Source organism: Pezoporus flaviventris, unplaced genomic scaffold (genome assembly GCF_033815535.1).
Source record: "Pezoporus flaviventris isolate CSIRO_AGI_PZ_B2104156 unplaced genomic scaffold, CSIRO_AGI_Pfla_v1 ptg000078l, whole genome shotgun sequence".
Lineage (NCBI taxonomy): Eukaryota > Metazoa > Chordata > Aves > Psittaciformes > Psittacidae > Pezoporus > Pezoporus flaviventris.
This window is the reverse complement of record NW_026892626.1, coordinates 16,448,552-16,998,581: the sequence shown is the minus strand read 5'-3', so window position 1 is coordinate 16,998,581 and position 550,030 is coordinate 16,448,552. Positions and strand designations below refer to the sequence as shown.

General features: G+C 54.0%; 22 protein-coding genes and 3 long non-coding RNA genes across 45 annotated transcripts; 11 read left to right on the top strand and 14 right to left on the bottom strand.

The window, feature by feature from the left end:
* Positions 1–3,353: 3,353 nt before the first annotated feature.
* Positions 3,354–9,052, bottom strand: SMCR8 (SMCR8-C9orf72 complex subunit). The gene is made up of 2 exons (XM_061473155.1): positions 6,563–9,052; positions 3,354–4,471 (listed from the first exon to the last, which is right to left on the bottom strand). Exons 1-2 carry the CDS (start codon positions 8,899–8,901, stop codon positions 4,018–4,020), a joined length of 2,793 nt encoding a protein of 930 aa, XP_061329139.1. The 5' UTR covers positions 8,902–9,052; the 3' UTR covers positions 3,354–4,017.
* A 652-nt stretch (positions 9,053–9,704) lies between these two features.
* Positions 9,705–21,104, top strand: TOP3A (DNA topoisomerase III alpha). Its single transcript, XM_061473631.1, has 19 exons — positions 9,705–10,087; positions 11,099–11,158; positions 11,563–11,636; positions 12,201–12,276; positions 13,127–13,235; positions 13,525–13,668; positions 14,175–14,345; positions 14,571–14,671; positions 14,804–14,878; positions 14,997–15,079; positions 15,191–15,398; positions 15,536–15,721; positions 16,127–16,256; positions 16,676–16,789; positions 16,870–17,035; positions 17,455–17,598; positions 17,918–18,040; positions 18,484–19,217; positions 20,187–21,104. The coding sequence occupies exons 1-19, from the start codon at positions 9,767–9,769 to the stop codon at positions 20,363–20,365; spliced, it is 3,198 nt and encodes a 1,065-aa protein (XP_061329615.1). The 5' UTR covers positions 9,705–9,766; the 3' UTR covers positions 20,366–21,104.
* Positions 21,105–22,171: 1,067 nt separating this feature from the next.
* On the bottom strand, positions 22,172–25,988 carry MIEF2 (mitochondrial elongation factor 2). The gene is made up of 3 exons (XM_061473632.1): positions 25,835–25,988; positions 25,221–25,398; positions 22,172–24,530 (listed from the first exon to the last, which is right to left on the bottom strand). Exons 1-3 carry the CDS (start codon positions 25,979–25,981, stop codon positions 23,476–23,478), a joined length of 1,380 nt encoding a protein of 459 aa, XP_061329616.1. The 5' UTR covers positions 25,982–25,988; the 3' UTR covers positions 22,172–23,475.
* A 531-nt stretch (positions 25,989–26,519) lies between these two features.
* On the top strand, positions 26,520–36,359 carry FLII (FLII actin remodeling protein). The gene is made up of 30 exons (XM_061473630.1): positions 26,520–26,665; positions 27,531–27,641; positions 28,407–28,478; positions 28,649–28,729; positions 29,387–29,472; positions 29,592–29,753; positions 29,843–29,946; positions 30,025–30,200; positions 30,284–30,441; positions 30,519–30,603; positions 30,966–31,113; positions 31,209–31,342; positions 31,427–31,639; positions 31,730–31,909; positions 31,982–32,064; positions 32,145–32,219; positions 32,421–32,504; positions 32,574–32,745; positions 32,829–32,933; positions 33,147–33,338; positions 33,435–33,623; positions 33,715–33,854; positions 33,960–34,185; positions 34,278–34,432; positions 34,546–34,606; positions 34,694–34,822; positions 34,925–35,031; positions 35,238–35,343; positions 35,662–35,727; positions 35,845–36,359. The coding sequence occupies exons 1-30, from the start codon at positions 26,603–26,605 to the stop codon at positions 35,977–35,979; spliced, it is 3,798 nt and encodes a 1,265-aa protein (XP_061329614.1). The 5' UTR covers positions 26,520–26,602; the 3' UTR covers positions 35,980–36,359.
* Positions 36,360–37,281: 922 nt separating this feature from the next.
* Positions 37,282–48,506, bottom strand: LLGL1 (LLGL scribble cell polarity complex component 1). The gene is made up of 23 exons (XM_061473377.1): positions 48,387–48,506; positions 46,115–46,212; positions 43,948–44,029; positions 43,724–43,839; positions 43,207–43,365; positions 42,967–43,129; positions 42,737–42,872; positions 41,801–41,855; positions 41,538–41,695; positions 41,227–41,444; positions 41,080–41,147; positions 40,618–40,771; positions 40,120–40,224; positions 39,690–39,982; positions 39,458–39,611; positions 39,221–39,374; positions 38,834–39,117; positions 38,380–38,644; positions 38,164–38,278; positions 37,987–38,081; positions 37,736–37,859; positions 37,557–37,636; positions 37,282–37,428 (listed from the first exon to the last, which is right to left on the bottom strand). Exons 1-22 carry the CDS (start codon positions 48,465–48,467, stop codon positions 37,558–37,560), a joined length of 3,156 nt encoding a protein of 1,051 aa, XP_061329361.1. The 5' UTR covers positions 48,468–48,506; the 3' UTR covers positions 37,282–37,428; position 37,557.
* Positions 48,507–54,225: 5,719 nt separating this feature from the next.
* ALKBH5 (alkB homolog 5, RNA demethylase) lies at positions 54,226–67,112 on the bottom strand. Its single transcript, XM_061474023.1, has 4 exons — positions 66,217–67,112; positions 60,830–60,910; positions 56,558–56,701; positions 54,226–54,754 (listed from the first exon to the last, which is right to left on the bottom strand). Exons 1-4 carry the CDS (start codon positions 66,951–66,953, stop codon positions 54,571–54,573), a joined length of 1,146 nt encoding a protein of 381 aa, XP_061330007.1. The 5' UTR covers positions 66,954–67,112; the 3' UTR covers positions 54,226–54,570.
* A 1,839-nt stretch (positions 67,113–68,951) lies between these two features.
* On the bottom strand, positions 68,952–93,263 carry MYO15A (myosin XVA). The gene is made up of 62 exons (XM_061474271.1): positions 90,322–93,263; positions 88,994–89,076; positions 88,743–88,806; positions 88,549–88,658; positions 88,261–88,335; positions 87,961–88,051; positions 87,844–87,849; positions 87,478–87,581; positions 86,912–86,975; positions 86,724–86,837; positions 86,378–86,539; positions 86,173–86,286; positions 86,013–86,071; positions 85,671–85,794; positions 85,486–85,581; positions 85,275–85,406; positions 84,787–84,912; positions 84,574–84,651; positions 84,053–84,207; positions 83,889–83,934; positions 83,657–83,781; positions 83,001–83,118; positions 82,576–82,908; positions 82,296–82,349; positions 82,080–82,161; positions 81,846–81,976; positions 80,755–81,176; positions 79,775–79,953; positions 79,591–79,663; positions 79,256–79,447; positions 79,039–79,133; positions 78,865–78,956; positions 78,504–78,624; positions 78,318–78,370; positions 78,119–78,182; positions 77,893–78,031; positions 76,988–77,078; positions 76,798–76,894; positions 76,511–76,632; positions 76,337–76,396; positions 76,066–76,141; positions 75,193–75,308; positions 74,989–75,107; positions 74,766–74,907; positions 74,469–74,580; positions 74,264–74,338; positions 73,700–73,905; positions 73,508–73,629; positions 73,363–73,429; positions 73,153–73,225; positions 72,903–72,976; positions 72,746–72,828; positions 72,458–72,588; positions 72,280–72,374; positions 71,824–71,901; positions 71,492–71,588; positions 70,594–70,754; positions 70,368–70,501; positions 70,146–70,279; positions 69,503–69,636; positions 69,136–69,276; positions 68,952–69,053 (listed from the first exon to the last, which is right to left on the bottom strand). Exons 1-62 carry the CDS (start codon positions 93,175–93,177, stop codon positions 68,952–68,954), a joined length of 9,774 nt encoding a protein of 3,257 aa, XP_061330255.1. The 5' UTR covers positions 93,178–93,263.
* Positions 93,264–100,177: 6,914 nt separating this feature from the next.
* Positions 100,178–108,256, bottom strand: DRG2 (developmentally regulated GTP binding protein 2). Its single transcript, XM_061474270.1, has 13 exons — positions 108,099–108,256; positions 106,885–107,045; positions 106,102–106,191; positions 104,972–105,032; positions 103,982–104,072; positions 103,523–103,595; positions 103,283–103,373; positions 102,999–103,096; positions 102,285–102,361; positions 101,801–101,889; positions 101,076–101,134; positions 100,625–100,678; positions 100,178–100,542 (listed from the first exon to the last, which is right to left on the bottom strand). The coding sequence occupies exons 1-13, from the start codon at positions 108,160–108,162 to the stop codon at positions 100,456–100,458; spliced, it is 1,095 nt and encodes a 364-aa protein (XP_061330254.1). The 5' UTR covers positions 108,163–108,256; the 3' UTR covers positions 100,178–100,455.
* A 2,253-nt stretch (positions 108,257–110,509) lies between these two features.
* Positions 110,510–117,916, bottom strand: GID4 (GID complex subunit 4 homolog). Its single transcript, XM_061473149.1, has 6 exons — positions 117,653–117,916; positions 115,316–115,375; positions 114,316–114,423; positions 113,489–113,590; positions 112,385–112,515; positions 110,510–111,264 (listed from the first exon to the last, which is right to left on the bottom strand). Exons 1-6 carry the CDS (start codon positions 117,881–117,883, stop codon positions 111,201–111,203), a joined length of 696 nt encoding a protein of 231 aa, XP_061329133.1. The 5' UTR covers positions 117,884–117,916; the 3' UTR covers positions 110,510–111,200.
* Positions 117,917–118,341: 425 nt separating this feature from the next.
* On the top strand, positions 118,342–124,639 carry ATPAF2 (ATP synthase mitochondrial F1 complex assembly factor 2). The gene is made up of 8 exons (XM_061473466.1): positions 118,342–118,462; positions 120,628–120,672; positions 120,958–121,103; positions 121,857–121,954; positions 122,690–122,770; positions 122,902–123,014; positions 123,299–123,414; positions 124,009–124,639. Exons 1-8 carry the CDS (start codon positions 118,342–118,344, stop codon positions 124,144–124,146), a joined length of 858 nt encoding a protein of 285 aa, XP_061329450.1. The 3' UTR covers positions 124,147–124,639.
* An 846-nt stretch (positions 124,640–125,485) lies between these two features.
* DRC3 (dynein regulatory complex subunit 3) lies at positions 125,486–142,420 on the bottom strand. Its single transcript, XM_061473732.1, has 13 exons — positions 142,292–142,420; positions 140,561–140,734; positions 139,071–139,187; positions 137,516–137,682; positions 136,522–136,668; positions 135,218–135,337; positions 134,237–134,348; positions 132,780–132,955; positions 129,545–129,676; positions 128,299–128,369; positions 127,402–127,525; positions 125,910–126,041; positions 125,486–125,748 (listed from the first exon to the last, which is right to left on the bottom strand). The coding sequence occupies exons 2-13, from the start codon at positions 140,715–140,717 to the stop codon at positions 125,635–125,637; spliced, it is 1,569 nt and encodes a 522-aa protein (XP_061329716.1). The 5' UTR covers positions 140,718–140,734; positions 142,292–142,420; the 3' UTR covers positions 125,486–125,634.
* A 308-nt stretch (positions 142,421–142,728) lies between these two features.
* TOM1L2 (target of myb1 like 2 membrane trafficking protein) lies at positions 142,729–194,580 on the top strand. Of its 3 annotated transcripts, XM_061473724.1 has the most exons (16): positions 142,729–142,843; positions 162,196–162,280; positions 162,997–163,075; positions 164,689–164,838; positions 169,034–169,168; positions 170,135–170,290; positions 171,017–171,133; positions 174,298–174,431; positions 176,826–176,874; positions 177,874–177,997; positions 178,729–178,846; positions 180,763–180,838; positions 183,830–183,895; positions 190,843–190,902; positions 193,423–193,459; positions 193,941–194,580. In XM_061473724.1, the coding sequence occupies exons 1-16, from the start codon at positions 142,792–142,794 to the stop codon at positions 194,087–194,089; spliced, it is 1,587 nt and encodes a 528-aa protein (XP_061329708.1). In that variant the 5' UTR covers positions 142,729–142,791; the 3' UTR covers positions 194,090–194,580. The 3 variants fall into 3 exon arrangements, with proteins under 3 accessions (XP_061329708.1, XP_061329710.1, XP_061329711.1); XM_061473726.1 differs by lacking the exon at positions 183,830–183,895 and having other exon boundaries at positions 142,773–142,843; XM_061473727.1 differs by lacking the exons at positions 183,830–183,895; positions 190,843–190,902 and having other exon boundaries at positions 142,773–142,843.
* Positions 194,581–203,026: 8,446 nt separating this feature from the next.
* On the top strand, positions 203,027–239,317 carry SREBF1 (sterol regulatory element binding transcription factor 1). 2 transcript variants are annotated; one of them, XM_061473731.1, is made up of 20 exons: positions 203,027–203,283; positions 205,646–206,017; positions 206,144–206,304; positions 206,380–206,520; positions 206,599–206,817; positions 206,905–207,019; positions 207,103–207,305; positions 207,573–207,780; positions 208,271–208,455; positions 209,065–209,326; positions 209,962–210,128; positions 210,211–210,379; positions 210,454–210,562; positions 210,638–210,747; positions 210,842–210,974; positions 211,122–211,284; positions 212,402–212,587; positions 212,668–212,779; positions 213,320–213,549; positions 239,305–239,317. In XM_061473731.1, the coding sequence occupies exons 1-19, from the start codon at positions 203,178–203,180 to the stop codon at positions 213,541–213,543; spliced, it is 3,345 nt and encodes a 1,114-aa protein (XP_061329715.1). In that variant the 5' UTR covers positions 203,027–203,177; the 3' UTR covers positions 213,544–213,549; positions 239,305–239,317. The 2 variants fall into 2 exon arrangements, with proteins under 2 accessions (XP_061329715.1, XP_061329714.1); XM_061473730.1 differs by lacking the exon at positions 239,305–239,317 and having other exon boundaries at positions 213,320–213,583.
* RAI1 (retinoic acid induced 1) lies at positions 216,787–286,495 on the bottom strand. 2 transcript variants are annotated; one of them, XM_061473728.1, is made up of 6 exons: positions 286,341–286,495; positions 253,024–253,104; positions 218,845–224,359; positions 217,894–217,987; positions 217,329–217,378; positions 216,787–216,948 (listed from the first exon to the last, which is right to left on the bottom strand). In XM_061473728.1, exons 3-6 carry the CDS (start codon positions 224,341–224,343, stop codon positions 216,934–216,936), a joined length of 5,658 nt encoding a protein of 1,885 aa, XP_061329712.1. In that variant the 5' UTR covers positions 224,344–224,359; positions 253,024–253,104; positions 286,341–286,495; the 3' UTR covers positions 216,787–216,933. The 2 variants fall into 2 exon arrangements, with proteins under 2 accessions (XP_061329712.1, XP_061329713.1); XM_061473729.1 differs by lacking the exon at positions 286,341–286,495 and having other exon boundaries at positions 253,024–253,658.
* Positions 275,445–279,932, bottom strand: LOC133279654 (uncharacterized). The gene is made up of 3 exons (XR_009746941.1): positions 278,479–279,932; positions 277,326–277,463; positions 275,445–276,311 (listed from the first exon to the last, which is right to left on the bottom strand). It is a non-coding gene; the product is annotated as an uncharacterized LOC133279654 (long non-coding RNA).
* A 21,625-nt stretch (positions 286,496–308,120) lies between the features above and the next one.
* On the top strand, positions 308,121–349,321 carry PEMT (phosphatidylethanolamine N-methyltransferase). Of its 5 annotated transcripts, none has more exons than XM_061473380.1 (9): positions 308,121–308,261; positions 312,402–312,509; positions 313,863–314,002; positions 317,111–317,192; positions 331,780–331,895; positions 339,956–340,101; positions 344,230–344,341; positions 348,057–348,131; positions 348,886–349,317. In XM_061473380.1, exons 1-9 carry the CDS (start codon positions 308,187–308,189, stop codon positions 348,938–348,940), a joined length of 909 nt encoding a protein of 302 aa, XP_061329364.1. In that variant the 5' UTR covers positions 308,121–308,186; the 3' UTR covers positions 348,941–349,317. The 5 variants fall into 5 exon arrangements, with proteins under 5 accessions (XP_061329364.1, XP_061329366.1, XP_061329365.1 ...); XM_061473381.1 differs by lacking the exon at positions 308,121–308,261 and adding an exon at positions 310,886–311,085 and having other exon boundaries at positions 348,886–349,318; XM_061473382.1 differs by lacking the exons at positions 313,863–314,002; positions 317,111–317,192 and having other exon boundaries at positions 348,886–349,305.
* Positions 349,322–358,805: 9,484 nt separating this feature from the next.
* On the top strand, positions 358,806–360,131 carry RASD1 (ras related dexamethasone induced 1). Its single transcript, XM_061474226.1, has 2 exons — positions 358,806–359,208; positions 359,445–360,131. Exons 1-2 carry the CDS (start codon positions 358,923–358,925, stop codon positions 359,993–359,995), a joined length of 837 nt encoding a protein of 278 aa, XP_061330210.1. The 5' UTR covers positions 358,806–358,922; the 3' UTR covers positions 359,996–360,131.
* A 2,836-nt stretch (positions 360,132–362,967) lies between these two features.
* Positions 362,968–366,699, bottom strand: MED9 (mediator complex subunit 9). Its single transcript, XM_061473372.1, has 2 exons — positions 366,530–366,699; positions 362,968–363,270 (listed from the first exon to the last, which is right to left on the bottom strand). Exons 1-2 carry the CDS (start codon positions 366,682–366,684, stop codon positions 363,054–363,056), a joined length of 372 nt encoding a protein of 123 aa, XP_061329356.1. The 5' UTR covers positions 366,685–366,699; the 3' UTR covers positions 362,968–363,053.
* An 802-nt stretch (positions 366,700–367,501) lies between these two features.
* Positions 367,502–368,919, top strand: LOC133279658 (uncharacterized). The gene is made up of 2 exons (XR_009746942.1): positions 367,502–367,941; positions 368,708–368,919. It is a non-coding gene; the product is annotated as an uncharacterized LOC133279658 (long non-coding RNA).
* Positions 368,920–386,710: 17,791 nt separating this feature from the next.
* Positions 386,711–394,301, bottom strand: NT5M (5',3'-nucleotidase, mitochondrial). The gene is made up of 5 exons (XM_061473280.1): positions 393,551–394,301; positions 390,494–390,594; positions 390,340–390,400; positions 389,834–389,948; positions 386,711–389,635 (listed from the first exon to the last, which is right to left on the bottom strand). Exons 1-5 carry the CDS (start codon positions 393,812–393,814, stop codon positions 389,478–389,480), a joined length of 699 nt encoding a protein of 232 aa, XP_061329264.1. The 5' UTR covers positions 393,815–394,301; the 3' UTR covers positions 386,711–389,477.
* Positions 394,302–395,743: 1,442 nt separating this feature from the next.
* COPS3 (COP9 signalosome subunit 3) lies at positions 395,744–407,242 on the top strand. Of its 4 annotated transcripts, none has more exons than XM_061473638.1 (12): positions 395,744–395,870; positions 398,147–398,276; positions 399,801–399,913; positions 400,018–400,067; positions 401,038–401,130; positions 401,798–401,977; positions 403,249–403,389; positions 404,440–404,613; positions 405,474–405,560; positions 405,879–405,992; positions 406,579–406,659; positions 406,903–407,242. In XM_061473638.1, exons 1-12 carry the CDS (start codon positions 395,816–395,818, stop codon positions 406,954–406,956), a joined length of 1,272 nt encoding a protein of 423 aa, XP_061329622.1. In that variant the 5' UTR covers positions 395,744–395,815; the 3' UTR covers positions 406,957–407,242. The 4 variants fall into 4 exon arrangements, with proteins under 4 accessions (XP_061329622.1, XP_061329624.1, XP_061329623.1 ...); XM_061473639.1 differs by lacking the exon at positions 395,744–395,870 and adding an exon at positions 397,370–397,978; XM_061473640.1 differs by lacking the exon at positions 398,147–398,276 and having other exon boundaries at positions 395,771–395,870.
* Positions 407,243–411,129: 3,887 nt separating this feature from the next.
* Positions 411,130–422,884, top strand: FLCN (folliculin). 4 transcript variants are annotated; one of them, XM_061473634.1, is made up of 12 exons: positions 411,130–411,278; positions 411,996–412,274; positions 413,043–413,189; positions 413,839–414,060; positions 414,537–414,697; positions 415,931–416,022; positions 416,735–416,925; positions 417,870–417,983; positions 418,343–418,466; positions 418,805–418,936; positions 420,227–420,332; positions 421,426–422,884. In XM_061473634.1, exons 2-12 carry the CDS (start codon positions 412,026–412,028, stop codon positions 421,625–421,627), a joined length of 1,740 nt encoding a protein of 579 aa, XP_061329618.1. In that variant the 5' UTR covers positions 411,130–411,278; positions 411,996–412,025; the 3' UTR covers positions 421,628–422,884. The 4 variants fall into 4 exon arrangements, with proteins under 4 accessions (XP_061329618.1, XP_061329619.1, XP_061329620.1 ...); XM_061473635.1 differs by having other exon boundaries at positions 411,257–411,398; XM_061473636.1 differs by lacking the exon at positions 411,130–411,278 and adding an exon at positions 411,460–411,493.
* A 1,655-nt stretch (positions 422,885–424,539) lies between these two features.
* PLD6 (phospholipase D family member 6) lies at positions 424,540–425,319 on the top strand. The gene is made up of 2 exons (XM_061474015.1): positions 424,540–424,960; positions 425,069–425,319. Exons 1-2 carry the CDS (start codon positions 424,540–424,542, stop codon positions 425,305–425,307), a joined length of 660 nt encoding a protein of 219 aa, XP_061329999.1. The 3' UTR covers positions 425,308–425,319.
* A 7,378-nt stretch (positions 425,320–432,697) lies between these two features.
* On the bottom strand, positions 432,698–505,241 carry MPRIP (myosin phosphatase Rho interacting protein). 7 transcript variants are annotated; one of them, XM_061473577.1, is made up of 26 exons: positions 505,052–505,241; positions 495,157–495,234; positions 493,357–493,422; positions 474,470–474,621; positions 471,755–471,839; positions 467,427–467,637; positions 465,707–466,223; positions 460,122–460,263; positions 459,489–459,605; positions 456,680–456,736; positions 455,816–455,884; positions 455,518–455,607; positions 455,066–455,175; positions 454,091–454,129; positions 450,253–450,838; positions 449,252–449,368; positions 442,613–446,473; positions 439,984–440,131; positions 438,993–439,110; positions 438,423–438,582; positions 438,187–438,306; positions 437,692–437,778; positions 436,809–436,971; positions 436,329–436,414; positions 435,213–435,278; positions 432,747–432,885 (listed from the first exon to the last, which is right to left on the bottom strand). In XM_061473577.1, the coding sequence occupies exons 1-25, from the start codon at positions 505,169–505,171 to the stop codon at positions 435,246–435,248; spliced, it is 7,332 nt and encodes a 2,443-aa protein (XP_061329561.1). In that variant the 5' UTR covers positions 505,172–505,241; the 3' UTR covers positions 432,747–432,885; positions 435,213–435,245. The 7 variants fall into 7 exon arrangements, with proteins under 7 accessions (XP_061329557.1, XP_061329562.1, XP_061329558.1 ...); XM_061473576.1 differs by having other exon boundaries at positions 435,217–435,278; XM_061473573.1 differs by lacking the exon at positions 435,213–435,278 and having other exon boundaries at positions 432,698–432,885.
* LOC133279661 (uncharacterized) lies at positions 461,860–464,315 on the bottom strand. Its single transcript, XR_009746943.1, has 2 exons — positions 462,956–464,315; positions 461,860–462,249 (listed from the first exon to the last, which is right to left on the bottom strand). It is a non-coding gene; the product is annotated as an uncharacterized LOC133279661 (long non-coding RNA).
* Positions 505,242–550,030: the final 44,789 nt, after the last annotated feature.

The following is a 550,030-nucleotide window of genomic DNA, read 5'->3' as shown; positions in this document are numbered from 1 at the left end:
CACCATCCCATCCTATCCCGCGTCTCTGGGATCTTCTGAGTTCTCCGAGCACAAAGTTGAGGTTAGAACCACGTTTTAATGAGCACGCTCAAACGAGGAATGGACCCACAACCTAGGACCAGGAGTAGAAGCTTTAAAAACCACAGGCGATTCCTTTGTTGCGTTTGCTTTTTTCTTTTGTATTTCAAAAATATCTGAACCCAAATAAATAATTTTTCTTTTTTTTTTTTTTTTTTAACCTTAAAAGTACATTTTTCAGACGCCTTCATTTGGTGTCGACATCTTGTTAAACCCCGGGGTTTAACACCCTTACAGCCACGACACTGACACGTGCTGCTTGGATTCCTCCCGCTCGCACTCGCTCCAACTATGGCCACAAGCACTCAGCACGCACAGGCACACGCGCGCACACTGAACTCCACATGCAGGAATAGGATACAGTGCTTTCAAATGAGATGAGAGGATTCAGCACAGCCTCCTCGCAAGCCCTCAGAGGCGGCTCTGAGCCCGGCCCCATCCCTGTGCTGGCACCAAGGCGCCGGTGGGACCGGGTACCCTGTTTCTGCCTTCCAGTTAAAACACATCCCAGGGACCCCTCTGTTATGGGGTACATTGTGCTCCTCAACCATTGTGTTCCTGGGGCACTCTCCCCCTCAGCAGCTTTGACTTCCCCATCACATCTTAATCCAGGAGCCTTTGTAATGCCAGACATCAAGTCTACCACGTGGGCTGTCACCCACCATCAGAATGGGGGCTCCGGACCCCCCATGCTCAACAGAACCCAAACAACTGGCCTGGGCACATGGAACCACCAACTGCCACCCTCAAACACCACTCCCACCCTGTACAATGTGGTGAATATTGCTAGAATATAGGCAGTACTTCCCCTTGTCAAGGCAAGGCAGCTTTTAGGAGCTGCTCAGAAGTAATTGCTACCGGATGGAAGTAAATCCCAGCACTGTTCTCTGAGGAGTGAGTGCTGTGTAGGGTTGAGATTGCCTACTCCTATGGCTGACCCTCCTCGGGATGGGATCTGCAGGCAGCTCTGAGCTAGAGCAGAGCAGGGGAAGAACAGGAGCCTCCCAGGCAGAGGGGATAGAACAGGGGAGCTCCATCAGGCTCAACACCTCCCCTCCCTGACAGCCAGCAGCGAGAGGAGGAAGCCGGAGCTGCCATGCGGGAGATGGGAACATGCTGGCAGCACGCAGGGAAGCAGCGAGGGCCATGCAGAGCTGAGGGAGGGATGGGCAGTATTGCACCGGGAGGAAGCTGCACACACACAGGCCAAGATTCCCTGCGGGAGCTGTCAGTGCGAGGAGTGGAAGTCTGTTTCTATCGGAAACTAGTGAGGTACCACAGTGAAGATGAGGGAAATGTCTTAAAGTGCCAGTACAGGGATCTGCTCTGTACGGGAGCAAGGGTCAGACAGAGAAATTACTGAGTGAAGAGGAACTGAGCTCTCAAACCACCCAAAGCACTCGGACTTCCCCCAATTCCTGCTGCCATTGAGGCACCACGAGCAGCAAGGCTCTGGCTGCACTAAGCTGCCACAGCCCCACGCAATTCCCCCTTTCCCAGAGCCCATGTTGCTGCTGTAAACCAGACTGAGGAGACCAAACACCCCAAGAGGTGTTTCCCCACAGCTCCTGCTTGAGAGCAGAGCTGCAGATAGTGCAGAGCTCCTGTTATGACACAGGTACCCAGGGCATCCTCCCCAACCAGAGATATGGCACGGAGATGAAGCAGGTCAGGCAGGCGGTGGTGCAAGTATTGCTCAACACTGGTCTTGAACATCAGCTTTGATAGAGAGAGCAATGAGTTCTTTATCCATTATGAGTGCAGCTGAACACCAGAGGTCGAGACCACTGTGAGCAAGAGCTCACCCATCAGCCTGGAGGGAGACAGCAGTGAGTCAGCAGGAAAGCAGCTCCCACACTGAGCCCTCCTCCAGAGCCACATTCCAGGAGGGATGCAGGAGCTTTTGACTCCCTCGTGTCACCTGCATTACTCATTCACCAAGATGCCTCTTTCCCTGGGGAATCTCGCCTCAGCTTCGGTGTGGAAGCCGTTTGGGTGCACACAAACGGAGCAGGGGACACCTCAAATCACCTTTTTGATGGACACGGAAGTCTTTCACAGCAGGCCCAGCTCACACACGACACAAGGGCACAATCCAGAAAGGAAGAGGCCTTTAAAAGTGCTTTAAAGGCAGTCAGCCCTGCCACAAGCACTCTGCTCACCTTCAGCCACGCTGCTTCCCCTCTGTGACCTCAACCCGCAATCCCTGACCTTGGAAATCCCTCTGGAGAGTATACCACAACCTCGCTGTGCACCACCAGAAACAACACTGACGTTTAAAACAGCCTTGAATGTAAAGAAGAGAGAGGCAGCAGCGGTGCTGAGCTGCAGACGCTGGTGCCCAAAGAGCCTCCTTGCCTTTAGGACACTGGTTTTGGGGCAATGTGGTTCTCCCAGCAGTATCAGCGGGTCTGAGACACGTCTGTACGCAGAACCTTCCCTGGGCTCGGAAGGGACATCACCTTTACCTCCAGCACTGCCTCACAGCATCACCAGAAACAGAGGTTTAAAGCAAGAGATAAACCCAAAGCAAACAACATCAGCTCATTTTGTACCATCGCAGCTCTTCTCCCCCCATAATCAGTGCTAAAACACAAATAAAACCAAGGCTACCTTCCTAGCAAGGATTTTCTTGCTGAGGAGTACCACAGGGGCTGCTCTGGCCACACAGCACTGGGTAGAGCAGACCACAGCCTGGTATGAGTGGCCAAGGAGCAGCATCTCCTCCGAGACTCCATATGGAAGCGCTGTGCCCCCAGCACTGACAGGAACAATGTGGGGCTCTCACCACGCCAGTGGCACAACCTTAATGGCACAGGCAGCAGCACAGAAGCTTTGAAAGGAAAAGCCCTCAGCATCCAGGCTCAGAGAACAGTCCTGCCCCATCCAGAGCTACCCAGGAGCGCCCTAGGAGACAGGACAAAGGCCAGAAGCAGCATGCGGTGACACTGACCCTGCTGCGCCACACCGCACAGAAGTCAACTCCATGCCAGAAATAAACCCAAGCAAAATAAGCTATTACAGATACCTGGTACATCCGTCCCTGATCTCTCCTGAGCCAGCCAGGCAGTTGCTCTACCAGCCTGCTGCCTCACAGCATCACTTCATTGCACTGTTCCATCCCCCCCATCACAGAAAGCACCTGAAAACGAGGCTCTCCCCAACTCATTTCAGCCCCTTTCTCTCTACTTAAAAGGCCTCCCTCAACCTCATGTGCTCTGATGATTCCCAGCTCTTTCCCACCCTTCTCAGAGGTGCAAACAGGACATGACAAGTTACAAGGCACAGTGCTCTACATTCATGGCAGCAGGTGAAGCCTTCCACGTTCTGGATCTTAACAAGGCTGAGAGAAACTGCAAAACACTTTCTGAAGGGAAGCACATGTGCATCCACTGTGCTCCCACCCACCCAGGGACAACCTGTCCCAGGAAGCACCAGGGAACTTGGATAAACACAGCAAGGATGGGTAACTGCAAGCTGCCACCTTGCCAGGGAGCTTCTGAGCTATGCTCACATGAGACACTAGTGGATTAAAACCTTCACGTCTCCATCCTGGCTCCATGGAAGGGACCAAGAGCATTTAGGGATCTGGCAGAAGCATACAGAGCACTGGTGTTTTGAGGGCTGTGCACTAGTATTGATCCCCGACACAGCCCACCTCTCTCCATGCCCTATTCCCCCTGGGATGCTGCCATGAAAAGTTAACAGTGCCCCTTCTAACATTTACAGAGTGCCCGGTGGTTTAGGTGATGGAACATCTACGTTCTTGGCTATAGGGAACAGAAATCCAGTCCCTGAGACATGGATTTCTGTGGAGCAGAGACGCTCACAAACACGTCAGCTTCTTCACCCCTTCCTGATGGATGAGAGCTACCGCAGACAGCGATGTGAAGCAGGGATGAGCTCTGTCAGACCCCAGTGCAGACAGCCCCCAGGAGGCTAGATCTTGTACAAAAAGCTGGGCACGTAGTCAAAGCGGAGCAGAGGGCTCAGCCCCTGCCCGGGCTCCTGAAGGTACTGCAGCTTCAGCAGCTCTGCCAGGTACTGCACGATCTTGATGTCTTCATTGACCAGGCCCAGTTGAAGCTTCAGAAAGTTCATCCTGCGACTCACGATGGATTCTTCGGGTTCCCTTTCGCTGATGGGAAGGTGCAAATGGTGGCAGAAGGTGAAGAGGAAGGCTTTTGAGCACAGCTGGGTGAGGATGCTTTGGACGTGCATGTAGTAGGTGCTTCCTCGCTTGATCTGCGTGCGGTGATCCGCCAGCCGGGACACCACGGAGCCTTTGTACAGAGGGCAGCGCAGAGTCTTGCTGTCAGCATCCAGGATGCTGATGTAGCGGCTGTAGCGGCTCAGGGCGTGCAGCACGTTCACCCCGGCAGGAGACACCGTCCTGGAACAGCAAAGAGAGAGGTCACGGCTGGAGGGGACCCCGCAGGTAAGCGGCAGGTTGTGTCCGTGCCCCTCTACTGCACTGACTTTCCCTTAGCTCACGACATGGTGCACGAGCCTCCGCGAGGAAACAGAGGCTAGCAGGGAAAAGACCAGCCAAACCATCTCTCCAACTTGCCAGATCCCAAAGGAACCTCAATCCATAGATCCCTACGTGCCCTCATCCACATTGTCCATGTGCTGCTTCATGAACCACCGCATCATGGGGCAGCTTCCTCCCTCGGTGGCAGGAGTGGGAGCAATAGGACACCTCTGGTGAGCGGAAGCAAATCTTCCTTCTGGATGTGACAAGCAGCATCCAAACCCCAAACCTGCCCCCCATCCTTGACAGGAGCTTTACTCCCCCCCCCCCCCCCGCCCCATATCACTGTTATGGGAGGGAGCTGCTCTGAGGTGGTCAAAGCCCTGAGTGCAGCAAAACCTTCCTCCTTTCCAAAGGGAACCATCCTTAAACCAGAACATTCCCTGGCTGAGCCTGGCCATTTCTCATTCAGGTGCCAACCCCCAGCACTGTTCACAACGTGCAATTACCCAACGAGCCCAAATGTATGTTATTTAAATGCAAATGACAAGCCTACACCAGCTCTGCCTTCTGTTCCTCAGTTCTGCGTGGGTAAAGTCGCTCGCGCTTGAGAGACAGCTCCCAGCCTCCAAACAGGAGCCCCAGCTCGTGGTGTCAGGGCTGCTCCTGTGCCCAGGCACTGTCTGGCCTTCGAGACACAGTGTCCTGAACCAGAGGAATGAATCCAGCCTCCCCAAAGCCCTGGTCCAAATGGTTTGCTGAGAGCAAAACATCATTAAATTCAACAGGTCATTAGCATTCCATGAGGAGCCTTGAAATGACTGACACACGTAACAAGCAGTGCTCCAAAATAAGAATGCCTTTAGTTTATAGAAATTGCAATTAACCACAAACACTGAGCAAGGAGGGAACACTTGGGGCTTTAAAAAACCTCACCGACAGACAGGGAAGTTGGGGAGTGCTGGTTCCGGAGCTGTCATCCTGCCTCCCCAGCACAGACATGAGGGGAAACTCCCAGCTTGAGTTCATTTCATCCCCCACAACCCCCAGCAGCTCAATTCTCAGCAGCCCAGAGCCTTCTCTATGGTTTGGTTTTCACACTGCTCAGAAACAGGCTTTCAGGAGGCTCTGGGCAATGGGGCTGCCGCTTTGACTCATGCTGTGACGGCAGTGGCCATTCCCTGTCACGCACCCGCAGCACCAAACACATCCTGGTAACACACACAAAGAAAACCCTTTTCCTAACGAAGGCAGGGATGAAATCTTGAGAGCTGAGCAACTGCTGTTTGTTGATATAAACCACGAAGCCACATTTGAGGTCTGGATGGTGGGGAAGGGGTGATGGTCTTCACCCTGAGCAGAGGTTCACTTTGCATCTGACCTGCAATCCCAACACCACAGCTCCCCGGAGCTATTTTCCTGCACTAAAGCTTGTTATAAATAAGCCTTTGTCCATCTGCACTCCCCAAAGGGCTCCCACACCTCCACCCTAACCCATGACACCCAGCTGCACACCCTCACCAACACTGCCCAAGGTCCGATTTCTGACCTACTGCACCCCATCCCTTCATTAGGGTGCACAAGGAAAAACCCTCCTTGTATCAAAGCATCCACTTAAACCCCTAAATTCCAGCTAGAAATGTCAGGAGTTTCAGCAGGAACAGAGCACACAAGGAACTCCAGGAGCACTCTTAGATCCTCCTGGAAACCAGCAGGACTCATGTTTGTTCTCTGCTTTGCCAGGCTAAGACCTAAACTAGAGGGAAACCTCCTGGCCAAGACACTAGCATGAGCCAAAATGCACACAGATGTTCTAAATATCAATGCTTAAGTGAGGCTGGATGGAAAGAGACAAATCCCCCTTCAAAATACATCCCGCAAGCAGAAATTCATGGCGCTGGCAGCGACCTTTGGGGGCACACGAATTTCCCCCCCTGAAATTCCCACTTAGGAGATGATGTTTGCATTAAACCCACCCAACGTGACACAGCAAACAGAGCCCGGATTTACCTCTGGAGCCCGATCAGCTTCCACTTCTGGAAATCCACGACGTGCAGAGGGGAGGTGACCCAGTGCTTCACAGGCTTGGCATAAAGGCCGCAGGTGGGCACGAAGATGGAGAGCGCCGTCACGAGCTTCTTGACTATGGCTTCCTCCTCCCCCAGCACGATGAGGGTCCTGCCGCTGAGCAGGGAGTAGATGGCAGGGTGGGCAAAGGGGTATTGCCTGATGAACCTCAGTGCGTTCTGCCCAGCCTTCTTCTTGTGCCTGTCAGCCCCCTGGCAGGCAGGGTGAGCTGGAGAGGGGGTCCTGTCGGAGCACGTGGAGGCAGCGCTGCTCATATAGCTCGTGGAGTCCGAGCACTCATCCAGGCTGCTCTTACTGACCTCCCTGCTGCCTGCCATGTAGCGAGAGTCAAGCTCGTAGGGCAGGAGCCCCCCTGAGATGCAATCGTGGGAGGGGAAGCTCCCATGCAGCCCCGGCTCGGATGCCCGGTACGGCTGCGGCGGGATCCGGACCACTCCATCCTCATCGCAGGGCTTGTGGCCCAGGTCAGGCAGAGGCTCCAGGAAGTTGGGGCTCTCCTTCCCGATACAACAAGCAGAATCCACCTGCACCAAGTTCTCCTGCTGTGAAACATCTTCCTGCTCGTCAGCGTCATCCAGGTTCAGCCTGGGGGTGAAGCGGAGGCCTCCCTCTTCATCCCCCACATAGGGCTCCTCGTTAATGGCACTTGGGTAACTCGCTTTGAAATCCTCCGGGATGAGCGACTCGGAAGGACACATGCTGAGGACCTCGATGCTGTCCTCGCTGACGGTCCTCCTGCTGCCCACCTTGCTCCTGGCCACCTGAGGGCTGGGGCTGACGGGCAGGCTGGCCTGACTCTCCGACTTGGGCAAGCCAGAGGCAGACTTCTCCGTTCCCAGCACCTCGATGCTCTCACCGCTGCTGATGCTGCCTTTGAGGTCTGCATCCAGGTAATCCAGGTTCTCCTGGTGCTCAAACGTCACAGACTCGCTCATCTGGGGCTCCTGGGAGTCCTCAGTTTCCTGCTCCATCTTAATGGGCACGCACTCCACGCTGGACTTGTAGGCTCCCAAGCTGATGACCACTGTAGGAGCAGGGAACTCTTCCGCACACTTTCCATCTCTAGCATCGTGACTGTGCCCCTGGCAGCCTCTGTATTGTTTTCCAGGTGGTTTTTCATCCAGACAAGACGTATCCTCAAAGAGGAAGTTAGTTATGGTCTGTTGCTTTAGCAGGGCCCTGCTGATCTGCTCTGTCAGGAGGTAGCACACATCCCCTCTGAAAGTCCTCTCAATCTGGTGCAACTGCTCCAGGGTTTGGGTGAAAAAATACACATCACAGAGCTCCTCCAGCGTCTTCAGCTTCTTGTCAAAGCATTTGGCAGACTTGGCTTTGATAAGCTTGGGGGTATAGGACGGCACATGTGTGTAAAGGGGAGTTTCAGCAGGGTCGGAGGTAGTGGGGTCCCGATCGCAGCCCGCGTTGGCCTGATCCAGCAGCGCACACTCCGGCTCGTAAGGGTGGAAGTCAGATTCCTTCAGCTTCCTGTAGGGATACGACCTGATTTGTTTCAGCAGGTCCTGGTGCTCGATGATGGACTTCTCCACACTGGCCAGCTCGTTGGCTTTCTCAATGGCTTGGGTGGTGTAATACCCTTTGTCGTTGGCTTTCTTCTGCACCTCGGTTTCGTTGTGCAGGACGGTCCTGGTGTAGTCGAGATCTCTCAGCTTCTTTTCCAGTTCATCAGCGAAAGCTTTCCGGTTCCCTGTCTTTAAGCATTCGGAGGCCTTGGAAAACTCAGCAGAGAGTTCCTGGAACTGCTGCATGATTTTGTGCTCATCAGCAGAAATATACGCCATGCAGAAGGGCCTCACGAACCCCCTGGCTTCCAGGTCATAGAGAGTCAAGTGGTGCACGTAGGCAAAGGCTCCCTCCTTCGAGTCCCCAAGCACCACTTTGGAATCCTCCACGAAGTTCAGCTTCGGGTACGCAGAGCCGGGAGGATGCCCCACGAAGGAGGCCTGATAATCCACAGACATGATCCGCAGGGAGAAGTAATTGAGATCGAAAGTCCCCGACACTTTGGCATCCTCGGGGATGGTCAGGAGGGGCTGAGGCCCCACTTGCTCCGAGAACTCGGAGATGAGGATGAAATCCCGGCTGAACTTGGAGTTGGCCACCTTGGCCCAGGGGTTGGCGCCCTGGCCGGCGAAGGGGAACAGCGGCACCGAGTACTCCTCGGGCAGCGGCGGCTCGCTGTACAGCTCATCCTCCAGCTCCTCCTCCCGGGTGAACGCCACCACATCGGGGGCGCTGATCATATTTCCCTTAGGACGGGACCGACATGGAGCAGCGAGGCCCCGTCCGGTCCCCCCCCGCCGCCACCGGGCCCTACGGGAGGCCCCACCGCAGCCCGTGTCCCACCGCTGGGCCCCACCACGTGTCCCGTTGTTGTCCCGCCGCCTCCTCACGCCTCGGCCATGGCCGGGCCCCGCCGGCCCCGCTCCGCCGCCGGCCCTCACGGACGCCGCAGCCCCGCAGCCATCTTGGGATCACATGACGCCGTCACCTCTCACCCCGACAGCAGGAAGCGAAGGAGACACCGCCGCCTCCCCCTTCCCTCTTTACCGTTGTTTTTAAGCCGCCGCCATCCTTTCGCGTTAATTCAACCGGGAGCGGACGGTAAACAGGGGCGGAACGGCGAGCGGAACGGTAAACCGGAGCGGGACGGCAACCGGGAGCGGAGCGGCGAGGAGCATCATGGGAGTTGTAGTCCTTTAGCGCTTTGCGGCAGAGCGAGGGCAACCGCGCCGCGTCCCGCCACTTTTTGCGACAGAGCGCGGAGGTGCGTGAGGAGAGAGCTGGGGGGGCGAGGAACAGAGGGGGCTGCTCCGGTGAGGGGAGACCGGAGGGGTTAGGGGTGTACTGGGGGTGCGCTGGCCCGGTTGCGGTGGGTATGGGGCAGCCGCGGCCTGAGGGAGGCCCGGAGGGCGGGTACGGGGACCCGGTAGCGGGGAGAAGCCGCCTCCAGCAGTGAGGGGCCTGAGGAGAGCCCGGACAGGGTTAGGGATGTGTGGGGCTGCCCTGACCCGCATAGGGCGGGCAGGAGGCGGGGTACGGGGGTCCGCGAGCGGGCAGGACCCGCCGGGAGCTGCTTCTGACAGCGGGGAGAAGCCTCCCCCAGCAATGAGGGTGCCTTTGCCCCCTCCCGGCTGTCAAAGGCGGGGCGGGCCCGTGAATGGCGACTCAGCGCTCGCTGTGCACCCCCGGCAGGGCCTGCAGGATGCCCGCGCCCCGGCCGAGCTCCCGCCGTCCCCGGTGATGACGGCCCGGGCGAGGCTGTTGGCCGGCGGCGGGCTCAGGATGCTGCCCCAGCCCTGGCGCCTCTTCTCCCGCGCTGCGGAGGACGCGGCGCTGCAGAGGATCCGGAAGGTGCTGTGCGTGGCCGAGAAGAACGATGCTGCTCGGGGGATCGCGGAGCTGCTCTCCAACAGCAGGATGCGGCGGGTAGGGATGTGCCACAGCTCAGGCCTCGCACCTGGGGCCGGCTTAGCTGGCATCAGCGTCGCAGCCTGCATCTTGTGTGGTAGCCCCAACAGAGCATGGGCAGCTCCCATCAGCACAGGCAACATCTCACACTGCTTTTGTGTTCTGGCTGCTTCTGACCATACACGAGTACAAGAATAACTTTGCCCAAATGTATTTGGGAGCCTTGGATCCTTTTTCCTGTTGGGGTTCGGCTCCCCAGCTGTGCTTCCTCTGTCTGGACAGCCTTCTCCAGGCTCAGAGCTCCACAGTGCTCCTCCTCCAGTTGCAGTGTGTGTGAAAGGCTTCAGGAACTGAAACCATCTGGCTTGCGTTTCCCAGTCAAAGAGCACCACTTCTGCAGCCTCAGCAAGTGTCAGGGGTTCACTGGAGTGCACACAATAAAGCAAAGATGGTCTGTGCTGCTGCTTTGTTTTGTGACTAGCAGTGTGTGTACTCACTTGGTATTTCCAAGCTGAGAGCTAGAAGGTGCTTCTAGACTAGAATTAGTTCGAATCAAAGGTGTTACTGAGAGCCTGAGTGCTGACACTGCAAATCAAGGAAGATGGCATTCTGCTTGCATAGAAAAAGCAGCAATATGCAATCTAGAAACTTCCATGAGCCTCAGGCAGAACATAATTTTGGGGACCCAGAGCAGGACAGTTGTTTGTCAGGAGTATAACTGACCAGCCCCATTAAATAAGTTTCTTCTTTACTGTTGACACTCTCAATGGGGAGATAACCCTGGTACCCCCTCAGGCATGGTTTACTATACTCTTACATATGGTTTAAAGTGCTCTTAATGTTTAAAAGCATGATTTATGTCTCTCTATAAATGGTATAGGCAATTTCTATTAAGTACAGTACCTGGTTTTCACGTTCCCCATACTTCTCTCTGCTCTGGCATGTATAAACACATGTATAAAGTGAAGCAGAATGAGTTTGGTTTCCTGCAGCAGCCAGAAACTCAGGACCTTTTCCTTTTCCTTCCAGCGAGAAGGGTTATCCAAGTTCAACAAGATCTACGAATACGACTACCAGATGTTTGGCCAGGTAGAGTTTCCCTTCATTCTGCTCCTACAAATGCAAAATACCAATTATTAAAAGCCATTTGTTAGAAGTTACAAAACCATATCCAGTGATGGAGTCATTTTGTCTAAAGGTGAGGAAAAGTCAGATGTTCTTTTTTTGGCTCAAGCACTGACCTGGGTCATCGCTTTACATCTTTCAGTTTGGTTTAATATCAGTCAGAAAGATGTTGCTGTTGAAAACTGAGAGCTTCCTAAAGGAATTGAGGAAAAGGCCATAGATTTGGCTGTCAGTAGAAAGAAGAGCTTTGTATTAGCAGGAGGGAGGTGTCACTGACTGTGTAAATCGAGAACTGAGGGAAGATCTTGGGCCTGGGGGTAGCTTTTAGCAAAGGATGGGCACTGACTACCTTGCTCTGTCTCTTGCAGAACGTTACTATGGTGATGACATCTGTGTCAGGACATTTACTGGCTCATGACTTCAAGATGCCCTTTCGCAAATGGTGAGTACATGGTACCCCTCACAGGAGGGAGCTGTCATCTGCTTTCAACCCGAAGCTAAGCAGAGCAGGAGGGACTCCGACACGGCCGCAGAGCAGGATGATGAGTACCAAATTCGACATAGAATATAATGTTACTTCAAATTACAGTCTTCAGACTGCTAAATCCCCCTGAAGTCTTCATACTGTTAAAATACATTAAGGCAGACCTAAGGAATTAAACTGATTCTGAAACCTGAGAGATGCTTTTGTGTCCTTTGTCCCCAGGATGTGAGGCACTTTCTCTGGTTTCCTCCCCCTTTGTTCTCTGCACTTGAAATAAGAGAAGCTGCTTGTTTAGGGCAGCCTTCCAGATTGGCTGTTTTCCCTTGTTGCTTTTTTGTTTCCATTGCTTTTTAAGTGTAACTCAGACAACATAGAGTTCACATGAAATGCTAAGACGAGGCCCGCAACAAAACATATTAATTCCAGTACTTGAACAGCACTTCGTCACAAGACAGCAGCAGTTAGTGTCTCACAACAGATGCTTTAGTTTTTGTTATGCACGCTCTTTATCCTCTTTCCTAGGCATAGCTGCAACCCTCTAGCTCTTTTTGATGCTGAAATTGAGAAGTATTGCCCTGAAAACTACGTGGATATCAAGGTATGTTGTTTTTAAGAGGTTCCCCTGAAACTCTTTTGAGGTCAGAGGTTCTGCAAACATTGCCTCAGACAGGAGGGCAATTGTACCTTTGTCCTTAACATCCAACTTCCTGTGGTTTAACAAATTCCTCCTGTGTATCATAGCACTATATATATATATATATATATACACATACACGTGCTGTTTGTGACATCAAAAGTCTCCTGCTCATGTACATTATAGAATCATAGAATAGTTTGGGTTGGAAAGGCTTTTAAAATCATCCAGTTCCAGCCCCTCTACCATGGGCAGGGACACCTCACACTAAACCATGCCACCCAAGGCTCTGTCTAACCTGGCTTTGAACACTGCCAGGGATGGAGCATTCACAACCTCCCTGGGCAACCCATTCCAGTGCCTCACCACCCTAACAGGAAAGAATTTCCTCCTTATATCCAGTCTAAACTTCCCCTGTTTAAGTTTGAACCCGTTACCCCTTGTCCTGTCACTACAGTCCCTAATGAATAGAAACATTAGAGCAGTAAAGGAACAGCTGCTTTGCTAAAAGTAGAAATATTTTTTCCAACAAGGTGGAATTGGCAACAGCATCTCGATTTGACCAAAAAAATGCCATTTTCAGCACAATGGTGGCACGATCCGAGCCAAGCCATGCTTTATAACAGAGTCAGATGTAAATAAATGACTCAGCTCTTTTGACAGCTGCCTGATCTCATGAGACACACAATTACAAAACCTTATTTCAACAGTCTCTATGGATGCACGTTGTATTTCATGTTCAGTTTCATTCTAAAGCTAAATGACAAAGCAAGTGGCCTGGTATATCTCAGTGTGTGGTATTTCCTCATCTCAGAGAACCCTGGAACGAGAAATCCAGCAGTGCCAGGCTCTGGTGATCTGGACTGACTGTGACCGAGAAGGAGAGAACATTGGCTTTGAGATCATTCACGTTTGCAAAGCTGGTGCGTAGAGCAGCTTCTTCATCCGAGTTCCATTAAAGTGCTGATGTGACAGGTATTGCTGCTCAGAGAACTTGTAGCAGAGGCAGGTTCTCGATCTTCCTGTGCCCAGGTTAAATGTTGACTGTTAAATATGTAGCTCTGATAGTCCAGAAGCATGGTCAGCTATTGGAACACTGTAGAACAGGTTGACAGCACGCTCATTTGAAGATGGCTGTTTATTAATTGCTCCTTTCCATTGGTGTTGGAGCCACTGTTTGATTTGTTTTTTTTCTCTGTGCTCCTGTGACAGTAAAGCCAAACCTCTGTGTGTTCCGAGCCCGTTTCTCAGAGATCACACTCCATGCTGTCAGAACAGCCTGCGAGAACCTCACCCAACCTGATCAAAAAACAAGTGATGCTGTTGATGTCAGGCAGGAGCTGGACCTCAGGATAGGTATGTAAACATGCCCTGGAGATGAGAGCAGGCTGCCAGGCCCTCTCATACACCTCTACTAACAGGAGGTGACCAACTGTGGTAGGTGGGCAGGGGACAGCTTTGTTAGCAGTGTGTAGTCTCTAAATGCGCTCCCTTAGACTGCTTTACAAACAAGGCTCTTCCTCACTTCTCATCTAACCACATTGAATGCACATTGTTAAAGCCTGGCAAAGGGTGTTTAGAAATCATCTGTTACTGTATCCTCAACACAAGACAAATGCCCTCTGCAGTGTTGTAAATCTGATTATTAGATCAGATACAGCCGCACCACATCTCATGTTTTACTGGAACCATGCTCTTTGAAGGATACGCTAAGTGTATAGCTCATGCAACACTGACAGGCTTCTGCAACTGAATATTAGAGTAAAATTAATACTCAGAGTATTAAAAAGAACCATCTGAAGTGTTGTGGTAATCGGTCAGTGTTGTTGTATTCACTTGCGGGGTCCACTTTCTTTTCACAGGTGCTGCCTTCACCAGATTCCAGACACTGAGGCTGAGGAAGATCTTCCCCGATATCTTAGCAGACCAGCTCATCAGCTATGGTAGCTGCCAGTTCCCAACGCTGGGCTTTGTAGTTGAACGCTTTAAAGCCATCCAGGCCTTCGTTCCTGAAGCTTTCTATAAAATAAAAGGTATGCTTGGGGCAGAGTTGGCCTGGGCTCTGTCTTAGAGGGTTTGATGTGTATAGAAAGGAAGAACATCAGGGAAACAACCAAACAGTGATGCAGAGGTGGTTTCCTCTTCCTTTCCTATGCCTGCTAAGCAGAACAGAAAGGTTTCCCAATAGCGCCTCTATTTCCCTTGCTGTATTTCCATTGTATTACTACTATAACATTCAGATCTGTTGTTCAACACAGTGACACATGATCATGAAGATGGCAACGTGGTCTTCAACTGGAAGAGGAACCGGCTCTTTAATCACACAGCATGCCTGGTCCTTTACCAGATGTGTATGGAGGTAGGAAAGCCTGTCAATAGTTGTATAATCCAGTATCAGCCAAACACTTCCTGCATGGGTCTTGCTGAAGGCATTGAAAGAACAGTTTGAGTACACTCTTAAAGGAGATTTTGTGGATTTCTTTGTGTTTAGGATCCAGTAGCAACTGTTGTCGAGGTTGGGAGCAAGCCCAAGAGCAAATGGAGGCCCCTGCCCCTGGACACTGTGGTACATTTGAACTGTGCTGAAAGGACTTAACCTGAAGGAAGCTCTGAACAGGTATTTTACTCACCACTCTGAATTACGCACCAATGCCTCTGTTTTGTTCTGGTTCCTCCCAATGCAGGAACTTGAGAAGTTGGCTTCCCGCAAACTAAAGATAAATGCAAAGGAAACCATGAGGATATCAGAAAAACTCTATACTCAAGGGTAAGGAAGCCAGATTTGGCTTGGTAAACTCAAGTGTTTCAAAAGTAAAAGGCCTTTAGGCCAAAACCATCTCAGAGCACCTCCGAAAGTGCTGCTTTTTTTCCTCTTAAGGTTCATTAGCTACCCCCGAACCGAGACCAACATTTTCCCCAAGGAACTGAACCTTTCTGCCTTAGTTCAACAGCAAACGCAGGACCCAAACTGGGGAGCATTTGCACAGAGGATTTTGGATCAGGGTGGGCCAACCCCTCGGAGTGGAAACAAATCAGATCAGGCTCACCCTCCCATTCACCCCACCAAATACACTGCTAACCTGCAGGTGAGTTTAACAAAGGCAGAGGTTGATAAATGAAGTCTTGATAAGATGGTTATTAGCACAGTAACCTCACCTGAGATCTCACTTGACACCTTATCAACATAGGAGGACACTGACCCTTTCTTACTGTTTGATATTAGGGCAACGAGCAGAGGCTGTATGAGTTCATTGTGCGCCATTTCTTGGCTTGCTGCTCTCAAGATGCCAAGGGCCAGGAAACCACCGTGGAGATTGACATTGCCTGCGAGCGATTCGTTGCTCAAGGACTCATGATCCTGGCCCGAAATTACCTGGAAGTCTATCCTTATGACAAGTGGAGTGATAAGGTAATGCCCTCGAATAACATAGATGGGAGAAGCTAAAGTACCTGAAGCTTAAAATAGCTTTTCACTGCCAACTTCAGACCCCTCTACAGAACACTCTTTGACAATTACCTGGCCCACTGGCTGTTTCACTCAGAGACATCTCTGCTGCTTTATTGTGCCAGCTTTGGAGAGATTATTTTCCTTCTGACACCACAGCAAAGACCATACAGGGCTGTGGGATGGACTTTACTCACCAAGAGGAGCTGCAATTGGTGTTCCATTGGTGTCTCTGGCAGTTCGTCCTGGGCCTGAGGGTGGATCTCCTCCCGAGCACGGTGCTGCTCTATTACAGCACTGTTAGTGTGACGTTTTGTCTTCAGTGACTGGAGCAGAGGGCAGTTTCAAAGAGATTCTCCTTCCTTTCAGGTTATCCCGCTGTATCAGAAAGGGTCTCGCTTTCAGCCCACTACGGTGGAGATGGTGGATGGGGAAACCAGCCCTCCATTGCTCCTCACAGAAGCGGATCTCATTGCTCTCATGGAGAAGCATGGCATTGGTCAGTATCGGTAGCGTGGCCTCTCTTGCTCTTGGAAGCTTTATTCATAAGCTGCTTCTCAGCATCTCTTTAACAGCAGTTCTGTCCCACCCTCAGAGTAAGAGACTCTCTAAAAGTCCCTTCAGATAAAAATCACTTAAATGTACAGAACAAATGGATAGTTGAAACCTGTGGGCAAAGTCCAGAGATCCTAAGGAGGCTGCAGAGGGCCTCCATTGCCTGGGGAGATGTGTGATTTAGGCTCCAGGCTGTGCCTGCCATCACCTTGCTGGCCTCAGTGCCAGTGGGACACAAGGGCAGTGCTGCTCCTGACCATAACTTGTCTCCTTGTCCCTTTAGCACCTTGCCCTCTGCACTAGGCACAGGGGAAAACACCTCCTGGCACCTGCTTTGCCTGACAACCTGTCTGCTGCTTTCAGGGACTGACGCCACTCACGCCGAGCACATCGAGACGATAAAGACGCGGATGTACGTGGGCCTCACAGACGATCAGCGGTTCCTCCCAGGCCACCTGGGCATGGGGCTGGTGGAAGGTAAGGGCAGTCTCCCTTAGGAACATGGCAGGTTCCTTACAGGCTCCTTCTTTTCGCTTACCACGCGGTACATTCCTCAGGCTACGATTCCATGGGCTACGAGATGTCCAAGCCTGACCTTCGAGCTGAGCTGGAGGCTGATCTGAAACTCATCTGTGAGGGGAAAAAAGACAAGTCTGCGGTGTTGCAGCAGCAGGTCCAAAAGTACAAGCAAGTCTTCATCGAAGCTGTGGCCAGAGCCAACAAGTGGGTCTTTGTCCTCTTCTGGTTGCTGTTTTGGGAGCTGCTGGCTTCTCATCCAGGGCTCAGCTTGGAGTGGGATCCTGTCCCAGCTTCCCTGGAGCTCTGCCTCATGTGTGTAGGCATTTGCATGCATGACTCACACAGCTTGGCATGCTATCATGAGCTGGTGCCAACTGTATGCTCACCTTGGTTTAAACCCTTAAGTTTAAATTCAGAGCTGGGTGAAGAAGATAGCAACATGCACTGACCTCTTGTCAGGTTGTACCTACCCCTAGCCTGTTCCAGAAGCATGATGCTGAACCAGCATCCTGGTGGAGAAGCCAAGAGGGGCTGTGAGGAGGGCAGCAGGCACTAATTCACTTCAGTGCCCGATTGCTCTTTGCAGGAGAGACCCACAGGATGCTCTGCTGATTTCTCTATAGGTTGGACCAGGCCCTGGCTCAGTACTTTGGAGAAGCCACAGGAAGTGCAGAGCAGGAGGAGGTCTATCCAGCAACGCCTCTTTCCGTTCGGAAGTGTCCACAGTGCAACAATGACATGGTGCTGAAGACCAAGAAGAACGGCGGGTTGGTGATCTTCCCTGCTGTAGGAAGTGGCTTTCTGGGCTGGTTTGTGGTGGTGTTCATGTGTTGGTTGGTGTTTTCTGTGCTGGTTCTAGGTGGTGTTCATTTGCCTCCCCTCTGCAGCAAGCATGACAACTTGGGCTGCATTTAGTTCACTCCACCAGCTGCATAAGCTGTGTGGATTCAGCTGAACCTCTCAAATACCTATTTTCCCTTAAGAATAGTTGGTTTGGCAGTTTCTGATGGTGAGAAGACAGGAGAACAGATCTCTGTTTGTCCTCACATTGCCTCTTCCTCATGCACTGCTTTTGTCCCACGGCAGGTTCTACCTCAGCTGCATGGGCTATCCAGCTTGTAAAACTGCAGTCTGGTTTCCTGATTTTGTGCTGGATGTGGCCAGGGATGAGAGCATCTGTGCTGTGTGTAAACCTCATCCAGTTCACAGGTAGGTCAGACCAGTTACCCCACCTTGGGGAAATGCAGCCCCTTGGACACTCCATGTTAGCCATCAGGACCAGAGGCTTCGTGGGCTGAGCAACCATCTTCCATTGCAGTCTTGGAAAGCTGGAGCAGCTTTGGCTTGGGGATAGAAAGAAGTGGGGTTGGGAAAACCCTCTATAGTATATATTCTGTAAATATATGTATGTATATATACATATACACACTACATATTCTGCTATATAGTATAGCAGAATTCAGAAGAAACCCCACAATGTAAAAACTGAAGTCCAAATTGAGGCCTGTTGATGACGTGGTTTAGTGTGAGGTGTCCCTACCCATGGCAGGGGGTTAGAACTTGATCTTAAGTTCCTTTCCAACCCTAATTATTCTGTGATCCTATGATGAGAAGTGTGAACTGAGACACTTCTGGTCTTCCTTTCCTTTCAGACTGAAGTTTAAATTCAAGAGAGGCAGCGTTCCACCCGTGATGCCCCTGGAGTTTGTCGGCTGCATTGGAGGCTGTGATGACATGCTCAAAGAGCTCTTGGACCTCAAGTACTTACACAGATCATCCCAGCCTCCATCATCAGCCAGCCAGGAAACCAACCACTTGCAGGTCAACAACTCCTTTAACAGGGCTAGTGGTGAAAACAGGCACATGAGGGGGACCACAAACCTGGCACCAAGACATCTGCTCTCTGTGAGCTCCATGAGAACGCCCAGACCTGCTCCTTCAGCTGCTCCAGACGATGGGAACAACGCAGTGGTGTGCAACTGTGGGAATGAAGCCCTGCTGCTCACTGTGCGCAAAGAGGGGCCCAACCAAGGCAGGCAGTTCTATAAATGCAGCGCCAGCACCTGCAACTTCTTTCTCTGGGCTGATCAGCAGCCAGAGGACAGAAACAATGCGGTTCCACGGGGCTCTGCGTTTCCCCAGCCCTTTGCAGGAAGGGGCCCAGCAGGATTTCAGCGCCCAGGAGGAGGAGGGAGAGGCCCAGAGCTCTTTGGAAGCAGCAGCTCTGATTCAGGAGGCGGCACAGTGTGCAATTGTGGCCAGCCAGCTGTCACACGCACTGTCCAAAAGGATGGGCCCAACAAAGGGAGGCAGTTCCACACGTGCTCAAAACCCCGGGAGCAGCAGTGTGGCTTCTTCCAGTGGGCAGATGAAAACACAGCTCCAGGTAAGGCCAGGCTCGAGGTGGAACACAAGGGGTAGAGGCTGTTCTCGATGCTGAACTGAACACACTTCTCATGCTACCACAGCTCTTGTAGCAACTCATACATTTAACAGACTTCAGGCTTGTCTTTAAACCATCTGGCAGCAGCATTCTAGCACTGCAGATGTTGCTCGTAACAACCAAGTCTGGCTTACCTTTTCCAGCCATATATCTGCTGAGCTCCAATCAGTTATCTTTAGCATCTCTCTGTCCATGACCTGTTGGATAAAGCCCATCCCTCTTTCCAACACTGTTTGGGAATCTGTCCTCCCAAATTCTGGAGCTCAGCTTTGTGAGAGCTGGTACCAACTTGCTGCAGAGTTGGAGCAGCAGCACCACTTTTGGAGGGGGGAAGCCCCATTCTGTCGTGGCAGGGAAACGGTGCTACTCCCTCTGCCCTACTTTAGGAATACAGAGAAAGGCCAAGTCTTTCTGAAGCTTTGATCAGAGCTGACAAACTGAGTGTGGCTGCTGTGGAGAGATGCTGAAAGCAAATACCCATTAAAAATAATCACAAAATAAGGCTGCAAAAGAAAGAACACTCACACAAAGGGACAGTAAGCAGAGAGATGGGTGGAGATGTCGTCTGAGAGAAGCCTTCCTCCTCCTTCTCAGACATTTGAGCCTAAAGGGATAGAATAAAGCTTTCGAAACTGTTTAAACCCTAAGTTTTCCTCTGGGATGCTCTGTTTCTGCTTTAGCTGTAGGCCAAAGCATGTAACCAGGCAGATCAGTTTCCCTGCTTTGTTCCCACATTCCTCTAATGCTGCAAGACAAATGGGTAACATTTAACTGTTCAGAGCTTAAATAAGCGTAGTTTCAGGTATAATCCAAGTGGCTGAGGTAGTGAAATCCTTGATCTGCCATTTTGAACTTAGCTCCTGTTTCTCACCTGCTTTCAAAGGTACTTACATGCACGTTGTTTCTCTCTAGGGCCTTCTGGAGATGTCTCTGTGAACCATTTTGACAGCAGTGGGTTCTCAAGAGGGTTGGGAAGCAAAGCCAAGAGACCAGGCAGCTTCTTCTCGGGAGCCACTGCCAAGAAACCACGGACCTGCAGCATTTGCCACCAGCCTGGCCACACTAGGAAAACCTGCCCTCAAAACCACTGAGCCTGGGTGAACATCCCTTGAGAGCCTGCAAGGTCCAAGGTTGTGAGGAGCTGCCACAGGAGCAGCTGCTGTGGAAGGAACTGGAGCCTGGAACCAAGCCTGTTGAGTGTTTTGTGGCTGCAGGCTGCTCCTGCCAAGGGGTTCCATGCTCACCCATGCATTATGTGCCTGAGCTAAGAAAGGTGGCTCCCTTACTGGAGTCAGCCTTTGTTTTGAGCTGCTTTTCTGCTGAGCTGCTCGGGAGAGTCTGAACATTTCAAGGAGGCATTTGGAAACTGCATCTGCAGACAAACCAGCACTGGATTGAGTCCACCCACAGCTCCTGCTACACTGGCAGCTGTACCCAGCCTCCCTATACAAGGAAAAGCTGGATTATCATTAGGAGAGGCACCAGGGCCACTTAGCTCTCAGTCCCTGGCTTTCCACAGTGTGGAAATCTATCTTAAGTCCCCTTCTAAGCTGATGTTCCCTGAAGAACATTCCCCCTTCTCTTTGTCACAGCACTGCACCCCTTACCTTGGTTGTCCCCACAGGCAAGAAGGGCCAGGTTCGGAGGAGCTTGCCCTAGAAGGGAAGCTCAGCTGCAGTGCTCAGCAAGAGCCTTCATTTCAAACAGCTCCTGAATATGAAACCAAGTTCTTCCCCAAGCCTCAGCCATGCCTCTGGGGTGCTGCTAGCTAATGGGAGTTATTTTTGTCTAGCTAATAAGTTTCTTATTAAAATTTATTTAATTCTTAAATGGGATGCAGAGATACCCTAACTCTACCTTATTATTCCTTCCTACTTAAAGCAGTTAAGCTATTACTGTGAAAGCACCCACCCAAACCTTGTTCTTTCCACTCATAAGAACAATACAGAAGCTTTCTTAGGAGAAACTCCCTACAGTTATTCAGGAGTGAGCTGCAGAGGGGTAGGGAATGTGGGTTTAGCTCACCAGCTCTGCAGCATTGCTGTACAGGGAAGGACAGATAAGAGCTGAAGGGAGGTCCTGGTTTCCATACTGAACTCCCTTGGGAAGCCAGGCCTCCTCCTTCCTCTCTGTGGGAGCTTCCTCCCACATCAAAGAGAGCAGATCACAAGATTCCTGCATCCTCTTCTGGCAGAGGATAGCACAGAGCATATCCCCAAGGCCCCTGATGCTGCTCCTGGACACGGATGAGCTCCCTGGGGTCAGCACTGAGGGTGACAGGCAGCAGCACATTGAGGGCAGGAGGCTGAAGCACTTACAGAGGGTTGCTCAAAGCAAAGCACAGCAACACACATTCACATTAAGGTCTGCATGAAAGAGAAGAGAGCCTTTTTCTCTGCAGCAGTCCATCACTATTGTGCTTAAAACCTATGGAGTACGAGGAGGAGAACTTGGGTTGCATTCCCCTGTCCTACTCACTCCCACAATTAACAGCTGCAGCCTAAAAATACATTCTTGCCAGCTAAAATACCAGGATCAGGAGGCTTTGTAATGCAATCACTGCTGGTGAGAGCACAGGAGGAGCCTCTGGTAGTAGCAGAAAGTGGTGCAGCACCCAGGCAGTGGGGTGTTGCTGATGGCATCGGCTGTTACTGGCTTTACTGGTCTAGCCCTGGTCAGCGCTCAGGTAAATGGCACAAGCTCCATGTCCAGAGGGCTCATGCTGCAGCCAGGGGTAAACAGGAGGTTGGAAGAAGAGAAAGGCTTTGCAGGATGGGGTCTGAGCATCACCAAGCTCTCCATGCAGTGAGGGATACCCTCCTCTCACCATAGCCAGGGCTCACCTCAGCCCTTGGAACGGGAAAGGAGACAGAACAGAGCTGACACAAGAACCAGCATACACAGGGAAGGTTTATTCTCATCACTAATACCTGGGAAGGGGTTTGGAGGAACAAACTGAAATCATCTCCAGACTAAGAGGAAAAGCTGGTTTATTTTCCTGCCATAAATACAGCCATAAAGAAAACTAAACCACAAGAGCTGCTCCTCCCAAAGCCCACACGATTTCTCCATCTCCACCAGCGTGCAAAAACAGCTCTTCCCATTAAATAGAAGAGGATATTCCTTCACTCTGGGCCTAGAGCCAGAACCAAAGCCTACTACAGCAGCCACGCAAAGGAAGGAAACAGAACACAACACCCAAACAAAACTACACCTCCTTCATAAAAAGCATCAATCAGTTCTCGCAAGTGCTCTGCTCAGAACATCATTCCTGCCCCACAGCATGGGGCTGCGGGGGAACAGGACCTCAAGACAGCAGCAATACACAAGTGAAAAGGTCACTGGACAGACAGGAAGGGAACATTCATTGCTGTGGTTGGGTGCAGAGCAGCAGGTACCTGCAGATGGACATGAGCAGCAGCCCGCCCATTGGGGAGGGGGCAGCAGCCCTGCTGCAGCCTCACTGAGGGAATCAGCAGCTTTCTTCCTGCCACCACCTCTTCCAGCAAAACACCCACTGGGACAAGAGCCACGAAGCCCAACACTGCTGGAAGCACATCTCTTCCTCAGGGCAGAGCCAACACTGGTAGAGGTAGGGCTGAGCTTGCCCTTTTGGCAGCTCAAAGGGCTTCCAAAGCAGCCCCCTTTGCTATAGCTGTACCTTCAAGTGCCCACACAACCACCCAGGTGAGGGCTGTGGGCTTAGTTTGGATTGGTGGTACCCTACAGCCCCAAAAAGCATGGCACAGTAAAACTAAGCTGGGTGCTGGTGCATCCAGCACCCACGATGCTGCACCTTTGGGTATGCAGGACACAGCAGCAGCAAGGAACTGCTCCCCTCCAGCTTGTCTTGGAGCACAAGGGGAGCCTGACCACTATAACAGGCAAAGGGCACAGGGAACCAGAGGCCAAACATGCTGCACATTGGCTCCCAATGCCCAGAGGACAGGACTCACCTGCAGGTACTGGAGGTGTGGGCTGCATTCACCCAGGTTCGGCAGAGCCTCCATAAGAGGCTTCTTACATCAACCCCCACCTCTGCTCAGGCACCTTTTATTCAGGTAGAAAATGCTTTGTTTCCTCATAAAGTGCAAGAACTTTGCCTCTTACTCACTAGTCAACTAGAAGCATCGCCACCCTCTCATGGGAGCAGCACATGGGTGAGGAACACCCTCCATATGGGAGCTCCCAACGCACCAAGTCATTGCTCCTTCAGCAGCAGCTCCGGCTCGGCTATGGCTCTGTAGAGCATGAAGCCCATCTCATCGATTTCCTCTTCCAGCAGCTCGCAGAAGAGGTTGATTTTGTGGTTGAAATAGGAAGGCAGGACCCCTTGCTCCAGGTAACCTACCAGCTCCTCCAGTACCTCCTGGAACCTCTCAGCAAGGCTTTCTTCTGCCCAGTCTGAACTGGTGGCACTGAGGTGAAGGATGGTGTGGGTCAAGGGGCTGCCACTCAGTTTGTGCAGGCTGGGATGGCTCTTGCAGATGCCGTTGAGGATGCGGAGGCAGTGCTGCCGAGCCCCAGCATCAGCAGCATCCAGCTCCTTCACCTTCAACACCTCTGCCTTGTAAAAGCTCTCAAGCCAGAGGTTCTCCACTAATCCTTCAGGAGGAGCAGCCAGAAGAACCTTGCCCTCCGTTTCCACCACTGGGAAGAGGGCGATGCTCAGCTCGACCTGCTCATGTTTGACTTCCAGCTTCAGCTCCTGGGATGCCACAACCGGGTGGATGATGCTCCCCAGCAGGCTGCCTATAGCAGGCCAGTTGATGGAGGCCACCAGCAGCTTGTGGAGGCTCTCATTGAGCACGTTGGAGGAGAAGTACCGACCGACAATGAACCTGTCCCAGGGGCTGCACCCACGAGGGAAATACTCCAGATCAGTCCTCTTGATCATCCAATACTGGGGGTTCCTCACCACGGTGTCCTCCCCTGGGATGAGGCTCCAGAGCGAGGTGTCAAGCACCACGGGCAGCATGATGTGGATGTGATCGGCTGCCAGAGCCCCGAGGCCATCGAGCAGGGCACCGCTGAGGAAGAGGTTTCCGAAGGGCAGCTCCGGGCACTTGCTCCGCAGGAACCTCTGGAGCTGGATGCAGATGTTCCTGGCCAGCTGTGGGGCGAGGGATGCTTCCACCTCCGGTACAGCCAGACGGCTGCTGTAGTGAGAGAGGAGCTTCTCCTGCAGCGTGAGGCAGCGCCGAGGGATGGATTCGACCCCAGGAGGCTCCAGAGGGGCAGAGCAGACCCTGGGCTCTGTGAGCAGGGGACAGGGCAAGGAGAAGTCACGACCCTGAGCAGATACCTGCAACCAACAGCTTCTGCCATAGCCAAGGGGGAGGCACAAATTGGGTGCCCAGCTTCCATCCCACCCCTCTGGGTATGCGGGTGGCTAAGATGCCATCACCAAGTCCTCTGGTGTTAAAAGCCCTTCTCAGCTAAGGCAGAGCCCAAATTAACCCCAAAACCCAGCAGTTTCTAGCCTCACACCCAGGTAGAGATGGACAGAGCAGGCAAGGAGCTCACTGCCACTGTCCCTACAGCCTCAGTCCCACTGAGCCTGCTCCAGCCTGCCCTTATCCTCCAAACAACCCTGCTCCGGGTCTGGTATCTGCTTTCCCACTTGGAACAACGCTTTGAGGCAGAGCAGGACAAGGCAGCCTTTGTCTGCAGCAGCTCCCGATGGCACCTTCCTGTAGGCAGAGCTGACCCAGAAACCAGCACAGCTCCAGCAGAAACAAAGCCCCCACCACGCCGAGACACCCGGGATGGTATCGGAGATGCATTGCCTAAAATGGGGCTGCGGCTCGGGATCCTCCCAGCAGGGCAGGCTCAGCTTTCCGGGCACCCAGCTAAAAATAACACAGAGCTTCCATACCACAGGCACAGCCAGCCCGGAGCACACCAAGGTGATCCCTCCTGACCACGGTACCCCATGAGCCTCACCTGGTGCTGGCGGCCGGGCTGGGGAGAGCAGGGGCTCGCTGAGGTCTTCCCTTCTCTGCTTCTGGGTAGGTTTTGGTGCTGCTTTGATCAAGGCCAGGTCCTGCCAGCTCTCCTCCAGGGTCTTCTGCTCGGCTTTGGGATCGCCCTCATCACGAGGGCTGGTGGCTCGGTCTATGAGCTGCAGGGAAGGAAAGCACACAGGGATGAGTTAGTGGCTTTGTACCACTTCTCCACTGTCACACCCTGAGCTAAGGGGGACACCAGCCCCCTTAGTATATGCACAGGGAGACACAGCCTCATAGGCAAAAATTTAGGGAATTTACTTAGGGAATATTTAGGGAATTAACATAATTTAGGGAACAACAAAGGGGCAGGTTTGCTTCCTAGGTTTCCAAAGATGAATTGAACCCAAGGTGCCTCTCTGAATGGAATACTATATCCCAAATGGGTGCTGCTCCAGGAAAACGGGATGTCCATGTCCCTGCAAGATGGGCTGCTCCATTCCCATGGCATTCCACCATTCTCAAGGGATTATCCAAGGCGTTTTGTAACTGGGGAGCAAGGCACCTCTCCTCCCCATCCCTGAACCCCAACGATGCCCACATCACCCTCACCCTCTTGACGGCCAGCGTGGCGATGGCGAGCACGGCCGCCCCGGTGACACCCAGCACCAGCCTGGCGTTGGCCAACAGCACATCGAGGACACTGCCCAGCCCGTTGTCCTCCTGCCGCTTACTCCGCTGGCGCATGAAGTCACCCATGGCGACCCTACGGAGGGGGAAAAGGAAGCAGCGAGGGATCACCCTCAACAGGGAATTGCCTCCCGGTAGAGGAACCCAGGGAACGGAGAGAGGATTCCATCGGCCCCACGGAGCCCATCCCGCTGCTCACCTTCCCCCGCCGGTCAAAGGCTCCCGCTGCCGGGTGCGGCGGAGGAGCAAGGGTCACCGCGGAAGGGCCGCCCGCTCCTCACCGGGCTCCAGCGCAGCGGCCTCGCGGCGGGGGGAACCAGCACCGCTGGGAAGGGGCCGAGGGGAGCCGGTACCGCGAGGGGAGCCCCCCCGGACGGAGGCCCCCGAGGGCGGGCAGGCAGGGACGGGTCCGCCCGGAGCCCCGACGGGCCCAAGGGCAGGACCGGATCTCACCGGGCTCCCGCGACCCGCGCGTGCCGGCGCGCCCTAAGAGCCCCCCGCTCCCACCCGAGCCAATAGGAGCGCGGCGCGGCCCCGGCTCCGCCCAATCGCGCTCGGAAGCAGAACCTGGCTCCGCCCACAGCCCCTCGCAAACGTCACCGCCGGGGCGGGGCTCGGAGGAGGAGGGGGCGTGGTCAGGCGGGGCGGGGCGCCGCGGGGTCCCTCCGCCCTTCCGCCGCCAGCGCAGCCATGGCGGCCACCGGGGTCCTGCCCTTCGTGCGCGGCGTCGACCTCAGCGGCAACGACTTCAAGGTGCGGGGGGACCGGGGGGGATCGCGGGGACAGCCCCGGCCCAGGCCCCGAGCGAGCACGGGGACCGCAGGGCTCTGTCAGGCCCGGCCCCGCCGGCTCAGATCAGCCCCCCCCAGGCCTGGCTCCCTGGGGAGCCCCGGTTCCCAATCCCATAGGGTTAACCCATCCCAGCTCTCCAGTGCTTAATCCCATAGGATTGAGTGATCCCACCCCGCAGCTTCCCCCCCCCATAGGACTGGGAGCTCTCAGCTCCCAATCCCATAGGTGATCCCAGTTCCCCAGCTCCCAGTCCCATAGGACTGAGCGATCACAGCTCCCCAGATGCCAATCCCATAGGACTGTGTAATCCCACCCCATACTTCCCAATACCATAGGACTGAGTGATCCCACCCTCCAGCTCCCAGTCCCATAGGACCAGTCAATCCCCATTCCCAATCCTATAGGACCACGCAATCCCACCCTCCAGCTCCCAGTCCCATAGGACCAGTCAATCCCCATTCCCACTCCTATACAACTGGGCAATCCCACCCTCCAGCTCCCAATCCCATAGAACCAGTCAATCCCCATTCCCAATACCATAGGATTGAACAATCCCACCCTCCCAGCTCCCAATCCCATAGGACCAGTCAATCCCCATTCCCAGTCCTACAGGACTGGGCAATCCCACCCTCCAGCTCCCAACCCCATAGGACTAGTCAATCCCCATTCCCAATCCTATAGGACAGTGCAATCCCACCCTCCAGCTCCCAGTCACATAGACATGGGCAACCCCAAACCCTCCAACCACATAGGGCCACTGAGCTTCCCAGATCCTCACCCCATGGAACAGCTGCTATTCCCATCCTCATCCTCCTCTTCCTCGCAGGGCGGATACTTCCCGGAGCACGTGAAGGCGATGACGAGCCTGCGCTGGCTGAAGCTGAACCGCACGGGGCTCTGCTACCTGCCTGAGGAGCTCGCTGCCCTCCAGAAGCTGGTGAGCGGCACCTTTCCAGCTGGGAATGGGGCTCCATGGGGCCAGATGGGGCCCTGCGAGGCAGAGCCAGGAGCCTGGTGCCTGCCAGCCTCGTGGCTCATCCGCGGATGCTCTGGTATCTAATAATAGGGCTGAGCAATGGTGTGTGGTTGAAATCGGACGCAGGAGCTGGTAGGAGTAGGGTTGAGACAGGCTTGGGCTCGGTTTCACCTTGTTTTCCTAGGAAACCAGAAGAAAACCCATGCTTGGATTCTCTGCCCTTTAATAGAATGGGAGAGTGAAGGTTTAGTAAAGGGGAAATTAAGGTTTTGAGGCTTGTTTTCGCTCTCCTTTTGCTAGAAGACATAAAGAGCAATAGCGGGCAGCCGCCTGGCTCTGCTTTTTGGGTGGCCCTTGATGGAGTCAGTGGCTGAGGTTTGCTTTGGTGGTGCCCTGCATCATTATGGGCATCATTAAATCAGTGTCAGGCAAACACAACCCTTTAAATGCTGCCAGAGGTCCTTGTCACCCTTTCGGGTGCTGCTGAGCTGGTTTGTGACAGCACCCATAGCCCTGCAGCAGCACTGGGGTGTCTCAGGTCTGCCCCTACGAGCTGTGCATGCATTGGTACCAAGCAGTTTGAGACTGGGAGCATCCCAGCAGCCTTGTGTGGGACAGAGCCAAGCTCATCCCAAGTTCCCCCTCAACGTTCCTGGGATCAAGGAGCATCCTGCATTGGTGTTGGGGACCTGGTTCCTCTCCGTGCTCATTGATGCTTTCCTTCAGGAACACCTCTCCGTGAGCCACAACAGCCTCACCACGCTCCATGGGGAGCTCTCTGGCCTTCCCTGCCTCCGGGTGAGTGCCCCCCTCATTCATCCCACTAGCATCAACGTGTCCCCAGGCACCTCCTGGCCAGCCCCTGGCTCTGGGGGCACACAAGGATCGTGCCCAGCCATGCCGGGAGGGTTCAGCACCCATGGAGCAGGCTGGTGGCTGCAGTGGGTGCCTGTTGTTCCCCTTTCAAGGCCATCGTGGCTCGTGCAAACAGCCTGAAGAACTCAGGGGTCCCTGATGACATCTTCCAGCTGGATGATCTCTCGGTGCTGGTAGGTTTAGAGTCCCCTTGGCCAAAGAAGGAGCCACCTCAGACTCCTGGGTCCCATTCTGGCACCTCAGTGGCCCCTCATGCTCCTCGAGGGGTAAAAGTGCAGGGGGTAAATCAGGCTCCCTTTGAAGTTTGGGTGCCCACACCAAAACTAGATCCCCCACAAGAGCTCCTGTATCCTTTCACCACCAGTGTTGATAACCCTGCAATATAGATAACACTGTGGCATAGATAACCATAAGGCATAGATAACCCTATGACATAGGTAAACCTGTGGCGTGGATAACCCTATGGCGTAGATAACCCTATGGTGTAGGTAACCCTATGGCGTAGGTAACCCTATGGCGTAGGTAACCCTATGGCATAGGTAACCCTATGGCGTAGATAACCCTATGGTGTAGATAACCCTATGGCGTACATAACCCTATGGCATAGATAACCCTATGGTGTACATAACCCTATGGCGTAGATAACCCCATAGCAACGCCTGATGCTGTCTGGGTTCCCCGTGTGCTCATCCAGCTCCTGCACCAACTCAGAGGGCAAGGCCCAGTGTGGTGTAGACAGGAGATGCCCCTGCAGATGCCCTTGCCCCTCAGGTGGTGGTGGCTGGATGTGGTCAGGGGGTGATGCTTCCTTTGCTCTCCCATTGCTCCAGGACCTGAGCTACAACCAGCTCACAGAGTGTCCCCGGGAGCTGGAGAACGCCAAGAACATGCTGGTCCTCAACCTCGGCCACAACAGGTAGGTCCAGGCCATGGCCACCTCCATCCATCGCTCCAAGTCCTGCTCTCTGCCCCTCTTTAAGGGAACCCTAATGCAGGTCCCAAGCCGCCCTAAAGACCCTCATCTCCCCCCCCCAGCATCGAGACCATCCCCAACCAGCTCTTCATCAACCTGACGGACCTGCTCTACCTGGACCTGAGCGACAACAAGCTGGAGAGCCTCCCTCCGCAGATGCGACGCCTGGTGCACCTCCAGACCCTCATCCTCAACAACAACCCCCTCCTGCACGCGCAGCTCCGGTACGTCCCGGTGTTTCCAGGCCGGATCCCGCCGTGCCGGATGCCTGCTCCAAGCCCTGCTCCAAGTCTCTTGGTTCCGTGGTCCGCAGGCAGCTCCCGGCGATGACAGCCCTGCAGACCCTCCACCTTAGGAACACGCAGCGCACACAGAGCAACCTGCCCACCAGCCTCGAGGGCTTGGTCAACCTGGCAGGTAGGAATGGGGCACTCAACCCCATGGGGCCTTCCTTCTCCGTGGGTCCATGGAGTCACCCCCGTTGTCTTCCATCAGACGTGGACCTGTCCTGCAATGACCTCAGCCGTGTCCCCGAGTGCCTCTACACGTTGGGGAGCCTCCGGCGCCTCAACCTCAGCAGCAACCAGATCATGGAGTTATCCCTGTGCATCGACCAATGGACCCAACTGGAGACCCTCAACCTGTCCCGCAACCAGCTCACCTCCCTGCCTGTACGTCCCTGCCTGCACGTGGCATCCCTGCCCACCCGGAGCCGTTGTGTTCTCCCTCATCCCACCATCTCCTCCTTCCCCAGTCGGCCATCTGTAAGCTGACCAAGCTGAAGAAGATGTACCTCAACTCCAACAAGCTGGACTTCGACGGGATCCCCTCGGGCATCGGGAAGCTGGTCAACCTTGAGGAGTTCATGGCAGCCAACAACAACCTGGAGCTCATCCCCGAGAGCCTGTGCAGGTAGGGGACACCGGGGCTGTGTGGTGCCACGGGGTCACTTTACCTTGGTCCCTCCCCATCGTCTCTGTGTCCCATAGGTGCTCCAAGCTGAGGAAGCTGGTGCTGAACAAGAACCGCCTGGTGACGCTGCCGGAGGCCATCCACTTCCTGACGGATGTGGAGGTGAGAGCCCAGCATTCCTCCACCTCAAGCTGGGTCCATCACAGCCCCAGCGTGTCCCTGGGATCTGTAGGGTGGGATGGGATGAGGTGAGGACAGGGGTGTTTGGGACCAATCCGTGCAGTGTGACACACGGTTCAACCCAGGCAGGTGATGGATTTGGGGCTCCCCTCACCTCACTGAAGCCCAGGGTGTCCCCACATCCTCAGCGTCCCCATGAGCCCATAGAGTGGTTTGGGCTGGAAAGGACCCTAAGATCATCCCGTTCCAACCCGTGGGCAGGGACACCTCACCCCGGACCACGTCACCCAAGGAACGGGCTCTGATGCTTCAGAGCAGTGAGCAATCCCATCCCTCTTTGTCAGATCCTGGACGTGCGCGAGAACCCCAACCTGGTGATGCCCCCGAAGCCGCTGGATCAGACCTCGGAGTGGTACAACATCGACTTCTCCCTCCAGAACCAGCTCCGCTTGGCCGGAGCCTCCCCGGCCACCGTCGCAGCCGCTGCAGCAGGTCCGTGCGCGGGGCCATGGGGCCGTGCCCCACACACAAGGCAATGGGTGTAATGGGTGCCCCGTCTGCCTCTCACCCCGTCCCCACGTCCCCAGGGAGCGGCAGCAAGGACCCGCTGGCGCGCAAGATGCGGCTCCGGCGGCGCAAGGACTCTGCCCAGGACGACCAAGCCAAGCAGGTGCTGAAGGGGATGTCGGATGTGGCCCAGGAGAAGAACAAGAAGATCGAGGTAGGGTTTGGGGTAGGAAAAGGGACCCCGAGCATCAGGGACCCGGTTGCCTCCCGTTTAGTGACCTGTCCCCATCCCCTACAGGAGGCTGGGGAGGCGAAGGCGCCCGACCTGAAGACGCGCCGCTGGGATCAGGGCTTGGAGAAGCCGCAGTTGGATTACTCGGAGTTCTTCAGTGAGGATGTGGGGCAGCTGCCCGGCCTCTGCGTGTGGCAGATCGAGAACTTCGTGCCCACGCTGGTGGATGAGGCTTTCCATGGGAAGTTCTATGAGGCTGACTGCTACATCGTGCTCAAGGTACCTGGGGAGGACCAAAGGTCCCTCGCGTCCGCAGCCTGGCTGTCGCGTCTGGTGCCCCATCCCATCTCACACCTTGTCCTTCCCCAGACCTTCCTGGATGAGAACGGCTCCCTCAACTGGGAGATCTACTACTGGATCGGGCAGGAGGCCACGCTGGATAAGAAGGCTTGTTCTGCCATCCATGCTGTCAACCTCCGCAACTACCTGGGGGCCGAGTGCCGCAGCATCCGGGAGGAGATGGGGGATGAGAGTGATGAGTTCCTGCAGGTGAGGCTGACCCCCAGCTCCCCATAGCCCCCACTGCTGCGTCTCCCATCCTCACCCCTTCCCGGTCCCCAGGTCTTTGACAACGACATCTCCTACATTGAGGGGGGCACGGCCAGCGGGTTCTTCACTGTTGAGGACACTCAGTACATCACCAGGTACCACTGGGGCCAGTGGCTGGGGGGGATGTGTGGGGCAGGCAGTGCCCCACATCCCGCCATGGCTGTTTCTCCTCCAGGCTGTACCGTGTCTATGGGAAGAAGAACGTCAAGCTGGAGCCGGTGGCACTGAAAGGGACATCGCTGGACCCTCGGTGAGCGGGTCCCTGTGGAGGGACTTGGTGCTGGGATAACACCCAGAGCATCATAGCTGCAGCTCTGGGGTGGAAATTGGCCATTTCAGCACTTTCCTCCAAGGATGTGGGTCCAAACCCTGCTCCACAGGGACCCCCATGGTGGGAGGATGCTGATGGACCCCACTCTCTCCCAGTTATCCTCATCTCTGCATCCTCCAGGTTCGTCTTCCTCCTGGACCACGGCCTCAACCTCTTCGTGTGGCGCGGGGCCCAGGCCACGCTGAGCAGCACCACCAAGGCCAGGTAGGGCTGGTTATGGGGCTGGGAGTGCAGGAGCCCCCCCAATCCCCATCTCACCCGTTCCCCACACAGGCTCTTTGCTGAGAAGATCAACAAGAACGAGCGGAAGGGCAAGGCGGAGATCACACTGCTCACACAGGGCCAGGAGACCCCCGACTTCTGGGAAGCACTTGGGGGGCAGCCTGAGGAGATCCGGCCCTGTGTCCCCGATGACTTCCAGCCCCACAAGCCCAAGCTGTACAAGGTGAGGAGCTGCTGTCCGTGGGGCTGTTGGTGTCCCCAGGACCCTGCAGCACTCCTCACCCATGTCTCTATCCCTCTCCATAGGTTGGCCTGGGTCTGGGCTACCTGGAGCTGCCCCAGATCAACTACAAGCTCTCAGTGGAGCACAAGAAGAGGCTGAAGGCTGATCTGATGCCGGAGATGCGCCTGGTAGGATGGGTTCTCCCAGTCTGACCAGTGGGACTGGTTTCATGCCCCATCTGCCTCCAGCAGTGCCCCGGGAGGGGCAGGTTCAGCCAGCAGCGCCCGCGTGGGGATGCTCTGCTCTTCCTGGCTGGGTCTGTGGGATCAAGCAGGGTGTTCTCCAGGCAGGGAATCCCATGGAGGCCTCACCCCCCCCCTTATTCCCTGCGGTGCCCTCAGCTCCAGAGCCTGCTGGACACCAAGAGCGTGTACATCCTGGACTGCTGGTCCGACGTCTTCATCTGGATCGGGAGGAAGTCCCCACGGTTGGTGCGGGCGGCGGCGCTGAAGCTGAGCCAAGAGCTGTGCGGGATGCTGCACCGGCCCAAGCACGCCATGGTCACCAGGAACCTGGAGGGCACCGAGTGCCAGGTAGGGCGACAGTGATGGGGTGGGGGGGGGGATGCTCCTGGGATAGGGTGCTGGGTGCCAAAAGGGCGCTGTGGGTGCGTTACCTCCTCTGTTTAGGTGTTCAAGTCCAAGTTCAAGAACTGGGATGATGTCCTGCGCGTGGATTACACCCGCAACGCTGAGTCGGTGCTGCAGGAGGGCGGTCTCGCTGGGAAGGTCCGTAAGGATGCTGAGAAGAAGGATCAGATGAAGGCAGACCTCACGGCGCTCTTCCTGCCCCGACAGCCACCCATGCCCCTGAGCGAGGTAGGGCTGGGGACCATCCCCTGCGTGTCCCGTTCCCCCTCCCCGTTGTGCTGGGCTGATGGAGGGACTGATGGAGCCCATGGGGCCGCAGGCAGAGCAGCTGATGGAGGAATGGAACGAGGACCTGGATGGAATGGAGGGCTTCGTGCTGGAGGGCAAGAAATTCGCTCGTCTGCCCGAGGAGGAGTTTGGCCACTTCCATACCCACGACTGCTACGTCTTCCTCTGCAGGTGACACCCGGCTTGTCCCCATTATGGGGCTGCTGGACCCACATCTCCCTGCCCAGACCCCCGGCCTGCCCCATCCCTCACATCACCACCTATTCCTGCCTTCAGGTACTGGGTACCGGTGGAGTACGAGGAGGAGGAGAAGAAGAAGAAGAAGGGAGAAGGCAAAGGGGAGGAGGATGGGGAGGAGGAAGAGGAGGACAGGCAGCCGGAGGAAGACTTCCAGTGCATCGTCTACTTCTGGCAGGGCCGGGAGGCCTCCAACATGGGCTGGCTCACCTTCACCTTCAGCCTGCAGAAGAAGTTCGAGAGCCTCTTCCCCGGCAAGCTGGAGGTGATGCTGCTACGGGCAGAGGGGTGCAGCTGGGGCTCGGGGCTGTGTTTTGGGGGTGCCCACGTCCCTGCTGACACCCGCCCCTTGTGCAGGTCGTGCGCATGACCCAGCAGCAGGAGAACCCCAAGTTCCTGTCGCACTTCAAGAGGAGGTTCCTCATCCACCGGGGCAAGAGGAAGGACAGGGCCAGCCCGCCCCAGCCCAGCCTCTACCACATCCGCACCAACGGCGGGGCCCTCTGCACCAGGTCAGCCTTGCTGGGGAGGGGGGGGCGCTGCTCCGGGATGGAGCACCCATGGGTGCCGATGGGCACAACGGCCTCAACTCTCGCTCACTGCACCCCATGGGTTCCTTTCCTAGGTGCATCCAGATCAACACAGACGCCGGGCTGCTCAATTCGGAGTTCTGCTTCATCCTCAAGGTATTGCCCACAGAGGAGCATCCTCAGGGATGCTCGGCTGCTTGCCCTCCTCCCTGTTTGGGTATCCCTGACTCTGTGTTCCCCCAGGTGCCCTTTGAGAGCACAGACAACCAGGGCATCGTCTATACCTGGGTGGGAAGGGCAGCTGACCCTGACGAGGCCAAATTGGCCGAGGACATCATGAACCACATGTTTGATGACTCCTACAGCAAGCAGGTGAGCGGTGGGAGTAAAGGGCTTGGTGCCAGCTTTTACCTGGGTGGCAGCAGCCACTGGGGCAGGGGACGGCGATGCTCAACCCTGTGTCTGTCCTTGCAGGTGATCAATGAGGGAGAAGAGCCTGAAAACTTCTTCTGGGTGGGCATCGGGAGCCAGAAGCCTTATGATGAAGATGCTGAATATATGAAGCACTCCCGGCTCTTCAGGTGGGTCCCGGTGCAGGAGGGGCTGCCAAGGGCTCAGTGCTCCCAAAGTAGCCAGGGCATGGCTCCTGTGACAAGGAAACCCCTCTCCCAGCTTTGTCCATCCTCCAGCTGAATCAGAGCTGCTCCATCACATCCCTCCCTTCTGCCTGAGCCGAGTCCTTACGAACTCCTGCCTTTGATGCTCTCCCATCCGGCTCTCCCCGCAGGTGCTCCAACGAGAAGGGATATTTCTCCGTGTCAGAGAAGTGCTCGGATTTCTGCCAGGATGACCTGGCTGACGACGACATCATGCTGCTGGACAACGGGCGCGAGGTGATGTGGGGCTCTTCGGGGCTGGGTCCATGGCTCCATCGGCTGATCCCGGCTCCATGTCCTTGTCACAGTCTTCCAGTACCTCAAGGGGTTCCAGGAAACCTGGAGAGGGGCTTGGGACAAGGGCCTATAGGGACAGGCCAAGGGGAATGGCTTTAACCTGCCAGAGGGGAAACTGAGATGAGCTCTTAGGCAGAAGCTCTTCCCTGTGGATGGGGCTTGGAGCAAGCTGCTCCAGTGGAAGGTGTCCCTGCTTGGAGCTGGATGAGCTTTAAGGTCCCTTCCAACCCAAACCATTCCATGCTTCCTTTCCCACAGGTCTACATGTGGGTGGGCACCCAGACCAGCCAGGTGGAGATCAAGCTGAGCCTCAAGGCGTGCCAGGTAAGGCTTGCTCATGCTGGGGGCAGGGGGGGGAGCATTTGGGCATCTCCATCCCACGGGGCTCTGGTCCAGCCCCAGAGGTGGGTGAGAGACCCCCATGGCTGTGCTGTGCCCCAGGTCTACATCCAGCACATGCGCTCCAAGGACCCCGCGCATCCCCGCAAGCTCCGGCTGGTGCGGAAGGGCAACGAGCCCTGGCCCTTCACCCGCTGCTTCCATGCCTGGAGTGTCTTCCGCAAGCCCCCAGCCTAAGGACCCCTTCTGTCCCGTTCCCCCCTCCCTTCTCCCAGCACCGGGCCCAGCTCAGCCCCCTTCCTGAGGGCTGGATGGGGCAGTGTGGGTCTACGTTACGGATCAGCGCCGAGGGTGGTACCCAGGTTTGGGTGGGAGGATGCTTTGCTTTAGCACTGGCACAGCCCTTTGGTGTCACATCAATAAATGCTGCACTTCTCACCCCATGACTGTGCCCATCTCACTCCCAAGGGGGGTCCTCATCCCACTGATCCCTGTGGTTCAGGGGGTCCTATCACCCCCCCCCCCCCCCCCCCCCCCAGCTCCCTGCAGCCTGGGCAGTTGATATTAAATGCTTTATTTTTCAATATTAAAAACCAGTATTTTTAATAACTAAACAATGCTAAATTCATCTTACCAAAAAAAACAAACAGAAGGATGAGGTGTGGGGGGGGTTCTACCAAGGACGCTACAGCCCCGACAGAGCCTTCCCGGCCCCCCCCCAGCCACACATGTACCGCAAGAGAGCCTTTGGGGGGGGGTCCAAAATGCCCCCACATCCCCTAAAGGAGAGGGGAAGTACCAGGCTGAGCCCTGGAGCCACATAGGGACGGGCGCTATGGACCAGAGCCAGCATCACCGCAGCCCCCTGTGAGGATGAGGCCGGGCTGGGCAGCCCAGGGGGGGATTTGGCACAGTGAGACCCCTGGGTTGGGGCAGGAAGGGGTTGGGGTACCCCCGTATTCCATCCGTATCCCCCCCCTCCCAGCACCAGCATGGACCAGGAGCCGGTGTGTTCCCGCATCGCCGTCCCATCCCAACCCCACCCGTGGCAGGAATTAGTGTCAAAGGAGCAGCAGGCACCGAGCCCAACCTGGAGAATAGCCCTTGGAGAAGCCACTAAGAGAAAAAGGCCACCTGTGACCCCCCCCCCCAGCACCCCAGGCTGCTTAAGCCTTCCAGTGCCCACCTTGGAGCAATGGGGTCCACACTGGGAGCCCCTGGGAACGGGGTGTCCCATGGAGCCTGCTGCAGGCTGAGGATGGGGCTGTAAACTGCAGGGAGCCGGGCATGTAAACACAGACCAGGGGATGGGAGGGCCCTGCCCGGGGGCTCCCGGCCCCCCACTTTCCCAATGGACCAAAACCAGGGGATGAGGGGGGTGTCCACAAGCCCCAGCCCTCCCCGTGAAGCCGGGGAAGCAGCAGCATCCCCCCGGGAAGGGGGCTCTGGAGCCATGGAGCGTGTACAAAAAGGAACGGGATCTCCCCCCCCACCCCGCCCTGGGGAAGAGTCCTGTGCACCACGGAGCCCGGAGGGGACCGGGACCGGGGCCGGGCAGGGGGGAGCGGGTGGGTGTTAGAGAAGAGACGAGTCTACGTTACATGGGGAGGGGGCTCGGGGGGGTCCAGTCGAGTCACACATCCCGGGAATCCGAGCACTGAGATGGGTCAGGGAGGCTGGCGCTGCCTGCGGGGGACACAGCCCTTGAGAAGGGGATGGAGGTGCATCCCCCGGGGGGGTGCTGCCCGCCCCTGCTCCCCCTTTAGGGATCACAGCCCCGTTATGAGGGATGGGGGTCCCAGCCCCACACACACCTCACTTGATGAGGATCCCCGTGGACCGGGCCTCGTCCTCGCTGGCGTTCCTCAGGTTCCTCTCCACTTCCTCTGAGGATCTGGGGGTAAAGCAGGGTGAGAGGCAGCCTGTGGAGCCCCCCCATCAGCACTGGTGGCAGCGCCACGGGCACCGGTTACACCGCTCCCATCCTACTCACGCCAGGAAATCCTTCACTTCCTCCACGGTGATGTCCCCGGTGGTGTCCAGCGGGTTCTCCATGCTGCTGTTGGGGGAATCGATGGAGCTGGGCGAGAAGGCGGCCGGGTGCTCCTCAGGGGACCCTTTGGGGACACGGGGATGGGAGGGTTGGCAGCCAGGACACGGGGTCAGGGCCATAGGGACACGGTGTGCACGGCAGGGAGATGGGGAGGACGTGGTGTGCACGGTGGGGACAGCCTCATCACTCACGGTCACTGTTGGTGGGGGAGCGCGGTCCCTCGGGGCTGCGCGGGACGTGGGTACCGTTGGCTTGCGGCAGCTTCGGCGTTGCCATCGAGCTGTTGCTGGAAGGAAAGGCAGGGAGAAGTTACTGCGGGAGCCGGTGCCATGGGATGAGGGGTACAGGGATGCTGGGATACGTCCTACCTGAGGCACGAGGTGTCCTGGAGCCGGGCGACCTCCAGCCGGCACAGCGGCTCCGTCACGTTCCTGGCGCTCAGCGAGAAGCGCCCGAACTCGGATGGCGAGATCAGGTAGAAACCTGGAGCAGGGAACACCAAAGAGCCTCAGGAACACCCCCGCGGGACGCAGCAGGAGACCACGTCCCACCTGCAACACAGACATCAGCGCTGGCGCCCTCACCCTGCCCGTGCTTGGTGAAGACGCAGGAGGCGATGCCGCTGATGTCCTCCTTGCGGATGCAGCCGTAGTGGACCTGCGGCCGGAGGCTGGGCACGGTGAAGATGTGGATGTCGCCCAGGTTGGTGAGGCAGGCCAGGCAGTTCTCCAGCCGCTCCTCGGAGCTGGCGCTCGCCAGGCTCACCAGGGCCACCTTCCGCACCCGGCACCCTTCGTGGGCCGTCAGCTTGAACTTGGTCTTGGCGCTCACTTTGGGCAGGGTGAACACCTGCAGGGTGAGAGGAGACGGGGACCTGAGCAGCCTCCCATTGCGGAAGCGCTCAGCTAAGGGCAGCGTCACCCCCATAAGGACAAGAACAGGGGTGCCCCAGGACCCGGTCGGTCACCTCCATCCCCATCCCTGGGGACACCCAGACAGGCCACGGGACACGTTATGGGTGCTGGTGCCCGCGCTCACCTTGAACTGCTCCTCAGAGGAGATGAGCATGGAGTGGCTCCCCTGCATGTCAGGGGCCTTGGCCAGGTCCCTCGAGACCTCATAGGGCTCAGGCAGGGGGTTCCCCCTCCCGTCCAGCACCGCGATGGCCACCACGGGCGCACGGTGCATGAGCTGGATCTCCTTCCCCAGCACCGCCTCCACCGCCCGCTCCGAGAACTTCTCCTGCGACGGCACCTCCAGGGCGTAGGCGAACACCGAGCCCGAGTTGGTCCCTGCCCACATCGTGGGGCCATGGTGGGCAGCTGCGGGATGGGAGCAGCATCAGAGCCCCCCTTCCCCATAGCCAGACCCACAGCTCCAGGGAGGAAGTGGGGGGGGGGGTTTCCAAGGCCCGGGGGCCCTCACCGTCTCGGAGGAAGGTGTCAGCGAAGTAAAGGCACCGCACGACCCCGGAGAGGGAGTCATCGGCGGAGCGCGGCTCGATGCGGCGCTGCACCGGCGTCATCTCCACCTCGGGGGGCCCTGCCTGCTCCGCCAGCTGAGCATTGGCCTCTTGGACCTGCCGAGGCGATGCAGGCGTCAGCCCCTGCCCCACGGCGACGCGGAGCAGCCGTGATGGTCCCCGCTCCCCTCCAGACCCACCTTGCTGGAGGGGCTGCCGGTGCTGAGCCTCTTCTTGCCCGACACCCGGCTCTTGCGGATGCGGCGGAACGACTGCCGCAGGGACTTCTTGAGGGACTTCACGCGGGACAGGGGCCCCTCCATGGCCAAGGAGTCGTTGGGGTGCAGCGTACACCTGCGGGCACCCACGCTGCTCAGCACCCAAGTCATCACCCTTAAGGGGGTCCCCAGCACCGTGATGCCCGCCCCATACCTGGCCAGGACGGGGTTGCGCCGGTAATAGTCGAAGAGCCCAAAGCCGTGGCTGGTGCCGAAGGCCACGAGGTTCCACTCGGAGTGGAGGGTGACGGCGGTGACGGCGGCGGGGGGCACGCACTGCACCAGGACGCTGGGCTGGAAGCCGGGGGCGAAGGGCAAGGGGCCGTTCCTTGGGGCCAGCCGGTCGTGGCCCTTCCAAGTGAAGCCCTCGCGGTCCTGCAGCAGGTCCACGGTGGCCACGCTCACGGCGTGCTCCGACTTCTCGTCGCTCAGCTCCATCACCAGCACCTGCAGGGGACGCACGATGAACCCCCTGCCCTATGACGGCCTCCCTGCTGCAAGGCAGGGGCTAAACCCCACGGGTAGAAGCCCTTCATGGAGGGGCTGCAGGGCTTGTGGGGGGGTCAGAGCCCGCTCTGCCCTACCTGCCCCGCTGTCCCAGCCACCACCATCTTGGCCGTGTACTTGCACAGAGCAATCTTCTGCACCCCCAGGCGTGGGTCGTCACTGTAGGGATCAAAGCAGCCCACCTATGGCAGGAAAGGAGGGACTGTGGGGCTGGGCACCTTGATACCGCTATGGGGCAGCCCCCCCGCAGTGCACCCCAATGTCCCCCCCCCCCAACAGCTGCTGGGTACCGGCTGCAGTGCACGGGCTGCTCTGGGCACGATGCCTGCAACACGTCTGTCCCAACGTGTCATCCCCCCCCCCCCCAGCCCCGCACTGGGGCAGACCCACAAGGCAGGGCACGTGGAACAAGCATCCCTTGTTGTCCCCACGGGCAGTCACACAGCAGCTGCGCCCCGAGATGAAGGGACACGTCCCCGGTGCGATGCCGGGATGGCTCCATCCTCTCTATGGGCTTGTGTGCCCCTGCACTGCGGTGCTGGGGGGGGGGCAGAGGAGGGTGCTGGGGTGCTCACCTTGCGGAAGGGCGGCCACTCCTCCTCGCCCGCCTGGTTGAGGCTGTCGTTGTGCTCGCAGTCGGTCTGGAAGATGCTGGCGGTGCCCAGCTTGTAGAGGGGCTTCAGGGAGACCCCAGAAGCATCCCAGAACCGCACCGTGCCGTCCTCGTGCCTGGAAACGGGGTGGGGGGGGCACGGGGAGGCCCCTGTTAGCGCAGGGCCCTGACATCTGCCTGCTAACAAGGGCTGCCTGTGTGCCGGCAGATGGGGGGGTAAGGGGGGGGCAGAGGGTGACACACTCCTGCCCAGCCATCAATGAGCGATGGGGCAGCCGAGTGAGACGGGGCAGCTCAACCCATCCCAATCCCACACTGCAGGAGTGGGGTGAGGATGTCCGCCCCCCCGGCCGCCCCCCTTCTCTCCTCTAAGGGTACATTTGGGGTTTCCCAAGCCCGCCCTCCCCACTGCCAGGCCACTCACCCCGTGAGGAGAAGCCCCCTTTGCGTAGGCTCCTGCGCCAGGTTCTTCCCCCCATCAATGGGCCAAGCCTGGAGGGAGAGATGGGAGGGATGGAGCCCATCAGCCCATCCCGTGGGGCTCGGGCATCCCAGCATCCCCACCACTCACCGCAGAGGAGAGCCGGGGGCTCTGCTGCTCGCCGGCACTGATGATCCTCTCCCAAAGCTTGAGGGGCACGTTGGAGACGTGGCAGGAGCAGGTGATGGCGGAGGAGTGGAGCGGCGCCAGGTACGGGGCAGGGATGGTCGGCCAGCCCGGGGTCTGCAGGTCGATGGCCACCAGCTCTTCCTCCACCAGCACCACGAGGGCACGGGGGTTCTCAAAGCCTGGGGAGGGCACAGACGGTCCCTGCTAATGAAGACCCCCCCCACACACACACCCCTTTATCACCCATTCAAGGCCACCCCATCAGGACCTACCTCCCTCGGGCACCTCGGGGCTGTGCACGGTGAAGAAGTCGATGACACGGGAGGTGAAGTCGAGCGTGGCCAGGGTCTGGCCCTGCAGCACGCTCACACAGTGCCGGTCCCCATAGCTGGCCCGCGGCATCCCCCCGCTGAAGATGATGAAGGGGTTCCTGGGGGGGGGGGGGGATGAAGCAGCACCCATCAGACCCTGCAGGACGTCCTACCCGCATCCCCCGTGCCCATCACCAGGGGCAGGCTGCGCCCTAGGGACGTACCCCGACTCGCAGGTCCGCCAGAGGATTTTGCTGATGGCTTTGCAAGGGAATGGACCTGAAATGAATCATTGAATCCGTGAGCTTGGAGAAAAACTTGCACTAACCCATGGCACTGAGGCCTCGTCTCCACGCTGTGTGAGCACTTGCAGGGACGGTGACTGCAGCCCTGCCCTGGGCAGCCTGTTCCAATGCCTGAGCACCCTCTGGGACAGGAATTGTTCCTCAGCTCCATCTAAACCTGCCCTGGTGCAGCTTGAGGCCGTTTCCTCTTGTCCCATCCCTTGTTCCTTGGGAGCAGAGCCCAGCCCCTCCTGGCTCCATCCTCCTGTCAGGCACTTGTAGGGAGCCATCAGGTCCCCCCTGAGCCTTCTCTTCTCCACACTGAACCCCCCAGGTCCCTCAGCCCTTCCCCATCACCCCTGTGCTCCAGGCCCTGCACCAGCTCCGCTGCCCTTCTCTGGCCCTGCTCCAGCACCTCAATGTCTCTCCTGCAGTGAAGGGACCAGAACTGAGCACAGGATTCGAGGTGCGGCCTCACCAGTGCCCAGCACAGGGGCACAATCCCTGCCCTGGCCCTGCTGCCGCACTGGTGCTGATCCAGGCCAGGATGCTGGGGGCTTCCTGGGCACAAGGTGCCCGTGGTCAGCTGTCATTCACCAACACACCCAGCTCCTTTTCCATGAGCAGCTTCCAACCACTCTGCCCCAAGCCTGCAGCATTGCCTGGGGTTGTTGTGACCAAGTGCAGGACCCGGCACTTTGCCTTGTGGAACCTCATCCCATCGGCCACAACCCATGGATCCAGCCTGTCCAGATCCCTCTGCAGAGCCTCCTGCCCTCCAACAGATAAAGATCCCAGCCCTGAGCTGCAGCAGCAACACCAGGACAGGACCATCAGCCCCCAAGGCCCCCTTAATCTCCCCTATTAACCCCATACCATAGGGGATGGTGGACATGACGGGCTGCTGGCTCTTCTGTCCGGCACCGCTCACGGCCCACACCATGTACCCCCCATCGCTGTGGGAGCTGACCATGCTCTTCCCGCTCTGCTCCCAAGCCAGGCTCTCCAACTGCTGCAGGGGCACACAGAGGATGCTCAGCACCCAGGATGGGGGCACACACACAAGGCCATGCCCCCCCCCCTTAACCCCTTGCCACCTTCAGTACCTGGTTCCCAAGGAAGAGGTGCTGGACCACACGTGTGCTCTGCTCCCAAAGCACCACCAGCCCCCGGCTGTACCCGATGAGGAGCCGGCCGCCGTCGCGCGGATGCTCCTGGATGGACTCCACCGGTCCCAGCGCCTTCCCGCAGCGATACTCATCGGGCACACTGCACGGAGGGGACACAACGGGGGTCAGGGGGTGCTGGGAGCCATGGGGAGGGGGTGCAGGGGGTGCAGGGCTCACCTCTGCAGGACCTCATCCGGGAAGAGGGTTTTGTCCTCCAGCAGCACCAGCGTGGGCAGGGCGAGGAAATACACGGCACCACCCTCGGTACCCAGGCAGGCCACTGCACAGGAGGATGTGGGCAGGACCACTGTCACCCGGGTGATGCCAGGAGAGCACCTATAGAGAGGAATGGGGGGGGAGTTGTGTCAGCCCTATTATAGGGGAGCGGCAGAGAGACCCCAAACCTCCTCTTCCTCAGCGCTGCATCCCCATCAGCCCCGGAAGGACAGGGAGAACCTCGGCACCAAAGCAACCAGAGCCGTTATCAGCCCTGTGCCCTGCCAGCGCCTATAGAAAGCTCAAGGCTGCGTTATCCCATCCCGGCAGGGATCAGAGGAGCATCCAGCAGATAAACCAGCGCCACTGAGGGGACCTTGGGAGCTCCCACGCGCCATTCCCAGCCAGCAGCTCCATGGGGGAGCGACTGGAAACACCCCCCCACACACACACAAGCAAGCACTTGGTGCTATCAGACCCTGGGCGTCCCGGGAGGCCGAAGCTGTGGGTCTCTTCCAGGTGGGAGCATCCATCCTTCTGGCACACCTCCCAGAGGTGCAGCGTGTTGTCATCCAGCAGGGACAGGAGCCAGCCCTGGCGGGGACACATACACACACACACAATGACAATGGGGTGGGATGAGGGACAAGGGGAGCTGCCCCCCCCCCCCCCCGGGACCCCCAAACACACACGCATCCCTACCTGGCCAGGGAGGAAGTGCAGCTGGGTGACAGTGGCTGTCTCCTTGTGCAAGCCCGTCAGCTCCACGCCTGGCGCGCCATATCTGGGGGGGCCGTTAAAGGAACAACGAGGGTAGAGGCCCCCCCCCTTAAATGAACCCACAGACCCCTAAATTACACACACACACAAAGGCCACTGCTCTATCTGCAGTCATCCCAGATGCTGGAGCCAGCTTTGGCACCACCATAGAATCCCAGAATGGGTTGGAAGGGACCTTAAAGCTCATCCAGTCCCAACCCCTGCCACGGGCAGGGACCCCTTCCACTGGAGCAGCTTGCTCCAAGCCCCTGTGTCCAACCTGGCCTTGAACACTGCCAGGGATGGGGCAGCCACAGCTTCTCTGGGCACCCTCACAAGGAAAAACTTCTTTAGATCTAACCTGAATTCCCCCCGTTTAAACTTAAACCCATCACCCCTTCCCCTACGGCTCCAGCCCCTGCTGCATTCTCCTTCTCCGGCATCCAAACCATCCCTGTCTGGGATGCCCCGGAACGCCTCCGACCGGAACGCCGCGGGTCAGGATGCGGCCGGCACGCGGCCGCCGTGGGTGTGCGAGGGCCAGGCCGGCTCCTGCCCTCCACCACTCCCTTGTTCCGGAGCAGAGGCGCCGGCAGCCCCGGCAGCCCCGGCGCAGGGTGGGGATCGGCATGCGCTGGCACGGCCTCACTCACCAGACTGGTCCCGGCTCCTCTGCCGGCGACGCCGCTCAGCAGGAACCGGGGCAGGACCCACACGGTGCTCCCCGGCCTCACCGGCATCCCATAGCAGTGCTTGGTCCCATCCCGGTGCCACCGGTGCGTTGCACTGCTGCGTCTCGGCATGCCGCAGACAGAGGGGCATCGCTTCTTGCTGCCCCCCATTGCCCCCCCACCCCGGCACAAGGAACCAGCCACAGCGGTCCTGCCTGGACCAACAGGCAGGAGCTGTCTGGCAGCATCAAAGGATGTGGGGAGACCACGGTGCACACACACAGGGCTCTGGATGCTGCACGGATGGGGGATGCCATCCTAAATGGTGCCACAGGAGCACCGGTGACACCGGCTCACTGCAAGTGCCCAAGCCCCAGGAGATGCCCCAGGCAGTGGAAACCCCTTGTCTGCAGCCGGATCCACCCATCCCAGCTCGGGGAAGCACCCATGGGTGCCCCCACTAACCAGTAGCACCAGTCAGGCCAGCTCCGGCGCTGCCTCGCCTGGCCCCGGGAGCCTCCAGAAGCATCTTCCCTGCTCATTGCAGGGGGGCTGGATCAGTCGATGACCATTGAAGGTCCTTTCCAACCCAACCCAGTCCACGATCCTGGTGGCAACCAGAGCGGGGCCGGGTGCTCACCGGCAGGAGAACCCCAAAACCACCCCACGGAGGATGCTCCGTGCACCGCAGCGCGTTCGCGGTCCACGGAGGGGCTCAACACCACAGGCAGGGCTGGATCCGGCGCTCCAGAGCCGAGCATCCGAGCGGAGCACCCGGCGACATCGCGGCCGGGCTGGCACCGGCAGCACAAACCCCCCCTTCCCCACGCCATCTTTGTGCTGGGGATGGGGGGGGGCAGTGAAGACGATGCCCCCCCCTCAACGCTGACCCTGCTGCAGGCGCAGCCGTACCCCCCCTCCCCGTGCTCCCGCACTCCCACCCCGCATTCCAGCGGCGCGGGGCCCCCGAGCGCGGCCGCATCCAGCCTGGGCCTGGCTGCCGGCCAGCACCGCTCTGAGGCTCCTGCACGCCGCCGGCAACAAAGCCCAGCCGGGCCCCGCGTCCTCCTCTGTGTGTGTGTGTGTGTTCCCCCCCCAACACCACCCCGGGACTGGGATCAGTGCCCATCGCTGCCCCTCACCCCGGCGCCAGGCCGGCCAGAGGCCCCGCTGCCCCCATGGATGGATGGATGGATGGGAGCCCGATGGGATAACAGCGGGATGCACCCCCCCAGAGCATGGGATGCCAGCCGGGATGCTGAGCGCCGTGGTTCCCACGGTGGTTTGGGCATTGGGAAGTGTGTGTGTGTGTGGGGGGGTCCTACAGTCACCCCCTCGCTGCCGGATGGATGGGCAAGCAGCACGGCCGTGTCTCCGGTGGGATGGGAAGGGCTGGGGGGGGTCCTTACCTCCTGCCCTCCGGGGGGGGGAAAGGATACAGCTTCACAGCTCCAGCCTTGGTGCCGATGGCCATCACACGCAGGACAGGGTCGTAGGCCAAGGCGCTGGGCTGGCTGGGGAAGCCGTGCTCCACTGTCTGCCGGGGGGAACAGGCAGGTCAGAGCCGGGACATCCACCCCAAAGTCCCCCCCTTTCACCCCACGGCCAGAGCTTCACCCCGGGATGGAGGGCCGTGAGGATGCTGCCTCGTCAAGGTGCCACCAACGCGGTCCTTGGGGATGGGGACATCACTGCTCACCCAGTTCCCACCTGACACCCCCAAACCCAGCCAAACCAAGGGCTGGGGTCGATCCGAGCCTGCACCCAGCGGCAAGGGACCCCCACTCTAACCCCATACCCAAGGCGCGGAAGCCCTAGGAGGAAGTGGGATCCAGCTCATCCTCACCACAACATCCCTGGGGGTCCACGGTGCCGGGTGGCAGAACCAGGCAAGCAAGACCCACCGGTGCCAGGGATGTCCCTGCCGGAGCCATGTGCCCACAGGCACCTTCCCAAGGAAGTCCTGGCCATCCATGGCATGCCTGGGCACGCCGGCCGGGAGGCGCCTGGCGATGGGGGGACACAGGGGACACCCTAAGGTGAGGGCATCGGTGGCGGGGGGGAGAAGCAGCCCCGGGGGCAGCTTGGCTGAGCAGCGACGGCGCGATGGGATGATAGGGAGGGCGCCGGAGCCAGCCTGGCCGGATCCTGACCTGATCCCTTTGTCTGGGGCAGCTTTTTGCACCCGCTGGCACAGCCACCGTCACCTCCTGGCTCCCATTCCCCTCCATAGGGACACCTTTAGGAGCGTGGCAACATCCCTGTTCCATCCAGAGGGTCCCAGTGTGGCTTGGGGGGGGGGGGAGTTAGTGGGTGCTTGTGGGTCTATGTGGCAGCGTCACCCCAAATCCCATCGGGATGCGCGCTGCACCGGAGGATGACGGCAGGAGCAGGGATGCTTTAGGCTGGACACCACCACGACAACGACAGCGAAGCCCCACAGCGCTGCCCTCCCTGCAGCTCCATCCCCATGGGGGACCCGCTGGCAGCCCCCCATCCACAGCCCTTCCTCCCAGGCGGCAGCGGGGCTGCATCCGGCAGCCTGTGCCGGCCCCGGCCAAGGCGCGCTCCCGGCCAAATCACAGCAAATCCCAGGATTGCTGGAGCTCGGGAGGAAAAACAACCGCTAATGGGAGGCAGGTGGGCAGCCGGCGGCCCCCGCGCTGGGCTGCATGGAGAGGGGCTGATCCCGGCCCCCCCCGCCATGTCCCGGTGGATGCAGACCCTATGGGGAGGCTGCTTGGGCGGGATGCAGATGTGGGAGCATCCCCACTAAAAGTGGGGGGGGGCTCTGGACAGAGTGAGGTTTGTGTCCCGGCCGGACCTTCACCCATAGCAGTGGGGTTGGGGGGGAATAGGGATGTGTTGGGGTGGTGGGTGCTGCTCTGACCCCCACATCCCCCATCGTGGGGCATCCCAACACATCCCAGCGCCCAGGGTGATCCGGGGGTGCCTCCATCGTCCCCACCAGGACTTCAGGGAAGCGTCCGATGCCAGGATGCTGCCAAAGGATGGATGGACACGGGCTGGGCTCAGCCGGGGGCTGCTGCTACCGATGCGGTCCCAACACCATGGGAGTCCCGGGATGGGGTGCACCCCCCGGCACAACCCATCCACCAAGGGAAGGGACCGGCACCCGAGGGCTTTCAGGGTCCCCCCCCGGGTGTTTGATGCACCCCCCACCCTCCAGCAGGAAACCAAGTGGGGGACCAAGCTCTGGGCCCCGGGTATCCCCCCAGAGACACATCCTTGGGGTGCAAAGGGAGCCCCCGGGACCACCACCACATCCCCTCCCGCTGACACAGGGCTCCAGCCCCCCATACCCCACCCTCGGGCGGGGTGAGGACCTGACCCTCTCCCCCCCCATTGCAGCCGGGGATGCACCCCAAAACACCGCTGCCAATGAGCGAGGAATCCATAGGGAAGGGGCAGGGGTCGGATACGGGGGTCGCATCCTTCTCCGGGTGCGGGAGGGGGACACCGTGAGGCGGGGATGCCCGCTGCACCCCAAGGGAGACGGGCACCCCGCAGCCACGCACCGGGAGGTGCCGGTACCCACCATGGGGGTGCATCCCCCCCGGGATACCCCCATTGCCTGCATCGAAAGGAGGGGGGGGTGCTCCCCGGTTCCCATGGGAGCGGGGTCTGCCCTCCCGCCCGCACCCCGCTCTCCCGGTGCTCCCGTACCCCCCCCCCCATAGCCGCCCTCACCTTACTGAAGGCAAACAAGTCGTGCCGGATGCGGTCCCGGTGCGGGTCGGCACCCTGCCGCCGGAACCGAAACTTCATCATGGTGGAGCACGGTACCGGGAGGGGCGGGCGGGGCCGGGGCCGGTACCGGAGCGGGATACGGGAAGGGGGAGGGGGGGGGGGGGTGTCCCCCGGTAACCGGTTCTAAGGATCGGTCCCCGGTGGTTGTGGTTGATCCCGATCCCGATCCCGATCCCGGGTCCCCCGGTGCGCGCGCGCCGAGCCCCGGGGCAGGCACCGCCGCGGCGGGGCGGGGCGGGGCACAAAAGGGGGGGGGGGGTTTGATGGACAAAGGGTCTCAACCAATCAGCGCGCGCCTTCGCGGCGTGGGCCCGCCTACTGGCGTCACGTATGCGTCGGCGCAGGGGGGTGATGGGAGTTGTAGTTCTTTGGCGGAGGCGCCCTCTATGGGTGCTCTGTGGGGTTGGGATTGGGGGGGTTTGAAGCCAAGTCCCAGTTTTCCCTATAGGAAAACGGGGATGGGAGCGGCTGGGTGTTCCCAAAGGGTTTCTCATGGTCACAGGGCTCCCTGATCCATAGGGAGCCCTGGATTCGGTGCCTCTATAGCTATGGGGTCTTTGGGCAGCAGGATGCTGAGCATGGTCCCGCTCGGCGCGGATGCGCCGAGCGGGACCATGCTCAGCACCCTGCTGCCCCCTGCTACTGGTGTCCATGCCCCATCACCATGACTGTCCCCACAGTGAGGGGAGAACCATGCCCTGCACCCCGCTTTGGGGTGAGTCAACCCGAGGTAGGGCAGGGCTTCCCCCTCCCTGCTGACTAACATCGTTCCTGGGGTGATGCCACATCGGAGTGACACAGCTTTTGGGGTGGAAAATGGCCTGAGGGGGGGTGTTGACCTGATGCCCTTGGTGATGGGCTCATGGATGGGTGGGTCTCCCTCCGCTCACGGCCCCAAGGCTTGAAACCAAGCGGTGGAAAGGACATAGATCAGGGAGGAGCTCAGGAAGAGGATGGGCAGACCCCATCCAACCATGTCATCCCCTTACATCCATCTCCATCTTCCTCTTGCAGGAGGAAGGCACAGGGTAGGGAGGACGAGGGGCTCCATGCAAGGATGAAGTACAGGGGGATGCAGCCCCCAAGCTGGGGATATTTGGGGACCAAGTACTATGGAAGCTGCAGGGGGACAGTGTCCGTATCTGCTTCCCAGCCCCTGAGGTGGGAGAAGGGAGGGAATGGGGAAGGAAGGAAAGGAGAGAAGGAGGAAGAAAGGAGAGGACATAAAGAGGAAGGAAGGAAGGAAGAAAGAAAAAAGGAAGGAGGGAAAGGGAAAAGAAGGAAAGGAGGAATGAAGGGAAGGGGAATGGGAGGAGGGGAAGTGAGAAGGAAGGAAAGGAGGGAAGAGGAAGAAAGGAAGGAAGAAGGAAGAAAAGGAGGGAAGGAAGAAGAAAGAAGGGAAGAAGGAAGGAAGGGGAATGGAAGGGAAGGAGGGAAAGGAGAAGGAAGAAAACAAGGGAAGGGAGAAAGAAGGAAAGGAGGGAAGGAGGAATGGAGGGAAGGGGAATGGAAGGGGAAGGGAAGGAGGGAAGGGAGAAGGAAGGAAAGGAGGAAAGAAGGGGAAGGGAAGGAGGGAGGAAGAAAGAAGACAAGAAGGAAGGAGGGAAGAGAGAAGGAGGGAAGAAGGAAGGAGGAATGGAAGGAAAGAGGGAAAGGAAGGAACAGGGAAGGAAGGCAGCAAGCCCCATCCCCACTTTCTAGGGCAGCACAGGAGGGACGCACTCCATTTGGCCGCCCCATCCCTGGGGGGAGATGGAGACTCCCTTAATTTAGCAGCAGCTCCCACAGCCCCGTTCCTGCTGTCGGGAAGCAGGACACAGCTCCCATCCACCAGCACCACCACAGAGCCCGAGCGATGCTTTCTGCTTTTATTCAATTAATGCAGCAATCTATACAAGGGAAAAAAAAAAACCCAACCAAAACCCCAAAGTAATAACCATGAAAAGGTGGAATTCCAACCCCCACCAGCGAAAAACCGAATCCTTCCCAAGAAACCAACGGGAATCCCAACGATTCCCCCCCCCCCTCCCCTTTGTCAGCCTGTACAGAAAATAATCTCTGCCCCATTTACAGCGTTTCACACAGTACTTCTCGTATCCCCAAACGTCTCAACTGTACAACTTTGATACAAACCCCGGCTTTTTCCTAGGAAAAGCTTCCGGAAAAAAAATATTGCCACTTTTATTTCTCGTTATTTGTAACAAAACAAACAAAAAAAAGGGGGGTGGGGGGGGGATTCAATTCTTTAGGGAAAAAAAAGAGAAAACCCTAAAATTCAAAGTCAGAACGTGAAGTGTGGTGGGAAAAGGAAGCCGAGATGCTTCCCAACTGAGGATTTCTCCTTCCCGCTGGGAAAGGGATCACTTTGGGCTGGTAAAAGACTTTCTGCTGCTGGTGGGGTCCCCCCCCAATGCCCTCCTCAATGCGTTTTGATCCATGGGGTGAGCGCTGGTACCAACAGCTTCAAAAGGCAGAGGTCAGAGCGCTCATCCCAATGGATGCCCGTCTCCATGAGTGATCCCTTGGGATGAGCCAAGCCTGTGGGAATACCAGCTCTCTCCTACCATCTGGATGAGCGTTCAGCAAGTGTGGAACCAGACGTGCCAAGCCGGGCTCTGTCTGCAGCTCCCCTCTTAGAGCCAGCAAACAGCCCTTCCTATGGACACAGGGAGCCCACTCCATGGATGTAAGAGCTTTAGTTCCATCCCTGAGCCTCCAAGAGATACAGCTAACAGTGAGAGACCCCAGCTCTTCCTGCTCTTAGCAGAACTGAGGGGATGGAACCCACCAAAGCAGGATGAATCCCACCAAAGCAGGGACAGACCCCACTTTCTCCCCCCTTCCTTAAGACAGACAGTTCTCCCGGTCTGGGCTGTGGGTGTATGGGATCGTCACACTGAACATAGCCTTATTCCCAGTTTCGGGATGAGCAGGTTACACCAATGACACGCTGTGGGTGGATGGAGAGGAGATGGGACTGCACGATGGGACTGAACAGATACAACAAAGCCAACGGGGTCAGGTCCGTGCATGAGGCTGGGGAGGACTTTTGGCTCTACACCAGAGCTCGCCACACTCCAGACCCACGGCACCAGCCTGACCTGAAGCCCAACACAGCCAATGACAGAGAAGAGGTATGGGTATCACCAGTATTAGAGCTACAGCTTTGCAGGTAGGTTGCAGCTGGGGATCCAAACGCCTGGATCCCTATGGAAATGTGTTTGGAATCAGGGATTCACTCTGCTGTTGTTCAGTGCAAAAGAGTTAAAAAACGATGTTATCTACACATATACATCTGTGTCTATAGAAAATGTCTGTACAAGAGGGGAAGGTGGCCTGCCCACACGCTGGGGACACCCAGGAGATGCTACAGGTCAGGCTGGTTGTGCCCCATTCTCACTCCAAGGTGTCAAGCCCCAACCAACCAGGTTGAAAACACGTGAGAAGAGTGGTGAGGAGCTCCTTTTGTCCCTCCAACCACACCCACCAGCTCAGACCCACTGCGGGGATGTGGGGCAGGGAGGAAGAAAAGAGGGGAAGAGCTTTTGCTCCACAGCAAAACAAGGTGGGAGAGGAAGGATACCTGCACACACACAGACTGGATGAGGTGATGGTACCAGGCTAGAGGATGCAAGTAAGGCTGAGGAGTGAGACCTCAGGATGTCTTGTTCAGCCTTCAGTGGAGACAAAGCCAACACCTCATCCCATGGGATTCCTGCTCTGGAAAGCAGCCCTGGAAAGCCAGGCTGCCTCCAGCTTCGAGCTGACACCAAGGTACAGCATCCCTATTGCAGAGGTAGGTGTAGAACTGGAAGCTGGTGGGGAAGAGCTGGTTGTGCAGAGCCTGGCAGTGAGCACTGCAACCATGGTATCACCCACATCAGACCTGACACCGGGACACATCCAGGATGAAGCCAGGAAGACAACTGGAAACAGGCACTGCAGGCATCCTGCTAGCAGGTCCCCAGCTCACCAGAGACATCTGCACCAGCCATGAGGAGGAGAAGGGATCGCTGCTCCCTGCATGTGGTTCGCTATCAGGGGAATGCCAGGCTTTCCAAAACAGTGGATGTGTAGCCAAGAGCTGGCCTGGATTCTCTGCAGAAAGGTGGGAGGGCGAGGAACACCCCTTTGGATGCTAAATGTGGTCTGGAAATGGGGTTTTAAAGGGTTCAGAAGCAGCAGAAGCACTGACTTTCAGATCTCCGGGCAGACAACACCAGGTTCTGCTCCTCTACCTCCGTATGGAGCCAACAGTGGCTGTCACCAGGAAACCAACCTGCTAACAAGAGACAGGCAGTGAGAGCCCCACCTGTAACGCTCCACACATCAGCTCTGTGCTGCAGGTGACAGCCAGCTCCTTTGTACTAACATGACCAATAGATCCAGCCTGAGCAGCGACCCCAACAACAGGAGAGGGGCAGGAGCTACGGGAGTCAACGGGGAAGGCAAAGGACACCCAAGACCCAGATGTCAGCAAAGGGCACTGCGAGGAGCAGCGCTTGGCGTGGTGGGGTTTGACTGGGAGCCCCTCAAGACAGCAGCAAACCGGGTTTCAAAAGAGATTACATCTTTTTATTGCCGAGCGTGCGGGCCACGAAGTGTGAGAGGGACACGACACGAAGAGAAACTACACCTGGGAGGAGGGCAAAGCAGCGGGGGTTTAAAAAGAAGACTACTCCTTACAACTGCCAACGCTTGGGTTCAAGGAATCAACCGGAGGAAGCCTCTTAAAAGTAGGGTTCTAAAGATGCTCTTGGGCCCCAAAGCTTTGGGAACACACCGAGGCTTTGGTCTGGGCTACCGCAAGCCGGGAGGGAGAGGAGGAAGGCAGCAATCTAACGCTAACGCCATGGGGCCCAACGCCTGGGTCTTCCCTGTAGCAAGCAGAAAACCCCCTGCCCCAGGAATACAGGCAGGGATAAAGCCAGGAGGAGGTGGGCAACCACTGCTGAATGCACTGAACTGAGGCCAAGCTTAGACCCTTGCAGTGTCCCCGCTCCGAGAGCCAGCCTTGGAGGGGACACTCTGCAGCAGAGCTGCCCGAGGCCATGGCAGTGCCTGTTCCTGCTCCATTAGAGCGCATCCCTTGGGATGGGCTGCTGCATCACCTCAACTCTCTCCACCTAAAGGGGCAGGGGGGTGAAAGCCAGTCCCCCAGGCATGGAGAACAGCGCTTCCCAGGGGGTCCCAAGGCAAACGTCCTTCACAAGCACAGCAACTCTCCTATTCCTCTTTGCTATCCCCAGCTCTGGGAAGCAGCATGTACTCAATGTGATCACTCCCTCAGCAGTCCCAGGGCTCCAATATGGACCTGGGGCCAGCCTCACTGAAGCCAGACACGTTTCCTTCTTCCTCAAGCAAAACACACTCCTCATCAGACCAGCACTGAGAAACCAGAGCTCAAGTACATTCCTCTCGGAGAGGGCAGCACAGGGAACTGTGCGAGCCCACGCTGGCTTGGGAAAAGGGACTGGAAAGGAAACCTATGTTAAAACTGGTACTAAAGTGCAACAAAAAAAATGTCCTAAACCCTTTGAAATCAACCGCAGTTAAGAGGGGTCTGCAAAGCTTCAAACTTCCAGTTACTGCAGGGCATCCTTAAACCAAACCCAACAACAACCAGGTCGGAGCAGACCAAGGAGCCCTTTGGTGAAGCACATCCGAGGCCACCGCAGCGAGTTTCAGCTCCTGGGGTCAAACGTTACATTTAGACCATGTGGAAAGGAGGAAAGTTAAAGCAAAGAAAAGAAACACCCCCCCCCCCCCAAAAAAAAAATACAATTCCTGAATCCTGCACAACAAAACGGGGAAACTTTTTTGGTGTTTTCAAAAGCAATCCCACCAGACAGCCTGCCATCACTTTATCTGTTTCCTAAGGGAAGAGATGCCCGTTTGACCCCATGACTCAGGGCACCCTGTGCACTGGACATGTTCCCATCCTGCTGTATGTCTCAGCATTCCTCCATTCATCAAAGCAAATCGCTAGGATCCTTCCTGTTTACTCTTCAGCCTGAAAGGAAAAACCAAAACTGAAGCTAGATGGAAGATAGCCAGAGGGAAGAGAGAGTTTTCACAGACTGGAGGCCAAGTGGCTCCACTACGAGCCTGGAAAGTGCAATCCTCAGTGTCGCCTCATCTTAACTTTCCTGGCTGGGCTTCCATCCTCCTCTTCCTCGTCACAGTCCTCCGTGTACTCGTAAGACCTTCGCCAATAGTTCTCGGAGCTGAAGTTGCTCCTTCTCCTATGTTTTGGTAAGAGGACCGAGCGCCTGTTCTCCTCTTTATCCATTTCTAGAATCCGTGGCCTATGGGAAAAGAGGAAGAAGGGAGCGTGAGCACATCCACGGCGGGATTTCAGCATTCCCTGTGTAGCTCTGCACACTTTGAGCGCCGTGACTGACTGTTTCCACATCACTTTCCCAGTCCTGGGCACCGAGCACAGCAGGAACAGATCACCCCCTTGCACCTCCCACAGGGAAGCTGGGAATTGTGCTTTTGATGGTGCACGGTTTTCCCCTTCCCAAAGCAAGTTTTGGTCCTTACCTCCATCAGGAACACTTCCAAACAGCCCAGTCACCTCTTGCTAAGTGCAGCTTGTGGCTTCAAGAAACATCCCTTGGGAAGAAGGCTCTGTCTCTCCTATAGGAGAACTCGCAGCAGAGAGCTGGGCTCCTTTTTAAGCTGCTGGGGTCCTTGTGGTGCAGGATCAAACCCCAGCTCTGAGCTTCTTTGTCCTCTCAAACATCAGCACAGGGCAACTGTTATTTCTACTTCCTACTACAGCTTTGCTGCCTCTGCTCTTGTCTGCGATTGCTTTGGAGCAGGACAGGGCTGGAGGGCTGCACACACCACTTATCATATCCTAAGTGGCAACTGCTGAGTTCCATAAAGAGATACCACCACATGATATCCATGCTGGTTACCTATGTTACACTTGGGGTTTTGAGGCCAAAGGAAGACAAAACCAGGCTTTTGATACTCATCAATCTGCTGCAGGCATCTATGCACCACACCCTGATCAGGTTATAGAATGGTTTGGGTTGGAAGGGACCTTAAAGTTCACCCAGACCCAACCTCCTGCCACGGGCAGGGACCCCTTCCACTGGAGCAGCTTGCTCCAAGCCCCTGTGTCCAACCTGGCCTTGAACACTGCCAGGGATGGGGCAGCCACAGCTTCCCTGCTCCCAGCAGGCTGCCGAGCAGCTCTGGGAGATGCACAGATTTGTTCTGCATGATCGCTTCTCTAATCACACACCAGCCCACTGCGTGCTCCCAGCTTTCATCCGCAGCCTCCTCTTCTTGCTGCTCCTCCCCGGTCAGGCAGAGTGCAGGTGAATGAACACTGCTCATAAACACACCATCCCCGCCCGCCTCCCTCCGGGACAGGTTGAAACACGGGCTGGGAGCGCAGAGCCAAGCCCCAGGCCCAAACCATGCCTTCCACATGACAGGCAGAGAACACGGCACGGTCCTCAGGAGCATTTGGAATTGGGGAAGAGCAGGATTATCCCTCACGGCTACCGGGACGTTCACACAGAGCAAGGTGGTGTTTGAGGGAAGCTTTGCTGCAGAGCTCAGGCTCCTCAGCAAGGAGCTCTCCTGAAGGTCAGGCTCACACATTCACACAGTCTGGTTATACACGCATGCAGCTCAGGAACCAAAACAGGTCTGAGAAGCTTCCCAAGACGACCTTCACCTTTCCCAGATAGCAAACCCTCCCTTTCTCCCTCCCAAGATTGCTTTCATAATATAGCCTAACGCAGCTGCACAGGTTGCTTGGCAATAGAGGTCAAAAATAATTAGCTGCAGGGAAACTATTGTTTGGAATGACTGCATTATCAGGAGCCAGCCAAATCTATTGCTTCTTCATTATGCCACTCACAGGATAAACAATGTAAGCTGCTTACAGCCAGAGCTTAGCCTCCACAAGCCTAGGAGGAACGTGTGTTCTGATAAAGCACATCTGTACACTACTGAAAGCACCTGGGAGGTGCAAAGCGGGGTGCTTTTAAGTGCATTCGGCAGCCTCTCTTATCTGACACCGGGACAGACACGCACAGCCCTAGAGATAGCATCCGAAACGTTGCTTTTAGGAGAGATGATCCTACCTGTGAGCAGCATCAGGGTCTGCTTTGCGATGGGACCGCTTTGGTTTCAGGATCTGGTCCCGGTTGCTTCCTGAGTTATAACCCGGTGGCAACACAGAGCTACTCAGGGATTTTGTTTCCAGTCGAGGTGCATCTAGTCTTGTTCTGCAAATAGTTAAAGGGAAGAGAATGTGCAAGGAGCTTCTACAGAACCACGAGTGTGCTGCAGCAGGTATTGACCCTAGGTGTGCTGAAACCACCTTCAGTCCCAGCCACGCAGCTCGGGAAGAGGGTCAGGACTATTTACACCCAACAGCAGAACAAGCTGCAGCTTCCTGACACTTGAACCTTCAGCTTTAACCTTTGCTGCCTTGGTTAGAGGGATATATGAGGGGAACACCGATGGTGCCAGGCTCACCAGCATACCGGTTATGGGATAGAGGCACTGGTGCACTTGTGAAATCCTATGAAATCACAGTGACTGGTCGATAACTCACAGCTCCTGTTAAGCCACCTGTGAAATTCATCATCACCTCCATCAGTAATAACTGCTTCCAGGTGGAAACTCCCTCCTACCTGGAGTTCTCATGGGGTCAGGCGTTTCTCAGCTTGACTAAGAGGTGTAAAGAGTTGAAGCACGAGTCAGGAGAAGGCCTGGCCAAGAGAAGCTGCACCCACATCCCTTCCAGCAGCACAGAACACGCTCAAGCTGCACCAGAGAGCAAGCACAGCTCGTCCCAAAGCAGAGCTGCTGCTGGATCACGCACTGCTGTAGCCATGCACAGGGGGAGGGAGGCAGCAGGAATGAGCACTTGGTGTAGTTTATCACAGCTCTATCACCATCTCCAAGCACAGCACAGTTACCAGCTCAACTTTGAAGCTCTGCTAAAACACAGACTGAAGGCTAAGAATGGGCAAAACACACCCGGAGGTGGTGCTGGTGCTCCAGAATGCCACCTCCAGGAGGATGCAAGCAAATCCCAGAAGGAAAAGCACCCTGATCCTTTTGTTGCAGCCTGTCTCCCTCCTTTGGCTGAGAGCTGAATATGTAAGGGGTTTGGGTGATACAAAGAGGAGAATTCCTACTTGCTCTCTAGCGCTAAAGTTCAGCACCTGAGGGAGGTTTCCACAGAAGAAACCCAAGCTAAAATCCCATTAGGAAGTACAGGAGGTTGCCAAACTTCCTCTCTGCTACTGTGAGAGCCTCTTCAGTTAAGCAGGGTGATGCCATGCTGGCAGTTGTGAAACTGAGCAGAGCAACCCTGCTCCATCCAGCATGCCAGAAACAAGGAACACCTCCACAGGCAGCTGCCTGCTCTAGTCCACACCACCATCATCCTGAGCTGTTCCCAGCTCCAGGACTGGACCCAGCCCCGGCAGAACACCAAAGGCACTGTGGATCCTGCCCTGAACAAGTTCTGCGGTTTAAATACCTCTCAAATACAACAACTACAGGCCTGCAATTAAACCAAACCACCAAGTGTACTGCAAGGGCACAGGAACAGCAGCCACGCTCGCCCTGTCCACAGAGCAATGCAGCTACGAGCTGCAGGAGCAAGACACTAAAATGGAGAGCAAATCACCTACCAAAGTCCAAGTTACATAGAATCATTCTGATGTTAACTGCTTACACATGGCAGCATAAGCCCTCCCAGATGACTTTCAAGACCCATCTCAATAGGTTTCATTTCCATCCTACCTCCCATGTTACCTCCTTCAGCATCTCAGGAAGGAGAGCACCGTTCCTCCCCACTCCAGCCTCTTGCTCCAAAAGCTTCCAAACCTTGCTGGTTCCCCACCATCCTGCACTCCAGCACGCAGGAAACACTGTAAATATCATCACTCTACAGCACTCAAGTGTTTATGACCTACTTGGGAACCACACCGCTCCCCAGCAGCCTTCAAAACCCAGCCACTGCTCCAGCTTCCACAGCTTCCTTCTGCCACTGCCAGCGCAAACCATCTCTGGATCCACACACTCCAAGTACAGGCAAGAGCAGATCCAGATGCCTGGGACCCAGCAGGCTCTGATAGCCTAATCAGAGCCAAGTATCCCAGCTTCAGTGAAGCTTATGCTGCTCTATACCCCAACTGACCTGATCCCATTGGATAACTCAGGGTTGATCCTTACCACGAAGATGAGGAAGAGGAGTTTTATGTCCGCTGCTCCCAAGCCTTTCATGCTAGCAGGCTACCAATGGAAGCAGCTGTTTTCCTGCTTGCATAACACACTACTTGAGCCTGCCCAACGTGGCAGGATCCAGGAGCGGGGAATGGTGTTTGCTGCAGGAATACATGCCGCGGGGATGCGAGGGCAGAGGAAGGTCACCGCAGCCCCGCTGCGCGCGCACGCATGCACGAGACGTACCATCACAAGGGAGAAGCAGCAATTAATAAGCTCTATTTAGCAGCCATCAGAGTGCACCCTTTGGCAACCAGGCAACTGCCGTGTAAGCACCAAGGGGCTGCCGAACTCTATGGAGATTACACATCAAGAACTACCAGGGGGGTCCCGTTTTGCTCCTCAAGAGAGAAAAGCCTGGTGCGGTTTCATTCAGCCTCCCATTGCTGTCCGCGTGTGAGCGGGCACACACTTCTGCTCTAAGACTAAGTGAATCAGGGCCCTGAAATGAGGGGAAGACAGAAGGACCCAGGGCTACAGGATGGCTAAGCAAAACCAGCCGATCCGCTCTGCTAGGAGCTAACAGCTTTGTCTCTTCAGCAGCCACGCACCAGGTCGGCTGGGTGCTTCTCTGCAGCTCTACGTGTCCACCCAGATGCACATCGAGGGCATTCAGGCAAGACTGAAACAACTTGACACCCTCAGCTTACAGAGGATGGCAGAAAACCAAGAGGAAGATGCCAGTTTAAACAAGTGTGCCCATCATTTGGGCAGCTTTAGCTGATTTAGCCAAGTCTTTCTGAGGGAACTGCTCCACAGCCTAATACAGAAGCTTCTCTTCTCTATCCCAAAGCCCAACTAGTAGAGTTGAGATGCCTTCCACTGGTGTCTATCAGCACTCACACTGCTTGTCACGGGCTGCAGCAACCAACAACACGAATGCAACAGCCTTTTAGTTCTTATCACAACCCTTAAACCCCATGTGGCAATAACCAGCTATGGAATGGTTTGGCTGTAATCTTTCATCCCACTCTATCACCTGCCACATCTCATCCTGCCTCCCTGGGTCTGGGCTCATTTTGCCTGGTTAATGCCTCAAGGCTGCTGTTTTCCTTGCCTTCCTTTCAGGGGTCTCTCTAACCAGATGTCCAACTCCACTCCACTGGCGTTGGGCCCTATCTTCACAACGGTGCCAAACTTGTTCTGAAACCAACTACGCCATCCAAAAGCTCAGCAAGTCTGAACCTAGACTGCTTGCCTGCTAGCATGGGCAACTGCAGCCCTGCCACCAAAGCCCATGCTTTCAGTTGGACTCACAGCATTCAAATCGTGTGTTTTCACTTGCAGAGATTTCCTGACAGCAGAATTACTGCTAACACCTTCTATGGCACAATCAGCATGGGTCAGTGTGTGTGGCAGTCACATTTTTCCATCTCCTAGGAGAAGGAACTGACGAGAGAGGACATTTCTGGGCACAAAAGAAGGTTAAACTGAGGGAGTTTGGGATAGGGTTGGCTTATTTTTTCCTCCATTTTCTTAGAGGCTTTAGGAACAAGCACTGGTTGATGGTTGATGAAATGCCATCAAGGCAGTGTATCTTCTAAACAGCTTCCAGGGCCTGGCTTCCCACCAGCAACTTGAAGGACAGGCTCTGTAAAGCGATCACTGAATTCACTGCATCCATTTCCCTTCGCAGCCAGTGTTGTCCTCTCCAGGAAACAAAAGCCATGCTACCAAGAAAACTTTATCTGCTTTAAAGCTGATTCCTCATCGTAAGCATCAGCTCCAAAGGACCATGCTGCTAACTCACAGGTGTGGGTATCGTATGATCAGACACCTGAATACATGGCCCCAAACAAGAGTTTGAAACCCTAGCTGTTTGCAGCTAGGCAGGTAACAAAACCCAGGTGTTGGGACACAAACAGGGCTTGCAAACCCAGGCATTACAATGAAGCAGGGCTGCACAGAGCCAAGAAGTGATTAACTCTGCAGTAACAAGTTCCACCTACTTCCACCATAGGTATGGCATCAGTGAGCATGAGAGTGACAGCTAATCAAGATGGAAGATCAAGCCAGCAAATTAACAAGTAAGGCAGTTTTAAAGTGTATCTTTAAAGCACATCACATCGCATCCGAGTTTATCTCGGTGTCCAGAGGGCTTCAACACTTACTTTCGAAGGATGATGACGGCTCTCCTCTCCTTGATGTCCTGTGGTCGAATACAGTGTGTGATTTCATCAGCTGCATAGCCACTGGCAACAAAAACAGAAAGCCACTGTGAGAAAAGGACAGGCAGAAAGCAGCCCCAACACCTCAGTCTGGCCAACCATTCCCTAACTTCCAGCAGGAATTCCTCCTCCACACACCGCTCTCCCTGGCACACAGGAGCAAGACTTAAAAGAAGGAAGAAACTTCAAAAAAAGAAGGTTGTTTGGGGTTTTTTTACTCAATTTCTTAGTGTATATCAGAGGAAACAGCCACCTGCCACAACACTGTGCAATAAGACACGTAGGAAACGAGTTTATGGGAGCACAAATTCAGCTGCTTCAAGGATCAAAACTCAGCACACTGCTCCAAATGCGTGCCCCCAGGGAAACCCACCTTTCGTGGCTGAGATGTGCAGCACACCCAGACACGAATGCATCCTGATTTGTTAGTCAAAGAGGGGGTCAAGGCTCTCACCCCCATCACCTAGACACAGATGCTGCCATCTCAGCACCCTCATCCTCCCTGATGCAGCACAACCTCAGCCACAACACGAACATCACCCCCCGAGCACAGCCCAACCCCAACACAAGGCACATGGGGTAACCTTTACATCCAGACCTGCAAATAGAGCTGGAAACCCCTCAAAATCTCCCTGCCAAGGGGCAAGACAGACCTCGACTGAGGGATCAAGCAGCTACATGGCTACACAGCAGCTGTACTCAGTAGGAGTGTTTTGCTCCTGCGGGAGCACATCTCATCACTCCCATGGATGCTAACAAGAGGTGGGCCTGCCCTCTACCTGCTGCTTGGAGTGTCTGCTCACTGCAGAGCCTTCTAGAGCCCAGGATGGGTTAAAGAGAAGTTTGGTATCTTCAGAGCCTCCTGAAAGAGCTGAGAAGCACAGGAATACCTCTGAAAAGCACAGGAATACCTTTGGAGGGACTTGGGTGAAGGCTGCTGAAGCCACACAAAGGTAGCACAACCCCATGCTGGTTTAACCTGAAGCAGAAGCCACAGAGCCCACCGTCCCCATGAGGCTTTACCATGAAGGGGCTGCTGCACTGGCTCAGCAGCTTCCAGGTTATCCCAGAGCAGATCACACACAAGCCAGGACAGGACCAGGTTTGCTTTATCTGGTTAGATAACCCACCCACTCAGTGCGAAACACACCTTAAGGACAGATTTACTGCTTTGAGAAGGGAGTTAAAAGGCTAAGAGCTGATCTGTTAATACAGGGGTTGATGTCCATTCCCCCACCCCACCCCAGCCTCTGAGGCACCGCAGAGGACAGCAGCATTATGAGAAGGGGTTTATAATGATGCTCTATTATGTTCCAGGAACCTCTGCGTCAAGCTCCAGTGAATTCATTAATATCACCCATGTTAACATTCAACCCAGTGCATCCTCAGTGACACGACAAACATCAGGGAAAAGGTCTATTCCAGCCCTGTGCTTTCCATGAGGAAATGTCAGCAAGGTTTGCACAGGCAAAACCAGGCAGAGAAATGGAAGAAAAAGCTTATTTGGTTCTGTCACACTTACGTGTTCTCACCCTCTGCCTGGCCTTGCTGCATCCTGATGGTGTGCCAAGGGAGAGACATGGGACAAAACACCTGTAATGACATTGAGGGTCTACCCAGACATTTCTCACCCAGAGAAGAAACCCAAAGCATGAAGGAAGAGACAACTTGGCAAGGAAAACCCTAAACCTCTCTTTATGAGAACACCCAAGCATCAAGTCTCCAGCCTAAAGCGTTTTCCCAGAAGAACATGGGGAGGTGCAGGTGCCATCCACACACTCCCGCAGCTCCCACCCCAGCTCCTCACCAACCTGTCACATCTCACACCCCCAGCTCCTGCCCGAGCCTTTTCCAGTCCAGAAGAGCTGCTGCTGAGCCACAACACAACTGATTCACATGGAGATGAAAGCAAGGGGTTCTGTACAAACACCACCTGAAAGGAGGCCCTGGAGCTCCACATCTAATGGGATGTGTTTCCAGGGGCTGAGGACAGGCAGGGGGACCTCACACACTGGCCCATCACAGGGCTGAGCAGCTCAGGGCTTTACTTGTGGTTCAGGGATGCTGCTGCCACAAACCATGGCTGTGGCACCAACCAGCTCAAGCAGAGCTTGAACACATCTATTTATCTCCTCACCACTGGCACACACACAGAACTTCCCCTGCACCAACAGCCTGTCCTGAGGGATCAGACTTTTCTGGGAAAAGCATCTAATCCAGGCAGCTGTGGAGAGATTCCTGTGGCTGGGAAGAAAGCAGGCTCATCCTCAGACTGCAACCAGCTCTGGTTACGCTACCCTGAGACAACAGGAGACACAAACATCACATTGCCATTGCCACTGCTCTTACAACACGGAGCACTCCCCAGCTGCAGAAGAGAAGCCTGTACATCACACAAGCTCTGCAACACACACACACACACACACACACCCCAGCTCAATTCCTTTTATCCAGCCTAAGCATTTGTCAAAGCACATGTTCCCCAGATGAACAGGCAAATTCCTCCATCTCCTCCCCACTGCTTCCATCGATCGATGCTTATCAAATTATAGGTAGAAAAAGAAAACCCACAAACAAGGTCCAGACAGGATTGAAACCCCACTTAACTCTGCCTGAGAGAGCAAGCAGCTCCTGCCACCTCCTTTTAGCCTGGCTGGCAGCGGGACAAACCTGAAGGAGCATCCGCCTCCTGGTGCTGTTAGACAACAGGGGCTGGAGGAGGTTGTCTTCTATAAGCCAAAACCGACAAGGAAGAGGTCATCTTCTCCTTTAAGTCAAGCCTACAAGGGCCAATCTTGTGAAAAGAGAGGGAGAAGTGCTTTGCTGGAAGAGCAAAGGGTTCATTAGCAGGTGGTGGAGTGGCTCAGCCTTTTGCCCTGCTGGCAAAGGTGCTCAGCTCAGGCAGGAGAATCTCGTTTCCACCTTTTAAAGGCAAAGTTCTTGAGATATGAATGCTCTTCAGTGAGTCTGGGGCAGGCTCACTGCTTGCAAACACCACAGGGTGGGCAAACGGAGTCAAAGGAGGGATATGGGGAATGCCCCTCTGCATACTCCCTGCTGGGTAGGTGGAGGGCAGCTTAGAACAGGCAGGAACAGGACAGACATGACCCGGGGACAGCCTGAGGCCAATGTGAGGGCACAGAGAAGAGCTCCAACAGCTTTCTTTAGATCCTCACGGCTTCCACACGGTAACCAAAGCCATGTGCCTGCACTGCTGGCAGCAGCCACTGCCCCAGCAGCACTGGAATCACAGACATTACAAGCATGCCATTTCTATCTGCGCCGTTTCCCTATCTCCAGGGCAACTGCCTTCAGGAACTGTTTACTGAGAGGAGAACAAGCCAAGTTTGGGGAGTTGACTTTAACACGACCAAGGGCTGGATTTGGGATATAGACCCCTGAGAGCCTGCCGAGGGTCTGCACCTCTCCCTAAACTGCCAGGGTTAGAAGGGCAGAGCGGAGTCCAGGAACTCCCATCCAGCCAGGATCATATCATCACAGAACAATCACTTTGGCAGAATCTCTCTTAAGTGAGTGCTAAGTATCTGCTAACTGCAGTACCAAAACTGAAATAATCCCTGTTTTAAAGGCTATTATTTGCTGGAGAGCAGAACTTCTAACGGGGATTAAGCTAGGGAATAAATGGCCTGCGGTGGGGTAGAAAGCAACCCTTCTGTTTGGAAGGAAAACAAGCTCTCTTGGTTTGATTTGTACCATTGCTTCAGTTAATAAACTGATTACAGCACCCAGGTGACCTGGCCAACGACCCAAACACACAGGCCTGGGAGACACCCTCGGCAACCCCTGAGCCCTGAGTCAGCTGCCTCTTCCCGGAAGTTACAGAGGGAAAAGCGAGGATACGGCACCAGAAAACATCAGTTCCTGGTCCTGGAGCAGAGCAAAGCACCTCTCCTGCTCCACTGCAAGTCCTGATCCTGCTTTGGCTGGAAAGCCATGAGTTTTCCTAGTGGCTTTGCCTGCAAAACTCCAGAGTGAGCCTGCACTAACAGCTCTGCCAGCGTGCTTCTGAGCAAGGAAACGCTCTCCCTGTCCTTAGCAAAAGACCTCTGGCTCTGAAAGGAAGGACAAGTATTTACCCCAGGCCTGCCAGGGAATGGCAGCACAAAGGTTCACCTCACCAGCAGGAAAACGAGGGTGGAAACATCCTCAGCGCCACTGCCACTTCCCTCCCTAATCCACACGAGTTACCTAACGCCGGGGGTACCCCATGGGTTAGCTCATGTTTGTGCAGCTTTTCCAAGAGGGAAGCGATGCGAGAGCTCAGCATTTATTATTGATGCCCCCAGTCAGCGGGTGAGGCTGTGTGGATGTGGGGGGAAGAATTCCTTCCCGAACCCTGCGGCGATCACTTTACAAGCCAATGGAAGGGATTGTGTTACTGCTTGGGAGCCCTGAAAACCAGCCTGGACCTTCCCCAACCCCAAACCTAAAACCTCAAATGGGGATACCATTGGTAGCTCTGCCCTGCTGGCAGAGGCCAGGTGATCCCTGCTCCTGGCAGGGAGCGCTCTGACCTTCAGGGACATGAGGGGTTGGTGCTCACGGAGTTAAGCAGCCCCAGTGCTGGGCTTTGAGACGCAACCCCTAAGTCCAGGACACCAGTGGGTCCGTATGCACCAGCTCCACACAATCCTGCCTGTCCCTGTCCTTTTACCTGCCTGCCCAGCACAGTTTCCCAGTGTCAATCCCAGCTTTACCACCGACTGGCTGCATGACCTTGGGCAGGTCATTTCACCTCCACAGCTCTTCCTTTGCTTGCAGGAATGCACAGTTAAAACCCTTCCTTGTGCCCGTGACCCGCAGCGCTTCCAAGCAACCCTTCCCACAGGGCTCTCCCATCTCCCCATTGGCATCAGGCAGGAGAGGGTTCAGTATTCCCAGTTTAGGGACTGGGAGGACGAGGCCATTCACACCTCCTCCTCTCCACCCTTAAGGTCAGGTCGGGAAGGCATGGCCAAGCTAAGAATAGACCCAGGAGCCCCATCCCAACCAGCTGCTCCGCTCTGACCGCTCATGGGCAGAGGATCCATTTTGTGTCTCGATGTGTTATTTTAACCACTGACAGGCAAAGCTCAGCTCCAAAAGTGGCCTCGCTCCCAGCACGACTCCCCTCAAACCTTACGGAGAGGGCACCCTCCATCCCTAAAACCCCTATCCCCTCCAAACCCTTCCGATACCCCTTCCACCAAGACCCCGCATGCTTGCGGGCGGGTGAGATCAAGCCCGAGCCGTGCATCCGCGTGCCTCACGACGAGCGTTACACAACTGAGCCCCCAGCACGTTAACGGGAGGCCTTGAGGGCGGGTTACCTGAGCACCGTGACGCTTCCCCTCTTGACGGGCAGGAAGAGAACGGGCTCCGAGACCCTGATGGGTTTGAACTGGAATTTACACCCGAAGCAAAGCGCCGAGTCGCTGAAGAAGGAGACGGAGACGATGGGCCTCTCAAAGATATGGATGGGGTCCACGTGGGAGACAATGCATCCCCCGGGCTGGTAGTCGTTGATGACGGCACTGTTCACAAAGTCCTCGGGAATCACCCGGTGCTCCACCAGCTTCCTGATGACCAGGTCGTGCACCCACTCGGGGATAGCATCCACCTCTCCCCTCGGATACAGGCGCTCCTGCCCGGGGCCTCGTCTCTGCAGCTGAGACCCATAGGTATAACCCTCCCCGAAGAAATACTTGTTCCGCAGCGGGGCCCGATCCACCGTGTGCTCCTTATAGAGCCCCTTCTCCGCCCGGGACACCACGTCCTCGATGCGAGCTTCGATCTTGGCGCACTCCTCGGCGCTGAAGAGGCGAAGCTGGCGGATGCCGCTCTTCACTTTCCGAGCTTCTTCTTCCTCCTTCTGCTCCTCGTAGTCGCTGGGCTCGGAGCCGGAATCCTCCTGGTGCCGCCGCTTGCGATCGTAAAGGGGGGGGTCGGGGGGTTCCCGTGCGAGACCTCCACCGCCGCCGCCTCCACCGCTCCCTTTGTGGCCGTCCCGGTAGGGCATCATGGACTTGAGCTTCTCCCGCAGGTCCGTGTAGCCGGTGCCGGCCATAGTGCGTCCGCAGCCCCCGCCTCTATCGATCCCGGCGCTGCAGGCGGCGGCGGGCGGCGGCGGGGGACGCGCAGCTGCTATTCATGGCACCCGCCGCCCTGCGGGAAGAGCCCCGGAGGGACGGGGAGGTGAGGACCGGGGGAGGTGAGAAACGGGACCGACCCCCCCCCCCCCCCCCGTTCCCGCCATATCGCGACTTGTTCCACCCCCCCCCATCAACCGCGATACGGGACCCGGCTCCCGCCCTCCCACCGCGACGGGGGGGGAGGGAAGGACGGGAGGCCCGAGCGGACGCCACACTCACGGCTCGGCCCGGGGCTGGCGCGGACAATGCTGCCGGTACCGGCGGCGGCGCTCACGCGGCGGCCGGGCCTGGCACATGCCCAGCGGCGGCGGCGGCCCCGGCGCTGCCCGCTCCCGCGGCGCTGCGCATGGCGGGGAGAGGAGAACGAGGAAGGAGCGGAAAGGGGAAGGGGGGGAGGGAACGACACCGGAGCCGGTGCCGGGCCCGGTGCGGGGGTCGGCGGCCACCGGGGTCTGTCGCGGCCCTTCCCGCGGCGCGCTACGTCACCAGGAGCCAGCCCGACATCCCGGTGCAGGCCCCGCCCCTGCCGCGCACGCGCCCCCTCACGGCGAAGGCCACGCCCCCTAACCGCTCCTCGTGTGCGCGCACGTCACGCACGTCACGCACGTACGCGCAGCGCCGCCGCCATCGCCGCGCGGAGCCACCGGTAACCGGAGGCCACGCCCACCCACCTCGGGATTGGCTGGAGGCGGGGGAGGGGGTGGGGGCAGCGGGGCGCCATCGCCCCCTGGCGGTCCGGAGGAATGGGGGGGGGGGGTGTCAGAGGGGTTCCGGCATCCCGGCAGCTGGGGATGGGCGGGGGGGATGTGGAGGGAATGGGGACGGGGGACGGGGGAGAGTGAGTGAGGGACCGGGAATGGGGAAGTGAGGAATGGGAATGGGGGAGTGAGGAATGGGAATGGGGAAGTGAGGAATGGGAATGGGGAAGTGAGGAATGGGAATGGGAAACTGAGGCACGGGAATGGGGAAGTGAGGCACCGGGAATGGGGAAGTGAGGAATGGGAATGGGGGAGTGAGGAATGGGAATGGGGGAGTGAGGAATGGGAATAGGGAAGTGAGGAATGGGAATGGGGAAGTGAGGAATGGGAATGGGAAACTGAGGCACGGGAATGGGGAAGTGAGGCACCGGGAATGGGGAAGTGAGGAATGGGAATGGGGGAGTGAGGAATGGGAATAGGGAAGTGAGGAATGGGAATGGGGGAGTGAGGAATGGGAATGGGGGAAGTGAGGAATGGGAATGGGAAACTGAGGCACGGGAATGGGGAAGTGAGGCACCGGGAATGGGGAAGTGAGGAATGGGAATGGGGAAGTGAGGAATGGGAATGGGGGAAGTGAGGAATGGGAATGGGCATGGGGGAAGTGAGGAATGGGAATGGGGGAAGTGAGGAATGGGAATGGGGAAGTGAGGAATGGGAATGGGGGAAGTGAGGAATGGGAATGGGCATGGGGGAAGTGAGGAATGGGAATGGGGGAAGTGAGGAATGGGAATGAGGGAAGTGAGGCATTGGAATGGGAAACTGAGGCACGGGAATGGGGAAGTGAGGAATGGGAATGGGGAAGTGAGGCACGGGAATGGGAAACTGAGGCACGGGAATGGGGGAAGTGAGGCACCGGGAATGGGAAACTGAGGCACGGGGGCATCAGCAAGTGCAGCACAAGCCATGGAGACCGAGTCAGGCCGGGCTCATGGATGTGTATAAAACCCTAAGGAGAACAGTGCAGGGGAGACAGGGAACAGCATCCATGGTGGGATTCCATGGCGAGCTCCATGGGGGTCCCATGGTGGTGATCCACAGCTGGTTCCATGTGGGTCCCATGGTGAGTCCATGATGGGATCCACGGTGGGTCCCATGGTGCTGCTCCATGGTGGATCCCATACTGGGTCCATGATGGGCTCCACGGTGGGTCCATGCTCAGAGCAGGGTGATCTCACTGGGCGGCAGCGTCAGCCTCTTCTCCCGTGCTCCCAACAACCTCTCCATGTGCGCAGCCACCACTCGGCACAGCTCCAGGCCCTGCCGGAGGGGTCCACAACCATTGGTGACCCCACTGCCACCATGGGACCCCCACCACGGATGCTCCCCGAGCATCCCCAACCTGCTCCAGCTGCAGCTGGGTGATGCCCTGCGCCAGGAGGTCGCCCAGGGTGATCTCCACGTAGGGGTAGCTGGACCCGGCCGTGGGGCGCTGTGTCCGTGTGGATTGGATCTCCTTCAGTGAGAACTTGGCGATGGGCTCCTGAAGAAGGGGACAAGGGGGTGGGCCGTGTGCCCCAAAAGGACCGAGGACCGGAGGATGCTGGTGATGCAGCCCCGGGCGCGCTGATGGAGCTAAACCCGGACCCTGCTTTGGAGAGGGATATCACCGCCTCCCAGCCTCCCGTCCCGTGGTGCCACAGGCTCTGTCCCTGCTGAGATGGGGACAGGAGCAGGGGGGGTCCCCCCACCCCAAGCCCCCCACCTACGTGGGTCTCCTTGCTGAGGAAGTTGAGGCCGTTCTGGTTGACGGCCAGGATGCAGGGGGAGACGATGGCGTTGTTGCTGCAGCTCTGGATGTAGAAGAAGGACGAGCCGAACATGGGGTAGGCACTCAGCAGCCCTGCGGGGTGGAGGACGGGGTCTCAGTGCCCATCACCACCCCATCCTGCCTGGCTGTGCTGAGGGACCAAAACAACCCCATGCATGGTAGGAGCTGGGTGGGCTCCCAGAGCCTGGCGCTGAACCAGAACCAGGCTTGGACCCAGGAGCAATCAAGGGGCCCTGTTGCAGCCTGATGGGAAAGTGGGTGGCCAAGCAGCCTGCTCTGTCCTGCTGCTGTGGTCCTGCCCTCCATGTGCAGCATCCCACTGGCCATGCAGCACCCCTGCCTCCATGCAGGGCCCATCCCAGGCTCCCCAGCCAGAGTATGACATCCCAGAGGCATCTCATCTTCATCAGCATCACCTCCTGGGCATCCCCATCATCATCATGCCATCACATCCTCAGCAGCACCACAACCCCTGCAGCCTTGCGTCCCCAGCAGGACTGCATCTCCAGCAGCACTGCATCCTCATTAGCATCACATCCCCACTAGCATCACCTCCCTGGCTCCATCCCGCTCCTGCTCACCCAGGAACTGCGCCCTGGCCTGGTGGGCGCTGAGCGCCTGCGCTTGCTGCATGTGCGGGGTCACCATATGGAGCCAGGACTGAGCCTTCAGCAGGCGGAAGAGCTGTGGTGGGACATAATCCTGCACCTCCCGCCTGAGGGGAGCCGGGGGTCAGGCTGGGGGGGGGTCCCGCACCGCATGGGATGCACCCCACAACCCGGACCCTCCATTCCCAGCCATACGCGGTGGGGAGGTGATGGTGGTCCTTGGCTCGGTGCTGGAGGGCGGCCAGCTTGGCCACGTGTGGGAAGTGCTGCTCTCCCGGCCTGGCGGGTGGCAGGACAGTGAACAGCCCCTTGAGGTAGTCAGGGAGGACCTGGAGGGGACAGAGAACAGGGGCACGGCTTGGGGATGGAGCACACTCCATGGTGGGGGGACAGGGACGTGGCCCCGGTGGGGGGGCCTGACCTGGTTGTAGTGCACGGTGACATAGAGCTCGTTGTCAAACTTGAGGGGCTGCCCCCAGACCACGCGGCGGCACCAGAAGGTGTAGCTCGTGTCCCGGCGCTCCGTCTCGGCGGCCACATCCAGCACGTATTCCCGGCGGGTCAGCGGCCGCACGCTCTGCCCTGCACCCGCCACCCCGGGAGATGAGCACCGTGCACAGCATCCTCCATGCACAGCATCCTCCATGCACAGCATCTTCCATGCACAGCTTCCACCATGCACAGTACCTGCCATGCACAGCATCCACCATGCACAGTACCCACCATGCACGGTATCCACCATGTACAGCACCCACCATGCACAGCACCCACCATGCACAGCATCCTCCATGCACAGCATCCTTCATGCACACCATCCTCCATGCACAACATCCTTCATGCACAGCATCCTCCATGCACAACATCCACCATGCACAACATCCTCCATGCACAGCATCCTCCATGCACAGCATCCTTCATGCACAGCGTCCTCCATGTACAGTGTCCTTCATGCACAGCATCCACCATGCACAGCATCCTCCATGCACGGCATCCTCCATGTACAGTGTCCTTCATGCACAGAATCCACCATGCACGGTACCCACCATGCACAGCACCCACCATGCACAGCATCCTCCATGCACAGCGTCCTCCATGCACAGCGTCCTCCATGCACAGCATCCACCATGCCTGGTACCCTTCATGCATAGCATCCACCATGCACAGCATCCTCTCATGCGCAGCATTCTCCATGCATCATACCCACCCTATGTGACATCCACCATGCACGGCCCCCACTATGCACGTTATCCACCCTACACGGTACCCATCATGTGTGGTACCCACCACGCACAGCCATCCTGTCCCCAGCAGCCCCTCACCTCTGTCGGTCACCACGAAGAGGATGTACTCCTCAAAAGCCTCTGGGTGCTGCAGCCCCATCTCACAGCACAGCTCCTCGATCACATCCAGAGCCACCTGCGTATGGGGACAAGGAGGCTGGAATGCTGCCATGTCCCCCTGCCACAGTCAGCAGCTCCCGCATTGAAGCTCATCCCATGCCGCTTCCCAAGGAAGAGGAGAACAAAGTCCCCCAGCTCATGGACAGCCAAGAGGTGAAGCCCTCTCCATATCTACACCCCCAAGACACCCACAAATGGGGGGGTCCCTTCGTATCTGGGGTACACAGAGCCTCTTGCCTGCTCTAACTCACCGAGCACGTCTTGATCTTGAGGTGCCTCTCAATGCCACCAGGCAGGAGAAAGAGCTGGCGCTTGGCGCTGCGTCCAGCCTGCATGGGGGGGACACATTGGGGTGCAGGAGGGGGGACACCTTTGCAAAGCAAGACCCTAAAGGACACCCTGAATCCCCAAACTATCCCAGGGGACCATCCCGTGGGGATCATCCTGTATCTCGCCCGTCTTTCCTGGGTGAGGCATTGTGCCCTTCACCCCACACGCGCAGAGCTGCATCCCTACTGGGATGCTCAAGGTACCCCCAAAGAGAGACCAGAAAGGACTATGCTCCCCACACCAGCAAGGGGCCATCAGCTCCAGGACAGTGCCTGGCGGGGGGGGGATCCCAAGCCATTGGGAGGACCAGGAACCTCTGCGGGTGATCTCAAGCTGGCATCATCCCTGCCCTGCACCCCATATGCACCCATCCTCACCACCATGGCCCTCAGCTCTGTGCTGCTGGGGAAGAGGCTGCGGCCACCGAACTGCAGGGTCTTCCGCAGGTTCAGCTCGCAGGCTTTGGCGATGCCTGGCAGGGACAGGGACCGGGATGAGGAGGGATGGAGCTGAGCCCCGTGCAGCCCGCACCCTGCAGCGTGCACAGCCCCCTACCATGGAACGGCAGGTCCGGGTGCCTGCTAGCATCCTGCAGGAAGGCCAGCAGGAAGGGCCTGAGCACCTCGGAGCACTTGTAGTAAGCAGCGAGGATGTAGAGCAGCCTCCAGCCCTTCTGGCAGCTATCCCTGTGGGAAGGGTAAGGATGCCCATGGAGGCACTGCAAGCTTGGGGTCCCCGCATGTCCGCAGACAAGTGTCCCCAGTGCCAGGCTGTGCTGTCCCAGTAGGGATGGTGGATGGCACGGGAGCAGGGATGATGGATGGCCTGGGAGCAGGGACTCACGGCTTGGAGCTGCTGTTGTTGGTGATCTGCTTCACGACCTGGCAGTAGACCTCATCCCGCAGGACCTCGTGCTCTGCACAGAGCTGGGGGACAGGCACAGCTGCCACAGGGTGCTCAAGGCACCCCCAGCACCCAGCACCCCACACAGGGGCTTTACCTTGAGGATGGTGCAGACGCAGTCCAGCTCCGTCTGCCCTCGCGGGGGGTGGTCGCCCATGAACTTCATCACGGCTGGGGACAGAGCCACGCACTGGTACTGCTCATCCCATCCCTTCCCCAGGGATGTGGTCCCCTGGGTGCGGGCAACATCCTGGACCCCTCCAGGCCCCCCCCATCCTGGTCCTGCTCCCACCCTTCTCCAAGGACAAGGATGGCCATGGGGCAAGGGGCTGGTGCCACTTGCCTACCTTGGAACGCCTCCGTGGCCAGTTTGCTGATGCCACCATCCACGAATTCAATGAGTGACTCCTGGATGGGGGTCTAAAGAGGGAGAGCATCAGCAATGGGGAGCAACCAGAGGGATGGGGTGCGCATCGGGGTGTCATTCACAGAGCCCCCGAGCCCACCGGGGTGACCTGCAGGTGACAGCAAGGCAGGGACACCCCGCTTCCCCTCACCTTGCTGAATGTCAGCATCTCCAGCACATTGGGCACATCCCTTTTGGCCTTCATCCCGCAGGGTTCCCTGGGAGACGGATGAAGGAGCGGATGGGCACGGGTGCCTCGGGTTCAGGGCATCCCCATCGCACCACTGGGCACTCACGTTGCCTCCCCATGCCGTGCCGCACGGAAATACTGCCTGGCAAAAGCCAGCATGGGGCAGGTCCCTGCGCTGTCACCAAGCTTCTCGCTGCTGTCCCCCTCTGCTGTGCTGGCTGGGGATGCCTGTGGAGCAGAGCAATGGGTACCAGGCGCATCCAGCCCCGGGCATCCACAGCCCCGCGCCAGCACCCACCTCGCTCTTGCGGTCCAGCTCCTGTGCCACGGCGGTGGAGGCCACGGCCATAGCCACGGCTGCTGAAGCCACCACCTTGCCCTGCTTGTCCCTGGGCTCCTCTTTCCTCTCCGCTGGCAAATGGACAAAGTCCGGGGCTGCGACGGGCTGGACGTATTCAGCAGGGAAGAGACCCGACCTGCCATGGATGGCACCGAACTTCCACCCTGCAGTGGGCAGATGTGCGGATGGATCCAGGCTGGCAGCTCCAGAAAGCCCCTGTCTGTTCCCTCCTGCCCCTTTGCACCCCAAGGCCTTTCCGAGGGGTCTGGTTGTAGGATTTGGGTGGAAAAACTGATGTTGCTCAGTGTAAAGGAATGGAGAAGGGGCCACAAAGCCCAGTTCTAGCTGGGATGTGGGGCAGCGTGGGAACCGCAGCGGAGCATCTCCCTGCATCAGGTTGGTACCAAAAAGAGCCTGACCCATCCTGCTCAGGGGTGGCAGAGGCAGGATCCTGCCCCATACCCCAGCCCCAGGGCAGTGTATGCACACCAGGGACACGCATGGGGACAGCACAGCACCCACCAAAGTCCTGGGTGCCCATCTTCAGCTCCTCCAGGTACATCACCTTCTTGCGGACCACGCAGCCGTAGTAGTGGTCTGTGGGGACACCCGCGGGGTGTCATCAAGGCATATCCACATCCATCCAGGATCCAGAAGCCATCAGTCCTGCCACCCCTGTGCCCCACATTGAGGGTGTTTTGGCACAGGGTGTGGGGGGACCGCTCACCTCTCTCGGGATGCTTCAGTGGCTGCAGGTGGATGATGTCCCCTTTGTGGAAGCTGAGCTGGCCCTTGTCCTCTGGGCTGTAGCTCCTCACAGCCACCACGTACTGGGAGTCCTGGGCAAAGGGGGGGGGCTGGCACAGCCCGTGCACGCAGGCACACGCATGCACACACATGTACACACGTGTACATCCCATCCCACCCAGCACCCACAGCCCCACCGCGGGGTACCCACCATCACCCCAGGCATGATCCCATTTGCAGGGCATAGCCCAACACACCACCCCCCCCCCCCCCCCACCTTCCTGAGCTCCTTGATGAAGTGGTCAACCATGGCCTTGACCTGGGGGGCTTTGGGGGAGAACAGGATGAGCTTCTCGCTGCGCAGGTTGAGCTCCAGCATGTTCCTGGACGGGGTGGTCACAAACAGCACATCGGCATAGCTGGGGAGGATGAGGGGATGCTGAAACACCCGGCACCCACAGCACCCATCGCACCCGGACCACGGGGGTCCCCGCTCTTACCCGTACGCCCTCAGCACCCTCAGCTGCTCCCCGGGCACGTTGGTGCCCTTCACCATCCGCAGCAGCTTGACGCCAGTGTGGGACACAGCCAGGATCTGCACACCCGTCCCCACGCTGCCCTGTGGGGTGGGACCCTGCCTCAGCGGGGGGGGCACGGGGATGGGGTGCACCCACCACTGACCTGCCCCATGGCTGCACCCTCACCGTGGCGGGGAAGAGGCGAGAGAAATACACATCGCAGCCATCGCGGGCGGCAGCGATGATCTCCCTCTTGACGCTCTCAGTGGCCACGGGGCTGAAGGAATCCAGTTTGTTTTCCGCTGTGGGGAGAAATAGCCACTGGTATTTATCATATACTATATATATACTACAGTCTCATACTATATATATATATAGTATACACCCCAGCATATATATATATAGTATATATATGTGTGTGTGTGTATATATATATATACACCCATGGGAGGATTCAGACACAGGTTCACAGCAAGAGTGGGGATGCTCATCCTCTTCGAAGCCTGGCAGGACCATGATATCCCCCCTGCTGCCTCACTATCCTAATGCAGCAAACCTGGCTGAGACCTGACACAACTCGTGGCTTTGTGGAGCACTAAATCCTAGAATCAGGGAATGGTTTGGGTTGGAAGGGACCTTAAAGCTCATCCAGTTCCAAGCAGGGACACCTTCCACTAGAGCAGCTTGCTCCAAGCCCCCGTGTCCAACCTGGCCTTGAGCACTGCCAGGGATGGGGCAGCCACAGCTTCTCTGGGCACCCTGTGCCAGCGCCTCAGCACCCTCATAGTAAAGAGCTTCTTCCTTATATCCAACAGGAACCTCCCCTGTTTCAATTTGAACCCGTTACCCCTTGTCCTATCACGACAGTCCCTGATGAAGGGTCCCTCTCCAGCATCCCTGTATCACAGGGGTTCACTGTATTTGGAAGCAAAACTACCCCAGCTTTAATGGCTTGGAGGTGCCCAGGAGATGAGGATGGATGGGTGTGAGCCCCCCAGGTTTGGGCCCCCATAAGTGTTCCCCCCCTTCCCAGCCTGGGAGCAGCAGGACACAGGTTACCGAAGAGGGATTTGAGTCGGAGCCTCTCCTCCTGGCTGAGTCGGATGCAGGTGTTGGAGAGCACATCATTGAAGATCTGGGGAGGGGGTGAGGAGCAGTGGGGCTCCGTGCACCCCCAGCCCCATTGCTCTGCCTGCTCCCCTGCCTTGGGGTAACCAACAGGGACCTCCTGCTCCTCCGTGGCCGCTCGGCATGGGGATGGATGCAGTGGGATGGGTGAACCATCACCCCAGTGATATGAGGGGATACCCCAGCTCCCAGGGGACCTCACCTGCCTGAAGATGAGGTCGAGCAGCAATGGGTTGTTGATGCTGTCCTTGGGGTAGAAAACCTGCCAGGAGGGAGACCAGCATCACCATCAGTGCCCCGAACTTAGCAACAAAACCCCTTTATCCCCATAGCACTTCCACACCACCCTGTCCCCATCCCTGTCCCCACCACGCACCTCCTTCCGGATGTATATTTTCCAGGGCACGTTGTGGTAGGTGTAGAAGTCCTCGCTGCAGCTCCGGTGCAGCTGGGTCTGGACCTGCTGCGCCTCGGATGGGAGCTCCCGAGACACAGAGACTGGAAAGGGATGGGAAGTCCTGCACATCCCTGAGGGAACCACCAAGAGCCCCTCTTCACAAGGGGAAATGGGGACCAGGGAGGGTTTAGCTTGACACAGAGGTTATCCCATGAGGATGCTGTAGAGCTGGATCCCCCCCGCCAAGCGCCACTGCCCTGCAGTACCTTGGGACCGGGTGGCCACCGCACGCCCCGTTGGTGGTCGCAGTGGGTACCTGCTGCTGGTGACCGGCTTCACCGTGGCCACCACCTCCTTGGGCCCCTGAGAGGCAGATTCACTGCGGCTGGTGATGGTGACACACACCCACCCCCCCCCCAGCCTGATGTGGGGCACACAGGGTGGCTGCATCCCTACCGCAGCCACTGGAGCTGGGGGTGCTGAGAGCTGCTCCTTCAGGATCTGCATGGCTTCCTCGTGGGGGTCCTGCTTCTTCCCAAAGAGCTTGCTGTGGAGACAGCACTTCACAGTGCCTGCACCCCAGCATCACTTGCATCCCAGCATCACCTGCATCCCAGCATCACCTGCATCCCAGCATCACCGGCACCCCAGCATCACCTGCACCCCAGTATCACCTGCATCCCAGCATCACCGGCACCCCAGCATCAGCTTCATACCAGCATCACCGGCACCCCAGCATCACCTGCACCCCAGGATCACCTGTATCCTAGCATCACCTGCACCCAAGCATCACCTGTACCCAAGCATCACCTGCACCCCAGCATCACCTGTATCCCAGCATCACCTGTATCCCAGCATCACCTGTATCCCAGCATGCCTGTACCCCAGCATCACCTGCACCCCAGCATCACCTGTACCTGGCACCATCTGCACCCTGGTATTAGCTGCATCCTGGATGCATTCTGGCACCACCTGTATTCCCAACATCACCTGTATCCCAGCATTGCCTGCAACCTGGCATTGCCTGTACCCCGGCATCATCCGCACCCCAGCATTAGCTGCATCCAGGCATCATCTCTATCTGGCATCACCCGCACCTCCAGGATCACCTGTACACCAACATCACATGCACCCTGATATTGGGTGCATCCTGGCATCACCCAAACCTTGGGATTAGCTGCATCCTGGTGTCACCTGCACCCCTAGCATCATCTGCACCCCAGCATCACCTGTACCCCAGCATCACCTGTATCCAGGCATCACCTCTACCTGGCATCACCTGCATCCCCAGCATTGCCTGCATCCCAGCACATGCACCCACATGCAGGAGGGGCCGGTGTCTCTCTGGGGCGCAGGGGTACCTGTGGGGCTGGGATCCCCGCGGGGCCGGCTGGCACTGCCGGATGATGTTCCGGATGTCGTGTGTGGGCCGCGGGAAGTGCTCCGAGTTGAGCCGGGAATTCCGCACCAGCTCTCCCGGCCACCGCCGGCCCACAGGGGCTGTGGGGCCAAGTGCATGGCTCAGGGGCTCACTGCTGGGGCTGACACGAGCCCCCACTGACACCACATTGCACTGGGACCCCTTACCTGCTTTCTGCATGTAGGGCCGGGGCTGGGGGTCGCGGGATGGTGTCCCCTCAGCTGCTCTGCCCTGCGAGGGACACCCCACTGTGAGCATCCAGACACACACACACACACCCCCCTGCCCCCAGCCCCACAGAGCTGCCCAGGAGAGCTGTGGGGCAGGGCACTATCCCTCCCAGACCCCCATCTCAGCCCCACTGACCGGTGGCTGGTTGGCACCTGCCCGGTGCTGTGAGGATGGGGCTGGCTCCGTGCCTGTGATGCCAAAAGGGCAGAGCTCAGACAGGATGTCCTGCCCCCCCAAACCGCGGCTATGGGGTGCAGGGATGACCCCACAGCAGGGATCAGGAGGGGAAACCGAGGCAGGGAGCTGGCTGAGGGTGCTCACCTCTTGGCTGCTGTGTCTCTGGAGGCACTGGGGATTTGCTGTGCTCCGCATCACCATCCCCTCCTCCTGCACCACCTCTTCCCTTCATCCTCTGTGTGACAGCAGCCGGCTTCTCAAGCTCCTGGGGGACAATGGGATGGATGATGGATGGATGGATGGATGGACGGACGGACGGACGGATGGATGGATGGATGGATGGATGATGGATGGATGGATGGATGGATGGATGGATGGATGATGGATGGATGGATGGATGGATGGATGGATGGGATGGATGATGGATGGATGGATGGATGGATGGATGGGTGGATGGGTGGAAGTCAAGCCAACTGCACCCCCAAAATGCTAGACTCCCTCTCACCCCATTCCCATAGGAGAGCACAGGGTCGAAGAGGCTGTCCAGGTACCGGTCCAGACCCTTCTGGCTGCGCGGCTCCCCAAATTCCCCATCTCCTGGGGGACAAGGAGGGATGAGCTGTCAGCAGCAGGGCTTCACCAGCATGGTCCCACCATGGGTCGGAGGGTGATGCCCTACCGTGGGGGTGGTACACCTCTGTGGATGGCAGCGTTGGGGCTTTCACAGCTGGAGGAGGGGGTACTTCATCCAAATCCAAGCCATGCCCCAACACCCTGCAGAGGGAGAGGATGCGCTCATTGTGCACCCACTGGGTACCGGATCACCACCAGGACCCCATCCCATGCCTCTGCCGGCACCCATCCAGCGGGGCACCCATCCCTGCCCGGGTACCTACGCCCGGCTGTCCCCGCCGTGGCTCTCAGCTCCATCCCATGCCACCAGGAAGCAGGACTTCTGCTTGGGGAAGCCACGGAGCAGCTCGAGGTCAGAGATGAGGTCCAGGACATAGTCATGACCAGCCAGCTCGGCCCATTGGGCACCCGCCTTCATGGCCACGGACCAGCCCCGCCAGCCCTCCACCAGCCCCCTGCCAACAGCGGGGTGGGGATGGGAGTCCAGCAGTGCCCCGGCTCCGTGGGGACACCCTGGACATCCCAAGTGCAAGAGCCTGGGGTCACCCAAAGTGATGCTGAGCCCCATGGAACGGGTGGGTACCGAGCTGGTGGGTACCTGTGCTTCAGGACATCCCCTGCCAGGTCCTCGCCTGTGGCCCAGGAGTGGACAGGGCAGGAGAACTGGTCACCTGGGGAGGGATGGGATGGGATGGGATGGGAGCAGGACCCACCAGTGCCCCCCTGCCCCAAGCTGGGTCTGACCCTCCCCGCCGCATGCCCCAGCCCCACGCCACCCGCACCATTGAAGCAGTGCAGGTCCAGCGCCATGCTGGCTTGCTGCCGGTTCGCTGTCCACTCCAGCAGTGATGGGGGGTAGGCTCGGGCGGCCGCGGCACCCAGCTGGGACCGGGCCATGGCATGCATCAGCTTGCGCTGGCACACCGGCTTGTAGCCAGCGAAGGCGTAGTCAGAGACGAACCTGGGGGCAAGGGAGGATGCTGCAGGAGGAGGAGGGATGTGGGCAGCATCCATAGGCACATGGGGCAAGCTGGCCCCAGGGACCACAGAGGGACTAAGAGCACCCCCAGAGGGATCTTGGTAGCATCCTGGGCATATATTCCAAGCTGGCCCCCAGGGACCATGGAGGGACCTCAGAGCATCCCCAACGGGACCTGCATGGCATCCCTGGGCACATGCGTTAGGCTGGCCCCAAGGGACCACAAAGGGACCAAGAACATCCCTGGAGGGATCTCAGCAGCATCCTTGGGCATATACTCCAAGGTGGCCAGAGGGATCCTGGAGGGACCTCAGCATGATCCCTGGCCACATGCGCCAGACTGGCCCCAGAGATCATGGAGTGACTTCAGAGCATCCCCAGTGGGACCTGGGCAGCATCCTCAGGCACATGTGTCAGGCTGGCCCCAGAGGACCACAGGACAGACTAAGAGCATTCCTGGAGGGATCTTGGCAGCATAATGTGTGCTAGACCAGCCAGAGGGATCCTAGAGGGACCTGAGCATCGTCACTGGCCACATGTGCCAGGCTGGCCCTAGGGGACCACAGAGGGACTAAGAGCATCCCTGGAGACATCTCAGCAGCATCCTTGGCACATGTGCCAAGTTGGCCTCGAAGACCACGGGTGGACCTCAGAGCATCCCCAGCTTGACCCGGGCAGCATCCTCAGCCACGTGTACAGGGCTATCCCAGGGAACCCCAGCAGCATCCCCAAGGATCCCAGCCAGCCCCAGCACCCACCCCGCTCCCCATCCCCGTATCTCACTTGAGCAGGTACTTGTCGAAGGCGGTGGAGGGGGGGAAGGCGCTGAGGCAGGCGGCCAGCAGCAGCCAGCCCCGTTCCTCGTTGTTGACGTTGGTGTTGCGCCAGACCTGGTTGGCCGCTTGTGCCAGGAGCTCGTCCCGCAGCCCCGGCGCCGACAGCCCCTTCTGCACGATGTAGTTGCCAAAGAGGGTCTCCTGCGAGCCTCCCAGCGCCGGGTCCCCCATGAACCGCAGGATCTGAGTGGGGACAGCGAGGTCCTTCCCTCCACCGCCGGGCAGGGAGCAGGCAGGGGGCCACGGTGACGGACCCTGTGCCATGCCACCTACCAGCTGGAACAGGCTCAGCGCCTCGTGGCACAGCTCCTCATCCAGCCGGGTGAGAGGAGCCATCAGTGGGGCTGTCAGCATCCCGAACGCTGGTTCCTGCGGTGACACCCGCACCCATGGCTACCCCAGCCCTGGGGACAGGCTCAGGCTATGAGGGACCAGCCCCATGGTGCTGAGCATGGGGTTGATGCTGGAGGGGGACTAAGGGGCTGCAAAAGGGCTGGGGTGCAGGATGGGGCCGGCAGCCTCCCAGCACTGGTTTGGGATGGGCTCAGTGGCACCAGGGATGCTGGCACCTTGGTGAGGCTGGGAGCAGGATGCGGCCCCGGCGCTGTCATTTGGGATGCTGGGGACCGGGAAACACACGGCAAAAATAGGAGGCGAGGAGGAGGGAGGAAAAGAGACCAGGGATGGGGCTGGGATCCCGGGAACAAATCGACCTGGTCTCCCGCCCCAGCGTTTCCGGATCTGCCCCGCGTCGGGCGTCCAGGAGGGCTCGGCGGGTGTCTCTGCATAGCCTCAGCGGGGTCCCCCCGGCCTCTGGAGACGACAGGAACCCACGGGGAGGGAGGGAGGCGGCAGCCGGGTCCGGCCCCTCTCGCACCCCGCAGCATCCCCGGGGCCGAAGCCGGGGCAGAGCCCGGTGGGGGCAGAGGGAGGAGGCTCCGGACTCCCCCTCCTCTGGGGACCCTGGACCTGAGCGCTCACGACCGAGGAGTCCCCAAACCATCGGGGCAGGTTCCCGGCCGCCGGCGCCCACCTTACCTGGAAGTGGCCCCGCACGTACTTGGCCATGGGGTACTCGTTGATGTCGAGCGGGAGCGTGAGCTGCGAGTCGGGCTGCAGCGCCGGCGGCGGCACCAGCACCACGCAGCCGGCGTTCACCTCCCGGGCGGCTGCGGCACAGCGGGCAGATGCGGCACCGCCATAGGGATGCACGGTGGTGGGGGGGATAAGGGGGCTGGGAGCGGTGCCGGCCGCCCCACAGGACGCGCTCACCTGCGGCCGCCTCCAGCAGCCCCATCAGTTCGGCCGGGATCTCCAGGTGGGTGACGTCCACCACCTCCCTCCTGGTCAGCTCCTGCAGGCACAGGGCAGGGATGCAGCAGCCCAGCACCCATGGGTGCCTCCGCATGGGGATGGGCGAGCACATGGTAGGGATGAGAGCAGCACGGGTTGCATAGCGTGCTTCCCGCAGTGCTGCACAGCCGTTACCTGCTTCATCCTTTCCTTCTCCGCCTCTGCCCGCCGGCGGGCATCCTCCTTCTTCTGCAAGCAGAGCACCCACACTGAGCCCATGCCATGAGGGAGGCCAAGAGGCAGCCTTTTATCCCCTGGCATCACCAGGCTTCCATGCCAAAGAGCACCATGGCGCATGGAGGAGATGATGGGGATGGGGTCTGTGGATGCCTCCCCAGACCCACCACCGAGCACGCGGCAGGGAGGAAACGGGTGCCCAGGACCCCTCTCACGGATGTGCCATCCCCACCCTCACCTTGAGGTACCGCCGGCGGTTCACATAGATGTGCACCAGCGACCTGAACTTGATGAGCGTGCGCCGCATGCGCCGGTACCGCTGCCTGCCATGGGGAGAGCACCCATCACCCTCCGCCACCCACCAGAGCCCACCCACCACCTCCAGGCACCCCAACCTGGCCAGGTATCCCCTCGCCCGGCTCTGCAGGAGGACGATCTTCCTGCGGAGGGAGCGGAAGCGCCTCTTGATGAAGAAGGTGCGAGCGTAACGCTGGAGCGTGAGCGCGGCCAAGTGATGGGCACGAGCGCGCTTGCTCTCCAGGGCCTGGTACAGCTGCTCCTTCAGGAAGAGCTGGGAAAAGGGGCGATGCTGTGAGCCCCACACCTCGCCTGCCATCCCCAAGGGCATCACCGGAGCTAAACCCCCTGCCCTGGGACAAGCACCTTGCTGACACCGACGTAGTACATGCTGGGGCTGACGGGGCAGAGGCTCCTCAGCATCTCCACGCAGTTGGCGCCGTTGGGAATGACGTTGGACCACATGTCAACGAGGCAGCGGTACCTGGACAAGCAGTGTGACACCGTCACCACACCGGATCCCACCACCAGTGTGGACCCTTCCGGCGTGATGGTCACCATGGCTACAAGGATGCTCGAGAGGGGCTCTTCGTCAGGGATTGCAGCGATAGGACAAGGGGGAATGGGTTTAAACTGAAACAGGGGGAGATCAGATTAGATCCAAGGAAGAAACTCTTTACTGTGAGAGTGATGAGGCACTGGAATGGGTTGCCCAAAGAAGTGGTGAATGCTCCATCCCTGGCAGCGTTCAAGGCCGGGTTGGACACAGGGGCTTGGAGCAACCTGCTCTAGTGGGAGGTGTCCCTGCCCATGGCAAGGGTTGGAGCTGGAGGAGCTTTAAGGTCCCCTCAACCCAAACCATTCTATTCTTTTTTGATTCTATGCCTAGAAAGCTTCTCCTGCTGCTGTGGACCAAAGCAGAGGGGCTCCCAGCTGCTACCAAAGGGTCCCTCCAAACACCCACAAATTCTGTGCTCTACCCTCACCAGGATGCTGGTACCCAGCCCACAGCCTCCAGGCACCTGTCGATGAAGACGAGGAAAGGGATGCGGATGGGGAAGCCCTCCTTGCGGATGCGGATGGTCTCCAGGATCCCCGAGTACCGCAGCTGGCTGCTGACCACGTCAGCCTCAAAGAGCCCTGGCTCCTGGGGAGGAGATGGGGAGAAGCTTTAGTGGCCATTAGGGAAACCCTTGTGTGCCCACCACAGCATTGGCATCACCATGGGTCGGAGAGCCCCAAACAAGCTCTCACCTTCTTATTGTTGGGTTTGAGACAGCGCACGAAGAAGGGGTTGCACCTGCATTGAAGAGACCGCATTGGCCATGGGGAACAGGGGACAAAGCCAGCTTGGCCACCTCGGGCTTGGTCTGTGGTCACCCTGCTCCCACCATCCCGGTGCTCCTGCCTGTCCTGACCTCTCCATCTTTTCCACCAGCTCCAGGAGTGACTGCTGGAACCGGGCGGCCACAGTGGGAGCCTTGTACCGCCGGGTCCTGGTGCTGCTCCTCCTGTGGAGGCTCCTCTGCCGAGCCATCACCTGGGCATGGCCGAAGAAGAGGTTGGCCACCACCTTGGGAAGATGGGAAGGGTTAGGGAGGAGGAAGGTGGATGGATGGAGCAGCAATCCCGGCTCCTCTTCCCAGCCCAACCACTGCCTTCTTGTCCAGCCATATCCCTTATTCAGGGTTTGATTCCCTGCATAGGGATGGGGAAGCACAAGAGCAGCCCCTGTGTCCCCCTTTGTGCCAATGCTTGAGGGGTCAAAGCCCAGAGGACCCCCACGGGAAGAGGGCACAGGAGGCATCTTCTGCTTCTGGTCCCCCTCGGCTTCACCAGCCATGGGGGCACATGCTTGGGGACGTGAAGGGTGGTGTGTACGGAAGGGGGTCATCCATGCCTGCTGTGTCCCCAGGAGCAGGGGCTAGCAGGGCCCTACCTTGGTCCTGCTGCTGATGAACAGGTCCAGCACATCCTGACGGACCTGGTCATAGTTCTTATCCAAAAACTTGTGGACCTGGCAAAGAGCAAAAGCTCACAGGGGCAAGGAGATGCAGGCCAGGATGTGCCCCCATAGATGGACCCCCTGAGCTGCCCCAACCCCATAAACCTCCTCTTTAACCCTCCTTAGGACCATCCCACCAGTCCATACCTGGTAGGTCACCTTCCCTGCATAGTGCTTGATGGTGAACTCGGGCAGTGGCATCTTCGGCTTGGTGTACAGGGGGTTCGTCCCATGGTGGTAGTGACACTTCTGGAGGAACGTGTGGTCGGTGGCCTGGGGATGGATGCAGGGGTGAGACACGGATTGGGTCATGCAGCAGCCCTCGGGACGTAGGCATCAGGATGGGGATGCCAGCATCAGATTGGGAATGCCTGGACCAGATGTCAGCTCTGTCACTGGCCACGGGCATCTGCTCCTCTGTGCCTCAGTTTCCCCATCAGACACCCCACAACCTCATCTAGGGCAGGGTTCTCAGTAATCCCTGCAAAAGCAAGTCCTCTGGGGGAAGTTGCTCCAATGGCACCAACCTAGGACCTCTTGGGGCTTGTTTCCAGCCTGGAAACCCCCATGAACGGAGCATCCGTGGGGAATGGAAATTCCCAACCACAGTGACCACCCGGTGCTGCCATCCTGACCTGGGGGAAGCAGCTCTGGTCATCCAGGATGCGCAGGATTCCATAGGGCTTCTGGGAGATGAGGTCGATGCAGGGCTGGTTGTCACTGAATGGGATCTCCTTCCACTCAATCTGCTCCCGCAGGTACTCCTCCTATGGGGCCAGCACTCGGTCAGCCCCACGGTGATGCTGGGCATGGGGCAGAGCCCTGCACAGCTCACTGGGCCCAAACCTGCTCCTCCTGGAACACAATCTTGTTGAAGAAGAACTGCAGGTACTCGTTGGCGTAGTTGATGCAGAGCTGCTCAAAGCTGTTGAAGTTGAGATCCTGCAAGAAGGAAGCTCCATGGAGCCTGAGATCCTGCAGCACCGGGGCTGGTGGCTGGGTGGGATGGAGCTGGGACGGATCCCGCTCACCTCAAAGCCGTAGATGTCCAGGATGGCGATGGAGAGGGCCTCCTGCCGCGGGTACACCAGCTTGTTGATGCGGTCCGTGAGCCAGCCGAAGAGCAGGGAGTAGAGGGTCTTGGCAATGGCATCCCTGAATGGGGAAGATGAGCTGGAGCTCCAGCGTGGCACGGCACGGCATGGCATACACCACCACCACGGCTGCCAGCACTCATCATAGCCCAGAACATCCCCTAGGGCTGCAGTTTTACTCACCAAGAGCCTAATCCTCGCTGGGTGGCTTGGCCATCCCTTTCCCATCCCAACATTCCACCTCCTGCCCCATCCCTAGGGACCCTCCTTCCCCTTTACCTGGCATCCACGGCGCTTTCAACAGTCAGAGGGGTGAAAATCTTCTCCCGCAGCGTCTCCTGGTTGGGAAGCACAAACCCAAGGGTGCGATGGAGCTTCAGCATCACAAACCGTGGTCCCCAAGGACCCCATCCCCTGCCTGCGTCCCCCCTGCACTCACCGTCACCTTGAAGGTGATGGCTTTCTGCAGGCCCTCGGGGGACACCTGCAGCAGCTCAGCCACGGTCCTGATCTCCGTGGCGCTCACCACCATGGCCACCTCCTGGCAGTCGCTCTATGGGATGCAGTGAGGCGATGGGATGCTGCGATCCCCCCTCTGCCGCATCCCGAATCAAGGAGCGGGGCTCGGCTCTCCCTTTGGGTACCTCGTATTTGTCAAAGTAGACGTTGCCCAAGTGGAGGACGGAGGAGAGGATGCGGAAGATGCTGTTCTGCTCCTCCACGCTGAAGCTCAGCGCTTCCATGGTGTTGAGCAGGCGATGGAAATCCTCCTCATCGTTCTTCCCGGGAATCTCGCAGTTCCCACCCTGGAATTGCCCCATCCATGCCATCAATGGGTGCCATGGTGGGGGGGGCAGCACCTAGCACTGGAGGGGGACATCCTCCCCATCCACATGTTGAATCCAGGAAACCATCAGCACCCCAAAGCCTGGTCAGCCCCCCCCCCTCCCCAAAAGGAAGGTGCCATGGGGCTGTTTGGGGTCTCCCTACCTGGTTCAGGTAGTAGTATGTCTCGGCGCCCTGCAGGCAGTACCGCTGCCGCTGCTGCACGGGCAGCCCTGCCAGCATCTCATAGAAGATGTGGTAATTGCGCTCGCTCTTGGCCTGGGATGCAGAGGATCGGGGTGGGATGGGGTCCATGGGGAGCGCAGGGATGGGGGGCAGAGCCTCACACCCACCTGGAAGACCACACGGGACTTCTCCAGCAGGTACTGCGAGGTTATGGCACCGCAGATCAAACCACTATAGGGGTGAGAGCGGGCACCCGGCTGCAGCCTCAGCATGGGCAGGGGCTCTGTCCCCATCCCAGTGCCCATCCGGATGCTCCCTGTGGCACCAGGGGGTTGGTTCTGGTTCCCAGGTACCCCCAAAGGGGATGGGTGGGCAGAGTAAGGCTCCCTCCTTCCAGCTCCCAAGCTAGGGCTGGAGATGCTGCACCCCAGGGTGACATTGAGCAGGGGGATCAGTGGGAATGAGCGAGGATAGGAATGGGGGACATCATAGGGATGAAGAGTGGTCACAGTGCCAGCCCAGGGCACAGCATCCCTACCCTAAGGACAGCGAACACTGCCTGTCTTGGGGCAACATTACCTTATCCCTACCATTTATCCCCAGGAGCATCCCTGTGTGCATCCTATGCCAGCGCCAAGGGACTGCGGGGCTGGGGGCCTGGTTGGGCACCCCTAGGGACACACGGAGGGGACCCACCAGAGGCGGGATCTGCTCAGCACTCATCATTACTTACTCCTCCAGGAAGATCTCCACAAACTTCCCAAACCTGCTGGAATTATCGTTCCTCACGGTTTTGGCGTTGCCGAAGGACTCCAGCAAGGGGGTCGCCTCCAGGATCTGCGATGGGGAGAGATGGGGGTCAACCCAGGCACCCCAACAGCCCCACTCCAACACCCTTCAGCCCCATGCAGACACCCCAATTCAAGGTGTGCACTGAGACCAGGTTGCAAGAGGATGCAGGAGAGCACAAGAACCCCATGTATTCCCATGGACCACACTCCCACATCCATCCCAGCATCCATCCTGCACCCAGGGTGATGTGGCCACCACAATGCTCAATCCCCTTGAGCCATCCCAGCCCATGAGTCCCTTTCGGTACCTCTATCTGCCGTGGTCCAGGTGGAAGCAAAGGATAAGGAGGGAGAAGTAGAGCCATGAGCAGGGGATGGAGGAGAGGGCAAGGAGGGGGGACAAGGGGATGGGGACAGGGAGGTACCTGTGGGGCAGTGCTGCGCTTCTGGCTGACGGCTGCCAGGTACCGCAGGATCAGTTTGGTGGCTTCAGTCTTTCCTGAGCCACTCTCCCCACTGAAATACAGAGAAGGGGACATGGCCGGGGCCATCACCAACCAAAGAGGGGGTTAAAGGGGTCTGCAGACCCCAAACCCACCCAGCACCCCAATCCCCATAGGGGATGCTGCAAGGATGGGCTGGTGGCATGGTGGCAGCATCCTGCATCCAGCAATTAGGGCAGCAGTGATTAGGGAGAGCCATGCATGGGGATGGCCTTGTCCCACCTGATGACGATACACTGGTTGTGTTTGGCATCCATCACTTTGGAGTAGGCGACGTTCGCGATGGCAAAGAGGTGCCTGGAGTGGGGAGAAGCAGAACTGGGGGGGGGTCTGGTGCCACATTGCCCCAGTACAGGGACCCCAGTGCACCCTGAGCATCCCCATGCACAGACAGCACCCTGACACGAGGGTCCTTGAGGACCTGGGACCACTGGGGGCTGCTGTAGGACCAAGGGGAGGGTAATGATGGGTAGAAGTGCCCCAGGGTGTTTGGGACACCCCAATACTCACGGTGGGTTCTCGCCCAGGGCTCTGCCTTCATACTGCAGGACCTGCTCTGTGCCATAGATGTCATAGAGCCGGTACGGGTTCACCGACACCAGGATGCTGCCGATGTAGGTCTATAGAGAGCCAGGTTTGGGTGCTGACCCCCAAAACACCCCACACCCGGGGCCTCAGGGGATGCTGTGCACCCCTAAGCTTACATAGATGAGCTGGCGCTCAAACCGTGTCCGGATGTTGCTCAGCACCGCAGCCTCCTGGAGGTCCCTGCATGGAGCAGAGGCTGTGTTAGGGGATGGCAGGGGGGCAGGAGGTGTCCGCTGACCCCAAGCTTGTCCCCAGCATCCCCCGGAGGATGGAGCAGAACCTGTGTTGGGATGGGACAGGAGGGGGTGGGATAGGATGGGAGCAGAGGGGGCTTTAAGTGCATGGATGGGGGACAAGGGGCACTCACTCCAGCTGGGTCATGTCCTCCAGCCCGTCCTCCTCCTGTGGCTCCTGGTACCGCATGATGGGCAGACTGCACAGTGACTGCATCTGCATGGAACAACCCAGACCCATCACTACAGGGCTGTGCCAACCCCCTCCAATGTCCTATCTGGCCACCACCACCACCTCAAACCCACCATCTATGACCCCAAAAAGGGGACCCCACAGCCAGTGATGGCAAGGACCCCAAACAAGCATCTCACAGCCCCAAAACAGGTCCCCCAGCAAGAGTGCGGTGCTTTAGGGGATAGCAGCAGCACTGGAAATGGGGACATGAGGCCACCAAAGCATCCTTGGGGGACTGGTCCAGGCAGCACCTCCAGGGGAGATGATGGAAGGAGGCTGTGATGGGGGCCAAGCCGTGGGGCTGGGGGCTGCTCCCCATGCCTGTGCCCCACACAGAGGTGACACGGGGCGGGGGACACCAGGAGCCCACACTGGCTGCCATCCAGGGCAGGCAGGAAAGCAGACACCAGCCGGGTCAGAGCGCAGGGATCAGGTCTCAGCATTTCCATACGCGAGAATCAAGTGTCCCCGATGGGGCCGTGCGGGGGGGGACGACACACACACACACACACAATGGGCAATAACAACCCCCATACACCCTGCTCCCTATGGCAGGACCCCCACCAGCATCATTCACCTCCCACCCTGGGTGCTGCAACCCCCTTGGCTCTAATGACTTCACACACCATGGAGCCAGCAACCACAATACACCACCCATCCCGGTCCCTCCGACTGCCAGCTCATCCCGCAGCTCCATCCCATCACCAGCACCACGTTGTGCTCCCCACATCCCGGTCCCTGGTGCTACCGGCTCATCCCGCAGCTCCATCCCATCACCAGCACCACATTGTGCTCCCCCCATCCTGGTCCCTGGTGCTACCGGCTCATCCCACAGCTCCATCCCATCACCGGCACCACGTTGTGCTCCCCACATCCCGGTCCCTGGCGCTACCGCCTCATCCCATCACCGGCACCACGTTGTTCTCCCCCCATCCCGGTCCCTGGTGCTACCGGCTCATCCCGCAGCTCCATCCCATCACCGGCACCACGTTGTGCTCCCCACATCCCGGTCCCTGGTGCTACCGCCTCATCCCACGGCTCCATCCCATCACCGGCACCACGTTGTTCTCCCCCCATCCCGGTCCCTGGTGCTACCGGCTCATCCCGCAGCTCCATCCCATCACCGGCACCACGTTGTTCTCCCCCCATCCCGGTCCTTGGTGCTACCGGCTCATCCCTCAGCTCCATCCCATCACCGGCACCCCGTTGCGCTCCCGCCGGCGTTACCTTGCTGCGCCAGGGCTGCTTGCTGCCCAGGTACCCGTCCGCCCAGGGGTGCCGGTCCCTCCAGCCGCCCCCCGGCGAGCGCTGGCTCAGGTACCGGGCGATGTCGGCTCCTCGCTGGCTCGCCCACCGCCGGCCGCGCTGGGAGGGCAGCTGGGGGGGGCCCTGCTCTGCCGTCCAGGCGTCGGGCATCTCCCGCACCCGCACGACGTGCTGCGCGGACCAGTGCTGCTTGTACATGCGGGACGCCCGTCGGAAGGAGCCCAACCTCTGTACCTGCGGCGTCACCACCGCGTAGCGCCCCGCGCCCTCCTCCCCGGACAAAGCATCCCCCTCGACGGCCTCCGGGCCGCGGGGGCCATAGCGGGGGGTGGCCGGGGAGCCGGGGGCTCTGCCGCGGGGTGATGGGAAAGAGGCGTGACGCTGCGGTGAGGGGCTCCGGTCCCCGCGAGGCACGGACGGGACAATGGGGCGCCCGGTGTCGGTCCAACCCCGGCGCCCCGGGGGCGGGGGGCTCGGTGATCTACGGGTGCTCCCGTCCCGTCGGGATGAGCGCTGGGGAGAGGAGGGTGAGCGGGAGGAAGGGCGGCGGGCGGGTGGTGGGGATGAGGGGGTTGCAGAAGGGGCCATGCTCCTCACGAGCAGCGATGCCAGGGATTGCCCCATGGAGCGGATTGGGCTGCTCGCTTCGGCAGCGGACGGCCGGGCCGGGGGGGAGCGCGGGGCCATCCCGGCAAGGGGCTGCCCGATGCGCTGGATGAAGGTTTTGGGGGTACCAGGAGCGGGGCTGGGAGGCGGGGGCGCCCCAGCAGCAGCGCCCTGCCAGGGGGGCAGCTCCGCGTCCCAAGAGGGGCCGAGGCGGCGGCTGCCGGGCCGGGAGGTCGATGCCATGAAGGGGGATCTCTGCAGCGGCTTCACAGCCTTGGTGGGGGGCTCGGGGAGCCGGGGCCAGGCCTGGGGGAGCGGCAGCCCGGGGGGGCTGCTCTGCCTCAAGGACCGGGGTCTCCCCGACCCCGCCGCGGGCACCCCCAAACGCCTCCCCCCGGGGCCAGGGGAGCGGGGCGAGGACGGCGGCGGGGCGGGGGGCTCGGGGCCGAACCGACGGATGCTGGCACCGAGGGAAGGGTTGCGCCGCGGGGCCTCGGGGCGCTGCCGGGCCGGGGGCGGCGATGGGGAGCGCCCCGCGGTGGCGAAGGGGTTACGGAGGGACGGGAGCCGGAGCGGCCCCCAGGACCCCCCTGGTGGGGAAGGGTCCCTGGCTGGAGAAGAGGGGTCCCGGCCAGAGCGCCTATAGGAGGGCTGTGGGGAGCGGGGGTCCCGGGGTCCCATTGCAGCCCGCGGAGGGCGGCTGGGGGGCTGCGAGAGGGAGCGCTGCAGGAACTGCCCCAAGGGGCTCCCGAACGCCCGCGCTGCTGCAAAGCGGCGGCCCCGGGGTGCTGCTGGTGCTGGAGGCTCGTACTCATCGTAGTCATCCTCATCACGGGCCGGGGGGAGATGGGGGGACGGCGGGAGGGGCACATCGAGGCGGTCCCTGCCGAAAAGCTTGACCTGAGGCCGGGGGAAGAGCCGGAACTTGCGATTGAGGGAGAGCTTGGAGGAGAGCGTCTCCCGCATGCCCCGCAGCGAGGAGGTGCTGAGGATGGAGAAGGGATACTCCTTGTCCTCCTCCTCCTCTTCATCCCACTCCTCGGGCTCCCCGGCCTCCGCGATCTCCTCCAGGCCCAGGGCATAGGGGTTGCAGGACTGGGCGTGCGGTGCCCACCCCCCCTCGCTGTACTGGATGCGGTGCTCAGGGTACTCGCCCCCAGGGTACCCCCCCGAGAGGGGGTCCCCAAAGTCCTCGTAGGGGTCCCCCCTGTAGCCAAAAGGCCCCACCGTGTCCTCGCCGTACTCCTGGTCGCTGCCATAGGGGTCGTAGAGGGCGAGGGGGGACCCGCCACCAAATGGTCCCTCATCCCCCAGCTCCGCGTAGCCATAGGGGGGTCCCTGGGGGTCTCCCTCCTCCCAACCCCCCCCATAGAAGCCATAATCCTGCTCTGCCTCATAGCCAGGGTAGTCAGAGTAGGGGCTCGGCCCCACGTCCTCGTAGCCGTATGCTGCAGGGTAGGCTGGGGATTGGGCATAGCCTTCCTCCTCCTCAGTGTAGCCACGTTGAGGGCCGTAGGCTCCATCCTCCTCCTCACTGTAGCTACGCCACGGGCCATAGTCTCCCTCCTCCTCAGCGTAGCCGCGCTGAGGACCGTAGGCTCCATCCTCCTCCTTGCTGTAGCCACGCCAGCGGCCATAGGCTCCATCTTTCTTCTTGGCATAGCCCCGGCGGGACCCATACGCTCCATCCTCCTTCTTGCTGTAGCCACGCCGGTGCCTGTAAGCTCCATCCTCCTCCTCAGCCCACCCATAGCGCGGCACCGGCACCTCGGCGGATGCGCGCTGGGAACGCCGCCGGGATGGCCGCCGCGCCATACTGCCGCGCCGCGACACCCTGCCGCTGCCTCCGCCGCCACCGGGGATGCGCTTCATGTTGGCCCGGTGCCGGAGGATCTCGTCTTCCGCAGGGAACGGCAGCTTCTTGGCACCGATCCGGGACAGCCAGGCCGTGTCGGCCGCACGGCTGCCCCCCACCAGCCGCCCGCGCCGGTTCAGCACCTTCTTGGCCAGCCAGCCCGTGGCGGCGGCCGCCTTGCTCAGCACCTGTGCCCGGGGCTTGAATTTCCTCTCCGGGCGCCGGCGGAAGAGGGATGCTCCGTCCTCGGCGTCGGCCGCGCCGCGCCGCAGCAGCAGGAAGGACGGCTTCGCCTGCGGCGCGCTGCCGGATGATGCTTCCTTCCTCTTCTTGCCCACGCGCTTGAAGCGCACCATGAGGTTGGAGGTGGACTTGAGCACCGCTTTGTTCTTCTTCTTCCTCCTCCTGTGGGTGCTGCGCTTGTGCAGCCCCCAGAAGAAGCGCGACGTGTTCTTGAACTGAGCCTTCTTGGGACGGCGCAAACCCAGCTTCTGGAAGCGCAGGAAGAGCTTGGAGGTGCTGCGGAGGCTCCGCTTCGCCCTGGCCTTCGGTGCTGCCGCCGCAGCCGCTGCCTCCTCTTCCTCAGCCGGGCTGGGCTCCACGAGTGCTTTGGTCTCTGCACCCCCTTTGGCTCCTTTCTTCTTCTTGATGTTGGTGGCCGACAGCCCCATCAGCAGCTTGGAGGTGCCCTTCAGGTTCTTCTTGGTGAGCGCCGCATCGCTCTTGCTCTCCTCCTCCTCCGGCTCCAGCTGCACCTTCTTCCCCCGGCCCGGCTTCTTCCCCACCACCCCCTTGAGCACCCCCTTCTTCTCCTTCCCCTTCCCCTTCTTGGGCTCCTCCACAACCTCCTCCTCCGCATCCTTCTCCTTCTCCTCCACCACCACCTCCGTCTCCTCACTCTCCTCCTCCTTCAGCAGCTCCGCATCCGACGTCTCCTCCGACTCGTTGGGCGCCTCCTTCTTGCCTTTCTTCCCATCTTTCCCTTTCCCCCCTTTCCCTTTGGCTTCCGCATCCTTTTTGGGCTCCCCCTTCTTCCCGACCATCCCGACGGTTGCGGATGCTCATGCTCCAACCCCGGCGGGGCGCTGGGAGGCGATGCCCAGCTCCGGCACGAGGCAGCTCCCGTCACCCGGAATTACCTGCACCCGGTGCCGATGAGGCCCATGCCTGTGCGTGGCTCCCTCGGCCGCCGGCAGCCCCCCTCTTGGCATGGTGCTGGAAGGGGGGGGGGGGGGGGGGGGGGGCAGCACCGGTGCAGCCCCCGGTGCGAGCTGCCTCCTGCCTCCCCACGAGCTGGGCTCTGGCTGTAACCCAAGCGCCGCGGCTCATGGTGGTGGCATCAATAATGTAAGGGCTGCGCTGCTCCGGCCACCAGAGCTTTCCAATGCAGCAGGGAAGGGCCCCCCACTGACGGGAGCATCCCCACAATGGGATACTGCAATGTCACCAGCCCCACAACAGACACCTGCCCACCCCGACACTCCTCGGTGCTCCCTGCTCTCTCCACCGGGGAATCCACCTCTTCCCCCACGCAGCACAAAGGAGGATGAAGCCCAAGGATGCTTTTGACCCCATAAAGCCAAAGCCCAGCGCTGAGAAAGAGGAGCCCAGAGCCCGGAGCACGCGGTAGCACCGGCACCATGAGCACGGCCAAAGGGAGCGATGCCGAGGGGAATCCCAACACCAGACATCCCACGCAGCCCCAGTGGGAAGCAGAGAGGGTTCCCCCCACACCGTGCCATGCATGTTACGTGTATGTGTACATGTATGCGCAGGGTGCCACCCGTGTGCACACATAACCAGTGTGTGTGGGGGGGAAGTGCGTGTGCCACACGTGTTTGCTCACAACACGCACCCAGGAGCAGGGGGACCACATCAAATGTTAATGCCCGGGCTGCAGGCTCATCAAAGATTAAGCAGCAGCAGCGATGGGAGCCTGGGGCAGCACCAGCACCGCTCCACGGCCTCACAGGGGTGTGCGGGGAGAGGCAGCAGCAGCAGCGTCCAGCTGTGCCACAGCTGGCGGGGCCAAGAACCAGCTGCTGGACAGAACCCATTGGTTTCCTCCAATGGGCTCTGCCCCACGGCACTGTCTCATCCCCAGCCACAATCTGGCCTCCTCCTGCATTAATTCATGGGCATTCATCCACGCAGGGGCTGCATTCCATACCAGAGCCCCCACAGCTCCACGGGCACAGCGTTCATCCACCATGGGCAGAACAGAGCTGGGGAAGGGGCATTTGTGGCCAGGCGCAGCGGGATGCGGTGTGGGATGGAGGGGGAATCCACAGCCACGAACACCAAACCATGGGGCATCCACACGTGGTGGCTGTTCCCAGAGTGTCTGGGCATGGCCCTGTCCAGCAGCAGAACAAGGGAGGCAGCCTGGGTGCAAATGGCAATGGGGAGCAGGGGAAGGATGCTCGGAGCATCCTCTGACCCCATCATCCCTGAACCGCTCCAGCCACGTGGCTGAGGTAGGGAAAACCACCTCATCCCAGGGACATGGCCCTGGCTGGGTGCAGGAAGGAGGTCAGCCTTTGCTGACCAGGATCCTGCTTTGCCCACCTCAGCTCAGCACAGCAGGACTGTACCTTTGGAGCACTGGCACACACTGCTCCAGGGGCAATGGGGCTCTGGGTCTGTGGTCACCATCCAGCCTGGGTCTGCTTCCAGCTGGAACCCTGTGCCACCGCACCGTGCCATGCCAGCCCATCACTGCTCATCCATGAGAGCCTCCCATGCGAGCTGCTCCACACGAGCATCTCCCATCGCATCCCACATTCCCTTTTTGCATCGCTGTGCATCCACTTCCGAACACCCATGTGCAGCCCTGGCACAGCTCTCTCTGCTCCAGCCATGAGCCACAGGGATGCTGGGAGCACATGGACAGGCCGGATGCTTCCAGTAATGGGGAATGTGGCAGCAGCAGCACAGCCCTGCAAGCCTCCGTGGCACCATGGGGGTCTCTCCTTGCTGCCCTGAGCACCCATCACACACCTGAACTGGCTCATTCCCATCCCCTCCAATTCCTTGCTCCAGATTGAGGATGGGGACCCAGCACATCACATCCCTGCCTGCTGCATGCTGTCTGATGACAAATGCTGCCACAAGGGAGGTGCTACGGGGAGGAGAGAGGCTGGAGCAAATGCCGGGCATGAGGCATCCCTGGCATGCACTCAGGAATGCTGCCTGGCAGCTCCAGAGCCAGGTCACAGCCTTGTGCCATCACCTCAGCCCCAGATCCAAGCACAGGGTCCCACAAGGCTTGGCTATGGCGTGGGGCAGCTTTCCCAGGGCAAAGCAGCCCCGAGACACAAGGAATTTGGGGAAAAGGTGGTAGGAGACATGGAGCAAAGGGCAGCAGGATGCTGCTGGGAGAGGCAAAAGGCGGGATGAGGAGGGATAAGGGCAATGAGCACAGAGAGGAGGGGACACCGCACGCCCTGACCAGGGGATCCGAGCCCTACAGCGCTGCATTCACAGGAGGACCAACATCACACACAAAGGCAGAGCCACGGCAGGACCTGTGATGCCAAGGGATGCATCACCCCATAGGGGACCCGCAGGCACTCACCTGGGGCAGCCTAAGGCGCCCGCATGGCGCTGGTCGTGCTCTTGGCTTCGCTCCCCATCAGGGACCGCGGCTCCGCGGCAGCCGCAGGACCGCGCTTGCTGCAGGCGCTGACACCCAATGCATATTTGATGAGCGCTATTGTTCACATCGCCGCTCATGAGCGGAGGGACCGGAGCCGATCTTTCCCTCTGCAAGGCCGGGAGCAGCAGCTCTGATCCTCCTGTGTTCCCATCCATCTCTTCCTGCTTACCAGTGACAGCCCCAAAACCCCTTCCCTCTGGGATGTAGACCTGCGCCACCTCTGTCATCGAGCCCAGATGCGAACAAATGGCCCCAGAGCAACGTGAGTTTAGGAGAAGGCATCACAGGGATACAGGGATGGACACACACACACACATACCCTTCACATCCTTCTCCATAGTAGGGCTGGAGAAGGGATCTAGACACCATCATCCCAACAGTACCATCGGGATGAGCAGGGCATCTCTGCCTGCTTCACAAAGCATCCCAGTGCCTCAAAGCTCTGACACCAGCTCCCTGCATCACACCAAACTAGAAACCATATACCCAGCAGCGAAAAGAGCCCTTTCTCCTTCTCCAAAAGCAGGGACAGCATCCTGCTGCAGGCTCCCTCCTCCTCCACACAGACACATCCCTGCTGGAATGCGGTGGGTATTTATTATGCTGATTCCTCAGAAAGCGAGGCCTTAACTGCAAATTACAATCAATAGCCCCAATCCCCACGGGGCAGCTCCATCACTGAGCAGGCTGCAACCAGAGGAATTCAAACCTATTTGCCAGCCATAAATCCTCCTCTCGGCAGCCTCCCGATGGCTGCTCGGGGTGACCCTTGTCAGCATCTGAAACAATTAAGCTGTCACAGCGGAGCGTGCCTCTTATCTACAGCCCTGAGCAGCACTTGAGGATGGCAGCAGTGATGGGGCTGAGGCGAGCCCGCCTGCACTAAGTGTCTCTCATTGAATTAAATGAATGGATTTGGAGGCAGAGGCTCTTTTTATTACCTTGCAAAGCGATTCCTGACTAAATTATGCTCTAAAAGGGAGCGTTCAGCCAATCCAAGCTGCTCGATTGCCTGGAACAGGCGCTCGAAACAGAGCACGCCTCGGGCTGGCGCTGATTCCGGGGTAGATGGAGGGTGGCTGATGGGCTGTGTCAGAGCTGATCCGCCCCGCTTCCCACCTGGAGTGATGCCCAGCGGTGATGCACGGCGTGCTCCAGCAACAGGGTAGGATCCATGCAGGGAGCAGGGTATGGCACTGAGGGAAGGGGAGTAAAGAGCAGGAAATGGTTAAGAGCAAATTGCTCTACGGGGCAGATTGCTCTATGGGGTGATGCTCGTAGAGCATCACCCAAGCTCATAAAGCAGGGAAAAGGCAGATGCTGCTCTATGGGGGCAAACTTAAAACAGGGAGATTTAGGTTGGATATAAGGAATAAGTTCTTCCCTGTGAGGGTGCTGAGGCGCTGGCACAGGGTGCCCAGAGAAGCTGCAGCTGCCCCATCCCTGGCAGCCTTCAAGGCCAGGTTGGAGCAAGCTGCTCCAGTGGAAGGTGTCCCTGCCCGTGGCAGGGGTTGGAGCTGGGTGAGCTTTAAGGTCCCTTCCAACCCAAACCATTCTATTCTACTCAACCACCCCACATCCTCCCACCAGAGCCTTTCTCCAAACCCACTCAGCAAGGATGCTCCGAGCATCCCTCAAAGCTAGAGAAGGGTCCAGCCCATCCCATAAACCTCCAGAACAATCCTAATGCTGCAGATTCTCCCCCCCCCCCTTGCCCTTTGGATCTTGCTTTCTGAGGATTCAGAAGCATCATCAGCCAAACCTGCACCCGACTGCAATGTTGGCAGCTTTTAACGTCAGTGCAGACCAATTAGGGAAGCCGTCTGGAAAAGTGAAGGCTGCAATTAAATGCGTCTTCAAATACAGCCATAAACTGGCTTGCAAGGAGCTACTCTCACTAAAAAAAGAAGTTATCTTCTTCTGCCTCCGCTATTTTTACTTCATCCCCATTCCAAATTTAATCACCTACCAGGAGTTCATCTGGAACGGGATAAAACACCCAATTTCCCAAAGGAAAAGTAATTAGACAGAGGGGTTTTAATGGTGGATTAGTCATTCTGACACCCAGACACATGGAGAGGCAGGCACTAACCAACCAAGGACACGTTCCAGCAGGTAATGCTGAGCATTTCAGCCTCACACAAGCACCAGGTATCTTCCCAACTCCACACACTGCCCGGCCTAAGGATGGAGCCCACTGCTGTGCCAGGGCTTAGATTGAAGAGCCAGAAACTCAGGGACACAATGGAACGAAAAGAAGTCTTTGTGTGGGTAACTCTGTGCAACCTCGATGGGAAATGTAAAGGGCAAGTGAATTGGAACAGCATCCCACCCGACTGACACGGAGAAGCTCCTGCTTTCCACAGCCAGCTCAGGGGGGATGCGGCTGATTTGGAGCTCATTCTCCACTTGCTGCCTTCGTGGCCTGGATTTGCTCTTGCATTCCAGCTGTGAACAAAGGCAGGAACAGGGAAGGGAGCTCACAGAGTTCAAAGTCACCTTCTTAAATAGGTATTACACACAATACCTAAGCTATCTCCATCACTCATCGAGTGCCCTCCAGCCTGCCTCACAATCCATTCCCTGCTACAACCTCCTGCAGCAGCATCCAGCACTCCTCAGGTGGCCAAAGGTAAAGCAGAGAGGTAGAAAGCACCCCAAAGCCATCTGCCCACTGCAGGCAGACACCCACAGTTCACATGAAATAGCAACTTTTATTTCCTCAAGTAAAATAATCCTTCCATTTCTGCTCAATCAGTGGGTGAGGGATGGGGAGGAGCTCACAGGAGAGGAAAGGAGCCCTGCTCAGACAAGTTTGCCATCAGACCTGTCCTCGCAGTTAAGGATCCACATCACCCCGAACCCCCTTTTTTCCCCCATGAAAGAAAATAAAAGCTATTGGCAACTCTTGATCCAGAAGGAAAGAGCTGTTCTCTATCAGGCACTCTCAATTGTTTAGCATCAGCATTGAAGGGAAAAAAGCAGGATTAGAAAAAGCCTGGATTTCTGATGGAAAACAGCCAGACAAGCAACAATGGTTACAGGGCTGGGGTGAAACCCATGGCATGGGGTGGTACTTGGAGCTCATAGAACTGTTACTGGAACTGAGGGGCATGACTGAGAAAAGAGGAGATCCCCCGCAGGACTCTTGAGGATCAATGGGCAGGACGAGCAAAGGAGCTCCTCAATGAGCAATAAGTCCCAAGTGATTCCTCACTGCAGACCATGGCTCTTTGATCGCACCCTGCTGCAGTTTGCCCAGGTTAATTCATTAGCAAAGCTCCATTCATCATCTCTCTCAGTACCAGCTGGAGCAGGGGGTCCTACAAACCCTACTGCAGAGCTAAGGAGAGGCACAGAGAGCCACGTTCTCGTGTTAACTCAGGTGGGACCATGATACATTCACCAGGGGTTGTCTCAGATGCAGAGACCAAAGTCTCCAATGGTGAATGCTGCAGAGGCCATGATTCCAGTGGGCAGGGGAGGGAGAACTTGGTTTTTGTTTCAGATCAATGCTTAACTTATGTGAATGGATAAGCAGCAAAGCATCAGCAATGATCCCTCAGCCCTGGCTTCCCTGTCCCAAAGCACAGGGCCAGATCTGTTCTCACAAACCCACTGGTTAAGCCAGCCACATGGATCCATGTGCAAACCCTGTCTCTGCTAGGAGCAGGACACCCCTACCTGTGGGAACTGTGTCCTAGAAGAAGTGGCTCTTGTTTCTAGGAGACAACACTTCACCTGATGGAACCTCCTCTTCCCCATCCCCACCTGCGTGTACAGTAGAGTAGCCTCAGCTTTTGCCTTTCTCCAAGAGAAGGAGCTTCACAGAAGCCCTCTTGGCTGTGGAACACGTCTCCCCTTTCCTTTTTCTTTCTCTTTTTTGTTTATTTCTTGTTTTGCTTGGTTGCTTTTGCTTTTATGTGGTCAGTTCCAATTATAGTGATCAAAGACGAGGCCAGGCACCAACCATGAGTTACTTCTTTACGATCTGAATGACGTCTTCGTGCTCCATCATATGGGTTAAGCCCACTCTTTGAGGGCTGTATTTTGTGCTTGTTCCCTTCAAAGCAAAAAGGGAAGAAGGTTAAGAGGAGACCAGAGACAGCAGAGCACGTGGATGTCATTTGCTGCTAAGCACTTACCCACACCAAGGCATATTTGAACTGGCTGGCTAACGACCTGTGGATCCGATGGCACTGCAAGAGAGACACCATGTGAGGCAGTTCAATGACACTACTTTGCCTTTACAAACAACCTACTCGATACTCAGGAACGAAAAGCAACTCAACTCTATGGCAAAAATGACAACAGTGACTTTAGGAGCCAGTTAATGGCACTTAGAAGAATACAGAAGAGACATACAGGAATCACCAGCCCCCAAACAGCCCCAGTTCCACTGCTCCCATGTGCTTCTTCACTGGACTGCATTCAGTTATCTTTTTCAGCCTTTCCTAGCAGCTAGGAAAGGTAACAAAAGGAGAAGCCCAGGTAACACTGACACATCCTGAGCTTTATGAAGCACAAATCAGAGCAGGCTCCAAGAGGAAGCTGCCTTCTACAGACAAGGACACATAAAAGATGCAGAGAAATTACCACATGCTCCACAGAGGCCCCTTTCCGGAGAATAATGGCATCTGTAAAGTCTGGTCTCTCTGTGGAGAAGCAGGAGAGGGAGGGAACGAAAAGCATTTGATTTCCATCAAGTGTGTTCTAATATGCTGACACAACCTCACCTTGCCTTGTGCTTACTACTCCCAAATTCCTCCTCCTGTTACACTTGCCCAGACAAACAGGCATTGAAAGCATCAAATCTGTTCTGCAGACACCCCAGCACTCACAAGTAATAAGGAAGAAAGCAGTGAGCTTGTACACTTTACTTCCTTGTGTCATCATAGAATGGTTTGGGTTGGAAAGGACCTTAAGATCATCCAGTTCCAACCCCCTGCTATGGAGAGGGATGCCTCACATTAGACCATGTCACCCAAGGCTGTGTCCAGCCTGGCCTTGAACCCTGCCAGGGATGGAGCACTCACCACTTCTTTGGGTACCCTGTACCAGTGCCTGACCACTCTCACAGCAAAGAACTTCTTCCTTATATCCAACCTGACCTTCCCCTGTTTGAGTTCAGCTCTTAGTGCAGAGAGATAGGATCAGGTGGAAGAGAAAGCATCTCCCAAGAGCTGAAAGCTGCCTAGGGAGAGCATAACTGCAGCATTCCCAAGACACACGAGCTCGCTGACAGCCTGGCCCCCAGCAGCAGCCTGTCTGAGCACTGACCCTTTGTGCCTTTCAAACCTGTTCAGCTGATGGCCACTTACGTCCTCGTTTCTTGGTGTAGATGCAGGTAAGTGCCAGGTATTCCCAGAGCTTCTCCAGCAAGTAATCCAGGTTCAGTTTCATGCCACAGCTGCAAAACACCAGGAACATCTCAGTGTTTATTGCTGGTGTGATTTAGAGCTCCAGGAGAACAAGGTGAAGCATCTCACTGAGGGTTAGGGGACAAAGGGGAAAGTCTTTAAAGAGGCCACTAAAGGAAAAAGCCCCAGGTGAAGCAACTAAATAGAGCTTTCAGAAGAGTGAGGAGCTCTGGAGCACCAAAGCCCCAGACAGATATAGCAGCACTTCTAAACCAGCTTAGATTGGCTTAAACTGGCCTGCAGACAGTGTGGAGAAGCCAAGCAGCCTGCCTCTGCAGGGAAAGGAAGCCTGGAAAAAGCCCTTCCTTGGGAAAAGCTGGAGAAAGGGGTATGGAATGAAGCAGCACACCACCTGGGCCAGGACATCAGTGTCACAGGCTCCTACCTGATGACAACACTGTGGGGCCGCCGAGCAAGACGATCCACCTCCTCCATTGATATCTGGTCAATCTTGTTATAAACCTAAGTGAAAGAAGAAACAACACACCCCTTAGGAAGTCAACTCGGCAACACTGCAAGGAAGTAAGGCCTGTACCTGCAGGTATCATGCATGGTAAGGCAGGTACACGCAGGGTATTTGCAGCATCTGAAATGGAAACTCAGCTCCTGCGAGCCAGGGCAGAGGCCAAGGCTCTTCGTAAAGCAAACTGCTAAAATCCAGAAGCTTAAATGTTAAGTTTGGCCCTTTTAAAGTTCATCCTTTGGGATGATTTGCAATGTGTTCTCCAGTACCTTGGGTTTCACTATAGACCCAGTTGCTACGAGAGCCATTACGTGACCTCTGGCACATGGGACCTGCAGCGAAACCCCAAGCACAGAGCTTTGCAGCACAGGAAGGCTCCGTGCCATAGGAACAAACCCCATGGCACCAGGACAGGCAGCTCCTCATGCTGCTCCACAGCAGGCAGCCACAAGAGGGCACAGAGAACACACACAGAGCACAGCCACCCATGGCAAGCTGATGAAAAGCTCCCTGTGGAGCCGTTTTCCACTTCTTAACCCCCAAATCGTTACTGCTTTAGGAACCAGGAAGATCCAGTGTCTGCTTCAGCACAGGCTGGAGGTGATGCTGGGTGCAGGCTGCTCCCGAGATACTCACGTAGAGGCACGGCATGTAGACCCTGTTGCCTACGATCACATCAATGAACTCATCAGGAGAGCAATCCTCCCTGAACAGGACCTCAGCGTTGAAGATTTCTGAGGTGAACATTGTCAAGGCCCAAACCCCAACACATCCACACATCACTGGGAGCCAGCGGCCTGAGCTGGCTTGTCTATGCTGGCTGTCAACCCAGCAAGCACCAAAGGCACTGCAAGGCTGTCCCACTGTGGGTCCCACTCGATGCTGACGGCTTAGGGGTCTCCTGTGTTAGGAAAGGATACTGTATTCATGGAGGATGAGCTGCACCAGCTTCTCAGAGCACTGAGTCAACGTGACAGTTGAGTTGAAGGAGATGCCTCCACCCTTCTTCGGCTGCAGGGAGGCAACAAAGAGGCTTAAGAACAGTGCAAAATTCACAACCCTCCTTCAGTCTGTCCAACACAAGGGGCAGCACACAGGGATCTCAGCCCTGAACAGGCAGCCAGACACATCTGTGCTTGCAGCAGCCCAGGAATCCTCACCTTGAAGTAGATATTTGGTTTGCTTTTGTTCAGACGGATTCCTACAGACTCCAGTTCTTTCTCCAGCAAGGCCCTGCAGGGACACTGCACATTAGTACCTGTGAGAGTGAGCACGGTCAGAGGACATCCATCCCCTCCCTGTTTGACTCTCCCATGCATACAGCCTTTCACTACACCCACAGCTAATACAGGACAGTGTGTGGTGGAAATCAAGGTTGACATCCCCATCTCCAAACAGCCATCCATAGGGAACAATTCAGCTCAGGAGCTCAAGCCAGTTTGCTAGCACACTTCTAACGGAGTACAACCTCCAGCTTGTACTCAATAGCTTTAATACTGGCTCCCCAACATGCTGGGAGCACAACACTTGAGGGAGCTGGTGCGTTCAAACCCCTGGGCGCATGGGAGCCCCTCAACCTGGCCACCCCATAGCTCCGCAGCCCAGCAGCACATACTCACCTCTGTACCTCACCCTTCGTGGCATCCAGCATCATAATAACCACATCTGCTGTCCTGGCCACAGCTATCACCTGCCGGCCTCTGCCCTTCCCTGAGAAGAGAGGAGATGGCCACATCAGCAAGGAAAACCAGCTCCGAGGTCTGTGTCAGAGGAGGGCTGCTGCTTGGAAGTAAGGAAAAAGGTCCTGCAGTGCTGCCCTGGCTGCAGCCAGCTGCTGGAGGGCCCCGAGGGACTCTTATCTGGTCCATCCATGCTGTGTTATGTCCAGCACAAACCCTAACAAATACCCTTTACTGCTGCTCTGCCACAGGATACAGGAATCAGTGTGTGCAGAGCTATTGGAGTACAGCTGCATGGGTGGAAATGACATCTGTGACAGCAGGACACACATCCCCACACACATGCTATGGCAGCAGCTCCAGATACGGGCCTAGGGTCCCGGTGCAGAAGGGTTCAATGTATTTTCTGGTCCAAAAAGACAGAGACCTTATTAACCAGGCCATGCTCCTCCAAGAAGAGTCCAATGGGAGATTATCCTCAGCTCCCTACGGCATCTTCTGACACAGGCAATGTGGGGACAATGACAAAGCCAGCACCCCCTCCCATAATCAGGAGTCATGGGAGGACTGGCAGGTTCTCAGTCAAAAGGGGTTACTGTGTAGCTGTAATTTCCCCCTCCGCCTCTCCAGCATCTTTCTTTAGACTTCCTCTGCACCACAAAACAGATGAGCAAGATAACACTCGCACAGGAAGGTGAGAAGAGCCTGCCTTGCTTTGGCTCCCACCTCCAGAAAAGCAGCTTTCTGCTACATATAGAACCGTACGTGGGCTCTGGGATAAAAATCGTGCTTCACATAAGATCAAGGACTCTTCAAATGTGGAAAACCAACGTGGAAAACCATTGGCCCAGGAAACCTGCTAATGTGTGAGGCACTGCAGGTACGCAGCTGAGGGCAAAGCCCTGCTTGACATGAACACATTGATCCAACCTTGCGCTGCTCCTTCGATGATGCCAGGCAGATCCAGCAGCTGAATGTTGGCTCCTTTGTACTGGAAAGGAAACAGAAGGGTGGGAAGTTGAAAGCCTCGGACAGGGCACCTGAGCTGCCTCAAAAGCCCCAAATACGTGGTGCAAAGCCTGCGAAGAGCGGAGCTGAATGAGGCTGACAGAGCAGGACAGCCCTGCATAGTGCTGACAGCTCTGTTTTGGCAAAGCCACCTCCAGAGTGTTTCCTATGAAGCTGTGTGCAGCACACCAGGTCCTCAGCTCCTAAAGCACGGCAGCACTGCGGCTGGACAAAGCACCAGGGAGAGGGGAGAGACCCCTTCCTCTTGGTCTAATGAGGAAGCACAGGAACAAGCAAGGGCCACCACGTCTCACTGAGACAGCTCAGAGTTAGTCGGATGTGTTGCAGGTCTTACAGCAGCAGGAAGCAATGGGAGGCTTTCATTCATCACCAGATCTGTGGGGGCATCAGCTCCCATGTTGTTACTGCAGCAAAGCCCTCTTAGCAACTGCATGTGGATGTGTCACAATATTAGTGTTTGGGTTCACACCAATACAGTTGCTTTCATTATTTAACTCTGCTTTGCAATGCAGACCCTGCTTTTCTCATTCCTCTTGAACGCTTTTCAGTTTGATGCCCTTTGTCATTTGCTTTGCTGACGGATGCTTAGCCCACCGCTAATAAAACTCCTCAAGGACAGGAGGAGCTGTGTTTTTCCTTCCAAAATTGATCACAGTACAGATTGCCTCTTTTAAAGCTTCATTAAAAACAAATCTGTCAAGGTTTGCAGCCATCTGGTCAATGCTGCCAATAGCGGGTATTAAAAACTCAGCTGAGAACCGTCGCGTTGCTCTGGTCAGTCCAACAGCAGCGGAGGAAGCCCCGCTCAGCCAGCCAACGCTGGGAGGGAAGTGCTAAATCAGCACTGCAGGTTGCACAAGACCTGCGAGCACTCACGACATCCTAGAGGTGAAAGCAGAAGCCAGCAGAGCCCTTTGGCTATCACTGCTTCTTAGCGGCAGCACGAGCGTTAACTGGTGCAAACAGACGCATCAGCGTGGCTGGGGTTCTTGCTGCTACTACTACGTGGAAAGGAGGAGAATCCTACTCACTTCTATGACTCCTGGGATGCACGTCAGGGTTGTGAACTCGTAAGAGGCAGCTTCGCTGGCGGTTGAGGTCATTAAGCTCAAGAACGTGGACTGAAAGGCAGGAGATGAGCATCACTGAAGGGACACCGGTGAAAGCAGAACAAGCAACACCAAAGGGTCCCTCGGCTCTTAGGAGCTGGGTTCTGGCTGCTCGAGGCACAAGGATTAACGTGGTGATGGGACAGACAATGCTTTCCTGAATGATGGTAAATCATCAGGGACTGGAGCAATAGGACAAGGGGAGATGGGTTCAAACTGAAACAGGGGAAGTTTAGGTTGGAGATAAGGAAGAAGCTCTTTACTATGAGGGTGCTGAGGTGCTGGCACAGGATGCCCAGAGAAGCTGTGGCTGCCCCATCCCTGGCAGTGCTCAAGGTCAGGTTGGACACAGGGGCTTGGAGCAACTTGCCCTAGTGGAAGGTGTCCCTCCCTGTGGCAGGGGTTGGGGCTAGATGAGCTTTAAGGTCCTTTCCAACCCAAACCAGTCTGGGATTCTATGATTCCATGATAAATCCCACACTCCCACCTTTTTTCTCTGCAATGCTGTGGCTGGGCAAGACCAAGCTTCAGGCTGTTGCCAGAGGGCACAAGAGGAAGGCTGGTTTTCCCTCCCCCTAACCTTCAGCTCTCAGCATACAACCACCTCCTGTTAACTCCTGGCAGGGAGGTGAGAGACGAAGAGCTGAGGGGTTTCTGCTTCAGACACCGCTATCCCAAGCTGGGAATGCAGAGGCTCTCACTGACCTTACCCACGGAAGGAAAACCGATCAGTGCCACGCGGGCATCTCCGGATTTCATCACATCGAAGCCTTCTCCTTTCGCAGCCGAGGATTTGGATGGCTCCAGCAGCTGAGCTCTGTACTTTGCAAGCTTCGCCTTCAGCAGCCCAAGGTGATACTCGGTGGCTGGAAGAACAGGAACACAACACCCAGTTAACACAAGCGGGTGGTAATTCACTGCCAGACCCCTCCTAACAAACAACGCTGCGGTTCTTGGTCACGGTCTTAAGCGCTGCCACGCACAGGAGCTGCTCTGTAGCATCTGAAACACTGGGCATTGGGAGCTAAGCTTTGGTAACCTGCCCATAAAGTCAGACTCAAGGGGAATAAGCAGCCAAAACGCTCCTTAGTAAAAGAAGGGAGCCAGAGAGAGAGCAGGGGCAGGAATGAACAGTGAAGGGAGCCAGTTAAACGGAGAGAACACAGGGGGAATGGCTGCTCCAGGGCAAAGACCCCCCCCTTACCCCAGCCACATTTAACATTATAAAGATGTAAGATTTCTTTTTTCCCTGCTTTTGTCCACTTTTAAAGACATTTAACTTGGAGCTCCCGTGTGGAAGTTATTTTATGGGCTTATTCTTGGCAAAACCCGACAGATTTAGGTTAGGTATTAGCAGAAAGCTCTTTACTATGAGGGTGCTTAAGCGCTGGCACAGGGTGCCCAGAGAAGCTGTGGCTGCCCCATCCCTGGCAGTGTTCAAGGCCAGGTTGGACACAGGGGCTTGGAGCAAGCTGCTCTAGTGGCAGGTGTCCCCGCTTGGAGCTGGATGAGCTTTAAGGTCCCTTCCCACCCAACCCCAGGCTGTGATTCCAGGGGAACACTTCCCATTCCCACCCGGCCCAGACGAAGAGGAGGCAGAGCCCTTTTGTCACAGAGAAGGCCACAAACACCAGCACTTTACAGCTTCATTCCCTCATTCCCCACAGCAGCGGGGCTCAGGGCACCCACTCCCACAGACCCCAAGGGGAGCTCTGCTCCCCGTTCCCCGGACCCTTTTGCACCAGCATCACTTGGTCTCCTCGCCCCAACCCCGAGCAGAGCCACCGTAATACCGGGGGTCATTAACATGGGGGGGTCATTAACATCGGGGCCTAACGGCGGGGGAACAGCGACTGTGTGTGTGTGGGGGGCAGAACCCCCGTTCCCCCCATGCACCCCCCCTAACCCCGACCCCGCACCTTTGTTCTTCTGCGTGCGGGCGATCTCCTTCTCGATCTCCGAGATCTTCTCGAGGATGCCCATGGCGGGGCCCTCACGCCGCGCTCCGGAACTGCCGCCGGGCCCCGTTCCACGTCCGGGTTGAGGCAGGCCCTGGGCGGGCGGAGCTGTGCTCCCGCCGCGCCGCTCCGGCTGCTCCCCCTGCGCCGCGCGTTGTGGGTTCCGGGTGTTGGTACCCAGCGGGACACGGGTTGGGGAAGGATGGAAGTTAATGGATAGGGATTATAGGGAGAGCGCTAAGGAAGGAGGCAGGATGCAGAGGGAGCTCCCCCACCCCGCCCCGCTCCATTAATGAAGGCCAAACCCTGCGTTTAAAGCAGTCAGCCCCACGCTGGCAGTGCTCAACACCAAGTCAGAGCAAACTGCTTTAGTAGAAGGTGTCCCTGCCCATGGCAAGGGGTTGGAATTAGGTGAGCTTTAAGGTGTTTTCCAACCCAAAGCAGTCTGGGATTCCATAACTGGATTCCTGGAGGAATCCCATGGGGAGAGGAAGGAAGCACAGCTCTCCGCTGGAACGAGAAGTGCTTTGGTTGACAAACACACATGGACACAGAGCCCTTGAATACAGTTCATGTTTAATTTGGATGTTGATCGCTCTGCAAAACACCTCCTGTAACGCCTTATAGAGATATCACAACCTCTCCCCACACCAAACACCCCATCTCTGACCCCCAAAGCCCACACCGGTTCTCTCTCCCCACACCGGGACATACAGAACACCTCTCCTGAGCTCAAACAAGGCAAAAGGAAAACCAAAATGAAGGTTTATGGGGGGGAAGCTCTGAGCACCAACAGCTTCCTCAGCTCTGCAACCTTCTCTGTGCCTACCACACAAGTCAGCATTACCCCAAGTGTTGGCTTCAGGATGGTGGGAAGGAGATGGCACAGAGCGGGATGCTCCTTCCCCACCCTTGGAACATACCAAGCCTCAAAGAAAACCCTTCAGAGGTTTTGGGGTACTTGGACATCTTAAACAACCCCAGGACCCTTCCTAACCCAGCTCCTGTCAACAACCAGCGTTAACTCAACTCAACCACAGCAGAAACCCAAGTGTCGCACCCTGGGAAGCACAAGGAGGTTGGTGTCACCAACCAGCATGGCACAGAGAGCTCTGGAGTGCTGTAAAGAGCCTCTGGAGCTGTGTCCCTGTGCCCAAACAGCACCTAGGAGGAGGCTTCACCCCATGCTTGGTCACAGCAGAGCACCACTGAGGCTTCTGCCTCTAAACCCAGCACCATCCATGAGGAAACCCCTCTCCCCATTGCTAAAGGGATGAGTTTCTTTGAGCAGGATAAAACAGGAACGTGCTTCCCAACTGCTCTGCTCCCAGCCGCTCTCCCTTCATGCCTCGAATCGCTCTCCCACTTCCCCCTACTCTCCAAAGCCACCTGCAACAGCCAAGACAATGCACATGCTTCCCTCATGGCATGGGGGGCTCCTGCCCCACGGAAGGGCCAGGTCCCCCCTTCTCCCAAAAGCAGGTCTCTCCCCACTTGTGCTGGGCTATAGGATTCATCTGCAGCGAACAGCACGCTCAAAGCAGGCGATTCCTGCTTCACTTCCCAAGCCCAGCTCAGCCACTTCCCAAATCACACAAGATCCCAACTTGGAATAAAGGAAACATGCTCTCCAAGACCTGAATACTTTCTCTTTAAGGCTTAAACTAGCAATTGAGCTGCTGCAATAAACTAAAGGAAGCAAGGGCAGCTCAAAAGAAGAAAATCCAAACAACCTTGGTGCTAGGCACAGGGAGGCTTCACTTCCTCAGCACCCCCCCGGCTAACTCCCAACACAAACCTGTTCAGAGGGGTTTATGCTTCAAAACCAGCCAGAAAAGCTCAAACTAAACCCTCATACAAGCCCCACAGGGGTGGGACAGTCACATAAAACATACAACCGAGGCCGAGTGTTAAAATGTCTTTAAGAAACCAAACCACACGCGCATCACACACACACACACTTTGGCACAGGAGCCTTAAGTTACCACTTGAAACATTCCAAGTCAGAGGAGAGCTACTTGGGGATGGGTTTTGTTGGGGTATTTTTTGCCTTTCCTTGGGTTTTTTTAGCCCCATAAAAAGGTATCAAGCAGCGGTGGGGAAGCACAAGGAGCGAGTGCAAATGCTGCCCTGTTCCTATGGTGCTGCTCGGAAGCAGGCGGCTGATTACAGACACGTCTGGAAAACTAACACAAAACATTCCTGGTTTTCAATGTGAAAACTGTAAAATGCCATTGAGTACTTGTGCATTGGGGTCCTTTGGAAAAGGAACCATAAAAATATATATATATTTAATAAAAGTCTCTTTTTTTTTGTCTTTTTTTGTCTTTTACCCTTAACTTAAGTAAAGAGCAAATATACACCTATAAGCAAGAGTTCAGATCCACTTTACTGAGAGCCTGGAAGTCCATACATCAAATTAATTCCCAGTGGCTTATCCAGACACTGGAAGAGCTCCCAGCTCCAAAGGGCTGGCATTCCTGAAAGATCTGCAGCTCTGGCTAACCTCCTCAGCCAGCACAAAGCAAAGACTCATTCCAGCCTTATCTGCCTCAGCCAATGCTCCCCCAACACACTGCAGGCGAGCAGAGCCCCCCCAGGCACACAGGACCCGGCTGTGGGAGCAGCAATCTGGGCAACAAACCTGAGTCCTGGCGATTTCAACCCATCTTGAGGCTGGAAGAATGAAAATAGAAAGCACCCAGCTTGTGTTTTCTTATTACTCAGAGGGCAAACCACTGATTCCAGCTACTGAGGAAACAGCTTCCAAAGGAGAGCCGGGAAGAGCTTCAGTGATAGAGAAACTAACTGTGCAATAAGAAAGTGCATTTAAAGGTAGCTCAAAAACCAGATTAAAGATCAAATCGCCACTCGACAGGAGGGAGAATCAAGCTCCAGCAGCCACGCTCCTTGGGCTGGGTGAGTTTTACATTCAGGCTCTGTCTCGCGAGTCCGAGGGGCAGGAGAGAAGCATTCCCGTGCTCCGACAGGGACACAGTTCTCCTGGCAGGCCATGCTCTCCTGCCCAGTTTGCTTCTGTGTGGTACCAGTTCCGGACAGCTGTCATCGGAATTCATAGATAGGAGCACTGTGCTCAGGAACGTGAGTTAAATTCAATGACTGATACCTGGGAGAGAAGGAAAGAGATGAGCGAAGAGGATTACATAGAGCAACAGAGCTCCCCTAGCACTTGGCAGGCCCCAGGGCACACAGCCTGGTGGGTGGCTTTTCTCTTGCCTTTTAGGTGCCTCAGAGGTGTTCAGGCACCCAACACCCACTTACCCACAGTGCCAAACCCCTCAGCATCATGCCTCGTTTCCATTCCCTGAGCTACCTGCAGGCAGGCTGTGTTTGAGGTGGGCTCTGGACACCTTTTGAAGTTCAACAACTTTCATGTTCCAACAGTGTTTGCTATGACTGCAAATCACACTCAGGTCTTTCAAAGCTCAGCTTGAGGGGATCTGTCTGAAAGCCTCCCAAGTACTTTCCCTCCCTCTGAGAGCTTCAGCCACCCTACAGATTCACTTGCTGTGTGTGTCACATTCAAGGCTGTCAGAGGGAAAAAAGCTCTCCACAGCTCACTGTCAGATCCTTGCCTCTAATAAGACACCAACTGACTTTGACTGTTCCTTTGTCTTATAGCAACACCCCAAGGACCTTGGACTATAACACACTGGCCTGACAAGGCTGCTGCCTGAAGGGAGCAACAGCCAAGCTGTTACATGTGAGGAGGCACTGAGCTCGCTCTCAGAAGCCCCTCTGACATCCTCTGAAGGGGCAAGGCACAGAGAAGCTCAAAGCCTCAATCACTGAGCAAAGCACAAGCTGAGGGAGCACAACTCCACCCATGAGATGAGGCAGCCCCGTGCTCATCTTCCCTCACAAGAGGGCCCTGTGGGCACTTGCACTGGAGACAAGGCTTCTGAAGGGATGCTTTTAGTGATCCATAACTGGTATCTGCCTGCCCGTGTACCAGAGCATTGCTTTGCTGAGCCACAGCACGCCTCCAGACCTTGTACCTCCCCTGCTCCACCTCACCAGCCCAATTATTCCCCACCATGCAGAAAGGGCAGCGCTTTACACCACACAAATGGGCTGCAGGAGCTTGCTCTGGCCAAAAGTATGGTGCACACCCCATCCCTTCCGCCCTGAGGTCCAGCCACCAGGCTAAACCCCCTTCTCAGCCCAGAGAAGCACCACCTGGACACTCCTAGGTTTGAGGAGCAGAAGGGAGGAAGCTTCCTTACCATTCTGAACTCCTATGGTAGTAATAGCCCTCTATAGATGCTGCTGACTTCTGGAAGCAGATGTAATAGAAACCAGCAAAGGAAGCACCGCTGATGTCTTTGATGGTGTGATCTGGGACTAGGAACTGCTCCTGTATACAAAACACAGACTCTGGTTTAAAATGCCAGTCAAATACAACCCCCTGCCTTCAATGTGTCCTCCTAAACTGAGCACTGGCACCCGCTAACATGAAGGCATTCCTGTCTGAGCACTCCCTGCACCCTCAGCAGCCCAACACACACAGACCACCGTGTTCTTTCACCACCTGCCACTGTAGGCATCCTACAGGGGAGCAGACAACTGAGGACAGAAGCTCTTATAACAAGAGGGCATGAGATCAGTTTCAGCTCAAACCAGAAGCCAATTGCAAAGCCAGCAATCAGAGCCAGCTGATGATGAAGAGAAAGCTCTGGGGAGACCTTACAGCCTTCTAGGGGGCTTAGGAGAAAGATGGAGAGACTTTTTTACCAGGGCATCTAGTGATAGGAGAAGGGGTATCAGTTTCAAACTAGAAGAGAGTAGATTCATGTTAGGTATAAGGAAGACTTTCTTTGCTGTGAGGGTGGCAAGACACTGGCACAGGTTGCCCAGAGAGGTGGTAGATACCCTACCCCTGGAAGAATCCAAAGGGAAAAGATGCCCCCCAGTGGGGAAGTGGTACCAGAATGACCTTCAAAAGCCTCTTCCAACACAAACCACTCCACGTTTCTATCATTTCCTCCCCTTGCAGCTGCACAAAGCTCATGCAAAGAGGGAAGAATCAACCCAGGTGAAGAACAGAGAGGTGCAGACTGTCCAGTCTGTGTCACACACACAGGGACTGCAGACACCAATTCTCTCATCACCAAGCAAGATCTTCCTGTTGTGTTTTGAGCCATGACTGCAGCCCTTCAGGATGCAATTAGCTGGCTAGACAGGAGTCATGCTGGAATTTGCAGCTGTGGTGGGTTATGACGTTGGGAGGATGAGACCTTTCATTAAATCATGAGAGCTGCCAAAGCTTCCAGGTACCACAAGCCTCTGCTGCCATTTGTAAGCTCAAGAAGGAGACATGTGAAGTTTACCTTCCATCTCATGAAGACATAGTCCCCATTTTTCAGATCCTCATAGTCAAAGTCATCAGAGTTAAATGTTTTTGCATACTGGTAAAAAGCTTGGAACTTTCCCTGAAACACAGAAGAAACCATTCAGGATGCTTATTCCAGCTCATTGGTGCCAGCTGCTATTTGGGAAGCAAAAGCTATCACAGAACAGGACCTGCTCACCAAAGGGGCTCTTCCCTTGGAGCTGTGCTAAACACACACCCCAGGATGAGCACAGGGGAACACAGAGGATTGACTGCTGGATACCCGCAGCCATATCCAGCCTGGCTGGAGAAGCTCCTACACTTCCAGAGGAAGCTATTTTGACAGAAACATAATAAATATCAAAGTATAGCAAACAACAGCAAAGGTCAAGGTGGGGAGGCAATGAACTGCTTGATCCAGAGCACAGGCACACCCAGCCCTGAGCAGAAGGTTGAGGTGGCCAAGACACAGGTACCAATTGCCCTGCCTGTGCTAGGGAGGCACCTTCTCCACTCCATTTTGTGATAAACCTTCAAATAAGGAGCATGTTCTCCTTGTTGGGAGGTAAAAGGATGGGGGATTGTTGCTGCTCTCTTCCAACCCCAGGGTCAGCAAGCAGAAAGCAAGATGCCCCATCCCCTGTCATGGATCACAGCCACCAGCCTGCTGGTGGAATCTCTACTTGCAAAGATCCCAGTGAGGGAAGGAGGGAGACACCCAAGGAGATGTTTCTAGGCCTGACAGCTCTGGCATGGGCGCACACTGCACCTCATCTCCAGAGCAGCTGAACTGAACCCCCATCTGCTCCCCCCAGGTTTATTTACCCAGTGTTTCCGATCCACATCTTCATCAGCATCCCACTTGCGTGTTAAGAAAGGGTGTTTCTTACTGATTATTTCGCCTTCAAAGAAAGTGGTGAGGGTTGGATATTCCTGGGAGACAAGAGAGATGGATGGGAGGTCAGATTTGTCACCTAGAGCCAGAAACTCACACACACACAGGGGTACAGGCACCAGCAAGAAGCCACATCTCCCAGCAGGAGCTCTGAGCTATCCAAGGCTGAAGCTCTCAGCCCCCCAGTCACTGACTAGGCCTGCCTGCCTCACACCTCCAGGTCTGGTACACACACACACACACACACACACACACAAAGCCTCCATCCTCTTATTCCAGCCCCTCTCTTTTCACTTCCTGAAAGCAGGAGCTGTGTCAGGGCTGGACCGTGTCTCCAAGCAGGACAATCACAGCCAGCTCCCCAGAGGACACCCAGCCCTTGCTGTGTGACTGCTCCAAAGCCCAAGGGCTGGATTAAGCCACCCAGGGGGGAGGAACTCCTCTCCAGCTTTGTCTAAGCACTGAATTAAGAGAGCACAGGCAGGGAACAGCAGACTCAGCTGGGGTGAGCAAGCTCCTTCAAGCATTACCCCTGGGAGACAGCTCTCACTGACTGTCCCACACCATGAGCAAGCTTAGAGGATGGATGGAAAAGGAAATAAGTGAAGATCTGACTGTTCCAATCCTCCTTTCTTTTCTTTCAGCCACACAGCACCACTGGTAGAGTGCCTAAAGTTGCCCCCAGGGTCAGATTTGGTCTGCTCAAACTTATGGGATGCCAGACGAACTTCCCACTCCCAGGACTCCCATCCAGGCCCTTGCTCTACAGGCCAAGCACAGACTGAAGCTGTTAAACTGCTTGGTGGTGAAATCTAGTCCACGCTCAACCCCTCCACTTCCTATTTCTAATGGCAGTTTCCCCCACCCCATTTGGGAACAAGCAAAGCCTTTACATGCATCTTTTCTTGCTGTTTTGCACTTAACACTCACCTCTGTAAGGCCTTTAATCTTCAAGTATCCACAGAGATAGGAGTTTTCCATATCCACATGCTAGAAAAGAGTGCAAGGTCCAACCATAAGCACAGGCAGGAAGGCACCCAATTGATCCAAAGCAGTTTCTGACCCCTGCAGAGCTAATTTCAGTCCAGCTCACTGCCCAGTGCTCACACTGGCAGCCCTTCCCCATGGCTGGGAACCACTTGGAATGATCATCTAGGGGTGCTGAGCTCACCTCTGACATCCCTGATATCCCACTGCCTGCTTCCAGCTCCATCACACTGAGGCAGCAGCATCTGCCCAGGTCTCCAATAGGAAGCAAACCTTCCCCTTCCACCCAGATGAAGCCAACTCAGTTTTCTCCAAGTGAAAGCACCACTGACTTAATCACACCCCTAGCCCCACATCTCCCCATCAACCACCAGCAGTAAACAAGTGTTTGGGTGAGAGAAGAGTAAAAAGCATCTTATTTATTGGAGATAATCCAGGCTACAAGAAAGCACAGCCCTGACTTTGCCCTCTGCTTATTTAACAGGCCTGACCCACACCTCACTAACTCACTTCCCATAGAATCACAGAATGGTTTGGATGGGAAAGGACCTTAAAGCTCATCCAGTTCCAACCCCTGCCTCAGGCAGGGACCCCTACCACTGGAGCAGGTTGCTCCAAGCCCCTGTGTCCAACCTGGCCTTGAACACTGCCAGGGATGGGGCAGCCACAGCTTCTCTGGGCACCCTGTCTCTCCTGGCAGCAGGGTGCACACCAAGGCCTGCTCAGAAGCCAGATGAGTTCCCATGTGCTTTGAAGGAGGCCTTCCTCCCATATCCAACACTTTGATGCCACCCTTCTTTGGGCTCCATCTCACTGGCTAGGATGCTGCATGGGTTCCACAAACCTTTAAAACCAGGGGGTTTTCCAAGCTTTTCCCACCATCTCCAGCTCCATTCTCAGAACAAGCAGCGAGTTACTTAGGGAAGTGCAGGCACTGAGGAGATGAATCTTCCCCACCTGTGCTGTGGAAAGCGCCATTTCCCTGCACTCAGCACAGGGAGAGCAGCAGCAGCCACCTCTCCTCAGCTGACACACATGAAAACAGCAGCATTTTTAGCACAAAGGCACTGCCAGCCCCTGCGTGCAGTGGAGCTGAGCAGCCATAGGATGTCCCCACCGCAGCAAACCCCGCCAGGTACATCGGTGCTGCTGGAGCTGGTTCAAACACTCCCCCATCTGCTAGCCCTGGGGCTCCCCATCGCACAGTCAGGCTTCAGCACTGCCCTCGCTACATGCTTCTGTGCCACCAAAGTGGGAACAAAGCTGTGAGCAGTGTGCTCTGTAGGGAAGCATGTCTCAGATGCCTGTTTGGCCGTGTATTAATGACTCCACACCTCACAGCTCTGCCCAAAGCGAGCCTGCCAGGGCCTGGGACTAAAAATAAAGCACGCAGGGTGACAATGACTGCAGGAGGAACGGCCACAGGAGCCAGGGGACCCATTCTCCAGCACGCTACAGCTGTCTGGTTGCATTCCTGTCACAGACAAACCACCGCACCTTACCTCATGCTCCCTGTGGGAGCCTCTGACACCACAGGGATGGAGGACCCTGGGTCCAGCTCTGCCACAGCCTGGGACTGGGACCTGGCTCCCTGGTCATTCCCAGCCAGGCCTGAAATACAGGCCATCCCGGAGGAAGGGCTTCCGAGGACACCACCCACTCTGAGCTGGGCTCTTACCCTTCTGCCCTCATGGCCAGTTCACAGCCTGAAGGGAACGGGAAGGGAGGAACCTTGCCAGGCCCAAGGGGAATAGGGCACAGAGGTGAGGGGAAAGGCTTGAGCGCAGTGAGCTCTGCTCAGGGTTTGAGGAAGAGGGAGCAAAGTGGTGACCCTGAGGGAACGGAGCCTCTCCTGGGGCCTGAGGGGAACAGGACAGGGTCTTTTCCCCTTATCCCAAAAGGAAAGGGGACCACAGAAAGTAACAAGAGATCCCTGCAGAGCCTCAGCCCTCAGAGCTGTCACTGGGCTTTATAGAACCAGAACACTCACAGGGAGGGCCATGGGCCTCTCCAGGCCCGAGGGGAAGGGTTCCCCCATCGTGGCTGCAGGGCATGGGGGCAGAGACGGGTTTGTGTGTGCGTGTGTGTGTCCCAGCCACAGGCCTCGGAGAGGCTCCGGGGATGGGACACACCACTGCGGCTGCGTTCTGAGGGAGCCGGGGCCGGGCCTGAAGGCATGGAGGCCGGCGGCAGCAGACGGAGCAGGCCTGAGGAGACGGAGGCCCGGTGAAGGAAGGGAAGGGGGGGGGCTAAGACCGCGTCCTCGGTGGTGCCGCTCACCTGCATGACGACCTCCACCTCGTAGGCATTGCCCTTGCTGCGCTGCTGCCCGCGGAACTTGGCGCCGCTGTACAGCAGCGAGGTGGCCACGCCGGGCTGCGCCGTGTTGATGGGGGGCGGCGGCACCAAGCTGCTGGCGGCCGCTCCGGGCGGCGGCGAAGCGGAGGAGGACGACGAGGCCGAGCCCGCCGCTGCCCCGCCAGCGCGGCACCGCTCGCTCCTCACCGGCATCTCGGGGGGGTCCCCGGGCGCCAGCGTGGCCGGAGCCGGTGGGGACCGAGGAGGACGGGGGAAGGGGGGGGGGGGAGAGGCCGGGTCTCGGCTCCGCTCCCCTCACACCGAGGCCGCCACCGCCGCCTCACTGAGGGGCCTCCCGTCAGCGCCTCCTCGCCCTGCCATTGGCTCTCGTGGCCGCCGCGGGGGGGGCGGTGCCGGGCGCTGATTGGCTGCTGGCGGCCGGCACGCGCTTCCTCCCGGCAGGCGCGGCCGCGGGGCGCTGCTGGGAAATGTTGTTTCGTTGCGCTGGCGGCCGGACGGGGCGGCAGAAGGGACAAAACGCGTGCGCGCCGCTGATTGGTTGGCGACGAGGGAGTATGGCGGCGCCCGTGCGGCGGCGCTGAGCGGGCTCGGACCGGACCGGACCGGTGCCCTCCGCCTCCCCTCGCTCCCCACCGCTTCCCCCCGCCGCCATGTGGCTCCGCTGCCGCCGGCTGCTCCGCGCCTGCTGCCCGCTGCCCCGCCCGCCTCCTGCCGCCCCCGGCACCGCCCCGCTGCGGCCGGGCTGGGGCCGGGCCTATGCCCCGCCGGGAGGTGAGGGAGCACATGAGGGGAGGGGGGGGGCCCTGTTCCTATACCCTATATTCCATAGCCCATATCCCGTATTCCGTTTCACATGCCCCATATTCCATACTCCATATCCCATACTTCATACCCCATATCCTGTATTCCAAATGCCGTATCCCATACTTCATACCCCATATCCTGTATTCCATATGCCGTATCCCATACTTCATACCCCATATCCCATACCCCCATATACCTCGTATCCCATACTTCATACCCCATATTCTGTACCCCCCCTGTACCCCATATCTCATACCCCATATCCCATACCCCCCCTATACTCCATATCCCATACCCTGTATCCTGTACCCCCCCATATCCCATACCCCCCTATACCCCATATCCCATACCCCCCTATGCCCCATATGCCATACCCCGTATCCCATACTTCATACCTCTTTTCCCATACCCCATATCCCATACCCCCCCTATACCCCATATCTCCCCTATACCCCATATCCTATACCCTGTATCCCATGCTTCATACCCCATACCCCACCTATACCCTGTATCCCATACTTCATACCCCATATCCTATAGTCCATACCTCTGTATACCCCCTCACATCCCTGGGTGACCTTCAGAGCTGTCATGGGGGGGGGGATCCCCGGCAAGACCAGCCCCGCCGGGCCAGGGAAGGGCCCCATGGGCCAAATGGGACACAGGATCCCTCCTGGAAGTGCAGCCCTGTGGGGTCGGGGCTCCCCCCCTGCCTCTGAGCACCTCAGACAACGTGGTCCTGGTGATGGGCATCCCCCTGCGCCCTTTGCCTGGCGTTCGCAGGTGTTTGGAGCCACATCCTCAATGCACCGCTCTGATACATTGGGTTTGGGGTTTGGGGGGGGTTTGGGGGTGTTTCAGGGACACTCTGGGCCGTGTGTCCCCTGCACAGACCTTGCTGTGTGGGTTTGAGGGCACTAAAATGAGCCTGGTTCTGTTGGAGGTGAGGCTGCAGCCGCTGTGACTCACTGCGGGGTCTCCTCTGGGGTGCATTGATCTGTGCCTTCATCCTGTGGCTCTTCCCGAGGCCCTGAGGCTGAGCAAATCCTCTTCCATTCCCAGCGGGAATGAGCTTTCTTTCGCCTCCAATCACAGAGCTGCAGTCTGGCCTCTTGCTTCGCCCTTCACAGGGCCCGTTTGGTTTGGGGTTTACAGCATGGCAGATTCCTCCTGCCTTGTGTGAGCTGTGAGAGCCTTTGTGATGGCTTTAACCTGGCTCCGAGGTGTTGGATGTGTGCAACAGCACCGGTAGGAAATGAAGCAGCTCTTAAAGCAGAGCTCGCCTTGCTGCTGGGGCAGGATGGAGCTGCATGTATAGGCTGGAGGCTGCTGTCGAAGGGGGTTCCTCCCCGGTGACTCACTGACACAGTGTGGTCCACGTGTCCCCAGCATCATCCAGCTGTGGCACCGTCCTCACAGCATCCTGCCCCTGGACACTGCTGGAGCGTGCAGGTCAAGGCAGGGAACGAGAAGCACTGAGGGTGCGTTTGTTGTCATCAAGGGGTGGGAAGAGGTTGTTGTGCCCTGTCCTGCCTCTGACCCGGCTCTGATGGGTTTCTTGTCTTTGACTGCAGTGGGAGAAGCTGCAGCAGGCTCAGAGCTGGGCTGGGTCAGCCTGGAGAAGAGAAGGCTCCTTAAGGGGAGACCTTAGAGCAGCTCCAGTGCCTGAAGGGGCTCCAGGAAACCTGGAGAGGGGCTTTGGACAAGGGCCTGTAGGGACAGGCCAAGGGGAATGGCTTTAACCTGCCAGAGGGGAGACTGAGATGAGCTCTTAGGCAGAAGCTCTTCCCTGTGAGGGTGCTGAGGCGCTGGCACAGGGTGCCCAGAGAAGCTGTGATTGCCCCATCCCTGGCAGTGTTCAGAGTTCCAAGGGAGCTGAGGCAGAGTGAAGCTGCTCCCATTGACGTGCAGGTTGTGCACAGCAGCGCTGTGCTTCTCACCAGTGTCCTGGCGCTTCCCAGATGAGTGGAGCTCATTGTGGTGCTTGGAAGCTGTGAATGAATGGGCTGGAATTCTGTGGCCAGGCCACCAGCACAGCACTGAGGGCTTTGTCTGTTCTGGGCTGTGGTGGGGAGCAGGGGAAGGGACCAACCTCCCCTTGACTGCCCCTAAAAGGCTCGTTTTGTCCCCAGAAAGGAAGCGGTTTTACCAGAACGTGAGCATCTCTCAAGGAGAAGGTGAGTTCAGCCACTGGGACAGGGCAGAGGGGCTGGTCCCAGCCTGTGTGAGTTTGGTATTGTCACCATCCTGCTGTCCCCTTTCCTCATCCATAGCAAAGCTGTGGGGTGGGAAGCCACTTCCAAGACCCAATATGTCCAAACGATGGTGTTGGTGCTCCCACCACTTGCGCATCCCTGGTACTCTGCTCCCATTAGCTCCAGCTCTGAATCTGTGGGGTTGGCTGTTGTTCCTTAGTGCCTGCTCCTCTTTGATTCCCCAGGATTTCTACTCTGATTCCCCAGGAGGCTTTGAAATCAACCTGGACCACCGAAAGCTGAAGACACCCCAGGCCAAGCTCTTCACTGTGCCCAGTGAGGCCTTGGCCATTGCAGTGGCAACAGAGTGGGACTCCCAGAAAGACACCATCAAGTTCTACACCATGCATCTGGTGAGCATGGCAAGATGGGATACTGGGACCTTGGAAGGACAGAACACAGTGTGCTGGGAGCAGACAGGTCAGGAAAGTCAGGATTAAAGACAGGGAATTGAAATTCCAGGGGTTAAAGATGGGGTTGCCAGGCCACTGCTACCTGGTGAGGGCTTTGCCAGTGTGTGAAGTGAATTCCAGAGCAAGGGTTGAAACACTTTGGGGTGTAAGCCCTGTGCTGGGATGCATGAGATCTTCTCAGAGCATCTTCTGAGAGTGCTTCCTTCGGTATGCTGCCTGTCCCAGCCTTCCTGTGGAGTTGGCATAGGTTGGTCTAGAGCAGGGGTGACCATGTAGACATGAGAGTGGTCTCCAAATGCAGAACACTGAGAGGTCAGGTTGTCCGAATGCCCATAGAAACAGGGATAAGAGGTCAGGAGTTTGGCAGGGCACTGGTTGACACTGGTTGGGTTGACACTGGTTGGGTGACTCTATAGGGTATCACTGGAGGGACTTGAGAAGGGGCTGGACAGTGTTAGCGGGGACTGTGAGGGCAGGAGGAAAGGATGAGCTTCCTTCCCTGGTGCTTGCTGGGCCCATTCCTGTGGCACCTGAAACCAAGGAGGTGATTCCTATTGCACAGGTCTGGCCCTGCGCCCCCCCTTTAGCTGCACCCCTCACTAACTCCTCTGCTGCTTCTTGGCTTTGTACAATAGAAGCTGCTCCTTCCCCAAGCCGTGACTCACAGTGGTTTAAACGGCCTCTATCCCCCAGACCACCCTGTGTAACACAGCGCTGGACAACCCCACACAGAGGAGCAAAATGCAGCTGATCCGAGCAGCCGTGAAGTTCCTGGAGACTGACACTGTCTGGTACGAGATGGGGCACAGGGGTGAGGGTGTCTGGGCACTGTGGGGTTGGGGGAAGAAAGGGAAGATGTCGGTTGTAAATCAGTCACAGCAGGGCTCTGACCTGTCTGGGGTTTGGCCTGAGGGTTTGAATGGGTTTAGGCCAGTTCTATGTCTGCAGACTTAGTGGAAATTCATGCATGTGAATGGGGATCTGGTCCTCTGCTGAACCCTATTTTGGACATCTCTGTGCTGGGCAAGGCTGGGAGCAGCAGGAAATGAAGATTTCCTTGGGGAAAAGAAAACAGCTTTGAAAGGCCTGGGGGAATCTGTGAGCCCAGTCCCTGGTACTCCTGTGTCAGTTCAGGCAAGCTCACATAACTTGTATCAGCAGCCAAAAGCCCTTCATTCCTTAAAGTGGGCCACAGGATCCAGCCTTTCATGCCCAGGCTTCTGTCTCACAGTCCCAGCCTCTGCAATATCCACTGGGAGCTGCATGGCCCCATATAAAGAGTTCCAGTGGGATACATCCCCTGCTCTGACCACTAAACCTCACTGCATCCTGTGCCTGCCTTGGGGCTGCCTGTTGGCTGCTTTGTTTTATAGTAAGGATTATGCTTGCTGGAACAACAAAATGCTCTGAATTTGGGAAAGAGTGGGGGGATTGTTCCCAATCACTGCTGCCACTGCCTTCATTCCCCTTGCTGTGCTCTGGGGGTGAATGAACACCCATTGTGGTTCTGTTCTGCAACGGCCCAGCTATCGTGTGGAGGAGCCACCTGCCTTGGCAGAGCTGCAGAAGAATGAATGGGATCCCATTGTTGCCTGGGCTGAGGAAAGGTAAGAAGAGGCCAAAGATGTTCCTGTCTGCTTTTGGCCTGCCTAGGCCAGGAGCTCTGGTGCTTGTGGCTGTCAGAGCCGCAGGATCCGTGAGCCCTGTGCTTTTTTAAGGAGCTGGGTGATCATTCCAGGTACAACGTGGCAATTGGCTCCTCCACCAGCATCCTGGGGCCAAACATCCCAGCCAGCACCAAGGATACCTTCGTCAGCCATCTGGCATCCTACAACATGTGGGCCCTGCAAGGTGAGAAAGGTTATTTTGCACAGGGAAGCTTTGTGGCACAATAAAAGGAGGCAGCTGCCAAGGCAAAACCTTTGTCACTGCAGTGACAGTGGCCACAACAGCGTTTTGTGTCTGTTGTTAACTGTGGATCTGAGACTGAAGTACCCAGATACAAGGATCAGTAGCCCTGTGACCTCCCTGAGGAGGTTCCACACTGCCTGTCTCGTCAGAGCATGTGAAGATGCTGCTGTAACGCTGCAGAAAACAACCCTGAATCTTGTTTGTTTTGGGTTATTCCCTTCCAGGCATAGAATATATCATCACCCAGCTGAAATCTCTGATCCTGTCCATGGGTGTGATTGACAGGCACATTACAGTAGAGAAAGCCGTGCTTCTCTCTCGCCTGGAGGAAGAATACCAGGTAAATCATGTTACAAAGCAGCCCTATCATTCAAATAGCAATAATCTCAGCGTGACAAATGCATCTCCCACCACAAATAACTGGCAAGGGAAGTGCCTGCTATTGCAGGAGAGGTTCCACCTCACCACTCTCTGCGTTTGAGAGAGCTTGGAGTGTGCTGCTGTAAAGCAACACCATGGGCACAGCAGCCCAGAGAGCTCCTGGGGCTGCCAGGTTCTTTTTGCAGAGCCCAGATGGCTGCTTTGCTCCCTCTCTAATGTGAAGTGCAAAGTCGTGGCTGGCTTCTCTTGCTCTGGGTTATCCAGCCTGGAGGCTTTGGCAGACACCAAGCTAATAACTTGCTTGCTGGAAGCTGGCCTGGCACGAAACTCTCCCTGACCCAAAAGTGGTTGAAATTGATGGGAATCTTTTCATCCTCCCTTTAAGGGGCTTTGCCTCAGACTCCACTACAGATGCAGCACCACTCCTCTGGAGATCTCCCTGCCCTATTAGTGACCAGCACAGCTCCTGGTTCACACCCATGAAAAGGGAGAGCTGCTGAGCAGCTTTATGGATAACCCAGTTCTGAGCTGACTCGTTCCTCCTCTCCTTCAGATCCAGCGGTGGGGCAATGTGGAGTGGGCCCACGACTATGACCTGTGTGAGCTGCGTGCCCGTGCTGCAGCTGGGACTCTCTTTGTCCACCTCTGTTTGGAGAGCTCGACTGTGAAACACAAGCTGCTGCAGGACTGAGGCTGCTGGGCTGAAACAGCAGGAAAATGCCTGGCTCTGAATCTCTGGCATGACCCAAGGGATGGGAATCGTCCTCCTGCCATCACATCTTTCCTGGGATCAGCCTCATGCTGAGGAGCTGTGACTTGGTGGGCAGCTCCTCTCTTGGGCTGCCTGTCATAGTGCAGCACCAGCAGTTTTGAGCCCACAAGGAGGGAAGGTCGAGGTGAGCATCCCCTGCATCCCCAGGCCAGCAGCTCTGTCCAATGCTGGTGTCAGTAACGCATCAGAGGAGCTCCCACGAAGGAAACAGCTTCCTGGGCAGGGCACGGCACAGACATACCCAACATATGCCACATGTCTTCATAGCTGCCAACTCCTGACACACACTTGTTATGGGAATCTGAAAACAGGCTCCATTGCATCTGTTCTTCATCCCTCAGCGTGCCTGTATGTAACACCAGGGTCTCTCTCTTTGATTAAAGGCACCTCCCTGCTAGATCCTGAAAGCCAATACTGCTGAGTAGTTCTTTGTTTTAATGACCAAGCTGTGGTGCTGGAGTTTCTGGGATGGCTGCAGGCATGGAGCAGAGCAGACCCTACCGAACAGATCTGCTCCCTCTGGGTGAGCCTCCCCATGCAACGTGCCCTGTCCTTGCAGAGTGACAGGGAGGCAACTATGCAATCCTGGAGCAAGAGAAGGGGGGGAAGGTGGGCTTCAGAACACTGTGAGCTAAACCTGTGTATGACAGCACCATGGGGCTTTCAGAGAGACCCAGTATCTTCCCCAGAGCACGTATGCAGCCACCCTCTCATTTAACCTTCCCACCTTTCTCCTTGCTGCTCGCCTCCAGCGGTGCCGCCCCGGCCAGCATCATTGCTCAGAAGCTGCTCACAAGTGAGTGCAGCAGCTGCTGTCACGGAGCAAGGAGGGGAATTAATGGCTCCTCGCTTGGCTGTTGCGAGCAGCGGCGTGTGAGCTCCTCTGGAACCATTGATTCCCCTTCCTGCTGCTGGGGGCTGCTCTGTTCACGCTGCACAAAGCCGCTTTGGCGAGAGGCGGGGAAGAGGACGAGGCTCCCAGGCACGCAGAGCCCCTGGCAGCCTTGTGCTTGCTGAGCTGGAAACCTGCTGTTATCTTGGGGGTGGTTTGATGGAGAGCACTCCTCTCCCACGCTGCTGCCACGTGCCTGTGGCTCACAGGTTCCTGCCACTGGGCTTGCAGGTAGCAAAGCTTTCAGGCGTGATGCGCTGCGATGAGCTGGTTCAGACAGCTCACAGCTGACCCATAGGCCCTTGTGATCAGGTCTGAGCTCTGTCTGCACGGCTTCACGCCAACGTGATGGAAGAGGCAGAGCTGTTCCAGAGTCAAGAAGTACCTTTTATTTGCAGTTTATGCTGGGGTGGAAGAAGAAATGTCCCAGGCAGCATCCCTGGCTGTGTGTGTGCTGCTGTTGGGGGCTGTCCTGTGTGCCCCCAGCTAAAGCAACCCCTCAACCCGTGGCAGACCTATTCCGTGGGCTCTGGGATCTTGATGCTATCCAACTCCTCCTGGAGATGCTCAATGAAGAGAATGATCTCTTTGACCCGGTTGCGATTCCTGTCGATCTCGTTTTGGAAAGCCTGCACAGATTGAACCCACAGGCTTGTCAGCATCCCTGGCCAGGCTCCCCAGCACCCACAGGGCTCCAGCAAAGGTTAGGGAGCATCTTTACTACCGGTGTCCCTGCCATTTGGGCCAGACCTACCTGTGTCCCGTCCCCCTGAGCACAAGGGTCTCTTACCTTCTCTGTCACAGAGTTCTGCCACTGGTCGATGTTGCTGAGGATGTCGCTCTCTCGCTTATCAATGCTCCGCAGGCGGGTGCCATGGGATGCGTTGACGGCGTTGACAATGGTGTTTTTGTCCACCAGAAGCTGGAGGTAACGTGACCGGATGAGAGGAGGGGGTCAGGCACGCAGGGAAAGCAGCAGAGCTCACAACTAGCAGCTCAGGGGGTGGAAAATGAGCCCTGTGTCTCAGACAAAGCCCCAGTCATCAGCATGAATGCAGAGCTTTACCCTTCGCAAGGATGCGTGTGGGCCTCGCTAGGGTGTAACGGAGAATTATCCCTACTGTGGGTGGGGAAACTGAGGCAGCATCTTGTGTGCTGGGGCAGGCAGCCCTGCTGCAGCATGTGGCAGGCCCCTGTGTGGGGAAGCAAGGCTGCCTATGCTCCAGCACGGCTGGCCCAGCAGGGGTGGGAAGTGGAAAATCCCACTTGGAAAGGTCTTTCGGACTGGTGGCATTGGCCATAAATCTTCATTTTTGGAGAGTCCCAGTTTCTAATGGAAGCAGTGACTTCCCCCCAGGGCTCTAAATGGAGGGTGGCTTCACTAAGCCATAATGACTCTCCTCCTGCAGCCAAGTGCAGCTGCTGAACAAATGAAGATTGCTTCTCTGTGGAAATGGATGGCAGCGAGGCAAAATGGGTGCACAGCAACGGTGCGGAACTGCAGCCATCTGCACAGGCCATAAAGCAGGGAGCTCCCCCCCCTCCACCCCGGGCTGAGAGCTGAGGGGTCTGGTTTGTGTCTGTCAGCTCTTGATTACCTGGAGTAACAGGAGGATAATCTAGACAGAGGGAAACCACAGTGAATGCAAAACTGGAGGCATTTAGCCACGAACTGAAGGGAGAGTGGAGGCAAAAAGGTCAGCAGCGCTGCTGACTGGAGCACTGCAGAGATCTTTGTGCTCTCTGAAGGGCTCCTTGCTATCACAGCAAGACCGAGGGCTCAGTGGAAGGCCCCGTTTGAAATGTCACAGCCCACCTCCAAAGCACGGGCTGGGGAGCTCTGGGGATGGATTTGAAATCACCAAGGCAAACAGAGCAGTGTTTGGATTCTCCTGGGGGAGCAGGGAGAATCTGAACCAACCCAGCTCTGAGGGCAGCAGAGAGGCTGCCTAAGTGCCTGCTGGGTTGGGGCTGTCTGGAAATCAGCCAGAGCAGTGAGCTGTGCTGGAAGCAGGAGAGAGATTCCCTCAGCACTTCTCTTGGGCTGCTGCCACCAGCTCTGGCAGCACCCAGGGAAACTTGCAGTGCAGTTATCCTTCATCCCAGGCAGCAGAGATGCCCGGCAGCGCTGGGGCTGGGACCACTCAGGAGGAGGTGATGCTCTGCCTTAGGCACGGCTCTAGCAGTACTGAGCCTCCCGGAAACCCTGTCTCTTCAGAGAAGAGGCTGTGGCCTCTTCCTGCCAGCTCCCTAGTGGAGATGAATTGTTTTGGTGCCCTCACCGTTTGAACAGCAGCTGGCAAATCCACGTCGAGCTCATTCTTGAGTGATTTCTCCAGTGTGGTGATGGAGATCTCCAGCAGCTTTTCATGGTGATGGTTTTCCAGGTCCCGGCACTGGTTCATCGTATAGAAGATGGTTAAGGAAAAAGCTGAGCACACCATTCACTTACAGGGATTAAATGAGCTCCTGTAACTAGAGACTGAGTGGACCTCTGCAGGAAAGGGCCTTGCTGCTGCCAGAAGCTGCTGTGATGTCAGGATATGCACTTAGTGCTCTTAATCACACATTAGGTCTCATCCTCGCTGCTATCTATTACACAGAACAGAGAGTGGGCCTAAGTTTGCAAAGGGAATTGAAAGAGGCCTCCCAGGATAGAAGCTAAGCTCTGAATATGATGCAATTATTCGCACCAGGCCAAGAGATCTCTATATTTAGTGTAACCTGTCACTGAAGCACTTTGTTATTCTCATCTCACTTTGTTCCAGAAGACATCAACAACCCCAAAATGGAAGCCATTTAAAGAAACTTCAGCAGGAACTGCAGGTATTTCACTGGCTGCTATAGCAGGAATGTACATAGGAATCAGCCTAACCAGATCCTCCCAGGGCTTTGTCACTCCTGTGGGAAGAAAGGAAGATTCCCAAGGGGGAGAAAGCTGCAGAAATCCTACAGACACAGGAGAACTTCGATCCTTTTGTGCTCTCCAGGGTCTCAACAGAAAGAAGCTGAGCACCTGAAATGACCATTCCCGTGAAGAGACCTTTTCTGTTGATTAAAAGAAACCCCAAACAACCCAAACCCCCCAAGTTCTATAGTGATGGCTCATTTCTGAGCCTATAGGTGAGATATACATACCTCACTGGGAGGTCCAGGCCAACAAACTGTCCAAAGGATATATCCCTTTCACGTTTTCAGTGAATGTTGATGCTACAGCAGCAATGTTTCTCTTAAATTCCTCTAGTATTTCCTTAACAGAGGGGAAAAGAGGAGATATTACCATGTGAACTTGCATAAACATAAAAGCAAGCTGGGGAGCCTGGGAAGAATCTACATCTGATTATCATTTGGACTCACTGCTGTTCCCAGCACAGTCAGAAACTGAACTGCCTCAAGCATTTAAAGTGTTTTGAACGTGTTGCAAGATTTTCCCTCCTCCTTTGGGGCCAGAACATCACAATCAGGTTATGGGAGGGAAGGAGACTGAATGATTCCCATAGCCGGTGTCAAGACAGCTGATCCTTTTTTGCCCTCACTTAAGTAGTGCATGGAGAGTGCAGTATTCCCGTACCCTACAATGCCACAGTCTCCATGAAGAGCCTCTTATTGGAAGCAGAACCAATGCCAAGGCTTAGTGCAGCTTTTGATTTAGTCCTCAGGAATTAAAATTGCTGCCTAGTACCCCTCTCAAAATCGACTGTGAGGTGTCGCACTTAAATGCCTTGATACAACAGCTCAGATACAGCCACCTGAGTTCTGTTCCATCAGTGACTGCAGATACACGAGGACCAATAGCGAAAACACCGAAAGGCACAATCCTGCTGCAGTGAGGAATCCATTTTGAGCTGCTTGCTGTCATGCACATTCACAGCAGTGACCTGCTGCAGCTGCTTGCTCCTGCCTGCTAATTTCGAGACAGATTTCTTCTCTTTCAAAGGAAGATGCACATTAGCAGCCCTGCCCTACTTTTTTGAGGAGAAGTCTGGGGAGGAAAAAGGCAGCTATTATGCAAGCAAATGCAGGAGGCTGAGCAGGAATGTGTGTAATCTTATTCAGAGCAAAGATGAGCTTCAAAGCATTGCACCTCTAGAATCCCAAATGCACACCCCATGCTAGGCAGCCACTTCTGTACACAGACCTATAAAATGACTGAATGACCCTTTCTCTAAAGCCTAGGAAATCAGCTTGGATGAATGTAAAGGACGTGCTGCGCTCTGCTCTGAGAAACAGAAATCTATTGCAATGTATTGATGTCCGGGGCCTAATCTCATCCAGATCAACTCTGAGTAGAAAAGGAGTAGGACGGAGACCTATGCCCCACACTTTGTGCAATGAGCTACTAAACAGAGGGGTGCAGAGACAGAAAAGTGACCCCCCACACACACTGTGGATGTGAGGCCTCTCAGGTATGTGTCTGAGCCTTACCTCCAGCTGGTCAGTTATCAGTATTTCCAAGCCCATGAGTGCTTCAGAGAGCTGAAGGATGTCCTCCCTGTACCGGGCTCGTTTCGACTCAGCAATATCATAACTACTGGCATTATGAATCTCCTCCAGCCTCTAAACACAGAGATACATAAATTACTCGTAGTTTGTGTTCAGCACTCCATTGCAATTTAATTAACTTATTAGGGATGTGAGGAAAGTTCCTGCTGCTGATGAGCTGAAATGAAATGTGATGATTCAGGAAGTCTCCACATTTACATACTGGGTCGTCAACACTGCTGAGGTATGCTGTTGCACTAGGGGCAATGCAGTGGAGTCGGTGAAAACGCTTCCTCATCCTCCAGTCAGCAGAAGACTTTGCTCCTTCAATGCCTCCAACTTTGGTTCCCCTTCTGACACATTGCAAGTCAAAACTAATGAGAGTCTTGACATTGGTGGCCATGAAGGAGAGATTAACAATACCTTCGCAGGAAGAAACGCAGGCCTAAATCCTGATCCCCTTCATGTCAAGGAGAATCTTGATTGACTTCTGTGGGGTCAGGATTGAGTATTCTGAATATGCAATACCTCTCGTGGCCTGCCTTCCTCTTACAGCAAGGATTTATTGCCCTTCAGAAGGAAATACTGATGTCAAGTTTGGATCAGAGACGATGTCTGATTTCTTGGATCAAAACCGTCTCCTCCTCCAATGTGTTATTTCCAAGTCTGTTCCAAGTAAGTTAACAATCAAATGTTAAAACAAGGAAGGAAAACAATATACATGGTTTAGGATGTCCAATCCACTTCTGAGAGTGAACAGAATGGGCTGAAATAGGGAATTTTGCTGAAAACCATTGCCAAGACCTGTATCTGAAAACAAACCAGGTTACCCAAACTCTGCAGTGTTAAAAGCAGGGGGGAGAGCAAGGAATGTTCTTGTCTGATGTAAAGAAGTCAGGAGGCTCCAAAAGCTCTGCAGCCATTCAAGACACACCTCTGGGAGCAGTAACTTCAAAGTTCAAGGCTTTTAATGCTTCTTTGCTCCTTTCGCAACTTCAGAGAGCAGTTATTTTACAGGTTACCCAAGTTTACATGAAAGGATTACAGTGAGACAAACAGCCCCTAAGAAAGGCTCACAGACTCCAGTCTGCTGGGGCCTCTGCAGCCTTTGAACTCCTCTGGCAATCTGAAATGAATGGGGAAATGCTGTTAAAATGCAGCCTTCAGTTCGGATGCCAACTTCTTCAGTATTCAGATGAAAACCATCCCAATGACCACTGGGTCCTGTTCTTGCAGCTCAATTACAGCTGAGCCTGCAGATCATCAGGCAAAGGTGGAGGGCCAAAATGTAGCCTTAGCCATGTTTCTTTGGGTTTGATTTGGGGTTTTTTTGGGGGAGGGGGGTTGGTTGGCTGGTTGGTTTGGGGGGGGTGTGGTTTTGGTTTTTTATGGAAGATTTACTGGGAATTCAAGTGAAAGTTAGCTGAGTATGCATTGCCATAGAATCCTGGAATCCCAGACTGGTTTGTGTTGGAAGGCACCTTAAAGCCCATCCAGTTCCAACCCCTGCCACAGGCAGCGACACCTTCCACTAGAGCAGCTTGCTCCAAGCCCCTGTGTCCAACCTGGCCTTGAACACTGCCAGGGATGGGGCACCCACAGCTTCTTGGGCACCCTGTGCCAGCGCCTCAGCACCCTCACAGGGAAGAGCTTCTGCCTAAGAGCTCATCTCAATCTCCCCTCTGGCAGGTTAAAGCCATTCCCCTTGTCCTGTCCCTACAGGCCCTTGTCCAAAGCCCCTCTCCAGGTTTCCTGGAGCCCCTTTAGGCACTGGAGCTGCTCTCAGGTCTCCCCTTCAGGAGCCTTCTCTTCTCTGGGCTGACCCAGCCCAGCTCTCTCAGCCTGGCTCCAGAGCAGAGCTGCTCCAGCCCTTGTAGCATCTCCATCTTTCCATGTTGCCTTCTGATAAGGCTGCAGACTCATATCCCAAGTAGAGCGCATGGAGCTGGTGTGCCAGCATGAGTCAGCAAGGTTCAAGGACCTGGGAGCAGAGTGACTCAGCAGCAGCGAGAAGGCACCTAAATAGAAGTGACCTGGTTTCCAAAGGGAGCCAGGGCTTGTGACTCTGCCTGGTGTCAGTTGCTCTGCTCAGCTGACAGGGTCACCGGGCTTTAGCATCCCCTCCTCTTATTATTCCTGTGGAAACACAATAATGATCCATCTATTATACATGGTTAGAAAGGGATCCAGCTAGAAGCTGCACCCTTATCAGCCACAGTGGGTGGCTGTAGTTGAGCAGAATGAGAAAAGATAGTTTCTGCTTAAAAAAGGCTGACGAAATACATTACAATAACTTGATCTATTTTGTTAAAGTTCTTTAAACTGTTGTTGACAAAACGAACCAAAGCAGAAAATGACTTGAAAGCAAACAGAATCCCTTGCAATCTCCTTCCTTTTCTTCCCCATTTTTCAATGAAGGAAGAGCTATTGGAGGCCTCACAGCAAAGGAGATTGGCATTAAATCTGATAAACCTCTACAGATTTTAAATCAACTTCATCAACAATGCTTTAGCTAAAAGAAAGGTTGAGCATTTCCATTTTGTTAAAGGCTGGTCACTTTTCTGGATGGCAAATAAAAATCATACTTAGCTATTCTCGTTCTGTAAAGCCTTGAAGGATCTTTACCTTTATGAATGGTAAAATAACCTGGTGGCATGTAAATTGTGTCCTACAGTGAATTTCCAGTATAGATAAAGGTTGTCAGTGATAGCTGGTTGTGGTTTGCCCAAAGGGTTTGAAACTTCAATCCCCAAATTCTTTTTCTACATAAAGTAGTAAACACCTTTTACCATTCTGTTAGTTAATGACATTGTATTGCTAATACAGCATCTTTTCTTGGTATAGATTTATCCTATCAGAAAAACTTAAGGATAGATCAGGGAGTGAGCCCTGGAAGAGGTTGCCCCCTGAGGTTGTGGAGTCTCCATCCTTTACTCAGTAGCTGCATGAACACGGGCAGCCTGCTGTGGTGGCCCTGCTTGAGCAGGGTTGGAGCAGGCGGCTGTTCCATCCATTAGGGATCCAGTACAGATTCCTATTACAGCAGTGTAAATCCAGAATAGTAGAACTAATTTTCATGGAGTTATCCTTGTTTTCAGTCAAATTAAAAGCTGGCACATGATACAGATATAATATAGACAGATCCCGTATGAAACAAACAAAAGTACAGCCACATTACCTTTTTGCTCTGCTTTTCAAACTCTAGGATTCTTTTCCTGCCTTCTTGCTGGTTGGCTGTTAACACTTCATTAAGGTATTCATAGAAATGGGAGACTTCAGCTTCTCGGTTTTCATGCTCCTTCAGCCCATAGTTAAAAAGGCTCTCACAAACTGAGACAAACTCCTCCCTGTACGTGACACCAGAGTCAAGGTATTTTGCTTGTTGAGTGGAGCAACATGCTACGTGCCTTCTACCTCTGCAGATTGAAGCAACAAGAGTTACAAGCTACTGTTTTGTAAACCCCGTGGTTCTTGCAGGGAGAAGGCTGCCAAGTATTGTCTATGGCAGGGCTGGGTCACCCGTTCATGTTTTGTACCGAGGATTTTGCTGCCTTAAGGGTATGGAGAAAGCTGTGGCAACTTGAGGGGGAAAAGGCCTTGAAGAAAAGGAAATGCATAAGCTTCTCTGACTCTTTTCTGACACAGCAGCAGAATGAAGCATACAACACTATCTATCTTCACAAGTGTGAATACAGTGCCAGAGTAGTTAATAAATACAGCTCTGGAGCCTACAGTCAGAGCAGAGAATAAACTCCTGACTTGGTAGCATCACAAAAATAACGTCAATTTTTCTTCTGCTATTATCTTGGCAATGGAATTGTTTTTGGAGTCTCTTGTAGTTAAGCTGTGATGCATTTTTCCCCCCAACAGTGTAATGCAATTTTAAGGAAGGTCAAGTTACTGGCCTTGACAATGCTCTATTAATCTGAATGAGGAAAGAGAAGAGGAAAAGAAGTGTCTGCTTTCTGATCCTCCGTGTAGGAGCAATGATCAGAAAAATGTGTTGGCCTGAAAATTTCATGTTGCCAGCTCTGGCAGGTTATGAGATATGCGACTCATATCATTCTGATTAGTCTGTTCCTATCTCCTACCACTTCCATTTCAACCCGATTTCAGTGGCTGCGCTCTCACAATCTAACTGACAGAGATTTATCTTGCAGCTCATTTTAAACTGTAAGTGGATTCCTGACTTAAAGAAAGTACAAAGCCTTGATTCTTGAAGGGTCAGAAAAGAAGGCGTTGGATTCAAGGGAAGGAAAGGGAATATGGGAATTACAACAGTGAGGATTCGGAATGCTGGAATCCCATGACCTGTTGCTGACAGAAACAAGTGGGTTTACAACTGGGCTGTTTCAAGCTGGGCTGGCCAGCTTGCCAGTCATAGAAACCATTTGTTTTTAGCCCTCATATTTCACAAGGCATCAAGCCTTAAAGCTGTCAGTGGTCTCAGAGTCTTGCAGTGTTTTTTTTTTGATACTATTCAAAAGTTGAACACAGACTGTTTCAGATCTTACATCAATGGAGCTTTTAGCCCTGGACAAAAGCAATGGATGAAGAATCCCTGTGGATGCACCTCCTTCTTAACTCGAGGCATTACATTTTAGCTGTAGGTATTCTAAACCCAGGAAGGATATGCCTGCAGCAGGTCATCCACTCCAGGGAGGCAAGCCAGTTTGGCAGCTTCTGTATCCTCTGCAAACATACTGTCAAACAGGAATGATCCATTCAGGTACTCAACAAAGGCTGTCTTTGAAGAGAATCAGAGCAATATAAGTAAAATGAAGACTGCCAACCTGCTTCCAGTGCTCAGCATGTGTCTCTCCTATAAGCACTTTACCAGCAAAGGAGTGCTGGTGCAGACACAGTTATGCCAACACAATAGATACACCAAGTGAGGAAAGCACCCTGCAACTGGGCTGACAACTATTCTGGTGCCTTTGCTGCTAGAACACTCTAGCCTGAAGATAGAAAACACTGTTTAGTCTTATAGAAGACATTATCACATTCAACCACATATGACAAGGCTATTCCTTAAGATAAGGAATCAATGGACTCTGGGGAGGGATGGAGGGAAGAGCTGAAAATGCCCTCCCTGTAACTAAACCAGCTCCTGTTCTCCAGCCAGTCTGATCTTTTGGAGGTGGGGAATACAGAGCCAGACTGACAGCACCATTCTGCCTGGGCTTGTTTTCAGTCCGTTCACAGGACTATAGTTATCTCTGTAAGCCTGGAATGGTTTAACCATAAAACTAATGAAAAGCATTAACTTAGTCTGAAGGAGAAAAAAAATCACTGCACTATGATGATGCTGAGAGTTCCCTCAGACCTGTAATGTTCTTAATCTCATGTCAGGCTGATAAGATCCTTGGGTATGATTTACTATTTAGCTTTGCAGGGACTGTAAGTTCATTGTTCCCCACGTCATGTGTATTCCAGAGCAGTTCCTGGTTTCATTCTGAAGATGAGATTCAGAGATCACAGAGATTAATCCCAGCCTTAGTTTTAGCACGGTCGATGTTAACCTCTCATTAAATCTTCAAGCAGGTAAAGGAGAAGTCAATATGTGTTGCGCTTCTTTCTCCTGACACAATATACAGCCAGCCAAAGAAAACATACCCTGTGGTACTCCAGCTCCTTCTGCTTTGCCTGTTTGTCCTCCAGCTGAGCCAGGGCCTTGGCCTCCTCCTGTTCCAATAGCTCAATATGATACTGATACTGTAAAACTGCCTCTTCTCGCTGAGAAATGAGAACAAAGAGCAAATTGTTCTCAGATTATCCAGCATTGCTCAAAAAATGTGGGCATCAGCACTTGGACTTTCTGGAACATGCACCTGAGTGACACGTGCATCTCCATTTCTCTGAGGGCTTTGAATTAAACTGCTTACGAAGTTGCTAATCCATTCCTCATCCCTTCTTTTGTTGCCACGTTCCTCTGACTCTGCACTCGGTGCATCTGAGCGGATTCAGTCCCAGGAAACTTTTCTCTCCCCATTCCCTCATCTTTTGGGTTGTTTTTCTCTTTTTTAGCAGGAAGCCCTGTTTTGACTTCCAGGATTTGAGCTCTGATTTGATCAGCTGGAGAGTTTAATACATTTACTAGGGAGGAGAAGGCTCTTTGGAGGAGTGGATGGCAAAGTAGTGGCAGGGGCAAGAACCTCATTAGCTCGAAACTGAAGCTTGACAAATTTAAGTCTGCAGGTCTATGACGTACTGTCTGTGTGAGCAGGGACTGGACTCGGTGACCTGGAAAACCCTTTCTATCCTAGGGTAAAAGTAATAGATGTTCCAAGTACAGGCCCTGCTCTGTGCCAAGCAAATTCACAATTAATCATGTTCTTTGGTTACTTTAAATAAAACCCCAAACAAAACCCCCTTCTTTGTTCCTTTGAGCCCTGGGATCAAAAAGCAGCCCCACAGGTTACCAGTGCAGCTGCACTGTCAGAATCAAGAGTGGGAAGTGCATTTGAACAGTACCTGCTTGCCTGGATACAGAGTCAGTACACTCTGTAATTGCTCACTGAGCAGCAGGACCACCAAGGCTTCTTCCCCCCAGATCCACGTCTCAAGACTGATTTCCTCTGAGATATTTCTGATCTCTAAGAAGGCTTCTGCTTACACTGCAGCCTCTCTGTGGCAACATTAACCAGGCCCCCCTCCCACACACAGCTGCTGATCTCCATAAAATCTGTGAAGACATCATGCCTCTGACACCTCTGCCTCCCTGTCAGATTTGATAGAATTTGGCCTACAGGTTCACAGCTGTTAGGTGGAGGCAGAATCAACACTGCATGTTTCTGGGAGCCTCATTTCTGCAGGGAACCTGCCCCCAGCGCTAGGATATTGCTGGCACACCAACAAAGCAAACGCTCTGTAAGATGCTGTTGCTGGATTTCACAAGCAGGGAATGCAGGAATGCTTACTGTGGAGTCTCTCACGAGCTTGAAATCCAAATACACCAGGTTGGGAATATAAGCAACAACATAGAGCAGGTACCGCTCGTCATCGCAGAGAGGGTTCCCAGCGAGGTTCAGTGTCCGTAAGCGTTTAAACCTCCTGAAATAGACCACCTGTGCCAAGGGGAAAGAGATGATGCTCATCCCAGTGCTGGGAAACACACAGCCTTGAAATTCATTGTTCTTAATACAGTTATAGAATCATAGAACGGTTTGGATTGGAAAGGACCTTAAAGCCCACCCAGTTCCAACCCCTGCCACAGGCAGGGACACCTTCCACTAGAGCAGCTTGCTCCAAGCCCCTGTGTCCAACCTGGCCTTGAACACTGCCAGGGATGGGGCAGCCACAGCTTCTCTGGGCACCCTGTGCCAGCGCCTCAGCATCCTCACAGGGAAGAGCTTCTTCTTAATGTCTAATCTAAATCCACCCTCTGTCAGTTTAATGTTGTGATACATATGGTGCTCCGCTGCCAAACACAGACAACATTGAATTAGGAGTTTCTATTCCTTTCAGGAAAGGAAATACTTAAATTTATATTGTGAATACATAAACGTTGGGTGTAGAGAGAAGGGAGATGGGGTAGATACAAATCATGGGCCTTAGATTGGTCAGCCGACCTTGAAAGAACCCCAAATACATCCTCGTCTCCACTCCCTCCTTTTCTCATCGATAGCTACTTATTCCTTTTCTAGCTTTCATGGGATCCCATAGGAATTCTGCCCTGGCTGATAGCAGTAACAGAAGCAGGGCCCCAGGAGTCAATAATCTAAAAGAGAAATAGCTGTAGTAAGCACTTAGCACCAACAGAGCTTACCAAAACCATAATTTACACTACAGACGCAGTGAAAACCTATGGAGAATTTCCTCCCCTAAGGAGGGGCTCAGACACAGGGGCAAATGTCAGCTTTAGAATATGTGATCCTTCGACAGGGAACATTTACAAATCCAGGGAGCACTCACATCTTCCAGAGTGGTCAGGTTATTCTTTCCTATGGAGAAGATCTGCAGCTCTTGCAATGCGTCCAGGTTCTCGATCTTTGATATCCTGTTATTGTAGAGACTGAGGTCCTGCAGTTTGACAAGGGTATCCAGGCCCTCGATTACTTCAATGTTGTTGAAGGACAAGTCTGAGGACGAGTTGAGAAAGTTCAGTTATTTCTAGCAGAACACCTTGATTCAGACCTTGCATTTAGCCTGGTTCTTGCATTAGGAGTTGATGGGCAGTATTTTCCTCAGGGGTGTTCAGTGTTCCACAGGAAAGCCTGCATTAAACCATCATTTGTTCACATCTCCCCCTTGCAACAAACCATGCACATGTCCTTCCACAGTTGAAGGTATTCCATACTGAGTCCAGCTGAAAGTGATTTGTAGCTTATGGGGAAACCCAAAATACAAGAGAAGAGGTGGGGAAATGCCCTAAAAGGGGGGTATTTCTGTGACAAATCTGACCCTCCCTGCCTTGGTTCTTGCAGGCTCTTGCCTGCCACACCAGTGCCCACTGTCAGGGTCATTCCCATAGGACCAATCACCCTGGAGGCATGCAAAGGCATATGTTCACTTGAGCTATTTCACTCATTGAAATCTCCTCTTATCCTGTCAGAAATCTATTATAACACCTACATTCGTCATAGGGGCAGTATTTCTCCTCAGGCCAGTACTGAGCCATTCAGGAGTCCCAAAACGGTTGATGAGGTGTCTGCATCACCCCAGGCCTTGGAGAGATAAGAGACTTACGCAGCAGCTGCTGAAGCACTGCAGCCTTTGGGCAAACCAACCCATGTAAGTGTGCTTCAGAACACTGTGCTGACATTGTGGTGATCAGCTGTTGATTCACCAGTGTGTTAGTCACTGTGCAGCAGAACAGTGTGAACCACAGAGCCTATTGGACATCTTAAGTTGTCCCTATGAGCTGCAGCCCTGCATGGTGTTCCCAAAGACAGCTGAGGGTATGTTTCTACCACCAGCCAGCACTCTAAGTGATGCATCTGTAGCAGCAAGCTCCCCAGTCTGCCCAGCATCAAAACCTGCACCACTGCGTGATGCCACTCTCAACATCTTGAGTTTGAAAGCAGTCACATGAAACTATGAAGATGGGCACTTCTTGGGACAACAATGATGACAAGCTCTTCAGCATGGAGGGGTAAAGAGAGTGGGTTCTAGGCTTTGAAATGCCTGCATTAGCTTTGAAAACAGCATACAGGCTTCTCAACCACAGAGACGTTTCCATAAATATTCCTGAAAGTCACCTCCAAACCCTGGGAACAATCTGAAAATCTCAGCTTCCTGTTCCTGCCACCCTGCATGTATTAAACCCAGTTCTGAAACATTTGAAGGATTGTTTTGCAGCTCTGATATTCAGGCATTTTGACATTTGACAGTCAAACAAGGAAACACACCGACAGCTGACAGCCTTCCCTGGGAAAGCTCCTATCAGTCGTGTTTGAGAAGGAATGTGACATCCTGGCTTTATCGCACACTGTGTGAAGGCACCCAGCCTCGTCTGCCTGTGTCTTACCGAGCCATACAAGGTGAACCAGACTCTCCAGGCCTTCTATCTTCTCAATGATGTTGTTGTCCAGCTGCAGCTTAGTCAGATTCTCAAACTGCCACAGATTAGCAATCTGCAGGATATCTAAAAACATAGAAAACCACCCCAAATAAATCAAAGAGAATTGCTTTCCATGCGAGGCAGCTCTCAGTACAGCAGCCACACTGTCTTGCACAAGGCAAACATGCCCAGTCTTACCTCCAAAATGATTTTCAGCAGATTACAAGAGCGTGTGATGACTGCTCTAGAGAGTTGAGAGCTCCACTGGCTGGATGAGATTTCAGTGAAGCAGCCCAGTTAACCTCAGTGTCCTGCCCCAGCGCACACTGCTCATCAGCGATGCCAACGAGCCGCTGAGGGGATGCTGACTACGGCCCTGCAGTCAGGAGCAGCTTTATGAATCCACTACTAGGAGACCTTGACCTTCATTTTCCTTTCCAGCTCCAGGAGGGAGATTTGGGATGAGATTCTGCTTTTCTCTGCATTTGCAGGTTAGAGGTGGCCAGCAACTGCTTGTGTAAATGACTCCTGCGCTCCTGGGATTCTCATCGGAGGAGAGCAAGTTGGGGTCTACTCTTTCTGTGAAGGCTGCAGTTTAGAGCTAATCAATATCCCTGCATTTAGCTTGCTCCCAAAACAGAATCACAAAGGAGGGTCATTAGGCAGTACAGCAAAACACTGGGGCCAACACAATACAGAATATTCCCACTCCTGGTTCTCCTTCCATCCGCAATGGCTTCACAGGAGATTTTTGGTGGCTGCTTTTCTGCTGTCAGTGTTTAGTGCAGATTAAAGGAAGGTATTTCATGCACAAAATACTCACACAGCTCTATATTCTGTTTTTGCAGAGGAACACATGCAGGATCAGGGAGACTGCTCTAAGGAACCCACCTAACACACACCGTGATTTCACCGGAGCACGGGAGGAATAATGGAAGGCAGATTTTTGTCCATCAAATTACATATCCCCAGAACACTCAAATATTGAGCCAAATGTTCTTCCTTTTCCTTTTTAGAATGCAAGTTTAAGCCTGGTTGGACAGTCAGAGGCAAGCTGCGATAATGCTACCGATGACGGGAGGAAGCCACTGAATTGGCCTGTAATCACCATCATCGACCAAATAGCTCTCACATCATCACCAGCGATGGCAGCGCCTGCCCAGGGTTGGAGTTGTCCACAAAAGGGCTCAGCAGGCCTGTGGCCTGTAGGTGTCACCACAATATAAATGTTAAATAAGAACAGCAGTGACAATAACAGCATCAGGTTAAGCAGCTTTAACGTTACCCACCAGCAAAAGCACCCAGCTCGCTCCAATGAAGCTACTTCATAGAGCTCTGCCTGAAAATGTAAGTGCAAATGTTGCTTTTCACATAACAAATCCAAGCTAATCGTGAGCATTTCATTGCCATGATTCTATTCATGCTTGATTCTATCGTTCTGATGTTCTGATACTCACTTCTAAAACTAAGCTGTAGCTCCTTCACATCCTTTAAGTTAAAGCCTTCCTTTCTGACAATCTTTTCTATGTCTTCAGTGCGCTCCTCTTCAAGAACTTTCTGAACCAGTTCATCATCAATAACGTTCGGCTCGATGTTCTCATACAAGTGACTCATTTTTAGATGGTATCAGCCTTAAAGGAGAGAAAAGAAAGAGAAATAAAATGACTGCCTGGCTGTTTCCAGCGTTCATTGAAGAGGGGTGGCGATACCAAGGAATTAAGAGCACAGCTGAGCGTTAAGAGCTAATACCTCCCAGTTCATATCAAAGACTTAACTTGGATCATGGAGTCACTGGTTTGGCTTGAAGTGCAAGGCAGGCATGTTCATATGTGAACTTCCAATGACTTTTGGGTGTTTTCAGTGAAAAATACCAGGATTTGACCCAATAAATAGACTAGGAAAGGAGGCCCCGTGCAGCACCTCTGAAGAGCAACAGTCCACTGCATGGCAGTCACTTGTTGCTGAAACCCACCTTCATTAAGGAAGCGTGTTTCCTTTTGAGATATAGACAATGCTGTCAGTCAAACCCTTCTGCTCTTTGTCATTTAAATATCCCTAATGTTTCCTGGGAAGCAAGGAGACTTCTTATCTCCTAGAGCTGTGCCCAGTGAATGAATCAGTCTGAGGGACAGGAATCATCCAACTCCCACTTGTGTGAGGTGTCTGTAGTTATGGAGTAAGTTCTGCTGATATTTGGCACAGGACAGGAAGGATAAACGCATGGGTTTAGAGAGTTCTCTCCTTGTCATGGCTTTTAATTAACAACCCAACCTCTCCATGGCTGTGCTCAGGTTTTCCACTTCCCTTCTATTTATCCATCACCTCTTTATCCACAGTTGGTTCCATAGAATAACAGACGGGTTTGGGTTGGAAAGGACCTTAACATCATCCAGTTCCAACCCCCTGCCATGGGCAGGGACACCTCACACTAAACCATGGCACCCAAGGCTTCGTTCAACCTGGCATTGAGCATTGTCAGGGATGGAGCATTCACAACCTCCCTGGGCAACCCATTCCAGTGCCTCACCACCCTCACAGTAAAGAATTTCCTCCTTATATCCAATCTAAACTTCCCCTGTTTAAGTTTTAACCCGTTACCCCTTGTCCTATCACTCCAGTCCCTAGTGAAGAGTCCCTCTCCAGCATCCCTATAGCCCCCCTTCAGATACTGGCAGGCTGCTATGAGGTCTCCACGCAGCCTTCTCTTCTCCAGGCTGAACAGCCCCAACTCTCTCAGCCTGTCTCCATACAGGAGGTGCTCCAGTCCCTGATCATCCTCGTGGCCTCCTCTGGACTTGTTCCAACAGCTCCATGTCTTTTTTATGCTGAGGACACCAGAACTGTACACAAGTTGGGTCACATGAGAGCAGAGCAGAGGGGCAGGATCCCCTCCCTCGACCTGCTGGTGACGCTCCTTTTGATGCAGCCCAGGATATGGCAGGGAACAGCAGGGGTGTCTGTGCCAGCAATGGGTCAGCCTCCAGACGCAAAGCTGCTGCTCACTGGACCCCAGCCCTGGGTCGAGCACCATTTCCCCCACACACACTGGGTCCCTGTCCCTGCCTGTCAGCGTGTCTCTGACCCCGGCCTGCTGCCGCCTTACCCCGGGTCCCACCCAGCCCCAGGCCGGGGCCCCCCGGGCCTCTCAGCCCCGGTCCCCCGAGCCCGCGGCCCTGTCCGGCCCTCACCTGCGCCCCGCCGCCGGTTGCTAAGGAAGCCCCGGTGCGTTGCTAAGGGCGGCCACGTGACATGCTCATCCACCAATAGTCAGGGAGTGGGTGGGAAGGCCGGCTGCTAATCAGAGCGCGAGAAATCCGTGTCAGCCAATCAGCGCCCGCACCGTGCCCTCGGGGCGGGAGGAGGCTCGCTTGATTGACATTCCTCTCGCCCAATAATATTAGAGAATGGCTTGGCCAATGCCCAATGAGGAATGACAGCAGCTGTGTCCATCAACAGGAGGGAGGGACTACCGTGGGGGCGTGCCCTTCTCTTGACAGTGATGGACACTCTCCTTAGCCTACGAGCCCACGAGGTGTCCATCTATTATCCAATCAACTGCGAGAAGGCGGGACCTGCTCGATAAAACAAGCTGCGATTGGTCTGTGAGGCTGTTTGTCCGGGCGGGGTGAGGGACGGGGAAGGGGTGTGGGGGGCAGGCCGCCAGGCCGCTGTTTGTTGTCATCCCAAGATGGAGTTTCTGCTGGGGAACCCCTTCAGCACCCCGGTGGGGCAGAGCCTCGGTAAGGGGGCGAGCAGGGGCTGGAGGGATAGCGGGGCTGTGGGCCTCCGGGCGGTGGGGGCCGGTGAGGTGATGTGGAGGGTGTGGGGGGGGTCTGTGGAGTTAATTGGAGGAGATGAGGCCTCTGTGGGGCTTATGGGGTGGGGGGCTCTGGCCGTGGAGGGGTTTGGGTTTGGTGGGTGCTGTATGCCTTAGTGTGGGTCACAGAGGGGTCTGTGGGCAGTGTGGGGGGGTGATGGCTTTGGGCAGGCTGTTTGCCATGGGGGGGGAGCGACACTATTTCGGTGTGGTTGGTGGGTGAAGGGAAGTTGTTGCCTTCCTTCCCCACTTCCTTCTGCTCCCTGTGTGTGCCTGGTTACGGAGCAGCACTGGGGTTCTGCTGCCTTTAACCCAAAGTGTGGAACCCCCCTGGGCCTGTGCATGTGCAGGGAGGGTGCTGTGGTTTAGGGGTACAATGCTCCGTCTTCAGCCCAGAGCTTCCATTGTGGTTTGCTCATGCTTTGTGGACTTCAGACAGGTTATTTTGGCTGTGCTTCCACTGGAAGACTGGCCAAGGCCTTCCAGGGCTGCTGTGGCTGCTCCTCCTTCCTTCCCTCCCATAGATGTGTTCACTTTAAGCTGTGGCAGGTCTGGTTTTGGGCTGGGTTGCCACAGCCAGGACCGTGGGAGGAGGCCTGGGCACCACTTGTGCAGAGCTTGATGCCTTGCCCATGGTTGGGTGGCCTGGCTTTGCCTCCTGCTCTCTTCTCTTACACCTTGAAGATCTAAAAGATCCCTTACATTGGGAAGGAGCAGCAGAGCTGCTCAGGTTCCTGCAGTGAGGGGTCCCAGGAGCCAAGGCCATGTGCAGTTGAATGCTCTGTGTTTCAAAACACCAAGAGTTCTAATGCCTTATTTAGGAGTTATATATAGCACATATAGCCTATAGCTATTCCATGTTAATTTATGGAATCTTGGTCCACTTGTTCCTTCAATTTCCAATTGGAAATTAAAGGGGAAACATTTGGCAGGCGACCTGGTCGTGGCCTCAAAGCCCAGAGGTTATTCTATAGTAATTTCCTCACCTACACCTTGCAGAGGTGAAAGGCCCTCGCATGGGTGAGTCTCCCACCATGCACTGAAAATGGCTGGACTCTGCTTTGTCAGGCTCTATGGAGCATCTGTGTAACTTGCTGGTTTGCTTTAGCCATCTGGGGTGGTTATTCCCTCTGCGTAGGGAGAGAAGTGCTGAGGGTAAGAATGGGAACAGGGAAAGTTAAACATGATTCTAAAGTGCCTTTGCTTTGTGTTTGGCCATCTGACCACATCTGCCGGGACAGCTGGCTGATAGCTGCTTGGACAGGCCTTTTGCAGTGAGTGCTGTTAAAGGGAAGGCAATCATTTCTCATCTATTTATTGTCAGTTCCTTTTAGCATCAGTAAGTGTTTTAAAGGGGCTTCCTTAAGAATCGATGGTGGGGGGGTGTTTAGCACTAAAAGCTGCTTTTCTAACCTTCTGCATTCCAACCTCTGCAGAGGTTTTCACAGCTCTTCCATCCCCTCTTTGAGCAGTTGCTTCCAACTTGGAGGCTTTGAACACAAAGCTCCAAAGGAGCTGCTTTCATCAGCTAAGGCTGGGGGGGGGGGGGGGGGGTATGTGAGGGTCTTCTAATGCAGCTTCCTTTAATGCAAAATCAGCTGTGCTTTAAGAATGGATTCTCATTCCGGGGGGGGGGGGGGGGGAGAAGAGGGAGCTGTAGATCTTATTTTGGAAGGAAGATATTTCTGCTGCTCATATCCCTGCCAGTTATCCCTTCTCTGAGACAACAGGGAAACAAAAGCATGCCTTGTTCTCAGACAGTGCTATTTGCCCACTGTTTCCACAGGCTTTTTTTTTTTCAATGAGCTTGTGGAATATGATTTTCACTTATGTTCTTCTTCATCCTTTCAAAGGAACTGAATGATTTTGTGTTTCTGGTTCAACATATTGTGTTGAACACAGTTGTGATGTTTTCAAGCGAGGCCTAACACTCACCAGAAGGGAGGAGTGCAGCAAATCCTGTAGGTCCATCAGCACACCAAGAATGTGTGTGCTCTGCCAGGAAGTAGCAGTGAGTTCACATGAAGATTTAATTAGGGCTACACGATGTCTGCAGAGAAATGCCAGGTCTGAAGGAACAAAGATGTGGGAGAAGGTTTGGGGAGAGGTAATACAAGGGATTTTCTCTTTTCCTCCTCTTTAGCTGGATAATGTCTGAAGCCAGACAGGCTTTTTATGTGAACCCTTTTGCTTAATGTGGCAAAGTAATGCAAGGATGAGCTCGGAGGATTTGTAATGGAGATGGATGGAGTCTCCTGAATCTAAAGTGCCCGTTTAAACGGCAGCCGGGTTCCTCAGCGCTGAAAGCTACCTGATTTTTGAACTGACTTTATAATAGCCTCTATTTAATTTCCAGTGGTGGCAGAACCAAAGCTGTATAAGCCATCACCATGGCCAGTAATTACAAACCGCACTTCATTTTGCTTTGATGCTTTGATTGACCTGTGGACACTGAACTGCCATTATGCCTCCAGCAAGGTCCTCTCTTGAGTGGAGGAGGTAGCTTTTGATGGGGCTGTTGTGTGGAAGGTGCTGGGCTGCTGTCTGAGAGATTCCTGAACTTATCTTGTTCATTCCATATTGCCTTTAACCTGGAAGGAGGTAATAGCATCACTTTGCATATAAACTGAAAACCTCAGCCAGGACTTTGTAGCAGAATCCAACCCTGCCCAAAGGCTGTGTGAGCAAATGGTGCTCTTCAGCATCCCAAGGCACTTAGAAGTCTTCCTGGTTCCTTCAGCCCATCACAGTGTTGGTGGTCAGTGCTTCCTAGCAGGCTTCCTTGGGAAGATCTAGGGATTGTGTGTTGTTCCTGGTGTATTGTGAGTGTTTTTTAACCAGTGCTGCGTGCTCGGCATGTGTTGAACCCAGTAACCATTGGTGATGCTGCACAGGGAGAGCCCGGAGAGCACTGGGGCTTTCACTGGCATCTTGTGCTGGTGGCTCTGGCCAGCTGAGGGCTGGTTGTGCCACCAGCCCTGGAGAAGCTGACAAGGGTCTGGAGGGTGAAACTGGTTACTGTGGGCTTCATAGGCTGCTGAGTATGGCTGGTTTCTGATCCTTTGTGGCTCTGGGTGTTGGCCTGGTTCTTATAACCAAGCTGTTGATTTTTCCCACTTAGTGCCGTAAATACGATGGACTAAATCTTTAGAGAAAAGGATTATTGTGAACAGGCCTCCAGAGCAGCGAGGAGGAGAAGTGCAGGAGGATGGGTAGTAAACCAGCAAAGACAGACTGCTCGCTGTATGGTGAGGAGCTGGCCTGGGGGGAAAAAGCAGCAATTTACAGTAGTGGGAATTTGCCTTGAGATCGAACATCCTGCCATAAATTGTGTTTTATCTCTCTTTGTTCAAGGGAGCCATCTTTAAAGTGTCACCACTCGATTCAAGGTTATTAGAACAAATACCCTTGCCATCGTTTAGCAGAAACATCTCGGATGATTAAAGCTGATTGAATTACAACAATGGGGAGTACTGGTGTCTTCATTTTTGCTTACTTGATATAGACCATATGGCTTCCACATGAGGACACAGGAAAACCAGTTCCATTTTGTCATATTTTGAGGGATTTTTTTTATCTCTGGAGATTTTACAAAGGCTTCAAGACAGTGCTGATGTGTTTGAATACAAACCAAATCTTGCTGCTGTCCCACCACCCAGCTCCCTTAGGGCCGAAGGGGTGAGTTGGGGCAGGGATGTGTGAAATGGGGTGATGGATGGGCACATCCAGGTCCCGTTTGGGAAGGGCTGTGGTCAGGGCTTTGTGTGGTGCTGAACTCAGCCTTTCAAGCCCGAAGACTGCTTGACTTGGAGCCTAAGACTTCCAGGGAGAGAGGTCCAGCACCAGACTTAAATGCACAGAGGCCTGAAAGGTAATTTTAAACTATACAGCAGGAACTAAGGTGTTCTGCATAACTGGGGGTGTTGATCAGGGTTTACCCCCCCCTGTTACCTGCTGATGAAGGGAGGCCTGAATGAAGGGTTCTGGTTCAGACACTTGCCTTCCAGTCTGTTTTCAGAGGAGGAACAGTACAGTGATTTAATGGAGAGTATTGTTTAAGGAGGCTATGAAAACAAGGCCTCAGCAAAAGATACCGAGGCACTTTATTGAAGCACCGGTGAGGCAGACAGCTTTGCAATTGATTTTTATCAAAAGCACTTGCAGTTTCCATTCAGGGCTATTAAATTGATAATAAATGTGGTGAACAGAGTCTGTTTCCAGAGCTGCTGGTTCGTTCCCCTCCCTTTAATGAGAAAATGCCTCAGCTTGGGAGGTGCATAAACACCATTTTATTTTCCTTTCCCTAAGAAGCACTTAAGGCCTTTCTTCAGGTTTCTTCTGTCTTAGGATTTTTATGAGTCTTGGAATAAAAGTGGTTCCTAAATGAATGAGTTGATGGCTACGTGCAGGAATAGAGGAATGTATTGCAGCCAGCAGCCCGTGGTAATCCCCCAGGAGGAATTAACCCAGCCTTTGTTGTCCACATACACAAGTTCCCTTCAGAGTGAACTTACTACTTTGCTGTGCTGCAAGTAAACCACGTTTTTAAAGACAAACCTTTCCCCAGCACCAGAAGTCAGTGCTTAATGTGCACAGCATAATGTCAGGATCTGGTACCAATAAGGTGATGTGTTTGCAGTGTGCTGCTGGGGTCTGAATCCTTTTATTCATTGCATTATAATGAAATAAAGCCGTAACCATTGAAGTTCTATGGGAAGCTTTTCTCTGGACAAGGTAGCAGTAACTAGGTGCCCACAGTATATGCTGCATGGTATCAGAAAGATGAACTTTGTGTTTTCCTGCAGTGAAGAGAGCACAAGAAGTTCTCTCCTCAGAGTTTAAGTGCTTTTATAGGTATTCCTGTAGCTGGTCAGTTGGGAAGGATCCAACCCCCTGCTGCTCATTTAGTGCTAGTCATGCAAAAGAGTCTGATAAAGTACTTTTAGTTTTATAAGGTTATTTGGATCTGCTTTCACTTTGGAACAATGGATTCTGTTGTAAGGCAAATCCGCATGGAATATGAAAATGGATCCCTTTGCTTTTTAAAGGAGCAGATAACTTCTGAGTCATGGATCTGGCAACTTGGAGAAACTACATACATGTGTGGGGCTGGGTAATTAGTATAATGCTATTTAATACTAAGGCTCTAAGACTGGATTTATTTTATAGGCACAAAAGCAGATTGTAGTTCATGAAGGTATTAGAACATGCATTTTTGAGTAATGCAGTTTTATCTCTTTCAGCACAAGATACTTGAATATATACTCCATATGTTTCTAATAGAGACCTTGATGTGAGAGGTTGCAGTGTGAGGACAGCTCGTTCCCAGTTTGCTTCTCTGCTCACATATCGTGTCTTTAAACTGCATTATTTCATATGTGCTTGACTAAAAGCACAGTTAGAAAATCCCCCACAGACCCTTCCAACTGATTTCAGACTTCAGCCAAAAGAATTCTCACCAAAAATAGCAGCATTGTGTTTTCCTTGGCTGGATTAAGAACAGGTTTAAATTAGTGAGACTTCCCTTTGATTTCATAAACTATGGTGAGCTTTTAATTAAGCATCTCTTGAAGAGGCTGGAGGCATTTGGTAGCGTTGTCAGTGCTGATGGTCAGTGGGGTTGGAACTGGATGATCATAAGGTCCTTTTCAACCCAAACCATTCTGTGATGATCCTTTGTGGGGAAAGGTGCTGCATGGTTCCTGCAGGGTTGGTGCTCATCAGGCTTGTCCCGGCAATCTCCTTCCTCATGTGGTGTTTCGTGTTTGGGTAAATTGTTTCACACCCTGTTTTGGTTTCAAAATCCATGCAATGTACAGGCAATAAAAAGCCTAAATGTTTGGAGAACCCAGGGGAGAAAGCAGCACTGTAGGAGCCCTGAGCAGTTGAAGTGACCTGAAGGCCAACCTGCAGAGCACCGTCTTTCTCCCTATGATGAATCTGCACAGATCATCCAGAATGACTTTTCCATTTCCGCATCTGTCTGAGGAATTGTTAGGTTTTTACATAGAAGCAGCTTGTTGCTGAGGATACAGATCCTATCTAGGATGGACAAGCCTCATCTTCTTTGCTTGCTTAGTCATTCTACTGATGGTTCTCCCTGATTGCTTTGCTCACTTGTTTGTTATCAATGGGAAAGGACTCTTAAAATTGAGAACAAAACCTCACTGGTATAAAGGCTTTGCCTTTGCTTCTCTCTTCCCTTAGGAGCAGGTCCTTTGCTGCAGGTAAACGTGTCTTTACATAACTCATGGAACCACATCTTCCAATCTGTAGGTGTTCTTCCCATTGCTCAAGAGGAGATGCATATAAACGCAACCAGTCTGTTATTGGCAGCACTATCTTTGTATTTAAATACACACTCTGTGATTGTTCTGTACCTGTCAGAATTATAAGGTAGCGCCCATAATGTAGTAGCTCATTTCAAAATCGGGGATTAAGGAAGAAAAGTCCCTTTATGTATATACCCTGCCTGTGTTTAGGCAATTCCTGGCAGGGTTATGTAGAGTCCATGTACCCATGCTTCAGTATCTTTCAGTTCACAGAAACCCTTTGGCAGCTCAGGGTTAGCCACGTAGTCTCAGAGCATTAGGAGACTCAAAGATAGAGAAGATAGAAGAAACCTGTTGAATTATTTGTGTGGTTCATAATCTTGCTTTCTTCTTGCAGGCGAAGGCAGGCTGTTCCCCAGCTGGTCCTCAGAAACCTTCTGGCTCCCATTACTTTGGGAAGAGATTCTTGGTTCAAATTTAGATCAAAGCAAATGTACACAAGTGGAGGCACAGAGTGGTGCGTTAAACTGTGCTTGAACCCCAGGAGCTTTGTAGAGCCTTGGCTTCTTATGCTGAAAGCAAGAGACTTTGTTACTTCCCAAATGTGCTCAGGAACGATGAGGATATTGTTAATGTGGATGTGTTGCATCATCCCTATTTTTGTGTAGGATGCATCTCCTGCAAGAACTGTGGCCAGCTTTGTGTTTGTCCCAAATAGCAAAGCACTCACAGGTCTTGTGGAGATGAGTAAATGCAGAAAGTCCCTCTTAAAACCTTGTATTTCCTGATTATTCTACGTTTTTTAACTTTAGTTTTGTCTCAGTTCTAGTTTTCTGCATTTCTCTTCCTTTTGGAAGAAAAAGGGTGTCCTTCCTGCCTGTAACCACAAAAAGGTACCTTGAGCTGCTCTGACAGTGTTAAAGATTTTAACCAGTTCACTGGTTCCTAATGTAAGGTATTAGTAGAGAAAACAGACGAACTTTATTAGAACATTTGGGATATTTCATCTGGAAATCAGTCTCCACATTGTGACCAGTTATTCCCTGAACTCTGGCTAGTCTTTTTTCCAAGCAATTATTATGGGGTATGGAGCTGATTGAGAGTGAGAGGCAGAGGTTAAGTAGGATCCAGCTTGTATTTGGGTTCGAGTTACTCTATCTAATGGTTAAGCTGCAGTAAATGGCTTGATTTTCATTATCTTTGAGCTGCTCTTTCTCTCCTGATTTTGAGTTCTTCTAATTAGAAGGGTATTTTAATGAAAAGAGCCATCTCAGACCTTTGTGAAATGTTCTGTTAGTGCAAAGAATGGGAAATCTGAAATCACTTATTAGACAAGAAGTTGTTATGGCAACTCTACAGTGGCTGCCTAATGGCAGAGTGAGATCAGTTTGTATTTACAAGTGTAATGAGCAGTTCAGTTTGAGCAGCTGTCAGACTTGACGTGATCAAAGTTCAGCAAACATCCCAAATGGGTCAGTGGTCAGTTCGGATGCTGGATCATGTGTGGGTTTTACCTCCTATCATTAAAACCACCTTTAAAATGACTTGGCATAGCCAGTGAGCAAGAAACCCCTCTTCCAACTAAGTTCCTTAAAGGGTATCAGCCTTGAGTCTTGGTGCAGCTAGTGAGGTATTTCACATGTAGCATCCCTTAAAGCAGTCCTTAGTCTGCATGCTGGCTGTTGCTGATCACCAGGAGAGAGCTGAAATGGTGCCACCTCTCTCAGGCAAGCTTTTTACCCTTAAAGGGCACCCTTTCATAAAGACTGTTTTATTATACTGTTGTTGGTTGCTTAGGAAGCTGCTGCTGGGCTGAGGACGGACGTGCGCAGTGTACATGAACATTAAAGCCAGAAGAAGCTGAGAAAGTCTTGATCCCCTCAAACATTAGGGGTGCCCAGGAGAGGCTTAATCTCAGCTGAAGCTGTTGAAGCTCAGTCACTGAGTGGATCATCAGCAAACAGGACCAGGCTGGTGCTGGTACCCATTGCTTTTCCAAGCAGGAGCAGTGACACAACATGTATCAGTGTCACACTGCCAGTGAGGTTTGTATTTGGTATTCAGTATCCTGTCTCATCTCCCATACTCATTAACAAGCTGTAAGCAGCAAGGACTGGGGAGCTGGTTCTCTGTGGATTCCAGGAGGTTGTATATATTCACACTGGGGAAAGTTCCCTTCTCATCCCTGCTCCTCAGTTTTCAGAGTGCCCTTTCTTCAGATCAGCCCTTTTCATTTGCTAGGGTTCACTCTGAGCCAAACTCTTTGTAAGCCATGCTCAAAACGTGTTCTACTTAGAGGTTTAACTGCCCAAGGACCAATATGGTTCTTATCCCAGAGTAAAATGCAATCCCCTGCACATTTACACTGGTTTTACTTTTACCACAGTAATAGCATCATGTACAACAGGCAATTGCAGTGGAATGTGGTATAGTGGGACAGTTCCTGACCTGAAGAAGTTACATGACTCAGTAACACCAGTTGGGGAACAGAGACTTAAGGGAAAATGAAAATGGTAGCCTCAGAAATAGGCATTTGCATGCTTGACCTGCTCTTCTTGCATTGACATTTTCTATTTATCAGTGTTTTTCAGGGTTATCTGTGGCAATGCACTTGAGAAGCAGGGCTGTAGAAATGCAGCAGTGTTTTTACTGGGGTTATTAGCAAGAAACCTGCATTTCTCAGGCTGGACAGGCTGGAATTGCACACATGCATCTTGTTAATGTCACCTGATTTGCACTCAGCTTTCCTGAGAAGACTGTTTGGAAACTTCAGCAGGCATAGCAAGCTTGGCTCCCTGGAATGGGCAGGTGGCAACAGAGCCCTTAAATGAGAATTGTCAGGAGTGATTCCCGGTACCTAGAGGAGCAAGAGCCAGCTCTCCCCTCTTCCTGTGATGAGAACACTCAATGTATTCCAGACACTGACCTTCAAGCTATGAAGAGTTTGAATGGGAGCAAGCTGCCTCGTGCTCAGGTCTGCTGGCATCTTATAGAGCAGTGTGAGGAGAGGCTCCTCGCTGCCTACTTGTATATGTGGGATTATGATGGTTTTCCAGAGGACACAGCTCTCACCTTCATAGTAATACAGCTGGGTAGGGGAACATGCGCATGAAATAGTCACTGCAGGAGTTGCTTCAATTCATTCTTAACACACAATATCCTGTAGCATACTGCAGCTAAGGGAGTAAACTTGTTTTTCCAGCTCCTTCCTTTGTAGGATGGAAAGATTCTGCCTTTTTTTTTGGCCCCTCATTAAATGTAATCAGTGTTTTCAGTTCATTTTAAGCATGTGAGAATGTGGGCAATTGACTTGAGTAACCTGCAAAACTGATCTAAATAATACTAATGTAGGAGCCTGATGGATTCTCTTTGCCTTAGAGTCTGTTTGCAGCAAACATGTTCCAAGGGAGTGGGTGGGAGGGAGAGGTCTAAAAATATGGGGCTGGATTTTCAGAGTGTGCAGCTGACATGGATTAAAAATTCCTCAAACATTTCATCCATGAAAGGCAATTAGGTTTGTTTTATGAATATGAAAAGCACGTCGCTTGTAAGTACTGGAGTGAAGTCCCAAGTGAGTTATTAGAACTTGCTTTACTCATGTAGTACAAAATTGGCCATCAAGAGCTGATAGATTTCAGATAGAGCTCACTGCCACTCGGATCAGCCACAAGTTTCCATGAAGATATTCCTTTTGGCCTCAGCTGTAATGACTGGATGCTGCTGATGGCCTGAACAGGGCAGCAAGGCACACATGAGGCCACCTTGTTGCTCTTGATGCTGCTTTGACATCTTGTGCAGCTGAGCTATGAGATTGGAACACCTCTCTGCCTGCAGTTCTGGGTGGTAAAACTGCATCCTCTTGACTCCTGATAGTATCTTCTCCTCAAATACATTCTACTTTGTATTGTGATGGTGTTCTTCTGCATTTGGGGGGGAAATGTTTTAAAAAGCCATTTGCAACAGTTTATTTAAGGAGCTGTCATCCTGGTGTTCTGTGTGACTTGGAAAATAGAGCCTTCAGGCAAGTTAGCAAAGAACTTGAGAAGGCGATCAGTCCTTTCAGCTGCCCCTGATCTCAGATTTAAGTTAAGGCTGATAAAATGCATACCCCCCCCCCCCTTTTTAGCAAATGGTTTTTGGCATTAGGACAAATTCATGTCTATGTGTAAGCTGTTTAAGAGCTTTCCTGCAGTATTGGGCTTGTCTCTTTTGAGTTCTCTTTCTGGTGAGAAAAGCTTCTCAGGTGCTAAGGGGTGCTTGGGAAAAGAATCTATTTGCAGCTTTTTCTAGTTTAATGTAGAGGGTTTTTGGGGTTGGGGACAGCCAAAGACTCAGCTCCTAAGAAATGTTGTATTTCTAGTGTTGGTCAACGGGAATTATTCATCTGACTTGTGGTTTAATAGCTGAGATTTCAATTAAGGGCCTGGTAGCCCCAGTTAAGGAACAAGGAGCTCCCCCAATCATCCAAATTCATTGGAGAAATAAAAGCTCTTTGGCAAGCTGAGTTCTGCCTATGGAAATGATTAAACGTTGGGGTGATGTGGTGTGCAGCTTACTGTGGCCAAAGGAGGAGGATGTTTGGGTCACCGTCCCCATGCACTGACCCGCTTAAGTAGCGCAGCACTGATTAATTCTTCTCTGCAGAGTCATATGGACAAGTCGTAGCAGTCGGATTCAGACAAGGCAAATCCAAGGGGGAACATTTTATCACCTCGAAGGTTTTAATGTATGCTTTCGTGCCTCTCATCTAGATGGACACATGGAGTGTGATAATATTGTACTACTGGAAGCCTGGCCTCATAGATCACAGATGTTTGCCAAGCAGAGCCATCATCTCCCCCTCTACAACCATGTGAGGGGACAGTCTGTCATGAGATGTGGCATGTCACGAAGGAGTAGCTGGGTTGTTGCTTCCCTACAGTAAATCACACAGCAAACGCCTCCATTCAAATCCTCTAAAATCCATTAATACAGGGTGTGTATTTTCAAACTGCTTTGACCTTCCTGATTGAAGGCTTTAGCATATTGAAGCGAGCAGGTCCTTGTTTGTCGCTTGTAAAGTGGCACCAGAGGATGAGTATCGTGGCTTTGCAGGGAGATGGGAATCTGGCCAAGGTCACTGCTGAAAGAGGTGAGGAGACGTGCAGTGCAAGCAGAGTTTTGGGGAGAAGTGCCTGTGAATCACACAAATGGCTCTCTGAGCTGCTGCTGTGTGACCTAGCTCTGAAGGACAGCTATTTACAGTACATGGGTCAACACACTTGCTTTAATGAGTGTACAGCGCATAGGAGGGAGGCAGGGGGTTGTGTGTAGCTTTTAAAGCTGGGGAGAATGAAGAAGTGGGAGGGATTTCTTCTTGGGTTTAAAGAAGCAGTGGTCTCTTTCTGCCATCTGTTTTGAAAGAGAGCAACTTCTATACATGTCATTCAGCGGAGCATGCTGTCAGCAGCAACAATTTCTGCTGATGGGGGAACTTCAGTGAGAAGATGCATAACAGAAGTCTTTATTGTACAGAAACACACCGTTCCGCTGCGGATCCGCATTCCAAATGCTCTGAAAGGCTATGACTAAAGCATCGTTTGTGCCTGAGATGAATGACATCTGAGTACAGAAACTGCCTGGACTAGGTTACCCTGTCAGGCCATTTCTGCACAATATAATAGTATAGTACTGGGAGGTCCATCTCGTTTTACAACCTGTAAATGCATTGAGACCTGTGAGATGTGATAAACTGAACTGGTACACTCCCTTGCCTCCTATGTGATTATTACAAGGATTGCTGTTTTGGTTTTGTTCAGGAGAAGCTCTGAGCATGAAAGGAAAACCATCTTTGTTATACAACTGTTAATATTTAATGTGTTAATCCATTCACCTTGCTCTGCTGCTGAAACTGCTGTAACATGCTCAGTTAATCAGTTATAGCTTCCTGCTCCAGAGAATTTGGGGTGGTGATGTCTTTCCTATAGCATAGCTAAATCACAGGAATGCTGTAGCATAACTCTGAATATCATGTGGTCTTTAAAAAGGCCCAGTAATTGCATATTGCTTCTTCATGGTTGCAGGGAAGTGTGATTCAGAAAGGTTTGGAGAAGTCTGGCATTTGGGCAGCACCTTCAGGAAGAGGAAAACCTGAAAGTTCATTGGGGAAAATGACAGTTCCCAGTTTACCACTGAGCCTTCAAACAGCATTGGAGCTAAACATTCACTCTGATTGCACATATACTTGTCCACAGCTTCTCTCGTTGCTTTTAGGCTGAAAGAGAAGGCTCCAGGGAGGCCTTAGAGCAGCTCCAGTGCCTAAAGGGGCTACAGAAAACCTGGAGAGGGACTTTGGACAAGGGCCTGTAGGGACAGGACAAGGGGAACAACTTTAACCTGCCAGAGGGGAGACTGAGATGAGCTCTTAGGCAGAAGCTCTTCCCTGTGAGGGTGCTGAGGCGCTGGCACAGGGTGCCCAGGGAAGCTGTGGCTGCTCCATCCCTGGCAGTGTTCAAGGCCAGGCTGGACACAGGGACTTGGAGCAAGCTGCTCTAGTGGGAGGTGTCCCTCCCCATGGCAGGGGGTTGGAACTGGGTGAGCTTTAAGGTCCCTTCCAACCCAAACCATGATTATTCATTTATTCAGCATGAGAAACTTGGTCAAAACAAGGAGTGGAGGATAAATGACTTCATCCCAAAGAGTTTCACCATAAGCATAGTTAAAATCAATTGCAAAATCACAACGGTCGAAGCAGGTGACCAGTGCTGAGCAGTACAACCCAGCTCACGTTCTCTGTAATGCCCTGCCGTTCCGATTGAGCCCGTTTGTTCAAGCTGACTGCCTTTTCCTTTGGAAGTGTGAAGCTCAGCATTTTCAGAGCAGTGTGAAATAAGGAATGTAGAAAAAGGACTCGGAGCAGTGAGGTGGCTAATTGAAAACTGCTATTGGAGCTGTGCTTTCAAACAAAGAAACTGGCAGGGGTTTTGGACTAAGTCACTTCAGGAGCTGAGCTTTGATCTGGCATCTTGAATAAGTCCCATTTATTTTCTTTAATAGCAGCATTTTGATAAAAAGGCAGAAAACCTCCTCTTGGTACCATAATGTCTAAGTGCCTGCGACTGTCTTTCTGAAAGAAAATAGAGAGAAAGCAAGACTGTGAAGTCCAGGAGTATCCAAGTGTGTTATTCGGGTTATCTTCGTCTTCCAAGTGAGGTATCTTGAACTCAGCAGCTATGTGAATGCTGAGGATCTTTAGTCTTATCTTCATTTTGCTTGGACAGCTGAAATATGCTTCTGTGGTCTTTTCCCCACGTCTTACTGATGGTGCTGTGCAGGTCACTGCTGATTTGTTGAATCTGAGAGAAACTGCAGCCACGAAACGTAGTGATGCTTTAAAGCAATGCATTTCTATAAGCTACAGCTCAACAGAGAGATGCCATTGCCTCAATCAATAGCTTATCTTCCCTTGTGAGCTGTCCTGCCTCTTCTGCATCGCCTTGCATCTGGTTTCCCCTCAAAGACCTTTGTCCCTGCTGTAAAAGCATTTTGCATTTGACCTTAGTGATAGCCCTTGGTCTGAGAGGCTTTTCCTGCACCCACGAGAGGGGGACCAGTAGGATGGAAGTAAAAGCCCACTAATGGTGCGGCTTCTTCTGTTCCCTGTCACGCATCACACAGTGAAATAGAGCGCATCTGACTGTTTGATTTGCTAATGTGAGGCTTGGAGCACAGCTGGCAGGCAGCTGGACTGTCAAGAGGCAAGACAGAGATCTAAGAGCCACAATCTTCTGAACTTCCAAGTAGAAAAAACACCCCAAACAAGATGTTTTAGGCTGCCTGACGAACGCTGTCGGAGGGGATGGGAGAGATTTGGAATTGGAGCTTGCTCTTGGGTCTCTCTGCTATGGTGTGAATGCTTCCTGTGTAAACACAAGGTGATTTTTGTGTGTAATCCTTCCTAAATATATGAATTGAGAGTCTCTTAAGCAACATCTGGAGAAGCCCCAAGAGAAAACTGTGCTTTCTGTGAGCACAAAGATCTGTTCATTCACCAGGTTCTGGGATTCAGGCAGAAAACAGTGCAGTTCTCCCACTTTCATTCAGTGTGATTCCTTGATTCCTTGTTAGTGCAGCATTTAGATTTAGATTCCTTTTCTTCCAAGGACATTACCCAGCACCACAGTCACTGGTACTGAGAGATAGACCTTTCTAGGGACATTTCCACCCTGGTTGTGCCTCCTATCATCATTCAGCCACAGGAGCTGTTCTCAGTGCTTCCAGCCCTCGGTCTCTGCTGCATCAACGCACATATGGCATGTGAGTTAAAGAGCATCCGCAGTCCAATGTGTGCAGTCCCCATCTCAGTGAAGTCTTGAGGCTGTCTCCATTGGTGGGTTCAGTGTAATGGTCAGAGATGAGTGCTGGGAAGGGGAAGTAGGGAAGAGTGAGGAATTCTGCTTTATCATATCTGTATGTAGGTGTCACCAGCATTGGGCTGTTGTTTAGAAGCGTGAGGAGTATGGACTGAGAATTAACTTCTTGAGGACAACCAGTCTTAGCATTGTTTTGTTAGGTGACTTTTGAGCTGGGTCAAGATGGGTGGTAAAAGTCCTTGTGTTTTCTTCCTGCATTCCTGCCCTGCCTGTTTATTACCTGCTGGTTCCACAGGCGTTCCTGACTTGGCTTTTCGTGTGGCGACATCTCTCAGGTCAGAGCAAGAGGGCAAGAGGCTTGGCCGGGCTCCTGTGTGCCCTGAGCCTGTGTACACTGCAAACCCTACACCCCTGAATGCCTGCAAATGCGCAGGACCTCAGTGTGAGCAGGGAAATACTGATCCTTCCATTTGGCAGAGCATGGAAATGCAACCCCAAGAGTTAAATCTCAGAAGGAAGGTGTGAAGTGGAAAAGCAGCACCATTTTTTTGCCTCCTTTTCTTTGCAGGCTAAAGATAAGCCAATGCTTGTGTGTGCATATGCAGTGTCCAGGGTCTGTGAAGTGTCAGACCCAGGGTGCCAGATTGTCTTTCTTTCTACCAGCACGTTTCTGCTTTAATTTGAGAGATGTGGTGGGAACCGACAGCATCTCGTTTCTGACCATCTTGCTGCTGGTATCCTGGCTCTGCGTGAGACGCCAGCTCCTGCAGGGGCTAAATCAGCACTAACACAGCACCAGGAGCTGCTCTTGGGTCAGGAGCTGTGTAAGGTGCCTTTGGCACCAGGCTGGGAGGTACCAACCCTTTTGTTGAGCAATTAAACCATGCCATAAACACTTTAGTTCAGCGAGGGAGGGGCAGGAGGGACTCCTGCTCATTGCCTTCTTCCTTGTCTGATTTCACATTTCTCATGTCACCCTGGAATCCTTTGGTAGTGATCCAGAACCTTGCTGTGAACCAGAGCTATTTAGATGCCTTTTAATGAGATTGAGGAACTGGGGACTTTTAAAAGGGTATTGGCCTGATTTGCATGCCATTCCTTTGCATTGTGATAGCTTCCAAAATCTGTTTAATCTTATTCATAAAAGCATAGAATAATAGAATCGCAGATTGGTTTGGGTTGGAAGGGACCTTAAAGCTCATCCAGTTCCAACCCCTGCCACAGGCAGGGACACCTTCCACTGGAGCAGGTTACTCCAAATCCCTGTGTCCAACCTGGCCTTGAACACTGCCAGGGATGGGGCAGCCATAGATGTGACAATCACATCTATTTTGCATCAAAGAGATGCATGGCTTCCAAAGAAGCCATTAAATCCTGGACAGGTTGTTGAGTGTGTTTAATTTCCTGCTTTTTGGATATGTGAGGCAGGGATTCTCTTACAGATGAGTGCAGGCAGAGCTGTTCCACCAGAAATCCAGAACTGCCACCTGCTGCCTTTGGTTGTACAAGAGTTCTCCAGGCTCTCAGTTTATTGCAGGGTAATCCTGTTCTTCAACCCAGTCACACACCACCTCATGTGCCTTCTCTGCAGTGAGTTAACTCCTTTGTAACAGCAGAGAGAGCTCTGCAGTGGCAAATCTGGGTTATACCAGATTCAACCATGCATTACTCCAGCTGAAGAACAGAAACAAAAAGGTGATAACCTGTCTCTCTGGGAAAAGGGGATTTGGTTTGCCTTAGTGCATCTCAGAAGGGAAATATAATGAGGTTATCAGGCTCCCCTAAGGAGCATTGCTGTGCTACCTCTGCACAGCACTGCAGCAGCATCCCTGCGCTCCATCTCCAAACCACCACCGTTTTTAGCTGTGGAGTGCTGCCATATACCCAAAATGACCCTTCACTGCATGGGTTTTAGCAGAGCAGTGAATGAATGGGGTGTGAGCTTTGTGCAGCAGCAGCACTTTCCACAACCATTTAGAGCAGAGTATGAGCAGTGCAAAGCTGCTGCCTGATGCTGTCGAGAGCACACAAATTCATTAATATAGTTCTAGATTAAGAAAACAAATCACAGGACCAGCTAAAGGAATACTCTATATTTAAGGTGTAATCTCTCATTTTGCAGCACTAAATCCTTTGGGGCTCACCTTTCTCAGCAGAGCAGATGTAGGGATTTTTCTTTCGTATCTCTGGGTATTAAAGGTTTTTTCCCTAATGGTAAATAAAATGTTTTCCTAAGGAGCAGGTACTGTATGCACATGAAGGCAGATCACATATAAAATAGTCTTATGTATAAAAAGTATAAGAACAAAATGAAGCTAGTAAAAGAGATTGTTACAAGTAGCTGTGCACAAAGATGTGTCGTAGAATCACAGCACAAGAGGATGGAAGGGACCTCAAGGATCATCTGGTCCAACCTTTCTAGGCAAAGCATGACCCAGAGTAGTGTGTTACCCTGTCCATGTGAATCTTAACAGCATCCAGCATAGGGGAATCTGCCACTTCCCTAGGGAAATTATCCCAGTGACTGGTTGTTCTCATTGGGAAGTATTTTCCTCTTGTGTCCAGTTGGAATCTCCCCAGCAGTAACTTGTACCCATTGCCCCTTGTCTTTTCCTTGTGACTCCTGGGAAAGAGGGAGTCTTGGTCATCTTTGTAGCCACCCTTTAAATGCTGGAACAGATGAATTCCTGGATGAATGATGAATTCCTGTATCCCAGAAAGCATGAAACAGCTCTGCCTGCACTCTTCCTTAAGAGAATCCCTGCCTAGCATAACCTAAATGCAGTAAATTCAGAGTACTCAATAACCTGTCCAGGATTTATTGGGACATTTTGGAAGTCCTGCATCTCTGAGGCTCCTCCTCTGAGTTGTTGTCAAAATGAACTCTCCCATGGGTGGTGATGGCTGAAAAAGACCTGGAACTGGGAATTCTGCGCCCTCTGTTTGCTCCCCTGTGGGTGAGACCCTGTGCAGTGATCTGCATTGCCCTGCAGCACTGCCTCTGAATGGGAAGTGAACCTGCCAAGAATGATCTCCTGGTCCATAGTCTCCTTTTCCATGGTATTCTCTCCCTTCTGGAGCTAGATGGCTTCTGTTCAGCACTCTCTGCTTGGGTTTTGCATAGCTCTCTGGGTTTGTCTTAGTCTCCTGTAGTTACTGTCCTTGGTGGAGTTGATTTAGCCACTATTGCAGTGTAGGCAAGTCACTGAAACTTGAATTACTGAGACACAAGAGTCTTTCTCCATTAATGTCCTGTAATTATGGCCTGTGGGCATCTGTATCCTCAGTTGCAGTGCTAGAAATGTTAATGGGAAAAGCATCCTTAGTAAACAGAGAGAGATGTGTGAAGTCCTTGGAGCCTCATGTTCTCAAACAGGATTTGCCTTGTTCTGGGGGTCAGCTTGGGGGCTGATGTGGAGACAGAAGGATAAATGGAGAAGATGGGTTTGTTTCTGCTCTTAGACATATAAAAGCTTGATGTTTTGTTCCGTCTTGCTTTATTTCGCATCTTAAATATGGTTTTTGTTTGCCCTGTTTGCCTTCTGCCATGGCATGCAGACAGACCCAGAGTAATGTAGAGGAGAAGGTCGTGTTCAGCTCAAAGGTCCCCTTTGTAGGTCTCCCTGGTGACAGGGTTTATGTTCAACTTGATAGCATTTCTGAGTGTAATGCAGATAGGGTTTGAATGCTGCAAGAGAGGAGTGTGAAAACTTCAGGGGCTGTTGCAGGCACCACAAGGCAGAACTATATTGATTTAGGAGGAAATCCCAAGGAGGAAATAGTTCTTGTCAACGGATTACTTGAAGTTATGGTTATGCTACTCTTGCAGGCGTCTATAAATTACACTGCCAAACAGTTGGCATCTGCCACTGTCACAGTGCTGTAGGTCATCCTTCCCCTTGCATTTAGGCTGATGCTGAAGTGACTTAGCTGCCATGCAGAGAGTGAGGGAGCATTTGGGAGTCAGGAGGAAGGCAGATTGTGCTTGAGAGGCCTAACATGGAGAGGAAACAGGGGAAACAGTGTAGAGCGAGTGGGGGAGCAGTGCCCAGCTCCCTGGCAAGCAGGTACTGAGGCACCACGTACAGGAAGGAGTAGGAGGCTCCTGGCCAAAAGAGGGTGCCCAGGAATGATACCGTGAGTTGAACTATCACTTACTCCATGATTTCATGTGCTAAATATTCTTTTCACACTGGAATTCTGGACTTGCTTGAGCTCTGTCTCCAAGTTGCTGTCTTTCCTTGCTCAGTTCATGTGGAGGTGTTATCTACTGAACCAGAGGGGAGGTCATGTTGATTTGGGGGAGATTTTCCTGCCTCATAACTTGCCTGCAGTGCAGCATTTGAGGAGTTTAAGTTGGAATTAGCTGACATTTGCTTACTCTCCCAGGAATTCAGGAGTCTTTGAAGAGCAGCCCATCTATGTGGGCTGAAGGTAGTGAGCTCGGGGGATAATGGATTCTCTCTGGAAACCTCTGTGCTGATCCCTAAAACCAGGAGGGAAGGTTTGACATTGCTTACTGTCACTGGGGACTTCTTTTTCGCCCCTATCTTTCTTCTACTGGGTAGTTTGAGCTCAGGGTGACTGAAGATAGATTGAAGTCTAATGAGGAAGACGAAAAAGATTGATTTTTTTTTTTCTTTACTTTACAGAAAAGGCCACAGATGGGTCTCTGCAGAGCGAAGACTGGACACTGAACATGGAGATCTGTGACATTATCAACGAGACAGAAGAAGGGTATGTGCTGCTTCAGCAAGCTTTGAAAGATTCATGACCGTGATCTTCATCCAGTTGCACTCAGCATGGGAGGAGTGAGTCTGGGGGCAGATGCTCATAGTGTGAGCAACCTGGTCTAGTGGAAGGTGTCCCTGTCTGTGGCAAGGGGTTGGAACTGCATGAGCTTTAAGGTCCCTTCCAGCCCAAACCATTCTATGATGAATGTGGTTGCATGGATTGCTTGGTTCTCCTTAGCCGTTTCAGAAAGCTGCTGTATGATGCAGCACTTTGTGGTCAGCCTTTGCTTGGCAGGAAAAGCACATTGTTAGAGAGGGTTCTGAGCTTATTATGCTTTTGGGGTTCTTGTTTTCAGCAGCTGTATCTCTTTGCAGCGCTGTTAATTCCAGCCATTGGCATGGAGACCTTTGCTGATACTCTTCCCTCAGCACCAGCAAAGCTGTGCTCCTTGCAGAACTGGTCACTGGTCTTCCACCCTAGACCTTTGAGTAGCTGACAGTCTTTCCTGCTTGATCAGCATCCTGCCTTTTTGGAGGCCTCAGATGTTGCTTTGGTTGTGACTTCTGTGATATCTTCTCTTCTACATGACCCTAGTTGGTAGTTAAGCAATCTGAAGTTAACAGCTATGCTTATGTGCAGCTGGAAATGGGAAAGGATTCCTTTCCCCACAATATATGCCATGTGAAAAGCATGCCTGAGCTGGTGTGTTCCTCCTTCAGCCCCAAGGATGCCATTCGAGCGCTGAAGAAGAGGCTGAATGGAAACAAGAACTACAGAGAGGTCATGCTGGCGCTGACGGTGAGTGGGGGCAGGCTGGAATGCCTCGAAAGGGCAGAACCCTTCTCTTTTGTCCTTTTGCTTTCCCTGGCAACCTCTTCAATATACACACTATTTGCTTTAACAGCCACTGCTCTGCCCTTTTCTTCTTTCCAATTGCCTCCTCTCCTCCTTGGGGACTGTTCCTGGCAGCTTTGCATAGCGTTTTTCTGACTCAATTGATTCCTGGGTTTTTTCAGGGCTCTTACTCATCACAAGTACTGACTGAGGAAAGTTAAAGTAGCCCAAATGGGTCTGTGTACCCTTTGGGGCTTCCCCTTCTCCTCTCATCACCCTGTGTCCAGCTGTTTCTCCACTCCAACAGCTACAGGCATATCCGCAAGTGAGAATGATGAACTCACCAGATTTTCAGCTTCATAAGGAGCTGATGCACAATTTCCCTCGTGAATGGATCCCTGTAGGAGCCTCACACTCATTTCTGCTGATCTAATTTCACTCAATAAAGTGTAAATTACATTCTGAGCATTTAGGCAGCGCTGGGAAGGTGTGAGGTATTTTGCCAGTGACCTTTCCTGCTGATGGCTTTTGCCAGGGGTTTGCTGAGCAGCGCGGCACTCCTGAATGCGCAGTGCTGGGCAGGCTCTGCTGCAGCAATAACTACATGGAGTTACACTGCTGTGGGTAGGGGACCTGTGTGATTCTATCGCAGAGCTCTTGTTACGTCTCCCTGACAAAGCATAGCTGTACTTTCAGTCTTCTTGCCCTTTCCTTTCCTGGATTGTCATTTTGACAGATTACCAAAGCCCAAGCCATGAGCTTATCCATTGTGCAGGGAAGAGGGAAATTCATCAGGAACGAGTCCGTGTCATCATGGCTGATGAAAGTAGCTGAAGTAGGGGAGTAATTACAGCCTCCTCAGCTACAGAGTCGCAGTGGTTATTAGGCATGGCTGTAAGAAGTGACGCATTGGATTTATCTCCATGCTAATCATGTTCTTCAGAGGAAAAACCAACAGCTGTTCTTCCATGGCAGTTGAATGGCAAGTGGAAGGTGCCTAAAGCTAGGTTGCAGGGGGAAAATGTGTCAAAGTCTAACCTGTCAGAGCATTCACAAGGGAGTGTTTTGAATGAGTGAAGATCATTCACCTGAATTCCCACCTCTAAAACATGGCTTATAGCTCAGAGCAACTGGGCCCAGCTGTGTTCTGGCTACACAGACAGTGGTGAAGTGCCACAGCACGGTGATATCTCACTGTGACAGGATGTCCTCCGTCTTACCTGCTCTTGATGTGATGCTGTGTACTTAGCTGCACAGCTGTGCAGGTTGAGAAGTTCTGCTTTGAAGAGGAAGAAGCTTTATGTTTCTTTGCCTTGAAAAGAAGGTAGATCACAGAAGTGGCCAATATGTTAATGGGGAGTGAAATACATCTGAATGTGTGTGTAAAGAGGAAGCTTTCTGGTAGAACTGGAGAAGAATTATGCCTATAAGTATAATTTCTCCTCTATCTTCTTTAGCTCCCTTCAAAAGCTTTAAAAAGGGGGAAAACCCCCCAAAATCAGAAACCAAGCACATAGTAGCTGTGTGTGTGATCAAGCTTTGCACCAACAATGAATGTTTTTCCTCTGTGTGCGTAGGTGTTGGAGACCTGTGTGAAGAACTGCGGCCATCGCTTTCATGTCTTGGTGGCAAACCGCGACTTCATCGATGGTGTTCTGGTGAAGATCATCTCGCCCAAGAATAACCCCCCCACTATTGTCCAGGATAAAGTATTAGCCCTGATTCAGGTACACAGCTCCCATACATTGCTGCCTGAAATAAGGACTGTCTGCTTGCTGTCATCATTAGAAATGTGGCAAGGTCTTTATATGTAAAGACAATATATCCAGATTGGCAGGGAAGGGCAGACGCGCACATACGTAGATTCTTCATTGAGGGAGGAGTGTCTTGGTTCTGATTAGAGAACTCTAAAGCAAGAGGAGTTCATAAAAGGTAAATGGAGAGATTGGCAACTTAACAGTCGCATCTAGACGATGGAGACTTGCTTCATGTCCTCTTAAGGCTGGGAAATCTTAGAGGATTGTGTTTTTGCTGTCAGTTGTGGAACCTTTCTGTGTGTGTTCCCCTGAGCGTAAAATGGAGTCGTTTCCCTCCATTAGAAAGCATTCTGAATCCCTTTTCATGATGGTTATAGAAAAGTAAATGACCATATAGGAGTTAAAATGGGTTCTGCTGTCTTTTCTCTGGTTATTGTACAGTGAAAGTGCACTGTCAGATCCTTGCCTGCAGTGGGGAAGTTCAGACAGAGGCCTGTCTGCCACTTCTCCTTCTGTGCAGCATAACAATAAACAGCCATGTTAATTCCACAACCCATTAGCAACACATGAGGGAACATTGGTGCCTGCCTGGAGGAAATCTGACAATTATAGGAAGCTTTATCACTAAGCTTCTACAGACTATTGCATACACCAGAGACTAAAAGATGCTGTGTATTTAAAATGATATAAACCTGCTGCAGTGTTTCTTGTGGGAAGGTATTCACAAATGCACAGCATAGTTTTTCCAATGTACTTCTGATTTTTGTGGCAAAGCATGCAGTTGAATTTCTGCTGGGTTATTTGTTATTTGGATACCCAGATAGGGCATCGTTGGAGCATGACAATGTAAATAAGTGATTTCCAAGCAGGAAATAGGCTGAGAGGCAGAATTAGGTGGGTGTTGCATTGGGGTCTGTTTGTCCTTTTATTTCTGGTCTCTCATCTCGAGGCTTTCTAAAGAAATGGCACAAAATTAATGATCATTAAAAGCAATTCTTGTGCATCTTACTAAGCCCTTGGGTGTCTGCCTGTTTTAGTGGGAGAGCTGATGCATGCAGTGACCAGGAGATGAGGTTAAATCCTGCCCCATAAAGAGGAACTACGCATGTTTCCCTGCTGTTTGCTCTGTTAGTGTTTTAAAGAATGCTGGTTATGCTGCATCCTGGATTTAAGTGGGTTCCCAGTCATCAATGTGACTGAGATTCAAGTGTTTGTAACATAACCAAAAAGCCCCAGTTATTGTCTCAGTGTGTTAAACAGAGCTTTATCTGTGTAGACTCAGTGCAGTAGAGCTAAAAGCCTCACTATGGGCACTAAATAGCTTTTGGTATAACAAGCCTGCGAGTGATGGAAGCTGCCTGTGGATGGGTTCTGTTAGTGTCTCTAACTGGAGGTGGTGGGACTTTGTTTTCTAGATTGCCTGACAAGTTAGGAAAAGTGATTGCAGTCACTCATCCTGGGTGCCCTGTGGACGCACACCCCCAAAATACCCTTAGCTTAGACTTTGCTCCTCAGAGCTCCAGCCCCGTTTCAGGGGCCTGATCTCCTCTCTGCTCTGCTCCCCTGACATAATGTTTATCCCCTTCTTTTACAATTTGATATCAGGAAATTAATAAGAACAGAAATGAGCGGATCCACAGCACGCACTTGTACAAACAGCGTGTCTCCAGCCGTGCAGCTCTTGTGTTCCTGGGCCTTTCCATAGCAAGGGTAGATAAACTGTCATCCAATTCCTCATCTAGAGACCTGACTGTTTTGAGATGTTGACCATCTTGTGTTTCACTTTCTCAACCCATTTGCCAATGTACATGAATTAGCATGTATTAGATGCTGCTTATTCAGCCTTCTTCACCTTGCTAAAAGGCCTTGGATAGATTCCTTATTGCTGTACCTCTGTTAAGAACTTGAGTATCACCTCAGAGTTCCACCTTACTGCCTGTAGCTGAGCACTTTCATCAAAGATGAAATGTGGGGAGACTTTTGAGGGTACCTGTGTTAATTTTTCCAGTGTCAAACACCTTTTGCCTTGGGATGGTCAGTGATTTGAGGGTCAGATTTGCAGTGGTATTTATTGAACTTGTTTGGGCACACTGACGTGCCAAGTGAGATTTATACAGCAGCATCCTTAAATATCTACCCCTGATAGTCTGGCCTAAAGTCTTAGAAAGTCTGAATTCAATCTCATCTCCGTCATATGCTTGTTTGGACAATGGGAAGTCTCCTAAGCTCTGTGTGTAGCTCCTTATCTGCAAAGTAAAGCTAATATTACTGTTGCCTGGTTGAATTATAAGCTGTCTAGGACAGGGATTGTCTTACAATGTGTGTAGACAGCACTTAGGACAATAGTGCCCAGACCTGCTCGTGACCTCTGAGAGACACCCTAAAGTAGATAATGCTCCCAGTGCAGGCGAGGAAGAATACAAATGACAGTGTCTCCTTTCTCCAGGGAAGAGAGCTGCAGGAGAGAGAATACATTAAACAGGTAGAGTGCAAATGAAGCGAGTTCACTGTCATTTGTGCCTGCAATGAAATCTATAGGAAGGCAGGGAAAGAGAGGACACATCAGTGCATCCTCCTGGACAAACAAAGCTCATTAAAAGTAGGGTGCAGCAACCCAGTGTACTCTCGACTCTAAGTTTCATGTGAATGATTACTGACTAAAGCATCCCTTGCCTAACATTTTTCCCTCTTACTTGCAAATAGAGTTGAAGTGGGGGACGCATTATGTAGAAGCATCACTCAGATGACTTCTTATGTAAATTGAAAATGCAGAGAGAGTGCCAGGGTAGAGTTACTCTTGCAGTCAATATCTCCATCAGAATTAGGGATGGCTTGGAAGGTCAGCTCCAAGGAAACAGAATGGCTCTTTGCAGTCACTGCTGTTTTCTCTGGCTCAAGTAGTGCTGTTTGGACATGCACTGCAGCAGAACACTTGATGCACTTAATTTACCCTTAACAAAGCTGAGAAGCAAACCCAGAATTATTAGCTTGCGACTGATAATGGATTGTCTCCTAGGCACATAGAGTAGGAAATACTCTTTCTTAGAATTGAACTGGATAGGACTAGAATTCCTATTCCTAGATATTAATATTATTTCTTTCCTTGCCTTGCTATCTTTGATTTCTCTCCTCTTAGATAGAAAAAGTGGTTAAATACAGCTTTTAAAGTAAAAATAGTCCAAAGAACTGGTGCAAAAGCGATGACTAAATGAATTAAGTTCAGAGCCCACACACGCGTCTCGCAGCAGTTCTGGATCCAGAACTGATACTCTGCCTCACATATGTGGGGGTTTGTGGACTGCTTCGTTTTGAGTTGAGTCATAATATTGCAATTTTTCCTTCCTCTCCGTTTGTAATACCTGGCTAATTTCCAGCTCAAGTGAAAGGGGGGAGAGGCTTTCAAGGTATCATGCTCCTAGCTGCTCTGTGAGTATGGGAGGCTGGCTAGGGAAGAGGAGCACTTAGTACTCCCACTGAAGGAAAAGCTCCAATGTCAATCCAAGTCTCTTTAGACACCAGAGAATTCATGCAGGAGAGATGATACGACTCTGCTTTAAACCTGTTCTTTCTGACACACTGGGGTGTCTGAGTGTTGGCTATGCTCTGTAAGAAACCAGGCTTCGTTATCTCTCATGAGACTCTATGTTTCACATTATAAGAACCTCAAACTACCTTTTTGAATCTAAATTTGGTCCAGCTGAAATACTGAAGAAAACTTGACAGCTCTGATTTGCATTTCACACCAAATGAGGATGTTCCATAAGGTGAGTATTGACCTCAGATTATTGGATAATGTTATGAATTCCGCTTAGATCCATTTAATCGTTCACATCAGACTGTTCCTGGTGAGTCATTGGCCATAGAAGATGCAAGAAAAGGTCAGCGTGCAGTCACACAGCAGAGGAGATTGGAAGAGGCTTTCATTTGCATTTACAGATTCTGATGATGTCAGGGGCTAGACATAGCCACTGGGTTCCTATTTATGTTTGAATGAAATGTGTACGTGACTGTCTTAATATTTGCAGGGTCTTTTAGACCAGGTCTAATGGTTACAGCTTCCCTTTGAAGCTGAAATACATGAAAGCTTTTATAGTCGGTATCTGAGATCAGGGTGGAGCTGGAATTTTGTTTGGAAGGTTTATGGATAATCCCTCCTGTTTTCCAGGCTTGGGCTGATGCCTTTCGAAGTAGCCCTGATTTAACTGGAGTAGTGCATATTTATGAAGAGCTCAAGAGGAAAGGCATCGAGTTTCCCATGGCAGATCTTGATGCTCTGTCTCCAATACACACACCACAGAGGGTAAGCTGCAGCTTTGCAATGCCAGGGGTATTTTCCCAAAATGTCTAAATAATTGGAAAATTTCTCTTCTTTCCCTTCCTGTTTTGCCAAATTTGGCTCATTTACTCACTCCTGAAAGGACTCTTTCAATAGTCAAAGGTTATGCAGGAGAAGCATAATACAGCTGCGTTTGACAGGCTGATGAGCTAATGGTATCTCCTCCCTTGAGTCAAACAGCGGTCTGAGATGAGGAAAGGGTTTGGAGAGGTTTGTACATCTCTTTTGTGCCACAAAACCACCAGACAAATGCAGCTAATTTGCTCAGAGAGATTCCAGCAGGATGTATGGTTGTGGTTTTCCTTCTTTTGCTCCAAAATATGGTTGTTTCTCCTGGTGACAACCCTCAACCGAGGCCAGCCCGGCTTCTAAAGATGTACAGATTCAGAATATCTCCCTGATCCTATGGTAATGTGAGATCTTTGCACTCTGAAAAGTTGGGTCTGGAAAGTTAACAGGAGTGCTGTTAGGAAGTAACTTAATGATCACAGGTGTTCTGATTAGTCACTCCGAAAGCTGAAGTTAATGAATCTTTGAAGTGGTAAATGCAAGTGATCAAGGACTGAAAGATTACAATTCTTGTGTCAAGATTAATTACAGTCACTGTCTACACATCATGTTTTATAAGCAACTCCGGGTTTAAAATGATTTGTAATTATTTCTCTTTGGCTCTTGTTTCTATTTTGCTTCTCACTTGTAAAGCTGAATTGACTTAAATCCAGGTGGGTTGGGTTGAAAAAGTACAGGCACAGGGGTTTGTTGCAACTGCCTGTTTATGGGCTGGCCTTCCAGTCTCTTCTCGAAGCTCTACTGACCTTTTCCACAAGGTACAATTATGTTCTATATTTGAGCATAGTTGGCCTGAGGTTGCTGACAAAGCAAGTGCTGTCACAATTCAGCTTTTGAACTCCTGTCTTTCTGATGTGGCAGAGTGTCCCTGAAGTTGATCCTGCAGCAAATATGCACAATTCCCAGCCTCAGCAAAGGATGAGCACCAGTTCTTATTCGTCATCTTCTCCAACAGCGTATTCTCCTCAGGCCCCAGCATTGAATGTGACTGGTCCCATCACTGCTAATTCCGAACAGGTATTGGGATGATGATTCTTTTGAGTGAGACTCTCAGCAGATCAAATTAGAAACCAGTCTGCAGAGGAACCTTCATTTTAACTCTTTTGACTTTGATTGCCTCCCAGTTTGGGTTCTACTTAGTAAACTTTCCTCCTTTTATACTGTGAAATCTAGGCTTTCAGTTGGGATGTGTGGCTAATGGCAGCAGTTACAAAACCTCCCAGTCTGATATACCACTCCACTCAGCAGTTGTGCTATAGGTTAGCAGTTATTCTTCTTATCCCCCCCCTCCTTTAAAGGCACAGAATGTCTTGCAGATGCAGGAAGTCTAATGGGAGTTAAGTCTGCATCCATAAGACCCTTGCGAATTCCCTGATATAGGATTTCCTTTTCCCTCTGCAAAAATAACTTCAGAGCCCAAGATCATGCTCAAAGTTGCGTATCTTTCCACCTACCTGAAGTACTACAAACAGGGTCTGGTTTTCTGTTGCTTCCCTTCCTTACAGACATAGCACATCTGGGGCTGTAATGACAATGAGTGGCTCGACAAAGTTATCTTTGTTTTCTGTTGCATTTCTGTAACTCTCCTCTGGGTAAACTTCTCATCTTTACAGTTTTTCCCCAGCTAGAATGTCTGGAGTCTCAGATATGGAGTCAGAGGTATCCCAAAGTCAGTTATTGAGGGTGATCTGCTTAAACCAAATGATTAAACCAGTGTTTTGCTGTCTTTTTACTCCAATTCAGATTGCCCGGCTGCGCAGCGAGCTGGATATCGTCCGTGGGAACACAAAAGTGATGTCTGAAATGCTGACGGAAATGGTACCTGGGCAAGAGGATTCCTCAGACCTTGAGTTACTCCAGGTAAGAGTTTCCTAGGAAATATGATCCTGATCTTTCTGTGCTTGATTTGAGGTGTGTTTTCTATTGCAGTTTACTTCATTGCCTTGGTTTGCCTGGTTTACATAATGAATGTGGGCTGTGCTTGACTCTGCTTAGACTCATCACTTGATGTTCTTCATTTGTTAAAGCTTCCGGTGACAAGGATTTCCTAACTACCCTTGGAATTTGGTCCAGGGCTTTCTTTGTGTAGCTAGAAATCCTTCCCAGCGTTGAATATCAGGTTTCCTTTACCAGAAAACAGCTTAGAATTACCCTAAGCCCTGGAAGCCCTGAACATTTCTACTTCTCTTACATCTTCTATCATCACTCACAGTGTCAAAACATTCCAAGTCACTATGCAGGAAAAAAACACTCCGTGTTTCCAGCTGGACTAAACGTTACCCAAGGGTCTGTGGATTCTCTGCCACTTGAAGTCTTACATATGAACTAAGTGCCTTTCCAGAAGATGTGCTGCAGCTTCTCCTGAAGGTAGTGTCTTAAGACACGTGTTTGGATGAAGCTTCATGCTGTCCAAAGGGTCGGCTGGGGAATCAGATGGATTTCTTCAGTGAAAAGGCTCAATCCAGTGCAGCATTTAGCATCTCAGGAGGAAAAACAGTATAAACTGAGCTCATGTCTCAGGCTTTATACGTGTTTCCCTACGCCAGTGGTAGTGGGACGGTCTTTTGGCTGAGGAAGGTAATGCGGTACCACGTGCAACACAGATGAGGAATACTGCGAGCTAGCATTCCAGCTGCTGCCCTTACCATGGTATTTGCTTTTCCATAGCTTCAGAAATAGGCTTCTGTTTTGAGCCTCCGGCAGGGAGGATGGGCTCCCACAGCAGTACATTTGGAGGAAGGCAGGGAATTGCTCTCTGCGATACATCAGTGTTTGAACTCCATCCAAAAACTGGTCTCTCCCATGCAGCGGCATTGTGTGTATGTCTTAGAGCCATGATGGCAGCTGATGAGAGGCTTTGCAATAAAGAGCCTTTCAGTTACTGCCCATTTGGGTTGGGCTGCTCAAAACAAAAGAAGCTTCCAGGAAACCATGACAGACAGAGCAGCACAGAACAGTTTGCTTACATTCAGGAACAGCTCCTAACATCTTGACAGCGTAACCTTACAGCATAGCTTTAAGGTGAAAGACCTTGATCATAAAACGGGGTGACAGCAAGGATTCTTTATTCCAACTGCTTCCCTCCTTTGACTGAAATCGTCCTAAATCTGAATCACAGAGCTGGGGAGAACCTGGTTTTGCTACCAAAGGCTGGTTAGTCTTTTGAAAGCCATAAGCCGGGTGCTGCAAGCGAGGAGTCCTTGCTTTGAGGTTTATATAGCCCTCTCCTCCTTAAATAATTCCTGACATTTTCTCCTACAATCAAATGTAAACAGCTTGCTGGAGAGCCAGCTCTGAGCAGAATAGATAGGTACCGTCAGCCCGCTCGGAAAGGCAGCAAACAAACCTCTGAAATGTCACAATCTGCTTCGCCAAGTGATGGGATCAAAACTGACATTGGAGAACACATTCCTCAAGCTGTTAAGGCAGCTGGATTGCACTAGGTGAAATTTATCCAGAGCTTAGGATGTCAGACCAAGGAAGGAAAACAAACACGTTTTTGCTTTCATCCCCAAGGTTGTGTACCAACAAGTCAGCCTTGGTTAGGGCTGCGTTTGTGCTGTGAAGAGAGGCTGGGAGGGGGTAGAAGGTGACAGAGGGACATGCTTCAGTTGGAATGTCAGTGCTTATTGAAGTAAAACCGTGGGCCTAATCAGTGGTGCTGTGCCATATGGCGCGTTCCTTCTTGTAGTTCCTCCTCAACAGACCAGTTTTGATCTTTGGTCTTGAGGACTTTCAGGAGTAAAGAATTCTGCTGAGCGCTCCTGCCCCTCTACTCTGCTCTTGTGAGACCTCACCTGGAGCATTGTGTGCAGTTCTGGTGTCCTCAACATAAAAAGGACATGGAACTGTTGGAACAAGTCCAGAGGAGGCCACGAGGATGATCAGGGACTGGAGCACCTCTCATATGAAGATAGGCTGAGAAAGTTGGGGCTGTTCAGCCTGGAGAAGAGAAGGCTGCGTGGAGACCTCATAGCAGCCTGCCAGTATCTGAAGGGGGCTACAAGGATGCTGGAGAGGGACTCTTCATTAGGGACTGTAGTGATAGGACAAGGGGTAACGGGTTAAAACTTAAACGGGAAGTTTAGGTTGGATGTAAGGAGGAAGTTCTTTACTGTAAGGCTGTTGAGGCACTGGAATGGGTTGCGCAGGGAAGCTGTGAATGCTCCATCCCTGGCAGTGTTCAAGGCCAGGTTGGACAGAGCCTTGGGTGCCATGGTTTAGTGTGAGGTGTCCCTGCCCATGGAAGGGGGTTGGAACTGGATGATCTTAAGGTCCTTTCCAGCCTGAACTATTCTATGATTCTGTGATTTGTGGTGGAAGAGGTGTCCTGGAAGCAGGAGAACTCATGGTTTAGGCAAACTCAAATCTACATTTCTTGGCATGAGAGACTTCTGAAATAAACACCCTTGCTATAGATCCTTTAACATTTTCTTCTGAAACTCCCCACTGCCTCTTTACAGTCTCTTCTCTGGGGACTTGCTGAGTTGAAGGAAACGTTTCTGTGTGTAGTTCAGCAATGAAGTGTGTGCGGAGGCCTGATCTTTTCATGCTCCTGTTCCTTGCTTTGTGTTCACCCTCATGTTCTCAGCAGTTGGTAGGTTCTCTGGCCCCAGCACTCAGGGCTACTACAAGTGACTTTCCCTACTTGTCCATCTTTCAGTTTCTAAGGATGCTATTGCCAAAAAAAAAAGGCAGATTGAATTTTCCTTGAAAGCTCTCTTCTGGAAAGCTGTTGTATTAACATGTTTTATTCTTAAACCCCATCACTAAAATACAGATATTTATTTCCTGAAGTGCTCAGAGTTCAAGAAGAATCAGGATGTTGAATTGTAAATAGGCTCTCAAGGTTTTATGCCATCGGCTCTTGAAGGGTGTTTGATTAGATGTGCTTTTGGGTGACATTTAATCATGCAAAGATAAACTTGTCTCAGTGTTTCTCAGCTGGGGGACATGTTTGGCTGTGAACACAGCTTATTGCTAGCTGTTAATCAGAATGTGTGTGCACAATGCGTTGCTCCTAGGAGCTGAACCGGACCTGTAGAGCGATGCAGCAGAGAATTGTGGAGCTTATCTCACGAGTGTCCAATGAAGAAGTCACAGAGGAGCTGCTGCATGTGAATGATGATTTAAATAACGTTTTTCTCCGATATGAAAGGTGGGCACCTTTTCCAGCAACTGTTTACATTCAGTCTGGGTTTTCCCTGTGTGTGAAATAGGTCAGTTGACAAGAGCTGCCCAATGGGGCCAGTGGTCCAATATAACAGAATGCAGAGAACCAAGCCACAGAAGACATTTACAAAGTCCTTTTATGGTAGAATTCCTATTTCAGTTGTTTCCTTTAATACTGTGATTTGGGCCTTTTGTCCTGGCTGATGAATTTCTGTGGGGTGTATCCATGAGATCCAAGGCAACCTTGTGCAAAACTCTGAACTAGCAGAGACTTGAGTCTGCAAGTCCCTGTTGTGCGGTGCTGTGCAGATGTAGGGATGTGGGACCCAAAACAGCACAGCCACAGTCACTAATTCTGCTTGCTAGCTTGGGATCTGCACAAATGCTTGTGCTGCTTAGGGAGGCTCCCTGTCTTCTGATCTCTGAGCTTTCTAGTTCCAGTGCTGGTGCAAGGGGAGCTGTCTGAGGTGGGCCTGACCTTCATGCATGTAAGGGTTTAGGTTTTAAGTTAACGCTTAAAATCTCAGAGAAAAGATTGGGCAGAGCTGGGGTTTTGAAGAGCTGGGCTGCAGGAATCATCCCCATGGGTCACAGGACTTGGGACATGTTAGACAAAGGCGCTGTCAGCCACATCTGCTGCAGTAGGTGACACGTGATGGAGCAGGCTTGGGAAAGTTTAATCTTCCCCTTAATGACAGGCCTGGGGTGTGAGGCACTAAAGAGCACCCTTTGTTCCTGGCTCTTAGCACAGGGCTTTGTTTCTGAAGCCTTTAAAAAGAAATGAGACTCTAGATCTGTGATGCCGTGCTGTCACGGCGAAGGCTGGAGAGGAGACTTCAGTGGCCTCGATTTTTGTCTTTGATTTAGTTGCTCAGAGGAGATCAGGGCAAACTTTGCAACAAATGCTGGCTTTTCAAGTGAAATGATGTGTGTTTCATGCACGGGCATGATTCTACGAGTGGCAAAGTGTAACTGTCACTAAGGCTTAGTCTGTTCACCCTTATTCTCCTCCATCTGTGCCTTTGCTGACTGGGGCTAATGTGTTTGTAGTCATTATACACTGAAAGGTGAGCTGAGTGATGCTAGCAAGCTGTTTGTGCTGGAATAGCTGCACTGGTCTGAATGTTTCCATAAATCCCAGTTCCTCCTCTGCTATTCCAATGGCTCCACATTCGTCACGCTGATTTCTAGTCTGGGTACCAAGCTCTGTCAGTGACTCAAGCAGGAGCTCTGGCCTTCACTGGGGAAGCTTTGGATGTAAACCAATGTGTGGTTCATAAGCCTTTTGGTGAGAAGTATGAAGTGGGAGGTGTCTCAGGTCTCCAGCTAAGGGAGCTGGATTTCCAGTAATAGTAGACACCCACGGTTTCCTAAAATTGAAAATTGGGCTTCAGTTTGGTTTTGTTGCCTTTGAAGTCTGCATTTCCCTCTGTTACATCAAGAAAAGGTTTTAGTTTGCTTGAGATTCCCTGTTGTATTTTGTCCATCTGGGAGAAAGCCCACAGGATTATATTAATACCATGTTTTTAGTGGAAAGAGAGGTTGCATGTGAAACTGCTTTTAAATGAGGGAAAAGTCGAATGCCTTAGAGTCATCATGATGCTCTTCCTGGTAAGGAAGGAGATTGAAATGGCCTCAGACAGGCCTTGGGAAGAGGCAGTTCTGCTTTTTGACTTCATGAAAGTTGGGGTCAGCAGCCCCAAATGCCCATCTGGCTGGGGAGAAGGAGTAGAGAAGAGACCAGATCTTGCCTTTCTTCTTCCCCTAAGTAGTATGAGGATTTTCATGCAGCATCATTACTTTTCCTTCTTGGAAAGGACCAACCTATCTGCATGTAGGTTTTGACAGGCTTTGACCTAGGCTTTTAAGAAGTGAATCTGCTCATTATTGTTCCTCTTACCATGTGCTGCCTGGGCAGGGCTGTGCCCTAACCTGCATATGGCTTCTCATTTACATCGATTGCAGCAAGAGGGAGCTGTTAAGTGGGAGTCAGCCTTGCTGCCGTGCTCAGCTTATTTAGCAGGGAGCATCAATCTTGCTGCAGTTCCTTCTGTCCCTTGGCTAACAGAATAGGCTGTCATGAAGCACTTAATGGAAGAAAAACAACCCAAACAACCCAAACCAAAGACAAATCCTACAGTGTTTTTCAGCCATGTGTGTGCAGCAAGATGAGATCAGTCAGTTTAATATCCCCATTTGCCAAGAATGCAGCTTCTGCATCTATCCTCCCTTTGTCCTGGCCTCAAGTTAACGCTTCCAGGCTTCCTTCTTAAACCAGCAAAAGCAGAGTTCAGTGTGGTGGTTTTGTTAAACTCATGTTTTTCACTGTTTATTGATGGTTTTGATAATCCATGTTGGCTTTTTGTTGTTTTCTGAACAGATTTGAGCGCTACAGATCGGGACGTTCAACACAAAATGCCAGCAATGGAGTAAGTACCTAACTCCATTTATTATATCAGCAGTTACACCATACTAATATCACTGGGATCAGACCTTTTACCTCTCCAGCCTTCTCTTCTGCCTGTAGTGGTGAAGTGGATACAGGGAAAAAAGCCTAAGGGTGTGCAAACCACAAGTGACATCCTTTAGCTCAGGAAGCCGCTCCACTAAAACATCTGTGTTTACAGTCCTCGATGGGTTTTCTTTCCTCTAACTTTTATGGGTGCTTTTGAGTCCATGTGGACTTTAGGCATTCATAATGCCCTTAAGTAGTGAGTTCCACAGATTCACTATGCATTGTTTTGTATTTGTGTGAGTATTTTTAATAACTGGTTTGCTTACATTTGATCACTGTGTCTTACAATGCCACTGTGCAGGTTAATTTTCTTAATGCTACTCGTAAGTTTAGGAACTTCTCCTTTTTCAGCAGCCTCTTTCCAACCTGAAGAATTACAATTCTTATTCATTCAATGTTCAAGATCTGAGTTTCTGATGCATTCTTACGTGTCACTATTACATTTACTCTTCTACCACCTTCTAACCATTTCCTCTGTTTGCTTTGCCCGTTTGATGGCTGTTCCACTGCAGACTGATGCAAACTCCAGCACTGGCTCTGCATGGTAACTTCAGCCACAGCAAGAAGTTTTGCTTCTGAAAGCAGTATGTACCTAAAGTGGAGGATGGCAACAAACTCAGTTTGACTTAGATATGTTGCTGGCCTGGTCCTAAAAGAGGTGGAGAACACAGAGATACCAACTAAAGCTGAAGAGATGTTGATGACCTCCAGGAGAGTTTCTGGCTGTGCTGAGCAGTCAAACTGAGGGGTTTTTTTGGTGGCTGACCCTCCTTGTTCTGCATTTACCACTGTAGTATCCAAGAGACTGGTCCATTTGGCAGTGTGCAAGGAAGCACCCATTATGTTTTGGTCTTGCACTGCAAGAAGAACCCTCTGCCATGTGCAGATTGCTTTGTTTCTCATGTCCCAACAGGTACTGAATGAGGTGACAGAAGATAACTTAATAGATCTGGGTCCTGGCTCTCCAGCTGTAGTGAGCCCAATGGTTGGAAACTCGGCTCCCCCGTCTTCACTTTCTTCACAGCTTGCAGGGCTTGGTGAGTACCTGTTCTGAAGAGTGCTGATGAACACCAGGCTCAAGGCATGGACTTTTCCAAACCTAACAGGTCTATGGGTCTTGACTATCATGTGCAGGCTGCTGGGCAATCCATGTGTGTGATTGCAGGAGCAAGTCTGGCAGTTGCTGAGGTCCCTGTGACCAATGTGAACACCCAGTGCAAACCCTTATTGTGAATGTTCTTGATTCCTTTCCTGCAAATAATACTTGAAATCTTTGGGTGAAAGGCTTCATGAAACCATTAAGTGTTTTACATTAAATCAGGCCAAAGATTGCTTGATAGGATCACTTGATTTGACTGAAGGTTCTCCACCTCTTTCAGCACTGCACCAATATCCTATCACTTGCCTTGAAACTGTTGGTTTCGCAGTCAGTAGTTGAGAGAACATTGTGGCAAGACTAATACCCATGCCCAAAATCTTAGACCATGTTAGTGAATGGGATGGGCCTATTCAGGATGGGATGGGCAGCAGATGCTGTGGTGCTTCCAGGCGGAATAAGACAATCTCTACATCTGTCTTTTAAGGGATGCATGATTAGCAGCCTCCAGCCTCTTCTGAACAGAACTTGAGTGCTGCAACTGTAAACTAGATGGTACCTATAGCTGTCTGTGTTGTTAATGACATCCTGTGTACCCTCTACAGTCATGGCAGTGGGGCTTGTATATGGTTTGCTGCTTCACTGCTTTCCTTTCTGTGCTTCTTGTTGCAGACTTGGGTACAAACAGCGTCAGCAGCACACTCAGCTCTCTCCAGCACTCGAATCCTCGTGATGACTTCGACATGTTTGCACAGACAAGAGGCAGTTCCTTGGCTGAGCAGCGAAAGAAGTATGTGGAGTTTGTCTTTAGCACTGTTTGAGTCATGGGGTTGCTGTTTTCTAAGGGCATAAATCTGAAGCTTCTTGACTTTGTTCCAGAGGGAAAAAGTAGTTTTGGTTTATGTTTTTGTGCTTCTCATCCAATTCTTATCCTGTTGGTCATTATTAGGATGAGCAAGTGGAGAAGTTCCTGCTGCTGTGGGCAGAACAGGCCAGCTGAGAAATGTTATTTGACTGTCACAGTTAATGAGCTCACTGGAAACCTGGAAATGTACTTGCCTTTATTTCTGCAGATGCTTCCTCTCATAAAGGCTTGTCATCCCATCCACCCAGCCAGTGCCTGAGATACAGGAGCATAAGGGTCCTTCACCTGAAGGTCATGGATATGCTTTGGTGACTGAATTACTGTCATCAAGGGCTTGGAAACAGAATTACCATCCAGTTAAAGTCTCCCTTTGGCCCAGCAGTCAGGCTCTTGCAGGCTGTCAAAGGCAGTGCAGCTTGCCTGGCTGCCATGCTATTCCTAATTTGTTTATATGCATGGGGCTTGCATCTCCAGAGCTGCAAAGCTGGCACTTTCAAGGGCATTTAACAGGTCACATTATTTTAATGTGAAATAAATCTATGCACTTAGGAAGAAATACTTTGATCCCTGTCAAGTGAGATTCAGTAAAAGACACACCTGGGTATTTTTCTTTCAGGTATTATTTCTTTGCCTCCTGGTTTCAGGTTCTAGAGGATGTAGTAGCTACAAGCAGTTAGAACATCATCAATATCTTGTCTCAAACTAAGAGCTGTTGTTAAATAGCTTAGCTCAGACCTTAGCACATTGGCCGAAACATACCAGCTTGAGCCAGCAAATCTATCAGGATCTTTTATTTGCAGTTCTCAATATAGCTATTGGTCCTGCCTCAGCTGTAATATCCGTGTTGAGAAGACATGCTCTGCTGTAGAGGCGTGCGTTACCACTGGAGATTTCAGGCTGAGAGCCCTAATGTGTAGTCAGAAAGGAGATGCATTGCAGAGAGATCTAATAGAGGTCCCTCTGTCTCTTGTGCTAAATGAAGCACAAAACTAGTCTTCCCACACTGCACCTCTATCTCATTCTGCAAGCTAATGGAACAAGGAGCACATATCAGTCCCTGATTTCACAAGGGAGGATTGCTATATCTTCCTTGGGCTGTACGCTGTATAAATGGAGCAGCAGCAAGGCAGGGAAGATGTGAGTGTGACTTGCTGTGCTGTGTAGGTGAGAGCCTCTGGGTGCTGTGTTCAGAGCCTGGGAGAAGCCAGCAGGCTGGAGGAGGAAGGGCTCCTCCTGCTCAGACATGCAGCTCCTCCCAGGGGCTGATTTATGGGCAGGTCTTAGCGTTTGCTTCAGCTCATGGCTCACCACTGTGCTCTGAGAAATGATGCTCTTGCCTCTGTCACCTGACTGTGACATGTCCCTTTTGCATAGCAGTTGAAGAAGCAAATAGTGCATTTATTTTGTATGCTTCACTGTAGTTCCTTAGTTATTTCATCTTCTTTCGAGCCCTCCTCTCCTGCTTCCCCCCCATGCATGTACCAAGGTCAGGCTTCCAGATGTCATATCCAGAGCTTTGCAAAACATAATCTGTAATCTGGCTTCCTTTCATAGTCTTCTGCTAGCTCTTGGACATGCTTATGGTGCCTCATAACCTATTTGCCTTCCTTTCATAATGCTGGTCTTACTCTTTTTGCTTCAACATGCTTATTGAAACTGATGGATGGTCTTTATACAGCGCACGCTCCTCCTCTTGGAATACACTTCGTATGTTTGAAGTCTTGTTAAGAAAAAGAGCATGCTTTCTGATTTCCAGGGGTGTAAATCAGAGTAGCAAGTGCATTCCTCATGGGTGACTGCTGGACTTCCTTCTGTTTCTATGGTCTGTTCCTTTCTTGCAGCGTGACATATGAGGATCCACAGGCTGTCAAAGGACTAGCGTCTGCCCTGGATGTTCGAAAACAGAACACAGGAGGGGTAGGTGGTTGCTCTGTGTTTCGTTATCTGGAGCCGTGCATGGAATCCAAGCTGTAGGCAGCTGCTTTTGACTGAGACTTCTCATTCTGTATTCCAACAACATGCTAGCGCTGGCTATTTTGAAATTGATATCTAGGAGCAAGTACTTGTGCAGTAATGATCTCTAAAGAGCTGCTACTTAGCACACCAGCCTAAAAGAGATCATAATCAGAGTGGGTAAATTCTCCTGTGTTCTTGCAGCTTGCCCGCGGGGCTTCAGCTCTTTGACTGGAATCACTGCTGAAAAGAATAAGTGGGGAATGTCTTGCGAGCACTGGTGTGAATTTGGTTTGGTTTTCCTTATGAAAGTTGATGCAGTCTTAATCTATTAGACTTTGCTCTAAGTGCATGGATACAAGAGCAAGTTACAGGGAGAGACTTAATGCTTCACATGCCTTGCTATAAGTGCCCTTGCATGCAGTCTGTTCTGTCTGTTCCAAGGTAGGATCCTGCTCTCTTGTGTGGGCAGAGGAGGCCTGTGTGCTGTCACCTCCCAGCAGCCGATGCTAGAAACGTGTTTGAGAGACTGAGCTTGGCCAGCTTTGCCTGTGCGCCTTGGTGAAGGCAGAAGTGAAAAGAGCTTTCAAATCATCCCTCAACCCCTTCCTACCACCCTGCTTTTTAAACCTGCCCTGCTCTTTTGTTACTCGGCTGTCAGTTGGTGATGATGGAACGAGGTCAAAGCCTTTTCCAGCCTGTGCTGACCACTAGGGAGCACGGCAGAGCCAGTGTAGCGCACACACCTCCCTCCATGGAGAGTTGCCTCCCCATGCCTAGGCTGATCCCGCCCTAGTTCTTTCCTAAGTTGAAATGGGAGCGCTCAGGACAGCTGGCATGCCTGGCAGCCTGTGCTCTGAGCCAGGGGGGAATTTGCTTTGGGAGCCAGCTGGGGTCAGATCCCAGCTGCCTGCCTGCCTGGGCCATAGTTCAATGGCGTCAGGGCTTCAGCAATGATTCCTTATGGAGCATCCCCCCCCCTACTGCCTCCCCCAAATCCAGCTGCTTGTTCCTGTCCCTGTCCTGCTGCAGAAAGGATAATTTATAACCCAGGTCAGCCCCATGACCAGTTTCAAGCTCAGCCCCACAAAAACTCATAGCAGCAGCGAGGGGGAAAAAGGGAAGCATGGGAAGGCAGAAGTACATTAAGGTAGGGATGAGAGGGGAATTCCTGAAGCCAGTGTGACAACCCAAGCCCTCAGTGTCACTGTGCTGAGTTATTGGCAGGACCTGGGAAAGGATTTGAGCTTCTCCTCTTTGTTCCTGGAAAAGCAAAGGGGCCTGCATTTAACTACTGGTCAAGGGGCTGTATTCCCCTTGGTGGCCACAGGGTCGTGTCCTTAGTTATTAACACTTTTGTTCTCAGCCATTTCTGCTTGAGGCCCTGATGGGACGTGTCATTCACACCAGCTCTGCCCTGAGTGGTGTCAGTTCAAAGGGCTGTGTCTGAGCTAACCTGATGGTCAAAGTATTTTCTGAGGCAGAGGCTTTATGGGCTGCAGAACTTTGGGCTCTGAGGTGTTGCAGAGCCTTCCAGCCCCTTTTCAAAGGTCCTGCTGACTGCATCATGTCATCAGAATCGCTTGTTTTGAAACTCAGCCCTTCGTGGGTAAACACCGCTTCGTGTCAAGCGTTTGTGAGGCTTGTGGGTGTCTCTTCTGCAAGGAAATTAAACCCTCCTCAAGTTATGTGTGTCAAAACCCCCTGGCAGCGCTCAGTAACCAAACGACACGCATTCATTTGGGTAGAGAGCTAATTTAAGAGCAGCTCTAGGGAGGAGCCAAGAGGTTCACAACACATTCTTCACACATGTCTTGTTCCAGGGGTAAAACCCAGCACATCCGACGTTCCTAATGCAGCCGTTCTCAGAATGGTCTGCAGGGAGATGGCTGCTCACGTGGCATGAGCTGGCTTCTCATATGATTTAGCAGCTGGAAACGAGAGGAGCTAAAAATAACAGTTTTCTTAATATTGCTTTTCCATGTTGGGAATTGCTTTCGTTGCCACGGAGCGGTTGCGTGATCACGACTGGGAGGAGAGGTGGCCAAGAAACAATCCTCTGGTGTTACCCAGAGAGGAGATGAAGCTGGAGTGGTTTTGTCATGTCCCCCCCCCCCCTTCTTTTGCAGCACATGTACTGCAATGAGATGTAAAAGGTTACAGCTGATTCTCCATTATGTGTGGAATGGGGGCACCATGGGTATGAGTGTCGTACATAACCACACCAGTGGCTCTGCTGAGCTGGCCTGGTTCTACCAGGGCTGGTGGGCTGGAATCACTGTGCTCTGTCCCAGGCCAGCCCCTCTGGAGCTGGAGATGACTCTGCACCCATGCCCTGGCACAGAGATGAGATGCTGAATGACACTGAACCATCTTGGGAGTCTCTGTGTTGCTGTGCCATGCAATCTGCAACTGAACATAGTCCTTTTAACCTCTGCTGCTCCTCAAGAGGGGCACTTTGAAAGGTTGCCAGAGCACTGCAGCAAACTGCTTTACTTACCCTCCTGCTCAGCACCAACAGTAGAGCTGTCACACTTCGAGTTTGGGGCAGAGTGTGTCTGCTGAGATCAAGCAGGTAACTAGGGTGTGCTGCAACTCCCAGCTTCATAAACAGGGGAAACTCCACAGTGTGTTTCCAGTAAGTCTGATTTTAGTAGGTTGGGTAGCCTGTATCTTCCTTCTAAGATGACAAACATCAGCCTCACTACTAGTCAGTGGCGTTGGGTTTTAATATCGGTGGGGAGGAAGTGCTCAAATACCATGAGCTGTCTGTAGGAAGTGCAGAGGTCAGGGGGAGGCCTGTCCCTCCACAGAGCGGACAGGGAGCAGAGGGAGATGCATCTCTGTCTGTGTGTGACGTGGATGTGAAGTTTTCAACTTGCTGCTGTTCTGTTACTTTATAATGGGTTGTTGCTGTGGTTTCTTTCTTTATGGACCTTTCTGTTCTCAACACAGAGGAGAGGTAAAGGTGGGAACTCAGACATGGAGCCCATAGACAAGTGGCTAATTACACAAGGAATGGTGAGGACTTCACCAGTGAAGCGATTCCTATTGCCCACCCCAGCCCCTTCACCTAGAATAACCATCCTCCATTCACCTCCTGTCCTGCCCTACTGAACCGCTTGAAATCAGACAGTACAAGGAGTTTATTTCCTACCTACATCATTTCCTGGGGCAAAGGGAAAGATTTGCACCAATTCCTGGTTTATACAGGCCTGTAACCAACTGAATCATCTGTAGGATCCCCCATTGCCTTTGGAAGAAGCCTGGGGATCCATTCGGTTCCTTATACTGTCTTGATTTATTTATGCAGTATCCACTTTTCGAGGGATAAACACAAGTCTCCTGGATCTTGTCCATAAAGAGCATACTTCCTATGTGTCTTTAAAGCAGCCTTTTCTGGTAGTGCTTAAGTATGTGGTCTGGAATAAACATATGGAAGCTGTAGGATCATACCTATTGGAATGAATAATGCAGGGATAGTTCTGTATGAAAGGAATGGGAGAGTTGCTCCCCACTGTTGACTTCTTGCACCCCACTGCCATTGGGATTCAGACTCCAAAAGGTACAAGAGTGTTTCTGGCTTTCAGGACTTAATTCCCATGTCTAGTGATGCCAGTGCTCTGATAAAATCAGGCTTCTGAACATCACTGAATCTCTGCACATGTTGACCTTGTTTGAAGTTGTCCTTCATCAACAGGCTTGCAGAGAGCAGTTCAAAAGCCTGCTTTAAGTGCAGAAGTCAGAGGTAGGTAAAAAATAGCCTCAGCTATGCCTTAAAGCCAAGTTCTAAGAGCAGTTTTGTGTTTTTGGATGCCATAATCCATCATCTGAAGTGTTGTTTAAGATTAGTACCAATGATGTGACTGTACAAACACCCTCTGAAGCAGTCCTGGCTGGAGCTGAGTTCAGTAAAGGCACAGTATAGAATTCCCTTTGGGCTGGGGTGCACTTGCAATGCAGCCTGTGGGGCTGGGTGTCAGGAGGCCCCATGGGGCAGGAATGCCTCACTCCAGGGAGAGCCTTGAATATCCCAGACCAGGCTGCCCAGTGCTTATGAAGAGAAACATTCCAGAGAGTTTAAGGTTGAGAAAATCCAATATCAAATAATCTGTGAAACACTTTGTATTTATTCCTTTAGATTTAGGGCTAATCCAGGTGATTTCTGAGGGGCAGGTTAGGAATTTGTCAGGCGTTTGCATGCCATTGCACACATAGCATCCATCCAATTGTATCTACCTGCCCGTGCAAGCACCCGAAAGCGATGCTGTGCCTGCAGACACACGTGGCTAAACTCAAACTGTAGGTACCTGTTCTTGGGAGCCAGCATTTCAGTTTGGGGCTTGTCAGAGACCCCCAGCTCAACACCAGAGTGAAAAGGTGTGGAGTGTGCAGCGTTCGCTTTGCCTCTGATAGCGTTGACTGTAGTTCACAGAGGCTCTTGCTGCTTGGTGGCTCTGTTGCAGCCCGAGATGTGCTGTGCTGCTGTGAGATGTTCATCCATAATGAATAACCCAGTGATTTAGTTAGTTCCTCTTCTTTGCCTTTCCACTGTTTACAAGAGCGGGGAAGCATGAAATCGGCCCCCCTGCTGTTCCCACCACTCTCGCCACTGCTTTATTAAGAAAACAAAGACAATATTCCTTCATTGGCTTGTGGTTATTCAGCCTGGAAAAAGGATACTGCAGCATTCGTGGAGGCATATGGATCTGGGGAGGGAAAGGGATCTGGCTGTCCAGATCTTACAAACCTGTCACCTTGTTTGTATGCTAAATGTGAGAGAGAAATGCCTAAACCAAAACTAATGATTAACTCTGTTTTCCTTGTAACTGGCTGTAGTTCTTAACCATATTTATTAATACGACTTTGTAGCATTTGCAATACCAGTGGAATAATTAGCATCCCAGGTATGAACTTGATGTGCACATTCCCTTGGCAACTTTTTGTACTTGGAGAGGTATAAGAGGGGTGAGCTGACATTGCCATTAGCTGTGCCTGTACAACACTGTGACCACTGAAAGGGCATCCTCCCCATGCCAGAGCATCCCTCGTGATACGTTTTATATCCCAAACCGTGATGTTTTAGCTTAGGGTTGAGTTCTTCTCACTCCGTTTCTGTGCATCCCAGTTCTACCACCACACCTTTGCAGAGGAGGGCTCACTCAGGGCTTTTGTACTCTCTCGGCAGTGTTGCTTCTGTTTCGGCTTCACCTACAGCTCAGTTCTGCTGACAAAGGGATGCCAGGACCACGGAGACACAAACCACACCTTTATCCATCCCAGCTAATGTAGACAGAGTGATAGCTACAGAAAAGTTTGTGGTTCAAATGTGATTTAGGGATGGCAGCTGAGCTGTTCCAGTGATGGGTCTGTTTGCAGTGTAAGGTCTGGGTTTTTGCAAGGGGGGTGTCATACAGGGGTTTGTATCAGCAGCTCATAGGCACAGACTTGAGCATAAGGCCACCACATTTTAGTGCAGGTAATTCCAGTTCCCTCCTCATGAGTTTGGGCAGTAATTGAGATCTAATTGTTATGATCATCTGTTACCCCACTCACATGCCAAATAGGTGTTTATAATGAAAGTGAGAAGTAGGTGTTGCTTAAGCCACCACATCAGGGCAGGTGTTATGTGGGAAGACTAAAACTGAACCAGAGGTCACAAAGTGATAGGAAGAGCTTTCAGCATTGCATCTCGACCACCAGCAGCATGCCTGGCTGAAGAGGAGATAAAAAGATATGTGAGTAAAGAGTAAATGAAACCTTTGCTAGATGTTGTTGATCGGTGACAAAGTGGGATGCCGCTATGTGCCTTCAGTAGAGAGATAGGATCTAAGATGTGGAAATGCCTTGGGTAACACGAGACTGTTGAAATACATCATCTTCTTGGGGACTAAAGTGCTTGAGCTGTGGACAGATAAGAGAGATAAACACAGGAAGATCTCATTTCTTCAGTGTGGTGAGACCCTTTTGAAGGCAAGCAGGCTTGTTCCCTTGTTCTGAAGACCACATAGGTTTCATTCCCTGCCCAGCCATGGCATTTTATGGAGCCACTCTATAGGGACACCCACGTGAACAAAGGCTTTCACTTCCTGGACATGCCATCAGATCCAGATGGGCTGGTTGTTGTACGGGCACAACAGGCTGTGTTGGGGAGCGTACCTCACCTGAGCTCTTGCTTTCCCTGTCTATGCAATGTGCAAACACAGTTCCAAGTAATCAAGTAGCTAATTAAACCCTTACCTGTAAAGTCAAACATGTTCTAATATTGAGGCCAGGCAGCTATTTCAAGATTACAACAGCTTTAAATAGGTGGTAAGTCTGTAGTAGTAAGCTGGAGTAGACTGCTAGTACGCATCTTAGTGCTCGTTCTGCTGCTGTAGGAATGACAGACCTCTCTTTACTATTGCTAACTGAGGGGGGGAGTGAATAGCAACTAACCAAGTGTTGGTGTCAGCTTTGTCATAGAAAGAAGTGGGATTAACTAAACTACTACAAGACAGTAGTCTAGCAACAATTAGCACAAACCTTGTTAAACATTTGAAGAACATTAATGAGCTCACCTAGAAACCTGAATTGTCATTTCATACCTGCTTCTTTTCCAGTGGGATCATCTTTAATAGAAATGAAATGTGATGATAATAACCTCAAACTGCCTTTTTAAGGGTAGAATATTGGATTATATGACGTCTGAGGAAATCTATTGGCAATACTCTTTGGCTTTTGATTGCTAGTGAGAACACCAACACGATCTAACTTAGACCGAAGTAAGGCCTTGAATTCCAGGTTCCTGTGGGTTTTGTGGGACTGAGTGCTTCCTTTTGTTCTCCCAGCCCTCCTTTTCCATTTCCCTTTCGGGATTGTTGAGATGATCCCATTAGTAGGATTTTCCAAAGACGAAATAAAAAAGGAACTTGACCACTGAGCCCAATGTTTAATTCAGGCCAGTTACGTAAAGGACCCAAAACTATTTTGTGACTTAACTTCCATTGACTTTGAGTATAGACTCAAAGAAATCACAATCTTGGTATAAAAACAGCTCTTGCAGCCAACAATGACTGTCGAGGGAACTGTCTTGCCAAGACTCAGAGCTTCACTAGACCATGTATGTTTGCATAATCAAAGTATTAACTAGAGGCTATCCCACTCTGGAGCCATTTCCACGTAGTCTGTGGCTGCCACTGCTGCTTGTTCCCAGCAACTGTTGTTTCTTTTTAATGTGTAAACCAGCTCATTGATTTTTTTTCCCCATTGCTCCCGTTGTGTTGTAGGGGATTAGTTTGAACAAAACTCCCCTCAACACTTTTCAGTTCAGGGCTTCTGGAAAGGGGAAACTTGCCAAAGCCACAAGAGACTGGCAAAAGCCAAACGTCTGCATGTGGCCACTTTCAACTGGAATAGAAACGGTGCAATCTTAAAGCACGTTAAAACGTCCCCTTACTCTGAAGAGTTTCCCCCCTTCTTTATTCCTCAGCAAATTAAACCTGAGGCATTGAACCCATGGTTTATAGGGGAACTGGGGCTCCGACTGCCACAATAAATTGTGTTTGAGGAGGGAAGGAGCAATAGATACAAACCCTTGGCACTTCTGTGGCGTGCTGGAAGGTAGGGGGAGCTTTTTAAAAGGTCAGTTCTGAATAGCAAAAGGCTGACGTGCTCATATGTTTATCCTGCAGTTCTCTCTGCGTGAGAAGTGTTCTTGCACTTGTGAGGGTTGTGTTTGTTATATAAAGTAGGTCTGTCTGAAAGTGGGATTCCTTTCTTTCTTGAAGTCTTACAGAACACAGCAGCACAGGTTCCTGTACTGCTGAGCTGCTCTTCCAGGACTCCTGCAAACTCAAGAGTCCATTCCTTGCTCAGTCGTCTGTCCTGTTTTCGGGATAACTGAGATATGAACCGTGTTTCTTCCAACGCAGGGACTGCATAATGTACTTTATAGAACAGCTGCTCTTATTTTATTCGTAGATGAGCAAAAAAACCCTGCTATTTTCTTCCTCCCCTCCGTACACATTATCCTGTCCTTAGAGAAACCTTCAAACACCTTTCATAGCAGCTCTGAAGGCTGCACCTCCCAGAGCATCCCTTATTGTGTGCGGTGTTAAGCAATGCAGGAGAGAGACAGCAGGGAAACTTCTGCTGGAGATTTTAGGTTGCTGTAGGCTGAATAATTCCATTGCTTTGTATTTCTAAAGCCTGTCTTCTCCAAAGCTGTTAAACCAACAAGCCAGTCCTACAAGATGCAACTTGTCTTTGGGAAGGAATGCGTCGGAAGATGTCTACAGAGCCCGCCTCTTGTTAATGGCCACCTTGCAGTATGTGCGTGATTCAGCTCTCCCTTGCAAGTTAAAAAGGAGCAATTAATCCTTCATCTGGCCCATTCCAAAGGAAAAGGCAGGAAATTCTTTTCTGTTTGGGATCTTCATGTATTAGCTGAAAGCAAAATGACGACTTGCACCTCTCGCCCTTCTTGGATCTGTCCCATGCACTTTGTCCAGCAGCCTGCAGAGTCAGAGCCAAGCCATCATCCCAGTGCCTCTCAGTGGGAGATGCTTTGAACTGAGGCCTGGATTTCCACTCCTTAGACACAGCTAACCCACCTTCACAGACCTCACCTCAAGCAAGGGCTTAACTGACCTCCTTAATACAAAGGGCCACCTGATTGGGAGAAAAAGGCCAGGTTGGATGGGGCTTGGAGCAACCTGGTCTAGTGAAAGGTGCTCCAGCACCACTGCTGTGCTCTGGCCTGGAACCTGTGTCTGACTTGGCTTTCCAAGTGTTTTTCAGGTTGTCCTCACGAGATCTATTGTGCAGTTTTCCTGTTTACTCCTGCAGCCCTCAGTTGTACTGAAGCAGTGTAGTTAAGTCAGGAAACTCTACACCTAATAGGCAGCGATTTCCCTCCGCTGACCCCGTTGCCTGTAGCACTTTGTGAGATAACTTCAGCGCTCAGCACGCTGCTGTCATCGTCAGCCAGTGAAATGTGAGTGGGTTTGTCACAGGAGGAGATGCAAGCCTTCCATGCCTTTTCATTGCACCATCTATAGAGGCCTGACAAGGAGTCAAGAGTGCTGTGCTGTGCTTTCCTCCTGTACGCACGCCAGGAGCTGCTGCCCCATCCTCCTCCTCCTCACCTTCACCTTTGAGACTCCACACTTTACACTGGCACAGGTTGGGATCTGCTGGGAGACGGTCATAGAATATAGAGAATATGGAGCTGGGACAGTTTTGCTTTAATCCAGTGTTCCAAGGCTCAGTGTTCAAGACCAGGTTGGACGAAGCCTTGGGTGAGATGGTTTAGTGTGAGATGTCCCTGCCCATGGCAGGGGGTTGGAACTGGATGATCTTAAGGTCCTTTCCAACCCTAACTATTCTGTGATTCTATGGGGAGGGAGGAGGACCTGGAAGGAAACAGGACTGTGTACCCTGAGCTCTGACTGCCTCCACCTGCAAAGAGAGCCAAACTGTCCTCATAGGAGTGTTGCCTGAAGACTCTGAGCCCCTCATTTTGCTAACCCTTCACTGTGCCTAATACCCATTGTCCAAAACAAAAAGGTGCAAATTTAACCTTTCAAAACCTAACTGAGATCCAGTATTCTACCCTTAAAAGCTTTCCACCATCACGATTAGAACCATCAGTCCATCTTGATGGTTTTAATACGTGGTCGAGAAGTCACGCTGGCATCAAGTCACATCATTTCCCCCTAATCTTCTCTTGGGTTGTTTTATTTAGCCTTGTTGTTCATCATTTCCTTCCCCAAGTGTTTCTTTATTTAAAATGCCGTTTATATTTTGTTGCCTTTTCTTTTTTTTTTCCTTTTTTTTTTTCCTTCCAGCCCATCTTACACCTTTGTTTTTGTTTTGTTTTTTTTTTTTTGAATCTGATTTCTGGCGTTTTCCGTCGCTCTGTGGCCATGATTGTGGATGTGTTTTGGTTTTTGCCTGCCTTGCTGTTCTCTCGCTGCACTCCCTAGATCCCTGTTGCACAGTCCTCTGTCATGGATGACATTGAGGAGTGGCTCAGTACCGACTTGGTGAGACTCTTTATATTTTCCTTTTTCACATGGGCACTTGTACACATAACTGTCAATGCATTGCTGGTACTTCTCTTAATAGGAGGCAGTGAGACTACCAAATCATATAGTTTATTTCCCATGGAAAGGAATAGCCAGGCAGGAGAAGAGAGGGTTGTCTTCAGCAATTCAATCAAAATGTTGTTTCTTTCATTTTTGAGTCGTTTCCTTTTCACTTCTCCATGTTAGCATCGCACACACCAGAAATGATGTGTTTCTGGTCCCCGGACAGAAAAGCATTTAAACATGTGCTGAAGTTTACCTCTGTTCTCCGTGACTTAAAGCACATGTTTAAGCTTGGACGGTAAGTACCTGCTTATATGGAGGCCTGATTCTAAAAGATGCTGGATCTGGGCTTAGCCTCCTTTCAGATCACAATGTCTCTGTTACATTGGCAAGCCGCAATGACATGGTTCACAATAGACTTTCTTCAGTGTTTATAACTTTCAGTTTCTCCTGGCTGATTATTGTCTGGTGATTACTAAATGAAACACAGAACTAAAAGTAGCTTTTCCCTCATTCTGGAGTTTGTTTTGTTGTCCCAACACACAGTGGTTTAAGCAGTGGGACATCCAGCACACGTTTATTTTGGTCTCTATGTTAATGTAAGCATCTGACTCAAATTAACCAAGTGCAGTTTGGAGACGGGTGCTGGGTCACGTTTGAGACTTCCTTTAAACATGGTTTTAGTGAACTGAACTGTTTCCTTGTGCTCACCATATCCCTAAGGATCACAGGGTCCCAGAATGGTTTTGGTTGGAAAGGACCTTAAAGCACATCCAGTCCCAACCCCCTGCCACGGGCAGGGACCCCTTCCACTGGAGCAGGGTGCTCCAAGCCCCTGTGTCCAACCTGGCCTTGAACACTGCCAGGGATGGGGCAGCCACAGCTTCTCTGGGCACCCTGTGCCAGCGCCTCAGCACCCTCACAGGGAAGAGCTTCTGCCTAAGAGCTCATCTCAGTCTCCCCTCTGGCAGATCATCTCCTTCCATTCTTCTACCTTCCGATATTGTCCCTAGGTAACTCCTTAAGGTCACCCCCAACCCCTTGCTATTGCCTGCTCAGCTCCTCACTGGGAGTTGAGGCTCTGCTCCCTGGCCCTGGCAGCAGAGCTGCAGGCATGCTCCAGCATGTCAGACCAGAGGAGCTGCCTGTACTGAGAGGAAGAAAGAGCCTCTTGCTCTCCAAAGCCTCCTCAAGTGCTTCAGCAGACTCTGGGTTTCAGTGTTTGAGCTTGGCACTGGTTGAATGTCCCTGGTGTTCAGCTGCAGGTAGTTTGTTCAGGCCTGGGTCCAGGAAGTCATTTTCAAATTGAATTACAAACTGGCCTCATTTTGTTAAAGAAACACAGACAATGTAGCATGTTCCCTCTGCTTAAACAGTACCCTCTTATCTTTGCCATTTAAATGAATTTAGCAAGAGAAAAGATCTCATGGAGAGATCTCGGGGTAGCATCCCCCAGGTACTCTTGCTCAAAAAGAGCAGAGCAGGCAAAGTTTGGACTGGAGTTTTGGGTTTCACTCTGGGTCCCCCCCATCCTGTTTTTGTTCATGATTCATTTCAGCTGAGGAAGTTACACATTAGGTTGTCTAATTATTACTGGTTTCCATACCCTTTTTGGGGGTACACTGGCACAAGCAGTACCTCTGCCTGTGGAGCAGTGGCTGCTGCATGTTCCTCTGGAAACCTCTGCAATAGAAAGCCAGTAGATTCTAGGTGGCTGTGATGCTGAAGGCATTAAAAACCTCTGTGAGACCAGGGTGTGGAGAAAGACTTTTGTCTTTCAAAGCAGGTTTTCAAGGAGTATTTTCATCCCTCTTTAACATCCCAATGGATTGACAGGGATGCCACATCCTTGGACTCTTAATTTCCTTATTGAAGCACTGTTGAAATGCACCCAGCTGGTCGAAAAGCACTGACCCCTGGCATCCCAGCTTTCTTAGCTCATGGACAGCATCCTTCATGCAGCCCACCTTAGGCTTGTCTTTGTACAGCATGGGCACCAGGAAAGCTGCTGGATCTTTTATGAAAGCTAAAATGAGCTCCTGCAGGAGCAGCATTGGCCTCAAACCATTCTGTGACATGTGTCCTTTATCAGCTAGAAGTGCATTTGATTTGAAGAGACAATGCAAACCACAGTCCTGACTCTGTGACAGAGATGTCATCTTGTACGGGGGTTGTGTGACTCACACAGCTCACTTCTTGACCAGACCTTACTGTCTGAAGTGGAAACGGCACTGGTCCAACAGGGAAGGTTGGCTATCCACCAGCAATCCTGAGTAGCATCTCTAGTGCTCATCCTCTTGCTCTCCAGCACAGGGAAATGTCACCATTGGCCTCCCAGTGTGGGAGATGTGTGATTTCCCCAGGTTACCATGTGGAAACAAGTGGTGGAAGCTGTCCAGTTGCACTGGATGTGTATAGAGGATAACAGTGGAGGTGCAGCCTGTGTGCTCACACACCTTTTTGTTCCCATTGCAGAAAGGAAACGAGCCAGAAGAAGGAGTGACCAGTGAAGGTAAGCAGAGATGCCTGTGGCTGTGGGTTATGTGCACAGCCTGAGTTGTCTGCTTTGAGCCCTGCTGAGATGCTGACTTCTCCCAGCCTGATGTTCCCCAGCAAAAGCTTCTGTACTCAGGCAGGAGGAAAGCATTGCAGAGCAAATGAAACGGTGTGAGGAGCTCTCCTGGCTGTAAGTGCTTTCCTACCATCTCCCTTGGCTGTGCCCTGTGTGTGTGCGCCAGCAGGAACATGTCCCCAGGCTGCTCAGCCCTTTGGAATGATGTCTCCCTGCTTCTGTCGCAGCCGACGGCGTAGCGTGGGATTGATTCCCTCTGCTGCCTGAGCTGGGGTGTCTCAGAGGACACTGACCCCTTTCCTGAGGAAGTCAGGCTGCACAGGAATGTGTGCCTGCCGATGCCAGGCGTTGGGGTTTGAGTCCCTGCTGACCTCTGCCTGCTTCTTACCTGGTTTCCCTTCTCTCTCCTTTTGCCTTGCAGAGTTTGACAAATTCCTAGAAGAGCGAGCCAAAGCGGCGGAGATGGTTCCCAACCTGCCCTCCCCTCCCCAGGAAACCCCCACCCCTCCAACAAACCCTGCCAGCAGGAAAAAGCAGGAGCGCTCCGAGGATGCCCTCTTTGCACTGTGAAGATCGCTCTTTGCCACCCTCCCACCCCTGTGCTCTGCAGGCGAATGGCTCTGTGCGGCCACTCTGTCCTCCCACAATAACAACGACCTCCTTCCTCCTGAGTTCATAGATTGCTTCTCTTTCCCTCCCCTCCTTCTCCTCCCCAAACAGCCCACCCCCACGAGCTGACTCTTTCTATTTAAGCCCAACACTGTTCCTGCCAGACCACGATTCTCCAGCACTCGCTTAATCCCCTCCTTCCTATCCCAGCTGCACAAAACCAGCTCTGGATGCTGAAACCCCTTTAGAATGCATGAGTACGTCACACTGCGTTGAAACAAAAGCCCAGAGGGGAGAGAGCAGCCTTGCCCTTCAATTTATGTAGGGATCATCCTCTTCTGTAGGCAGGTCCTGCCAAGTAGACTGCTCTGTCGATCAGCATGTAATTGACTGAGCTGGAATGTTCAGGAGGAGCGTGTCTTTATTTTTAGATGAAATGGTAATGGATTGGCTTTCGTGTCGGATTCGACAGCAAGGAACAACTGTTCCCCCTTTCAACATGTGCTTCACAAGTGAAAATCCTTTACTCTCCCACTCACACATCCCTTGGTACCATATGGTGGTCGCTTTCCCCCACTTGGTATGGTGCTTCATATTCTTAATCTCACAGGGTGTATTTTTGCCCCCCCCCCCCCCATGTGTTTTATCTGGGCTTGCTCTAATTTAAAAGCAGTCTGTTGGCCACGTCTAGGAGCTCTGGCAGTGGGTGAGCATGAGAAACCCAGCTAAAGGGATGCTGGAAGGTCGGTGCATGAAGCAGTTTGCTCTTTGGGAGAGCATGCTCACAGGAGGGCTTTTTCCTACTGTGTTTGCCTTTTAGAATAGCCAGGTTGGGTTTTTCCTTACCTCTGATTCCTCCTTCGGTGACTGTAGGACTGTCTCAGCCACTGTAAATAACATCCCTGCAGATGGAGGGGACTTGTTCATGGACTGGGTGTGAACTGAGAGAGGTTCCTGGACTCCCTGCCATGCCTGCTAGGATAGACGTGCTGGGTCTTGGTGGTAGGTATGAGACAAAGAGACCAACCTCATAGAAGCTTGTAGGAAAACACTGAAGGAGATGGTGACCATGGAGGGATTGTCTGTGCCTGCCTGTACTGGAGGTGAAACTCCTCATCTCCTTCTAGGTTTGGGCCTGAGAAGGTGCTGGATGATCGTGGCCATGTTGCTTGTATTGGAATGTCTTTTGATACCTCTGCTCCTTTATTAACTCCCAGCTCCTGTGGGGCTGCAGTCTCCTTCCTCCTTGTGCAAACAAGCTTATTCCCTTGCTTTGCCAGAGGCATGGCTGAGAGTGCTGCTCTTCCCGGCGCTGCCAGAAGGGATTCCAGCGTGTGTGCCCGCCTTGCTGGGCTGACAGGCAGAGCTGGAGCAGGCAGCTGCGTCCCCCAGCATGTTCCTTGGTAGGAAGCCAGTGGCGCAGGATGGCAGGATCAAAGGGAGAGCTGAACACGGCATGGCAGGGAGAAGCACTTTATCACATGAACGCTTGTGCAGGCAGCAGTGCTCCAGCCCCCTCTTCCTCAGGGCACTCGCTGTGGGCAACCAGCCACTGTGTCCGGGCTCAGCGTGTCTGAGCTTCCCGGGATGCTGATGTGTGCCGAGCTCTCTCGGAAGTTGTTCTGCGCCGAGAAGCTGTGCTATAAACAGCTGAGGTGAACGTGATAGAAGCTGTTATCAGAGCATAGTTATTTCAGCTCATATTCTCTAGGGTACAGCATGCTTTGGTGGGCTGTGACACATAAAACCTCGTACCCAAGGGCCTGGCTGCAGCACTGATGGTCTTTGAGAGGTCACATTAACCTTTGGTAGGAGGTGTTTGGTGCAGGATTCCCAGGTTGTCCCAGGTCAGATGTCGCTCTCTGCTGTCCCTGCTTGTCTCTCCTCCCTCCTGCTCTGCCTGCATCCTCTTCCAGGATCCCTCTGTATGTAGCCACCCCCAGCACTAACTTGGCACCTCCCCACTGCTCCTAGCTCCCTGTGCAGAGCATAGCATGGCTTGCAAGTGGATGGGGGGGAAATCAGCATGAGGATGGAGACAGCTTAGGGATCAAGGTGCCTCTTCTCCCCACTTGCTGGCCCTCTCCCTTCCATGTTTCTCCCTGTTTCATCTTCTCCATGGCTAATGGAAAGCACCAGCACTGTCTGCCTTGATTGCACCTCTGCACTGCTGTGGAACTGCCCTTGCTGTGTAACACCAGCTGAGCCCAACGCTCAGACACTGACTGCCAGCTCCTGCCCTGCTGTGACACGTCCGATGTGGCCACAAGCTTCTGTTGTGATGCTGATCTGATTCCAGGCTGTGTCTGGTGATTGCCTGAGCTCTGTTACCGGCGCAGGATGAATTGGTGCCGTTCCTGTCGGTGCAAAAAGCTCTGTGGGCGTTTTAAGTGCGTATTTTCCCTTCTAAATCCTTGAAACACATTGACCCTTTAAATGGCCACATCAGGTGATTCTAAGCATGTTTAATCCAGCTTCCCTGCCAAGCCGGAGGAGATAATCGCATTGCTCAAGCTTGGGGACATTGTCAGATCATGCTGAGTGGCAAGGATGTCACGGGAGCTGTCACCGAGCCCCCTGCAGAGCCCCACTGCTGCGGATTTGCTGGCCCTGCTGCCCCCACCCCTAAGAAGAAGGGGATGGGGAGGTGTGTGCTGTTAATGCTGCTGCTTGCTGTCCCACTGAACCTGAACTGGGGCTTCAGGTTCTTGTTTTAGAGGGATTCCGGTCCCTTTTGGAGCTGTCAGGGGCTGCTCCCTCCCCTTGGGGTGGAAAAGAGGTGAACTAAGAAGAGGGGCTGACACGGGGAGCGTGTGTTGGTCCCCACTGACGCCCTGCATTATCCATAGGGAACCAGGGCCCTGTTTGCAGGGGGGGTGGTGGGGACAAGCAGTGGCTTTGCTGGAAGTGGGGCAGCCCTCAGGAGGTGCCTTCCCCGGGAGCTGTGTGCTCAGCCCGGGGCAATGGCTGAAGGCCCTTTTGGTGATGCCCTTATGGGTCTGGTATATTTGGAGCCTGGACCCACAAAACCCATCAGGGCTGGAAGGGGCCAGAGTGTGCAGCAGAACGGATAGCTGAGCCCAAACCTTCTTTATAGAGCTTCCCTAATGTCCTGTATCAGGATCTCCCATCTTCCCCTTCCTCTTGTGGTCTGTGGAAAACCTGAGCGGTGGGAACTGCGTGAGGAAAAGGGAAGGGGGTTTTCACTTCAGAGACCAAGCTCTTGATTCTTTCTTCCTTTTGCTTTGGCTCCAAGCGCTTCCTCTGTGCGAGTGGGCAGAGGACTTGGCGTGGCTCCGATGCTTATGAGAAGAGGGATGGAGCCACAGCCTGATCCATAAGCGAGAACATCCCGGCGCTTTCTAGGCACGTTAGGAATCCCAGCTTGACACTCAGTGACACTGAATTATTATCGGGGTCCTTTGTAAGTTCTAATCCTCCCTTCTTCTAGCTCCACGTATTTATTTTGTCAAGACATTTCCTTTTTCCAGTGTGTTTTTTAACCTCTTCTGTTCACCCTTCATGTGCTGAGATGTAAGAAATCAATGGTTTCTATTTAAATACATCCTTTGGGGCGGGTTTTTAATTGTTACGTGTAGATTTCGGCTGCCTCCTTGGCAGGTGTAATAGATAACCATGTTCTGTACAGATGTTTAGGGTGTTTAGCGTGTAGGTAAGGCTCATAGGAGAACTGCTCATAACAACGTAGCACGGTGTCTCGTAAAGGGAACAGCATTAATGCAGAGACTGGTCCTTAACTGGGACCCTCTGGTAGCCTCCAACATACCTTTCCCCTTCGGATGATCACAGCCTCCATGTCTGAAACAGGCTGATGGAGTCAGCTCTGCCATTCCCACACCTCCAGGCTGCAGAAGGGTTTTCAAGGGGTTTCCATTCGTTTGCCTTCTCTTTTGTGGGATACAAATGGTCGTTCCCCCTTTTAAATGGAGGACTGGGCAGAGCTGGCTGCGGTGGCGAGATGTTTCCCTCCAGTGGTGGAAGAACAGATCCAGGCCGTGGTGTCAGCCCCGAGGCAGGGGTGATGGGCCCCATTAAGCAAGCTGTGATGGAGGTGGGCCCCGGCCAACAGAGCCTGTTCCTGCTCCTCTGTATTCACTGCTCTCCTGCTTTCCCCCATGAGGGCAGGACATGCAGGCTGGGAGAGCAAACAGGAGCGCTTCCAACAGTCTTGTTCATGCGGTGAGTTGTCAGCTTGTGGGCTTGCAGGGAGTGGAGTGGGAGCTGGTGGTGCTATCTGCATCCAGCTCGGTCACTGTTTACCTCCTCAGCGCTAACCACACGCCTTGAGGAGCCCACCCTGGAAAAATCCAGCTCAGGACAGTTGTTTTTATGGAAATAATGAAGCAGGCAAACAGTGAGTGGAGTTAGAGCTGCCTTGGAGCTCACCCTGCAGCTGCTGGGGAAGGGCACCCAGCCCAGCAGCACAGCAGAGGAGGCAGGAGCCCTGCTTCCCAAGCACCCAGAGGTGATGCTGGTACCCATCCACTCATCCCACCGCATCCCTCCACGCCCCAGGCACTGGTAGCAGGTTGCTGCTCCGTCAGTGGTGCTGGTTCTCTTTAGCCCATGGCAAACCCTACAGCAAACTGCCCACCCTGCTCTTGTGTTTTTATGAGTACGAGCTCCTCATGCTGTCCATGGTATCACGAGCTGTCGTTAACCCTCCAGATGTAACCTGTGTCATAGCTTCTCTGTATATTACAGCTGTAGGCTTTCCAGATGAAAGTGGATAATATTTATTTATTGAAGATACTGGATATTTTTTTGTTTGGGAATGGGATAGGGGAGGGGAAAAATAACTGTTTAAAGGGATTGTAAAGGGAAACAAAAGACAAACCCAACACTAAAACGTCGCTGTATTCACGTAGCAGGTGTTGCCGTTAAGGACGATACAACTGTATTAATCTGCCATTGTTTAACTTGCTCCAGAAATCATCTCTACTTTGGTTCCTGCATGTGAGCTACTCCAATAAATACACTACTGGTGTGACTGGGAGGATGGTGTCCCTCTGTCTCTCACGTCGTGGTGTCTCGCTCTGCTTCACTGCCCAGCCTGGACCGCATAAGGGATGAGCAAGGTGGGAGATGCACGTGGTCTGTAGCTGCTGTTGGGTGCCCATCAGGTGGCAAAACACAGCGTGGGCTTTGGGGAATCCGTGGTTGCCTCCAGATGACAGAGCCCCCCTGGGTCTTCAATGGCATCCTGGCCTGGATCAGCCCTGCACTGGGCACTGGTGAGCCTGCACCTCGAATCCTGTGTTCAGCTCTGGTCCCCTCACTATGAGAGAGACATTGAGGTGCTGGAGCTGGTGCAGGGCCTGGAGCACAAGTGTGATGGGGAAGGGCTGAGGGACCTGGGGGGTTCAGTCTGGAGAAGAGAAGGCTCAGGGGGGACCTGATCGCTGTCACTTGCCCATCTCATGGGGCTTGATAGTGCTGGGAGGGTAACTTCAGTTCACCATCCTTGGTGACCTAGAAAGCGACGGGTAAGGAGCTGTTGTGCACTGCAATGCAGGTGATGTTCCCAGCCCATGCAACATGCGACTCCCTGACTCATCCACCAGGAATTTGTTCCAACATCTTCACTTAGGGCTGTCATTTTGATGGGCACAGGAGGAGGAAGAGCAGCCATTTAGGAGCCCTGAACAAGTGATAACAGCATCACTTCAGCCAGAACCGAACCCATGCGGTCTCCGTCTTGCACATGGGGATCAAAACTTCATGGCCTCTAGTTTAAAGCTGCTGTGGGGACGGGGTGTGTGTGGAGCAGCTTGAAAGATGGGTTCCTCCTCCTTGTAGCTGCGGATTAGCATGCGTTCAGTCCAGCTCTGCCCCAGCTTGTTTGCCACCGCGCTGATCCTGTGCCTGGCTCCCTGTTGGGTCTATTCGGGTAGGCTCATGGCTCTGTTGGGAAGGGAGCAGAATCACACCCAAAGCACTGGGTCCTCAGCTCCCAGTGCTGTGCAGGGAGAGCAGGGCCTGCCCCACAGCTACACATCCCTCTAACCCCAAACCCCAACAGGAGCCAAAGGGGGTGCAAAGGGAGGAGTATGAGCGGGACAAGAACGTGGGGATGTTTCGCATTGTGCCCCTATAGGTGCCACCAGACCCCCCCCAAACTGAGCATGGAGCACGTACGTGTGCCTCACACAGGGTATGCACTGCTGCTTTTCAGTGTCAGGGACCAGGTTTGGATCCCGGTGCCAATGGGAAGTGACCGCAGGTGAATTCACCTCCGGGTAAATGAACCCCAAGCGATGGCTGTGCAGCATCCGGAGCCTGGCTCCGTGTTTACCCAAGCCACGGCTCAGGAAGGGGCAGTCGGCAGAGCAGAGTTACAGGTAGTGAAGGGGAGAAGAGGCTCTGAATCTGTTTACAACCCGGATTAATGATTAACGCCGGGCTCCGCTGGAGCAAAACAACGCCTGGAGCGTGAGGGATGTGAGGGCTGGGAATGGGGCTGGAGCAAACACCCCGGGGGTGGACACAGCGCTTTAGGGGGGAGCAGGATGCGGGATGCCCCACGCAGGTGCCTGGGGATGCAGCTGAAGCCCAGCACATCCCGGAACGTGTCGCTGCCGTCAGGGCAGCGATGATGCCTCCATGCTGCCGATGCGCCCAACGCGGCTTCCCGAGCCCATCGCCCGGATCCCATCCATCTCATGGACGTTGTTTTCCCGTCTCATCCCTGCGGTTTCCTCCCAGGAAAAGCTTCTCAGCGACTCCGGAGCAACCACGTGGCCCCACTGCCATCCCCGCAGGACCCACATGATGTAATCCCGGGCGCTGAGCCGTGATGCAGGATCACTCCACTCCGGGCCGCCGCGCTTATTGGCTGCGCGGGCCTGGTCCTACAGGCGGGGTTTTCCCTACCCCGCAACCACGGGGAGCCCCACCTCGCCTGCATCCATCGCCCTCCGAACACACCCGCCCCGTCCCGACGGCTTCATTGCTCCCCGTGCAGCGAGGATGCTGCTGTGGTCCCGTGGAGCTGAGGGAAACCGAACCAAGAGCGCTATAGGGGGGACTTTGGGGTGCAAGGGATGGGGCACTGCAAAGTGTGAAGATAGAGCTGTGTTTGTGCGTGCGATTCCTCACTCCAGTCTGTGTCTCCATAGGGAAAGCTGTGTCCTGGGTGTTAAAGCTCTTTGACCCCCATGTTCGTGCTGCTCTAAAGCCTTGTAGGGGCACATAGCACCCATCTCCCCTTCCCCGTCCTCCTGCAGTGTGCTGAGCAAGGGAAACGTCCACACCGTGAGCCTGGCTTCTCGCTGGTGACCTGAATAGGAACGTGGGGGGCAGCACAGAGCCCCCCTGCTCACCCCATGGCAGACTGGGGGTCTCTCCAGGGCTTTTCTATGGGTGAAAGATGTCCGCACCGCTGCCAATGCTCTCTGTGTGGGTAACTCTGCCCCTGCCATCAGCGTGGAGCTGAGCCAGGGCTCCTGGGCTCATCCCCAGCTCGGGCACAAGTGAATGACCCGGCCTGAGGAGGCTCGAGCAGGGTGAGGGTGCAGAGGGGCCCGGCCTGGCTCTGACCCCACAGCTCTGCCACCGCCACGGGCACACATGGGGTGCTTGGTGTGGTCCCCAGTGAGCCCCATTGCACTGGGGTGTCCCCATATTGCGTGGGGGTGCCCGCTGTGCTGACACATGGAAGGCAATGATGGAAGCTAATAGGATCATAGAATAGTGTGGGTTGGAAAGGGCTTTATGATGATCCAGTTCCAACCCCAATGGTTATGGTGAAGCCAGCTTTAATGAAGCCACAGGTAACCTCAGATCCATAAAACATGAGGGCAATCTTCCAGGGGGACAATGGTCCAGGGCACAGCATGGGCTTACCCTGAGACCCCCACACTACACCCTACCACCCATGGGCAGCCATGGGTCTGATCCCAATGGCACCAATGGTTTTCCTACTTCTCATAGGGCAGCATCACCCCTTCAGCATCTCCTGCTCAAGGCAATGGGAGCTTCTCCCACCCAGGGCCATGCCGCTGTAGGGCCGCAGTGCTGAGGCATGCTCTGGACCCCTAGACCGGGGGGGGGGGGGGAAGGCAGATGTCCACAGCAGCATCAAGAGGTGATGGAGTGGTCCAGGCTCACCCCAGCCTGTGGCCTCCATGAGGTGCTGAGGGCTCCTGCAGACACTGCTTCCACCTTCTCCTCCCCACGAGCCCTCCTGCCTGTTCCCACACGTGCCCCCAGCCAGGGCTAAGCTGTATTTAATGCCCAGCCCTGGTATTTAATGCCTGTCCCCAGGGCTTGGTGCCTTTGCCAGGGGACTGCTGCCCTGTTCGGGGGATGCAGCCTCACTGCCTGCCCTGGTCATGGAATCAGGGAATGGTTTGGGTTGGAAGGGACCTTAAAGCTCATCCAGCTCCAAGCAGGGACCCCTTCCACTAGAGTACCTTGCTCCAAGCCCTGTGTCCAACCTGGCCTTGAACACTGCCAGGGATGGGGCAGCCACAGCTTCTCTGGGCACCCTGTGCCAGCGCCTCAGCACCCTCACAGGGAAGAGCTTCTGCCTAAGAGCTCATCTCAGTCTCCCCTCTGGCAGGTTAAAGCCATTCCCCTTGGCCTGTCCCTACAGGCCCTTGTCCAAAGCCCCTCTCCAGGTTTCCTGCAGCCCCTTCAGGCACTGGAGCTGCTCTCAGGTCTCCCCCTCAGGAGCCTTCTCCCCTCCAGGCTGCCCCAGCCCAGCTCTCTCAGCCCGGCTCCTCTCAGCATCCCCGTGCCCTCCTCTACACCCGCTCCATCACGTCCCGGTGCTACCGGGGGTCCCGGTGCAGCCGAGCTGGGTGGGAGGGGGGACCGCGGGGCGGGCCTCGGCTGCGGATCCGCCTCCTCCCCGTTCCCTCCCTCCCCGCACCCGTCCCTCCCCCGCCGGTCTCAGCTCCGGGCACGGTTCGCAACTTGGCGGCTCGTCCCCTTCCTGCCTCTGCCGGGCCATGGCCGTGGCGGGCGGGCGGCCCCGCCGCTCCTAGAGCCGCTGCCGGGAGCCGCCGCCTCCGCCGCCGCCGGGATGAGCGCGCTCGCCTTCGACGACGCGGCCCTGGAGGGGCTGACTCCGTCCCTCGGCCTCTCCGGGGCCAGCGACATCGACACGGCCCTGCTGAGCGACATCGACGGTGAGTGCCGGGAGCGGTGCTGCCACCGGGCTCGGTGCGGTACCGGGGGATGCTGTAACAGCGGAGGTCGGTCGGGACCGGGCTCTTTGCCCCGGGGGGGGGGGGGGACGGGGCTCGGTGCGCGGTCACAGAACCGGTTACCGGAGACGTGACCTCGGGAGCGGTGTCAATGCGGAACAGGGGCTCGGTGCCATGGGCGGTGCGGTACCGGGGCTCGGTGCATTGGGACACAAGCGGGCTGGGTACCGGGCCCGGTGTATGGGGAAGGGAAACGCGGAGCGTGGAATCAGTGCAGGGGATAACGGGGGAGAAGCGGGATCCCAATGGGAACCGGAGGGGGGTCAGGACACCGGGACCCCCAAAGCTGAAGGTACCGGTACCGGGACGGTCCCGACGGGCCCCCCCCCCCCCTTTTCCCCCCTTCTCCGTACGGTCTCAGCATCGTGTCGCGTGTAACCCCGCCCCTCCATGACGTCACCGGCGGGGGTTACTCGCGGTCATTCCCTCCAGGGTTCCCTGAGCCATCCAACCGGGATGGGGTAAAGGGAAAAGGAGGCGGGGAGGGGATGGGAGCTCGATACCAGGTTCAATGGAGCATCCCAGCGGTTGGGATCCATTAGAACCCATCTCCTGCCCGGATGGGAGCAATGGGATGGGGATGCTGGTGGGGAGCAGGTCCCCATCGTCATGGCAATGAGGTGTCGTGGGCGCTGGGTGCAATATTAAGGTGATTTTAGGCTAAAATTGGGGTGTTTTGGCCTATGGCCAGCCCTGTGCTTGCCTCGATGCATGCTCCACCGGCTCTGCCGGTCCGTGCCGAATGGCACGGACCGGCAGAGCCGGTGGAGCATGCATCGAGGTGGACTCGGTGCTGTCCAAGCTCTCCACCTCCTGCCCCGTTATGGGGTCTCTCCTCCAGGATCCCATATGGATGTGGAAGCTCATCCCGATACCAATGGGAGCAGATCTGCTTTTGGCATGGACAGGGAAGGGTGGGAATTGCACCACGCTTCACCCACGTGGCTTGACCCCTATCTGAGCCATGGGTGGCCATGGGTCATCCCGGTGTGATATTCCAGGACCCACAATCAATTGCTCTGCCCCATGGGCTCCCATGACCAGGGTGCCCATAGCATGGGTGTCACAGCATAAAACAGGTGCTGGGTGTTTACAAGGGGGGATATAGGACGAAGCACCCCCTCTCTGCACCCCAAATCTTTGCCTCTGGACCGTGGGGCAGCTTGAATGGGAATGGAAGGAAACACACCGGTGCCATGGATGGATGTCTTTTAGGGGGGGAAATGGGGCTGTACAAAGACCCTGCTCCTCACGGGGTGAGGATGGGAGCCCCACTGGGAACACCCCAGTGCAGAAAGGGGTACCCAGGGCTGGATGTCATCCAGGGGGGAAACGGTGCTGCCCAAAGACCCTGGTCCTTATGGGGTGTCTCCTTGCGGGGTACCCCCCCTGCTGCTGAGCACCATGCGCAGAGCATCCCCTCGCAGCAGCGGGATGCAGGATGAAGGAGTTAACGGAGCCTGACCCCGAGTAACCGCGGCGGGTGCCCGCGGGTGCCCCGCGGCCGGGTTCACCTCGGCGCGGCCCCGGGGCTGTCTGGTGGGGGGGGGGACCCGGGGGGACGGGCGGCGATTGGCGGAGTCGCATCACCCCATGGCCGGCCCCGCTGCCGGCCTGGCGCGGGCAGCGCAGGGAGGAGGCACCGACACCTCCCGGTGCCTCATTGCGGGGCTGGGACCTCCTGCCGGGTACCAGTACCTTAGAGGTACCCCCCCATCGCCATCCTCATCCTCTTCCCCATTGGGGTCCCTGCTGTGGATGTCCTCGGGGCGATGATGCTCTGCGGTGGGGTGCACCGTAGGGTACCACGGGGGATGCTTCGGTGCCAGCATCCCGGGACACCCCGATGTGTGGATGCTGTGGGGTGTGGATGGGGACATCCCACTGAGCGCCTTGCACCCCCTGAGGCTGTTTAACCCCACCCTGCTTGGAGGTGCCATGGGCAGGCACAGGGGTCTGGTGCATTAAGGGTGTCCCAGCACCCGTTCCCTACCCGCAGGGTTGTTCTTAGTATGGGATGGCACAAACCCACCTCGGAAGCAGGCTGAGATCCACCCTGGCACCCCCAGATGGGTTGGAAACCTCTGGTTGCTGATGGCCATTGGATGCTCCGTGCCTCAGTTCCCCCACTGGGGAGGCTGCACGGAGCAGGGCACAGCAGTTCTCTGGGCCCTCAGGGAATTCTGCCTCTGGATAATGGGAACCCATCCCCATCGTGCTGGGCTGGGGGTGCCTTTGGGATGGGGGTGCATTGACGGCATTGGGGGGGGGGGCTGTTTTGCAGACATGCTCCAGCTCATCAACGCGCCCGACACCGACTTCCCGGGGCTCTTTGACTCCTCATTCGGGGTCCCCGATGGCACCGTGTCCCCGGGGCTGCTGCCCACCCCGGGCACCCTCAGCACCTTCCTGCCTCCCACCAAGGCTCCCTCTGCCACCGGCACCGTCTACCCGGGGCCCCCCGGGATGGTTCCATTCACCCCACAGCCCCCGGCCCCGCTTCTCCCCTCCCCGGGTGTGAAGGAGGAGCTGGTGCCCGTGCCCAGCAGCCAGCCCCAGCCCGGCGTGATGCTGACCCCCAGCTTCATCCCCACATCCAGCAGCCAGTTCAGCCCCCAGCCCGTGGTGGGCTACCAGAGCCAGCACGGCTTCTCCGGTGAGGATATATTGAGGGGTGCATGAGGGGGGGGGGGGGAATTGGAGGGGGTTTGCTATGGGGGGCTCTTGCTGGAGGGTTGGGATGATGTGGGTCCGGTAACGGTGTGCTCTGCTCCGTGCCCAGCCGTGCAGCCCGGGGCTGTGGGGCAGACCCTGTCCAGCCCCCCCCTGCCCGCCCCACAGCCTGCCCAGCCCCTGGCAGTGCAGAACGTGACAGCCCAGCAGCTCCTGCCCCCTGCTGCCCCCACGGCCCAGCCGGTCTCACCCCACATCCAGCCGGTGCCGGTAAGCACAGGGATAAGGATGGGGGGCATCCCGTTGGCCTCCCTCAGCCCCACTGATCTCCCCATGGCCCCCCAGGTCCTGCTGCAGCCCCATTTCATCAAGGCTGACTCCCTGCTGCTGACGGCCGTCAAGACGGATGCCGGCAGTGCCAAGACCTCCAGCATCACCTCCTTGGCCACCAGTGCCAGCGGCTCTGCTGCCCCGCTGCAGGTGCCGGTAGGTCCCGCCATTGGGGATCTCTGGGATGCGGGGATGCTCCGGGACCCACACTGATGCTATCCCACATCCCCATAGGCGCTGGTGAGCGGAGGGACCATCCTGGCCACGGTGCCGCTGGTGGTGGACACGGAGAAGCTGCCCATCAACCGGCTGGCACCGAGCGGGAAGCCGGTGCCGGTGCCGAGCAGGGGGGAGAAGCGGACGGCGCACAACGCCATCGAGAAGCGGTACCGCTCCTCCATCAACGACAAGATCGTGGAGCTCAAGGACCTGGTGGTGGGCACCGAGGCCAAGGTGGGAGCTCGGGGATGGGTGGGATAAGGGGTGGGTAAGGGGGTTCTTCGCCCGGTGTTGTTCCGAGCCATCCCTTCCCATCGCCAGCTCAATAAGTCAGCGATCCTGAGGAAGGCCATTGAGTACATCCGCTTCCTGCAGCAGAACAACCAGAAGCTGAAGCAGGAGAACCTGGCCCTGAAGATGGCCATGCAGAAGAGCAGTGAGCTGATGGGAAGGTCCTGGGGGGGGGGAGGCTGAGCTGTATCCCCCCCATCACCTCTCATCTCGCTCCGCTCCCCGCAGAGTCCCTGAAGGAGCTGGTGTCCTCCTGCAGCGGGGGGGCCAAGGCGGAGGCCCCCATGGAGGTGGTGAAGGCGGAGGTGATGGAGATGCTGACGCCGCCGCCGTCGGACGCGGGCTCTCCCAACCACAGCAGCAGCAGCACCAGCAGCAGCAGCAGCAGCAGCGACTCGGAGCCTGAGAGTCCCCTCTGCGACCATGGCAAGGTACGGGGAGGGGGGGGGGGATCCCTGCATCCAACGTGGATCCCACCAAGGATGCCAAGAGCCAAGGGAACGGGATGGGGGAAAGGAGCTGAGAGCCTGGCTCTTGCTCTATGAGGCTGCTTCTCGCCCCATTTTGTGTCGGAGGAAGGATGCTTTATGGGGTGCATTCGTGCTGCACCCAAGCCCCATGCCCATCCCTCACGCTCTGTACCCCCAAATGCGCCCTGCACCCCATGCCCTGGGCTCACAGCAGCTCTGCCCATGCAGGTGAAGCAGGAGCAGCCCCCCCCCTCGCCCAGCAGCCAGGGCATGCTGGACCGGTCCCGCATGGCCCTCTGCGCCTTCGTGTTCCTCTGCCTCTCCTTCAACCCCCTGGCCTCCCTCCTGCGGGGCTCTGGGGGGGCCCCGGCCCCTGTGAGGAGCCCGGGGACCACTGGATCGAGCAGGAGCATCATGGCTGAGTCGGGTGCTGTAGGTGAGTGCTGCAATGGGAGCTCATGGGGTGGAGGACATGGGATGGAGGCCGTTGGGGTGGCTGGGTGGGCACGGGGTGAAGAGCTTTGGGATGGAGGCTGTTGAGGTGAAGATCATTGGGGATCTGGATGCCGGGGTGGAGGCTACTTGGGTTGAAGTGGTTGGAGTGGAGGCTGTTGGGGTTGGAATGGGGTGAAGGCCGCTTACAGAACAGTAGAGTGGAGACCATCAGAATGGAGGTGGGCATGGGATGAAGGCCATCAGCAGGGGGGTCTCGGGGTGGGTATGAGATGGGAGATGATAGGGATGAAGGATGCTGAGGCGGCCACGGGGCAGAAGCCATCGGGTGGAAGCGGTTGGGTTGGACACCACCGGCATGGAGCCCCTTGGGGTGACATTGGGATGAACACGACGGGGACGGAGCCCCACTGGTGGGCACGGGGTGGAGGGCACCGGGATGGAGACCTGGCACTGACCCCATCCACACACAGAGGAGCCGTGGGGCTGGTCGCAGTGGCTGTGGCCCACGTTGGCCTTCTGGGCGCTGAACGCGGCGCTGGTGCTGGGGGCCGTGGTGCGGCTCTTTGTGTGTGGGGAGCCGGTCACCCGGCCCCACTCCGAGCCCTCCATCCTCTTCTGGCGCCACCGCAGACAGGCCGACCTCGACCTCGACCGGGTAAGCCACGCCCCTCGGGCCCACGTCACCTACCACGCCCACCCTAACCACGCCCCTCTTGCATTAGCCCCGCCCCACCATCTAAACTCAACCAATCGGGTCCCACCCTGACACCACGAGTAGCCCCGCCCAGGCGCCCCTTCTGGCTCTGACTCCGCCCACTTTTCACCCCTTGCCCCCCACCATTACATGAAGCTCCGCCCCGATATAGCCCCGCCCACCCTCTCTAAGCGCAGCCAATCGGGTCCCACCCCGACACCACTAGTAGCCCTGCCCAGCCACCCCCTCTGTCTCTGACTCCGCCCACTTTTCACCCCTTGCCCCCCCATTACATAAAGCCCCGCCCCTGATCTAACCCCGCCCACTCAACCAATCCGGCCCCACCCTGACACGGGTAGCCCCGCCCACCCGCCCATACCCCTCCTCTTCCACGTGCTCTGCCTCCGCCCACTTCACACCCGCCTCTAGTGCCACGTGAAGCCCCGCCCCCTGCGATCAGCCCCGCCCACCCTCTCTCCGCTCAGCCAATCCGCTCCCACCCTGACACCGTAGCCCCGCCCCCTTTTCCCACGCTGCACGACCCCATTCACCCCTCTCCCCGCGGCGCAGGGGGACTTCGCGCAGGGCGCTCAGCACCTCCGCACGGCGCTGGCTGCGCTGGGCCGGCCGCTGCCCGCCTCGCACGGGGACCTGGCCTGCAGCCTGCTCTGGACCCTGCTGCGGCACCTCCTGCAGCGCCTCTGGGTGGGCCGCTGGCTGGCCGCCCGCGCCGGGGGGCTGCGCCCGGACCCCCCTCCGCCCGCACACGTCCGGCAGAGCGCCCGCGACGCCGCCATGGCGTACCACCGACTGCACCAGCTGCACCTCGCCGGTACGGGCACTGCGGCGCAAGGGATGGGGCGGGTGGTCCTGCCCCTCTGCTCTGCTCTCGGGAGACCTCACTTGGAGCATTGTGTGCGGGTCTGGGGTCCTCAGTGTAGAAAGGGCATGGAATTGGTGGAACAAGTCCAGAGGAGGCCACGAGGATGATCAGGGACTGGAGCACCTCCTGTATGGAGACAGGCTGAGAGAGTTGGGGCTGTTCAGCCTGGAGAAGAGAAGGCTGCGTGGAGACCTCAGAGCAGCCTGCCAGTATCTGAAGGGGGCCTATAGGGATGCTGGGGATGGACTCTTCATTAGGGACTGTAGTGATAGGACAAGGGGTAACGGGTTAAAACTGAAACAGGGGAAGTTTAGATTGGATATAAGGAAGAAGTTCTTTACTGTGAGGGTGGTGAGGCACTGGAATGGGTTGCCCAGGGAGGTTGTGAATGCTCCAGCCCTTGAGGTGTTCAAGGCCAGGTTGGACAGAGCCTTGGGTGCCATGGTTTAGTGTGAGGTGTTCCTGCCCATGGCAGGGGGGTGGAACTGGATGATCTTAAGGTCCTTTCCAACCCTAACTATTCTATGATTCTATGCTCGCATCCCACCCTACTCCCTGCTGACCCCCCCACTCCATTCCCATAGGGAAGCAGGCAGGGGGGCACCTCCTGGCCATCAACCTGGCTCTGAGCGCCGTCAATCTGGCTGAGTGCGCCGGCGATGCCGTATCCGTGGCGGCCCTGGCTGAGATCTACGTGGCGGCCGCGCTGAGGGTCAAGGCCAGCCTGCACCGCTGCTTCCACTTCTTGGCGGTGAGAGCAGGGCAGATCCCAGCGCCGTGGGATGGGGGTCCCGTGTGTCCCATAGGACCCTGACCCCCTGCTCTCCCCGCAGCGCCCCTTCCTCTGCAGTGCCCGGCGCGTGGCTCTGTCCCACGGTGGGGCCGTGCCCCCCGCCATGCAGTGGCTCTGCCACCCCTTGGGCCACCGCTTCTTCGTGGACGGGGACTGGGCTGTTAAGGGTGTCCCAAGGGAGACCATTTACAGCTCTGCCGGCAACCCAGGTAACCCCGGCATCCCCCGAGCATCCCCGTTTTGGGGTTGCGGTACCCGTGCTCATCGCCCCTTTGTGCCGCAGTGGACCCGCTGGCGCAGGTGACCCAGCTCTTCCGGGAGCACCTCCTGGAGAAGGCGCTGTGCTGCGTGGCCATGCCCGAGCCCGGCCGCCCCGCTGCCCAGGGAGAGGAGTGAGTGCCGGGATGGGCATCCCGCCCCCTGCGCCCACCGTGGGGCCAGCCCCATTGACGGCCGCTCTGCCGCAGGCGCTTCTCCGATGCCCTCGAGTACCTCCAGCTCCTCAATGGATGCTCCAACGTCAGCGGCGCATCCGGCCCCGCTCCCTCCATCAGCTCCGGCTTGGCCGCTGTCACAGGTAAAGGCTGGTGTGTCCCCCTCATGGGGGCAATACATGAAGGGGGCCACCAGAGAGGTGGACACCCCTCTCCTGTGTCCTTCCCACCCCGCAGGCACCGACCCCGTGTCCAAGTGGTGGGCATCCCTCATCAGCACCATCATTCACTGGCTGCGGGGAGATGAGGAGGGGGCCGAGCGCCTGTACCCGCTGGTGGAGACCATGCCCCGGGCGCTGCAGAGCTCCGAGTGAGTGTGGGGCACACCGGGGACAGGGTGGGGGCAGCTCATTGCACCCCTTCCATCCCCTATGGGCCGGCAACGCGCTCTGCAGAGGGGCACAGCCGTGCCCAGTGCAGGGCCCGTGCTCACTGCGTGTGTCCCCCCCCTTTGCAGTAAACCCCTGCCCCGTGCTGCCCTGCACTCCTTCCGCGCCGTCCGTGCCATGCTGAGCAAGCAGGATGGGAGCCAGGCCAGCCTGAGCCACTGCGAGAAAGCCAGTGGCTGCCTGCGGGAGAGCCTGGAGCTGGGCACCCCCCCCAAGGCCACCATTGACAAGGTGAGCTGGGGCTGAGGGCGGGGGAGAAGGTGGCACCCACCCTGGGGAGCCCCCGGCCCTTGCGGGAGGTGCCCCTGGCCCTCGCAGGGGTGCATTGTAGTTGCATTGCATGTGTCAGACTGGGAGTGCAATGCCCCTGCCATGCAGCCCGGCGGCGGCTCCGCGCAGCAGCGCCTGCCCGCAGGGACCTCAGCATCCATCCATGCATCCATCATCCATCTCTTCCTTCCTTCATCCATCATCCATCCCTTCCTTCCTTCATCCGTCATCCATCCCTTCCTCCATCCCTTTCTCCATTCCTTCATCCCTTCTTCCATCCCTCCATCCTTCCATCCATCCCTTCCTCCGTCCATCCCTTTTTCCATCCTTTCCTTCATCCCTTTTCCTATCCCTTTTCCCATCCCTTTTCCCATCCCTTTTCCCATCCCTTTTCCCATCCCTTTTTCCAGCTCTTTTTCCATCCCTTTTTCCATCCCTTTTCCCATCCCTTTTTCCACCTCTTTCTCCATCCCTTTTCCCATCCCTTTTCCCACCTTTTCCCATCCCTTTTCCCATCCCTTTTCCCATCCCTTTTCCCACCTCTTTTTCCATCCCTTTTCCCATCCCTTCCTCCATCCCTTCCTCCATCCCTTTCTCCATCTCTCCATCCATCCATCCATCCATCCTTTCCTCCCTCCTTTCCTCAGTCTCATTCTCCCTCCCTCCCTCCCTTCCTCAGTCTCATTCTCCCTCCCTCCCTCCCTCCCTCCTTTCCTCAGTCTCATTCTCCCTCCCTCCCTCCCTCCCTCCCTCCCTCCCTCCCTCCCTCCCTCCCTCCCTCCTTTCCTCCCTCCCTCCCTCCTTTCCTCAGTCTCATTCTCCATCATCCATCATCCATCCATCCATCCATCCATCCATCCATCCATCCATCCATCCATCCCTCCATCCATCCCTCCCTCCCTCCCTCCTTTCCTCAGTCTCATTCTCCATCATCCATCCATCCGTCCATCCATCCATCCATCCATCCATCCATCCATCCATCCATCCATCCATCATCCCTTCCTCCACCCTTTCCTCCATCCCTGCATCCCTCCCTCCCTGCACCCCCCTGCTCACCCCTCTCCCCTCTCCTCCCCAGGCAGTCCAGCTCCTGCTCTGCGACCTGCTCCTGGTGACCCGCACCAACCTGTGGCAGCAGCAGATGAGCGCCAGCCAGCAGCGCAGCTGCCTCTACCAGGCGTCCGCCCTCGAGCTCCGCGGCTTCCAGCAGGACCTCAGCAGCCTGCGGCGCCTGGCACAGACCCTGCGCCCCGCCATGCGCCGGGTGAGCCCCTCACCGCTGCTCCTGGGCTGTCCCTGCAGCCCCGGCGCCCGCCTGCGCTCACCGTCCCCGTCCCCATCCAGGTGTTCCTGCACGAAGCCACCGCTCGCCTCATGGCCCGGGCCAGCCCCACGCGCACCCATCAGCTGCTGGACCGCAGCCTGCGGAGGAGAGGGGGGCAAGGCAGCAAAGCAGGTGGGCAGTGCGCTGACAGGGTGGGACAACTGGGGGGGGGGGGGGGGTGTCAGGATGGAGGCCTCAGAGCAGCTTCCAGTGTCTGAAGGGGGCTGCAGGGATGCTGGAGAGGGGCTCTGCATCAGGGACTGGAGTGATGGGACAAGGGGTGATGGGTTCAAACTGGAACAGGGGGGGATTTAGGTTGGAGATAAGGAAGCTCTTCCCTGTGAGGGTGCTGAGGTGCTGGCACAGGGTGCCCAGAGAAGCTGTGGCTGCCCCATCCCTGGCAGTGTTCAAGGCCAGGTTGGACACAGGGGCTTGGAGCAAGCTGCTCCAGTGGAAGGGGTCCCTGCCCGTGGCAGGGGTTGGAACTGGATGAGCTTTATGGTCCCTTCCAACCCAAACCGTTCCATGATTCCAGGTGGGACGTGGGCTGGGACCTCACCTCCATCACCGCAGTACCTGGGTGATGAGCATGGGCTCTTCCTGCCCATAGTGGTACCCAAGGGGAAGGCTCAATGCCTTCCATTGGGTCTGACCCCATTCTCCCCCTCACAGCCGGAGAACCCGAAAGCCACCCCTCCCCGCGGGAGCACGCCGAGGCCCTGCTCCTTGCCTGCTGCTACCTCCCACCCGGCTTCCTCTCGGGACCGGGACAACGGGTGGGAATGCTGGCCGAGGCCGCCCGCACGCTGGAGAAGCTGGGGGACAAGCGCACCCTGCACGACTGCCAGCAGATGATCATCAAGCTGGGCAGCGGCACCACCGTCACATCGGGATAGATGGGAGCACAGCATCCCTGCTACCCGCTGTGGGGCCGGGATGCGGGCAAGCGCGTGCCTCAGTTTCCCCCTTCTTATAGGATTGGGGTTTTAAGGTGAACGGGTTGGGTGAGGAGGGGCAGGGGACACCGGGGATAGGGGTGGAGGGTCCTGGTGTGGGGTACACACACATGGGGGTACCCTGGCTGCGCTTGTCCCACTCCCCCCCCCCCCATGGCTCTGTCCTTGTCCCCAGCCCAACGTGGGTGATGGGACGTGGGGACCTCTAGTGACACTGTCGCAGTATTGCATGGCGCTGGGATGCTCGGGCAGCCTGGCCCCAGTGCCACCCAGTACCCCCCCCCCGATGCCCTGACACACGGGGTGCCCATCCTCATCCCCATCTCCTGCTATCCCTTACCCGGCCCCACTGCTGCAGGGGGGTTTGGGGGCACCTCAGTTTGCCCCCATGATGGGGGGGGGGGGGAGCAGGTTAAACCCTATGGTGGCCCCCTCCTCATTTCCCTCCATCCATACCCATGGTAGCTAAAAGGGGACCCCCAGCCTGTTCCCAGCCCCAGCACTGACCAGTCGTCCCCCCCCCCCGGTTAGGAGCTGCCTTTAGGAGAAGGGATGTCAAGATGCAACAGGGTTCCTGGGGGGGGGGAAGGGCTGTGGGTACCCCCATCCCTTTGCTTCACCCCCTCTTGTACATAGCCCCCCCATTGCCCCCCGCCTTGCCTTTTTAAATGGTATTTTCATAGTCGGAGAGTTTTGTACAGACAAATTAAAGCTGATTATTTATACTGGTGTGTGCTGGACTGGGGGGGGGGGGCACTGAAGTTATGGGGCGCATAGAGCCTGGTTGGGGCATGGGACCGATGGCTGTGGGTCCAACCTTGTCCCCTGCGCTGCATGGGAGGGGATGCAAGGGTGGGAGGGATGTGGCCAGTGGGTACCAACAACCCCCAAAGCCTCCTTCCTCACCCTAAGGATGCTGCAGCATCATTTCCATCCTTACAGCAAGGGTGGGAGGGATGGGGCCAGTGGGTACCAATAGCCCCCAAACCCCCCTTCCTCACCCTAAGGCTGCTGCAGCATCACCTCCATTCTTACAGTGCAGGTGGGAGGGATGGGGCCAGTGGGTACCAACAGTTCTTCCTCACCCTAAGGATGCTGCGGCATCACCTCCATCCTTACAGCAAGGGTGGAAGGGATGAGGCCAGAGGGTACCAACAGCCCCCAAACCCCAAGGATGCTGCAGCTTCACCTCCATCCTTCCAGCACGGGTGGCACATGAGGACCAGGGGCTGGTACAGAATAGGGGGGGGACCCCCCATAGGATAAAGAGAGGCCACGAGCAGGGCGCCACGTACTTCCAAAACAATCGTTGTATCTTTATTGACGCTCTGAATGCAATGACCTGGTTTTTACTCTTAAGGAAAATAAACATCTTTTAGAAACAGCTTGTTACACACAATCTTCAGTGTGAAGCAATATACTAATAAGAACACTAGTCTTAACATTTACAGTCTTCATATATATTATATATATGTATATGTATACATATATATACACTATATAATGAGGCAATATATAATACACACGGTTTACCATTTTACAGTCATATGTACAAGATGTCACTAAAAATAGCCAGATTTCAGGCAACGCTGCCAGGGACACCGGGAGCTTCCTTGGGTTTTCTGCTTTAAATTCGCTCTTTTTTGTTCTTCTTCCTCGTTTTTCTTGTCTTTTTCCCTCTTTTTTTGTGTCTCTTTCGCTCCTGTGTCCGAGGCAAAGCTGCTGAAACAACAGACATTGTGTGGCCAGCAAACCTTGAGGGTGAGGGCTTGGGGGGCGACGACGGAGGGGATGTGGCAGCAAGGGGGGCACTAGCTCTGAGGGGTCGGGATGAGGGGATGGATGGATGGATGGATGGATGGATGGATGGATGGATGGATGGATGGATGGGGCTAGCACTGTGCTCCCCATTGCAGGATGCTCTGCAGGTAAGGGGGGGGGGCTGGTGGCTCTGGTTTTAGGATGGGATTTGGGGTTGATTCACCCTGGGTTGGGTATTTGCTACTGGGGTGGTGCAGAATGGGGGGGATATGGACAGGGGGTGATCCCAGTGCTGGGCAGCTCCCCCAGCTCTGTTAGGAAGGGAAGTGAAAGCCAAGGGAGCTGAGTGAACCCAGAGCCAGGGTTTGCTGAGCCAGGGCTATGCAGAGGGAGGAAGCAAAAGCTTCCTCCTCCTCCCATAAGGACCCTGCTGCCAGCTGGAAGCCGTCTGTACCTTGCATCAGGCTAAAACCCTGGGGTCTGCACCCAAAGCCATGGGGTTTTACACCCAGAATTGTGGGGTTCAGCATCCAGAGCCTGGGGGTCTGCACAAGCAAAGGGAGCAAAGCCCAGCACCACGAGGAGATGTTGTCGACTCCAAAGCAGAGCGAGAGGGATGGTTTTGGGGGTCCCATAGAGCAGGACCAGTATCCCCATCCCATCAGTGCCAGCGCCCCATGGAGCGGGAGGGTGACGGGTGCAATGGGCCGTGGTTTGGAGGCAATGGGTGCCCCCAGCCCAAGCCAAGAGCCCATCACCCCAACACAGGGTCTGGTACCCAGGGATGGTTTGGGGCAGACAGGAGATGGAGGAAGGGAACGGATAAAGCAGAGTGGTGTTTCAAACAGCAGGCCGTTGGTTTGTCTCTATTTTTTTTTGTCCTTTTTTTATGGGATTTTGTCCTTTTTTTTTTATCTTTTTTTTTTTTTGTCTATTTTTGACTCTTTTCCTCTGCACGTATATACAGACAGACACCGTGAGGTTTGCTGAAGGCAACATCTCAGATCAGATCAGTGTGAGATATGGGGAGCCGGGACCCACAGCGGGGCCCGGCGGCCCCACAGTAAGACAACATCGCCGGGACCCCCGCCCCGCCCCCCCCCCCCTTTGTACCCCCCTTTTCTCCTCCCATCCCTCCCCCCCTCCCCCCTGTGCAGCGATCGCGGGCCGGGGGATCCCGTTCCGAATCCCTGACGGCCAGGCCGGGTTTTGCCGGGGCCCGGCGAGGGGGAAAACCCGGCGCTGGCTCTGCCCGCTCGGAACGGGCTGTGGGGGAAAGGAACGGGGCGGCAGCGCTGCGCGTACCCGGTACAGCCCCGGTACGGCCCCGTATAGCCCGGTACAGCCCGGTACGACCCGGTACAGCCCGGTACGGTCCGGTACAGCCCGGTACGGTCCGGTATGGCCCGGTACAGCCCCGTATGGCCCGGTGCATCCCGGTACAGCCCGGTACTGCCCGATATAGGCCGGTACGGCCCGGTGCATCCCGGTAAATCCCGGCCCCGCTCCCCGGGCGCTGCCTCCTCTGCCGGTCCCTCGCTGGCGGCCGGGGCGGGTGCCCGCGGGGCGCTACACCGGCTGCCTCTGCGGGGAGAAGGGGGGTGTCAGCCCGGTGGTCCCCATGGGTCGGCATGGGGGCGGTCCGGTCCCCATCAGCGGCCACCCTGCCCACCTGAGAAGAACGGGGCTCCCACCCATGGGGTCCACTCTCACCCACCTTGTCAGTGCTTAGTGAAGGAGGATACCCCCCCCCCCCCCCAAGCATGGGTGGGGGTCCCGGACCTGGCATCCCCATCGCCTGTCCCCTGGTGGCTTGGTAACCCCAGGACCACGGTTCCCCATTGGTCCATGGGGTTGACACTGAGCAGGGTGTCCCCACGGGTCCAAAGGTGGGTGCTCCCACCCCAGGGTGGCTGCAGAGCATTTGGGGGGGGGGGGGGGCACAGAGGGTGCTCTGGACTTACCTTGTGTTTGGGACATTTCAGAGAGAAGCTCTCTTCAGTTAAGAAGCAACCTGCGAGGAGAGGAGAAGGTTGGGTCAGGGGGTCCCTGTGCTGCACGATGGATGTCCCCAAGGGATGGGGACACAGTGTCCTCCCCAGCCCATGACCTCCCCCCGCCACTGCGTGCATCAGCCACAGTGCTTGAATGAAGGGGACATTGAGTCAATGTTCCCTGAATGAAGGGGTCAGCTGAGGCCAGACAAACACGGGACACCAGACAGCACTGTTGGCGCAGGGGGCATTGCCATCCCAGCAATCCCATCTGAACAGGCTTCCAGTGCCTAAAGGGGCTATAGAAACCTGGAGAAGGGCTTTGGGCAAGGGCCTGTAGGGACAGGACAAGGGGAACGGCTTTAACCTGCCAGAGGGGAGACTGAGATGAGCTCTTAGGCAGGGAGTTGGAACTGGATCAGCTTTAAGGTCCCTTCCAACCCAAACCACTCCCCGATCCCATGGCCTTGGTTGGGCTTGAGCACTGCAGAGATTGCCAGGGGACCCCATGCCCCTGTCCCCGCATGGGGCTCACCTGTGTCGACGGCACATGCGTAGTGGTAGGTGTGGGGACACCCCTTCTGGCAGCAGCCCACGGTGGCTCCCGCTTGCTGGCAGCTCGAGCACTTCTTTAAACGCACCCGGGGATTCATAGCAGGGAGGGAAAGATGTGGAGAGACAGAGAGAGCCCATCGTCAGAGCCCAGGAGCATCCCGGAGCATCCCTGCGCCTCCCACCCCAGCAGCATCCTTCCTCCCGTGCCGGTGCACCACGGGTGATGCTGTGCCTCTCACTTAGCCATTAACCACCACACACAAGGTTTCTACACGCGGTACCACTCCTGGGGATGGCACCGAGCCCTCAGCCATCCCCTATGGGGCATGGACATGGGGATGTGCCATGGTTCACGGTGTCCCCCATCTCCTGCCCCATCCCCAGTCGGTGCTGCAGGGATGGGAGCACCCAGCAGCCTCCAGCCAGCCATGGGAACAGGCTGAACACACAGGCCTGGGAATACAGCCAGCCCCAAACATGGTACTGGGGGGGCTTGCTGGAGATCCCAGGCTCTGCAGGGTGCCTGTCCCCTTCCCCTGCTGCCCGTCACTGTGGCATCAGGCCACATCGTGCCCATTTTCACCTCCTATCCTGCCTTCGCCAGGCTGCATCCGAGCCACCCCATGCAACACACGGCCGGGCCGGGGGATGAAACCCACCAGGCTCAGCACCCTCCCGGCGCTGGGGATGTCCCGTCACCCTCCCACACCATAACACCACAAGCACATTTCTATGCCTAAAAGGGGGTGTTTGGGTGCTATCAGAGATGCAGCAGCACAAATCCCACGGGAAGCCAGCGGTGCCCGAACACCCACTTCCCCTCCCAAGCCAACTCATCGGGGCCAACCCTATGTACTCCATCCTGGTGGGATCAGCTCCAGCTGAAGGCGGCCGGTGCGGCACCAAACCGGGCAGGCAGCCGAGCTCTTACCAGGTCGGCAGCCGCCTTGACAGCCTCCTGCAGCCCGTAGAGCTTCCCCGCCACCAGGAAAACCCCAGCGGTCCATACGGCACAAGCCTCGTGCAGCCAATGCTCCTGCGTGTCTCCCACCGGCTCCTGCGGCGGGGACTCAGCCTTGTGACATTCGTGCCGCCGGGGCTTTTCGGCCGCCTCCTCGCCCTCTGTCCTCTCGTCACAGCAGTAGCAGCTCTGCAGCCTCCGGAACATGCCCCGCGGGCTGGAGCGCAGCGAGCTCTGCTTGCCCGCCTCGGCACCACCCTCCGGCCGCACCGCCTTCGCGCCGGCACCGCAGCCGCCCTCCATCCCTCGGGATGCCCGCTCGGCAGCGAGAGCATCCTCATCCACGCGCGCCTTCTCCTTCAGCCGCGACTTCTTCTTGGGCAGGCAGTCCTCGGGGTAGTAGGGCCCGCAGAGGTCCCCCAGGTCCTTATAGTTGGCGGGGTTGCGGCACAAGCAGCACACCAAGCAGGCAGCGCTCAGCGCCTTCGACACCACCGGCCCCATGTGCATGGTGGAGGAGGCGGGCAGCGCTGCCCGCGGCCGCGGCGCCGGCCCGGCCGGTCCCCGTTGCAGCCGTGCCTCCTCGCCGGGGGTGTTGATGACGGTGCAGGCGGTGGTGAACTCGCCGCGCCGCTCCACGCGGACATAGGGAGCAAAATGGGGAGCGCGGCTGTCCGCACGCAGCCGCTTGCAGGAGATGTACTTGAGCCGGATCTCGGGCTCGGCGGGATGCACCAACGGGGCTTGCTGGGGCTGCCGCCGCCGCTTGCCGCGGCTCTTGCACCGCGCCGGCACCGCCTTGGCTTTGCCGTGCCCCAGGCGCTTGCGCTGCCGCTTGGAGTAGCCGTTGTAGTTGGAGTGGTTGGCCCGGGGCTTCGGGCCCCGCGCTGGTCCGGCCGCGGTACGTCCTTCGGGGGAGCCCTCACCCATCTCCTTCTCCTCGCTCTTTGGTTTCTTGCCCTCGCGCGGTGCCTCCTCCCCGCCGCCCGCCCGCAGCGGGCACAGCGCGGGCACCAAGGGCGCCTTGGCCATGCCCAGCGCCGCCGCTTTGCCCTTGCGGTTCCTCTTCTTGGGCAGCAGCCCCAGGCTCTTGGCCACCACGGTGGAGCCGGGCTGAGCCGCCGGCGCGCACGCCTCGCCATGGCAGTTATCGGCAGAGAGCTTCTTCCCAGCGCCCAGCTTCCCCTTGGGCGCTCGGCCGTTGGGGTTGCGGCAGAGCTGCTCTGCCCCCGGCACGGTCGGTGCCTTCTGTGCCGACACCGGCTTGGGCAACCGCGCGTCACCGGCCACCCCGGTGTGCTTCACCCGCTCCATAGGGCTCAGTGAGGTGCCGTAGGCTGTGGCCGCCGCCGCTGCCACCACCGGTTTGCAGGAGAACTTCTTCAGGTTGGGAGAGGTGATCTTCTGCACGATGGCCTCCAGCTTGAGGCCGCGGCCCTTGCGGGGAGGCAGCACTTTGGTCTTGGTGGCCTCCTGGAAGGCCGCCCGCGACGTGATCTTGATGCAGACATCAGGGGCCTCCTTTGGAGGAGGGGGCTTTGGGATGGCTTCGCCGGAGGACTTGGGGGGCAGCTTGGTTTTCACCTTCTTGGCCACCGGCATCTTCTTGAAGAGGCTGGGGGGGGCCTCCGGTTTCTCCTCCTTCACGCCACCGCTGTTGCTCCGCAGGACCAGGTTCCTCTTCTTGGCAGGGATGGGGGACATGAAGGTGGATTTCCTCTTCAGCGAGTGCAGAGGCCGCTCGGACAACTTGCCCCCGACGCCCGGCCCCGCTTTGGGCAGCTTCATCCGGGCACCCACCTTGCCCTCCTTATGCGGGCTGCCCGGGGCCGCCAGCTTGAACGCGGGCGGGAGGTGGTTGTTGGCGATGAGCTTCTTGGGCACCTTGCAGTTCTTGAGCCGCACATCAGCCGCCCGCTTGCCCCGCTGCCTCTTGGTGTAGAACACCTCCTGCGCCTTGGTCCGCGAGCGCAGGATCATCGACCGCTGGTCCCTCTCCCCGCCATCCACCGCATCCCCCTCTAACGGCGTCGGCCCCACTACCTCCTCCGCCACCACCAAGCCGGGCACCAGCAGCGCGGTGTCCCCGGTGCCCTGGACCACTTTGGGGGCCGGCCGGCTGCTGCGCTTCCTGGCTTTGAAGGCCACCCGCTGCTTCGCGCCGCAAGCCGGCTTCTTGCCCAGCTTCTCCTGGTGCGTGGGGGCTTTCAGCCCTTCCAACGGGGCTGGGGCACGGGGTTCGGCGAGGGCGGTGAAGGACCGGGTGCACATGCGCGCTGGCAAGCCCTCGGCTGGGAACCGGGGGGTCTGGCTGTGGGTGCTCTTGCTTGGTACCTCTGCTTGGCTGTCCGGTCCGAGGCAAGCGCTGGCCACGCCACCGGTTGCAGGCCCATCATCAAAGGGGCTCAGCACAGCGCTGCCTGCGCTGTCCCCCTCCGGCAGCCGGCAATGGACCCTCTTGTTGCGGAGGCTTTTGCCCCGTGAGACGGGCTCTGCCTTCCCCAACGCGTTTTCAGGGGTGAGCTGCTGCTTCACTGCGACCGACGGGGTGGATTCAGCATCAGTCGCCTCCGGGTGGGCTGCGTCCCCTGCGCCGCTCTCCTCCTCAGGCTGGATGTGCGGCAGGGAGGACTTGAACCAGCTCTTCACCTTGGTCTCTGTGCCCACAGCGGGGCCCAGCAGGATGACGGACTGACCGGACAGACGTGCAGCGGGAGCCGAGTTCTCCTTCTCCACCGTGCTCACGGTCTCCTCGGCGGACACGGGCACCTCGCTGGAGGACAGCACCGCAGGCATCTCGGGGGGCTTGGGTGGCGAGGCATCGTATGCCACCGACTTCTGCTCCGAGCCGGCCAGCTCGCACAGCGACGAGTACTCCTCTGCCTCCAGGTCTGACTCCTTCAGCTCCGGCGAGGAGATGATGGGGATCTCACTGAAGTCCCCGGCCGAGCAGCAGTGCCGGGTGTCCTGCAGCCACCTCTCGCTGTCTGCCTTCGCCGCTTCATCGTAGGTCAGCGTCTCCTCCTCCTCCTCCTGCTGACCATAGTCCCTGTCCGGCTCGCTCTTGGCCGGCTGCTCTCCATCACACAGATCCAAGCCACAGGCATTTTTTTTCTCCTTGCAGGACCCCACCAGTTTATTGGGGAACAAGGCCTTGGGGAGCTCGGTGGCTTGCAGCTCCTTCCACCGCAGGCACGCATCGCCCAGGCTCTCCTCTGGCCAATCGAAGTTCTCCATGGTGCTCTCAGACCCCACCGAGTTGGCAGTGGTGTTGGAGTAGCAACTATAGCCGGGGGCTCCCGCGCTCGACGTCGCCGCAGGGATGTTGGGTTTGGAGTTGAAAGCGAGTGGAGCAGCATCCTTCAATGAGTCCTTGGTTTCGGCGGCTGTGAACTCTACCTGCGGACCCTCGTACACCTCCTCACTGAATTCCTTCCCCGCGTTGGCTCCTGAAGCCTTGTCCATCTTAAGGGGCTCGGTGAGCGTGCTGGAGTCACCCTGACTGGGCCAGGCACCCTTCACCATGGAGTCCAGGCAGGGCCGGTGGTTCTCCAGCTGGAAGGGGGACTTGGTGGCCTCCTTGTTGAGCATGGGCAAGTTGGCCCAGGCTTTATCCGCCTTCTCGTTGATGGCATCCTGCAGGACGATGATCTCGGAAGCCAGCTCCTCTTGGGACAGGGCGCTGAGGAGCAGCCGGGGACAGTCCCGTTCGTTGGTCACGTACTTGGTGAAGGACTCCAGGGGCAGGCTGGCGTGGATGCTCTGGAAGGAATCGTCGGATTTGGTGGACATGTCATCCGGGGAGGTCACAGAGCACGTGGACACGGACTCGGGCTTCGCCTTGGAGTTGCTGTTGACGCGGGCAGGGCTGCGGTTCTGGTTGCAGTACAAAAAGCTCCTCTCCAACTGATCCTCCGACCCGCTGAGATAGTCAGCGTCTTGGGCCTCAGCGTGGACGGACTGAGGGGTGCTCAGTGGGTCGGACAGTGGGGTCCCCACCTGCTCCGCCGAGTAGGTGCTGCTCTCAGGACTGCAGTGCTGCCCCTTGAGCTGCTCCGGGGTCCTCGCCGGCGTCTTGATGCCCTTTTTCTGTGGCACGGCCGCTTTGGAGAGCAGCAACTGCTGGACGGTGTTGGAGATGTTCTCCACTTGGGAGGTGAGCGCCGTCAGGCTCTGCAGGCTCAGGTCCGACAGCAGGTTTTCGGGCAGCTTCTCCTTCTGCATGTTCTTACAGTTGCCAGATTGAGCATCGGGGCTCGTCCCGTCGGTGGGAGAAGGGTTCAGCAGCGGCATGAAGTGGCTGTGGTCGGCGATGCCGGCCGGGAAGGCGCCGGCGCTCAGCGGCTGCTGGCTGTACTGGAAGTTCTCCAGGTTGGGCATCAGCGGGGAAGGAGTGGAGCTGTAGGACGGGGACCTGCCGACGGAGCGAGCCGGCGAGTGGCTGGCGCTGGGGCTGAAGGTCTGGTAGTACTGCTCCGGCGTCCGGACCGGCGGCGCATCGCCCTGGCAATAGGTCTGCCCGGGCTGGTTGTAATGTTGGTACTTGGCCAGGTTTTGGTAGTGGAGGGTCTCCGGGGCATGGTGCCGCCCCTGCAAGGGCTGCGGCGGCTGCGGCGGCTGCGGAGGCTGCGGCGGCTGCGGCGGTGGCTGCGGCGGTTGTGGCGGCGGCTGCGGCGGCTGCTCGTAGCCGATGCGGTTGGGCTGGTAACCGTGCATGTTGGGCACACGGGGACCAGGGGCCAGGCTGGCGGCGCTGCTCAGGGGCCGCTCCAGCGGCGGCTGCCCCGAGGGAGCCGTGCAGCTCTTATAGGAGTGTGCGGGCTGGCTGCCCCCCGGCACCGAGGAGTAGGTGGAGGAAGCGGGGAAGGACTGCGAGTGCTGCCCGAAGTGCGGGCTCTGCGAGAAGGGCATGGGCGAGGAGACGTCGTTGGGCAGCTTCTGCCGCTGCAGCTTGGGGTAAGGGAGCGCGGGCGGCTGCTGCTGCTGCTGCTGCTGCTGGAAGTGAGTCCGGAAGGGCAGCGAGGGTGCTGCTGGCTCATGGTACGGCCGCCCGCCCGCCAGCGCCGCCGCCGTCTTCTTCATCAGGCTCTCCTCATACTTGGCCACGCCGCCGGGCAGCGCCTGCGGTTGGCCACCCCACGCCTGCAGGCTCTCGTCCCCCGAATAGCGGGCAGGGTAGGGGCTGTTCTCCTGCACGGCGTAATTGGAAAAGGCCGGCCTGCCTTGCAGCTGCTGCCCTGCTAATTGCTTGTTTCCCCGGTGGTATTTCTCCACGGCGCTGTTCTCGTAGCCCGAGTACGGCAGTTGCTGCTGACTGTAGTACTCCTTCGCCACCAGCCTCTGCCGCTCGCAGTTCGGCCCTGCCTGACTTTGATGCCTGTAATTCTCCAGGCGTGATGTATCTTGTGAAGTCGGCTGGTAGCTCTGCTGGTTGCCATGGAAACCACACCTTTCTCGAAAGGACTGCATGGCGCGGGCTCCTTATCTGCGAAGAGAGAGAGAGAGAGGCGAGAATTCAAATGAAGCATCGCCACCGTGCCCGGCCGAGCGGCAGCGCCGTCACTGCCGGGGCAGAGCTGCAGCCCTGCCGCGTCGGCTCGTGGCGCCCGGCATCACCTTGCCCTGCATCACTTGCACTGCCCTGCATCGCCTTGCAGCCCCCTGCATCACCTTGCATCGCCCTGCATCACCCTGCATTGCCTTGCATCACCCTGCATCGCCCTGCATTACCTTGCATAGCCCTGCATCACATTGCCCTGCATCACCTCACATTGCCCTGCATCGCCTTGCATTGCCCTGCATCACATCACCCTGCATCGCCTTGCATCGCCCTGCATCACCTCACATTGCCTTGCATTGCCCTGCATCACATCACCCTGCATCGCCTTGCATCGCCCTGCATCACCTCACATTGCCCTGCATTGCCTTGCATTGCCCTGCATCACATCACATCACCCCGCATCGCCTTGCATTGCTGTGCATCACCTCACACTGCCCTGCATTGCTCTGCATCACAACACATCGCCCTGCATCGCCTTGCATTGCCCTACATTGCCTCACATTGCCCTGCCTCACCTCACATCACCCAGCAGCACATTGCCCTTCATAGCCCTGCATTGCATTGCCTTGCATTTCACCTCCCTGCATCTTGTTGCCTTGCATTGCATCACCCTGCATTCATCACCCTTCATTGCACTGCCTTGCATTTAATCACCCGGCATTGCACTGCCCTACATTCATCACCCCACATTCATCACCCTCCATTCATTGCCCTGCATTGTGCTGCCTTGCAATTTATCTCCCTGCATCATGTTGCCTTGCATTGCATTGCCCTGCATTCATCACCCTGCATCACAGCACCTTGCATTGCATCACCTTGCATACAATCACAGAATGGTTTGGGTTCACATCACCTTGCATTTCATCTCCCCCCATCACTTTGCCCTGCATCACATCTCATCCATTGCATTGCAGTACATTGTACTGCCTTGCATCTCATCGCCTCGTATTGCCCTACATCCCATTACCCTGCATCGCATCGCATCACATCCCCCTGCATCACATCACATCGCATCGCCCTGCCTCACATCACCTTGCACTGCACCGCCCTATATTGCCCTAGATCACAGCAGCTGGCTTTGCATCACCTCGCATCGCTCTGCATCGCCCCACATCACATCACTTGGCACTGCATCACCTCACCTTGCATCTCCCTGCCTCATCCTCTATCACATCTCCTTGCTGCATCGCCCTGCTTCGCAGCACGGTGCCTGCGAGCAGGGGGATGGCTGGGGTACAACTGCCAGCCCTCCTGACCCTGCTGGTGGGACCCTTCCCTATCTCTGCTGCCCCCCCCAGGGCAAGCAACTCCCTCCCTGCCTGCCTACTTGTCACAGTGACCCCCTGCACCACGCTGGGGTCCCCCAGCCCCAGTGCTCTGTGTCCACACCTCCAAAGCCCCTCACCTCGGCCTCTATGACCCTCCCCAGCCACACCAGGATGCTACAACCCCCTCCCAACATCCCACTCATCACCATCCCTTATTCATGATTGTGCTAATGACTGGAAGCAGCAGTGAGGAGGGCCACAACCACAGGGCTCTGCTGCAAGAAACAGTCATTTCAACTCACCCTGCCTGCTGCTGCCTCCCGCAGCCCCCCTGGCCCCAGCCGATCCCCCTACCCCGGTGTGGTACCATCTGGAAGCTGTCTGCTCCCACCAGCAGACGTCTATTAGTAAAGCTCCCCATTTCCTACCCAGCTTGCATTAGGTGCAGGGAAGCACCTGGGTCACTGATTTGATCTCCAGAGGCAGCTGAGTGCCTTGTGGGGAACTAATGAAGGGATGAGTGGTGGTGGGGGGAGCACGCATCCTGCCCATCTCCAGCACCAGTGGGTTGGAGGTGCTGGGATGAGCAGGAGTGCGTTTTGGAGTGGTTTGAGCTCTGGGAGCCTGGCTTAAGGCAGCCCCAAAGGGCTGCAGGGATGATGTGTGTGTGTTCCTATGCGTCCCCCTGCCACTCTTGTGCCCCAACGTGCTCCTTTGCCAGCGATTCTGGCTGTGGATCAGCACCAGCTCGGCCTCACTTCCTCACACCAACACCAGCAACGCCTCAGCACCTTTTGGGGTCTATACGGGGTGTTATTCAGTTGTATTCCCATACCCGCTGGTGGCTCAGGGATGCAACAATCCCACCGTGCCCCCTGGCACCAACGGAACCAGGCTCGGTGCCATCCAGCCCAGCCCAACATCCCGTCCCCTTCATCCCCATCTTTCTGGATGCTTTCCACATGGCTCCCCGACACTGCAGCTGCATCCCACAGGCTCTGGTTAAAGCTCAGATCCCAGCGAAAGGATGGGTCAATGCCAAACCCAGGAAGGCCACTGTGAAAGCCCTGACCTGTGCCAGGGCTGAGGGAACAAAGGCAGCAAAATCAAAGCCAGGTCTCTGGGACAGCCCTGGGCAGCAGTGAGAAAACTAAAGGGCTCCTCACGCTCCAGGTGTGACAAATGAAATGGGCTTGAGAAGACCTTGAGCTGGCGCTTTAAGGGCAGCTTCCCTCCCCCCCCCTTCTCTTGTATTATTAATTAGTGTTATTAATTAATTAGTGTTGATTTCCAAAGGGCTGGGACAATGGCAGGATGGGCAGGAGCACACAGTGCAAGGGGATGGGTCGCTCGCTGGCACACAGAGGTGGGGATGCACGGAGGGAGCACGCGTGCAGGATGTGCATGCATGCATGTGTGCAGGGTACCCACACATGCAGGCTGTGGAGGAAGCTCTTGAGCAGGATGAGGCCATGGCCATGCCTGCAGGATAACTCCAGTCTCAGCCATGTCCCAGTGCATGGCAAAGCCCGGGGCTCATCCAGCACCCCTGGGTACCTCCTTATGGGGATCACACCATGAGGGGCTGGATGAGGCCCATCAGGCAGGAGATGCAGCTTGGGCTGCCCATCACATCCCCACCCGAGATGAGCCGAAATCAATGCCGAGCCACAGCCCCATCTCCCCACAGGCCACCCCATCATTTGGCTCTGCCCAGGTTCGGATGCTGCCATTCTGGACCAGGAATGGGCCAAGCCTCATCCCCAGCAGTACCGGCTCCATCGGCAGCACCAGAGGCCAGCTCCCTACTGCAGCTTTGCCAAAGAAGGGCTGCAGCAGATGTTGCTGCCTGATGTAGGCTGTTTCCGAGCAAAGGCTTTAATGGCATCAAATCAAGCTGTCGACAGCAGCAAGGCTATGGCCCTTCCCGGGAGGGGGAGCGGCCGCAGCCGCATCCCAGGGGCCCTGCACGCTCATTCCTCCTGCCACGTCCCTGCTTTCCCGGCCCTGGAGAAGTTTCCAGTCTGGCTCCCACTGCCCCAGCAATGGGAATTGATATGGGGCCATCAGGGCATGGCAAAGCCACCGCTGCAGGCAGGGTTCATGGTGTGGGACCCCGGGAAGGGATCCCCAGGGCATGCATTGGAAGAGGAGCATCACGGTGCCCAGAGCCAGCCTGACACTGTCCCCTCTAGCTACATCCACCCTGGATCACCCCATCCCCTATGGACACGGAGCCAGCCCCACAGCTCCCAGCATCACCCTTTGGGGACACACAAGGACCCGTGGGGCTGACGTGGTGCATGGGGTGACGTGGTGCCAGGGGCTGATAGAGCGCATGGGGACGATGCCAGGAGCTGGGGCACCGCTGCCAGCACAGCCGCTGCAGCCTGCCTGCTGCTCGGGAGGATTTGTGCTGCCTGGCTGCCTTTGGTGTTGTTTTCCTCCCCTCAATCCCTCCCTCCTTCCCTTTTCTTCCCCCCCATCCCTGTGCCTGGCAGGGATAATGGCAGAGCCGGATCCAGAGCCCACTGAAGGCAGCCCAGGACTTCCCATGGCCGGGGACCCTTGGTAAGCACCCAGGCAGCGGGCACCCCCCTCCTTTTTCCTGCATCCCAGCCTTGCTTCCCAGCTCATCCCATGGGGCCTGCTCCAGCCCTGCTGCTCCGCCTGCTCCCTCCTCGCCTTTGCTGCTGCGCCATCAACAAGGACTCAAGGCCTATAAATAGCAGCATGCACTCACAGGGGGATGCTTCAGCATCGGAGCAGCGCTGGCACCAGATCCCAAACCCCATCACCAAACCCATTCCCAGCCCTGGGGTGCATCCCCACACCGTGAGGCATCAAAAGTGGGGGCGGAAGGGATAGGATCCGGCCTCCAGCCCCTCTTTGGTGGCTCTCGAGGGGGGAATAAGCGCCTCAGCCCCGGATTTGTTTAATTGTGAGCTGGTGGAGGTTAAAGAAACCCTTTCTGGCTGCCTGCCACACCGCAAACTGCTCCGGAGAACTCGGTTATTGAGGGAGGAGAGGGAAGGGGAGGTTGAGGAGGGGGGAATGGGGAGGGGAAGGATGTGTGGGAAAAGGCATCGTGCTCCAGGAGCTGGGAATGGGATGGACTTCCCCCAGGAGGTTCAAAGGGACCCCTGGGACTGGGTCAGAGCCTCCAGGCTGTTTGGAGGTGGCTCTGTCCGTCTGTCTCTGCACCCCATGGATGCTCCTGTGGTTCCTGGCACTGCCTGTGGCTGTACCCACTGTCAATGCACTGGTCCTTTGAAGGCACCCCCATAATGCAACTTGTCCCCAGTGCACCCCTCTTCACGATGAACCCCATTAACACACCCTCTTCACAATGAACCCCTTTAGTACACCCTCTCCCCAATGCACTCCCTTTAATGAACCCTCTCCTCAGTGCTCCCCATTAGCACGCTCTCACCCCAATGATCCCCTATAATACACCCTCTCCCCACTGCATCCTTTTAATGCTCCCCTCCTTTAATGAACCCCTTTAACACACCCTCTCCCCAATGCTCCATATCAGCACCACCATCTCCTGCATCACCAACGCTCCATCCCAGTGCAGTGACTGGGGGGATGCTGGTACCCAGCAGGCAGCCCCCCACGGCCGCATCCCGCCCCATTTCGGCGCTCAGCCACCGGAGCAGCTGCTCCCTGCACACTTCACTTGCCCGCAGATGATGATAAATGGAGCTGGGGCTGCGCCGCCCATTGCATGGGCTGGGAGAAGGAGGAGGAGGAGGAGGAGGAGGAGGAGGGATGGGGTCCCCATCTCCTGCAGCCCCCCCACATCACGCTGCTCCTCCCATTCAGCTGCTGGGGAATTCCCTGGGCAGATCCCCCCCTCTGCTCTCCAAACCTCCTTCCAGGAGCAGGGAATTCCCATCGCAATGGGGTGCGTGCCCATTAACACCCTATTTGTAGGGCAAGATCCTTCAGTTCAAATCCCCCCCCCCCCCCCCCCCCAAGCTCCCAGTGCTGCTCCTCCCCAGCAAGGAATTTTACTCGGGAATAAAAACACGGCCTGAGAACCGCACTCATGACTCAACGTTTCTGCTGGCCCCGGTTCCTCCATCCCTTGCCAGGGGAAGCCCGTGGCCTCCCCAACCTCATCCTGGAGCATGGAAACCCGGCTCATCCGCCAGCTCCATCCTCTTTGGGTCTTCCTCCTTCATTGTGGAAGGGGGGTTTGGGTGCTTGAAGCCAGGGGTTCACTGGGAGGGTCGGGCTGGGGAGGATGGGGGGAGGCAGTGAGAGGCAGAGATTTGCCGGTGTGGGGTGGATTCTGTTGGTGCTGGAAAATGATGGCCGGAAGGAAAGGACTGGGGAAGGAAAGAGGGGAGGGGAATGAAAAGGAAAGAAAAGAGAGGAAAAGAAAAGAAGAGAACAAAGAAAAGAAAAAAAGAAAGAAAAGAAAAGAAAAGAGAAAAGAAAAAAGAAAAGAGAGAAAAAGAAAAAATAAGAGAAAAAAGGAAGAAAGAAAAAGAAGAAAAAAGGAAAAGAAAAAAGGAGGAAAAGGAGAAGAGAAAGAAAAAAATAAAAACAAAAATATAAAACCGAAGAGTAAAAGAAAAAGAAAAAATAGAAAAGGAAAAAGGAAAAAGAAAAAAGAAAAAGGAAAAAGGAAAAAAAAGAAAAAGAAAAAAGAAAAGAAAAAGGGAAAAGAGAAGAAAAAGAAAAAGGGGGGAAAAGGGAAAAAAAATGGGGAAAAAAACCCAAGGAAAAAAGGGGGAGAAATAAAGAAATAAAAGGAAATAAAAGAAAAAAAAAAAAAAAAAGAAAAGAAAAGAAGAAACCAACAGACCAGGAGAGGAAATCCCAGAGTCTGGAGCTGGCCGCAGAGTAGACGCTCAGCCCGGCTCTTCCCGGGTAAATCCCCTCTCCGTTGGGAAGCGCGCTCCGGAGCACGATCCATCACCGGGTGCACCATGGAGGGTACACGTACCACTGCGTGTTTGCTCCCAGCACGGGGCTGACATCAACCTTGGGGCGCGGATAGCGGGGAGCAGAACCAGCCCGGATGAGGATGAGGAGGGACCCGGCTCCTCCACATCCGCACCCAATCCTGCTGCAGGCCTGGGTGCTGGGGAGGACGGCACCGATGGGCACAACCACGGCCATGGGGCTGCCATTCACCACCATGGTGACCTTCAGCCAAGCACCAGCCTGGCCAGGTCTCAGCTTGCTCCTTTTATCCTCTCATTTTCTGCCTGACAGGTCAGGATCCTTCTTTCTTCCTCCCTCCCCTCCCGCTCTTGGCCCCGCTCACTTCAATTCCATTAATAATTAACCATTCCAATCATAACTGTGGCTAATATTAACCTCCTTCCCTCTCCCATGCCCTGCTTTGCTCCCTGCCTCAGTTTCCCCTTGAAGCAAGGCAGAAAGCGTATCCCTGTAAGGAATGGGATGGAGAGCAGAGCGATGCCGATGAGGAAGCGCAGTCTCTCCCATCCATGAGTGTTGGACACCCAAGGTGATGCTGGTCCCCCTCTACAGGGCAAGAAAACCAGGATCCCCCACACCTTGATGATGCTGAGGCCCTGTGGGGTTTCAGGTCTCATGCAACAACATTAAAAGCGGATAAAAGAACGAGAGAAGGAATGGATCCTTATCCTGATCCCAGATCTGCTCCGTACGTGCCTGTCTCCTGAGCTGGCTGCTGCAAGTGGATGTGGTTGAATGCATGAGGCTGCACTCCCTTGGGAATGCGATGGGGGTGGCTCATGGTCCACAAGCAGCTTGGAAGCAGGACCACTCTCCAGCCGTGCCTCAGTTTCCCCACCTCATGTGTTGTGCATGGTGGTCCCGTGGGGATGGAGCAGGCTCGTGCCCCAGCCCCATGCCGGTGTCCTGGATCTTCTCAGCACATCTCCATCCCCAGCAAGGACTGGACACCCCATAGGATGGCCATCACCCCAGGACATTCCAGCTCTCCCAAAGTGGATCCGTCCCCTCTGGCTTCAACACCTCAGGCTCTGCTCTGGCCACAGCCAGCTTTTCTACTGGGAAAACTTCCAGCCAATTCACGCTGCAATGCCAAGAAACTGGAGCACGCAAAGGCAAAGGACAGACCCCAGTACCCTCATCCCTCTCCCACACTCCTGCTCCTGCTCCAGAGCTTGGCCATGAGGATGCTTGAAAAGAGCATCATTAAACACTACCAGTGGTCCTATGAGACCCCTTCACTGGGACCCACAGTTACGAGGGGGGCAATTCCCTGTCCCCCCTTTGCCTTCCCGCGTTCCTGTTTCACAGCACCTCCTGTCTTTGCCTTTGGGGCTCCACCGGGCTGAATTCCATCCCCAGCTCGCCGCCACAATCCCCATTTCCCCTGTTCCTGCACACCCCATGGATGCTGCTCCTCAGCATCTCCCTGCACACAGGTCTGCCCATTGGAGGTGAATCCGGATACGCTGCTGCCGGGCTCTGCCCTCTAAGTCATCTCCTGCCAGCAGCAGACAGCTCCATAATGAAGCGTAATGCTCCGACACTCCCCTGAGTGACAGTGCCCAGCACTGGCTGCATCCCAGCGGCTCAGCACAGCCTGCCAACGGGGGAAAACAAGGGGGGGAAATGAGCATCTCCTTGCCTGGAGTGGGGCTGGGGGCATGGTGGGTGCTGGGACCTCTGCTAGGGGATGCTGAGCAGGAATCCCCTTGGATAAAGGGAAAAACAAGGATAAAAGGAGCTTGGGAAAGGTTAAAAACAGACTAGAAGAGGGCTGGAAACCATAAATCAAGGTTCAGGGCCATGTGATGAATTATTTGGGTATTACACGTTCCCCCCCGTCCAAATCCCAAAGACAAATAGGAGGGCAGGTGAGCTGGGGAAGCAGATTTCCATAGGCCTTCTCCTGCTCCCCGGTTATTGACTCTGTCAATCACTGCAGGCGCCATCCCCACCTTTTGGCACCCCACAAAACCGGCTCCTTTTGTTCCTGCTGAAAAACAGGGCGGGAGGAAGAGGTGGGGAGAGGAATTTGGGGCAGGGAACTTCCAAAAGGGATGATTAAGGAGTTAATCTGCCTGAAATAGATAAGGAGCTTAGAGCTGCTGGTATTTGACTGTCCAAGTTTGGATTCGGCGTGTCTTAAACACTGGCTTGGAATGTACTTAGATATGACCAAAGTACATGTCCCCCCCGAGGAATTACCAGGTTGCCAATTAGATTTGCTTCCCAGATTCACTCAAACCTTCACAAGCTTCTTCAGAGCAGGAAAATTGCTGCCTCTCCCTGGGGAGGCGATGGAGCAGCCGCTGCTGCCTGGCCCGCAGCCGGCACGGCATGGAATTGATCACAGCGGCACGCGGGAAGCCACTGGGATTTGCGGGAAGGCGGCACAGCCGGGGTGATGGCGAGACAGGGGTGCCTGTGACAGGGTATGGGGACACTGGGCATGGTATGGAGGGTGCTGCAAGGGGGGGTGTTGGGTGGTTTTGGGTGCTTGGGAATGCTGGTGAGAGCCTTGCCACGGTGATGGCTCAGCATCGGGGATGATGGTGTGATGGCTGGGCTCGCATAGGGCTGCGGAGCCAGGGTTCCCAAATCCAACCCAAACCATCCCAACCCATGTCCACATGAACCAACAGCAGCCAGAGCCATCCCGGCCTCTAGGCAGGGGCACAACACAAAGCAGAGCCATGAAGCTGCACAGGGAAGGAGAATAAGCACCGGTGGGGAATGCCCAGCTCCCTATGGACACCAATCCCTATGGACACCCAGCAAGCCGCAAGTCCAGTGCTCAGAGCATCAAGACATCAAGACCCACTGCCCATGCCAGGGTCACTACTACAACCAGCACTGGCGCAAAGCAAACATCATCCCCTGCAAAGCCATCTCTATCCATCTGTTGTATCCATCCCCATCCCCATCCTTGCTATTTGTGGCACTCCATAATGTGATGGGGAAAGTGTTGAAGTTTGGGGGGTTACATGACCATCGTAGAGGTAGGACCATAACAAAGAACCTGACCACTGCATCCCAACACAGGCACCAAGCTCCCTTCCCATCCTCTCACTATATGAACCATGGGTTTCTCTTTGGCATCCCAATCCCATAGCAAGGCGTTGGGAGCAACAGCGTCTCACTGGACCAGTCTCGGCATCACCGGAGTGGTGGCAGTGTGATGGAAAGTTGCTGGAACATCAGCTTCGGATGCCGAGTCCTGGTAACAGTTGCTATGTGAAACATTCAGAGGTGGAATTTACTGTCACAGTTAATAATAGATGAAGGTTTTAGAATTTTTGATGCTTTACATTTTAAGCTGTTTGATTTATAATGTTTCAGAAAAGGAGGGGAGAAAGGGGAGGAAAAGAAGGCAGGAGCTGAATGGCAGCATGTGATAAACACGCCAAGCAGGGAGGCGAGTGCAGGGCTCCATCCATCCCTCCGCCTGCACCAGGGATGCAGGTGGAGATCCTCCACTATGGCCACTGCGATGGCATCTCCCCACCGAGCGCCAAGACCGCAGAGCATCCCTTCACAATGCCGCCCGAGCTCTTCAATTGCCACATTGCACCTCATTTTTCTCTCTTATTGCTTGTTTTTTTTGTCCTTAAATCTCCGCATCTCTCTTCATCCTGCCCCCGCCAGTGCTTTGATTCCAGGGTTATTTACTTGCTGGCGCTCCTCTCCCCTCTTGCAGGTGTATTTCAAGTAGGCTCCTTAAATAGCAGCGAGCCCGCGGTGGTGCGCGCTGGGTCGTGCTGATTAGCAACACGCTGCCAAAACATGGAAGGGTCTCATGGCCCTGCCGAGCTGCTGCCGGGCTGGCACAGAGCGGTGCTGAGGCCCTGGCATGTGGGGATGAAAGGGATGGATCCAGGGAGGCTGTGCCCATGCTGGGTCTGAGCTCTCCTTTTCCAGCAGCAGTGAGTGCAGTAGGGCCTCAGCATCCTTTGGCATCCCTTGGTGTTCCTCAGTGTCCTTTGATGGGCTCAACTCCGGCACCTTGTTCCGGCTTCTTTCAAATCCTTGGAGCATCGCAACATCCAAAGCTGCCCAATGTTTGGGATGGCTTCAGCTCCAGCACCTTGTTGTAGCTTCTTCGAAGCCCTGGAGTATCCCAACATCCCAGATGTGGGTGATGAGGAGGATTTAATCCCAGCTCAGCAGGACTTCAGCTCAGGCATGAGGAGGACCCCACACCTCTACTACCAGTGCTGGGCATGCAAGTGATGTCTTGACAAAATCAGGAGGGGGAAGGATGGATGAGAGGGAATTCCCCCTTTGCTGCCCCAAGCCACGGTGCAGAGCGCAGGAGCTACATCCCAGCGCTGTTGGGAGGATGTGCTGGCTGGAACTGGGATGCTGGAGCCTCCAACACTCTGACACATCCCAGCCTGAAACGGATCCATGGCCCTGTCCAGTGCCAGACCCAAGGATGTGCCTGGGGCTTGTCCCCAACCACTGGCACCCTCCAGCCCTCCCAGAGGCCCCCATTCCCCCTCAGGACTGCGGATTCCCGGGGGTCCTAGAGCTGCCCCATGATGTCTCAATCAGGGTTTGTTCGTTGCCCCATTTACATATGCACAGCCTGGCTGGAGCTGAGTGTTCCTTTCTAAAGCAGAGGGGGCAGCTTGCCTTAATGAGGAGGGTTATTCCACAAAGATCCATTACTAATGGGCTTGGGAGCAGCAAAACCAGCACCATAACATCCCTGTCTCTCCCTGGCCACACCATCCTCACTGGATTTGTACCCACAGCGGGGCTGGCACCGGTACCACCACAATCCCAACATCCCTGTGCCTCCCAAACCCATTCAACCCTCCCACAAAGCAGCTCCAGGATGGGATATTGAGGCCAGCACGATCCAGCATCCTTGATCCCCACAAAGTCCCTGCTCCAAACACCAACCCCTGGATGTGCTCCCCCCCCACCTCGGGTGCCTCATTAGCCAGCAATTGGCTGACCCTGGTTTGCAGCATCAAGCAGCTCTGCCCCAGACACCTTCTCACAGGACCAGAGGCACGGTACATCCCAGGGCACTGTCACTACCTATTACCACATGGTGCTAAAAATAAGCACCAGCAATGAAATAAGGAAGGAAATCACAGTCCCTGCCCGCCCCGGTGGGCAGAGCACCCCCCCCCCTTCCAGCGCCGCACGGGAGGTGGGGAACACGACAGGAAAGAGAGGATTTTGCTGGGATTGAAGCGGTTTTCCATCGCCAGCCTCAGCGAGGAGCCCCGCGGTGACACAGGGCACTCGGTGACAAATCACCCCCGGGGTGGGCGGTTTCTCTGCACGCTGCTGGTTCAGGGCATGGCCACCGGCTGGTGCTCAGCCCCGGGGATGGAACAGACCCATTGCCCACCCCATACAGCGCCAATGGGGCAATCTCTGGGGGTCACGCACCACATGCCCCGCCGATGGGTTTGGCCAGCCCTCTGTTTGATGTAACATCCAGGCTGGTGCCCTATGGCCATCCCCATCCCAGCAGCTCCCCGGTGGGGTATCCATCCACAAAGCCCCCATTTTCCCCACTCATCCAGCACGCCACAGCCCATGGGATAGGAGCTGGAGCATCCCCCTCCCTAGGGATGCATTTTGCACTGGAGCAGCGGGAAGGGGGCAGATGCCTGCATCCATCCCGCTGCCCGTGGGGCACCATCCTCCATGGAGGGACCAGCAGGAGCACAGCCCCTGCTTCCTCCTGGACATGAAAGAGCAGCTCCAAGCCGGGGGACGGCTCCATGCCTGCAGCCGAAGGCGTGCGGCCGCCCTGCTTGCCTGAGCTGCGGCTGGAACGAATGCAAGCACATACCTCTGCCCCGGCACGGGTGTTTGCTCTTCTCTTCTGCGGCTGTGATTGATTAAAGGATCAGGGACATCTGAGAATGGAGGCAGCAGCGGCAGCAGCAGAAGCAGCTCCCTTTGGACTTGGAGAGCTTCCTTGCCTGCTGCTTGCTGCTGCCGTTGCCTGTCAGGCAGCTTTTAATCAAGGTTTGCTTATATCTGCAAAGGCCTTTCCCAGAGGGATGAAGGGAGGAAAAGAGGGGGGGAGAGTATATTAACATGCCAGCCACCCTCCCTCTCCCTCTCCTTTGTTTATGGAGAGGGTCAGTGCTTGGAAACGGCTGGCGGGGACTGGGGAAGGAGCTTTGGGGGTGCTGGTGGCACGGTGCAGAGCTCGGCATGTCTGGGTATCGTGGTGTAGCCACAGGTAGGGAGGGCATCAGCACCCAGACGGGATGTGCTGGGTAATGGCAATGGGATGTGGAGGGTGCAGGAGCTGGCGGCTAGGACTCGGTGGCTTCTTCCACTTGGCCCTGGGTATGTGGCGTGTCCCCAAGGGTGCTGCGGTGGGTACAGTGGGGAGGCAGGGACCAACCCTACATCCTGAAACGGGGTCTCAGCCTGGAGAGACCAGCACTGTCCATACACTGAGACCAGAACTACCCATGCACTGAGACCAGCACTGTCCATACACCAAGACCAACACTGTCCATACAGTGAGACCAGCACTGTCCATACACTGAGACCAGAACTACCCATGCACTGAGACCAGCACTGTCCATACACCAAGACCAACACTGTCCATACACCAAGACCAACACTGTCCATACAGTGAGACCAGCATTGTCCATACACCAAGACCAACACTGTCCATATACTGAGACCAGCACTGCCCACACACCAAGACGAGCACTGTCCATATACTGAGACCAGCACTGCCCATACACCAAGATGAGCACTGTCCATATACTGAGACCAGCACTGCCCATACACCGAGACCAGCAGGCAGGGAGAAGCCTGGCCCCTCCTGACCTCCTCCAGCCCTGCAGAAGGTCAAAGTCTCCATCCTACAGCAGCACCAGGGATACAACCAGGAGCCCTGGGGTGGCCAAATCACCACATCCCATCTCCCTTCTGCAGCAGAGGCAATACCGCGGCTGCAGAGAGATGCACACCAGTCCCAAAACCTGCCCCGTAGCAACCCAGGGATGGATTTGCCCCACACCACCAGGATTCCAGCATGGCACAGACAAGCTGGGAGCATCCCTGGCAGCAACCACCACACCATCACCCACCACAGCCCATGCATGTAAACAGCAGGGGATGATGGTGACCCCCAGCCCCAGCAATGTGTCTGCCTCTTGCTGCCACTCGTGTGCATCACTTGGGCTCTCCACGGTCTCTTATTGCCCAGCTAATGACCTGCTAAAAGTATTATGTGAAAAACCACACTCTTAGCCAGCCATTAAACTGGTTAGGACCAGCGGGTCATGCTTTATTGCTTTAATAACTGAGTTTATGAAAGGTCGTCTCATAACTGATAACATGCATAATTTTTGTAACTTAATTAATGCTGCTAATAGACTGGAGTGTCCATCAGCTGCTGTTGCAACCGATGTGCACTTTGCATCCATAAATGGGGCTGGGTACCATAGCCCGGGTCAGGCTCTGACCCTACCAGGCAGCACCCACAGTGGGAGCAGGGTTTGAATCCACCCTGCCATGCCACTTTTCCACATTGGAGCATCCTGTTTGGAAATGCTCCAGCTGGGAAAGGGATTGCTGTGATGGAAGCAGGGCCAGCCTCTAGTTCCCAACCTTACAAACCTATAGAGGATTGACCTCTTCGCTTCACCCACGCCAAGGGCAGACATAGGACCTGCAACCAGGGGGAGTTTTGCTTGGAGAAGGACCAAAAGCCTCTGCAGGATGGGAGTCGCTCCAGCAACCCATATATCCCCATCTGGACTTAAAACCAAGCAAAGGAGCATTGCCCTGAGTGAGGATTTGGGTTTTACCCCATGAGGAACCCCAGGACCAACCCTGCTCCTCCCGACGATGCTCTGGGATGCAGCGCATCCATCCTGGCCCTGCGGAGGTAAATGCCACAGCGCCGCTGCCTTCCCTCTATATTCTAAGGACAAACCTCCTTGACGAGAACACATTCTTCTCATTAAAAGGGTTGGGAAACATAAAGCAGCAAACGGCTTCTCCCCAAACCATCTCTTTCAAGCACCCCCAACGGAGCTCAGGTGCACGCAGTCTGCAAGCCCCTGATACGCTGCCACCGGCAAAAGGCACGGGCACATCCAGAGCCGCAAATCCCGAGCTGCTCCCGTCTCCTGCTTAGTTGTGCAAATTCCTTCCTGCTGGCTGAGAAAAGCCAATATGTCTGCGGCTCCGGCGCAGTGATTGTGCAGCGCCGGTTATCATCCTGCCAGAGAGGCACGAGCTACCGCTGGGGCACTCTGCTTGCTCTAAAGGCAGCTCTGGATGATTTCCTAGCGCATGCAAGTTGTCCAAAAGGAAGTGGGTGGAATCTGCTGGCCTCCGATTAGACGAGCTTGGAGGGCTTTTTGTTCTCCTGGTGCTTTTAGAGAGGGGAGAAAAGGAACAGAGGTGTGAAATACGTGGCTTCCCATCCCCTCTGCCCTGAAACGCAGGCGCGCATCGCGTGGTCCCCATGGGACGCGCAGCTTTGCCCACACTCTGAGCAATGATCCTGTGGAACGAGGCTATGATCTGTCATCAATCACTGCCTGAGCGCTTCGCTCCCTGGGCTGTGCCCGTTGCCAGCGTTTCCCAAACAGGGCGCAGTGCCCGTGGGCTCAAGGATCCTGCTTGGGAATGGGGGGCACAGGGTGGACCCTCTGCCACCATCCTACGTCATCGCGATTGACGGATGCAGGATGCTGGGGAACCCTTCCGCAAGGAGAGGCTTGCTGCTGTCAAGCAGGGTGAATCCCGAATGCCAGGATAGCACCCAGAAGGTGGGACAGGGACAAGCCCTGAGGCTGCAGTGAGGCAGGTCTTTGCCAGGGGAGGAAAAATGACTTGGAATTAAGATTTCCTGATGTTTAGGGGCTTGGAGACCTTGACACCCCCTGCGTCCATCTGGCTCCCTTCCCCTCTCGCGGCGGCTCGCTCCCACGTCCCCGTCTATCCGTGAATACCAATTATGGTTTAGGAGAATGTATATCTGAGATGTGCAAATACAAAAGGCAGGAAATAAAAGTCATCTCTTACTGAAGAGGAGAGGTAACCATGACTACCTGGGACCTCATTTAAAACTGTGCCGGCCGCAGGCTAAAAGGCAACGCTTCCTATTGTTACACACGGTTACGGAAAGCTTTGAAAACCCTTTCCCCCCCACCTCCAAAAAAAAACCAGCTGGGAAGTAAGAAGGAAAACAAGGATTGGAAAAGGGTGGGGGGAAGGATGTAGACGATATTTACTGGTGTTTGTGCTTGCTTTTGCATCCCTCCTGCATGAAAAGAGGCTGCTGAGCTGCAACTTCAAATGAGCAACTTGGAGGGAGACGGAGCGCCGGCGGCATCGCGGCTCCGGTGCCACGTGGCACCGGCAAAGGCAAGGCTGTGCTTGGAGAGAGGTGCATCCCCAGAGGAAAGCAGGGAGCAAAGCGAGCCTTGAAGGGTTCCCAATGCTGTGAGCATCACTGGGATGTGGGAGGGGATGGTGGCTCTTGTGCCGCTACACGATGCTGGCACAGAGCAGGGGGCACTGTCTCTGTCCTCAGCACCTGGCTGCTCTGACTCGTGTATAACCACGACCTGCCTCGTCCACATCAAAGACCAGGAAAGCTTTCCTGCAGCCACCAGACCTCACACCGCTCTTGAGCTCCCGGTTATGAGGCCAACAACCAGGCAATTGAGATTCCCTGTTTTCTGGTTCCTGAGCCATCCCACCCATCACACACATCCAGCGGGAACCACCTCAGTGCACCTCAAACCAGAGGCAGCCACATGCAATGCACAGCACCAAGAGGCTGAACGCGGCGCTCGCCTTCATCCCCATCACCCCCGGTGCATCCCATTGGCAAAGCTCTCCGGACCCACACTTAGGACCACACAACGGGGCTGCAGGCAGCCCCAAGGCAGGAATTATGGCCTGTACAAAAGACAATGACAGTGAATCTTGTTACGGGCTTTTCAGCAAACGTAATTCCTTTTTATTAGAAAATTAAAGGCTATGAAAAGCTTTCCAAGGCTGAAGAGCTGAAATGTGCCTTCATAAAACATGTGGCGTCTGATAAAATGGATTTGCCTGTCTGCCTGCCCCGGCCCTTCCCCCTCCTGGTTATTATTCCCACCGGCAAGGGGATGCCTTTTGCCAAAACACTGATGCCAAGGTGGCCACCAGGCACCACACAGCTTGTCCCAGGACTGTTTTGGGGTATTTTCGTAGCTAAACAGAACTCCAAGGGTCACTTTTCCCCTCCACCGTTGCAGGTAAAGGCTGAGGATGATCCAAACCACCACCTTGAACCCATCCCATAAGGATGTAGCAGTTGTAGGCAGAAGGAGAGGTGAAGCCAGGCAATGGCAGACAGGAAGCGATGGATTCCCTAGAGCCATTGCACAAACAGCAAAAAGGAAAACCTATTGGGAAGCCTGCTCCCAAGGATAAAGTCACGCCAGCACTGAGCTGTGTGCAGGAGGCCAGCATCAGGCAGCTCAGGTAACAGGAGGATTCTCATTTACTTCCCTTTAATCATTCCGGCTCTTTTGTCTTCCCTATGGTCCGAGCCATCTTCCAGGTCTGGTTAAAGGTTGGTTTTGGGTCTCTCCCACTTGGGCTTGCAGAGCCAGCATGGGACCACGGCACCATGGAGTGATGCTCACAGGCAGTGCTGCCCCTTCCATCCTCCATGGGCAGAACACCCCTTGCCAGCTTTCCACAGACAAGGCCCAGCTTAACCTTCCAGGATTTGTATTTCCATTCACTCAGCTTTGCCTCTGCAAATCCCTGGGGATGGACACCAGTGGGATGCATCCATCTCCACGCAGGGATGACCACAGCGATGATGCACGGGGACTTTGCCAGCAGTTTGTCACCCTTGGCATGGTGGAGACTGGGAAGGTGAAGCATCCCCTGGGTGCCATCAGGGGGCTGATGCCTCGGCTGGAAGATGCCCCATCAGCCCTGGCCACTGTCCCCATATGACTCCATCCCTGGTGATGTGACACAGGGGCAGGCAGAGATGAGATGCAGGACAAGCCACCATAGGGCCACAGCGCTGATGGGGACAGGGACAGGCAGCATCCAACATCCCTCCATCACTGTGCCAGCACCAACACCACGGGGGGCAGCAACCCCACTTGTACCACGGGATGGAGCATCCCCATGCGCCCTCTCCTTCCCCTCACCAACAAGTGCACCATGACCCAGCTTCTCCTTCCCATCCCGTCCCCATCCCAGCGCCGTGCTGGCTACTACCACAGGAAGAGCTGTAACGCTAGAGCAAACCTCCCCACTCAGCCCTGCTACAAATCAGGGTCAGGCGGCAGCGCTGTTAGACAGAGCCTGCAGCTACGTGCTCCTGCTCCTAATGTCCTCCCCTGCACGCTGCATGGGGACACGGAGGAGACGAGACAGCATCCCGGTCGTGCTGCCCATCCGGGGGTTGCTGCCCTCTGATCCGGCTCCACCAGCGCTTAGGGTTAACGCTGGGGATGTGTTTTCCCCTTGGGGCAGCTCTGGCTTTACCTTTACCATCTGCAATGTGGTTCAAAGTTTGCCTGAGCCTATTTTTAGAGCCTCTTCACCACATGCGATTTCTCCATCGTGAGACAGGAAACGCTGATGAGGTTCTTCGCCACGGAGATGGTTCCTCCTCCCCGGATGGCCTCTGAGCTCCTCTGATGTGTGTGGTGCTGCCGGGCCATGAGCTCACCTCGCAGCAATGGGATCGTGTCCCGTGGCAATGGCTATGGCAAGCTGGAGAGCCAAGGACGGCAAAGTGTCCGAGGGTGGTCCCTTGGTTCCTGGTCACAGTGAGGTCCCCATCCATGGTCTGCATGCAAGGATGGATGTGTCCTGCTTGTTCAGCCTGGAGAAAAGAAGGCTCCAGGGAGACCTCAGAGCAGCTCCGGTGCCTAAAGGGGCTACAGGAAACCTGAAGAGGGGCTTGGGACAAGGGCCTGTAGGGACAGGCCAAGGGGAATGGCTTTAACCTGCCAGAGGGGTGACTGAGATGAGCTCTTAGGCAGAAGCTCTTCCCTGGGAGGGTGCTGAGGCGCTGGCACAGGGTGCCCAAGAAGCTGTGGCTGCCCCATCCCTGGCAGTGCTCAAGGCCAGGTTGGAGCAACCTGGTCCAGTGAAAGGTGTCCCTGCTTGGAGCTGGATGAGCTTTAAGGTCCCTTCCAACCTGAACCATTCCATGATTCTATGATGACCCCAGCAATAGGAATACAAAACCTGGAGGGTTAAACCAAGCCCTAGCATTACAGCCCTTGCTCACCAGCTTGCCCCAGGCCTCAGTTTCCCCATAGCACCAGCATCCTATGGCACTGCAGAGGGCTGGACGGCTCCTGCATCTCCTTAACCACACGCTGCATCGACGCATCAGTACCTGGGCTGCCATCAAACAGATCCCAGCAGTGATACCCACCACCTACCCTTGTGCCCATCACCCCCTCACGGGTGATGCTCAGCGCTTCCCCCGAGTCACCCTTAACACGAGATGCTTTGGAGCTGAACCAGAGCCCCACTGGGCACCATCCCTTCTGCCGCCTGTCACATCCCTGTGCCTGGATCCATGGCGTGGGCTCAGCAGCCCATGAGCGCGGCTGCGGCTGGGCGGCGCGGTACCCGCTGCTTGAATGTCAACACCTCATTTATACATCTTGATTGGCTCTCATCAGCCATGCTGCGTTACACCTGATTGCTCCGAGCCCGCGCGGGGGGCCAGGCTGCAGCGCCTAATTCCATTTAATTGGCCCCTCCATCCCAAGCAAAACAGAAATAGAGGAATAACGACACAATACAGCATCCTTTCCCCCGCTAAAACCAGGCACATCTCTGCGGTCTGGGGGTTGGCTTGATCCTGCGGTGGGATGCGGGGAATCTCTTCCCATCGATGCCAGACCCTGCGGGATGCTTTGCCACCCCCTCGCCCTGCAATGAGCTCCATGGTCGAGTCATGCTTCCCTGTGCTCCTTCTCCCGCCCGCTCCCGCAAACCACTGAGGCTGAAATTTCAATTAAGAAAGGGAAATAATCACCCGCCGCTCCACACTCCCTCTAAGATGGTAGCCAAGCCCAGCCACTGCCTCCCGCCGTGTCCTGGCATTCCAGTGGCATTCCCAGGCCCAGCCGCTCGCCACTGGCTCCTACCGCAGCCGTGCCAGGAGGCCAATGCCGCAGGGATGCTGGGAATTGATGCTCACTGATGCTGTGAGCCCATAGCCCGGCTTCACCTTGCGTTGGGTCTGAACCCTCTGCCCATCACCGTGCCTTGGGCTGGGGACTGGTCCCCTACTTACTGCCTGGCAGGTGACCATGGTGATGACTTGGTTCTCCTCCTCCCGTTCCCAAGCCCTAGGCCACAGGGAACGGTTGGGCCATTCCTGACATCCCCCGTGCACAGGGTGTATGGGAGAGGAGGAGTGAGAGGGTGGGCAGCGGTTTCAGCTGTAGTGGTGGCACTGGAGGAGTGTGGGGCAGCAGTGGGGAAAGACCCCCACCTTTGAGCTATGTCCCCAGCTTGGGGACACCAGTGGTGTGGCATGGCACTGCTTAACCCAGAGCTCGCCAGGGCACGTCAGACCTGCTCCAAGCGCCTGCAGCATCTCTGCCTGTGTTCACCCCCATCATGTTCCAGAGACCACATTTCTTACATCCTTTTGCTTCAGCACAGCCAGAAATAGGAGGAACAAACCCCACTGGGGCTGGGAAAGGCACAAACCCCGACCGGAGGATGCTGTGGTATCCCACAAGTGCTCCTGCAGCTTCTCCTCACCAGCCAGCCTGTCCTGGCTCCAGTTCATGCCCCATTGGGGTGACACGATCCCATCACAGATCCCACTGGTTCATCCCCAGCCAGTGGCAAACCCCAGGAGAAGGCAGAGACGGACACTGACTGGGACACAGGAGGCTCCCTCATCAGGAGGATGAGGATGAAGATGAGGAAACAAGGAGCATCTCCTTAGTTCAGGAGATGCTGTGTTCACGTGGTGGGTGCTGAGACAGAGCCCCAGGAGTGAGAAGGACATGGTCTACTATGAGGTGTCCCTGCCTGTGGCCGGGGGTTGGAACTGGATGATCTTAAGGTCCTTTCCAACCCAAACCATTCCATGATTCCATGATTCTATGAGATGGGTGCTCCCTCCACCCTGACAGGTACAAATGCACTGCAGTAATTGCCTTTTGCCACTGTGTGCTACAGGAGCTGTACCTGGAGTGAGCAGTCATTACAGCCCTGGCTGCCCAGGGAGCTCTGTGGATGCTGCAAGGAGCCACGCTGATGCAGAACAAGCTGGTTTGCACTGGAATGTGATGTGGTCCCAAAACCAGACCCTTTGCAATCAATGGGGATGATGTCTCATATTCCCATTCCTTTTCCCATAAGCCATAAGGCCGGGGGGTGCTGCAGCACAGGCTGCAGCCCCGTGACTCCGGTGGCAGGAGATGCAGCGATCACAAGAACAAGGAAAGCAGCAACCTCAGGCTTCAGATTAGCTTCATCCTATAGGCAGGGAGGCAGAAACCTCCCCTGGTTCAGCATCTCGCCAGAGACCACACAGGGAGCCTGGGGAAAGCCAGCGAGAGGTCACAGGTCCCTGCGGGCTGAGAGCATCCTCTCCACGGGGATGGAGGGAGCTTGAAGCCAGAGGTACCCCGCACCCCAAACCTCATGTGGGGCCACCCCTTCCCCCTGTATAGCCCCAAACACGGACCCCTGCAGTACCAGCGGGGGCTGCAGAAACCAGTTTGGCAGAGAGAGAGGCTTTTTAACCAAGTTTAAATGCACTTCCCTTGACTCGGTTCCCAGTGCAGCGTAGAGGAGACCCAAGTTGGCCGTCGGCCACGGCGCTCAGCTATGCACGTCCCTACCGAGAGACACATTCCTCAGCACTGCAGCTAAGTGCAGTGCAGCCTCTGAGGCCTTCACCCCTCCTGCAAGGATAATTTATGCCCTCTGACCCAGCTCCCCCTTTTAAATCAGGCTGATCAATAGAGAAATCAGACAATCCTTTTAAGAAACTATCTCATCCGATGCTTCCAGCTAATGATCCCTGCTCCTCTTACAGCTGCTTGCAGAGATGTAACCCAGGATGCTGGGGGGACGGAAAGGCCGCCAGGCCAAGGTTCTCCTTCCTCAATCCAAGCGGGAGCAGCAGCATTGCTGCCCATTTATATGGGGAGGGAAATGGGAGATGCCAACCCCTGGCTTTTGGAAAGCCAGAGCACGGGTTCCTGTCAGGAAGCTGATGGCTCCTCTGGCAATGCCACACACCAGCTCCTGCTACTGAGCATCGTGCTGCAGGGAAGCGCTGGCTCCAAAACCCTGTCCCTTTGCCTGTTTCATCACCAAACGTGCCCTTCTCCCAGCACAGGAGCCCTCTGAGGACACTCTCCTTCATCCTTACTCTTCCTGTAAGCTCCTGGCATGGGTTTGCATTGCCTACCCTGCAAAGAAAAGCCAGCAAAGCTCTGCTTTCATGAGTCCCCCCCCTCTGCAGTCCTGCATCCAGCTCTGGGGCAACAACACGAGAGGGACTTGGAGCTGTTGGAGTGAACACAACAGCTCCAGTGCCTAAAGGGGCTCCAGGAAACCTGGAGAGGGGCTTTGGACAAGGGCCTGTAGGGGCAGGCCAAGGGGAATGGCTTTAACCTGCCAGAGGGGAGACTGAGATGAGCTCTTAGGCAGAAGCTCTTCCCTGGGAGGGTGCTGAGGCGCTGGCACAGGGTGCCCAGAGAAGCTGTGGCTGCCCCATCCCTGGCAGTGTTCAAGGCCAGGTTGGACACAGGGGCTTGGATCACCCTGCTCCAGTGGAAGGGGTCCCTGCCCGTGGCAGGGGTTGGAGCTGGATGAGCTTTAAGGTCCCTTCCAACCCAAACCAGCCTGGGATTCTAAGGCAAAGCAACAGCAGCAAACCTGGTTCCTGAGGGGACCAGAACAGCACAGCCAATGCCCACAGTGGAGCCTCCCCAAGGGCTTTATTGATGGCAGCCATCAAGAAACCATTTCTATCTAACTGGGAAAGGAACCGGCTTAACCAGCAAAGAGGGAAGCATCAGAGAATCCTGTAAGTCTTCAAAGGGAACAAATGTGTTCAGTAGCCAAAAGTCCCCTTCTCCTTTGAGTGCACCAGGCTTTTGACATTTACTATGCTGCCTGAGAACCACGCAGACGAAGGATGCTTCTCCTGCATCCGAGGGCCATTTCTCACCCTGACACGCTCAGATAGGGATTTCTCCCCTATTCAAGGAAGGGTCTGGCCCCAGGCATCCCTTCTCCAGAGGGACTTCATCCTTCAAACCACCCAGAAGGAAGGATGTGACCATGCTCCAGGGATGCTCAGCACCTTTCCCATAACAACCGGGATAACGGGACCAGGCTCCAACCCTGGGGCACCTCCAACATCCCCCCTGCATGCATCCTTCCCACCCAGCCCTTGCTCCAAAGCAAGAGAGCAGATGTGAAAGGCAAAGGGCTGCCGCAGCGCAGCACGGTGCAGGTCCTGCCACAGCAGTCACAGTGAATTACAAGGTATTAGAGCCCCACGCTGCCGTGTCTCCTCCAGCGGCAGTCACGGTGAAGGACATGCTATGATAGGACTAGAGCCTCCTCCGGAGAATCCGGTCTCCAGGATGGTGAAAGGCAGTGGTATGAAGAGGCCAGCCTTGTCCTATAGATCATACAGCGACAGGCAGGGTGAAGGACATGCTATTACAGGATGAGGCGATGTGGGGAGTTACCCAGCGACAGCCAAGCTGGGATGCGTGGTGATGGGGGTGGGTTTGTGTCTCTCTGGATCAGTGAGTGCCCACGTCTCTTTAATTGCTCTTTCCTACTTTATGGAGCATCTCATTTTCATTTACACACCGGGCATCTCCATCCGAGAATGTGGCCGGTGACGCTGCTTCCCACCGCTGCTCCTGTATCCCCTCTGGATGGTACCCAGCGGAGATGGGAGGATCAACACTGCGACCGACCTGCCCTGCAGCTCCTCTGCACGCCCCACGCCGTGCCGAGGGCTATAACGGAGACGGGCAAAGCCTCCCTGATGCTCAAAGTCCCTCCCCATCGGAACACAAGCACCGAGAGCCAATTTTAGTGGCTGCCATAAATGCAGCAGGAGCGGTGTCCCCTGGTGAGGCATCGAGCGGTGACTAAGAGCGGAGATGACAATAAAGCAGAGGAAGCAGCAAGGGCTGACTGCAAAGCAGCAAAACCAACCCCCCGAATCCAGCTCGCAGGCACTGACTGATGCTGCTCCCCCCAAACCACAACAGAGCCCCAAACTGAGCCAGCGACAAGGAGTTGGGTTTTCTTGGGCTCCGGCTCGGCTTAGCCCTGGCACAGGCTCAGTGTGGGTTGAAATCCCATAAGGAGGAGGAGAGACAGGCTTCCCTGCACCAGGATGCTGGGATGGAGTTCAAACCTCTTAGTAAAGCACACAGGGAGGCTTCTGTACAGCCCCTGCATATAAATCTACCCCCTTAAAACAGCCTCGGTGGTAAATGCGGTAGTGAACATGCACAACTTGACAGGTCGGGGTGTATTTATGGTGCTTTGGCACCAGGGATACAACCAGCTGGGAATTTTGCTCGGCTCTACCACTTGGGCATAGCCACAACAAACCCATTTGAATACCTCTCGTTTCAACCAAGGCAGAGATCCAGCCTATTCCCCATGGAGCAAGAGCCAGCCCTTGAGCCAAATCAATCTCCAATGGATCTCCATCAACTTCACGGAGTTACAACCACAATTTGGCCCATGTGTGCCACGTAAATCTGGCCATTTCTCTTCCCAATGGCCCAAATACCGCAGCATTTGTTAGCATGGGAGAGGGGGACGCATCCTTCGGGAGAGATCCCTTTGGATACAGCGCCAGCCCTTCCTTGCTTTATTTCCTTTGCTGCCTGGGATGAAAGGCGAGCGAGACGCTCTGCACTACGTGCCTGAGCTGTTTGGGAAAGAAACAGGAATTTCCTCCTGCCATTCCCAGTCTTTTGATAGGCAGGTGGGATGCGAGCAGGAATAACTCAATCAAGACAGAGCAATTGTTAATTAATTTGTGGATCCCTTCGCCGGCTGATTGCCTTGGAGACAAAAGGGAAGCCTCTCCTTTAACACTTGTGTGCGCCTGGTACTCTGAGCCTCCCCTTTTCACCGGCGCATCTTTGCTCTTGAAAGCTGCACAAAAGGCAGAATTCCTTGATCTTTTGCCTCATCTTAGGAGACGCACACGAGGGGGAGCTGCGCTGGGGGTGTTTCGGGGGTTTCTTTCATGGGTTTGGGGGAATAGTCGACCTCAAAATGCCCACAGAGTGTGGGGGAAGGTAAAAATAGAAGGAAAAGGGAAAACCAAACCCCTCCAATGGGAGAGAGCAAAGCGTTTTCCATCGACACCTTCTGCCCAGCCCGCTCCATCCCCAAGGGGAGGGAGTTGAAAGGTTCACGCTACATCAAGTGGTGAGTAATGCAGTCAGAGGCTCCTGCTCGGGGCCAGGCTCTCGCCCTCCATCACTCCCTTGCCCCATGGCCGATGCTGTGTGGGGCAGAGCCCTTCCCTTCTCCCCTCTCCATCAGCGCCAGCGGGGATGCAGGAACTTCCTAGGCAGTGACTGACACCGCAATTATCGATTGCCGGCTGCAAAGGCTTGCTCCCGCCTCCCCCTCTCTTCTCACTTGTTTTCTTCTGTGCAGCAGAGTGCCAGCCTTCAGAGACTGCTGCTGTAAAAGGCTCAGATTGACGGGGTGTCAAGATACCCACTGCCCCTGGCTTTTAACGTTCCCTTGCAGGGAGGGGAAGAAGGAAGAGCCCCTGTGCCGGTGAGTGGAGCTTGGCGAGCTCCAAAAGAAAGGGAGGAATGAAAAGCTTCCCTCTCTCCTCCATTGAGGAGATGCTCTTGAACCACAAGCAGCTTTTTCAGCCTCAGCTTGGCTGCGTGTGTCTCGGAAACCTCAAGATGCTGGGAAGGAGGAGAGGCGGCGTGCCAGCGCCTTCGGACTGCCCAAGATGAAGGCACCAACATAAAACACCACCATCCCCATCACATCTCCATGTGCCCATCAGGTCAGGCAACGGCCGCTGCACAGGCAGAGAGGGTTAAGAGGTATCCTGGCCAGATAAGGTCACACGGCACAGGCTGCACAAGGATGAGGACTCCCCAGCTCAGGAGCATCCTCTGGTGCTTGACACTGATGGCACAAGGGGACCAGACCGCAGGGTTTTTCTAGCAAAGGAGCTCCAGGTGCATCCTCCACTAAAGGCTGCCAGGGATGGATGATGGGAGCCAGGGATCCTGGGTCCTTTGTGAGCCCCATCTCCATCCCTGCCACAAAATGGGGACATCAAGATGGCTGTGGAGGTGTTTGTTTGCAAAGCCTGGCTGGCACCTTGGGACCGCGGCTAAGTGTTACACGCTGGAGCCAGAGGCCTGAAATGAAAGCCGGCTCCACGACCGTCAGTGTCGACACCTGGCGATGGGAGGAGAGGGATCGATGATGGAGAGTCTGTCGCTCCTGATGCATCGCTGTCAGGGTCAATACACAGCTCTCGGGGAGATCAGACGTCCAGGTTAACTGCTTTGCCTCCATGCTAAGCTGATGGGCTGGCGGAGCCTCATCCTGCTTGCACATCATCATCCAAAGCCAGACTCAGTCCCACAGCCACCAAATACCACCAAGAGCATCCTCAGGGCTCGTAGCTCTTGTTTTCATCCACGTAGAGCTTAAGTATAGCTGCAAAAGGGTTTGGAAAGGGACATGGGGGCAACAGGGATCTGCACCAAACCAGCACAGCATCACCGTCGGACCACATGGGGACACAGGGCTTGGGGACAGCCCCATGGTCACAGAGATGCTGTGGCCACCCGAGAGGGCTTGGGAAGGGGAATGGGAGCAATGAGACCCCAGTAAGGGGAGCTCCATCTACCAGTCCCCATCCCCACCCCGAATTGCTGGGCAATGGAAAAGGCAGGAGGACCTGGCACAGGTCCTGCCATTCGGTGCCCGTGTCCCCTGAGCAGGCAGAGGACCCACGTGGCTTTGGCACTATGCCTGTCCCCTCTGGGTGACGCTCTGGATGCAGACAGCCACCCCGGACCCCTATGAACCAGGAGAGCAGTGACAGTGGGGCTACACTGTGCCCTCTGCACCATGCAGGTTTAGGGTACCCTGACACCACATGGGGCTCAAAGGGCCCCTCAAATCCCCAGTGGACAGCACCCATCCCACTGCCCAGGGGGTCCTGCGAGGACAAGAGGCCCCACTGCAGCATCTCCCCATCAGCTCCTGGGGTTCTTTGAGCTGCACATCTCCTCCTCAACACCACACAGCCCCCCTGGGAGGACTCCCCTATCAGCAGCCTATGGAGCCAGCTTGGGGGGGGACAACACACAGCATCACACCCCTGGCACAACCAGACTTGAGTCAGCCCCCCTTAAAACCCTCAATAAAACAGAGCACGGCGTGAATAACAAAAGCAGCGATCAGTAAAGGCTCTCCCAAGAGGCTGCAAGTTCTTCAATTAGAGCTCACATTATAGGAACGAGAAACTCCACACTGTCTTCCGTATGGATAACACTTCTTTCCCCCTTCTCCTTTAAAGAATAAAAGGGAAGGGAGGGAGGAAGGGAGGGAGGGAGAGGAAGGCTGCATCTCTAATGCAACAGACAGGTCTGCTGAGATTCACTTTGGCTCTTATTTTGACTTTCATCTAAAAGAGCTGCCCTGGGAATCCATTAAGTCCAATTTAAATCGGCTCTCCGCCCTCACGGCTTCTCCCCGCCTTCTCACACCCCCCCTGGCTCCTTTCTCTTGCCCCCCCCCACCTCCATCCTTGGAAGCAAACAAACACAAAAGCAAGGCCAGGCAGGGCAGGCAGCGAAGGGCAGGCAGGGAAGGGCAGCACCAGTGTGGTTTTGGAGCCATTCCCGGGGGGAACACAGCCCTCCCCAGGGCCGTTGCTCCATCCTTATTTCCACCCAAATAAACACAACATCGGCGGGTTTCTTTTTTGGGGGGGGGCGGGGGGGGGGGGGAACGGGATTTTGGGACATCCCCCACCCCCTTCCCACACAGGCGTTTTCCCCTTGGATTTTACAATTACAATTAGCTCCGTTAACGCCGCAGCCGGCAAAGTTGGATGGGATATAACCGCACGCTTCACTCCAGGTTTAGGTTTTATTCCTCCCCAGCGAGTTTCCCCTCCCTGAGAGCATTCCTTTGCCTTCGGGAATGCCACCCCCCCCTCCACAGCCGGGGTTGAGGGACGGACCCCTCTCCTTTCATCTCCCCACACTCATTCAAGCTCTGCTTCTGTCGTATAAGCAGTTTTCCGTCTCCCCCCGGCTCCGTAACACGCCCGCTCCGCACTGCATCCTATTCATATGTTTTCAATCATCGCCCTTTCCCTATTTAAAACAAAAGCACACACAGACACCTCCCCCCCCCCCCCCCTTTTTATCCCCTCCTTTTCCAGCAGCAGGGCTCTGAGCTCCCCCGTTATTCCCTGGTTTGTTTGTTTATTAATGTGGATTTGGGAAGCGGGGGGGGAGGCAAAAATGTGCCGTGGGAGAACAAGGAAGCGGGAGGCGAAAGTCCCAGCGAGGGGCTTTGGAAAGGCGCAGCCAGATGTGCAAGCCCCGCGATTCCAGGGGTTATCTGCCAGATCCAGCTCTGTTTTCCCTTCCCCACCATCCAGCCACCGAATAAAAGAAAGGGAATCCATCAAGGCAGCGTCCTCACGTGCAGACAACGGCAGCGAGAAGCCAGGCGCCCAACCGCCGCAACTTTTGTAAGTAGAAACCCCCATGCACATCCATAACTCCTCCATTCAACCCGCTTCCCATGGAAGATTCCCACTCCCCGAGGGCTTTAAGCAGCCCCCGCGCCTGTTATGGTTTCAACTTTTGGGGAAAGTAGGAGTCAGGACAAGGCGGGATGAATGCATCCCTTCCACATACACTCCAAGTCTCAGCTGTATCTTTGTTCCGACACCCATCCATCGGCAAGTCAGGAGGATTTTGTTGGACCGGTTGCAGATTCCTTTATTACTTCCAGAAAAGCAAAACAATTCCCCCCCCCCCTTCCTCCTCCTCCTCCTTCCTCCATAGGACACACACACACACACACACACACACACACACACACATACGTACAACACCCCCCCCTTTCCCAAACTCCGCGCTCCCGGCGCCGTGCATCCCTTCAATCACAGCAGCACACGAGTTGCACGAGAGGAAAATAAATCTGGGCTAAAGCTCCATCCACATCCCCCCCCCCCATCAATTCTTCCATAAGGAAAAGCAGGGGGGAAAAAAAAAAAAAGGGGGATAAAAAAGGGCACAAAGATGCAGCTTGCAACAATACCTGCGATGGTCCTCGCGCTCTCCAATCGCTCCTGCTGGCTCGCTCTCCTCCTCTTCCCGAGCACAGTAGCCAGATTAGATCCTTAGGAAAAAAAACGTGAGAAATAGCACAATTCTCCTCTTTTTTTTCTTGCTTTTTTTTTTTTTTTTTTTTTTGCCTTTCCCTTCTCAGCAGCCCTTCTGAGCTCCTTCACTAACCATTATTCATAGACCACTAGGGGATATAAGGTAATTAGAAACGGCCCTATAGCATCCAGCCTGAAAATGTAATGCCAGCGGTAGGAGTGGTGGAGGGCTCTGGCTGCGGGCGGCTCCGGCAGAAAGTGCTCGCTTGGAGCTGGGGACGAGGTGAGAAGTGGGGTGGAGGAGAGGGCGAGCGGCACCGGGCGCTGGATGCTCTCCCCGCACACACCATAGGGGATGAAGGGGCAACGCTTTTGGGGTTGGAGGGGATGGTTTGGGGGGGGGGGGAGGTTGTTATTTGGAGTGGGCTCGCTGTGTGAGCCGTGCTAGAGCGTGTGTGTGTGTGTGTGTGTGTGTGAGCTGTGTGTGTGTGTTTGTGCCAGGAATAGCAATCAGCAGAGGCAGCACACAGAGCGCAAAAATGCCATCATGCAGGGTCAACAGAAAGCTGCAGACATTTCCCCCCCCCCCCCGTTTTTTTTTTCCCTTAGGCTTAATCCTCTGGAGCGGGGGAGAGGGAAAAGGAGGAGGCTGATGCCTTCTTTATAGTTGTGATTCCCCCCCCCCTTCCAAGGGATCAGATTAACCCCCCCTTTCCCCTCTATATACACACACAAGCCAACCCCAGCCATCCCAGCCCTTCGCCGGCGCTGCATCCCCGGTGGGATGCGGGTCTCGCCGCACAGTGATGCGCTGGGGTGGGATGAGCAAGGTGGGCTCAGAGAGGATGGGAAAGCAGGAGGGAGGCAGCGCTGGGGGGTGGAGGCAAATGAACAAATCACACCTGCAGCTTTCTCTCTCTGTGTGCCATAGCCAGCTGCAGCCCAGGCAGGAACCGGCAGGGAAAATACAGGCTTCCCAGCACCGTGCATCTGCAGGGATTTAGGTGCGCGGTGATGGGAGCTCATCGCTGGGAATGGGGGGGTTGTTTCAGAAGCAATGAAGGGGGGAAAAGGAAACGGTAACAAAGAGCGATCCTTCCCCACACACTGCTTTTCCACGGATAAAACCCGCCGCAGAGGCGAGCATAAAGGAGCTGGTCCCTTCGCAAAGGGGGAAGCATCGCTTTGGTAGCCCTGGCTCGCACCGGGGTCGCTGCCGTGCGGTTCCACTGCACACCAGCTCCTGCCCGGAGGGTGCAAACGCCCATCCCTGCCTCCTCCCACGCCGCCGCTCTGAGCCGCTCTTTAATTGAACTAAAGCTGTTCACCTTGATAACGCAGCACGGCGGCAAGTTCCCGAGCCGTACGCGGGGGGCTGGAGAGCTATTTGATCCACTTCCAAGGCGCTGCCTTTCAATTCAACCCCTTGCTCTTGAAGGATGGATAACCAGGCCCTCTCTTTTCCCTGTTAATTACTTGAGATAGGAGGCATCGAGCTTGCAAAACAGACCCAACCTCATAAGGGGAACCAGCATCTGCCAAAGGAAACCGCTCGGCTCTTGCTTTCCCCCATCCCTTTTCTCCCCAGTGCCATCCCAGCCTGGCTGTTTATAGCTAATACACCACAACACGCTCCGACTTCACACGTGTCTCTCTGTAGGATGGTAAACTGAGCCGGGACCTCATGGCTCTCCGGGGACCCTGTATTTATCCCCCATAACCACTGATCCCCCCTGCCCTTCATAGGGAAGAGCTCTTTCACCATTTGGCACCATGGGCTGTGATTGCCGCCCTAGTAAAGCCACGGTGGGACACACACCCAACGGGCATCATCTCCTATGGGACTGAGAAAAGACTAAAGCATTTGTTAGTTTTACACTGCAATCCCATCAATCCATCAATCTGGTCCATCCAGACTGGAATGTTTGAAATCCCTGCCTCTGGGAGGGCTGTGATTTCAGGAGAACCTCAGCTCTCCTCTCCTTGAACCCTGACCTCACTGTGGTGAGGAGCAATGCTGAAACCACAAACCCTGGAGAGCCCCATATGCAAATCAAATCAGTGCCAAACACTTTGTTTATTAAACGCTGTGATTTTTCCAGCCATTTATAGTCTGTGACTGCAATTTATGGGTTCACAAAGGCTGGTTTCATGACTCCTCAGTACCTCCGAGGTGCCAGCACCCACATCACCTCCATTTACATAACACAGCCGTGCCTGTCTCAACCCAACCACTGGCTGGGTAGGAGACCATCACCTATGACAGCAATTAACTTTACTCATTACAGCATCTGAGCTTGTAGAAGATGCTGATGAGCAGTTGTGTGAACGGGAGAGTTTCCAGCCTCTTGATGAAATCTGGCTCTGGAGCACCCCCATGTGTGGCACACAGCGCCTACCATAGGTGCTGATCCATCCCCATGCTCCTTGTAGTCACTGCCTACCTGCATGGAGCAGATCTCACCCTAAGCTAAGACAAACCCATCACAACCAGCACCAAAAAGCCTCTTCCCAACCTCCCTATTGCAAGAACAGGGCTCAACTTGCCAGTCAAAGTCAGAAGCTTCACTGGAAGTAACCCCCTGCCCCGGCTACATACAAAATAATGACTCATTGCACTGTCACTTCTGGAGCTGCTAAAGCAAAGATGCTCCTCGGTGTCTCACCACTGTGACCTACAAGGATAAGGAATCATCCTCAGTGCTGAGAAGAACGAGCTTTGCTCCGCCAGCATCCCCTTCTTGCCTGCTCTTGCCATGCTCCACTGGCCTGGGGTCCCTGGGACCTCCCCAGCGCCTACATGGGATGCTCTGAGCCAGCTCTTCCTCATTCCCCTCCCTTTCATCCCTCTTTCTGTCTGATTTTCCCAATGGATTGCTCTCATCCCCTCACGCACCCAGTGCCACACACCCCACACTCGTGGCTCCTCGCAGGCAGAGAGCAGGCAGCCCTGCCTCAGCTCTCATCAAGCTCCGCGCACCGGCTCCAAGCAGATCCAATGGATTTTCATTTCCTAACTCTGCCCTTCGGGCTATTTCTAACAAGCTTCCTCACGCTTAAAATATATAGATATAAATCCTTCATCTTGCAGCAGCAACGCTCAGGACAACTGTGCCTGCAAGGAGAGGAATTAATGATACCCACTCGCTTTAGGTAAGGGGGCATAGTGCTGACCTCCTTGGACCAGGGTACAGGAACAGCCAGAAACCCCCTCCCAAAGCAAACATGGCTTTGGGGAATGTATTGGCCTGGTCTGATGCTCTGCTTCGGATAAGGAGCCACCAACGTCCTCCTGAGACCCTGCCTCCATGTCCTCAGCTCCAAACCCTCTATGCAGCCTTTGCCTGCAGCACCAGGTCCAATGGATCGCTCTCATCCCTCCTGGACCCATCCCTTCCATTGAGACGAGGGAATTGGTCCTGGGTGCCTTAATTGCCACTAATCAGCTGTTTTAATGAGTTTCTCCATGCCCAGCACATCACCACTTCCCATCACTACCTCCTCAGAAGCCAGCCCTGCTCCCGCAGCACACCGAGGCCCCTGCCATCTCCAAGGCTTTCCTCAGTGGGAGAGCAGTGATTACCCCTCTCAAAAGGTCTCTTATAATGGAAACCATCTCTCCATCCCTCCTTGGTCTCCTCCTGCCATGACCCAAGCTCCGTGGAGAGGAGCTGTGCTCCGAGGCAGCGCCGTGTTTCCATGGAAAGAGTGAATAGCAGAGTCTTCCCAGCGGTTTATTAGAATTCCTTTTCCTCCGATGGAGAGTTTGAGAGCAAAGTCAAAAAAGGCTTTAATGTGGGGCTAATGGAGCCCCTGGGAAGCGCAGGAAGGAAATCTCCCCTGGAGAAGAGGAGGCGTGAGGAGAGGGGAGGGCAACTTCCAAGGCAAATTCCTGGACAGGTTGGAGCTGTTTTCGCAGGAGCCATCTCAGGCGGCGAGCGATGGAAATGATGTTTGGTTTATGCCGAACAGATGTTACAAAAGACCTGCCAGGAACGCAGCGAGCGATGCAAAACCGACATCGCGCTCGCTTCACCCCGCGTGTCCTCCATCTCCCCCCCCCCCCCAACCCCATCCTGCTTCCTCAAACCCCTTTATTTGCATTTAACGAATCATCGTTGTAGCAAAACCCCAATATCAAGCAATAAAATAACAATCGATTCATTTCCTCCCTCCCCAAGGCTTTGGTTTCAGTTGAAATCCTTGGTTAGGGCAGCTTTCAATTGGTTTTAATACATGTTTTCCTGTCTTTTCACGTTTCCCAAGCCCATCTTCCGCTCGCTTTGGGGGTTCCCCTATTTCCTGGTCCCCTTCCCGTTCTCTCCCTGTTATTCCCCCAAAGGATACCACAGCTCTTGACTCCACCACGTATCTGGAGCACAGCGACTGTTATTCCTTGCCTAGGGATGCTCCGGTGTGAAACACAGCCTGCAGCCTACTCTCTGGGGGGAAATAGAGGGGTTTGGCTGCAGTTGAGAGACAGGGAGATGCAAATGGGAAGAGGTATGATAAGGGAATCCCAAAACCAGCCAGACAATGGCTGGAACAGGAGTAAGAGTCCAGTGCTCCAAAAGCCAAGGAGCAGAAGCCCATGCACACACGCATCGCAGTGCCAGAAGTGGGCACCTTCAAAGCTGATCTAAAACCAACCCTGATGCCAGAGCAGTGTTTGGGGTGAGGCCGGGTTGGATGGGGCTTGGAGCAAGCTGCTCTAGTGGAAGGTGTCCCTGCCCATGGCGGGGGTTGGAGCTGGATGAGCTTTAAGGTCTCTTCAAGCCAAACCAGTTTGGGATTCTAGGATACAGCAGTTACCAGCATCACACATGAAAACCAGACCTCGGAGCCAGTGGCAGCCCTGATTCCCATATATATCCTAAAACAAGCAAGTTTGGCATCTCCTGGTTTAACCCTGGTTTAAACAGAAGTCACAATAGCTCCCCCTTTCCCTGCTAACCATGGAAAACCACTTTCTTTCCTGACACCCAGCTTTCCAAAGAGCAAAGTCCCATGGAAACCTGGACTGGCCACATCCATGTGCATGGCCACGCATGCAGGGATGCCTAGGAGATACCACAGCACTTTCTGCACAAGAGATGCTGCTCTTCCAGCTCAGACTCATGAGACAAAGGACAGGAATTCCAGGGTGATTTTCCACCTCGTTTCTCATTAGCATCCCTTCATCCATATTCCCAAGTGGGGCACGCTCTACAGCCCATCATCCCACACACCGGCACGCTTTGCACCAGATTCACACTACATCGACGCCTTGTTTGAAGGATTCCAAGCTGGAAAGGAGGAGATGGGCTCCGGAAAGCAGCTATAGGGCAATGCTGACACAAAAGGGGTGTCCCTGCAACCTTTATAGTTCCTAAATCCTGCCTGATTTCCAAGCAGAAAATGGCATCCGCCCGCATCTCTCCAGGTGATGGAGGAAAACTGGCTGTTCCCACTGAGATTCCTCCCCTTCCCGTTCCAATGCTGCACCTGGTTAGCAACTGTCGGGAAGAGGTTAATCACAGTCCTTAAATCAGGAACCTCGCTGCGGTATGCTCGGGATGCACATCTGTGCTCTCCACAGCTCATCCCCAGCAGCATTTGGGAGAAGGCAATACGGCAAAACTAAACCCCCCCAACCAACCCCAAATAAGCCCAATCCCTTCTCAAACAGCACATCCAAGCATCCCAGGGTGCAGGACCCTGATAATTCCCCAAGCCAGTTGTGTGAAACACTCACTGTGCCCCCAGCCCTGTTACGGTTGTGGGTTAAAAGCATCTCGGTTAACACGGTGTTGGCACAGCCATAATATTATAGGAAAGGCTTTTTAGGGGTTAGGGTTTTGCTCCCTTGTGATGGAGGGAGGAGGTATCACCTCGAAACGCCTGGGAAACAGGGAATGACCCATGGGGGCCACAAGCATCTTGGTCCCAGACCCATGGGTCAGCCCACAAGCAGTGGAAAGGCTGGAGCTCCCAACAACCACCAACCTGGTTTCCAAGCACTGCAAAGCCTGGCCTTGCTATTTCTAGGCTTCTCCCAGGGGATCCCCCTGCTCTCCTTGCTTTGGGAAAAAGGAAGCATCGTGGAGCCCTATGGAGAAGAACCTGTCTCTGGTGCTCAATGGGCCCCGCGGCTGCTCTTGCTGCAGAGCCAGAGCCAGAGGCTGCTCCGCGCGTGCACGTGCACAGCCCGGAAAATGGGAGAGGAATTGATCCCGGAGGCCAATCCCTTTTGTTCTAACCCCCCGTTGCTGTAACTGGATCTCCCCAGGTTCCCAGCTCGGGAGCCGCAGCCGGATCACATTCGCTTTCATGCCTCCTTCCCGGTGCCAGCTTGTCACATTCCCCTGTCGCCCAGGGGTGGGAAGGGATGGAGGGAGGGAGAAGGGGAAGCATCACCTCGCCGCGCGCACGAGGGGTGGACGGCGGTAATGAGGAAGAACCCAGAGGGAGCAGATTGCGGATCCGCGGCATGAGACCACCCCCAGCAAACAGGCTGCCCCTTTTCAATGAGGTTCCCCCCCCTCTTTCCATCCTCCTCCCCTCCAGGCTCCCCTCGCCCCTCCTGTCTGGTTTCGAGTGCAGAAATGCTGATTCACAGAGCCCGGTGCGGGAAGCAGAGAGAGGAGCCGAGCACATCAGCACCCGAAAGCATCCGACCTCCCCGGGCGCTGCTACACCGGTGATGAGCGACAGCAGATTCATCCACTCGGCTTCCTTCCAGCCTCTCAGCAAGGTGAATTCATCCCCTCCGCTTCCCCTCATGAGAGATTTGATGCTGATTTCTCTCCCCTTTCTGCACAGGGTGGAAGATTTCACGCCATGTGTGTGATGCTGGGATAACCGGGATGGGGATGGAGCGGTGCAGGAGGGGGGTGGAATGGGTCCCCAGGGGTGTACTTTGATTTGCAAGTGGTAGAGCAAAGCAAACAGCATCCTGACCTGCTGCTGTGCACGTGTCAATGCTCAGGGATGCTTTACTGCATCACCAGCAACTTGGGTCCTGTCTTCTCCTTCCAGAGCCTGTGGTGGGCTCTGGGCATCAACAGCCACATCAAGGGCACTGCGTGGTTGGCAAGAGCTGAACCTGCCCACCCTGTCTCACCTCCTCCCTCCTGCCAGCGTGCCTGAAATCAGAGAGAGCAGAATGATGCTTTTCCAGGGCAGGCTGTGGGGATGGTGTTCCCAGCAGCCCAGGGCAGGCAAATGGCTGCAAAAGAAGGAGCTGGATGTGCAAGCACCCTGCTTCTCCAAAGTCCAGCTCCCTTCCCTCTGGGACAATGACTCCCCTGCACAAGGGCTCAGGTGAACAGATCTGACCTGATGTACTCCATCGTACGTGTTCAGTCCCCCTTCAGACTCCCTTCACTTTGCCCTGAGGACACACTTCATCCCAAAGTCACCTTCGGTGCCACGATGGATGCAAACCCTTTGGAACCCCATGCATTCAATAGCACAGACCTTCCTGTCACCCCCATGCCACATCCCTCTGGGCAACCTTAGCGCTGCTTGGACCGGGCAGGATCTACCCCAGAGAGGTGATGCAGGAGGCAAACCTGGTGAGCCAGGTAGGGAAGCCAGTATTTAAGCTCACAGGCACAAGCTGGGTCTGAAGCATCAGCAAGGCATCCCTTGTCACTGCATCTGCAAGGCTCAAACCCCCAAACTACCTTTAACTTGACTACTTCCATCCTTTTCGAAGGGCTGTATCTGAGTGGTGCTGGTCCCCTGCTCCCCCCTGCATGGAGCTGCCCTCCTCCTCTGCCTCACTGAAAAGCCATGGTGCATCTGAATAGATTTCCACCATGCAACTGTAAAGGCCCCAGTGGGTTTGAATAGGAGCCCTTGAGGTATTATCTCAGCAGCGCCTCGATGCAACCACCTGAATCCTTCCGTGACTGCTGCACAGACCCAGAATGTCTCCAGCGGCTGGGGATTATGGATAGACCTCGAAGAGGAGCCCACCAACAGCTCCCAGTTGCCCCCCAAAACCACACGGTGACGCTAAGACAGCCGAGGCCCGGATGCCAACGCAGGGAAGCAGGTTGAAGTTTCCACATTAATCAGATGGAGCTCTATTCTTTTTCATCATCTATTTCAAGGCAAGGCAAAAAGAGGTTCACGCTCTCCCCTGGCAAACCGCAGAGGATGACGTGAGCCTGTCTCCTGCATCGCAAGTAGAGTGTGTCAAGCAATTAGCAAGTAATCAGGGATTCAGGGCTGGTGGGGGGGGGGGGGGGGGGGGCAGGATACTATCCCTCAAAGCAAAACCCACCCTGGAGTTTCCCATCAGGCACAGAAGGCAGCAGAGGGAGCAGGGGCTGTTGGTGAGCTCTTGATGAGCAGAGCAGAGCCTGCTGCCACAAACCACCTCCCGTTCAGTATGTGCTGTAGCTAAGAGGCCCCAGGCATCCCAGCATAGGCTTTCCCCCACTCATTCCCAACCTCAGTAAGGTGGCCAAGGGAATTCCAAGTGCTGGTCCTCAGGTGTCCTGCAGGTCTGTCGGGTCACCCATCCCTGGGTACTGTGGCGTTCTTGCTGTCACCAGTTCTATTCCCTGCAGTTCTGACCATGCTGGATTCCTCTCATCCCAAATCCCGCTCTTACGGAACTCAGTGGCAAAACCAATTGCAAGCCTTTGGGATGCTGTTTCCAGCCCACGTCACACAAAGCCCTGGCACAGCACACAAAGTGGTACGGAACCATCTCCCTTCAACATCACCTTGTAAGAGGGATGTGCTTGCTCATACCTCCCCATAGGCCTCACCCATCCAGCCCCATAGGAAGAGAGAGAGGATTACACCGGGCTGCAAGCTGCCACCCCGAGCGCACGCCTCCTTCCAGGCACAGGGCCCAGGGCGCAGAAGGAGCCGCATGGGATGCAAAGGGGACGCCTAATCTGCCACCAGCCCTTTCTCCTCTCCATCGCCAAGGTAGCAGCAGACAATGCTATCTGCTGGGTTGTCAGCCGACCCTCCTCCCACCATCTCTTTAGCCAGGAAAACTCTCCATCTGTCTCCAGATGGGGTGTTTCTACCACTCCAGTGCAACCGATTCAGAGGGGAACAATGATGCTTTGTTAACAAAACAATTTTTGTGTGTCAAGCCCTCCTCCTTGTGGGTTTTTACCCCCCCATCCGGTCCCCAGTGGGTCAGCTTTGTTCGGCGCCCTACATTTTGCTGCTTCACATTTTAAAGGCCCCCGGGGTTTAGTACAAAAGGTGCTTGTGGAGCAGCTTTTAGCTGCGGGGCGAGGTTTGACACATACGTGGGTCACCACTGTGACGTGGTGCGGTGGTTACGGGTGGTGGCAGGACCTTGGGAGGGATGGGAGTGTTACTTGCAGTGATTTTTGCCTCCAGGATGAGAATCAGAGCTGGTTCTATGCTGTATAGAAGGCTGGAATCCCCCAAAGGCTCATAGAGGGAGCAATGAGACAAAGTTTGAGTGTGCTTTGGTGCAGGGCAGCATTGGCCATCTCCTCCCATCCTTCTCGTGTCCTCCTGTGCTTGCAATGGGAAGAGATGGGTATGCAGAGCACATCTATATGCTTGTGAGTAAAGAGCAGCCCTCTCCCCAGCACAAAGCCCATGGTTGGTGCTCAAGAAGGTGAAACCTCAGCCCTTCCATGACCAGAGCCTCCAAACGAACACCCTAGGGTGTGCTTGACTACCCAGGGCTGGATTATCCCCCTCGACCTGCTCCCTCACCCAGAAGGTGAAGAGAAGCAGATCTCCCTTTTCCAAACACATCTCCCAAGAAAACCAGCTCTTCCTGCTTCTTCCCCCCCCCCCCCCCCCCCCCAAGTCTCCTTTTCTTTGCCCTGAAGCAACAAGCACACAAATCACCTTCTGCTCTGCACATAACCACCAACTCACAGCAAATAACCAGCCCGCCGGGCTCCAAAGCAAACAGCTTTGTGTTCCTAAGCGGGCTGGCGATTCCTGCACAAGCAGGACTCTTTTCTTCCAGGGAAGTTCCCTCCTCCTTCCTGTCCTCAGGTAACTGCATCCTCATGGAAACACCAATGTTTTTATGAGTCACCCCCCTCTCTTCTCCCTCCCTCCTGCTCTGTGGCCAACACCCCTGTGCTTTCCAGATCAAAGCCGAAGGGGACCAGCTGTGCCGCGTCTTTTCCTCTCCAGCTCTTTCCATCTCCATTTGCCGCCGTCGCCAGCGCGAGCCCCTGCTGTTCTGGCAGTGCTTTGTGCTGCCCCTTTAGCACCGCAGCCGGCTGCTCCCCCTCCATCCTGCTCCTGACATCCCTGCTCCTGCTCCAGCTGCACTGGGACCATAGGGAACCAGCCGGAGCGATGCTCGGTCCCCTCTGGTACGCATGGGAGATGCCCCGCTGCTGCCTTGCTTGTCATGTGCTGCTTCAGAGGGAGAAGTGTGCTCAGAGAAGAGAGAAATGGGATAATCTGCTCCTGATGAAATCCCATCCTCATTCCCTGGGTTTGGAAACTCCTCCACAGAACAGAACATGAGGCTGTACCTCCTTTCCAAAACAGCAGTTCCATGGGGACCTTCGCTCCAGGCTTATTTTGGCACATCAGCTGAGAGAGCCCAGGTACTTCTGAGAAAGTGGCTGAAGGGGCAGGCATCAGGGAATGGTTTGGGTTGGAAGGGAACTTAAAGCTCATCCAGCTCCAAGCAAGTTCACCTTCCACTAGAGCAGCTTGCTCCAAGCCCCTGTGCCCAACCTGGCCTTGAACACTGCCAGGGATGGGGCAGCCACAGCTTCTCTGGGCACCCTGTGCCAGCGCCTCAGCACCCTCACAGGGAAGAGCTTCTACCTAATGTCTAATCTCCATCTCCTCTCTGTCAGCATCCTTTCTCCTTCCCCATTCAAAAGGCTGAACACCTCATGCAGCCCCCATTCTGCAGCAGGGATTCACATACAATGGGATAATTAGCATCAGGGATGCGCTTCTTGCTGCATCCAGGAAATCCTGCCTGTTTCCGGCCTCCGAGTAACCGTCATTTATGGATGCTTGCTAGAGGCTACTGCCATTTGCAGCACCTCACAGGTCTGACGGGTCCATCTTTGGGGAGTACACTCCATGGCATCTCATCACCCTGTGGTACCTGACCACCCTGTAGCATCTCATCTTGACCGCACCACGTGCTCCTCCTGGGCGCTGTGATCACGCACTGAGCAGCGCTCCAATCCCCGCTTCCCAACACCTCACTGTAACTCTGCTTGGAGTCACCTCTTCTATCAGGACTTCGAAGACAGCATCGCACAGAATTAAATCTCACTGCCTTTTATATGCAAACCACTGAATTTAGCCGCTAATGTCAATTCCCAGCAGAAGAGGATGGTTGGCAGTGGCGGGTGTATTACGAATACTCTTTGAGCAAACGCTGTGAGGCAGGAAACGCATCAGTCCTCATGGAAAGCTCCCCGGTTTGCTGCTGCAGGCATCTAAATGCAAAGTTCCACCATGGCTTTTTGCCTTTTGTGCTCTGTTACACACACATCCCTCTTGAACCTCCTCTTAGGAACAGCTTCCCGGCCTCTCTGCCTCGGTCACGCGGGTGTCACCGTGACCTGCAGCATCTCCATCCTTCACCAGACACTCCACTGACTTGTCGGTGAATAAAAGGCAGGGGATCAACTTGACTGGTCTCCTTGGCCGCTCTCTCCAAAGTGGTAAAAGGCTGACATAGAAAATACCCTGGGTTTCTGGGAGGCTTGCACTGAGAGAGCATTGTTCTTCCCCAGCTAAAGCCAGGAAAGAATTTACAGCCGGGCAGCACAGGGAGATTGTTCTGCTTTCTCTTTCCCGGGACAGAAAGCCAGTTTGAAACAGATTGCTAGCAGCTAAATGCAAGTTCCTTAGCAGCTTCCAGGGTGAAAATATTCCCTCTCCACATCTCCTTTTATGTCCACAACACGTTATTCCGGTGGAGGGCTCTCTTGCTAAGAAAAGCTGTGATAACTCACAGCCTTGGTCTCCAAAGCGGTTCAGGTATGGGAGCCAGCTCCCCTGCAAAGCATCCCTTGGTCCTACTCCCCAGCTGAGATGTCCTTAATTCCTCCATCTGTCCCCTCCAGGCTTCAGCTGGCTTGGCTCTCAGTCGGTGAACGCATACACGTGTAAAGCTTCTCCAGCAGCTTCAGAAGCAACGCTGCCTTCTAAGTCCCCAGCCCACTCCTGCTTGCTTCTGGGGCCTTCCATGCTAAGCTGCCTTTGTCCCACACACCGCACGCAGCCAGACAGGAGGTTCACACCAAAAGCCACCTCTCCTGCCTGCCTTTCACTGAACCAAAACACAAAACAGATGGAAAAATCAAATGCTGGCAGCGGGAAGCATGGGGGCTGCGCTTGCAGCAGCCCTCCTGGAGCTGCAGAGCGCATTCCCTCCTGCTCCTGGGTCCCAGGGCAAACCCCAGAAGGGTTACTGATGGTGAGGGGGGGATATCTTGCTATTCCCCCCTGCCAACCCTTCAGCAGCATGGAGGTGGAAGAGACAAGAGGGAAGGAAGGGAAAGCAATAGATGAGAGCAGATTGAGCGGTTCAGGATAGTCCAGGAGGAACAATTTCCTCCTCCACGCGGGATTTGCATGATGCACAGCGAATGAGGCACTGGGGTTGCAGGCTCAGTAGTGGGGGGGATGGACACTGAGCTGCTTTTCATGGAGCTCCATCCATCCCACACACTCCTTATGGAAGGAATAGCTCGTGACCACAGAATTAAGACTGTGCCCTAAGGAATGCACACCACTGCTCAGTGTAAGCTGCTCAGGTGGCCTTAATACTGGCATTTCTTACACCCTCAGCGCCTGACTTTGTAACCTTCATCATGTATTCTGAGGTGCTGTTTCACGTGTATGAGGTTATCTTCTTTTACCATGGCTTCCTCTTTTCACCAGCTTTCTAGGGTAAACAATAGCCTGACTCTTCCACATCCCTCCTTGGGAGCGCATCAGTGTCCCTAAACTTTCCTGGACCAGCATGAGACATTCAGCACAGCCACAGGGCTGTTACAGACTTGATCCCAGCTCCCTCCGGAGCCTTCCTCACCTATGGATGCTCGGAGGTCTCTCCTGCATACACAGAAGTGCCCCATAACCCCTATGCCACATGAATGCTCCACAGCAGCCAGGAAGAGAAGGAGCAGAGAGAGCCTGCAGTGGGTGTTTGTGGAGTAAAGCTCAGACTGAGTGCCTTGCCTACACTGGGCCCAGGGAGATGGATGGAGACGGAGAAGCATCCGGAAGCCTGAGAGCTCTGCATCTTCCTGCCTTTCACTTTTGCTTTCAAAGCCACAACCCTCACATCGCTGTCAAGGTGTGGGAACTTTAAAATCACTGCAGTAAGCATGGGAGGGATGGAGAAAGGAAAGGACAAAGTTATCCAACAGGAACGTGGCTCCCATGCAGGAATGCAGGCTCCCCCTTGCCAAGAGGAGCCCGAGGATTCACCAAGAAGGGTCACTGGGACAGTGAGGAGTCGCCACAAGACGTTGAGAGAGGGAGAAGGAGCAACAGGAACCACCTTAAGGGAGGGGAGCCTCCAGCAGAGCAGTTGAAATGACTTAAATGCTTTCCCAACATCGCTCCTCCACGTAAGCACTGCTGTAATTGCCCTTGGGATGTTGCACAACGAGAGGGAGGGGTGGTGCTGGCAGGGAGGGAAACGTCCCCACTGCTGCACCAAAAGCCATGCAAACCTCTGCTGTCACCGAGGGGAGACACTCGGCGCTGCTGCAGGGGCATCTCTGCCACCCTGCTGCTGGATTTAGCCCTCAAGGGGCCATCCCTTACCCAAGCTGGACTCAGTCCTCATGCCTCTGAGACACCGCGCGCTGCCCCAGGGAGCAAGAGCAAAAGGAGAGGAGGAACAGAGCCCACGGTGCACTGTGTGGCAAGAAAACAGAGGGCAAAAGCAAAGGAGAGAGATACAAGGGCTTCATTCAAGCGCTCTGTGGCTCTCTGGAAGTCTCACGCAGAGCAGCTGGTCTTGAAGACAGTTGCAAGCACGACAAGCAAGCGCAGAGGCACATTTCTGGGTGCTTTTATTAGTGGCACTCAGACAGGGGCATCCACTCGACTCCTGTGTGAAGGGAAACGGCTGACTCATTCCTTCAGAGATGCTCAAGAGCAGGGCACGGTGCTCTGGAGCTTTGGAAGCCACATCACCAGGCTCGGACACCCTGTATGTACACACGCACCAGCTAACCCATGGACGCGCCGGGTCCCTGGACAGAGCATCCACACACAGCCTTTGCTTCCAAAAGCAGCCGAGTCAAAAGGGAAACCTCTGAGAGATGCAGTCTCGAGGTTAAAACCATCTGTGGGCCACCAGCCATTAAATAGGATGCTATGCTGGTTTGCTGCTACCGGGTCTTCCGCCAGGTTCATCACTGTGCCGGCTGGGTACCATCCAGCAATGCATTAAGTGATGTGACTATTTCTGTTCTCATCACATGTTTGCTCTCCTCCTCTCCGGGGTGTGTGTTTGGGGGGGGGGGGAACCGCACATATTCATTATGGAGTGTCTTATTTTGGTAAGGCTTTTCCCTGCTGCTGGGCTGTCAGCAAAGGAAAAGGGGGGATTTTATCTTCCTAACATCCACGTACTCAGGTATTTCTGTTCGAGGAGGCAAAGTCAAAGAAATGCTAATCAAATATCCAGGAGTGCACAGTGCTGACATCTGCACCTCGCTACTATATGGCCTTTCATTAGCATTACCTAAATGTACGACCATACAAAGAGCAGATTTCCTTAGCAACAGGGCTGCCTGTTCGTGTTTCCTCCCCACTACCCCCTGCCCTTAGAAGAAAAATGACTTCAGCTCTTTTGCAAGCGCGATGCTCACAGCCGCTCCGCGATGCAGCAGTGCTATACGGCGCTGCAAGCCTTACTATATGCTGCATCTGGGACGCCTTCCTCTCTACGCCGGGATCCACGAGCCATAAAGCAACCTCTTGACTTGAGCCACAATAAAACTCTTCTCTTTTTCCTTATGGAGCATATGCAAAACAGCAGAGGAAGGGGGGGGGGGGGGGAATTATCTCCTCCAGATGACTTACAGCTCCCATCGCCGAGGGAGGATGTCCATCACGCGTGGCAGCACTTGACCACACTTGAAGCCACCTTCACCTCGGGCAGGGAGCTGCCAGCCTTCCCTCTGCCCGGATCTGGGCCAAGGAAGCCTGAACACTTCCATCCTCTGCGCTCTCCCCCGGTGCCACAGCCTGGTGCGCTGGGCTATTTTAGGAGCTCGTCTGGTAGACTGGCACACACACACACACACACACACACACACCCCGCGCTGCTGGGAACTCCCTGCTTCTGTTTCAGACAAGACTGGAGGCAGGGAGCCTGCTGGGACTCACCCTTGTGATTCCCAAGGTCTGACCCTCCTCTCGCTGAGTCAAATGGGATTAGTCCCAATTAGCACCGGTGAAACGGGAGCAGAACCGTGCCCTCCCCGGCATCTCAACCCCCTCTGGGTGACCATGAAACCTTCCCCTCCACGCTCCAGCTATGCCCCTGCTTTTCACCCCCCCCCCCCCGGGTCGCCATTCCCTGCCTTTTCCACACGGATATGCTCTCCCTTTGCCATTATGATAGGGTCTTTGATTGCACGATCGCATAACTATAATGAGACAAATATTTATTTTGCAGATATGGGTTAATCAGACCGAAGGTATAGAAATATTTCATGCGCTAATCAGAGTACCTTCAGCAATCAGGATAGTAAATAACCCAGGTAAATTAACATAGGAGAGTTCCCTTATCAGGTTTTAGTCTAAGATATATGTGCATTAAGGACTAATTTGCTCTCCCCCCTCACATTTGGGCTGGAGCCCAAAGATGAGGTTCCAACCAAGGGTCCCTCCCATCAGCTTTCGCAGGGGCTGCGCGGGCTTTGCTCCCAGCAGGATCAGACGCCGGGATGAATATTCAGCAGCGCCTTTGTTTTCTAGGCTCTGCACCTTTAAATTTCCAAGGGCTCCGCTGTTTGCCAGCTCAGACAGCCTCTTTGCATTCAGTTCGCTGCGAGCTGACACACAAGACACCATGAAGCAAGGTTGTGTCTCCTGCTCCGAGCCCTTCACGCCGCCCTGGCAGCCTTCAGGGGCCGTATTCAGAGCCACGAGTAATTAGTGAATTCCTCCTGCCCCTGCACAGCCCTGTACACGGCTCCTCATGTTAGGTTGGCACGGGCTGGTTGGCCAGACGTGGTGCCAAGAGCGGAGGTGATGCAGTGCCTGTAAGGATGCTCGGCTTCCGCGCGGGTCCAGAGGGGTTGAGAGCAATAGGAGCAAAGCGGGAGCCCAATGGGCCATCCCGGGATGCTCACCCAAGCTCCTGCAGTCCTAGGAGATACCTTATGTGTGAGTGCACAGATCCCTCAGCCTCAGTGTCCCTTGCTCAACCCAAAAGCGCTCTTCCAAGTGCATTTTGCTCCCAGAGAGGCAACCCGGAAGACCTGGACATTCTGCCCTTGCCTCTGTGGCGTTTTGGGATGCCTGAGAACAAAAAAGCACCGGAGGGATGGCAGGCATTAGAGTAACGATGGTGACAAATTTAATTAGAGCAGGAAGCTCTGGAGTGGATTTCAGATGGCAACATGGCATTTTGTGTGAAAGCATTGCCTTTGCTCCCCCCCCTTTCCCTCCACTGCTCCATCCAAACCCACCCCACCCCGCGGGATGCATCCCTCTAATTTTCCCACATGTCGTCCCCTTCATCCCTCTCCCCCCCCCCCCCCTTTTTCCTTGGACCAACACATTCCCGCGGTCTGGAAAATGCAACCGTGGAGCAATTCAATCATCCAGCGGCCAGATGTGCAACAGTATATCCAACATGTCATTCAAAGGACCCCTTCAGTGGAGCCGAGGCATGCTATCCCGCAATCTTAACTCATACATCCTGGGGCCCTGGAGGAGGTGATGGATGTATACAATTCCCTTTCCTACAGCTGTGGTCCCTTTGAGAAGGGGGCATCCAGCCTCAACAATAGCCCCGCTGTTGCTTTCAAGACAAGAACCTCTTCAGACAAACCGGGCTTAATCCTGACCCTGCTTATGCCCGCATGGACCCTGTTGAGGTCGGTGGGGTTGAGGAGCCAAGGGCTGGGAACAGGAGCCAGCCTTGTCTGCTGCTTCACCTTGTGCTACAGCCACCGAGAAACCTTGGTAACTGGTTGGAATGTAAGCACCTTGGGGACAAAAAGGCAAGCGGAGAGGAGCAGGTAATAAGATTTCTAACTGGTGCTGGCAGAAAGAAGGAAGTAATAGAACAGTTTAATTAATCTATGCCTATTAGCGTTATTAAAGAAAACAGGGAGCTATCGGAGATTTACCTCGGAGAATATCATCAAACGGGGACCTTCTGCAGGGAATTTGATGTCTCTGGGCCCAATTTATAACCAGCACGGAGGTGTGGTGTTAGTGACAGCCAGTGCTGAAATGTCACAGCGCTTAGAAGTCATTAGCTGGGGACACAGGGAGAGAGGCAGAGAGGATGGAGGAGGGGACAAGGGAGAAATGGGGAAGGAAGGAGAAGGAATTAATTGAATTAAAAATATCTTCTCGAGCCTGCCTCTTGATTTGTGTGGTTCTGGGGGCCTGGCGGAGCTGCCGAGGACAGGGTGGAAGGAAAATCAAGGTTGCTGAGGCTTTTTGAAGCTGATGAGAGGAGGGGGGGAGAAAACCCCCACATAAGCACACTTTTCATGTTCAGGAAGATAAATCCCCATTTTCTCAGTCTCAAGACAATCCAGTTATTTACTGACAGTTTTACTGCGAAATAAAAAGGGCTTTAAGCTCCTTTCTACGTGATGTCTCCATAGCCTGAATATTATTAGATCCCAGGCTTGGTGCAGCTGGAGTTTTGGTTAATAAATTTAACGTCATTAGACAGAAAAGCCTTCGACTGAATGTTGCAATGCTTTTTTCCTCCCCTTTGCCGTTGCAGTCAGACTGTCTGTAGGTGGTAAGAATCAAAAGAAAGGAAGTACGCTTGGCAAATAAGGGAGTGCTATAAAAAGGGTTCACTCAGGCTCGAGGGTGTTTCACCCACAGACAAAGCAAGGCTGAGCCCCCCACGGTGGATGCACCTCATCACGGTTCCCTGCATCCCTGTGATTCCATAGGGATGGAGAGCTTTGGGGTGCTTGGTCCACTCGAGGGGATGGCCATGCCGAGGGCAGCGAGGTATGGGGTGGTGGTGATACCCCAAGGAGCGTGGCACCGATGCTATGATGTTCAGGGTTTGTTTTAGTGCCACCACCAAGGGTGGCTTTTCCAAGAGGGAAAAATCATCTTTTCCACCCAAAGTCTGCCTTAGGGCTATGGAAAGGATAAGGTCTGGCATTGGTGGGACAAGGAACAGCAACTTTAAGGTCCTTTCCAACCCTAACTATTCCATGATTCTATGATGGGGTGAGCAAGGAGAAGACAGACAGTGGTGAGGCTTCTGCCCTCCTGCCCAGCGAGCCCCTCTGGACCCTTGGAGTGGGGCTCACTCCCATGGAGGGAAAGCTCCCACCCTAAACCAGGCAGATCCATGCAGGTCCAGGCAAGACCCTGCTCTCCACCTTGAGTCTCCCCCTTCCACCTCATCTCCTCACGTCTTGCTGCCTTCCCACCATGGCCATGCACCTCCTCCTGCCAGGAAACATTGTGGGGAGCTGGTCCCTGAAGATCAGCTAAAACATGTCCTACATGGTGGGTTTCTAACCCCAAAACCCCATGGGTGTCAGGGACAACAGGAAAAGGGGTTGATGGTGGAGCAGAACCACTCACACAGCAGCCCTGCAGCCATGAGTTTCACCCCAGGCAGAAAGAGCCTCCAGGATGAGCCCTTTTACAAGGGAAATAGTGGTGTTTGGAAGGGGAGGAGCAGAGGAGGGGTCTCGAGGAGATAGCAAGGGGCTATCCAGGACCATGCAGGGATGGCTGCAGAGCCGGGGGCTGCCGGCACGGGAAGGAAGTGGTGGCTGTGGGAGTAACGTCAGGAAGAGCCTCCGCTGGGGCCCATGCGGGCAGGGAGAAGGGAAGAGCAGAGCGTTCATGGGATGGGGATGGGGAGGAAGCGCTCGAGGAGGAGGAGGTCGTGGGGAAGGGTTTGGTGTGGGGATACGGGTGACGGGAGCACCAACCACTGCTGGATTCGGTTCATTCCCTAAAGCAGGTTCCAAAAGAGGCTCTTTCTCCATTGCAAAATCCCCCCCCGTCCGGTGTCTAACAGCAAAACAAACAACCACAAGAAGCCAGGGCGGGTAATTAGCAGCAGATGGCTTGCGATAACAGGTACCTTCATACCTGTGCACCCCTGCCTAAGAGCCTTCCCACTTGGAGGTGCTCCCAGATCCGGCGGCGGAACAATCGCAGCCCGGCTCGAGGCACGGATACGGGAGTGCAGACAGCAGCGCCGTGAGCTGCTTTAGGGAAATCCAGCTCCGAGCCAAGTCAATGCATGCAGAGTCATTAATCTAGGTCTAGTGCCAATAGGGATGGCTTTGCATTAGCGCCGGGCCCCTTTGTAGTTCAGACAATCAGTCGTATTCAAACAGCGCGAGATAACACTGCAGAAAGCTGAGACCATCGCAGCTCATTCCTCCTGTAAGGGGCGGGGGGAGAGGATTTACAGGCAAAATAGCATTGCATTAATGGCACTGCTCAGTATTCCGCACAGACGCCGGCGGATAATGTCTTTGCAAACTAACTGCAATAAATTAATTAAATTAATCTACTCTGCTGCGCTCGTCCCCACCCAACATCAAATCCAAGGATGAGCGGGGCTTGCCTTATCCTCCATAGCCTCCGAAAGAATCTGATCTCACTTGCTCCAGAGTTTCTGAGGCACTGAATTGCAAAGTACCACCTGCCTCACTAAACTAATCACCAGCCTGGTGGTTTAGATCACATCAGTTTTACATGTAATTAAGACTGTCCAGGAGGGCATGCAGCTGCTTACATGGTCGTTCCCTCTTATACAGCAACGTGCCTCCTGCTCAGATAGGTGCAATTAAACAAGCCTGTTCACAGTCATTAAGCATTAATGCACCTCATTAGCATAAGAACTGGAAGAAGCTTTGATGCAGGGAACCCCGCAGGAGAAGGAGATAGAGAGAGATGTACAGACAGACAGGAAGGCGAAAGGCTGGGCCACCACCTCCTCCTGGCCCCGACCAACCATTCCAGCTCCATTTCTCCAAAGCAATGAGCCATGCCGTGCCCTCCTCCCCACAAATGGGACTGGGTTATCTTTCTCTCCCCATCCCCCTCTATCTAAATTATGCTGGTGGAAAGAAAAAAACCCACCCCAACAACCCACCAAACTGTTGGGATATTAACCTAGCGAATCCATTAATAAGCTGAACTCTCTGTTGGCTTTGACACAGCGCACTAAAGCTTTAAAGAGACAGGGCCCCAGACACTGGAGATAGGGGCAGAGACAACAGCGCTAACAAAGAGCCACTGTTGCCACGGCCGTGGCCATCTCGGGTAGGTCCAGCTGTCTTTGGTGTTCTGTTTTCCAGACACAAAGAGCAGACTGAACCGTTTTGGTCTGAATGGCTTTCATTTGATGGTAGGGAAAATGAGAGGGAAGAAAGAACCTAAGTAAAGTGTCCAGGAGAGAAAAAAAAAAACCATAAAAGAGGGGAAAAGAAAGAAAAGAGCAGGGTGTGCTGCAGGTCTTCAGTGGTGAGAAAGGCAGCACAAAATGGGGCTGTCTCAGGGCGCAGGGGATGTGATTTCGGAGCAAGGAAGAACTGTGGGTAAGGAAGATGCCTGCTCCAAGGGAGCCAGGATGGATGCTGCCCGTCTCTGACATCCTTGCCCAATGCTTTGCACAGGTCTCTGAGCACTGCCAGCCCACAGACAACAAACAGCTTGTCTGACTTGGGTTTAATCCCCAGGGAACGACCTGGGGTTGTGCAGCTCCTGGCACCGCCAGGCTCAGAGCCCATGAGGAGAAATGGGCTTGGAAGCAGGAAGTGAATCAGCTGGAAAAAGTGAATCTCCAAGTGAAAGGGCTTCAAGGAGCCACCAGGCTCACGTGCTGCCATGGGGCTGCTGCAAATCCACCCCTCGGCCCAAACCGTACCCCAAGGCTCTATCCCAGGATGGGATGGGGAGGTACCCACCATGAACAACCCTTCCGCTGCAGCCTCACGATGCCCAAGTCATGCCCTTGGAGAGCTCAAACCTGCACCCCACAGGATTGAAAACCAGACCTGAAATGCCCATTCCAGATGACTCTGCCATAAAGCACAGCTCTGAGAGGTAGAAATGGAAGCTGAGCCTAGTTAAAGCTGTAGACCCACCCACTGGAGAGCCACGTAAGCTCATCCCTACAATATCCTCTCTGGCCCTCCATCTAGTCCAGTTCCTAAGTGATAAAAGCATCCACGACTGCAGCTCTCATCTGGGAAGCAGAACAAACAACCCAAGCAGATCTTACCACTGGGAAATGGTTTCTAAGGGTCTCCCGAGATACCCTCTTTCCTACGCTCATTCCATTAGTGCTGTGCATGCTCCATTGTCCCAGTCTCTCCCTCCTTAGCGGTTACATCCTACAAGCACAAACAGATTTCGAATCCCCTGTAGCTATTTGGCCCACGTTGGTAATAATTTTCCCTCCTTGAGCACCTTTTATCTAGAGCTCTGGAAGCATCTCCCTGGCATTAATAGTTATTAGCTTCTATGCAACGTAGGGTTCGCGCCGTTACAGTTTACGGCTGAAGGGAACTCAGGCACAGCCCAGCCAAGCGGTGCATCCGCTGGTACCCCATCGCATGGCACAAGGGATGGTGGCGTTCAGCTCCGTGCTGAATCCATGTTCCATCAGCCCCCAAATGATTTGCCAGCCGCGTCAGCGAGAGGAAGAGATCCCAGGTTTGTGCCTGAGTCACCAAACCCACTGTTTTCCCTTCTGCGCCTACAGGAGTCAACGGGAAGTCTCCTATGGACGGCAATGGGGAATTGATGTTTTTTGAGTCATTTGGAACAGCTTTTTGGGGGTGTTTTTTTGGGGGGGTGTGAAGAGGCTTTTAGGGCACAGCCGTTTTGCTAAACCAAGGAGCCAGGCTTTTACCCAGCAACAGGCTGGGAAAATGACTGATGGAGACCATGACCCCGGTGAACCACAGCCTTGCTCCCCCAAGTCCCTTCCCATTTGCCTTTTGTGATTACAATTAGCAGTGGGGGCCGGCAGGTGTGTGTGTGGGGGGGAAATAAACCAACATAAAGTAAAAGCCCCCTCCTTGCCCCTCTGCCACCCCTCATTGTCTGCGTGAGGCTGGCTGAGGCTCCGCACACTGCAGTCCTCTGCCCATTGTACTGCTGAGAACATGCGAACAGACGCTCTCGGGCGATGGGTTTTATTGAACGCAACTTCAATGGCAAATGGAGAGAGAAGGAGAAGGAGGGGGGGGGGGAATGGAAAGAAGGGAGGGAAAAAAAAATACCCAGCCTTGAAAATCCATGCCAAAAAAAGAGAGGTGGGGAGAGTGTTTTTTAATGCAATCAATGGCTCCTTCCTATAACTCTGCCTGTTGTGAGGAAATCTCTTTCCAGTAGCAGCCAGCAGCAGTCCCAAGGCTGTGACATTGCTGTAACGCTTGGAGCTCAGCTCTCTATCTCTGGCAGCAGCCCCGTCTTTTTGTCATTATTGGCTGTGATTGCAGGGGGTGCACGCCAGCTCGCCCAGTCCTCGGATATTGCTGCCTTTCCCCTCCCTCTGGACAGCCTGCCCTCCGAGAGGAGGTTGGGGAGGAGATGGGGGTGAAAAGAAGGAGCTGAATTCCCTCTGCCTCCCTTGAGTAAGCGCCTACCCAAGCCCGCATGGGTAGGCAGAGGTCCCCACGGCCCTTTTCGGAAAGCTCATTAGGGAAGTAGTGACAGATGCATTAGCTATTAAAAATAAAGGGATGGGGAAGGGGAAGGGGGGGGGGGGAAGAAGCTATCATGGAACTTTTAAAGGCAGCAGCAGCAGCAGCAGCCGCCCGACAGTTTTATTGCTGTCAGATCCATGTTTTCCTTTAGCGGGCACGTTGCAAAGCAGGAGAGGTTTGGGCAAGTATGTGACGCATGCAAGCTCTTCCCGAGCTCTCCGCGCTGCCAATGAGCCAGCCGGGGTATTTCTCACACCTCCAAAACGGAGCTGCTAGCTCTGCCCATTGCCACTGCGGCCACTCGTCCCCCCTCATCCACCCCAGTGCCTCTGGAAAGCTTTAGGAATGGGCACGTCCGGCTGTATGGGAAGGAAAGGAAGAGCCTGCCAGGATGCCACAGGGAGGGCAGAAAGACGGGCGTCAGCTGCTGCCATCTCTGACACTGAGCTGCAGGCTGGAGAGGACAGGTCTTGGCATGAGATGTTCCCTCCTGATCTAAGCAGAGGCCGCTGAGATGGTGATAGAGTCCTGCGTGCCAGGACCTGCTGTCCCTGCAAGCCCCGGCAGTGAAAGGATGGGTACAGATCCCATTGTGCAACTGCATCAGATGTGCTATCAAGCTCCCTCTGCCCCATCTGAGGCCCCCCGTTGCTCCAGCAGAAGACGACAACCCCGCAGAGCTTGGGGAACACACGCTAGAGGGGTGCACAACAGCGGGAGGAATCACCTCCCTGCACCGAGGGTGAGCAACACATCTGCCACCATAGCCCCTGCAGAGGGACTGGTACCAAGCATGGGGCAGGGTGGGGAATGGTGGGTGCTGGATGAAGATGGGATGCTCTGGATGGTGATGTGGGCCGGTGAGCTGTGGTGGGAAAGAGGTAGACGATGGGAAGGATGGGGAGGCAGGATCAAGGCGATGATGTGGGATTGGTTACCCCTTCCTATGAACCAAAGAGGCCACCACTGCTCCTACACCTGCCTGAAGAGCAGAGCCCAGGTAATAAGAGGAGAACAGATGTTGCACCTGCATGTGGGCTCCTGAGCAGTGCCAGATGAGCTGGAATTCACATCTGAGCCGCAACAGCAAAGCTCTTCCCGCAGACAGCGGAGGGAAGCATGGATCAAAACGCCACTTCCACAACCACGCTCCCAGCGCCAGGTCCCGCCTCCACAATGGACCACCCTCATCACTACAGGATACCCATGCCAGGCGCAAGCAGGCCCTTTCCAAGCCCTCAGCACCCTTCAAAAAGGGGCATAGCTATTACAAAAGCAAACCATGGCGGTATTCGGAGGCAGCCATCAGCTTGTGCCCCCCAAATCTCCCCTGCTGCCACCTCCTGACTGCAGTCAGGAGGCAGAAACCTCACCGGAGGAAACCAGCATCAGCAGCAACCACCCCTCCTCGGTTGAGTTTTCAATGGCTCTCGGATCTCTTCAAACAAATCCAAAGGCACCGATCCTATTGTGTGCATCAATCTTTGCAGCGGGGCCTGCACGCCTCCACACTATTGATAAAGAGAAACGAGTCTTAAATATTTAATGAGCGAATAAACCCGTTAAGAGGATATGATTAACTGCACGCCACAGCTCTGCATTTAAGGTGTCCCTGCTGTACCTTTAGAGGGGTTTTATTTTGAAGGGAAACGGGCAGCAGCAGCTGGTGGAAGCGAGCAGCCGGGGTGTGCGGGTGCCGCACGAACAGCACCGCTCCACTCTGCAAGCATAAATATGCCATGGGAGCCCGTGGTATAGAAGGAGGGGGGCTCTATTGACTCAGCCTGATGGCGAGGGGCAGAGAATAAAGCCAAGGAGGTTTTACAAGAGGTGGCAGGAGCCAGGCTGTGGGTTAGAGAGAACATCTGAACTCTGCACCTTTCCGTCTCGCCTCGCTGGGAGGGGGATGCTGAAGGAGGGGGATCGGGAGACCTTGGAGCTATTTCCAGCTGCACCAAGGAGCTGGAGCGTGACCTTGGGCAAGTCACTTACGGTCACCCTCTGCCTGGGGCGAGACAACCGGAGTCTTGTCTGCTGCTGCGGGGGCGGATGGAGGCAGTGTGGGCAGGCAGGCTGGTGGCACGGTCCTTCCGTCCTCCAAACCTCAGCCCGGGGCAGGGTACCACCTCACCGCCACGCACAGGCCAGCCCACAGGATGCTCCTTGGGCACGCAGGGAGCCACCGGTGGCAGACTTCATGAAACCAAGGGCTATAAATGTTCTTTTGCTCTGTGACTTTTTTAGGATGCTAAATTATTTTGCTCGTTATTGCAAGGGGAATAATACAAAAACAAGCCACCGTGAATCATCGCTCCAGGTTTTAGATATGTTAAATGTAGCTGTTTTGGTGCCACCTTTTTGTTTATATTCTCCAAATGTGCTTCTTGCCAACAAGTTACCGGCAGGGATTTGTTTGGCCAGGAAAAGGGGATAAAAAAAAAAGACAAACTGTTAATTTTAAGTGGCAGAAGATATGGGAAGAAAGTGAATTCCCAATTCTTAATTGCAACAGTGCCTTCCCCAAACTTGAAGGCTAAAGATGAAGCCTTGCCCAATCGGGAAGCCAAACGCCATCACGTGATGTAAGATCCCAATTAAAACGACTCCTGTTCTTGAGCCTGAGTATCCACCAAAGAGCAAAGACCCGCGAATTATTTGTGGAAATCATCTGGAGAACAATTTGGGATAATGAATGCAATGGGGGAAATGGAAATCACTTGGAATACTTAATGCAACTACCAAAAATCCCAAACTGTTTGTGACTGGAGAAGAGGTGAAACACGTGGGATAGACCCCTTCTCCCAGTCCTGCCACCACCAGCGATTATTACACACGAAGGATGCCCCTGTATGGCTGTAAATGCAGCAGAAATTAGCTATAGTGACTGATGGACAGATGGAAGTCATGCTTGGAAATACACCTAATCGAAGAGGCTGCGCTACCATGGCCAAGCAAGGGACCCACAAGCCCGTGACCTAGTATAAATCAGGGCAAAATAACTCAGATGTACAAAGCAACCCCAAGCAGGAGGAAGGGATGCTCTGGGTGATGCAGCCGAGCAGAGAGCAGCTGGAGAGGAAGAGGCACATAGCCCTGACACACGCTGGCCAAATCCCAAGGGGTGCTAGCGCGGAGTGACATAGAGGATGAGCATGTGCATGGTGTGATTGCAGCTGGTAGAAGGGGTGGGAGATGCCTGCTCCCCTCCTGTGCATGGCCAGTGAGCAGGGAGGCAGCAGCAGGGGAAGGAGAGGGTCCAGGTAGGTCTGGATAGAACATGGGGGGGGGGGGGGTGATGCTTCACCAAATGCTGGCTCTGCAATGAGAAATACCAGCTAGAGACCGTGAGCATCCAGACATCTGCAGGGTCTGAAGCTGAGAGCCAAGCCTTCACCAGATCCCACTCTGTCTCGGCCACCTCTCCTCAAGCCCTAGGCTAAGCCAAACTCTGTCTTCACCCCAAGAGCTGCTCCCCATGGAGCTCTCAGAGAGAGCAGGACCAGAGAAGCAGGCATCTGCTGAAACCTGAATGGTCTTTCTTGCCCAGAAGCCAAACTCCACATCTCGGTTCGATTTACTTTATCACAGCATCAGGTTTGCATTGCATCTACCAGCACTGAGCATGGGGGCCAAACCCTCACCAGGCTTCCTTTTCTACCAACAGGATTCATCTGGGAGGAAGGAGCTGAAGAGAGAAGGCAGGGAGAGTTTGGAAGGCAGGAATAAGTAGAGGAGAGAGGATGCTGGAGGACCTTGGGGACCAGTGCAGCGCATGGAGGAGCTGGGAGAAGGCACCAACAAAGGGAGGCTGGGCAGGTGATGCTGAGGATGCAGTATGGTGACACTGCTGAGAAGGGAACAAGGGTCCCCGAGCAGCACTGATGGAAGGGTCCAGCCATGCCACTTCAATAACACCTTCTTCCTCTCTGACACACAGGCAGGGAGACGCTGGGCCTCTTCCTGCCCAAATACAGCATGCAAGGCAGTGCAGCAGCGGTAGAGATGAAGCTTTTTTACACCCCAGCCTGGTCATCTGACAGTTATGAGGGTAACAAAAGGGTACAGCCCGATCACAAGACAGGCTGACAATGCATCTTCCCCTTCTGGGAAGGAAAGTCAAACACCAAAGTTGTGGAAGGAACCACTTTGTATCTTCCTTTGCCTGCAGTTTGACGTGTGGAGAGATGGGTCCCCTCATCTTCCTTTGAGATGAAAGAGGAAAGGAAAATGCAGAAAATGCTGCCTTTTAGGTGCAAGAATTGTTCCAATGTCTCAGGTCAAACATTCCCCAAAGCTTCTGTTGCGCTATCGTAAGAAAGCAGAGCCCGGATCTCTTGAATTCACTTGAATTCAGGATGTTTCTTTCAATTCCTAGCAGCATTTCAACAAGCCTGGCTGAGTATGCACAGGCAAGCCTGGCTGCGAGATGCCTGGACTGAAGCATCAAGAGAAGCACTCAGGAACTGAGAGTCATTATTTGTTATTAACTCACCCAGCATCTGTGATTTCTTACATGTTATTTGGCTGCGGAGCGAAACAGCTCCTGAAAAACACAGGGAAAAGTGAACCATCCACCAGTGTGGGATCATCCTTCCAGTGGATTCTAGTAGGGAACCAGCAACTGGATCAACAGCAACTAAGACTGCCCTGGTAGCGTCAGGGTTTTCTTCTTGTGCCCCTTTATTTACCATAGATTCCCACTGCGGGAAGCAGCCCCTGCAGAGATCACCCTGCTCCTGCCTCCTGCTTTTCCAGGTTCATGGGTATGGTACTCAGCTGGTTTCAGATATCCCTGTGGAGCAGAGTCCCTTTGGAAGGCCGTTCCAGGCAGGAAACTGCGGCTCTTCCTGGTCAGAGAACTGCATGGGAAAAATCAGTTTCTCTTTCCCTTAGAAAAGCCTCCCACCGGCACGGACCTGGCTAGCACAGTGATTCCCATAATGATTTTTTAGGGATAGAGATTTGCTGGGATAATGAGGTGAACAGGACACTTCTACCCCCCAGTTCTCTTACAGCACTTGCACGTTATCTCACTGACTGCAGGGGAAACCAAGGCACAGAGCTCACTCTGAGATGGCTCCAGCAGCATTGCCAATTGCATTTGGGTTCTCCAGTGATGCTTCCCAAGTGCTGCAATACCATCCTATCACCCACAGCCCAGCTGAGCTTCCCCAAGGTACCCAGTGAGGGATGTCCTGCATCCCCTCTGCCCCCAGCTCAGCCACCATGAGCCACTGGCCTCGGCCCCTCTCTCTTGTCTCTGGTACCCAATGGTACCTCTCCCAGCAGCCAGGCTCAGCCCCACTGATGCTCAGGGTACCACCTTTCCCCACACCATCCCCAGGAGAGCATCCCGACGGGGCTCGAGCATCTCCATCACGTCTGGTGACAGCAGGGCGGACAATGACATTTGCTGCAGGAGCCTGACATTGAACCCAGCCAGTCAGAACGGAGGGTGTTTTGCTGGCAAGGGTAGCGGCTGCGCTCCGACACCATCAGCAAGGGGACAGGAGAGGGGAGGGGAAAGGGAAAAAGCCGAAGCAGCAGCCAGACAGCTGCCTCTTCCTCCTCCTCCTTTTGTGCAGAAACGTGGTTTTGTTTGTCAGTCAAGCAGATTGTTTTCTCCTTCTTTGCAGGCCAATTGTTTCTGCTCCTGCAAGATAAGGGATTGAAAAGGGCTATATTTTTATGGCACAGAACCTAGGCCTTCTGAATCAGAGGGGAGACATCAAGTGGGAGAAGGATTCATGTTCAAACCAGCGCTCCTCTCCCCAGTTCCACTCTCCAATCCTATTTCCACCCCCATTTTCCTTTTTTCTCCTTCCTTCTCCCGCCTGGAGCTGCCTCTCAGCCCTCTCGCTGTTTAATCTCCATCTCTCTGGTGGACTCGGGAGGTTTATACAGCATCGTCCTCCCTGCACCATCTGCTGAAAAGAATCTGTCTTTCCCCCTGCCGCTCTGTCTGGAGGGCTCCTCCTGTTATCCTATCCCCCCAAAAGAGGGGAGCAGAGCCGGTGCCACCACACGGGTACATCCAGATGAACAAAACCCAGGAGGGGGGCTCGTTTCCTATGAAGGTTTTGCCCAGAAAGCATCTTGACAGAGCTGGAGCTCAGTGCCAGATAAGACAGCAGGTTCCTCTTCTTGCTTCTAGAGTGGGTTCAAGGAGCTCAGTGCCCAGCTTTCTTCCTTTCTCCTGTTGGACTCCCCCAAATCCACAATCCAGACGCGATGACACGGTGATAGAGCCGCTGGAGTGACGACCGCTGAATGATCACAGCATCAGATTCACGCCATCGGAGCAGGTCTCCAAGCCAACTGACCTGGAGAAGGTTCTCACTCCAGTGACCAGCAGGGCAACTGGGGAAGCCCTTATCCCAATCATTCCTCCTTTGCTCCTGGGTCCTGATCGCACCATGCTCCGCTGCTCAGCGCCGAGGACCAGAGGGAGGATTTGCCTCCCCTCCTCAGGGGATGAGAGCCTTGGGAGGGGGGCAGCGTGGTTCATATCCAGCTCATAAGCCTCTCAGAGCTCAGGCTCGAGGACTGAGATTCACTCAATTAATTTTGCTTTGGCAAAAAGTCCATTTTTATTGCTATTTCATGCCTTCAGTATAGATTTTCCCTGCTCGTCTCAAAGGGATAATAAAACCCGGCTCGTTCTTTTTATAAAAGTCTCACACTCCCTCTCTCAGCAGGCTCTGTGTTCCCCTGCTAGAGATGTAAATTTAAAGGGGAAATGCTGTCATTTAAAACAAAACAAAACCAAAAAAAGCAACTCAGAAAGCCCAGCTTTGAGCATATTCCAGCTCGCAAAACTAGGCCACGCAACACAAGCAGGAACCAAGCGGACGCCTCCCCGCAGCGATGCTCACCCTCCTGCTGGGGACCAGGGGTGACCACCAGCCCTGGGAAGCTCCTCTCTGCCTTGCATGGATGGTGCTGGCCCTTGGCTTTATGGGATGTGGAGGTTTTACTGGCTGGGGGATGCTTCAAGCCGGCTCTAAGAACTTGGCTGTGACACCAGCACCCCAGCATCTGCCTCCCTTCTCCTCCTTCTCTCCTTTTCCTCCTCCTCTACTTCTCCTCTTCCTCCTCCTCCGTATCAGATCCGGGGTGGAAGCCATCCCCAAGCAGCTCCGGAGGGAAATCCTAAATCCACACGATGCCAAGCAGGTGGATTTTGAGCGTGTTTCCAAGCAGGCAATGGGACAAGATGATGGCAGGATGATGGATGGGTCTGCCCGCTCCACCCCAGCTTGGATGCATCCTGCCTGGTCTTCAGAAGGGATGTAGCTTTGGAGCATCCCTCTGAGAGGTGAAAAAGGGAAAGGGAAATGGCCCTTCCTCTGCCTCGTGCCCAGCTGCAGGGAACAGGATGCAAAGCGGAAGCATCCCTGGAAGTCTGTCATTAGTGAGTGGCAGCAATCGCCTGGGGACAGGGTGGTTTTTACCAGCACCACTGTTTTTAAGAGCAGGTTAGATCCAGGTATCCGCCTGGCCCTGCAGATCCAGACCCTTAGGATGGATTCAAGACAGTTTCCTCCAGCCTGGCCACGTGTCTGACTCGGTGACACGCACAAATCCACCGTCACAAGGACTCTCCCTGCCCTGACGGAAACCAGGAGCAACTCCAAAGCAAGGCAAGAAGAGACATGCACTCGGTGCTCAGCCCTGTGCCATGGGACCAGGCCGAAGGGGGACAGCCAAACCCTTCCTGTGCAAATGCTTCTCCTTCTCCCCATCCTTTCCCTTTTGATGCACAACGCAGAACTCAAAGCCCTGCCTGTATCCGGCGGGGTAGCAGTGCCCATGGCAAGAGGAAACCCACAGCTCGCTCTGTTCCTGCAGGTGTGCCTTTAACTGACAGCAGTTTTAGGGCAACTCGTGCTGGGATGGGCAGGAGAGGAAAGATGAGGGTGAGGAACCCCCTGGGTGATACCAGGCTCCTTGGTTAACTGATAGCCCATCACCTCCAGGCTCAGCTCGGGGTGGCCCCATCAGTTACACCGACGTTAAGCCATTTCCTCTGATGATGGCAGAACAAACCCTCCTTCCCCAGCACGAGCTGCAGAGCCTGAGGGATGCCTCACAACACAGTTCTGCATCCCCCCCTCCCATTTTGAGAGGAATCCCTTGGGGTTCCTAGATTTTCCTATAGAGCCTTCACAAGACTCACCCCTCCAGGCTGGAAAATCCTTTAGCAAGCTGTGCCAACCTCTGCAGCTCAGGCAGAGGCGAGAGATGATTAAGACTGGCTGAAACCTCACGGGACTCCGACATGCGAGAGGCCCTCTGCAAGCCAGAATAAAAACCTTGGGCTGCTCTTTGCAACCTGCACCTCCCCTCACCTTAGCAGGGGGCCGAAGGGAGAGCAGGGACCGAGGGAGGCCAGGAACCAGGTCACTGCCGCTGGTTTCTAGGCAGCAAACGTTTGGAAGAGCAGAGGATCATTTAGCAGAGCGACAGGGAAGGTTCAGAGCAGAGCCTTCAAATTACACGCTACAGAGCACTTTTCCTGCCTAAAAGGTCTCTGAAATGACTGTGGCGGCTCTGAAACGAAGCACTCTGTATGCAATTGTTCCCTGGGGCTTGCAGAGGAGACAGAGCCGGCAGAGGAGAGGTGGGTCTGCGGTGCCCAGCATGAGGATACGCACTCCTGGATGCTCCCCAGCACCAAACCGTGCCGCTTCCCTGCACACCCCCCCCCCCCCCCCGGGCCTTTCGACCAGGCACAGTCTTTATTTGTGCTTTCCGTGTTTCTCACTTCCTGCCTTGAACTTCACACAGCTCCCAAGCTGCAGAGCTGCTGCTCAGCATGCGGGTGTCCCCAGCACAGCCTCCGAGCCCACACTGAACCATCGCCGTGCCTCGATCCCACAGGGAACGGGGAGGGAAGAGCACTCGGGGGGAACGCATCCTTGGCTTCTTCCCATCTTTCTCTCCTCCATCCCCCAGCAGCTCGAGGTCCATTTTCATCAGCTGGTGACAGCCACCAGGAGATGGGCTCTCATCACCGGCTGCACATCCGACCGCACCACACACAGCCAGCCCTGTGGGTCGTCCCCCCACCTTCTCCCAGCAACAGCACCCACATCCATAGAGCCACTACGGCGCTGCTCACCCATCCGGCCACCACAAGCTGCCACCCTAGGGAACACACACACTGCAGAGAACCATCCGTGGGCCCTCAAGGGTGCCCACAAGCTGGGGCTGAGCCCTCAGAAGGTGCCGGTAACCCCAGAGATGCCTTCCCTGCATTCTCCCATGCAAACCCCACACCGTTGTGTTTGCTCCTCCAAACCATCACTTTGGGAGGTCACCTGAGGGCAGCCAGCCCTGGCACCACTCCACTCACAGCCAAGGGGACAGCAAGCAGGAATCGGTGGCCACAAGAGCTTCTGTCACGTCTAAGGGATGGCACCGAGCTCCATCAGAGGCGATGGGGATCAAACCCCAACATCTCCCCGCTCTGACGCCAACAAAACCCCCTGGGGATGCCAACCCCTGGGCTGGGGGATGCAGCATCTCCATTGGGACGTTGGGATTCCCATGGTGCTGCGGCTGCTGTTGTTTCCAGGGGGTGGTGGGAATGGGGGACACACACACATTGGAATTCTGCTGGAATTCAGCAGCTGCAGCACAGCTTCGGGAGGCTCCTGGCTCCCAAGCCCGGCTTATCCATGGGGGGGGGGGGGTTAAATCCAACGAGTGCCCCCCCTTTCCATCCCCACACATGGGGTGCACACACCGGGGGGCCCCTCGCTGAACCCCGTGACGTCACCGGGATGGGGTGGTCGAGCGGGGGGGGGGGGGGGGGTACACACGGACACATACACGGCACCGAAGGGGGGGGGAGACGGACACGGAGCCGGGGACGGGCTCTGGTTGTAAATGGGAGCGCGGGGGGAACGCGGCGCTGGGCAGAGGGAGGGAAGGGAAGAAGGGAAGGGAAAGGAAGGGAAGGGAAGAAGGGAAAGGAAGGGAAGGGAAGAGAAGGGAAGAAGGGAAGGGAAGGGAAGGGAAGGGAAGGGAAGGGAAGAAGGGAAGAGGGAAAGGAAGGGAAGAAGCGAAGATGCCGGCAGCGCGGCGGCGAAGCGGGGCCGCCACCGGCGCTCCGCAGCACGAACGCAGCGGGCTCAGCGGGAGCTGCGGCCGCCGCCGTTGCGACGCGAAGCAGGCGGGGAGGCAACGCGGGCTGAGCACCGCCGCCCCCCCCCCCCCCCCCCCGCACACACAAGCGGGGCACCGAGGGCTCCCCCCATGTCCCCCCCGGTCCCGTCCCACCCCCAAACCCCGCTCGCACGCAGCCACCGGCCTCCCCCCCGCCACCCCGGGGCCCGCCTCAGGCGCGGCCCGCCCGGAGCCGTTACCCGGCGCTCTCTTACCTGTGCGGCCGGGCCCCGCTGCTGTCTCAGCGGCGGCGCTGGGCGGGGGCGGCCCCGGCGGCCATCCCCGGGCGGCCCCGCCGCTCTCGGCCGCGCCGTGCAGCCGCCTCGGCGGTGTCAGCGGGCGGGAGCCCCGCGCGGCGCCGGGAGGGAGGGGAGGAAAGTCGGGGGCATGACCGAGCGCCGTCGGAAGTGCACGCGCGCCCGGGGGCCCTGCCCGCGACGGCGGCGACACCTGCCGGCCGCGCCCGAGCACTGCCGGGGAGAGCCGAGCGCCGCCGGAAACTACCGAACGGTGCCGAGCGCCACCGGGACCCCCGCGTGTGGCTGGGGACCGGGCACGCAGCGATGGGCAGCCGTAGCGGGGTCAGGGCAGGGTGGTGGGCACCGGAGTGAGGTCCCGGGCTCCGTGGTGGTGGGGGGTGTGTGTGTGCTGGGGACCGGGAATGGGTCAGGACTTAGATGTGGGTTGGAGGGACGCTGGGTCAGGGTGGGAGGGCATGGGAGGTCTGCGCTTGGACGTGGGTCCGGGTTAGGGGTAGGGTTTGGATCCACTTTGGATCAGGGTTGGAGCTCATGTGCGTCTGTGCTTCAGTCTGGGTTTGGGTTTAGACTAGGATTTGGATCCATGCTGGGTCAGGGTGGGAGGCCATGTATGTCTGTGCTTGGATCTGGGTCTGGTTTTAGACTAGGATTTGGATCCACGCTGGATCAGGGATGGAGCCCATGTGGGTCTGTGCTTGAAGCCGGGTCTGGATTTCGACCAGGATTTGGATCCACATGGATTCAGGGTTGGAGCCCATGCGGGTCTGCGCTTGGATATGGGTCTGGGTTTAGACCAGGATTTGGATCCATGCAGGGTCAGGGTGGGAGGCCGTGTGAGTCTGCACTTGGATCTGGGTCCGGGTTAAGGGCAGGATTTGGATCCACATTGGATCAGGGTCGGATCCCATGTGGGTCTGAGTTTGGATCTGAGTCTGCGTTTAGACCAGGATTTGGATGGGGATTGGGACCCACATCTGGATTTGCATTTGGAGCTGGACTGAGATCCTCCTCTGGATCTGCGTTTCCATCTCCATCTGGAACGCGCATCCTTTGCAAAGGATGGAGGTGGCACACCCGAACTCGCAGCAGCCCCATTGGGTGCACAGAGCACCCCATCCCAAGGGTGCTCCTTGCTCACCCTGCCCCGGGGCAGCATGGGGAGCACTGGAATCTGCAGCAGCCATGGCCGGAGCTCCGGATCCAAACCATGGGAGGGACAAAATGGCAGCGATCCTGCTGGTTCCTTGGCTGTTGCTCAGCTCTGGGGCTGAACGTGCTCCAAGGAGGAGCTGAGGTCAGGGAGGGGGATGAGTGCAGGAAACACATTAAGCGAGGAAAATTGGCTGCAGCCGATGCTGCCTGATGCTTGCTTGGGTTTTTCCTCTCCATCAGGTACTTGGTAGAAGCCCTTGCTGTGGCTGCTTAACCGCTCGCATCTCAGGTGTGCCACCAGCACCAAGAGGGGTGGTACCCAGGACCCCTCCTTTCCTTGTGTCCCCAGCGCTAACACCATGGCCATGCGTGCGAGTCAGGGAGCTGGAACCAGCTGAGCTTTAGGGTCCCTTCCAACCCAAACCATTCCATGATTCAGGGCTCTCCCGGCCCGCCTGCTAATCCATAATCCTGTTTTCCTATGGAAAGAAAAAGCCTCTCTCTTATTCCCAAACGTGAGAGCCAAAGCGAAACTGGGCGGAAGCGCCCTGTTTGCAGAACACCCTGTGAAACGCACAAAGGAAACGGAACGAAAACAGCGTTTTGCACGTTTTTCACCCTCGTTTTAGCTGGGCCTTGGAAAGCTTTCCCAGCAGGATGTGCGCAGCGGGAGGGGAATGCTTTGGAGCCGCTGGTGTCCCTTTGGAGCGGGGCCACCTGCCTGCGAGGGACAGCAAAACCCCTGCGCATCCCTGCTTTGTCAGGTCCCTTGGGAGGATGTCCCCCATGGGGGCCAGCCAGGCGGGAATGGCGGATGATGACAGCAGGAAATACCTGCTGCTCCAGCGCTTCCCGGCCAAGGAAAACAAGGAGTGTGTTGGGAGGGCGGCAGGAGGAGCCTCCGAGGGACACACGGGCCATTGTTCCTTGTGGAAAGTCGGGTGGGCCCGTTGTGTGACACCGATCCCGTGAGCAGGATGCAGGAGCGGATCGGGATGGGAATGCACTAATTCCATGGCCCGTGTTGCTCCTCACAGCTGGAGCATGGCAAGGACTTTTAGCCTTTGCAGAGCTCTTAATGCTGTTGTAGCACTGTGGAAGCTGTCTGTCCATCCACACCCCACACCCCCCCTGCCTCGCAGTAACCTGGAAAGGCATTTAATGCGGTCTGGTTTTGATCCATTCCTTTAAGCGCTTCCTTGTGTTTTCCTTTCCTTCCTTGGTTTTACCACCAACGCTCCCCCATTCCGCTCCAAAGGAAGAAAAAGACGTGCAGGATATGCCCAGCCTTGCAAATCCCTAATTACCTTCCACTCCTCCTAGCAAACACGCTTCCCTCCGAGCAGCGCTGCTGTCAGCAGGGATGGGTTGCAGGCTCTTCCCAAAGCGGAGGGGATTTGGGGGAGAGGAGGAGAGAAGGGAACGTGCTGCTCTCATTCCCGGCCTCCGCGCTTTGCCCTTTCTCAGGAACAGGCCAGATTGTTTCCATTAGGAGAAGCTGAGGATCCAAGTATTTGTCAATGGCCAGGAGAGGATTTGCTGATCGTCGCTGCCGTTCCCTAGGATAATGTCGGGCGAGGTGCTCGGCATCCTTTTATGGTAAAATGCGGGATCAACATTCCCTGGCTTCCCGTCGGAAGCTGATTGATACGTGGCATTAATGCACACATGGATCATTCTGTATTTCGAGACTGCTGAACAAGGAATAATTGTGATTCGGGGTCAAAGAGAAGGGCATTGTATGGCGATGAAATACACCGGGGGGTGATTCGTGTCACAGGCAGCACGTTCCTCTTCGCTGGGGACACTGGTGGCAGCCCTGCGTTAGCCGTTCCTGCCCTGCTTTTAAGTGCATTGGGTGCATGCCTGATGCAGGACGCCAGGACACGGTTCCAGCTTTCTGAGCTTTGGAGTTTCCTATGACAAAACAAGAAGGAACCTCTGGTTTAGGTCTGTTTCTTTATTTCCCTGCATGCAGAAGGCTGTGCCGTTGGCAAACATTAACTGCATAGAGCAGTGCAGCTTGATGGTTATGGGGAAGTGAGGGCAGAGTGTCGCCAAGCTGGTGATGCTGTTCCAACCTACCTCTGGCAACCTGGACCGGAGCATCCAGCAGCATCTCGGCTCTCCCAGTTGGTCCCTGCTCTTGTGCCAGCTCCCATGGTACATCCCAGGGTCACACTGGGAAGTGCTCCTTCAGGTTTCCTGACCTCTTCGGGTTGCTGTGTGCTGAATGCTTCCATCCGGAGCATTAGGGCTGTTTCAGCAGGGACAGGCAGCAGGACATGGTGCTGTTCACAAGGTGAAGGGACCTCTAATGAGAGGGAACCATGATGACATTAATCAGGCAGCTGGTGTGACCCTCAGGTGCAGATAACTCAGCAAAAGCTCCAGGATATTTACATGGAAGAGATGGGAAATGATCAGAGATATGAAGTGAACCCCATAGCATCACTTCCTGATGATGCTACGGTCCCAGGGCCACCGCAGCCAACAGCACAGGGGCTGCAGGACAAACCCCCTTCCTTGCCACCAAAGCAGGAGGTGGGAGGGAAAAAGGAAGGGGAAGGAGGAAGGAACAGAGCTGAGAAGCAAAATAAGCTGTGCTACAGTCACTTGTGCTTGAGGCCATCCCTGCTGTGTGGTGAGTGGCTTTTTCCAGGCCTGGCAGGAGAAGCCTGGAGGGATGGGAAGGGAAAGAGGGGTGAGAGAAGGAAGGAGATGGTCCAAACCAACGTGTATTCGAGCCTCAATAGGTTTCAGAGGCTGCAGCGTGTTATGGGGATGAAAGCTGCCCTGGGGCCCCTCCCAGCAAGCAGCAGCGCTGTGAGTAAGCTGCAGGCGCTGTGTTTGTCTGGCTGTCGACTTCCTTGTTACACCGAAAACGGTGTTAAATATACAGCTATATAATGGGAACAAGGCAAAACCCTACAACAACAACAAAATATAGCACCAGCCGCCCTCCACCCCCCGTCTCCATCACCCAACAACAACCAAGAAAGGCAAGATCTTTCACAAGCCCGGAAGATGTCACCATAGAAACAGGAATCAGCCCCACTCCAAGGATCCTGCCGCCTGGGAAGGTGATAAAATGTTTTCTATCGATTGCTGTCGGGAAAGTCACTGCTGATAAGCCATCCGAGGGGAAATGGAGCGGGGATGTAGGGATGCGGGAGCTCCTCAGACGAGCTGCCAGATGGTCCCTCAGCTGCCCCCTCGGCTGAGGGACCGTGCACTGGGGATGGATGCTCTGCCCCAGGCTGGTGCCAATGTAGGTGTGCAAAAGAGGAGGTGTGTTTCGTGCCTTTGGTGTGGGGATGTGTGCACGCCCTGGTTGTTAGAAGCGTGAAGCAGAGAGCAGCCCGCTGTCTGCTCTCACAGCTTTCCTTTTCCTACTGGAAAACGCACCGTGATGGAGGCAGCTGAACTTCCCCTTGGCTTCTGGAGTAGCATCACCAGGGTTTAGCATCCTCTTGCCTTCCCTTGGGAGCAATGGTGCCCACCAGCCTTGTGCCCTCACAAGCATCATGTCCCCCGGTCCCTATTTGCCTGCAGGGATGCGCTGTAGCTTGGAGCATTCCTGTGGCTGCGGTGGGATGTTCCCGGCAGCTCTTCCCAGGGCATTGCAGTGCTCTTCTGGCTCGCACGCACTTTGAAGAGATGGAAAATCCTATTATCTGCTCATTCTTCTCGCAGTGTGAAGCCTCAGAGCGTTCAGCAGCATCCAAGTGTGGTCCTGCTGCCTGCAGCTCCACGCTGCCTCTGCTCCCACTCAGGTCTCCAGGTCAATATGGATGGGCATCACCTTCACATCCCTTAATCCGTGCCAGAGCCTGGGGTTGCAGCTCCCCCACAGTACCATCTGCAGCAGTGGAGTGCAAGGGGGTGGGTGTGCAGGGAAGCAGGGTAGGGGTTGATCCCCCGCATCCATAGGGAGCTGCGGCTGCACTGCAGCCGGCAAAGCCTCGCATCATTAGGGCTGGGAAGGTGGTAACCCATCCCGCACGCTCCATCCCCGCGGCATCCCTGCTGCCAGTAATTGGCAGCAATAAAAGAGGCAGTTAATCCAGGCCGGCGTGGAACGCGAGGCACATTGATGCCTGCGGTGAAAGGCACCCTGGCAAGGAGGAGCTGGGGAAGAAGATGCTCCCGGGCACAGTTTGCAGCCCTGGAGAGCTTGGTTGGGTGCCACGGGGAGCATTTGCTGGGGATTTTGTTAATGATGCAGGAGCTGCCTTCCCAGCTTGGCCTTGTTGTGCTAAAGCCCTGGCTCCAGCAAGCTCAGCCTGCTTGGCTTGAACTTGGACCAGCTGCTTTCCGCTGGCTGCTTGGGTTTGTGTCTTGTTGCTGGGTGGCTCCGTGAACAAAGGAGCACTGAGAGCCTGATTTCACCTTGGGGTGAGGAAGGAAGGGTTAAACCGGGTCCTGCTACTCGGTTATTTTAGGATGGTAGCACGGAAGGGACTGAAATGGGATTTCTCAGCACATGGGAAGAGGGAATTTAATCAATATTGACAAGAGCCATTCACCAAAACAGCCTCAGTCGCTAATGAAAGCCAGACCTGCGGACTCCCTAGGGAAGGACGGCTTTGGGAAACAGGGGAAGGAAGCACTGGGAAAGCCGTTGCTGCCTCTCCCATGCTCTGGTTCTTATGAAACCAGGCTGTATTTGGGGTTGATTTTCCCAGCGTGGAAAGGCTTTGGCTTGTTTGCCTTTAGGTGCAGGATGCACAGGACTGGCCCCCATGGCAGCAAAGCAATGGCTCCATCCCTTCCCGTGGGTCCATGTCACCCCAACAGGCACTGGCCTCCCAGTGTCAGGCAGAGGCTGGGATGCAGGCAATGACAGCAAAGCCAGATGTGCCCCCAGATGTGAGTGAGGATGGAGGCACAGGGCTTTGCCCTCCAGCTCGACCACAGCTGAGCACAGTGACATCTCCTTCCATAAGTGGAAATACTGGAGACATTTCCATCCAAACCACGTACTCTTGGGTTTTCTTGCCCTTATTTAACCAAAACACCCACCAAGGTGATGGGAGAAGAACGATTTGGGTCAGGTTTGTGTCTTTCCATCTCTCCTTGCAATTAAAAAGAGGAAATAGCCAGGACACCCCCAAGACTAACCCCTTCTCACAACACAGCACATGGAAAAGAAACCTAATTTCTGCTGTTGGCAGCTGGTATTTCCCTATTGCTGCTGGTTCTGTGCCCTGGAGCAGAGCTGAGCTTGATGTGACACAGTGCTGGGGCTGCCCAAAGATGCCCAAAGATACCCAAAGATGCTCAAAGATGCGCAAAGATACCCAAAGATGCTCAAAGATGCGCAAAGATGCTGGGGGCTCAGGCATCACCTGGGGGCAGCTGGAGCTGCTGGATCAGGACCTGCTGATTTCCCTGGATAGGCAGGGAATCATCACCAGGATAAGCCATGGCCAGTTGGCAAGTGTGACCTTGCGGCATGCCAGTAGCTGCAGCTGTCTCCCAGCTCCAAAATCACTAGTCTGGGCTTGTTGGGCTGTAAGCTTGACAGTGAGATGTGGAGTTTGACAGTAAATCCAGCTGTTTCTCCCGCTGTGTGTTCCCAGAAAACCATGGGAGATGATGAATCCAGGCATCATCCTGCTCCATCACAGCGCCAGTGCAGTGCAGCGACCCATCCCTGCCATGGGGAGGGGTTGGCTTAATCCATTGGGTGCTTTTCTTCCCTTCTAACAGGCAGCGGCATCTCATCCTCCAGCCTTCTGCTGCATCCACGGGGCTGCTCCCAGAGCAGGGGGGGCAGCTGAGCGGGATGCAGTTGGAGAGAAGGAAGGTTTTGATCCCCCGCCAAGCCTGCACGATCCCGTCCAAGTTCACACTGGCAGATAATGAGCTTTAATGAGCAGGCCACACTAATTGGTAAGCGATCCCAGAACCGTCTGTGGCAGAGGCAAGGGAAGAGCAGCTCTGGATGAGGAGGGGGCAGCAGCCTGCGGCATTCCGGAGGGCAGGAATGGGCTGGGGCTGCCCCCAGCAGGGGCTCTGCCTGCCCTGCTGCGTGTGGGCACTGCAAACAGGACCATGAGTGAGGTTGCTAAGCGTGAGCAGGGTTTGCAAGCCAGGACCGCAAGCAGGATGTACAGGATCTCTTCCCAAGCTGCTTCACAAACATCACCGGGGTGAGATGCATGGGCAGAAAGAGCCATGGGAATGGGAATAGCCATGCTGCCTGCTCCGAGCTCTTTAGGGGCTGAGAAACAGGATGCAGGGAGATGGAGGCGTTTGCACTATGGGGTGATGAGCAGCCAAAGGGCAGTTGGCATCCACAGCAACTTGGACCCGGAGCAGGGCAGGGTGAGCCCGGGTGATCCATGGGGCACAGCCAAGGCGGTCCTGATTGGAGATCACTGTAAATTCCCCTCTCAAATGGAGTGGAAAAATGCTATTAAGCTAATACAACATCACGGGGAAGGACGTTCTGCCTGTAATTGGGCTGTGATGAGGGCAAGGAGCAGGAGATGACAGTGCTTGGGGTGGTGGGAGCACAGAGCAGCTCAGCACCACACATCCATGCTTTGCTGTGCCCTGCCTCAGTTTCCCCATGTGGCCAAGGGGCAGTGAGCTCTGCTCCAGCAGCCAGGAGATGCTGGGAGCTGGGAAACTGGGGAGCAGGTCTGCCAGAGTCACACAGAACAAGGAGAGCAGCAGCATCCTGCATCCCCTGGGTACCACATTCCCTAGGAAAGAGGAGTATGAGGCACCCTGTTTAAATAGAGGGTGTCCAGGGGGGTGGCTGCAGCTGGGATCACCCAAACGTGGGATGCAGGCTGGGGAGCAGCACGGGCTGGGGGCTGCTTGACTGATGTCCATGCCTCTGGAAACCGGGATGACGGCTGATGTGGGTGGTGGTAGCAGAGGGACGAGGATGCTCATCAGCTGCCTGGGGATGCAGGGCTGGCAGGGGTGAGGTCTGCCAGCACCCCCAGGGACAGGGCAGGGGGGTATAGGACTTCATGGGTGTCCCCATTAGCAGTAATTAGCGGGGTCACCCCGAAACAGGATCACCCGTACCTAGGGCAGGCTGGGGAGCTCAGTGGTGCGAGTAGGAGCTTGGGGACCCCTCCCTAAGGAGCAAAGGGGTGGCTTGTGCCCAGCTGCAGGCGCCGTGCTCCTTCCCAACACTAAGGGGCAGCCTCTGCCCGGCTATGGGGCAGTAGCACCCTTGGGGGGGGGGGGGGTTGTCCAGCACCCTCTGGGTCCCATGATACCCAACCTGGGTGACACGGTGGGTCCTGGCAGGGGATGTCCTTACCCAGCCCAGCCATGGGTGACAGCGCTGCTCGGGGTCAGAGCGGGGCAGCGCTGCCTGCTAGGAGGCAGATAAGAAGCAGGGTTGGCAGCTGTTGGTACCATCTGCTGCATTGGAATCACAATGCACTGAGCAAATAGCGTCTTGGGACAAAAACCCGTGCTGCTGAAGGCAAAGAGGTGTTTCTGCTGCAGGTATTGACCTGCGGAGCCACCGCGGGGGTTTGCAGGGCTGTAAAGAAGAGCAGGGATAGAAACGAGTGCTGGGAGTTGTATCCTGCCTGTGTGTCCGTGTCTATGGGTCTTGTGCTGTACAAAGTGCTGATAGGTGGGGAAATGCTGCTCTGCAGCACAGAAGCCCTCAGTCCCACACTGAGCAAGGTCCTGCAGCCTGTTCTGCACCATCAGGACATGGAATCATCCAACTATAGAATGGTTTGGGTTAGAAGGGACCTTAAAGCTCATCCAGTTCCAAACCCTAACCCTAACCTTCCACTAAACCAGGTTACCCCAAGCCCCATCCAACCTGGCCTTGAATAATGCTGATGGGAGGGCAGGATGTCCCAAGCCCTGGTCCCCCCCACCACATACACCTAATACAATCCTGTGAGTACCTTATCAGTCGTAGCAGGCTACGTTATACATACACCTCAATCCTGTAGCCATCTAAGGGGGGTAAATGCAACCCACAGCTTTATCCCTGTGCTGGGGACAGGGACAGCGATGGTCACCCAAGGACGCAGCGCCTTTGGGCAGGACACAGGCAGTGATAAAGCAGGGCTCTGCTTGCTACCTGCCAGCTCACACGCATGCAAACCCCTCAGTGCTGTGGCTCCATCACAGCTAAGTGCTCACGCCAGGCTCAGCACCACTAGGTCGGTTGGCACACGTTCTGCTCCACCCTCATCCCTTCTGATTCCAGAGCTTCCAGGCGCTCATCACCATTGACCCCACTGCAAACGGAGCTCGCTGCCTGCTCATCCCCTCCTGCATCACCCGCAGCTCCTACAAGGCGAATGGGATACCTGCTAAAGCACCCCACAAAGTCCTGGAGGGCTCCAGGGAAACTTCTTCTCCCTGGCATCCACTAATAGCACTTGTGGGAATGGTTTAAAGCTGCTCCAGGGGAGGTTTAGATTGGACGTTAGGAAGCGTTTCCATACAGAGGGTACTGAAACACTGGAAGGAACAGGCTCCTTAGAGAGGGACAATGCCCTTTATAACAGGATTTAACTGTTGGCCAAGGCCTGAAGTGGGGCTGGATGATCATTATAGAGCCCTGTCAGTGGAAACAGTCTGTTCTACTCCTTTCCATTCCATCCTATCTCATCCCATTCCATTCCATTTTTCCATTCTATTCCTATCCTATCCTATCCCTATCCCATCCCATTCAATTCCATTTTCCATTCCATTCTATTCCATTTTCCATTCCATCATATCCTCTCCTATCCTATCCTGTCCTACCCCCTCTCCTCTCCTCTCCTCTCCTCTCCTCTCCTCTCCTCTCCTCTCCTCTCCTCTCCTCTCCTCTCCTAACCTCTCCTCTCCTCCCCTCCCCTCCCCTCTCCTCCCCTTTCCTCCTGTCCTATCCTATCCCTATCCTATCCCATTCAATTCCATTTTCCATTCCATTCTGTTCCATTTTCCATTCCATCCTATCCTACCCTATCCTGTCCTCTCCTCTCCTCTGCTGTCCTATCCTATCCTATCCTATCCTATCCTATCCTATCCTATCCTATCCTATCCTATCCCTATCCTATCCCATTCAAGTCCATTTTCCATTCCATCCTATCCTCTCCTGTCCTACCCTATCCTACCCTATCCTTTGAAACTCATTCCCACAACCACCTCAACCCCTCTTTGCCCTTACCCATCTCCCTCACCCCCATGCCCCAGCCCAGGCTGCTGAGCTGTTTCCATCATCACCAGAGGATTTGTGGCCGCTTGCCTGGGCTCAGAGGGCAGGGATGCTCGGATGAACCACCCAGCATCTCCCCGCTCCTCCCTGGTGTAAATCAGCTCAGCGCGGGCCGTTCCAGCCGCGCTGATTTACGCCGGCTAAAGGACACTGCAAAGTACAGCCGTGATTTAGGAATCCCATTAGGACCCTGCCACTTCTGCAGCAGAGGAGGAGCAGGTCGGGTTGTCTTCTCCTCCCAGAGAAGAGGATGCAGTGAGGAGCAGGGAGCAGCCGTTCCCTGGATCAGTGCTCAGGGAGCACGGCTTCATCCTGCGGAGGTAAAGCCTTGCCTATGATTTATAGCAGGCAGGAGGAGCCGGTCCCATCTGCTACCCCAGGCACCTACTCTCTCTTTTATATTAAAGCATGACAGCTAACAGTGAGAAACAACAGAGCTGCAGGAGAAGTGGGGAGGCAAAAGCTGCAAGGTGGTGGGAGCTGAATCTACCTCCGTGGAGAAGAGATGAGCATCACTTTGCATAAAGGGAGAGTGAGGCAAACAAGCCCTCAAAGTCACCCAGAAGGAAAGAAAATCTCCTCTTGGTGCTCCCTCATCCTCCTTTCCCAATCCTTCCCCTGATTCCCATTCGCACTAAGGGCATCTTACCCTACGTGATGCTCTGGTGCAGAGCACAGCCACACAAATCACCCCTCAGCCAGGCGAACAAATGGCTAAACAACAGCAAAGGCACTTTGCAGCATCAGTTTCTCAACAGATTTAGCAGCAGACTGGCTTTTCCAGTGCAGCTCTGCCTCCAGTCGCTTCATGCAGCCTCCATCATGTACCACCCCCTCAAGGAAAAGAGGAAAGCAGTTAAAACCCAGGCCATTTCACAGAAAGAGCATCCCCAAGCAAAACCGGCTCCTTGAGGGCTGCTGCAGCTCTCCACGCTCTGATTTAAAGGCCAAGCAATTAGTGCAGGAGGATGGCAAAGCACTTCCAGTGGTGCTCAGGTAGGAGGTTTACTGCTGGTTTGGGATGCTAAGGATGGGAGCAGACAGTGCTCAGCTTGGTGAAGGGCTCACTGGTGGGAAAGGGATGCTGAAGATGAGGAAGACCTCTGTGGAGGATGCAACGGGGGGAGATTAGCACTGGTTGCAGCACCTGGGCTGGATGCTGAGTGGTCTTATTGAGGAACCCCTGGAAAACATCTGGATGTGGGGTGGTTTGGGTCGACACAGATAACACCAGTGAACAGACCAGCTTTCTGCCCGTGCCTTGTTCATCTCAATGGCCTCAGTGGTGTGGGCTTCTCCATGCACTTTGGGGGAAGGCTCCTGCTGCATTGCCCCTGCAAAGAGCCAGGTCCCACCAACCACAGCCTTCTCCATCTCAACCTGGGCATCCCCAAAGGCTGGTTGGCTTTCTTATGGCACCACTGCCTCTGGGAGCAGCACATCTTCCCTTGCATCACCAGATGCTCCATCTCTGGAAGTGGGGGACCCGTAGGAGCACCCCTTCCCCATCACTGCTCACCTCACAGCTAAAGAAGAGCTGCTCAGAGACAGCTGATGGGGGGGGGGGGAGAAGAGGAGGTTTTAACCCAGGACTGGCAGCAGGGAAAAGGCTTTTCTGTGCAAGTGTTAATTGAGATAAATTGAGCCATGGGGAGATGATTTGCATTTGCCAAATCAATCACTTGCTGCTCATCACCCCGGGTGCAGTTTGCGCACAAGCTGCTATTTGGCTTGGGCTCAGGGCCAGCATTGAGCTTGCCTGGTGTTACACCCCAAAACATGCTCCCATTTCCCTTCCCAATGGCTTTTACCTGTTTCCTCTGTCCCGAAGGGCAATGAGATGCTGGGAACATATGGAGAGGTTTTCCCAGCCGTTCCCTTGGCTTCTCCCCTCTGTGGCTTATGGCTTTGGGGTCCCCCTCATCCCCACATCCCCCTTCCCCAGGCCCGCAGGGACACAGCCATGGGTGTCTGCACCATGGTGGTGCCCTCCCAGCACTCTCTTTTTGGGGTAATTTAGTGACATTTCAGTCCCTTTATGCAGCTTGTTGTAACAAATGCCCTCAGGTTGGTTTTTAATGATTAAACGCATTACATACGTGCTGCTGTGCCTGGGGGTTATCCATCCTCCCTTCCCTTGCCTCTGCTGATGGCAGCATCAGATTGAGCTGTCTCTATGCTCAGCACCGTCATCAGCTGCGTTTTAAGGGGTGAGATAGAAGCTGCGAGCTCCAAGGAGGGACCAAGGGCAGCCCATGCACATCCCCAGCATCCCGGGTATGGTTTGACCTGCATGGACCAAATCTTTCCCCACCTCCCTCATCCTTCCCTGTTTGAAAACAACCCCCCAGTGGCTCATCTCCCACTCCAATGGCTCGTTTCCCACAGCGCCTGAGCTGTGCCAGCAACCTTGAAGAGCCAGGGACACGCTGTCCCTCTGGAGAGACTCCCTGAAAAGTCAAGGCCAGGCTGGTAGCGCATCCGGGATTTACCTCCATCACACTCATAATGCCACAGCCTTGCCGTGTGCCCTTGGCCACGTCCCACATTCCCCCCGTGATGATGATGCTGCTGTTTGGAGGCGGCGAAGGGGGGGAAAGGAATGTAAGTGTGATGGAGAGATGGAGCAGGATGCTGCCGGCCACACACTGTGCTCCTGGCAAGGTTGTGAGCTGCAGGCGTGCAACACCGCTCCTGCCTCCCGGTGCCTGGGATTAGCTTAATGGCACAGGGAAATAACAGGATGAAAACTCACTCCCCTCCAAGCACTAAAAGCCCAGTTTCAAGGTTAATTGTGTGCCCTGTGGGAACGGCTTTTGTGAGCTGCAAGGGGCTTGATTAGCGTCATCTAAGCCAAGCAGAGAGAGCGTGGTCCAGACCCATGTGTGCCCCCAAGCCTGCTCTCCTTGGTGGGGAGGTGGTAGATTGCAGGCAGCTTCCCTTCCACCTTGTGGGGCCGGATTTGGGGCTGATCATGAGACCCTGAGATGCTCCTTGGCAGCTTCAGCGCTGCCGTGGCCTCGTGCTCCATCCCTGCACCCCTGGTCCCGTGCTTGATGCTTTGTGAGCCTGCTTGCGGCGTCCCATCATGCCGTAAACTGATGGAGCAATGGGAAAGCATCCTCATGTGACCACATGTGGAATATCCAACATGGGGGGTGAAAATGAAGCCAAAGGCTTGCAGTGGATGCAGCACAACTCAGAGTCCTGCACCGTGGAAGCGATGTCTGGCAGGGACAGCCCATCCACATCCACAGCGCACCCGTTCCCAACCCAAGGCACATACTTCCCATCACAGCATCCCGGCAGCTGGAAGGTGGAGCAGCTCCTTGGGGGTCCCCACACAGGGTCCCCGTGCCCTGGCTTGGAGCCACTGACTCCACTCCACTCCAAACAGCCCCTGAACTGTTTCCCATCACCCGGCAACCCTCCTCGCTGCAGAGCCCATAGGGATAGCCATGACCTCCTATGCAATCCGGGCCAGGAGGCTCCCTGGATGCCTGCCCGTCTGGGCTGGAGCAGACCTTGGAGAGAAGCAGCCTATTGGGATTTAAAGTTCTCCCTAGACTGAAAACCTCATGTCAGCCCCTGCTAAACCCATCTGCTGCCAAAGCCTCCTTAGCCATGCTTCCAAAGGGATCGCCATCCTCACACCCCTGCCGTGCCCACATGGATGCAGCCGGTGGGTGCTTTGTCCATCCGGAGCTCCCTGCTCCAGTCTCTCCTCCTTCCCCTTCTGCCCTTTGGCTTCAATTTCTCCCCTTGGCTGCCGATGTCCAAACGGGGCCCCAAGGGACTCCCCACCAGCAACAACAAACCAGAGCAGCAAACATCCGTCCCGACAGCCCCACTGCCCGGGCAGTGACCCACAGCCCCGACAGATGCCCTTTTTATGGGGATCTGCAAGAAAATCCCAGTTCCTGGCATGGGCAGGCTGCAGGCAGGGCCTCTGGCAACGGGATGTCTGGAGTTGTGACTTCCAGGCAGTTTAGGGCTTCTCTGGGTGTGGGAAGAAGGAGGGATGCATGGAGGGAGGACCGCCGACAGCATCTCGTCCTTAGGAATAAGGGCATCAAGCACCTTAAGCAAGTTAAACAGCCTGGTTTAGGTGGATAAACCCCAGACCTTTTCTTTCAGGCCCTGGTTTTGACAGGGCAGAGATCAGTTTGTGCTCAGATGTCCCTCATCTTATATAAAGTAAAGGAAGAGAAAGAAGAAGTTGGCTCCAGCAGCTTCTTTTTTGCTCCAGCAACTCAAATCAGCCCCCAGCAATGGCACCAGCTCCCACTCTGCCTATAGGGAGGGCTGTGGCAGCACAACCTGGTTGCTTGATTTGGGGGGTCCCCATAGAGAGGTGGTTGGTGATGCTCACAGCTCACCCTCCCCTCCTGCTGCTGTGATTCAGAGCTTAAGGCTCTTAGTGGTGAAGAACAATGTATGTTTAATTCATTTAGGGGAATCAAGCTCATCTATGCCTGACTACTCCCATCACCTCCACTTCCATTAATGCCTGAGCTGCTTGCCTGGTTTCCTTTGGCTCTGGAAGAGAGTCAGCATTACAGGGAGACCCATTCCCTTCAATTCCACAAATGCCAGTGCCTGGAGAGCAGCAGAAGACCCCCTTCACCCCATCCCCATGGTAAGGGGGGTACTTTTGGTTGCTCACATTAGTCCTATGGGCACTTTCTGCCTTATGACTCCCTTTTCATGGATGGCACAGGGAGCTGGCAGTGCTTGGTACCAGGGTCCAGCCAAGCAGGACCAGCTTATCCCTATGGAGGAAAGTGGAAACCCATTGCTGTGGGTGGAAGTGGAGCAGATTGCCCTTGGGATGCACTGAGGAAAAGGCTCTGCTGGACTTATACACCCTTTCTGCTTTCAGTATCAGTCTAGCTCAGAGTACGATGCCCAAAGCAGTCTCCCTGCTTGGGGGCTGCTGTGCCCCTTGCCAGTGGGACACAGGGACAAAGCTTGCTGATCATGGGGCCTCTGCCTTCCTGGGGTCCCCAGCCTCCTTCCTGGGGTCCCCAACCTTCTTCCCATCTCCCTTTTGGGATGCTTCTGTGATGCAGCTCACAAACAGCCGAGAAAACAGAGGGGAAAGAAGAGAAGATAAAAATAAACAGCATCAGGAGTGGGTTTGAAGTAAACAACAGCAACACATCAAAGAGGAGGGAGAGTGATGCTCTGCGGGGGTATTTATAGCCGGCTCTGTGCTTCCATGGGATAATTCCCCCATGGAAGTTTCATCCCTGGCCCATCCAGGAGTGTGTGTGTGTCCAAGACCTGCATGTCAGCCCTTCCTTAGGGATGATCCCGCGTGGTTTTAGCCAGGAGGCAGAGCACATCCCTACAGCTTTTAGACACATGGCAGGGCTGATGCCCCCAGTAGGCTCCAAACCCAGCTCTTTGCTGAGCACCAGGGCCGGGCTCCTGCTGCAGTGACCATCACGCATGGCACGAAGCAGTCCCCATTACCAGGCTTTGCCCCCCACTGAGTCCTCAATGAGGGCTCTTTTCTCTCTGCATCCCTCCTGGGTGTCACATCTGAGAGCTAGGCTGATTGCTTGGGAATAGACAAAGCGAGGGATGAGCAATGGCCATGGAGGTGATGCTGGGTGCTGTGACTCAGCTCCCTCCATCACCCCTGCTGTGGTGAGCATTAGGAGAGTGTCTGGAGAGCTCAGCATCCAAAACCTGGCTGCTTGGCTCATTATATGTGTCTGGAGCTATGTCCCATATCCCTGCGCTGATGATGTGCAGGGAAGTCTTCTGGGGGCTGGTTCAGTCCTCTGTTCCTTGAACCATACAGGTAAAGGCACTTGGGGTGCACAGGGAGGGTTCTAGGTGCAGAGAGGACCAGGAGGTTCAGGCAGCATCAGGGAAAGCTGCCCAACCTCTTTGGATGGACCCATGGGGCAATAGGGGTTGTTTCCTACCTCCAGCATGGAACATCTTGCAGCCGGGGGATGTGGTAGCAGTGCCCGTTTCAACTGCCTCCTGCTTTGGGAAGCCTTAGCTTGTCTTAAAGCATCTGTCCCCATGAAAGGTGCTTTGGAGGGATTTGAATGGTTCAGGGGATTTAGGGCTTTGGGGGAGAGCAGATTGGCAATAAAGCCTCCAGCCAGCTGTGCAGAGTCAGGACCCTTGCAGAAGAACAAGCCGGAGGGATTTCCATCCCAAAACCTCCTTGCAGAGCGATTTCCATCATCCCGGAGCCCCAGAACCTCATCCCTCCTTGCAGCATCTCCCAGGCTGGATGAGCAGCAGCCACTGCAGTAGCTGCTCACCCTCACCGCTGCTCTCTAATCAGACACGGGCTTTGCAATTAAGCATCACAGAGTACCCCGGGGACAGAACCCGCTGTTAGAGCCCGGCTCAGACGTGGCTGGGGAGGGAGAGACCTGATTTCCCACTTAGCAGACAGGTCACGAGCGGTGCATTCATTGATCCCAGAAAGCAAAGCCTCCGCTTCATTAGAGACACACTAGTGATGAACGCAGCCTCGGGGAGCAGGGAAGCTGCTGTGAATCCTTCCCTAAGTGCTGTTTCCAATGGGTTCGAAGCACTGATGCTGGGAAGCTCCTCTGAGAGCGTGGCTTTGCCTGCTCCTTGCTGCAGCACCCATCACACTTGTGGCTCTGGGAATGGGCTGAGGCTGGAAAGATGCACTTTCGAGCCTCTGTGTCTGTCCCCTCCTGCTGTGCTTCTCCCCACTGATGCATGACAAGGGCACGATGCCCTGGGTTAAAGGAATACAAGCTGTGGCTCTTGCCAAGGCAGAGCACCGGGGCAAGACCACCAACGTGATAGTGTTTGCAGGGGGTGTCCATCCATGAGCAAAGCCTTAGGAGAGCTGGTTTGGGTGCAGGCAGCGCAAAAGCAGGGCAGAGAAGAAGCAGCCCCAGGCCATTGGGGCACGGTGATGTTTGGCAAGAGGCTTATGCAAGGTCCTGCCCTGAACCAACCTTGTGTACGCAGCGTGTTGAATGTAAAGGGGAATGTTCCCCTTTTCCTGCAGGAAGGACAGATCCTGCCCTGTCCTCTGTCTCTGATTTGCCCTCCCCAGGTCAGCTCTCTCCAGAGGGAGGTTTCCTCACTGCCTCCTGCCAACGGTTACTGGCAATAACTTCTCAATGCCCTTCAGTGCAGCTGCTCAAGGCAGCAGATGGGGATGTGGGCTGTAGCTGTGCCAGGCTGGTTGCCCTGCAAAGCCTGCTGCAGGATAAGCTGGGCTTTATGCGAGTAGCTCCATCTACACCCAAAGTTCCCATTCCCTCCTGGAAGTCACAGAACACCAGGTTGGAAGGGACCTCAAGGATCATCGAGATGCTATTGAGAGACCTGTTGAGATACTGGTGTGGTTAATGGGAGCACAGCGGGAAGAGCATCACTAGGGCTGAGCATTGTGAATGAGCTGGAACAGGGCCCAGTGCCATCCCCTTCCCTGCATCACGACTCCTCACATCACGATCACAACACCCACAGGCGGAAAAGCAAGGGAAGGACTGTGAGCCTTTAACGTGGAGACTTTCCTGGAGGTTTTCCTGCTTCTCTGTGTGAGGGCAGACATGGGGCTTAAGGAGGTTTCTGCTCCATTGACTCACGCTGCGCTGCAGGTTCGGGGCAGGGATGTGTCACCCTGCTCTGGTGGGTGTCAGGGCTTCCTGCTGCTAATCCTTTAAGGAAAGCACCTCCCATGGGTCATCCTCTGCTGTCAACAGCAATGAGCTTCCCACTTCGTGGCACGTCCCCTTCGCAGGGGCTGTTGTTCAGCAACTGCTCCTGGGGCAGATCTCAAGCTCCCAAGCATTTGGCTCCTGTTTCTGGCTCACGCTGGTACACGGAGGAGCTGGAAGCAAAGCATCCTCTTCCCAACCTGGCTTTCCGTTTGGGAGCATCTTGGGTTTTGCTGAATCACAGAATGGGTTGGGTTGGAAAGAACCTTAAGATCACCCAGTTCCAACCTCCTGCTATGGGTAGGGGCACCTTCCACTAGAGCAGGTTGCTCCAAATTCCATCCAATCTGGCCTTGAACACTGCCAGGGATGGGGCATTCACCACTTCTATGGGCACCCTGTTCCAGCACCTCACCACCCCCACAGGAAAGATCTTCTTCCTTATATCCAATCTGAACTTCCCTTGTTTTATGTATGGAGCTTTCTTCATCCCTGGGTATTTAAGGGAACTCCAGGAGCATCTGGGCACAGAAAGAAGGGAAGGAGCAGCTGCCTCTTTGGATTTACAGGGATCAGCATCCCCGGCGAGTCCCCAGCATTAAGCAGGGTGTAACAGGGAGCAGAGTGTGACTCACATCCCATATGTTCTCAATCCACCGCGTTCAATCAAGCCTAATAAAATTGATAGGGGAGCATTGAAAATCTCGTGATTAATTCTTTATGATCTGTAATAGGGGAGCTGTGTGCCAATTACTCGAGTAAATCATTCATCAGAATATAAATAGAGCTAACTTCCAGCACAAACACTAAAGGATTTCCACTAGGATTGCAGGGCTGGATTGCAGCATTGCACCACTGGTGACAACGTGTTTATCTCATGGAGGACGGAGGAGTATCTGTGATTTTTGCTGCCCCAGCCTTCAGCTCCACGCTCCAGTGTTGTTTGCTTCTCTCTAGGTTTGCAATGCTGCCCTTTACCATGCGATTCCACGTTCCATCCTTGATCTCCATGACCCCTGAGCCCAAGGCTTTGCACGTTCGCAAGGGTTAAACCCAACAGGGTTTATTTCAGGGCAGGTTTGGACGTGTGGACCGTGACACAGCCCTCAGGGAAGGGGACAAATGGGGCCTCTGTCAGCAAGGGATGGCGCCGTGGTGGGACCAGATTGTGAGCTCAGCTACGAGAAACCAAGACCACAAGCAGAAAGCAGCCCTTGCTGGTGACCATTGAGGCTTGATGGGGACACCCATAATGTGGAAGCTGTGGGTGCTTTATATCCCCTTTTCCCCTTTATCTCAGCAAGAAAACTAATCCTTTAGTCTGGAAGCTTTCTCTATGGCTTGGAAGAACAGAGATCCCTCTGTGTTGAAGTTGACCCAGCTGCAGTTTCCCACCAATATCTCACTTCTATGGGAAACTCACCCTGCCCTGGATTTCCACGTGTGGAGTCCCCTGGCTCTCCTTGTGTTTGAAACTGCAGCTTGCTAACCCGCAGGCAGCGAGCATCCTTCATGGCCTGACACACACATGCATTGCTGATCATAGAATCATGGCATCACAGGATGGTTTGGGTTGGAAAGGACCTTGGGACCATCCCGTTCCAGCCCCTCACACCAGACCATGTCACCCAAAGCTCCGTGCAACCTGGCCTTGAACACTGCAAGGGATGGAGCACTCACCGCTGTGAACATGTGAAACACATGGAAACCCTCCAGTGCTGCTGCAGGAGATGCCAACAGAAGCAGCGGTGGCTGCATGATCCCTGTCAGCTTCCCACTGCATCCCATTTCCCAACCAGCAAGCTGGATCCTGGTCCGCACCCAAGAGGGATGCTCCATTATGAACGGCTTCGTTTAAGGGCTTTCTGCCCACAGAGACATCTGCAACTCAACATTCATCAGTGACCTCTTGGGGCCATAGTGGGATTTCAAAGGGCGCTGGGAGCTGGGAAGAGACTTGGGAAAGCCAAGGGCAATGCCCTCTTCCTCAGCTTGGTGCTTCGAAATGGGAACCAGGATAAAAGGCATGCCATGGGGACAAGGGGAGGGATGGGGACACAAAGAAAAGCCCTGCAGAAAGCCCTCTTTGTCTCCTTTTCAGCTGCTGGATGTTTCCGAGGCGGGACAGAGACCAGTGTGGAGCAAACACCCCCAGTCCTTAGGTGCAAAATGTTCCCTGGACAGGAGATTTGGCAGCGGGAATGGTGTGGGTGTGATTCCCTGCCCCAAACACAGCTGAGCACAGGTAGGGCGCTGCAGCACATACCTTTACTGGGTGCTTACAACATGATAGATGTGTATGTGACAGCCTAGCTCTGCTGGCCTTGCGTGAGCTCCCCTCTGCACCTCCTCATTGCCCATCCCTGCCTTCATCCCTCCAGTTCCCTCATCCAGACCCATTCCTCCTCCCAGCCTGCCACAGCATCCTTGTCCTTTCCCTTGCTGCAGGGAAGAGGTTTCTCCCTGCTAATTCCCTCCCTGGAGGACCATTTCCTCCCCTTTGAACACAGCCATCACTGCTGTTCCCCCTGCATCCCCTTCGCATCCCTGCTGCCCCAAGCACCCAGCTGGTGGGACTGACAGAACAAACATCCTCCCATCTGCTCCGGCGCCCCAGCCGGGGAGATGACACAGGGATAATCACACACTCAGCACAGCAGAATTATCCAGTGCGAGGGAGAAGAGGCCGGAAGCAGCTGGAGAGCATCCGTAGGGAATGCTACTCCCACCACAGCTCCTGCATCCCAAACTGGAGCTGCACGTTATACTGGGAACGGAGGGGTCCAGCCCCATATACACACCCCAAGTGCTGACCCTGCAGCAAGTCTGGAGTAAGGAAAGCTGGATCCCCGTGGAGCCAACAGTTGTAGCTGGGTTGCTCTGGGTCTGTGAAGCGCATCCTCCAAGGATGCCATGTTACTGTGAAGGGCCATCACTCACATTTTAAGTGCCAGGGCACGAGCATCAGGACATCCCATCCCTTCCCCGTTCCCAACTGGGATGACCGCTTTGCAGCTCATCCATAAGGTTCCCTTCAAATCCAACTCCTTTTTGAACGGAATGTGTTTCCCCTCAGAAGAGGGCCTTCGGAAGGGGATGGTCCACGCACAGACCCTCAGCTCCGCACTGCACCCCCTGCGGCGCATCACCCAGCAACATCCCGGAGAGAGTGCAGAAGATAAACTGTATTAGTCATAGTAATAACAGCAATTACAAAGCCAATGCTACACCTGCTGACGGGAGCCACCCGCAATGATTTGCCCTTGATTTGATGGCTCCATGTTTTGGACTGGAACGAGTAATATCGGGCAAAAAAAACATCTGATTTCCACAGCCTGTCCTGTGCTGGAAGGCCACTGGAGATGGGTCCTGGTGCCGGCCCCTGCTGCGAGCCCTTCGTAGGGGCAGCACAGGCAGCGCCTCAGCGCCGGGGCCTGCTCCACCCGCTCCCACCCTCGGCCCCACACCGGCTGCCCGGGGGGGGGGACGGGACTCTGTGGGTGGTGGGGGCCGACCCACGCCGGGTCCCGTCCCGTCCCGTCCCCCCCCGGTTGCTTCACCGGGGCAGGGTCGAAGTCCAGGCTCCGGCAGCGCGCTCCCGCAGCCGGACACAGCCCGCGACGGAGGCGGCCAGGTCAGTGCTTGCCCGAGGCGGCCCCGGCTCCCCGCTCCGGAGCTCCGGAGGCGGGACTACGCTTCCCGGCAGCGCCAACGCGCGGGGCTCCGCCGGGGAGGCGGCGGCGGCGGCCGCGGCCCCGCTCCGCCATGGCGGGGCTGGCCGGGGGCCGGCCGTTCCCTTGGGAGTGCTGCGAAGGGCTGGGCGGCCTGGAGTACGGGCAGGTAACGGCGGGCGGCACCGGGACACGGCCCGGCCCGGCCCGGCCTTGGAGAGCACAGGGAAGGCGGGGGGGGGCCGGCCCGGGCCCGGTTCTTCCCCCTCCCCGCTCCGCGGTCTCTATCGCAGGTGCACAGGCCCCGGGGTGAGCGGTGTCCGGTGCCCGCCCAGAGCGGTGCCACACGAGGCGCGATGGAGTGGGGAACAGCCTGGGCTGAGCCGGGCAGAGACCATGGGTGCTGGGGCTGCGGCAGTGCCTGCCCGTGTGGCTCTTGGGTGCCCGTGTGGCTCTCATTGGGTGCCCATGTGGCTCTCATTTGGTGCCCATGTGGCTCTCATTTGGTGCCCATGTGGCTCTCAGTGGGTGCCCATGTGGCTCTCATTTGGTGCCCATGTGGCTCTCAGTGGGTGCCCATGTGGCTCTCATTTGGTGCCCATGTGGCTCTCATTGGGTGCCCATGTGGCTCTCATTTGGTGCCCATGTGGCTCTTGGGTGCCCGTGTGGCTCTTGGGTGCCCATGTGGCTCTCATTTGGTGCCCATGTGGCTCGCAGTGGGTGCCCATGTGGCTCTCATTTGGTGCCCATGTGGCTCTCATTGGGTGCCCATGTGGCTCTCATTTGGTGCCCATGTGGCTCTCATTGGGTGCCCATGTGGCTCTCATTTGGTGCCCATGTGGCTCTTGGGTGCCCGTGTGGCTCTTGGGTGCCCATGTGGCTCTCATTTGGTGCCCATGTGGCTCGCAGTGGGTGCCCATGTGGCTCTTGGGTGCCCATGTGGCTCTCACTGGATGCCCATGTGAATCTTACTGGGTGCCCATGTGACTCTCATTGGGTGCCCATGTGGCTCTCAATGGGTGCCCATGTGGCTCGCAGTGGATGCCTGTGTGGCTCTTATTGGGTGCCCATGTGGCTCTCATTTGGTGCCCATGTGACTCTCATTGGGTGCCCATGTGGCTCTCATTTGGTGCCCATGTGGCTCTCAGTGGGTGCCCATGTGGCTCTTGGGTGCCCATGTGGCTCTCAATGGGTGCCCATGTGGCTCGCAGTGGGTGCCCATGTGGTTCTTGGGTGCCCATGTGGCTCTCATTTGGTGCCCATGTGGCTCTCGGGTGCCCATGTGGCTCTCATTTGGTGCCCATGTGGCTCTCATTTGGTGCCCATGTGGCTCTTGGGTGCCCATGTGGCTCTCAGTGGGTGCCCATGTGGCGCTCATTGGGTGCCCCTGTGGCTCTCATTGGGTGCCCATGTGGCTCTCAGTGGGTGCCCATGTGGCTCTGAGTGGGTGCCCATGTGGCTCTTGGGTGCCCATGTGGCTCTCAGTGGGTGCCCATGTGGCTCTGAGTGGGTGCCCATGTGGCTCTTGGGTGCCCATGTGGCTCTCAGTGGGTGCCCATGTGGCTCTCACTGGATGCCCGTGTGGCTCTCATTTGGTGCCCATGTGACTCTCATTGGGTGCCCATGTGGCTCTTGGGTGCCCATGTGGCTCTCAATGGGTGCCCATGTGGCTCGCAGTGGATGCCTATGTGGCTCTTATTGGGTGCCCATGTGACTCTCATTGGGTGCCCATGTGGCTCTTGGGTGCCCATGTGGCTCTCAGTGGGTGCCCATGTGGCTCGCAGTGGGTGCCCATGTGGCTCTCATTGGGTGCCCCTGTGGCTGTCATTTGGTGCCCATGTGGCTCTCATTGGGTGCCCCTGTGGCTCTTGGGTGCCCATGTGGCTCTCAGTGGGTGCCCATGTGGCTCTCATTGGGTGCCCCTGTGGCTCTTGGGTGCCCATGTGGCTCTCAGTGGGTGCCCATGTGGCTCTTGGGTGCCCATGTGGCTCTCAGTAGGTGCCCATGTAGCTCTCACCCAGTTCCCCCCTGTGGCTGTTCGAGTGCCCATGTGGCCCTTACTGTGTGGCCATGTGACTCCCATCAGGTGCCCATAGGGCACTCACCCAGTTGCCCCTGTGGCCTTCACTGGGTGCCCATGTAGCTCTTCCTCAGATGCCCATGTGGCTCTGGTCCAGTTGCCTTTGTGCCCCTCACTGGGTGCCCATGTAGCTCTCACCCTGTTCCACCGATGGCTCTCTGGGTGCCCATATTGCTCTTATGCAGTTGCCCATGTGGCTCTCACCCTGGTGCCCGTGTGGCTCTCACTGGGTTCCCATGTGGCTCCCATTGGGTGCCCAAGTGGCTCTTTCTGGATGTGGCTCTCACTGGGTGCCCATGTAGCTCTCACCCCGTTCTACCTATGGCTCTCTGGGTGCCCATGTGGCTCTTACCCGGTTGCCCATGTGGCTCTCACCCAGTTGCCCCTGTGGCTTTCAACTGGGTGCCTGCGTGGCTCTGGTCCAGTTGCCTTTGTGGCTTTCACTGGGTGCCCGTGTAGCTCTCACCCCATTCCACCTATGGCTCTCTGGGTGCCCATATGGCTCTCACCCAGTTGCCCCTGTGGCTTTCACTGGTTGCCTGTGTGGCACTGGTCCAGTTGCCATTGTGGCTCTCACTGGGTGCCCATGTAGCTCTCACCCAGTGCCTCTCTGGGTGCCTGTGTGGCTCTCACTGGGTGCCCGTGTGGCTCTCATTAGGTATCCGTGCCGCTCTCACCCTGCCCAGCTTTGGGGTTACAAGCAGGCAGGCAGCATTTGCCGCAGTTATCGATCACCCCTCGGGGAGGAGCGGACAAAGTTGACTGTCCTGTACTTGTCTGTGGCTGTCCCAGCCTGTAGGGACAGCTCATCCTAAGGGGTTCCCCTTTTATCCCTGTAAGCACACAGCAGGCACAGGCCAATCCGCCTCCCACTGCCAGGCACGGATTCGGTTGTTGAGGAGGAGGCGAGCAGGTGAGTGTGTTAACGATGCTGCCAGGCAGGAGTTAGTAGGTCAAGAAGCTTCTGTTCAGCCTGTGCTGGTGCTGTTCTCAGTGCTGTACAAAACGAGAGGCAAGAAGTTGTCCTGATCACTGGATTGCAGTTGGAGCAGGACCAGGCAGTAACAGCCCGGGTACCCGGCTGGGTTTGGAGGGATGAGGTCTGATGGTTAAAGGTCTGCTCAGGGGTGAAGAGAAGGGAGGAACAGGGGGAGTTGCGTCAGGATCAGGTCCTAAGGGCTGTTCCCATCATAGTTGTTCTCACTGGCTGGGCAGGAGGCACCCGGACATGCCCTGGGACAGCACAGGATCCATTCCCAGGTGCTTTGCTCTTGGCTATGGAAGGCACCAGATATAGCAGCCATGAATCTCTGGTTCTAACGTGTGAGGAGCCAGCGGGGATTTCTCTCCTGGACTAGCAAGGTGGAGCTGATGCCTTTTCAAACCTTTCCTGTTCCTGCATCCAAAGGACTTGCAAACACAGCTGTATTTAGGAAGCAGAAACCTTCCACATCCCGCTGTGTTGTCTTGGTTTTGATTGAAGCGAGGGAAGGGCTCGGGCTGGGCTGGTTTGTCCTTTGTTTTCCAAGTTTCAGGGAAAAAAAAACATAGGAAAAAAAAGAAGGTGCTGAGTGTTTTTCATCTAAATCCCACTGCAGGGAGGAGAAGCAGCAAGGCTTATTGCACCTAAACGTGCTGACAGTGTCAGGGAGCCCTCCTGGGGAAAACAGCTCTTTCTTAAATGGAGAAAGGGGGAAAAACTCGGAGCTTTAAGGGCTTTTTGTTGCTGTCATTAAGGAAGACAGGAAAGTCTTTAGCAGCTTACAGTGCAGCTGCATCTCCCTTCACTGTGGAAGGGGTTTGCATTGCTCTTACTTTATGGAAGGCAAGTTTGAGGCTGCCACAGTTCCTTGCTTGGAGTTTCCATGCAGACCAGCAATCCTGGGACACAAAGCCATCCCTGGGGATGCCAAAGCACTGTGAACACGCTGAGGTTGGCAGCTGCCCCATAGGGGCTGGCGCTTGTCCCCACAGTGTCCTCAAAGTGCTCATGTCCTGAGTGCTTCCCAAGAGCCCCATATCCCTGAGGGGTGTGGGGATACAGCTTGGAGGAGCCCCCATCCTTCCTCTTGGCTTTGCACCCTGAACAGAGCATTGCCTGGGGCTATGGAGAGATTCCTCTGCTCTTGCAAGGCAGCTTGGTTTGAGATGAAGTGCCCCCTATTCAGGTGCAACACCCAGTGTCCCCCCAGGATCCTGCACCCCCAGTGACTGTCCTTCCCTCCCCAGGTGGATGTGACAGTCATGGCACGGCTCTTCGGCTACGTGGATGTGACTGACTCTGCCTTCATTGTGGCCGCCCTCTCCATCGCCTTCAATCCTCTCTTCTGGAACATGGTAAGAGCTGCCTGTGCACGGCTGCCCTGTTGCTTTTAGCCGTCCTTTGCCAGCTGCAGGGGGGTCTCCTTTTGGCCACACTGGAGAATAAACCTCTTCTGGGGGTGTCTGCTGGGCTTGTGGGGTGAATGGTGCTCAGTTATTAGAAGTGGAGCTGTGCTGCAGAGAGAATTCCTGGGGCTGGAGGTGCCTGTGATGTGTATCCTGGACGAGGTGAAGGTGGGATTCAGTGCGGGATGCAGAAGGAATTAGGAGCTGAGCTTGGGAGATGGAACAGAGGAATCAAACCTGTCTTCTCCTGCACCTCCCACCCCAGCAGGTCGCCATTGGGACTGAACATAAATGGCATTAACCCTCTGCACGGGAGGCATTCCCTGCTGCTTCCCCCTGAAATGTGTTGGTTGTGTGGATGGCAGGAAGTAAAAGCAGCCAAAACATAACCTGAAGCAGTTCTCCCTTCATCATGCTGCAGAGAGCTGCGGGGTTGGCAGCAGCCCTGAGCAGGAGCAGGGGTGCTCCTGTGCAGAGTGATGCTCGCTGTCTGTGTGGGTGCCATAGCGCTTCAGGAGCTGAGACTGGAAGAGTCTTTGCTGCCCTTTACCACTGGGGTGTTGCTGCTTTCCTGCACCAGCAAGGTATAATCATGTCCAGCCCCATTTTGGAGCGCTGCAGAGCCAAACGGGAAGCCCAGGCTGACTGCAGCAGAGGGGCTCCCACCCTGCGCAAGCCAAGGTGGGGATGAAGCCTTCTCATGGAAACGGGATGCCATTTCAGCCAAGATACCCAAACCTGCCCACCAAACGCAGGCATTTTCACCCTGGGGGAAGTCTCCTTAAAGAAAAGGCCTTGTTTTTTCCACAGGGGGAGGATTGGGCTCTCTCTGAGCGTGGGGGCTTTAGAGATTGTCTCATGCTGGGCTTTGGAAAAGCGCGGCTCTCTTGGCTCTGAGTCACTTTGGAAGCCTCTGTCGGAGCTCTTTGTTGCAGCCCCCCTAATTTCTCATGCAAAGTCGTTATTAGGAAGCCTCACGGTGTCTGAAACTCGAGCTAGAACCTGCCACATTATTTCGACTGCAGAGTCATCCTTTAGCATAAAGAATCAATGAGCGAGCTTCAGGATGTGGTCTCTGGGGGGAAGAGATTGGCTCCAGCGACAATGCAGCATAAAAGGGAGAAGGAAGGGGGGGGGAAAGGCCTTTATTAGCGTCTGCTGCTACGCCTGCGCCTCGTGGGATGCCTGCAGCTTGGGAAAAGAGCGTGGCTTTTCTGGATCAGGAGTTTGGCTGCTGTTAAAGGCCAGGGAAAGCTGATGTAACAGCAGGAAGTTCATTGCGTTGCTGTTGTCCCCTTCCAGCGTCTGAAGAGCATTGCCGTTGGCGGCAGGTGGCACTGCAAGCAAGACGTGCAGGGCCTGCGCCTGGGAGCAGAAGGCATCTCTGCATGGCTTTGCAGTGACCAACCCGAGCTGGTGTGGTGGTGGAAGGCTCTGGGGAGGTGAGCGTGGCACCAGGTGCTGGCTGTAGGGTGGCTCTCGCAGTCCGTGTGCCTCCATGCGTACGCTTGCTGCGCCCCAGCATCTCCCTGCTGTGTCCAGGCTCCGTGTGTGGCTCACAGCAGGCACTGCTGGAAGGCTCTTGCAAGGGGGATGCGGGACCTGCAGCACTGAACAAGCCTCTGCTATCGGGTGCATTTTAGCAACAGTGGCCACAGCCATCCGTGGATTTTCCCTGTCCTGCTTCCTTTACGTCCTCCACCATCCTTTTATCCATGTGTGTCCCCTGCCCGTACCCAGCCAACAGCTCTTCTTTTTCTGCATCCCTGCACAGGCTCCCTTTGTTTTCTGCTATTTGAGTTCCTTCCCAGCAGCTGAGATCGCTTCTGCATCCGAATTACTTTGGGCTTGCAAGAGCTTTAGTGCAAAGACTGGATTGCTGTGCAGTGCCAAGCACTCTCTGCTCTCTGTGCTTTGGAAGTAATACGGGATCCTGGTCCAAAACCCTCCCGAGCGTGAAATTCCTGGTTTGGGGAGAGATTGGGTGGGGGTGCATTGGTTTAGTTCAGTGTCTTAATTCCCCATTTCTGCTGAGCTCTGGCCAGATCTGCCTCTTGCAAAGCTTGGCGCCGGGTTGTCCTTACTGTGCAGAGCCTCTGAATAAGTCTGTGGTGGGGAAACCCCAGCTCCATGCAGTGCTTGGCTGACGGAGAGGCGCATCTTGAGGCCTCGAGCATCCTGAGCTGTTTGCCCTGGAAAGCACCAGGGATTAACCCTGCAGGGTTTGGGGGTGAAGCACAAACTCCAGAGGCTGTAGAGGAGCTCCAGGGAAAGCCTTGATGCTCATGGAGTCAATGTGTATACTGTTGAGAGCAATTTAGAGCACCAGAGCCTAAGTGGGGCACTTTGCAGGACTCCACCCAGGTTGGATGCTCCCTCCTGTTCTCCACAAGGGAGAAAAGCTCTCCAAAAGGCCTCAGGACTCCCAGTTCTCACCTTTCCTCCCTGTAGCCATTCCCAATGGGTATCATGAATATCACTCCATGGTCACCTCTGCCTTTCCCCACCAAACCCAGGGCTGTCCCCCCCTCCTCTTCTGCTTCCACCCCTCTGTGCCAATTAGCATCCTGCTTGTCCATCACTGGCTCCTGGGTTATGCTGTCCATGGCACAGCTTGGATTTGTTCCTCTTGTTTTGCTCTGGTTTTGTCCTTGTTTTCTCTTCCCTCTCTCCTCCTCGTGCTGTCTGTGCTTTCCCACCCGCCGTGCCTGTTATGAGAGGAGCTGCTGGGAGCCGTCATCCGGCATCAGGCAGGGTGCAGGTGAGGTCCTGAAAGGCAGGAGCAGAGCTGGTTTGGGAATGAAATCACTTCAACTTCCCCAAAGATGTTCAGTGCACTGGGAGACCTGAGCTGTGGGGCTGTAGTAGGTGCACTGCTGGTCTCTGCTGTAAAACATTAATGAGGTCAAGGCAGCAGAAACTACAATAAATCCCATCTGTGTTTGGAAGGCCGTGGAATGATGGGAGAAACTTCCCATCCCTTGGTAACTAAGGAAGGCATTAAATAGCAGCTCCTTGGGGACAAACACTTTCAGGCCAGGAGAGGCAGATAACCTGCATGTGGGAGGCTTTAAAAAGCTCGCTGAGCCGCGGCACATGGGGAGGTTCTAGAAAGCTGGAAGGTTTCTGACCCTCTCCAAAGCAAGCAGGCAAGTGGCAGAGCCATGAGGCAGGTAGGCTGACGTCTGCCACCACACGAGTGAGTTTCAAGTGGGAAGCGCATCCATCAGCAATCCTTTTCTTGGCTTGAGGCTCTTAAAAACTCCTGTCTGGCGTCATGGACTGATTTAGAAATGGCACATCTTCAGCTTGCTCCTCCCCTCACCTCCGGTGACCCCCTGAGACACCCATCCTCGCACAGAGCAGACCCTCGGATGTCACGGTTAGGAGCAGGCTGGGTGTAATTTAGCATGGTTTTAAATAGACCCCATCAGACAAACGTGCTTTTATTCATCGAGGTTGCAGCTTTTCCTGTTGAGGGTAACAAGATCTCAGTTTGAGACTTCTGTCAAGTGCTTAAACTGCATGAGGTTTTCATTATGGGAGCAGTTGCGCAGGGAGCTGGGCTGACAGCGCCGGGCTCCTGATGGATGTGAATCTCTTGGTTCATTTCTTTTTCATTTCCCATCTTTTTCTCCTTCTTTGGAGACTGCCGGGATCTGCCAAGTGGATGAGAAGTGCTTGTGCTGGCGGGAGGGGGATGTTTGCAGGCTGATTTCATCTACCCCTGACCACTTCTTGCTAAACTCGGAGGAAGGTGCCTGGCCCCAAAACCTCCCCACGTAGCTGGGAAGGGGCTGGGAGCTTGGATGTGTTGGGATTCAGCCATCAGCAAGCCTTTTGGGGACAGGAGAAACCTGCTTGATGCTGGGGGGGGGGGGGGGGGGGGGGTTCAGCAGCAATCACTGTCTGCCTTACGAAGGGAAGGATTGAGCAGGGGATTGATGGTGGTGTGTCAGCACCTGGCTGGGGAAAAGGAATTGCGGGGTGTGAAATGGCTGTGTGAGGGCTGGTTAGCTGAAGTTTATGGGGTTGGGAGATGAATGAGCTGCAGTGATATAATGGTCTTTTCTGGCCTTCACATTCTGCAAACCTCAAGGGTTTTGTGGGCTCTGCAGAAAAACAGCCCTCAGCCATCTTCTGGAAGCTGCTTTTAGACCCCATTGCAGAAGCCCCGGCGCAGTGACTATGATTATCTGCTTATAACAGATGCTAGATCAATAGCGGGCCTTCAAGCTACGCTGCAAGGCAATTGACTGCAGAAAGTGCTTCTTTATTGGGGTAAAGCTGGGCTTGCAATGAGGCTTGGATTTGCTCTTACATATCCGGTCTTAAAATGTCACCGCCAGCTCTGATGCCTTTCATCCTTTGTGCAGGGAGAGGACGCGCATTATTCGTAATTGGGCTCTCTACCAGGCAGCAATCTCTGTTTTCATCCCCTACAATGCCTGGGAAAGAGCAAGGATTTGCTTGCTTTCTATTTTTCCTCCTCCCAAACAGCATTTAGTGGCAATTTAATTCCGAGTGACTCGGTAATACTTCTCGCTCAGGCAACGAGGCCTTTGCAGTGATGCTGTAACGCATGTGGTGAGCAGACGGACAGCATCGATTCTCCAGCCGTCTTGTAACAGGGTGAGTCCTGGCTGGGTGTATACCACTGTGCCTGTTTGGCTCCTAAATTTAGCTCTTCCAGCATCTTGGCACCGCTGCGAGCCACGTAACAGGTACCAAAACTGGGTCGCATCCTCCTGCCTGCTGGCTGGAGTGACACAATTAGGAGCGCTATCACCTTGAGGGAGAGCCACATCCTTCGTCCCGCCGCTGCTTCCCTGCAGCTTCCCAGCCAGGGGTGGTGGTGTTTGCATCTAAATCCTCTTTTAAGAAGCTGTGCGATGTCTTTTTATGATGTCCTTGCAGGCTGAGCTGCCTGTGGCGGGGGGAAACGTGGAGTTCAGCTTGGCTGAGCTGCTTCATCTGTGTGTCGAGCCAGGCACGGTCTCAGCCTTCAGGGCTGGAAGAGAATGGTGCTGATCCTTTGGGCAGCTGCCTGGCTACCACGCATGTCTCTAAACCAAGGTCAGAAGCTGCCTCTTACCTCACAGTCCCCTATAGATCATGGTCAAGCTGACCCAAAAAGCAGCCTCCTCCTTTTGCTAAGCTTCTGTAGCATGTTTTTCTAGAAACCCAGGGTGTTTGTTGTATAAACTGGACTTTTCTTGTTTGCTGGTTTAAAAATAAAGCGTGGGCTGCTGGCAGCTCTGCTGGAATAAGTCAGAACACGCACAAAAGGCGAAAAAGAATAGATTTAAGCCAAGAGTCTTGTTTTCATATGCATCAGAGGATTAACTATACACCCTAGAAGTTGGGAAGAGGGCATTTCCTCTCTGTCCCACTCCATCCCTGTTGTGCCATGCTGCTGAAGGATGTTAGTGTGGGAAATGGCAAGTCTATGACCACCTACATCCCATGGAACAAGGCAAAAAAAGCGGTGCTGGAGGCAAAATAGGAAGTAGTAGGATTTACCCAGCCTGGGAGGCATGGAAGGCAGCAGCTCTTCCTACATAGCCTAAGGCTTTGGCATCATTTGCGTATAGCCCTGGGGCTGGGAGCTGCTGGAACCCAGAGAAGGGAACTCCATCATCTCCCCTGGGACATCCCTATCTGGGGGCTGGATGGGGGCTTCCCAGGTTGTGTGCCTGCCTGCAGATGGGAGCCGGGTGTTTCCTGTCTGTGCCCTGGCGCAGACGTTTAGCAGGAGCCTGTCCGGTTCCCAGAAGGATGGGATCTCCCAAAATAGGCTGCTTTGACGAAGAACTGCAGACAGACGCAGTCTGCTGGGTGCTCTTGGGAGGTTATTTCTGTAAGACCCGCTGCCCGCCTTCCGTCGTGATGCAAATCCATCTCCTGGAGACTCACGCTGGGGAGGGAGGCGTTGAGGTTTCGTGCTGGGGGTGCTGGATGTGGCCGAGGCACACAGAGATGCCATCCCAAAGAAGATCCATCCTCATTTCCTCTGTTTTCTCCCCCCTTAGTGAACTCCAAGGGGACACTTATCTCCAGTTGCTCCCATGGCAGGAGTAAATGGGTAGTAAAGGAGGTTAGTAAATCAGGAAAGCAATCCCCTCCTTCTCTTTTCCACCTATAGTGTGTCCCCAGTGAGGCATGGAGCTGGAAATGGCAGGAGCATCCCACATCCCTACTCTTGAGTGTGAAACCAGATCCGTCAGCAGCCTCATCACAGCAGTGCTTGGTGGACAAGGGTCCCTGGTAGATACTAGGAGCCTTATCTCAGTTAAAGCAGACGAGTGCCTGCCTGCCCTATTCAGCTCTCTTGCATTCCCCTTTCTAATGGCAAAGCTCTAAAACCCCTCTACCCCAAAGCTGAGTTTCGGTAGCTGGTGCTGATGTATTACACTGCTGGAGGACATGGTCTGTGGACATCAAGCGTGCCTGGGCAGTAGCTTTGGTTGATCCATTGCAGTGGGATGGGAGCAGCAGTGCTCTGGCTGTTCAGAGTGAGGGGCTTTGATTTCGGAGGCGAAAGGAGGGGTGGGATGAAGCAGCCCTACCCAGCAAGCCTGATTTTCCTTTTCCCTGCCAAGCCATCCAAACCTCGGTGCTGCCTCGCGTGCAGGGAAAGAGCAGCAGCTCCCTTAGAAGGTTCCAGAAAAGCTGGAAGCCCCAGGCTTGTACATGTGGCTTCATCCAATCCCCCTGATCTCCCAGCAAATGTTGGGGTCAGGGAGAGGAAGGCCGATGTAATCCCATGTGTCATTGGAATCATGAGCCTCCACAGTACATAACAGTCAGCTGGATTTGGCAATATCATGCTTGGTAGTTTTCCCTTGCAACCCCTTTTTTGTCCGTTCTCTTTCCTCCTCCAGACCAGGGGTGATGCAGCCGTGGGCTTGTTCCGCAGGTTAGGACACGCAAGCTGCTGCCTTGCCTGGCTGAAGGGTGTTCACTCGCTGTCTGTGTGGGTACAGTCACTTTTGGTGTGATCCTTTTTTGTGCTTTTGGGGAAGAAAAAGCAGCTCACAGCCCTGAAGTGGGTGAGATGGAGATGGGTTTGAGCAGTTCTCTCTGCCTTTAGCTGTGGTGGGGAAGCCTGACGGTCAGGGCTCACAGAACGCCTTCGTCACCTCCTTTGTGCAGTGGGAGGTTTGCTCATTATCTGGCTTGTGCTTCGCTTATAAAAGAAGCTGTAATTGTAGCAGCTCCTTGCCATGAAAGCACAAAGGCATTTTCAGGGAAGGAAAATGTACTTGCAGCTTTTATGAGCCTTTACAGTACTCCTTCTGCCTACTTTGCTCGCCTCCTGCCCTTTCTCCAGCATCAGCTCTGTGCCTGCCTGGTGCTCAGCGTGACTGCCTCTGGCTCGAGCCTCTCTTTTGCTATAGAAATGCCCCTTTCAGAATGAAAGACTCGAGCATCCTCCTCCTCAGTATTGTTGGGTGAAGAACAGAGGAACCCTGCATCCCCTCTGTGCAGACGGATGTTCCTATTCCTGCCTCTTCCCTCAGAGCTGTGTTTTCTGCGGTGAGTCCACCAGCGGATGCTCAAATCTGCAACATTCCAGGAAGGGGTTTTGAATTGGGAAGAAAAAACCCCATCTGTCTGTGATACAGTGTGCACTCCTAACAGGACTGGAGCGATACCAAATCCCATCACCTTGGGGCATGCGTAGCTGTGCCTATTAAAAACTGGATGACCTCAGACCAGAGCCAGTATTTTTAACTCCGAAGCATTCCTATTAAGTACCCTTTCCTGTTTATTTTTACCAGGACATTGTTTTAATGACTGCAGAGTTACTCATTTGATTCCCAAGGCTGGGGAGCAGCAATGAATTAGTTTCATTTTCAGACTTGGTCATGCAGTCCTAGTCAAGATGTACTCAGCCAAAGCAAATGCATTGCCCAACTGAGGAACACGACTTTCCTGCCTGTTCCTGTCAGGCTGTGGTCCCTGGTGTGGATGTGCCTGGATCCTGCCCATGGCCAGGGGGTTGGAACTAGATGATCTTTAAGGTCCCTGCCAAGCCAAACCATTCGGTGACGCTATGACGTGCTCAGCCTCCCACATCCCTCTCTGTGCAGGGCTATGGAGCTAAAGGCTAAGAGGGTTTGAGCACTGAATGCAGGGCATGTGCATCCCAGCGTTCAGCTTTGAGGCTGCAAAAGTGGGAAGGAGCATCCCTGGGGTGCACATCACTGGGTATAGGGATGATTGATCGTTCCCTCAGCTTTTGGGTTTCGTTTCTTGCATTGAACAGATCCTGTGGGACAGATGGCTACACCCAGAGGGACCCCAGTGCTAACACTGAGGGGTTGAATGCTTGCGTTTAACCCTTCAGGCTGTCATTACTTGTTGTGCCCCTCGGTTTGAACATCTCATCCCCAAGCAGAGGGGAACAGGGAGCATTACATAAAGATCAAATTGTCCCTCTCTATTGTTGGCCACCAGGATGACAGCAGCATCACAAACCTGAGTGTCCTCAGCGCTGTGGGAACTGTTCCCAGGGAAGGCTTAACACGGAACGTGATATGTAGGAGCAGGTAGAGGACTGGAGGCCCTCCAGCTGGAATCGGTGCTCCACTGGTGCAACCAGTGCCTCTTTTCCACTGAGCTCTCACTATCCTGTGAAGGGGTATTGGATTTCTCTTGCATTTTGCGCTCTCTGAGGTGTATTCGTTTCTTTTCTCCCCCCCACTTTCCCTGTCTCCCTCCCATCACAGCCCCTGGGGGAGCGATGAGCGAGTACACGCTGTCCAGAGGATGGGTGTGTTGGGAGTCCTTATTAACAGTCTTATTCCAGAGAATTAAACCCTGATTTCACAAAAGGGCAGCCGGAGAGCCAGGGATCTGTTCAATGCAGCTGTGGGAGCAGCCAGTGCGAATGGCACAAGAAGTCCTGGTCTGTGACTACCAGTCCTGGCCATTGGGGTATTACAACCAAAAGAGTAATTATAGTGTTGCTTTCCTATTTAAACCAAAAATGACAAAGTAGTGCATGAGGCAACCAGCCACATCTCCTGCTCCGTGCTGCCACTTGAGCCTCCACTTGTTTTGGGATTTAGATAGAGCTTTAAAACGTTCCTAATCATCTCCCACTTCACCTTTCCACAGCCCCGCTGCCAAATGTGCCTCTGCGACACCCGTCATTGTTTCCCCTGAATTCATTGTCGTGTGTAATTGCGACCTGCTGCAGGACGCTGTCTTGCTCTATTCAAAAGAGAGATGCTAATGAAGAACATTGGGTACCGCGTTACAGGAGAGCAAGGCTCGACTCGCTGGGATGCGTACTTGGCGTCCTGTTATTGCCAGCCTGGGCAGAAATGGTGTTTCTGTCTCTCATCACTCACTGGCTAATGATTGTAATTTTTCCTTGCTGAGAAACTCTGGGTATAATGGACTTCATTAACGGATACATGAGATGCTACCAGCCCTGCATTAGGGGGAGAGAGGAGGAAAACAACCCCTGCATGGAGGCAATTGTGTTATTTGTTTGTAGCAATAGAAGTGATCCAGAATGAGCGTCGGGTTCGGTGGGGTGGCTAATGAGCTGGGCTGAGCTGGAATCCAAGCAGACCTATTAACGAGAGCAGACTGCGACGGTGATGCCTGGGTCTGAAACCCCTCGCATCAAACACAGGATCCCAGGCAGCGCTGTGATGGCTTGGCTGCTTCTTCATCTTCTTCCTTGATGTCCGGGTTGGACGAAGCCTTGGGTGCCATGGTTTAGTGTGAGGTGTCCCTGCCTATGGTAGCGGGGTTGGAACAAGATGATCTTAAGGTCCTTTCCGACCCTAACTATTCTATGACTCTATGTGTGGATGTGTGCTGATGTGTTTGCATCTCGCGGGGCTGCTGCTTGCTGATCGCCCCCAGCCTTTCTCCATCCCCTTCTATCCTGCCAGCTCCTTATTCATACATTGGAGCTTCTGATTTAGTCTTTGAGCCAGAAGAACCAAAGTATTTCCATTCCCACAGGTTACATCAGTGCCTAACTTGAAATACTGGGGCATCCAGCCCCAGTTTTCAGTCACAGGCAGTGGCACAACTGCAGGTCCAGCTGGTTGGGGGCACGGTGCCGTAGCTGGGTGCTCACACTGCTACCTGACCACGTATTGCAACTGAATATGGGTCATCCAGGAGAGCAGAAAAGCGCTTGAATTAGCTGACATCTCCGGTAGAGCTTTATACAGTCTCTCTGCAGTGAATCAGAGGCTGCAAGAAATGTCACAGTCATTAGGTGACCTCAATCTCCTTTTACCTGGAGCCAGTGAAGGCTTGTTTCAGTGCAGTACAAGGTTATTTCTTACATGGGATGTACTTGCTGAAGACTGTCTCTTTCTATTCCAGCTAGAATAACTGGGTTTTAATCAGGCTGACCTTATTTGCTAAGGCGATAGGAATTTGAGCGACTGGTTTGGAGCAACCATTGGAGAGCTTTGAAGAGCAGGGTAGATGCTTTGTGCTGAAGGTAAGGAGCTTCGTCCCCACATTTAAAACCAAACCCAAGGCGTTAAGTGTGCAACAAATTCAGAGGGGCTTGACCTCAGCACTGTGGATCCCTTGGGATCCTGGGCTTGATTTGGAAGGAACGCAATGGAGCAGAGGCGTGAAAATAGAAGGGAAGTCATAAAGAAGAGAGACACGTTTGTCTCGTAACGTGGCATTTGTACTGAGCACTTGCTGACAGTGAGGTGCAGCAAAGAGCTTGCCTTTCTAAATCGATGCCAGTTCAAACATCGTCAGTGCTATTGTTGGAAAGGCTTTGTTTGGAAATGGGTCTTTGGGGTGGACGGCCTGTTTCGGTGCAGCAGCTGTGTGTACAGCACTCCAGGCCCCTTCCCCTGCTTTGCTTTTTTTAGTGTTGTATGAGTAGGAGCAACAGGAAGGGGGAAAAAAAAGAAGCAAACACAGGACGTGAGGCGGGCAGAACATTCTCCATCACTCGAGAAACGCACACCTTTGCTTCTGGTAGGTTTGGGAAGGCGCCTGCTGTGGGCTGCCTGAGCTGGTCCTTGCTCAGAGAAAGTGCTCTGAGGCTTAGGAGAATGTATGGAAATAGGAGGTTTGTGGTTTTCGGGATGGGAGCTGTGTGCAATGGGAAGCTGAGTGTGGGCCAAGTCGTCTGCCCATGGAAGATGAACGTAAACCCAGGCAAAATGCTTGGCCATCCTGCGCGCGAGATGCTCATCTGGCAGCGTTTGCCTTCCCTCTGCAAAGCCCCACATACTTGTGTCAGGGCATCTTCTGCCTCTTTCATTTCATTTAATGCATAGATTAATAATGAAATGAAATGGGATAGGAAGCTGGGTGGATCCTGGCTGCTGCCTGTTCCCCCATGCAGCCCTTGGCCATCCCAGCCGCATCCCAGCCATGGAAAGGTCCTTCCCCATCCCATGCTGTGCTCTGGAGGAATCATTAGTTCCCAAATACTTTTTCCGTGGTTTTTTTTTGGCTGGAAGAGGTGGTTTGGGCCGTGCAGCCTGATTCCCTGTAGCTCGAGCACATCACCTTTCTTCCCCTTTGCTCTCAGGGCTCCCTATGCCCTCTCTCTGGGTTACTATTCTGGGTTACTTGTAATCACAGCCCTTCAGACATAAACCATGAGCTCCTTGCCTTGAGGAGAAGCTGTTCAGATTTTGTGTTGGAAATTGCTAGCAAATACAGCCCGGGTTCCGTGTCATCTTTGTTTTTATGGAAGAGGAGAGGATGTGGCTCATGGAACATCGCTGGACCCAGGCTGCCTTGGCCTCCGTTAAGCAGGGGCTTGTTTTCATCGCAAGCAGCTAATGAGATCCCACTTGGACAAATCACATAAGCACTATTAGAGAAATGAAATGTATTATCTAGGTGCTTATCATGAGTGGATTCAAGGTAAAGGCTTGTGTTGAGGTAATATCAAGGGATGGCTGTGAGGTAAAGTGTACCTAGTCCTTACGAAACCCTTATCTGTTTACCTGCTGGCTTATTCTGTTTCCCCAGCTCCAGGCTGTTAGCTGAGGTGACCTGTGCCATTTCAGTCCAATTACTTTCACTGGGGATGGACGCAGGGAGGTTTCTTCTTCAGGCTGAATTCAGACAGGGGGAAGGCAGGCCAGGGTTCTTTAACAGCCCTCTTTCCACTGTTAAAGACATAGAGTCGCTTTTCTCTTCACCCTGTGTCGAAGTGCTCAGAGTGGACCCTGTTGATCCCCTTGTCGGTGGCATTCATTGGGAAGAAGTCGCTAGAAGAGGATTCCAGCTTGTGTTTTGTTCTCTAACTCACTCTTCTAGGTGATGGGCGTAGCAGGCAGTGAGGGGTTGTCACTGCAGCTCCACAACCAGCCCCTTGGTTTTGGAGAGGAACCCTCCCTGCTTTCCACATGTAGATGGTTCTCTCCTTCAGCCCCTTGGATGTTCACGTGGTTTTGCAGCCCTTTGTGCTTTCCAAGCCTCTGGATCCATTGTGGATGCTGTAAACGTGTGTTTTTCCCCTCTGTGAACCCCTCTCCCACATGGATGTACATCCCCACTGTTCCAGCTGGCTGTTCCATGCCGCAGTTATCGTTGCGTGGCCAGTCCCCACACTGCCTTGTCTCTCCAAAACCCCACTGCTGTTTCTTTTGGCTGGAATAAACAACAAACCCCCCATCCAGAACCCATGAAAGGCAGTGGAAAAGTCTTCCTTGAGTCAAATGAGCACCTTCCTTTCCAAACCAAAAGCCCTTGGCAGGCACGGATGAGCTTAGCCGTCCTGCTCTGCTGTGGCTTGCTGACAGCTGTTATTGCCATCATACCAGTGGGGAAATAGGATAAACTGACTGGGGTAGCTTCTTGGAAAGCCCTTTGTGGTTGAGACAGCCCATCCCCATCTCTTGGGATGTGCATCAAGTCTCTGCCCATCAGATCAGGGTGCTTGGAGCCTTCAGGCTCTGATGGGAGTCCCTGCCCTGCTCTGGCTCCCATTGTCCCCATCAGCATCAATCCATCCCTGGGTGCATCTTTTCTTGTGGCATTAACGATAAGAAAGCCCTTTACAATCTATGTGGGCAGTCTCTGGCCTGCATTGCCTTACAGCTCACGTGAAACCATTAGGATGGTGCCTGTCTCTTCTAATATCACTTCAGTGTTTTAATTGCATGAACTGAAGGCTGCTGCTCCTATACTTAGTGGGGGAACTTGCAGGGCTTTAATCATTTGCTAAAAGCTTTCGGGCTCCATTACCATCTCTTGGCTCTCTGTAATTGAGTGCCTGCAAGTTGAGAAGCTTTCAGAGAAGTAACTCAGGTCTTTAGATTGGGTAATCCAGAGCTGCTACAGCTTTTCCCAGTGCAGGCAGGAAGCCATTAGACAAAGTGGAGCCTATTGGGGTGCTGGCAGGGGGGACAGAGAGCCATCTCCCAGCCATCCCTGGAGCTGGTGCCCATCAGCTGCACCCTCCAGATGGGTTCTGTGCCCAGAAGGTTGAGGGTGAGCAGCAAGGGACCCTGAGCAGCGCTGAGACAGGCAGGGATGGGTGGGATGAAGGCTTTGGAGAGGCTGGGTGTTAGCTCGGATGGGCAGAGGTGGGGACAATGCACCTGACCTGCCAAAGAAACAAGCACATGGGATTAAGGCTGCTGGATAATCAGCTGGCACTGATGGCGTGACGCAGCTGAGAACTGATGGTGCATAGCATATAAGAGATGATGGGTGAGGGATGCACAATGAACCGGCCTGGTAAAGGCTGGAAAGGGAAGACATCCATTGTCTGCCTCCTGTGGGGAGTCACGGTGGATGCACGTATACCAGTCAGCATCACCGCGCGTGCAGGTGAGTCACCACAGCCCATTGCACCGCTGCCTGTCTGCCAAGCCCTGCCCATGGGCTAAACCTTAAGGGTTTAGGGCAGCTTCCCAAGGCCATGCACCCCCCCGGGGCTCAGAAGCAGCACAGGGAAGGCAGTCGTGGTGATGGGCACTTGGTATCGCCACCGCTGCTGCTGCCGCACCAGGAACATGACTGCAGGGAGGTGATGGCTAATTGCTGCAGCGAGTCAAGGACTGTTTAAGCAGCTAATTAATTCCTCCTAATCAGCCCTTGATCTGTTGAAAACTGCATGGCATTATCTCCTCTGCTGCAACACCTTGATAATTCCTGTCTGAACGGCCTTCGCAGAGAACATATTTAAATAAACTCAATAGAGATTTCAGACAGATAGCAACTATAATTACCAGCTTGTACAAATTAAACCGTGGTTTGTTCTGTTCTTCTTCTCCTGCCTTCACTGCCCAGAGCTCCTGCTAATCATGTTCTTGCTGCCAATGGCACGCCAGTCCCCCGGGGTGATTGCTGCACATGCCTTCGGAAAGCTGTGCTGGTGCCCCGTGCTGGGATGGTGTTTGGGATGAGGCTGCACGTGGAAACATGCCAGCACTTGTGCCAGGGGCTCAGTGCTGGTAAGCTCCTGTGCACCCCTTGGGGTTGCTGTGCATGATGCTCCCTGGGACCGGCCCTGCAGTTTCCCTTCCATCTCTCCTGAGGTTTGCAATCTCTTAGCAAAGCAGGGGGGTTCTCACTTAGGAGCAGCACAAGCACTTGGATATTTCCCTTCAGTGGCCACAGGAGCCCAGGCTGGAGCTTTCAGCCTGCCCGGTGCTGTCGGTGCTTCCCTACCAGCACATAGGCTATAAACCATCTGCATTAAGTGCAAGGGAGCATCGTTGGGAAGGATAAGGTCAGGCCACCCTCATTTCCTCCCTGGTCTCATGGGACAGCCAGAAAGGCTGGTTCCTCTGGAATCCAGCAAAGGTCAGCCAGCCCCACTGCTCCCAGGCAGGCAGCGGAGTGCACTGACAATGCAGCCTGCTCTGCTGTGTTTAATGTGTTGGCTCTGCTCCCCTGCTTGCTCCTGGCAGCACCACAGGCAGTTTGGCAGCTCAGGTGTATCTCTTTCCTCGCCGTCCTTATGCTTTAATGAGGGATTCCAGGGAGTCAGAAAGGAAAATGGAACAGGTCAGTTTCTCTGGTCCCCATAAGTGTAGTAAGGGTAACGTCGGGTTTCCTGCCCTTTCATCGGGTTAGGAGCCAGCAGGGGCACATCTCCCCTGATGGGAGATGCTCACATGGAGCCACCAAAGCTCTGAGTAAGGGTTCTCCTGTCCCAGCACCCACAGGAGGATGTACCCGTGGCCAGGAGAGGCCAGACTGGAGCAGGAAGTTAAAAGGTTTACCCAGGTTGGTTTTGTCTGAAGGGTTTTACTGAGTTAGGGCTGAAGCATCCAGGGCTCATCCTATGCATGTGCATCCTCTTGGGATGTGCCCCATCCCGTATCCCACACTGGGATAGTTTTTCCTCTGGACTTTTAATGGAATTTCTGATTTTTGGGTCCCTCAGCAGGCTGCTTCCCAGACCCCATGTGATGGGGCAAACCCCTTCATGCTGGCATATACAGTGAGACAGGAATGGTGAAGGTAACACCTCCTATTCAGTCATCATTTCTTCAGCCCAGGATTGGGAACTGAACGTAAGTGGGCTGAGCATCTCCTCTGTGCTACTGCCTGGAGAGCTGGGAAGCAGCCATTCACCTCAACCCTCCCTCAGTTTCCCTTGGCTTGAAGGAAGCTGCTGATCCATCCCAGCCTCCCAGGCATGCCACAGGGATAAACAGCACCCGCATGGTCTTCAGCTACAATGGTGACGGGGCAACGTGAGGACGTGGACCAGCTGATGAGCATCGAGATGCAAAACATCCCTCAGACCCGAGCCTTGGGGCTATGTGGTTGCATTCCCCATCTCTGGGGTGAGTCAGATATAGAAGTGGAGTGATATGGAACAGCACAAAGTCTCTGTTTCAGAGCTGGGGTTGAGCAAATGAAAACGCAGCTTGTTCCAAAGGCAGCTTCCCTGGATGGCAGACAAAAAGAATCAATTTCCTTGAAGCAAACACTAAATATTAATGAGAGGCGATGGTCTGGCGTGCACACAGAGCTGTAAAGAACAATTCCCATTGATCAGCTGCAGAGACAGGTTTGTGGGGTGAAATTGCTTATTTGTGGCCCTTCTCGAGGGGCTTTGGGAAGGTTTTCCTGCCCCAAATAGAGCAAACTCAGAGCGCTTCCATTCTGCATCAGAGCAGGCACTGGGAACGCGTGCTGGTGCTTTCGTTGCTGCTTACACGTTTGCCTGAGCAGTTGGGGAGATGGATCCAGAAATCAGCCCTGGATTTATGTCAGGAAGGAGGCGATTCCTTGGGAATAGCAGGCCCCAGCAAGCACTGACCCAGCCTGCCAAAGGCAGAACATGGGGCCCAGGAGCACACCCTGGCTTTGCAGCCATATCCTCCCATTGATTTATTCCAGTAACGAGCACTGGGGGGGATGTTAAGAACACTGCTTGCAGCCCTCACCGAGTATCCTAAAGTGAAAGCAGAGGGCTGGGAGCTTTGGAAAAGGAGCCTTGATGTTTTTCTATTGCTCTGACCCTTGGGTAAGTGAGGGAAGTTTGTATTAACTCCGTTTCCAGACTTAGAGACCGGAAGGAAAGCAAGAATACTCCCTTCTCTCCATCAGCAGGACATGCAGCTGTGGTGGGGGGCTCTTTCTGCCTGATGCTGTGCTCACTCATGGGCAGCACGGTGCTGGCCTTGGCTGGGAGGCACACTGGGAATGGCCACAGCCTTTCCTGGGAGACTGCCAGTCTCAGCCCTGCATTTTGCATCCAGCATCATAGAACCATTCACAGCCTGGTTTGGGTTGGAAGGGACCTTAAAGCTCATCCAGCTCCAACCCCTGCCACAGGCGGGGACACCTTCCACTAGAGCAGCTTGCTCCAAGCCCCTGTGTCCAACCTGGCCTTGAACACTGCCAGGGATGGGGCAGCCACAGCTTCTCTGGGCACCCTGTGCCAGCGCCTCAGCACCCTCACACTTCCGAAGATCTCATCTCAATCTATCCTGCAGTCAATAACAACACATTCCATGAAACCATGAAGGCAGCTGCGGAGCTGTGGGGGGAACAAGAGCTAATATTAGCTAGAAATGACTGAAATTAGACCAGAGCCAGAACTAATTAGTTGTTGGAGGAACAGAACCAGACCCGGAACAAGTTAATTGCTATTGAAGTACCACCGGGGGGGCCTGGTGGGTGCCGCTGCTTCCAGCCCCACACAGGCTCCTGCTCTGCTTTGCTCGGGATGGCTCCCACATGGGCTCGGGAAGGAGCCTGGAGTCCCATCTGAAGGCTTTGGCAGTTAAATACAAGTCGGATCTCAGTCCCAGGCGGGGAGTTGGCAGCAGCAGGAGGCAGCATTAGCTGGGATGCGCTGGGAGTGATCCCGACGCGTCCCTTTGTCCCACCGCTGCCCAGATGTGCCTTTCTAAAGGCGAGGGTAATTATGAGGCTCTGATCCCGGCAGCATTCCCTTCTCTTTCGGCTTCAGCTCCGAGCTGCTTTGTGAAGCTCTCCACACAAGCCAGGAGCTGCCATTCACCCCCCAGGATCATATCCAAGGAATTAGGGACTCGGTAGGGATAACTGGCGCGCGGCTGCGGTTTTCTCTCTGTGCCTCAAGTCACCTGTATGGTCACTTCTCTTTTACTTCCCAAAGGTGGTAACTCACCTTTATATTTCCTTCCCCCCCCCCCACTCAGCACTCAAACAGCAGCTCCTGTTTTAGCAGCAGCGTGACGCACGGCGCTTTAAATTCAATTTAGAATACAAACTATTTATACCAGCCAGGAAAAGGCAGCGGAGCAGCTCTCCCTGTCATGAGTGGATTTGTAATTTCAGAGCAATCATTGCATAACTAATTGAATCAGCTCTCAGCATGTGAAATCAGTGCCCTGCTTATCGGAGGTTCGCATCGTTCTCCCCTCCTTGAAGCCAGCAGTTCCCCCTCCACCAGCAGCACTTTGTGCTTCTCCATCAGCCTAGGAAGGAAGCAGGACCTGCAAAACTGCCTTTCTCTGCTCCAGCAGAGCCAATAGATGAGCACATGCATTCAGAGCACATCAATAGCTGGGTTGCAAGTGCCTCCCCCAGTGCTGCCTGGTCTCCATGTGGTGGAGTGAAGTGCATTTAAAGCTAATGAAGTGCCTGCCGTGTCTGAGAAGCAAATTGGTGGTGAGATGTTCTGCTGACTCCCACATCCCTCTTCATTGCCCAAGTGCGCTCTGCTTGGCTTGAACTTAGGGCTGATGCAAACCCTAGGCTTGGTGCCTGAAATTGGAGCCTAAAAGAGGTCATAAATGAAGTGACAGCTTTCTGAGGGATGCAGGAGAGGTGGAAAAGAGGAGCTGTAAGGATTGCCATCAGCTTGGGAGTGAGGGTCCTGGATCTGATGACTTGGGTGGATCCAGCCCTATAGATTTTGGGAGCAGCTCCAACCACCTACATGCAGCAGCCTCCCAGAAGGAGAGCAAGGTGCTTTGGGCAGGGACCCATCAGCACAACCCAGAGCTCACAATTGCAGCCAAAGCATGCGTGAAGGATGCTAATGCCTCCCTGGAGATGCTGCCTGCACACATGTGAGTCCCGGGCTGTCACTGATGTGCTTTATGGGTTGTAATGAGACAGGCATGTGGGGATGTGTGGGGAGTGCAGATGGGTCCTTAACAGCTGCGATTGCTGAGTGCTAACAAAGGGCAGCTGGTTCAGTCTGAACAAATGGAAGCAGCTCTCAGGCAAAGCTGGTATATCTTGTCTGGAGAGAGCTTGCAAGCTTCTTTGGATGTGCATGGGTTGTTCCTGGCAGGTATGATCCCTAAGGCTGGATGGAGGAGATGACAGAGCCCAGAAGGTGAGAGCTGAGTGCTCCTGTCATCAATCCCCTACTTAGGGATCTGTTTTCCTTCCAGGAGAGCAATGCTAGGCTCTATGGCAGGGGCTTTGATGGCCTGTGGACAGTCTTAGCAGTACTCTTAGGCTTGTTGGATACGTGTTTTCCCAGCTCTGTGGTCCCCAAAACTGATGCGTAGTGTGGTTTGGGGATTATTCTATGAGCCTGTGCCTTAGTGCTGCTGGCTAGCCTGGTGTGCAAGGGCATATGCGATGCAAGCAGTGGCTGGCATGGGTAGGGGAAGGAGCTTTCATTGCCAGGCTTGGTTTAAGCTATGTCCCATCAGCGACCTATGCTTGCTTCCTGCACAAAAGCCCCATAGATGGTGTTTCCCACTCCATATGGGGTCAAGGCTTTGGGATGTGCCCGTGTCCTTCCATCCACCCTCTTTGTTTTCTGTTGTCTCTCCAGGTAGCCAGATGGGAGCACAACACACGAGCGCTCAGCCGAGTCTTTGGCTCTTCACACGCTGCCTGCTACTGCCTGGGTGCTGTTATCCTGCTGCTTAACTGTGTGCGGAGCCATTGGTAAGGAGCTAACCTTGCATGCAATGCAATGCCCCTCCAGGGCTTGGGAGGGATGAGGGATGTGGGATGTGGGATGTTTGCTCTGCAGTGCTGGGATGCAGCCCCAGTGCTACATGGTTGGATGCCTTCAGCCAGCAGCAGATCTATCCCAGGCTTTGTAACAAAAGAGGAGGGATGCTCTTGTGAGACCTCACCTGGAGCATTGTGTGCAGTTTTGGGGTTCTCAACATAAAAAGGACATGGAACTGGTGGAACAAGTCCAGAGGAGGCCACGAGGATGATCAGGGACTGGAGCACCTCCTGTATGGAGACAGACTGAGAGAGTTGGGGCTGTTCAGCCTGGAGAAGAGAAGGCTGCGTGGAGACCTCATAGCAGCCTGCCAGTGTCTGAAGGGGGGCTATAGGGATGCTGGGGAGGGACTCTTCATTAGGGACTGTAGTGACAGGACAAGGGGTAATGGGTTCAAACTGAAACAGGGGAAGTTTAGACTGGATATAAGGAGGAAATTCATTCCTGTGAGGGTGGTGAGGCACTGGAATGGGTTGCCCAGGGAAGCTGTGAATGCTCCATCCCTGGCAGTGTTCAAGGCCAGGTTGGATGAAGCCTTGGGTGCCATGGTTTAGTGTGAGGTGTCCCTGCCCATGGCAGGGGGTTGGAACTGGATGATCTTAAGGTCCTTTCCAACCCTAACTATTCTATGATTCTGTGGTGTGGCAGTGGCCAAACCCATCTGTGTCGACAGCTATTGAGTGCTGCAGTTTCCTTGCTTTGCTCTCTGGGGTGGTTTCTCCAGCCAAGGTGAGAGCAGGGCTGTTTGTACAGCATGGATCAGCCAGAGCAGCAGAAACTCTTCATTTTCTCCTAAACCAAATTAAACCTGTTTATAAGAAGCTGCAATTTCCTGTGTAGAAGAGCAGGATTATGTGTGCACTTAGCAAGCCCTGTCTCCAAACTCTTATCTGTGATCTCTTTAAATACTACCTAAGCAAGATACAGCAGGGGAATAGGTCCTTTGACATCCTGAGTGCAGCAGAGAGGTTTCACTGCGGAAGCTTTCCTCAGTGCCAGCAATTTATCTGCGACCTGGTAGGCTTTATCCTCAGTGCTGTTAGGAGAGGCAGGCTCTCTCCCTGAATTCCCAGATCCAATTATGCCAGGGTCAGAGCTCATGGGTTGTTTAGTGCTTTGGGTGATTTCCCAGGTGCTCTGCTCTCAGGTTGGAATTTGCACGTGTATTTAAGAGCTTTGCCTTCCTGGAAGTGACACCAAGACCTGCGTTTGCCCCAGCCACAGCTTATAGCAGAGCCTGTAGGAAGGCTTGCGGTGAATAGGGCTGTGATTGAAGGCAGGCAATGCAGAGGGCATGTGTGTGTGGTGCTGGTGTCTGAGGGACACAGCAGGCTTGGGTTTCGCTAGGGAATGTCTCGGCAGTCTCTTGCATGTATTACACAGTCACTTGTTGTTTGGGAAGCCAATGCAAAGCCTTGTGACTGCCTTTAAAAGCCCAACTGATGGAAGGGACAGTCTCAGTTCCCAGTGGTCCTGCTGGCTCCTGGCTCACAGCGAGGCCCTGATCAGAGCTGCTGGGAGAGCCAAAGAGACCTCATTTGTCCCAGCACTACACCGTGCTTTCCCCCTGCAGACCCTTCAGTGCTCTACCAGCCCCAGCATCACTGCCTGTGCTCTATGTCATGAGCTTGTGAGTGCTCTGGGGGTGCCTTTGCTTGCACAGACCCTGAAGGAAACCACAAGATCAGCCCAGGGGGCTGGAAAAGCTCCTTTTGGACCCTGGGTTTGGAGGAGGGGCTCTAGAAGATGGGGCAGCTCACCCCCAGCAGGATATGAGATGCCAGCCCACACCAATGGGCCGAGGCCAGATGATAGCAATGTGAAGGTTTATTTTGCTCAGGTGTTTTGGCACGGTTGGGTTATTCCCTTGCTTTTCCTTGGCACTGCAGTTGGCCTGAATGGTGGCTAGCAGGCTCTGGATGCTCTCCAAGCAAAGCAAGCCCTTAACAGTGGGAGTGATGGGATGGTTTTAGCGTGGTCACCAAGTGCTGCAGTTGCCCTGAGGTGCACATGGCAGACTCGCTGCCTCCATTCAGCCCACCCTCCAGAGCTGCCCAGGGCTTAATACTCAGACCTTGAGAGGTTGTGCTGTTTGAGAAGGATTCATCCTGCCCCTTGGGGTTTGGCTGGCCAAAGGGGGTTCACTGATCATACAGCATGGGCACTGTTGTCTCAGTGGCCAGCGATGCCTGGAGGGATGTCTTACCCATTCCTGCTGGTTTGCTTTTCCCTTCAATTTCCCAGTCTCTTATACTCAAGCACATTGATGTGGGCAGGTTTTCCACCCCTCAGCCCCACAGAGGCACAGGCTATGTCCTACGCTTTGGCTGCCCGTGGTGGTAGGTGTTGCTTGCGCAGAGCTGGCTGCTGCTAGCAATCAAAAAGGCCACCTCGGGGGGTCCCTGCACCCCCAGTGCTGTAATCCAACCTTTAAAGCTCCTCTCTGCGTGCTCTGGGGACCTTTTGTGTGTGTGGGCTGCCAAGGAGCAATTGAGGAGCTGCAGGATGTCTCTGGGGTTTAAAAACCGGCTTCCTTTTTGCAGCTGTAGTTTGAAAGGCTCCAAGCTGGGGGCAGAGGAGGAGAGGGCAGAGCAGAGAGCAACACTGTGAGAGGGTTGGCATCGGGGCTGAAAGCATCCAGGACCTGTGTGGCTGCTTCACTGCATGCCCCACGCAGGGATGTGTGCAGGGTCCTGCCCCCAGCGCAGCACCGTGATGCTCTCACGTGAGCTTTGCTCCAAAGGGGTACCTTGGGTGGAAGGGGAGGGATGTCTTGTGCTCAATTAAGCAATTAGGTGTTTCCCAGCTCAGGGCTTCATTATCAGGCTTGGCTGGCTTCTGAGAAGCAATCCAGAATGACCTGTGACCAGCAGGGACCTGCTTAGTCAATGGCACAAGACAAGCATCCTTAATCGCTTTGGTGCAGTGATTTTTTTCCTTACAGCCCTGTCCTTTAAGCAAGGAGCAGGGAACTTCCATCACTGGAGCTCTTATCTATGAAAACAGTTCCTGAACTTTTGAACTGTTTGCACTGTGAGCGCTACCCCAATGGTTTATGACCATTATCTGGGTGACATGGGACGTGACAACCTTCACTGGCCTCCAGCTTGGCTCTCTCCTGCCTTACCATTGATACCTTTCCCTGCAGGAGCTCTACAATGAGCTCCCTCCAGACCCCTTTTGCACCTTATGAATGTCTCACTTGAAGGGTTTTGGGGTGTTTGTCTGAGCTGTAAAAGCAACACCCATGTGCACACCTGAATGGGGGCTTGCTGATGTCTTGGGGTACCTGGGGCCAGTGGGAATGAGCCCCGCAGAGGTAGAGTGAGGGCAGAACCTTTGGCAATGTGCTGAGCTGACGTGAACTCCTTTACTGATGCCACCCACTGGTTATTGCTTCCTCCATGGAAAGGCTTCTTGTTGGAGCTGATGCTTCCAAGAAAATGAATCTACCCTGAGATGGGATTTTGCACAGGGAAGGGGTTGCCTTGTCATTGCCTGGTAGTGCCTCTCAGCTTTACACTCAGCGGTACCATGGAATAAGCATGGTGTAAATGGCATTGATCCAAGAACCACAGGGCCTTTTGTGCACAAGTGATTGAGTTCAATGATGGGAATCAAGCCTGAAGGAGCTGATGTCCCCTCTGAGCCACCTCTGACGGCTGTCCGGGAAGAGCCCCATGTGTCCAACAGCACCTCCTCTTCCCACCAGCACCGCGGCCAGGCATTGGGATGGAGGAGAACAGGAAGCTGAGATGCAAGGTAGGAGGGGAAGCTGCCACAGCCCCCAGCTTGACCTAAATAACACACACAGACACACACACCCACCCCTGGTGCTGGCAGAAAAGCAAAGTCATTATTGGCAGCAGAAGCTGTGAAGATGATGACCAAGCTAACAATTGCTGGTGGTACCCGCAGCGTGGTTTGAGTGTTGCTGGGGTTGCTGTTCACAGACAAACAAGCCCTTTTGTTGCAGTATATGCTGCTGGGCACCACTGGATGGTTTTACCCCCGTTGCTTTCTTATTGCTGAGAGGAACAAAACCTCATGGTGTGTGTGGGGGGATGGACTGACATCCCATATGGGGAGCGTGGCACTGCTCACTGAAACCTCGGCCACATCCACCACCGCTGCTTCCTCGCTGCCTGCCAGCTCCTGGCCCAATTCTGCCTCAATTTGTTATTTGCCAGCCCCGGTTTCCAGGCTGATTTTGGGGATTAGGCAAAGGGAGCACTGCTGGGCTGCTCCCAGCAGCGACCCAGTTTGCTGCATGAGGTCTTTGCCCTCCTTTGTGGGAAAGGGATGACAAAATAGGCTTGCTGTGGGCCTGAAAATCTCAGCTTCTTTGTGTTTCCATGTTTGCTTTATGTTCCATGCAGCCTTTGGGGGTGTGTTTTGGGCTGCGGGTTTGGCAAGTTTTCTGGTGGTGTAATTCCTGTTGTCTGGCTGAATAAATCAGTGAATGTCCTCCCTGTGTCCCAGTAAGAGGACCTACAGCCCATTTCCCTCACTCCCACCTTCTCCCTGTGTGACATCTCCATCCCTGTCCTTCAGGACCGTTTTGAGTGTATCTTCCAGTTCATGTGGTTTATTATGTGGTAAACTAGAAGAGATTCAGATGGGACCAGGAAGAAGCTCTTTATGATGAGGATGGGGAAACACCGGATCAGGATGCCCAGGGAGGTGGTAAATGGTCCATACGTGGAAACGTCCATGGTCAGGTTGGACAGGGCTCTGAGCTGCATGATGTAGTTGAGGATGTCCTTGCTAATTGCAGGGGGTTGGCCTAGGTGACTTTTACAGGTCCCTTCCGACCCAAAAGGGGTAAGAAAGGAAGAGGTGATTCATGTATAGTGATGGCTGAGTGTCTGAGCAAGTGCATCTCTGTCTTGGGAAGGGTGGGCAGAACATTGCCCACTGCCTTGGCTTCCCCATGCACAACCTTGCTGCATGCTGAGTCAGTTGTGCAACCACCCTGGCTGCTCTCATGCTGCCGGGAATGGGCCAAATGTGCCAATTTGGCTAGGGCAGAGCTGATGGATTTGGGCTGGGGTGGAGAATGGGCACCTCTGGTGTCACGCTTCACGTTGGCAAGATGGGGAGATGTCAGGGGAAGCCCCGTTTCCCCCCTTTCCATTTGCTGAAGGCACCTTGCAGTCCCCCCCTTTCCCCACTGCCAGATGTCCTCGTGATAGCAGCCAGGGATGTGATTAAAGTAGGTCGCAGCCTACCCAGCCCTCGCTGCGCTGGGAAGAGGGATGCTCCTCACCATGGCAATGGCTCTGTTCAGCGCATAAAGCATTTCCAGGTACTGGGACAAAGCACGGCTTTAATTGGTGTCCTCTTGGGTGCCTTCTCCTGCAGCCAGAAATAAATGGCTGTGACAAACGTGATTCAGAGGCACATGGTGGAAGGGACTGGTTTCATGACAGATTGCCTGCATGAGTAGCTCCCTTAGCGAGGGAGATGGCCAACACCTTGTCCTCCCCCTGCCAGGGAGGGTGAGATGTTCCCCCGCCACCAAGGAGCAGTGGAGGATGCTGGAATAATTGATGGCTCCGCGCTGCTTGTCATGGCCCAAGCATCACAAATGCTTGCAAGGTTTATTTACCAAGACTCCTGCGCGCATCATGTTTAATGCAAATAGAGAGTGTGTTTAGGAAGATATAAAACATTACTAGAGGGAAAGGCAGTCCATTATCTCCGTGCAAACACCTCCCTCTCTAGCTGTAAGCTGAACAGCAGGGGACCGAACAAGACATGCTGATGAGAATAACTAATGCAGACCTATCCGACCATGAAAGGGAAGGATGGGATCATCTGGAACAGGGGAGACGGCTTTGCCAAAACAAACCACGTCATGTGCTGCTTGCAGAGCCTCGGAGGCTGATGCGCAGACAACCGGTTCCTGCTCTTGAAGCCACCTTTGTTCTTCTCGTGCTCTGAGGCCAAGTCAGGTCACTGGCATAGGGTAGAGGAGCCTCAAGGAGGTGAGGATAAGCAGCCTCCGAGCGCTGTGATGTCGCTGTATCTCTCTGCTCTGACATCTCTTTGCTGGCAGCTGGGATCCAGGGACCAGCTCAGTGCTGCTTTCCCTGCCTCCCCAAGGGATCATCAGCAGTGGTTTTTAATTGCTGTGAGATCCCTTCCTTGTGCTGGTGCCCTATGGGGGGGTCCTGGCCACATGCAGAATCAAAGCCCCAGCGCTGTGAAAAGGCATTAGCATCATCTTTTATGGGAGCAGAGACCTCCGGAGCATCCCTGGGGATGCTTTGAGAGCTCAGCCAGGCCAGCACTGCTCAGGCAGATGGTCACATCCCTGCAGAGTTGCTTTCCTCCCAAACCCAAGCATCACTGGTGGCAGGGATGTGGATGTGGGCTTCCTCATAGGGGAGACTTGTGTCACTTCGAAACAAATAGCAGGGAGATGATGTAAAGGGTTGTGCAGCTGCTGCTGCTTCATCTTCCAGCCGGATTTGTGTGTTCCCATCAGGAATGATTTCCAGCCAAACCGACACGAGCCTGGTGAGCACAGGGAGGTGTGATGGGTGCTGGAGGAGGGCCAGCCCCAGGGACACGGGCCATTCCTCTGCCTGTACTCAGCTCCCTGGAAACCCGGATTGCCCTGTGATGTCCAGCATGGAGGGCAGAGTGTAAATCACCAAGGCTGTGTTCCTGCTCACTCCCAAGCACATTACATTTACGCTGTGTTTGGTTTCCTTGCTCCAGTCCAAAGCGAAGATGAAACGGCTCGCTCCAAGGTCCTAAGAATTCCCCGGCAGTAGAAAATCTAGTAGGAATGAGCTCTTAAGGAAAACACCATCCAGGTCCCTAACCCATGGGGTTGAAATCATGCTGGCCTTTGCTTGGTGTATGTAACTTGTTATCTGGCCTTTGAGCCTTCAAAAGCTGCGTTTCCAGCCGGTTGTCCATCACCCAGGCGGGGTCTGTCCCTCTCAGCTTTCATGTGGGCAGTAGAGAAAATCCAGGGATTTGCTGGGCATTAGAGGGGAAAAAACTATCCCAAGCCCTGCAGGTAACATCATGGAAGCATTTTCCAGCCAAGGAACCCAGGAGCAGCTCTCATTGCCTGTGCAGTGGTTGGAGGTACAGCAGCCCTGTTATTCCACTCGAATCTCAGCCTCCTGGGTGCTCATTAAAGAAAGGCTCCAAGTTTCCTACCTCGTGTGTCAGCAGCATGTGGAGAAGCACTGTGTGCAGCTCTGCGGGGCTGTTACCTCCTCCCCCTGTTATTAATGGGCATTTCTAATCACAGCACTGTCTCCTTTGTAGTCATCCGCTCGCATCGGAGCTGTGCGGGGTGTTGAGCCCTGCTCCAGGCAGAGTTCAAGGGGCTGAAAGGAGAAAGGGGGTCACGATTACTCCGCTCACAAAGGAGTGTTTGGAAGGTCAGAGCCGAGATGCCTGCACAAGCCTGGAGCAGAGAAGCTGTGTTCTCACTTGGAAATGTGCTTCCTTAGTATTTTCCTACCGCCGTTCCAGTCCTCCCCCTGATGTGTCAGGCTGCAGCCATGAATCACTCCTGGGCACGTGGGGAGCACGTGAACACTGCAAAATATTTGGATGGAGAGGAACGGGGGTGGGAGCATGAGATAACCCAGCCAATTGTTCCCAGCTCTTCCAAGTCCTGTGCCCAGGCATCACAGCCTCCAGCATTGGCAAGGGGGTCTTTCCAGGGCTTCTGGTTATGGTGAATGCTGGGCTTTGGTGAGCAAGGCAAAGCAGTTCAGTGGGGTTGGTGTTTTCCAGGAGTGAGCAAGGGTTGCAGGTAGAAAGAGCAGCCTCAGGTCAAGCCCTGGCTGCTCACAAGGCTTTGGCTCCTTGCTTCTCCCATTGGGAGGTTGAGTTGGTGCAGAGACCTGGTGAAGCATCCTCCTTGCCAGCATCCTCTCCCAAAGCTGCCAGGGAGAGGTGGGTGATGTTGGTAATGAGCTGCTGGTTTTAACAGCCCTTTTTGTCTCCCCAACAGCTTCACAGAAGCCATGAAGAGCCAACCAAAGCTGGAGGGCTTGGACTGCCACTGGGCCTATTACTTGGGCTTGGTCATCTTGGCTGTAGGGACCTTGTTTGTCATCACCAGCTTCTTAGCACTGGGATTCACTGGGACGTTCCTAGGTAAGCACTAAAACCTCATCAGCTTAACCAGCAGGTGCATTTAATCCTTGCAGGGGTTGTTTGGTAGGGCAAAGTCCTTCAGAATTCCCTCGCTCGTGCCTTCAGGGCTGTTAGTTTTGGTCTTGGCTTTATGATACCAAAGCATGATCTAACCATGCCATTACTGGCTTTATACAGTGGCATGTGCCCAGAAGCAGGACCTCATTTGCTGTTCCTTCTGCAGTAAACCTGCCGTTGGCTGACAGATTCTTTTATCTACCACTTAATGGCAAGAAGACGTTTTCCACTGTGCCTGTTTCACGTCTAGTCATTCTGTTAGTGCTGTTGACTTTAAAACCATGCCAGTATGTGTGGAATTCATCAAAATAGAATAGAGACGGCAACAATAAATAGATGAGGAAAGGGGGGCAGCTCCCGCTGGCTCCAATAACGACAGCCCCACTTTGACACCGCGTTTAGGCTGTGCTTTTGCAAGTGCTTTACAAGCCAAATTCAATTAGCTCCTGCAGCGGCGGCAGGAAGAAGGGAGGGAGGGAGGGAATAATCCTTCCTGGTTTCAAGCGGACCTGCGGACAAACAGGGTGAGTTGGCCAAGATCCCGCTGCCAGAAACAGAGCTCAGCACTCCTCAATGCGTGTCCTCAGCCATCGGTCGTGCAGCCACTTGGTGCATCCCTGTCCCTCAGCTACCACTGGCATCCTCCACCTGCAGCCCTCAAAGGAGTGATGCTATGCATGAAGAGGGGTTGGGCACAGGAGTATCCGCCAGCAAGAGCTGCTTCGATGCTCCTGAAGTGCAGCCAGGACTGGGCTTGTTTGCGTAAAGCCTGATTCATCCCACCAGGAGGATCCACTGGACTTGAACTGCTGGGAGAAAACCAAACACGAGTGAGTCAGGCTCAGCGTAAGCAGGGAGGGTGGCTCTGTTCTCTGCTCTGCGTGGCTGGTGGCTCCCATGTCCCCTGCGGCAGGGAAGGGGAAGGTGGCAGTGGTCCCTGTCGGGCACTGTTCTTCATCCTCCCTTGCTCTCCCTGTCACCAGTGCACTGGCTCCAAGCCTTGCATGACGCAGCAGGGAGTGAGGCCAGCTCTTTGTGCTAGCTGGGGCACGACGGCAGCAGGGCAGAGCTGAGTCAGGGTAGGGAGATGCCAAGACCCTGGCTGGCTTGGGTTCTCTGTGCCACAGAGGCGTGGTCAAGCTGGAGCCTCATAGAGCGTCCATCCTTGGACTGATAATGGCTTCTCAGCTCCATGTAAGCCCCCACGAGTCCAAGTCAGCAAACTTTGGATGGAGAATGCTCTTCAGGGTGGTTTCTTACCCAGCCACAGGGAAGACACAAAGGGTCTGCAGGTATCCAAGGATCTCTGAAGAGTCAAGGCTGGATACAGGGGCTTGGAGCAAGCTGCTCTAGTGGAAGGTGTCCGTGCCCGTGGCAGGGGGTCAGAACTGGATGAGCTTTAAGGTCCCTTCCAATCATTCTGTTACTCCATGATTCATATTGGATGTTCTCTTGTTCAGGACTCCATTGGGACTGCTACTTCCAGTGTCTTCCTGCACAGAGGGTGTTATGGATGTGCTGGCACTGCAGGAGGAGCAGGGACCCCAGCAGCGATAGCCCTTCTGACTGCAGGTAGCAAAGAGCTGTGCTGCTTTGGCAAGAAGGGAGCATCCAGCTGCTTCTCACAGTTGATACCTGAGCTCAAGTGAAGTTATGGGAGCACCTTGGACAGCCAAACACTCCAAACCCTACTGGAACAGCAGCTGACTCTTTCCATTAGGGTTTTCCTACAGCAGTGAGGGCTGAACCAGGCAGGGCACAGACACTGCCATCAGGGCTGCCTGTTACATCCCTCTTGAACAGCGCATTTAAGCTTTGGGTAGGCTACAGAGCCTTTGTCTCTTGAGTGTGGGCTAAACCGTGCAGCAGGAGCCACGTTAGTCAAAACCTTTCCGTGCCACCCCATCTCCCATGCAGCAGCCCTGACCCCAGCCTCTGTTTGCGGTGGCTGGATGCACCCCTTCATCCCAGCAGCCTTCTCCCCTGCAGAGCAGTGCTCCTGGTGTGCTGTCTCTGCGCTGTGCCCTTACAGGGACTGGAGCATCAGTTCACTCTGTGCCCCATTTCCTGACAAACATAGGCTTGGCTTCCTGGAGGGCACTGAGTGGTGGCTCTGCCCATCTGAGCCCATCTGTCTCACTTCCAAGCATGGTTTCTTCCAGTGCTGACTTGACCAAAGTCTGTTACTGGGCTATGGTGAAGCTGGTGGAGAAGCAGAAGTGATGCTTCAGCCCAGGTCCAGCTCTGGGTACCTTGCAGAGTGCATCAGATGGCTTTTTGCTGCTGTCTGCCCTGAGCAGTGAGCTGGTGACACTCACCTCCAGCAAAGAATAACCCAAATTACATGCCAAAGTCCCTCAGCCTGACAAGGAGCTGATTCCTGATTTGAGGTGGCACAGATGATGCCCAGGCTGATGCTGTGCAAAGCAGCACAGCCCTTATTAGCACCTGCCTGGATGTAAAAACATTGCAGGTCCTCTCTGGTGATTGTGTCCTTTGAATTGTGTGGGTTTAGAGGTAGGGTTTGCATTGGAAAAGCTTGTGTCCTGGGGGAGCAGCCTGCTCCCCCCAGCTGCTGTGTGCTCTTGCTTGCAGGGAGCTTGCCCAGAGGATCCGCAGCCCCACTGGTGCAGGGTACAGATAAGCCCCATGGATCCAGAGCTTTGTGCAGCCCTCTCCAGTGCCAGCATCATTTGGGGAGCGAGGCATTCAGCCCAGAGGCGAGGGCAGGCAGGGGATAATGAAGCATTTTGACACATAAAAAAGCACAGAAATGGGCTGTGGCAGGGGGTGATGTGTTCTTTCTCCCGGAACAATCTCGGAGATGCATTGCCAAGTAACTGTGAGAACATATAGTATGAATACGAGGCAATTATCTCACTTAGTGGCCTGTAGTTAAAGCCCAAAAGCATTGTCTAATTGGGCAGGCGCTGTTTATTAAGGATAAGAAATGTTTTTGCACCATGTGAGGTCAGAGAAATTACACCACGATCCAGGTAATAATCATAACCTTGAATAGTTTGCACTCTGTAATGCCTTTTATCTGGATTTCCAAGCACTTTCTCACCATACATTAATCCTCACCACCCTCTGCGCTATAAGAAAGACTGATATTATGATCGGCGCACAATAGCGCTGGGAGGGATGGAGGGAATTTGCCCAAGGTCAGGGAACAGGCTGGCAGCAAACCTGGAACACGATGCAGGGTGATGGCAGCTCCTGGGCTGATGGATCAGCACCGCTCCTCACCTGCATCTCGTACAATGGACATGGAGCAAAGTCCTTTGTGGTCCTGCTTGTGAGACCAACAGGAGTCAGAGATGCGCAACCCGGTCCTTTCCGTCCCCCAAAAATGCTGCTCCCAACCTGCACAACATCTCCTCTTTTCCAGGCTCCTTTCAGGAGGGTGGAAGGATTGCTCCGAGGTAGGTAGGAAGCTGGTTGGGTGCTGACAGCTCTGAAAGCTTCCCTCATTACCGTTGACAATCCCCTATTATCATCACCATCGTGTCGATAATCGAGTGTTTTGTAGGCAGAGGTGCTATTTTCTGACGTTCTGAGAAATTCTCTGCACTGTGAGCAAAGGGTGACACTAAATGAGGGCATTTGGTGATGGTGCTGGTCATGATTAGGGCATCTCGAGAGACCATTACAGCGCACTGGGCTTATTTCCCCATTAAATGGATTTGATCCCATGCACTTGCTTCCTCGTCAAGTGGCATCAGACAGGCGGTTTTCGGATGAGAAAGGCAGAATCAGCCAGTTGGGACCTCGAGAGCTGCCTGCTGATGAGGGACGTGGCTGCCATAACCTCATTGCAATGCACAGAGCTCCCTCGTGGGCAAAGAGCCATTCCTGGAAGAGCTGATAGGCACAGAGCAAGCAGCCAACCTATTTGTTGCTGTTCCCTCAGCCTGGCAATCGGCAGCAAAACCCCTCCTTTGCCTTCGCTCTGCAGCCCTGGCAGGGATGCCCTGTGGCACAAGGAGGGTATCATTGTGCCAGCACCCCCCCCCCTTGCACCTCCCAGCTCCATGGTGCTTAACCAGAACCCCTCTGTTTGCTCTCTAGGTGATTACTTTGGCATCCTGATGGAGGCAAAAGTGACCAGCTTCCCCTTCAGCGTCCTGGATAATCCCATGTACTGGGGCAGCACAGCCGTCTACCTGGGCTGGTCTCTCATGTGAGTACATGCAGCATCAGGGGACAGAGATGCACTTAGCTTTGGCAGCCAGCAGCAGCATGGCAGGGAACGTGCCCCATGCCAGGACTCCTCACCTCCTGGCTATTTCTGGGCATGCAAAATCTGCTGCTGCCATAAAAGACTCACGGCATTAATAGTAGGGAAACAAATAACAGCCGGGTGCTGAAAGGGGAAAGGAAGCATCAGCAAAGGCTCCGCAGCGCAGTGAGGTCCTTGGCAGGCTCTGCACGTGGAAAAACCAACAGGCAGGGCTAGAGTCATGCCGGGTGTCACTCAGCAGGGGCAGGGCACTGATACCAGGGATCAGGGAGGCCCTGTAATTACCTCTGGGAAAAGCAAAACAAGCCAACACACCCTTTCCCCCACCAGCACGGTGATAACGCTTCCGAAACACTCCTCATGTGATACAACACAGCTTAATAGCCTGCTTAGGAGGAAATGAATAGGCTGTAATTTAGCAGCAAATGAGCAATGTATTCTGTTCTGTGTAACAAGTTTTATGTGGTTTTCATTTGATCTCACATTTTATGTATTTGCCCAGGAGGAAAACCAAACCCTGGTTGTGTTCCCTTGGGAGCCTGGAGAGTGTAGTGGGCCACTATCGTAGAATCAGGGATTGGGTTGGGTTGGAAGGGACCTTAAAGCTCATCCAGCTCCAAGCAAGGACACCTTCCACTAGAGCAGCTTGCTCCAAGCCCCTGTGTCCAACCTGGCCTTGAGCACTGCCAGGGATGGGGCAGCCACAGCTTCTCTGGGCACCCTGTGCCAGCACCTCAGCACCCTCACAGGGAAGAAAGGAATGGGGCAGAGCTGGGGCAGGAGGAGCCCCCCAGCACCACACCACAACCAGCACCACCACCCTAAAACAGTGCAGAAGGAGGAATTAGACCAGGAGGAATTATAAAGTGAGTTTAAGATCAGCATCGTATCGTTTCCTAGGACCTTTATGGAACCCACTGAGCTCTCCTGAGCTCTTTATGACACAGAAATCTCCTCTTCACCCCCGCGAGAGAGCAGCCTTGCGTGATGCTTGCTCTTCCACTGCAATCACAGGCAAAAGCAGCTCGAGACAGCGTTGTAATTGCCTCCTTTGCCTCGTTCAAAGGCTGCCACAATAAAGGGCAGCGAGGCACGATCAGTAATTGCTCTGAAATTGCTGGAGCTGTGCAAAGCGGCACCGGGACAGCGCCCGCCTGCCCTGGGGAAGCTCTGCACAGCCCTTCCCGTGGTGTGGTTTGGAATCTCAGCTCATAGAATCACAGTTACTGAGGTTGGAAAAGACCTTTAAGGTCGCAGAGTCCAGCCATTGACATAATGCTGCCAGGGCCAGCACTAAACCATGTCCCCAAGTGCCACGTCTACGTGTCTTTTAAATACCTGCAGGGATGGTGCCTCCACCGCTGCCCTGGGCAGCCTGTTCCAATGCTTGACAACCCTTTGGGTGAAGAAGTTCTTCCTAATATCCAGTCTGAACCTCTCCTGATGCAGCCTGAAGCCATTTCCTCCGCTCCTATCCCTTGTTACTTGGGAGAAGAGACTGATCCCCTCCCTCACTACATCCTCCTTTTGGGTAGCTGTAGAGAGCGTAAAGTCTCCCTCAGCCTTCTTTTCTCCACACTAAACTACCTCAGTTCCCTCAGCTGCTCCTCATCAGACTTGTGCCCAAGGGTCCATAAGACCCTTCACCAGCTCCATTGTCCTTTGGACATGCTCCAGCTCAGGATGCTGAGGTTTATTGGGGAGTCCAGGTCTCTTTTGAGGTCCCGGAGCTCTCAGAAGACGTTAGGTGCCCGAGCTGACGTCCCAGCTCCGTGGCAGTGGGAGGGATGCCGGAGGAATGAGCCTGGTTCTGGTCAGACCTGGCACATAGAGCATATCTGTCCTCCTTTGGTGATGTATCACACTCGATATCGTACCATCAGAGCCCAAAGGATTGATTCATTTTCCTCCGTAAGGGCACATAGCACAGTACGTAAGCGAGCCTGGCAGCGCACCAGGCAGCCTGCCTTCCTACTCCAGTCCAGCCTTACAAGCATCTCATGGGGTGAGAGCAGCTGGTTTCTCCCTTGCAGGATGCTGCAGCTATCCCCAGCTCAACTAACTGCACCAAAACCATGTCCACCACATGCACTGGAGAAGGTCAGCATGAAAACAAGAGCTCCAGGAGGAAAGGACAAAGCGGGTGTCCCACATCCAATATCCAGGACCAGTAAGGCTGATGGGGAAGGATGCAAATCCCTCCTGTTGCTTTTACAGGCAACCCGCAGCCTTGGGGAGCTGCAGCAGGATTGGGGACAGACTTCTCACCCCAAAAAAAGCCCTACTGAGGCCATGCAATCTTTGTGGCTGATTCATTGTCAGCACTGCTACAACACTGAGCTGTTGCCCAATGAGTAGGGCTAGCTCCTAAGAGGAGAGAAACAACTCACCCAAATGCTTCTCATTGCCCGTGTCGAGCAGCCTCATTTCTCCTGCAAGACAAATGGAGCATTAGCTGTTTGGGGACAGCTTTGTGTATCTCTGGTAGGGAAGTGTTTTAACTCATGGCAACAGGCTGTGTAAATCAGAGCTGGAGCTGCAGCCAAATGATGCAATTAGAGGTCTTGCTGTCAACAAACAATCATGCAAATTTGTTCTCTCTGATAGGAATCAAGGAGGAGACATGACTAAGCATGTAATAGCAGGGGGTTGGGAGGGGAAGAAGTTGCCCAGTGCTTCCTAATGAGGGAAAGAACTTAGTGCAGAATGGAAACAGTGCAAAGGGGAAGATTTGTGTCTGGCTCTCCAGGAACTGATTAGACCAAGTGGTACCTGAAAGCGGGTCCAGGCTGAGGTTTAGGTTGGTCTCCCTGAAGGCATGTTTTCACAAGGCTTGCAGGGTGTTTATCCTCACCAAGGACCAGCTAAGTTCCTTTTTGTGCTGACAACCAGCTCTTGTCCCCCTCTGAGCTGCAAGCAGCAATTAAAGGCAGTCAGCAGCATCCTCATTAAGGGCAATGCTTGCAGCCAGTAGCAGGAGGTGCAGGATGCAGAAAGGGTGTCTGGGGGATGTGGTGCCTGTGGTGAACCAGACAGCCAGAGCCCTCGAGTGCCACAACCAGACAGTGCAGCGGGTGGCATCGGTCCCCTATGCCTGGCCTTGGGAGGTGTAGGACGTGTTCCTGTTCCTAAACACCTTGGAATGGATTTAAACATGATCCAAGCCCCCAGCCCCAACGCAGCACCCACCCTAGCACCCTTCATGGGGCAGGTATGGACCTCTCCATCCCCATCCCTGCAATGACTCAGTGCCATTGGGGTGTCACGGTGCCATACACTGCTCCATCTGCCAAGTATCTCCCGCGCCCTTGGTGGCCCATCTTCCTGTGCACATCAGGCACTGCCCTTCCAGCACACTGGATGGGAGCCAGAGCCATATGTAAGCAGCTGCTCAGCTATTAAACAGCTTTATAATCTCAGGATTTAGCATCAAAGCAGAAGCTCTCTTAGCAGAGGCGTGCAGGGATCAGAAAGGCTGGGGAAGAGGCTTTGCCAAGGAACATCTGTCTGAGACAGTTAACGTTAGCTATACAAACCCAGCCCTTTTAGTCACGTCTGTTTAATGAGGAAGAGGGGAGCCCAGCCTCTCATTTCACTTTCTAAACCAGGTCTTGCATAAGCCCTCCTACTCACCTGCTCTTCTCTTTCAAAACAGGCACGCAAGCCCAGCTGGCCTTTTGCTGACAGCAGTCGTGGCAGTGTCCTACACAATCGCCACGCTGTATGAGGGGTGAGTAGCTCTGTGCCACTGAAGAGCTTCCAGTGATCCCAACCAGCCTTAACTCGTGAGGTTTTGGGGAGCAGCACAGGCAGGGATGGGGTTTTCCAATGGATTCAGCAGGGAAGAAGGAAAACAAGAGGATCGTTTCTCAGTTGTTTTCACAATGGGCAGATTCCACCCTGCAACTGTTTGCTGAGTTATAGGAACATAGATGCTGGGGTTTATTCCTATCAAAAGGAGATGATCTTTCCATTCTGGTGCCTGTTTCTGCTGATACAAGAGCAATAAGGAAGGCAGTGAGAGGATTCATTCTGTCATCTCAAGAGACCCTGCAAGAAGAGCTTGTATTGTATAGCTCCTTGCATGGGCTTCTCTCCTGTTTGGTGCCACAATAGCTCGGCAGCCCAGGACAGAGCAGCCCTGAATTATCCCCAGGAGCAGCAGTAGTACTTGAGCATGAAGAGTCTTTTGTGTTTGCAATAGAGGAGGAGATGCAAAGGGAGGTGAGGATGCTCGGTGCGCACGGGGAGTCTGAGCGTGTGCTGAGCCTCGTGCTGCTTGGTGCAGGGATGATCCCAGCTTGGAGCCCGGAGAGATGGAGCCAGGGATTGCCATAGGGATAGTCACAGGCCAGCCTGCAAAGGGCAGAGTTTCTGGGTCCAACAGAAAGCATGCAGTCATCTTTATATTAATTTCCCCCCCCCCCTTCTTTTGCCCCTCTCTCGTGTCTCTGCCCCCTCTCCCCCCAACTTCCCAACTACAGGCCCTTCACAGAGGAAATATATCGGCAGAAACAGAAGGGAGCCAAGAGCAAGTAGCAAGAGGTATGTTTGCCAATGAGCATTGCAGCAAGAGGGGCTGCTTCACACCTAAGGGCACGTTAGATGGGGATGGGAGCACCCCCTCACCCCTTCCCAATGCATCCCTGCCCAGCCCTGCCTTTCCCAGCTCCTCCAGAGCCCTTCCTGCCCTTCCCCATGGATTTGAGCTTCCAGCCTCCACAAAACCCCATACAGTAAGGCTTTACACAGCAGTGATTGTGGCTGCCTCTTGACACTCAACCCCCAAATTGCTTTGATTATATACTTGAGAGTGCGAGGGCAGGATGCTGGGGAGCTCTGAGGCTCCAGCTTAGTCTAAATCAGGCAGAGAAAAGCAGTTATTGCCCACGGTAGGTGCTCCAACAAGCAGCAAGGATGGTGTGAGAGGGCATGTGAGGCATTACCCCACAGGGAAATAGAGCATCCCTGTTCCAAGGCTGCTCCTTGCCCCAGCCAGGAGCATTTCTGCACATGGGCACCCCAGAAACTCCTTTTGCTTTGGCTTCCTTTTGGTTGGAGGGGCTGGACAAGCCCAAGTGCCATCACAGTTGAGGTTCTGGCAGCCCCATAGCCTTTGCCCCAACCGAAGATGCTCTAGCACATAGGTGAGGTGCTGTAGGTGAGGTCTCTAACAAACTCATGTCTCTCTGCCTGTTGCAAAGCAACGTCTCTGATACCTCGCTCAGCGTCCCCACGCTGGCCCGTTTGCCCGTTTTCCTACTGAGATGTATCCTGTGATTAGCCCAGCACCCCTTAATGAGCCAACTGAGCACCCCGCAGGATTGGAAGCAAGGGGAGGAACACCTCCTCGCTGCAGGAGATGGAGGTCCCTGTCCCCAGGTCTCTGTCCCCATTGCCGGGTCACTGAAGGTGGGACCTCCCAGCTTGTTACTGGAGATCTGCAGGGGAAGAAGCAGTTCAGCACCAGCCCTGGACTGGAGGGCAAGAGGTGATGGAGACACTGGGACCTTTCTGTAAGTAACCTCTGAGAGTGGGGAAGCACCAACTGAAGATGCTGCTGAAGAGCCAGGGGAAGAGAAAGGCTCAGGTGAAGCAATGGGGAGGGCTCAGGAGCTCCTGACGTGTTCAGGCATGGCTGGAGAAGGAAGAAAGGAAAAACTGCTGTAAACCCAAAACCTGCTGTGAACCCAACAACAAACCCTCTCTCTTCTGGGAGAGGGGAATTTCCCCATCCAGAGCTGTGGTTTCCCGCCTGTAGCATCTCCACACTATGTGGAAAGGTGACTGAAGAGCATGAAGAAGTGAAGGAACAACCTAAACCACCACCCAGGGGTGATGAAGGGCTGGCAGCCATCCATGGGGAAACTGCAGCATGGAGAAGACCAAAGGGAAGAGTCAATCCCCGTCTGCGCCCTGCAGATACCCCATCCTTGGCCGTGTCCATGCCCTGGCTCCTTCCTTTTCCCACATGAGGGTCCTGCCTTCCCTTCCCCACCACCCAGTGCCTTCCAGCTGTTTCCCACTGCGATGGGAGGGAGGGGAAGGGCTGCTTCTGCCTTTAGCACTGCACAGCAGCCAGCTATGGATCTGCCCCTCCAACCTTACCACCAGCCTCTGCAAGTCCCAAAGAGCCCGGTGCTGGATCCTGCCCTGAATGAACGCATCCCAGGGGTGATGCTCCAGACCCTCAGGCTCAGTGTTTACAGATTCCCAGAACAGTTGGAGAAATAAGCTGTAAATGACCAAAAAAGAGGCAGTGTGAAGCTCCCCCTGCACTGCTGCTGACTCTCCGGGATGCGGTGTCGCATCTCAGCATCACGATGCGGTACCACATCTCAGCATCACGTTGTCCCCTCCACAGAGGGTCCTCCCTTTTCTCAGTGTCACCTCACGGTCCCATTTCCTCTTGCTTTTGCATGTTGTAATTCACCCTTCGGGCATTGCTCAGCAGGAATTAAAAGCGTTGGTTTCTTTTCAGTCCAGCCTCTTGTTTCCTTGGGCCGAGCTCACGGATGCTGTGTGTGTGTTTCCTCCCCATCACACAAGGATCTGTTTTAATCGCCATCCCCTCAACTTTCCTCTTAAAGACTTGGGCATAGTGGTTTATTTTTAGGTAAGTTTCCTCATCCCCTTCCACCGTTAATGTTTATAGACTGGGTTTAAAGAGCCCAGTGCCCATAGCAACCAGCACGGCGAGGATACGTTGCATTAGCCAGGCAGTTTATGTCAGAGTTGCTCGCCCTGGCTCCTAGTCTCTGATGTAAATAAACTTGGCTTTGTTGATAGGTGAAATCAGTATTGAACCAAAGAGCCACGTGCTTGTTTGGGAAGGATGACTCTTAATGAGGTCGCAGCAAGGGCTATGTCTGTGCTGTCTCATTCCCAGTCTGGGACCACGTACACCTTTCCCTAACCATATCACAAGGCTTGGGGGGGGTCTCCATTTGTGCCATTCCCATCCTCAGCCCACATCTATCACCATAAACCCCAGCGATGGAGCTGCTTCCTCTCCCGTGCCCACAGCATCCCAAAAGCATCAGGACCTGCTTCATGGACGCCTTCCTCCTTTTTCAAACCTAATCCCAACCCAACCTTTCCCACTTCCCAACCACTCCAGGTCAGCACAAGGGGTTTTGCTGGGGCTGTGCCAGATACATCCGCGTTTTCAGTAGCTCTTCCTGCAGCAGCCAGCAGGGATTAACGTGTCTCTGCCTTCACAGCCCCAGTTCTGGCTGCCGTAGAGCCGGAGTTGGACGTTTCAGAGGCATCTGCTCTGTTCCCTAAAGCAGATCCGAGGAGCTGGAAGGTGATGTTCAGCTCATCTCATGGGGTCCAAGCCCACATTCCTCCCTTGGGGGATGCTGTTGGCTCTGGCTGGGGCCAGTCTTCGGCAGTGCTGTGCTGCTCACTAGGGATGGGAGGAGGAGAACACAGAGACACTGTTATTTATATTGCTTTATGGTATTTATCAATGAGGGATTAACAGCATTGATTCATCTCCAGTTACCTGATGTCTCGAAGAGTTTGAGGTTACAGAGGGTGGGGATGAACCCTTCAAGCTGAGCACCACCATTGGTGGTGCCGCAGGACCGGTGATGCAGGGATGGACACCGTGATCTCTGGGTCAGGATGTGAGACTCCTGCTGCATCCAGAGGAGTCTCTGTGCCATCAGACCCCATGGACCAGGCAGCTGCAGTCCCAATGCCATGCTGGCATGGGGGGGGGATCATCCCTCTGCCTCTTGGAGAGGCATCGAGCAGCAATGGGGTCCTAGGAGATGTGGTCACGGGAAGTGTTTTCCTAACTTTGTGGCTTCAAAACGCAGCCGTGGGTCCCTGGGAGCTTGGCAGGGAGGTTGTTTGCAGCCTTGGGAGATGCCACACGTGAGGCTGGGTGCAGATAACGCCTCCCTTGATGTTTGGGCCATTGCTCCAGAGCAAACACCGGGGAAGGGGGATCTGGTTAAATCACAACTGAGCCTGGCGGGGATGGATGGGTCACCGAGTCCTCTGCGCTGCGCTGCCTTGGGTCGCCCTGTCCCACAGCCCCCAGGGTGGCTCTGCCACCCTCATGCTCTACGTGGCTCCTCTCCCTAAGCTGCGTGTGATGTGTTCTGGAGGGTGAGGGATCCCCCATACAAACCCCAATGGCCCCAGTGGTAGGAGCATGGTGAGGGGGCAGCACCATGCTCAGGGGAGACCTTAGAGCAGCTCCAGTGCCTAAAGGGGCTCCAGGAAACCTGGAGAGGGGCTTGGGACAAGGGACGTAGGGACAGGCCAAGGGGAATGGCTTTAACCTGCAGAGGGGAGACTGAGATGAGCTCTTAGGCAGAAGCTCTTCCCTGTGGATGGGGCTTGGAGCAAGCTGCTCCAGCGGAAGGTGTCCCTGCTTGGAGCTGGATGCGCTTTAAGGTCCCTTCAACCCAAGCCAGGCTGTGATTGATGCAGAGAGGAGCCGGGCTCGGTAAACAGCTCCCCACTGGAATAAACCACGACATGGAAAAAGCAGCACATTCCTGTGATTCCTGTTTGGAGCTGGGCTCCGAGGAGGAAGCGGCGCAGCGTGGCAGCGCTCCGGGCTGTCCCGGCGGCCTTTTGGTTGTGCAAGCTAAAGCAAACAGCCTCGTACCTCGTCCTCTGGCTCGTGGTGGGAGCTCCGTGCGTAAAGGCCCCCGGGGTGGAGGGCGGTGTTGGCTGGATGCGATCCCTGGCCGTGATGTGAAGGGCAGCGGGGATGTTGGACCTGGGATGCTGCTGCTCTCCCGGCACTGAAGCATCCTCTGGGCATCCATGGGGAGTGCCTGCAGCTGCAGACCCCAGAGCAGGAGCTTGCCGTGTGGCTCGATCCCTGCTCTGCTGAGGTGGGACAAATCCTGGTCCTGCCCTAGGTGCTGGTTTGGGCTCCAAGGCTGGTGGTTTCCCACCTGGAAACAGCTGCTTCTCGGGGTAATCCTCCCACTGTGTTTCTTTGTGGGTGTTTAAAGCTCAGACTGTGTTCCCTGCACTTCAGGGACGGGGGGAGCGGTTTATTCCCATGTAAAGGTAAGTCCTGGCGTGTCTCCCATCTGCCTTCTCTGGATTGAGGGGTCCCTGATAAAGCATAGAATCATGGAATCCCAGCCTGGTTTGGGTTGGAAGGGACCTTAAAGCTCACCCAGCTCCAACCCCTGCCATGGGCAGGGGCACCTTCCACTAGAGCAGCTTGCTCCAAGCCCCTGTGTCCAACCTGGCCTTGGGATGGGGCAGCCACAGCTTCTCTGAGCAAGTCCGTGCCCAAACTGCCCCTTCCAGTGCCAGTGTCCCTGGATGCTCAAAGCTCATCTTTGCTGGAGGCAGACGAGCATCTCCCCTGCTCACCAATGGCTGTGTGTGGGTTCAAGCTCAGCCCCGGGATGGGAGCCCCGGAGCACACCCCCCTTGGTTCCCTTCCATCTTCCCCTATAGCAGAAGTGCAGACTCAGCGCGGCTGCCCCGGTTGCACCATGTGTTTATCCTTGTTCCTGGCTATGGGGTTTGTTTGTCACACAAGGGCCGGTGGCCATCCCTCCCCTGGGGGAAGACAAACACAGGAGTGGGGTTACTTGTGGTCACAACCAAGTGCAGGTCCTCTGGGGACTTGGCCCTGGTCCTGGATGGCCTCAGCATCACGATGCCTTCAGTGAAAGGAGCGCAGCATCATGGAATGGGTTGGGTTGAAGGGACCTTAAAGCTCACCCAGCTCCAAGCCCTGCCATGGACAGGGACCCCTTCCACTAGAGCAGCTTGCTCCAAGCCCCTGTGTCCAACCTGGCTTTGGGATGGGGCAGCCACAAGTAAATGGGGGTCGCAGGAGGGAGGCAGAGCAGCCCGAGCCCCCTGGGAAGGAGGCACCAGAGCCTGCGGTTCTGTTCTGCTGCTGCATCAGGAAGCCTTGATTTGGGCTCAGCCCTCACCCAGCTCAACCCCAACACCTCCAATCACAGCCTCAGCATCAGCAGACCCCACAGCCAAAGACACGGGGGCGAATGCAGGACCTGGGCATCAAACACTTCCATGCTCCGAGCCCTCACCCCCGGCTGCATCCCTGTGCCAGCTCCAGCCTCCCCTTGGCCTCTTGCTTCTGTCCTATACCCCCGGCAGCCATCACTATTTCCATGGGAACCCCTCTTCAATCCGTAGCAATGCACCCGCTGGGGACACTCAGCCTCCCTCTCCCCTCTGCCTTGTATTCCGAGCCCATCTCTGGTTACAGGTGACATTTCCCTCTAATCCCAGGGATCTGCCGCTCTTTGGAAGGGAGCAGAAGGTGCCGGAGTTTGGGGACATGTCCGGGACATGCAAACACCTTTGTCCATGCCAGATGCTGGTGGGATGCTGCTGCCTCTGAAGGAACCAGAGGTGAAAGGATGGGGGTGAGATGGGATGGGAAAATGGGAGCAGAGGATTCCTGGGGTGTTCCTGGCTTTGGGGAACCTCCATTCTGCTCTCTGTGGAGCTCTTGTCCTGTGGTTATCCATGGCCTCTGCAGCCAAGATGGGAGAAGAGGAGGAGATGCAGAAAGTCCAAAGACCACGGCATGGCACAAGTTGCTGCGGGAGCTGCATCATTCCAGGCACAGGGAGAGCATTCCCAAGGGAGCTCTCACCGCCCCTTGCCTGCGTGACTCAAGGAAGTGGGGATCTGAGGCACGTCTCCGGCTTCCAAATTCCCTCTTAATCCGATCCCAAGAGCTGAGAGGAACCGAGAGACATTAAAAGTGTTGCTAAAGAAGCAAATCCCCCAGCAGCCCACTCCTGCATCCTATCTCATCTCTGTGTTGTGAATTATGGGCTTCTTTGGAACAGCCTTAAAGGAGGGTTAATAAAATGAGACAAGTTAATAATATAGGGAATGAAGAGCATCCCGGGATGCTGCAGCTCGAGCTAATCGAATGCTTTTCCTCAGGGGAGCAAGCAAGAGCTATAGCTAAAGCCTCCCTTTCCTTCCCTACCCCTGCTTCCTCCAGCTCCTCACTTCTCTCATCCCAGTGGCACAGCCAACAGGATTTGGGGTCCCCTAAGATCCCAGACACTGGGAAACAGCCCGTGGTGGTGATGGATGCGCAGGGTCACCTGGAGCACACCGGGGTGTCATACACCGGACAGGGAGAGGGGTCCTATTGATGAGCAGGTCCGTATCCTGGGGCAGAAAAGCAGGAATTGGGGAGTCAGGAAAGCCAGGCTGTGGACTTGTATCTGGGTGCAAAGCCCCACTCTGGAGCCAGGGAACGCTGCGTGCTGCTGCTGCACAGGGGGTAAGCCCTTGGTAGGACATGAAGCATTTTAACAGCAGTGATAAGGAGCTCATATTGCATGTGCTCCCTCCGTGGCCCACAGGGGCTGGATGTGGAAAAGGCATCAATTGCTGCTCCTTCCTTCCTTTTCCACCACTCAGATCCAGAGTTCCCATCCATGACCCAGCTCAGCCCCGCAGCGATGCTGCTTCCCTTCTCCTCAGCACACCCAGAAACCAAAGCCGTGTTCGGATAGAACTGTTCTCTTCCGAGTATCCCCCAGTGCTCCTGCCCTGGCTCGATGCATCCTGATCCCACCTCCTGGTACATTTTGCTTCCCACATGTTGCAGAGGCTGGTGCTGCCTGCACAGCTTGTCCAAGCCAGACCCTGGGGAGCTGCATGTTCTGCCATTGGGATGTTCCTGCGGCTTTCATGGAATTCCCTTTCGCCAGCTGCTCCCCCATGGCCTCTGGATGGGTTTATTCCTTGGTAAACCCAGGAGGGTGCAAATAGCAAGAAGCAGGGATTGATCCGTGCTGATGTTCAATGCCATTAAAGGTGTCTGTGGCTCTTGCTGTACCGAGCAGCTGCATGTAAGAGGTGTCCCTGCCCATGGCAGGGGGGTTGGAACTGGATGATCTTAAGGTCCTTTCCAACCCAAACCATTCTATGGTTCTATGATCCTCCAAAGCAGGATGAGGAGCAAAGCACCCCATAAAGGACAGGTCCAGCTGGGCATAGGCACCCGTGGCCGGGGGGGGGATGTGATATTTCACCTGCCCCTGCTTCAGACTGGGGCTATTTGCAGCCAGGTCAGAAACAGGGAGTGATTTTTAGCAGCCATTGCCTCGCGTTGAGGTGGATCCGTTATCATCCATCAACCCCTGGGAAATGAGTTTCAAGATGGTTTGGGGGGGACTCAGCCTAATGCCTCGTAATGCTCCTGTCCTGAGGCTCTGCGTGACTCTGAGAGGAGCTTTAGAGGAAGCAAATGGATTTTCCATTGCCGCGAACCCAGGAGAAGGCTTCGAGCGGGCTATTTTTACCCATTCCTGGCACTATTAATAGCTGTTCAGTTGACAATAAATGCCAGTCAAGCTATTGGATTTGTCTGTCCCCCAGAGGTCAGCACTTCCTATCCCCCCTCCCCGTTGTTTTCCCTGTTGGGGTCTCACACACGGATGGATAAACATGAGAAACTGTCCCACTTTCCCTTCCCGAAGAGTCCTTGTGCCTTGCTGCAGGGCAGGATGTTCCCCTGCAGGCAGGAATGGCGCTGCGAGGGAAGCACAACCGGAATGCTTTTCCCTTCCATCCCACAGACAGCTGCAATTCCTTCACAAGCGTTTGGACAGGGTTTAAGCTAATAGCCATGTGTGAGACCACACTCGGGGGAGGTGAAATGCTCAGCACCATCCGCTTCCCAAGCAGCGCTGATGAGATGCGCTGAGCTGCACTGATTGTGTTCCAGCTGTCCCCAAGACCCCTCTCAGTGCTGTGGGTGAGGCTCCTGCTACCCTGACCCTGTTGCTGAGCTTGGTGGGTGTTTTTCCTAATGGAGCCTCACGAGTGTTTCTAATTCACACTTGCTCATCAGCCTGATTTAAAGAGGAGCTTGGCTTCCCCAGGCCCTCTCTCTCATGGGTAGCCCAGAGATCCCTCAGCAGAGCAACACTCCTGTTTCTCTCTGGACTATTGCTTGGCTGCTGCTGTCTGGGGATGATGCTGGTTGAACCCAGCACCTCCTCAAGCCCATAATAGCCTGAGGACCTGCCTTGGCACCCAGCTCCAGCAAGACCCAGCATCTTACAGGTAACGCACCCTGCCTGCCGCCGGGAGCAACCCTGCTGCCTGCACTGCATCCTGTGAGCATCCTTCCTCCTCCTCTGGGCAGCTCCCCCCTGCCCCACAGGGGCTGTAGGGCCCGATGCTGCGGCTCATACCCCAAAGCCCTGCCCGGGGCAGTGCGGCTGCGGCGCTGCCTGCGGGACCCTCGCCTGCCCCATAGCGGCGGAGCCGGCGGTGCAGGGCTTCGCTTCGCTCCGCTCTGCCTGCGGGGCGCGCTGCCGGGGCCCGCTCCTGCACTGGGATCACGTGTATGAACCGCACCGGGGAGCGGGGCTGGGGTCCCCCGGTACCCCCCAGCTCCCGGTGCTTCCCACCGGGGAGAGAGATCCCGCTCGGGCCGGCCTCGGGAGGCCCGAGCTGGCTGCAGGGCACGGGGAGCCCGCACCGGGTTGCGAGCGGGACGGCGACAAAAGCATCGCGGCTGCGGGCTGAGCCGCAAAGGGGGCGGCTTGCAAATGGGACCGGGTGTAGGAACCGGGCTGTGCAGAACCGGAGCGCAAACGGGACCGGGCTCCTAAGCACGGGGAGTGGGAACCGGGCTGCAAATAGGAGTGGGCTGTGCAGCACTGGGGAGCCGTAACTTGGCTGCGAGCGGGACGGGGCTGCCAAGCGCTGGCAGTGAGAGCCGGGCTGTGTAGCGCCGGGAGCCTCCACTGGGCTGCAAAAGGGACGGGGCTCCCGAGCACCGGGTGCACGAACCGGGCTGCAAACGGGACTGGGCTGCGCAGCACCCGGAGCCCAAACGGGACGAGGCTGCCGCCAAGTACCGAGAGTTGGAACCGTGGTTGAAAGAGGGCCGGGCTGCGCAGCACCCGGAGCCCCAGCTGGGCTGAGAACGGGACGAGGCTGCCAAGTACCGGGAGTAGGAACCGGGCTGCAAATAGGACTGGGCTGTGCAGCGCTGGGGAGCCTTAAGTTGGCTGCGAGTGAGACAGGGCTATCAAGTGAGAACCGGGCTGTGTAGCGCCGGGAGCCCCTACTGGGCTGCAAATGGGACGGAGCTGCCAAGTACCGAGAGTACGAACTGGGCTGCGAACGGGACGGGACTCCTCAGCAACCAGGAGCAGGAACCGGGTTACAAACGGGATTGGGCTGGGGAGCCCAAATCGGGCTGCAAACGGGACGGGGCTCCCAAGTACCCGGAGCGCGAATGAGGCTGCGAACGGGGCTGCGCTGCCCAGCACCGGGAACCCAAACGGGGCTGCGAAGAAGGGGACTGCGCTGCTCGGAGCCGGGCACTGACTCAGCCGGTGACGCGCCGAGGGGCGGTCTCTGCCTCCTCCATATAACGAGGCAGCGGCCGTGCAGAGCTCACAGTGGCCTTTCCTGCGAGGGGAGGGGGCTGAGCAGCCGGGCACGCATCGCCTTCCTCCTCCTCCTCCTCCTCCTTCCTCGGCGCAAGCTGCACTTCGCTTCAATGAAACTGGCAGCGATGATCAAGAAGATGTGTCCCAGCGAGGCCGAGCTGAGCATCCCCGCCAAGAACTGCTACCGCATGGTCATCCTGGGCTCCTCCAAGGTGGGCAAGACAGCCATCGTCTCCCGCTTCCTCACCGGCCGCTTCGAGGAGCAATACACCCCCACCATCGAGGACTTCCACCGCAAGTTCTACAGCATCCGTGGGGAAGTCTATCAGCTCGACATCCTGGACACGTCAGGCAACCACCCTTTCCCCGCCATGCGCCGCCTCTCCATCCTCACAGGTACTTGGGGACCCCCTCCCCATAGCAGATTTCAGGTGTTCTTGCCCAGTTTGGGGGTGTTTCTCCAGACCTGGGAAGTGGGATTTTTGGGGGGGGTGGGCAACTTTGCTCCCTGCATGGGGTGGATGGGAGGATGCAGGAGCCACGTACTGCCTACTCCTTCCCTCCCCAAGCACTTAGCTTAGGCAGTGCGTCCCCATCCCTGCGACCATCTCACGTTGGCTCTTTGTCCCCAGGAGACGTGTTCATCCTTGTGTTCAGCCTGGACAACCGGGACTCCTTTGAGGAGGTGCAGCGCCTGAAGCAGCAAATCCTAGAGACCAAGTCATGCCTGAAGAACAAAACCAAGGAGAACATCGAGGTGCCCTTGGTCATCTGCGGCAACAAAGGTGACCGTGACTTTTACCGGGAGGTGCAACCCCGGGAGATCGAGCAGCTGGTAGGAGGGGACCCCAAGAAATGCGCTTACTTCGAGATCTCGGCCAAGAAGAACAGCAGCCTGGACCAGATGTTCCAGGCTCTCTTCGCCATGGCCAAGCTGCCCAGTGAGATGAGCCCCGACCTGCACCGCAAGGTCTCGGTCCAGTACTGCGACATCCTGCATAAGAAGGCGCTGAAAGGCAAGAAGCTGCTGAAGGAGGGGGGCCGGGGCAGCTCGGAGGAGGCGTTCGGCATCGTGGCCCCCTTCGCCCGGCGCCCCAGTGTCCACAGCGACCTCATGTACATCAGGGAGAAAGCCATCGGTGGGGGGCACAGCAAGGAGAAGGATCGCTGTGTGATCAGTTAGGAGCTTTGCCCACCATGGGAAGGAAGGAAGGAAAGACTGGAGGGGGGGGGGAGGGGGGGAGATGCTTGTTTCCGAATTGAGTTTGGGCAGGCACCCACCTAGAGAGGGGTTCGCCTCTTTCCCCAGCTTCCCTTATCCCAAGCATTGCTTTCGTCATCTCCCTTTCCTCTGGGGTGGGGGGGATGGATTTTGGGACGAAGGGATGCGAAGGGGGAGGCTTAGGAAGGGCAGAATGGGGATCTCCTTGGGAGCAGCCTCCTCCAGGCAGAGAGACAGGGAAAGGGTGAGCTGCTGGGCAGCCAGATGGGAGGATTAGTGAGGAGGGCATGGACTTTGGCGTTTCTTTCCCTCCCAAACCACCCAGCCTTCAGGAGGGGAGGGCAGGGACCTGCCAGCACCCACCTGGGGGTTTGGGGTTGGTTCCTGTTGGCTTGTTTTGTTCTCTTACCTTGAGAAGCTGAGCACGGACTCTGGCTCTGTGTCCTGTGTGGGTCTGTGTCTATGGAACACGTGCAGAAGACACTCCTAAGCTGTTGCAAAGGCATTGCAGGGTTACAGTCCCGATGGACCGAAACACTGACTCCTGTTTACATTCGTCTTGTCTCATTTGCAAGATCCAGGGGAGGGTGATGGTTGGGGGGGTGGGGGGACGGGACGGGAAGGGCTTTTCTAAGTGAGAAACCAATAGCACTTTATGTAGGTCTTGCTTGGCATTGACATGAACAAAAATCTCTTCAAGTGTTTCTACCGTGGGTGAAACTTTGATGTTTTATTTTTTCTACAAGTGAATAAAATCTTTTTCAAATGACACCTGTGGCTCCTCTCCTTTCAACCCGAATCCTGCTTCAACAAAGCCCAAACCCCGCTCTAAGGCGCTAAAACCCCTCTCAATTCAACCCTTTTATTTTACCCCCTTTTCTCCCAGTGCAAAGGTTTCTGGCTCTGCAAGCGGTCAGGGTAACAAGAGGCCACGCACGGAGTTACTCACTCAAACGTGTCTCCGAGCCAAGACTCTTTCCTCACTCCGCTAACGCCAAGTGACGATGGCAGCAGCCCCACGCCGTGCTGGCCATTGGCATGTCGTTCACTGCAGCAACCCAGCAGCCTGACATCACATCGTTAGAAAGAGCTGCTTGTGTTTCATGCTTTTCCCCCCCATTAACTAAGCTTGAATGATGTCAACAGAGAGTGAGTCACTTGCACCCTGGTTGGGGTATTGTTTTGATTTTGCAATAGGAGTGAAGGAAGTGCTTTGCTCGAAAGGTCACCTTTGCATTTGATGGGGTTTAATCTCTTCTTAAGGAGTTGTTAGTAAGTATTGCTAGAAGGGAAAGCTCTTCAAAGAACAACTCTTCCTGGCTCCGGCTTCTGCTGCGGTTCGCTTCCAGCCCCTTCAAGCAGCAGAACAAACACATATTAATGGCAAAGCGATTCTCCTGAAGCCATAAAATGAAGGTGGGCGAGTGAGACGCAAACCAAACCTGCCTCAGTTTCGGTTGAAACTTGGATTCAAGTTGCCAGAGTTAACTTGTTCCTGTGTTGAGTGCCAGACGGGTCTTTGGAAGCGCACTGCTTCTTCCAGCTCTGCATATGCCCTGATTTCATAGGAACAGCAGCTGGCAACAAAAGGCAAACCCCCATCCAGGAGTGAGATATGAGAATGTATTGAGCTGGGACAGGCAATGGTTGACAGCAAGGTAATTCCAGTAATAAACCGAGTGTACATTGTGCTGTGTTTATCTTGGTGGTGTGCTTTACTCAGAGTTTACACACTGGCACCTTCCCAACGAAAGTACTAGTAGAGTGGAGACAGAGTAATCTCTAGGCTCCAGGTGAGTTGCAACCATTCCAGCTTGCAGGGAGCAGGATTGCTTGTGTTTTGGGTTAGGAAAGGAAAACCATACACAAACACACCTTGTTTGCCTGCTTTTGAAGGCGTGAGTGTTACCCACCCTCTAACACTGGTTCTTAACAGATACTCTATTTCTCCTCTTCCACTACCAACCTGCACCATCTCTTAGAGAACCATGAGATTCAAGGTCCTGTCACATCTTCTATAGTCAACAAGACATGGTGCTGCTTATTGTCCTCTGCCACTGTGAGAGCCAACAGGAGGAGGACAGAGGCAGGGAGCCCCAGTATCCATCTGAAGGTGACACGACACTCAAGAGCTTTCCATCAGCCACTGGCAACCGTTCTACTGCCCAAATGCTTGTGTTTGTGGGAAGCCCCCAGAGCACTTTGGAGGGGGAACTGACCCGTCCTGTTGAGCCTGACTTCTGTCACACATGGAGTAGCTAAAAGCTCTTATCACTTCTGCCCTCTTGTTTTGATTCTGCTTGCCCTTCCTCCAAGAGGAAACGACCCAGGAGCCGGGCCCAGGCTACGCATGTCCTCTGTGCTGCCAAAGCCCTGCCCCAGTCCACATCCACTCAGTGAATACACAAGAGAGGCAGCCTGGCATTTCTAAATCTCTGCTTGCTTCACCTCAGACACAACCACCGCTTGTTGAAAAAGAGAGAAATACAGAAGCAATTGAAAGCAATCGTTCCTCTTTCGACACACAGACGGGAAAGTGTTCCAGAGCCCCTTTCCAGGAGCAAGGCCAAATGGCTCATGCTTCCCTCTTACATTCCCTCCTGATGTGTGGCCATTTTTAAGTGTAAAGAAACCCTAAATCAGAAAACGCTCCTTCTTCTTGCTGAGGGTAACCAGCAGGTATTTTGACCCATAGCGAGGAGAAAACATCATGTCTCCTTGCTTGCTTCAATGTAAAGAAAACCAACCTCCCCTACCCAGAGAAGAAACAGAAGACGCATAAACGTACAGTCCTACAGCAGATCAAAGTGAGCACACCACTGTCATCATCACATGCGAAGCACAGTGTGCTGATTCAGTGCCACACGCCTTTGATCCACATAGGCACAACTTCAGAGCAACGCCACCGAAAGCAAGCACACAAGAAAGAGAAGTAAACTTCTGCCACCTTTATTTCTCCTGTTCAACCAGGACAGAGGTATATCAGTATCTCAGACCCGACAGCAGAGCTGCACCCTTCCTACTCCTTGGGGATCTCAAACATGCAAAGGCTCTTGTACTTCTGCAGCAGCTCATTTTTGGTCCGGACCTGCTCCCGCAGGCTCTGCAGCTGCTGCTGCTGCTGCTCTGGGCTCACGCTAATGCCAGGCATGGAGCTGATCAGCTTCCTCATCTCCTGGAACTTGTTCTTGAGCTCATTCAGCACCTGGTGAACATCCTGGCTGTCCTTGTCCATGCTGCAGAGGAGAGAAAAGCAAGACACCATTGAATTCTCCTATTGGAAACACCCCTTCAGCCTGTGGGGGTGACTGTCATTTCCAGTACAACCAAGGCTTAAACTGGAACTACTGGGCAAATTTTGCTCTCGGTATCTAGCTACACACACCTAATTCACCTATCCTAATGAAATGGACACAGATAGATAGACAGACTGGGTAACCTCTGGAGCAAACTGGTTCCCTGCCAATTTCCAGTTACCTCAGGACCCATCAATGAGGTGAGGAGCTGGTCTGCAGCTTTAAAACATTACCATGGAGCAGGCTACATTCTCCCTCTGCTTGAACTCCCATCTCTCTCTTTGGGGAAGGTAAGATCCCATACGTGTGTTGTGTGTAGGCACCTGGAAAGAAAGCTCTCAGTCTCACCCATGACCTGTTGCTTGCTGTAATACAACGGAAAAAAAATCAATGCAGTCGAACAGCTTGACAGCAGAAAATAGAAACTGTTCCCCAAAGTATCCCAGAGCATCCAATGGCAGGGAAAATGGCACTTTGGAGCTTTCAAACGACTCTCTGGGGATGTATACCTCATAAAAGAGAAGCGACAGCTTATTTTGCTTGTCCTTTAAGAGCAGCACAATCGGTTCCGCAGCCAGCTCTGTGCTTTTCAAGCACCACCGTTGTCTGAGGCAGCGTCTGCCCTCAACCCCTCATTAGTATCTGCCTCAGCTTTGTTAGCACCGGCGAGAAGTTTCCCTGATTCCAGGCAAAAAGCAAGTCCCCGCTTCCAGGGCGCCTGTTAATAAGGAGAGAGGGATTCTAATGGTCTTTGACAACTGTTCTATAGCCAGATCTAAAAATAAACCTGCTTGGCATGACCAGGGTAGAGACAGGCTCGATTCTAAACTTGAGGGAATCGTGCCATGGCTGAGAGCAAAGCTTTTAACCAGATGGTGGCCGCTTGTTTCAGAAAGCCTGCTGGAACAAAACAGTCATTACTCCCTCCTAAAGCAAACTGCAGCTGGTACTAGAATGGAGCCCCATTATGCAGGCATTCCCGGTCGGGATGGCAGTGGAAAAGTACAGGCACACACACACACAGGCTGATGGCATGGGACGGATGGGTTGGCGCTGCCTTTAAGCTATCAGTGCTGCAGGCTGGCTTTGAGAGGGATGTCCTTCCCGTTCCAGGCGTCCCCAAGCCTTGTTCCCTTCCCCACAGGTATGGAGCTGTCTGTGTGGTTGATCCAAAGGGATCAGGTTTTAACCCTGATGGGTGGTTTTCCTGCTGCATCAAGCCACTGAAAGGACTCCTTCTCTGAGGGCACGGACAGGCAGGGGTGAGGAAGTGTGGGAAGAGACCGCCTGCAGTAACACGGGATTGAACACAACATCCAGCCACAGCCTGGGCTGATGGAGCGAGCATGAAACCTGCCTTAAGGCACAGTGCTCTTCATTACAGCACACCGCAGCCCACCACTGGTGGAGCCATGTGCTGGGGCCTCAGCGGTGATGCCATTTGACTGTACAAGGTTGAAAATACCAACAAGCCCTGCTTGGGGAAACTTTGTCCGGACCCAAACAACAGAAAAGAGCACGTGTCCTTGAGTGTAAGCAAACTGATGGGATGTATCCTCGCTCCCAAGCAGAGTCACCTTGGAGATGTGTCAAAACAGCAGGGCTGGCAGCCGTGTTAAAGAATAACACGTTTGCCATCTGTCAGGGACACATCCCATCACCTCTGAGGTCCTACCTGTCTGCAGCACTGCTCAGTGCACCTACATGTGCTCCAGCCACACAGGAAATGCTGTGTGTGAAGCCAAGGAACACAGCTGGTTAGTGGGATGGCTGCTAATAGCGGGTGAGTCAGGAGACAGGGCACAGGATGTCCTAAGGACTGTTATCTATGGGTCAGCATGGCTTGCTCGGTGACAGACAGGAACTCTGGGAGATCTCAGCTCATGGTTATGGCTCACTTCCGCACCTGCATGCACCCAGCAATGGGGTTTAGCCTCGCTTGTGAGGTCTGGATAGAACAGGCAGGGTTGAGGTTGGCACCATCAGCATAGTGGGGAAACTGAGGCGCTCAAGAGGGTTTGTGTTCTCACAGCCATTCTGTACCTGGACCAAGGTGTCCGGGGGTGCTCAGTCTTTCCTCGCCACAGCTCACATTGTGGAGCCATTAAGGGTGAACCTCTCTCCCCTTTCAAACATGCCTGATGTAAGTGAAACATCAGCAGGGCACAGCCCAGCCTCAGCTCCTAACTAAGCACACAGGGAAAGGACAGCCAGGACAACAACCGGCAAGTCACGCTTCCCATTCCCTCTGCCTCACTCCATAGCGTACAGGTGAAAGCCTGCAGGGATTTCCACAGCAGAACCACACTGGAACCTTCAGCATCCCTGAAGGAGTTATCCTGGGCCATACACAGCACAGGTCTCCGAACCTTAGTACAAGTACCTTTGACCTTACGGTACTTATCTTGACCCAGGATGAGAACAGCTTACCCCGTACCACCGCAGAAGCCATCCTACTTGTTACAACTCCCCAGAAACGGGCTGTATCCCTGCCCCAGCACTGCCTGTACTTCCCGAGGCTCTTATCAGCCACACAAGACTCTTATCTGCAGCAATAACCCAGTGCAGGTCCAACACTCCTGCTCCTGGCTGTTAATGATGGGGCAGTGTCCCTGGCCCATGGGAGCACCCGCACTGCTTGGGTGACCCAAACACCGTGCAGGCGCTGCCATGACTCAGCGCAGGGATGCACCTGGGGCTGTGCCAGCTCTTCCCAGGAATTCCAGCGGGGAGGGAAAGGGCAAAGGAGATGCCGGGAGGGGCGACCTCATTGCCCTGCGACTCATCCAGGGCACTTGAGGATGTTGGTGCTTGGAGAGTATAACCAAGAAGGGAGATCCCATCCACGGCACTCCAAGGATGCAGGGGGCTGGAGAGCATCGTTACAGGGTGATCCCATTGCCCTCATCCCTGTCCACCCTGAGGGTGTTAAAGCACCGTTAAAAGGGGGGCCCCATAGCCCTGCTCCCCACTCAGGGAGAGGGAAAGCATCATTTGAATGGGGGACTCCATTCCCATTCCCTATCCAGGGCACCCTGAGGATGTTGGGGTCTGGAGTACATCACTAGAGGGGGACCCCATTCCCCTGGTGGCAAAGCATCGTCAAAGGGGGGACCCCACTGCCCCACGGCATCACTGTGGGGGGGGTGTGGGTGCGGTGCCGGGGCGAGGCGAGGCGAGGCCCGGTGTCCGCCGTTACCATTTGATGATGTCGTGGACGAGCGGCAGGAAGGAGAATTCCTGCGCGGGCGGCGGCTGCGGCGGCGGCGGCGGCGGCTTCGGCTCTGCGGGCGGCTCGGATGGCGGCGGCTCCTCGGCGGTGCGGGCCGCGATCCCCCCCGCGGCCGAGGCCATGGCGGACCCCCGCCGGCACCCGCGGCGCCGCGTAGTGACGGAGCGGGGCGGGCGGAGCTCGGAGCTCGGCCCCGCCGCCGCCGCCGAGCCCCGCCCGGCTCCTGCGGCCGGCTCGGGTGGGCCTTGCCCAGGCGTGGGTCTCGGCCGGCAGCGGGCCGAGCCTCGGGCCTGGCCCTGCGCCGCGGCCGCTCTTGGGCCTTCCCCGGGCACTGGAGTGGGCATGGGCCGGCACCGAGGCGACCTCCGAGGTTGGGCCTAGGCCGGGGACTGCGCCGGGGCCTCGCCTGCGCCTTCCCCCGGTGTTGGCGTGGGCATGGGCCGGCACCGGGTCCACCTCCGAGGTTGGGCCTGGGCTCGGGTCGGAGCTGGCACCGCGGCCTGGGCCTTTCCTGAGCCTTGCCCTGGGCATGGGCCGGCAGCGAGTGCGCCCCGGGGCTGGGGCTGAGCCGAGCCTGGGGCTTGCGCTGGGCTCGGGCCGGAGCACGGGCAGTGCCCCTGCGGTGATCCCCCCTCGTGCAGCCCAGCGGCAGTGAGAGCAGAAGGGGTGCGGGACCTCCCCCCCGCACCAGCACCCCTGGTGTGCTCAGGGTATGCACCAGCAGTGTGCGCATCCCTCCCTTTCGACCCAAAGCTGAGGGGAGAGATCCCCCTGTGCAGCGGTAAATCAATCCCTGCAGCAGGGGTTTGCTGTCTCTGCTACGCCCCAGCTTCGTTGAGTTGGTGTCCTTAGATTGACTTCATAGGGGGCTGAGTGATGGGGACGTGGTCTTTGTAATGCCTCAATGTGGGAGCAGGCTTTGTGCCTGTGGGCAGTGGGCATTAGTTTAGGGAAAACAAGCTGGAGCATTTGCTGGGAGCCAAGCTTGGAAAGTGGAGGGATTTGGAGGAGAAAATGCATAACTTAATGTTTCGTTGGAAATAGTCCACCCTGCTCAACAGTCATGGGCTGGGAAGGCAGTTTTCTTCTTTAAACCAGTTTCTTTTGAAAAGGCAAACAGAAGCTATTTACAGATCAAATGAGAACGCTGGTAACCATTTAACCACAAGGAATATTGACTCTTTGCTCTAAATATAGCAGATGCAATCGCTCACTTTGTTCCTGTTGTCAGGAATAGATCCCGGCTCGGGCACTGATGTTGGAATGTGCGAAGAAGGAGCCCAGGTCCCTGCGGAGAGGCTGGTGGTATTTATGGTCCTTCCCTGAGCCAAGCAGGAGGTGCAGGATGCTGCGTCCGTCGTGTGGGTCTGAGCCGAGAGGTTCATTTCTGTCACTCCTTATGGGCTGTTTCTAAAGCAAGACTTGATTCCGGCTCCATGGGGGACTCTTCCCTCTGCACTGTGCTGGGTTTAATTCTCCCCTTGACTTGATGGAGAGGGTGATTAACTGCTGGTGCCTGCCTCTGAGGGGTGAGTCAGGCAGCCCTTAGAGCAGGCAACAACGTGCAGATACCGTTCAGCTGCACCTAAAGCGCTGTCAATCAGGCTTGCTTTGTGCCATTCAGTTCTCATTTTGGGGTTTGTGTTCCCAGAGCAGCTGGAGCACAGCTTTATCTAGGTTGTGTTCCTTCCCATCACCTCCTTCCAGTGGAAACAGCTCCCTGAGGTGACCCATCTCTGTCCTTTGGGGCTTGTCATGTCTCGTGGCAAATCCAGGGGAGAGTGAAGATGTTTGGGGTAGGGTTGTGGTTCAACAGGCTCCTCCAGCACTGGAGATGCTGGTGAATGGGTTAGATGAGACTCTGTGGTCACTGAGTATCATCCTGTGCAAGGGGCACAGTACCATGTACCATGACAGCGTGTCCATGTGAAGACTATGGGGCGAGGTGAGACCCTGCTGACAGGTCTGCAAGAAAGAGAAGATGTGATTTGAGGGGTGCACACAAGCATTGACCTCTGAGGAGCTATGCTGGTGGACCCTAATCTTCACCTGCCTTTGTGGAGCTCCAAGCTGGGAGGCCCTTTTCCTCGTGGGATAACTGATGGAACGATCTGGGTCACATCCTTATAATGCTGGTCCTAATAGGTATCGCCAACAACGTGGTCTTCCCCCTCCATGTCACTTTGTAATTCTGTCAGCATCTCTGCCTTGGGTGGAAGGGCTGTGTCTGACCATCCTCTCTTCTCATATGGAGCTGGTGGTGGTCTGCAAGCCTCCCTCATTTTCCAAGCAGGAAAGCTGGGATTTTTCCAACCACGCCATCAGTTCCTCAGCAGAAGGGTTTGAATGAGCAGCCTGTGAGAGCTCCTAGCGAGGCAGCTAAAACATGAACAAAGACACTGAGTGTTGAATGAGAAGGATAATTTCCCTCTGGATTTGGTAATAAACCGTGAAGAGCAAACGATCGACCTGTTCTTCTCCTTTGATTGGGGCTCTTTGTGTAATTCACTCCCTGGACAGCCAGTTTCTAAGTGTGTAAATGTCTCTGAACCATCTTATCTTCCACATCTTGAAGCCATCGTGCACTCATTGCTCATCCAAACATTTGGTTAACCCATTATCCTGAAACCCAGCTGAGCAAATAACCTCTGTCTGGAGCCTCTTTTGGTGGTGCCTGTTTCCTTTATGATACCAATGGTGTGCTTTCATTTCTGTACAAATTGTGCCTCTTGTCTGCTTCCAGAGGTAACTTGTGAGGGATTTACTACCAGTCCCTTCATTCAGTGCCAGGTAACTCTGTACCTTTCACCTTTTCCTTACAATGACTCCATGTTTTTATATTGATGGGCTGGCATTTCACTGGCTTCTGCTGCTCGCCGCCAGACCATCTGGAGCTTGTGCTGTTGCCATCAGCTCTGTTATCATTTTTAATATGTGGCTATCACCAGGTTGAACTTTATCTCTTCCTCCTGCACTGAGTTTTCTATTTAAGCCTTGCTAAGCTGTTGTGGTGGGATAAGCCTGTATTGCTCAGCTGGGAGGTGACGTCAGGGATGTGGCCACCTGGGATGGGGTGATAGGAATGAGAAGTTACAGCTCCAGCAGCACAGGAACATTGGACCTTTTCCTTAGGTCATGGCAACTGCTCAGGTTCCTGGCCAAGAACCCCTTAATTTTGACCAGGTGGGAATTTGGTCTTGGGCTCTGCCCTGAGTCTTGGTGTCATTTAGGGACCGTTTCAGGGCCGTGCTGTCCCAGACCTTTTTTGGAGTCATAAGCTGAGCTCCATCCTTTGAAGCAGTGTTTTAACCAGAGAGGCTTAAGGCCATGGAGTTCTGGCTTCCCCAGACATGCCCTGCAACACCACATGCTCCCAAAGCTGCTGGTGGCCCAGGTACCATCAGGGTTCGGGATCCATCTGGTGTGAACAAGCAGGACCAAATGCATCCAAACCCACCCCAGTGCCTTCTGGAGCTCGCTATGCTTTGGCAGAGCTGCTGGGGAAGCTTCTTCAATGGAGAGGAGGACTGTCATCCATGGCTAGCGAGATGCCATCCTCTGGGAGAGTGACATCCTCCAGTGCACAGGACAGAGCCTGGTGGGTGTTGGAACTGCAGGGCATTGGCCTGGCCGTGAAGGTCAGTGCTTTGGTGCACTGAGCCTCAAGGGGAGAGAATGGGGATGATTCAAAGGCACAGGGAGTGGCCAGGGGATCTGGTGATGTTCAGTGATGCCACCATTGAGCAAACACAGGGGCTGGACCAGGCTGCGTGCCACCCCTGGAGAGGCACGTAAACGTAAACCAGTGTGTGGGCAAGGGGAACACAGGGCTGCTTGGGCAAGGACAGCTACGCAGAAGCCTGGATCCAGGACGGCACACAGCCAGATTAGCTGCAACCTGGCCCATCTCCATCTTTGAAGCTCGCTGCCTCTGTCGGGCAGCTCTGTGCCCATGAGCAGCATGGGGTGTTGGGTCTTTGGGGCCACCAATTCCTTGCAGGGTCCCATCAGGTCATTCCAAGCTGAGGTTGAGTGCTCCTACCCAGTGCTAAGAGGAGAAAGTCGCTTTGGGGATACCTCCCCCTGCAGAGGGAAGTGCCCTTGGTACCACTGGCTAAAACCAGCCTCATCCCTGCTGGCTGGCATCTGCAGCACAGTGACAACAGCATCCCTGCTATTACTTACAAATGAGCCACAAAACACACGAGGCAGCAGCATTTGTGCTCGAAGCATTGCTGCAAGAGCCTGCCCCAGTGCCCCAACCTCCTGGATGCACATCCTGCATGTGGGGAAGGTGATGGGGTGGGGCAGCACATACGTGTGCATCCCTATGTGCGTCTGTGTGCTCGTGCATCCGTGGCTCCCACTGTTCAGGGTGCAGACTTATCAAGATGAATTCATCTGGCTGCCAGTAGCAGACTTGCTAATGGGGTTGCATTAAGGGCCTTACTGAATTCCCTGCTCCCTTTCTTGGTGTTGTGCTTATTCTGCTAAAGTGGGTCAGGCTTTGTTTGTGTCTTCGTCAGGTTCCCTTCACAGAGCGGCAGCAAAAGCCATTACCTGATGTTGGAGCGCTGCAAAACGGTGCTCTTTGGTTATTTAATGCAGGGGGCGAGAGGAAAGGAGCTTTGTTTGGACTTTGTTTCGGCACATTTAAAGTGGCATCAGGGGAAGATTTTAGCAATTACCACTCCAATTGGCCTAATTACTGCAAACAGGCCCATTTTATAGGGGCTTTGCAATATAAACCGGGTGTCCTTGAAGAATGCAGTTTATGTGCCAGAGCAGTGGGTTTCTGGGGCAGCACTGGCACTGGTGGGAGGTGAATCCCTCTTGCAAATGAAGGCACTGGGAGATGGGGAAGGCTCCATCCAGCTTCAGTGAGAACCCATTTAATCCTTTTCCTGCCTGGAGCATCCCGGCCCCCTCCTTGGCCACATCAGCAGCTCTCACCCGTGTTTGGGGCTGTTCACGGTCACACGTCCCTGGCCCCAAGGAGCCCAGTTTGCCAAGGGTTTAATGTTTAGCCACTGATAAAGGGCATCAGAGAGGTTTTGCTGACCAGGTAGCGAAAGTTTCCCGGGAATTTTGCTGGCTCTTGCAGCACAAACAAGGCGGGGATGCTTTGCTCTGCTTGCTTCCGATAAAGTTCTCAATGGAAAACGGCCTGGGGTTTCCTAGAACAGGCTCCCCACATCCCTCCAGCTCCTGTTCCCTTGCTCCCCTTGGGTATCAGCTGGTGATCTGGAGCTCAGCTGTATCCCAAAAGCCTTCTTGCCGCTCTGTTTCATCCAAGGAGGAGTTGTTTCTCGGCCTGGGATTGGTTTTGGCTGCTGGGGCTTGCTTGCTTCAGACTCCAAATGAGGTTTTCAAACAATGTCAAGGGCAAAAGAAAGAACCCTTCCTGTTGTTGTGACTTGTGAAATGGGTGAAGTTGTCCTTTATGCCTTTTCCCCATGGGCATTTCTCAACCAGAAGCCTGACTTTTTACCCTAGAGGAATGGTGCCTGAAGCCCAGCTCGGGCTCAGTGACCATCAGGTGCCCGTGGCTTGATCCAGCTTGGAGCCAGCTTCTACCCATTTTACCTTGTGGTTAAAGCTGAGCCCAGAGCACCACGTGGAACAACTTAGTCCATAACAGCATCTTCTAACCCCTGCGTGGCTCAGCCCATTTCATCATTAATCTGAAGGCAAACAAACGTCATTAGAGGGCATTTGGCTCTCTGATAAACACTTGCCTGTCCTTGCTTTTACTCCCACACAAAACTTGGCACTGCAGGAGGCTTTTTGGATGCTCCCGCTGCATTTTGCTCCTGCTCCGTGGCCATGGTGGTCCCTGGCAAGGCTGGGTACCACATCCCTCCTTCCACAGGGAGCTGGCTGCTGGCTGGCCCATTCCAGCGTCTCTCAGCAACTGCAGAGCTAATTGCCATAAGTCTAATTGCAGTCTGCATCATCCTCCCCAGCTGCAGGGAGCATCATCTGAGTTGCTATTTCAGGGGTGGAAAGCGGCTCCTCTGAGCTGCGGAAGGCTGGTCCAGGCTGGATGTGGCCACCTGAAGCTGACAGCAGCACCGGTTTGTGATGTGCTTTGGGGTAAGATGTGTGTCAGGGACTATTCCCAAGAGGCAGCGTGGACATGAGGATGTGCAAAACCTCATCAGTGTGCTGAAACAGAGCCAAATCCACAGGGAGTCATGTCCCACTCGGACGCAACCTTGTTCCTGTGGGATGCAGAGGGCTGTAAGAGCATGTGCACATGCATGGATATGCACACACGTGGATGCACAACGCTACTCCCACACCAGGAACCCATGGGCCTGTTTCCCTGCTGACCCAGTGTGGTCCTGCTCCAGCCATCCCCATGGAGGGCTGCAGTTTGAACCTCTCCTTTGCACAGGTGCTGTATCCATGAGCTCTTTAGGATGAGGGATCTCTGAAGGTCCCTCTTTGGTCCCTTTGCTGAGTTTTATGATGTTTTAAGCTACCGGGCTCATAATCCAGGCAACTGCAGGGGGGAGCAAGGCAGAAACCTCATCCCCTTAGAAACAGGGGGATTGCTTTTACAATGCACAGTATAATGTTCTCGTACACACCACGTTGCTCTCGGCCCGGTGGTGCCCCTCGTTTTGGGTGATGCTGTTGCAGGCAGCAGGGCTTGCCACAGCCTCCTTGTGCTGTTGCACAGGGCAGACCTGCTCCATGCTGGTGAGACACGTGGCTGGGGCTCGGACCGCAGCGAGCATCACTCTGAGCAATGGGGAGGATGAACAAGGCAGAACCTCCTGACTACGCATTGATTTCTGGTCCACCAGCGAGACCCAGGAACCTGCTGCCTCCTGATCAGGGCTGACCACAGCAGAGGCTGATCTGATGCACAAGGCTTGCTTGGAGACTCTTAGAGCGAGCTGAGAGCACAGTGCTTTGCTCTCTGCTCCCATCCAGCACCTGCATGGCTGCTGCTGATTGCTCGGTGATGCAGGATGTGTTGAGTAGCAGCTGCAGCATCCCCACTCTGCTCATAGCACGGTTTGGGTTGAAGGCACCTTAAAGCTCATCCAGTTCCAACCGCCTGCCATGGGCAGGGACACCTTCCACTAGAGCAGCTTGCTCCAAGCCCCCATATCCAACCTGGCCTTGAGCACTGTGTTAACCCCCTGAGCATTTTGGGCTTGCAGAAGCTTTTAAACACCATTTCCCTCTCTCCTGCTCCAGAGATTGGACCTACAGGGCAGCAGTGAGGGGGCAATGCTGGGCATTGGGGTCTATGCCCTATGCTTGGCTTTCCCCATCCCTGCCTTGGGTGCTGGAAGGGGTTTGAGGGCATCAGTGTGGCGTAAAGGTGTAGGGCAAGAGGTTTTGCTGCTGCATGTTCACTTGTGCCAATCATGGGGTGCACAACCCCCTGGAAACGGGTTTGCAGAGGATGCTGCTGAGCTTGCCTTGGGGAAGGGGTGATTTGGGCTCGAGATAAGAGCCCTATGAGCTGGTTGGAAAACAGAGAGAGGAAAAAATGTGTAAGGGCAAGAGAGGGGAAGAGATAAGCGATGAATCCGGGCTGGAAGCAGAAAGCTTCCCGCCTCCCTGGCGCCATGGCGCTGCGGGGTGGCCGGATCCGTGCCCTGACAGCCTTGGATGGAGCTGGCCACTTGGCAAAGCCTGCGTGCTGCCAGGGCTCAAGGAGAGCCATGGGGGAGCCCTGTGCCAAACCCTGTGCTGCAGAGAGCAGGGAGGAGGCAGCTCTATCCGGGGACACGCTCCGGCTTCCAAGGACTGAGAGGGGATGGGGTGATGGGAATGGCTGCCTTCAACCCCATGCAGCCTGCATCCCATTCCCTGCCAGGGTTGCCGTTGTGGGGCACAGGATTTGGCATGTGCAGTGCTTGAGGTGGGGAGGATGCTGATTTAAGTCAATGAGCTTGTTCTATGACTACAATACCTTGGGAACAGGAATGTGCTGCCTTTCGTATCAGCTCAAGCTCTTGGGTTGGGGTAGGTTTTGCACTGAAACAGCCTGTCCAGAGCGGGTTTTGATGGCTGAGAAGGGAAGGACCATCCCCAGGCACCAGCTGGGCCCTCGTGGCTGATTCCACACATTGTCTCCTAATTGCAGTTCTTCCCGTTCCCTCAAAGCCAAAGCTGCAATTAGCTGGAGGATGGGAAACGTGGGGAGCCGGGAGCAGCCTCCGGAGCTGGATCTTTTCTCCCTCCAACCAAACCAGCATTCCTACTGTCACTGCCCTCCCTTGGTGTGCTGCATCCACTTGGGCATCCCAGGAGGAAAAGCAGGTACTGGCGGCAGCTCCTCTTTCCCATCCAACCGCCCTGCAAGCACTCAAACCCTCTCCTTCCCTGCCAGCTCTGTATTTGCAGCCACTGTACATACAGTCTAATCCACCCACAGGGTATCCAGGCTGTACTTGGCTGGGAAGGACAGAACATCCTTGTGATTGGAAAGGTCAAAATGAATGTCAATGCCCCGACGGCTTGAGGAGTAAGAATGCCAAAGCTGCCTTGGGGACACAGGGTGCTGGGAGGAACAGCCTTGGCTGTCGGGTACGCTGCTCCCTGCACAATAGGCACGGGGTCCCATGTTCCTGGCTCTGAATCCCAACCTCCCAGCCCTGCCTCCTCCCAATGGCTCTGGTGCAGGATTTTCCTTCTCTCCGCGGAGGCTGGTGTGGATCCAGGGGCCGGTGGGTCCCTCAGAGGGGTCCAGGCTGGATCAGGACCGGCATCCATTCCCATCAGACCCCCTTTTCCTCCTGGATGGAGGGAAACTGCTGTTGCTTCAAGCTGGGCTGGGCTTGGGCAGAGAGCTGGGATTGATTTCCAAGTGTCCATTTTGCTCCCAGCCTTGTGCCTAATGATTTTCCCTGTTAGGATCCCTGCAGCAGCACATGCAGGGACCAAGCATGGGGACAGGGGGATAGTTCAGAGCCTGACGTGGTGATGGCAAGGCCATGCTGCTGTGCTGGGCATATGGACCCATTGCATTTCATCCCAGCAAGAGGGCTGCTTATGAAGCCCCCAGTGCTGGCAGCACCAGCCCCTCTAACGACGTCCCCATCTAACGGGAGCAAAGCCTTGTTGGGACTTGAGGGATTTAGAGGTGAATTAGGAACCCCCTCGGTGGTGGCAGCGCAGATCCCAGGAGCTGATGCATTTTGCAGCGGTGCTTTGTGGCCATGGTGGGCGCAGGGGGTCCATGGTGTGGTTGCATCATTCCCATGCATCTTCCTTGCCCTCTCCCCATGCAGTGCAAGGAGAAGGGATGAGACATGACTGTGGGTGCAGGATACTCCAAACAGGAGGGTTGAGCTCTCCTCAGCCAGGCAGCAGCATCATTCCCTGCGTGTTCCCAGGCCGGTGGGAGCTGGCAGTGCTGCCCAGCCTGGCCGGGCTCTCACGGCCCCGACCTTTCCGGCTTTGAAAACAGGACGGGAACAAGACGCGCTTTTGTTTGCAGCTCGGGAGCTGGAACGGGACCTTGGGGCTGCTCCCGCGCCGTTCCCGCATCCCGGCTGCTGCGCTCTGACACCAGGGGCAGCCTTGCTGCACCCTTGCGCTTGTTCCCATCCCGTCCTTCGGCGGCACAGCGCAAAGCTCTCCGTTAACCCAGGGCCACCGGCAGGGACGAGCGGCTCTAGTGAAGGACCAGCTTTGATGTGGAGACCCCACGGGCTCTCGCTGCAGCTCATGTGCATGGTGAGGCCCGGAGGGGTCAGGGAGTTTGTGTCACTGCTCCGTGCACAACGTGACTGTTGCCCGCAGTGGCACAGGGCACTGAACTGGAAAACCAGAGGATCAGGCATGTGGGTGCCCCCACCTTGATTCACCCCTAAAACCCAGCTTGTGGCCAGCAGCCCTGGACTGTGCTGTGGGGACACAGCCAGGGACAGGGAGCAGATGGGGCTTGCAGCAAGGCCATGCTTATTATACCCATAACATGGGGTTGAGCCTCATGGCGAGCCGTGGAAAGAGTTGGCTGGTCCTTACCCAGGGGACCTTCAGGTTACAGAAATGAGGGGCAATGAAGGGGGCTTGGAAAGATGCTCGGGAGGGACTCTTCATTACGGACTGTAGTGATAGGACAAGGGGTAACGGGTTAAAACTGAAACAGGGGAAGTTTAGATTGGATATAAGGAAGAAGTTCTTTACTGTGAGGGTGGTGAGGCACTGGGATGGGTTGCCCAGGGAGGTTGTGAATGCTCCATCCCTGGCAGTGTTCAAGGCCAGGCTGGACAGAGCCCTGGATGCCATGGTTTAGTGTGAAGCGTCCCTGCCCATGGCAGGGGGTTGGAACTGGATGATCTTAAGGTCCTTCCCAACCTTAACTACTCTATGATTCTAATGTGGACCACCCAAAATGAAGGAGATGCCCCTGGGCAGCCCATCCTTGCGCTGTTTTGCTGCTTGCCCTATCAGCCGTGATGCAGGCAGAGGATGACGAAGGTGGTTTTCCCTTCTAGTGCAGGAAGAGCTATTTCTAGAAGAATAAGCAAATCACTGCGCTCCTCTGATAGCCAATAGGGACCTGGCACCGCGCTGTCACCCACTACCTGCCCCGGCGCAGCCCCAAGGACAAAACCTCAGCGTCTCCCGGCTTCCCGGCTCCTTATCAACCTCCCACACGCCCAAGTGCAGGAATAACCTGCTGGGTTCCTGTAGATGTGACTGCAGAGCCAGGTGGTGATGAGAAATGACACGGGCTCTGCCACGCCGCTGCTCGCAGCGATCGCCGCTGGCACGGATGCTCCTCCGGCACATCCCTGGGATGTGGCCCGATAACTCCCCCGGAGCCACCAGCGCTGCCCCTCTCGTGTGCCAAGAGCCTGTTTAATCCTATTGAGTGACAAATGCAGCCACCCTCTGCTCTGCAGCAGCCGTCACAGTGAGGAAAACAGGATTTGCTAAGAGCAAATCAAGCTGCCTGGGGTAATCTCAGCGCTTCGCTAGGAAATGGAAAGCCTGTTCTGCAGTGCCACAGAGAGCTGCTGTGAGGCTGTTTGTGTGTGTTTGGTCCCAAATCTCCCCAAATCCTTCTGCTGGCAGAGCTAAACCGAGGCTGGGTGAGGACAGGTCCTCATAGGCCAGGAGTCACTATAGAATCATAGAATAGTTAGGGTTGGAAAGGACCTTAAGATCATCCAGTTCCAACCCCCTGCCATGGGCAGGAACACCTCACACTAAACCATGGCACCCAAGGCTCTGTCCAACCTGGCCTTGAACACTGCCAGGGATGGAGCATTCACAACCTCCCTGGGCAACCCATTCCAGTGCCTCACCACCCTAACAGGAAAGAATTTCCTCCTTATATCCAATCTAAACTTCCCCTGTTTTAACCCGTTACCCCTTGTTCTGTCACTACAGTCCCTAATGAAGAGTCCCTCCCCAGCATCCCTATAGCCCCCCTTCAGATCCTGGCAGGCTGCTATGAGGTCTCCACGCAGCCTTCTCTTCTCCAGGCTGAACAGCCCCAACTCTCTCAGCCTGTCTCCATACAGGAGGTGCTCCAGTCCCTGATCATCCTCGTGGCCTCCTCTGGACTTGTTCCAACAGTTCCATGTCCTTCTTATGCTGAGGACACCAGAACTGCACACAATGCTCCAGGTGAGGTCTCACAAGAGCAGAGTAGAGGAGCAGGATCACCTCCTTCGACCTGCTGGTGGGAATAGGAGGGTTTGTAAATGTGGGGCTGGGGAAGGAGCTCCGTCGCTGTTGCCTTTGGCCACAGCCCCTCCAGCATCACCCTCCAGTGCTGTTTATTCCTGCCCTGCGCCCTTGTTGCCCTCATCAGTCCCTTTCCCTCGTGCTGGCACACGGATTCACGCAGGAGCCGGGTCAGGGAGTGCATCCAGCTGGAAGCATCAGCCTTACCAAAGGTTTGTGCCCTGGGTTGTCCCTGCACAGGTCCGGCTGGATCGGTGGCGTGGTGCCAGCACCCCCCTGCTCCCAGCTCGTGTTTGTGCCCACAGGGAATCTCATCCATGTGGAACACGCGATCTTTGGGTTTGCTGCCTCAGGACTGAACTCCGTTGCCCTCCCCAAGGATGGGTCCCTGAGCACTGGCAGGGATTTATAACGTGCTGTGATTTATGGTGGAGGTGGAGCAGGACGGAGCCAGCATCAAAGGAACCCCAACATCAGGACTGTCCTGGCATGACCTTTGTGTGGCCATGCAGGACAAAGCCCTAGGGACTTAAAAGTGTCGCCTGAGGACAGCAGTGGCACCCACAGGATGGAAAAAAACCAGGCGTGAGATGTTAAAATGCATATTCTTTTGCCTCTGGTTCAGGCTTTTGCTTCTCTGCCCCTGTCCAGAAGGGCCACAAGGAGACCCAAAGGCAATAAGGATCGGGGTGAGTGGCAGCAAACGTGGTGTTGTACTAAGAGAAATGAGCTTAGAGATGAAGCAAAGGGGCTGTGGAAATCAGGGGCTACTGAGTAACCAGGGCCTGGGGAGCAAGGAGGGAAGAGGGCAGAGCAGGTCCTGCGAGCTGACCCCAAACCCCAACCGCTTCCCTTTGCTGCTGCTGCTCCGTTCCCACCTTACCAGTGCAGGGCTCTGTGGCCAGACCAAACACCCCCCATGCACACAGGGCAGCAAAGGGACCCAGACGATGAAATAAAAGCATCGTGTCTCCTGCAGGGTGTTGAAATCCAACCCTGGGTGCCCCCAGGCAGCTCTGCTCTCCCTGCCCTCCTCCTCTCCTGGGTGAGAGGTCTGTGGTTGCTCAGCTCTGTTTTCTAACCAGGGATTTGTTTCCCTCCCAGCTGGTTCTTTGTTTTCCCTGCAAAGCGATGCAGAAACCGCTTTGGCTGAGAGCAGGTGAAAGCCCAGCGCTGGTGCCTGCACCAGTTCAGACCAGTAAGGAACTGGGTATCCTGCTGGCGGTTGGGATGGAGCATGAAGGGACATGGAGAGGTCCCTGTGGTGGGATGGAGTGTGCGGAGTGAACTGGAGGACACTTGCTGGGGTATGGAGGGCTCACACCAAAGCCAACACTGGGGACCACCATCCTCTGGGCACCTCAGGAGGGACCTGAGGCCAGCAGGATGGGGCTGTCCCTGTTCTGAACCCAGGGCTGGAGTGTTCCCACCTCCCACGTCACCAGCATCCCTCTTGGGACCGCTGGGGACAGTGGCTGGCCTCCCAGACAGAGAGCTTATGGTGATGAAATGCCTCTTGAGCAGCTCCATACCCGTGCAGCCAGACATACAAGCAGCCTGTGCCCAGGTCAGCTCTTCCTGCTGGGTTTCCACCAGCCAATGACTTATTGCAGGAGGAAAGAGCTGATTTAGCCTTAATTCACCCCTGAGGCAAAGAGCTGGTGTCTCTCCACACAGCCCCAAACCTGTGTGGATCCATGGTGATGGGATCCATGTCTCCGCGCATCCCTCACTGCCTTGCTCCTGCAGGGTCCCTACTGCCATGGGGACCCCCTGCATGATGAAAACAACTTCCAACACAATTCCCATTCACTGGAGCCTTGGCAAACCCTGGATCAGCCCCAGTTTGGGTCCTCTCCAGGCTGACCCCCGGGCAGAGGGAAGGCAAAGGGCTCCAACACACACGGGCTGTGCCGGCCCCATCCAGGTCCCTGGCGCTGGGAATCACCTGGTGAGCCACAGGCTTGTACTCACAGGAGTATTTACCTGATGGTTGTTGCTGATAACAGCCTTTTACAGCTCTTACCTGGGCTCTCTGGGAGAGGTGAATCAGTTCAGAGCCTGAAGGGAGGTGCATTGAGCTAAAAGGGGGTTTAGGGAGAGCCAGAACCAATCCCTTCTGCTTCCCAGTGGGTATCAAGGCAGGCATCACACCCTGGGAGAGCCCATTTACCTGCCACTTACCCCCCACTAATACTTTCTGACTCCAGAGCTCATTTTCACCCAAATTACACACAGAGGCAGAAGTCAAAAGGCTATTTCTATGCATGGCAAGAGAATTGCTGATGGAGAAACAGCTCCTGCTGAGAAAAACACTGCAGCGGGAGCCCAACCCTTTAGTAGACACCGGAGCAGCTAAACTCCATGGGGAATCGTGCTTCCTTGGGCCGCCTGCTCATGGGACTGATGGGATTGGTTTGTTCTGGGTTTGAGGTAGTGGTCAGATAACAAAATGCTTTGGAAGCGTTGGATTCAAAGGATGATTCCAAAGCCGGAGGGGGCTCTGGTTGGGAAACGTGAGCGCGGCGCAGGGTGTTTGGAGAACATGGGGTTCCTGCCATTAGCCTGCTCATATGATTCAATATATAACCACCAGTTACACACTAGACTTCATCTTGGGTCAAAAGTCATGGATAATTCAAACCACGCAGAAAATGTGGATCTCATGCTTGTTGGAGCCGTATTTTTCCAGCTATTCCTTGCTGGCACCCAACCAACCTCTGCAAAGCAAATGCACCCTGGCCCAGGGCAATAGTGGGTCGGTGTTACCGGTGATCCCACTCCAGGAGCTGCCTGCATCCCACATCCCGCATCCCACATCCCGAGTCTTGTTTATCACATGCACTTGCACAGGGATTATCCATGCTCCCGTTGGATCACGGCATCACTCCTCAGCCCTGTTACTTTGCGGGTGACTGTAGTGAAGGAGCCCTCCTCACCACACATTAGCAGGGGTGAGGATGCTGCTGCTGTGCCCCTGCAGCACACTGGGTACCTCGCTCAGTGCATTCTGTATTTCACTTGGTCCCTCTTGGATGCTGCCCCAGTTTCTTGTCTTGGGTAATGTCTTCCCCCACCGAGTGATGAAGCCACTCTGGGGATGCCAAGGGGGATGTTCAGGGATGTCCTGCCTGCTGAAGTTAATTGAGCACAGGATTTCAAAGCAGAAACATTGATCTTGTGCTCTGCAGTTTTGGCATGGGGTGGGAGAAGCGTTTATGGCTCTGCGCACCCACGAGCCCATCACTGCCTTTACACAGAGGCAGCATCCACGGTTTCCTGTGAGCTGCTTCTCTGATGAAGGCTTCACCTTCGGAATACAGGGATGGTTATTTGTAGGGAATGATTGTCCCATCTGCCAGTGCCAGCAGACGTCATTGCCTGGCTGTTGCATGGGGACAAGGGCCTGTCATGGCCCGTGGCTGAGATCATCCATCACTGCACCTCCTCTGTGCCTCGGTCCCCTCTTAGGTCATTAGGAAGGATGAGCGATCTCTCCCTTTCCTTGCAAAGCCCTTTGCTGCGCAGTGACAGTGAGAAGGATGCAAACAGCCCCTGCAAGCATGAGAAAGCTTTTCCCTATGGGAACACAAAGCAGCATCGTGTCCATTCCGCAATCAGGAGGGGCAGAGAAACAGGCCTCTCACCTACAGCTGGGTATGAGGATGCTAAACCCCATCTCCAGGCAGTTCTTGCCTGCTCCTGTCCTTACCATGGAACCAGTGACTCCATCCCAGTGGTGCTGGCACAGCCAGAGGGGTTTGATGGCAAACCAGAGATCTGAGCCTGTGCTGGAGCCAGACAGAGCTTGGGAGGGCTGATTCCTCTTCCCAGCCCCCTACATCTGCACAGGGAGGAGGGAAAGCCCTTTGGGACAAGGAAGAGAAAGCACTGGAACAGGCATACGTAGCTCAGTAATAACACTAATGCAAGCACTTAGCACATAGGCAGGAGTGTGCAGAGCAGAGTGCTTCACAAACATTAATTAGTGCTGGTAGGCAGGTCAGAGATACGGTTCCCATTTTGCCAAAGAGCAGAGAATCATCCATCTGCTTAAATCCTCTTTAATTTAACCTTGGGACATCCATAGGGAAACCCTGAGCCTGTTTCAGCATCAGATGAAACCACCCATGGACCCTTCAGACCCTCTCAGGAGGCAGCACGCACTGAGCAGCTCGGAAGAAGGATGTTATGGAGGGTGTTGGTGGCTTGGATTGTGCCCAAGTGTGGACCTGGGAAACACAGGGCATCTGTTTTCCATGTCAATAAGCACACAGGTGTAGGCAGGGTGCTGGTGCTTGCCCTCAGGACACGTTGTGTTGCTGGAGCCTTTGGGGTTTGTTTGGGCTCCTCTCACCTTTTGCTGCCTCCTGCTTGATTTGGGGCAGGTTTAGGACCTCTCAGGACACCCAGTTCATTAGCAAAGGTGAAAGCAGCTGCCAGGAATGATTGGGGTGAGGCAGCAGGGTTAAAGCTGTAGCCAGGACTCATGGGGAAGTTGGGCCGGTCTTGGTATCACGGGTATAGGACACAGCAGCTGAAGATGCTCTGCAAGCAGGATGAGCCAAAACTGCTTAATTTAAGGTATTCAGTGCTTATTTCTTTAAAGATACCTACTTTGTATTGCACAGCGAGCATCCCTGCAATGCACGCTGCAGTGGGGCTTGGCTAAGGATGGGGTCAGGGGCAGAGGCTCAACAAAGAGGCTGGAAACAAGTTGAGCCCCAGCATGAGCCAGGACCCCAGAAAAGCCCTTTGGGGAACTCAGGTATTGCAGGAGGATGGGTAGCTGAGGGCAGCAGCCAGCTCAGATGGAAGCAAAGCTGCTGTCACACCTTGAGACACAGCACAAGCAGCGTATGGGGCAGGCAGCCATGTGTGGTGTTCCCTGTACTTTTCCCTCTCTCCATGGACCATTTTGCAGCAAGAAAAGAGGTAGATAAAAGCAGAGGGGATCCCTTCTGCAAGGAGACCCACTTCAGCAGCAGAAACTTGTTTGTCTGCTCTCAAGCTGATATTGAGACCTGCAGTCCCTTCCCAAGCACTGCATTTAAATCTCCCTCTGCATATGATCCCATCGGCCCCACAGATGGAGAAGCGTGCTCAGACACAGCACTGCTTAGTTTTCTCAGCTATTAGGATTAGTGGCTTTTTCTGTGAGGTATGGATTTAGAAGCCTGTAATGCTGGAATTGTTCCTCCTCTCGGGGTGGATGGGTGCTAACACAGAGCATGGAGGAAAGGGGCAAGTCGGCCTTACAGTGGATTTCATTTCTTCTCCAGACAAAAGAGCTCCTGAATCACTCTGAGCACACCTAAATCCCTTGCTGAGCTCAGCTGGACTTGCCTTTACATTGCAATTACACAGATGCTTAAATGCCTGGCTAAATCACAGCTTCCCAATCGCTCACCATCTCCAGCGCCTTTCCGAGTTATCCCCCAACCCAGGCACTTTTTGGGTCCAGAAAGGTGCAAATGATGCAGGTAATGCTGATTTCAGCAAGATCCACTAAACCGGACCTAAGCTCAGCCTCTCACTCAGTCCTGCTTTATGGATGCCTTCCCCGGGCAGCTCCCGCATCCCATCTCCACACCAGGTTGTCTTGTTAAGTGTCTGGTTCTAATTTCTCTCAATCAGGAGCCGGGCCCGAGCAATTACATTGAAGGACCTATTCATCCAGAGGGAGAGCAGGGATCTAGGTTAATTGGGCTCACAATTGAACCCAATCCTTTCTGGTTTTGCCCAGCTTTCCTGTTCTTGCTCTCTCTTCCTGCACTGTATCTGCAAAGCTCTCTGCCTCGTTAATTAAGAAGGTAACTGCACCCCGAGGGCTGTTTTGTTCTCCCTTCCCTCCTTCAAAAGCAAGCATAGAAAAAGCTAGTTTGGGATGAAGCAACCACCTCCGAGCAGGCTGGAGCTGGCTGGGTCTGACTGGGTCAGAGCGCATTGAGCTGCTGCTGTTCTCATGGGCTTTGGGGGAACAATGCGTGGTGAAAGCAGGTGCTGGATCAGAAACACTCCTCCAGGCACGCTTGATGCGTTCTATAGACAAAGCTGGGGAGCATGGAAAACATCAGGGTCTCTAGGGCTGCATGGGTGCTGGGTTATTGCTGGGGTTTCAGTGCTGGAAATGGAGGGGGGAGATGCAGGTTTATGGCTTCTTGGAACCGCATCCCTAAAGATTTGAGTGCTTCTGAAATGGTTTTAGCCCACAAGAACGGTTGTAAATGCACAGGGGTTTGACGAGAAGGGGATGCTGGAGTTCAGCATCATGCCCCAAGGCCATGCCAGGCGAAGCAGCAATGAAGAAATGGGTGTCTGCACATGGAGTGGCCTGAGATGGGCGTCCTCCCCTATGATGGGTATTTATGGACATCGGTGTCATCCCCTGCGATGGGTATTTATGGAGCTGGATGGCATCCCTGGAGCCCTTGCACCCATAGCCCAGTGTCTGTATGAGATCATGATCAGACCCTTCCCCTGCTTGCATCCCAGCTCCAGGACCATGAACTGGGAACCTCCAGGAAAGAGCCACGGATGGGAACAGTAGGCGAGGTGGCCTCGTGCTCAGGGCTTCGGGTCCCAGTGGTACCCGCAACTGCAGCATCAGCAGCCAGGTTTTGGCAGCTTTAAGCCATGAGCCTGGCCCTGGGGATGCAGGGAGGAGGAGGTGGCCGTTGCTCATGTCTAAATACACCGTGTTCCATAAGTGTTTGCTATAACACGGGTGCAAACAAACACTTTGCAGGATGTTTGCCAGGAGAATGGGCTTCGTGTGTGGAGCCTTGAAGGACACATGAGGAAAGCTGATGCAGCCTATGGCTGCGGGCTCTCATCTGGCCTCCCCAGCACTGCTGGGCCAAGGGAAGCTTTATTGCCCTCTGGGGAGTGCATTACTTAAGTCCTTGTGTACAAATTGAGCAGCATTAATCCTGCCAGGAGGAAATGACATCGTGGTGCTGGGGGAGAAGGAGAGGGCAAGAAGACACCAACAATTGCCCTGGTTCTGCCTTCCATTGGTACACAAGGCTCTGTCGTGTCCCCCCCCCCCAAACAGGCTCTGGCTTCAGGGTAAGCAGGAGCAAGAAGCCAAGGAACAGCCCTGATCCTTGTGGGATTTGGGGCTTGCAGGGATAGGAATGAACAATTTCAGCCCTGGGAGAGTTATGGGGACACGGGGGTAAAGCAGGGACCAGGAGGCATGGAGGAGACTGGGGGATGCTCTGAGCTGTTGGGGCATCTTCTATATGGACCCTGTAAACCCCTCATTCCTCTTCTAACCCACAGGCTTTCATGCTTATGCCCATCTCATTCTCTGCCCCATCCTGCTGTGGGGGGAAGCAAGTTGCTGGGAGGGGGCTCTGAAACTGCATTCCCAGTACCCCATAGAGCTCCATTTGCCCCGGGTGAACTGCCCCCCCCCCCGGTTTCAGTGCCCAGCGGGAGGGATGCTGAGGGCATTGGGAACCTGGACTGGGATAACGCGGAGCGCTGAGGGCTGGAGGAAGGTGGCTTTTTACAGGCAGAGGAGCCAAATCCTGCTCTGCGGTCCCTTTGGAGGCAGCGCGCTCCTACACGCGATCGCACAGTCCCCTCTAGTGGATGTTTCACCAGCATCACACGGTTCTCCTGCTCTCCATGCATAGGCAGCGCTGCGCTCCAGACCCTGATCCCAAGCAGTGATCCCAGGGCATCATCCTGCTCCTGTCCTGTAGCTGGGCATGGCGGAAGCAAAGCTGGATCCGGTCACCACCATGGGCTGAGCCGTCTCTGCTGCTGCTCCATCTCCAGCTGGGTGTGGGGGTGACTCTACCTCCTGCTGTCCCTGTCCCAGCTCCATCCCACACCAGTCGCTACCCCTGCATCAGGGCTGGACCCTGCAGCTCTGACTCTCCCCCTTATCCAGGCTTTAAACTGGCTTGGAGCTATTTGGGCATCAACCAACGTGATAAAGAGCTAACGAATACCCACATGGCGACAGCTTCTGAGGGATCCAGGCACGAGCATCATTGCTCCCACCCTGATGGGTCCTGCAGGCTTGGACCGAGGTGAAATGGGCTGCTCTTGGGGTGAATTCCCTAAGGATTGGTTGCTCACACCCCCAGCCCACTCCTGGGATGTGAAGGATCCCACCACCACCAGCCTGCAGTGGTCCTCTGTGTAGAGGGCCAGGGCCAGGTCACCACCACCTCCTTCCCACTCCTCTCCATCTCCACCTGCCTTGGAAACTGTGCTGGTCACCTGGAAGGTATGCGATACCCTGAGGCTTTGCAAGGGAGAATAAGAAGGCAGTGGGTGCAGCTGCAGACCCACAGGTTAGCGTGCATCAGTGGGTTGTGATGCTCCATCGGAGGGATGCGATCCCTCCACCTCGTTCCATCTTACACTGGAAACACGGCCCTGGTCCCAGTGCCATCACCTGGCAGCCCTGGGGGGAGAGCCAGCCCCTTTTATAGCTTCTGGCACAACACAAGACACACTTTACAGCTTTATTTGTTATAAAACATCTTTAGGAAGCTGAGCGCTACCTAAACCCACCCCTTGGGCTTGGTTCTGCCAACAGGGACTCTGTCTAACGGCGTAACAGCACAGCAGGGCTGGCTCCAGGCTTTTTGGACCCCCATCCCCATGCAGAAGGCAGAGAAACTGCAAACCCCAAACTGCATTTCTAGGGAGCTGGATGCTGATGACCCCCAGTGTTTATTGCAGTGCTCCTCATCCTCCTCAGCTTTATAGATGTGCCTTTAAAACCAAAAGCTCTGTGCATCTTGGCTGGCCACAGAAGGGCTTGGATGGTGAAAGGGCTGATCCGTTGGGCAATGGGAAGCCACCTCCTGGTCCTGAACTTGGCAGCAGTGAACAGACCAGCTTCCTGCTTGGGATTTCTGTGCATCCAGTCGGAGCATCAGGGATGAGAAACCCCAGCCCTGCTTCTGAGTGTATTTAGTGTGAATGCGTGTGGTCTCTCCAGCATCACATGTGCTACCAAGGGGAAGACAATGGCTGGCCCTAGAGACCCACATCCCTTGGGTCTGCCCCAGCCATGGGGGAAAATGGTTGCTTTGGGGCATCACATTGCAAACACCCCCTGAACCAGACCCATCACCGGGAGAAGCACGCAGTGGTTTAAACAGGAAAGAAAGAACATCCTTATGGGACATAACCCACCACCGTGGGCCAACCGTGCTGTCTTCACCCTCCTGCCCCATCCCAAGATATGGGGCAGCAGAAAGTCCCAGGATGATGCAGGCTGCATCCCTGGCCCTGCAGCAGCCAGGGAAGGCACAGGTTCAACAGCCCCAACTCCAGTAGCCCCTCAGGATGTGATGGGTTGGCTGCTGCTGCTGAAGCAGTTATTTGTTGGCTATGTAGCTTTAAGCTTACATAGGTTTGAGCTGATGGGGGCTATAGGAGAGAGGAGAGGCAAGCTGAAGGGATGAGCAAGCAGCACGGGGTGGCAAACCCCAGCCAAGCCCTGGCTACCACCCCTGCCCATGGGGCTGTGTCCCAGTGGGGCATTCCACTCCTGCAGCCAGCAAGTCCTTGGACCAAGGAGAGCAGGAGCACACGGTGGGATCCCACATGGCCATGGGATCCTGGGCTCTGCAGTGATGTACATGAGCCATGATGCAGCCAGTGCGTCCCCGGGGCAATGCATGAGGCACCGGTTCCCACTTGGGAAAGCCAGGCTGTTCCCTGCCCTATAGCAGTGCCATGGAACACTTGGCTCTCCTCAGTAACTGGGATGTCTCTTCTGGGACCAGGCGGCTGCTTTCTGGTGGTGCTGGTCCCAGCTCAGTCACTGCAGTTTGAAGCTGGATTGGTGCAGAGTCAGGGAGGCAGGAAAGAGCCAGGCAGGGGAGGAAGAAGCTGTGGGCACTGCCATGCAAAAAGCATCCTTCTTGGAGCTGCTCCTTCATCCAAACGGTCCCTTTGTGGTACCCAGCTGCAGCTCCCCTGGCTGTGTGCCTGGCACACACACTGCACATGCTGCAGCCTCATAGGCATCTCTAATGGGCTCCCCAGCCTTTAGCAGCAGTGTCCCCCAACTTCTACCCTTATGGTAGGTAAAGACTGGTAACAGCATCCATGGATGTGGCCATGACAGTCCTCCACCAATGCAACCCTCAACCTGCCCTTTGGACACTTGTGGTGCCTCTGCTTTACCCACTTCCCCGTGATGCTGTAGCTTCTCCACCAGCCCTGTTTCATCCAGCAGCATCTTCCCAGTGGCCCTGCACTGAAGGCTTTAGGATGCTCAGTGGCATTAACATCCCACTTGCTGACCATGCCGGGGCGCAGCACCCAGGACTTTCTGCATGGAAGCAGTGCGCTTGGTGCATGCACATCCAGAGCTTTCCCGGTGTCAAAACACTGGCAGGAGGAGGAAGATGGGGTGATGTGAGCATGCAGCCGGCGTGTGCAGACCTTCCTGGCCTTGAAATCCATGGAGCTACCATTGGATCAATGCCTGTTAGGGTGAGCCATGAGCTGCCCAGCTCCCAGGAAGGGCTGGTGCTGGCACTGCTGCTGCCTGCTCGCTGTCCCAGAGATTCCCTGGATGAGCAGCCCACGAGCAATGAGCAGCTGGGAGAAGAGTCCTTCTCTTCATCCCAAATCAGCTCTAAAGCTGTGGCACTCCTCAGGGATGAGGGCAAGCAGGGATCCCTCCCATCAACTGGAAGATGCCTCCGGATTCTCTTTCCATGGCCAGATCCACGGAGGAGTGGTGTTGTCCCCATATCACACTGCAGGGTCTCTTCCTGCAGGGAAGCACAAAGCCGTCCTGTTGCTTCAACTGAGCTGGTGCAGGGAGCCTGGGCAGCATCTGCCTGCTCCCCCTGCCCTTCCAGCCACCTGCATCCCAAAATCCAAGTATGAAGCCCTCTGAGGACAGAACAAACCACCCGTGTGATCCCTGACTGTAACGCAGAGAGGAGGATGGAGAGCTGGTCTGTGCCACACAGACACGCTGAGGGTGACCTTGTCCATCAGAAACACCAGGATGGCCTCGCAGAGGGTGCAGATGCAGCACATGGACCCCAAGAACCAGTGGGATACGCTCCCATTGGGTCCAAGGTGCAATCCTGCTGCTGCACCGCAGCTGGGCTTGGGGGCTGCTATGCGGGTCCGGGTGGCCATGGTGCTTCAGCTCGCCCTCCTCTTCCTCTCCGCAGCAGGGACAGTGTCTGTGTGTCCATGGTTTCACCCTGTAGCAGGAGTGGCTGCGGGATGCTGGTGTTTAGGTGGCCTGGCCGGGCGGCAGGCGTTTGCTATCCAGAATGGCTTTCCAGTCATCGGTCCAGGACTGCAGCCTGCGGCTGGGGGGCTTCAGCTGCAGGTGCTTGTTGTGGCAGGCTGTGAAGAGTACGTGCTCCCAGCTCGGGTTCAGCTCGGCCCCTGCAAAGCAAGGAGAGAGGTTGGCTCTCTGCACAACTCCCCTGTGAGACACAAAGGGTGACCTTACTCCGACACAAGGAGCCTGCGGACACCAGAGCCTCATCAAGCAGGGAGGGACCAGCACCCATCACACCCCCGGATGCTCTCCGCCCCTTGGGGCTGCCTCTGGTCACTCCTAGCACCCTGTACCTCCCTTACCTGTTATATCAGGTCTGTCGTCTATCAGCAGGTCAGCAGAAACCACTGTCTTGTCTCGTGTCAAAACGATCTGCTCCAGAAACTCGGGGCCGAAGTGCTTCTCCACCCAGGCGTACTGGAAGGGGAGAGAACGGGGAGCTCAAGGAAGGCTGATGGACAGGGCTGCTGGGTGGAGCAGCAATCGAGCACAGCACAAGCCCTGTGCCCCACACAGGGAGGACATCTCTCTCATCACGAGTGGGAAGGATTCGGATGCTGCTGGAGCACAAGTTCTCTTAAAAGCCAAGCAGCTTTTGATGTTGTGATGAGCTACGGAGACCAAGCACCTCCGTGCATGCAAATGGTGGAGGTTGGCCAAGAGTGGGGCTTTTTGAAGATGCTTAAGAACAAATGGGGTGGAGCAGGGAAATATTGCTGCTGGTTTACAGCTGGAAGCATGCAGGGGTCAGCTGGCTTTCACTGGGCAGCACTGTATGGAAGAGGGGTTGGGATTCGGACCTGCTCACCTTCTCATACGGGCAGTAGCGATACTTCTTGATGGGGCTCGTGCAGATGAACACATCAGTGCTGCCAGGAGGAGGAAAACAGGGGCAGAGTGTTATTGGTAGCCACTGCTTCATCCCCATCCATCCCAAACACCACGGGCAGGTTCCTACTCACTCGGCCAAGTTTGCCATTTGCTTCACAGCTTCCACAGCCCCGGGGAGTGGGTCCAGCTCGATGAAGAAGTTCTTGGATTCCCAGATGCTGATGGCTTTCTCCTATGTAGGAAAAGAGAGCAGTTACTGCACAGGGCTTCTCGCTTACTCTTGCACATGCATCTTCCTCACCCTTCGCTAGGACAGAGGATGGTGACAGTGGGAAAGGTGGGAGCGCTGGCTCCAGTCCCCTCCTGCTAACCCGCCTTGCCTCTGTGGGTGCCTCTGTTCCCCACCAGCCAGCCTGCACCCACTCCATACCATTGAGACTGGAGATCCTCTGGAGCAGCTTGGTTTTGCCTCTGCAGCCCCAAACACAGAGGGAGCAGCATGTTCCTTCTTATCAGAACACAAGAGATTGTCCAGAACCAAATCGAACCCTGGATATGCATCCAGAGGGGCGCTTCCATGTGGATCCGGCTGATGGTAGCCCTGGTAGCCCTGCTGTAATGTGGCGCTGTGCAGCCACAGATGCTGCCTGGCCTATTTGTTTCAATCAGATCACTTAAAATAGCAGCTGGGCTGCTCTCATAAGAGAACACATATTATAGGATGAACTGCATGTCAGGAGGAATGCAGATGCTCATCCTCAGGGATGTCTGGGCAAGGTCTGTCAGGCAAATAGAGCACCTCCAGGCAGGGGTTTGAGGCACTTCACAACCAGGTCAGCAGCCAGGCTGCACATGGCACAGAGCAGAAACTACAGGGAGCAAAACCTTGGGACCAGGGGCTGCATGTGATGGGATCCAGCTCTACGGAACAGCATCCATCCCCTGCACTCCCTCAAGCACAGACACTGGGTCCTCAGGGAGGAGAGAGCCTGGTTGTGCTGCAGTATGGCTGTGGGGAGCAGAAGCAGCCCTGTCCTGGTGTTGCAATGCAGCCAAGTAGCTGTAAATGCAGCTCGGAGAAGGTTTGAAGGGAGCTGTGCCCTGAAGGACTGATCTTCATTTTAAGCAGCTCTGCTTCTGTATTTGAGGTAGGAAAACAGGGACAAAAGGAAGTGTAAGCCTATCCCAGCCTTCTTGTATTGCAAAGGGATGGAGGAGCCAGCAGAGCATCAGAGTAGGAGCAGCCTCAGTGATGCTCGCTCTTAATGCTCAGAGGAACAAATAGGCTGGTTGGACACGTCAGCAGCTCCCTCCTGCCTGCTAAGTGGGAACCTAGTGGGTAACCACCACGTTATGCCTTTAATGCATTACTTGGGGAAGAAACTTAAAAGAAGAGGCTACCCACATCAGCTCTTGCTGTCTTCCCCTTTGCCTGAGCAGCAGCAAACCTCAGTGGTTCAGAGGAAGGAAGAAAAGCTTCTTCATTCATGTTAAATATGTATGAGAGACATACATATATATGTACGTATGCACTCCGATTCGGTGCAAGGGAGCCAGGCAAACACCCCCTGCTCTGCTTTAGGCCGGTGAGCAATGCTGCTTTACTTCACCATACTGACTGCAGCTGCACAAGAGACGTCTGGGAAGCGAGGCCCGATGCAGCAGAGCACTTCAAACTGCCCTGAAGTGTTTTCCTACGGCAAGGACTTCCGCAGCTCTTTGGCTTCCACTCACTCATGTCAAAAAGCATTTTGCAATCAAGTTTGATGGGGGAAGAGCTAAGGAAAGACCTGCTTGGCTCCCAGCGCCGGAATAATTCCCTGTGGCACCACAGGCAGCAGCAGATGGAAAAATCCCCAGGTTGGGAATCCCACCACGTGCCAGGCAGGGCAGACCCTCAATTTCCTATGTCTCCCCATGAGCCATTTTCCTACCCATCCAAGGCTCCCCCATCCTTTTAGGTCTGTATGCTCAATGTATTGCTGAGCTGTTCTCCTTCTCAGAGCTGGGACCTCCAGCTCATTGGTCTCTTTAGCTTCTATTTTCCAGTCTCCTACAGGAGGTCAATGGTGCTGTCTGATGTCTGCAATGGTCCGTGGCCCTGCAGCCACAGAGCAGCTCCTACTCTCTTTATCCCTGGTCTGAAATCATGGATGAAATCAGAGCTGCCCTGATGTCAGTCTGGGGAGGTTTTGCTACTTGTTCAGCGCGAGGTTTTAATGGCTTTACATGATCACAGCAGACACAAAAAGAGCTCACTTCATTTAACACATCCAAAGTAGTTAAGATCAAGCAGAAACAAAAGGGTTATCACGCTCCTGTCATACTTTTAGCATCTGCTTTCCCGCATGAATGATGTCCTCCATTCCCCTCTCATCAGCTAGAGAGGACACGTTATTCCTTCAGCTCATCAAGCTGTTCAGGTCTTTGCCAGTGGCAGAGCCTTGGACCTTATTCACCCTCCTCCTTTCCTTGCAGCCATCACACCTCTAATGATGAGTAGTTTTATTTGCCCCAACACCATTCAACTACAACTGCAATCTGCAGATGAGACCAGAGACATCCCATTGAGATGGGCAACTGGTAGAGGCAGAAACCACCTTTGTGCAGCGCTCAGCCCTTTGCTGAATGATAAAGCACAGCGTAACAACAGCTTCTGCTTTTAGGCTTTAATGATTAAAGGCAGCACAATAATTCTGAAGCTTGGGAAGGCTTGGGATTGATTTAATATAAAGGAAGCCCTCACATGAAGCATCAGTTGCGTGGTTTGCTCTCAACTTCTCTGTGTCCCACTCCTCACATGGCTCTTGAGGAACTAAATAATCCACCCAGGAACATTATCAATCCATGCAGCTTGGCCATGTCAGAGCTAGAAAACCCCAGCTATGCAATTAAACCAGCTCTCCTCTCTCCTTGCATCCATCTCCATCCATGCATGCAGGGAAACAGATGTGCATGGAAAACACCGGATTTCCAGGAGCAAAGCGCCTCTGGAAGCCCTCCTGCATGCAGCCCTGCGTTTCAATGGGAGCTCCATCCAGCACCAACAGCGCTGCACCTCGGACATGGAGGAGTTAATGGGTGGGTGGGTGGGTGGGGGGGGGTCCCACAGGGGCCAGAGCTCCAACCACACAGCACAGAGCAAACCAAGAGCCACGCGCAGAGCCGGGGATGATGCATAGACTCACACTCAGCTCAGGTCCCAGGCGCCCGTATTGCTCCGACACCCAGAAGCCCCTCCGGTCCTCCAGGGCAATGTAGGGCTTGTCGGGATACCTGGCTCTGAACTTCTTGAGGAAGCCTCCTTCGAAGTCAGCCAGCACCCCATCCATGTCCACCAGCACCCGCAGCGCCCTGCGGGACCCCGCTAAGGGGCCGGGACCCCTGCCCAGCCCTGCGAAGGGGCCGCAGTGCCGAGGCCGGAGGTGCAAGAAGCTGCTCAGCAAGATCATGATGGAAAGGGGGCTTAAGCAGGGGATTAGGGGGGGTCTGCGGGCAAGGGGAGGTGGGTGGGGGGGGCTTTATTTCAAGCACGGCCCCTTGCAGCAGAAGGGAGGAGCGGGAGGGTGCAAGGGGGATGCAACAGGGAGCAGAGGGGCTGCAAGGGGGGGATGCAAAGACCGGCGCTCGCCTCCTCCCCGCCCCATCCCTCCCTTTTGCAGCGCAGCAAAGCGGCAGCGGGACCCCGGTGTTCGGCGGTGCGTTCACCCCGACCCGGCAGTGCAAAGCCCAGTTCCTCTTCCCGGTGCCCGACCGAGCCCGGAGCGGCGGCACCGCCTTCAAGCGGCACAAACGCGGTGCGACGGCGCCGATCCCATCCGCCCGCCCCTTCCCCGCAGCGGGGGCTCCACTGAGCCCCTGCCTCAGTTTACCCGAGTCCCAGCTTGGGGGGGTACCCACAATGACCCCTCCAACCCCCGTCCCTGCGAGCGGCTGCTGGGGTGCACATAACGCAGGGATTTTTGCAGCTGATTTGACCTGAAACACACCGATTTCAACCAATTCGTGCTCTGCTCAGGATCTAGCTCGGTGTGACACAGATCCGTCCCCACGGGTGACAGTGGGAACCTTTAAAAGACAAAACTAGCCCCAAAAGGAGCGCTGGGGGCACATCACACTCCGGGCATTCTGATACAGGACCATGGATGGCTGCAGTCACAAAACACTGCAGGGATTTGAGCTGCTAAAGGAGGGGGAAGCCTCTGAGTGTGACTAACGGGATTAGGCAGCCGCTGAGCTGGGGAAGATCTCGACTGGTGGCAATAATACAGCTTTAGCAGCTCCAAAGTATTCCATCTTTTAATTCCAGAGTGTGTTCCAATAGAAGGCATCGTCCTTGCTTCACAGAAAGGGCAAATGAGAGATCAGGTGGTTTGGGAAAGGTCATGGCGTGAAGGAGAACTGGCAGCCGGGCTGTACGCGGTGGTGAATGTTGACAGGGAAGGAAAACGTGAAGTTTTAAGGCCGAGTTCTGCTTTCTCTTGTGCCAGAGGCATTTGTGTATGGTGAGGAACAGGATTTCAACACAGTTTGATGTGTCTGAGGAAGCAGTGAGAGAACACGCACGCATCCCACAGTGAGACCTTCTTCCTTGTGGTGCGGTGAAGGGTACTTCCCTGCCCACCAGCTCCTGCAGCAATGGAGCACACACAGAGAATCCCAACCTGGTTTGGGTTGGAAGGGAACTTAAAGCTCATCCAGCTCCAAGCAGGGACCCCTTCCACTAGAGCAGCTTGCTCCAAGCCCCTGTGTCCAACCTGGCCTTGAACACTGCCAGGGATGGGGCAGCCACAGCTTCTCTGGGCACCCTGTGCCAGCGCCTCAGCACCCTCACAGGGAAGAACTTCCTTTTATCCAACCTCAATCTCCCTGTTTCAGTTCGAACCCATCACCTCTCGTCCCGTCCCCGCAGTCCCTGATGCAGAGCCCCTCTCCAGCATCCCTATTCAGACAGTGGCAGGCTGAAGGAGGTCTCCATTCCCTCCTCCAGGCTGAACAGCCCCATTTCTCATCATAGGGATGGTATTATTATCCCATATTGTCCCATATTGTCCCATAGGGGCGAAAAGTCGCCACGCTCAGCCTCCGGTCACCCCGCCAAGGGGACAACGTGCACAAGCCCCGCGCCGCGGAGGGGGGTGACGCCGCCGTGACGTCATCACGCAGCCCCGCTGAGTCACGGCTTCCCGCTCCTCCCTCCCTCGCTCTTAACGCGGGCTTCGAAGAGGGGGGGCGGAAGGGCGGTGGTTGCCATGGCAACCTCTGTTCCCGCGAGAGGTGGCGAAGCGGCGGAAATGACGCAGCGGCGGCGGGCGTGGCGCGGCTCCGCGCCGCGGCCGCTGATTGGCTGGCGGGTAGGTCGGCGGCGGCGGCGGCGGGGCCCGTAAGCGGTGCCTCCTTCCCCGTGCGCGCTCCCGCCACCCCCGCGCGCGGCCGCGCCGCCAGCCGCCAAGATGGCGTCGGCCCTGGAGCAGTTCGTCAACAGCGTCCGGCAGCTCTCGGCCCAAGGTGACCGCGGGGCGGGCGCACAGCGGGGCTTGGAGGCCGCGGGAGCCGAGGGGGGCGGGCCGCGGCCTTCCCCCGTGTTCTCCTCGCTCCGCTCCCTCACGGCTCTCCCTCAGCCTCCTGTCCTGTGGGGCCTTCACCGGGCTGTGGCCTCCGGGGGGGTCCCGGTGGGGTTTGACAGGGTCCGGCTGGCAGCGGTGGCCATGAGGGAGAGGTCCCGGCGGAGTGCGGTGAAGCCGGCAGTGATTCCGAGCCTTCGGGCACCGCAGGGGCTTTAACCGGGGTTCGGCAGCCCGGCCTGTCACCTCGGTGCTGAGCGGTGGGCTTTAAAATGCACTGCACGAGCGGTATTCCATGGGGATAAAGTGGGGCATGAACAGAACCGCATGGGAGGAAGGCTGAGACTCCACCTCAGAGGTACCATAATCCAAGCGCTTAGAAAATGTTTTAATAACCACAGTAAGAATCCTTTCGGTTCTTTGCCAAACTCCTGCGGTTCCTGGTTCTTGAACTTCCCGTGTTGATGCTTCCTAGACTGTGTGCTGAGGGGTTGCTCCGCGTGGGATGGTTGCTCCGTGGAACTGATCACGAGTTGATGCTTTCCTTTGTGTCTCCAGGCTTTATCTCTGCATGGAGCTCCAACTTGCTCTTACATTGCTTTAATTTGTTACATATAGAGTGTTTTTACTGGGGGGTATCACATGCAAGAGATAAATTATACCTAAAAAGTGTGGGTACAAAGGTGATTCTTTGCTTAACTGGGGAACTAACTACAAGGCTTTCTGGATGCACAAGTGGTTCTGGTTGTCTAAGTGGAAGTTCTTCCATTAGGGATAAGCCAGATAGTCATTCCTTTGAAGAAGCAAATCCAGGGAGGCTGCTGGAGACTGGGAGAGCCGATGGGAGAAGTCTGTGTGCTCGCGGTAGTGGTGTTCGGTTCTGGTTCTCAGCATTGGGAAGTGCATGGGAAGTGACATAAATGGATTGGTTGGGCCTGGTGTGGGTAACGTCTGCGTACACCGCAAGTTGTTCAGTGATGCTGGTGGGTAGAGGGTTGCTCAGGAGGGGTTTTGGCTTTGGTTTATAGGGGAGTGCCAGGTGATAGCTGTCATATGGAAGGATTTCTTATTAGGGAGCTCACCAGAACTAAGGTTTTCAACCTGTTATCAAGCTACAGAGCATTTTACAAGCCCTATCTCTTTCCATGCTTATGGCAGGAATTTGAATTCCATATGGAGAGAGCGGTTTGGGGGTGAGGGCTCTTGTCCCCTCTTTGGAATTTCTGATCCTTCTATTGCTTCAAATTCAACATTTCATTGCTAGGGTTTCCCTTTTTCAAAGGAAAAGGCCAAGAGAGTTGAGGATAATGCATCTCTATGAATGGAGGCACTATTCCTCTTTTTATGAAGATTTTTGTAGGGGTGAGAGGAAACTCTGCTTTTTCTCTCTAATCTGCAAGGATTGAACGTTCAAACAATCCTCTGCTTCAGCAAAGGTTAGTTTAATTCAGGTGATGGTGGGGAAAGAGTTTGAAAGCAATTTGTGACAATCGATCTGCTTTCTTTGTAAGGTTTCTGGGCTTACTGTACCTTCCTAATTCAGAGTAGTTGCCTTTCATGCTGTGTTCATGGCTCACAACAAATAGAACGCCACTGCAGTTTTAATTACACAAACCAGATTTAAGAACAGATCTTTAAAGCCTTTTCTTGTAGGTGCTTAGTTGTAATGTTAATGTCAGCTTCAAAGAACCATGTTTATGAGCAGAGCTGGAAAGTGGTAAATAGGGCACTGGAGAAGCAGCAAGGAACAAGCTGTGGTATTGGGATTTTCTAGAGAGTGGAGGAGACTGGTTTTGGTCTTGTTTTGTTCTGTTTTTTTCCCTTTACAACGCCCAAAAAGTACAAGTGAAGATAAATTTATCCACCAGGCAAAATGTTGCATGGCAGTACACTGGTTAGAGTTTGGTAGACTTGGCTTAGGTGGAGCTTGGTGGTGATACCAGACCGTGCAGCCCATCTCTGAGGTGAGCTGATGCTGCTTTTCCTGCTGGGTTTATGTTCTAAGGGCTTCCTTTGCAATCCCAAAGGCCAGAAGCTTCACTGCCACATATGGTGGGTACCTCACTGTTGAAAGCTGATGCCCATTGTATGAAAGAAAAGTAAATTCTCTGGGTGATGCTGCTTTTCCCTCAGGTTATACAGGGCAGGAAGAGTGTCATGAAGTATGGGAATGTGTGAGTGTTCTCTAATTAGAGTCTGACAACATGTTTTGTGTTTCAGGGCAAATGACCCAGCTTTGTGAGCTGATCAATAAGAGTGGAGAGCTGCTGGCAAAAAACCTTTCCCATCTGGATACAGTCCTTGGTGCCCTGGATGTGCAGGAGCACTCATTAGGTGTTCTGGCTGTCTTGTAAGTGGTGCTTCCTTTCAGTTAAATAGCTTAGTATGTTGCCTGGAGTTTTAATACTGAGTTGTCTCCCAGCTGTTTTTCTTTTGCATGTTTTCAGTCTGTGTTTGTTAGAATGGTGCTTAGTGATGCACATTTAGGAATAAAAACACCAACTCAAACTTACGTTTTCCAAAGGAAACCTCTGGAGGTTGTAAATGCCATTACTGTTAAGTGTTAATATTAGGGGTTGTTTTCCTTATGGCTGCATCTATAAGTGTTTTTCCATATGTGTGCAGCAAAAAGGTATAAAACTGACTTTTAAGACTGTAAGTGTGAAATAACACTTTTCTTTCCATGGGTTCTTCTGACAGTTCTTGGCTGTTTGCCTCTGGACAGCAGTGAAGCTCTTGCTGTTGTCTGTAGTTTAAGATAATACTTGAATTGGTGATGCTGAGATAAAGGTATTTGGCCTTGAAGCTCCAGCTTTTGTTTCTAGCTGTACCCAACTATAAGTGGAGCATCTACAGGTTTCACTATTGCTTAACAGTTCCCTTTTTAAAGGAAAGATCAGAATCCTGGTACTCATTCTACCACCCTTTTGAAACAAAATTACTGGAATACATGGAGAAAATGCTGTTTAGTATTACAATTTAGCATCTCATAAAAATGCATTATGGACTTTACAACAAGCAGGGCATCAGTACTGTGTTAGCAGAATTGTATCATGGGGTACATGGAAACAACCATTAAACAGGTAGAGGAAGGAGATAAGTGTGTAGAGGAAATAGAATCATAGATTGGTTTGGGTTGGAAGGGACCTTAAAACTCGTCCAGTTCCAACCCCTGCCACGGGCAGGGACACCTTCCACTAGAGCAGCTTGCTCCAAGCCCTGTCCGACCTGGCCTTGAACACTGCCAGGGATGGGGCAATAATATGTAAAGTGTATTATTTGAAGAGATGGTATCAAAAGAGTGTACTGATAGCATGGAACAGAGGGGTTTTCCCATAGGTTTTTGTGGCATTTCTTGGATGCACAGGGATTCATTGCCCTGAGGTGGGCATAATCATGGCTCATCCTCCAGAAGCAGCAGTGTGCAAGCCTATAAGGTGCTAAGGAACCACCAGAGAGTGAAGAGAAAATGCTCCTAACGAGAGATACACATCTAATAATGTAATAGGTGAGATGACCTTGAGCACATTCAAGCAGGAGACGGCTGTAGGAGAGGCAAAAGTGGCCAGAGAGGTTAGTTATGTGGCTGAGTATTACAACTCATCATCATTAGCCAGTGTTTCTGTTCTGATTGTAACTATTGTAGCAGACAGAATGATCTTTATTTGCCATAGTTTGTTCTAAATTGCAGTTTGCACTACACTGAGAATGGGGGTGTGCAGGGAAAGTGTATTTTCAAACCTTGTGCAGCTCGTCTGCCATCTGTCATAAACACTTTGGATTTGTTTGCAAGCATCTACGTGCATCTACAGAGACTCAGTAATGAAGCTCCAAATGTGAAGTGCTAACCCTTTTGTTTGTTTGCTTGGTTTAGGTTTGTGAAGTTTTCTATGCCCAGCATCCCTGACTTCGAAACGTTATTCTCGCAGGTGCAGCTTTTTATCAGCACTTGTAACGGAGAACACATCAGATATGCAACAGACACTTGTAAGTTAAGCTTATTTTCAGACTTTATATGGGGTTTTGATAGTTTTATTCTGATTTTTCACTGTGTTGTGTTTTTCTTTGTGTTTTTTTTTTACTGTATTTAGTTGCTGGCCTGTGCCACCAGTTAACAAATGCCCTTGTGGAGAGAAAACAGGTGAGCAACTGTTATCTAGTACATATAAGCTACCTACATATCCAAGCTCTTAAAAGGGACATGCCTTGGGCAACATGGTCTAGTGTGAGGTCTCCCTGCCCTTGACAGGGGGTTGGAACAAGATGATCTTGAGGTCATTTCCATCCCTAACTGTTTTATGATTACAGTCTCTTACTTGCTTCATAAAGATTTGCCACGAACTTCACGTTATGTATTTTTGTGCAGCTCCTTATTTGTTAAGTTTACTCAGAAGAAATGAACCTGAACCAAGATTTTCCAGCTTTCTTTAAGGAAAACGTAGGGAAGATGAATTATTAGGGGGACAGTCACCTAAAAGCGTGCTCTCTCACACAAAGTACAGAATCTGTGGTACCCAGAATGTTCTTCAGGCAACATGTGCATGAGTAGGAGAGAGCTGCAACAATTATTAGCACTGGTGAGTCAGTGATACTGGTTTCAGTGTTATTCTCACCAGTGTTATATAATGTTCTTAATGAAATGCCTCAAAATATAAAGGAAACTTGATTAAGAAGTAGTTGACCAATGTTTCTGTTGCTAAGATACTGATTTTTTTCAGGCTACTTCAGTGAAATCTAGCCTGAAGTAGAAGCAGAGATCAAGTCTGGTCTATGTGGAGCAAATCAAGAGCCTTGCCTTTATGACTTGCTGGGAGTCATGTCATGGAGTCAAGAAAGGCTTTTGTATCAATACACACTCCTATATTCCTGATGAGGTTGGCTTTATGGAGCAGAATTGATGACTTCATTTAGCATAGCAGGAGAAGTTGTATAGCCCAGGTTAATTTTATTGTCTGAGAGACTGCAGTATCCTACACAAAGGGAACCTCAAGTTAACTATTACTGAATGGAACCTGTCAATTAGTGTTATTTTTCATTTGTAAGTGTCAACATAAGATCCAATGTGCTGCCATCTATGAGAAATTGTCTGAAAGAGATGTAATTTCTGACAGCCCCTGCGAGGAATTAGCATTCTCAGACAAGCCATAGACAAGATGCAGATGAACACAAACCAGCTGACCTCAATACACGCAGATCTCTGCCAGGTAAGGGGAGCTGTAAGGGCTTTTGGTGAGAGTAAAGCATATTTTATAGGTAGAACCCTTTGAGGAGATGCATGTTCATGTACTGTAGTATTAAATTGCCTTTTAACTGGTCTCCAGTCATAAATAATGATACACTGAAATAAAATGCCCTTCTATGCATTTTAAATGTGCAGTGCATGTCCCCAGATCTTTGGTTTTGTTGATGACTCTCAGAAGTCCTTTGCCATCTCTTCTCTCTGGGCTGAAAGTCACACACAGGCAGCGTAAGTGTAATACCCAGATACTGTTTGCTCAGATTTGACAAAAAGCCAGTTTGTTTCAGTGTCTTTGGCCTGAATTTGCTCTTCTGTCTCATTTCTTGGCTCCTGGGACTTAGGGTTGGACAGGAATGTTTAGTGCAATATTAAGTGCAGGCAGTCTGTAAGGCCTGGAATTTCAGACAGCTTTGTCTCAGTCTAATTTCTTTAGCATTCAGATAATTTATAACAGCTCACAATCTGTGTTAAAGAATAATCTGTGTTACAGCCCTACCACATACCCTGTTTTATCCCTCTTGGAGGAGTGAGATTTATTGGCTAGCACCAGATGAATTCAGTTTCAGCTTCTTCCTCCTGGAAATTTGAATGGAAATGGCTAATTTATGGCAACCTGATTTATTTTCTTGTAGCTCTGTTTGTTAGCAAAATGCTTTAAACCTGCCCTCCCGTATCTAGATGTGGACATGATGGATATTTGTAAAGAGAATGGGGCATATGATGCGAAGCACTTTTTATGTTACTACTACTATGGTGGGATGATATACACTGGGCTAAAGAACTTTGAAAGAGCACTCTACTTTTATGAACAGGTAACTTGAAATCAAATGGTAAGTCTCAAGTGTGATCACTTGAAAGGCAGTAGTAGCGTATTGTAGCACTACTACAGTAGCATGTAGAGTAGTGCTGAGCTAACATATCATCTTTGAATTGCCACCAAGGAGAGCAGGAAAAGCTGTGTACCTAACATAAGGCACAAGCAGCCACCAATGATTTTCATTCTTAACCTTAAAGATATGATTCCACTAACAGATCTGTACTGCTGCTCATCATTCACATGGGGTTTGGTTGTGTGTGTGTGTGTGTGTGTGTGTGTGTGTGTTCATCATAGCAATGCATACAACCTGAGTTGGGTTCATGTTCGCTACTAGCTCCTTTATGACAGGTACAGCCTGAATGGTGGTACTCAGCATGTAGTGAAGTACCAAGCAAGCTGTCCTTAGAGGTGTTTTCCTTTAAGAAGGTCTCTTCCAGCCAAGTAACTATTGCACCATAAAACTATGCATCTCAAAGGTTGATGTTAAATTTATCTCACTATAAATATTTTTCAGATGCTTGTTTATTGCTGCTGGCATAGCAACGGCTCCCAGGCTGACATGCACAATTGTGTGTTCTTAAAGCAAAACTAATGCAGTGGGTTTGCCTAAGACCTTTGCTAATTTTATGAGGGGAGTGACACGTCAAGGTTATCACAATATTGCTTTCATTTTCTCTGTGAAAGAAGTAACAAATCTCCAAATTGGGAAAACTTAGTGTATGTATGAGAGAAAAATGCTGTCAAATATGTGGCAGTTTCTGTATGCAAGTGTCAGCCCTTGAGTAGCTTAGCAGCATCATAGTAAACTGAAATCCTTTTTCCTGATTCTGCAGGCCTCTTTCAGCATAATTAAATGTGAGATCTGATGGTGTAATAGCTTTATACAACCTCTTTAGGGATCTGTGTGAATCCAGGTTCTAAAGTGTATAATCACTGCTGGTAACAAGTAGCTGCAGGTGATTTCTAGTACAACTTTCGATATAGACCAAGGAAAGACGTTTAGTTTTATCTTAACAGGGTTATTTGAAGGTAGGCACCACCGTAACATGATGCGTTTTGAGCAGCTTGCATAGAATTTCATATATTTTGGATGATTAGTTTTGACAGAAGCTAGTTTAAAGCTTTAATGCTCAAAGGTGAATTTCATGTCACTGTATCCCTTCCACATGCAGCTTGAAACTGAGATTTTTTTCTTAATGCAATAGCTACCAGGACCTATCAGTAAATATATTAAATTCCTATTCCATTTCTTTCTTTCTTGCTTAGGCAATAACTACTCCAGCCATGGCAGTCAGTCATATTATGTTGGAATCGTATAAAAAGTATATTCTAGTTTCTTTGATACTACTTGGCAAAGTTCAGCAGCTACCAAAATACACTTCCCAGATAGTTGGTAGATTCATTAAGGTAAGTCTTTGTGAATACAGTTAAATAACAGAGCAATAAAGCTGAGTTTACGTTTCCTACCCTCATTTGATGGTACTTTTTAACATTGCAGATCATGGAATAATGTGCCAGAGGACAATCTCCTGCTGCCTTTCTAGAGTACAATAGCTAAAGAGTGTCTTGTACAAACAAACTTTGTTGTTCATATTGGGATACAGGTTTTTAAACATAAATTTGGAGGAATTTTAGGGTTGAATGGTACTTACCAGTATTCTCTTCACTGATACTGCACATCCCTTGATACTGTTTTATGTTAGAACTCAAACAAGACTCGACTTTCATTTGGCTTTCAGTGTCCAGTGTCCTTGTAAGAACATTCAGCCCGTAACTTCATCTAGTTGAAGTATGAAATGCTAAATGGATTATTCCAAAACCCCAGCTTTATAAAGAATAAAAGCTGCTGAAAAAGCTGCAAGTTTGCAGTCTGTAAGCATTGAGATTAGGAGGTGTAGGGTGGAAGAGAAAAACATTAGTGAGAGAGTTCTGATCCTCAATAAATAACACACTACTAGTTCTTATTTAACACTGAGTTTATTGATTTGTGACCAAAATTGTAGAGCTCCCAAAATCTTGCAACTCCAGGTATTAATAAGCAAACTCAGACAGTTGCTGCTTTAAAGTGAACGAGTCTTCACCCTCTGATTCTCTTGGCCCTGCTGTGATGCATTGTGGTCAAGGATGACAGTGTCTTATAATCGATGGGCAGTGACTATGCACCTTGAGTTCAGCTCACTTCATACACTGTTCAGCTAATGGCCTTTTCCTTGCACTTCCAGAACTAGAACTGTCGTACAGAGGTCCTTGAATGAAGTTTATTAAATCTTATATTGTAGTAGTACAGATTTAGCATATGAGGATCTGACACTGCTCTAATGCCGTGTACTGGCATCATCTATTTGGTATGAGAGATGGGTGAACTACTTAAAATCTGCTTTTATGCCTGCGTGGCTTCTAATGTCGAAGTAGTGAATAGAGGCTGGTTGAACAGGATTCTCATTTTTCTAATTGCAGCCCCTTAGCAATGCTTACCATGAACTAGCACAAGTTTATTCAACCAATAAACCCTCGGAGCTTCGAAACCTGGTGAACAAACACAGTGAAACATTCACAAGGGATAACAATATGGGGCTGGTTAAGCAGTGCTTGTCATCTCTCTACAAAAAGAATATTCAGAGGCTAACCAAGGTAAGACAAAGGGGGTGGTTTTGCTGAGGAATTGTGATTAGTTTTTCTCGCAGAGTATCTCTGGAATGTATTCAATTCAGAGCAAAATGATATTGCAGTAATGTCATGGAGAAATGAGTAAAGCTGAGATTTGTGTCTCTGAAACAAATGAGGCTAAAATGCTCTATATAGAAAACCACCTCAGGTGGCTACTTATGCTTTATTTAAAAGGTGGATAAATGTGTCTGTCTATCAAGGGGGTTTGCCCATGAGATTTTCATACATATTCAGAGAAGTTGTGAGCGCAGCGACCCAGTGACCTTCATCTCTGTTCAGAAGAGAGAACTGAACTTTACAGGCTGCTTGATTAGAGAAGAGGGAGTGAATAGGACAGATTTTGGAAGTATCTGAAGTAAGGGGAAAACCAGAAGCGGTGGAGCGACGTGCTCCTTCATCTGAGAGGTCAGATTAATCCTTAAAGATGATCAGGGGAAGGCTCTTTTATGGCACGCGCAAATGATGTTTGCTGCAATATAACTAACCTCAGAAGGAATACAATACATGCATCTCTTGAAGGAGATTCAAGGGATGGACAGCCACCTTATTCACGTAAAAAGGTGAGGGAAGAGGTTGGGCATGGTCAGGACTGTGCTTGGGGTAAAAAGGAATAGCAGAACTGGAGTAACGACTGTTAGTTTGGTCTGTGTATGTGAACAGTGTAAGAGATTCATGTCTTCAGAGGAAGAGCTGACTTCTCTCTCATGGGGCTTTTATAAGTAATAACTGTGTCCCACTAGTTTTTTTCCCATTGGGCTTCACAAATTGGATTAGAAAAGTTCTTCACATCTAGCTTTAATGGTTTGATACTTTCTACATTTCAGACATTTTTAACGTTGTCATTACAAGACATGGCAAGTCGAGTGCAGTTGTCGGGGCCCCAAGAAGCAGAAAAATACGTCCTCCACATGGTGAGACTCGAGACTTGGCTGAACTATCCTCACTTAAAACTTGTTCCAGTGTATTTAAGTGTCTGGGTTGGTGGTGGGTGTTCTGAGTGCCTGAAGAATGGTTCCCTTTCAGGGTGAAGGAAATACTGTCAGTGTGCTGTGGTGTTTAGACTGTTCTCAAAAAGTCATAGCAGGATTCTCCACCACGCAGCATTTGTCTTTGGGAAGCTGTTAGGAAATAAGAAGCAAACAAGATGATTCTACAAGGAGCCTGTGTGCTGTAGTTACTCAAAACTCTCTTCCTGGTGATGCCTTATGTTAACCCTTTTCTCATTTCAGATAGAAGATGGTGAAATCTTTGCAAGTATTAACCAGAAAGATGGTATGGTCTGTTTCCATGATAATCCTGAAAAATATAACAATCCAGCTATGCTCCATAACATTGACCAGGAGGTAAGTCTTTAAGATCTTAACTGCTTTTGGAATTGCTACCAGAGTACTTTAGCCTGTAATCAGAGAGCTGCTGGGAGAAGCCAGTGTAGGTGACTTACATGAAGAGATTGAGGGCTATGAATCATTATTAGCCTATTTCACAGTAGTGGTATTTAAAGGGGGTTTAGATTGATAGTCAGTTACTGTCAACACGTTCCCTATTGTATCCTCTGTACAGCTTGAGATGTTTCAGCAGATCAACTGCTTGATGTTGATGTGGAGTTACTTGAACTGAATGGATTGGAAAGATTGGGTTTAGAGTTTTAGCCTTCAAGGATCACTTGCACTGGCTGTCAGTAACCTGCCTGTAAGCTGAGGTGGTTGACCCTCATGGGGCTGTCTGTCAGTGGCCTTGGAAAGGATTGTTAGGAAGACGTGAATCAAAATAAGGGAATAAGAAATAATGTGACAGTTAGGAGAGATGAGGGATAAGAACATTTTGACATGGAACTTTGGTGATGGCAAAGGTTATTGGTTCTACACAACACAGCCGTGAAGTATCTTGAGCAAGCTGGACCAAGTAATTAACTTGATACGTATTTTTAAGATGCTGAAATGTATAGAGCTTGATGAACGACTGAAAGCCATGGATCAAGAGATCACTGTGAACCCTCAGTTTGTGCAGAAGGTAAGTGATTTAATGTCTTGCAAAGAGATTCAGTGTAGTATGTGTTGCACTGAATGTCAGTGTATATAATGTTAATAATAACATTAATACACGCATAGACATCATGCTTTAAACGTGTGTTTAAGGAAGTGCATGTTATCTGATACGCACTTTATTTTCCTACCTGCTAACTTCAAAGACCTGTCTGTCTCAAAGGTAAACCTCAGACCTGTTTGTGAAACGAGCTAACTCTCTCCCTTGCAGAGTATGGGCTCTCAAGAGGATGACTCAGGGACCAAACCATCCAGTTATTCTTGAAATTAATGTTGCTCACCACTCCGCTTTCAAGTAAAAGCTTATGAAAGAATCACGCCTGGAACAGGGCATTGAGGAGTTCCACGAAGAGAGCAGAGAGAACTGAGCTTTGCTTTTCACCTGGACATTAAGAACATAAAAGAACACCCTCTCAGTACTGTATAATATCAGAAATATTCTCTGCAAAGAAAAAGGAAATCTCAAAAAGAAATGTAAAAGTCTGTTGTGGATTTATTTATCTTCAGATTAACATCATTAATGCATTAAATAATCTACCTTTTGTTTTAAAGGGTTTGAATGTTGCTGTGTTTCTGTAGCAGTCCTTTATTTCCCTTCTGCAAAAGAAAAGTGTTATTCAGGGAAGAATACAAACTAGTGTTGGTTCACATCCAAGATAATTCCTCGTTCTTTACTCTGTATTTAAAGTTGGCTCAAAGTGCAGATGTGTATGTATTGGTGGGGGGAGAGGGCTGGAGTTTCACTCTCTACATGATGATTTGCCTATGCCCGGTGTAGCTGGCTGCTGTCTATTAAAGGATGAACGAAGACCTGTGTTCTTCCCAAAAGGATGAGCGTATTAATGAGTCCTTGTGAGGTGGATGTGCTGAAAACCCCACTATTGATGGTGTTAAGTTTCTGGTACAGAATGTCTCTTAATATTTCCTCTTGGGTCTGACTTTCTAGACCTAAACCAGAGGATATTTGGAAGAGCTCAGTGTTCTGGAGGATTCTAGATAGGATGTTGTTTATGCTGAAAGACATTTAAATCTTTGTTTCTATCCAATTGGCGTGAAGGTATTCAACAAACTGGTAATCAGTTCAAGTGAAGGTGATGCTGTAGATCTTTGTTTCCAAAGAAAAGAATTCTCCATGGAACGTAAACAGAATTATCCTTTAGAGCTCTTAAAAGTCAGGATTTTATTTGGAAATAACATGCTGGAATCCTACCTGGGTTTTAATTCACTGTTTTAAACATGAAAACTCGGTGGTTGGATGCTTCACCACTTAAATCAGCGGGCTCTTTTTCTGTAGTTCTCGTGTATCTGACGATTCTCGCTGTTCAAACACCTTTGACACACTTCATGTAGGTGCAAATCTACTATCAGGCATAAATAAATCTGTCATCGAGTCAGAACATGAGAATGTCAGCAACCAGTGCTTCCTACTGAAACGCCTAAGAGCTGCTTGCTGCTGTTAACCTGCCAGCTTTGTTTCAGGTGCTGAAGCAGGAGCTGAGCTTTTGTGGCTGTTGCCATGTGAAGCTTGTAGATATTGAGGTCACCCATGGTTGAAAATAGCCTATTTGTGCTTCCAGTGTTGATACAGACCCACTGGGATTTGTACTTGGAATTGGTGTCAATTCCAGCATAGCCTCTGTGACAGCGGGTGCTTTCTAGTAGAAGGGATATGTCCCCAGGTGCTTGTCTGGGTGGTGAAGGATGTCTTTAAAAGTCTAAAATTGCAGTTTAGTATCAAACACAGCATAATCCCTAGTGTTAGCAGCTCACCACTGAGTACTGCCGCTTCCTATCATAGACACATCCATATTTAAAGGCAACTTTTCCACCTTAGGTTTTTGCATCACTTGCCTTACTGGTCTTGCAGCTATAGATATTTATCATTTTTGAAGGTGTGTTTTGCCTGGTTAATCCTGCAGTGACTTCAGTGCTGAACATACTTATGCAGTTCTCCTCTGGTACCATGGAAGTGTTAAATTAGTAATCACTAATGCTGCGGGCTGAAGCACAGAGCTGCATTGTCAAAGTGTTCACAACTGGGTGGCAGCCATCAAAAGGGCTGCAAATACCTAACCCCAAACTACTACCTATAAAAGGATGTGGATGGCTTATCTTTCACTGCCAAGGGCTCAGACTGTCACAGCCAGCAATGCCCATGTTGCAGTGGCTGGGCTTTTACACCACCAGTTGTTACTTGTGAGTGTGGACTTAAAATCTCAGAGCTGCAGGATGGCTTTGGAGCTATGGAATTAGAAGCAAGCTAATAGATGCAGTTGGCAAATAGCAGCTTATTTTCCCCTTCTTTTTATTCTAGCCTAAAGTAACTAAAATAAATCCATGCTCACATCAAAAGGACGGTAGAAATAGCAATGTAATGGGTTAAATGATATATTACACTATATTTCTTAACCTGTTTTTTTAAGGGTCCTTTTCGAGTTGTGCTGTTGAAGATTCAAAGTCAGGTCCCACCTGTAGAATCCATAGATAAAGCGTTCACCAAAAGTGCTTCAGGCAAGGGCTTTTAAGTAAGAGTCTGATAAACAGAGTCTGGCATCTGCATGGCTGGAGATACTATTGAAATTAAGTCAGATTTCTAATGAAGGAGCTCATTCAAGTCTTGGAACTGCCTGCATGGGCTGTGGTCAGCTGAGGCGCTTTGAGAACGCTTGAGCTTTCTGGTTTTAATTTGTATTTATTGCAGGGAAGGGCTTTTGATCAAGTGCAAGAACACTGCGTGCTGGGCTCCTCTGAGCTGAGGCTCTCTGAGGTCCCGTCTCTGGCGCTGCCCATCGTGCATGGCCACAAGATGTGCTCATGAGATAACTGAGTGCATGCTTGGATCTCTGAGTCCTCTTTTCATGTAATCAGCAAAGAGAAAATGCAGGTGTGAAGGTAGCACTGGACGTGCAGCTACACTTCTTAGCCACAGGAGGGGTGTCTGATTCAGTTCCTATTAGGAGGTATTAAGATGTATTAAAGAAGAGGTATTAGAAGCTCTTTGTGTGCAGCCACCCCTCCTGGTTTTGTGCTGCAGAGGAGCCTTGGTTGGTGACCTCTGTTAACACACCCATGCTTCTGCCTAACTCCAGCTGCCTTCTCCAACCAGGCTGGATGGAGCCTTGGGTGCCATGGTTTAGTGTGAGGTGTCCCTGCCCATGGCAGGGGGGTTGGAACTGGATGATCTCGAGGTCCTTTCCAACCCAAACCAGTCTGGGGTTCTATGATTCTATTCTATAACTCTTCTCCCGAACAACAACCATGTGTTGTCACAGGCACTCTGTATAAGCTAGGAGTTGTTTTCCACCCCGGCTGAAGAGGTTAGTCCTGAGCACCTGTTTAAATGTACCATTGGCAAATAAAGCTAACAAACGAGTCATCCTTAGTTTGTCTTAAATGAGACAGAGGGTCTTTTATTGGGCTTTGCCTTAGGGGTCTGGGGGGGTCTTTTGTCCTTGTTGCTTCTCGGGATGTGTGATTTTGGCTGGCTGGCTGCTAGCGTGGCAGCATCCTCTCTCAGGGCTGGTTCAAACCCCTTGTCCAAGCTCTATGGAATTACCTTGAGTAGCAACGAGTTCTTGTGCAGGCAGTGCGTTTTCCTTGGGAAGTGTTGCTACAAGTGTCCAGCATGGCCTCCAGGATCAGATGTTGGATCAAACACTTTGGTATCTTTGTGTGCCAATAATCCTCCGAGTACCGTTTTCTCCAGAGGCAGAATTTAGCCCATACATGATGGATCCAGAGGCAATTGTTGCACTGGTATTGGTGATAGCTGCTCTTTCTTGGGATTTAAGTACATTTTACTCAGTGGAATGCTCTATCCTGGTACCTTGTGGAAGGCTTAACTGCTTCTGTTCAGAATTGGGTGTTTAAAAGCCATCAATGTAAAGCGAATGGTGGGGGGCTCCAGTACTTTGTTATTCTGAAGCCTGAAAGGATTAATAGTTCCCATGGAATTTGGTTTATCTTTCCATCAGCTTTCTAGGGATAGCGATACAACTTGATTCGGTGAAGAGGAACTGGGGTAGTTTAATGGAGAACTGGCATCGAAGAGTCTCCAACAGGCACGTTTCCCTGTGTCTGCTCCCTTCTTCCATGTTCTACCCTGCTTTAACGCTAGAATGTTCATAGTTTAATGAATTAATGCTCATCCCATGGTTCGGTTTATGGGAGCCTCCGGCCTCAGCCTCCCCGGACGCCCTCCATCCCCTCAGCGCGGCCCTTACCCCGCACGGCGTCTGCGCGACCCCGCCCGTGAGGCGCCATGCGGCCCGCACCATGTGGTGCGGGGATGGGGGGAGCGGACTCCGCTCCGGGTGCAGTCCCTGCAGGGTCGCAGGAGGCGGCTCGTCCCCTCGGAGCTCCTGAGGAGCGGGCACTGCTTTCAGCTCTCTACGGTGAGACAGCGGGACACGGGATAACGAGGGAAGGAAGGAGAAGTGTTCCGGACCTTCTCATCCTCCCCCTCTCTTAGTAATGGTTTTGCCCAGCCCCTGTGGAGAGGGCGGCCGTGGGCCGAGTCACTGCCGCACCGGGGGGGGAGCGGGGGATCGTGTGGAGGGCGGCGGGGAGGCCCGGCTCGGTACCGCGGTACGAACCAACTCCCCTTCTCTCTCTCCCGCTTTCCGCTCCCTCTCCTCGCCGCTCCTCGGCGGCGGCGGCGGGTGTGCAGTCGGGAAGCTGCGGGCTTCTCTTCCCCCCTAGCTGCCGGTAGGGATGGTACGGGCCGGTGGGTCAGTCAGTGTCAGGCGCCCGCTGGCACGGGACGGGACGGGACAGGACGGGGTGGGGGAGCCGGAGCCGCGGTAAGAGCGGTCTGGGCCGGGTCGCCGGTGCCCGGGACCGGGGAGGCCGGGGAGCGGAAGGGGAGGCAGGCCTGGGTCCGGCTGGGCCTGAGGCGTTCGGGTCCGGGGGGGCTGAGCAGAGCCGGTTACCCCCTGAGGGCCTCCGGGCACGGGGAAGCTGCGCTGGTGGTGTCCGGGCACGCAGACCCCAGCCTGTCCCCGTACGAGCAGAGGTAACCGGTCACGGGGGCGTCCGGTCCAGTCCCCCTCCCCACTGGGGCTTGCGGTGTCCCGGGTTATTGTCGTTGACCCGGGTTAAATCAGCGCTGTTCCCACCCTGTCCGGGTGCGAAGGGCTGGGCCTTGCTCAGGTCACCCCGTGGTGGAGCTGTGCTGGCTCCTTAGGCTGAGCTTAAGGGCAGCCACCCATGTAGGGGTACAGAACAGGACCTGTGGTGACCAGGCCAAGGAGATGCTTTAATACGTGTCGTTCTGATGTTGTGTGTGTTCTCCCTTACCCGCAGGAGGCCTGACGCATGTGCTGAGCTCTCATTATGAATGCTATTGTTGCCCTCTGCCACTTCTGTGAGCTCCATGGCCCTCGCACCCTCTTTTGTACTGAGGTTCTGCACTCACCGCTCCCCCAAGGCGCGGGCAGCGGGGACATCTCCGGGCAGAATGAGCAGGCAGAAGAGGAAGAAGGTGGCATTCAGATGAGCAGCCGCATCCGCTCGCACAGCCCAGCGGAAGGTGCCAGCGCTGACTCCAGCAGCCCAGGGCCAAAGAAGTCAGATATGTGTGAGGTAAGTGTGAAGATCTGTGTGTGGACATCGGTGTCCTCTGCCTTAACTAAAGGGCTCTTGGATTCGCTAATGCAAATCCAGTTGTTTAAGAGAGGACAAACAGTGATCTGCGCTTGTTTTGTGCGTGACTGCTGGTACCAGAAGATCTGTGAGTCCTCCTAATGATCCTAAAGGATAAGGAACTGTTCAAGATGGTATCTTGAGGTCTCCTTAAGCCTTGTGTTCTGTGAATCTCTTGTGTCTGGGAAGTGCTTTCCTTATGCTCGAAGAGGGTCTGATCGTTTATTAATAGTCATTTTAAGAGCAGTATTGATTAGGAAACAGGAAAGAAAAGGCAAAAGGCATTAAAAGAGTAGAGTAAGCGTATGTTCTCAGTCATTCCTGTCGTTGCCTCCTATTAGTGCTTGTTCTGAGGTATTTGTTATTTAGTTTCCTTTAGGTTTTGGCCAGTTTTGTTAGATCAGTTGGTCTCAGAGCTGCTGTTAACTGAATTTTACCACTTGTAAAGCCAGCACCAAGTTCACAATCAAATTAAATAGTGGAAAATGAGCATAAGAAGAGAGGGAGTATATCACACAAAGTTCTGTGTGAGGAGCTGGGTCCAAATCCTCACCCTGACTCCTGTTTCTTGTCTTCTAAGTAATCTGTGTTGTCATCAAGAGGTGTAACTAACATCTCCCTATGTTTTGAAGGGAATATGCAGAGGCCTTTGGAAACCTTAGACAACTGCATGCTCATTTATGGCTGGATTTGCTTTTCTATCTTCAGGGTTGCCGCTCTCTTGCAGGAGGACATCCTGGATACGTCAGCCACGACAAGGAAACGTCAATCAAATACGTCAGCCACCAGCACCCAAACCACCCCCAGCTCTTCAGCATCGTGCGCCAGGCCTGTGTTCGCAGCCTGAGCTGTGAGGTAACTGTCTGGGAGAGCAGGGAGAAAACCTGGGCATGGCTTTAGGTATCAGCACTCTGCTCATCCTGACTGCTCTGTGCAGCCTGAAGCAAGGAGGGAATGGAGGTGGAAAGGCAGACACACAAGTCTGTCCATGCCAGGTTTGATGGTAGCTTTTAAGGTTGATCTTTGATAACTTGAGGGTTCCTTCCTCTCACCTTGTGAGTCTGAAAGTTTCCCTTGATTTTGCTCCTACCTCTTCATTGTTTTCCTTGGTAAGATAAACTGGGTTTATAAGAACATTGGACTCTGTTGTTTAGTGCCAAGGAATATTTGATCTTTGATTTGACCATTAACGTTCAGCATCTCGTAGAAGTGAAGGGAGAACCATACAGATCAGTGAGCATTTGTGTGTCAGGATCAGCAAAATCCCTTGTGGATTCTCAACAGTATTGTCACTGAATAGAGCTGAGTTCTTAACATGCTATTAAATTGAAGCTTTTATAGTGTTTGTAGGTATCTCTGGAGGTCTGTTTGGCCACATATTTTCGATAGCAGCCTAAAAAAGGCTTGTTTTCTTCACTCAGAGTAGGAAGCTTTGTGCAGTTTATTACCATTTCAGCTGTGTGATCTGCTCAACCACTTTGGTGTATGTGCCCTTCCCCTTCAGGTCTGCCCAGGACGGGAAGGCCCTATTTTTTTTGGCGATGAACAGCATGGTTTTGTGTTCAGCCACACCTTCTTTATCAAAGACAGCCTGGCTCGAGGCTTCCAGCGCTGGTACAGCATCATCACCATCATGATGGACCGGATTTACCTCATCAACTCCTGGCCTTTCTTGCTGGGAAAAATCAGAGGCATCATTGATGAGCTTCAGGGCAAAGCACTTAAGGTAGGTCATTGCACAGAGTCTGTTTGACTCAACGTTAGTAAAACATTACAATAGCTGATGTGCAGCTGAGTCAAAAAGCTGATCCAGCTCATTGCAGTCAGGGTGGACGTTAAAGTTGACACAAGGGACAAGGGGATGGTGTGTATCTGGGGGGCAGGAGGGAAGGAACAGAGTGCCTCTGACATTTTAGAGCAGTCGTAACACACTTCACAGACCTAACTGCTAGACAGTAGCTCTGTTAGAAATTTAAGTAACTAAAGCTGAGAAGGATCATGCTTTTGGAGCACTTAATGGTAATTTTAGTCAATCTGAGAATAAGATGTCCCTTCCCTCTCTTTTCCCGTAATTTACAGTGTATTTTGGATGATTGTGTGTGATGTGCCTTTTCACTTTGTACTTTTATCGGGTGTTTCTTGGCTCAGCTCTACGTAAACATCTCTTTCAGTCTCTTACACTGCCCTTCTTCCATGGTGTAGGTGTTTGAAGCAGAGCAGTACGGCTGCCCTCAGCGTGCGCAGCGGATGAACACGGCCTTCACTCCCTTCCTGCACCAGCGGAACGGCAACGCAGCCCGCTCCTTAACATCCCTGACCAACGATGAAAACCTCTGGGCATGTTTGCATACGTCCTTTGCTTGGTAATGCCACTTGTGTTTCTAGCTTCTACACCTTCATGAAGAGAATACTGGCATGTTCTGAAAGGGTGGAAATGTGATTTGAGTGTTTGGCCGTTGTTTTTCTTCTTGACGTAGGAAGTTGGACTTTGCTAAGTAGTCTCTGAAGTGGAAGGAGCTGAGCACAAGAAGATGGCAGCCTGCTGATGACTTTAGGACAAAAAAAATCTTGTTGCTGTGAAATAATCATGGAAGGGTCTGGGTTGGAAGGGACCTTAAAGCTCATCCAGTTCCAACCGCCTGCCACGGGCAGGGACCCCTTCCACTAGAGCAGGCTGCTCCAAGCCCCTGTGTCCAACCTGGCCTTGAACACTGCCAGGGATGGGGCAGCCACAGCTTCTCTGGGCACCCTGTGCCAGCGCCTCAGCACCCTCACAGGGAAGAATTTTATTCCTAATATCCAGTCTAAATCTCCCCTCTTAGCTGCTCTAAGAGCTCCCCTTAAGGAGCCTGCTCTTCTCCAGGCTGACCCAGCCCAGCTCTCTCAGCCTGGCTCCAGAACAGAGCTGCTCTGGAGCAGCATCTCCATGGCCTCCTCTGGACTCACTCCAACAGCTCCATGTCCCTGTTGTGTTGGAAGCCCCAGACCTGGATGCAGTGCTCTTGGTGGGTCTCATGAGAACAGCATAGAGGTGGAGAATCCCCTCCCTTGGTCATGCTAGAGATGAAATAAACCTACTAATGTGACAGCTAATGGAAGCCGTGTGTACCTAGATGAAAAACCTCTGCAGTATGAAAGTAGGCGTGGAAGACAGCATGGAAAAATGCTCCTACCCTCAGTGTGTTGTACCTTGGATTTGCACTTGAAGTACAGCGAGTGTTCACCTGGAAGTGCCAGAGTATTGTGATAGGCAGTGTGGGAGGTGCACAGTAGCATGTCTGTGGCAGTCCAATTGCTCCAGTACCTGACTTCCTCATCAGACTTCCCTGGAAAGATGCCACAGAGAGGGTTGCAACACCGGCATGTGATTTGGGTGGGGGACAAGTGTTCTGCAGAATAGTCTTTTTGGTGACTCTGTGTGGCAGTGGTTGTAAGATGCACTGATAGTTACCACACTGAGGAAGGCACAGAGATGTGTTGAAAGCAAATACGTGTTGGTTAGTGGTTGGATTTTTGTTGAGCTCATCACACCAAGTGTCTTGCTAGGCTTTTGCAGGTTTAATGAGTGCTGCTTATGTTTCTTTCAATGTTTCCAGGCTTTTGAAAGCTTGTGGCAGCCGACTTACAGAGAAGCTTCTGGAGGGAGCACCAACAGAAGACACCCTTGTTCAGATGGAAAAACTTGCAGGTGAGAGGGATTTCCAGAGCTGGAAGACCCTCTTTGGATGGTAAAACACCAAATTCTTTCATCTCATCAGCATCATAAGCACAGCCATCTCTCATCAACTTTAGTGGCAGCCTCTGCAGTAGCTGATGTGCTTTCCCATGTAGAGATGACTGACAGGAGCGTGAAATCCTTGTCCTCGTAGGCTCTGCATGCGCACATGATCTTGGTTACTTGAGTAGGAGTGTTGCATCATCATGATTGTTGTTCTCTCTGGCTGGCTTGGCCTTTCCAATGAATCTTTACAACCAGAAGAATTTGCAGTCACTGTGTAATGGCTTCTTGCTCCTTTTTCTACAACATTTCTAAAGGATCGTCCTTGATTTCTTGCATTGAATTATTTTATGAATCCACTTAGCTTAGAATCTCCCAAACCTGTGTCAAAGCTTTGGCCATGCCCTTTAAAACAAGAATAGAGAACTGGTCAAAAGATGTGATTTTGTGTTCTGTAGAAGCTGGAAATTCCTTCCTGAAGCTTCAAGTGCTTATCTTCTATCTGAATTCCTAAACTTTGTTGAGACCTTGGGTGTGTCTGTGGTGCCAGTACTTCCAGTTGCTGTGTTCTGAACTCTCTCTTCCCACATCCAGCCAAAATCAATTGGCTGCAGCATGTGTAGGTAGTTCCTATTCCTAGAGAGCAGCAGTTCTTATGACCTCTCTGCCCTTCTTTTGCTAGATCTGAAGGAAGAATCAGAAGGCTGGGATGGTTCTGAGGAAGAAGAGAAACCTTCTTCCCAGCCAGATGCTGTGGAAGGGCAGGAACTATCTAAATGCTCACCTGAAACATCCCTGATGCCAGATTGCAACAGCTGGAATGTAGCTCACAGAAGGTTGTCTGTCTTTCGCTCTCTCAGGCACATGAGGCAGGTAAGAGAGGAGCATGTGAGGTGTCCCTGCCCATGGCAGGGGGGTTGGAACTGGATGATCTTAAGGTCCTTTCCAACCCAAACTATTCTATGGTTCTATGTTACTGATGCTGAATTCCCAGCTAATAACCTCTTTTCTCCCAATTGTTCTTTAAAAGATACATTTATTTCCTGCACTCTGCCCTTCTTCCCTGGTTCTGTGTTCAACCCAGAGCCTGCACAGCTCATAACACAGTGTTCACTGCGTCTAGATCATGCGGGCCTCCAGTGATCATCAGTCATGTGGGATGGGATCATATGATTTCCATCAAATTCCGCACTCCTCTTCTTCCCAAAAAGCAGTGACAGTAATTTAACACAGAGGTCGTGCAGCATCCCCAAAGCCAAGTATTATTTGCTTAAAACAAAAGTATTTCAGAAGGAAAAAAGACCACTTGCAAGCAAAGCAGATGGTTCTATACACATCAGGCTTCTCTCCAGTGCTTCCAGTTACCTGGCTGAGGGGGAAGGTTCAGTGCATTTGACCCACGGTCTCTGTCACATCAGCTTGTTTTCCTGGAAAAGTACCTGCTTTATGTCTTCAGCCTCCTTTTGTTCTACTGTCTCCCAATTTAGAAGGCTCGAAGCTGTGGAACTGCAGCACTGTATTGCAAGTGTGTGCCTTTGGAGGCTTGTCCAACACATTGTTTCATCTCTGTGCATAACCCAAATCAGAGAAATGCCTGAAAGCTGTTACCATCTATCAGAAGCCGTTCAGTCCTGCCCCAAAACACTTGATCTTGGTGCGGTGGTTTAGAGCTACTACTCTGCATACAAGACCTGCTAAATTCTCATGTTTATTTCTGCTGTTCAGTCCTAGCCATGTTCTTATGTGGCAGGCATGGTTTTAGTGGACATTTCACTGATTCTCATAACCAATGCAGAATGGTTTGGGGTTTCTTCCAGGTTCTGGGAGCATCAGCATTCCGCATGCTGGCTTGGCATGTTCTGATGGGGAACCAGGTCATCTGGAAAGCTCGAGATACGGATCTTGTCCAGTCTGCTTTTGATGTGCTACGGGTAAAAGCTTTTTCCTTGTGTTTCCTGGCTGCATATTCTTACATGCATTTCCTTAATAGCCCAGTCTTCATAATGGCCTGTCTCTGACGGTTAATCTCATGGAGAATGTGGTCTGACCTACGTGGGTTTGAAAACACAAAACCACCAACAAAAAAGCCACCAAAGAAAGGAGACTCAGCGTTTGGATGTTGTGGTTCAGCAACTTTCAAGCTGATTTTGGGGGGGTATTTCTGATCCCCCAAATCAGGAGCTTCTCCCAAGTAGTGCTCCAAGTCTTTCTCGCTGGAAGTCAGGAAGAAAATTGTATTGTACTCCTTTACTTCCAGGGTTTCTCCTGACCTGTTTCCTTCCTTCTCTAGACTATGCTGCCTGTTGGTTGCGTGCGGATCATCCCCTACAGTGACCAGTATGAAGAGGCGTACCGGTGTAACTTCCTAGGGCTTAGCCCACATGTCCAAATCCCATCCCACATCCTGTCATCTGGTAAGAACCTGGTGCAGACCCCCCTCCTTCCCCTGTCGTGTTAAAGGGCACAAGATTCTTATTATCTTTATGGAGTATTGGCAGATAGTCTGACAGTGCTGCATGAACTAAAACTTGTACCACATCATTTTGTTTTCCCTGTATCCCTGTAGTGGAGAGGTGTGACACCTGCTTTAAGCACTGAGCAGACATAGCCAACAGTCTCGGTTCTTAGTGGGGAAAGGTTGATGCTGGACCAAACACTGACAGAGCTGTGCTTTCTCCAGGCAGGGCGTGGAGCTGTAGTTTAGCACCTGGGCTGGTTCAGTTAATGCTCTTTTGGGCTCTTGTCACTCTAGAGTTTGCGGTGCTTGTGGAAGTTCGTGCTGCAACCCGGTCCAGCCTCTACCCCACGCTGTTTGATGAGGAGCAGTCCCTCAACAAGTACGAGTTTGTTGTCACCAGCGGCAGCCCTGTGGCAGCAGATCGAGGTGGGTGATTTGAAAGCCAGAAGAACCTGTATCACGGAGATTACACACACATCTTGATCTTTAACTGCTTTTTATGCTGTTCAGGTACTAGGGTCAGAAAACAACTGGGTTGGAGACTGAGATGAGGTTTACCGCAGTCTGTTTAATTATGAAGGGTTTGTTTTACCAGATCAGCATTTTGCTTGACTAAAAATAGCAGTACTTGTAGGGAAATTCTTGTGTAACCCCCAGTGAACACTTTATATCCTGGAATACTGTGTGTTTATTTTGAGTACATCTAGCTTACAAGAACTATGACATTACTCATCTCCCACGTGGCAGATGGCTAAATCCTTCCTGCTCTGTCCTCTGAAAGTACAGGTGCAATGCAAAGCAGAGACTTACTCCCTGTGTAATGCATACTGACAGTATAATTACAATAGTCTACTTCCCATCCAACCAGTGGCATGTCCAGAAGCTTCTGGACTAGAATAGTCACTGAAATGTTATTTCTCCACCACAGCATCAAAGTTATTAGGCTGTGGACTGCTGGGAGAAAAGCCTCCTAAGGAATTCCAAAAAGTGGTTGGGGAGAGGAATGCCTTGGGATGGTTGTTGGTTTGGGTTTTTACTAAGTACCCTGGAACCGCCCTTAAGAAGAGGAAGCGGAGACTTCAAAACTGAGGGCTTATATTTTTATGTGTATTATACAAAGTAGGAAGACTTTTCATAACTTGGCATTTTTTAAGGAGCTTTTGATACGAAACTAGAACCAACAAAATCTAAACAACAGTTTAAAATGGGTCTGAAGAAAACAAAGGCCCCTTTGTTGCAAGTCCCGTTCCTTCACAGAATTCCATGTTGCTTCTTGGATCAGGTGTTTCTCTAGTGGGGTGATCTTTAGCTCCTGCTGCATTGAAGTGAAATCAAGACAGGCCACTGGGGGGAACATTTTCCTCCTTATGGAATATGCAGGTTTCTTCTGGACTCAAGGAAGATTATTATCTGTGAACTAATAGAGCCAAATCCTATGTTGAAGTTGGCTGTGCTGTTACGAATAGTGTAGCTTTCTCCATGCAGAAGAAGCTGCATTAATGCACCAGACCAAAGAACTGGTGGAAAATGAGTGTGGACTTAAACAGAATAAGAGGTGGAACAAATATGTATTCTTATCTGTAATTCCAGCAGGTATCCAGGCCATAGAATTAAATGGACTGGTCCTTGCTAACAATGACTAGTAAAGGTGTAAGCGGGTAACCTATAGTTTGTGTTCTCTTTCTCACCCTTTTCCCCCTCTTTCTGCTGCTGTAGTTGGTCCTACAATCTTGAACAAGATCGAAGCTGCCCTGACCAACCAGAACCTTTCTGTAGATGTTGTGGATCAGTGCCTTGTCTGCCTGAAGGAGGAGTGGATGAAGTAAGTGTGACTGCATTGCTTTCAGAGAAACAGCTTTGGCACTAATCCCAGAATGGTTACAGCAGAGTACAGGACAAACTTGTAGTCAGGTAACTTCTGCTGTAGTGTTGACAGTAGTTGGCTTTGCTGTTAGGAGCTGGGAATATCTGAGTTGTTCTACTCCAGTCATAGAAATCCCAGAATGGTTTGGGTTAGAAGAGACCTTACAGCTCACCCAGTTCCAACCCCCTGCCACAGGCAGGGACCCCTTCCACTAGAGCAGCTTGCTCCAAGCCCCTGTGTCCAACCTGGCCTTGAACACTGCCAGGGATGGGGCAGCCACAGCTTCTCTGGGCACCCTGTGCCAGCGCCTCAGCACCCTCACAGGGGAGAGCTTCTGCCCAGTATCTAATCCACATCTCCCCTCTTTCAGTATAAAGCCATCCCCCTTGTCCTGTCCCTACAGGCTTTTGTCAAAAGCCCCTCTCAGGCTTTCTTGTAGCCCCCTTTGGGTACTGGAAGTACCTTGAAGAGCAGTCCTTTTGCCTGCCAGCAGTTCTTAACCTTTATGCTGCAGTTCACACATCTGTAGGTTTACCTACATGACAATACTTGTCTGCCTGATACACGTGAGGATTAAGTCTGCAAATCCAAAAGTGCCTGTCCATGTGAGCTATATTCCGGTGCAGATAACATGCCAAACAGATGTCATGGTTGTGCCTTGAGGCACTACGTTTTAAGGGTGCAGGTATAAAGGAACACCAGACAGTCATGTGGAATAATTCATGGAACGTTAAGATTCTGTGGATTTACCTTAGGGCCTGATTGGCACTAGATGTGTCTCCTAGGGAGGTTCCCAGTTGTCACAATGAATTGGTTTACCTTCCGCTAGAATGAAGAAACAGACTAGAACTGTGCATATTACGAGTGGAAATGAGTAATCCCCCTTGTGCTCTTCTTCATTCAAAGCATGGGAAGTTTCCACAGGATACTGCTTGAAGCTGTTATTAACATTCTCTTGCAATAGGTACCGAGAGAAGCTGCAGTTTACTGCTCATTCCCTCTTTGACATGTGCAAATCCGTTGTAATAACAGGAGTTTCTTGTTCCCACAGTAAAGTGAAGGTCCTCTTCAAATTCACTAAAGTGGACAGCAGACCCAAGGAGGATACCCAAAAACTGCTGAGCATCCTGGGAGCTGCCGAAGAGGACAACGTCAAGCTGCTCAAGTTCTGGATGACTGGCTTGAGCAAGACATACAAGTCCCACCTGATGTCAACAGTTCGCAGCCCCACATCCTCCGAGTCCAGGAACTAAAAGGTGCCCAACCTCACTTGCTGCCTTCAGATAACCGCAGGGACCCCGAGTTACCGCTGCTGAGCCCCGCAGCATGTGCATCAGGTGGATAGTGCCACTTCATCACTGTTCTCCTGGTCCTCAGACTAACTTGAAGAGCCACTTGAGTCTTTTCTAATTGCTGTGAGACTGGACTAATACGTGCTAATAAATAGTGCTGCTGTCTGTCCTAAACTCAGCTCTGAACCTAGACCTGCACACTCGAGACTAAAGGGACACTCAAAGCATCGGTGTGAGTTGATTCAAATCCCATCCTGCCTCACTAAGCACTGTGGTGGGGCAGTAGAGCTCAGTTTTAGCTTCCATTGGCAACACTTGGCTACCTGTGACAACATCCAGATCTCCTGGGAATGGATACGGTTCATCTCTCCAAATCCCACATAAATCTCCCGAATACCTGAGAAAACAAGAACCAAAAACCAAGTGACAGCGTCACAGGGTCTGGATCCACGTGTAAATTACTTCAAACCACTTTCTGTTCGGATTTACAAGAGACTTCTTTTCTGCTGTAGCATAAGTCAGGATATCCCATTGGAGTCCTGTCACTCCACTTTATTTATTTATATCTTAACTTGAGACAGTTTCAGCATTTGCTTCGGAAACCTTGTTGAGGAGGGAGAATTGTAATATAAGGAGTCTCTAAAAGCAGCCTGCTTGCCTCTCCAGAGGGTCAAACACTCGCCTTGTTTTGCCTGCAGTTGCAAAACTTCCAGGTAATGAAGATTACCTCGTCAGGATCCGGTTGCTGGTGGTTTCCTATCTCCAGAAAGAGTTTTCTAGCTTCCTAGTGAAGTTAAGCAGGAAAGATCCAACCTGTAGGTGCTCCCTTATCTAACTCTATAGTAGCCATTTTTTTTGCTTAATAGTTCATGGAAACATTGGTGCATTTTTTTTTTAACGACCTAAACCAGATTTTTTCCTTATCTGTATTGTGAGGAATTACTGTTTCCGTTGTGAAGTCTTTGTTCTGTTGTTTCCTCTGGATCAATGTTGGGAAAACTTGACGTTACCACAGACATTTGTACCAAGCTAAAGGCAGGTTTTACCCAGGTGACCTTCTACACTCATTCAAACAAGACTCGAGCTCAGAGGCGATGTTCCAACTTGTCGTGAGTTCTGTTCTTATATATATATAAAATATGCAGGTTGATTTTTTTCTGTGGAACATCTGTAAAATGGAGACAGGCATTAAACCTCAGTAAGAGCTATTTTTGTAAATGGACAAAGCCTGGGTTTGTGTTCATTTCCCGTGTGTGTTGCTGTGGGGGAAGCAGCAGTTGATCTGTGTCTTAGCCTAAATCTAATTTAATAGGCCTTTTCCTCTTAACTTTGTATTAGTTTCTGGCACATCTGGAGCAAGAGATGCTCGGATACATTCATTAAAACTGCTTGACTGGACATAAAACAACTGCAGGAGATGCAAGCAGCGAACATGCTTGGGCAAAGGCATTACTCTGTTACTTCAAAACCAAAGCACTTGTTGAAGTTCAGGCTTTGGAAAGAAGCTTACATTGTGAGTAAGGAAACAGGAGATGGGGCTTTGAGTAACGCATGCATCTTGTTTCCTATGTGCTAGTCATGAGGGGAGAACAAAGCCCACTGTCAGTGGGGTGAAAGCAACAGAAGTAATTAGAAAGGCACAGACCAGTAAATCAATTTCCAGTGCTTGCTCTTGTAGCAGTCTTTTCTGAGATCTTCTTTTTGCCCTTGAAAGCTATTCTGGTCCAGTCCAGAGCTGTGTAACACAGCAGGTAAGACATGACTTGGCATTGCTTGATTGCTGAACTGGTTTTATCTTTTAAAGACTAGCTCTCCCAAGCAACCCGATGTTAAAACCTAATGTCCATCAAACCCGCCGCTGGTGCATGAGCATCCTGTGTTTCTGAACAGAAGTGTGGTTTCTTCTGAAGCAGCAAACAGGTGGGCACAAGGTCAAGCGTGAGGCTTCATCTTCTTCTTCCTCGTGCTTGTGGAAAGGGTGAGTTGTTTGCAGTGTCGCTGTCTCTGTCCTGATCTGTGTCATGGACAACCAGACTCTGGATAACGCATCATTCCTGAGCCAGGGCAAGGAAACCACTAGCTTGGTGCTTATAAACTGCCACAGAAAGGAAAGGGGAGAGCTGCTACGTCTGTGAACACATAAAGCAGATGCTCTTGCCTGCCGGAACAGATCTATACATGGGATTATCAAGTAATTGCCTGGGCAAGTTCCTGCAGCTCCCAGATTATCCCGCGGGCGCTCCTTTTGCCGTCAGTGAGAGCTGGAATGTGCACAGCTTAATTAACCAGAAAGCATGTCTGCAGCCGTCTTTCACCACCCTCCTTCCCTCGAAACGCTACGCTTTGAAGACAAACTGATGGAATCATGGAAGGATAGAATGGTTTTGGACCTTAAAGCTCACCCAGTTCCAATCCCTGCCACGGGCAGGGACACCTCCCACTGGAGCAGCTTGCTCCAAGCCCCTGTGTCCAACCTGGCCTTGAGCACTGCCAGGGATGGGGCAGCCACAGCTTCTCTGGGCACCCTGTGCCAGCGCCTCAGCACCCTCACAGGGAAGAACTGCCTTACCTCCAACCTGAACTTCCCCTGGTTCAGTTTGAACCCATCACCCCTTGCCCTATCACTACAGTCCCTGATGAAGAGTCCCTTTCCAGCATCCTTGTAGCACCCTTAAGTCACTGGAAGCTGCTCTAAGCTCTCCGCACCGCTTCTCTTCTCCAGGCTGCACAGCCCCAGTGTCTCAGCCTGTGCTCCATCCCCTTCACTATCCTCGCTGCTCCAACAGCTCCATCTCCTTGCCACCCCTTGCGGTACCCTCCCTCCTCCGCGCCCCGCATGCGCCGGAGGTGGCGGGGGGGGGGGGGGGGGCACCATGTGGGTGCCGGTTGCAGCGGGGCGGCGGGGCCTTACCGTGGCCATTGCGGCGGCCGCGGCCGGCTTAGCCCTGGCCATGGCGGCCCTGCGCTGGCGGCGTCGCCCGGTCCGTGAGGTGCTGTTCTTCCCGTCGCAACCCAGCTGCACCGAGGCGCTGCTGGCCGAGGCGGCGGGGCCCGGCGCTCCGGTCCAACCCTGCCCCTGCCCGCTGCCGCGCAGCGACTGCTCCCTCAGCCGCCTGCTGCGGCGGCTCCTGTCCGCCCGCCGCTCGCTCGACATCTGCCTCTTCGCCTTCTCCTGCCCGCAGCTCGGTCTCGCCGTGCGGCTCCTGCACCGCCGGGGCGTCCGCGTCCGGGTGGTCACGGACGCGCAGTACATGGCGCTAAGGGGGTCGCAGATCGGCCTCCTGCGGCTCGCCGGTGAGGCCTGCGGTGGTGGTGGTGGTGGTGGTGGTGGTGGCGGTGGTGGTGGCGGTGGTGGTGGCAGAGGGTTCGAGTCCCGCTGAGGACGTGGTTGTGTCGTTGTAGGGATCCAGGTGCGCCACGACCAGGGCCACGGGTACATGCACCACAAGTTCGCCATCGTGGACCGGAGGATGCTCATCACCGGCTCCCTCAACTGGACCACGCAGGCCATCCAGACCAACCGGGAGAACGTGCTGGTGGTGGAGGATGCCGAGTACGTGAAGCTGTACCTGGATGAGTTTGAAAGGATTTGGGAGGAATACAGTCCCACCAACAACAGCTCTTTATCCCAAGGACAGTGATGGAGCTGCCTTATATGGATTATTAGCAGATGAGAGCATTCGCAGCCTATATGGACATCACTGTAGTATCCACCTGGGTGTAATTTAGGTAAGCTCTTGAGAAGCAAAGTTCTCTCTCCCCTGAACGACCCGCTTTGCTGTGGGTCAGTCCCATGCTAGAGGGAACCACACAGCTAGAGAGGGAGTTGTGTTGAGGATAGCTGTGACAGGGCTGCCTTTGTAGGGCTTAAAGCAGGCAGGCTCGTTGCTGTGCCCTGGTGCAGGTATGTTCACACGGTGCTGGCGGGTGTTTCAGGGGTATTCCAGGAAGGAATTGTGGCCCAGCACGAAGGAAGAGTTAAGATAAAGTTTGCATGCAGGAGTTAAATGCCTTAGTTATGTTTCTTAGTTATGTGTTGGCTTTAATTGTTGAGTTTGTAAAGGAAATCTATAGACGTAAGGCGGCAGAGATTAGAAGTGTGTTTTGATTGAGAACAGGGTTCCTCTGGTTTAAGGTGAAGGTTTAAATTGAGCAGCGCTCCAGTGTAAAAGCCTGAGGTCGCCAGTGCTAATGAGCCCTCATCTTCCAGCAGGGAAGTGTTGGGATATCTGGGAAGAACGAAGATATTTGGGATCAGTCGGTCTCGAGTGCAGACCTGGCTGCAGTTGACAGCGACAGAATGGGGCGCAAGTAAGAGGGAGGGAGGTGAGATCCCTGTCCCTCCAGGGTGGAACACAGATGGGTGCACTTGAGACCATTAAAACCCTACCTACCATCTGTGTATGAACTGCTTAAACCTGAGTATAAAGTGCCTCAAAATCTGTCATTGTGATTTAAGGTTTTGCCACCAGTTTTGCTTTGATAACAGCAGTGCCGTGACGGGCGCTATCAAATTAACTGCCTTCACAGAGAACCTCGATGTCGGTGTCTAGTTCTTGTGCTCCAGGCAGTCCCTGCGGGGTGGTTGTTCCACAGATCCAAATCATTAACAACTCCTGTGGATCCTTAAGTGTTATTTAGGATGCATGGACTAACATCATCAGAGAGATAGTTCTATTGGAGAAAGCTGGCATGGGTCTGGGGGAAAAAGCATCCCTATTAAAGAGCACCAGTGGAAGAGGCTGGGGAAGGTGGTTCTCTATTAAATCCCCTTCAACAGCATTAGATTTACACTACTTCAGCCATATTACTGCTATTAAATGCTACCTGTTTCAGTAGTAGTGACTGTAAAGGCAAACAGCTCTCATGTTCAGGCTCTGGCCTCTGCTCTCCCTGTAGCATCCTCCTCTTTGGAAGAACACACCTCGGTACACGGCATGCAAAGGGTGGTGCAAAAATAGTTTATTAGGATACAGTTAATGTAAAGTTAGGTAAATCTATTTACAAAATAAAAAGGATCAGCTACATCCATGGGCACCTAGCATGTCACACAGGGCTGTAAGGAATAAATACGGTGAGAAGTGACCTGTTACACGTGGGGAATGGCAGCTCTTAAGCTCTGGAATAAACTGGAGTGGAAGGGAGAAGGGAAGGAGAGAGGAGCTCGCACATATTGAGGAACAGGAGCCTCCAACACCCGCTCCTCTTTCCAGAGGGGAAAAAAACGACATGTGAGATGCCATTTCCAGGACTGATCCATGTGGAAAATCCCCTTAAAAGAGACTGTTCTGCCCTATGGATGGACAGAGCTTGAGGACAACTGTGTTCCCTCCTCTCCTCGGTGTGAGCCTGCCTGGGTTTGAGCCACTGTGCTTGGACAGAACCAAGGCAAGCTGCCTGTTCCTGTTAGGATGAAGGAGGAGGGTGGCCAATACCACTCCAGCTACCACCACAGACTTGCAGAACTGCCCTTTTCCTCCCCAAACCTTCATCCTTTCCCATAAATCTGAGTCTTTAAAACCATTCCTTAAAATCTCAAAGACGTCCACAACTCCAGGTCCCAGGAGGGTGGGCACAGGTCAAAGCCTCTGTATTCGTATCTGCTTCCCACTTACCATAGTCTCTAGTATCTTACAAGCTGCTTTGCCATCTCTAGTTTAGAACAAAGGGTGTTCTTGTCAGTATCACACAGGCAGCACATGAAGAAAGCACGAAGAACACGAGAGTGATTGCACTCATCACTGAGTTCATGGCCAGTTGGCTTCATTCAGTTGGTACCAACCTGGCTCTCGGCTCTTTAGGGTTCTGCTGGTAAATCCCACACCCTTGGTTTCCTTTGGTAGTCACAGGCTGATCAGGGCGAACCCACTGCTTCCAGCCTGGTGCTCCCTGCTCCTGTGCATTGGATCCTCTGGTGTGAAGTGATTTCTACTGCAGGATCACAGCTGTGTTGTACTGGAAGTCGTGTCTGAAGTTACACACGACGTGCATCCTTTCTGCTGGACAACGTGTGTCTGTGCCCTTGTGACATCCAAGAGGATCTGGAATGTGCTGCACACGTGAGTTCCAGCACTACAGCAGTGCTTCACGGGCCCTAACCCACTGCACAAGGTGCGCTCCACCACCAAGTAGCTCTATAGTAGCACGCCACCAGGTAACAGCCTGCACGTGTGTGATGTGCCACATAAATACAACATCAGGGAGCAATCCGTACGCAACCAAACCAACCTAAGTTTACAGGTTACTGTGCATGATCTTTGGATGAGGATCTTCAAAACTAAAGGTAGAGCTCAGCAGAAAAGGTTTGTAAGGACATTTGTAAGAGTCATTAAAACCAAACCAGGCCAGTTTATAGGGTGGGTTGGCCACATCACACTCATTGCTCTTTTCCCAAAGCGGGGACATCTGGGTTAGACCAGGATTTAAACCTCCAAACCCACACCGTAGGCACAAAAAGAGGCCCCCTCCACTGATTGCTGAGTAAGAAATAGGTACAGTGCGTGCTCTGGATGCTATAATACAGGCTTTAAATTAATCCTTTCAAAGACAAAACTAGCAAAACTTGGGGTTTTCTCTAAAAAAGGGGGAAAAGATTACAGAGCAAAGGCAAGCTGCAGTGAGTGTGCTTCAGGGGTCGCAACCCAGGTACTGCATCCAGCCAGGACACAAGGCAAGGGATTAGTGGAAGTGCAGAGCTGGTACAAAAGGGAGACACTTTACAGTGCTGGGGACAGTGCTACCCATACAGAGACTTCCCTGGGTTGCAAGATTCAGGGTCTGAAGCGAATGAACACGATTTGCTGCTGCTTTTATATGTGGGCAAAGGAAAAGGTCACATTTAAAGAAGGATTCAGCCTGTTTCAGCGGAGACAAATGGTAGGAAAAGCTCACACAGGGAAATCATGACACAGAGCCTGTGTCTGCACCATCCTCGCACTTGACTCTTCCCACACCTCACATTTCAATGCTATCAACAGCACAGAACTGTGCAAGATGCAGCAGCTTGGGTTTCACGTGCTGCTGTGTAGATGTGATGCCCTGGAGAGCACCTGAAGCAGGTACCCGCAGTGGTACCACACACACAGGGGTGATGCTGGGCAGTGGGACGATGCAGGTAGGGAGCTCACTCTTTCCCTCCCAATACTTCCTCCCACCTTTCCACTCTTTCTCATTTAAATTGCCACCGATTTATCTCGACAGATGAGGGAAGCAGGAAGCAGCAACCGGGTAACTACGGCACATTGCTATGGGTAAAAAGCTTCCCCGTTGGCTTTCTGCTTTGTTTCCCCTTATTTAAAGCACTGCTCTCTGCAGAAATAGATCTGGTTTCGGCTGTTTATTGGTGCTGCAGGTTCTATCTATCTCTTTAATGCCTCCTGCTTTGGAGAGATGCTTAAATACTTGCCAGGCTACAAGTGAAGCACAGCCTGAAGCCTGGAGCTTGCAGCCACCATTCACAGAGGCTATCTGCATCCCACAGCATCCTCTCATCTTTCTCTGGTACCCTCAGAACTCATAGCTACCACCACAGGACATCACATACAGCATTCCCACCGAGTCTGTGCTGCTCCAAAGGGTGCAGGTGATCCTGAGGATGCCAAAAGGCCCCTGATGCCCTCTTGGCACAGCACAGCCAGGCTCTCCCTTAGCTTTCAAAGGAACCTAATTCTGCAGTGGCAGACGGCTGCTCCTACACGCTGCAGCATGAAACCACCACCACATTCATGAGAGACCCCTTTGCTTAGGAATAAACTCTCTGAACCCACAACATCCAGCAACCAGATTCACTGATGTATTAAACATTGCTAAAACCATGGCAAAGGCGGCCAGTCCCACTGCTCCCTCACACACACCCCATTCCCTGCGCTGCCCTCCTGGTTTATGTCAGCTACACCTGTTGTTAGTGCCAGTTTATACCCTTTATCCCCAGCAAACCTGCCTGCTCTGCTTTCCTCAGCCATCTGCAGGTCCAGAGCAGCTGCCAATGTTAAATGAAAGCATCCTGATAGCAGCTGATCCTCCGCATCTGATCCTGTGCATACAGGGCTCCTAGCAAACCTCAATTCAAATCCCTTTACAGGTGCTTCGGGGTGACCATAGAAAGGTGGGGAGCGATGGGAAGACTGGTGTTTTCTGTACAATAAGGTAAAAACACAGGAGAGAGTGAAGAAAACCTAGCTGCACCCGTGCAGCACCTCACTTGGGCACATCCATAGGAAGAAGCAAGAGCTGTACAAGTGCTCCTGAATGACTGCCCCATAAACACCAGTGTGTATTTGTATGTATATAAATAAGAACACTGCACCCCCAGCCTCTCTTCACAGGGTAATGGAGAGCCAGAGCCCAAGCAGAAAGCGCATCTCTGCACCTTCCCTATCTCCTGTAGCCCTGGTTTTATCCCACCTTCTTCTGCCTTCCTGCCCCATCCACCACCAAAGTGCTGCTGCCTTTACCAAAGCGCTGCAGCACCTTCCTCGCCCCTCTTTACCACCCAAATCCCATCAGTGTATTTCCACGTGAGCTTCACCTCATGGCTCTGCCTGTTCCCTCCACTCACCCAGCTGTTCCCTATGTTAAGTATTAAGGCTTCGAGCAGAAGCACTAGCAAAGAAATCAAGTGCTCCTACTCAATACCCAGGACACCAAGAGAGGATTGCTTGGTATGAAATCATCCCTCCCATGGAGAGCCTCAAGATGCTCAGTGGCATGATCCCGGATCAGAAAAGGTCCATCTTGTGTTATCCACACCACCCGAGTGCCAATGCAGATAGCAAGTACATAACTTCCAATCCCCATACTTAAAATAAGTGCTCCTGAGCAAATGAAGTATGCAAAGGAAAAGCAGGATTTGCTATGGGGATGCAGGAAAGGTCGGGGTCCACATGGCGAGGAGGAGACCAGCACATGTCCTTCTTGGTTGGCTAAAAAGGACAAAGTCCCATTATATGTCTTGAGAGAAAAGGAAAAGGGAGGCATCCTGGAGCCAGTGATGTCTTGCAAGTGTAGAGCACGGGCCATGCTCCTCTATGGTGGGACAGGAGGACTAAGGCAGCTGCTGGCTGCTGGGTTAAAGCAAACACGATGCCAGGAGCAGCACTGACTGATCCGATGTGGTCCACGTGGATCGTGGCTGGAAAGGCTCCTGGGTCCATCCGAGGGCACGTGCCTGCTGACGAGGGAAGAGCCTCTGCATCCGAGTGGTCGAGCAGCCTTCCTGCCCTGCTCCTGTCTCCAGGATGTCCGTGTACACCCGGGCAGAGATTACAGAGCATCGCAATGGGAGAGTATCCCGGTACACGCTCTGCTCACTGCTCAGTGCTGGCATCTTTGCTGGGGACGAATGGGGCTCCTATGGGCAGCACCAGATGCTGCCATGAGGTGCCAGGCCAAGCACCTGGCCATGGCAAGGCCTCACAAGCTGGATGAGGGCCTGATTCATGGTTAGATGAGGCCATCTCCTGCTGAGGGTCCCAGACAGAAACTTGCTGCTGTGATGGAAGGATGAAGGTGAACGCTCCAGAATGGTCCAACCTGGCAGGACTGGAGGTGCCTGGAACCACCGCCATGGTGCTCACTGCGCCAGGGCTGCCGTGAGAGTTTGCTCTATGGGCTGTGCTTGTACAACCACCTAACAGCCCCAAAATCAGCCATGAAAGCACACAGAGCTGCCTCAACCGTGTGTTAAGCACCTGACAGACAAGAGGAAGCTTTGCTCCACGTGAAGCCTCGGGTGCATCTTTAACAGCCCAGCACAACGTGACGTGGGTCAACCAGCAGCTAAACAGGGCCAATTGGGAAGCCAATGTGCCAGAGCACTGCTTTAGCTCTGCATGGTGAGGGAGGACCAAGTGGCCTCTTTAAACTCAGCCCAGGATGAAGCAGCACAGGCTTTCTCTAGGAAGACGACCTCATGTGCTGCGTCCAGTGCTGCCAGCTCCCTTAAAGCTCACTTTGCATCCATGGATCAGCCTCACGGTGCTGAGCTGGATGCTCTTTGACTACGGAAGCCATCAGGACTGAGAAGGTCTGAAGCATGGAATGGTTTTGAGATCTTTATTTCAGGAAAAAAAAAAAAAAAAAGATTAAAGAATTAAAATAGGAGCTGCCCTGCTGACAAGAAGAGTTTGAATTCAAGAAGCTGATAAAAAAGGAGCATTATATGCATTGAGCACTGTGCATTTTCAGTCAGTTATCGGCTCTACTTTTCTACTCTACTTTCCTTTGACTAGGAAAAGGGAGTTTCACATGCGCACAGACCCTGGGATACACGGGACTCAATGAGAGGAAGGGAGTAACAGCAATAAAAGAGAGTGCTGGGCTTGATCTAACAGAGGCAAAGAAGTGATCTTACAGCTCGGGCCCCCAAAACACCAACTCCAACCACCAGCGAGACGGGAGGCAAAGACACGCCGCTGGGGCGGGCTCGATGGTGCCCTGGAGCATCTGCAGCTCCCTATCCACAACCACTGCAGCCACCAAAGCTCCACCAGGCTCCGGCATCGCCTACATTCAGGATACAGCAGAGTCACGGGGCAGGGGGAATCACTTCTTGCATCCTTCTCCAGCGGGATGTCAGTGTTTGTACCTCCAGGCTGCGCTCCCCGACAGCTTTTCCCCTCCTTGTAGGTGCAAGTAATGCAATCGAGATCCAATGGTTAAGATTAGGCTCCTGGTGTGCTCTGAGCACTGGGTCTCTTGACAGCAGTAAGGGCTGGGTATGGCCGATACCACCACCCAGGCCCTGCTTGCATACCAAAACGGTTGGTACGACAGAGCTAGCTTATTAACAGGCTACTGAGCCTTAATACTGACACTTAGTGTAATGGTTTACAGTAAAGGAAGGATTCTCCTACGAAGCGCCAAAGAGAGGAGTGGGGCAGGGGGGGGAAACCACCCCACTCCAATCCCTTCCTCTCCCTCTCAAGAGTCTCTGGAGCATCTCACAAGCAAGGGAAAGGAGCTGGGGAGGCAAAGGGGTGGCACCATCACCGCGGCGCCGGGTCCCGTCGGTTGCGTGTGTGTGTGTGGAGGGGCATCGAGACGAACGACAGCGAAAGGACAGTCGTTAAGGAAGGAGAAGACAAACGGTGCTGGTGCTGTGCTGCCTCAAGCTGGGAGGTGCGCGTGGTCAAGCGGAGCGGGGAGAACTAGGCATTCTTCAAGTCCCTGGATTCAAAAAGCTTCAGGCGTTCTTGCACAGTCAGGCCTTCCTTCAGACTCTGGCAGAGACAAAAGACACGCGGCGTTGGGATACGGGGCGGTGGGACCTGGGGTACCACGGAAAGGGTGAGATGCTCAGGAGAAGATGGAGGCAGCAGGAGAGTGGCCTCAGGGTGGAGGGGTTAGTGGGACAGGCTAAGAGAGAACACAGGGTTATTATGGAGGGTGGTTATTGGTGAAGAAAGCCTAGAGAGAGAGTGAGATTGAGGATGCTGCAAGCGGGATTAGCTCCACATGGAAAATGGCCCAGAGCCTGCGGTGGTGCTGGGGGTGATTTCAGTGGAGCCCAGGGCAGGAGAGCTCGGATCTGCTATGCTTTAAAGCACTGTGCTGCTGAGCAGGACCTGCAGCCTGGTGCTCCCCCATCACTGCATCCATGTGGGACACCCCTGGCTCCAGTCAATGTATGGGCTGTGCTCAAGCAGCCCTGTAACTGCGTTCTTATTGCCAGAGACAATCCCACTCTTTCTCTAAGCCCATCGGGGGGCTCTCCCAAGCCAAAGCTTGCCTCTACTGCTCCGGGTTAGACAGAGGACACGCTCAATGCCCGCTTTAGGTCTAGCAGGATGTGATGGCTGATCCAATTCGGATGCAGCATCCAGCCTGCAAGGCACAACACTCAGAGACACCAGGAAAACCCATCCCGCTAGTCCTCAGCATGTGGATTTGTGAGCTCTCACTACACGTGGGCACCCAGGAGAACAGGGGTAGAAACCCAGAAGCAAACTGCTTGCCCCTATACAACACCTTTAACCTGACATTACCCCCAAGCAGGTGCACAAGCCTAACACCAACCTCCACTCCATCCTGCAGCCCCAAAGCTGTGGCCTAGGCTGGGTCATGATATGCTTTAGAGACCACGACAGGGCAGGTTCAAAAGGCACTGACCTGAACACAAAGCCCCTTCTATTAAGAGGCAACCAGCTCCCCTTCTGCTTGTACTTCCCTATGTACAATCATAGCACAGGTTAAGACTTTGGGGCTGGGTTTCTTTAATGTGTGTTTATCAAGGCAGGAATCCAGGATGAACTTGCCCTGAGGCTGTGCAGATTCCCATGGTTACTGAACTGCTTTCCATGTTCCTCCTCCCACAGCCCCACAGATACGGAACGGAGCAGCACGGAAATGAAAGCACTAAAAGGGACTGGGCTGTATTCCCAAATGCTGCGTGCTCTCTTTTCAAAGGGCAGCAGAGCCTCTTGGGATATATCTGAACACACACTTCCTAAAGGAAGTTTACTTTGGGCCTCGTTAAATGGGCAGCAACCCATGGATTCCAGTTGGTGCATCTGATTTCCAGTGGGATGGAAGGAGACAACAGGAACCATCAGCCTGCTCTGCCTGATGGTACAAATTCCAGCAAATCCACCCCATAGGCACTCTCACAGCCCATTCAAGTTGAGCCTGATGAAAGGAGACTAATGTAGGAGGATATCTGTGACAAAGGCATCCTTCATCAGACTTCTGGGGCTCTCCATCGAGCTGGGGAGCTCCCCTCCCTTCCCTAAGCTCCCTCTGCAGGTGCTCTAACTTCAGTCTTTACCATGGGTCAGGAAAGCAACTATTGCTCCAGTTACTCAAGGGTCATTAGGATCTGCCTCACAGCTCCCTCCTTTTGCTGGATGAGCTCGGAAGCCTCAGGCCAGCGGGATGGAGGTGCAATGCCAAAGGGATGGAGAGCGAGTAGAGTGGACACTGGGAAGCAAGAGGAATCCTGGAAAGCAGGAGGAGAAGGTTACTGTGTGAGGAAGACTCTTTTTGCTCAGGCACAGAGCAACCTAAAGAAGCAGCGACTATAGGTAAAGGAAATTTAGGGCAGCTCGGGACATCCCCTCTGCAGCTGAGACCAGGGCCACCACTTTACATGCTCCAGGCCTATGTGGGAAAGGCATTTCCAGGCATCCCCAATCCACTCCTCATCCTGGCTAACAGCAAACAGCTGCTGTCCTACAAGACCTGGATGCTGCTGAAGTTTAGCCCGAGGCATGCAGAGTCATCCAAGCATGCACACTCAGTGTCCCACGCTCCCAACACAGCCAACAGGAACCGTGTCCAAATCCTCTCCGTGATGGGCAGCTGTGCTGGCGAGGGTGGGAGGAGCAGGAAGACAAGAAACATATTCCCTATGGAAAAGAGCTGCATTTCATCTGCATCTTGGCTACACTGACTGCTCGCCTTCCCCCCCCCTTCCTCCTGCAGTAATTAGCCATAAATAAACCACAGTCATTCAGAGCAGAAGGACTCTGGTTTGCCATGTGCATGCAAAAGTGGCCGCTCCGGTGGTGGTGGTGGTGGTGGTGGGCTTGGTGGGTGCTGGTCTGTTTACCTACGTGGCAGGGAACCTGGACTCGGGTTCATTTCAGTTATCCCATGAGACCTGCTCAATAACGGACTGTGGAAGGAAGAGGCAAAACAAAGAGAAACAGAAACACAACGAGAAGCTCATCAATCCTGGATGCATTGGTACAGCCCCAGCATCCCCCCCGCAGCGAGGCGAGCAGGCAGAGCCCATGCTTGCTCTCCTCAACTCCTTCCCCACCAAGCAACACACACAGCGGGGACCAGTCCATAAAGGGCCATGAGTTGAAGTGGTGAAGGGAAACCCAACATCAGACCTGGCCCAGCAGGTCTGGGCTGCCCTGAAATGCAGGAGGATGCTCTCTGCATTTACTCCGTGCAGCACAGCCTGTATCCCCTGCAGGGGCACCGAGCTAGAAGCCTTCTGCCTGCCCAGCTTCTTGCTCCACACAAGGTCCCAACCACTTCAAACATCAGCATGAGACACCAGGTATGCGGTGGCGAAGGCAAAGCAGGCTTTGCCCATGCTGATCTTCCTTCAACTGACCTATGGTTAATGATGCCTTGAGCAGATTTGTTTGCCCTTTCTATCCCTGTGGTCCCAAAGCAACAGCCAGTGTGGAACACAGAATCACAGGCCAAGCAGGAGAGTTTGGCTCAGCATCACTGGGCTTTGGGACCAGCAGCCAGAGGAACATAGGGCCATCTGCACCGTGTTAACACACAAGCAAAGTGTGTGTTAAATACACCCAGGACCAAAGCATCGCTGTTCCACATAAAGACCAAAAACCTTGCAGTGATGAGCACTAAACCCTAGAATGATGTGCCTGTTTCCACCTAAATTTCAACTGAAAACGGGGAGCAAATACTGGGAGAGTCATCCTGTGAAAGACCAAAGAACAGGGTGAGCTTCATCCTTCAAGTGGGGAGCAACTTCACCCCTCCCTCTCAGAAGGGTCAGGAGTGTGTGTGGGTATCATGGGGGCCTGCTCAGCCAACCATTCCACAGTCAAAAGCTCACTTTTCTTCCCAGTGACTAGCACTAGTGACTGGGAAATTCCCAGTTTTCTTCCCCTTCCATTCCTTCCCACTGGAGAGTAACACTGGGTATTCCCATCATATGGGGCAGGAGATCTGTGCTCACCTTTGACCTGATATTCCTTAGTTGCCGGCTAACACTGGATCTGTCTTTCTTCAAGAAATCAGGGTTGCTTTTTGATTTCATTATATCTGGGAAGAAGCAGAAGAAGTGGTGTTAATGTGGTGTCCATTGCAGCCCTGCAAGGAGCGGGGCTGGGGCTCTCATGCCCTCCCATCCCAAGCGAGTGCCTTGCTGTGCCCAACTCAAGCAGTGCTGCTGTATGGTCAGAGGGGGCTCTCAGGGGTCTCCACTCCCTTGTACCGTGAGGTTTTCCCAATGCAAAGGGCCAGAAGGCTTTCAAATCCCATCCACTTCCCATCTGTGGGCTGGAAGGAGGAACTGCCACAGGAGGGCAGCTCCACTGCAAGGAGTGGAGGTGGGAAGCAGCATGAAACAGCAAAACAGCCTCGTGGCAAGTCCTATACTTGGACCTATTGCTACACAAGGGCTGGGATGCCAGGAAACCCATGGAGGAGCACTGACCATATCCCGATACAGTGGTGTTCACAGGGGATTTCTCTCCCTGAGCTTCTGTGGCTGCTTTCAGCTGCTCTTTCAACCTGCTGATATCACAGTCTGCCTTGGCCTTCACGATGCTCAGCTCCGTGTAGATGTCCTTGTACTTGTCGCTGGCGTATTTCTTATCCTGGCAAAAGGAACGAGAGCAACCCAATGGAGTCAGACACGCAGCTGGAGCCAAGGAGGTTGTGAATGCACTGAAGAGGAGCTTGGCAAATGCCCATGGAGGAAGAGCCGGCAACAGGGAGAAATGCTTGGCCGGGGCCATGCACGCATTTCATACACACCCTCAAAGCTGCCTCTGACAGTGGGGCAGGGGTTGGGAGAGGCACAAAGCTCTTCCAATGGTGAGCGTGGAATGGTTAGGGTTGGAAGGGACCTTAAATACCCTAAAAGACCTTAAAGGGGAAGAGTATACAGCACTGCCCATGCATGTAGCCCCTTTGTTACAGGATTACTTGTCTGTGCTTCAGCAAAGACACAGAAATCCAGGAGAATTCCCAGAAATAGCCTTGGCACAGAGGCCACCCAGGGCAAACCAGATCCAGTGCTGGGAGGCTGGGCAGATCCCTAACCCCGATTGTTTCTACCATTTAAATCTGATCTGATGCGATAGGAATAGGGGTAAAGCACTGGAGGGATGTCTCCCACACGGTCTCCCTTGTGGGAGGTAAGTCCTAAGCTGACACGGTTGTGGAGTGCTTTACTGATGACACCAAATGGGTATTCAGCCCCATGCAGGGGAAACATTAACTACTGCTTCAAATATGGCTCTAAGCGAGCTGAAATGCAAGCACACACAGGAGCAGAGCACGTAAGAGGATGGCAGAACCATCCCCGGCATTACCCTCAGTGCTGTCTGCAGCTCGTCTTTGAGGGAGCTGATCTCCTGCTTCAGGTACTGGATTTCTGACTCTTTGACCCGCAGCAGGACCTGTGGGAACAAAAGCAGCCCATGTCCACACCAAAGAGATGCAGCATGAGCCCGAGATGCTCTCCCGCTGTGCCTGGTGATTCCGGGGCACAACCTGCTCCGTAAAGGCTGCTGGTTCACCCATCTTCTGGTTCACCAACAAGATGAGCCCTGGGTCTCTTGGGAACGTGCCCAAGCTCCCTGCACACCCCTTGTTTTCTCCCCCCACTGCTTTGTAGGGACTGGATCGCAGGGGACAAACAGCCTCAGAAGGGTGTGTGTGAGAAAGGAACATCAGGACTCCATAATCATGCCCCAGTGCACAGCACTGAGCAGCCACACAGACCCAATGCACGGCACGATGGAGGGCTGTGGGATGCTCTCAGGGGTCCAAAGTGCTGCCCCTTGGGCACAGCAGAGCTCACTCACCTCCAGCTCGTAGGCATCCTTGCCCTGTGTAAGAGGCGACCCAGCAGCCTCTCCCCCGCCCTCCCCGGTCAGCAGGGTCCTCAATCGCGTGATCTCCGCAGCCAGGCGGTTATTCAGCTCCTGGGGAGGAGAAGGAGAGAACCGTGTGGGAATGGGGAGCACGGCCACGGCCTGGCACCCACCGTGCTGCCCCATTGGGCTGCCACCCCCTGCCCTGGGCACGGTGGGGATCTCACCTGGTTGTGGGCATTGAGCTCCTGGTTCTCGCGCTGGCACTGGCGGAGGGCCTGCCTCTCAGCCTCCAGCGCCTGCGCCAGGTGAGCGTTCTCCAAGCACTTCTGGGAATACTGCTCCGAAAGCACCTCCAGCTCCCGCTGCACCGACTGCAGCTCCTCCCTGTGGAACACACACGAGCAATGCCCTCCCTGCACGCACACTCTGCTGCCGGGACAACGCCACTGGGATCTAAGCACTGGCACAGGGTGCCCAGAGGTGCTGGGGCTGCCCCATTCCTGGCAGTGTTCAAGGCCAGGGGCTTGGAGCAAGCTGCTCTAGTGGAAGGTGTCCCCGCTTGGAGCTGGATGAGCTTTAAGGTCCCTTCCAACCCAAACCATTCCATGATTCTAAGCTTGCTCTGGGCACTTGGGACCAGAGTATTTGCACACTTACACATCCCACATGGATGCATCAAGGTTAACAAAGCTGCTTGGCTGTTTTGCTCAGTCAAAATCAAAGGGGAGAAAGGAGAGTCCCACATGTGTGATCTCCTTATGAGACCCAGTGATGGAGGATGATGATGGTCTTACAGGTATTGCCTTCGAAGGGCCTCGATGTCGGCATTGACGCTGCTGATCTGGGAGCGCTGGGACTTCTCCAGCTCTCGCTCCAGCTCCTCCCGGTGTGCGTTCTTCATGGCTTCAATGGCTGTGGGGGGACAGCACAGCATCAGCACCCAGCACAGTACTGGTACCCAGCACAGCATCAGCACCCAGCACAGTACTGGTACCCAGCACAGCATCAGCACCCAACACAGTGCTGGTACCCAGCAGAGCATCAGCACCCAACACAGTGCTGGTACCCAGCACAGCATCAGCACCCAACACAGTGCTGGTACCCAGCAGAGCATCAGCACCCAACACAGTGCTGGTACCCAGCAGAGCATCAGCACCCAACACAGTGCTGGTACCCAGCACAGCATCAGCACCCAACACAGTGCTGGTACCCAGCACAGCATCAGCACCCAACACAGTGCTGGTACCCAGCACAGCATCAGCACCCAGCACCATTCCACCCAAGGGCATTCTATTAAGAGCTTTAGTTTGGTTTTTAAAGGAACAAAACCCAACTCATCCCCATGAACCTCCCACTGCTTCAGTCTGTGTCCCTGGCTTCTGCCAATTTTAATGAAGTCCAAACAATTGTCCTATTCCCATAGTTTTTTCCTGGGCTGTGGCACTCCTAGTGCAGAGCCCTGGGCTCCAGTGCTTTCAAGCTCCCTGGGGCACTGAAGAATGAATTCAGTGTGAAATTGGCAATGAATTAACCACAGGAACGACCAATGCCGTTATGAGATGGAACAGAAAACAGATCAGACCAAGACGAAGGGTACCAAGCTTGGAGAAGGACCAGGAGATGGGCCTCCATCCACAACATCTCTCCCACCAGCCCTTTCCCATCGCTCTGTGATGCCTACCCATCCCACACTCTGCTCCTCTATATTGGAGCAAACCCCATCCCCTTGTCCCCATCAACACGGAGCTGCCCCATGGCAGGGGACCCTGTGCCATGTCCCCATACCTGAAATGGTGGCAGCCGTCTCCTCTGCGAGCAGGCGGTCCTTCTCCTCCCGCAGCTTCTCCAGCTCCCGCTGGTGCTGCCGCTGCAGGTCCTCAATCTTCTTCTGGTGCGTCTCCTCCATGGCTGCAAAGCCCCTTTCACATGTTGCCTGCAAAAAAGGGACCAGGGGAAGGGGTTGGCCTGTGTGGGGCTGGCATCGCAGTGGTGGTGAGAGCACCAGGAGCTGCATTGCGGTGTGGCACTCAAGTTCCATCGTGGGGATGCTGCATCATGGGGATGGACCTCACGAGGTCAGGGCTTGTCCTGCAGTCACTAGACCCTACTGTGCTCTTCCTGCTCTCTTCTGCACTGTCTGATCCCATACAGCCAGCTCTGGGGTGGACAGCAGGTGACTCCTGACAGCAACAAGACCTTAACTCCCACTGAGCATTGCTTCCAATGCTGCACGGGCAATTACCTGCTAATGGAATTAAAAGGAGTGAACTTAGGCCAGGAGATGGAGCAGTGCTCTGGGGAGCCAGGAGTCATCAGGGGTGAGATCCTGCATTCCAGCATGGTCCTTCTGCCCCAGACGCCTGTTTCCAGCTCAGCCAGCAGCCTGGCAACCCCACTGAGGGCTTTGGGATCCCAATGGACACACAGCTGCAGGACAGAGGCAGGACAGCAAAGCCACAGGCAGGCTCAAGCTATGAGCTGGGAAGGGGCATGCACTGAGGACAAGGTGCAAGAGCCCCAGCAGACAGCTGGGGGCAAACCTGATGCTGAGCACTGCACTGGGCTTTTCTCCCTCTTCATGCTACAGGCTGCCTGTATTTCCTGATGGATTCCTTCTGGATTCACATTCGTGTTTTCCAGGGGAAATTTAAGGGGGACAGATTCACACACCATCCCCCCACCCCCCCCCCCAGTGACCAAAATGCTCATGACAGTCTCATACCATTGACCTACACTAACATACACCCTCCTCAGCATCACTTTCTGTCCACTGCTTTGTAGCCTACGCCCATTCTCACTCCCTGTTTTCAGCTCTGCTGCTTTTTCTCCTCACCTTTATGTTTTAACCCCAAGGCACTGTTTACTTCCTCAGCCTTACTTGCTTTTGGAACTCGTAACTCAGAGCCAGAACCCGTCTGGACTTGTCTTGGAGTGGCATGAAGCAGCCTTGCAGAGCTCTCCATTACACCTCTAACGCTGGAGGAAAACACTTCTCCATAGGTCTGGCTGTAGGGGCAGTATTTAATGTATTGTAAATGCATTGCTAGAAATCCAGGACCATTTGAACATGTGCAACCCAGCACCTCGTGTTACTGATGCTATATTCTCCATGGGGTTCAGATGAGAAGAATCAAGTACATTTAAGCCTGTAAACTGGGCAGGTTTGCCATAGCCTGGTGAGCTTTCTAGCCGAAGGAAGTCCCTCTGCTTCCTACCAAGGTGCACAGAGAAGCTGGCTTACTCTGCTCTCCTCCTGGATACCTCTGCTTGCCTTCTTCCAAAGCAAGAACATCCCTTGGTACCAGCACCACCCAGGGTGCCTGGCTCACAGAACAAGGTTATCCCTGTGTCCTGCTGACCTGAGTGAGGAGTTCAAGGACTTTCCCTTCCTAAGGGTTAAGAGACAGCATTGAGTGAGCACCACTGCTCCACTCTGCTCTCCCCAGGGCACTTGATTCATATGATGGGATGCAGCAGAGCTACTGCTCTCCCCACGTTAAAACCAGCTTTTGGCTGGAGCTGAGCCACACGTTACCCCCATCCACTGAGGATCTCATGGCTGGGAGGAAGCTTGCCTGTACTTCTGCTGACTGAAGAACTCCATGGAAGCCTCACCAGCACGGCCTCTGCACACAGCCGGTGCGCTGCCCTTTCAACCTGGTGCTGCCAGGAGTCCTCTGCCACCCTAAATCCACTTCCCAACTGGAAATGCTCCTCCAGCAACAGCCAAACACCAAAGCCAAGAGGGTTGTTTGAGATGCTGCAGCATCTCAGGCCAGCTTGACAGCCAGTCACTACAGGAGGAGCGATGCGAACGATGGCGTTCCATTGCCAATGGGTTCCTCTGCACCTCGCCTGGGTTGCCTGTAACTGTGCACTGTTTGTTGTGTAAGGACTCACGCTGTGCACCATCAGGGTGGTTCTCCTCACAGCCTCGCGGTTTGCTATGGAATTTGGCATGGTTGCAGCTACTTTTCCCAGGAAAACATTAAGTTTCCATTTCGTCCCGCATTTTTGAGGGCAGCAGAGACAGGCTGGAGATGGGATCAGATTGAGAAAGACAGAGTTGAGGAATGCTTTTAAAGGGAAGCCACAAATAAAACGTATGCCTCAGGTATGAGGAGAAACACTACGGTCTTCATAATGAAAGAGAGTGAAGTTATCAAGCTGCTTTGTCACTCTCCCTCTCTATACAAAGACCACCTCCAAGCATTAACTCCCCCACTGAGACCAACCCTTCAGCAATGCATTTAGAATACCCAACCATGGGGATGCTTTATAGAGACCCTGGGGCTCACTTCAGCATGCTGGCTCTTTAGGGGAATGCCCTTAGGTTCAACAAGCAAACCCCAGGACCAAACACACCCTCCCAGTCACTCAGCAGCAGGAAAAAAGTGTTAAAACATATCAAAACCTTTAAGTTTTCAAAGTCTTTCTGGTATTTCTCCCTCAAGGTGGAAGCGTTCCCCTCCAGATGCTTGTTCTCCAGCTCATCCCTCATGGCGTTCATCTGGGCCTCCAGCTCCTGGATGCGTTCCCTCAGGCCATGCATGGAGTCCAGGTCACTCCCAGGGTCCTGCCCCGTGCCACCAGCCCCAGTGGGCACCCAGGCATCCCCATCACCCGGGTCCATGGCGGGGGACACCTCGGGGTGCTGCCTCTGGTACTCGTCCAGGGTCTCCTGCAGGCGCTGCAGGTTCTGGCTGTAGTGCTCCTGCAGCGCCTGCAGCTCCTCGCCATGGATAACCTGCAGCTCCTTGATCTTGGCCTGAAACTTGTCCTCCAGCATCTGCATCTGCTCCACGTGGTACCGCTCCATGTTCTGCTTGTCACGGACAACAGCATCCAGCTGGCTGAGCCCTTCTGTCCTCTCAGCCTTCAGAGCATCCTCTGTCCTGTTCAGCTGCTCTAGCACGTTTCGGATCTCCTCTTCGTACCGTCCTTGTAACTCGCTCAAGCTCTTGCTGTGTTTATGCTCTTCTTCCTCCAGGAGCCTCCTCTGAGCGTCGAGCTGGGCCACCTTCGCTTTGAGATCAGCGTTCTCCCTTTCAAGCATGGCAATCACCTCGCTGTACTCCCCCTGCTGCTTCCTGAGCAAGTCTTCATACTCATCCCGAAGGAGAGAGACCGTCTTCACGCGCTCTTGGCAGAGAGCATCCATGCTCTGCAAGGACTCCTTGTAGGACTTCATCTCTCTCTCGTACTCCAGCCGCACTTTGCAAGCGGCGTAACAAACCTGAGCCTGGACAATTGCATCGTGGACTAACAAAGAGGAATACCTTCCAAGGTCTCCCATGCACGAACGGTACGAAAGACTCTGAGATATCTTCAGGAGCTTCTGACAGTCTCTCATTGCCTCCTCAGGAGGCAGAGAGAGTAAGGCAACAGATATCTCCTTCAGAACATTAGCTTTGTCCTTCAGCTGCTGGGCAAGATCTTCCTGAATGGAAACAAGAGCTTCACCGCTACAGTCCACCAGGCTGCCAGGCTGCTCCCTCTTGGCTAATTCCTGACACGGCCCCGTCTGGAGATGGCTCCCATCCCAAGAGATCTGGGTTCTTTCCGAAGCATCTTTCTGAATCTCGAGTGCTTCAGTAATCTGGCGCATGACTCTGTCAAAAGCAGGAGTCCTGTACGCTCCGATGATCTCCTCCAGCATGCACTTATGCTGCTGGAGGGCTGTTTTGGTATTATGGAGGTCTTCTTCGATGGTTTTTAATCTCTGATGAAAAGACTCCCTCATTTTCTGTGCAACAAACCCAAGTTCTGCCTTGATCAACGCAGCATCTGCTACCGCACTGAGAAAACACGGAGCAAAGCCCAAACCTGTTGCTTCTGGTTTGCCCTCGGCTTCTCCTTCTCTGGTGCTCAAGTGCACTCTCAGCTCCTCCACTTGGCTCCAGAATTCCCCTTCCAGCAGCAGCTTCTTAGACAGGACGCTGGCCAAACTGATGGCTGTATGAGAAACATTCGCTGGCTCCAACAACACCACCTCAGCCGTGCCCTGGATCTCTCTCAGAAGGTGGGATATCTCGGAGCTTGCGTTTTTCAAGGACTCAGCTATTTGGTTGATGAGAGAAGCCTCAAAGGCCACTCTCTCTGAAAGCCACCTCAGCTGGCTCATGTCAAACACTTCCACTCGCTGCTCCTTGGAGACATGCTCCTCTTCTCCCAAAACCCCTCCTTCCGGAGCAGGGCTCTCCGTGATAAGCCTTTCACTCTGCTGACACTCGGATGGTGCCCCTCTCAAGGCTTGGATTGCGTTTGATAAAGTCGTTTCCATGCTGGAGAGAGTAACAAGGAACAAATCACCTTCTTTCTCCTTGTCGGATGTGGGGAAAGACCTCAGCTGCTCCCTGCACTTCTCTAAGCAAGTCAGGGCTTGATCATTCCTCAGCTGGAAAGCTCCCAGCTCCCTCACGTGGCTTTCTATGAGCTTCAACTTCTCCTGCCTCTCACTCTCGAGCTGTGAGATCAAAGCACTGACTTGGGATAAGCTGGTCTGAAGCTGTTCCCGCAGCTGAGACTCGGTGCTGGCCCACTGATGGTGGAGGGCAATGAGGGTCTCCTGGTTATGGCCGTGCTGGCTCTCAAGCTTCATCGTTACGTCTTTGAGCTTCTCCTCTGTGATGTACAGTTTGGTTTCCAGGGAATGGATAATGGAGAGATAGGTCTCAGAGTCACTTGTCCCTGATGATGGGTAACCAAGAGCTGGCTCCGATGACATGCTTTCTTCAGACAGCGACCTGTCTTGGCTCGTGTCTGATGAAGTGCTGCTTGTCCAGTTCTTCTCCGATCCATCTGGATGGATGTATTTCTGGCACTGGATGCTCGAGAAACGGATTCTTTGCCTCTTGGCCCCCATGATTCCCACATCGGGCTTTGTTAAGGCTTTCTGAACCAGCTCTTGGTCCTGGAGCTCTACAGCTTTGGATGGGGAGTCGAATTCCTCCGTTTGCCTCTGGCTGGTCTCAAGAACCTCATCCTCCTCCTCCTTCAGTGCATAGGTCAGAGCTGGGAGGACATCCTGAGTTGGCAGAGGCTGCCCTAATGGGGATGGATGACTTTCATCAGCCTCAAGATTGTGGCCAAGCTCTTCTGCCTCCTCAGCACACGGACCTGTGCCTACACTAGCCAATTTCCTTAAAGCCTCCTCCTTGGCCTTCAGCTTTATTTTAGTCTCCTCCAAACTGCTATCTAAAGCAACCATTTTAGCCAAAGCCTCACTGAGATCTTGATCTTTCTTCTCCACAATTCTCAAGTGCATTTCCTTAACGTGTCTCAGCTCTTCTTCTTTCTCCTTCAGCACCTCCTGCACGCCCTGGAACTGATAGGACACCTCCTCGAATGACTGCTCCAGGTTGTGGTAGTTGGTCTCTTCCATTTTCAGCTTCGCTTGCAGCTTTGCCACTTCGTTATCCGACTCCGCGACCTGATTCATGAGCTCCTGGAACCGACACTTGATCTGATCTCTCTCTCTTTCGAGCTCCTTGATGTGCTCTGCCAGTTTCTGGATGCTGGCCTCCTTCACCAGCAGCTGCTCCTCCAACTGGTGGACAAGCTCGCTGCCTTCGAACTTGGCACTCAGCTTCTCCTTCTGCAGGATCTCCATTTGCTGCTCGCTATTCTGCAGCTGGATCTCATACTCGTTGGCTTTATCCTCCACCTCCTTCAGGCTCCGTATTAAAACCTGCTTCTCCCTCTCACAACTCTCCAGCAAAGCCTCGTAATTCTTCTGCAGCTTCTCCTCCATGAGCATCCGCGCTTGCTCGCTGGCGTTCAGCTGCCCGCTCAGGTCCGCGATCCTATCTTGGAGCCGCTGCACCTCCTTCTGATGGTCCCTCTGCAGAGCCTGTTGCATTTCCAGGTCCCGCAGCTCCTGGGTCTTCTCCAGGAGCAAAGCCTCTGCGCTCTTCAGCTTCTGCTCGCTGGCCTTTAGCTGGGAGCTGAGCGCGGCCTCGCCGTGCTGCCACTCCTCCAACTGCTCTTTGGCTTTCTCCTTTTCGCTCCTCAGGTCGCTCTTGAGCTTGGCCAGGGTCTGCTCCTTGATGGAAAGCTCGGCTGCTGCGTTACTGAGCCTCGCCTGCAGGCTCTGAATCTCGGCTTCGTGGTGCCGGATCACGTCCTTGGCCTCGGCGTAGCTGCGCTTCAGTGACTGAATCTGCTGATTGATCAGCTCTTGGCGCTGGCATTGGGCTTCCAGCTCGCTTTGGAGGTCTTGGTTGACTTTGTGGAGCCTCTGCCAGGCACCTGATGGCGAGGCGGCCACCTCGGTCTTAAAAAGATCGATTAAATACTAGGTTAGTAACACTCTTGGCTCTCCCTTCTGAGTGTCACACCTCTGGCCAGGCAGGCCACGGGAAAAGCTCCTCGCAGTGATTTGGCTGCTACCCACATGCTCCAATTGAGATGATTTGTTCTCGGCATAATTTGTATAGTTTGGTTTAACCTTTTATTTTTGTTAGTTTTGAATGAGCAACGACTGCTTTCCAGTAAGAGAAAACACGGACCACAACATCCAAACAGCTGTACAGTAACAGGCTCAAAAGGAAAACAAAATAACCCAACCAAAAATCAAACAGAACCAAAAAAAAAACCACAACACACGATGGAAAAGAAACACCAGCAGTAAAACAGAGACAGACAGGAGCAAAAACAGGGTGAGAAGGAAGGCAAGGATGGTCACAGGTTGAGAAGAGAAGTGCTTTCTGAGCATGTTTGTTCGGGTTGTTGTGGAACAAAAAGTGCACAGTTCAGGTAACACAGTCCTACCGACCCAAAGCAACAACAGAAAGTGAGGTGACAGCAAGGACATCACATCCCACCCCAACGCAGGACAGCGGCGTGGCAATGTCATGTCTGTGCCTGCCAACAGGACTTAGCGGCTGCTCATCGCATGACAGAGATGCTGGTATGTGAAAGGTTAAGACTAAGGAGGATCTAATTCCTCTACCTGCAAAATAAAACAACCCCAAACCCAACGAAGGACAAAATAAAAAGAGCCCGACAAGTGAAGGGAGGGGGAAAAGGTGTGAGGGGAATGTAAACTGAAGGAAACCAACCTTTGTGAGATTCAAACCAAAGCAATGTAGCATGCAACGAGAAAACTCACAGAGAGAGAACCCATGCATGAAGGCGACAGAAATGATGTATCTTGAAACAAAATACACAGACAGGAAGAGGTGAGAGAAGCACAGCGTGAAGCCTAGGAATTTGGCCTGCCTTTGCTGTACTCTGGTCGCTGATAAGGAAAGCCCACAGATGTGACACTCAGTTATGTTAAGTTATATTTCATGCTTTACACCAAAAACATGCAAGAACATCCGCCCGGGACAGGTTAGTACGTGACCCTTCCCACCCACCACAACTGGAGCCCGGGGGCATCTCCAGTCTGTTTGTGAGGAGCAGGAGCTCCCACTGTTTCACCCAGCAGGGATGTCCCATCCCAAGGAAGCTCAGAGCAAGAGAGGGGTTACACGAGGCCGGAGAGGCTTCGGTGCACGGCACATGCATCAGGGTGCGGATCTCAGTGGCTGCCCTATGAAACGTGCGGCATCTTCTATGTCAGGGGAGTGCTTGGGGGTCTGTATGGGGCTGCTCAGGCTGCCAAGGAGGGGTTGGGTCCCCCTCACGCAGCTCAGGAGGGATGGGTTAGCAGCAGCCAGGCTCCTCCATCATCCCTCCCCACAGACAACATGGGAACCTCTCCAAAACTAGGCAGGATGGAGGTGGGGACCACAGTTCAGAAGGTCTATCCAAAAAGATGTTTGCCCACAGTGTGGGGCTGCAGGAACACCCCAGGGATTCCATTCCTCCACCCCAGCAGGGTTTGGTGGGGTTACTCCCTTCTGCAACAGGACTTTAATCCCTCTGCTCCCAGGGAAACACAAGGGAAATCCCCAGAACAATGAAACTGGAGCAAGCAAAAGCCTCCAGCCCTTCCAAAAACCCTCTCCAACTCGTAAGCCACAGCCTGGGTCACTTCTCACTGCAGTGATGACTTCTCAGCCCTCCTGCAGCCTTCCTCCTTGTATCATACGGCCAACTTCAACTCAGCCAATCTGATGATGGATTCAGCATCCAGCTTTTAGCCCCATTCCCTGAGTTTTTCCAGGCTCCAGGCAAAGAAAGGCCTTTGCCCCAGGGAAGTGGGAGTTAGTTACTCTTCCACCACTGCCAATTGACAATGGAACTCCTCCAAGCAAGCACCGTCAGCCTGGGGACTCCAGAAGTAAATGTATTAAGAACTTCTCCAAGGAGATCACTGGCAAGGAAGGCAAGATCCTCCCCTACCTGGGCTGGTTCCAATGCCTATGGAACTCCTTCAGGGGAGATTCCTCCCATGGGAAATAAGGACACAAGATTCAGCATCAACACCGGGTTTGCTGCCATGGGAGCTCAGTGTGTGGCCGCTTCCATCCAGAGCCAAATTGGCCAAGTAGATTTGAAGAGGTCAGAATGCTGCCCCTGCACAAAACAGGACTGTGGACCCACGAGAGCAGCCAGGAGCTGCCCTGCAGGCGCCACGGCTCCTCCAGGCACGGATGCTCCCAGAGGAAGGGCTGGGAAAAGTCCGCTTTGTTTGGAGGAGGGGAGGAAAGGCTTCCCAAGAGACTCTGCCATCTCTTTTGCCAGCACCTCCAAAACACAATTCAAAGCTTTGCTGAGGAAAAGCACCTTATAAGAGAAGAAACCACCAAGATCCAAGACAACAGGCTGCGCTGGTGCAAATCCTGCTCTGGCTGCAGGGAATGTGCCCAGGAGATCCACCTGCATGTGCTGTGTTTGCCTATACAGCCACCACACCAACTCCTCATCCAGGAGCACACTGGGCTACACGATGCTTAGGAAGCCTTATTCCCACAGCCCGAAGGGAGTATCTGGGATACAGAAAGAGGGGAACAGCGGCTGCTCCTGGAGCCCACTCAGTGATGTACATCTCTGCATCAACCAGGATGCAACCACAAACACCCCAGACCAAAGCCCACCATTCGGTCCCCCTCGGGCACACACAGAGAAGAGGATGGTTTCTCTCTCCTCCCTGCTCCCCTACCTGCAACACGTAGCCCTCCCGGGCGCTCTGCTCCCGGCCCAGTGCCACTTTCAGCTGGTCCTGCAGGTGCCGGTTCTGCTCCAGGAGCTCCAGGGCCTCCTTCTGCTTCTGCTCCAGCTGGAGGGACACAGAGACAGAGTCCAGAGAGTTGAGCAGGGAGTCGGTCATAAGGAGCAAGGGGTTTGGAGGGGATACAGAACAGCATGAATGGGGCTGTTGATGGCACCGCTGCTTTGCTCTGCTCTGGGATCCGTGTTTCATTTTGCCAGGCCAAATCCCTCCCCACCAAAAGAACTGTGTTATGATTAGTTTAGTCCTTAAAGCTCACTGCAGCAAAGGATGAATGGCACCAGCTCATGCCAGGCATGACCCTGGCAAATCCCAGCCCAGTTCGGATAGGCGATACTCCTGGTTACTCCATGCCTGTACCCCTAATACACCTCAATCCCAACTAACAACAAGCTTTGTTATCTCAGGCATGGGTCTCTTCCAAATGAGCTGAGTCTCCTCCTTTCTCTTCCTCAAACCCAAGATTGTTTGATGGAGGCTCCACAGAAAGGGAACCTTTGTGGTGTGTGCTACAACTGAAGCCAGTTATGGTTTTGTGGACATCACCACAGACACAAATCTCTACAGCCATACAGAAGTAGGAGCTTGATGTTAGGGCCTGGTTGACACACACCAGTTGTGCCCATCTCATCAGAGCCATGCTGGCCAACAACCAGCTGTTGTACAGTGCAGGCTGTACTGGCTGGGAGGGGGTAAAACAAAGTGCTCCTCAAGAACAGCCCCTCCTGCAGCCGTGGGAACACGAAAGCTGCTGGCAGGGCTGAATGGGAATGGACACGGATCTGCGCCCTGCCAGCTCCCCAGGGGACCCTACAGCATCCCCACCCCTTGCCACTGCAAGGCAGGGATAAAAGCAGCTTTTTAAAGCCTTGCTCAGGCTTCCTACAGTTACCCCAGGGATCTGTTCCAGCCCCCCGCACACCCCCCTTTACCTCCTTCTCCAGCAGTGTGGTCAAGTGCTGCTTCGACAGCCCCTCATCCCGGTCCTCGGCGTTTGCGAGATGCAGCGGCGCGATGGGGATCTGCTTCTCCTCCCGCAGCGGCGTGGTCTCCACTTGGTGCCAGCGCTGCTCGATCTCCACGTGGACGTTCTGCGGTTTGATGTCTGCCGGGACGGGCAGGATCCGATCCACCTCCATCCTCAGCGCCTCTTCCGACCCTGCCCCATCCACAGCGTCGATCATCTCGAAGCGCTTGCGCCGTTCCTCCCGCCGCCGGGCCCGCTCCCGTTCCAGCTCTCCGGTGTCGGCGTCGGTGGCACCGGTGTCCCTGGGGAAGGCGGCAGAGCCGCTACTGGAGGAGTCTGCAGCGTTCGCACGCTCCTGCACCAGGGCTTGCTGGATGGGGCGAAATTCAGCCCAGTCAAAGGTCTTGGACCGTCCTTCTCGCCGGCGCTCCCGCGCACGGCTCCGCTTCTGCTCCGGGTCCAGCTCAGCTTGTTCCGTATCTGGCTTCTCGCTCGGCTTTGGACCAGTCTCGAAGGAAGAGCTTGTTTTGCTTTTCTCTTCCGGCAGAGAGCTGTGAGGACACAGAGAGGGTGAAGGGAAGTGTCAACGGGTGCTCGAGACAGCCAGGCGCTCCCATGCATGCCTTGAAGAGCTGGGTGGAAAGGGGCTGCTGGAAGCCCAAGCCAATGCCACGTGGGTGCCCCCCTGCCCCTCCATCTCCCATTGCCTCTCAGGTGCAGGAGCTGCTGCTGCCTTTCCCCAGGGTCACACTGGTGTGCAAAGCTTTGGTGCAAGCAACCCCGGCTGCTCTGCAGCTGATCCCAACCTCGCTCCTCCTCAGCAGCCGCCCCAGGGCTGGTGACCATGACCCAGCAGCAGCCTGCGGCCGAGGCAGCCACCCCAAACCATCCTGCCAGGCAGGGAAGAGGCTTCCAAAGCTCCTCCATCCAGCACCCGGTGGCTGGCTCAGTGCCCACCACCCTGGTTGCAGGGCTCCATGCACACACGCTGGTCGATGCAGCCACAGTCATGTACTTGCAGGGAGGAGGATGCCACCAGTCCCACCAAAGTCAGTCTGGCTTCAGAGCTGCGGGGCGAAGAAGCACAGAGCAGCTCCCAAAGGTCTTGGGTAACAGGGGGGGAAGGTTTTCCTTGAGCTTGGCAAAGTCAGGGTATGAATGGGTTGAAAACTTCTCCGTGCCACTATCTGCACTGAAAGCACAGATCTCCCCTGGGGAACCTTGAGGGCAGCACGGGGTCTGCACGCTGTACGAGCGGTTGTCAGTGCAGCAAAGGAGAGCCAAGAGTTATTCAACAAATGCCCATTTCTCAAGCAAGGAATAATTCTGAGTGCTGAGGTGGTGGGCTGGGAGGGGAGACAGACTTGTCAGGCAGGGAGAAGTTAACAGGGGAAGGTAATACCGTTTCCAACCTATGGATAGACCATAATGCAGGATTAGCTTATTAATACATGCCGGCCTCGTCACATGCAAATCAAAATCAAAACAGAAACCAGCAGTGTGCTAAGCCTGCAGAGGAAGCCATCCCGAGGGAGTGGCAGGCATGTGCTGAACCCTCTTTGCTACCAGAAGCTCCTGAGATGCCTCCGGAGGCACAGCCCTGCTTGCCCAGGCTGACTCCTGGCTCTCCCTGCTTCCAGTACAACCACAGCCTCCCCGCAGGCTCCAGCCTCCAGCATAGCCTCGATAAGCTTTCTACAAGGACGCAGTGGGAAGAGCTGGAAAGCAGCTCCCCAGGCCCTTCGCTGCAGGTAAATCTCTGCCACCAGGGCTCTGCCCCATGGGACCACATGCACTGAGACTGCAGTGACCAGGAGGGAGCAGCACGGCTTCTCCTCCAGCCTTGGAAACACACCCCAGCAGCCACCAACCTCGATGTATGTGCATACACCCAAAACAAAGGATGGAGCAGAAGAGATGACTCTGCATGGGTCTGGGGCTAGTATCTTCCGATGCACTTTCATCCACGATCAAACCACAGGCTCAGTAGAGCTGGGTTGCAAGACACACAGGCTAAAAGCAGCTCAAGAGATAACTCCTTTTTCAGCTCTGTCACTTGCAGCTAATAGAATAAACCCAAAAGGCAGCACAATGAAACCTCCTCGCTCCGTAAGCATGAGAAGATACTGCACAACTCCAAAGCCAGGCACTCAGTCTGGAGTCAGTGATTACAGCTGCATTTAAAATCAGCACAACAGGGATGAGATTGAGTCTTAAACTGGAGAAGAGCACTAGGAATGGGGTCTTGGGGCCCCTTGGATGCTGATGAGAGACAGAAACGATGCTGCTCTAAATACCACATGGAATAATCTTGGTATTTCTAGAGGTGACACATCTCCCAAGCTCATTTCTCCTCTGCTGCTTTGCAAAGGGCATGGATGTGTGTCAGGAAGCAGCACTGGGGACGGAGTTAAGACACTCATAAGATTGACCCAACCATTCTCATTTCATCCCTCGCAAGCGCCCAGGGCTATTAATTCTGCTCACACATCTCACATCTCCTCCATCCCAAATCAATTCACATCACGTGGTGGTGGGGGGGATCTCTGCCTTGAAATGGTATTTATAGGTCCAAATGAGAAGTTGGGGAGTTAACACACGTGGCTGCAGGAATGGTGTGTTCAAGAAGCTGCAGGCAACTGGGGGAGCTCTGGGGAGCTCACCCTCACTGAGGAACCAGTGCCCCATCGTTGAAGCAGCCACCTTCTTGCTTGTGGGTATATTATATCTGCATGGTGATCATTAGCAGAGGGTAATTAGTGTCTCTGCAGACTGCAGGGCAGTGCTGAGAGCAGGGAGCAGAGCAGCACCTGCCCCCCACCAGGGGCTGACACATGAAGCAATCTAAACAGTAATTAGGACTTGAGTAATGAGTGTGTTTGGCTCAGTGGAGACATGGCAGTGGGTTAATGAGAGACACAGCTGCAGGTGTGTACGGAGTCAGACCAGCCCTAGGGATGGGGTGAACACCAACACCATCCCAGCACAGCCAAGCACCCAGGCTAACGTCCCTCTTGCACCCCAGCCATGCTGTGCAGACATTGGCCACCTCTCCATCATGAGCCCTCTGGCAGTCTCCTTTGGCTTTCCAGCAGCCTTGCTCACAAGGTGGGTGCAGGGGTTAATGATGGGCTTGAAGCCAGGTGGGATGGGATGGGATGGGATACCCCACACCACGGCAAAGGGCTTGTGAGCAGGCACCGGTGAGCACAGCCCTGCTCCACACATGGTGCAGCCCTTCAGCCCCCAGCAACATGACTAACCCACGTACCCCATCCAAACCAGTGCAAAACGACAGAAGTGCACCTATAATTCCCTTTTCCCCAGCTCAGGATTGTGATTCATGGTCTATTAATGCAGTGCAACAAGTTACTGCCCAACTGGTACCTGCGCTTGGACCCTCTCATGAGGGTAAACCAGCCAAACCACTTTGCATGGGCTTGGAGCAGATGCAAAGGCAGCAAGCACAGGTCTGCTGCGCTGCAGTAACCTGTTGGGCTATATCTGGCTCTTAAAAGGAAGAGAGATGCCCTCCAATTTCCTGGGTCTTCATCTTCATCTATAGTCACATCGGAAGATACCAGTGTGGGGAAATCAAGTGTCAAGACCAGGTTGCTTCTTCCCTTCTCTCTGGCTTTTATTTAAGGGAAAAAAATAATAAAGGGGGGGGTGAAAGAAAAGAAAGAAAACTAAATGGAAACTGCAGGACTTCCCATCCGAGGTGCAGAAAAGGAGCATGCAGTGAATCACGAGATAATACAAACCACAGAACGTTAATACAGGAGAGAACACAGTTTTCCAACCTGGGCTTCAGCACGGATAGTTTCAAAGAGAAGTTTTTCCTGGGATTGCATGGAAATCAAACACACACAGGAATGAGGAGAGAGGCGGCTTCCCCGAGACCCCCCGCGAGATCCACCAGAGCTCGGGCAGGGCTGGGAAACAGTGGCCGAGTGCCAAGCGGGATGGGGAAGGAGAGGCTGGAGCATCTCCATGTCAACAGCACCGGGTGAGAAGAGCCATTCCATCAATGCAGGGACAAACCTGGCAAAAACCTGCTTGTTTCAGCTACAGTAAGGACAGGAGACGGAGTTAATGGTGTGTCCGTGTCCACGAAGCCTGCAAGAGGTGGCCCATACGAGTGTGGCTGGCACAGTTAGCTGTGAGGAGGTCAACCACCCTTTGCCCACAGCCACAAGCGCCCACAGAAGGGACTCTGTGAAGCGAGGGGGTCCCTTCCTCTGGCACTGGTGGCAGGAGGAGATGCGAGTGTTACTACAGGGGAATGAGCTCTGGAAGATCAAAAGAGGAGGGAAGATTTGCTGGCTGGAGTTTAAAACACATCCGAGCCAAACAGCTTCTAAACTGAACCCTGGGCTTGTGCTGCTGTGACCCGCGAAGGGGATGGGCAGCTCGTGCTGAACAGTAGCCAGAGGAAAGGGGGAACCCTTTCACACAACTGAATCCAAGTGGTTTCACAATACCTGGTAGGAATCCAGAGGAGCCTTGATATAGGAACAGTATTGCATATTCCTACGCACAAATTAAAGCCACATTTTCAACCCTCTTTGAAACGTGCACGCGTTAAAAGAGTAACTCAGCATATCAGCATCCCCACAAAGCGTATCCAAAATAAGCCCAGAGAGAGGGATGTGAGAAAGAGCCGCAGCTTCCAGGAACGGACAGGCTCAGAAAGAGGAGAGAAAAGGGATAAGGGAAGAGTTATTCCTGCGCAGCAAACCAGACAACTGCAGGGGCTGCTAAACTCCCCCCTTTACCTTGTTACATCTGGAGCAGTGGTGGGGCGAACGTGCTTCATGATGGTCTGGATCCAGTTGCGGCGAATGCCCGTCGTCATGGCAGAGAGGGTGAACTCCCCTTCCTTTGTCTAGGGAGGGAGGAGGACGGGCTCAGAGCAGCTGATGGCACCCATCAGGATCATCCCATACACCCCAATACCACCCTGCACCCAGCCCCAAGCACCCAGTGCTGGGGCACTGCTGCCTGGCTGCGTGGAGGTCGCATCCAGCCCCTCCATCCCTGAGCGTGCTCACAGTGGGAATTAGGCCATAAACCCCTGGAGCATTTTGGGGGTGCTGAGTGGCCTCTCTTATGTGCCTGGGGAGATGTTTCCTTTGCCACAGATGAGCATCCCCAAGCAGCAACACAGCATAAGCGGCCCCATTGGCTGTCCCACAGCCAGACTTCCTCCTTCCCGTGTTTTCCTTACATGGATCTGGAAGCCGTAGTTTCGCTGAACCGGGTACTCAGTAACATCATAGCATGTGGATAAATCGATTTCTCCATCCAGGTCAGCTGCCTGGAGAGGGAAGAGGTGAAATAAGACACTATGCTTTACAACCCCAAAGTGTGGTGGGCTCACAGGGAGCAGGGTCCTTGAGAAGCACAAAGCTCTGAAGAGTGATGCTCGAGGACCTCAGCATTTGGGAAGACAACCTGTCTGGGGCTGGTTTGGGAGCACCTGGGTGCAGAGCAATGGGTTGAATACTGATGGAGAACACACTTACCTCCTCAGCCACTGAATCTCGGTAGTATCTCAGGCTCTGGTCGGTCAGCACAAACCAGTGCTTCTTCCACTAGGAAACAACCAAGACGTAGGAGTTACACTCCTGCTCCTTCCCCACCAGCAAAGCCCAGGCATCTTGTCACAGTCACCCAGCACAGACACCCTCATTTCCCCTCAACAGGATGAATGGGAGGAAGGGAAGGGGATTGCTAACAGCCAGCAAACCCATGCTGGCATCAGTGCCCGCCTCTAAGGCTGTCATAGAGCAGCGCATCTTGCATCCCTCTGGGAATGGACAGGAGGAAGGCAGCAGTGGCTGCTCCCCTCAGAGCCAGCTCAGAGACATTTATATATTCCTTGGCCTTGCCATTTCCCCAGTGCTCTGAAGGCCTTATCTGAGCCATTACTGATGCCAAAGGGGTTGCTGGGTCACAAGGGAGCCGGCTGCTCCCGGTCTCATGACTAATAGAGAATGGGAACACTAAACCGGTCCTGCTATCCAAGCTGCCCCAGCTCCCCAGGACATGATATCCCACTGTGGGTCTCTGAAACGTCCCCAGGACAGAGAACCAGATACTCCTGCTCCAAGACAAACACCACTTGCATAGGGCTTGCACACAACCACTGCTGCCTGGCTCCAGCATTGTACAAATTCCCTGTCACTGTTCTGCACCTGCAACTGGTTTCTCCCATCTGGAGCATGGCCCAATACTCACCCACCCTGCAAGGACACTGGAGCTTTGTCAGTGCCAAGAGCAGCCCCATGTGCAGCCAGGACATCCCAGTGAGCACTGGCTGCTAGAAATCAGGACTGACAATGGCACCAAAGGATCGATGTGAAGGGCAAAGCTTCTCCCAGACTCACCTGCCCATCCTCATACTGCTTTGTCAACCAGCCCTTCTTGAAGTTCAGGAGGTCAGGCTGCAAGAAAGGAGAAGGGGGATCAGAGGGGAGGGCAAAAGCATCTGCACCCAGAAGCAACAGCAATAAAACAGGGCAGTAACAGTTAAAGTCAGAGAACCATAGAATAGTTTGTGTTGGAAGGGACCTTTTTAAAGGTCAACTAGTCCAAACTGGATCGTTATACTGTGTGGTGGCTAAATGTCTGCTCCCAGAAGGAACAAAGACTTGCTGTACAGTTTATTCAGGCTGTTCTCTTCCTAGCACTCCCCTTGGCAATTTCCTACTGCTACACCAGCGTTACAGAGGAAGGAGCAGCAAGGAATTAGCAAGACTGCAGGCAGTTCTGTCCCTCTATTATATATTACGAAAGAAAAACAGTGTGCTGTGGATGCAAGGCTGCAGGGTTCAAAGCAAGGCTGGAAATCCAGGGGATCCAAGCACTGCATCACCCACATGAGACCTGCTCTTTACTCCAAAGAGGATGCATTGGGATGTTGAAGCCCTGAGCAAAGCAACCAAGGCAGCGTGGGATAACCCCTGCCAGCCCTCACTCCCAGCCCTGCCCATGTGCAGGGAAGGATGTGGTGGAAATGCTTTCACTCCCTCGAGGCTGAGCTCTTCCAGCTGCTCCATGTGCTGCAGAGTGGAGGAGGAAAGGACAGCAGCGCGTGAAATGCAGCTGTAGTGCCTGAGACAGGGTACAGCAATGGGATCAATGGAAAACTGGGGTCTGGAAGGCTGTTCAATCAAACCGATGCTGTGAAGCACACATATTCGGGTGCTCCCATCGCGGTGGGTACCCAGCCTCATTCCACAAAAACACGGGGGGAAGTAAATGCCATACTGCCCTTCATGAATGCATGTGGAACAGGATGAGGGAACAGGCAGACACCAGCTGGAGCAGCCCTGGCTGGGATGTGGCTGCAGGCAATAAACCCACCGAGGCCTGCCAGGAGCTGCTGATTAGGCAGCAATAAGCCATGGACAAACTGCAGAGAATACTGCATTGGCCATGACTACATCCATCTCTGAAGCAGGCTGAAAGCTGGGTATCCTGATCTCAGCCCTAACTGATCCTGAAAGCAACACCACCACTTCTCTGCCGAAGTGCAAGTGGGATCATGCTCTTAAGGTCTGGATCCTGTTGAAGCCCCTCCTTGTACTATATGAGAGCATCAAGAAAAGAATCTATATTTGGATCAAGGATAACTGGCTCCCAACTATGCACTTTGAGGAGAAGGAAAACAGAAGGACTCCAAGAGTTAGTTTTCACCTGTTTTTTATCAACTGGGAATAAACAGAATCTTCTGGAAAAGCAGATAAACCTCTCCTCAGCAGCATTCTTACTCACCTCTTAGTTTCCCTAAGATTTAAGCCAAGCTGTAGAAGCAGGCAGAGAGGAGCGACGCTGCTAAGCAGTGTATGCATGTTTCAGAGCAGGCTGCAGTGAGATACTACAGAAACACCAGGAACAGAAGGTTTCTCCTGTAGGTCCTGCTCCATATGGAAATCCCTTTGCTTTCCTCTCCTCAGGCAGACAGGAGAGCACAGACTGTGCCCGAAGTTGCAAAGCTGCTCCAGCATGAAATGTCTGGGACCAGCTGCCACTGAAGGGTGTAGACTTCAGAAACCAAACTCAGATGAAGCACTTGATGGAAGAGATACCCAATGCAGCAAAGCCCCAGCTCTGCTGAACTCACAGAGCCTAACAAGGGATGAACTCTCCCTTGGCTTTTATCCTGATGGATAACCTGATCTGACACAGTGAACTTAATGGGTAGGGGAGAGTCTTGCAATCCTGGTTGCAAGGCAAGCAGGCATGCAGGTTTTTATGTTCCTACTTTGTTAGCAGGAGTGGCACAATAAAGGTGTATTTAATGCAAGGAAATGGTTTTCTTCCCACTGACTTCCTTGCCTTCACTGGATGCTGTGCATTTCCACTTCATGCGCACTTCTTGCACCTTTCTGTTACCACCAAGAAGTTACAATCACTCTTATGGCTGTGTAAGTCCACATGAGGACTCAGCCACTGCATTTTTCTGCAAGTCCTTGAATGGAAGTCGCCCATCCACAAAAAATGCAGCTTGTATTTACAGTGGCTCTGTAATCTTTGTGAGAGATTAGCAAGTGTATTTATTCTGTTCCGACAGAAGGGTGGTGAGCGAGAGGAAAGCATTCTGTGTTTGCTCTGTACTGTTTGCCTTCAGGTCTGGTGAGCATCTGAAATATGCAAAGGGAGGAAAGCTCAGGAGGGACGTCTGGCCCTTCCTCACAGCCTTCATCCCGCTCACACTCACCTGCAACTGCACAAATATCAAGGTAGTGGCATTAGAAAACTGAGCCACGTGTTACCTCTGTCTGAAGATGCATCAGTCATGACCCAGAGACAGCACAGGGCAAAGAGGAGCTCTGGCTGGCGACCCCAGCACCTCAGGGGTGACCTACAGCATCAGTGTCTAACACATCGAGCAAAGCACTGAGGACATGGGGTATTCCAGGGAAAAATAACAACCAAAATGGCTGATTTCCAAGCTGTTGCTGTACGTGAAGGAAAAGGACTCCTTTTTAAACAGTAGATGGAAAAAAGTAAGAAGTGCAGCTCTCTCCAGCTGAGCCCCTATGACTCTCACTGAAACCTGCTCCAAATCTGCGTGCATCCTACATCCTAGTTATGAGGAAAGCAGCAGACAGCCCAGTTTTCACGGGACCTGCCTGGGAAGGGCCTCTCACATCCTCCCCCAGGGCAGAGGACACAGCCCTGCTGTCTCACCGTCATAGAGGACTCCGTGGACCTTCTGTCCAGTGACTTTGCCCGACGGTGCGGGGACAGAGGAGAGGCAGACACGTCCAGGATGGAGCCCACAGCTGCAGCTTCACAAGTGAAGTCCTGTGTGAACAGCGTTAGCCCAGATCAGTGCAGGAACTAGGACAGAGTCCTGCTCTCTTGGCTCATGGCATAAAAATCCCTGTTATCTAAGGGGCATCTCAGGCTCAGAACAAGTGTCATTGCACTGGCGACACATTTTTGTCCTCTCAGGTGTTAATGTGTTCCCAATATATCCAAGTGTATCTGGGACTCTCAAAACTCCCCGTTTCTTTTGTTACTTCGCCCCATCCTGCTGTGTCCTGCCATGGCAGATCTGAAGTTTCCCTGTTTCTATTTTGGAGGAAGGAGAAAAGACAGCCTGGTTTTCCACCACCCTCCAGCTGGGCCATGGGAGCAGAGCAGCGAGCAGCAAACCTGCACAGACTGAGCACACAGAGTGGTCCGGCTCCTGTATGAGCCTGCCTGTGATCCAGTTCCCCTCTCCACCCAGGGACAAACCCTGTATAACTAAACCTATAGCTAAACCTGCCAGATCCCATCTCCCAAACCCCACAAGACTTGGGATGAGTAGCTTACCCTTTTCCGTGGGAAAACCCTCTTCTCACTCCTGCCCTGCCGCGTCTCGCTGGAAAGGGCGGCACCGCCCGACACGTTCGTTTCCATGTGCTCTGCGTTCTCAATATCTAGTGCCTCAAACTTCTCAATTACCTGGGATCTCCTGGAAAACAGACAGGAAAAGGGAAACCAGAGCCGGTTTAAATCCCGGAACTGAGCTGAGCTGTACAACCCCACAAGTGCTTGACCCAGTGCTCACGGACACCGCGCTTCTGGTCCCCGTTTCTCTGCATGCCGCAGCGGGCACAAATCCAGGGGAAACCACCCCAATCTGACAATGGATCATTGAAAGTGGGGACAAAACCTCCCTCGTATCCTCTTAAATCCCTAGAAACCCCTTGCAAAACCAGCAATAGCTTTTTACATGTATATTTTACAGCCCTTTGAGAGGCTGGGATTGAGCTTTGGCTCAAGCTTTGTCTTTGCCCTCCAGTCCTGCAGCTATCAACAGCCCTCCCCAGACCACAGAGCAGAGACACATCAGACCCAGCTGGGGTGCAGAGGCAATGGGTGCCTGTGGGTCACCCTGTGTGTTCACTGCAATAGACAGCCTGTAAAAACAGCCTCACACAGGTAACACCCAAAGGGCTCCACTGGGAGAGGGGTGTCCATAGGTGCCTCTGGACAACAGGTCTGCCTTGCAGGTTGGACCAGCTGAAGAGGCATGAGATGAGGAGCACCCTGCACAGGCACACTAGGGCATCCCCTGTAAAACCATGGAGCTCAATCCTCCTCTCAAACTGGTCTGCAAATGCAGTATGGACAGCAGGGAGCACTGCTTGGGATCTCAGATACCGCCCTGGTGACCCACTGCACTGTGGCACTTATGTCTCTGAGGATGGAGGAGAACTACGAAGAAATGTGAACAGAACAGGAGCCAACCCCAGACCAAACCCAAATGGAATGCTCCTAGGAAAGAGCCTTGCAGGTGGAATTAAAGCACCATTTCAGCATAGAAAGCTGCTTGCTGACCCACAGGAAATAGTGGAGTTTTCAAAGGACCTACTGGGTGTCTTAAGTCTGCATGCCCAGGTCTCTTCTATCAACCTCAGGTCTTTGACCACAACATGGGAACATGAAGCAATAACCCACCACCACCACACATGCCAGCTGAGCTCCAAGCTGTGGGGTTTAAAGCTCAGTTTTGAACCTCCCCAAAAGCTCAGTCCAGGTGGGTTCCAGACACAAAACCTGGACCCACTTGTGCCGCATCTCAAATCAGGGCTGATTGCTCTGTGTAAACCTCTAATGTGCAAGAAAACCACACTGGCAACCACATGAGGGGAAACAGGTTGTCAAAAATAACATTTTTCACACTTCCCAGAGAAAGAACAGCAGATTCAGGGCTCAAAACCCATGAAGCATTCAGTTTTTAACCAATATTTGCACCAAATTCCATCAATGAAATCAACAATCTGAGCACATCACATCCCCCAGGGGGCTGGGGCCCCCCACTGCTCTCAGAGCCAGGCTGCCAGGACTGGGTGCTGAAGCCCACAGCCAAAGAGGAAGGGACAAAATCGGTTATGGGAGACTTTGCTTTGTAAATCCAAACACCTCTATAACGTTTATATGGGACATCATCTCAGCTCCTGCTGCCTCCCAGTTTGCAGAGTGCGAGCGGGCAGATCCCAGGCTTGCACAGAGCTCCCAATCCCACTGGGATGTTCTGCTCATGAGATGCACATTCACATAAGCCAGTCTATGAAGCATAAATCCACATCCTCCATCCACCAACAAATGGGGAACTGCTTTAGGAACACAGTATTTGAACCTTTTTCACACCGGCCCAGCCTTCTCTGAGTTTCAGTTTAGGAGGGAGTAAGAGCTCCACGAATTAACATTGTCTGTGCCCTGTTTAGGTGAAGGCCTGAAGAAAACCAAAATCAGGAGGAAAATAAAACCAAACCAAAACAACCAAATAAAACCATAAAACAAAATCAAAAGCAGGTTGATTTCTCATGAAAGGGGCTGCACCACCAGGTTGTTCTACGGCTTGAGATTGAGATGAGATGGTAGCGAAGCAGGCGAAGTAAAGGTGGACACGTCACACAGCAACACAGCAGGAGAAGGTGGAGAGCAACAAGACCTGGAAGAAAATAAGGCTGGAAAATGAATGAACAGAAGAGGAAATTATATCTCTGCATCTACATATAAAACAAAATGAAAATCATTCCAGTAATTCGTCATTAAAAAAAGGGAGGAGGAAAAAAATAAATCACTGCAATCAAATCACAGGCCCAAGGGTTAATATCATCCGGATTACAGGAAAGAATCGTCTTTTATTTCCCATTAGCTCATTTCAGAGAGGTTACTGCTAGAGATCCTGAAGGAATGGGGAGGGGAAGGGCTGTCCTCTCCTCCCCATCACAAGGGGAGAGCTGCTCCCTCCCAACAGCAGCTCTGTGTTGCCAAACCAAGGCCGCGGGCAGGTACCAAGAAGCGTTTGAAAAGCTGCGGTGCCATTCAGTGCTTTCTCAACTACAAAGCTCATCCCAAGTGGTTCCTCGGCCATGCAGGCTGTTCATCTTTCCCAGGCCATTAAACCTGAGCTGCAGATCTGGGCTGTGAGGTGGAGGGGGGTGTGGGGTGGGAAGGAAAGCTATAAAGACCAGCACGAGCTATCGTTCAAGTGATTTTCTTTGATTGGAAGAAAAGGGTTTGTTTTTATTGGATTCATTCATTATTGAGCAGCAAGAAAGACAGCGAGTGTCAGGGAAAGGAAGAGCAATTTTCCCCAAAGGCCCACAAAAATGAAGAAGCTAGTTTTACAAGGGAAAAATAGATATATATACTTGGGAAAGCAGGCGCTCCTCTATGGGTAAAAGCAGCATTCAGAGCAGAGCCTGCCACATCCAGAAGCTCCAGAGAAGGGATTTGAGAAAGGAAAGTCTTTTAAGCGATTTCAGGCAGCTCTTTATCAAGGCTAGAAATAGACCCTCAGCCCCCTGACCATGCTCCTACAGCAGATGCCACAGTGGACTCTTGCCAGCATGAGCAGAACACGGGGTCAACCAGGAAAACGCACAGGCTTAGAGGCTGCATCCCTGAAAGCGTGCAAGAAAAGCCAAGTTTGCCAAACAAGAAATCCCAACGCTTCCCAGGAAGCTCCATGAGGAAAGGGCTCCGGGTCTTTGCACCCCAAGGACTCCCCACCCGATGGTGGTCTCCTTCCCACCCTCCTGAGATGTGCCAGGATTTATCCCTGCTGGGATATCCACTGGGATACAGGGACCAATTGGCTGGGGACATCCCTGAAGCTCTCTGTGCCAAAAGGCTTCAAGATTCATCCACGAGGTTTCCCAAGAGCTGCCCCTGCTCCTTCTCCCTAGGGATGGGTGCGAGATGGGAATGTGGAGGCACGGCAGCCCCGTCCTGCCACGTGCCAGCAGAGGGAACTCGCACTCTGCTGCTGTGCCAAAATCCTGGAGATGATCTCCTGCTTCCAGATTCCTGGCTCTGAGTGGCTGCGAGCTCAGACGGGGCGTGGAGGCAGCCTCAGGTATAAGTGGTCAACATGGAAAACTTCCATCCCAGTCCTGGATTTAAGTCACATCGTTATCTCTTACTGTAAGGGAACGGGACAAGAAGCCTTGGAAACGGCTTTATCTGGAGCTTAAGCCTGCAGGTGTGCCACGGGGTACCCATCCATAGCTCTGACACTCGCACTGATTTATGGTGGGTAAACAAAGGAAAAAGGGGAGGAAGAACCAAAAACGCCACCAGAATCAAAGCAAGTTCATTTGGCTGCACTGAGGGATGAAAGGCAGATCTGAACCATGCCTGGCTGGCGCCTACGGGGTTGGCATAAGGGCAAGTGACTTCAGGCAAGTGTTTCTGGTTGTGTTAGTGGGTTATTGAGAAGGATGATGAGAAATGGTGTTAAACTCCAAGGGAAAAGCTGACCCCAACAGCATGGAAGTGAGTTATTGTATTTGCTCAACCTCAAAGAGCACAGCCTGAGCTTGGAGGAATAAAGTGAGAGGGATACGTGGACTAAGTCAACTCCAATTCAAGAAGCAGCCAAGCCAAGCTGAGCAGGGTGCTGCTGAATGGTCATGCTCTGGCATGGTGCTGGAGCTGCTCTCTGCCATCATTCCCCTCCCAAACACTGGTCAAAGCTCAGCCCCATGGGCTGCAAGACCTGCAGGGCCTGCTCCTCTCCCTATACCCACCCTGCTCTGATAAAAGGCCCTACTGATAAAGCACTAAAAAGCTAATAACAGGTCCAGGAACCCAGCTGGGCTGGGAAAACAGACTTTCCTTGGGAAAAGGCACCCGCCAGGAGGCACTGAATGGGGCTGACATTAAAAAAGGACAGTCTATGCCAGCAGCATCCTCTCCTAGGCCTATTATCTGCCTGTAAATCCATTCCTCCCTGCCCTTGGCTGGTACATCCCAGCTCCATGCTGGATCCCAGTGCTGCAGCATACCCCAGGGCTGGAGCAAGGACTTAAGGAACACGCTGTCCTCTCACACTGGGACAGGTGCTGGCCAGGGCGTCCTGTGCAAGCAAACCCATGCTCTCAGACCCACACCTGAGCCAACACACTGCACAGCCAGCAAACCAGCAGTCACTAGCCTTCTCTCAGCCCTGCCTCCAGCCAAAGTGGCCAAGTGACCCGTATGGCATCCTTCTCCATCCTGGGGAAAGCCTAATTCATGAGGCAGAGAAAGCCAAACCTGTGTTTGGTTCCTTTATTCCCAGTCCAGCACTCGCTGCGCACACTGCTAGGGCTGGGCTGGGTTTGGGATCCTCCTGCCGACCGGCACAAAGTTGTGCCATACTTCCCAGACCCACTTCCAGCTCTCAGAAGCCAGGCTGGAAAACAATCCTTTAGGGGCTGGGAAGAAACAGAGAAGAGCCTGCTGAAACTGTGCGAGAGAGAACATGCCCGGAGGAAAACCAGGGCAAAGGAATCAGACTGGCAGGCGGCCCTCTCGCCCGGGGCCTGTCTCCTGGTTTGCTCTGCTGCCCTCCCTGCACAAATCCATCTCTCCCAGGGCAAGACGAGCCTGTCCCTCGCCCGGAGAGCATGCAACATGCCGGAGCGTGGAGCAGGCGTGTGTGTGGATGCTCTCCTTCCCTGTCCTCCTCCACACTAAGCAGTTCTGCAGCCCTGCTTTGGCACTGCACCCGCCTCTCCTCTCCCAGATTAATGCCCTGACATTCTGCAACCTCTCTCAGCTCATTAGGCAGTTGCATAAGGCACCTGGCACTAACACCATTTAGAGAGCTAACCTAGTTAATGGTGCCAGCTGCCAGCGTGTGCCGTGCTGGGGAGGGGACAAGGAAAGGTGGGCTTGCTTGCAAATACAGCCACTGAGCATCACCCACCTCAGCCAAGCACCCCCAGAGCAGCCAGGCAGGGCAATACCTGCCTGTTGGCACTAAGAAGGACATCCCACCTCCTACTCGGTGTGGATGAGCATCCTTAAACCCAGAAGCACTGAATACAAAGGGATTCCATCCAGGGCTGCAGCAGGGATGCAGCCTCGCTGCTGTCGCAAGCATGCAAAGAGGAGTTTAGCCACTCATCCCTTACCTTCTCTCATTGCCAAAGAGCCGGGCCACTTCTTCTCTCCCAGGGCTACGGGCCCGGGTTCTCCGCTCTAGCCTCTTCCTCTCCACCTGGAAGGCCTCCCGATTACTGATCCTAATGGCCTTGGGAACGTCGGCCAGGGTGGTGTACTGCCGGCTGGCTTTAAAAGAAAGGGGACGCCCCGATTTTTCAGCTCCCCTTCCTACATCTCTGCTGCCGGAGTCCTTGTGCGTGGGGCAAGTGCTCTTCGAATCCAAGGAGTTCAGAGAGAAGCTGTGACTCATTCGGTCGCCTGCTCGGGTACCTGGGGAAGGAAAGGGCTGGGCATGCTCCTGTGAGGGCGATTTGGGATAACTGTACCTGTTGTTCGGGGTGCTGGGGCTGGGGGGGCTCGGTGGGGGCGGCAGCTGCTGCTCTTCCAGCTTCGAGTCTTGCTTGGTCTTCTCCAAGGAAAAGTATCCGCTCTCGACACGAGTTTTCCGCCCGCAGTCTATTCGCTCTCCGTTCATGCAGCTCTCGTCTAAAGGACACAGAAGGCATCAAGATCGCTTTCGAGTCCAACTTGGCTCCAAGTTGGATTCTGCTTTTAAAATCACCCTCATTCCACCCAGGACAGGGACAGGAAATGAGAGCCCCAGCCCCATGCTGTGCCACCTCTTGCACTCGTGGCTTTTCCACCCTCACCACCCTTCGTGCCCATGGTGGTGGTGGGATGGTCTGACAGGGAACCGGGGATGCAGGTCCAGCTGTTGGGTTGGGCTTGCACAGATGAATCACAGATGATTTGGGTTGGAAGGGACCTTAAAGCTCATCCAGTTCCAACCCCCTTCCATGGGCAGGGATGCCTTCCACTAGACCAGGTTGCTTAAAGCTCCATCCAGCCTGGCCTTAAAACACTTCCAGGTGTGCGGCCCGATTTCTTTGGGCAAGCTGTTCCAGTGTCTCACCACCCTCATAGTAAAGAATTTCTTCCCAGTATCTAATCTAAACCTACCTTCTTTCAGTTTAAAACCATTCTCCATTGTCCTATCACTACACAACCTAAACCTTCAAACCAAGAAATGGAAGGCTGCAATCACAGCTGCAATTCCATCCCTGTCCTTCCCAGCCTGGCATCAACCACAGCTCCATGGGCACAAGGCAATGGACACCTCAATCTTGGCAGCCGGGAGCAGGTGGGAAGCATCCCCCACCCAAGCAGGCAGACAAAGGAAACATTCCCAGACCATGGGACCTGTCCCCAGCCCCTGCTGTTCCAGGGAGAACAATGTCAAGGCCTCGGTACCTTCCAGGGACTCATTTGGGAGACCAGATGTAAACAGGGCCCTGGAGGAGGAAGCGACACATAGAGTTTGGCAGCCACAGCAGCTGGGCCCAGGCTAGGATGTGGAGGGGCTAGAAAAGGCATTTTCCCCCTTCATTTTGCCCCCAGCATGAGGGTAACATCACCTTTGAGGGCAGGCAGCCCCATCTCCCTGCTGGGGCAGGATTGGGCTCCACACTGTGGTTTCCAGCATGTGATGCCCACTTTTTCCTTCTTAAACTCCACCCTGTAATGCCTTGATCCGGTCCCTACACAGCAGGGAAGAGGTCTGCCTCCTTCTCTTTGCTGGGATGCTCCAGGAACCAAACCCACAGAAAACTTTTCCTTCTATGGTGGTTTTCAGCCAGCTCAGCTGCTCAAACCAGGTCACAGCAGCATCACACCATCCCCATCCCTCACCTTCCTTGCTGTCCAGCACGGAATCCTTCAGGGAGCTGGCAGCCCCAGCCTGGCCTTGCACTGTGCTCTGCGCTTGGCTGATGCTGCTGCCTCCGTCTGCTTGGTCTTTACCCCTCATCTCTTCCTGCCAAAGCGTGGACTTGGTGGCAGGGACCTTCTCAGCACTGGGGATGTTGCTGCTGGTCACAGCCATCTTAGCAGGACCGGGCTCCTAAGGAGAGCAAGGAACATAGCAGAGTTAGAGGGGTTGCCCCAGCTCCACACGGGGCTGTCCCTGGAGGTATGGGTCCCACATGGCTTGGGTGCTGCCCACGATGCTCAGCCCTGTGCCACCACCACATTCCCAAAGGGAAAAGCTTGCAGATGGAAACCCTGCCTGGTGGCAGACAGGTCAGGACAGAGTGACCATCACTCTGACAACGAGAGAGGAAACATCCCTTGCCAGGGAGGCCTCCCAAACCCATCCACACTTCCCCATGCATCCAGCTGGAAACAGATCCAGAGCAAAGCCAAGCCAACAACTGCTTCAGCCAATGCTGCAGCAGCACCTGGCTTTGTTTGGGATAGGAACTGCTCCTCCCAGCATGGCACACAGGATGCTCTGGCTACCAACACGTAACTCCTTGGGAAAAGCTCATCTCGTGCTCACGCAGCACTCAAGGTCCTTCACCACTGCCCTTACACTCCAGCTCTTCCCGAAAGCTGCCTGGTGCAAGCATGGGGCCCTGCACCCATATTCATGTGCAGCACCACAGACCCACAGAGAAACCGGTCTGTCAGGTCCTGACTCATGGGGAACCTGGAAATGCTCCCCTCACCTCTGCCAAGCCCCAGGTTGGGGTGACACTGCACTGTCACTGCACTGATGCAAGTGAACACAGCAATTCCTCATTACCCTCTGCACATCCCTGGTCCTCCTGCAAGCTGTTTCCCAGCCTTTCACAAACACAGACCAACATAAGGCTTGTCTCCTGGGCCCCATTTGCCAGGACTGGATTTGCTCAGTGTTATAACTAACATCACCAAACACCCCAAAAGGAATCAAGCTAAAGGATACAGGATGGAGGAGAAAATGAATTCCCTGCCTCCAGCAGCTGTGTTGTTTGTCTGTCACAGCTGGTTTGCTACAGGCCACTGATAAAACAGTAAAACCCAACCAGTGCTGTTCTCCTCCTGGGTGCTTTGTTAACAGGCTGCTTGTCTGACAAAGCAAATACAACATCCCATTGAGCTTTATGCTTTAAAACAATACCCATCATCTTCACTGCTTCCCAAGGGGCTCTGGAGTCCATCAAATGATGACAGCACTTTGGTGGCCACTGCCTGGGCAGCCCAGGTTGGGTGCATGCCCCAGAAGAGGCAGCATCTTTCACAACAGGGGCTGGCTTTGCTCTTTAGCAGATGTTTTGCTGTTGTTGTATTAAGCTCCTGCATTAGCAGATTATTTTCCTTAAAGCCACCAATAAATCAATGGCAATGGTTAATTAACCCCCCCCCCCCTTCAAAGACTCTGGATTGTGGGAAGTTTCCCAGCTGCTTGTTCCCTTCCCACAGAGCAGGGGGAATCCAGGAGTGCCTGAGCCAGCAAACAAGGGCTGGGGGACAGGGCTTGCAAAGAGCATCCTCTCCACTTCAGCATCTGGGGATCTCCCAGAATGGGTCCTGGCTTCGTTCACAGCCACAAGCAGCAGCAAATGACCTCAAGGCAAGCAAAATCCCCCTTGGAAATGTCACTCTGAAGGAATGCAGTGTTGGAGGTAAACGGTTCATGGGCATCCTGCTCCAGGGAACCCTCCTTGAGAACAGGCTCCGAGGTTCCCTTCGCCCTCAACCACGCTCCCATTCACTGCTCAAAAGCCCAAAGCTCATCACCAGCTCAGCATATATATTCTTACATATCCCTTCCACACACCCCCATATAATTAGTTGTAGCTATGTATTGAATTAGACAGAGAGATGAGGGCCAAACAGCGGTCTATAAGCGAGCAAAGAAATTAACTCTGTGTATAAAGAGCTCCAAAGAGAAGCAGTAACCAAAATCAGCCAAACAGGCCTAAAACAGGCCTCCAGTTGCATGAAGTGTGTCTGGGCACGCTCTGCTTACCTGAGCCTGCCACACCCCTGTGCAAGCAGGGAGCAGCACCTCAAATCCCACATTTCAGCCCCAAATCCTGCAAGCAAAGGCAGCCCAGTCTCTCCTGCTGTCTGCACTGGCGTAAACCAAAAGCTGCCAGAGAAACCTGCCCTTTTTGCCCTAAAACTGCAACTTTGCTTGTAAAGCAAAGGTGAAAATGCCTCCAGGATTGCACCAAACAATCCCTCTCCTGTGGCTGGAGTGATATTCTCAGCTTCACCTGCATTGCTCCCACCCCACTGATGTTACAGGGCGAAGATGCAAAGTGATGGCGGGAGCTGGAAATAGCCCTGATGCCCCATGAGTGCCAGGCTGCAGCCAATGAAAAGCTACATAGGAGTGAGAAAAAGCACGAATATCCATTGTTTCAATGCTTTTTTCAACTCCTAAAGGTGTCCGTCCCTCCCTGAGCAGCTCTCAGACAGGATCTGCTGCTGGACTAGCGTGCTGCTGTCTTAGAAAGAAATCAGGCTTTCTCCGCCAACACACAGAGAGGGAGCTGAACAGCAGCCAGCTCCAGGAGAAGCCATTTCACAGAGGGGGATCTGGTGCTGCTTTTCTCCCCAGCATCCTCTCTCCTTCCCTGGACCAGCTGCCTGCATCGGCATGGGTCAGGACACAGAAGGAAGAGGCTTTGCAGGTTGCTCTGGAGTACTCAACACAACGCAGCACTCATCTGGCCGCAGGTCTCACACAGAGGTTGGTTTTGCAAGTGAATTTGAGCCTTTTTCCAGTGCCAATGGGATGGAGAGAGTGGAAGGAGGGTAACAAGTGGGATGGAGCTTGGAGTGGATTACCCCAAGCCAAGGAGGTGGTAAGGGCCACCAAGCTCCACGCTCACCCCATCCCCAAGCACCTGGGAAGCCCGTCTGCCCACAGGGAGCCAGCATCCTTCCCACAGCCGCTTCCCTTATTTGGTGCTCAGGAGCTCGGATCCTGTACAGCTTCCAAGAAGTTTCCATGGTGATGAAACGTAACCCAGAATGATGTTTTTCTGGCTCTGCGCCTCTTCTCCTTTCCACCCCGTCCCCCTCCTGAACCCAGCCTGGGTTTAGTGTTGCGCCAGGGATGGGGTGAGCATCCCTGCCCTGCTCCATCAGCTTGCTGGGGTGCCCTGAACGCAGCAGCCCCCTCCATGGGGCTTGAGGATGGGCAACTCGTAACACACATTAGCTTTTAGCCACGGAGAGAGCAGGCATCTTCCCTGAAGCATCACCAGAGCCAGTGCTCGAGGGGCTGTGATGATCCCAGGAGGAGAATTCCAGCTTGATGCGCAACATAACATCATCTCCCCCCATTTGCTTTTCCCATTGCTCAAAACCTCTTTACCCACCAGAGCGACGGAAACTTAAACACCATATCAAACCCACCATGGCCCATTTTCCACCAGGACTACCCTGAGGTCTTCACCGAAGGGCACCTTAAGACTGGGGGGGGGGGGCCTCAGGGATGCTGTTTCCAGCCCCACGGCTCGGCTGCAGGGGCCCTCACAGCTGGTCCCCTGCAGCGGTGGGACACACACCCGGAGGTCAGGCAGCCTCAGGGACGCTGCTGTTCTCAGCCCCGGCGAGGGACCAGGGTGGCCTCGGGGTCACGTTCCCCATCTGTGGGATTCTCCCCCATTCCGGCCACGTGGGAGCCTGGCAGGAACGAGTGAGTCACGGCCAGGCCCCACTCTTTACCATTTATAGTCAAATTGAGCACGAAGCCACTGCTGAGTCCCTGGAGAGCCCGGCTCCGGCCCCCGGAGCTCCCAGCCTGGCCCTGGCCTTTAGTATTTTCCTTTCATTCCCATTATCTCCGGGGTCATCTCAAAGGGGGTAACCGGAGCCTGATGGAATTTCAGCCTGTTTCTGCCAAAACAGCCCAGGAAGGGGCAGCACCTCTCCTTGGTCCCCCCATGGGGACCACACGGATTTGTGTGGGACACCCAGGATAGCACGTGTGGGGCTGGTGCCACTAAACAGCACCCAAGGGGGCAAAACGTGGCCCTGCAGCAGGCAGAAAGCAGCAGCGTGTGAGCCTAGGAAGTGATGACCAGGAACGAATCCACATCCCCATGGCTCTCATCCTCTGCACAGGCAGCATCAGCCCGCTGGACCAGTGGGTTTGGGGGGCATCTTCCCCAGCAGCAAAGTAATGCCATGGTCCTGAGAGGGAGGGAAGCGACAGATGTGTCCCCTCCTGGGGTTACCTGGGGAGTTGGAGGCTCTACCTTCCTCTTCTTCTTCTGATTCTGCTTGTTTGTCCTCGGATAGACTATGAGCATCTCCAGCCACCTGCAGGCAGAGAAAGCAGAAGGTGAGGCGTGTGCTGAAGGGCAGCGCGCAGGGATGGGAGCGATGCTCACACTCCTGTAACAGTGCTTCCCACAGGCTGTGGATCTCAAAGCCCACCAAGGGGGGCTCTGATCACACTGGCTGAGGGGATGCTTCCCCATCCTGCCTCGAGGGCGGGCTCCCTGCAAGCCCCAGAAACAGAGCATCCACATTTCATCCCTAATCACAGCCCTGTGGGGTTCACCACTTGGCCATAAGCACAACCTCAAGCTGGAATTGGGCACACAGAGGAGCTGTGCTTCTCAACCTGGTCAGCGTGGTAAACAGTACTCAGAAATCATCCCAAGCAGCTCCTGGGGGACAATGAGGCAGGATAGGAGGGGAGGAGGGATGACCCCACGGGTGCTTTGGCTCTAACCGCGCTCACTGCAAGAGTGAGGCCACGGCCAAGGCTGATATGGGGCAGGGATTCAAGGATCCTGAGAGGGACAAAGCCTCCAGCAGGACCTTCCCCCTTCAGCGATGCCAACACCTGCACACTGCACACAAAGTGCTTTTGTCCAGGAGCAGCATGAACTTGGCATTGAGAAGCCCATGCCCTGCACAAGCTGCCTGTTTGGGGGACCCTGCTATCACAGCCTGATAACCTGCCCCTGCATCTCTGAACATCACAGGGACCCATGGGCCACTGGGAAACGTTCCTGCTTCAGCTGTTCCCGCTTCCCTCTCCTGTTCCCCCCACTGCACACACTGCTGCAAAGCGTTTTGGGATGACCACATCAAGTGGGGTTTGGTTAAGCAATAAGTGCCAGAAGCATGGAATGAACGTAAACCAAACTCTCCCCCGGCTGCGGGAATCTTCCTGTCGTGCTGCAAGTGCAGATGGAACCCGCTTGGCTCCCAGTCAGAGCAGGACTCTTTGGGGATGATTAATGCTTGCAGTCAGGAGCAAATGAGCTGCTTCAAAATCCAGCGCAGGGCCAATGAGCAATAAATCAGCCCCACCTTGCTCTGCAATGCCTCTCCCTCCCGTGCAGGGAGAGCAGGACCAGCAACAATAGACTGAGCTGTGAACCAAGGTGAAGTGAAAAGAAGACAAGAGCAAGGCTTGTCAAGGGGACTGGCTGTGTTTTGGGGTATAACTTGTGTTTTGGGGTATAACTATTGCGTCTGCCTTGGTTAGAGGAGAGGAGATGGCTCCCCTGTGCCACAGTTCCCCTGGCTATGAAGCTACTGCAATCCCACCACTGTAAATGGGGACAGGAGCGTGGTTGTGCTGCCAGAGGACGCCAAGGCAGTGCACAGAGGGGGAATCACCTCTGTGCAGGGAAGTTTGAACATATGAAAACATGAATCGGATCAAAAGCCCAAGCTCTTGCTAGAAAAATGCCCATTTTAGCCAGTATTTACCAAAATGGGGGGAGCTGCAACCAAACAAAATGCTTGGAAATAGAAATCATCTCAACAGAAAGCAGTGACTGCTGCTGCTGCCAGGGCTTGGGTAAGCAGAAGATGCTGTACCTCAGGAAGTTATGCCCCATCCCTGGCAGTGTTCAAGGCCAGGTTGGACGGGGCTTGGAGCAAGCTGCTCTAGTGGAAGGTGTCCCTGCCCATGGCAGGGGTTGGAACTGGATGAGCTTTAAGGTCCATTCCAACCCAAACCATTCCATGATTCTAAGAGTGAGAAAAAGCGTGCACTTCATCCCTTCAACCTTCTGCTTCGGTTTCAAATGTCAACAAATTCTGGGAGTGAGCACTGAGCTCCAGGCATTCCACATAGGAAATGCTCACAGAAGAGCAGCAGCACCCTCGCAGTCCCATCACTGTGTGCTTGCAGCTCAACTCTCCCACAGCTCAGCACCCTTCAACCCAGCATATGAGTGATGGATAAGGATGTTTCTAGGTCACCATCCAACACCTGGAGTGGGGAAACCTACCACAACCTGCTCATTTTAGTGGCCTAATCAGCAGCGTTGCTGTGCAACCGCATCCCAGCGGCAGGCGCTCCTATGAGCAATGATATTTTAATCACCCTCAGAGGTCAGATGCTCCACTGGGACCAGGGGAATGGGCTGCATCCATCCCCACAGGCTCCAACCCCATTCTGGTGTTCCCCTGCAGCCAAGCTTCTTCCCCTGGCCAGCAAACAGCTGCTTTCTGTTGAGGCTCAAGCTGCCATGGCCAGCCCAGGAGCACCTTGGTATCAGATGCACCCTCCGAGCATCCCACAGATACTCCAGTGTATCTCAGCTTGCTCCCAGGGGTAAATGCCCCCAGGAATGTTGTTCTGCAGCACGAAGCAGGATATTGCCCAATGGCAGACAACCAAAGTGACCTGGAAACAGTGGCCTTCATAAGTAATGAGTGACTCAGGAGCATCTTAGATCTGGGGCCTGGCCAAGGCTCCCAGCAGAGGCTGAGCTTCCTTAAGCACTGGCTCTGAAAGGTGTCCAGCATGATGGGAAGCCTCAGGCTCCAGCACAGCATGGCCGAGCGCATGCACTAGGTACGGAGGAAGGACTTACTGTGTAGGCACTGCCACAGAACCTAGTCTGGAGCAAGCTCCTACCCACCCTCCTCTTCCTCCTGGCTAAGGGAAGAGCCCTGTGGTAACTTGGCCCAGCACTCACCCACTGATGATCTCCTTGTTCTCAGCCCGGATGAAGTGCTCCTTCTCCGGCGTCAGGATGCACAAGGAGAACTTCTGCCCTGTCCGGCTCTCCCCGTCCACCACATCTGTGCACTGGTTCATGTTGATGGTGCCCTGCGGGAGGGTTGTTGGCTGCGAGGGGAAGGAGAAAGGAGCAATGGTTAAGGAGGGAAGAGCAGAGGAGTGCAGAGTTGAGCCCTAAAACCTCTGCTTGTGGACACCAGGAACCTACACACCAAGATGCTCTGCCCAGCAGTATCCAAACCCAATCATGTGCACTGCTGGCACACAGACCAGCAGGCACAACCCCTGCCAGTCCAGTCCACTGCTACCAGCAAGATGCAAGACAAAGCACCAAGTGGGTAGGCTTTGAGTTTGCAGCTACGAACCATATGGGGTGGTGGGGTAGCAGCTGGGGACAAGGGGTGGCAAAGCAGCAGTGCTCCCCTGCCCTCAGTGCAGGGCAGCACTATAGACAGACACACATGCCAGGTTTTTCCCCATTAAAAACAGGGAGGGACCACAGCATGGGATCTAGTTTGCCTGATGGGCTTTATAACACACTGTCACCTCCCAGCCCACTTGCTCCAAGCAGACACAGCACAGTGGGACTGGCTGTGGGCCCCCTGGGATGTGAAGGGGCCCAGAGAGGCGTCAGCACTGACAAGAGGTGACAGGGCCATCTGGAGTGGTGCTGGCTCATCCGATTACAGCGTGGAACCTGCTCCGGGTGCACAGTGCTCTGTGTCACCAGGCTCAGTGACACTGAGCTCCCCACTGCATCCTGGTGTGAACCTGCACCTGGGGCATAAATGACCAGGCAGAGGGACCCCTCTGAGTGGCCAACAGCACCAAAGGAGCATTCAAATCAGCTCATGGCCATCTCCTTACCCCACCAAAGACTCCTTGTGCCCTCCAGATAGCCAGGCCAAGGTAGAGATGGATTTAAAGATGCTGTTAAGGTTTCTACCACGGAAACCATGGCTCCCCTGCCAAAAAAAAAACCCCTTCCAAAAGCAGCAAAGAAGGGGTGAATGGGGAGAATGTGAAGACCCCAGCCTATGACCCCATGAAATTCAGATCAGCCCCCTAAGGCCCTGGTTTACCCATCTGCAGGCTGTGGGAAATAGCCCCATTCCCCAGGAAAAGGGCTTTTCCTGCCCCAGGAGCATCCTATGACAGCCCAGGGTGTCCATGGAGTTATCATGGGTGCTGCAGCATCAATGCCCAGTACAGAGAAAGAACAGGACCAGTTGTACATCAGTGACATCAAAACCTCCTCTTTTCCTTCATGGAAATCAGCATCCACAGACCCCAGGGGATGGAAGGAAAAGGAAGGAGAGCCAAGCCAAGCCCAGGCCCTGGCACGGCGCAGGCACCGCCGCGGGGAGTCGCCTCCTAAGAAGATTTTTTGTCTTAAGACAACAAAAATAAAACTGGAAGCTATAAAAACCCAATGGAAAAACTTTCTTCTGCTCCAAGCGGAGCCTTAGAAACCTTTTTGTCTCACTCAGCAGAGCCAAGGCCTCCAGGACTGTAAGGGAAGCAGAGCACCGGGGAATGCAACCAGGAGAGGAGAAAAAGGGGATCTCTCCACTTGGTCCCTCTTTCACCACTCAACTCCCAGGCAGGCCCTGCAGGGAGCTGGTACAGGGAAGGAGGAGAAGCCTCCCTGCTCTCCTCCCTCTTTAACCCCATGGCAGTGTTCAGGGTGGCTTCCCTGGAGCTCACACCTAACCCAAGCGCGCCTGGAGTGGAGGAGCCGGTTTGGGGCCCCATCACCACCGGACCAGCCCATGAAGTGGTTTTGCCACACGCCTCTCCTTGTGAGGGTGAAGGCTGGCATCATGCACAGCCCAACCCATCCCCATCCACTGCTGCACCTCCAAGGGGCTGCGGGCAAAGCTGGTTCTAACCCCCTTGTGCCTGTGGCCAGGGACAGCACCAGGGATGAACCCACCACCCCACAGCATCCCACAGCTCTCAGGAGCAGATGAATCGTGACAGACCAGCAGCCTGGCTCGCTTGGGATATAAATCCCTTTACACCATTCTCTTCCTTCCTTGGAGGCAGCGCAGGCACTCTGAAGCAACGAGAAATGCAAATGGCATCAGGTGGAAATGTGCAGGCACACACAAGCTCCACCGAAGAAAAGGATGGAGCTGGGGCAGCACTGATCTCCGGGAGCATCCTGAAATCACCCAGGATCCCAATGGAGGAGCTGGTCATGGCACACGGCTGCTCTCCCTGAGGGACCCAGAGAACAGGGACAGCCCTCCCATGCTGAAGCTGTGGTAGTGGTGTGAGCACAGGCGAGATGGGAGAGGCTCTGAAGCATGGGACAAAGACATACAGACTCCCACCTATGAACACCCATTTCTGTGCTGTGGGGTTTCTCAGGGCTGGGGATGCTCAGGGAAGGATGAGCAGAGCTGGTCCCCAGGCAGGTCCCAGTTCAGGTGAGGACTGCGCAGCCCCAGCAATCGGAAGGGGATAAATAAATGCAAAAGCAGGGAGATTTTATACAGCAGAGACACCAAAACAACAACAGGACTGGGACCTGAAGCAGCCTTTTGAAGAGCAGATGCTTTGATACAAACTTGAACCCAGCCTCAGCCCCCAGGGCCATGGGGAGGCTTCGTGTCAGGGTGAGGCAGGAGCAGATGCTCAGGCTCAGCTCCGGCTTCTGCTGCTCCCCACCTTGGGGACAGCCCCGTCCCCAGGCACTGACCCTTCCTCTGCTACTCCCATTGCCGCAGTCAATGGGACGGAGCACACAGCTGCCCCACAACGGGATCTGGTGCCTGGAAACCCAGCAGACTGCACCAGAACAGGACACCATTGCGGGCACCATCACAAGCAGCATCTCTCTCCTTGATGCCTGCAGCCCAGCCCAGCCCCTGCCACATGCAGGCACGGGGAAGGCAGCACTTGCACCATCTGAGCAGCTACAGCTCTCCACGCTGCCAGTATCAGCACAGGAACCAGAGCCAAGAAACAATTGGGTTGTTGTTTCCCGCTGGTATGACAGATCCATATTTACACACACACGTGCTCGCGGTCTCCTTCTCTGTGTTACACAAAGCCTATAGTATGCCCTCCTCCTCCTCCTCCCCTCCCGTCACCAGGCACCCAGGAAGGGAGTCACGCCATGCTCTCCCCATCCACAACCCCAGCAGCCTCCAGACAAGATGCTCTTGGGATGCAGAGCCCAGAAACTGCAGCAGCCCCCACTTTATACAGCGGAGAGGACCTATTATAAGCCCAAAGGAAGACATTCCAAGCAGGACATTAACGGGGGAGACGCAAATGCTGTGGCAGGAGGATGCACAGTGCTGGATGCTCTGTGGGTGATGAACACACAGGCATCCTGTAATTCAACAGGGTTTATCTGCAAAAGTCCCTCATTTCCACACAGTTTTGAAGGGCTGAGGTAGAAATAGAGCATTATTTAGGTCCAGAAATGTCCAGATTTTCCCCAAGCACCTTCCCCATCGTTTCTAACACATTGCAGGAGCTCGATCCAAAACCACAAGAGAGCTTTGCTCAGCCAACTGCACACAAGATGTTTTCTGAGCAGGTAACCCCAGGGTCAAGCTCCTGCCATAGCCTTGGTGGGACAGGGCCAATGCCCACGCCGCTCTCCAGGGCTCTTACACAACGTGGGTTGATGAAATCTGGAACACAACCCTTAAAGAAAGGCGACGGGGCAGGGGGAGGAGGCAACCAAACAAAAGGCACATTTTACTTCCTGCCAAGAACCAGGAGGGGAAGGGAAAGAAAAACCCCATCACCATTTGTCTACCTCGCATGGCGGGATGGTTGCCTTGGCACCGGGGGCTGTCCCGGCGGGGGATCATGGCTCTGCCGTCCCGTTCCACTGCGATGCTGCATGGGAAGGGCTTGGACTGGCTCTGCCCTGGCTCCCAGCACTGCTTGGGGGAGACACATCCACGCTGCCTCCATAAATGCTTCTTGACAAATGTTAATTCTCTGAGCTAAAATATTCATGAAGGTGGCTGCCGAGAGCGCGTTGCTCATTCGCGGCGCTCCTCGGTGCTCTGCAAAGGCAGCTGCTGAACACAGGGCCACAGAACAGTCAGGGTTGGATGCTAAAAGCTTCATCCATCCCCAGCGTCACCGACTGTGGTGTTGGAGGTGGGATGCAAGCAGGAGCGTTGCTGTGGTGTGAAAGGGAGCAAAACACTGCCCCGTCGCATCAGAGCAATGAGGAGACAACCATGCCTTGGGCAAGGGTAGCAACGCAGCTTGGACAGGCTGCTCCCAGCACAGGGAAACCACACCAGAGCCACATCCACCATTCCCACCAGCAAGAAAGCACCAACTCCTTTAAAGTCACAGACAGCTCCCTTATCAGCTATGTACGGCATCCCTAAGTCCCAGATAGGGATGCACCAGCACCAGGGATACCTCATCTTGCTGCTGGGGTGCTAAGCCTGCCTGCGCTGATGCAGTAGCCATGGTGTGCCCAGCGCTTCCCAGGCGCCAGGCTGGCACAGGAGCAGTGCTCTAGTGAGCCTTTCAGGCTTCCTGCCACCAGGAATGAGGTTATTGATACGGCCACAACGCCAGCGGAGCTCTGCGGCGGGCAGATTTTATTACACTTATAGATCATCTGACAGGCTCAGCATCCTGGGTTTATTAGATCAGACAAAGGCTCTTGAAAACGAGCTCTGCAAAAGGATGGACTGGAGCAGCCACCCATCGAAGGGGAGCAGAAGGTTGTGCTTCTCTATCCCCACACAGCTCTCTGCTCTCCTTGTGCCACCCAAGCAGGAGGCAGGCAGCCTTTCTTGGCCACCTGAGCACACGCTTCCCATCCACAGCCTTCTTCTATCGATGGCTACTGCTCAGTGAAGCCACTGAGAAACCTCTGGCTTGCTTGGGCCATGTTATGCTCTCCACAGCAGCCTCCAGACACGATGCTCTTAGGATGCAGAGCCCAGCAACTGCAGCAGCCCCCCCTTATACAGTGGAAAGGAAGGAAAGAAAGAATGGGGACCTTTCATAAGCCCAAAGGAAGAAACCCCAAGCAGGACATTACTGGGGAGACCCAGATGCTCCGGCAAGAGGATGCACAGCACTGGATGCTCTGCGGGCAATGAGGTCCTGGGCAAAGAGGCTGATGCTGCAAGTCAAAAGGGTTTAATCTGTGAGAGTCCCTCATTTCCAGACATCACACAGCAGGCAATAAAAAACCAGGTTTCTACCATGGGAAAGGGAACTGAGGTACCCCAAGGAACCAGCTCGGGAGGTAGACTTGGAGGATGCGTTAGCCCCATACCTGCCTGTCCCTGCATGCCAAGCCCTGTAGAGCCTTCCCGAGCCTCTACCAGGAGCTAAAACAACATCAGCTCCACTTTCACCATGGGGAAGGAATTTTCTCTTAGGGAGCAGTTTGGGGAGGGGGTGAAGTGCAGGGGCTGGGCAGGAGAGTTCAGCCAGGGGCCGCTTTTAAGCGGAGTTGGTGTTTATGTCCACAGACAGCGAGTCTAAACACTGAGTGAGGCCATGGGCTGGCCACAGGCACCCTGGAGCTCCTCTCCCACCCAGGGCCACCTCAATGAAGCATAAGCAGCACCCACCCTGGGGGTGCCCAGGCAGCAAGTCTGGATCCATGTATCCCATCCGCACCCATACCCATGGGCGCCCATCCGGGGAGCCGGCGCTGGAGTGGTGTGATCCCGGCCGGAGCTGTGCTGGAGGGGCTGGAGCCAGCTCCTCTTGGCCTTATATGGGGATTTTCGCACCAGTGTTGCAGCTCCCAGCTGCTCCCAGCCCAAAGTGGGGTCGGGAGCTGGCAGCCAGCGCTTAGCCTGCCTCCTTCCTGTTAACCTCTTTCCTGCTGAACGGCATCCGAGGGGTCCCTGTGTGATGGGAACAACCAGATCCTGTCCTGACAATCACCCGTGCCAGGGAGGGAGGGTGATCAAGTGGCTGGCAACATCCCTCAGTGCTGAGGTCCGACCCTCTGGGTCCTCTGCAGCATCCCCAAAGCCAGGGAGCCCTTCAGGGAAACTTGCATCCATGCACATGCACACTCCCATGTCCAGCTGGAGGGGAAGAAGGACAGAAGATGCAGAGAACATCAGCACTGTGATGGGAACAAGGGCCAGGTCCCACTGGGATCAAGCCAAGGGGCTGCTCCCAGCTCTTTGGGGACCAAAGAAAAGCCCAGCATCACACAAAGAGCTTGGAGCAGCAATTTGGGGACCAAATCAAAGCCCAGCATTGCACAAAGAGCTTGAAGCAGCTGCTGAACCTATATCCTGGTTCTTTGGGGACCAAATGGAGCGCACAGGCACTTGCCAGCCCTGCCACGCTGAAAGCACCATCTCGCAGCCCTACAAACCCAAGGGCTTATTCTTCCCTCTTGCTCACTGGGATTTAAATGCGTTTCAAATGCAAAATGTCCTCCTCCCCTCCTAGAATGGGGTGGGAGGAATAGATGATAACGGATCTGACCCCATCTGCTCGCAGCTGCCAGCGTGGCATCTTCCCCGCTTCCCAACACGCAGGCACAACAGCTACAATGATTACCCAGCCAAAGGGGAAGCAAATAAGCAGCATTCCAATGAGTTGTCATGGTAATCTGCCTGATGGCAAAAGCATGGTGAGACCATGGGCCTTGGGACTGTACAGGCGGTGATGGACCAGAGCTTGGTGCAGGGTTGAATTGCCTGGAGAGGGAAACGCAGTCGTTTGGGGGTGGGAAGGAAAGGAGGGAATCACTTGCATCTTGATAGTTGAGTTTTAAATTGCACTGTTCCAAATTGGCCCTGTCGGCTTTGTTCTCCACCCCCTCGGTGTAGGAGACAAGTCCCAAGTGGTCCCCTGCACCTCGTGCTGCCAGGTACACAGCATCACCTCCATGCAGGCAGCATCACCTCCATGCAGGCAGCATCACCTCCATGCACGCACGTCCCTCCCCAGCAGCAAAGAGGCTCCACCAAAACAACATCAGACACCACATCCCCATTGCAGGGCTCGTCAGGTCACCCGCACACACAGATGGTCACAGACACGGTGACGCCAGCTTTGGAGACAGCTCAGGAGGTGGGAAGCTTGGATCGAGGCTGGATGATCTCCACCCATGCTGGCCAGTCATCCAAGCCCTGTCCAACCGCACCTACACTTGGACTGAGCATCTACCTGGGCACTGGCTGTGCTGAAGAGCAGAGGCCAAATTGGGGCAGGCTCTGCCCAACCTGCCCAGGCTGGCTCTGCAAACCAGTCACACCTGTGCTGAGGCTGCTTAAAGCTCACTCAGGTCCAACCCCCTCTCCATACACAGGGATGCCTTACACTAGACCAGGTTGCTCCAAGCCCCATCCAACCTGGCCTTGAACACTTCCAAGGATGGGGCATCAAAACAGACTGTTTGGAGACTTGGGAAGATGCAGACTAGAAATCAGAGAAGGGGCTGCGAATGAGCTGCTGCTTCTGTCTCCTCTGAACCAGCAAGGATGGGCATGGCCAAGGTAAAAGCCATCAAAGGAAAGCAGCAAATTAAATCAACCAAAGCCCTGTACCTCCCTAAGTGACTCTATCTCCCCTCCCGCCCAGAGGGGAAGGAGGGACAGGTCTCCTGGTCTCCAGCCATCCCACAACCTCCTGCAAGCAAACCAGAGCAGAGGAATCAGAGCAGACACACACCATCAGCATCACCACAGCCCTGCAAAGCCACCTCTGACAGCCATCATCTTGTAGCTCTGGATGATTTAAGGCCCTGCATTACACCAGCTCAAGGAAGCAGTGAACTAAACAGAGAGGAAAGAGAAAAACACCAAGTGCTTCCCACAATAAAAGAGCACATAAAATGGCAACACATTTCCTGGTGTCTCAGTAGAAGAAACAACTTCCCATTCCATAGGAACCAGACATTTTCCTTCTTCTTTTCCACTAAAACACAAAACTAAAAGCAAAGCACCACCTCATGACGGATAAAGTCAGCAGACACCTCTCAGCTGCACCCTCACAAGACACAGGGTTAGACCCACTCAAGCCAACTCTATGCTGACCCAATGCTGCACTGCAGGGCTATAGCTGTGGTTTCTCCCCAGTTTGGCTTCTTTTGGGCCCAGCAGATTTTGCTTTACAGCGGGTAAAGGCAATTTATGGGTGGTCAATGCTCTTCCCACCCCATCACACAGACCACAGGTCACGCAGCATCCTTCTGCGGGGAAGCAGCAGGCTCTGGGCTGGATGCAGCAAAGCAACACTAGTTACATCCCACACTGCACATCTCCTGCTGGAGCCATGCACTGCCCCCCATGTGGTGGGGTTTCCCCAAGCTCCCCCCCTTTCACCCCTAAGGATGACCAACGCAGTCCCTTGCACCAGCACTCAATGATAAGGAGGTGAGGAAAACCCTAGGGAAGGGCAGCATCAGATCCGCAGGAAGCTCGGGCAACTCCCACGAGTGCAGATGCTTCAGTGGAAGCTCTTGACTGCAGCTGAATGAGTCTGGGAATCTCATTACTCCCCAGCACTGCTCTTATGAGCTTTGCAGAGCTTCCTGCTGGGCTGGGAATACCACGGACCCGGGCTCCCAGGGTCCTTGGGGGGCTGCAGCTAGAGGCCAACCCAAGTACAAGAGGTTGGGTTGGGTTGGCCAACCAAGCAGCAGCCACATCCTGCACCTCAACCCTATATAAAACCCCCTATCTGCTCTGCTCTCTGTTGCTCCCAGCAGCTTCCAGACAAGCCTGGACTTTCCAAACCTTCCCAGAAGCCGAGGCAGTGGCTGGGAAGTGTTTTCCAACCTTTGACTGCCGGCCATTCCCCCAAACGGCATAAAACGGGAAGCTTTTTGGCCAGGAAAGGCAGTTCCAAGCAGAAATGTTTCCAAACAGGCACACATGGCTGTTATAGGGCAAGGAGAATGCCCAGCCAGCAACCCAAGCTGGGCTTTGCATGGTGCAATGGAGGCACTGATGAAGACAGTTTTCTCCCTAAACCAGCTGCTCACATCAGGCTCCTGCACTTGCACAGGAAAAAGAGCAGATTCACAACCATGAGCTCCCCACAGCCCCTCATTTGGCCCCAGCAGAGAGGAGAACTGTGGGTCCAGTGCCCCCGAGGGGGATGAGCCCCAAGAGGTTTCTCCATCCCCCATGCCTGGGACTACAGAGAGCACAGCATCAGCCGACACGGCATTAACCACTCGTGCAAGCCAAACGTCCCCTTCCTCTACACATCTGCTCCGTCCATAATCCCCACTGTCCCTCCCCTAATGGGAAAGCAGCCAGAAAAGTGAACCAAAGCCCTAATTATATCCCAGTAGCTCCCCAGTGCCCCGGTGATCTGCTGTGACTTTACTGATGCAGTTACTGGTGGAACAAGGAGGAAAGGGATGAGGATGGGTGTGCTCCAAAAACCCACCCTTTCTCCCCAGCCACAGCATCACAACCAGTAGGAACCCCTTTGTAAGCTCAAGGTGCTGCTGGGACACATCTAAAACCAACCTGTGCACCCATCTCCTCCACAGGGATCCCCCAGCAAAGGGAACACTGCAAGTGCCACTGCAGAGGGAATGGGAGTGGTGAGCACCATGGACCACACTGGGAGAGCATCCCACGACCTCACTTGCAGATGCCCAAGCCATAAAATCATGGAGAGCCACAGCTATGGAATCTCTAGCTACAACATACGGGATGTGCAAGAGCAAGAACCCACATCCACATCCCTGCAGCTCCATGGCATGGAACCAACAGGGCATGGCCCTGGAGTGTGTGCCAGGAAAACGTCAGGAAAAAACCCTCCCTGGAAGGTGGGAACCTTCCCAAGCTCTCCCATGGCTCCGGGAGCAGCACCTCTGCCCCTGCTCTCCCTGCAGAAGGGGTCGCAGAGAAGCCGTGTTAATATACAGACAAATCCACTCCTGGATCCAACGGGAAGGAGGTGAAGGGTAACGTGGAGCTGCTACGCACGCGATGCACCTATGGTCTCTGCAGCGAGACTGGCTGTTTTATCTGGTTGCCTACTTAGAATCTGACTTCAGTGACTGCAGCGAAGTCCCTGCTGCAGCTCTGAAGGGACAAAGTGAAATAAAGAGGTCTTAGTAAACAGGGATTACCAAAAGCACATTCATTACCTGGTCAAGAAGTGTTTTGCTGCCATTTTCCCCCTACCTTCTATATCTTGGAACCCATGACAACAAAACCTGCCTGGGAATTCTCCTTTTTTTCCCCCACCCGAAATGCCTCAAAACCACCCCAGACAAAAAGGGGAAGACTCCAGTGAACCCCCTGCATTCAGCAGCGCCGAGAAAAGCCGTTCCCAAAACCTCCCTGAAGCCCTCGGCTTGCCTCCACGCAAGTTTTAAGCTGACAATGTCCCTTTTACAGCCTCCAAACCTGATGAATAATGCATGGCCGGGATAAAGCAGGAATATAATATTCACTAATGCTTACCCTAACAAGAGCAACAAGGCCTGCAAATAAGTCATTTATTAACCCCAAACCGGGCTGCTGCTTGAACAGAGCACACACCTCAGCTTCCAGCCCTGAAAACACCAGTGGAGTTTGCTCTGGAGCACGGAATGAGCATGCCAAGGGCTGGCTGAGACACCCCTCCCTGCTCTCATCACACAAACAAGGCTTATCCTGGACTTTAAGAGATGCTAATGGAATGAAACCCCCCTGAAAACAAGGCTGGGAGCTGCCACCCTCCTTTTCCCTCCTCCTTGGGAGCTGCAGCCTTCCCTTTTCCATCGGGATAAGAGCGATGGTGGGAAGCCCACAGCTCCAGCCGCTTTCTCAGGCATTCCAAAATCCGTCCGGAGCCTCTTTCTGCAGCACACCCCCTCCATAAGCTGGATGTCTGCCTAATTGTCTATTTATTTATCCCTGCCTTTTCCCAGCTCCCCGCACACACACACTGGTGCAGGGGGAAAGCCAAGGCCGGCTCCCAAGGCAGACCCCAAAATAAACCCTGGGGGGGGTGAGCAGCTTTTCTCCCCCCATTCCCAAGAGGAAGCCGGGAAGCACTGGCCAGGCAAGGGGTGGGAGCAGGAAGGGGGGATGCTGGAGGCATCACCCACCCCCTTTGCTTAAAAATAGCTGCATCCAAAGAGTGGCTGCAAAGAGCCACAAAGAGCGTGTTGAGCAGAGGCAGCTGCAAGCTATTTGCTGCCCCTGGTAATCAGCATCTCAGCTTCCAGAGCCCCCCCCTGGCCCCTTCCTCCCCTGCCAGAAGCCACTGCTGCCTTTCTCCAAGCCACATATGTCATGTCAACAATCAATGAACACAGGGATCTCTGCCGGGGAATAAAGGGGAATGAGCTTTGATTTTGTGGAGCAGCTTCGGTGCCTTGTTTCATACACGGCTTCGGTCTCCTCTCCGAGCTGTCACCGAGGGGTCTGCTGCACCACGTCTCATCAGGCAAGGCCAGGATACCTCTTGCCACCTTTAGTGAGATCAGGGATGTGCCAGCCACCAGGATGCCACTTATAAGGATTTCTTAATGCAATGGGAAAAGGGATGCTATCACCCAGCATAAACCAACCCACTGGTGGTCCTTACCGATCTCAGCCGGTGGCCCCTAACAGGGCTGGAAAGAATTAAACCCAGCCCTATCGCCATGTGGTGCTGCTGGCAGGTACCACAGGCACCTCGTTTCACATCCCTCCCTGGCAGCAAGCAACAAAGGGGCAAAACCCTGTGGTTTTGTTGGTTCTTTGGGTGGGTTCGTTGTGTCTGTGGATGGGTACGGGGGGATGCTTGGGAGCCCAGCACTGCCCTGGCTTGCAGGGAGATGGGATCAGGAACCCACTGCTGCAGCCTGTAGGGACTACAGCAGAGCTCCTACTGCCTCCAGTTCCAGCACCAGGAAAGGAAAAAGAGGGAAACACAACTGGAGCAACTGTCTGCAGTAAATACCAGATTTACCACCTGTCACTCAATTCACCACCACGTTGTTTGGGGCCACTGACTGAGTGCTGTGTGTTGTCAGACACTACAGCGTGGTGGGATGCAGGGAAAAGGCAGGTCCAAGGAGGAGGGTGGGAATGCCAACAGAGCCCGAAGGGCTCGTGTGAGAGGATTCATGTGCTCAGCCATCAGCTGTGTCATTTCAGTCCCAGCTCTGCCATCCTCACTACTAAACACTGTTAGAGGAGGGCTTGATTTCTGCATCAGTGTTTTACAGCAGATCATGGGGTTTCTTTCACCAAGAGCCTGCAGCCAGGCTGGAGGCCATGGGTACAGAGCCCAGCTTTCCACAAGGCATGAAGAAGAAACTCCAGCTGCTGCAAGCTCCTATGTTACTCTATTCCCCTGCCTCTGATGTACAAGATAAATGCAGTTTAAAACCCAGCTCATTTCCCTTGCACACATCTTCTGCACAAACATCTTTGCTAGGGCTCAAGAGATGGAGGATTAGGGTAAAAGCAGAAAGGACAGAGCCACTGGAACCCGTTCTCAACATAAGAGCAATTCCAGCTTTGCAGCTCGCCCTGCAGAAGACAATAGGGGCTGTGTTGTTTCCAGGAAGGAAGCACCTGGGCCAGGTCATCAAAGCCGCTTGTTCAATAGGAGGTCGCTGGCTCTATGGAGCATTCCCAACTCTGCTTTCATCCTCTCACCATCTGTTAACTCCCAAACCTCCCACCACAGACTGCTTCACACTGGGGCCCCTCCTGAGTGGGTCCTGCAGGCACCAAGCACCCTTCTGGGAGGGCTTGGATCCACATCAGTGCCCTCCATCCATGCTCAAGACGATGCAAACAAAAAGAACCAGCTTAATCCACCTAAACAGCAAACCCCGGCACTTTTAGGGCCCCAGTGATGGTCCTGGCCATGGACCAAGTGCCAGGACTGGTGCTGGAGCCATCCCTGAGGAGCCCTTCCCTCTTCCCTGCTCTCTCAGCCCCCATGAACTGCGCTATTGCAGCTCAGCAGTTTTACTTCTCCAAGCACCACACTAAACTGGACTAAAAGAGGTGAAACAGAAGAGGACAGGGAATCATTCATGGAGGTTCAGTAATTCCTTTCCCCAAAACCAGTATTGAGAATCAAGCACAACAAATCCATCAGAGATCTCCGAGCTCTGTTGGGAACCACCAGCACTTGGGCTGTCTCTACATCTCCTATAGGGCAATCACAAGGATGTGCTATGCACCTTCTCCCTTGCACCCTGATTTCAGGTGTCCCTCTGCTGCCCAGCTCGCCTGGATAAGAAAAGAATCACTGCTTCCCAATTGTTCCCAACATTCCCTAATTTCTGCTGCATCACCTCTGGGATATGCACTGCAACATCCCAGGTGAAACCTCCCCATGGATCATCTTCAAACCCACTCCCCACCAAGCCAGTTATTCCCCCAGCTCTGCTGCCCATCACTCCCTTCCCAACCAGCTCACATCCTACACCACTTCCCATCCACACCACAGCCATGAATCCATGAGATCCTGGATGGAGCCAATTCCCCCAATACTGCATAAACCGCTGGGACTTTCTCCCCTCCATTGAGATCAAACTGAACACCAGAGGAGGCAGGAACAAAGTCTTCCCATTGCAAGACCAAGTCAGATCCACACGCTGGAGAAATCCAGGATGGGAGTCCCTGCTGCCATCCCAGCCTTTCTGTTCCAGCTTGCTCTAAATTGGAAACATGCTCTGATCCAAGCCAAAAGCTTTTTATGCTAAACAGAAACTGAAAGTCTTGAAGATCTGGCAAACAGAGGCACTGGCAAAATCATGGCCTTGAAGGGAAAATGCTGGGGACGAAGGGAAGAGCGGGGTTTGTAAAGCCTGGTGCTCCCACGGAGGAGGGGGCAGGGAGAGCTTGGAAACACTTAAATGGCAAAAAAAGTGTGGAAAAGGGACGGACAGAGAGGCCAGGATGTTTAAGGTTTGTTTTTAATCCCTGCCAATGAATTCCCGTCCTGTGCCAAAACTGAAGTTAAACGGCTTTGATCTAAAACGGAGGAGAAAAACACATGCACAGATTCTTGGCTTCTTCAAACAACATAGATGACAAAGGAGGGAATGGCAGTGAAAATTAGCTCTGCTGATGGTGACATTTCAAAATGCCAAATAAAGGGGGGGGCAATGAGGAAACAATAATCACACACATCTATGCATCACAGCATCACTGGGCACACATCCCGCCCTCCCTCTGATCCTTCCCCCCAGAGCAGCCACTGATGCTTTACACCAGTCTCTATTCACCCATTTATCAACTCCGTAGGTTTCCATGGCCAGGAGCAGGGCTTGGGGCTGTGCAGGGCTCCAGATGTGACCCTGCAGCCCCCCTGTGCAGTGCCAGACCTCCCAGCTCTGAGCTGGCCTCTCTCCTCCTATTTATACACCCGGCCCAGGGGTCCTGGTGCTCCCCTAACCATTGCCAGATGCCATCTGGTCTCGCTCTTCATCCCACCCCAGTTCCATCAGCTTCCAGCTCCCTCCTGACCTCCCTCCCAGCCATTCCAGGCTGGAGCAGGGATGTGTACTCCATTAAGTGGAGTTAATGCTGTTAGAATCTATGTGAGTTCCTGCATTAAGAGCAGACTACGGTGCTGCAAGGATCTTTGCAGAGGATACAACCACCCAACCCCATATGCATAAGCAAACTCTGGCATGGAGGTGGCTGACTACTGGTTTAAGCATCCTCTCAGAAGCAGAAGTCTTAATACCACCTCCCCCCCATTTTAGAAACCCATTTGACTCCAGCAAATAAGAGGTATGGTAGAAGCAGGGTTCACAGCCCATCCTCACACTTCCCTGCCACACTGAAAGGTGCCAGACATGGAGCAAGGCCAGTTTGCTGGGATAAGGGCACATAGCGCACAAGGATGCTCCTCCTGACCCTCTGCAAGGGAGCTGGGAAAGCCCATCCAGAAGATGCTCTCTTCTTGGTGTTAGTTATCCACATACATCCATAACTTTAGTGTCAGTTATCCACAACAGCAATGCTTGAGATGCTCCCAAGTGAGCCTCAATTTTGTCCTCAATTTTGCCCTGCTTTCAACCAACATATCCACAAAGGAAAAGAGAAACAAACAGTCCCAAACAGCCAGTGAGAGCACCCGGGTGTGATGGGAGAACACCTCCAGGGAGGATGCAGCTCTTGCTGGGCACAAATGCCACCCTGGTCTAAATCCCAACCCAAGGGAAGTGGAAGAGGAGCAAACAGAGGCACAGAGATTAGCCTATGGGCATGAAGTCATTAAGAGGCTGGGCTGGAGTTCCAAACCCTCTTCTCTGAGCTGCTCTATCCACAGGGCTGGATCCATCCATCCAGGGCTGGATGTGGGAGGTCCAGGGAGGGATGGGACAGCACTCTGCATCCCTGCAAACCCGTCCTGCACAGCCTCTGCCCCTCCACTGCGTTCCCACGCAGCAGGGCTCTATTTATAGAGACCCTGGCCGCTAAGTATAGACCAGCAATCAAAACAAAGGGAGGAGAATGCTCTGCACTTGCCACTCTCTGGCTCCATCCTCTCATCCTCCAGCCCTGGATTTGTGGCAGCTCCCATACCCCAGCCAAAAGCCTCCCAAACCACCCCAGCACTGGTTTTGCTCATCATCCTGGCAGGGGTTTCCCTTCATCCCTGCAAGTGACAGCACCATTCCTCCCAGCCCAGGCTGCTTCTCCATGGGCTGAAGACTCTAGAGAGGTTCAGTATCAAAGATGAAGTACCAAAGATGACTCCTCCACCTCCATAACAAGTCTCTGGGTGCCTTTGGCTTGGCTTGTGTATTTTGGCAGGCTTTAATCTCACTCTCCACGCAACAGGGAATAAGGGAACATGGGGAAAACCAAGGGAGTGCCACAGGACTGGGGAACACACAGAGGCAAATGTGCTCAGACACTCGCAATGCATGAGCCTGTCCCTGACTCTCTCTCACCTTCTTTCCTCCCTTCCCTCAACTCAATGCAGGAGTGGGTTTGCCATCCTCCCGCTGAACCCCCCTGTACATCACCTGGCCCTGCACGGAGGGCACGGAAAAGCCAGCACCGAGGGGTAACTGCAGCAGCTCAGCATGGGAAGGCAACGCCAAGCAATCACACAATCCACATCCAGCCGTGGTTGGGAGGGAGGAATTTCTGCACGTCTGAGCAAGCTCGGCTTAGCCAGGGCTCGGCGGAGCTGGGAAGGGCCCCTGGCACGCTCCCCGCAGACGGGAAAGGGATGGGATGTGCTCTGCTTGGCATTCCCAAGGAGGAACAGCACCCAGAGTGAAAGAGGGAGACCTCGGGGGGCACATCTGGCAGCTCAGCCTGCATCCAAGGGGATGGAAGTCCACAACCTGTGTATGCTCTCCCCATTAAAACCATTGTGCAGAACTGGTCTGGGTTTTCAGACTGGAAATATGATGGATAGATGGAAGGATGGACATACAGAAAAAAGGTAGCCAAGCAGGAGAACAGACTCAGGACTGGCTCAGGGACATGGGTAGCTCTCAAGAGGAAGCTGGGTGCCAGTAGAGTGGCTGGTGCCTACTTGCCCCCCCTTTTACTAAGGCTTTCTCTATTCAAACCACTCCAACACCAAACATGAGTAAGTGTGGGTCGGAAGGGACTGGGGCTCCCCTCCTGAGCCCACCCCTCCTACTTTTAATAGGAGCAGAAATTGCCCAACCCACAAATTCCACATCTGAGAGGTTCAAGGCACAGCAATCCCATCCCTGCAACTGCCTGGGAGGTCTCCAGCCAACTGCTGCCTGGCTCCCATCACGCCGAGGAGGCTATCCCTACGAAGAAGCCCCCATGGGATGCCTCATCCCATGAGGATGTGCTTGCTGACAGCCTCACCCAGGTACCACCAATCCCCTCCAGTGACCCCCAGCACTCAGCCATCATAACCTAACGCTGTGGGATGGTGGCAGTGGGTCCCAAACCCACTGGAGCTGTGGCACCCTGAGCCATGCTCTTGCCCTGCCTGGTGGGAAACCAATGCGCTCCACTGCAGGCACACAGGGAATGAGCCCGGCCCTGTCACAATGGACAGAGCGAGGGCATCATGGGCTGCTGGAAGGGGCCCTGCTCCTGCCAGCCAAGCCATGCTGGCACTCGATGAACAGGGATCAGGGCCTGGTGGTTTGGCAGAGAACAGCTTTCCCAAGGTCAAGCACAGGACATGCCCCAGGACAAGTTCCCACATGCAGAAGAAGGTCCCTGTCTCCGGAATTCCTCAGCCTCGACCCCCCCAGCGCTGCTCCTGCATGGGCTGAGCAGCAACAAAACCTTCCCTTTCCTCCTGCTCAGAGGCTTTTCCTCCTGCCCCAGCCCAGTTTCCGTGTTTAGGGATGCTCCAGTGCAGATGGAAGGGGCTGGGGCAGGCTGTGCCCAGCTATGGCCAGGGAACACCTTTAACAGAGCTGGTGCCCACAGCCGCAGTGTGGATCCCACGCAGGGATGTGCTCTGGAGAAAGGTCAGGAGGGTATTTTTACACCATGTGTCAGACCCCAAGGAGGAGGAGGAAGGAGCTGAGACCATCCCCTCCATCTATGGCTATAGCAAGGCCAGACCAAGCTCTCCTGCCCTCCTCCTGTGGGACCACAGGGAGTCCCAGTGCCCCATCCCAGCAGCTGGGTCAGAGCTACATCACAAGGCTGGAGGGGTGCAGAGCAGCAGCCAAGGAGAGGTCCAGCATGGAGATGCACATCACACTGCTCAGCACACCGACCCACACTGCACATGTGCACACTCCCTTTTATGTTTGGGTTTTCCCACTTTTTCAAAGGGAAAAAGCCCAAGAGGTGCCTGGAGAACTGCAGGATGCTTCCCTTCTCCTTTGTGTGCTCTCAGCAACGATCCCCTGTAGTGCCAACAAGGCTGGATTGCTCCCCATCTGCTCCTCCCTGGGGCAGATCAACCTCCTCAGGATGCAAAGCACCAGTATCACAAACTATGCTTCCCAGCATCCTTGCACCTCTACCTTGAACCGGAGCATCTCCCTGCTCCAACCAGTCACACAGAGCTCTCCTTATCAGACATGAAACGCCAGGTTGCTGAGACACTAAAAACGTATTAAAAGCCTCCACTGCTCCTTCTCGAGCCATTTCAATTATTCAGGACACTTGGATCAACCCCAAGGAATAAATACAAAGCACCAAGGCATGAAACTCGAGCAACGCTCGCTGTGCTGCCGTGGCCCATCGCACGGTGCCCTCGCAAAGGCATCAGAGGAGGACCAAGGCACCTCCCCACAGCAGACACAGGTCCCCACACGTCCCTGCCCCACATCCCAGCATGCCTGGCTTCCCGAGCCTCCCGCCCAGGCACATCCCAGCACATGGTGTGTGCTGGCACACGCAAACATAGGCAACCTCCCATGGGTTTGTTGTAGTCAGGAGGATAAAACCACTGGGATCATGGGCTCTGCTTTGCAGCTTGCAGCAGATGGAGTTCCTTCCCTTCCTTTCAGCTCCTTGCACTGTTTTACAGAGGGGAGCAGTGCCGGTGGTGGGCTGCAGCTCCAGAGCAGGCAGCAGGAAGGTGTTCCAGCTGACCTACTTTCCATAGGCATCAGTAGGCAGGGCACTGCCAAGGTGATTCACCATCACCAATCTCCAGCTGGCACCAAGGATCAGGGCAGAAAAAAGGGAGGACAACCTTGAGGATGCCCCTAGTGCTCCCTACCAGTGTGGGATCTGTCAGCAACAGGATCCCAATCCCATGCCAAGTGGGACCCACATGGCTCCAAACCCCAATATCCCCCACACACCCTCCGTGCAAACCCAGCCTGGTGTTAAGTCAAGCCCAGCAAGCACAACTCTTCACTGGTTTGAAGAGACCTCCCCATGCCCTGTGCCTGAAGCATCACCCAAGGCTGCTCCACGAGCAGCAGAGGTGGCCCTGGTTGATCCCCACAGGCACCTCCATGGCAGCACTCACCATCTCGTCCAGGGCATAGCGCAGCAGCCCGTGCTCGTAGAGGATGAAGAAGCGACGCTGCCATTTCTGCAAGGGAAGACAACAAAGGTCACAGCAGTGCCCACCAAGCCCTGGGCCTTGCCAGGGGCACAAGAGCTGCACATCACCAAACCAGGGCAGAAAGGCACCAAAATGCCTTTGTGGCAGGGACTTGTGACAACAGGGCACAAGCTCAGGCCTCACTAAGCAGCAGAACACAGACCCCAAGCTGGCCTTGCTTAACCGCACAGGAGACAAAACCCATCAGCTTCTAGGCTGGAACCAGGCATTTCCTCCCCCCCTCCTCCTCCTCCTCTCCCAAAGGTTGCCCACAAGCCCTGTCACTGCTCTCCAAGAGACCTGGAGAACAACTAAGTGCTCCCAGCCCTCAGCTTCACCCTGTGACATCTATTCCATCACCCAGCGCTGCAGGGGGACAGGCTGTCACATTACATGTCCCCCAGCAGGGCACGAGCTCAATTTGAATGGTGACTGCCCCTCCTTTGCCCAGGCCCTGCCTCCCCTGGCACTGCTGCTTCTGCAGCAGAGCAGATTGGAGAACTGATCTGGCTGGAAAACTGCCTTTTTTTTCCCCTTCTGTGCCAGGTTGTTTTCAGCCAAGAGCACAAACTGGTTGAACAGGCTGAAAGGAAAAAGGTCCCAGATTCATAGCCCCAGTGCAGCAATTCTTATCTTGCTTTTCTCAGCCCTTCAGGCAAAGTCCAAGGTGCTCAGGGACAAGCGGAACTCCCCAGGACCCTGCAGACCTCCACAAGACCCAGCTTCTGCTATAGCAGGGACCAGAGTCCCACGTCTCCTTAATGTTGGGCCAGCAAGCCTGCTATTAGCTGTGACTCCAAACCATGCCCCACATACCCCAGGCTGAATCAGAACCCTGAGTTCAGCTCTGAGAGCATTTTGGCTGCATGACAGAGGGTTCACGGGCCATTGCCATCGCTCCCATGCTCAAAACAGCCCTGTCCTGGTGGCCTCAGCAGCAAGTTCCCTGGAAGAGCAGTCTGGGGACAGGCTGGGAGTCCTTGTCTCAAGCCAGCAATGAAAGGATTTCAGCCTGGCCACATACTTCTGGGTCTCATACCCCTCTAGGGCAGGAAAGTGGGGGATGCTCTGCCCCCATATCACGATGATGCTTCTGCAAGGCACAAGCAAACCCCTTTGGACAGGAGCTGAGTGTGCTCTGCTCTGCTGCCAATGCACTCAGCAATGCACAGAGCTCCATAGGGTTACAGCAGATAGGAATCACCTCTCAGCCCCTTCCTTGCTGCAGGACCTGACACAGAGGTATCCACATCAGGAGATGGGATGCAGCCTCTCTTCAAGGCTCTGGGCATGCCCATGATGAGCTGCAGTAAATAAAGGAGTTGTAAAAGGAAACTGGGTGCCTTGCTGAGGGTCCCAGCACAGCTCAGAGCCTCACAGCCCACACTCTGTTGGCCTGAGAGCCTCCCCAGTCAGCATGGCACATATCGGGCCAACCAGAGCATCATCAAGCATCAAAAAGCAACAGCAGCAAGCAGTAAAACTGCACAGACTGAGCCTGCCCAGCACGGCAGTGCCCCATCCTGCTGCCCAGCACAGGAGACCTTGCATCCCAGAGCAGGCATCTGAACCTTGCTGCAGGAAACCTCTTCCAGCTTCCTGGTTTGCACAAGAGGACGGATGCATGGAGGTGCCTGCAGCACTCCTGGGGCAAGGACAGGAACTCACTACTTCTGCCATCCCTACCCGCAGCACAGGGAGAGAGTGTTTGGCTTTGCTTACCCGGGAGCGATGGACAGGGTTGTCAAAGTCCGTTCCTTCCGGGGCCAGCAGCAGCCAGCCACCATAAATGGGTTTGGCCTGCAAAGAAACAGCAGAGAAACACGTCAGGCGCAGAGGAAACCAGCTCACCATGGAACAGCACCACGGCAGATCTACAGGAAACGGTACCAGACCCTGGCGTGAAGACAGCTCCATGAGTTCACCGGCAAACTGAGCCCTGACCCTGATGCTTAATGGCAACCTGTGGTCTTATATGCCCCATTTGCAGACAGGACTGAAATGAAGACTCGGGATGAGGTAAAATCCCAACCCCAACCTCCAATCTCAGCTGCTTTTGCATCGTACCGAGAGCACCTATCTCCCTAGCACTGCCAAGCTGCAGAGCTCATCCTCACTGACAACTCTTCCCCTCACCATCAGCAGCGTGCCTCTACTCCACAGCAAAAACACACTCCCAAGGAGAGCTCCATGTTTTCCTTCTGTTAATTAAGAGAGGAAAATCTACCCATGGCTGGCAGTCCTCCAGCTCGCAGCCGCTTCCCTTGCACTGCACATCCCACACCCCTGCCAGCCCAGCCCGCTCCTCCCCATCAGTGGCTCCCAGCAGCCCAGGGCCCAGCACGCAGGAAGGTCAGAACCAGGCAGAGGGAAAAACAGCTCATTCAACCCGGCCGGGAAGAGAAAGGGAAAGAATACCCGGAAAGGAATGCCTTCCAGCACCATTTATCAGTGGAACAAAATAGCCAGGCTCCTTCCGCCAGTGCTTTGGGCATAGAAGCACACACAGAAGTCAGTGCAAAGCAGGCCCACGCTACAGCGAGCGATGGGATGGGCACCAGGCATGTTCTCCCCTCAAAATCCTATAGGCACCGCTCCTGCTGCCAACTATTAGCCAACCCCATTCCTGGCAAGGGCTGGGGCCAAATCCTGATACAAGAGTGACAAGGCATTGCCACACCGCTGAGGCGGCTCCACAGAGGTACCAGGAGTGAGGAAACCAAGGGCAGATCCAGCCCCGGGAGCAGGGACGCTGCTTCCCACCATGCAACATCCACACGCACCCAGCAACAAGGACCCACGTTCCCAGCTCCTCTTTGGCTATTCTGGTTGCTTCCATTCTTTTCCTTTCGGGTTTTTTTTTCCCTTGCAGCTTAACACCGTTCCCAATGCGGTACCTCCCTGAGATTCCTCCTGCCAGCTGCTGTGGTTTTGTAATGTTCAAAAGTTTCCCCTCTGGAAAAATCCCTGCAAACAATAGAAGAAAGTGCCTGTGCACCAAAAACTGTCAAACGCATGAAGCACTGAGTAAGCAAACTGGAAACAAGCCGGAGGAGCCCTTTTAGTGCTTATGAAGTGAAAAGAAACAACAGAATCTCTTCTCTCCCCCCAACCCCAATGTGGTATCTCAGCTTTAGGTGCTGCTCTGCCAGCAGCTGGGAAAACATGATTTGAGAAGGTCTTCCTTCCTTCCCCCTCGCTTTAAAGGGGATTAAAAACAATGGAGGGCTGGGAATGGGATCAAGTTTGGAGGAGCTGGCCTGAGGCACCCCTGCACCCGCCTGTTCCCACAACCACCAGGGGCTTTGCTGACACCCCAAAGCCCTCCCTGGGGTTGGTGTCACCCCACTGCTCACCTGGGTGCTGATGCCTTGCTCGCCCATGGCCCCCATAGCGCCCCGGCACCGGCTCTGTGCCCAACCCGTGTCCGGTGGGATGAGCCACGCTCCGCCACTCCCCCGGCACACCCCGGCATTCACCCGCCCCGTGCCCCCACCCAAAGGTGCCCGTGACGCACCCCATGCCCACGCAAGGGGAGGACTTTGGAGCTGAGGCTCCCACTGCTCCCCGTGGTGCAGGGATGTGGCCGCAGTCACTTGTGTGGCCTTGGCAGGGATGCCTGCAATGGCCTTGCCCTCATTTCCCTTCTGGTTTACAAGGGAAAAGGCAGAATTCCAAGTAACTAACCAAAGGTGACCCAGCAGAGAGGCGGGAAGTGCCTTCAGTGGGTCACTGTAGCGGGAAAAGGGGTCCCCAAATGCGTATGTGAGGCACTCACAGTGAGCCCTGAGCAACCAGCTCTGATGCTTGAGAAGATACTGTGAGCAGCCTCCATCACTCAAGAACAAGGAAGAGGATGACAACGCAAGCAGGACACAGTATTCCCAATGCTTGCCACTGCCACACCAAGGCAGCACCCTCAGTGGGGATTCTATGGGTGGCCGAGCAGCCCGTAGGGCTCAGACCTTCCCTGTCCCTGTATTTTCTCCTCCGTGCACAGCCAAATACTCAACCCACAAGCAAAATCTCTTCCCAACACAAGCCACAGCACCGCAGCCTTCCCGGCAGGACCATCCCATGCATCCCGTTGCACCCCAGCACCATCCATCCCCAGTGTGACAGGCAGCAGGCGAATCCAAGTGCCACACCAGGGACAAACACCAGTGAAACCCAAACAGGGGACACCAAACTGGGTCAGCAGCAAGCAGCCTTAACCCAGTATTGCAGGTGTGAAACGCCGTCCTAGCTCAGCCTGGCTCACACCCCTCAGCAAACACTCTTTTACCCGCAACCACTCCACTTTTGGCTCAACTAACTGTATATAAAGCACTGAGCACCTGAAATCCCTGCCCTTAACACCAAGCACGGTCATTTCTTTGCCAGTGTCACAAAAAAGCACCAGTGGGCTATACTTATTTCAGCAGAAGAGTCCAATTTCAGATATTGACACCAAAATAGCTGAAAGGTAGGAATTCGAGCCAGGCAGTGTGGGCAGCCCAGTTCCACCCACCGACACATGAACACATAGCAGTGCTTTTTAAAGCCAACCCAAAACAAGCTCCTGCTAAAACCAAGCCCAGAGAGGTACAAGCCTAACTAAAAAGGGATGCCTGAAATAAACCCATCACACCTGCATTGGAATGGCCCTGCTGAAGTGAGGCTTAAAATAAACCTGCTTGAGGCAGGTCCTGGGCTTAGGGGGGGGGTGTTACTGCACCAGGATGGAGCTGGAGCCTTGCATTGCTTCACAGCAGAGAGCTCAGCAAGAGGAGGAAAACGCAACACTCAGCACTAAGAGCTCAGAGGGAAAACTTCCCTTGTCCAAGCAGATCCGTCCGACCTCACGCTGTGCATTAGAGCAACCCCAAGGTTCTTTGACAGCAGAGCCCCGTCCACCTCCCACAAGCTCCAAAGAGCAATCCCAGGTGGTTTCCCCGCAACCACATGGGATGCTCAGACAGCTTTGCCTTTATCCAGACTGTACCTGGCCGAGGGGTGAGCCACAGACCGCCATGGAAAGCAGAGCAGAGGGCAGCTGCCGGCGGTGCGGAGCATCCACTGGGGTGGGGTGAGGCTCGCGGGGCGGGCAGGAAGAGGAGAGCCGGTTCCTCTGGCACAGCTCGCGGTGACGAAGCCAACCACCCACCATGGCCTGGGCCGGGAGATGCTGGAGCTGCTGCCTCGCTGCTCTGGGGGAGATGTGCACCTCTCGCCACCCAAAAGCAGTGATACAGGCACAACGCTTTGCAGTTGCGGGGGGGCAGGAGGTGGGAGGTGAGGTTGGAGCCCCACAGTGCCTGGTTGTGTCCTATCCTATGGGATCAGCAGAGGCTGACTCAGACAGAAACACCCTTTCGCCATCGCTCTGCTTCCTGTCGCACCTCTGGGAACGCCCAGGTATCCCATCCCGCCTCTGATCCTGCCCGGCCCTGCTTGGCTTCGGGATGGGCCACCATCCTACTGCTCCGCAGCCCCTTCGCCTGCCTCTCAGGTCGCTGCCCCACCATGACCCCCGTGCTGCATCAAGGGGAGGACGCTGCCTCCAGCTGAGCACCCCAGGCTGGTGCTGGAGCACGGGGAGTGGGAAGGAAGCAGGGAAGGAAGCGGCCCCAGCTCGGTTTACACAAAGCTGTCAGGCTGCTGTGCTGATGCTGCCCAGGCACGGACAAACCACCCCAGGCAGCTCCACCAGCACTGGGAACGTGATTCCCAGCAGCTGGGGGTCTGGCCTTAAAGGATATGCAGAGCCACGCAGCACTTCCCAAAGCACAGGGTGATGCAGGAGCCCCTGCACATCCCCAGGGCAGAGAAGGCACCGTCAACCTCCTTCCAGCGGGCAGGACGGGTCACAGGACCACGACAGCCCACAGGGGGCCAGAGGTGGGCTGTGACACCAACCAGCATCACTGGACAGGCTTTCACATCTGCTGTGCTTGCTGGTGGCACCTTCACCTCTTCCATCCTTCATGCGCACCAGTTGGGCATACAATGCCCTGCAAGAGCTCACAGGAAAGCTTTACTGACAGCCACATAGAATCATTAGACAGGGTTGGAAAGGACCTCTAATTTAGGGTCCAAATTCAGCCCCATCGCAGAGCACCCACATCCCTGTTAGGGGTCTGGGGATGCTCCCACAGCCAGCCCTTACCCATCCCAATGTGCTGTGAGGAAAGCCTGCATCCCTGGCCGGGAGAGAGTCCTGGCTGGGAGCGCGTGGCGGGAGGGATAATCTGTTTAGGCTGCCGGCAGACGTAATGAGCCCGTCTCGGGTGGAGGCAGGGCTTGTTTTGTTCAGGCTTGGCAACGGAGTAGGAAGAGTGATGGGGGGGAATGGACTGCTGCAGCAGAACTTTAGCCTCTGCCTCCCAGCGCTGAATGGAGAGAGCCCTGGGCACTGGGGAAGCAGGAGCCCCATGAGAAAATGATGTCCCCAGCCTGCTCCAGGCTGTGGGTGAACACATCGTGACCCCCATCCCACCACCTTTATGGCTTCAGTCCCAACAGCCACCAAAGGAACCTCTCTGAAAGCAGCCCACTGCTCCCTGCACCGCAACAGCATCCCAGCTCTCAGCCAGACCCATAGGAAAGCATGGGCACAGAGTGGGGGACAGTAAGGTCCTAGTCCCTTGTGCACCACCTCCTGAACCACTCAGGGCTCCCCAGAGGTAGGGACCTGTTTGTGGCACAGCTCAAAGGGAAAGTTCACTGCAAACGCTGTGGCTGCAACCTCAAAAGAGGAAATCTGGGACATTTCCGCTCCACTCTCGGTTTTGCACACCTTGGAGCCAGAGAGAACATCGCTGATGGGTGAGTCGAAGCTGCTGTCACCTAGCAGGAATGGGGAAGGTGACGTGGTGCTTAGGGAGGGAATGGGATGCCATACCCAAGCAGGCTTTCCTGCTCACAGCACAGCTTCTAGGAACTGAGAGACAGGTGTTGCATGCTCCCAGCAGGATGCCACACGGACCATTAAAGCCCCAGCACCCAGAAGCCCCCTCTCCATCCACCTCCTGCTCTCCTGCAAAGCCACATTTACACAGCACAAGTGAGGGCATGAGCTGGCTGCTGCTGAAGCTGCAAATCACCAGGTCAGGCTTCCACCACCAACACACCTCAATGTGCAGGAAGAGACCAAACCAGACCGGACAGGCTGGACCTGGGGTGCGAGCAGCACAAGGTGACACTGCCATGGGGTGGCTGATGGCCACCATGCGTAGCACAGCTCTCTTGGCACCCCAACAACCCTCACCCTGCCATCAGCAAACCCCAAAGGAAAGGAGCTGCCTGGACAGTGCGTGGGCAGCAGCAGAGACTGACTGACCAGAGGAACAGGAAGGGGAAAGGTTGAATTCACCCTCTGTGCAAACAACCAGTCTCCAGCAAACACCTTGGCCCTGGGGCTGTGCTTGCGTCCGAGCGCTGCCATGAGCTTGGGAAGTCGGGAGCCAGAGCTGGAAGAGGCCGGCTGCAGCGTGCACAGGCAATGTGTCAAGCAGCAGCAGCAGCAAGATGGGAGTAGGAAGGAACAGGCTCTGCAATCCCAGCTCCTCGCTCCTTGAGCAGCCCCACAGCCTAGCATGCCCCGCAGCGAGCAGGCGTATCTAACCACCTCCCGCGACGGGCTCCCGCAGCGCCTGGCAGAAGCCACAACATCTCTCTGGAGCGCTGGAGAGGGGATTTATCACTTCCTCGGGTGCCAGAGCAGATAAGGTGCGGCGCCATGCAAAACACACAGCAGCAAGTAAGGGTGCGAAGGAGACGGTTCTCCAACACCCAAAGGCACCACCATGTCCCTTCCCTTGGGTCACGGCGAGGGTTAAGGGCATCCAACGTGACATCCCTGCCCTCAGAGCACACTCCAAGGGTGGAATGCTGCCCATTCCCCATGACTCTTCCCACCCCAAACCCTCTGGCCATGCCCCCCAAGTCCCCAAAGGAGGCGGGTCTGACATTTGCAGAGAATCTCCCCCCCTGTTTGGTCCTAATAATCAGTCAAGTACAGGCAGATTTTTGCAGCATGATACAACAGGGAGCAGGGAATGCAAGAGCGGGGGCTGCTTCCAGCAAAGAGAGGGCTTTTCCTTCCCCAAGAGCAGGGAATAGAAGCAAAAGCATGCCCAGGACATGATCCCTCACCCTGCTGCCCTTTGGACAATGCCCATAGCCAGGGTAAGACCCCAGCCCAGGGCATCATAGCCGCATGGATGTAATGCCCCAGAGCCAACACTCCCCAGCCTCAGGGCTGTCCAGCATCCAGAACAGTAGGAAAGTGATAATGTCCAATGGAGGAGAGCTGGAAATAACCACCCCCAGCACCGAGCAGGGGCATCACGGGTTGGGAAGAAGCACTGGGAAAAGCCTGCGAGCTCCATTTTCTAACTGGGTGGTCCTCTGGGCATCCATGCCATGATCTCCAAAAGGAAGGGAGGAAAAAAAAAGGCACTGGTAGCTGGAAAGACGTCCTCACATTCCTCTATCTGTGCCAGTCCCCATGCCCCGAGAGAGCACATGCATGGAGCAAATTAAAAGCAACTGCTTTACGCTCTGCTCTTCTTCCAATCCAGGCCAAGCAGAATTTTGAGGTTAATTCCCAGCCTGCTCCTGTTGGAGGGGGGGGGGGGGGCTTCATCTTCTTTATGAGCCAAAGGCATGTGCACACAGGTCCAGACCAGCTGGTGTGGAGAGTGGGGACCCCTCGGGGACCCCCATGGACCTGCAGAGCCATGGGTGGCTTCCTTGGGAAGAGGGTCCCAATGAACTGGCTTTCCTCTGGAAGTAGAAGGGATTTCCAGGGGCAGGCTCTGGGAAGCTGACCTCCCCACGAGGTCTGCAGGATGTTAAAGGGGACGGTGCGGTGCCAGCACAGGCACACCTTGCCAGGAAAGAGGGAATCCCCAGGAACAGGGAATTTCTCCCTTGCCGGGAAAGGGGCAGCACAAGGTGAGCTGGTGAGTGAAGCAGCCAGGACAAGGCCATTAACAGCACTGTATCCACCAGGGACCAGAGGCCAGATCCTGCCACTGCACAGGGCTCTGAGCACACAGGTCAGACCCATAGGAACAGCAGGGGTTGTTCCTACAACCACAGCAACAGATTGTCCCAAAGGGGAAGCAGACACAGTGCCTGACCCGGCTTTTCCCATGCCAAAGCAGGCACCCCAGGAGGTCAAACACAGGTTGGGGGCATGATGGAGGGCACATCACCTCCCACCTGCTGCCCCATGGGGGACAACCGGAGCTCCAAGAGGTAGCAGGACCACACGTAGCTGCCCTAAGTCACAAAGAGCCCCAAAGGGCAGCACAGCCACACACAAAAACAACTCGTGAACGCAGCGCTCCCGGGATTAGGGACTTAGCGTCCACACAGCCCTTTGAAGTTGGAAGTGCTAAGTCTGATTATTATTAGAGAGCTCCAGCTCATTAATCCTGATGTTTGGAGCTAGATTTCCACCCCCCCCCCCCCCCCAGCCCTATTCCTAATTCCGAGTACAACTAGAATCCATTCCTCCCACTAAATACTGGTGACAAACACACACCGGGCTCCAGCACACCGGGAAGCAGGAGAAGCAGCTCCTGACACCAACACAGGTATCTTGATGGCATAAAAAGCCAAAAGAGACCCGAGTACGTCAGTGTGAAGAACCTTCACCTTTCCTGCAAGCCAAGTGGAAAGGTCAGATGACTCAAAAAGCCTTTTCCAGCCTGACTCTAGGTAATCACAGACGCGATCCCGATCCATGGGCCGAGTGGGATGTACGGCGCGCAGAGCCCTAACACAGGGGTGTGGGATCCCCCACCCCAGCCCAACCCAAGCTTCAATAGAACTTGGACTCAAAAGGAAGAATAACCCCGAGCTGTTAAATGAACCGTTATTCCTGCCGGAGCACACCCTCACATCCAGGCTCCTCGCTGCAGCCTGAATCCGGATGGGTGGCAAGGAAGAGCTGGGAATACCGCGGGCCGGGGGGCTCCTCGGCAAGGCGGGAGGGAGGGTGCGTGCCTGCATCACACGCTACCAGAGCCACCATCTTATCTGGGAAGCGGGATTACTTCACCCCAGCTGCAAAGGGAGAAGCCGAGAGCAGGATTGGTTTTCCCAACCGGAGCCCCTGCACGCAGGCCTGGAGCCGGCTGAGGGGCAGACCCTATATATCCCCATTGGAGCCGGAGTTCCATGGGGTCACCCACCACCCTGACAGGGACAAAGCAAACAGGGGGGCTGTCCAAAACACAGCCCTGGCTCTCCCATGGCAGAAGCAGGCAGCGTGCAACGCTTTGACCCCCCCCTCCAAACACACTTAAAATCAAAGCACTGAAGAGGCAGCAAAACCCCAATCAGGGCAGTGGGAAGGAGGCAGCCGGGAGCAGGGGGGCTCTTCCCAAGCCCCCTTTGGGATGGCTCCTTTGTCTGGGCACGGCCACGACGCTCCCGCCCGCCCCTTCCCGCACACACCACGGCATTTTTTCCAGTTACATTTTTTCCATATTAGCCCTCAGATTTCATTATTCCCCCCCCCCCCCCTTCCCTCGCCCCCCCAGCGAGAGCAGCAATATGTCTGATCTCATTGCCATAATAGGATCGGGAGCGGGGATGGCAGTCCCGGCACAGAAAGGTGTGGAAGAAGAGAGGGTGGCTCTGCTTCCCGCAACCCGACACCATGGATGGGCCCCCTACAACCCTAAACATCCCCCCCCCCCCCCCCTCCAAGCCTGCGTCAGGCCTGGGAAGAAGAGGAGGAAGGCCTGGACATGGCAGATCCCACGCTGGGAAGGAGTTGGGATCACCTCCCTGTCCCCCTGGGAATGCTGGGGGGGGGGGCTGTAAGATGGGGGGGATGTGTTCAGCTCATCCAGGAGAGGATGTTTTATTTACAACCGAGTTTTTCCCAGGACTTTCAGGATAAATCCCACCGGATACCCCCCACCTGCTGCCGTGCACCCCAAGAGGGGCTGGGATCACCCAAAGCACTGGCGCTGGTCCCCAAATGGCCTCAGGAAAAGGGTGAAGCACTGAGGGCCCAGTGGGCACTGTGGGGATGCCGGGTGCCCCATGGGACACCTGGGTATCCATGGGGTCAGCAGGCACCCCATGGGATCGTTGGACAATCTATGGGACCAAAAAGCACACATGGGGTTCCTGAACACGCCATGGGGTTCATAGACACCTGTGGGTCCCTATGCTGTAAGTGGGGTCAGCAGTCACTCCATAGGGCTACACACACCCCCCAACAGCCCACACTACCCATGACAGCAGCAGGCACCCGCAGAGCCCTATGATATCCATGTGCCCAGCAGGCACCCCATGGGACCCCTGGAAATCCTACAGGAACCCACGCTAACCAAAGGGGCCAGCAGGCACCCAGGGGCCCTTGTGCTACCCACGGGACCCACAGGTTACCCACGGGCCACCCCCTGCACCCCAAGCTACCCAGTGGACCCCGAGGTACCCACGGGGCCACCAGGCACCTCTGGGGCTCTACACAACCCACAGATGGGGGGCCAGCAGAGACACCCCACAAGGCCCTGAAGCCGGGGACGCGTAGGGGCGGGCAGGGGGGCGTGGCGCCGGGGGTCGGATTTTGGGGGTAAAGCAGCGTGTTTTGGGGGTCAGCTCCCACCTGGTTGAGGTCCTCGTCGTTGAGCAGGTGCGACTCGCGGGGCTTGAAGCAGTTCTGGCACTTGCTCTTGTTGAAGATGTTGGCCTGGAACTTCCTGCAGGGGTTGTCCTTGGCGGCCATGGCGCGGCCCCGCGCCCGCTGCGAGCCCGCTCAGCGCCCCGCCGAGCGCCCGCCCGCCGCGCCCATCGCCGCCCCGCGCCCGCCCTCAGCGCGGGCCGCGGCCTCCGCCTGGCGCCTGAGGAGAGGCAGGGAAAACACGGACCGACACCGGCCCCGCTCAATGGAGGAGATTAAGGACCGGAGAGAGCGGAGCCCGGATCATAGGCCGCGGTGCTGCGGAGCTGGGCGCTGCCGGGGTGCGGGGGTCCCGGAGGGTGCTCGGTGCCGCGGGAGCCGCCGCCGACTGCGCCGCCCGCAAAGTTTCCAGCGTCGCGGAGGAGGGCGGAAAGGAGGGCGGGGCCTCAGCGCTGACGGGCAGCCCCGCTGGCCAATAGAAACGGCGCTACGACGCTAACAAAAGCCCCCTCTGGCCAATGGGGTGCAAGGAGAGGGGAGGGCGCGGCGGGGCCGCTTCGGAACCGTTCGGCTGGGGCGAAGGGGGGGTGCGCTGACAGCGAGGGCGGGTTCGGCTCCGCTCGGCTCCGCTCGGCTCGGCCCCCGCGGGAGGGGTTGCGTGGGGCCCCCCGCACCCTGTCCCTGCAGTGCACAGACCCCCCCACTGCGCACCAGGCCCCCTTCATGCACTGCCCCATCGTGTTGTGACCCCTACAGGCCCCCTTCATGCACTGCCCCATCGCGTTGTGACCCCTACAGGCCCCCTTCATGCACTGCCCCATCGCGTTGTGACCCCTACAGGCCCCCTTCATGCACTGCCCCATCCTGTTGTGACCCCTACAGGCCCCCTTCATGCACTGCCCCATCCTGTTGTGACCCCTACAGGCCCCCTTCATGCACTGCCCCATCGCGTTGTGACCCCTACAGGCCCCCTTCATGCACTGCCCCATCCTGTTGTGACCCCTACAGGCCCCCTTCATGCACTGCCCCATCCTGTTGTGACCCCTACAGGCCCCCTTCATGCACTGCCCCATCCTGTTGTGACCCCTACAGGCCCCCTTCATGCACTGCCCCATCGTGTTGTGACCCCTATGCCATGCATTGCTCCCCCCCCCGCCCCCCGACCCCGTCATACATGAACCCCAGCACACTGACCCCATGCACAGTACACGTTGTGCACAGATCCCCCCATAAAATGCAGTGACACCCCGTGTCATATCCCAGGACCCTCCTGGCCACCCAGCCATGTGTGGGGCTTGCACCCCCAGAACCAGCCCCCCAATACAGGGGTGCTCTGGGGTGCAGCCTCCAGGGCCAGCTCACGCTGTGCTTGGGCAGCGCATTCAAGACAGACCAGGCTGGATGTGGTTCTGGGCAACCTGCTCCGGTGGAAGGTGGCCCTGCCATTGCAGGGGCTTGGAACTGGATGAGCTTTGAAGGTCCCTTCTATGGTGCCATGGTCCCACGGGTGGCACAGACCCAGGGTGCCAAACCCTTGCAGAAAGGCACTGTCCCCATCCTCTTGGGCGCATGGAGGGGTTCCCCACCCATTGGAGCACCCAAATCTGGTGGGGGGCAACGTGGCCCCTCCAGCTCTAGGGACCCACCAGGAATGAAGCAGGAACAGGGGTGCACGTCCTTCCTTGTCCACTGTGCCACCACCCCGGGGGCCAGTGGGGAGCTCATGTTTGTCCAGTGGGCTTTTATCTGGTGCGAACCGGCAGCACCGGCAGGTAAATACACTCAACCAGGAGATAAGGACCCTGCACAAGGGTGTGGGGTTTGGCCTCCACGTGCCACGTCTGGTTTTACCCTCCCAGCCCTAACTCAGCACATCAGCCAGATACGGACCAGAACAGGGACCTTGGTGCCTCTGGAGCATCACCAGGGTAGGAGAGAGGTGGGAATGCCAGCCCTGGAGCAGGGGGGATGCGAAGCAGCACATCCAAAGCGCACCCCAGCCTGGCACGTCCTGCCACATTCGGATGCTGCAATGGCACACAGTGCCTCCCACTCACCCAAACATCCCCCACCAGCATGGGACGGGGCCCTGCTTTAAGGAAGAGCCTCCTGGACCTTCCTGGGATTGTTGGGACCAGGAAAAACCCTTTGGCGAAGAGGTGGTGGCGCGGTCCCCTCACGCCTGGCGCTGCCCCGCTGTTTGATGTGGGGCCTGGCCTCGCCACGCCGGCTCCACGCTGTCATCCCGGGGTAAATAAAGCCCAGCACAATTGCCTGCTTGTTTATTAACTTTTGCTTCATCAAAGGCTGCTTTAATCATCTCTCTCCCTCCTGCCATCGCCACTCGCGGCACGCAATGCCATGGGTTAGGATGGGACAACTGCACCCTCATCCCGGGTGGCCCCGAGCCCATGGGATGCTCCCAGGCGGGATACACAGGGCTGGGGGTACCCTCCAGTTCGGATGGATGTTCTCTCTTTTCCCTTGAGCCTGATGATGTGAAAGCAGCACAGCCCTTCCCCAGGGAAGGGAAGATTTTCCCCTCTGGGACTCACAGACCCTGACGCCCTCGCTGTGGGTCCAGGGTTCACTTGGCACATGACTGCAGAATTCCTGCTCTGCAAGAAGGGGGGGCAGTTTTCCCAACCATTCCCCTGCCAGGATCTCCCTTTCTTCCCCCCCTCCATCCCTGTTGTCGGATTCTTCCCCACCACATCCCTTACTGATGCCCTGCATCCCACGGGTCCCAGAGATGCTTTTTGGCCACCAAAAAGCCCCTCTGCAACTCCCTGGACACCCCTGTGTCGCATCCTCATGGGCCCCAGCTCTTTGCCACTTCTTCTTGGGGCAGACACATGGTACCCATGGCTAATGCAAGGTCCCCTGCACACAGCATCCTCCTGCGCTGCCCAAGTGAGGCAGGATGTGCCTCTAAAAGCACTTTAAGTGAGGAGCAGGGGGAGAGGGAAGGGGGGTAACCAGGGCAAGACCCCCCCACTGATGTGCACAGAGATGGGGCAAGGACCCCACAGGCTGGGGGGGTCCCTCCATTAGCAACGGGGCTGCTCTTTCCCCAGCCCCACACAGGGCACAGCACTGGCACAGAGCATGGAGCAGGGGCCAGGGCTGGCGTCTCCCATGCCCTGAGCTGCAGCCAAGCTGCACCATGGCTTGGGGCCACGACCTGGTGCCATGCACGGCCCCGCCGGAGCCGGCAGCACCTCTCGGGAAGCGGCTCCAGCCTCTCCAAGAATCCAGCTGAACGGGACAGGCCTCTCCACAAACCTGCCGGGCTGCATTCACTGTGTGCGGCTCATGGGGATGCCAAAACCTCTCCCCCTTGCATGGGCCATGCCCGGCCATGGCATAGCCACAGAGGTCCACCATGTGTCCCCACCATGGGGACACCCGGAGTGGGTAGCTCTGCTTAACAGGTTCAGCTCAGAGCCAGGATGTTTGGTTTCCTCAAATGAGAGCAATTAAAGGGATGGGAGAATGGAAGCGTTTGGCAGGGAGCTGCAGTGGAAGGCGCTGAAGTGAGTCAGGGATCCCAAGCGGAGCCCCAGCGCCAGGTAAACAGGCTGCAAACCCGTGTTAGCCACCGGTTCTGGCTCTGCTGGGAAAGGGCATCACAAAAACCTCCTGCTCCAGGCAGCACCCACTCCCTATCACAGCAGGGGAGTGCTGCCAGGACCATCCACCACCTCCTCCTGCGACAGAATCACAGCATCAAGGAATGGTTTGGGTTGAAGGGACCTTAAAGCTCATCCAGCTCCAACCTCTGCCACGGGCAGGGACCCCTCCCGCTAGAGCAGGGTGCTCCAAGCCCCTGTGTCCAACCTGGCCTTGAGCACTGCCAGGGATGGGGCAGCCACAGGGATGCGGAACATGCGGCCGTGCCTTGTTTTGCAGCCCGGTGCTCTCCCCGGGGTGTCCATCACTCCCCACAGGACCTTGGGCAACTCATTTAATGTCTCTGTCATTACGGTGGAGCCAGACGGGTGGATGCCCAGGGGAGAGGGCAGGATCCCAGGCAAGCCCGGGGATCCCCAATGGATCCAAGTTGGGACTGAGCGGCGCCTGCGAGGGCTCCCCTCCTCCTGCCCTGCACCCAGTGGAGCCCCAGACATAAGGGCTGGATGGGGCCCCTGAAGCAAACCATGCAGGTTGGGGGGGGGTCCACAGCCCCCAGCACAGCCCTGCCTGGGGAAGAAGTGGCCAGAAGAGGTTTGAGTGCCCCCCTCAAGGCACCCTGCATCTAATAGGGATGACTCCCAGGTTAGACCCTGGGATGTGCAGTGAAAAACAGGCTCCTGGGTGCAGGGAACGTCCCCAGGGCTGGCACTGAGCCCAGTGTTCCCCTTAGGAAAAGTAAAAGCTCCCAAATCACCCAAAGGAAGAAATCCACGGAGCTCAACTGCAGCTCAGACCAGAGCAGTTTAACCCTGTCCAACCCACTCCAGCTCATGCCAGCCCCTTTAGCCCAGCGCAGCCGACTTTAGCCCATCCCAGCCTAGCCCAATTGAGACCAGTTCAGGCAATTCAGACCGATCCAGAAAAATTTAGCACAGTTCAGCAGGCTTCAGCCCAACTCAGACCACTCCAGCACACCTTAGCCCTCTTGAGCCCACTTTAACCCAGTTCAGCCCACTTTAGCCTACTTTAACCCACTTTAGCCCACTTCAGCCCACTTTAGCCTACTTTAACCCACTTTAGACCACTCCACCCTGCTTTAGCCCAATTCACATCTCTCCAGACCTCTTTAGCACACTTAATCCCAATTTAGCCCACTCCAGCCCATTTAAGCCCAACGCAGCCCAGCCCACTCCACTTCAGCCCACTTTACCCCTTCCCACCCCAACATACCACACTTCAGGCCAGCTCAGCCCAGCCCACTTTAGCCCACGCCAGCCTATCCCAGCCCAGTTTAACCCAGTTCAGCCCAGTTTACAGCCCAGCCCACTCCAGCTCAGCCCAGACGAGTTTAGCCCACTTAGGCCCACTTGAGCACATTTCAGACTGGTTTAGCTCAGCCCAGCCCAGCCAACACCTGCTCAGCCAATTCAAGCCCACTTTAGCCCAGACCATCAAAATTTAGTCCACTTCAGCCCAGTCCAGCTGCATTTAGACAAGCTCAGATGTGTCCAGCCCCGTTCAGCACACTTTAGCCCACTTTAACCCCCTTCAGCCCACCTTAGCCCTCTTCACACCACTCCAACCCACTTTAGGCCACTTTAGCCCAGCCAGGCCCTTTTTAGCCCAGTTCTGCACTCTTTAGCCTTGTCCAGCCCACTGAAGTCTAATTTGGCCCAATTCATACCAGTCCAGACAGCCCAGTTTAGCCAATTCCAGCCCAGTCCATTTTAGCACAGCCAAGTTTAGCCAATTCAGCACAGTTTACCCCACTTCACACCACTTTAGCCTAGTTTAACCCAGTTTACCCCAGTTCAGCCCACTCCAGCACACTTTAGCCCACCCAAGGAGAGCCCAGCTCACTTTAACCCACTTCAGCCCACTTTAGCCCTCTTCAGAAGAGACCAGACCACTTTAGCCCGCTTTAGCCCACTTCAGCCCACTTCAGCCCAGCCCAGCCCGCTTTAGCCCAGCTCAGCACTCTTTAGCCTTGTCCACCCCACATAAGACTACTTGGTCTCAATTCACACCACTCCAGCCCAGTTTAGCCCAGTCCATCTTAGCACAGACAAGTTTAGCCAATTCAGCACAGTTTACCCCACTTCACACCACTTTAGCCTAGTTTAGCCCACTTTACCCCACTTCAGCCCACTCCAGCACACTTTAGCCCACCAAGTAAGGCCCAGCTCAGTTTAACCCAGTTCAGATCACTTTAGCCCTCTCCACACCACTCCAACCCACTGTAGCTTACTTAAGCCTACTTTGGCCCAATTCACACCACTCCAGAACACTTTAGCCCACCAAGCATACCCCAGCATACCCACTTTAACCCACTTCAGCCCACTCTAGCCCTGTTCACACCACTCCAACCTACTTTGGCCCACTTCAGCCCAGACCAGCCCGGTTTAGCCCACTTCAGCACTCTTTAGCCTTCTCCACCCCACTTGAGCCCACTGAAGCCTACTTTGGCCCAATTCACACCACTCCAGCCCTGCTTAGCCCATTCCAGCCCGGTCCATTTACCACAGCCCACTTTAGCCAATTCAGAACACTTTAGCCCACTTCCGACCCTTTTAGCCTAGTTTAACCCACTTTAGCCCACTTCAGCCCACCTCAGAACAATTTAGCCCACTTCTGCACTGTAAAGCCTTCTCCAGCCCACTTGAGCCCATTGAAGCCTACTTTGGCCCAATTCACACCACTCCAGCCCACTTTAGCCCACTCCAAGTTCAGCCAATTCAGCACACTTTAGCCCACTTCACACCACTTTAGCCTACTTTAAGCCAGTTCAGACCAGTAAAACACACTACAGCCCACCCAAGCAGAGCCCAGCTCACTTTAACCCACTTCAGCCCACTTTAGCCCTCTTCACACCAGTCCAACCCACTTTAGTCCACTTTAGCCCAGTTCAGCTCAGCCCAGCATGATTTACCTTAGTTCAGCACTCTGTAGCCTTCTCCAGCCCACTTTAGCCTAGTTCAGTCCAATTCACACCAGTCCAGCCCAATTTAGCCCAGCCAAGCAGAGCCCAGCTCAGTTTAAACCACTTTAGCCCACTTAAGCCCTCTTCACACCAGTCCAACCCACTTTAGCCCACTTACACCTACTTTGGCCCAATTCACACCAGTCCAGCCCACTTTAGCCCACTCCAGCCCAGTCCATTGCAGCACAGCCAACTTTAGCCAATTCAGAATACTTTAGCCCACTTCAGCCCACTTTAGCCTACTTTAGCCCGCTTTAGACCACTTCATCCTGCTTTAGCCCAATTCACATCTCTCCAGACCTCTTTAGCACACTTAACCCCAATTTAGCCCACTCCAGCCCATTTAAGCCCAACGCAGCCCAGCCCACTCCACTTCAGCCCACTTTACCCCTTCCCACCCCAACATACCACACTTCAGGCCAGCTCAGCCCAGCCCACTTTAGCCCACGCCAGCCTATCCCAGCCCAGTTTAACCCAGTTCAGCCCAGTTTACAGCCCAGCCCACTCCAGCTCAGCCCAGACAAGTTTAGCCCACTTAGGCCCACTTGAGCACATTTCAGACTGGTTTAGCTCAGCCCAGCCCAGCCAACACCTGCTCAGCCAATTCAAGCCCACTTTAGCCCAGACCATCAAAATTTAGCCCATTCCAGCCCAGTCCATTTTAGGACAGCCCAGTTTAGCCAATTCAGCACAGTTTACCCCACTTCACACCACTTTAGCCTAGTTTAGCCCACTTTACCCCACTTCAGCCCACTCCAGCACACTTTAGCCCACCCAAGGACAGCCCAGCTCACTTTAACCCACTTCAGCCCACTTTAGCCCTCTTCAGAAGAGTCCAGACCTCTTTAGCCCGCTTTAGCCTGCTTTAGCCCATGTCAGCCCAGCCCACCCACTTTAGCACACTTCAGCACTCTTTAGCCTTTTCTACCCTACATAAGACTAGTTGGTCTCAATTCACACCACTCCAGCCCAGTTTAGCCCAGTCCATCTTATCACAGCCAAGTTTAGCCAGTTCAGCACAGTTTACCCCACTTCACACCACTTTAGTCTAGTTTAACCCCGTTTACCCCAGTTCATCCCACTCCAGCACACTTTAGCCCACCAAGTAGAGCCCAGCTCAAGGTTAACCCAGTTCAGCTCACTTTAGCCCTCTTAAGACCAGTCCAAACCACTTTAGCACACTTTAGCCCGGTTTAGCCCAATTCAGACCACTTTAGGACAGCTCACACCAGTAAAGCCCTGTCTAGCCTAGACCACTTCATCCCAGTTTAGCCCAATTCAGACCTCTCCAGGCCAATTTACAACACTTCAGCAGCGTTTAGCCCAAATCAGACCAGGTCAGCACACTTTAGCACTCTTGAGCCCAGTTTATCCTACTTCAGCCCAGTGTACCCCTGTTCAGACCAGACAAACCTACTTTAGCCCAGTTCAGACCAGACCAGACCTTTTTAGCCCAGTTCTGCACTCTTTAGCCTTGTCCAGCCCATTTTAACCCACTGAAGCCTAGTATGGCCCAATTCACACTAGTCTAGACCAGTCCATCTTAGCCCAGCCCACTTTAGCCAATTCAGCACAGTTTACCCCACTTCACACCACTTTAGCCTAGTTTAGCCCACTTTACCCCACTTCAGCCCAGTCCAGCACACTTTAGCCCACCCAAGGAGAGCCCAGCTCACTTTAACCCACTTCAGCCCACTTTAGCCCTCTTCAGAAGAGTCCAGACCACTTTAGCCTGCTGTAGCCCACTTCAGCCCACTTCAGCCCAGCCCAGCCCTCTTTAGCCCAGCTCAGCACTCTTTAGCCTTCTCCACCCCACATAAGACTACTTGGACTCAATTCACACCACTCCAGCCCAGTTTAGCCCAGTCCATCTTAGCACAGACAAGTTTAGCCAATTCAGCACAGTTTACCCCACTTCACACCACTTTAGCCTACTTTAGCCCACTTTACCCCACTTCAGCCCACTCCAGCACACTTTAGCACACCAAGTAAGGCCCAGCTCAGTTTAACCCAGTTCAGATCACTTTAGCCCTCTTCACACCACTCCAACCCACTGTAGCCCACTTAAGCCTACTTTGGCCCAATTCCCACCACTCCAGCACACTTTAGCCCACCAAGCATACCCCAGCAGACCCACTTTAACCCACTTCAGCCCACTCTAGCCCTGTTCACACCACTCCAACCTACTTTGGCCCACTTCAGACCACACCAGCCCGGTTTAGCCCACTTCAGCACTCTTTAGCCTTCTCCACCCCACTTCAGCCCACTGAAGCCTACTTTGGCCCAATTCACACCACTCCAGCCCTGCTTAGCCCATTCCAGCCCGGTCCATTTACCACAGCCCACTTTAGCCAATTCAGAACACTTTAGCCCACTTCCGACCCTTTTAGCCTAGTTTAACCCACTTTAGCCCGCTTCAGCCCACCTCAGACCAATTTAGCCCACTTCTGCACTGTAGAGCCTTCTCCAGCCCACTTGAGCCCACTGAAACCTACTTTGGCCCAATTCACACCACTCCAGCCCACTTTAGCCCACTCCAAGTTCAGCCAATTCAGCACACTTTAGCCCACTTCACACCACTTTAGCCTACTTTAAGCCAGTTCAGACCAGTAAAACACACTACAGCCCACCCAAGCAGAGCCCAGCTCACTTTAACCCACTTCAGCCCACCTTAGCCCTCTTCACACCAGTCCAACCCACTTTAGTCCACTTTAGCCCAGTTCAGCTCAGCCCAGCCTGATTTACCTTAGTTCAGCACTCTGTAGCCTTCTCCAGCCCACTTTAGCCTAGTTCAGTCCAATTCACACCAGTCCAGCCCAGTTTAGCCCAGCCAAGCAGAGCCCAGCTCAGTTTAAACCACTTTAGCCCACTTAAGCCCTCTTCACACCAGTCCAACCCACTTTAGCCCACTTACACCTACTTTGGCCCAATTCACACCAGTCCAGCCCACTTTAGCCCACTCCAGCCCAGTCCATTGCAGCACAGCCAACTTTAGCCAATTCAGAATACTTTAGCCCACTTCAGCCCACTTTAGCCTACTTTAGCCCACTTTAGACCACTTCAGCCTGCTTTAGCACAATTCACATCTCTCCAGACCTCTTTAGCACACTTAACCCCAATTTAGCCCACTCCAGCCCATTTAAGCCCAACGCAGCCCAGCCCACTCCACTTCAGCCCACTTTACCCCTTCCCACCCCAACATACCACACTTCAGGCCAGCTCAGCCCAGCCCACTTTAGCCCACGCCAGCCTATCCCAGCCCAGTTTAACCCAGTTCAGCCCAGCCCACTCCAGCTCAGCCCAGACGAGTTTAGCCCACTTAGGCCCACTTGAGCACATTTCAGACTGGTTTAGCTCAGCCCAGCCCAGCCAACACCTGCTCAGCCAATGCAAACCCACTTTAGCCCAGACCATCAAAATTTAGCCCATTCCAGCCCAGTCCAGTTTAGCACAGCCCAGTTTAGCCAATTCAGCACAGTTTACCCCACTTCACACCACTTTAGCCTAGTTTAGCCCACTTTACCCCACTTCAGCCCACTCCAGCACACTTTAGCCCACCCAAGGACAGCCCAGCTCACTTTAACCCACTTCAGCCCACTTTAGCCCTCTTCAGAAGAGTCCAGACCTCTTTAGCCCGCTTTAGCCTGCTTTAGCCCATGTCAGCCCAGCCCACCCACTTTAGCACACTTCAGCACTCTTTAGCCTTTTCTACCCTACATAAGACTAGTTGGTCTCAATTCACACCACTCCAGCCCAGTTTAGCCCAGTCCATCTTAGCACAGCCAACTTTAGCCAGTTCAGCACAGTTTACCCCACTTCACACCACTTTAGTCTAGTTTAACCCAGTTTACCCCACTTCAGCCCACTCCAGCACACTTTAGCCCACCAAGTAGAGCCCAGCTCAAGCTTAACCCAGTTCAGCTCACTTTAGCCCTCTTAAGACCAGTCCAAACCACTTTAGCACACTTTAGCCCGGTTTAGCCCAATTCAGACCACTTTAGGACAGCTCACTCCAGTAAAGCCCTGTCTAGCCTAGACCACTTCATCCCAGTTTAGCCCAATTCAGACCTCTCCAGGCCAATTTACAACACTTCAGCAGCGTTTAGCCCAAATCAGACCAGGTCAGCACACTTTAGCACTCTTGAGCCCAGTTTATCCTACTTCAGCCCAGTGTACCCCTGTTCAGACCAGACAAACCTACTTTAGCCCAGTTAAGACCAGACCAGACCTTTTTAGCCCAGTTCTGCACTCTTTAGCCTTGTCCAGCCCATTTTAACCCACTGAAGCCTAGTATGGCCCAATTCACACTAGTCTAGACCAGTCCATCTTAGCCCAGCCCAGTTTAGCCAATTCAGCAGTTTACCCCACTTCACACCACTTTAGCCTAGTTTAGCCCACTTTACCCCACTTCAGCCCACTCCAGCACACTTTAGCCCACCCAAGGAGAGCCCAGCTCACTTTAACCCACTTCAGCCTACTTTAGCCCTCTTCAGAAGAGACCAGACCACTTTAGCCCACTTTAGCCCACTTTAGCCCACTTAAGCCCACTTCAGCCCAGCCCAGCCCGCTTTAGCCCAGCTCAGCACTTTTTAGCCTTGTCCACCCCACATAAGACTACTTGGTCTCAATTCACACCACACCAGCCCAGTTTAGCCCAGTCCATCTTAGCACAGACAAGTTTAACCAATTCAGCACAGTTTACCCCACTTCACACCACTTTAGCCTAGTTTAGCCCACTTTACCCCACTTCAGCCCACTCCAGCACACTTTAGCCCACCAAGTAAGGCCCAGCTCAGTTTAACCCAGTTCAGCTCACTTTAGCCCTCTCCACACCACTCCAACCCACTGTAGCCCACTTAAGCCTACTTTGGCCCAATTCACACCACTCCAGCCCACTTTAGCCCACTCCAAGTTCAGCCAATTCAGCACACTTTAGCCCACTTCAGCCTACTTTAAGCCAGTTCAGACCAGTAAAACACACTACAGCCCACCCAAGCAGAGCCCAGCTCACTTTAACCCACTTCACCCCACTTTAGCCCTCTTCACACCAGTCCAACCCACTTTAGTCCACTTTAGCCCAGTTCAGCTCAGCCCAGCCTGATTTACCTTAGTTCAGCACTCTGTAGCCTTCTCCAGCCCACTTTAGCCTAGTTCAGTCCAATTCACACCAGTCCAGCCCAGTTTAGCCCAGCCAAGCAGAGCCCAGCTCAGTTTAAACCACTTTAGCCCACTTAAGCCCTCTGCACACTAGTCCAACCCACTTTAGCCCACTTACACCTACTTTGGCCCAATTCACACCAGTCCAGCCCACTTTAGCCCACTCCAGCCCAGTCCATTGCAGCACAGCCAACTTTAGCCAATTCAGAATACTTTAGCCCACTCCAGCCTGCTTTAGCCTACTTTAACCCACTTTAGACCACTCCAGCCTGCTTTAGCCCAATTCACATCTCTCCAGACCTCTTTAGCACACTTAATCCCAATTTAGCCCACTCCAGCCCATTTAAGCCCAACGCAGCCCAGCCCACTCCACTTCAGCCCACTTTACCCCTTCCCACCCCAACATACCACACTTCAGGCCAGCTCAGCCCAGCCCACTTTAGCCCACGCCAGCCTATCCCAGCCCAGTTTAACCCAGTTCAGCCCAGTTTACAGCCCAGCCCACTCCAGCTCAGCCCAGACGAGTTTAGCCCACTTAGGCCCACTTGAGCACATTTCAGACTGGTTTAGCTCAGCCCAGCCCAGCCAACACCTGCTCAGCCAATTCAAGCCCACTTTAGCCCAGACCATCAAAATTTAGCCCATTCCAGCCCAGTCCATTTTAGCACAGCCCAGTTTAGCCAATTCAGCACAGTTTACCCCACTTCACACCACTTTAGCCTAGTTTAACCCAGTTTACCCCACTTCAGCCCACTCCAGCACACTTTAGCCCACCAAGTAAGGCCCAGCTCAGTTTAACCCAGTTCAGCTCACTTTAGCCCTCTTCAGAAGAGTCCAGACCACTTTAGCCCGCTTTAGCCTGGTTTAGCCCATGTCAGCCCAGCTGTCCTGGGTTCAGCAGTAGCAGTCATGTTTTTTCCTTTGTGTTAGCTGGTGCAGTGCTGTGTTTTGACTTCTAGTTTTGAGAACAGTGTTGGTGAAGCCGATGTTGTCGGTTGTTGCTAAGTGATGTTTACCCTGACCAAGGACTCTGTGAGGCTCATGCTCTGCCAGGGAAGAGGGGAGGCTGTGAGGAAGCAGAGACGGGGCGCCTGACCCGGGCTAGCCGGGGAGGTATTCCATACCACAGCACGTCATGGCCGGGGTGGGGGGTAACTGGGAGTTACCCGGAAGGACAGGGGCTTCCGGGTGGAACTCGTTTTCTTGGCCGGTGGTATCGTATTCTCTTCCCTTGTTATTTTCCCTTATCATTGTTTTAGCTGATAGTAGCGGTGGTGATTTGTTGCTGGACTGTTCTTGTCTCAACCCGTAGGAGTTGCACTCTCTCGATCCTCCTCCCCGTTCCTCCGGGAGCGGGGAAGGGGAGAGCCCCGGTGCAGGGAGGGGGGGGAGACGAACACGGACCTTGATTGTTGTCAGCTCGGCACCACTCACTGGGAGTGAGTGAACAAGTTACCTGACTGGGTTTAAACCACGACACCAGCCCACCCACTTTAGCACACTTCAGCACTCTTTAGCCTTTTCTACCCTACATAAGACTAGTTGGTCTCAATTCACACCACTCCAGCACAGTTTAGCCCAGTCCATCTTAGCACAGCCAAGTTTAGCCAATTCAGCACAGTTTACCCCACTTCACACCACTTTAGTCTAGTTTAACCCAGTTTACCCCAGTTCAGCCCACTCCAGCACACTTTAGCCCACCCAAGGAGAGCCCAGCTCACTTTAACCCACTTCAGCCCACTTTAGCCCTCTTCAGAAGAGACCAGACCACTTTAGCCCGCTTTAGCCCACTTCAGCCCAGCCCAGCCCGCTTTAGCCCAGCTCAGCACTCTTTAGCCTTGTCCACCCCACATAAGACTACTTGGTCTCAATTCACACCACTCCAGCCCAGTTTAGCCCAGTCCATCTTAGCACAGCCCAGTTTACCCAATTCAGCACAGTTTACCCCACTTCACACCACTTTAGCCTAGTTTAGCCCACTTTACCCCACTTCAGCCTGCTCCAGCACACTTTAGCACACCAAGTAAGGCCCAGCTCAGTTTAACCCAGTTCAGCTCACTTTAGCCCTCTTCACACAATTCCAACCCACTGTAGCCCACTTACACCTACTTTGGCCCAATTCACACCAGTCCAGCACACTTTAGCCCACTCCAGCCCAGTCCATTGCAGCACAGCCAACTTTAGCCAATTCAGAATACTTTAGCCCACTTCAGCCCACTTTAGCCTACTTTAGCCCACTTTAGACCACTCCAGCCTGCTTTAGCCCAATTCACATCTCTCCAGACCTCTTTAGCACACTTAACCCCAATTTAGCCCACTCCAGCCCATTTAAGCCCAACGCAGCCCAGCCCACTCCACTTCAGCCCACTTTACCCCTTCCCACCCCAACATACCACACTTCAGGCCAGCTCAGCCCAGCCCACTTTAGCCCACGCCAGCCTATCCCAGCCCAGTTTAACCCAGTTCAGCCCAGTTTACAGCCCAGCCCACTCCAGCTCAGCCCAGACAAGTTTAGCCCACTTAGGCCCACGAGCACATTTCAGACTGGTTTAGCTCAGCCCAGCCCAGCCAACACCTGCTCAGCCAATTCAAGCCCACTTTAGCCCAGACCATCAAAATTTAGTCCACTTCAGCCCAGTCCAGCTGCATTTAGACAAGCTCAGATGTGTCCAGCCCCGTTCAGCACACTTTAGCCCACTTTAACCCCCTTCAGCCCACCTTAGCCCTCTTCACACCACTCCAACCCACTTTAGGCCACTTTAGCCCAGCCAGGCCCTTTTTAGACCACTTCTGCACTCTTTAGCCTTGTCCAGCCCACTGAAGTCTAATTTGGCCCAATTCATACCAGTCCAGACAGCCCAGTTTAGCCCATTCCAGCCCAGTCCATTTTAGCACAGCCAAGTTTAGCCAATTCAGCACAGTTTACCCCACTTCACACCACTTTAGCCTACTCCAAGTTCAGCCAATTCAGCACACTTTAGCCCACTTCACACCACTTTAGCCTACTTTAAGCCAGTTCAGACCAGTAAAACACACTACAGCCCACCCAAGCAGAGCCCAGCTCACTTTAACCCACTTCAGCCCACTTTAGCCCTCTTCACACCAGTCCAACCCACTTTAGTCAACTTTAGCCCAGTTCAGCTCAGCCCAGCCTGATTTACCTTAGTTCAGCACTCTGTAGCCTTCTCCAGCCCACTTTAGCCTAGTTCAGTCCAATTCACACCAGTCCAGCCCAGTTTAGCCCAGCCAAGCAGAGCCCAGCTCAGTTTAAACCACTTTAGCCCACTTAAGCCCTCTTCACACCAGTCCAACCCACTTTAGCCCACTTACACCTACTTTGGCCCAATTCACACCAGTCCAGCCCACTTTAGCCCACTCCAGCCCAGTCCATTGCAGCACAGCCAACTTTAGCCAATTCAGAATACTTTAGCCCACTTCAGCCTGCTTTAGCCTACTTTAACCCACGTTAGACCACTCCAGCCTGCTTTAGCCCAATTCACATCTCTCCAGACCTCTTTAGCACACTTAACCCCAATTTAGCCCACTCCAGCCCATTTAAGCCCAACGCAGCCCAGCCCACTCCACTTCAGCCCACTTTACCCCTTCCCACCCCAACATACCACACTTCAGGCCAGCTCAGCCCAGCCCACTTTAGCCCACGCCAGCCTATCCCAGCCCAGTTTAACCCAGTTCAGCCCAGTTTACAGCCCAGCCCACTCCAGCTCAGCCCAGACGAGTTTAGCCCACTTAGGCCCACGAGCACATTTCAGACTGGTTTAGCTCAGCCCAGCCCAGCCAACACCTGCTCAGCCAATTCAAGCCCACTTTAGCCCAGACCATCAAAATTTAGCCCATTCCAGCCCAGTCCAGTTTAGCACAGCCCAGTTTAGCCAATTCAGCACAGTTTACCCCACTTCACACCACTTTAGCCTAGTTTAACCCACTTTACCCCACTTCAGCCCACTCCAGCACACTTTAGCCCACCCAAGGAGAGCCCAGATCACTTTAACCCACTTCAGCCCACTTTAGCCCTCTTCAGAAGAGTCCAGACCACTTTAGCCCGCTTTAGCCTGCTTTAGCCCATGTCAGCCCAGCCCACCCACTTTAGCACACTTCAGCACTCTTTAGCCTTTTCTACCCTACATAAGACTAGTTGGTCTCAATTCACACCACTCCAGCCCAGTTTAGCCCAGACCATCTTAGCACAGCCAAGTTTAGCCAGTTCAGCACAGTTTACCCCACTTCACACCACTTTAGTCTAGTTTAACCCAGTTTACCCCAGTTCAGCCCACTCCAGCACACTTTAGCCCACCAAGTAAGGCCCAGCTCAAGGATAACCCAGTTCAGCTCACTTTAGCCCTCTTAAGACCAGTCCAAACCACTTTAGCACACTTTAGCCCGGTTTAGCCCAATTCAGACCACTTTAGGACAGCTCACACCAGTAAAGCCCTGTCTAGCCTAGACCACTTCATCCCAGTTTAGCCCAATTCAGACCTCTCCAGGCCAATTTACAACACTTCAGCAGCGTTTAGCCCAAATCAGACCAGCCCAGCACACTTTAGCACTCTTGAGCCCAGTTTATCCTACTTCAGCCCAGTGTACCCCTGCTCAGACCAGTCAAACCTACTTTAGCCCAGTTCAGACCAGACCAGACCTTTTTAGCCCAGTTCTGCACTGTTTAGCCTTGTCCAGCCCATTTTAACCCACTGAAGCCTAGTATGGCCCAATTCACACTAGTCTAGACCAGTCCATCTTAGCCCAGCCCACTTTAGCCAATTCAGCAGTTTACCCCACTTCACACCACTTTAGCCTAGTTTAGCCCACTTTACCCCACTTCAGCCCACTCCAGCACACTTTAGCACACCAAGTAAGGCCCAGCTCAGTTTAACCCAGTTCAGATCACTTTAGCCCTCTCCACACCACTCCAACCCACTGTAGCCCACTTAAGCCTACTTTGGCCCAATTCACACCACTCCAGCACACTTTAGCCCACCAAGCATACCCCAGCATCCCCACTTTAACCCACTTCAGCCCACTCTAGCCCTGTTCACACCACTCCAACCTACTTTGGCCCACTTCAGACCAGAACAGCCCGGTTTAGCCCACTTCAGCACTCTTTAGCCTTCTCCACCCCACTTGAGCCCACTGAAGCCTACTTTGGCCCAATTCACACCACTCCAGCCCTGCTTAGCCCATTCCAGCCCGGTCCATTTAGCACAGCCCACTTTAGCCAATTCAGAACACTTTAGCCCACTTCCGACCCTTTTAGCCTAGTTTAACCCACTTTAGCCCGCTTCAGCCCACCTCAGACCAATTTAGCCCACTTCTGCACTGTAGAGCCTTCTCCAGCCCACTTGAGCCCACTGAAGCCTACTTTGGCCCAATTCACACCACTCCAGCCCACTTTAGCACACTCCAAGTTCAGCCAATTCAGCACACTTTAGCCCACTTCACACCACTTTAGCCTACTTTAAGCCAGTTCAGACCAGTAAAACACACAACAGCCCACCCAAGCAGAGCCCAGCTCACTTTAACCCACTTCAGCCCACTTTAGCCCTCTTCACACCAGTCCAACCCACTTTAGTCCACTTTAGCCCAGTTCAGCTCAGCCCAGCATGATTTACCTTAGTTCAGCACTCTGTAGCCTCCTCCAGCCCACTTTAGCCTAGTTCAGTCCAATTCACACCACTCCAGCCCAATTTAGCCCAGCCAAGCAGAGCCCAGCTCACTTTCAACCACTTTAGCCCACTTTAGCCCTCTTCTGAAGAGTCCAGACCACTTTAGCCCAATTTAGCCTGCTTTAGCCCACTTCAGCCCACTTCATCCCAGCCCAGCCCGCTTTAGCCCAGCTCAGCACTCTTTAGCCGTGTCCACCCTACATAAGACTACTTGGTCTCAATTCACAGCACTCCAGCCCATTCCAGCCCAGTCCATCTTAGCACAGCCCAGTTTAGCCAATTCAGCACAGTTTACCCCACTTCACACCACTTTAGCCTACTTTAGCCCACTTTACCCCAATTCAGCCCACTCCAGCACACTTTAGCCCACCCAAGGAGAGCCCAGCTCACTTTCAAACACTTCAGCCCACTTTAGCCCTCTTCAGAAGAGACCAGACCACTTTAGACCACTTTAGCCCGCTTTAGCCCACTTCAGCCCAGCCCAGCCCGCTTTAGCCCAGCTCAGCACTCTTTAGCCTTGTCCACCCCACATAAGACTACTTGGTCTCAATTCACAGCACTCCAGCCCAGTTTAGCCCAGTCCATCTTAGCACAGACAAGTTTAACCAATTCAGCACAGTTTACCCCACTTCACACCACTTTAGCCTAGTTGAGCCCACTTTACCCCACTTCAGCCCACTCCAGCACACTTTAGCCCACCAAGGCCCAGCTCAGTTTAACCCAGTTCAGCTCACTTTAGCCCTCTTCACACCACTCCAACCCACTGTAGCCCACTGAAGCCTACTTTGGCCCAATTCACACCAGTCCAGCACACTTTAGCCCACTCCAGCCCAGTCCATTGCAGCACAGCCAACTTTAGCCAATTCAGAATACTTTAGCCCACTTCAGCCCACTTTAGCCTACTTTAGCCCACTTTAGACCACTTCAGCCTGCTTTAGCCTACTTTAACCCACTTTAGACCACTCCAGCCTGCTTTAGCCCAATTCACATCTCTCCAGACCTCTTTAGCACACTTAATCCCAATTTAGCCCACTCCAGCCCATTTAATCCCAACGCGGCCCAGCCCACTCCACTTCAGCCCACTTTACCCCTTCCCACCCCAACATACCACACTTCAGGCCAGCTCAGCCCAGCCCACTTTAGCCCACGCCAGCCTATCCCAGCCCAGTTTAACCCAGTTCAGCCCAGTTTACAGCCCAGCCCACTCCAGCTCAGCCCAGACAAGTTTAGCCCACTTAGGCCCACTTGAGCACATTTCAGCCTGGTTTAGCTCAGCCCAGCCCAGCCAACACCTGCTCAGCCAATTCAAGCCCACTTTAGCCCAGACCATCAAAATTCAGTCCACTTCAGCCCAGTCCAGCTGCATTTAGACAAGCTCAGATGTGTCCAGCCCCGTTCAGCACACTTTAGCCCACTTTAACCCCCTTCAGCCCACCTTAGCCCTCTTCACACCACTCCAACCCACTTTAGCCCACTTTAGCCCAGCCAGGCCCTTTTTAGCCCACTTCTGCACTCTTTAGCCTGGTCCAGCCCACTGAAGTCTAATTTGGCCCAATTCATACCAGTCCAGACAGCCCAGTTTAGCCCATTCCAGCCCAGTCCATTTTAGCACAGCCCAGTTTAGCCAATTCAGCACAGTTTACCCCACTTCACACCACTTTAGCCTAGTTTAAGCCAGTTAACCCCACTCCAGCACACTTTAGCCCACCCAAGGAGAGCCCAGCTCACTTTAACCCACTTCAGCCCACTTTAGCCCTCTTCAGAAGAGACCAGACCACTTTAGCCCGCTTTAGCCTGCTTTAGCCCACTTCAGCCCAGCCCAGCCTGGCTTAGCCCAGCTCAGCACTCTTTAGCCTTGTCCACCCCACATAAGACTACTTGGTCTCAATTCACACCACTCCAGCCCAGTTTCGCCCAGTCCATCTTAGCACAGACAAGTTTAGCCAATTCAGCACAGTTTACCCCACTTCACACCACTTTAGCCTAGTTTAGCCCACTTTACCCCACTTCAGCCCACTCCAGCACACTTTAGCACACCAAGTAAGGCCCAGCTCAGTTTAACCCAGTTCAGCTCACTTTAGCCCTCTCCACACCACTCCAACCCACTGTAGCCCACTTAAGCCTACTTTGGCCCAATTCACACCACTCCAGCACACTTTAGCCCACCAAGCATACCCCAGCATACCCACTTTAACCCACTTCAGCCCACTCTAGCCCTGTTCACACCACTCCAACCTACTTTGGCCCACTTCAGCCCAGACCAGCCCGGTTTAGCCCACTTCAGCACTCTTTAGCCTTCTCCACCCCACTTGAGCCCACTGAAGCCTACTTTGGCCCAATTCACATCACTCCAGCCCTGCTTAGCACATTCCAGCCCGGTCCATTTACCACAGCCCACTTTAGCCAATTCAGAACACTTTAGCCCACTTCCGACCCTTTTAGCCTAGTTTAACCCACTTTAGCCCACTTCAGCCCACCTCAGACCAATTTAGCCCACTTCTGCACTGTAGAGCCTTCTCCAGCCCACTTGAGCCCACTGAAGCCTACTTTGGCCCAATTCACACCACGCCAGCCCACTTTAGCCCACTCCAAGTTCAGCCAATTCAGCACACTTTAGCCCACTTCACACCACTTTAGCCTACTTTAAGCCAGTTCAGACCAGTAAAACACACTACAGCCCACCCAAGCAGAGCCCAGCTCACTTTAACCCACTTCACCCCACTTTAGCCCTCTTCACACCAGTCCAACCCACTTTAGTCCACTTTAGCCCAGTTCAGCTCAGCCCAGCCTGATTTACCTTAGTTCAGCACTCTGTAGCCTTCTCCAGCCCACTTTAGCCTAGTTCAGTCCAATTCACACCAGTCCAGCCCAATTTAGCCCAGCCAAGCAGAGCCCAGCCCACTTTCAACCACTTCAGCCCACTTTAGCCCTCTTCAGAAGAGTCCAGACCACTTTAGCCCACTTTAGCCTGCTTTAGCCCACTTCAGCCCACTTCAGCCCAGCCCAGCCCGCTTTAGCCCACTTCAGCACTCTTTAGCCTTGTCCACCCCACATAAGACTAGGTCTCAATTCACATCACTCCAGTCCAGTTTAGCCCAGTCCATCTTAGCACAGACAAGTTTAGCCAATTCAGCACAGTTTACCCCACTTCACACCACTTTAGCCTACTTTAGCCCACTTTACCCCACTTCAGCCCACTCCAGCACACTTTAGCCCACCAAGTAAGGCCCAGCTCAGTTTAACCCAGTTCAGCTCACTTTAGCCCTCTTCACACCACTCCAACCCACTGTAGCCCACTTACACCTACTTTGGCCCAATTCACACCAGTCCAGCCCACTTTAGCCCACTCCAGCCCAGTCCATTGCAGCACAGCCAACTTTAGCCAATTCAGAATACTTTAGCCCACTTCAGCCCACTTTAGCCTACTTTAGCCCACTTTAGTCCACTCCAGCCTGCTTTAGCCCAATTCACATCTCTCCAGACCTCTTTAGCACACTTAACCCCAATTTAGCCCACTCCAGCCCATTTAAGCCCAACGCAGCCCAGCCCACTCCACTTCAGCCCACTTTACCCCTTCCCACCCCAACATACCACACTTCAGGCCAGCTCAGCCCAGCCCACTTTAGCCCACGCCAGCCTATCCCAGCCCAGTTTAACCCAGTTCAGCCCAGTTTACAGCCTAGCCCACTCCAGCTCAGCCCAGACGAGTTTAGCCCACTTAGGCCCACTTGAGCACATTTCAGACTGGTTTAGCTCAGCCCAGCCCAGCCAACACCTGCTCAGCCAATTCAAGCCCACTTTAGCCCAGACCATCAAAATTTAGCCCATTCCAGCCCAGTCCAGTTTAGCACAGCCCAGTTTAGCCAATTCAGCACAGTTTACCCCACTTCACACCACTTTAGCCTAGTTTAACCCACTTTACCCCAGTTCAGCCCACTCCAGCACACTTTAGCCCACTCAAGGACAGCCCAGCTCACTTTAACCCACTTCAGCCCACTTTAGCCCTCTTCAGAAGAGTCCAGACCACTTTAGCCCACTTTAGCCTGGTTTAGCCCATGTCAGCCCAGCCCACCCACTTTAGCACACTTCAGCACTCTTTAGCCTTTTCTACCCTACATAAGACTAGTTGGTCTCAATTCACACCACTCCAGCCCAGTTTAGCCCAGTCCATCTTAGCGCAGCCAAGTTTAGCCAGTTCAGCACAGTTTACCCCACTTCACACCACTTTAGTCTAGTTTAACCCAGTTTACCCCACTTCAGCCCACTCCAGAACACTTTAGCCCACCAAGTAAGGCCCAGCTCAAGGATAACCCAGTTCAGCTCACTTTAGCCCTCTTAAGACCAGTCCAAACCACTTTAGCACACTTTAGCCCGGTTTAGCCCAATTCAGACCACTTTAGGACAGCTCACACCAGTAAAGCCCTGTCTAGCCTAGACCACTTCATCCCAGTTTAGCCCAATTCAGACCTCTCCAGGCCAATTTACAACACTTCAGCAGCGTTTAGCCCAAATCAGACCAGCCCAGCACACTTTAGCACTCTTGAGCCCAGTTTATCCTACTTCAGCCCAGTGTACCCCTGTTCAGACCAGACAAACCTACTTTAGCGCAGTTAAGACCAGACCAGACCCTTTTAGCCCAGTTCTGCACTGTTTAGCCTTGTCCAGCCCATTTTAACCCACTGAAGCCTAGTATGGCCCAATTCACACTAGTCTAGACCAGTCCATCTTAGCCCAGCCCACTTTAGCCAATTCAGCAGTTTACCCCACTTCACACCACTTTAGCCTAGTTTAGCCCACTTTACCCCACTTCAGCCCACTCCAGCACACTTTAGCCCACCAAGTAAGGCCCAGCTCAGTTTAACCCAGTTCAGCTCACTTTAGCCCTCTCCACACCACTCCAACCCACTGTAGCCCACTTAAGCCTACTTTGGCCCAATTCAACCACTCCAGCACACTTTAGCCCACCAAGCATACCCCAGCATACCCACTTTAACCCACTTCAGCCCACTCTAGCCCTGTTCACACCACTCCAACCTACTTTGGCCCACTTCAGCCCACACCAGCCCGGTTTAGCCCACTTCAGCACTCTTTAGCCTTCTCCACCCCACTTGAGCCCACTGAAGCCTACTTTGGCCCAATTCACACCACTCCAGCCCTGCTTAGCCCATTCCAGCCCGGTCCATTTAGCACAGCCCACTTTAGCCAATTCAGAACACTTTAGCCCACTTCCGACCCTTTTAGCCTAGTTTAACCCACTTTAGCCCACTTCAGACCAATTTAGCCCACTTCTGCACTGTAGAGCCTTCTCCAGCCCACTTGAGCCCACTGAAGCCTACTTTGGCCCAATTCACACCACTCCAGCCCACTTTAGCACACTCCAAGTTCAGCCAATTCAGCACACTTTAGCCCACTTCAGCCTACTTTAAGCCAGTTCAGCCCAGTAAAACACAGTACAGCCCACCCAAGCAGAACCCAGCTCACTTTAACGCACTTCAGCCCACTTTAGCCCCCTTCACACCAGTCCAACCCACTTGAGTCCACTTTAGCCCAGTTCAGCTCAGCCCAGCATGATTTACCTTAGTTCAGCACTCTGTAGCCTTCTCCAGCCCACTTTAGCCTAGTTCAGTCCAATTCACACCAGTCCAGCCCAATTTAGCCCAGCCAAGCAGAGCCCAGCTCACTTTAACCCACTTCAGCCCACTTTAGCCCTCTTCACACCAGTCCAACCCACTTTAGTCCACTTTAGCCCAGTTCAGCTCAGCCCAGCCTGATTTACCTTAGTTCAGCACTCTGTAGCCTTCTCCAGCCCATTTTAGCCTAGTTCAGTCCAATTCACACCACTCCAGCCCAATTTAGCCCAGCCAAGCAGAGCCCAGCTCACTTTCAACCACTTCAGCCCACTTTAGCCCTCTTCAGAAGAGTCCAGACCACTTTAGCCAGCTTTAGCCTGCTTCAGCCCACTTCAGCCCAGCCCAGCCCGCTTCAGCCCACTTCAGCACTCTTTAGCCTTGTCCACCCCACATGACTAGTTGGTCTCAATTCACACCACTCCAGCCCAGTTTAGCCCAGTCCATCTTAGCACAGACAAGTTTACCCAATTCAGCACAGTTTACCCCACTTCACACCACTTTAGCCTAGTTTAGCCCACTTTAGCCCACTTCAGCCCACTCCAGCACACTTTAGCACACCAAGTAAGGCCCAGCTCAGTTTAACCCAGTTCAGATCACTTTAGCCCTCTTCACACCACTCCAACCCACTGTAGCCCACTTAAGCCTACTTTGGCCCAATTCACACCACTCCAGCACACTTTAGCCCACCAAGCATACCCCAGCATACCCACTTTAACTCACTTCAGCCCACTCTAGCCCTGTTCACACCACTCCAACCTACTTTGGCCCACTTCAGCCCACACCAGCCCGGTTTAGCCCACTTCAGCACTCTTTAGCCTTCTCCACCCCACTTGAGCCCACTTACACCTACTTTGGCCCAATTCACACCAGTCCAGCCCTGCTTAGCCCATTCCAGCCCGGTCCATTTAGCACAGCCCACTTTAGCCAATTCAGAACACTTTAGCCCACTTCTGACCCTTTTAGCCTAGTGTAAACCACTTTAGCCCACTTCAGCCCACCTCAGACCAATTTAGCCCACTTCTGCACTGTAGAGCCTTCTCCAGCCCACTTGAGCCCACTGAAGCCTACTTTGGCCCAATTCACACCACGCCAGCCCACTTTAGCCCACTCCAAGTTCAGCCAATTCAGCACACTTTAGCCCACTTCACACCACTTTAGCCTACTTTAAGCCAGTTCAGACCAGTAAAACACACTACAGCCCACCCAAGCAGAGCCCAGCTCACTTTAACCCACTTCAGCCCACTTTAGCCCTCTTCACACCAGTCCAACCCACTTTAGTCCACTTTAGCCCAGTTCAGCTCAGCCCAGCATGATTTACCTTAGTTCAGCACTCTGTAGCCTTCTCCAGCCCACTTTAGCCTAGTTCAGTCCAATTCACACCAGTCCAGCCCAATTTAGCACATCCAAGCAGAGCCCAGCTCACTTTCAACCACTTTAGCCCACTTTAGCCCTCTTCAGAAGAGTCCAGACCACTTTAGCCCACTTCAGCCCGCTTCAGCCCACTTCAGCCCAGCCCAGCCCGCTTTAGCCCAGCTCAGCACTCTTTAGCCTTTTCTACCCTACATAAGACTAGTTGGTCTCAATTCACACCACTCCAGCCCAGTTTAGCCCAGTCCATCTTAGCCCAGCCCAGTTTAGCCAATTCAGCACAGTTTACCCCACTTCACACCACTTTAGCCTAGTTTAGCCCACTTTACCCCACTTCAGCCCACTCCAGCACACTTTAGCCCACCAAGTAAGGCCCAGCTCAGTTTAACCCAGTTCAGCTCACTTTAGCCCTCTCCACACCACTCCAACCCACTGTAGCCCACTTAAGCCTACTTTGGCCCAATTCACACCACTCCAGCACACTTTAGCCCACCAAGCATACCCCAGCATACCCACTTTACCCCACTTCAGCCCACTCTAGCCCTGTTCACACCACTCCAACCTACTTTGGCCCACTTCAGCCCACACCAGCTCGGTTTAGCCCACTTCAGCACTCTTTAGCCTTCTCCACCCCACTTGAGCCCACTGAAGCCTACTTTGGCCCAATTCACACCAGTCCAGCCCTGCTTAGCCCATTCCAGCCCAGTCCATTTACCACAGCCCACTTTAGCCAATTCAGAACACTTTAGCACACTTCCGACCCTTTTAGCCTAGTTTAACCCACTTTAGCCCACCTCAGACCAATTTAGCCCACTTCTGCACTGTAGAGCCTTCTCCAGCCCACTTGAGCCCACTGAAGCCTACTTTGGCCCAATTCACACCACTCCAGCCCACTTTAGCACACTCCAAGTTCAGCCAATTCAGCACACTTTAGCCCACTTCACACCACTTTAGCCTACTTTAAGCCAGTTCAGACCAGTAAAACACACTACAGCCCACCCAAGCAGAGCCCAGCTCACTTTAACCCACTTCAGCCCACTTTAGCCCTCTTCACACCAGTCCAACCCACTTTAGTCCACTTTAGCCCAGTTCAGCTCAGCCCAGCCTGATTTACCTTAGTTCAGCACTCTGTAGCCTTCTCCAGCCCACTTTAGCCTAGTTCAGTCCAATTCACACCAGTCCAGCCCAGTTTAGCCCAGCCAAGCAGAGCCCAGCTCAGTTTAAACCACTTTAGCCCACTTAAGCCCTCTTCACACCAGTCCAACCCACTTTAGCCCACTCCAGCCCAGTCCATTGCAGCACAGCCAACTTTAGCCAATTCAGAATACTTTAGCCCACTTCAGCCCACTTTAGCCTACCTTAGCCCCATTTAGACCACTTCATCCTGCTTTAGCCCAATTCACATCTCTCCAGACCTCTTTAGCACACTTAATCCCAATTTAGCCCACTCCAGCCCATTTAAGCCCAACACAGCCCAGCCCACTCCACTTCAGCCCACTTTACCCCTTCCCACCCCAACATGCCACACTTCAGGCCAGCTCAGCCCAGCCCACTTTAGCCCACGCCAGCCTATCCCAGCCCAGTTTAACCCAGTTCAGCCCACTTTACAGCCTAGCCCACTCCAGCTCAGCCCAGACAAGTTTAGCCCACTTAGGCCCACTTGAGCACATTTCAGACTGGTTTAGCTCAGCCCAGCCCAGCCAACACCTGCTCAGCCAATTCAAGCCCACTTTAGCCCAGACCATCAAAATTTAGTCCACTTCAGCCCAGTCAGCTGCATTTAGACAAGCTCAGATGTGTCCAGCCCCGTTCAGCACACTTTAGCCCACTTTATCCCCCTTCAGCCCACCTTAGCCCTCTTCACACCACTCCAACCCACTTTAGCCCAGCCAGGCCCTTTTTAGACCACTTCTGCACTCTTTAGCCTTGTCCCGCCCACTGAAGTCTAATTTGGCCCAATTCATACCAGTCCAGACAGCCCACTTTAGCCAATTCCAGCCCAGTCCATTTTAGCACAGACAAGTTTAGCCAATTCAGCACAGTTTACCCCACTTCACACCACTTTAGCCTAGTTTAGCCCACTTTACCCCACTTCAGCCCACTCCAGCACACTTTAGCCCACCAAGTAAGGCCCAGCTCAGTTTAACCCAGTTCAGCTCACTTTAGCCCTCTTCACACCACTCCAACCCACTGTAGCCCACTTAAGCCTACTTTGGCCCAATTCACACCACTCCAGCACACTTTAGCCCACCAAGCATACCCCAGCATCCCCACTTTAACCCACTTCAGCCCACTCTAGCCCTGTTCACACCACTCCAACCTACTTTGGCCCACTTCAGACCACACCAGCCCGGTTTAGCCCACTTCAGCACTCTTTAGCCTTCTCCACCCCACTTGAGCCCACTGAAGCCTACTTTGGCCCAATTCACACCACTCCAGCCCTGCTTAGCCCATTCCAGCCCGGTCCATTTAGCACAGCCCACTTTAGCCAATTCAGAACACTTTAGCCCACTTCCGACCCTTTTAGCCTAGTTTAACCCACTTTAGCCCGCTTCAGCCCACCTCAGACCAATTTAGCCCACTTCTGCACTGTAGAGCCTTCTCCAGCCCACTTGAGCCCACTGAAGCCTACTTTGGCCCAATTCACACCACTCCAGCCCACTTTAGCCCACTCCAAGTTCAGCCAATTCAGCACACTTTAGCCCACTTCACACCACTTTAGCCTACTTTAAGCCAGTTCAGACCAGTAAAACACACTACAGCCCACCCAAGCAGAGCCCAGCTCACTTTAACCCACTTCAGCCCACTTTAGCCCTCTTCACACCAGTCCAACCCACTTTTGTCCACTTTAGCCCAGTTCAGCTCAGCCCAGCATGATTTACCTTAGTTCAGCACTCTGTAGCCTTCTCCAGCCCACTTTAGCCTAGTTCAGTCCAATTCACACCAGTCCAGCCCAATTTAGCCCACCCAAGCAGAGCCCAGCTCAGTTTAAACCACTTTAGCCCACTTTAGCCCTCTTCAGAAGAGTCCAGACCACTTTAGCCCACTTTAGCCTGCTTTAGCCCACTTCAGCCCAGCCCAGCCCGCTTTAGCACACTTCAGCACTCTTTAGCCTTGTCCACCCCACATAAGACTAGGTCTCAATTCACACCACTCCAGCCCAGTTTAGCCCAGTCCATCTTAGCACAGACAAGTTTAGCCAATTCAGCACAGTTTACCCCACTTCACACCACTTTAGCCTAGTTTAGCCCACTTTACCCCACTTCAGCCCACTCCAGCACACTTTAGCCCACCCAAGGAGAGCCCAGCTCACTTTAACCCACTTCAGCCCACTTTAGCCCTCTTCAGAAGAGACCAGACCACTTTAGCCCACTTTAGCCCGCTTTAGCCCACTTCAGCCCAGCCCAGCCCGCTTTAGCCCAGCTCAGCACTCTTTAGCCTTCTCCACCCCACATAAGACTACTTGGTCTCAATTCACACCACTCCAGCCCAGTTTCGCTTAGTCCATCTTAGCCCAGCCCAGTTTAGCCAATTCAGCACAGTTTACCCCACTTCACACCACTTTAGCCTACTTTAGCCCACTTTACCCCGCTTCAGCCCACTCCAGCACACTTTAGCCCACCAAGTAGAGCCCAGCTCAGTTTAACCCAGTTCAGCTCACTTTAGCCCTCTTCACACCACTCCAACCCACTGTAGCCCACTTAAGCCTACTTTGGCCCAATTCACACCACTCCAGCACACTTTAGCCCACCAAGCATACCCCAACATACCCACTTTAACCCACTTCAGCCCACTCTAGCCCTGTTCACACCACTCCAACCTACTTTGGCCCACTTCAGCCCACACCAGCCCGGTTTAGCCCACTTCAGCACTCTTTAGCCTTCTCCAGCCCACTTGAGCCCACTTACACCTACTTTGGCCCAATTCACACCACTCCAGCCCACTTTAGCCCACTCCAAGTTCAGCCAATTCAGCACACTTTAGCCCACTTCACACCACTTTAGCCTACTTTAAGCCAGTTCAGACCAGTAAAACACACTACAGCCCACCCAAGCAGAGCCCAGCTCACTTTAACCCACTTCAGCCCACTTTAGCCCTTTTCACACCAGTCCAACCCACTTTAGCACAGTTTAGCCCAGTTCAGCTCAGCCCAGCCTGATTTACCTTAGTTCAGCACTCTGTAGCCTTCTCCAGCCCACTTTAGCCTAGTTCAGTCCAATTCACACCAGTCCAGCCCAGTTTAGCCCAGCCAAGCAGAGCCCAGCTCAGTTTAAACCACTTTAGCCCACTTTAGCCCTCTTCACACCAGTCCCGCCCACTTTAGCCCACTCCAGCCCAGTCCATTGCAGCACAGCCAACTTTAGCCAATTCAGAATACTTTAGCCCACTTCAGCCCACTTTAGCCTACTTTAGCCCACTTTAGACCACTTCAGCCTGCTTTAGCCCAATTCACATCTCTCCAGACCTCTTTAGCACAATTAACCCAAATTTAGCCCACTCCAGCCCATTGAAGCCCAACGCAGCCCAGCCCACTCCACTTCAGCCCACTTTACCCCTTCCCACCCCAACATACCACACTTCAGGCCAGCTCAGCCCAGCCCACTTTAGCCCACGCCAGCCTATCCCAGCCCAGTTTAACCCAGTTCAGCCCAGTTTACAGCCCAGCCCACTCCAGCTCAGCCCAGACGAGTTTAGCCCACTTAGGCCCACTTGAGCACATTTCAGCCTGGTTTAGCTCAGCCCAGCCCAGCCAACACCTGCTCAGCCAATTCAAGCCCACTTTAGCCCAGACCATCAAAATTTAGTCCACTTCAGCCCAGTCCAGCTGCATTTAGACAAGCTCAGATGTGTCCAGCCCCGTTCAGCACACTTTAGCCCACTTTAACACCCTTCAGCCCACCTTAGCCCTCTTCACACCACTCCAACCCACTTTAGGCCACTTCAGCCCAGCACAGCCCGCTTTAGCCCAGTTCTGCACTCTTTAGCCTTGTCCAGCCCACTGAAGTCTAATTTGGCCAAATTCATACCAGTCCAGCCAGCGCAGTTTAGCCCATTCCAGCCCAGTCCATCTTAGCCCAGCCCAGTTTAGCCAATTCAGCACAGTTTACCCCACTTCACACCACTTTAGCCTAGTTTAGCCCACTTTACCCCACTTCAGCCCACTCCAGCACACTTTAGCCCACCCAAGGAGAGCCCAGCTCACTTTAACCCACATCAGCCCACTTTAGCCCTCTTCTGAAGAGTCCAGACCACTTTAGCCCAGTTTAGCCCGCTTCAGCCCACTTCAGCCCAGCCCAGCCTGGCTTAGCCCAGCTCAGCACTCTTTAGCCTTGTCCACCCCACATAAGACTACTTGGTCTCAATTCACACCACTCCAGCACAGTTTAGCCCAGTCCATCTTAGCACAGACAAGTTTAGCCAATTCAGCACAGTTTACCCCACTTCACACCACTTTAGCCTAGTTTAGCCCACTTTACCCCACTTCAGCCCACTCCAGCACACTTTAGCACACAAAGTAAGGCCCAGCTCAGTTTAACCCAGTTCAGCTCACTTTAGCCCTCTCCACACCACTCCAACCCACTGTAGCCCACTTAAGCCTACTTTGGCCCAATTCACACCACTCCAGCACACTTTAGCCCACCAAGCATACCCCAGCATACCCACTTTAACCCACTTCAGCCCACTCTAGCCCTGTTCACACCACTCCAACCTACTTTGGCCCACTTCAGCCCAGACCAGCCAGCTTTAGCCCACTTCAGCACTCTTTAGCCTTCTCCACCCCACTTGAGCCCACTGAAGCCTACTTTGGCCCAATTCACACCACTCCAGCCCTGCTTAGCCCATTCCAGCCCAGGCCATTTACCACAGCCCACTTTAGCCAATTCAGAACACTTTAGCCCACTTCCGACCCTTTTAGCCTAGTTTAACCCACTTTAGCCCACTTCAGCCCACTTCAGACCAATTTAGCCCACTTCTGCACTGTAGAGCCTTCTCCAGCCCACTTGAGCCCACTGAAGCCTACTTTGGCCCAATTCACACCACTCCAGCCCACTTTAGCCCACTCCAAGTTCAGCCAATTCAGCACACTTTAGCCCACTTCAGCCTACTTTAAGCCAGTTCAGCCCAGTAAAACACAGTACAGCCCACCCAAGCAGAGCCCAGCTCACTTTAACGCACTTCAGCCCACTTTAGCCCCCTTCACACCAGTCCAACCCACTTTAGTCCACTTTAGCCCAGTTCAGCTCAGCCCAGCATGATTTACCTTAGTTCAGCACTCTGTAGCCTTCTCCAGCCCACTTTAGCCTAGTTCAGTCCAATTCACAACAGTCCAGCCGAATTTAGCCCAGCCAAGCAGAGCCCAGCTCACTTTAACCCACTTCAGCCCACTTTAGCCCTCTTCAGAAGAGTCCAGACCACTTTAGCCCACTTTAGCCCGCTTTAGCCCACTTCAGCCCACTTCAGCCCAGCCCGCTTTAGCCCACTTCAGCACTCTTTAGCCTTGTCCACCCCACATAAGACTAGGTCTCAATTCACAGCACTCCAGCCCAGTTTAGCCCAGTCCATCTTAGCACAGCCAAGTTTAGCCAGTTCAGCACAGTTTACCCCACTTCACACCATTTTAGCCTAGTTTAGCCCACTTTACCCCACTTAAGCCCACTCCAGCACACTTTAGCCCACCCAAGGAGAGCCCAGCTCACTTTAACCCACTTCAGCCCACTTTAGCCCTCTTCCGAAGAGACCAGACCACTTTAGCCCGCTTTAGCCCACTTCAGCCCACTTCAGCCCAGCCCAGCCCGCTTTAGCCCAGTTCTGCACTCTTTAGCCTTGTCCACCCCACATGAGACTACTTGGTCTCAATTCACACCACTCCAGCCCAGTTTCGCCCAGTCCATCTTAGCACAGACAAGTTTAGCCAATTCAGCACAGTTTACCCCACTTCACACCACTTTAGCCTAGTTTAGCCCACTTTACCCCACTTCAGCCCACTCCAGCACACTTTAGCCCACCAAGTAATGCCCAGCTCAGTTTAACCCAGTTCAGCTCACTTTAGCCCTCTTCACACCAACCCACTGTAGCCCACTTAAGCCTACGTTGGCCCAATTCACACCACTCCAGCACACTTTAGCCCACCAAGCATACCCCAGCATACCCACTTTAACCCACTTCAGCCCACTCTAGCCCTGTTCACACCACTCCAACCTACTTTGGCCCACTTCAGCCCACACCAGCCCGGTTTAGCCCACTTCAGCACTCTTTAGCCTTCTCCACCCCACTTGAGCCCACTGAAGCCTACTTTGGCCCAATTCACACCACTCCAGCCCACTTTAGCCCACTCCAAGTTCAGCCAATTCAGCACACTTTAGCCCACTTCAGCCTACTTTAAGCCAGTTCAGACCAGTAAAACACACTACAGCCCACCCAAGCAGAGCCCAGCTCACTTTAACCCACTTCAGCCCACTTTAGCCCTCTTCACACCAGTCCAACCCACTTTAGTCCACTTTAGCCCAGTTCAGCTCAGCCCAGCCTGATTTACCTTAGTTCAGCACTCTGTAGCCTTCTCCAGCCCACTTTAGCCTAGTTCAGTCCAATTCACAACAGTCCAGCCCAATTTAGCCCAGCCAAGCAGAGCCCAGCTCACTTTCAACCACTTCAGCCCACTTTAGCCCTCTTCAGAAGAGTTCAGACCACTTTAGCCCACTTTAGCCCACTTCAGCCCACTTCAGCCCAGCCCAGCCAGCTTTAGCCCACTTCAGCACTCTTTAGCCTTCTCCACCCCACATAAGACTAGGTCTCAATTCACAGCACTCCAGCCCAGTTTAGCCCAGTCCATCTTAGCACAGCCCAGTTTAGCCAATTCAGCACAGTTTACCCCACTTCACACCACTTTAGCCTAGTTTAGCCCACTTTACCCCACTTCAGAACACTCCAGCACACTTTAGCCCACCCAAGGAGAGCCCAGCTCGCTTTAACCCACTTCAGCCCACTTTAGCCCTCTTCAGAAGAGACCAGACCACTTTAGCCCGCTTTAGCCTGCTTTAGCCCACTTCAGCCCAGCCCAGCCCGGTTTAGCCCAGCTCAGCACTCTTTAGCCTTGTCCACCCCACATAAGACTACTTGGTCTCAATTCACACCACTCCACCCCAGTTTCGCCCAGTCCATCTTAGCACAGACAAGTTTAGCCAATTCAGCACAGTTTACCCCACTTCACACCACTTTAGCCTAGTTTAGCCCACTTTACCCCACTTCAGCCCACTCCAGCACACTTTAGCCCACCAAGTAAGGCCCAGCTCAGTTTAACCCAGTTCAGCTCACTTTAGCCCTCTTCACACCACTCCAACCCACTGTAGCCCACTTAAGCCTACTTTGGCCCAATTCACACCACTCCAGAACACTTTAGCCCACCAAGCATACCCCAGCATACCCACTTTAACCCACTTCAGCCCACTCTAGCCCTGTTCACACCACTCCAACCTACTTTGGCCCACTTCAGCCCACACCAGCCCGGTTTAGCCCACTTCAGCACTCTTTAGCCTTCTCCACCCCACTTGAGCCCACTGAAGCCTACTTTGGCCCAATTCACACCACTCCAGCCCTGCTTAGCCCATTCCAGCCCGGTCCATTTACCACAGCCCACTTTAGCCAATTTAGAACACTTTAGCCCACTTCCGACCTTTTTAGCCTAGTTTAACCCACTTTAGCCCGCTTCAGCCCACCTCAGACCAATTTAGCCCACTTCTGCACTGTAGAGCCTTCTCCACCCCACTTGAGCCCACTGAAGCCTACTTTGGCCCAATTCACACCACTCCAGCCCACTTTAGCCCACTCCAAGTTCAGCCAATTCAGCACACTTTAGCCCACTTCACACCACTTTAGCCTACTTTAAGCCAGTTCAGACCAGTAAAACACACTACAGCCCACCCAAGCAGAGCCCAGCTCACTTTAACCCACTTCAGCCCACTTTAGCCCTCTTCACACCAGTCCAACCCACTTTAGTCCACTTTAGCCCAGTTCAGCTCAGCCCAGCCTGATTTACCTTAGTTCAGCACTCTGTAGCCTTCTCCAGCCCACTTTAGCCTAGTTCAGTCCAATTCACACCAGTCCAGCCCAGTTTAGCCCAGCCAAGCAGAGCCCAGCTCAGTTTAAACCACTTTAGCCCACTTAAGCCCTCTTCACACCAGTCCAACCCACTTTAGCCCACTTACACCTACTTTGGCCCAATTCACACCAGTCCAGCCCACTTTAGCCCACTCCAGCCCAGTCCATTGCAGCACAGCCAACTTTAGCCAATTCAGAATACTTTAGCCCACTTCAGCCCACTTTAGCCTACTTTAGCCCACTTTAGACCACTTCAGCCTGCTTTAGCCCAATTCACATCTCTCCAGACCTCTTTAGCACATTTAATCCCAATTTAGCCCACTCCAGCCCATTTAAGCCCAACGCAGCCCAGCCCACTCCACTTCAGCCCACTTTACCCCTTCCCACCCCAACATACCACACTTCAGGCCAGCTCAGCCCAGCCCACTTTAGCCCACGCCAGCCTATCCCAGCCCAGTTTAACCCAGTTCAGCCCAGTTTACAGCCCAGCCCACTCCAGCTCAGCCCACTTAGGCCCACTTGAGCACATTTCAGCCTGGTTTAGCTCAGCCCAGCCCAGCCAACACCTGCTCAGCCAATTCAAGCCCACTTTAGCCCAGACCATCAAAATTTAGCCCATTCCAGCCCAGTCCAGTTTAGCACAGCCCAGTTTAGCCAATTCAGCACAGTTTACCCCACTTCACACCACTTTAGCCTAGTTTAACCCACTTTACCCCACTTCAGCCCACTCCAGCACACTTTAGCCCACCCAAGGAGAGCCCAGCTCACTTTAACCCACTTCAGCCCACTTTAGCCCTCTTCAGAAGAGTCCAGACCACTTTAGCCCGCTTTAGCCTGCTTTAGCCCATGTCAGCCCAGCCCACCCACTTTAGCACACTTCAGCACTCTTTAGCCTTTTCTACCCTACATAAGACTAGTTGGTCTCAATTCACACCACTCCAGCCCAGTTTAGCCCAGTCCATCTTAGCACAGCCAAGTTTAGCCAGTTCAGCACAGTTTACCCCACTTCACACCACTTTAGTCTAGTTTAACCCAGTTTACCCCAGTTCAGCCCACTCCAGCACACTTTAGCCCACCAAGTAGAGCCCAGCTCAAGCTTAACCCAGTTCAGCTCACTTTAGCCCTCTTAAGACCAGTCCAAACCACTTTAGCACACTTTAGCCCGGTTTAGCCCAATTCAGACCACTTTAGGACAGCTCACACCAGTAAAGCCCTGTCTAGCCTAGACCACTTCATCCCAGTTTAGCCCAATTCAGACCTCTCCAGGCCAATTTACAACACTTCAGCAGTGTTTAGCCCAAATCAGACCAGCCCAGCACACTTCAGCACTCTTGAGCCCAGTTTATCCTACTTCAGCCCAGTGTACCCCTGTTCAGACCAGTCAAACCTACTTTAGCCCAGTTAAGACCAGACCAGACCTTTTTAGCCCAGTTCTGCACTCTTTAGCCTTGTCCAGCCCATTTTAACCCACTGAAGCCTAGTATGGCCCAATTCACACTAGTCTAGACCAGTCCATCTTAGCCCAGCCCAGTTTAGCCAATTCAGCAGTTTACCCCACTTCACACCACTTTAGCCTAGTTTAGCCCACTTTACCCCACTTCAGCCCACTCCAGCACACTTTAGCCCACCCAAGGAGAGCCCAGCTCACTTTAACCCACTTCAGCCTACTTTAGCCCTCTTCAGAAGAGACCAGACCACTTTAGACCACTTTAGCCCGCTTTAGCCCACTTCAGCCCACTTCAGCCCAGCCCAGCCCGGTTTAGCCCACTTCAGCACTCTTTAGCCTTGTCCACCCCACATAAGACTACTTGGTCTCAATTCACACCACTCCAGCCCAGTTTAGCCCAGTCCATCTTAGCACAGACAAGTTTACCCAATTCAGCACAGTTTACCCCACTTCACACCACTTTAGCCTAGTTTAGCCCACTTTACCCCACTTCAGCCCACTCCAGCACACTTTAGCCCACCCAAGGAGAGCTCAGCTCACTTTAACCCACTTCAGCCCACTTTAGCCCTCTTCAGAAGAGACCAGACCACTTTAGCCCGCTTTAGCCCGCTTTAGCCCACTTCAGCCCAGCCCAGCCCTCTTTAGCCCAGCTCAGCACTCTTTAGCCTTCTCCACCCCACATAAGACTACTTGGACTCAATTCACACCACTCCAGCCCAGTTTAGCCCAGTCCATCTTAGCACAGACAAGTTTAGCCAATTCAGCACAGTTTACCCCACTTCACACCACTTTAGCCTAGTTGAGCCCACTTTACCCCACTTCAGCCCACTCCAGCACACTTTAGCCCACCAAGTAAGGCCCAGCTCAGTTTAACCCAGTTCAGATCACTTTAGCCCTCTCCACACCACTCCAACCCACTGTAGCCCACTTAAGCCTACTTTGGCCCAATTCACACCACTCCAGCACACTTTAGCCCACCAAGCATACCCCAGCATACCCACTTTAACCCACTTCAGCCCACTCTAGCCCTGTTCACACCACTCCAACCTACTTTGGCCCACTTCAGCCCAGACCAGCCAGCTTTAGCCCACTTCAGCACTCTTTAGCCTTCTCCACCCCACTTGAGCCCACTGAAGCCTACTTTGGCCCAATTCACACCAGTCCAGCCTTGCTTAGCCCATTTCAGCCCGGTCCATTTACCACAGCCCACTTTAGCCAATTCAGAACACTTTAGCCCACTTCCGACCCTTTTAGCCTAGTTTAACCCACTTTAGCCCGCTTCAGCCCACCTCAGACTAATTTAGCCCACTTCTGCACTGTAGAGCCTTCTCCAGCCCACTTGAGCCCACTGAAGCCTACTTTGGCCCAATTCACACCACTCCAGCCCACTTTAGCCCACTCCAAGTTCAGCCAATTCAGCACACTTTAGCCCACTTCACACCACTTTAGCCTACTTTAAGCCAGTTCAGACCAGTAAAACACACTACAGCCCACCCAAGCAGAGCCCAGCTCACTTTAACCCACTTCAGCCCACTTTAGCCCTCTTCACACCAGTCCAACCCACTTTAGTCCACTTTAGCCCAGTTCAGCTCAGCCCAGCCTGATTTACCTTAGTTCAGCACTCTGTAGCCTTCTCCAGCCCACTTTAGCCTAGTTCAGTCCAATTCACACCAGTCCAGCCCAATTTAGCCCAGCCAAGCAGAGCCCAGCTCACTTTCAACCACTTCAGCCCACTTTAGCCCTCTTCAGAAGAGTCCAGACCACTTTAGCCCACTTTAGCCTGCTTTAGCCCACTTCAGCCCACTTCAGCCCAGCCCAGCCCGCTTTAGCCCACTTCAGCACTCTTTAGCCTTGTCCACCCCACATAAGACTAGGTCTCAATTCACAGCACTCCAGCCCAGTTTAGCCCAGTCCATCTTAGCACAGCCAAGTTTAGCCAGTTCAGCACAGTTTACCCCACTTCACACCACTTTAGCCTAGTTTAGCCCACTTTACCCCACTTCAGCCCACTCCAGCACACTTTAGCCCACCCAAGGAGAGCCCAGCTCACTTTAACCCACATCAGCCCACTTTAGCCCTCTTCAGAAGAGACCAGACCACTTTAGCCCGCTTTAGCCCACTTCAGCCCACTTCAGCCCAGCCCAGCCCGCTTTAGCCCAGCTCAGCACTCTTTAGCCTTGTCCACCCCACATAAGACTACTTGGTCTCAATTCACACCACTCCAGCCCAGTTTAGCCCAGTCCATCTTAGCACAGACAAGTTTACCCAATTCAGCACAGTTTACCCCACTTCACACCACTTTAGCCTAGTTTAGCCCACTTTACCCCACTTCAGCCCACTCCAGCACACTTTAGCCCACCAAGTAAGGCCCAGCTCAGTTTAACCCAGTTCAGCTCACTTTAGCCCTCTTCACACCACTCCAACCCACTGTAGCCCACTTAAGCCTACTTTGGCCCAATTCACACCACTCCAGCACACTTTAGCCCACTCCAGCCCAGTCCATTGCAGCACAGCCAACTTTAGCCAATTCAGAATACTTTAGCCCACTTCAGCCCACTTTAGCCTACTTTAACCCACTTTAGACCACTTCAGCCCACTTTAGCCTACTTTAACCCACTTTAGACCACTCCAGCCCACTTTAGCCTACTTTAACCCACTTTAGACCACTCCAGCCTGCTTTAGCCCAATTCACATCTCTCCAGACCTCTTTAGCACACTTAACCCCTATTTAGGCCACTCCAGCCCATTTAAGCCCAACGCAGCCCAGCCCACTCCACTTCAGCCCACTTTCCCCCTTCCCACCCCAACATACCACACTTCAGGCCAGCTCAGCCCAGCCCACTTTAGCCCATGCCAGCCTATCCCAGCCCAGTTTAACCCAGTTCAGCCCAGTTTACAGCCCAGCCCACTCCAGCTCAGCCCAGACAAGTTTAGCCCACTTAGGCCCACTTGAGCACATTTCAGACTGGTTTAGCTCAGCCCAGCCCAGCCAACACCTGCTCAGCCAATTCAAGCCCACTTTAGCCCAGACCATCAAAATTCAGTCCACTTCAGCCCAGTCCAGCTGCATTTAGACAAGCTCAGATGTGTCCAGCCCCGTTCAGCACACTTTAATCCACTTTAACCCCCTTCAGCCCACCTTAGCCCTCTTCACACCACTCCAACCCACTTTAGGCCACTTTAGCCCAGCACAGCCCGCTTTAGCCCAGTTCTGCACTCTTTAGCCTTGTCCAGCCCACTGAAGTCTAATTTGGCCCAATTCATACCAGTCCAGCCAGCCCAGTTTAGCCCATTCCAGCCCAGTCCAGTTTAGGACAGCCCAGTTTAGCCAATTCAGCACAGTTTACCCCACTTCACACCACTTTAGCCTAGTTTAACCCACTTTACCCCACTTCAGCCCACTCCAGCACACTTTAGCCCCCAAGGAGAGCCCAGCTCACTTTAACCCACTACAGCCCACTTTAGCCCTCTTCAGAAGAGTCCAGACCTCTTTAGCCCGCTTTAGCCTGGTTTAGCCCATGTCAGCCCAGCCCACCCACTTTAGCACACTTCAGCACTCTTTAGCCTTTTCTACCCTACATAAGACTAGTTGGTCTCAATTCACACCACTCCAGCCCAGTTTAGCCCAGTCCATCTTAGCACAGCCAACTTTAGCCAGTTCAGCACAGTTTACCCCACTTCACACCACTTTAGTCTAGTTTAACCCAGTTTACCCCAGTTCAGCCCACTCCAGCACACTTTAGCCCACCAAGTAGAGCCCAGCTCAAGCTTAACCCAGTTCAGCTCACTTTAGCCCTCTTAAGACCAGTCCAAACCACTTTAGCACACTTTAGCCCGGTTTAGCCCAATTCAGACCACTTTAGGACAGCTCACACCAGTAAAGCCCTGTCTAGCCTAGACCACTTCATCCGGTTTAGCCCAATTCAGACCTCTCCAGGCCAATTTACAACACTTCAGCAGTGTTTAGCCCAAATCAGACCAGGTCAGCACACTTTAGCACTCTTGAGCCCAGTTTATCCTACTTCAGCCCAGTGTACCCCTGTTCAGACCAGTCAAACCTACTTTAGCCCAGTTCAGACCAGACCAGACCTTTTTAGCCCAGTTCTGCACTCTTTAGCCTTGTCCAGCCCATTTTAACCCACTGAAGCCTAGTATGGCCCAATTCACACTAGTCTAGACCAGTCCATCTTAGCCCAGCCCAGTTAAGCCAATTCAGCAGTTTACCCCACTTCACACCACTTTAGCCTAGTTTAGCCCACTTTACCCCACTTCAGCCCACTCCAGCACACTTTAGCCCACCCAAGGAGAGCCCAGCTCACTTTAACCCACTTCAGCCCACTTTAGCCCTCTTCAGAAGAGACCAGACCACTTTAGCCCGCTTTAGCCTGCTTCAGCCCACTTCAGCCCAGCCCAGCCCGGTTTAGCCCAGCTCAGCACTCTTTAGCCTTCTCCACCCCACATAAGACTAGTTGGTCTCAATTCACACCACTCCAGCCCAGTTTCGCCCAGTCCATCTTAGCACAGACAAGTTTACCCAATTCAGCACAGTTTACCCCACTTCACACCACTTCAGCCTAGTTTAGCCCACTTTACCCCACTTCAGCCCACTCCAGCACACTTTAGCACACCCAAGGAGAGCCCAGCTCAGTTTAACCCAGTTCAGCTCACTTTAGCCCTCTTCACACCACTCCAACCCACTGTAGCCCACTTAAGCCTACTTTGGCCCAATTCACACCACTCCAGCACACTTTAGCCCACCAAGCATACCCCAGCATACCCACTTTAACCCACTTCAGCCCACTCTAGCCCTGTTCACACCACTCCAACCTACTTTGGCCCACTTCAGCCCACACCAGCCCGGTTTAGCCCACTTCAGCACTCTTTAGCCTTCTCCACCCCACTTGAGCCCACTGAAGCCTACTTTGGCCCAATTCACACCACTCCAGCCCTGCTTAGCCCATTCCAGCCCGGTCCATTTACCACAGCCCACTTTAGCCAATTCAGAACACTTTAGCCCACTTCCGACCCTTTTAGCCTAGTTTAACCCACTTTAGCCCACTTCAGCCCACCTCAGAACAATTTAGCCCACTTCTGCACTGTAAAGCCTTCTCCAGCCCACTTGAGCCCACTGAAGCCTACTTTGGCCCAATTCACACCACTCCAGCCCACTTTAGCCCACTCCAAGTTCAGCCAATTCAGCACACTTTAGCCCACTTCACACCACTTTAGCCTACTTTAAGCCAGTTCAGACCAGTAAAACACACTACAGCCCACCCAAGCAGAGCCCAGCTCACTTTAACCCACTTCAGCCCACTTTAGCCCTCTTCACACCAGTCCAACCCACTTTAGTCCACTTTAGCCCAGTTCAGCTCAGCCCAGCCTGATTTACCTTAGTTCAGCACTCTGTAGCCTTCTCCAGCCCACTTTAGCCTAGTTCAGTCCAATTCACACCAGTCCAGCCCAATTTAGCCCAGCCAAGCAGAGCCCAGCTCAGTTTAAACCACTTTAGCCCACTTTAGCCCTCTTCAGAAGAGTCCAGACCACTTTAGCCCACTTTAGCCTGCTTTACCCCACTTCAGCACAGCCCAGCCCGCTTCAGCCCAGCTCAGAGCTCTTTAGCCTTGTCCACCCCACATAAGACTACTTGGACTCAATTCACAGCACTCCAGCCCAGTTTAGCCCAGTCCATCTTAGCCCAGCCAAGTTTAGCCAGTTCAGCACAGTTTACCCCACTTCACACCACTTTAGCCTAGTTTAGCCCACTTTACCCCACTTCAGAACACTCCAGCACACTTTAGCCCACCCAAGGAGAGCCCAGCACACTTTAACCCACTTCAGCCCACTTTAGCCCTCTTCAGAAGAGACCAGACCACTTTAGCCCGCTTTAGCCCACTTCAGCCCACTTCAGCCCAGCCCAGCCCGGTTTAGCCCAGCTCAGCACTCTTTAGCCTTGTCCACCCCACATAAGACTACTTCTTCTCAATTCACACCACTCCAGCCCAGTTTCGCCCAGTCCAACTTAGCACAGACAAGTTTAGCCAATTCAGCACAGTTTACCCCACTTCACACCACTTTAGCCTAGTTTAACCCACTTTAGCCCACTTCAGCCCACCTCAGACCAATTTAGCCCACTTCTGCACTGTAGAGCCTTCTCCAGCCCACTTGAGCCCACTGAAGCCTACTTTGGCCCAATTCACACCACTCCAGCCCACTTTAGCCCACTCCAAGTTCAGCCAATTCAGCACACTTTAGCCCACTTCACACCACTTTAGCCTACTTTAAGCCAGTTCAGACCAGTAAAACACACTACAGCCCACCCAAGCAGAGCCCAGCTCACTTTAACCCACTTCAGCCCACTTTAGCCCTCTTCACACCAGTCCAACCCACTTTAGTCCACTTTAGCCCAGTTCAGCTCAGCCCAGCCTGATTTACCTTAGTTCAGTACTCTGTAGCCTTCTCCAGCCCACTTTAGCCTAGTTCAGTCCAATTCACACCAGTCCAGCCCAGTTTAGCCCAGCCAAGCAGAGCCCAGCTCAGTTTAAACCACTTTAGCCCACTTAAGCCCTCTTCACACCAGTCCAACCCACTTTAGCCCACTTACACCTACTTTGGCCCAATTCACACCAGTCCAGCCCACTTTAGCCCACTCCAGCCCAGTCCATTGCAGCACAGCCAACTTTAGCCAATTCAGAATACTTTAGCCCACTTCAGCCTGCTTTAGCCTACTTTAGCCCGCTTTAGACCACTCCAGCCTGCTTTAGCCCAATTCACATATCTCCAGACCTCTTTAGCACACTTAATCCCAATTTAGCCCACTCCAGCCCATTTAAGCCCAACGCAGCCCAGCCCACTCCACTTCAGCCCACTTTACCCCTTCCCACCCCAACATACCACACTCCAGGCCAGCTCAGCCCAGCCCACTTTAGCCCACGCCAGCCTATCCCAGCCCAGTTTAACCCAGTTCAGCCCAGTTTACAGCCCAGCCCACTCCAGCTCAGCCCAGACGAGTTTAGCCCACTTAGGCCCACTTGAGCACATTTCAGACTGGTTTAGCTCAGCCCAGCCCAGCCAACACCTGCTCAGCCAATTCAAGCCCACTTTAGCCCAGACCATCAAAATTTAGCCCATTCCAGCCCAGTCCATTTTAGGACAGCCCAGTTTAGCCAATTCAGCACAGTTTACCCCACTTCACACCACTTTAGCCTAGTTTAACCCACTTTACCCCACTTCAGCCCACTCCAGCACACTTTAGCCCACCCAAGGAGAGCCCAGCTCACTTTAACCCACTTCAGCCCACTTTAGCCCTCTTCAGAAGAGTCCAGACCTCTTTAGCCCGCTTTAGCCTGGTTTAGCCCATGTCAGCCCAGCCCACCCACTTTAGCACACTTCAGCACTCTTTAGCCTTTTCTACCCTACATAAGACTAGTTGGTCTCAATTCACACCACTCCAGCCCAGTTTAGCCCAGACCATCTTATCACAGCCAAGTTTAGCCAGTTCAGCACAGTTTACCCCACTTCACACCACTTTAGTCTAGTTTAACCCAGTTTACCCCAGTTCAGCCCACTCCAGCACACTTTAGCCCACCAAGTAGAGCCCAGCTCAAGCTTAACCCAGTTCAGCTCACTTTAGCCCTCTTAAGACCAGTCCAAAGCACTTTAGCACACTTTAGCCCGGTTTAGCCCAATTCAGACCACTTTAGGACAGCTCACTCCAGTAAAGCCCTGTCTAGCCTAGACCACTTCATCCCAGTTTAGCCCAATTCAGACCTCTCCAGGCCAATTTACAACACTTCAGCAGCGTTTAGCCCAAATCAGACCAGCCCAGCACACTTTAGCACTCTTGAGCCCAGTTTATCCTACTTCAGCCCAGTGTACCCCTGTTCAGACCAGACAAACCTACTTTAGCCCAGTTCAGACCAGACCAGACCTTTTTAGCCCAGTTCTGCACTCTTTAGCCTTGTCCAGCCCATTTTAACCCACTGAAGCCTAGTATGGCCCAATTCACACTAGTCTAGACCAGTCCATCTTAGCCCAGCCCACTTTAGCCAATTCAGCAGTTTACCCCACTTCACACCACTTTAGCCTAGTTTAGCCCACTTTACCCCACTTCAGCCCACTCCAGCACACTTTAGCACACTAAGTAAGGCCCAGCTCAGTTTAACCCAGTTCAGCTCACTTTAGCCCTCTCCACACCACTCCAACCCACTGTAGCCCACTTAAGCCTACTTTGGCCCAATTCACACCACTCCAGCACACTTTAGCCCACCAAGCATACCCCAGCATACCCACTTTAACTCACTTCAGCCCACTCTAGCCCTGTTCACACCACTCCAACCTACTTTGGCCCACTTCAGCCCACACCAGCCCGGTTTAGCCCACTTCAGCACTCTTTAGCCTTCTCCACCCCACTTGAGCCCACTGAAGCCTACTTTGGCCCAATTCACACCACTCCAGCCCTGCTTAGCACATTCCAGCCCAGGCCATTTACCACAGCCCACTTTAGCCAATTCAGAACACTTTAGCCCACTTCCGACCCTTTTAGCCTAGTTTAACCCACTTTTGCCCACTTCAGCCCACCTCAGACCAATTTAGCCCACTTCTGCTCTGTATAGCCTTCTGCAGCCCACTTGAGCCCACTGAAGCCTACTTTGGCCCAATTCACACCACTCCAGCCCACTTTAGCCCACTCCAAGTTCAGCCAATTCAGCACACTTTAGCCCACTTCACACCACTTTAGCCTACTTTAAGCCAGTTCAGACCAGTAAAACACACTACAGCCCACCCAAGCAGAGCCCAGCTCACTTTAACCCACTTCACCCCACTTTAGCCCTCTTCACACCAGTCCAACCCACTTTAGTCCACTTTAGCCCAGTTCAGCTCAGCCCAGCCTGATTTACCTTAGTTCAGCACTCTGTAGCCTTCTCCAGCCCACTTTAGCCTAGTTCAGTCCAATTCACACCAGTCCAGCCCAGTTTAGCCCAGCCAAGCAGAGCCCAGCTCAGTTAAAACCACTTTAGCCCACTTAAGCCCTCTTCACACCAGTCCAACCCACTTTAGCCCACTTACACCTACTTTGGCCCAATTCACACCAGTCCAGCCCACTTTAGCCCACTCCAGCCCATTCCATTGCAGCACAGCCAACTTTAGCCAATTCAGAATACTTTAGCCCACTTCAGCCCACTTTAGCCTACTTTAGCCCACTTTAGACCACTTCAGCCTGCTTTAGCCCAATTCACATCTCTCCAGACCTCTTTAGCACACTTAATCCCAATTTAGCCCACTCCAGCCCATTTAAGCCCAACGCAGCCCAGCCCACTCCACTTCAGCCCACTTTACCCCTTCCCACCCCAACATACCACACTTCAGGCCAGCTCAGCCCAGCCCACTTTAGCCCACGCCAGCCTATCCCAGCCCAGTTTAACCCAGTTTACAGCCCAGCCCACTCCAGCTCAGCCCAGACAAGTTTAGCCCACTTAGGCCCACTTGAGCACATTTCAGCCTGGTTTAGCTCAGCCCAGCCCAGCCAACACCTGCTCAGCCAATTCAAGCCCACTTTAGCCCAGACCATCAAAATTTAGTCCACTTCAGCCCAGTCCATTTTAGCACAGCCCAGTTTAGCCAATTCAGCACAGTTTACCCCACTTCACACCACTTTAGCCTAGTTTAGCCCACTTTACCCCACTTCAGCCCACTCCAGCACACTTTAGCCCACCCAAGGAGAGCCCAGCTCACTTTAACCCACTTCAGCCCACTTTAGCCCTCTTCAGAAGAGACCAGACCACTTTAGCCCGCTTTAGCCTGCTTCAGCCCACTTCAGCCCAGCCCAGCTCAGTTTAGCTCAGTTCAGCACTGTTTAGCCTTGTCCACCCCACATAAGACTACTTGGTCTCAATTCACACCACTCCAGCCCAGTTTAGCCCTGTCCATCTTAGCCCAATTCAGTCCAGTTTAGCCCAGTCCAGTTCAGCCCAT

Excerpts from the sequence above, each read along its gene's own strand:
- SMCR8 (XM_061473155.1), bottom strand. The coding sequence starts at position 8,901 with ATGATCAGCGCCCCCGATGTGGTGGCGTTCACCCGGGAGGAGGAGCTG. Across the intron at positions 4,472-6,562 it reads AAGCTGATCGGGCTCCAGAG|GACGGTGTCTCCTGCCGGGG; the intron begins GTAAATCCGGGC and ends TTGCTGTTCCAG.
- TOP3A (XM_061473631.1), top strand. The coding sequence starts at position 9,767 with ATGAGGGTGCCTTTGCCCCCTCCCGGCTGTCAAAGGCGGGGCGGGCCC. Across the intron at positions 14,879-14,996 it reads CCCTGCCCCTGGACACTGTG|GAACTTGAGAAGTTGGCTTC; the intron begins GTACATTTGAAC and ends CTCCCAATGCAG. Across the intron at positions 19,218-20,186 it reads AGATGAAAACACAGCTCCAG|GGCCTTCTGGAGATGTCTCT; the intron begins GTAAGGCCAGGC and ends GTTTCTCTCTAG.
- MIEF2 (XM_061473632.1), bottom strand. The coding sequence starts at position 25,981 with ATGGGTGACTTCATGCGCCAGCGGAGTAAGCGGCAGGAGGACAACGGG. Across the intron at positions 25,399-25,834 it reads CCACGCTGGCCGTCAAGAGG|CTCATAGACCGAGCCACCAG; the intron begins GTGAGGGTGATG and ends CCTTCCCTGCAG. Across the intron at positions 24,531-25,220 it reads AGCCCGGCCGCCAGCACCAG|AGCCCAGGGTCTGCTCTGCC; the intron begins GTGAGGCTCATG and ends CCCTGCTCACAG.
- FLII (XM_061473630.1), top strand. The coding sequence starts at position 26,603 with ATGGCGGCCACCGGGGTCCTGCCCTTCGTGCGCGGCGTCGACCTCAGC. Across the intron at positions 26,666-27,530 it reads TCAGCGGCAACGACTTCAAG|GGCGGATACTTCCCGGAGCA; the intron begins GTGCGGGGGGAC and ends TCTTCCTCGCAG. Across the intron at positions 30,442-30,518 it reads ATCCCCGAGAGCCTGTGCAG|GTGCTCCAAGCTGAGGAAGC; the intron begins GTAGGGGACACC and ends TGTGTCCCATAG.
- LLGL1 (XM_061473377.1), bottom strand. The coding sequence starts at position 48,467 with ATGATGAAGTTTCGGTTCCGGCGGCAGGGTGCCGACCCGCACCGGGAC. Across the intron at positions 38,279-38,379 it reads CTTCACCAAGCACGGGCAGG|GTTTCTACCTGATCTCGCCA; the intron begins GTGAGGGCGCCA and ends TCCCTGCTCCAG. Across the intron at positions 37,637-37,735 it reads GAAGTGAAGGATTTCCTGGC|ATCCTCAGAGGAAGTGGAGA; the intron begins GTGAGTAGGATG and ends CTTTACCCCCAG.
- ALKBH5 (XM_061474023.1), bottom strand. The coding sequence starts at position 66,953 with ATGGCCGGCACCGGCTACACGGACCTGCGGGAGAAGCTCAAGTCCATG. Across the intron at positions 56,702-60,829 it reads GCCGTCATCATCCTTCGAAA|AACAAGACTAGATGCACCTC; the intron begins GTAAGTGTTGAA and ends AACTATTTGCAG. Across the intron at positions 54,755-56,557 it reads GACCCTGATGCTGCTCACAG|GCCACGGATTCTAGAAATGG; the intron begins GTAGGATCATCT and ends CTTTTCCCATAG.
- MYO15A (XM_061474271.1), bottom strand. The coding sequence starts at position 93,177 with ATGGTGCGCTTCAAGCGCGTGGGCAAGAAGAGGAAGGAAGCATCATCC. Across the intron at positions 79,134-79,255 it reads CACGGCGGGGACAGCCGGGC|GGTGTTGGGGCATGGCTTGG; the intron begins GTAGGTACCCGG and ends CTCCCTCTGCAG. Across the intron at positions 76,397-76,510 it reads AAATATACATCCGGAAGGAG|GTTTTCTACCCCAAGGACAG; the intron begins GTGCGTGGTGGG and ends CCCTCCTGGCAG.
- DRG2 (XM_061474270.1), bottom strand. The coding sequence starts at position 108,162 with ATGGGCATCCTCGAGAAGATCTCGGAGATCGAGAAGGAGATCGCCCGC. Across the intron at positions 107,046-108,098 it reads CCGCACGCAGAAGAACAAAG|CCACCGAGTATCACCTTGGG; the intron begins GTGCGGGGTCGG and ends CTGTTCTTCCAG. Across the intron at positions 103,097-103,282 it reads GCTCATCCTCCATGAATACA|AAATCTTCAACGCTGAGGTC; the intron begins GTATCCTTTCCT and ends TGTTCACCTCAG.
- GID4 (XM_061473149.1), bottom strand. The coding sequence starts at position 117,883 with ATGCCGGTGAGGAGCGAGCGGTGCCGCGCTGGCGGGGCAGCGGCGGGC. Across the intron at positions 114,424-115,315 it reads AGATTAAAGGCCTTACAGAG|GAATATCCAACCCTCACCAC; the intron begins GTGAGTGTTAAG and ends CTTGTCTCCCAG. Across the intron at positions 111,265-112,384 it reads TACCATAGGAGTTCAGAATG|GTATCAGTCATTGAATTTAA; the intron begins GTAAGGAAGCTT and ends CTTCTCTCCCAG.
- ATPAF2 (XM_061473466.1), top strand. The coding sequence starts at position 118,342 with ATGTGGCTCCGCTGCCGCCGGCTGCTCCGCGCCTGCTGCCCGCTGCCC. Across the intron at positions 118,463-120,627 it reads GGCCTATGCCCCGCCGGGAG|AAAGGAAGCGGTTTTACCAG; the intron begins GTGAGGGAGCAC and ends TTTTGTCCCCAG. Across the intron at positions 121,104-121,856 it reads AGTTCTACACCATGCATCTG|ACCACCCTGTGTAACACAGC; the intron begins GTGAGCATGGCA and ends TCTATCCCCCAG.
- DRC3 (XM_061473732.1), bottom strand. The coding sequence starts at position 140,717 with ATGAGTCACTTGTATGAGAACATCGAGCCGAACGTTATTGATGATGAA. Across the intron at positions 135,338-136,521 it reads AGCTCGTGAGAGACTCCACA|CGAGAAGAGGCAGTTTTACA; the intron begins GTAAGCATTCCT and ends CTCATTTCTCAG. Across the intron at positions 127,526-128,298 it reads ACTGAAAACGTGAAAGGGAT|GATGAACCAGTGCCGGGACC; the intron begins ATATCCTTTGGA and ends CATCTTCTATAC.
- TOM1L2 (XM_061473724.1), top strand. The coding sequence starts at position 142,792 with ATGGAGTTTCTGCTGGGGAACCCCTTCAGCACCCCGGTGGGGCAGAGC. Across the intron at positions 164,839-169,033 it reads AAGTATTAGCCCTGATTCAG|GCTTGGGCTGATGCCTTTCG; the intron begins GTACACAGCTCC and ends CCTGTTTTCCAG. Across the intron at positions 180,839-183,829 it reads GAAAACAGAACACAGGAGGG|AGGAGAGGTAAAGGTGGGAA; the intron begins GTAGGTGGTTGC and ends TTCTCAACACAG.
- SREBF1 (XM_061473731.1), top strand. The coding sequence starts at position 203,178 with ATGAGCGCGCTCGCCTTCGACGACGCGGCCCTGGAGGGGCTGACTCCG. Across the intron at positions 210,975-211,121 it reads CGGGCGCTGCAGAGCTCCGA|TAAACCCCTGCCCCGTGCTG; the intron begins GTGAGTGTGGGG and ends CCCCCTTTGCAG. Across the intron at positions 212,588-212,667 it reads TGCGCCCCGCCATGCGCCGG|GTGTTCCTGCACGAAGCCAC; the intron begins GTGAGCCCCTCA and ends GTCCCCATCCAG.
- RAI1 (XM_061473728.1), bottom strand. The coding sequence starts at position 224,343 with ATGCAGTCCTTTCGAGAAAGGTGTGGTTTCCATGGCAACCAGCAGAGC. Across the intron at positions 217,988-218,844 it reads TCAAGGCGGCTGCCGACCTG|AAGTGCTCGAGCTGCCAGCA; the intron begins GTAAGAGCTCGG and ends GTGCGTTTAAAG. Across the intron at positions 217,379-217,893 it reads CGCATGTGCCGTCGACACAG|GTTGCTTCTTAACTGAAGAG; the intron begins GTGAGCCCCATG and ends CTCTCCTCGCAG.
- PEMT (XM_061473380.1), top strand. The coding sequence starts at position 308,187 with ATGGCGGGGCTGGCCGGGGGCCGGCCGTTCCCTTGGGAGTGCTGCGAA. Across the intron at positions 340,102-344,229 it reads ATTCACTGGGACGTTCCTAG|GTGATTACTTTGGCATCCTG; the intron begins GTAAGCACTAAA and ends TTTGCTCTCTAG. Across the intron at positions 348,132-348,885 it reads ATCGCCACGCTGTATGAGGG|GCCCTTCACAGAGGAAATAT; the intron begins GTGAGTAGCTCT and ends TCCCAACTACAG.
- RASD1 (XM_061474226.1), top strand. The coding sequence starts at position 358,923 with ATGAAACTGGCAGCGATGATCAAGAAGATGTGTCCCAGCGAGGCCGAG. Across the intron at positions 359,209-359,444 it reads CCGCCTCTCCATCCTCACAG|GAGACGTGTTCATCCTTGTG; the intron begins GTACTTGGGGAC and ends CTTTGTCCCCAG.
- MED9 (XM_061473372.1), bottom strand. The coding sequence starts at position 366,684 with ATGGCCTCGGCCGCGGGGGGGATCGCGGCCCGCACCGCCGAGGAGCCG. Across the intron at positions 363,271-366,529 it reads GTCCACGACATCATCAAATG|CATGGACAAGGACAGCCAGG; the intron begins GTAACGGCGGAC and ends TCTCCTCTGCAG.
- NT5M (XM_061473280.1), bottom strand. The coding sequence starts at position 393,814 with ATGATCTTGCTGAGCAGCTTCTTGCACCTCCGGCCTCGGCACTGCGGC. Across the intron at positions 390,595-393,550 it reads GCCTGGGACCTGAGCTGAGT|GAGAAAGCCATCAGCATCTG; the intron begins GTGAGTCTATGC and ends TTTCCTACATAG. Across the intron at positions 389,949-390,339 it reads GCTACTGCCCGTATGAGAAG|TACGCCTGGGTGGAGAAGCA; the intron begins GTGAGCAGGTCC and ends CTCCCCTTCCAG.
- COPS3 (XM_061473638.1), top strand. The coding sequence starts at position 395,816 with ATGGCGTCGGCCCTGGAGCAGTTCGTCAACAGCGTCCGGCAGCTCTCG. Across the intron at positions 395,871-398,146 it reads CCGGCAGCTCTCGGCCCAAG|GGCAAATGACCCAGCTTTGT; the intron begins GTGACCGCGGGG and ends TTTGTGTTTCAG. Across the intron at positions 406,660-406,902 it reads ACCCTCAGTTTGTGCAGAAG|AGTATGGGCTCTCAAGAGGA; the intron begins GTAAGTGATTTA and ends TCTCCCTTGCAG.
- FLCN (XM_061473634.1), top strand. The coding sequence starts at position 412,026 with ATGAATGCTATTGTTGCCCTCTGCCACTTCTGTGAGCTCCATGGCCCT. Across the intron at positions 414,698-415,930 it reads TTGCATACGTCCTTTGCTTG|GCTTTTGAAAGCTTGTGGCA; the intron begins GTAATGCCACTT and ends CAATGTTTCCAG. Across the intron at positions 416,926-417,869 it reads CTCTCAGGCACATGAGGCAG|GTTCTGGGAGCATCAGCATT; the intron begins GTAAGAGAGGAG and ends GGTTTCTTCCAG.
- PLD6 (XM_061474015.1), top strand. The coding sequence starts at position 424,540 with ATGTGGGTGCCGGTTGCAGCGGGGCGGCGGGGCCTTACCGTGGCCATT. Across the intron at positions 424,961-425,068 it reads CGGCCTCCTGCGGCTCGCCG|GGATCCAGGTGCGCCACGAC; the intron begins GTGAGGCCTGCG and ends GTGTCGTTGTAG.
- MPRIP (XM_061473573.1), bottom strand. The coding sequence starts at position 505,171 with ATGGCCGCCAAGGACAACCCCTGCAGGAAGTTCCAGGCCAACATCTTC. Across the intron at positions 455,608-455,815 it reads GAGATTCAGTGGCTGAGGAG|GCAGCTGACCTGGATGGAGA; the intron begins GTAAGTGTGTTC and ends TTCCCTCTCCAG. Across the intron at positions 439,111-439,983 it reads GACGGCTGCCACCATTTCAG|CCATTGAAGCCATGAAGAAC; the intron begins GTATGGGGACAT and ends GTCCCCCCACAG.